Genomic DNA, 531895 nt, shown 5'->3' with positions numbered 1-531895 from the left:
AGGGTGTGCCCTGCCACCCTGTGAAGGAAACTCATTTCGGCCGCTTGTATCCAAGATCTTGTCCTTTCAGTCATGACCTAAAGCTCATGACCATAGATGAGAGTAGGAAAGTAGATTGACCAGTAAATCGAGAGCTTTGCCTTTATTATCCAAGATTATATTTATGTTGCATTCTAGTATATATTTATTTCTGCTATTTTGTCACCCTCTAGCGTTTTGTTGCTGTTTGTGTTTTTGATTGAGTAGACTTCTTTGCACCTTCAAATCATTGACCGCCGGTGTTTTTAAGAGCTGATGCTGCAGCACTTCAGTGACGGGGACTGTCCAGACATGGAGTTGTGCTCCATTTTGTTGTATTCAGCCTTAGTTTGTGTTTTCTCCCCACACTTCATTTACTTTAAGTTGATTTGTTGATTTATATACAAAAATGATTCTTTGTATAACTCATGTTCAGTATTTTTGTATTTATATGAAAATATGCACAGTACATTTGTAATTATAAACTTTTTTGTATGTATTCACATTGTTATTACATTATAGGTACTATGTAATAACATTGTAATTGCATAGTTATGCAAAATACCATGGGACCATCGCAACTGGCCCACCTTTACAGGTACTCCGCCCTGCACCAACTGTGGGCCAGTGGCATAATTCCCCTCCTACTTTCTTCCATTACCACCAGTTAGTGAGTTAGGGATATACTCTTTATAAGGGTTGGTGGTTACAGCTGATCATCAGATGGGCACCCCCCTTCCTTGGTGTTTCACCGATTTAAGCCCATGGCCCCTAGGGAGGGCTCGACAGCAGATCCAGCATCCTGGATCTACTCCTGCTGACCACCCACTCAACTCTAGGATATGTTATGTCTTTCAACAGGTTGGCTTTTCCACCGAACCTCCTTTTGTAGCCAAATCCAGTGAGATGTTACTTCCGCCTGTTCAGTGACCTTTCCTACAAGCCGTTTCCTGGCCATTTCTTCAATTCCCAGCAGTGCGAGGGCTTTCCAGAGTGACTGCCCCGCAAACTCCCTACAAGCCACATCTACTGGTAAATTCCACGCCCTCTATCTGTGTTCCTGGCTCTCAAGTATAAGACTTTGATAATTTTTGAGCTTGCGTTTATGGGCCTACTCCTTTTTGTCCTCCCAGGGTATTGTAAGTTCTATAAGCACCACCTGTTTGGTTCCTCTAGACCAGAGGACAATATCTGGTCTGAGGCTAGTGTGTGCTATTTCCTCTGGGTATTTAAGCTTCTTTTTAAGGTCTGCCCGCATTTTGCAATCCTATGCTGAGGCCAGAACGCCTCCTCTCTTTTGTCCTGCTGCAGCGCTCTCTGCTGACCTAATAAACTGAATAAAGCAATGCCCATTAGAATTTTGTTTCATCTTTTCCTTGCTTGCTCCAATCCATCCGCCAACTGAAAGAGGATTTTATTATGTCGCCACCGGAATTTCCCGTCTGCCAAACTTGACTGGCTTGCTGATAGGACATGCTCAAGATTTGCCTGCTTTCCATGTAGTGACCAGCTTGGCCTTTCTACCATCCCCCAGATATGAAGGTTTGACAGAGTCGGCAGAACATCATAGACCAAACACAGCAGGCGCATTTTTCCATCCTTACTGTCTTGCAACATTATGGCCTGCCAAGTTTTCGTTACTTTGTACTCGTCCAGAACTGATGTCACTGGTAGCTGTAGCTTGCTGCCTGTGCTATACCAATGGACCAATGGAGCAGAAGATTCTTGGCACACCCAACCACCGTCGAAGATAGGAGTTCATTTTCCTCTCTAGTCTTTCCACTGTAGAGACAGGCACCTCATAAACAAGTAGAGGCCAGAGCAGTCTAGGAAGTACTCCATGCTGGTAACCCCAGGCCTTATTTGCCAGGTAGGCCACTCTTCTCTAAAGATTACATCCAGGTATCTACTTGGACAATAATTTGCCTCACACTTGCCTTATCATTAAGGTCTGCCCTATACCACTTCCCCAAACTCTTAACTGGTTTCTCTCTGACTGTTGGGATGGTGGTACCTTTTATTCTGAACCGAAATCGGTCCTGAATGCACCCCCTCCTCAAAACAAGGCTCCTGGACTTCTCAGGTTTAAACTATATCCATGCCCAATCAGTGAGTTCCACAAGATCCTCTAGAATACATCACCCTTCAGGTACTGATTTTGCCATTATGGTGAGGTCTTCCATAAATGCTCTTTTAGGTACCTGCCTGTTGCCATTGGACAAGATTGCTCCATGCCGCAACTTCTCTGCTGACTTGACAAGATTAATTGCTGCTGAATACAAGATCACTGAAATTGTTCATCTAGTGACAATGCCCACCTCTAGTCTCTGCCACACTTTGGTAAAATTCTGACAAAGTGAATCGAATGTGGAATTTGCCATGATAGCATTGTAAGAGCTTCCGGAATCGTTCTAGGACATGGTAGGTCTCCAGCGTCAAATCCTCCAGCTTATGGGATATCTTTCCATATGCATATGTTATAACATTGTAGTTACATCTATAGCTGTATTGAAAATGTGTTTTTGTAGATGTTTTGTACAGTGTTTGTTACAGTTATAGCCAAATACACAGTACACATGTAATGTACACATGTAGTTACATAATAATTACATTGTTACTACATCCAAAAATAATATTTATAAATGTAAATGTTTTTTTGTATATTGCATGTATAGTATTTGTGTATTTAAAGTGTGATACGTAAATATACACATTACACGTTATTACAATGTCATTACAGTATTTGTTTATACATATACGTAAATATAAACAGTACATATGTAATTATAAACTTTTATTTTAGATGTAATTACATTATAATTACATTACAATTACTATGTAATAATTATTTAATAACATTGTAAATGCATGTTATTACTATTTAATATTGTTACATAGTTACTATGAAGCGTAAACACAATGCTATAATAATGTAATTACAATGTTATAACATTGTATTTACTATGTCAGTACTTTATAATAACATTGTGCTTATGCTGTTATTACGTAAATATAACGTAATGACATAGTAATTACAATGGTATAACATGTATATGACATAATATTGTAATTATATTGTTATGACATTGTAGCATTTAACATTGTAAATGCTATGTTGTTACATTGTATTTACTATGTAATAACATTGCAATTACTGTCTTTAAAACATTGTTATAACATTGTTATTACTATGTCAGTACATTATAATTACTATTTAGAAACATTGTAATTACTATGGAGTACATTATAATTACTATGTAATAACATTGTAATTACATTGTTATATAATGTCAATGTTTTAACATTGTATTTGCATGTTATAAAAATGTAATTACAGTGTCATAACAGTGTCATTACAATAGCAGCATAATATAGTTTAGTTATGATATAGACCTTTTTCTTAAAACACAAAATCACCCATTTTGCTTTGCATGTATGCGCAAGGAGAATGCTTAGAACTTCCAGTCGGCAGCTGATGCGCATAAACAGTAACATTTGGACAGCTTTGAAACGATTGTTTAATCTATTTTATTCACTTTTAATATCTTTAAACTAAAACTGTTGTCGATCAGCACCACCTCCTAGACTGATCATTTAAAAAAAATGTGATCTAATAGGACGGAAAACAACTACTGTGAGGCATTTTTTCTCATTGTTTTCTCTTTCTTTCAAATAAATAACCAACCCAAACAAATGCAATTTACCAAAATGTTTGACACACACACATATAGCCTACTGAGCATAGTGATAGTAAATCACATAGTGATTTATACCAAAATGAGGAAACAAATGTTTATACTAATGTTCAGGAGTAGAGGTGAAGGAGTTGGCAGAGTAGCTGACTTAAACCTGCTCAGAGAAAAGCAGATGTTATTAATCATTGTATACTTCACTTAGTCAGTATAACAGTGAGAGGATTTATTAAATAGGCCTATTGGTGAAAGGTCTGCAATGAAATGTCCAGCTCTCTTTTAAAAGTATTTTGTAGTATTTTCAAAATACAAAATACAGTATTTTGTTTTGATACTTTTTGGCTGCTGTATTTTGTAGTTTATTTTTGATACAAGTAAAATTGATGTAGTTGGCATTTTATTTAAAAATACATTTCAATGTATTTTTGCCCATCCTTGCTAGTACCTAATAAATAGATACCAGTACTTATTCATTAGGTACTAGTACTTACGTATTAGATACTAGTACTTATTCATTAGATTCCACTACTTATTAAATAAATACTGGTACCAACTCATTAGATACTAGTAACTATTCAATAAGCACTACCAATTATTCATTAGTACTACTATTTATTTATTAGACACTGGTATCTTTTATAACTTTTACTAGAAAAAAAATATAATAATGTTATGACTAGTCCAAATAGAACAGTTAAGTTCAATTAAACATTAAGTACTAGTATTTATTTAATAAGTACCCGTGTCTATTATGGGATGATAAATGTTTTTAAGTTTTACCCCGGTTTGGAAAAGTCAAAATTTTAAAACTGCAAAAATGTTCCTTATTACAGCGTTATTGCAAAGTTATTATAATGGTATAACATTGTATTTACATGTTATAACAATGTAATTACTATGTTATTACACAGTAAATAAAATGTAATGACATTGCTATAACATTGTAATGAGACTGTTATAACTTTGTAAATACATAGTTACAACATAATTACGTCTATGATCATATTGTAAATGTGTTTTTTTTATATTTCATGTACAGTATTTGTTAGTTACAGTACGCATGTAAAATGTAATTACGAACTTTTATTTTGGATGTAATTGTCATTACATTGTAGTTACATTCAAGATTTACAAACGTGTTTGTATATTTCCTGTACAGTGTGTATTTATAGTTATATACTTAATTATGCACAGGACGCATGTATGTAATATGTAATTACAAACTTTATTCTTGCTTTATAAACATGTTTGTACGTGTGTGCAATTAATGTGTTATTACATTGTCATATTTCATATGTACATATGTCATACATAGTATATAATAACATATAGTAAATATAATGGCATAGTAATTATAATGTTTTAAAATTGCAATTACATATTATAACAATGTAATTAATTAATTGTAGTGAACATGTAATGGCATAGTAATTACAATGTTATAACAATGTAAATACAATGTTATTGCAAAGTTATTATAATAGTAGCATAGTATTGTTTACTTATAGTAGTAATATAGTAGTATAATTATAGTACCATTGCATAGTAATTACATTGTTATTGTAATGTAATGACAATGTAATTAAAATGCTAGTACATAGTAATTATAATGTTGTTACACAGTAGTTATAATTTTATAAAATTGTATTACATGTTATAGCAATGTAATTATAGTGTTACTACATAGTAATGTAATTACAGTGTTACTACATAAGTATCTATAATTTAATTACATAGTAAGTACAATGTTATAATTTTATAATTACTATGCATTAACATTGTAAATACATGTTATAGCAATGTAATTACAGTGTTACTACATAGTAACTATAATGTAATTACATAGTAAGTACAATGTTATATTTTATAATTACTATAGTAATTGCATTGTAAATGTTATTGCATAGTAATTATAAAATTAGCATAGTATAGTTTAAGTATAATACAGAAGAAATATAGAAGTAGCATAATTAGTAGCATTGCATAGTAGTTATTGCATTGTAATTACATTGTCATAACATTGTAATTACTATGTCACTACATTACAATTAGTATATGATAACAATGTAATTTCAATTTTATGGCAGTACTTGCATCGTTTTAACAATTACATTGTTATAACATGGAATTACAATTTGTTACATTATAATATGTAATAACATTTTAATTACATTGCTATAACGTGTAAATAATTTTATAACATTATAATTACTATGTAATAACAATGTAATTACTGTAGAAATATTTACGTATTTATTAAATACCAGTATTTATTAGGCATGGGACAATAACTGTTTCTATGTTTACTGCAGTTAGAAAAGTTAAGGTTTTAAAACTGCAAAAAAAAAATCTGTTATACTGTTTCTAATTTATAGGTAAAGATTTATTATTATTTTTTTTTACAAACATTTTAATTTGTTTTTTAGGGTAACAGTATCTCCAGCAGAAAAGGACCCTTCATCAAAAGCTACTGGTCAGAACATGATTAAGCAAACATTTGAGAAACAACTTGCTTATAAACCAACATCCTATGCTGCTATGTGCATGTGCTATGAGCTTGAACAGTGACTTACTTTGTATCCAAAGAAAAGAAAGATATCCAAAGATGCCTTTTCAAGTTGTAAAGAAATCTGTTTCGTAAACTATTTAAGATAGCTGGTCAATACTTTTTAAAATATTAAGCCTCACATGTTTACTGTTCCAAAATATTTTTGATGTTTCTTAAAATATAATATCTTGTGTTCAATAGGAAAAAAAGTTGTTGTTGTTTTACCTAGAAGAGCATATCTGAGAACGGCAATCACAATACCGTCATACTGTGAAACTAATATTTTTTATCTAAGGTTTTCATACAGTCAGAATCTTATACCGACCCACATCTATTTAATAGGTACTATCATCTATTAAATAGATAGACTAGTATCTAATGAATAGGTAGTATCGGATATAAGTATTAGTATTTATTAGGTACTAGTATCTAATTAATTAGTACTAGCACCTCATTATCAACTACTAGTAAATACACATATGTACCATTCCCAGCTGGAATATATATTATCAAAACTAAATAGTTGATATCTTACTGGCAGATGCCATAGAAATCAATGGATTTTTTTTTATTTGTTTCTAACAGCATAATAGTTACTAGTCACTATTAAAATAAATACTAGAATCTATTAAAAAGACACTAGTATCTATTTAATAGGTTCTAGTATCTAATGAACGAGTACTAATATCTAATAAAAAGAACCAGGGCCCTATCATACACCCGGCGCAATGCGAAGCAAGGCACGACGCAATTGTTTTCTAGTTTCAGCTGATCAGAGTGAAAGCGAAAGTAAACAATGAGGAGGCTCATCTCTCATTCTGGCACTGTAAATACAGTTTTTCCACTTACAAAGTCCGCCATGTAAATAGCAAATGCGCTATGGCGCGGCGCAACTGGCTATTAAAGGGAATGGGAGATGAGACTCTGATTGGTTTATTCTAAAAACACACCTATAACTCATTAGGAGAATAAGCTTCACCCTGTAAGACCATGCGCCATGGCGCAGTCTGCGCCCTGCACTTTACGCATGGATCGTCAAAATAGAGCCCCTAGTGTCTAATGTATATTAGTGTCTAATGCACTAGTATATTTTTTATAAAGCACTAGTATCTAATGAATAAGAACTAGTATGAATAAGTACTAGTATCTATTTAATAGGTATTAGTATCTAACGAATAAGTACTAGTATCTAATATAAAAAACAGTCTAATAAGTAAGCACTAACATATATTTTTTTTATAAAACACTAATATCTAAAGAATATGCACTAGAATATATTGAATAAGCACTAGCATTTAATGAACAAGCACTAATATATATGAATAAGAACTAGTATCTAATACATAAGTACTAGTATCTAATGAGGTGGCGCAGTGGCGCATTAGGTGGTGCTGTCGCCTAACAGCAAGAAGGTCGTTGGTTCTTTCCTCGGCTCAGTTGGCGTTTCTGTGTGGAGTTTGCATATTCTCCCAGTGTTCACGTGGGTTTCCTCTGGGTGCTCCAGTTTCCCTCACATTCCAAAGACATGTGGTACAGGTTAATTGAGTAAGCTAAAGTGTCCGTAGTGTATAAGTGTGTGTGTGGATGTTTCCCTCTTAAAGGGCTGAATAAAAATGTGCTTGATAAGTTGGTGGTTCATTCCGCTGTGGCGACCCCGGATTAATAAAGGGACTAAGCCGACAAGAAAATGAATTAATAGTATTTAATGAATGAGTATCTAATAAAAAGCACTAGTATCTAAAGAATATGGACTAACCAGTGTTGGGAAAAAAAGTACCTAATATGTTACAATCTGTAGTCATTTCAAAAATAAATAAAACGTAACTAAATTTGTTAGTTACTTTTTAAGGACCCAATGTGAGTTTAAATGTACTATGTTATTTTATTGTAATTTGCATTTATTTATTTTTTTTTTTTTACTTTTTTTAAAGAGATAAGGTAACAGTTAGAGGTAAATTTGCAATATATAACTTTTTCCAACCCTGCTAGTAACTGCTAGTAATCTAATAAATAAGTACTAGTTCGTAATGGAAAAGATACAAGTATCTAAAAAATAAGAACTAGTAACATGAAAATATATACTAGTACGGGTTATAGATTAAATGTGAAAACGGCTTGCCATAAACCGATGAATTATGCTAGTTCATTTATCTTTAACAATAATAATGTACATTTATACTCGCATATTATTATCATTGTAATCGCGTTTCTTTCCAAACTGTCGAAAACATTTAGTGTTTTCTCGTAATGACGATAACCAAACATAGCGGTAAAAGAAAAGAGGTACGCGTCCGTCAGTGGAGGTCAATGTGAAGTACGGCGAGTCTGAAGGCTCAGTGATCGCGTTCGGTTGGTCGGAGCAGTCATGTCGGAGCAGGAGTCTCTGAAGAGCTCCAGCGCGAGGAACCGCGGAGGAGTACAGCGAGTGGAAGGCAAACTGAGAGCCAGTGTGGAAAGAGGAGATTATTATGAGGCACATCAGATGTACCGCACACTATTCTTCAGGTCAGTTTTATTGTTTATCACAGAAATTACAGTGACTGGCTGGGGCCCTGTCGCTTCCAGATCTTTCTGGTTGTCAACGAAGCACGTTCATTCGATACGCTGATTGGTCGATTGCTCTTCCTGACCCGCCTCTGGGATTTCATCTGATCTCTTATTGGCCATTTCCTATGTCATTCACGTCAGAATAGCGTGAGCCTGTTTAGCTACATGCTAATCAGAAGAATAAGGTTGATTAATGAATTTTCCGGCTGAGTATTATGTTTTATGAGCGAAATATAATAATATGATGCTAGAACGCAATTACATATTATACGAGAGTCAGATTTATTTGAGCATTTCTCTGAAGTTCAATAATATAGCAATAAAGCTGGCAAAACAGCAGTGTTGTGAAATTTGCATCATGTTTAAAGTCCTGCTCTAATGGAAGGTAGTTCTCTCGATAACAAAAAGACAAGACAAAATGTATTTAATAAAACGTATATCTGCCATTAATTTTTCCTTTTGATGACCTGCTGTGTGTAGTAAGCTGCCCATAAAGACAGCATTTTGAGCATCATAGTCTCTAAACCTAACGAGCTGCTTTACATTTATATATATATATATATATATATATATATATATATATATATATATATATATATATATATATATATAAGCGTTTATACTGTAAACCTTGCGAGCTGTCTAACATTTAAGCTGCATTTTTGGACATCATGGTCTCAAAACCTGGCGAGCAGCTGTAAAGTGTCTAGCAAAAATGGCAATTTTGGCCATAATGGTCTCAGCCTAGTAAGCTACCTATTTAGAAAACGTTTATGACAGATTCTAGTAAGCTCACTACCAAAATGGCACTTTTATCTTAATTTTGACTGTTGAGAAATTAACTACATTATCAAATAAACATAGACCAGATATTTGATGATAAAGAAAAAACAAGAAATGTTAATTTGAGAAACAGTTATACTGATCATAAATTATTTGGGAGAAGAATGTAATAGAAAAAAATAGGTAGTTTGTCATACTTTTGTTATAATATATATTTACAGTTGAAGTCAAAATTATTAGCCCCCTGTTTATTTTTTCCACAATCTCTGTTTAATGGAGAGAAGACTCTTTCAATACATTTCTAAACTTAATATTTTAATAACTCATTTCTAATAACTGATTTATTTTATCTTTGCCATGAGGACAGTAAATAATATTTTACTAGATATTTTTCAAGGCGCTTCTATACAGCTTAAAGAGATATTTTAAGGCTTAACTAGATTAATTAGGTTAACTAGGCAGGTTAGGGTAATTAGGCAAGTTATTGTATATCGATGGTTTGTTTGATTGGTTTTAAGCTATAAAAATTTTGTCGATATTCTACAGCTCTTTAGAGGTGAATAATTTTGACCTTAAAATGGTTTTTAAAAAAATTAAAAACTGCTTTTATTCTAGCTGAAATAAAACAAATAAGACTTTCTCCAAAATAAAAAAAAAATATTATCAGACATACTGTGAAAATGTCATTGTTCTGTTAAACATCATTTGGGAAGTATTTAAAAAAGAAAAAAAATTCAAAAGGGGCTTATAATTCTGACTTCAACTGTAGATAGATAGATTATAGATGTATACTATTATATAAAATTGTTCTATTTTGTTTAATTATATATAAACAGTGCTTTAACAGATCTTTATTCAATTTCTTTATGTGCTATTAAAATGCTTTAAAATCTTTTTACAGTCACAGGCCTCAAAAACACATGCAGACGATAAACTTTCACTATATTATGGTTAAGTTCTGTGTCTCCACAAATCTTATGTGTTCTGGTCAACTACAATCATAACTCAACATTGGAAATCTTGTGACATAATATCGATGCTGAAATGATATATTGTGCAGCCTGACTTCCTTATGAAATGTTTATTCTTTTTCCAATAATTCCCAAGTGCTGTTTAATGGAGCAAGGATGTTTTCATAATTTTTCTATAATTTTGTCTTGAAGACATTTGAGTTTGGCTAGAATTAAAAAAAAATCTATTTTAAGGTCAATACTGTAGTATTATCCTTAAGAATATATTTTTGTTATTAGATTAGCTGCAAAACAAATACTGTTGTCCAACAGCTTGCCTAATTCACTTAACCAACACTTGCAAAATAAAGGATCATAGCAAAGATGATAGAAAATAAGAATATTGTAGTTTAAGCCGTCTAACTGATGTCAACACTGGACATCAAAACGTGGAAACAAATGCTCAGATTTTTTTAACTAGATTAACCTGCACTTATTTATTCTATAACACGTAAAGAAACACAATGTGCGCTAGCAAAACAAACATTGTACAATTTGATCTTGCACAGGCTTTAAAGAGCGTGGTGGAATATAATGTGGTGGAAGACTGGTTGGTTGATAAAGAATGTTAGTGTATTATCTTTAGTGTTACACACAACCACTGAGTAACTCTTTCCTTTGTGTTTGGATGCAGGTACTTGTCACAAGCAAAGCATGCGGAGGCCAGAGAGTTGATGTATAATGGAGCGTTGCTCTTCTTTAGCTATAATCAGGTATGTGTTCTTCTATTAGAAGCTAAATGTCTACAAGAGCCTGTCAAGAATACTCTAAAATAGGGCTGCAACAATATTGTAAAAAAAAAAAACGCCATTGAAATATTTTGTTTGTCTGAGAGATTGCAATATGAGTATAGTTTTACAAGATGACTTGTAACTCTAAACTCTAATAATTAATCGTTTTAGATGGATTGGAATTATTTTTGTAGGGGAGTATCTGTGTAAAATATAGGAAAGAAAGGATATATGAGTTCAACTAAATAAAGATATAAATAAAATGTTTAGTGATTTTTCTGTGGCTTCTAACAGTATTAAGATACAGAAATTCATTAATCATATGTGGATTAACACTCTGTAGCAGGCAAACTCCAAACTCGGTCCTGGAGGGCGGGTGTCCTGCAAAGTTTAGTTCCAACCCCAATCAGCCACACCTGGGCTAGCTAATTAAGCTCTTACTAGGCTTTAGAAACATCCTTGCAGGTGTGTTGAGGCAAGTTGGAGCTAAAATCTGTAGGACACCGGCCCTCTAGGACCGAGTTTGGACACCCCTACTCTGTAGTCTTCATTTTATAAATAATAAAATTAAATTAAACTTTTTATGACTTGGCTTAAATTAGATTAAAATCTTCAGTCACAGGGCCTAAAAATGCATCCAAATTAAAATAATTCACTCTATTAGGGTTAAACGTTGCACATGTTATGAACTGCGTTGGCTGGTTATTATAATCCCAACTTGATATTGTAGATTCTGCAATGTGAATATTGCAGATTTGAACATTACGTTATCGATGTTGAAATTATATAGTGTGCAGCCCTACACTGTAGCCCTACACTACACTGTTAGAATTGCTTTCCCTCTTTGAGTTGGATCTTTGTGCTAATGATTGTTTCCTAAAACAGCAAAACAGTGCTTCAGATCTGTCCATGCTGGTACTAGAGTCCCTGGAGAAATCTGAGGCCAAAGTAGATGATGAAACACTAGGTGGGTTTGATGAAAAGTACACTATTGAGGCTACTGTGTTGGTGATTGTTAGTATTATTTTGACAGAAATGTACAGTTGGTGGATTATTGCATTCAATTTAGGGGTCAAAAACAAAAAGGGATTTTCAAGCATCCAATACTGCTTTAAATTCTGTAGATTCTTTAGAATTATCCATTGGATTGTGTCTTGTTTTGTAAACTAAACATAATGACCTACATTTGTACCATGGATTACAGAAGTCATCCACTAAATAGTTTTTTATTTAGTGTAACAATAGTTAATCTTGTTGAACAGTTTTCACAAAAGAGTTATACACAATTCTTTTTAAGGATCACAGTGCAGCCCCCAAAATACAGATCAATTATAATTATATCAATATAATTATAATAATTATATACTTACTCTTTCTCAAACAATAAGTTTTGAATATTTAAAGTAGAATAAAACAGTATATTCTTTTCATAATTTTTTAGAAGCACAGCTCAGAATAAGTATATTACATATTTACATGACAGTGACATTCTCGCTCATATTTAGAAATATAATTTTCAAACAATATTGTGAAATCAAGTTTTTGGAAACATTATTTGAAAATGCTCTTTTGAGGTGCTTGCATTTGTTTTTTGTTTTATACATAAAATCCCTATACGTTTTCTTTTTGAATTGCCACCTAAATATAAAACAAAAATATTTGAAGCATTATTTCAATGATTTAAACAATCATTGTAGCAAATTTCATTTGAACATTTTATATAAGGCAAAACTATTAAATAAGTAAATAAACGCTACCTGACACAAGTCATGTCCTCGATCCCAGTTGTAAAGAGCAACAAATAATAACTTGACTTCTAGTTGATCATTTGATCATTCTGTTAAACTGCATCCCAATCATTACAAATACTGCAGAAGACCTATTGGAACCCGCATGGACCCAAGATTCTCTCAGAAATCAGTCAAGTTTGGTGAAGGAAAATCATGGTTTGGGCTTACATTCAGTATGGGGGTGTGTGAGAGATCTGCAGAGTGGAAGTCAACGTCAACAGCCAAGTATCAAGACAAATGTGCTGCCTGACACAAGTCATGTCCTCGATCCCAGTTGTAAAGAGCAACAAATAATAACTTGACTTCTAGTTGATCATTTGATCATTCTGTTAAACTGCATCCCAATCATTACAAATACTGCAGAAGACCTATTGGAACCCGCATGGACCCAATATTGTCTTAGAAATTAGTCAAGTTTGGTGAAGGAAAATCATGGTTTGGGCTTACATTCAGTATGGGGGTGTGCGAGAGATCTGCAGAGTAGATGGCAACGTCAACAGCCAAGTATAAAGACAAATGTGCTGCCTGCCTGTTACATTACAAACCACAGGAAAGGGCAAATTCTTCAGCAGGATAGCGCTCCTCATACTTCAGCCTCCACATCAAAGTTCCTGATAACAAAGAAGGTCAAGGTGCTCCTGGATTGGGCTGCCCAGTAAGATGGAGGAGGCGGCATTGAAGATGAATCCAAAAAATCTTGATGCACTCTGGGAGTCCTGCAAGAATGCTTCTTTGGCATTCCAGATGACTTTATTAATATGTTATTTGAGTTATTGCAGAGATGTAGAAATGCAGTCGTCTAAACTCATTGAAGTCATACACAAAGTTAATTATTTTTTCACTGCAGCATGACTTTATATTCTATACTGTACATTATTTCTGTTAAGTGACAAGACTTTTGTCTAAGCAAAGTCAGACATTACTGTCCTAATGAAATAATTAAAAATCATGGCATGGTCATATTTTTATTTTGGTAAAATAAGCGTAATCTAGAGGGCTTTGCCTTTTGTGTTAGCCACTACTGATACCAAATGATCAACTTGAAGTCAAGTGTATAATTTATTATTCCTAAAACTTGGATAGGGGACAAGACTTTTATCAGGTAGCGCATAGTAAATAAATAGTAAACAAAAAATAAATAGTAAATGAAAAAAGTTTTTTCAATTATTTGTTTTTAATATATATATATATATATATTTTTTAAAATAAAAAAATGCTAAACTTTAACAAAAATCTGTAGAAATTTGATGCTGAAAACAACAGTATATTTAACCATAGGATAAAATTTTTTTGAGGAACACTCCACTTTAAAAAAAAAAGGTGATTTTCAGGTGCTGTGTAATATCTTTGCACCCGCTGCAGCCATGGTACAGCAGCGAAGTTCCTTGATTATTATGCCATATCATCCTAGAAAATAGCAAGTTTTAATTTTCTGTCAGTCTTGGTATACGATGAAGAGAAATTTCAACCCTAAATTGGATAAATTCTCAAAACTCTGTTCATTTTTGAGTGGGATGCTAGTGGTCTAATCCGATTTAACTATCTATGCTAAGCTTAAGCTAAGTTAAAAGTGCTTCTGCCAGACCCAGACCCATTCTTCTGAATAAATCCAAAAATGGTAAATTTAAGTTAATTGGTAAATAAAAGTTGTTTTAAAAAATGTAAATAATATACATTTTTGCACATTCTTTCACAGAACACTTATGTGATGGCCTTTTAATTTGAATTACTTCATATTTCATTCTTGATGTTTGTTCTAGAGCATCTGGCTAAACTTTTCAGCTTGATGGACCCAAATTCACCCGAGCGGGTGGCATTTGTCTCCAGAGCGATCAAGTGGTCATCAGGAGGGTCAGGAAAGTTGGGCCACCCCAAACTACACCAGCTGCTGGCGCTCACATTGTGGAAAGGTAAAACAGACACACAAAAACAATCTGGAAAAAGATTCTTAGCTGGGGTCTGTTCTTCGTACTTTAAATGATCTAAGATGATTTGGCAGATCCTGGATCTTTTGATCTTGATAACTGATCTCTCGCTAATTTGGTTCTTCAAACAAGTTCGCAAATCAGATTAGAATGTCTGGATGAACTGATCTGAGATCGCTGCTTGTGTTGTGAAGGACAGGTCTATCGATCCTCTAAATCATGATCAGCAATGCAACGATTGGCTGACGGCACAGCAGCGTAATGACATCATCTGATTAATATTCAACTATCCATGTGAGCAAAATTACATAAAATTAGCAGTAAACGGTTTGTTAAATATGACACGCAATAACTTTACACATTTGTTGTGAGCTGCAGGCTTTACACTTTCATGTGTCAAGAGTATTCATCATGTATTTCAATGCAAATCAGTGTATTTAGTTTTACATTTAGAAAAGATTTTCTTTATTATAGTAGCCGTTTTTAATCGGTGTAAAGAATAACTGGTTGTTTACAAAAGCATTTTGATATTGGTAAAGGCGTCTGCAATTTTAATAAAGCATCAAATCACCGTCATATTAACTGTCAAAACATGCTTATGACTGCATACATGTTTTATTGCTTTTAAAAAAGTTACACATTGTGCATTTCTATTATACACAAATTGTACTAAAGCGATCTAAAAAGTACATATCAATAAGTTTTCTCTTTGCACCACCAGGTGGCAGTCTTTGTACTTTCATTTCGAGGGTGCAGATTGCATAAGTTTTATTAATATATATAACATTATTTTTTAATAACTATAACTTTATATGTATAGTTAAAAAATATTTACTATTTTCACAAGTGTATATAACTACTACTGTAAGAAAATATCAGAATTCGGTACATACTTTCTGTATTATCTTTGCTTGAACTGAGCCGATTTAATCCTGTTTATATGAATTGAACCTGCTTCCGGTCAGGTTTGAGCTAGCAGAACTGTTGCCATGACAACAACTCTCGGATCAGCTTTGAAGAACGAAACGATCCTGGATTGTGTCAAATCGTCAATATCCAAATTCAGCTAACCGAGTAATCCAGGTACGAAGAACGGGCCCCTGCTCTGAGAATGTGCAATGTGTATATTTACAGTATTCGTTTGCATTTAGAACAAAACTACAGTGAATCCCGTTATCATTTTCTGCGCTCATCTGATGGGGAAGGCTGTGCACAGATGCTGGTGGAGTATTCATCAGCGCGAGGCTTTCATGGAGAGGTGGACATGTTTGTAGCACAGGCCGTCTTACAGTGAGTTCCGGAGTTTCATCTAAAAGTTTGAAGATAACAAAACAAAAATGATTTTCATTTATACACTCCCTAATGCTTGTTAATGCTACTTTGATGACTGCAAAATACAAAAGGAGATATGACTATTGTATAGAAGTGAATAAGGGACTGGGGCTGTCAGCTCCTAAATGACAAAAATTTGTATTATTATTTTACTACATTATTATAGATTATTTACTAACTATGTTTGCTTTTATCAAAGGGCACCTATTTTATCCCTTTTACAAGATGTAAGATAAGCCTTTGGTGCCTCCAAAATCTGTAAAGTTTCAGCTTAAAATACTCATCAGATTATTTATTATAGCCTCCAGAATCTGCCCATTTTGGTGTCTGAGTTCAGTGTAGCTGTTTTTGTAGCCTGTGGCTTTAAATCCAAATGAGCTGCTTCTTCCTGCCCACCGCTCCTAGATGCATGTCTGCCTGTCGAAATGCGTTATGTCAGATAAACAGCAGTCAGTGACAAAAACTCAGATGAAGCTGAAAAACAGCTCATTAGTCAAAAAAAAAAGTTAATTTGATGTATATGTGGTGGAGTTTATTCAAGCCTTTCTGAAACGATGAGTCTCACAAATGCCGTTTGCAGTACACACACACACATATACGCACGCTTACTGACACCATGTGGCTCTAGCGATTATAGGGGTTAAGAATTAAATGGTGGTTTTTACTTTATTTTAAACATGCTCCGTTTTAAAAACGTTTTAAACTTCTAAAAATTTCAGGAAGTTGGAACAGATATATAATGCATATAGGATTTCACTAGGTGGCAGTACAGTATTTTTTAATGTTGTTTTAAACAAAATAAAAAAGTCATATTGTTATTATTGTCATTATTGTTATTAGGTGATAATTAAATGTTAAAGGTTCACGAAACCCTGGAGTACTTTTTTTGAGACTAACAGATTTGTGTGTGTTAAGCATCAGTTAAGACTATGTTAGCACCTGTTAGCTTTAATTGTGGGAAAAACTGGATAATTTTGAGCTTTTGTCAGCTAATTTCGTCTTCCGGGTTTAAAATGTTTTTTGGGCAGATCAAAATCAGTGACATAGCGAAAAAACTGCAAGTACAAAGATGACGTGTCGTTTTCTCATTATTATTTATAGCGATGTTTTCTTATCCTATGAGAAGAGACCTGCTGCACTGAGTCTGCATTCAGACCCAGGGATTGGGGAAAAAGTCCTCATTTACAGTGTTTATATAAACACGATAATCTTTATGATGATTTAAATCTATAATGATTGTAAACTATATACTCATGCGTCTCGTCACGGTTTGTTTCTCATTTTGTGAGTTAACTGACAACAGTTGTTCACTCCCCTCCTTCTCCCCTGCTGGCCACGCCCACTCCTGCCCTTTGCTCGCGGAGCTCCAGGTCCATTATGATGCCTCTTTTAAAAAAAATTATATATTGTACTCTTTAACTCTCAGCATAGAAACATGAGATCAGAAAATGACAAGAACTACTTTTTTGAATGAACTGTTCACATATTCCTCATAACCTAAATCAGACCAGCAATCGTGGCTGCACAATAAAAACTTTTAGCCTGTCGATAACTCAATGTGATGGTCCCATCTCAGGATGTTCAATGTGGGGTCTGGAATATAGTTAAGCAGGAGATTTGTGGACTTGCTGGAGAGTTTAGCCATAATGGATTGAAAGCTGATCATCCGCATGTCCCTAACATGCAGACACATTTATGTAAAGTTTAAGTCATATTGTTATTAACCCCAAATATTTCCCAAGTGCTGTTTCAAAGATTTTTTCTAATATATTTTTCCAATTGGCTAGGGAAAGTCTTATTTTTTTAAAGGTGCAGTTGGTGATCTTCCACAAAACTAACAGTTTAGCATAAATCTCTGAATCACAGTCCCTCCCCTGCCGTCTAGAGCCATGCCTCCTTAAACACGCATGGTAAACAATATAGGGAGAGACTAGGCGGAATAGCGGTATTTACTTGTGTTTTGTTGTTAAACTTATTAAAATCTACATTATCGATGCTGTAAAAGCTCCCTTATGAAATTGAAAATAGTCTTATTAATCTTTTATCTGAGTTTTTCTGTCATTTCAAAATGACACTAGCCTATATTTCCACTTTGTGACACTTATTAAATCAGTGTGTTAGTGGGACAGTACAGTAAGCTACGTGTGCGTGTCAAACATTTTGGTGAATTACATTTGTTTGGGTTGGGTATATATTTAAAAGAGAGAAAAACTGTTGACTTTAGCTATGACGAGGCTTCGTTTAAACAGCACAATGGCATCTGACAATGAGGGGAAAATGCCTCACAGCAGCTGTTTTCCATCGTATTAGATCGCATTTGTTAAATGATCAGTCCAGGAGGTGGCGCTGATCGACAACAGTATTAAAAGTTAGTTCAAAAATTAGTTCAAAGATGATAAAAGCAGGTAAAATAGATTAAAACTATTGTTTCAAAGCTGTCCAAATGTGACTGTTTACACGCATCAGCTGCCGACCTGAAGTTCTTAGATTTTTCCTTGCACATACACGCAAAGCATAATGGGTAATTTTGGATTCTAAGAAAAAGGTCTACACAAGTACCGTTTAGAATACTTGGAAAATCGTGCAATGGAATGATGAGTGAGTTACTTTTTTATCGTCTTATCCATCAAGTTCTGCTTTTTATAAGTCAATGCATATGCAGTTATTCAACTTTATGTAGCTGCCTTTTTTGTAATATAGGTTTATAGTATTCACTAATTTTGTTGTTTGTTGATTAAGTTAGCATTTTTGTTATGATAATACTCATCTTAGCATCTTGTCTTGACCACAGGTTCCTTTGTCTAAAAAACAAGACAAGTGCACTGGTGGTGTTCACCACATACACACAGAAACATCCGTCTATAGAGAAGGGTCCTCCTTTTGTTCAGCCTTTGCTCAATTTCCTCTGGTTCCTCCTGCTGGCGGTGGATGGGTGAGTTGCTCCCTGTATTCACACTTTAAAACTCAACATCAGGCTTTTATAAATGTTCAATGTCCTGTAGGTCAGTGTTTGCTGTAGCTCAGTGTTTCCCAATTCTAGAAAACTCACCATTGCTGCTGTTACAAAGTTTGTTTTAGAAAAGTTTGAGAAGTAGTCTAGCAATAAGTCTAACTAAAGTTGTTTTGTAAAATTTTGTATACATTTTAGGTGGGCAGTGCTTATAGCTGGAGAAAAAGAAACTACCCCGACAACATTTAACAAAGGATGTAAATTAAGTGAATGGTTTAAAGTCTTGTTCAGACACTGAAGTTTCACTTACCCTGATATAATCAACAAAACAGTCAAATTCATAGGTGATAATCAAAACAGCCTGGCAGAATTACCCTGAACTTTGATGAAGACAAACAGCACAGCAGTGCCTTGAACTTGAGCATTAGCTTTTCTTCGGAATAGGCCAATGGACAGTAAGACAAAAGGTTAATGATTCTCATTAATTGATTCTCATTGGGCTGTCAGACTCAATCTTTAGAATGTCATCATGTAAAACACAATGTACATAACTTTTCTAGTTAAAAACTACTGCATTGAAACGCACAGTTTCCATGATTTTCTACATTTGTAAGTCCACATTACTTATTATAAAGCAGTCATGGAATCAAATAGGATAATGGAATATTACGGGCAACAAATTATACACTACACTGCCTTCTGAAATCAATCAGATGAAGGGATTTCAGTAAATATGGTCATCTATTTCATCAGACTTGCCTTGTTACCTCTGTATGCTGTCTGCAAAAGCAGCTTGTGGATGCAACTTAAGAAAGTTACTGAAGTATTCCGATTTACTTGGAAATGAGAAGCTGGTGGGTTACCTCAGGATTGTTTCTAAAATGTTGAAAAGCCTATAAAAAGACCAGACAGCTTTATCTTTAATTGATTCATCAGTATATTTGTAACAATACAATCAACCTAATTTCCAGATGATTGTGGCTTTCTTTTCAGAGGGAAGTTGACAGTCTTCACAGTGTTATGCGAGCAGTATCAACCATCACTGAAGAAAGACCCTATGTATAATGAGGTGAGTTAGTAAATGATTTCTCTCAATCAGGTCTTGCTCAGAGATAGAAGCACAGACGAAAATAAAAGTAATTAAAGCTGCAAGCAGCGATGATAGGGACCTCGCACCCGGGCTCACCGCCGCCCGGTGACCTTACGATGACAGAGAACAGCGAACAATAATAATTTAAGCCAATATATTAAAAAAATCTAAGAAAATAACAGATTTATGCTAAACTTCCTCCTGTCAGCAGGTGGCGATATAACTGTGACTTAAGATTGGCATGTAGATGTCTTCCGGAGAGGAATCTTATCAACCATGTGAAGTTTCAGGCACATGGTACATTGTGTGGCTGAGTTATAAGCCAAACTACCTTCTGCCAGCAGGTGGCGCTATGAAAGACTAAATATTATTATGTAGATGTGTTTAGGAGAGGACTTTCATCAACCATGTGACATTTTAGGCAGATCGGACATTGTGTGGCCGAGTTACAAGCCAATCTACCTTCTGCCAGCAGGTGGCGCTATGACTGACTCAATATTGTTATGTAGATATGTTCAGGAGAGGACTTTTATCAATCATGTGAAGTTTCAGGCAGATCGGACATTGTGTGGTAGAGTTATAAGGACTTCCTGTTCCATGGCGAAGCGTTGAGGTTTGTCATGCCACCACAGACACGCCCCTCTGCAAAAACTCTACATCTTCACAATATATCATCGCTAGAGCTTTCAGATGACACGACTCTATTTTGGTGCTGATACGGGAAAGTTTGTGGAAGGAGTTTGTTATAGTGTCAAACATGTCATTTCCTGTGGCCAGCAGGTGGCGCTATAACTGTAACTGGATATCGGCACGTAAACCTGATCAGGTCAGGACTGTTATTAAATGTGTGAATTTTGAGGCAGATCGAATATTGCATGCCAGAGTTATAAAGACTTCCTGTTTTGTGGCGAATCATCAAAGTTTGCGAGGCCGCCACGGACACGCCCATCGATGAAAACTCTAAAGCTTCGCAATTTAACATCACCAAGGCTTTAAGATAACAAAACCCAATTTTGGTGTTTATCAGATAAAATCCCTAGGAGGAGTTCGTTAAAATACAACGCCTGAAAATGGCAAAAGCGCCACTTTTTCGCCACAGGACGTTAAAAATATCCGACTTCCTGTTGGGTTTGAGATATGGCTCCAAGAGACTTTTTCGTATGTTTTGCCATGTTTGAGGTGTGTGCCAATTTTTGTGCATGTGCGTGATTCGTGGATCGGGGGCTTGTCCGTTTAATTTTTCTAGGTGGCGCTGTCGAGTCATTTTGCCACGCCCACTTCAATATTGTTATGTGAATGTGTTCAAGAGATGACGTTTATCAACCATGTGAAGTTTCAGGCAGATCGGACATTGTGTGGTTGAGTTATAAGGACTTCCTGTTCCATGGCGAAGCATTGAGGTTTGTCATGTCGCCACGGACACGCCCCTCTGCGAAAACTCTAGATCTTCACAATATATCATCGCTAGAGCTTTCAGATAACACAACCCAATTTTGGTGTTGATACGATAAAATTTGTGGGAGGAGATTATAACTCCGTAAATCATGTCATTTCCTGTGGCCAGCAGGTGGCGCTATAACTGTATCTGGATATTGGCATGTAAACGTGTTCAGGTCAGGACTCTTATCAAACGTGTGAATTTTGAGGCAGATCGGATTATGCATGCCTGAGTTATAACGACTTCCTGTTTTGTGGCGAATCGTCAAAGTTTGCGAGGCCGCCACGGACACGCCCATCGATGAAAACTCTAAAGCTTCGCAATTTAACATCGCCAAGGCCTTTAGATGACAAAACCCAATTTTGGTGTCGATCGGATAAAATCCCTAGGAGGAGTTCGTTAAAATACAATGCCTGGAAATGGCAAAAAAGCCACTTTTTCGCCGCAGGAAGTCAAAAATATCCGACTTCCTGTTGGGTTTGACATATGGCTCCAAGAAACTTTTTCGTATGTTTTGGCGTGTTTGAGGTGTGTGGCAATTTTCGTGCATGTGCGTGATTCGTGGATCGGGGGCTCGTCCGTTTAATTTTTCTAGGTGGCGCTGTTGAGTCATTTTGCCACGCCCACTTCCGAAGCCCATAACAAACGTAAATTTTCGCCACTTCTGAGGCGTGTGCAAAGTTTCGTGAGTTTTCGGGCATGTTTAGCCCCTCAAAACCGCGATTCATTCCGCGGAAGAAGAAGAAGAAGAAGAAGAAGAAGAATAATAATTAAAGCTGCAAGCAGCGATGATAGGGACCTCGCACCCAGGCTCACCGCCGCCCGGTTGCCTCAGGATGACAGAAAACAGTAAACAATAATATCTTAAGCCGATATATATAAAAAACCTGAGAAAATCACAGATTTATGCCAAACTTCCTTCTGTCAGTAGGTGGCGCTGTAACTGTGACTTAATATTGCAATGTAGCTTTCTTCAGGAGAGGAATTTAATCAACCATGTGAAGTTTCAGGCAGATCGGACATTGTGTGGTTAAGTTATAAGGACTTCCTGTTCCATGGCGAAGCGTTGAGGTTTGTCATGCATCCACAAACACGACCCTCTGCAAAAACTCTAGATCTTCACAATATATCAACGATAGAGCTTTCAGATAACAACCAACCAAATTTGGTGCTGATACGAAAAAATTTGTGGGAGGAGTTTATTACTCTGTAAATCATGACATTTCCTGTGGCCAGCAGGTGGCGCTATAACTGTATCTGAATATTGGCATGTAAACGTACTCAGGTCAGGACTGTTATTAAATGTGTGAATTTTGAGGCAGATCGGAAAATGCATGCCTGAGTTATGACGACTTCCTGTTTTGTGGCGAATCGTCAAAGTTTGCGAGGCCGCCACGGACACGCCCGTCGACAAAACCTCTAAAGCTTCGCAATTTAACATCGCCAAGGCCTTTAGATGACAAAACCCAATTTTGGTGTCGATAGGATAAAATCCCTAGGAGGAGTTCGTTAAGATACAAAGCCTGGAAATTGCAAAAATGCCACTTATTTGACGCAGGAAGTCAAAAATATCCAACTTCCTGTTGGGTTTGAGTTATGGCTCTAAGAGACTTTTTCGTATGTTTTGGCGTGTTTGAGGTGTGTGCCAATTTTCGTGCATGTGCGTGATTCGTAGATCAGGGGCTCGTCCGTTTAATTTTTATATGTGGCGCTGTCGAGCCATTTTGCCACGCCCACTTCAATATTGTTATGAGGATATGTTTAAGAGAGGACTTTTATCAACCATATGAAGTTTCAGGCTGATCGGACTTTGTATGGTTGAGTTATAAGGACTTCCTGTTCCATGGCGAAGCGTTGAGGTTTGTCATGCCGCCACGGACACGCCCCTCTGCAAAAACTCTAGATCTTCACAATATATCACCGATAGAGCTTTCAGATGACACCACTCAAATTTGGTGCTGATACGAAAAAATTTGTAGGAGGAGTTTGTCACGATGTAAAACGTGTCATTTCCTGTGGCCAGCAGGTGGCGCTATAGCTATATCTGGATATGGGCATGTAAACGTGTTCAGGTCAGGACGCTTATCAAACGTGTGAAATTTGAAGCAGATCGGATAATGCATGCCTGAGTTATAACGGCTTCCTGTTTTGTGACGAATCGTCAAAGTTTGCGAGGCTGCCACGGACACGCCCATCGACGAAAACTCTAAAGCTTCGCAATTTAACATCGCCAAGGCCTTTAGATGACAAAACCCAATTTTGGTGTCGATCGGATAAAATCCCTAGGAGGAGTTCGTTAAAATACGACGCCTGGAAATGGCAAAAATGGCCCTATTTCGCTGCAGGAAGTGAAAAATATCCGACTTCCTGTTGGGTTTGAGATATGGCTCCAAGAGACTTTTTCGTATGTTTTGGTGTGTTTGAGGTGTGTGCCAATTTTCGTGCGTGTGTGTGATTCGTGGATCGGGGGCTCGTCCGTTTAATTTTTCTAGGTGGCGCTGTCGAGTCATTTTGCCACACCCACTTCCGAGACCCATAATAAACGTAAATTTTCGCCACTTCTGAGGCGTGTGCAAAGTTGCGTGAGTTTTCGGGCATGTTTAGCCCCTCTAAATCGCGATTCATTGGAGAGAAGAATAATAATAATAATAATTAAAGCTGCAAGCAGCGATGATAGGGACCTCGCACCCGGGCTCACCGCCGCCCGGTGGCCTCAGGATGACAGAGAACAGCAAACAATAATAATTTAAGCCAATATATATTTAAAAAACCTGAAAAAAATCACAGATTTATGCCAAACTTCCTCCTGTCAGCAAGTTGCGCTTAGACTGTGTGTCAATATTGGCATGTAGATGTCTTTAGGAGATAAATTTTTTTTCACCATGTAATTTTTCAGGCAGATCGAACATTGTTTGGCTGAGTTATAAGTAACTTCCTATTGCCAGCAGGTGGCGCTATGACTGTGACTCATTATTGGCTTGTAGATGTCTTCAGGAGCGGATTTTAATAAACCATGTGAATTTTCAGGCAGGTCAAACATTGTGTGGCTGAGTTATAAGCCAAACTTCCGGTTGCCAGCAGGTGGCGCTATGACTGACTCAATATTGTTATGTGGATGTGTTTAGGAGAGGACTTTTATCAACCATGTGTAGTTTCAGGCAGATCGGACATTGTGTGATTGAGTTATAAGGAATTCCTGGTCAATGGCAAAGCGTTGAGGTTTGTCATGCCGCCACGGACACGCCCCTCTCCGAAAACTCTAGATCTTCGCAATTTAACATCGCCAAGGCCTTTAGATGACAAAACCAAATTTTGGTGTTGATCGGATAAAATCCCTAGGAGGAGTTCGTTAAAATACAACGCCTGGAAATGGCAAAATCGCCACTTTTTTACAGCAGGAAGTTAAAAATATCTGACTTCCTGTTGAGTTTGAGATATGGCTCCAAGAGACTTTTTCGTAAGTTTTGGCATGTTTGAGGTGTGTGACAATTTTCGTTCATGTGTGTGATACGTATATCAGAGGCTCGTCCGATTAATTTTGGTAGGTGGCGCTGTCGAGTCTATTTGCCACGCCCACTTCAATATTGTTATGTGGATGTGTTCAGGAGAAGACTTTTAACAACCATGTGAAGTTTCAGGCAGATCGGACATTGTGTGGTTGAGTTATAAAGCCTTCCTGGTCAATGGCGAAGCGTTGAGGTTTTTTCATGCCGCCACGGACACGCCCCTCTCCGAAAACTCTAGATCTTCACAATATATCATCGCTAGAGCTTTTAGATAACACTACCCAATTTTGGTGCTGATGCGATAAAATTTGTGGGAGGAGTTTGTTACTCTGTAAAACATGTCATTTCCTGTGGCCAGCAGGTGGCGCTGTAACTGTATCTGGATATTGGCATGTAAACGTGTTCAGGTCAGGACTGTTATCAAACGTGTGAATTTTGAGGCAGATCGGATAATGCATGCCTGAGTTATAACGACTTCCTGTTTTGTGGCGAATTGTCAAATTTTGCGAAGCCGCCACGGACACACCCATTGACGAAAACTCTAAAGCTTCGCAATTTAACATCGCCAAGGCCTTTAGATGACAAAAGCCAATTTTGGTGTCGATCGGATAAAATCCCTAGGAGGAGTTCGTTAAAGTACAACGCCTGGAAATGGCAAAAACGCCACTTTTTCGCCGCAGGAAGTTAAAAATATCCGACTTCCTGTTGGGTTTGAGATATGGCTCCAAGAGACTTTTTCGTATGTTTTGGCATGTTTGAGGTGTGTGCCAATTTTCGTGCATGTGCGTGATTCGTAGATCGGGGGCTCGTCCGTTTAATTTTTCTAGGTGGCGCTGTCGAGTCATTTTGCCACACCCACTTCCGAGACCCATAATAAACGTAAATTTTCGCCACTTCTGAGGCGTGTGCAAAGTTGCGTGAGTTTTCGGGCATGTTTAGCCCCTCTAAATCGCGATTCATTGGAGAGAAGAATAATAATAATAATAATAATAATAATAATAAACGGAGCAATTCCAATAGGGCCTACGCACCGTTTCGGTGCTCGGTCCCTAATAATAATAAACGGAGCAATTCCAATAGGGCCTACGCACCGTTTCGGTGCTCGGTCCCTAATAATAATAAACGGAGCAATTCCAATAGGGCCTACGCACCGTTTCGGTGCTCGGTCCCTAATAAGAAACGGAGCAATTCCAATAGGGCCTTGCACCGTTCGGTGCTCGGTCCCTAAAAACGGAGCAATTCCAATAGGGCCTACGCACCGTTTCGGTGCTCGGTCCCTAATAATAATTAAAGCTGCAAGCAGCGATGATAGGGACCTCGCACCCGGGCTCACCGCCGCCCGGTGACCTTACGATGACAGAGAACAGCGAACAATATTAATTTAAGCCAATATATTAAAAAAAAATCTAAGAAACTCACAGATTTATGCCAAACTTCCTCCTGTCAGCAGATGGCGCTATAACTGTGACTTAAGATTGGCATGTAGATGTCTTCCGGAGAGGAATCTTATCAACCATGTGAAGTTTCAGGCACATGGGACATTGTGTGGCTGAGTTATAAGCCAAACTACCTTCTGCCAGCAGGTGGCGTTATGACTGACTCAATATTGTTATGTGGATGTGTTCAGGAGAGGACTTTTATCAACCATTTGAAGTTTCAGGCAGATCAGAGATTGTGTGGAGATTGTGTTTTAAGACAAACTACATTCTGCCAGCAGGTGGCGTTATGACTGACTCAATATTATTATGAAGATGTGTTTAGGAGAGGACTTTCATCAACCATGTGACATTTTAGGCAGATCTGACATTGTGTGGCCGAGTTACAAACCAAACTACCTTCTGCCAGCAGGTGGCGCTATGACTCTGACTCAATATTGTTATGTGGATGTGTTCAGGAGAGGACTTTTATCAATCATGTGAAATTTTAGGCAGATCAGACATTGTGTGGTTGAGTTATAACAACTTCCTGTTCCATGGCGAAGCGTTGAGGTTTGTCATGCCACCAAAGACACGCCCCTCTGCAAAAACTCTAGATCTTCACAATATATCAGCGCTAGAGCTTTCAGATGACACCACTTTATTTTGGTGCTGATACGGGAAAGTTTGTGGGAGGAGTTTGTTAAAGTTTCAAACATGTCATTTCCTGTAGCCAGCAGGTGGCGCTATAACTGTAACTGGATATCGGCACGTAAACCTGTTCAGGTCAGGACTGTTATTAAATGTGTGAATTTTGAGGCAGATCTGATAATGCATGCCTGAGTTATAATGACTTCCTGTTTTGTGGCGAATGGTCGAAGTTTGCGAGGCCGCCACGGACACGCCCATCGATGAAAACTCTAAAGCTTCGCAATTTAACATCACCAAGGCTTTAAGATGACAAAACCCAATTTTGGTGTTTATCAGATAAAATCCCTAGGAGGAGTTCGTTAAAATACAACGCCTGAAAATGGCAAAAGCGCCACTTTTTTGCCACAGGAAGTTAAAAAAATCCGATTTCCTGTTGGGTTTGAGATATGGCTCCAAGAGACTTTTTCGTATGTTTTGGCATGTTTGAGGTGTGTGCCAATTTTCGTGCATGTGCGTGATTCGTGGATCGGGGGCTCGTCCGTTTAAGTTTTCTAGGTGGCGCTGTCGAGTCATTTTGCCACGCCCACTTCCGAAACCCCTAAAACCCAGCCATTTACACCGCGTTTGGTGTGTGTGCAAATTTTCGTGAGTTTTCGGGCATGCTTAGACCCTCAAAAGTGCCCCGATTGGGGGCGGAATAATAATAATAATTAAAGCTGCAAGCAGCGATGAAAGGGACCTCGCACCCGGGCTCACCGCCGCCCGGTGACGTTACGATGACAGAGAACAGCGAACAATAATAATTTAAGCCGATATATAAAAAAAAAATCTAAGAAAATCACCGATTTATGCCAAACTTCCTCCTGTCAGCAGGTGGCGCTATAACTGTGACTTAAGATTGGCATGTAGATGTCTTAAGGAGAGGAATCTTATCAACCATGTGAAGTTTCAGGCACATGGGACATTGTTTGGCTGAGTTATAAGCCAAACTACCTTCTGCCAGCAGGTGGCGTAATGACTGACTTAATATTGTTATGTGGATGTGTTCAGGAGCGGACTTTTATCAACCATGTGAAGTTTCAGGCAGATCAGAGATTGTGTGGAGATTGTGTTTTAAGACAAACTACATTCTGCCAGCAGGTGGCGCTATGACTGACTCAGTATTGTTATGTAGATGTGTTCAGGAGAGGACTTTTATCAATCATGTGAAGTTTCAGGCAGATCAAACATTGTGTGGTTGAGTTATAAGAAATTCCTGTTCCATGGCGAAGCGTTGAGGTTTGTCATGCCACCACAGACACGCCCCTCTGCAAAAACTCTAGATCTTCACAATATATCATCGCTAGAGCTTGCAGATGACACCACTTTATTTTGGTGCTGATACAGGAAAGTTTGTGGGAGGAGTTTGTTACAGTGTCAAACATGTAATTTCCTGTGGCCAGCAGGTGGCGCTATAACTGTAACTGGATATCGGCACGTAAACCTGATCAGGTCAGGACTGTTATTAAATGTGTGAATTTTGAGGCAGATCGAGTATTGCATGCCAGAGTTATAAAGACTTCCTGTTTTGTGGCGAATCATCAAAGTTTGCGAGGCCGCCACGGACACGCCCATCGATGAAAACTCTAAAGCTTCGCAATTTAACATCACCAAGGCTTTAAGATGACAAAACCCAATTTTGGTGTTTATCAGATAAAATCCCTAGGAAGAGTTCGTTAAAATACAACGTCTGAAAATGGCAAAAGCGCCACTTTTTCGCCACAGGAAGTTAAAAATATCCGACTTCCTGTTGGGTTTGAGATATGGCTCCAAGAGACTTTTTCGTATGTTTTGGAATGTTTGAGGTGTGTGCCAATTTTCGTGCATGTGCGTGATTCGTGGATCGGGGGCTCGTCCGTTTAATTTTTCTAGGGGGCGCTGTCGAGTCATTTTGCCACGCCCACTTCCAAAGCCCATAACAAACGTAAATTTTCGCCACTTCTGAGGCGTGTGCAAAGTTGTGTGAGTTTTCGGGCATGTTTAGCCCCTCAAAACCGCGATTCATTTCGCAGGAGAATAATAATAATAATAATTAAAGCTGCAAGCAGCGATGATAGGGACCTCGCACCCGGGCTCACCGCCGCCCGGTGGCATCAGGATGACAGAGAACAGCGAACAGTAATAATTTAAGCCGATATATTAAAAATATCTGAGAAAATCACAGATTTATGCCAAACTTCCTCCTGTCAGCAGGTGGCGCTATAACTGTGACTCATGATTGGCATGTAGATGTCTTCAGGAGAGGAAACTTATCAACCATGTGAAGTTTTAGGCAGTTCGGACATTGTTTGGCTGAGTTATAAGCCAAACTGCCTTTTGTCAGCAGGTGGCGCTATGACAGACTCAATGTTGTTATGTAGATGTGTTCAGGAGGGGACTTTTATCAACCTTGTGAAGTTTCAGGCAGATCGGACTTTGTGTGGTTGAGTTATACTACAAACTACCATCTGCCAGCAGGTGGCGCTATAACTGTGACTTAAGATTGGCATGTAGATGCCTTCAGTAATGGAATTTAATCAACCATGTGAAGTTTCAGGCAGATCAGACATTGTGTGGTTGAGTTATAATAACTTCCTGTTCCATTGCGAAGCGTTGAGGTTTGTCATGCCACCACAGACACGCCCCTCAGCAAAAACTCTAGATCTTCACAATATATCATCGCTAGAGCTTTCAGATAACACCACTCTATTTTGGTGCTGATACGGGAAAGTTTGTGGAAGGAGTTTGTTACAGTGTCAAACATGTCATTTCCTGTGGCCAGCAGGTGGCGCTATAACTGTAACTGGATATCGGCACGTAAACCTGTTCAGGTCAGGACTGTTATTAAATGTGTGAATTTTGAGGCAGATCGAATATTGCATGCCTGATTTATAATGACTTCCTGTTTTGTGGCGAATCATCAACGTTTGCGAGGCCGCCACGGACACGGCCATCAATGAAAACTCTAAAGCTTCGCAATTTAACATCACAAAGGCTTTAAGACGACAAAACCCAATTTTGGTGTCAATCAGATAAAATCCCTAGGAGGAGTTCGTTAAAATACAACGCCTAGAAATGGCAAAAGAGCCACTTTTTCGCCGCAGGAAGTTAAAAATATCCGACTTCCTGTTGGGTTTGAGATATGGCTCCAAGAGACTTTTTCATATGTTTTGGCATGTTTGAGGTGTGTGCCAATTTTCGTGCATGTGCGTGATTTGTAGATCGGGGGCTCGTCCGTTTAATTTTTATAGGTGGCGCTGTCGAGTCGTTTTGCCACGCCCACTTCAATATTGTTATGTGGATGTGTTCAGGAGAGGACGTTTATCAACCATGTGAAGTTTCAGGCTGATTGGACATTTTGTGGTTGAGTTATAAGGACTTCCTGTTCCATGGCGAAGCGTTGAGGTTTGTCATGCCGCCACGGACACGCCCCTCTGTGAAAACTCTAGATCTTCACAATATATCATCACAAGAGCTTTCAGATGCATCCACCCAATTTTGGTGCTGATACGATAAATTTTGTGGGAGGAGTTTGTTACTCCGTAAATCATGTCATTTCCTGTGGCCAGCAGGTGGCGCTATAACTGTATCTGGATATCGGCATGTAAATGTGTTCAGGTCAGGACTGTTATCAAGCGTGTGAATTTTGAGGCAGATCGAGTAATGCATGCCTGAGTTATAACGGCTTCCTGTTTCGTGGCGAATCGTCAAAGTTTGCGAGGCCGCCACGGACACGCCCATCGACGAAAACTCTAATCCTTCGCAATTTAACATTGCCAAGGCCTTTAGATGACAAAAGCCAATTTTGGTGTCGATCGGATAAAATCCCTAGGAGGAGTTCGTTAAAATACAACGCCTGGAAATGGCAAAAACGCCACTTTTTCGCCGCAGGAAGTTAAAAATATCCGACTTCCTGTTGGGTTTGAGATATGGCTCCAAGAGACTTTTTCGTATGTTTTGGTGTGTTTGAGGTGTGTGCCAATTTTCGTGCATGTGCGTGATTCGTGTATCGGGGGCTCGTCCGTTTAATTTTTCTAGGTGGCGCTGTCGAGTCATTTTGCCACGCCCACTTCCGAAGCCCATAATAAACGTAAATTTTCGCCACTTCTGAGGCGTGTGCAAAGTTGCGTGAGTTTTCGGGCATGTTTAGCCCCTCAAAACCGCGATTCATTCCGGAGGAGAATAATAATAATAATAATAATAATAATAATAAACGGAGCAATTCCAATAGGGCCTACGCACCGTTTCGGTGCTCGGTCCCTAATAATAAACGGAGCAATTCCAATAGGGCCTACGCACCGTTTCGGTGCTCGGTCCCTAATTAAAGCTGCAAGCAGCGATGATAGGGACCTCGCACCCGGGCTCACCGCCGCCCGGTGACCTTACGATGACAGAGAACAGCGAACAATAATAATATAAGCCAATATATTTAAAAAAAACTAAGAAAATCACAGATTTATGCCAAACTTCCTCCTGTCAGCAGGTGGCGCTATAACTGTGACTCAAGATTGGCATGTAGATGTCTTCAGGAGAGGAATTTAATCAACCATGTGAAGTTTCAGGCACATGGGACATTGTGTGGCTGAGTTATAAGCCAAACTACCTTCTGCCAGCAGGTGGCGTTATGACTGACTCAATATTGTTATGTGGATGTCTTCAGGAGTGGACTTTTATCAACCATGTGAAGTTTCAGGCAGATAAGAGATTGTGTGGAGATTGTGTTATAAGACAAACTACATTCTGCCAGCAGGTGGCGCTATTAAAGACTCAATATTATTATGTAGATGTGCTCAGGAAAGGACTTTCATCAACCATGTGAAGTTTCAGGCAGATCGGACATTGTGTGGCCGAGTTACAAGCCAAACTACCCTCTGCCAGCAGGTGGCGCTATGACTGACTCAATATTGTTATGTAGATGTGTTCAGGAGAGGACTTTTATCAATCATGTGAAGTTTCAGGTAGATCGGACATTGTGTGGTTGAGTTATAAGGACTTCCTGTTCCATGGCGAAGTGTTGAGGTTTGTCATGCCACCACAGACACGCCCCTCTGCAAAAACTCTAGATCTTCATAATATATCATCGCTAGAGCTTTCAGATGACACCACTCTATTTTGGTGCTGATACGGGAAAGTTTGTGGTAGGAGTTTGTTACAGTGTCAAACATGTCATTTCCTGTGGCCAGCAGGTGGCGCTATAACTGTAATTGGATATCGGCACGTAAACCTGGTTAGGTCAGGACTGTTATTAAATGTGTGAATTTTGAGGCAGATCGAATATTGCATTCCTGAGTTATAACGATTTCCTGTTTGGTGGCGAATCATCAAAGTTTACGAGGCCGCCATGGACACACCCATCGATGAAAACTCTAAAGCTTCGCAATTTATTATCACCAAGGCTTTAAGATGACAAAACCCAATTTTGGTGTTGATTGGATAAAATCCCTAGGAGGAGTTCGTTAAAATACAACGCCTGGAAATGGCAAAAATGCCACTTTTTCGCCGCAGGAAGTTAATAATATCTGACTTCCTGTTGGGTTTGAGATATGGCTCCAAGAGACTTTTTCGTATGTTTTGGCATGTTTAAGGTGTGTGCCAATTTTCATGCATGTGCGTGATTCGTAGCTCGGGGGCTCGTCCGTTTAATTTTTCTAGGTGGCGCTGTCGAGTCATTTTGCCACGCCCACTTTAATATTGTTATGTGGATGTGTTCAAGAGATGACGTTTATCAACCATGTAAAGTTTCAGGCAGATCGGACATTGTGTGGTTGAGTTATCAGGACTTCCTGTTCCATGGCGAAGCGTTGAGGTTTGTCATACCGCCACGGACACGCCCCTCTGCGAAAACTCTAGATCTTCACAATATATCATCGCTAGAGCTTTCAGATAACACCACCCAATTTTGGTGCTGATACGATGAAATTTGTGGGAGGAGTTTGTTACCCTGTAAAACATGTCATTTCCTGTGGCCAGCAGGTGGCGCTGTAACTGTATCTGGATATTGGCATGTAAACGTGTTCAGGTCAGGACGCTTATCGAGCGTGTGAATTTTGAGGCAGATCGGATAATGCATGCCTGAGTTATAATGACTTCCTGTTTTGTGGCGAATTGCAAAGTTTGCGAGGCCGCCACGGACACGCCCATCGACGAAAACTCTAAAGCTTCGCAATTTAACATCGCCAAGGCCTTTAGATGACAAAACCCAATTTTGGTGTCGATCGGATAAAATCCCTAGGAGGAGTTCGTTAAAATACAACGCCTGGAAATGGCAAAAACGCCACTTTTTCGCCGCAGGAAGTTAAAAATATCTGACTTCCTGTTGGGTTTGAGATATGGCTCCAAGAGACTTTTTCGTATGTTTTGGTGTGTTTGAGATGTGTGCCAATTTTCGTGCATGTGCGTGATTCGTATATCGGGGGCTCGTCCGATTAATTTTTCTAGGTGGCGCTGTCGAGTCATTTTGCCACGCCCACTTCCGAAGCCCTTAACAAACGTAAATTTTCGCCACTTCTGAGGCGTGTGCAAAGTTTCGTGAGTTTTCGGGCATGTTTAGCCCCTCAAAACCGCGATTCATTCCGCGGAAGAAGAAGAAGAAGAAGAAGAATAATAATTAAAGCTGCAAGCAGCGATGATAGGGACCTCGCACCCGGGCTCACCGCCGCCCGGTGACCTTACGATGACAGAGAACAGCGAACAATAATAATTTAAGCCGATATATAAAAAAAAATCTAAGGAAATCACAGATTTATGGCAAACTTCCTCCTGTCAGCAGGTGGCGCTATAACTGTGACTCAAGATTGGCATGTAGATGTCTTCAGGAGAGGAATTTAATCAACCATGTGAAGTTTCAGGCAGATTAGACATTGTGTGGCTGTGTTATAAGCCAAACTACCTTCTGCCAGCAGGTGGCGTAATGACAGATTCAAAATTGTTATGTGGATGTGTTCAGTAGAGGACTTTTATCAACCATGTGAAGTTTTAGGCAGATCGGACATTGTATGGTTGAGTTATAAGGACTTCCTGTTCCATGGCGAAGCGTTGAGGTTTGTCATGCCGCCACGGATACGCCCCTCCGCGAAAACTCTAGATCTTTACAAAATATCACCACTAGAGCTTTCAGATAACACCACCCAATTTTAGTGCTGATACGATAAAATTTGTGGGAAGAGTTTGTTACAGTGTAAAACATGTCATTTCCTGTGGCCAGCAGGTGGCGCTATAACTGTATCTGGATATCGGCATGTAAACTTGTTCAGGTCAGGACTCTAATCAAGCCTGTGAATTTTGAGACAGATCGCATAATGCATGCTTGAGTTATAACGACTGCCTGTTTTGTGGCGAATAGTCAAAGTTTGCGAGGCCGCCACGGACACGCCCATCTATAAAAACTCAAAAGCTTCGCAATTTAACATCGCCAAGGCCTTTAGATGACAAAACCCAATTTTGGTGTCGATTGGATAAAATCCCTAGGAGGAGTTCGTTAAAATACAACGCCTGGAAATGGCAAAAACACCACTTTTTTACAGCAGGAAGTTAAAAATATCTGACTTCCTGTTGGGTTTGAGATATGGCTCCAAGAGACTTTTTCGTATGTTTTGGCGTGTTTGAGGTGTGTGCCAATTTTCGTGCATGTGTGTGATTCATATATCAGGGGCTCGTCCGATTAATTTTGGTAGGTGGCGCTGTCGAGTCTATTAGCCACGCCCACTTCAATATTGTTATGTGGATGTGTTCAGGAGAGGACTTTTATCAACCATGTGAAGTTTCAGGCAGATCGGACATTGTGTGGTTGAGTTATAAAGCCTTCCTGGTCAATGGCGAAGCGTTGAGGTTTGTCATGCCGCCACGGACACACCCCTCTCCGAAAACTCTAGATCTTCACAATATATCATCGCTAGAGCTTTTAGATAACACTACCCAATTTTGGTGCTGATACGATAAAATTTGTGGGAGGAGTTTGTTACTCTGTAAAACATGTCAATTCCTGTGGCCAGCAGGTGGCGCTATAACTATATCTGGATATCAGCATGTAAACGTGTTCAGGTTAGGACTGTTATCAAATGTGTGAATTTTTAGGCAGATCGGATAATGCATGCCTGAGTTATAACGACTTCCTGTTTTGTGGCAAATCGTCAAAGTTTGCGAGGCCGCCATGGACACGCCCATCGACGAAAACTCTAAAGCTTCGCAATTTAACATTGCCAAGGCCTTTAGATGACAAAACCCAATTTTGGTGTCGATCGGATAAAATCCCTAGGAGGAGTTCGTTAAAATACAACGCCTGGAAATGGCAAAAACGCCACTTTTTCGCCGCAGGAAGTTAAAAGTATCCGACTTCCTGTTGGGTTTGAGATATGGCTCCAAGAGACTTTTTCGTATGTTTTGGCATGTTTAAGGTGTGTGCCAATTTTCGTGCATGTGCGTGATTCGTAGATCGGGGGCTTGTCCGTTTAATTTTTCTAGGTGGCGCTGTCGAGTCATTTTGCCACACCCACTTCCGAGACCCATAATAAACGTAAATTTTCGCCACTTCTGAGGTGTGTGCAAAGTTCCGTGAGTTTTCGGTTATGTTTAGCCCCTCAAAATCGCGATTCATTCCGGAAAAGAATAATAATAATAATTAAAGCTGCAAGCAGCGATGATAGGGACCTCGCACCCAGGCTCACCGCCGCCCGGTGACCTTACGATGACAGAGAACAGCGAACAATAATAATTTAAGCCAATATATAAAAAAAGATCTAAGAAAATCACAGATTTATGCCAAACTTCCTCCTGTCAGCAGGTGGCGCTATAACTGTGACTTAAGATTGGCATGTAGATGTCTTCCGGAGAAGAATGTTATCAACCATGTGAAGTTTCAGGCACATGGGACATTGTGTGGCTGAGTTATAAGCCAAACTACCTTCTGCCAGCAGGTGGCATTATGACTGACTCAATATTGTTATGTGGATGTGTTCAGGAGCGGACTTTTATCAACCATGTGAAGTTTCAGGCAGATCAGAGATTGTGTGGAGATTTTGTTTTAAGACAAACTACATTCTGCCAGCAGGTGGCGCTATGAAAGACTCAATATTATTATGTAGATGTGTTTAGGAGAGGACTTTCATCAACCATGTGACATTTTAGGCAGATCTGACATTGTGTGGCCGAGTTACAAGCCAAAATTTCTTCTGCCAGCAGGTGGCGCTATGACTGACTCAATATTGTTATGTGGATGTGTTCAGAAGAGGACTTTCATCAACCATGTGAAGTTTCAGGCAGATCGGACATTGTGTGGTTGAGTTATAAGAAATTCCTGTTCCATGGCGAAGCGTTGAGGTTTGTCATGCCGCCACGGACACGCCCTTCTGCAAAAACTCTAGATCTTCACAATATATCATCGCTAGAGCTTTCAGATGACACCACTCTATTTTGGTGCTGATACGGGAAAGTTTGTGGAAGGAGTTTGTTACAGTGTCAAACATGTCATTTCCTGTGGCCAGCAGGTGGCGCTATAACTGTAACTAGATATCGGCACAAAAACCTGATCAGGTCAGGACTGTTATTAAATGTGTGAATTTTGAGGCAGATCTGATAATGCATGCCAGAGTTATAAAGACTTCCTGTTTTGTGGCGAATCATCAAAGTTTGCGAGGCCGCCACGGATACGCCCATCTATGAAAACTCTAAAGCTTCGCAATTTAACATCACCAAGGCTTTAAGATGACAAAACCCAATTTTGGTAATTATCAGATAAAATCCCTAGGAGGAGTTTGTTAAAATACAACGCCTGAATATGGCAAAAGAGCCACTTTTTGGCCACAGGAAGTTAAAAATATCCGACTTCTTGTTGGGTTTGAGATATGGCTCCAAGAGACTTTTTCGTATGTTTTGCCATGTTTGAGGTGTGTGCCAATTTTTGTGCATGTGCGTGATTCGTAGATCGGGGGCTCGTCCGTTTAATTTTTCTAGGTGGCGCTGTCGAGTCATTTTGCCACGCCCACTTCAATATTGTTATGTGGATGTGTTCAAGAGATGACGTTTATCAACCATGTGAAGTTTCAGGCAGATCGGACATTGTGTGGTTGTGTTATAAGGACTTCCTGTTCCATGGCGAAGCGTTGAGGTTTGTCATACCGCCACGGACACACCCCTCTGCGAAAACTCTAGATCTTCACAATATAACATCGCTAGAGCTTTCAGATAACACCACTCAATTTTGGTGCTGATACGAAAAAAATTTGTGGGAGGAGTTTATTACTCTGTAAATCATGTAATTTCCTGTGGCCAGCAGGTGGCGCTATAACTGTATCTGGATATTGGCATGTAAATGTGTTCTGGTATGGACTCTTATTAAACGTGTGGATTTTAAGGCAGATCGGATAATACATGCCTGAGTTATAATGACTTCCGGTTTTGTGGCGAATCATCAAAGTTTGCGAGGCCGCCACGGACACGCCCATCGACAAAAACTCTAAAGCTTCGCAATTTAACATCGCCAAGGCCTTTAGATGACAAAACCCAATTTTGGTGTCGATAGCATAAAATCCCTAGGAGGAGTTCGTTAAGATGCAACGCCTGGAAATGGCAAAAATGCCACTTATTTGCCGCAGGAAGTTAAAAATATCCGACTTCCTGTTGGGTTTGAGATATGGCTCCAAGAGACTTTTTCGTATGTTTTGCCGTGTTTGAGGTGTGTGACAATTTTCGTGCATGTGCGTGATTCGTAGATCAGGGGCTTGTCCGTTTAATTTTTCTAGGTGGCGCTGTCGAGTCATTTTGCCACGCCCACTTCATTATTGTTATGGGGATGTGTTCAGGAGAGGACTTTTATCAACCATGTGAAGTTTCAGGCAGATCGGACTTTGTGTGGTTGAGTTATAAGGTCTTCTTATTCCATGGCGAAGCGTTGAGGTTTGTCATGCCGCCACGGACACGCCCCTCTGCCAAAACTCTAGATCTTCACAATATATCATCGCTAGAGCTTTCAGATAACACAACCCAAATTTGGTGCTGATACGATAAAATTTGTGGGAGGAGTTTATTACTCTGTAAATCATTTCATTTCCTGTGGCCAGCAGGTGGCGCTATATCTGTATATAGATATCGGCATGTAAACCTGTTTAGGTCAGGACTCTTATCAAGCGTGTGAATTTTGAGGCAGATCTGATAATGCATGCCTGAGTTATAACGACTTCCTGTTTTGTGGCGAATCGTCAAACTTTGCGAGGCCGCCATGGACACGCCCATCGATGAAAACTCTAAAGCTTCGCAATTTAACATCGCCAAGGCCTTTAGATGACAAAACCCAATTTTGGTGTCGATCGGATAAAATCCCTAGGAGGAGTTCGTTAAAATACAACGCCTGGAAATGGCAAAAACGCCACTTTTTCGCCGCAGGAAGTCAAAAATATCCGACTTCCTGTTGGGTTAGAGATATGGCTCCAAGAGACTTTTTCGTATGTTTTGGCATGTTTGAGGTGTGTGCCATTTTTCGTGCATGTGCGTGATTCGTAGATCGGGGGCTCGTCCGTTTAATTTTTCTAGGTGGCGCTGTCGAGTCATTTTGCCACACCCACTACCGAGACCCATAATAAACGTAAATTTTCGCCACTTCTGAGGCGTGTGCAAAGTTCCGTGAGTTTTCGGGCATGTTTAGCCCATCAAAATCGCGATTCATTCCGGAGGAGAATAATAATAATAATAATAATAATAATAATAATAATAAACGGAGCAATTCCAATAGGGCCTACGCACCGTTTCGGTGCTCGGTCCCTAATTAAAGCTGCAAGCAGCGATGATAGGGACCTCGCACCCGGGCTCACCGCCGCCGGTAAACTCCGGATGACAAAGAACAGCGAACAATAATAACTTAAGCCGATATATGAAAAGAAACAGAGAAAATCACAGATTTATGCCTAACTTTCTCCTGTCAGCAGGTGGCGCTATGACTGTGTCTCAATATTGGCATGTAGATGTGTTCAGGAGAGGATTTTACTAAACCATGTGAAGTTTCAGGCTGATCAGAAATTGTGGGGCTGAGTTGTAAGCCAAACTACCTTCTGCCAGCAGGCGGCGCTATGACAGACTCAATATTATTATGTAGATGTGTTCAGGAGAGGACTTTCATCAACCATGTGAAGTTTCAGGCAGGTCGGACATTGTGTGGTCGAGTTATAAGGACTTCCTGTTCCATGGCGAAGCGTTGAGGTTTGTCATGCCGCCACGGACACGCCCCTCTGTAAAAACTCTAGATCTTTACAATATATCATCGCTAGAACTTTCAGATAACACCACCCAGTTTTGGTGCTGATACGATAAAATTTGTGGGAGGAGTTTGTAACTCTGTAAATAATGTAATTTCCTGTGGCCAGCAGGTGGCGCTATAACTGTATCTGGATATTGGCATGTAAACGTGTTCTGGTCAGGACTCTTATTAAACATGTGAATTTTGAGGCAGATTGGATAATGCATGCCTGAGATATAATGACTTCCGGTTTTGTGGCGAATCATCAAAGTTTGCGAGGCCGCCACGGACACGCCCACTGACAAAAACTTTAAAGCTTCGCAATTTAACATCGCCAAGGCCTTTAGATGACTAAACCCAATTTTGGTGTCGATCGGATAAAATCCCTAGGAGGAGTTCGTTAAGATACAACGCCTGGAAATGGCAAAAATGCCACTTATTTGCCGCAGGAAGTTAAAAATATCCGACTTCCTGTTGGGTTTGAGATATGGCTCCAAGAGACTTTTTTGTATGTTTTGGCATGTTTGAGGTAAGTGTCAATTTTCGTGCATGTGTGTGATTCGTAGATCAGGGGCTCGTCCGTTTAATTTTTATAGGTGGCGCTGTCGAGTCATTTTGCCACGCCCACTTCAATATTGTTATGGGGATGTGTTCAGGAGAGGACTTTTATCAACTCTGTGAAGTTTCAGGCAGATCAGACTTTGTGTGGTTGAGTTATAAGGACTTCCTGTTCCATGGCGAAGCGTTGAGGTTTGTCATGCCGCCACGGACACGCCCCTCTCCGAAAACTCTAGATCTTCACAATATATCATCGCTAGAGCTTTCAGATGACACCACCCAAATTTGGTGCTGATACGAAAAAAATTGTAAGAGGAGTTTGTTACAGTGTAAAACATGTCATTTCCTGTGGCCAGTAGGTGGCGCTATAACTGTATCTGGATATCGGCATGTAAACGTGTTCAGGTCAGGACTCTTATCAAACGTGCGAATTTTGAGGCAGATCGGATAATGCATGCCTGAGTTATAACGACTTCCTGTTTTGTGGCGAATTGTCAAAGTTTGCGAGGCCGCCACGGACACGCCCATCGACGAAAACTCTAAAGCTTCGCAATTTAACATCGCCAAGGCCTTTATATGACAAAACCCAATTTTGGTGTCGATCGGATAAAATCCCTAGGAGGAGTTCGTTAAAATACAACGCCTGGAAATGGCAAAAACGCCACTTTTTCGCCGCAGGAAGTTAAAAATATCCGACTTCCTGTTGGGTTTGAGATATGGCTCCAAGAGACTTTTTCGTATGTTTTGGCATGTTTGAGGTGTGTGCCGATTTTCTTGCATGTGCGTGATTCGTGGATCGGGGGCTCGTCCGTTTAATTTTTCTAGGTGGCGCTGTCGAGTCATTTTGCCACGCCCATTTCCAAAACCCATAACAAACGTAAATTTTCGCCACTTCTGAGGTGTGTGCAAAGTTTCGTGAGTTTTCGGGCATGGTAAGGCCCTCAAAATCGCGATTCATTCCGGAAAAGAATAATAATTAAAGCTGCAAGCAGCGATGATAGGGACCTCGCACCCGGGCTCACCGCCGCCCGGTGGCCTCAGGACGACAGAGAACAGTGAACAATAACAATTTAAGCCGATAAATATAAAAAAACCTGAGAAATCCACAGATTTATGCCAAACTTCCTCCTGTCAGCAGGTGGCGCTATGACTGTGACAGTATTGTCATGTAGATGTCTTCAGGAGAAGACTTTTATCAACCATGTGAAGTTTCAGGCAGATCGGACATTGTGTGGCTGAGTTAAAAGCCAAACTACCTGTTGCCAGCAGGTGGCGCTATGACTGTGACTCAATATTGGCATGTAGATGTCTTCAGGAGAGGACTTTTATCAACCCTGTGAAGTTTCAGGCTGATTGGACATTGTGTGGCTGAGTTATAAGCAAAACTACCTTCTGTCACTAGGTGGCGCTATGACTGACTCAATATTGGCATTTAGATGTCTTCAGGAGAGGAATTTAATCAACCGTGTGAAGTTTCAGGCAGATCAGACATTGTGTGGTTGAGTTATAAGGACTTCCTTTTTCATGGCGAAGCGTTGAGGTTTGTCATGCCGCCACGGACACGCCCCTCTGCAAAAACTCTAGATCTTCACAATATATCATCGCTTGAGCTTTCAGATACACAACCAACCAAATTTGGTGCTGATATGAAAACATTTGTGGGATGAGTTTATTACTTTGTAAATCATGACATTTCCTGTGGTCAGCAGGTGGCGCTATAACTGTATCTGGATATCGGCATGTAAACTTGTTCTGGTCTGGACTCTTATTAAACATGTAAATTTTGAGGCAGATCGGATAATGCATGCCTGAGTTATAATGACTTCCGGTTTTGTGGCGAATCGTTAAAGTTTGTGAGGCCGCCACGGACACGCCCATCGACAAAACCTCTAAAGCTTCGCAATTTAACATCGCCAAGGCCTTTAGATGACAAAACCCAATTTTGGTGTCGATAGCATAAAATCCCTTGGAGGAGTTCGTTAAGATACAAAGCCTGGAAATGGCAAAAATGCCACTTATTTGCCGCAGGAAGTTAAAAATATCCGACTTCCTGTTGGGTTTGAGATATGGCTCCAAGAGACTTTTTCGTATGTTTTGGCATGTTTGAGGTGTGTGCCAATTTTCGTGCATGTGCGTGATTCGTAGATTAGGGGCTCGTCCATTTAATTTTTATAGGTGGCGCTGTCGAGTCATTTTGCCACGCCCGCTTCATTATTGTTATGAGGATGTGTTCAGGAGAGGACTTTTATCCACCATGTGAAGTTTCAGGCAGATCGGACATTGTGTGCTTGAGTTATAAGGACTTCCTGTTCCTTGGCGAAGCGTTGAGGTTTGTCATGCCGCCACGGACACGCCCCTCTGCAAAAACTCTAGATCTTCACAATATATCATCGCTAGGGCTTTTAGATAACACAACCCAAATTTGGTGCTGATACAAAAAAAATTTGTGGGAGGAGTTTGTTACGATGTAAAACATGTCATTTCCTGTGGCCAGCAGGTGGCGCTATAACTGTATTTGGATATTGGCATGTAAACTTGTTCAGGTCAGGACTCTTATCAAACGTGTGAATTTTGAGGCAGATCTGATAATGCATGCCTTAGTTATAACGACTTCCTGTTTTGTGGCGAATCGTCAAAGTTTGCGAGGCCGCCACAGACACGCCCATCGACGAAAACTCTAAAGCTTCGCAATTTAACATCGACAAGGCCTTTAGATGACAAAACCCAATTTTGGTGTCGATAGCATAAAATCCCTAGGAGGAGTTCGTTAAAATACAACGCCTGGAAATGGCAAAAACGCCACTTTTTCGTCGCAGGAAGTCAAAAATATCCAACTTCCTGTTGGGTTTGAGATATGGCTCCAAGAGACTTTTTTGTATGTTTTGGCATGTTTGAGGTGTGTGCCAATTTTCGTGCATGTGCGTGATTCGTGGATCGGGGGCTTGTCTGTTTAATTTTTCTAGGTGGCGCTGTCGAGTCATTTTGCCACGCCCACTTCCGAAGACCATAAAAAACGTAAATTTTCGCCACTTCTAAGGCGTGTGCAAAGTTGCGTGAGTTTTCGGGCTTGTTTAGCCCCTCAAAATCGCGATTCATTGGAGAGAAGAATAATAATAATAATAAACGGAGCAATTCCAATAGGGCCTTGCACCGTTCGGTGCTCGGTCCCTAATTAAAGCTGCAAGCAGCGATGATAGGGACCTCGCACCCGGGCTCACCGCCGCCCGGTGACCTTACGATGACAGAGAACAGCGAACAATAATAATAAAAGCCGATATATATATATAAAACCTAAGAAAAATACAGATTTATGCCAAACTTCCTCCTGTCAGCAGGTGGCGCTATACCTGTGACTCAAGATTGGCATGTAGATAACTTCAGGAGAGGAATTTAATCAACCATGTGAAGTTTCAGGCACATGGGACATTTTGTGGCTGAGTTATAAGCCAAACTACCTTTTGCCAGCAGGTGGCGTTATGACTGACTCAATATTGTTATGGGGATGTGTTCAGGAGTGGACTTTTATCAAACATGTGAAGTTTCAGGCAGATCAGAGATTGTGTGGAGATTGTGTTATAAGACAAACTACATTCTGCCAGCAGGTGGCGCTATTAAAAACTCAATATTATTATGTAGATGTGCTCAGGAGAGGACTATCATTAACCATGTGACATTTTAGACAGATCGGACATTGTGTGGCCGAGTTACAAGAAAAACTACCTTCTGCCAGCAGGTGGCGCTATGACTATGACTCAATATTATTTTGAAGATTTTTTATGTAGATGTGCTCAGGGGAGGACTTTCATCAACCATGTGAAGTTTCAGGCAGATCGGACATTGTGTGGCCGAGTTACAAGCCAAACTACCTTCTGCCAGCAGATGGCGCTATTACTGACTCAATATTGTTATGTAGATGTGTTCAGGAGAGGACTTTTATCAATCATGTGAAGTTTCAGGCAGATCGGACATTGTGCGGTAGAGTTATAAGGACTTCCTGTTCCATGGCGAAGCGTTGAGGTTTGTCATGCCACCACAGACACGCCCCTCTGCAAAAACTCTAGTTCTTCACAATATATCATCGCTAGAGCTTTCAGATGACACCACTCTATTTTGGTGCTGATACGGGAAAGTTTGTGGTAGGAGTTTCTTATAGTGTCAAACATGTCATTTCCTGTGGCCAGCAGGTGGCGCTATAACTGTAACTGGATATCGGCACGTAAACCTGTTCAGGTCAGGACTGTTATTAAATGTGTGAATTTTGAGGCAGATCTGATAATGCATGCCTGAGTTATAACGACTTCCTGTTGTGGCGAATCATCAAAGTTTGCGAGGCCGCCACAGACACGCCCATCGACAAAAACTCTAAAGCTTCGCAATTTAACATCGCCAAGGCCTTTAGATGACAAAACCCAATTTTGGTGTCGATCGGATAAAATCCCTAGGAGGAGTTCGTTAAAATACAACGCCTGGAAATGGCAAAAATGCCACTTTTTCGCCGCAGGAAGTTAATAATATCTGACTTCCTGTTAGGTTTGAGATATGGCTCCAAGAGACTTTTTCGTATGTTTTGCCATGTTTGAGGTGTGTGCCAATTTTCGTGCATGTGCGTGATTCGTAGCTCGGGGGCTCGTCCGTTTAATTTTTCTAGGTGGCGCTGTCGAGTCATTTTGCCACGCCCACTTCAATATTGTTATGTGGATGTGTTCAAGAGATGACGTTTATCAACCATGTGAAGTTTCAGGCAGATCGGACATTGTGTGGCTGAGTTATAAGGACTTCCTGTTCCATGGCGAAGCGTTGAGGTTTGTCATACCGCCACGGACACGCCCCTCTGCCAAAACTCTAGATCTTCACAATATATCATCGCTAGAGCTTTCAGATAACACCACCCAATTTTGGTGCTGATACGAAAAAATTTGTGGGAGGAGTTTATTACTCCGTAAATCATGTCATTTCCTGTGGCCAGCAGGTGGCGCCGTAACTATATCTGGATATCGGCATGTAAACGTGTTCAGGTCAGGACGCTTATCAAACGTGTAAATTTTGAGGCAGATCTGATAATGCATGCCTGAGTTATAATGACTTCCTGTTTTGTGGCGAATCATCAAAGTTTGCGAGGGCGCCACGGACACGCCCATCGACGAAAACTCAAAAGCTTCGCAATTTAACATCGCCAAGCCCTTTAGATGACAAAACCCAATTTTGGTGTCGATCGGATAAAATCCCTAGGAGGAGTTCGTTAAAATACAACGCCTGGAAATGGCAAAAACGCCACTTTTTCGCCGCAGGAAGTTAAAAATATCCGACTTCCTTTTGGGTTTGAGATATGGCTCCAAGAGACTTTTTCGTGTGGTTTGGCATGTTTGAGGTGTGTGCCAATTTTCGTGCATGTGCGTGATTCGTGTATCGGGGGCTCGTCCGTTTAATTTTTCTAGGTGGCGCTGTCGAGTCATTTTGCCACGCCCACTTCCGAGACCCATATCAACCTGCTATTTACACCGCGTTTGGTGTGTGTGCAAATCTTCATGAGTTTTCGGGCATGTTTAGACCCTCAAAAGTGCCCCGATAGGGGGCGGAATAATAATAATAATAATAATAATAAAAAACGGAGCAATTCCAATAGGGCCTTGCACCGTTCGGTGCTCGGTCCCTAATAATAAACGGAGCAATTCCAATAGGGCCTTGCACCGTTCGGTGCTCGGTCCCTAATAAACAGAGCAATTCCAATAGGGCCTACGCACCGTTTCGGTGCTCGGTCCCTAATAAACAGAGCAATTCCAATAGGGCCTACGCACCGTTTCGGTGCTCGGTCCCTAACTAATGCTCTAACTAAGCCACTTTGGGTTTTTACCCAGATAAGTTCACATTTAGTTTCAGGGTGTGTGCGGGGTCTTAACAAAGGCCTTAAAAAGACTTAAATTCACTGAAATATTGTGTTATGTGTCTTAAATCATTTTAAACTGGTGTAGGGTCCAGCCAGTTGGTCCAATGACGGTATCCAATGGTGGATGAAGGTTCACTGCATGTTCGGTCTTTCCAGTGCACAATGTTGATATATATTAAACTTAACTCATATCTGACTCCAATTTTAGTATGAGATGGTTTAGAATATTAATATGTTTATCCTCGTTTTATCTGACTCCAATTATAAAACATTGATAAGATTATTTTGTTTCCTTTCACATTATTTTAGATTATGATTGAATATTCTTTTGATTTGTTATTATACCTTATTTTCATTTACTCAGATTCCGATAGCATCTCGAGTCTTGCACCGGCCGGGTATACAATCTCTTACTACAAGCTTGTCAGTCTTGGTCATTAAACAGAGGCGATTAACCACTCTCCTAAGAAGGCAGAACACTACTTACTCAATTTAGGAGATTTTTATGTGGTCCCCATAGATCTGTTATCTACTAATTCAAGACAGAGTATTTTAATAATAATCGCGCAGGATTATACTATTGTAGATGAAGGCCTAAATATCCACATTTAAAGTAGTTTCAACAATATTTTGTTGTTCTAAATAGTTGGCCTTTTACAGTCCAAGTATACATGAAATAATGCCAATTTGTTAGTCGGATCTCTAACAACATTGAATAGCGTGCCACGCTGCTCCGTCTAACATGTTTTAGTCCGTTACTAACCTGTACAGTGGCTTGTAGTGCTATGGACAACAACATTTATCAGTGATAATAACACGAGGTTTGAATAGTTCAAAACATAACAATTTATTAGTCAGGTATTATGCCAATTCAATCAGTCAATTCATAAACGATCAATACAAAACATCAAATTATCAAAGATAAATCCAAGATTAAAAGATGCATTCCTGACTTTTTACATAACGTGTAAATTTTACATAACATGGAGCCTAAGCTCCATGTTATGGGCTGATCTGGGTAGGCAGAATCGCCCTGAGCTTTTCTTAGTCCTTACCTTAAATAATCCAAGAATTCCCTCAAGGAAGGGGGTGTGAATGTATAACAAAAGGCATTCACACTTAGTGTCACACCCCTCACAGTGGATCAAAAGATGCCTGAAGTTATATATTTATTGTTCTGATTATGTCTATTTCTGAGAGAATGAGACCATTGTACCAATCGCACTGAGACATTTCAAATGATATCAAACATGATAGTTAAAGTCAGTTTGGTTAATTCTAGAACATTCAAACATTGAAATGACCATATGTGTGAGTTGGGGGGATGAAGCAGACTCAGATGCAAATGCAGCAGGAACTGGTTTTTCCCGCATTCCTCCCTGGTGGGTTGTGAAGTCACCAGTCTCTGTTTTCAGCTCATGTTTTGAATTGTCAAAGATATCAGAATATTTGCAATATTTCAATTCTTACACTGGTCTTAGTTTTCTATTCTGTCCAAGTAAAGCTACCCAAGCGACCCGACATCCATCCAATCTCCAACAATCCATCTTAATAAAACTTTTTTAATATATATTTAAGTTTATATTTAGGTTTTTTATTGCGAAGAGATTCAATTTACAAGCGCTGTTAGACATTTTTTACAGCAATTTCTCCAAATTAAATTCCCTAATTCCCAGGGAAAAGAAAACAATTACATGGTTCCTCTTGATAATAACAGAGCAATATATCCCTTTACACTATCTTCCATTGATACAAAAGTAAGGGTGTTTAGACATAACATTTCTGAAAAGGCGTGAAACTTAAAGTTTTATAACAAAAACCTGTTGGTTAAATAGAAGTTATAATTAATTAATTTGAACCAAAAGCCAGTATATACTGGAGTTTTCTTGTTTTGACACATTAAAGTATGTTGTTAAGAAATTAATACATTAGATTTTTAGATTAAATCCCTTAGGCAAGGCAAGTTTATTTATATAGAAAAAACTATTTATTTATTAGAAAAAATTCTAAAATTTAATTCACAAAGGTTTTAAATGGGTCTTAAATAATTTGACTTGATAAAACCTGCAGAGTTTGAGCAAAAACTCATCTGTAATCAGGTTTTCATGGTAACTTAAACTGCACCGCTGACCTGCTCCAGATCAGGTTTCATTCGGGTTTAGAGATCATGAACCCAGTCAGGACCAATCAGCTGTGAGTAAAGGGACGCATATCTTATACACCTGATAGTCCCTGTGCATCTTTTTTCACTCCAAAGTCTTTTACACTCCAAATTAAAGTCTTTTACACTTTTATATTATCTATTCAAATAATTGTTAATATTTTAATTATTATTACTAAGGTTTTTGAATCATCACTTGCATTTTAACATTAACAAATAAATTAGCTTTAATATGTCTGTTTTGGGGTGGCACGGTGGCTCAGTGGTTAGCACTGTCATTTATATGTGGATTTTGCATGTTCTCCCCGTGGGTTTCCTCTGGGTGATCCAGTTTCCCGCACAGTCCGAAGACATGCACTATAGGTGAATAGAATAAACAAAATTGTCCGTAGTGTATGAGTGTGTTTATGTTTCCCAGTACTGGGTTGCGGTGGGAAGGTCATCCGCTGCATAAAACATATTCTGGAATAGTTGGCTGTTTATTCTGCGACCCCTGATAAATAAGGGACTAAGTCGAAGGAAAATGAATGAATGAATGAATATCTGTATTTTGAGCAGTTTGTGAACTTAAATTATTCATTCATTCATTCTCTTGTCGGCTTAGTCCCTTTATTAATCCGGGGTCGCCACAATGGAATGAACCGCCAACTTAACCAGCAAGTTTTTAAGCAGCGGATGCCCTTCCAGCCGCAACCCATCTCTGGGAAACATCCACACACACACTCATACTCTACAGACAATTTAGCCTACCCAATTCACCTGTACCACATGTCTTTGGACTGTGGGGGAAACCGGAGCACCCGGAGGAAACCCACACGAAGGCAGGGAGTACATGCAAACTCCACACAGAAACGCCAACTGAACGGAGCCAACCAGTGACCTTCTTGCTGTGAGGCGACAGCACTACCTACTGCGCCACTGCCTCGCCAACTTAAATTATTCAATTAAAAAATTTATTTGCACTATTATATTTTCTTTAAGTTGCCGTCATAATTATCGATGCATCACCAGTGTTTATTTCACCCTCGTATATGTTTTGATTTATTAGATTTTTAATAATGAAACATGTTATTTTTCAACAGAGACGTGAACTGTGACAACTAAATTAGACTGCCAATCTCATGTGAATAGCTGTTAGCTGCACGTGTCACTACATGTGTATGCACTCTAAAGTTAACTCTGGGTTTACATTTCTTTGGATTTGTCAACCAGAAACTTACTCTGCAAGCCAGATTTTGTTCAACTCGTTTTTTTCAAAAGGCCTCAGGGTATATCAGGCTTTGTTTACATCAAGATGCACTTTCGTCAGTTTAAACACAAGTGGACGATAAATAAGATCTAAAACATTTTGTGCTCCTCCACTTTTGATTCTCATTTTCAGAAGTAAAAACATTTTTGATGTGCTTTCATAATGAAACATTTATGTGATCGAATGCATTCAGACAGTCACTAAAGTGCACTAAAACAAGATATTCATACTTGGCTGTGTGTTTCCAGAACTCACAAAACAATCCAAAGCATAGAAATACACAAATAATGCTAGCGTGACTCTCAACAGATTACAGAAGAGTTTGAAGTTAGCATGTTGCTAATCTAATGCACACAAAGAGATTTCGCTTCAACGTTATAAATGTAGCTTGGAGTCTATATGATGTAGAACTATCAGACATGTGAATAACACACATTTTGTTCTTCTTTCTTTTGTCCTCAGTATCTGGATAGAATAGGACAGCTGTTTTTTGGAGTGCCACCCAAACAGTCGTCATCATATGGTGGTTTGCTAGGTAAGAAACTTGCTTTTGTGTGACAAGTAAAACAACGCTGTACTTTCAGTCTAAAGGATCGCAAAGACATTAATTTCAAGTAGTAAAATCAATCTATTTTGATGATGATGATGATGAAAAGCAAGTAAAATTAAAATATTAAGGATATATATATATATATATATATATATATATATATATATATATATATATATATATATATAATGTATGTAGGATATAAAAATATATAAAGGATTAAAATATTACAAAACAATTTTTTCTAGCCTACATAAATATAAAAACCATGCTTTCATGCCTTCTTCATCTCTGGGGGCTTTTTCAGTTCATTCATAACAAATAACAATTTGCTTCTGCATAATGTTGTTATTATTATTTGCAGTATGATTTATTATATGTATATGTATATTTGTTTTATTATAAACAAGCTCAGATTTGTCCACCTGTCAGGTTTTAGACCATATGGGGCATAGCATGTGTATTAGGATATTTTTTGAACACACTTCGTTATTATTGTTCATTAATTCATTTGCTGGAAATTAGAACTGAATTTAGAAATAGTTTTAAAACAAATCTTTGCGCTTAACTAAAGAAATTAATTATTTATAGGCTAATAGATGTCTGTGCGTACAAGTTTTCCTATCCACGAGAGCGAAAGTGAAAGTAAAGAATGAGGAAGCTCATCTCTCATTCTCATGCTGTAGATGCTCTATTTAACTGTTTTCTTGCTAGTGAAGTGTTCAGTTTTTCCACTTACAAAATCCGTCATGTAAATAGCAAATGCGCTATGGCGCGACGCAGCTGACTCTTAAAGGGAATGGGAGATGAGACTCTGATTGGTTTATTCTCAAAACACCTAGAACTCATTTAGAAAATAAGCTCAACCCTTTTAGACCATGCGCCACAGTGCAAAGTGGATTTTTCCGTCCTTTAAATAGCAAAAGTGGACACGCCTTTATTGCTTTTTTGCCCTGCGCTTTGGACTTTGCGCATGGATCGTCAAAATAGAGCCCTTAATATAATTTAATATCAATGAAACGTTGAGTTCACTCCCTCACAGTTGTCTTGAAGGGTAAAATTAGCTATATGCACCAAAACCATCTTTTGTACCAGAATGTAAACCTGTTTTTATCAGCAGTAAAATTGGCCAATTTAGCATTGCAGTCAGTTAATATCTGGAGTTCTTGCAGCCAGCCCCCAATGGCTGGCCGAGGAATTGCAGTTTCAGTTACTTCCGTATTGGCTTCCTGAGGGAGAGTGGGAGTTTACCGCTTGGTTATAATGGAACTGAATAGGGTAAAAACAGCCAAGAAGATAACAAAAGGGTAGACAATTTGATAGTTCAACCCTTTTGTTATCTTCTTGTTACACAAGGGTCAATTTATGTTTCGAAAGATATAAATTTGTAAATTAGTATAAGTGATTAAATATTGAAAAGCACTGTTTTTTGGGGGGTTAACTAACAATCTTTTAACCTGGTTTGTTTGGCTTTCTTTGTGACAGGAAACCTATTGAATAGCCTAATGGGCTCAGGTGAGGAAGAAGATGGTGAAGAGGCTCACGAAGACAGCAGCCCCATTGAGCTGGACTGAAGCATCTGACTTCACGTCATAAACCAAACCATTCACTGAAGTGAACAATGACCAATCACGCATCCGTTTGGGCGCTCTTTTTCAAAACAAAACTAACTCTTTCCTGTTATTGTTGGACTTTGTTCTGTGTATAGTTTTTAAAGAATGAAGGTGCAACAATATCAAACGTCCCGGACTGTTGAACAAAATTCATAAAAGAGCAGAAAGCGACGCACTTCAGATGTAATCGTGAACACCCTCCATTTGTAGTTCTACTGAGCTTTTGGCGTCAGGGACCCTCATTTGTGAGAGGGACCCTGATGGTACTTTGGCTGTCCTGCCACAGAGGGTGGCGGCTGCTTTTCAATGTATTAATAAAAGTAATTCAATTACTCTTAACTTATAATCCATGCTAATATACTTTGATAAGTCCTACAGTATGATCGCTCAAATCAAAACAAGGCTTGGTTTTTTGTGTCCACACAGCTAGATCTTACCAGGGATACTGCGGTGTCTTTGATAGGACTATTCACCACTTCTGTTACATCGCGTGTGCGTGTATGTGTGTGTGTGAGAGGATGAGGAAAGCACAGCTCTCACTAATGTGTGCGAGACGTATAGACGAATGCATGTTAGTGTTGATCAGAGTGTGGATGTGTTGTTGTAAGTGTATCGGTCACCAGTGGGCCGCTTCATTCTCTTCTGAGGTGTGATTGAGCATAATTAAAGGATAGAGATGGATGTAACATATATCGATGTGTCTTGTTTTATTCATCGCAGTAACATTTAAGGTCAATATAAAAGTTGCAACTGATGTTATTATGTCTTTCCACTTAAAGTTGAAGTCAGAATTATTAGCCTCCTGTGATTTTTCTTCTGTGTATATTTCCCAAATGATGTTTAACCTCACAAACCCTGCGGAGGTCCATGACGTTATCGACTTTCCCTTTAAGATTTAAAGGGCTAGCATTACACCAGATCCCTTTAAGTGGGGTTGTTTGAAAGTGTAGAGTCTATATTTTATGCACATATGATTCACCTTGGTTTTTATTCTACTGTACAAAAGTTATTTACACTTAAATACACAGTATTTTGGATACCCGAGCTGGTATCCACATATGACAAATGTACAAATTATAGCTCAAATGAAAGCTCTTGACGGTGCTCTTACGATTCTAGCATTCTTTTTACTGAATTATATTCGCATATCAAACAGTTGTCAAATGAATCGCAGTGTATCCATTCCACCAGTTGGAATACATTAACTTGTGCATAGATTATGATAGAGACATTTTTCTTTTTTCCATGATTACAAACATGTGCAGGAACCACCAAAATGTATTACAGCAACCTAGACCACACAGAACCTAAAAGGTACACTTTCAAATTTGAGTTTATAAAAAATTACAAAAAGCACATCTTTTTCAGGTGTTTATTATAATACAGACAACATATACAGTTATTTTAAACACTTTCAATAGTGTTTTATTAAATTTCAAAGGGTTTTCTTTAAAATGATACCAAATTTTGCATTTACACCTCTGCATGTGAATTTGGGAAGCTTTTAAATGTGGGTAGCCAAAATCCAGGCAGAAATCCCAAAATAGCACTTGGGTTTAAGAAGTTAACAGAGCAAGAAGTTTTTCACAGTATTACCCATAATATGTTTCCTTCTGGAGAAAGTCTTGTAACAATAAATTGTTTTATTTCGGCTAGAATAAAAGCAGTTTTTATTTATTTTCTTTTTAAAAACCATATTATTAGTCCCCTTTAGCAATATTGTTTCTAATTTTTACAGTCTAATTATCCTAACTTGCCTAGTTAAGCCCTTAAATGTCACTATAAGCTGAATACTAGTATCTTAAAAACTAGTAAAATATTATGTCCTGTCAACATGGCAAAGATAAAATAAATCGGTTATTAAAACAATTATCTTTAGGAATGTGTCGAAAAAAAAAATCTTTCCGTTAAACAGAAATTGGGGAAATATATACAGGTGGGCTAATAATAATAATAACTTCAACTGTATGTCATTTAAAGTCTGTTATTTATCTCAAAAAACAAAATAAGGGTCCATTAGTTTGTATTTACTAAAAGTAACTAAGTATGAATAATCTTGTCATTTATTAATCGTAGTTCAACATTTACTAATGCATTATTAAAATACAAAGAATGTGCTTGTCAACATTAGTTAATGCACTGAGTTTACATGATCTAATATTTAATTTAAAGGGCACCTATTTTACCTCTTCTAAGTTAAGGCTTAAGTTAAGCCTTTGGTGTCTCTAGAATGTTGCTATAATGTTTCAACTCAAAATACCCTTCAGATTATTTATTATAGCCTCCAGAATCTGCTCGTGTTAATGTCTGAGTACAGTGGAGCTGTTTTTGTAGCCTGTGGCTTTAAATGCGAATGAACTACTTCTCCCAGCCCACTGCTCCCATGTGCTTGTCTGCATCTCATGCATTACGTTAGATAAACAGCAGTCAGTGATAGAGACAGACACAGATGAAGCTGAAATTGTTGATGTTTGAGGTACACACACAAAATATTATAAAAATATATTTATAAAATTTGTTATTGAAATGCAGCTGAACACAGAGAACTGTTTATTCATTCATTTTCTTTTCAGCTTCGTCTCTTTATTCATCAGAGGTCGCCACAGTGGAATGAAACCAAACTGTAAAACATATTCTTGTGGAATGCCCTATTTTAAGTTTTATTAGACTTTTTTTTTTTTAATCTGGAGAGACTTTAAATAAAATATTTTTAAATGTGAATCCTTTTAAAATTGTAGAATTTTTAATCAAAAGGAAACCTTAAAAACTGTTTTAGATTTGTATCATATATTATCATTATTTTTATTTATGTATTTTACCTTGTATATTATTTTATTCCTGTTGGTCCTCACAGCAAGAAGGTCGCTGGTTCAAGCCTCAGCTGGGTCAGTTGGCATTTCTGTGTGGAGTTTGCATGTTCTCCCCATGTTGGTGTGGGTTTCCTTCTGGGTGCTCTGGTTTCCCCCACAGTCCAAAGACATGTGGTACAGGTGAATTGGGTAAACTATAATTGTTCGTAGTGTATGAGTGTGAATGATCCGCTGCATAAAACATATGCTGGATAAGTTGGGGGTTCATTCCACTGTGGCGACCCCAGATTAATAAAGGGACTAAGCCAAAAAGAAAATAAATGAATGAATGTTCTTTAAATAAACTATATTTGCTAATGAATGTAAATCTTTAAATTGTACAACACTAATTCTATTTTTTTTATTCAGAATGAGGTAAATAATTAGATTACAGATGTTAACATAAATGTACAAATACTTAGGGCTGTATTTCTATTTCAAACAGTCAATGAGCTCCATTATATGGACTTTAAAAGGTTATCCTTTATATAGACTGAGAAAGAAATAGCCAAAATGTTTGTATTGTCCATTTATGTATTGCATTTACTGGTGTAGTATGCATGTCTGTAAGTGTTGTAAGATAAAAACATTAACTAATTAACAATAATGCTAAATAAATAAAGTGTCAGTAACGATGTATATGTCCACTCTGTCAAAGAAGGATTTGTGATAGGGTGGGCAATGACAGGGAGGACATTTTTTGGCTAAAAATAGCAGTTATTCAACACATTGTACCTGCAGCTGCAGAGTGTTTCTCTATTTAAGCTCTTTGTACACAGTTTAAAGCTATATATTTTTTTTAATTATTTTATCATTTTTATATTGTATACTAATTTAAGTTGGCTGAATATTGTCTGGGACATGGCAAAATCACATCCATTCAAATGAAAGATAATTATTATTTATTTATTTAATTTTAAAACATACGTTTGCGATGCAAGGAAGGCATCAGCTGCGTAAAAATGTGCTGGATAAAGGGACTAAGCCGAAAAGAAAATGAATGAATGAATGAATGAATAAACATAAGTTCAAGTACAAACCATTATGGCATATTTAACAATCCAATAGTGTTAGTGTTGATATAAAAGTACATGACTACCCTTACAAAAATGTCCTGTGGTAATCCTGTTGTATTTCAGCATTACACCATAAATTTACCACACAACAACTGAGCAAAGCTAAATATGACAGAATTACTACAGCAATTTCTGCTGTACAATAACAAGAATTTACCATTAGATGAAATATGTGGTTTTTCACACTACTACAAGAATATCACAGGGGTATTACATAATGTACAACAGAATTCTGTGGTAAATACTACAGGGATATGAAAGTGATACCGCATACTACCACAAGAACACTACAGGTGTAACACACAGAATCCTGTCTCAAAAACAACGAAGTACTACAAATTAACCACATACTTTTTGTGTTGTATATTTGATGGTTTACCACATGAAATACCGCAGGTAATTTTTGTAAGGGTAACATAACAAAAACAAAACAAGACAAAAAAATACATAAACAAATAAATAAAATAAAAAAGGGGGCTCGTGAGGGTCTTAATCCAGTAATTGAAACGAGTCCAAGGCATGTGAAAGCTCTCAGGCATTTCTGTTCCTCATGAAGAGAAGAGACCTTACGAACATCTTTAGATCATTCCTCCATCCCTTAAAGCAGGATTTATGACCCTGCTATATTGATGTGCATATCGTACTTTCGGCCAGCCGCGTATACGATAGACTCTCACAAGAACATGTCCTTGACAAAATCAACAATTCCTCATATTTTGTCATACTTTATTAGACAATACCTGGACGTTATGCACACAAACTGTACAAAAACATACTAAAGTTCGAGGCATTCGTTTTCTCGTGATCTCGATCGACATAACAACTTAATTTTCTCGTGATCTCGACATAACAACTCAATTTTCTCGTGATCTCGACATAACAATTTTTGTTATGTCGAGATCACGAGAAAATTGAGTCGTGATCTCGACATAACAAAAATTGTTATGCCGAGATCACGAGAAAATAAAGTTGTTATGTCGAGATCACGAGAAAATTAAGTCGTGATCTCGACATAACAAAAATTGTTATGTCGAGATCACGAGAAAATAAAGTTGTTATGTCGAGATCACGAGAAAATTAAGTCGGGATCTCGACATAACAAAAATTGTTATGTCGAGATCACGAGAAAATAGAGTTGTTATGTCGAGATCACGAGAAAAATTAAGTCGTGATCTCGACATAACAAAAGTTGTTATATCGTGATCACGAGAAAATAAAGTCATGATCACGACATAACAAAAATTGTTATGTCGTGATCACGAGAAAAAATTAAGTTGTTATGTCGAGATCACGAGTTAATTTAGTCGTGATCTCGACATAACAACTTTATTTTCTCGTGATCACGACATAACAAAAAGTTTTGATCAAGACTTTTATTTTCTCACAAAAGTACTTCCGTACGTACAAACGGTATCTTCGACGTAAAGTTAGCCTAAATGTATCCCGATAAAAGCTCGCGTGCTGTTTTTGTGTTTTAATTCATCAAGTTTTAAATCATACGTCAAGATGGACTTTATTTTTGCTCTAAGAGAGAGGGGTGTACCTGAGGAGAACCTGACCAAAATGGAGGAGGATAAGGTAACGTTACGTCCAAGTTATCTTGCCAACATGCTTTTGCAAATCTGGTTTTATTGTTATTTAAATTGTCACGCAGGGATGCATGTTTAACAGTCTCTGATATGAAAACTGATACAGGCCTAAGTACATGGATAAACAGTACGCAAAATTATTCGTCTCTATTCTTTTAGCTTCGTCGTCAAATACAATATAATTTCAAAATAACAGTGCAGACTCATAAATAAGTGATTATGTGTTAATTCGATCTAAAAGAAGCTTTAGAAAAAGACACGATATAAGCTACGTAAGTTATGTGTCATAGATCAGATCTGTCTGTCATCCATCTCAATTTAAAAAGTGTGCTTTTGGCCTAGCTAGCCCTAGTCATTTAATAGCTACTAATGCTCTTTCTTTCAGCAGCTTTAATGTTTATTTTGAGTACTATAAACATTAATATTATATACAGCCGACTAAGGTGAATTCATGTAATCTAGAACACTTTTTGGCAATTTTGACTTCTATTTTAAAGCCTATTTAACTGATTACAACATCATATTAGACTTTTCTAAAATCCTAAGATGTTTTCTTAGTAGATGTAGGTATTGTACTGAGAGTCACTTATTATCAATTACACGAATTTACCATTGGGCGGCCACATACAACTTTCAAAAATATGACACTGAATATTCTTCAAAAATGATACATATCTAGCAATGAAACATGACATGAGAGTATATTTTTGCTCCTTAATTGAAAATGAGAAAAGATTAATATTATATGTTGTAGAAGATTATAGATTTATACATCATCAGCAACAATAGCAAAAATCATTTTTTACAGTTGAATATTTACCTTATTTTCATTCAGCTGATTGTTTCTTGATTTTTATTTTCATTAAAATTGCAGGTTCTACATTCATTCATTCATTTTCTTTTCGGTTTAGTCCCTTTAATAATCCAGTGTCGCCACAGCTCAATGAACCGCCAACTTATCCAGCATGTTTTACGCAGCGGATGCCCTTCCAGCTGAAACTCAGTGCTGGGAAAGGTTCTAAATTGTGTTTTTTAAAACCAAAAGTTTTTTGCAGTTAAATTTTTCAGACATGTGATCAGCAGAGGACAAAAAAAACAGTTGAAGTCAGGGGTCTGTTCTTCATACCTTGCTTAAATGATCTAAGATAATTTGGCAGATCCTGCATCTGTTCATCTTAAAAACTGATCTCTGGCTAATTTGGTTCCTCAAACAAGTTCGCGTATCAGATTAAAATGTCAGGATGAACTGATCTGAGATAGCTGCATGAGTTGTAAAGGACAGATCTATTGATCATCAAAAAAATCTGTAAAAACTGTAAAACTTAATAAATTGCTCTTGACACATGAAAGTGTAAAGCATGCAGCCCACAACAAGGTGTAAAGTTATTGCGTATCATGTTTAACAAACCATTTACTACTTATTTTATGTAATTTAGCTCACATGGATAATTGAATATTAATCAGATGATGTCATTACGCTGCTGTGCCGTCAGCCAATTGTTGCATTGCTGATCATGATTTTGAGGATCAATAGATCTGTCCTTCACAACACACGCAGCGATCTCAGATAGGACAGATATTTCGATCCTTGAAATCATGATCAGCAATGTAACGATTCGCTGATGTGAGCAAAATTACAAAAATTTTGTTGTGAACGGTTTGTTAAATAGGTCACACTTTACATAAAGGTTCATTAGTTAATGTTAATTAATGCATTTACTAACATGAATAAACGATGAACAATACATTTACTACTGTATTTGTTCATGTTAGTTAACATTAGTTAATGAAAATACAGTAGTTCATTGTTAGTTCATGTTAACTCACGGTGCATTAGCTAATGTTAACAAGCATGGACTTTGATGTTATTAATGCATTAGTAAATGTTCAATTATGATTAATAAATGCTGTACATGTGTTGTTCATGATTAGTTCATGTTAGTAAATGCATTAACTAATGAAGCTTATTGTAAAGTGTTACCGTTAAATATGATACGCAATAACTTTTCATGCTTGTGGGCTGCAGGCTTTACACTTTCATGTGTCGAGAGTATTTAGTAATTTATTTAGTTTTACGTTTTAGATCGGATTTTCTTTACTATAGTAGCCCAGGCCTATTTTATTTTCCTTATCGGCGTAAGGAATTGAAATTAATTTTGCATTAAAAAGCATTTTGATATTTGTAAAGAAATCTGAAACTTTGGCAAAGCATCAAATCATCATCATATTAGCTGTCAAAACGTGCATGACTGCATAAATTATTATTCCGTTATAAAAACAAATATTCAATATTGTGCATGTCTATTATCTTACAGAAATTGTACTAAAGCTGGATCGGTACCTTTAAATAGTATGCATTCATTTGTATCTAAAAAAAATCCATATTAATAAATGTTCTCTTTGATCCCATTGGGGAAAGCCACCACGTTTTGAACTTTTATCTAGGAAGTATTATTTATAAATCTTTTTAAACGTATCTATATAAAAAGTTTCCCAGAGATGGGTTGCGGCTGGAAGGGCATCCGCTGTGAATCACGTGCTGGATAAGTTGGCGGTTCATTCCCCTGTGGCAACCACTGATTAATGAAGTGACTAAGCCGAAAAGATGTCAGGATGGCCGAGCGGTCTAAGGCGCTGCGTTCAGGTCACAGTCTCCCCTGGAGGTGTGGGTTAAATCCCACTTCTGACTAGGGTTGTGACGATGAGGAAATTTCCCCACTGGTTAATCGACACGTGACAACACCGGTAATACCGCTATCATCGTGTGAGTGGGCGTTTCTTCTTTTCCTCTTTTTTCTGCTTTTAAATAGCTTATAAATGCGTGCGTATAATACTGTACTTTCACTTTCAGTTTTGCGGGAGTTGCCAATTCGTCGTCAATTGTTTGAATGGACGAAAAGGAAACTTCACTGTTATTAAACAAAACATATATGTTAAAATATAACTTAAAAAAAAGTAAAAAAAAAAAGTTAAAGTATAACTTTTATTAACATAACGAATAAAACACAACAATGCTACATGGTGAAAAAACTGTGGTAGTTGGAACCATACAAATAACAACCATAAACGCCTGTATTATATATTAACAGCTTAGTCCTTATGAACAATCTGTTTATAAAATACCCTATTAACGAATCTTTAGGCTATTGAAGAATAAACCGAATATGAAATATGATCCTTGCATAATGATCACAACTAAACAAGCTAGTACTCATTTTATATATAAACTATGAATAAAAAAATGTTAAGAAATGGAACATTATGTTAAAAAAAAATGTAAAGACTACAGGCTAAATAAGAGCGCCTCCTCAGAGCTAAACATCACCGCACACGTGTCAGTTTACAGCTTCTGTAAAGTTCAGACAACCTCAGATATCACAATCTCAATAAACAACATGTAAATGTATAAATAGTTCGATAAGTATTGTTATGGAATATTTATAATGATATGATCTTGCTTTTTGGTTATATCGATACAGCTTTGATCTCTCTTACAAGAGGCAGTTACAGGCGGAGCATAAGGGCGTCTCACACTGTCAGTGGCGGAATACACACAGCACTGCCAAGACGTTTTATTTTTAGTTTTATTTGTTGCAGATTTGCGTGTTGTTCCTTTTTAAAAATACCTTTTATTTTTAAAATCTCTCACGTTAATGTTGTCTATCGAGTAATAATCTCCACTCGGATAATAACATAATCTCCCTCGGATTGGAGTTCGGTTCGCAGTAAGACTATTCGACAGTAGACCAACACCGCCCTGTAAGTTTACACACTGCATAGACTGTACAGGTCCACAGCTCTGGTGTGGTATGAATTACATGTTTTAAATGACAGCAAGACATGCTACGTTTAGTTTTTATTGTAAAATATACATTATAACCCAGTACACAGTAAAATAATATGTTTTGAATGGCTTGTCTATTGACAGCGTATAGCCGTTATTTAAATAGGCTAAGCATATTTTCATTAATATTAAAACACATTAATTCAAACTAGTCAGCCTTTGATTTTTTTTCGTTTACGTATATTTTTATCCAACGAAAAATGCAATGAATTCTTTATTTTGGTCTTCATTTTATTAGAATTAATGGTCCCACTTTATATTAAGTATCCTTAACTACTATGTACTTACATCAGAAAAATAAATACAATGTACTTACTGTGTTTATGATGTATTTGAGAACACTTGTGGTGCTTTTGAGTTGGGATAGAGGTTAGGTTATGGACAGGTTTGGTGGTATGGGTAGGTTTAAGGGTGGGTTAAGGTGTAAGGGAGGGTCAACATTGTATTTACAAATGTAATTACAAAAGTTAATTACAGATGTAACTACAAACATGTATTAAATCAAGCATAAGTACACAGTAAATACATGTATTTACATAATAAGTACATTGTAACAAACTATTAAATCCTGTGTAAGTACATGTTAGTTAAGGCCACTTAATATAAAGTGGGACCGAATTAATAGGCCTATAATTAATAGGCTACACAACTCCTACATATCTTTGGCTCCAATTGCGTTTTACAGATATCCTACCAATAGACTTTTTTGGCTCAAAGACATTTATGCCTGTTAATTTCAGTGGTGTATTTTGACAGATTTCGCAAAGACTTCAGCTATTCTACCTGTCAGCTGCACCTGCCTAAGTTTTGCGACTTGACTTGTATTGCAGCTCGATGTCTGAATGAGAGAGAGAGAGAGAGAGAGAGATCAGCCCTCAGACTCGATGTGTGGCCGCACGTCTCAGTTACTTTATTGTAATTTTTAATATTGGCTCATCTAAATAAACTTTTCATTCGATTAAAAGCCAAAATATTGCCAGACAGACGAAGCAACTTTCGGTTTTTGAAGAGAGCGGCATCAGTTATAAAAGATGCGCCAAACACAGGATGCGCTCTTGTCGGCCTATTCATTATAGATTTTTTTAACATTAAACACATAATCAAGTTGAATAAAGAATAGCTGAACTTCGGAAAAAGTGCTCACGTTGCCAGGATGTTGTTTCTCTGCAGTTAGATTGTTAATGGCGCGGCATTGCTAAATCACTCGTTTTAATAAAATAATAAGATATTTATTATTAAACATTGTGAGATGATGGTCGCGTGATTTTTAAAATGAGAGCATGCGTTGCCTATTTATGGCCATTGATCTATCCGCGACCCACCCATAGTTAAACATAAAGGTGGGTGTATAAATTAGTTATGTTTCCTCTAGATACTGCCACCTTTGTCAGGCAAAGTTTGCAGATTGCCTCATTAACGTCTTCAGGTTCTCTTTTGCATTTGGTTTGAACCCAATATATAGCCAAACAGGTGCTTTTGCAATGCGTTTTGACACTAAATCGTCCGCCATCATCTTTCTGTAAATTCGACTCCTCTTTTCTCCTCACGTGATAAATGAAATATGAAGCAATGTAGCTATGTTTAGATTTTAATTATAGAGCATGCTCTCGTCTTAAGTCAATTATTTATAATTATATTTTCCATTTAATTCAAACAAATGTTTAATAAAAATAAAAAAACTGAATACTTAAAAAAAAAACGTGGGGACGGTGTCACGGTGGAAAAGTGATGTCACCGGTGTTGCATCTTAACACCGGTATCACCGTCAACACCGTCTATCGTGGCAAGCCTACATCTGACTAACCCAATCTTGGGCGAGGCAGTAGTGCAGTAGGTAATGCTGTCGCCTCACAGCAAGAAGGTCGCTGGGTCGCTGGGTCGCTGGTTTGAACCTCGGCTCAGTTGGTGTTTCTGTGTGGAGTTTGCATGTTCTCCCTGCCTTCGCGTGAGTTTCCTCCGGGTGCTCTGGTTTTCCCCACAGTCCAAAGACATGCAGTACAGGTGAATTGGGTAGGCTAAATTGTCCGTAGTGCATGAGTGTCTGTGTAAATGTGTGTGTGTGGATGTTTCCCAGAGATGGGTTGCGGCTGGAAGGGCATCCATTGCGTAAAACTTGCTGGATAAGTTGGCGGTTCATTCCGCTGTGGCGACCCCGGATTAATAAAGGGACTAAGCCAACAAGAAAATGAATGAATGAATGACTAAGCTGAAAAAAAAAAAGAATTAATTATTATAAATTTTACATGTAATATATAAACTTTTTAAAACTATTTAACTTTTTTCCCAAGAGTATATAATCTATAGGTTACTACTGTCAGAAAATATCAGAATTCTGTACATACTTTCAGTATTACCTTTGCTTGAAATGACTCGATCTAATCCTGTTTACATGAAATAAACCTGCTCATGAGCAGGGGTCCGTTCTTCGTACCCTGCTTAAATGATCTAAGATTATTTGGCAGATCCTGGATCTTTTAATCTTGATAACTGATAACTCTCGCTAATTTGGTTCTTCAAACAAGTTCGCGAATCAGATTAGAATGTCTGGATAAACTGATCTGACATCGCTGCTTGTGTTGTGAAGGACAGATCTATCGATCCTCAAATCATGATCAGCAATGCAACGATTGGCTGACGGCACAGCAGCGTAATGACATCATCTGATTAATATTCAATTATCCATGTGTGCAAAATTACATCAAATTAGCAGTAAACGGCTTGTTAAATATGACACGTCCACATATGACCTTCCACATTTGTTGTGAGCTGCAGGCTTTACACTTTCATGTGTCAAGAGTATTCATCATGTATTTCAATGCAAATCAATGTATTTAGTTCTACATTTAGAAAAGATTTTCTTTATTATAGTAGCCGTTTTTTAATCGGTGTAATAAATGTATTAATTCTTTCTCAAAAAATTTCTATTATCATACACAAATTGTACTAAAGCTATCTAAAAAGTTAATATCAATAACTTTTCTCTTTGCACCACCAGGTGGCAGTCTTTCTACTTTCATTTCGGGGGTGCAGATTGCTTAAGTTTTATTAATACATATATTTTTTACTATATATATATATATATATATATATATATATATATAGTTAAAAATAGTTACTATTTTCTCAAGTGTATATAACTACTACTGTAAGAAATTATCAGCATTCGGTACATGCTTTCTGTATTACCTTTGCTTGAACTGACCCGATCTAATCCTGTTTATATGAATTGAACCTGCTACCGACCAGGTTTGAGCTATCAGATCTGTTGCTATGACAACAACTCTTGGATCAGCTTTGAAGAACCAAACGATCCTGGATCATCTCAAATTGTCAATAACCAAATCCAGCTAACTAAGTAATCCACATACGAAGAACAGACCCCAGATTTATTAGCCCCCCCCCCCCAGAATTATTTGCCCCCCTGTTTTTCCACAATTTCTGTTTAAGAGAGGGAAGATTTTTTTAAACATAATAGTTTTAATAACCTATTTCTAATAACTGATTTATTTTATTTTTGCCATGATGACAGTAAATTTTATTTGACTATATTTCTTTCAAGACACTTCTATACAGCCTAAAGTGACATTTAAAGGCTTAACTAGGTTAATTGGGTTAACTAGGCAGGTAAGGGTAATTAGGCATATTATTGTAAACAATGGTTTGTTCTGTAGACTATCGAAAAAATATATAGCTTAAAGGGGCCAATAATTTTGAACTTAAAATGTTATTTTAAAAGTTAAAAAATATATAATGTCAGACATACTGTGAAAATTTCCTTGCTCTGTTAAACATCATTTGGAAAATATTTAAAAAAGAAAAAAAAAACAAAAAGGGGCTAATAATTCTGACTTCATATATATCTGTGTGTGTTTAAATAATAAATGATAATTCCAAAAAATAATATTCTTTATATAAATATTTGTTATTGACCACACAATTTAACTTTTTTTTGTTGTTGTTTTGTCAGTTCAAATGTTTAGCAGTTTATTAGTCACCTAAATCATGTTTAATAGGTTTATAATTAAAGGTTTATAAAACAATGAAGGCGCAAACTAGAGGATGACACGGAAGATGATTTCCACTCCTGTCTCGTCCCTCTTCCAGACCAAAGTTAAAAAAAATCTGTCTCATCCCACTCCTGGTAAAATTGACTCCCACTCCCATCCCACTCATGTTTAAAATGACTCCCGCTTCTGTACCACTCCCTTATATATAATATACTTTTAGTTTTTAGGTAATACATTAGAATTTTATTGTATCTGTGTGTGTTATATTTATACAACAGTTCTGTCTAGTTCTTAAATCTGATTGGCTGGCAGCCGTGAGATATTTAAGTAATATCAGCATCCGTACAGCCTCTTTACCGTTTGTGTATTACTCCGCCCACATACAGCCAGCAACGAGCAGACACTACAGATTGACAAATATTGCTGTTTTTAGACAACAAAATGTTCTTATGAGGCTTTTTTAGTCAAGAATGTAGTTGTTTAGATTGCAACTATGCAGTTTATTTGCAAGAATAGTGCCTATTTTAAAATATTTACAAAATCTGACAGACCTGGTAGCCATTAACCCGCCATACTGAGCAGACCAAAGACGGTTGACGTTTTCTATCCACAAGATGGCACCAGAACCTCATAATAAAGCTCCAATGCTTAGAAGCTCATAACAGTCTGATTTCTAACTATAGCAGATCAAATCGTTATTAAACTGGTAAGCATACCTGCCAACATTCCTGTTTTTCCTGGGAATATCCTGTATTTTATACCAATCTCCCGCAACCATCCAGTTTGATTAGATGATCTCTCACTTTTGTATGTTGTAGTGCTGTATTTATATCAATTTGCTCGCATATCAGGAATGTGTGTTGTGTTAGCAGATTAAAATATGCAAAGTCTGCACGTGTTTAGCGTTTTTCCTAATCGCAAACAACACGCAGTCTGATGTTGATTGCGTTGCTTTTTTCGGGGTTAATTGTTGTGATATCCCGATTGCAACATAGAAATACTGTAGACTCTAACACTGTAATAAGATATCTCTGTAGATGGATGGCATTTCATGTCATGTTCAGCCTTATAATCTTAAAGTGAACAAAATCAGCTCTTTTGTAATCACTTTAGACATTAGGCTATAGAGGCTATAGAGATTAGGCTATAGAGAATCATTCAAACACTAGCTCTAAAGTGACATTGGTGAATTAGTAACGGCTTCTGCTGTTTTGACGTCAACTGCAGATGTGAATGAATAGGGGAAGAAAGTAGTTCCTAATAAAAAGGGGTTTTTAGACTCTGTGTCTGATTTTCAAATTTATATACATGATTGTGTCGTCGAATTTTGGTCGCATATGCGCCCAAAATTGTATCTATGCGACCTCAAAATATATTTGGAGCATTTGTGCGAGTGCATAAAATTGTTTTGTGCGACCAGTTTTTACTGCAAAATGTTCACCACATACGCGGATTTGGGAGACATTCACACAGAATGCATCTCTGCACTTGAAACGCACTTTAAAAACAGTTGTTATGTCAACTTGCTGCAGTAAACAAAGCTTAGTCCGTAATGCTTGCCCCGCCTTCGCGCTCTTCTTATTGGCCCCCTGCTTTAGCACTGAAATATCAGCTGTCAATCACTCAGTCAAGCCTTCTGGCTTGGGATGACAGAGAGAGCAACTACCGCGAAAGAATGGTTAAGCGCTGAAGATGAGAATAATGATAACACTGACAGATTTTTTTTTAGAAACCATGGCATCTAAAGTTACAAATAATGACTAATCTTACTAGTGATCCTGTGCTGAACGTTAATCCACCATCTACACTTTTCAAAGAGTGGATAAAAGACTTCCATTGGCTTCAAGTCCGCTATGAAAAGTCTGTTTGATGGAATTTTCAGGTTACTGTTTGCCACATCTAGCACAAGAGGTTCTGTTTAATCCTTCATTTAATCGCCGGATGCTGTCCGCCGTGCAAGTGGCAGCTATATGTAAAATTTAACACCATGTATACCATCACAAACAGGCTTGCACTGAGTAAACTAATATCGCTACTTATGAAAAGACCGGTATTGCTATTAACATGAAGTATGCATATAAGAAGGTACAATATATGTCAAAAGCATCAGTGCATTATCAGACACCACCCGTGAGAACAGCACAGTTATTTTCGTTAACAGATTCATTCATGTCAAGCAGTGTGTGCAGGGCCGTTGAGCGGTCCGTGTATCCTTTAGTCACTCAGTTATGTTATAAAAATGTACTTTCTTGTGATAACGGGGTTTCGTTGAGACATATTTTCCTCACACTTGCATTTATTTTTTTGCTTGTTAGTTTGATTACTGTTGATTTCAAGTGCAACAAATATGTTTGTATAAAACTTGTAGTAACGGTGCTAATAATTGGTGGGTGCGACTAAATTTTGGCTGATGCAACTAAATTTTTTAAGTTAGGACCACCGGTGCTACCAAGCAAAAAGGTTCATTTCAAGCCCTGTATATATATATATATATATATATATATATATATATATATATATATATATATATATATATATATATATATATATATATATATATCACTCCCGTCTGCTCCCGTTAACTAATCTTATGCTGTACCATCCCAATTCCTTGATTAACAGCAAAGATGACTCCCATTCTGTGGAAATCCCACGGGAATCATCATCCTTCAACGCAAATCTGATTTACGCAAATTACAAGGTTGCCCTATAGATATCAAAAAATACGAAAATCCGTATTTATACAAAAGGATCACATCCCTGCTTTTTGTGATAAAAAGAAAGCAAATAACATGTGCATCTCCCTTTTTGCTTATGTGAAAAATTGATTCATCTATTACGAAATAACTAGTGTGATCCAAACCATGGAATTAGTGATCCGTTACACCACTAATTAATATTTATTTTTTTCCAGCTTCATTTAATTGTTTTTCTTTGACAACAAGACCTAAGCATGATAAGACAATATTATGATTTTCCCCCCAGATTGATTGTGATGTTGCACGACTACTAAATGAAGAAGAACTGTCTAAGTATATTCCCCGATATGGAGATAGGGTTTTTGCAAAGAACTGGATGCCAGCAAAACGAAGAAAAATGAAACTACCAGCAGCTCAAAATCAGAAAAAGAAGTATGGATTTGGCAATAGGAATGCTGAAACTAAGACAAGAAAAATTGAACTTGGCTGGATGAACTACCAAGATAGCAGCTACAAACAAGTACGAAGACCTAAAGGAGGTGGAACACGGGAAATTGTTGTTCAAAAAGAAGACACGATGTCATCTGTTCTGAATGTGGGGAAAAGTCTTTTTTTCCCGAATGGTGAATCAGCAAAAGGAAATGCTGATCATTTTACGTTTATGCTCTGTGGTAGTGGCTCTGAAGATCCACTTAAAGAAGATCAGACAATTGGCAGCTTGTATGAGGCAACACATTTTAGAATTCTCAGGCTGTATGTGTGTACAAGACTGAAAGATCAAGAATCAGATGAAATTGACACAATTCTGACTCTAAAGAAACCCCGGCATGCTTCCACACCAGATGATGGTCCATGTACTTCTGGGTGTAATGATCAGAACAGAAGTCAAACTTTGCAATCCCCACCTCTTATGCATGTCAGCTCAATTGATGTACTTCAGTCTTCTGAAGAAGTGGTTTGTCTGGGTAATGATGTAGACACATCTTTTGACATGGTCTCTGACACACTTGTGGACTCACCTGTACATGTTGATTTTGTTGTTGACGAAACAACCACAGATGTCGTTCCATTCAATTCAGATCCAGACGTTTTTCCAGGTAACTCTATTCATGAATCCACAAATGCTGAAGAAACAGTGCCAGAAGACACAATGTCAGTGCCATCTCAGGCAGTTGACTCCCAGGAACCAGAGTCATTCTTTGAAAACCCAAGGAATGTTACTGAAAGTGAAACCGTTGTAATTCGCAGAGTTCACTGTGTCAATGACATGATTCAAGCTTTCTCTGACAAAAACATTCTACATGCCAATGTAACTTTCAAACGTGTTCTTGAAAATGGTGAGGAGGAAGCTGGCATTGGTGATGGAGTGCTCCAGGACTGTGTTACTGAATTTTGGCATATATTTTATGCTACAAGAACCTGTGGAACGACATTCAAGATACCTACACTGCATCACACTTACCAAGAAAGAGAATGGCAAGCTGTTGCAAGGATTTTTGTGCTTGGATGGCTGCGCTTTGGTTACCTGCCGATTCAGCTGGCGCCTCCTTTTTTAAAAGAAGCTTTGTCACTTCCATCAGAAACAAGTCTCATGGAGGCGTACTTCAGTTATATTAGTCAAGCAGAGAAGGATGTTTTGAGTGAAGCGCTCCAGGACTTCCAAAATGCTGATATGGATGAAGTTCTAAGTGTCCTCAGCAGTCACAGCTGCACAGTACTTCCAAAGGAAAAGAATCTGCAGAAAATACTTGAAGAAATTGCACATAAAGAGATGGTGCAGCAACCAGCGTACATTATAAAGTGCTGGCGACCCATTCTCCAATCTGTTGGGGAAAACATGACTGCAGAAAGGCTGGAGCAGATAACTAATGATCTCCAACCAAAGGCGAGAAATGTTGCCAAAAACCTGAAGTTCCCACTTTCGATGCCCCCATCTGAAACAACTGTGTCAAACCATCTCTTGCGATTCATTAGGGAGCGAGACCAGAAGGAGCTTGGTCTTTTTCTCAGATACTGCACAGGCTCGGATTTATTTCTCTCCAAGACGATTCACGTAACATTTAAAGAGATGAGCGAGTTTACAAGAAGGCCGATTGCTCACACTTGTACACAACAACTGGAATTGGCAAGCGACTGCAGCACCTATGCAGAATTTAGGGCAGAGTTTTGCTCTGTGCTAAACAGTGGAGTATGGGTAATGGATATTTTATAGCCATACAAAGTTTAAAGTTGAAGTATGCTAAACCTCAAGCTGTGCTAAACAGCGGAGTGTGTGTAATGGATTTTTTAAATATCCATACAAGGGTTGAAAGATGGTTTGATGTATGTTTAAATACACATAGCAGTTGATGTAGTTGAAACAATTGTCATTTTAAAATCTATTAACAGATAAGATTTAGTTGTCAATGGTAGGCTAATTCATATTGTATACCCTTTCTATCAGACATGTAGCTAATTTAAACAGGACTGGTTTATTTACTCCTGTAAATAGTTTTTCTTTTCACTTTTATTCCTTGTGTACTGTTTACATTAAACTGTTAATCTAAGTATTCTGTGGTTTAAGCAGTACAGTTTCACTTGAATCGTTTCATTTGCACTAATTTAATTGTTTTTATAAACAACTGTGTACAAAAATTATGGATGTTACAAATTAAAAGTACACTGAAAAAATGATTCATTAGATGTATTATTTTGTTTATGTTAAGTTGTTGTAAATAATTTAAATGGGCTAAATTTAAACACAAATTAAGTTAAACATTACTAAATATTTGTTCAAATTCAGCCCCTATAAATTGTTTACAACCACTCAACTGCCAAAATTGAGTAGATCCAATACATATTTTTTTCAGTGTATTATTTTTATTTTATTGATTACATTCAGTTCTGAAAATAAAATGTAATAAGTTGTATATGAGTTTTTTCAAGAGTTATAATAGAGGTTTAGTGATTGAAAACACTGTAAAAAGTAACTAGTTACTGAGTACTTAAGTGAGTAAACAAATTGCCTTAAAAGCAACAAGTTGTCTTTACAAAAATAAAGTAAACTCTTGATAAAATAATTGTAATTAGTCATTGTAATAGAGTGAATCTTTTTTACAATGACAAACCATTTTAGCATGTCTCTTCAAATAATTACTGCAGTTTTTACAACATTACATATTTGGTGCTTCATTAAGTCGATAAAATTTACAATTATAGCCTTTATTGAATTTAGAAGTCATACTGGAGTCTGGAAGAGCAGATTTATTTTAGTTACTGTCATTTTGCTAGACACAGAAAAGCTAAAAAAAAATATATATATATATATATATAATAAATGTGTATTGGAAGAGATCAGTTTACTTTTATTTTAAAAAAGTGAATACAACTTGCGTAATAATAAAAATTAAGTCAACTTAACAGTTCCAAGTAACAATGGGTTTACTTAATTATTTTTGTAAAGTCAACTTGTTTCTTTTAAGGCAATTTGTTTACTCGCTTTAAGTAACTAATCACATTTTACAGTGACAGTTTAATAGTTTCCCATTAGGTGGTTTTTACCATGTTTATGATAGACATTTTCAATGTATGCTGTACATGCAATAGTAATTCTTACTTATCTTGTTGAAGCAGCTTCTATAAACTCAAACTAATGTTTTTGCATCGATTTTGTTTACAGTTGTATGATGCGTATTGTTGCCTTCATATTAAACCACAGTTTTTTGACTCATGCTTTGATGTACTTTCCTAAACGGTGAGAAAACATTTTGACAATTGTATAGTCATCTTTTACGATTATGGCATGTTATAAATTGTATGATATCTATAGTCGTCTAACCAGAGGTCGAATGTCTTTGTACAATCTCAGTGCCTCTGTGGCTGCTGCACTTGGCTGTAGATTGCTCTACTTCATAACAAGAATGCAGAGGTCCTAAAAGTCACACGCATAGGGCATGTCTAATTTCCACAGGCAGACATTTTTTACACAATCGCACCCAGTCTTTCAACATCTAGTAGTCCATTGACTGATTTCAAGAGTTCAAACTTAGATATTGTTTTACAAATGTTAGCAGGTTGCATGCTGTCCCGTGAGAGAACCCTGGGCTCGGAGATAGTTGAGCCCAGGGCTCCTGCCTGGTCAATAGAGCATGTAAGGGGAGTACGAAATCAGGTGGTTCACAAACTAATTTCGAGAGAAGCACTTGATATGATTGACTGCAGCTGTCACTTTGTGTACACTGGAAGCTTTTGTAGCCAAAACAAATTCCTTGTGTGTGTGAAGCACACTTGGCAATAAAACTGATTCTGATTCATTACAAGCATTGATAAATAAAATATAGTAAAGATAAAAGTAATTTATAGTTTTCAGGTATTCACTATTTAGGTACAGATATTGAATAATCAACACTGCATAGTCTTCATCCTATATTATTTAATCTTTTTTAAAGTTACAAAACATTTCTTGCTTCCGGATATTTTAAAATTTGAAATATTGAAATGTTCACACAGTATCAGGCCATAAAGGGACAGTTTACTCAAAGATTAAAATGTACTGTCTCTAAACTATAATCCCAACATTGCATATCCTGTGATGTGACTATTGCGGATGCACATATTGCGATATCGACGCTGAAACTATATGTGCAGCCCCAACTTGAATATGAATTATTTGTCTTTTCTTGACTTGCTCACACATTGTTAGTGCTTTGTAAGCATGATCAAACTCTATTTTACATATATATAAAACAAATTTAACAAAATAGATTGTTGCGTGTTCTATGATATGCTGTAATAAATTTGAACGTCATTGTTTTTCTTATTTACCATCTTTATGTAGACATTACATAAAACATTACGTTATAAAAATGTACTTAAAAGGAAAAGTTCTGGAAAAGTATAATATAATATATATATCGCCTTTACTTTTGCGACATAATTAAAACATAATTTCTCATTAAAACAACATCTTGTCTCGTAATAAAGACATGGTATTTCGTTAAAACGACATATTTTCTTGGTAAAATAACATCATTTTTTGTAAAAAACAAGATGTAATTTCATTAGAACGACATCCGTACTCCTTAGCATTGCAAGAAAAAGTGCCAAAGTCAGATGTCAGATTTGGATGTATGTATTTACGCTGTATTATAAGAAATGCAGGCCTAAAAAATTTCCAGTAAAAATATGTATGTATGTCGAAGCAAGTCAGCAAGTTGTATTAGGCTTTATCATTGGTTGTAGGCCTAATAATTCCACCATTTTTTTTTTACAAGTCATTTATTTATATTTAACTATTCAGTTATATTTTAAAACTATAAAGTAGCCTAACCGCTTACAAGTGCTGCAATATAACCTAATGGAATGCCAACCTTATGGGTGTGAATGAGTGTTCATTGTGGAAATAGGTTAACATTTGTCATGGAAAACACGAAAGTTAATAACTTACTTTTATTATCGTTATATAAGCAAAAACATATTGACATTATCTTTGTAAGATATAAATTTTTACGTGAAATATAGACATGCTATGCACAGTTGCGTTAGTCTCTTTGTCCTTTATCACATTATCCACCACTATAAACTATTATTATACATCACAGTATTTATTTAATTTGTTTAGTAAAATATATTATTATTATAACATAAAATGCTTTTTGAATTCAGGTTGCAATAAAATTTTTAATGCATGATTAAAAATTTTATTAAAATCAACATGGATATTTTAAATAGAAAAAAGGAAAGAGTGTCCTAATTTGAAACAGCTGAACAGAACGTTATGCAGAAGCAGTCTTGAATGGTTTGCTTTCATGTTCAAATCGCTAAAGCACATCTTTGAAAGGAGGCATCCTATGACATTCTGATGCAGCTGCAGCAGTCTCAAGTCAGCAGACTACACATTTTAAATGTTTTTAATAAATGTTTTCTTTTGTTTCGTTCGATGTTGCTATTTACACAGTTAAAACCCAGAAAATTCATTTGCATACAAATGAAAATGTAAGCTGAAAACAAAAGTTATTGAATACATATTATAATTTTAACATTTTTAAATAACATTTTTAACTAAATAGGTTAAATAAATAGAAAATTAAAAAAACACTTATGATTAAGATAATGTTAATATTTTTGCCTTTAAAAATAACAATCAAGTATTGCATGTCATTACGCAAATTTTTGCTTATTATTTGTTATTTATTTATATATTAATACATCATATGGAAACAAAATCTAATAATTAGGCCTGTTAATTACCTATTTTAATAACATATATATATATATATATATATATATATATATATATATATATATATATTTTTTTTTTTTTTTTTTTTTTCAAATTTTGATAATTTTACATGCAAAATCTTTTTTTTTATTATTATTTTATTTTATTCATCCAACATACAGGCCTATTTCTTATCATACATAGCCAAATAAATTCATACATGCATCCAAATCTGCAATGGGCGTACTTTTTCTGGCAATGCATCACCTTATGGACAGTATAGAACTAAATTAAATCATAGCCTATCTTCTTAATTATTTTTCATACATGTATGATTATTGATTATGATTAAGGTAATTTAATAGGATAAATAACATACAGTTTACCTGAATTAATGACAAAAACTATACTGTATGAGTTTTTGTCAGCTGCATCGTCAGTAAAATCCTCAGATGACTGCAGTTCTTTGAACACCATCCAGTTATCTGCATTATGTCTTTTGTAGATACCAATCAGCTTTCTATTCTTTAATTAGCTGAACTTGTTTCTTGAAAAACACACGGCCCATGCACAGTTCCAGTTGAATCATCTTGTAATCTGTTGACGTGGACATTTTGGGTACGAAAATTGGATTAGATTATTTCGGGGCAACCCACTCTTTCAGCAACAGCACGAAAGTAATCCTGCAGTTGTTGGTGAAGTAGACTTATCCTGATGATGTGCCGTATAAACCCATCAATTCACAACCGTTTACCGCTGGCACAGCGTAATGTCGCCTCTACAGTCTTCTCTCTTCTTTTCTCCTCCACACCTGCTGGATCCCAAACTAACTGCACTTCTCTTGCCATTTATATGGTCAGCCGTGCAGACGTCCTGGTCCTTCAAGTTGACTTGCAAGCCGAAATCCTCCTTCTCAAGTGTTGGACGCTGATATGGAACTTGTCAAAGGCATAGTACAATCTCAATTTGAGTCAGTCCTTGGTCAAAATAAAATAAAAGCCAATGCGTTCGTCCATAATAAACTACGTTTTCGTAGGCGTTTGCTTGGTTCTTAACGCACGAAAGAAACAACAAAATTAAGTCGTGATCTCGACATAACAACTTTCGTTATGTCGAGATCACGAGAAAATTAAGTCGTGATCTCGACATAACGAAAGTTGTTATATCGAGATCACGACTTAACTTTCTCGTGATCTCGACATAACGAAAGTTGTTATGTCGAGATCACGAGATAATTAAGTCGTGATCTCTACATAACGAAAGTTGTTATGTCGAGATCACGACTTAACTTTTCTCGTGATCTCGACATAACGGAAGTTGTTATGTCGAGATCACGACTTAATTATCTCGTGATCTCGACATAACAACTTTCCTTATGTCGAGATCACGACTTAATTATCTCGTGATCTCGACATAACTTTTTCATAACAACTTAGTCTGTCAGTGGAATGTGAGCATATCTGGGAGCATCAGGCATGACATTGAACAATGACATTGTTTTGGTCTTGGTTAAGCTTTGTGTGTAAAAGAAGTTCAAGCATTTGAAATTGGTGTTGTTACCTATACATTCTGTATCAAAGCAACAAGAAATGTGTTAATTGCCTACATAGACAGATGTTGTTCTGACCATGTTAAAAGATTAGGAAACTTGTTAAATGCGTTGAAAAAAAAACAAACGAAAAAAGATGTATCACCGTATGGGCAGTATAGAACTAAATTACATCATGTTTTTAATTATTTTTCAAACATGTTTGATTATTGATTGTAATTAATGTAATTTTATAGGATAATAACATACAGTTTACCTGAGTTAATGACTAAACCAGACCTTTTGTTAGTTGCATGCATCGCCCGTGAAATCACCAGATGGCCACAGTTCTTTAAACACATCCATCCAGTCATCTGCATTTTGTCTTCTATAACAGGGGTTTTCAATTGGTTTGGCCATGGGACCCACATTTTCACATGGTCATCAAGCCGCAACCCAAATTTCTAGGAATTAAAATATAATTTTAGGAATTATAATTAATTTGTATTTAATTGGTAACATACACAACTAGTGACAGATAAATTATAGGAAAATCACCAAAACTTACAAATAAACAATATTTTATTGCTGTCATTTAACAAAATGTATCAAATTAAAGAAATATTACAAAGTAAAAATGTCAAATACTGTAAACAGTGGTTAGGGTAAGGAAAGGTTTAGTTACCATTAACTAAACTGAACTGTTAATAAAACATTAACACTGATCTGGTTGAACTGAACAGAAACCAGCAAACTGAAGTAAAATTGTTAAAATAATCATAACCATTTTATAATTATCACCAGTTATTTGCTCTTCAGCTTTTGTGTGGGCTTTCTTGGCCTTTGCTACACGGTGAGCACAGTAAGATGTACTTGTTTTGAACATGATGTTAGGCACTTGCCCTCAGCTCTTGGAGTCGTCTTAGAAAATAGTCCACAGGTTTTTCCTTGTATCTGGGAAGTTTGGTTTCTAAATGTCGTTTTAATTTAGAAGGTTTCATGCTCTCTCTTGAGAGCACCTCACTACATATGACACACTGAGGTTTTAAGCCTTTTTTGTCATCAATATATGTAAATCCACACTTTACATATTCGGGGTCGCACTTGCGCTGGAATTTCACGTCAAAAAAGCTAGTGTTTATCCCATACTGATAAACTTCCAACATTTTATACGGTTCTTTTTACAGCATCGATGTTGTAATGTCATTAAAATACATTCAGTTAAATAAACTTTGGCATTCATTTAGTTGCTCAAGCGTAAAATGAGACAAAAAGCCGTTTACTCGCACGAGCCCGTCAGAATCAGCAGGCTAGCGAAAAAGCTCCATTAAATATACTGGGGTAAAATAAATGCTCCTATTTTAAAGACTTGGCTAGGGGGAAATGTAATTTAATGTAGTGCTTCTTGTACCATCTGAGACTCACTTTATATCGGATATTACTCAGCTAGTGGAGATCACTGATTTTTAAAGAAAACAGACCTTAAATGCGCCGGTTTTTTTATTATTTTTTTAATGCGCCAGTTTTTGCATTGCATACAGTTCGCCGGAAGCGCTTAACCCAGGTTACTGGCAAATTAAAAGTCCCATCAGCATGCTGCAGCATATACCCTAAAGCAGGTCGCACACCAAAAGCACCGCTCGGCGCCGCGACACGGCGCGTACATGACAGTTTAAGGTATCACACACCAGACGCGCACATTCGAATGATATTTAACATGAAACTAATCAGATGGCGCTCTGTGCGCGGCTGAAAAATGAACTGCGTCCTGAGCCGTCGCCGGGCGCCGCCCACAGCCGCCGACTTGCGGCGCCGGTGTGTGTATCCTGATAGAAACCTATGTTTAGAATTCTAAAATACATGGCGCTGCTTTAAACTAGTTGGGATTATGACTTATAAAATAATATGCCCACATTAATTCAACTGCATAGTGCAAAGCCTACTAAGTAGTAGTAGCATAAAAATATGACAATACAGCCTAATCACCTAAGACACCAACTAGGTGAAATCTTGCCTAGTGCGCCAAATTGGTTAGGGCCTGGTTTCAGCAACTCCCCTAAATTAAGAAAGGGAAAGGAGTAAGGGTGGGTGGGGGGATTCTTCAAGATGAAGATGGTTAAGATAAGGAGATCAGGTGATATTTGTTTGAATTCATCTGATTGGTAGATGATGTGATTGTTAATACGAGACCAGCCATGGTCAATCATAAGCATGTGATCCTCTCAAAATTAGCTTATAAATACTTCACTAATGTGTCATTTTGTTTTAATGCTGTAAAGTACATTGGGCAGCCATCGGTTGTAATAAGGTGCAATAAATAAAAGTTGATTGATTGATTAATGCAAGATCTCTGGATGCACACTATAACAGACTGAGCAATGGGCCCGTAACTGGTCAGTTCCCCCCAGAGTGTTTCACCAGAGCTAGGAACCAATTAGACATAAAGGCCAACCAGCCACATGTTTTAATTTATTTGATAGTAAAGCAAAAAGTTTTTTGCTTTGTTTTTTGGCAAATTAGGATGTGCCCTGTGTCCGACCCACCACTACCTTACAGGACACACCCTGATCCTAACTCTAGGTTTTTATCTGGGGTGAACAAACAGCCAATCCCATATAGTCCAGAAGGCCAAAGTGCACAACAAAGATCTGCACAACGAGCCATCAGACAGGTATGTGACTAAGAGGGAAGAGTTTCAAGAAAGAATCTGAAGAAAAATTAAGTTTATATATATTTTTTGTCTGCAGTTTATGTATCTGCAGTTTTGTGTTATCACACAAAATAACTCAAGATACACATGTGATGGTCAGTACACTGTATAAAACTGTAAATTATGTAAACTTACAGATTGCAAATATGTCACAGTCAAATAATTTTCAGAGAGGATCCAAGTGGAAGTAAAATGATTTATTTGACACATTCAAAATAAATACAGGGAATGAGTGTGTTGCTAGGATCAGGAGAAAACAGGGCAGGGATCAGACAGGAGAACAGGGTCCATTGGTCTCTCCTCATGGTCCTGAGCACATACAAACACACACATAAGCACACGTAACAAACTGACAAGGAACATAGGAAATGTCGCTCATATATAGGCACGATAATGAGTCTCCGCTGGCGAGCGAATCAAACCAGCTGAGTGCCGTCATGGCACGTGACCAAAACAAATACATGTGGACAACAAAAACAAAACAAACTCACGTGATCAATAGGGTTGGGTACCGAAACCCGGTGCCATTATAGCACTGGCACCTTGGTAACCGGTATGTACCGGTATTAAATCAGCGTATGAATTTCGGTGCTGCGGCAAAAACGTAAGAAGCATCAAAGGGGTGCATGAAAAAAGGCGTTGTGTCACACCATCACTAAACATTTAATTCTGAACAACTTTGAGGAATACGGACAGGCAATATCAGGCGATTGTTATTGTTGCTAGGGAACAGACGCACGCAACGTAGTACAGCGCATTTAGCCTGGTTTTCAGTAAACGAAAGCGACACTCTTCAGATCTACACGCGTGATCACGTTCGTCCAATTTGCTTAAACTAAGCATTCTAAAGCGTATTTTACAAGCAAGGATTCTTACACAGCAACTGTCTTTATAAAAAATGAGCTTAACGCCTGTTTCAGATCGCAAGCGAAAGCAGTGCGTGAGCAGTGTGTATGGAGAGCAGAAGCAGCACGCAGGCATTTGCCTTTCACACCAGCTGCGTCTGCAGCGCGCAGCTCTTCGGCAGCTGCTGCAGAGATCAATCTCTATTTTTCTATCTCTATGTCTATTCTATCTAGTTATGTATCTCTCGCTATATACAAATAAACTTTCAAAAAAAAAAACTTTTTATCTGCACCAAGGCCCGCGGCAACCTCCTCCTATGCTGTTTCCTTAACCTGCAAGTCTGTATTTTACAAAGTATGTAGATCATACAGTACTGTCTGCTTCTCAAGCTTTATGAGGAGCGTCATTCATGTCTGGTGCACTCAGATGACAATTGCTTGTGATCTGTCATTTGTTTTTTGATTGTCAGGATGTTTTAGGCATAGTTATAATAATATTTATACAATAGAGTTATAATAATAATTATATATGATCAAACGTGTTCTCTCTCCGCTTCAGTAATGTCCAGCGGCAGAGTAACAGCTCGTACAAAGGATGAGAGGGACAAAAGTAATTAATGCATGCCCTTCTTTTACTTATTTTGTGTTGTCAGGTTCACGGTGCAAAGAGCTCTCAGGTGGAATAACTTGAGTGAACATGAAACAAAGCCGAATAAAACTTTCTTCCTCTGCTTCAGCTGCACAGCACACAGCGAGCTCACATCATCCAGCATGTGTGTCGAACTACACTACCCACAATACACTTCGCTATGGACTACAACTCCCGTAAATAGCAAGTCTTAAAGCAACCACTCCCCTCTCCTGAAACACTAGCGTGCAACTTAAGCAAAACTGATACTAAAATTGTTTTACATTTGGTTTTGTAGTTTGGGCCTGTCACATTACCAGCAATCGCTCTCCAGAGATCGCTGGTTCTCACACGAACACCATAGACTACATATTCATACATGCTCTCCGGTTACACTCACACATGCTCACTCATCAAGATTGATTACATTCTCACCAGCTGAACCTTGTCAGAGACTGATTACACACCCTACATTAACCACTCATTGGCTGTTTCTCAATATGCGTTTTTCATCAGTCTTGCGTCCTCGTGTTCTCGTGCAACGTCATCATCAGCTGCCTAAGTTCAGTTCTAATACTCAAGACCGCAAGTACAGAGGACGCGTGAAACTTCCCGGATGTGATCTTGATATCTAGGACGCACCGATGCAGACTTGAGCACTGAACTCGCACTGGAAGTCCCAGAAGTCATTGAGGCTGGAGGTGGAAAGCGCTACATTTTATTTAGATTTATTATTAAAGTTCAGAGATTTTCCTCAGGAGTTTCCCTAAATGAAACGGTGAAAGTAAACACTACCATGGACATCTTAATAAAGGAATAAACACATTAAAGGCTGATTTATACTTCTGCGTCAAACACCGGCGTATGCTTCAGCGCTGACGCATAGCCCTTCGCCGTGGCCATCGCCGTCACTGACGTGCACCTCTCAAAAAATGTAACTACACGTCGCAACGACGCGTGGCATAAGCTCTGTGATTGGTCGGCTCGGTATCGCTGACGAGTCTGGGCGGGACCGAGAGCCGCGCGAATAGCGCGACGCCGCGCGAGCGATTGTTTACAAGTGTGGAGTCCTGTGAAGGAGCTCCGGATGGAAAGTTTTGTTTTGTGTTTACCTCATAGTTAAAGTTGTTGCTCGTCCACCGGTTCCTGCCTCAAAATGAGCGAGTTTGAGCCACTTTTACATCCCGAAAGTGTTCAGGAAACGCAAAAAAGTAGCGAAGAAATTCGACACAGAGGAACATTTACACCTCACTGCCAACTAGCGCTTAGGAAGTGTTAATGCAGACCGACAGAGACAGCGCGCAGAAGTATAAATGCACAGCCACGCGCGTTGCCTGTGCCGTGGGTTACGCCGGTCACCTGACGCACAAGTATAAATCAGGCCTAAGGGTGTTTGTTTGCTGAAATTCGAATTAAAATCTGTTTTATTTATATTGTGCAACATATATTTATAATGTTTTTATGCTAAGTATATATTTTGAAGGGGAAAAACAATAAATCGTTGTATGAAGGCTGTAATGTTTAAATAATTTACCATTTAAAACACGTGAAGGTCATGTGACCATCAGAAAGAACGCAGCATCTCAATTCTCAAAGAAAGCGTTCTCTGCCCTCGCGGTCTCCTGAGTTCGTTCTTCCGAGGACACCTGGTAAGACTGGTCTCCACAAGAACACAAGTCCGGTCTCTGCGTTCTTGGAATTGAGAAACAGCCATTTACTCATCCAGGTGGCCAAGTCTTGTTAGCTGTATCAGTAGCATTACAAAGTGTTTTCCCTGTCTTGTCTCCCGTGCTTAGACCTTAGCCTTGTTTACCCGTGTTCTCCTGTTTAGCCGCCTTCCTTACGACCTATTGCTTGTTTTTCGACGATTCTGGACTGCCTAAATATACCCGTTTGCACCTGTTTGATCTTTGCTTGCATGACGCTGAAATAACCTGCATTGTGGATCTTAACTTCAGTTGTCTCTGTCACTCCCTCCGTCGTTACAGGGCCTAAATAAATTTTTGCTGCAGTTTTTAATCGTTTAAGTTCATTTGATTGACTATATATAAATCAGTTGATATTATTAACGCATTTCCTCGGTAAAATTGCTACTTTTTACTGTCATTCAATGCACGAAATAAACAATAAGAAATGCGACTTATTATGACTCCAGAATAATTGTTTTTTTAGGAAACTATTTCTATAAAAACTGGCAAAATAAATTGACTTCAACTGTAGGCCTGTTAACGTTTTCAGGTGCAGCAATGTGCCTTGATGTACTTGAATGTTAGAAATGTGTTCTCCAACACCAGTATAACGTTACTTGTCAAATAAAATGAACAAGGAAGATTATTTTAATTTTAAAGATTAGTTTAAGTTATTTATTTATCTTGTGTATGAAGACTGCAGAGTGATGCACGAAAAAAATGACTTCGAATAATGTTTTAAGTATTTTATGATATATATGTTAAAATGTGCTCTTAAGAGTACGTGGCCCCTGCCTGCCCCCCACAGGATAATAGTAAGCTAATGTAATTTCACAATGCAATTCTTAAATTCATGCTAGCTAACAATAGATCAAAGGAAATGTATTAATGTAATACAATATGAATTGATGTTTACTTTAAACTCTAATTTTATTGTTCTATTAAAATGATTTTGTAAAAATATTTAGTCAAATAAAATATTTTTGTGGAGTCATCCACCATCATTTTGTGGCTAAAAAGTATTTCAATTCAGGCACCGTTTTGGCACCGGGATCGTTTTAAAAGCATCGATTTAGCACTGGTTTCGAAAAAAAACCCAAACGATACCCAACCCTACACAGAGCGCCATCTAAATAGTTTCATTTTAAATAACATGCGAATATGCACGTCTGGTGTGTGATACTGTTAACTGTCATGTGCGCGCAGTGCCGCGGCTCTGAGCGGTGCATCCGCTGTGTGACGTGCTTAAGAAGCGTAAAGGGGATCATTAAAGACACACGCGAGTAAGTGTTGTGTCACACCATCTCTAAATGTTTAATTCTAAATAGCTTTGACTGGTGTAGGCGGGTTAATGGCCGTATGAAAAATGAGCTTTAATTTGGAAACATGAAACACGGGATGTATTCTCCTGTACGCTGGAGGTAGTTTGAGGCAGACTGCCAACAGACTAATGAGCTTGATGACAGTGAACGGGCCAATAAATTTAGGTGCAAGTTTATTACATACGGAACGCAAAGAAATGTTCTTAGTTGAAAGCCACACTTTCTGACAGACGACGTAAATGGGAGGCTTCGACCGGTGGCGATCAGCTTTAGCCTTGGTGCGCGCACCCACTTAGAGGAGGGTCTGTCTGGCTCTGCTCCAAGTGCGTCGACACCTCTGGACAAAGTCATGGGCGGAGACAACCGCGACTTCGGATTTCAGACTGGGAAAAGCTGGTGGCTGGAAACCTAGACTACACTGAAATGGGGAGAGGCCCGTGGCCGACACTGGTAATGAGTTGTGTGCGTACTCCACCCATGGGAGCTGCTGACTTCAAGAGGAGGGATTCTGGGAAACCAAACAACGTAACATGCGCTCGAGATCTTGGTTGGCCCTCTCTGTTTGTCCGTTACTCTGAGGATGAAACCCAGAAGAAAGACTTACAGTCGCCCCCAATAAATTATAGAATTCTCTCCAAAATTTTGAGACAAACTGAGGCCCCCTGTCAGAAACCACGTCTGTCGGGAGGCCATGAATGCGAAAGACGTGATTAATGACAGCATCTGCTGTCTCTCTGGCTGAGGGTAATTTGGGCAGAGGAATAAAATGAGTAGCCTTCGAGAACCGGTCCACAACGGTCAAAACAGCCGTATTGCCACCAGATGGTGGGAGACCAGTGACAAAATCTAGTGAAATGTGCGACCAGGGTCTCGAAGGCACTGACAGCGGCTGAAAGAGTCCAGCAGGAGGGTGATTAGAAGTCTTAGAAACAGCATAAACAGAACAGGCCAATACAAACTTGCGTATGTCCCGTGCCATAGCTGGCCAACAGAATCGCTACTTAACCAAAAACAAGGTAGGACTCACCCCAGCATGACAAGCCACTTTGGAGGAATGTCCCCACCGAATGACGTCAGACCGAATCTCCTCTAGCACAAACAAACGACTGGGTGGGCATCCGACCGGGGGCGTTACCCCATCCAGAGCTGTGCGGACCCTGCTCTCGATCTCCCATGTCACAGCAGAAATACAAATACTCTGGGGAACGATGGGTTCAGGAGACGTATTGCACTCGGAAGAATCAAAAAGACGGGATAACTCGTCGGGGTTGACGTTTTTTGAACCCGGCCGATAAGAGATGGTAAAGTCGAAACGTCCGAAAAATAATGCCTGCCGAGCCTGCCTGGAGCTAAGTCGTTTGGTGGACCTGATGTATTTGAGGTTCTTATGATCGGTCCAAACGATAAAGGGAACCCCCGAACCCTCCAGCCAATGACGCCACTCCTCCAAAGCGAGTTTGACAGCCAACAACTCCCTATTACCAATGTTGTAATTACGTTATGCGGGAGATAATCGGTGAGAGAAAAACGCGCACGGATGAATTCTGTAATCCGAGGCTACACGCTGGGACAGGAGAGCGCTCACCCCCACCTCTGACGCGTCAACCTCCACCACAAACTGCCAAGAGGGAACAGGAGTCACCAGAATGGGGGCTGAAACAAAGCGGCCGTTTAATTTAGAGAATGCAGCCTGTGCTGCACTCAACCACCTGAAGGGAGTTTTGGAGGAGGTTAAGGATGTCAGAGGGGCAGCGAGCTGGCTGAAATTGCGAATAAAACGGTGTTAAAAATTGGCGAAGCCCAGAAATCTCTGCAGGGCCTTATGAGACTCCGGGATTGGCCAATTTACCACAGCCTGAACTTTCTCTGGATCCATGCGCACCCCCTCGACTGACACAATGTGTCCTAGGAAGGGAACAGACTGTGTATAGAACACGCATTTCTCCGCCTTGACAAAAAGCCCATTCTCTAGCAGCCTCTGAAGCACTCTCCTGACGTGCTGCACATTTTCCTGGAGAGAACGGGAAAAAAATCTGAAAGTCATCCATGTCTCGCAACACGCTATTTACAAGTGCTTGAAAAAACGCAGAAGCATTAAAAGGCCCGAAAGGAAGAACACAATAATCAAAATGCCCCCTGGGGGTAATAAAAGCGGTTTTCCACTCATGGCCCTGCTTCATGCAAACCAAATGATATGCGTTGCGGAGATCTAATTTTGTGAAAAACGCTCGAACACTGAAGATATTAGCGGCAAAGGATACGTGTTCTTCACCGTGATGTTGGTCTATGCAAGGACTAAGAGACCCATCCTTCTTTTTCACGAAATAGAACCCCGCTCCCGCCGGTGAAGAAGAAGGCCGTATGATCTTGGCCGCTAGAGAATCAGAAATATATTTCTCCATGGCCTCCCTCTCAGGGATAGAAAGAGAGTGTAACTTGTGTAATGGCACGGCAGAAGGGTCTTTGCGCGTCACTATCTTTTCATAAACAGCAGACATTACAATAAAGTAAAATATACCTCTTATGTATTATCTCATAATTTTATCTGACTCCATGTTATATATATTATTTCTAATAGTTAATAATAATAATGATGATTTATAATTTGTTAATTTAGACGGAATTTGGAAGAATGTTTGAACTTTCTGTTTTCACTATTAACCATTACATCCGTTCATTCGGGTGCTCATGTCGCTCAGAGAAATCGCCTCGGCCGAAGGCGTCCCTCACGATCACATTCCGGTCAGTCTTGAATATTAAACAGAGGTAATTGACTAATACTTTAGATGGCCGCTACCAGCGTGCTCGTTCTAAAATACTTTAGTTAGTCCCGCTTAGGTGTACACCCTTGAGTTAAGACAATCATCATTTCTAATTAGAGGTTAGGGCATTATTATAAATGAACCCGACTACTGGACTCTATAGTAACTTTGGTTTTCACCAAGCCCATAGTTTCCCATATGAACTTAATTTAGAATAATATCATCTTCAAACAAAGGTCGGGTACCCAATCTAGGTTAGTCGTGCAACAACTTGTTGACCTAGACGAAAGTTATCGCCCTTTCCACCTAAGTACACATGAATCAATATCAAGAGTCAGTCGGATCGCTAAAACACAATTAGTGTGCCCAATGCTCCATCTCAATTGGATTTTAGTCCGTCTACTGACCTGACGCAAGACATGCAGAAACAAGGATTCAGCGTAATCTACTAAGACTAATAATTACAGAGTGAGCAAAATATGTTCAAACATAACAATTTATTAAACAGGTAAACAAAGCTAATCATTCAAATCCAATTCAAACAACAGACAAAATATAATCTAATCTAAAACAATAAAAATATCATCAAATTAATCAAATCAAATCTGTAAACATAATGAAAAGAGGTTTTAGAAGTGTTTACCTGGAGATGAAAACTACACACAGAAGTTGTGCGGGATATCTGCATACAGATTCCCTGACTTCTCTGCCACCTTCTCTTAAATACCCATTTTTGCACCTCAGGGTGTTCCTTTGATATTTACCATTTCAACATCACTCTATTGATATAGAAGTTTCGTGTTCTTTTGTTTTAGTGGGAAGAGGTCTTGGCCGGGGTTCTCGTGATATTAGCATTTGGTTGTTCCTTTGTTTTGGGTAGAAGGAGGTTTGGGCTGTGATGCTTGATTTACAGTTTTATTACTGGTCCAAAGGCTAGTATTTTAACGTTTAAAGGAGTGAGACCTTCTTTGCCAGACCCACCGGAACCTTCAATGTGTTGACATTTGAATATCTTAAGACAGAGATGAAAAGAAGAAATGCATGTCAGTAGATAAGTGTCCGTGAGAGGTTTCGTTCCCACACTGAGGGTGGTGGGTGAGAGTTCTTTGATGTTTATCAGGTGTCTGTTCCTGTTAGAGCCTGAATATTTGATCATTTACAAAAGCAGTCTTACAGTAATCATTTCTGATATCAACCTTACAGTAATCATTTCTGATACCAGCCTTACACTTGCCTTTAGGCGGCGATGTACCTGGCAATAAGTCTATGGCACACTCATAAGGACGATGAGGAGGCAGAGAAGCAGCTTGAGACTTAATGAACACTCTCTTCAGGTCAAGGTACTCACTAGGCACGTCTGACAGGTCCATGCGCTCCTCCTGAAACACAGACCAAGAAACAGCAGAACGAGCAGACGAAAGACAAGACTCATGACAGTTCTCACTCCACAAAAATGTAGTATTAAGACCCCAGTTAATATGAGGTTTATGGAAAATTAACCAAGGATGGCCTAAAACCACCGGTGTGTGTTTGAACAGTCTGTTAACAAAAATGAGATGTGTTCAACATGATTTCCAGACATAATAAGTTTTATGGGTTTGGTGGAGTGAGTGATGGTGGGGAGGGAAAGTCCGCTGAGGGTGCGTACTGCAATGGGTTGTGAGAAAGCAATAACTGGAATTTTAAAACTGAAAGCAAGACTAGAGTCGATGAAATTCCCCTTCGCCCCAGAATCAACGAGGGCATCGGTGTTTTGGCTTCCGGAACCCCATGATACAGAGACAGGCAGTAAAGTGGCCGCCGCGGAGGATTTGTCCAAACTGATTTCACCCAACAGTAACCTCTTACCTACTGATGGGTGGTACAGGAAGCCACCCGATGACCCGCCCCACCACAGTAAAGGCAGAGTCCCTCAGTTTTCAGTCGGCGCTTTTCCTGCACGGACAAGCGGGACCTGCCCACCTGCATCGGTTTTGGGTCAAGCGCTTCCAACTTCCGGCGCCACAGCCGAGGCCGGAAGGTCAGGGACTGGATCCAGAAACCTGCCTTGCCGCATGCGACTCTCACGGCGGAGCAGTCTGGTGTCCACCCGGATGGCCAGATCCACTAACTCTTCAAGAGTTTTAGGAAGATCTAAGGAATAGATCTCGTCTTGAAGACAGTCAGATAAACCATGCAGGAACATATGCCATTGAGCTTCCGCATTCCAGCCGCATTGAGCAGCTAAGGTCAGGAACTCAATAGAATAATCCACTGCGCTCTGATTCCTCTGGCGGATTTCAGCGAGGATTCGAGCGGCCTCTCTCCCAGAAGCGGCCAGATCAAGGACTTTTTTGAGTTCCTTGGAGAACAGGTCGAACGAGGAACAGCATGGTAGTTTTTGTTTCCATGCTGTAGTTCCCCATTGTGCCGCCCTCCCCGAAAGGAGGGTGATTACAAAAGAAACCTTTGACTGCTCTGGGAAAAACAAAGACGGCTGCAGGGTCATGTACAGGGAATGTTTGGATAGGAAAGACCGACATAAGTGAGGCTCTCTAGCATAGCAGGTCGGAGGAGGAATGCGAGGCTCAACAGAGCGACTTGCAGCCACCGGGGCTGATGCAGGCTCCGCTTGTGCTGCTCCAGAAACCAGCTGTTGGACCTGAGAGGTGAGCAGCGAAACCTGGCCAACCAGAGCCTGAAGAGCCTGTGCAGTGGTGGCCAATGCCTCATCCTGGCGATTGATCCTGGCATTGCTGAGCGTGACGATAGGTAAATATGAAGTGTAAGATAATAAAGGGTGTAAGGTATGTAACATCCCAGTGTGAGCATCTCATGGTCTTAGCTGTGGTCCAGGTTCATGTACAGGAAGGAATCTCAGAGCCTGTGGAGCCATGCAGCATCAGTCTCTGTTTCCATGGCTGAGTTGGCAACTTATTTGTTTTAGCTTTCTTAGCTACTGGTCCTTTACCGCTGTTGTCTTCACATCTGGAAAAAAAATAAGCAAGTTGATTACATAAACTACATTGTCAATATCCTTGTGATGTTCACTGATACTAGTACCAATTTACCTAATAAACTCAGTTGCAACATAGAAATTATCTACTGAACAGCACCTGTTTTGTAAAAAACTGTCAGTATTTCTTTTTCACAACAGCTTAGCATATTTCATATAACATAACATGTTATTATATAGGCCTCTGTTTATCATTGTACGCTATATACATTATAGGATACACTTTGTACAGCAATAAAACTATAAGTAGCCTGTAAGGACATATTTCATGTAAATCATGAAGGTAAGAATAAATAAAAGACTTACTCCACAGGGATTCTATCCTCCGCTGCGTCTAAATATTCTTCAAAATGTATGTGTTCATCATCAGAGTCGCGCTCTTCTTCTGTGGAGAAAGCAAATTATCCGTCGCTGTCCTGTACCATCCGAAGTGCTTCTTCACTCGTGTAGCGTGCCATCATTCAAAAGCGCAGAAAAAGTAAGTAACTATGATTAAGCTTGTCGTTAGATGCCATGTCTCGGGGGGCGTGTACAATATTACCTGGCTCACCGCTGTTCATTTATAATTACATTTACATTTAGTCATTTAGCAAACGCTTTTATCCAAAGCAACTTACAAATGAGGACAAGGAAGCAATTTACACAACTAAGAGCAACAATGAATAAATGCTATAGGCAAGTTTCAGGTCTGTAAAGTCTAAGAAGGGAAGTATTAGTAGTATTAGTATTATTATTATTTTTTTTTTTGGGTACAGTTAGTGTGATATTCAGAGAGGCAATTGCAGATTAGGAAGTGAAGTGAAGACTAAATAGTTGAGTTTTTAGTCGTTTCTTGAAAGTAGCTAGTGACTCTGCTGTTCTGATGCAGTTAGGGAGTTCATTCCACCAACTGGGCAGATTGAGCGTGAGCGTTCGCGAAAGTGATTTCTTCACTCTTTGGGATGGAACCACGAGGCGACGTTCATTCACAGAACGCAAGTTTCTGGAGGGCACATAGATCTGCAGAAGTGAGAGCAGATAAGAAGGAGCAAGGCCAGAAGTCACTTTGTAGGCAAACATCAGAGCTTTGAATTTGATGCAAGCAGCAACTGGCAGCCAGTGCAAATGGACTAGCAGTAGAGTGACATGTGCTCGTTTAGGTTCATTGAAGACCACTCGTGCTGCTGCATTCTAGAGCAGTTGAAGAGGCTTGATAGAGTTAGCTGGAAGCCCAGCTAGTAGAGAGTTGCAGTAATCCAGTTTGGAGAGAACAAGAGCTTAAACAAGGAGTTGAGCTGCATGTTCAGATAAGAAGGGTCAGATCTTTCTGATGTTATAGAGTGCGAATCTGCATGATCGAGCAGTTCTAGAATTGTGGTCAGAGAAGTTTAGTTGGTCATCAATCGTTACTCCAAGGCTTTTCACCATTTTGGATGCAGTAATGGTTGCCCCATCCATCTGGATTGCGCTCACTGAACAGCGCGCTCACTGAAAGGCGGGATCACGTTAATAATGAGGCTATACAGGAGAATACAATCAAAAAAAGTTGATTGTATGATTACTTCAAGATCTCTGGATGCACATGTAACCCATTAATAGACACAAGAAGATATGAAAAAAATACATAAATGAAAGCAAGAGAGTGAAAGTTGATCGCTGACAAAAATTAGTGATGGCCCCTTTAAGAGAAATGGGTGGAGTAAAATCAAGCACGCTCATGAAAAACGGCAGTGCGCGTCTGGATTGGAACAGAGAGAGATTGAACTGAGAGAGTGAGAGTTAAGTTAGAAACCTTAAAGTAGATTTAGTCAATAAAATCCAACTAATACAGCTGAAAGACTGCAATTGAGTGACACTGAGCAGCCATCACCAGATTGGAGCTGGGACGAGGCAGAGGCTCAAGGAGGAGAGCTGTTGTGATCTCACGGACCACCACAAATTTGTTTTTCGTTTGGATTTTTGTTGAATTATCGCCTTGGCTGCGTTTTTTTCCCTTTCTTCTATCCTTTTCCTGAGTGAATGTGAAAGTCCTGATCTATGCAGATACCTATCTGGATCAAGTTTTGCACTTAGTTCAGTTTAACGTGCAAATGGTGAGCCGCCCATGGATCTGTGAGTGTTAGATTGGATGTGAGAGCAACGAACTGGTAGGAAAGTTCCTATATTCTTTCCCTTTGAACAAATACACACTTTTCTCTGTTTCTTCCCTTTTTTGGATTTTTTCTCGTAAAGGACTCTTCTTTTTTTCCGAGCTTGAACTGACTCTCAGTTCACTGAATTGAACTTGCGTGGACTGAGTGAACGGAGTCGATTCACCCGTTCGAACTGAATCTGAACAAGGTTCATTTCAACCGAGTCATTAACAAACCTGAGTGAACTGAATCAACTGAAGTTGAACTAAGATCTATTTGAATTAAGTCATTGACAGAGTTAAGTGAGATTTGAAGTGTTTTAAACTGAACAGAACTTCATATTGTATTCTTTTTTTACTGAATTCAGTTTGTTGTTTTGCATTTATTGAATTGTTTTATTTATTTTATCATTTATTTTGAGAGTTTTGTAATTTATTTGTTTTGGTTTATTTATTTTCACACATAATTGACGAAACTGAGTTTTCCTGTTTATTATTTTATTTGGGGAAAAAAGAGTGTATTATCCGAGTTGAGTTTGATGTTTAAAATGTTTTACCTGAAAAAAAAAACAAGTGTTAGTAGAAGTCTTATTAATATATAATACACAATTTATACATTAATTAATATATGCATTTCATCTGCTTAATGTGAACATTTTATTATTATTTTTGCCCTTTTTAAAATTAAATTTTTGGTTAAACACACAAAAGAGTGCTTGTGTTGATTATTCACTTACCTGCTACGTTGTTATCCTCTCTCCAGTAGTCGTTTGTTGGTTCTGGTCATCGGCCCATATCGAACTTTATAATAGTGTGACACGCTAAAACACGTTACGTGCTACAACTTGGCGAGCCAGCCAGGAGAGGGGGCGTAGCAGTTGCTGAAGAGAATAATCATTCAAATAGACAGTAAAATTAAAGAAACATGGATTTCATTGAGCGTGAAAACTTTAACGTAGAAAATGCGAATTAGTGGTATTAATTACCACTACCAATTACCAATTAATTAGTGGTATAACACTAACTGAGTCAGATCAAATTCTTGAAATGTATCTACTGAGATTTGGCCCTATAAAACGTAATGTTCTAATCGACGACCCCCAGTCTGAATTCCACCATAATGCCATAATAGAGTTTTCGCACAGTTCTGCTATGAGCAACCTTGAGCCTCAACTGCCTTTTTTCATGTGCGCTCCCTGAACAGCATCTACTCCCCTGCCACCAGCAGCTCTGCTGAAAACGTGGAGAAAATGCTAGATACAGCTAGTGTCAATGTAGAACACCTACAAGATGAGCTTCAACAGTAGTTAAAGGTGGGTGGAAAAAATCCTTGCATGATATGTCACCTGGAACTGAGCTAAGAAACAAGCCTCTTGACCCATTCAATCAGCACTCCCCCACGATCCAAAGTCCAAAAGTTGCCTTTTGTGCTGAATATTGAAACAGAAAACCCAGCCAAGGTGAGCATGCGTGTCATACCGCCCCAATGTTTGGAAGATGCTGACGATAGTTCTGATACTGTATCTGTGAAGCTACCTTTGTCTGCAATGCACCCTCCAGGCATCCAGAAACTTGTAATGGAACACATTGTGAGGTCTAGTGATCCTGTGCCTCTGCACAACACTGCATTTCGCTTAAAAGCTTTCTCAGTGAGGAGCCCTCGTCTAAACAACGAACCTGATTTTGACACCTGGAGAGCAAGCGTCGATTACATATTAGGTGATCAGTCCCTTCCAGAGTCAAACAAGACACTTAAGATACTTGACATCCTGTTACCACCAGCCTCAGACATTATCAAACATGTGAACTTGAATGCTTCACCAGAGTGCCTTCAGCTGCTAGAATCTCTCTATGGTTTTGTGGAGGATGGGGATGAATTATTGGCCAAATTCATTAGCACCTTACAGAACCCAGGTGAGAAGTCATCAGCATATCTCCACAGACTGCATGTCATTCTGAGTGCCACCACCAGACGTAAAGGTGTAGCAGAAAGTGAACTAAGTCGCTGCTTGTTGAGGCAATTTTGCCGTGGTTGCTGGGATAACGCCCTAATTGGAGACTTGCAGCTTGAGAAAAATAAATCAAATCCACCTTCTTTTGCGGAGCTGGCTATACTTATCCTCACAGCTGAGGATAGACTGATGTCAAAGGAAGAGAGAATGAGGAAACACTTGGGCTTGAATAAACACCCATCAGCTTCGCTAAAACAGAGAGCAGCAACGTACCAACAGTATGTTTACAGCTGCAGCCCATCAGAAGAGGATGATATCAATGCCTAAGCCCATGACACCGTAAAGCAGAAGACTTGTAAACAGAAAAGTACTGTGCACTGTTCTGGACTATCTGAAGTAGGAGAACTGAAAAAAGAAATTGCAGCCCTTCAAAGCCAGATTGCAGCCATGAAAACTGCAGCTAATCAAGAGATGAGAGAACAGAGAGCAGGGGCAGGTGAACTCAACGAGTTGAAGGGACAGATAGCCGAACTCAAAGCTCAAGTTAATACTTCTGGAGTTTGGAGAAGCCAGTATGAGAACTCTTTAAGAAAGACAGATCAAGAGAGCATTACGTCAAGAATGTTGACCGAAAGGGAATTGAGAGGCAAAAACAAGATGATGCAAAGACCAGCCGTCCCTGACCCTGGTACTGTTTTCGTTGTGGGGAAGACAAACATCTCGCTGTTCAGTGTGAAAATCCCCCAAATCCATCTTTAGTTGAAAACAAGAGACATAAGCTGAGAGAAAAGCAGGCGGAGTGGGATTCACAGAACAGACCCACTTCTCAGCTTTTAAACTGAAGTCAGTCTCTGTCATAGGGCGAACAGAGACTGAAAGGAACAGACAAAGCCCTAAGCCTCGTCATGCACTTAATAAAGGTGTAAATGCCAGACATCCTCTCAGTTTGCCAGTTGGACTAGTGGGAACGAAATGTACTGCATAAGTTAGAATTGCTCCCAGGTTACAACAATCCCTCTGTCTTTCTAGGATAAGCATCTCTCACAATACCCCATGTAACCGCTAAACAATCTGCTAGAGGTCGAGGGGGCAAATGGACAAACAGTTCCCTACCTGGGATATGTTAAATTGACTTTAAGATTTCCCCAAGAGTTTCTAGGAAACGAGGCAGAAGTCCAAACATTGGCTCTTGTAGTTCCAGATCTGACACATACACCTTAAATTCTGATTGGGACCAACACTCTGGATGTCTTGTATGCAGATTGTGTACGAGGAGCTGTATATAAGCTTAAATCTAATTATCACGGTTATCAAGCTGTAATAAGACTCCTGGAGGTACGACGCCGCAGAGCCACTGCAAGTGTTCTGGGTCAAGTAAAGCTGAAAGGAGACATACCTGAAGTTCTGCCAGCTGGGAGCAAAGTAGTCCTCAATGGTCATGTCAACATCATTGGATCTTTTACTCTCACAGAGAGTAAAAGCTCTCTGTGAGAGAAATCAAGTGTACATGAACCAAGATTATTCTGACCCTTTAAGCTTTCAGCCTGCTGTAGTTGATCACTGTCTCATCACATCAATGCTGCACCTCAGTGTTTCTGACAGGGAGACGCTCATGGCCTTCAGACCCTTCTCCGTCTATCTGAAGAAAAAATGAGGGAACATCAGAGAGCAGATCCAGACCTTAGGGTGGTCATTGAACATCTGGAGTCCAGGACAAGACCGTTAGGTAGAATGGATTCTGTAGAAAGAGCTTTATGGATGAAAGAGTGGAGCAGATTGGAACTTAAAAATGGATTGCTGTACAGAAGTAGACAGGATCAAGAGAAAGTTTCATAACAGTTGGCCCTACCAATAAAGATGGTAACATCTGTGGAGAAAAAAATAAAGACTTGCGAACGCTGTGTGAGACGTAAGACCCACCTGCGAGAGCGGCCCCCTTGGTGAATATTATGACGAGCAGACCTCTCCAGTTAGTCTGCATGGATTTTCTGTCACTAGAGGCTGACTGAAGAAATACAAAAGACATCTTGGTGATCACCGATCATTTCACCCGATATGCCGTTGCAATACCCACAAAAAAACATAAACTAGCACATAAGTGGGAGAAAATAGTTTGTTGTAATCAAGAAAGTGGAGGACTTGCCAGTCTATACAGTTTGAGCTGAGGGTATGGACGGGCCACAACACACATTACACCGTGACTTGCTGCTGCCCTGTAGATTTCTACGAGGCAGAATTGAGGACCCAGTTGTGCAAGGAAAAACTCGTAGACCTAAAACTCGTTCTAGTGCTGATAAAAGAGTATCAGATAATGAAACTGAGAATTCTGAGTGTGAAGATGAGCCCTCTGATTACTACCTACCTGGGCACTTGCAGAGTGTTGAAAGCAGAATCCTCTCCAGACCCAAACCTGTGGAGCAGTCAAGAGATGAAGTGAGGCTAGATGTTTCTCCTGAAACACTGAATGCAGTTAGTACTGATGCTGGGCTTCCTATTCCAGTGGTGTCTCGAAGGGACAGTGGATTACCTGACTTACCTGATGTTAGGGAGGAAAGTCTGCTGGAAGAACCTGGAGAAGACAATCACTTACCTGACCCTGTGGATGCTAAAGGAGAAAGTCTGTTGGTCAATGTTGATAGAGAAGATATGACTGAAAATGACTCTGATGATACTGAGAGTAACCCACCTGTGAGACATGAGTTGCAGAGACAAGATTCAGACAAGCTTTTGTATGTGAATCATGACATAGAGAGCAAGAGAGATGATGTCTTACCCTTTAATGAAACTGCTGGCTTGAGTTTTCAAAACAACACGACAGAGCCTGAACAAGACTCCCAGAATGTCTTAAGACGTTCACAGAGCCACACAGAACAGCCGAGGAGGCTGCAGTACCCCAAGCTGGGAAATCCCCTTTCCCTAGTCATTCAATCACTGTTACAAGGACTTAGCAGTGCCTTCACATTGTCTTTTGAAGAGCTCAATTCTCTCGAAGATGCATCTTTGGACATGTATTCAGGCTACTCTCCTGCTGTGATTTCGCAACCTAAAAGATGCAGCGGGACCTGCATAAATTCAAGGCGGGGAGAATGTAACCCAGGCTATTAATAGACACAAGAAGATATGAAAAAAATACATAAATGAAAGCAAGAGAGTGAAAGTTGATCGCTGACAAAAATTAGTGATGGCCCCTTTAAGAGAAACGGGTGGAGTTAAATCAAGCGCGCTCATGAAAAACGGCAGTGCGCTTCTGGATTGGAACAGAGAGAGATTGAACTGAGAGAGTGAGAGTTAAGTTAGAAACCTTAAAGTAGATTTAGTCAATAAAATCCAACTAATACAGCTGAAAGACTGCAATTGAGTGACACTGAGCAGCCATCGCCAAATTGGAGCTGGGACGAGGCAGAGGCTCAAGGAGGAGAGGTTCAGTTTAACTTGCAAATGGCGAACCGCCCATGGATCTGTGAGTGTTAGATTGGATGTGAGATCAAGTTTTTTCCTTTTTGGATTTTTTGTCGTAAAGGACTCTTCTTTTTTCCAAGCTTGAACTGACTCTCAGTGAACAACGGTTCACTGAATTGAACTTGCGTGGACTGAGTCGATTCACCCATACTGAATTAAACTGAATCCAAACAAGGTTCATTTGAACAGAGTCATTAACAAACCTGAGTAAACTGAATCAACTGAAGTTGAACTAAGATCATTTGAACCGAGTCATTAACAAACATGAGTGAACTGAATCAACTGAAGTTGAACTAAGATCTTTTTTAATTGATCCATTGACAGAGTTAAGTGAGATTTGAAGTGTTTTAAACTGAACAGAACTCAAATTGTTTTCTTTTTTTACTGAATTCAGTTTGTTGTTTTGCATTTATTGAATTGTTTTATTTATTTTATCATTTATTTTGAGAGTTTTGTAATTTATTTGTTTTGGTTTATTTATTTTCACACAAAATTGATGAAACTGAGTGAAAAAAGAGTGTATTATCCGAGTTGAGTTTGATGTTTCCACTGTTTAACCTGAAAGAAACCAAGTGTTAGTAGGAGTCTTATTAATATATAATAAACAAATTATACATTAATTAATATATGCAATTTATCTACTTAATGTGAACATTTTATTATTATTTCTGCCCTTTTTAAAATACAATTTTTGGTTAAACACACAAAAGATTGCTTGTGTTGATTATTCACTTACCTGCTACTTTGTTATCCTCTCTCCAGTAGTCGTTCCTTGCTTCAGGTCAGCGGCCCATATCGAACTGTATTATAGTGTGACACGCTAAAACACATTACGCGCTACACACACTATAACAGACTGTCCTATGAGCCCGTAGCTGATCAGTGCCACCCAGTTTTTCACCCGAGCTAGGAACCAATTAGACATAAAAGTCAATCAGCCACATGTTTTAATATGTTTCATAGTAAAACAAAACACTTTAAAAGTATTTTCCTTTTTTTTTTTACAATTAAGGATCTGCCCTGTGTCCCACCCACCACTACCTTACAGGACACACCCTAATCCTAACTCTAGGTTTTTACCTGGGGTGAACAGACAGCCAGTCCCATATATTCCAGAAGCGGACAATTCAATTAAATTCAAAGAAGTTATTGCAAAATAAATTACAAAATACAAAAATACAACTCAATTGCGCAACAACATTGTCCTCATCAAACATTGATAGTTGTCCAGTCAGGATTTTGACAATTCAATAATGCAAAATGCTGTTTTATTGTTCTGTTGATTTAATAACACTCGTTTAGATTGTGTCTTTATTTGTGTTTGAATTCATCTAAGTAATAAATCATGTGATTAATAATACGAGACCAGCCATGGTCAATCATAAGCATGTGATCCTCTGAAAATGATCTAATAAATACTTCGCTAATGTGTAATTTTGTTTTAATGCTGATTTTGTTTTTTAGATCTTGTTCTTATCATCTTCAATGTTTTCAAGAGTTGGGAGGCAGCCCTGAGGGTCCTCGAGCCCGGGGCTCCCTCTTGTTTAGTCTAGAGAAAGGGCATCCTGAGCTCAGATAAGTCTCAAGAACTCCCCTAATCCCCTAGTAATTTTGTCTTAATGCAGTAAAGTACATTGGGCAGCCATCGGTTGTAATAAGGTGTTATAAAATAGTTGATTGACTGATGCAAGATCTCTGAATCCACACTATAACAGACTGAGCAATGGGCCCGTAACTGGTCAGTTCCACCCAGAGTGTTTCACCTGAGCTAGGAACCAATTAGACATAAAGGCCAACCGGCCACGTTTTACTTTATTTCATAGTAAAGCAAAAAGACTTTTAAAGTATTTTGCATATTTTTTGGAACTTAGGATGTGCCCTGTGTCCCACCCACCACTACCTTACAGGACACACCCTAATCCTAACTCTAGGTTTTTACCTGGGGTGAACTGACAGCGGGTCCCATATAGTGCAGAATCGGATCATTTGTTAAAATTTAAAGAAGTTATTGCAAAATAAATTTGCACTTTTTAAGAAATTAATTTTGCAATCTTTATTTGTGTGTTTGAATTTATCTGAGTAATAAATCAAGTGATTGTTAATATGAGACCAGCCATGGTCAATCATAAGCATGTGATCCTCTGAAAATGATCTAATAAAGACTTCGCTAATGTGTAATTTTGTTTTAATGTTGTAAAGTACATTGGGCAGCCATCGGTTGTAATAAGGTGTTATAAAATAGTTGATTGACTGATGCAAGATCTTTGAATCCACACTATAATAGACTGAGCAATGGGCCCGTAACTGGTCAGTTCCACCCAGAGTGTTTCACCCGAGCTAGGAACCAATTAGACATAAAGGCCAACCGGCCACGTTTTACTTTATTTCATAGTAAAACAAAAAGACTTTTTAAGTATTTTGCATATTTTTTGGAACTTAGGATGTGCCCTGTGTCCCACCCACCACTACCTTACAGGACACACCCTAATCCTAACTCTAGGTTTTTACCTGGGGTGAACTGACAGCGGGTCCCATATAGTGCAGAATCGGATCATTTGTTAAAATTTAAAGAAGTTATTGCAAAATAAATTTGCACTTTTTAAGAAATTAATTTTGCAATCTTTATTTGTGTGTTTGAATTTATCTGAGTAATAAATCAAGTGATTGTTAATATGAGACCAGCCATGGTCAATCATAAGCATGTGATCCTCTGAAAATGATCTAATAAAGACTTCGCTAATGTGTAATTTTGTTTTAATGTTGTAAAGTACATTGGGCAGCCATCGGTTGTAATAAGGTGTTATAAAATAGTTGATTGACTGATGCAAGATCTTTGAATCCACACTATAATAGACTGAGCAATGGGCCCGTAACTGGTCAGTTCCACCCAGAGTGTTTCACCCGAGCTAGGAACCAATTAGACATAAAGGCCAACCGGCCACGTTTTACTTTATTTCATAGTAAAGCAAAAAGACTTTTAAAGTATTTTGCATATTTTTTGGAACTTAGGATGTGCCCTGTGTCCCACCCACCACTACCTTACAGGACACACCCTAATCCTAACTCTAGGTTTTTACCTGGGGTGAACTGACAGCGGGTCCCATATAGTGCAGAATCGGATCATTTGGTAAAATTTAAAGAAGTTATTGCAAAATAAATTTGCACTTTTTAAGAAATTAATTTTGCAATCTTTATTTGTGTGTTTGAATTTATCTGAGTAATAAATCAAGTGATTGTTAATATGAGACCAGCCATGGTCAATCATAAGCATGTGATCCTCTGAAAATGATCTAATAAAGACTTCGCTAATGTGTAATTTTGTTTTAATGTTGTAAAGTATATTGGGCAGCCATCGGTTGTAATAAGGTGTTATAAAATAGTTGATTGACTGATGCAAGATCTCTGAATCCACACTATAACAGACTGAGCAATGGGCCCGTAACTGGTCAGTTCCACCCAGAGTGTTTCACCCGAGCTAGGAACCAATTAGACATAAAGGCCAACCGGCCACGTTTTACTTTATTTCATAGTAAAGCAAAAAGACTTTTAAAGTATTTTGCATATTTTTTGGAACTTAGGATGTGCCCTGTGTCCCACCCACCACTACCTTACAGGACACACCCTAATCCTAACTCTAGGTTTTTACCTGGGGTGAACTGACAGCGGGTCCCATATAGTGCAAAATCGGATCATTTGGTAAAATTTAAAGAAGTTATTGCTAAATAAATTTGCAATTTTTAAGAAATTAATTTTGCAATCTTTATTTGTGTGTTTGAATTTATCTGAGTAATAAATCGAGTGATTGTTAATATGAGACCAGCCATGGTCAATCATAAGCATGTGATCCTCTGAAAATGATCTAATAAAGACTTCGCTAATGTGTAATTTTGTTTTAATGTTGTAAAGTATATTGGGCAGCCATCGGTTGTAATAAGGTGTTATAAAATAGTTGATTGACTGATGCAAGATCTTTGAATCCACACTATAATAGACTGAGCAATGGGCCCGTAACTGGTCAGTTCCACCCAGAGTGTTTCACCCGAGCTAGGAACCAATTAGACATAAAGGCCAACCGGCCACGTTTTACTTTATTTCATAGTAAAGCAAAAAGACTTTTTAAGTATTTTGCATATTTTTTGGAACTTAGGATGTGCCCTGTGTCCCACCCACCACTACCTTACAGGACACACCCTAATCCTAACTCTAGGTTTTTACCTGGGGTGAACTGACAGCGGGTCCCATATAGTGCAGAATCGGATCATTTGTTAAAATTTAAAGAAGTTATTGCAAAATAAATTTGCACTTTTTAAGAAATTAATTTTGCAATCTTTATTTGTGTGTTTGAATTTATCTGAGTAATAAATCAAGTGATTGTTAATATGAGACCAGCCATGGTCAATCATGAGCATGTGATCCTCTGAAAATGATCTAATAAAGACTTCGCTAATGTGTAATTTTGTTTTAATGTTGTAAAGTATATTGGGCAGCCATCGGTTGTAATAAGGTGTTATAAAATAGTTGATTGACTGATGCAAGATCTCTGAATCCACACTATAACAGACTGAGCAATGGGCCCGTAACTGGTCAGTTCCACCCAGAGTGTTTCACCCGAGCTAGGAACCAATTAGACATAAAGGCCAACCGGCCACGTTTTACTTTATTTCATAGTAAAGCAAAAAGACTTTTTAAGTATTTTGCATATTTTTTGGAACTTAGGATGTGCCCTGTGTCCCACCCACCACTACCTTACAGGACACACCCTAATCCTAACTCTAGGTTTTTACCTGGGGTGAACTGACAGCGGGTCCCATATAGTGCAGAATCGGATCATTTGGTAAAATTTAAAGAAGTTATTGCTAAATAAATTTGCAATTTTTAAGAAATTAATTTTGCAATCTTTATTTGTGTGTTTGAATTTATCTGAGTAATAAATCAAGTGATTGTTAATATGAGACCAGCCATGGTCAATCATAAGCATGTGATCCTCTGAAAATGATCTAATAAAGACTTCGCTAATGTGTAATTTTGTTTTAATGTTGTAAAGTACATTGGGCAGCCATCGGTTGTAATAAGGTGTTATAAAATAGTTGATTGACTGATGCAAGATCTTTGAATCCACACTATAATAGACTGAGCAATGGGCCCGTAACTGGTCAGTTCCACCCAGAGTGTTTCACCCGAGCTAGGAACCAATTAGACATAAAGGCCAACCGGCCACGTTTTACTTTATTTCATAGTAAAGCAAAAAGACTTTTAAAGTATTTTGCATATTTTTTGGAACTTAGGATGTGCCCTGTGTCCCACCCACCACTACCTTACAGGACACACCCTAATCCTAACTCTAGGTTTTTACCTGGGGTGAACTGACAGCGGGTCCCATATAGTGCAGAATCGGATCATTTGTTAAAATTTAAAGAAGTTATTGCAAAATAAATTTGCACTTTTTAAAAAAATTAATTTTGCAATCTTTATTTGTGTGTTTGAATTTATCTGAGTAATAAATCGAGTGATTGTTAATATGAGACCAGCCATGGTCAATCATAAGCATGTGATCCTCTGAAAATGATCTAATAAAGACTTCGCTAATGTGTAATTTTGTTTTAATGTTGTAAAGTACATTGGGCAGCCATCGGTTGTAATAAGGTGTTATAAAATAGTTGATTGACTGATGCAAGATCTCTGAATCCACACTATAACAGACTGAGCAATGGGCCCGTAACTGGTCAGTTCCACCCAGAGTGTTTCACCCGAGCTAGGAACCAATTAGACATAAAGGCCAACCGGCCACGTTTTACTTTATTTCATAGTAAAGCAAAAAGACTTTTAAAGTATTTTGCATATTTTTTGGAACTTAGGATGTGCCCTGTGTCCCACCCACCACTACCTTACAGGACACACCCTAATCCTAACTCTAGGTTTTTACCTGGGGTGAACTGACAGCGGGTCCCATATAGTGCAAAATCGGATCATTTGGTAAAATTTAAAGAAGTTATTGCTAAATAAATTTGCAATTTTTAAGAAATTAATTTTGCAATCTTTATTTGTGTGTTTGAATTTATCTGAGTAATAAATCAAGTGATTGTTAATATGAGACCAGCCATGGTCAATCATAAGCATGTGATCCTCTGAAAATGATCTAATAAAGACTTCGCTAATGTGTAATTTTGTTTTAATGTTGTAAAGTATATTGGGCAGCCATCGGTTGTAATAAGGTGTTATAAAATAATTGATTGACTGATGCAAGATCTCTGAATCCACACTATAACAGACTGAGCAATGGGCCCGTAACTGGTCAGTTCCACCCAGAGTGTTTCACCCGAGCTAGGAACCAATTAGACATAAAGGCCAACCGGCCACGTTTTACTTTATTTCATAGTAAAGCAAAAAGACTTTTAAAGTATTGTGCATATTTTTTGGAACTTAGGATGTGCCCTGTGTCCCACCCACCACTACCTTACAGGACACACCCTAATCCTAACTCTAGGTTTTTACCTGGGGTGAACTGACAGCGGGTCCCATATAGTGCAAAATCGGATCATTTGGTAAAATTTAAAGAAGTTATTGCTAAATAAATTTGCAATTTTTAAGAAATTAATTTTGCAATCTTTATTTGTGTGTTTGAATTTATCTGAGTAATAAATCGAGTGATTGTTAATATGAGACCAGCCATGGTCAATCATAAGCATGTGATCCTCTGAAAATGATCTAATAAAGACTTCGCTAATGTGTAATTTTGTTTTAATGTTGTAAAGTATATTGGGCAGCCATCGGTTGTAATAAGGTGTTATAAAATAGTTGATTGACTGATGCAAGATCTTTGAATCCACACTATAATAGACTGAGCAATGGGCCCGTAACTGGTCAGTTCCACCCAGAGTGTTTCACCCGAGCTAGGAACCAATTAGACATAAAGGCCAACCGGCCACGTTTTACTTTATTTCATAGTAAAGCAAAAAGACTTTTTAAGTATTTTGCATATTTTTTGGAACTTAGGATGTGCCCTGTGTCCCACCCACCACTACCTTACAGGACACACCCTAATCCTAACTCTAGGTTTTTACCTGGGGTGAACTGACAGCGGGTCCCATATAGTGCAGAATCGGATCATTTGTTAAAATTTAAAGAAGTTATTGCAAAATAAATTTGCACTTTTTAAAAAAATTAATTTTGCAATCTTTATTTGTGTGTTTGAATTTATCTGAGTAATAAATCGAGTGATTGTTAATATGAGACCAGCCATGGTCAATCATAAGCATGTGATCCTCTGAAAATGATCTAATAAAGACTTCGCTAATGTGTAATTTTGTTTTAATGTTGTAAAGTACATTGGGCAGCCATCGGTTGTAATAAGGTGTTATAAAATAGTTGATTGACTGATGCAAGATCTCTGAATCCACACTATAACAGACTGAGCAATGGGCCCGTAACTGGTCAGTTCCACCCAGAGTGTTTCACCCGAGCTAGGAACCAATTAGACATAAAGGCCAACCGGCCACGTTTTACTTTATTTCATAGTAAAGCAAAAAGACTTTTAAAGTATTTTGCATATTTTTTGGAACTTAGGATGTGCCCTGTGTCCCACCCACCACTACCTTACAGGACACACCCTAATCCTAACTCTAGGTTTTTACCTGGGGTGAACTGACAGCGGGTCCCATATAGTGCAAAATCGGATCATTTGGTAAAATTTAAAGAAGTTATTGCTAAATAAATTTGCAATTTTTAAGAAATTAATTTTGCAATCTTTATTTGTGTGTTTGAATTTATCTGAGTAATAAATCAAGTGATTGTTAATATGAGACCAGCCATGGTCAATCATAAGCATGTGATCCTCTGAAAATGATCTAATAAAGACTTCGCTAATGTGTAATTTTGTTTTAATGTTGTAAAGTATATTGGGCAGCCATCGGTTGTAATAAGGTGTTATAAAATAGTTGATTGACTGATGCAAGATCTTTGAATCCACACTATAATAGACTGAGCAATGGGCCCGTAACTGGTCAGTTCCACCCAGAGTGTTTCACCCGAGCTAGGAACCAATTAGACATAAAGGCCAACCGGCCACGTTTTACTTTATTTCATAGTAAAGCAAAAAGACTTTTTAAGTATTTTGCATATTTTTTGGAACTTAGGATGTGCCCTGTGTCCCACCCACCACTACCTTACAGGACACACCCTAATCCTAACTCTAGGTTTTTACCTGGGGTGAACTGACAGCGGGTCCCATATAGTGCAGAATCGGATCATTTGTTAAAATTTAAAGAAGTTATTGCAAAATAAATTTGCACTTTTTAAGAAATTAATTTTGCAATCTTTATTTGTGTGTTTGAATTTATCTGAGTAATAAATCAAGTGATTGTTAATATGAGACCAGCCATGGTCAATCATGAGCATGTGATCCTCTGAAAATGATCTAATAAAGACTTCGCTAATGTGTAATTTTGTTTTAATGTTGTAAAGTATATTGGGCAGCCATCGGTTGTAATAAGGTGTTATAAAATAGTTGATTGACTGATGCAAGATCTCTGAATCCACACTATAACAGACTGAGCAATGGGCCCGTAACTGGTCAGTTCCACCCAGAGTGTTTCACCCGAGCTAGGAACCAATTAGACATAAAGGCCAACCGGCCACGTTTTACTTTATTTCATAGTAAAGCAAAAAGACTTTTTAAGTATTTTGCATATTTTTTGGAACTTAGGATGTGCCCTGTGTCCCACCCACCACTACCTTACAGGACACACCCTAATCCTAACTCTAGGTTTTTACCTGGGGTGAACTGACAGCGGGTCCCATATAGTGCAGAATCGGATCATTTGGTAAAATTTAAAGAAGTTATTGCTAAATAAATTAGCAATTTTTAAGAAATTAATTTTGCAATCTTTATTTGTGTGTTTGAATTTATCTGAGTAATAAATCAAGTGATTGTTAATATGAGACCAGCCATGGTCAATCATAAGCATGTGATCCTCTGAAAATGATCTAATAAAGACTTCGCTAATGTGTAATTTTGTTTTAATGTTGTAAAGTACATTGGGCAGCCATCGGTTGTAATAAGGTGTTATAAAATAGTTGATTGACTGATGCAAGATCTTTGAATCCACACTATAATAGACTGAGCAATGGGCCCGTAACTGGTCAGTTCCACCCAGAGTGTTTCACCCGAGCTAGGAACCAATTAGACATAAAGGCCAACCGGCCACGTTTTACTTTATTTCATAGTAAAGCAAAAAGACTTTTAAAGTATTTTGCATATTTTTTGGAACTTAGGATGTGCCCTGTGTCCCACCCACCACTACCTTACAGGACACACCCTAATCCTAACTCTAGGTTTTTACCTGGGGTGAACTGACAGCGGGTCCCATATAGTGCAGAATCGGATCATTTGTTAAAATTTAAAGAAGTTATTGCAAAATAAATTTGCAATTTTTAAGAAATTAATTTTGCAATCTTTATTTGTGTGTTTGAATTTATCTGAGTAATAAATCAAGTGATTGTTAATATGAGACCAGCCAAGGTCAATCATAAGCATGTGATCCTCTGAAAATGATCTAATAAAGACTTCGCTAATGTGTAATTTTGTTTTAATGTTGTAAAGTATATTGGGCAGCCATCGGTTGTAATAAGGTGTTATAAAATAGTTGATTGACTGATGCAAGATCTCTGAATCCACACTATAACAGACTGAGCAATGGGCCCGTAACTGGTCAGTTCCACCCAGAGTGTTTCACCCGAGCTAGGAACCAATTAGACATAAAGGCCAACCGGCCACGTTTTACTTTATTTTATAGTAAAGCAAAAAGACTTTTAAAGTATTTTGCATATTTTTTGGAACTTAGGATGTGCCCTGTGTCCCACCCACCACTACCTTACAGGACACACCCTAATCCTAACTCTAGGTTTTTACCTGGGGTGAACTGACAGCGGGTCCCATATAGTGCAGAATCGGATCATTTGGTAAAATTTAAAGAAGTTATTGCTAAATAAATTTGCAATTTTTAAGAAATTAATTTTGCAATCTTTATTTGTGTGTTTGAATTTATCTGAGTAATAAATCAAGTGATTGTTAATATGAGACCAGCCATGGTCAATCATAAGCATGTGATCCTCTGAAAATGATCTAATAAAGACTTCGCTAATGTGTAATTTTGTTTTAATGTTGTAAAGTATATTGGGCAGCCATCGGTTGTAATAAGGTGTTATAAAATAGTTGATTGACTGATGCAAGATCTCTGAATCCACACTATAACAGACTGAGCAATGGGCCCGTAACTGGTCAGTTCCACCCAGAGTGTTTCACCCGAGCTAGGAACCAATTAGACATAAAGGCCAACCGGCCACGTTTTACTTTATTTCATAGTAAAGCAAAAAGACTTTTAAAGTATTTTGCATATTTTTTGGAACTTAGGATGTGCCCTGTGTCCCACCCACCACTACCTTACAGGACACACCCTAATCCTAACTCTAGGTTTTTACCTGGGGTGAACTGACAGCGGGTCCCATATAGTGCAAAATCGGATCATTTGGTAAAATTTAAAGAAGTTATTGCTAAATAAATTTGCAATTTTTAAGAAATTAATTTTGCAATCTTTATTTGTGTGTTTGAATTTATCTGAGTAATAAATCGAGTGATTGTTAATATGAGACCAGCCATGGTCAATCATAAGCATGTGATCCTCTGAAAATGATCTAATAAAGACTTCGCTAATGTGTAATTTTGTTTTAATGTTGTAAAGTATATTGGGCAGCCATCGGTTGTAATAAGGTGTTATAAAATAGTTGATTGACTGATGCAAGATCTTTGAATCCACACTATAATAGACTGAGCAATGGGCCCGTAACTGGTCAGTTCCACCCAGAGTGTTTCACCCGAGCTAGGAACCAATTAGACATAAAGGCCAACCGGCCACGTTTTACTTTATTTCATAGTAAAGCAAAAAGACTTTTAAAGTATTTTGCATATTTTTTGGAACTTAGGATGTGCCCTGTGTCCCACCCACCACTACCTTACAGGACACACCCTAATCCTAACTCTAGGTTTTTACCTGGGGTGAACTGACAGCGGGTCCCATATAGTGCAGAATCGGATCATTTGGTAAAATTTAAAGAAGTTATTGCTAAATAAATTAGCAATTTTTAAGAAATTAATTTTGCAATCTTTATTTGTGTGTTTGAATTTATCTGAGTAATAAATCAAGTGATTGTTAATATGAGACCAGCCATGGTCAATCATAAGCATGTGATTCTCTGAAAATGATCTAATAAAGACTTCGCTAATGTGTAATTTTGTTTTAATGTTGTAAAGTATATTGGGCAGCCATCGGTTGTAATAAGGTGTTATAAAATAGTAGATTGACTGATGCAAGATCTCTGAATCCACACTATAATAGACTGAGCAATGGGCCCGTAACTGGTCAGTTCCACCCAGAGTGTTTCACCCGAGCTAGGAACCAATTAGACATAAAGGCCAACCAGCCACGTTTTACTTTATTTCATAGTAAAGCAAAAAGACTTTTAAAGTATTTTGCATATTTTTTGGAACTTAGGATGTGCCCTGTGTCCCACCCACCACTACCTTACAGGACACACCCTAATCCTAACTCTAGGTTTTTACCTGGGGTGAACTGACAGCGGGTCCCATATAGTGCAAAATCGGATCATTTGGTAAAATTTAAAGAAGTTATTGCTAAATAAATTTGCACTTTTTAAGAAATTAATTTTGCAATCTTTATTTGTGTGTTTGAATTTATCTGAGTAATAAATCAAGTGATTGTTAATATGAGACCAGCCATGGTCAATCATAAGCATGTGATCCTCTGAAAATGATCTAATAAAGACTTCGCTAATGTGTAATTTTGTTTTAATGTTGTAAAGTACATTGGGCAGCCATCGGTTGTAATAAGGTGTTATAAAATAGTTGATTGACTGATGCAAGATCTTTGAATCCACACTATAATAGACTGAGCAATGGGCCCGTAACTGGTCAGTTCCACCCAGAGTGTTTCACCCGAGCTAGGAACCAATTAGACATAAAGGCCAACCGGCCACGTTTTACTTTATTTCATAGTAAAGCAAAAAGACTTTTAAAGTATTTTGCATATTTTTTGGAACTTAGGATGTGCCCTGTGTCCCACCCACCACTACCTTACAGGACACACCCTAATCCTAACTCTAGGTTTTTACCTGGGGTGAACTGACAGCGGGTCCCATATAGTGCAGAATCGGATCATTTGTTAAAATTTAAAGAAGTTATTGCAAAATAAATTTGCAATTTTTAAGAAATTAATTTTGCAATCTTTATTTGTGTGTTTGAATTTATCTGAGTAATAAATCAAGTGATTGTTAATATGAGACCAGCCAAGGTCAATCATAAGCATGTGATCCTCTGAAAATGATCTAATAAAGACTTCGCTAATGTGTAATTTTGTTTTAATGTTGTAAAGTATATTGGGCAGCCATCGGTTGTAATAAGGTGTTATAAAATAGTTGATTGACTGATGCAAGATCTCTGAATCCACACTATAACAGACTGAGCAATGGGCCCGTAACTGGTCAGTTCCACCCAGAGTGTTTCACCCGAGCTAGGAACCAATTAGACATAAAGGCCAACCGGCCACGTTTTACTTTATTTTATAGTAAAGCAAAAAGACTTTTAAAGTATTTTGCATATTTTTTGGAACTTAGGATGTGCCCTGTGTCCCACCCACCACTACCTTACAGGACACACCCTAATCCTAACTCTAGGTTTTTACCTGGGGTGAACTGACAGCGGGTCCCATATAGTGCAGAATCGGATCATTTGGTAAAATTTAAAGAAGTTATTGCTAAATAAATTTGCAATTTTTAAGAAATTAATTTTGCAATCTTTATTTGTGTGTTTGAATTTATCTGAGTAATAAATCAAGTGATTGTTAATATGAGACCAGCCATGGTCAATCATAAGCATGTGATCCTCTGAAAATGATCTAATAAAGACTTCGCTAATGTGTAATTTTGTTTTAATGTTGTAAAGTATATTGGGCAGCCATCGGTTGTAATAAGGTGTTATAAAATAGTTGATTGACTGATGCAAGATCTCTGAATCCACACTATAACAGACTGAGCAATGGGCCCGTAACTGGTCAGTTCCACCCAGAGTGTTTCACCCGAGCTAGGAACCAATTAGACATAAAGGCCAACAGGCCACGTTTTACTTTATTTCATAGTAAAGCAAAAAGACTTTTAAAGTATTTTGCATATTTTTTGGAACTTAGGATGTGCCCTGTGTCCCACCCACCACTACCTTACAGGACACACCCTAATCCTAACTCTAGGTTTTTACCTGGGGTGAACTGACAGCGGGTCCCATATAGTGCAAAATCGGATCATTTGGTAAAATTTAAAGAAGTTATTGCTAAATAAATTTGCAATTTTTAAGAAATTAATTTTGCAATCTTTATTTGTGTGTTTGAATTTATCTGAGTAATAAATCGAGTGATTGTTAATATGAGACCAGCCATGGTCAATCATAAGCATGTGATCCTCTGAAAATGATCTAATAAAGACTTCGCTAATGTGTAATTTTGTTTTAATGTTGTAAAGTATATTGGGCAGCCATCGGTTGTAATAAGGTGTTATAAAATAGTTGATTGACTGATGCAAGATCTTTGAATCCACACTATAATAGACTGAGCAATGGGCCCGTAACTGGTCAGTTCCACCCAGAGTGTTTCACCCGAGCTAGGAACCAATTAGACATAAAGGCCAACCGGCCACGTTTTACTTTATTTCATAGTAAAGCAAAAAGACTTTTAAAGTATTTTGCATATTTTTTGGAACTTAGGATGTGCCCTGTGTCCCACCCACCACTACCTTACAGGACACACCCTAATCCTAACTCTAGGTTTTTACCTGGGGTGAACTGACAGCGGGTCCCATATAGTGCAGAATCGGATCATTTGGTAAAATTTAAAGAAGTTATTGCTAAATAAATTAGCAATTTTTAAGAAATTAATTTTGCAATCTTTATTTGTGTGTTTGAATTTATCTGAGTAATAAATCAAGTGATTGTTAATATGAGACCAGCCATGGTCAATCATAAGCATGTGATTCTCTGAAAATGATCTAATAAAGACTTCGCTAATGTGTAATTTTGTTTTAATGTTGTAAAGTATATTGGGCAGCCATCGGTTGTAATAAGGTGTTATAAAATAGTAGATTGACTGATGCAAGATCTCTGAATCCACACTATAATAGACTGAGCAATGGGCCCGTAACTGGTCAGTTCCACCCAGAGTGTTTCACCCGAGCTAGGAACCAATTAGACATAAAGGCCAACCAGCCACGTTTTACTTTATTTCATAGTAAAGCAAAAAGACTTTTAAAGTATTTTGCATATTTTTTGGAACTTAGGATGTGCCCTGTGTCCCACCCACCACTACCTTACAGGACACACCCTAATCCTAACTCTAGGTTTTTACCTGGGGTGAACTGACAGCGGGTCCCATATAGTGCAAAATCGGATCATTTGGTAAAATTTAAAGAAGTTATTGCTAAATAAATTTGCAATTTTTAAGAAATTAATTTTGCAATCTTTATTTGTGTGTTTGAATTTATCTGAGTAATAAATCAAGTGATTGTTAATATGAGACCAGCCATGGTCAATCATAAGCATGTGATCCTCTGAAAATGATCTAATAAAGACTTCGCTAATGTGTAATTTTGTTTTAATGTTGTAAAGTATATTGGGCAGCCATCGGTTGTAATAAGGTGTTATAAAATAGTAGATTGACTGATGCAAGATCTCTGAATCCACACTATAATAGACTGAGCAATGGGCCCGTAACTGGTCAGTTCCACCCAGAGTGTTTCACCCGAGCTAGGAACCAATTAGACATAAAGGCCAACCGGCCACGTTTTACTTTATTTCATAGTAAAGCAAAAAGACTTTTTAAGTATTTTGCATATTTTTTGGAACTTAGGATGTGCCCTGTGTCCCACCCACCACTACCTTACAGGACACACCCTAATCCTAACTCTAGGTTTTTACCTGGGGTGAACTGACAGCGGGTCCCATATAGTGCAGAATCGGATCATTTGGTAAAATTTAAAGAAGTTATTGCTAAATAAATTTGCAATTTTTAAGAAATTAATTTTGCAATCTTTATTTGTGTGTTTGAATTTATCTGAGTAATAAATCGAGTGATTGTTAATATGAGACCAGCCATGGTCAATCATAAGCATGTGATCCTCTGAAAATGATCTAATAAAGACTTCGCTAATGTGTAATTTTGTTTTAATGTTGTAAAGTATATTGGGCAGCCATCGGTTGTAATAAGGTGTTATAAAATAGTTGATTGACTGATGCAAGATCTTTGAATCCACACTATAATAGACTGAGCAATGGGCCCGTAACTGGTCAGTTCCACCCAGAGTGTTTCACCCGAGCTAGGAACCAATTAGACATAAAGGCCAACCGGCCACGTTTTACTTTATTTCATAGTAAAGCAAAAAGACTTTTAAAGTATTTTGCATATTTTTTGGAACTTAGGATGTGCCCTGTGTCCCACCCACCACTACCTTACAGGACACACCCTAATCCTAACTCTAGGTTTTTACCTGGGGTGAACTGACAGCGGGTCCCATATAGTGCAGAATCGGATCATTTGGTAAAATTTAAAGAAGTTATTGCAAAATAAATTAGCAATTTTTAAGAAATTAATTTTGCAATCTTTATTTGTGTGTTTGAATTTATCTGAGTAATAAATCAAGTGATTGTTAATATGAGACCAGCCAAGGTCAATCATAAGCATGTGATCCTCTGAAAATGATCTAATAAAGACTTCGCTAATGTGTAATTTTTGTTCAAATGGTTAATTTTTTACAAAACTAAGAAGTTAACTGAAAATGAGAGTCTCAGCTTTAAGCTTTTGGTATAAGGCACATATTTTAGAACATAATTCGTATTTTACTCCACCTTTTGGCTTAACATGTATTCCCATAAAAGAACAAACATCAAATTGCTTCAAACAGTTATATCAACCATTAGCATAATCAGCTTTCATATCTGAACCATCAACAGTTATCTTAGCACTTATTTTTGATTGTTTTTGTGTCAGAGATTATAATACTGCTTGAAAAGAAATGTGCGAGATCACGACTATAATTAAGATCTTGTGGGTGTTTTGTTTAAACCTTTAAAATGAACATTTGTTAAAATAAATGTGAATAGTTTAATATGTGGTCTTAGATCAGCTGAATTTAACATTACACACTAAAAATGGTCTTGAACCGCCCCTGATTTAAGCCTTTAACTCATATAACTATTTTGTGTTTTGTGGCTTGAGCAATTACTTGTTGTTGATTCCTTCTGCGAATGTGATGGTCTCTTCTTCCTGAAAACCAAAAGATGCTGCAGAAATCTTCTCCTGAAGCTGTAAACTCGACATTTTCCACTCTTTCCAGCAGCTCTGGTTTTTCATCTCAAAACGCACCGAGTTGTAAGAATTCTAAATGGAACTCTGAGCGTCGATGATGTCATCAAGGCTGAAGCTGATCTGTGCTGAGTGTGTGATTTGTTTATTTTTAATTCCATGGTCTGATTCTGATTGGCTGGAGGGTGTGCATTATTTTCGTTGAAATCCATTGGTGAAAATGCACAGCTAGTTCCAGTCAGTTTTGAACACAGTTCAAAATAAATGCGTCTCTAGTTCCTCGCATGTTCAGCTCAGGAAACCTGGGGACTGTAGCGGAGGGGAAGTCCGCAAATTTAGAAAAATACTTCTTAATTTGCCGGAATGCTGCGCTGTGTGAATGCAGATGGAAGATTGCCGTAATAAGCGCGTGCACGTCTAGAACGTGCTGACGTGAAACGTCTGCTTAAGCCAATCACAACAGTCAGACGCATTTACGTCCGCGCGGTTTGTGAGAATAAAAGCCTTTGAATATTTTTCCAGACACATTTAGCTGCTAGAAGATAGTCAGGTCACGTTTATATGTTCTTCTTAATGCCAACTGTGTAAATAATCATCGATGAGATGCTTATGATAAGCCGTTGTTTGTTTACCTTCAAGCTTTGCGTGTGCCTGTGAAACACTCTACCCTTCATATTTAACAGCAAATAAACTGAAACTGGCTTTGACTGCTTCCTCTTGAGAATCCATTATGTGCATTTGACCTGTTTGTTTTTTTTTATAAGATACAGATTTGTGATTGTTTTATTTCATGTATAACGTTAGGTTAATTAGCTCGGTAAATTTAGGTTTAGGTTTGATATTTACCGGACATTCGCGCACGCAGTTTTAGGGATCATCTGCGAGTTACATCGACAGAACCAAAACGCACAGTAGCGCAAAGAAGAGAAAAACTTTTCTAGAACATTCCAGTAAATGGTTAGAGGCCAGACTGATTCAATACAGGTAACAAGTCCACTATACCTTTAACTATACGGTACAAACAAAGCAGTAATAGGTGATATCTCATGTCATAAGCATACACATCAGCTAAAGCACTTAAATGTTATTTTCTCACATTTTCCACTTCATTTATGTATCACACATATATATAGGAAAAATATTTACAGTATTTCACCTAGATGCAAGCTTCTCATTCGGTAGTGTGCTCACATTCCTAGGGACTAAACTGACTTACTAAAGGAGAGATTTTCCCAATATTTCCATTAAAAGAACTTTAGAAAATATATATGCTAATTTAACCATCTGTAATTTTCTCACCCTAAAGATTCCCAGAGGCCAGACTGCCTTACTACAGGTCAGAGTTTACCCATATTTCCATTCATATTTATACAGTACATAAATATTGAAGAAAAATACCTAGCCTACAGTAATTCACCCAACTGTATTTAAAAAAAATATTATAAAGTTCTAAAGTGTGCTCACATTCATCTCACTTCAGTACAAAGTCACCACAAAAACTGGCATGGCATCTTTTTGATGGGGGTGTGTCACGCAACCTTCATGAAACGTGGCCCCCCTTTGTGTCATGAATGATCTGTAATAAAAAGGGAGGAAATAAAGGAGGATTATGAGCCCACTTCATGTACATTATGTCACTTATAAAGCTTGATTACCTTTTTCTCTTCTCTCCCCCAAAGGGTCAAGATGGAGAGCCCTCATCTCCGCTATGATTTAACATTCTCACGTTGTTGGTTAAGAGGCGAGGGTAATTCAGAGACTTTTTGGAGAGTATTTAGGTGCAATTCTGTGATTGTTCAAGATCCCAGAGGATTTCTGACAGGAGACTTTTATTGCAGAAGGAGATCGGATATTATCTTTGAACAGTTTCTCTTTTGTCAAAAAAAGTTCAATTATTTCTCAGGAAAGTTCTTTTATTGTGCTTTTGTATTTTTTGGTTTAATTTGTGCTCTTTTTATTTTCCATTTTATTATTATTTTTATTTATTTATTCTTTATTTTCCTTTATGTTGGAGTTTGAGGTAGTTCATGGTGAAGATGGGTGAAAGACGAGGTGAGTATTTAAAATCGTTCATTTTCTTTATTATTGGCATGTTATGAGGATCTACAATGTTTAGCTAAATATGAAAAAGTAAAGTAAAGCGGAAGTGAAGAGGCTGATAGGAGGAGGCTCATTCTTTATCTTTGCGCCGTTTAACTGTTTTCTCGCTAGTGAAGCATTCAGTTTTTTCTCTTACAAAATGTTAAGGTGAATTGATCAGGGTTCGTATGGATGCTTTAAATCCTTACAAATGCTTACATTTTAGTGTAGTGGTTTTCAAAGTTTGCACAAGTGCATAGATTTTGGTTAAAGTGCTTGAAACTGAAAACTTTCTAAGTAGGTAAAGAATTATTAATTGTTTAAAGATTGATTGATTGACTGATTGATTGATTGATTGATGACACATTTAAGATCTGAGTAAATTTTATGTAAAATAGTTAGTGACAATGTTGGGCTTGGTTCAAACGTACCATCAAAATGTTTTCTTGGAATATAGTACTACTGGAATATAGTATAAAATACTGTAACAAACAGCATCAGATATAATGTGATGACATATATATGTACATGTTTAATATTGTAAAATACTGGAAAAGTTCAAAAACGCACCTGGAAGTTTCTTTAAAAAAAAGCTTTAAGTTTTTTAGCAGTGGAAAAGATGCAAGAACCCTGATTTATACTTCCTTTCTTTACAGAAACGCTGTGTGTGGAAAACTTCAGTGCCTGTTCAACAGCAATAACACTCTTTTAGGAGCAACAGTCAGTGTACAAAAAGTAGAAGGAGGCACAATCACCTGCATAAATGCTGATTTCAACATAGGCCCAGATGTGCCAGATCCAGCCTATGTCAAAACAGGCACTCCTGTAAAGGTTAGAATAAATGGTACCTTAAATCTAAGCTATTAGCTGTGTAAGTCTGATGTGCAGGCTAAAACTGTTGATTTATTCCATTGGAACATTTCATTCAAATTTTAAGTATATTTATTAGCAGTTAGGTTTAAAAAAAGACTCTGGCATAGATTTGTAATTTTTTAATGTTTTTAAATAGACACTTGAACCTACATTTTATAAATGAACTGTAAAATGTGTTCTCTATAATATGTACCATTTGGAGTTGCTTTTGAATTCACGAGTCTCATTTAACTCATTTTTGCTTGCTTTGTATCCTTTTGTCTTTAACTTAAATGTTAAAGCCCATTTGTTTAGTGTAGGCCTGCAAAGGTAATGACACAATTTAATTGAAATATTACAAGCAGAGATGTTAGCATTTCTTTCACTGTTGTTGAAAAAGTATCCAAGTATCCTAGAGTTAGACTATTGATTTGAGCCATTTTTGGATCCATTCAGACGATTTCTTAGTCTGGCGGGGTCACTTTTAGCTTAGCTTAGCATAATGAATTAAATCAGATTTGATCATGACTGTCTCTTATGTCACAGCACCTTCTGAAAACACCACGTTCTCATGCGCTGCGTAATATCATGGTACAGTAGAAGAGTTTATTGAATACTAAGCCAGAATAAGTATAGTTCCTAAAAATATTGGCCTAGAAAATAGCAATTCTTCATATTACGTCAGTTTTATTACACCGTATGTATCTACAGAAAACTAAGGGCCCGGCGCAATAAGGTGCAACGTGTTTGATTCGATTTGTCACAATTTTCAGACCAGTGCAACTCTAATTTTCATGTTTTGCGCCACATTGTTTAAATAGCAAATCTCTCTGTCAATAAACTGACCATAGGGTCGCTATATCTTCGACGATAAAGGTGGAGAGCCGAAAGCCTCATTCTCAAGTGTCGGATGCTGATATGGAACTTGTAAATCACTGAAAGGCATAGTTGAGTCAGTCCCTGGTCTATGCGTTTGCTTGGTACTTAACGTACGAAAGTCAGAATAAACAGATCTTTTTGTAATGTTGTGATCACAACATAACTTTTCTTATAACATCTTTTGTTATGTCGAGATCATGACTTAATTTTCTCGTAATCACGACGTTACAACTTTTTTATGTTGAGATCACGAGAAAACGATTGTTATATCAAGATCATGAGATAAATAAAACGTTGTAATCTCAAGAAAAGAGAGAAGAAAAAAATTTAACGCATGGCCACTTAGGACTTCCGTAAAACAAGTGCAAAGATCATAAGGAAATAATGAGAGTTTTTAATAGATAAAGTCTTTTATTTTGTCACAGAAGTTAGTAGTTTAGATGAACGCTAAACTATGGGTTAGTTTTAGTAACCATTTAATAATACTTGATGTGAATGTCATGTAGCTGAGTTAGTTGACATCTGAGTTTTTCTGCCAGCCTGTCAGTGGAATGTGAGCATCTCTGGTAGCATCAGGCTCGGGACTGCAGTGACAGACGCGCTGTCATGTCAGAGAAATGGCTCATGTCAGTCTGCTGCGCCTGATGTTTGATGTGTTCCAGAGTCCGGACCTGCATTAGAACACAGAAAGAGAGTTTAACATAGATCTGACACTAAATGCCAAAGCTAAATACTATCCCCAGGTATGTACTGTACTAATTTTGTGAAGCAAAATACCTAATATTGAGTACCTTTTTCCTGCACATTTTTAATTTTGAACCATATTGGAGATGAAGTATTATATTAATGTTCTTATAAGTATTATAATTAGCATAAATAACAAAAGACTTTCAATACTTTCAAAAAAAAGAAGAAAAAAAACTATTGTGTGAGACTGATAATGACAGCCAGAAGAGAGAACCTGCTTTAAAAACACCTTGCATAAGCGCAGTTTATTTATTTTTTTGTACTGTCATGCAAAGCTGATGTAATTCAAAGTAAGTACAGCTTAATAATTTAATACAATTCAATTTGTTTATTGTCATGTGCACAGTAAGGAAACAAGTTTCCCTGTACAATAAAATTCTTATTTTGCTGTCCACAGTTAAGTCATACACATAATATACACAACACATCATACACGTCAAACACATATACACATACAATATATACACAGAAGTGACAGAAGTATAATTATGATATGTATGTATGTATGTGTTTGTGTGTGTGTGTGTGTGTGTGTGTGTGTGTGTGTGTGTATATTAGTGCTGTCAAAAATTAGTGCGTTAACGCATGCGATTAATTAGAAATATTTACACGTTAAAAAAATTACCGCAATTAACGCAGTTGCAGGTTTTTTTTAACTTCCTGTTGTGGACGTGTTCAACATGCAAAGAAATATAGATAAGACCAAGGAAGCACTTTTGGAAGGCAAGTTTCAGTATAAAACAATTAATGTTGCATCACCAGGCTATTTAGAGCGATCATGCAAGTTGAATCTGAAGGGAGTCGCTCCGGCGTGTTGTGTGTGTGTCTGTCCGTGTGTGCGTGTGTGTGTGTGTGTGTGTCTGTGTCAGGGGTTAAGTGAGCGATGTATCTGAGTAGGGGCGTGTGCGCGCGAGACGTACCTGAAGAGTGGTGGGGGTGAGTTGCACGTGATGTACCTGATGAGCTAGGAGGGATGCGGTAGAAAGGGGTGTGAACGTATTTAAGGACTGGGCGGGAGACGCGCAACTTCCAGGAGATTATCATATATTTGCAGACATCCGGGAGTCTCTGTGCATTTGCGGGATACTCCCGCAACTTCTGGGAGACTTGGGATGTCTGGACTGGACTGTCTTAGCAACTGGATGAATGTAAAGGGGGACTGAGCACAATTGTTTCTACTTTATAATTATTGTTCTCAACTCAGCAATACAACTTTACAATAAGTGCAATTGTTTGCATTTAATAGCTTGTTATTATTATAATTTTCCATTTCCATATCTGCAATGCCTGTATTTTGGCATTTTTTTGTAGTCCACTTAGAATCCAACTTGGAAATAATTTTTTTCTTTATTGGCATTGATTGTTTTTGACATTCAAATGGCATTAACATGCCTGTGTTTTAATTTCTGTAATAATTATGGCTGTCAAGCCAGGATCTTGATGGTTTATTGTGGGTATGTTGTTTACATGAAGAAATCTGTGTTACAAGTTAAACAAAAATTCTAACAAACAATTATATTTGTAATTGTGTAATATGTGCAGTGTAATACTACCCATTAATGCTCAACCCTGTTCCTCATGGTCATGTGATAATGACAAATGGGTAAATAGTACGTGCGAATTCCATTCATACTACAGTATATAGAACATACTTTACTAATAGCTATGAATTAAAGTCAAAATCAAATATAGGACCTACTTGATACTTAAAAGTTTTACGAGAAACGTTAAACAATTAGGACACGCTAATTATTTCCAGTAATATTTAGGATGGCCAGGATGAGAATTGGTTTGCATTATGTGTGTGCTGGACTTACGGATGTACGCGTGTCACAGATGCCGTGTTTGTGGCTGAGGTTCCACAGGTTGACAGCCAGCTGGTTGAGTTTGTTGTTCCGCAGATCCCCATGAGCCAATAGACAGCCAAACAAAGAGAAAGCCAGACTGCCCTGCCTGCGCACTTCCTAAAGCACACAAAGCAATGAGCCATTACACATACAGCTACACAAAATGATGAACAATCATCATAATATGACCGTTATGTTTGATTATTCTGACATAAAATGGCCCCAAACAGTATTTGGGCACTTTAAATGTGGCACCTGCATCTTACAAAAAGAAAAATCCAGTAATATGATGACTGAGCAGTTGTGGTCAATCACTGGATTACTGCAACTCTCTACTAGCCGGGCTTCCAGCTAACTCTAGAACGCAGCAGCACGAGTGGTTTTCAATGAACCTAAACGAGCACATGTCACTCCGCTGCTAGTCCGTTTGCACAGGCTGCCAGTTGCTGCTCGAATCAAATTCAAAGCTCCGATGTTTGCCTACAAAGCGACTTCTGGCCTTGCTCCTTATCTGCTCTCACTTCTGCAGATCTATGTGCCCTACAGAAACTTGCGTTCTGTGAATGAACGTCACCTCGTGGTTCCATCCCAAAGAGGGAAGAAATCACTTTCGCTCACGCTCAATCTGCCCAGTTGGTGGAATGAACTCCCTAACTGCATCAGAACGGCAGAGTCACTCGCTGTCTTCAAGAAACGACTAAAAACTCAACTATTTAGTCTTCACTTCCTAATCTGCAATTGCCTCTCTGGATATCACACTAACTGTACCCCAAAAAAAAAAAACTAATACTATCCTTCTTAGACTTTACAGACCTGAAACTTGCCTATAGCACTTATTCATTGTTGCTCTTATAGTTGTGTTAATTGCTTCCTTGTCCTCATTTGTAAGTCGCTTTGGATAAAAGCGTCTGCTAAATGACTAAATGTAAATGTAAATGTAAAATCACAGTGCACAATGAAATGGATTTAACTGGTGAAAGATACATACAAATGCACCAAAAAGTCAAATTAAGAGTAATTAACAACATTGTGGCTTGTTAAATATATACATTTTGCTCTGAATTACTAAATAAAGCTTAGATAAATATTATAATGGATAACTACTTAAATTATTTACACCATTAGATTTCACCTTTTTTTCTTCCAAATAAATCTTTAAAATTTAAATTTAACACATTGGGAATTTTAGTGTCTATTAAAACATACCAGTACAAGCAGACTAAGCACTGGTGATACTGGCGATGATGGTGCTACTGTATTTTGTAGAAAATCATGATGGATTTCTGCTGAAAACTAATATGCTGATAATAAAATGAACAACAACAAATAAAACTCAGTATGTATAAAAATATATTTTAATCATTTAAAAAAAAAAAAAAACAATAATGAAAAATGAACAGAAATGAAACCTTAATATTTTATGAATAATATACCAATAAATTATATTAAATTATAAATTATTATTTGTGTGTCTTATATCAATGTTACACTTTGATCGCTTTTAGTACATAATGTATAAAAACACTTACTGGCCATTTTATTAGGCTTACCCTACAGGGTTGAACTCCCTTTTGCCTTCAGTCTTAATTCTTTGTGGCATAAAGGTACTGGAAATGTTACTCAAGAGATTTTGGTCCAGAGTTACGTGATAACATCATGCTGATTTGTCAGCTACCCTTCCATGATGCAAATTTTCTGTTCCACCACATCCCAAAGGTGCTCTATTGGATTTTTATTTGAGTACAGTGAACTCGTTGTCATGTTCAAGAAACCATTATTCGTGCTTTATGACATGTTATCTTGCTTGAAATAGCCATCAGAAGATGGGTACACTGTGGTCATTAAGGGATGGACATGGTCAGCAACAATACTCAGGTAGGCTTTGGCGTTGACAACATGCTCAATTGGTACTGTGCCAAGTGTCTAAGTGTGCCAAGAAAATATCCCCCACACTAGTACACCACCACCAGCAGCCTGGACCGTTGATACAAGGCAGGATGGATACATGCTTTCATGTTGTTGATGCCCAATTCTGACCCTACCATCCGAATGAAGCAGCAGAAATCAAGACTCATCAGACCAGGTGATGTTTTTCCAATCTTCTACTGTCCAGTTTTTTTGAGCCAGTGTGAATTGTAGCCTGTTTCTTGTTCTTAGCTGACAGGAGTGGCACCCCGAGATCTGCTGCTGTAGCCCATCCGCCTCAAGGTTTGACATGTTGTGCGTTCAGAGATGCTCTTCTGCATTCCTCAGTTGCAACAAGTGGTTATTTGAGTTACTGTCTTTCTATCAGCTCGAACCAGTCTGGCCATTCTCCTCTGAGGTTTGGCATCAACAAGGCATTTGCACCCACAGAACTGCCGCTCACTGGGCATTTTCTTTTTTTCAGACTATTCTCTGTAAACCCTAGAGATGGTTGTGCATAATAATTCCAGCAGATCAGCAGTTTCTGAAATACTCAGAGCAGCCCGTCTGGCACTAACAACCTTGCCACCTTCAAAGTCACTTAAATCACCTTTCTTCCCCATTCTGATGCTCAGTTTGAACTCCAGCAGATTGGCTTGAACATGTCTACATGCCTAAATGCATTAAGTTGCTGTCATGTGATTGGCTGATTAGAAATTTGCGTTAACGAGTAATAACTATATTTAATAATATTAAACTAATATGCTACAATTTGTCAAATATAAAAATCAAACATTTAAAAAATACATACTTTAAGTTTATGTTACACCTGTGAATTTACAAAACCAATATTTATGTTCTTAAGTTTATTTCAAATCATAATTTTCAAAAAATCTTTTTTGTTTGTTCCTTTTTATTACATTTGTTGTAAGATGTTCAGTGCTTGTTATATTTCCAAATCTTTGAAACTAATTGGATGTAAAACCTAACAAGTTTTACTATTTTGCTGTCTAACGTTGAGTAATGAAAAATAAATGATGTATCTGACCTCGTCTCGACCCAGACTCTTTAAATGATCCAGAACCTGCCCGATCAGAGTCTCACACAGCTTGTTGATCTCTGCGATGAACTTGGGATCTCCTCCATACAGAGTTTCATTTGAATCCACTGCAACAGCAACACAAATGTCAACAAAAGACATTGAGCTGCGATAATTATTAGAAAACCTCTCTGCATTCGTTCACCTTTAGGAATGGTGTAGAGGTAGCTCTCTTGGCTCATTGCTGCTAGTAATGGTAAAGCGCTGATGTAGACACGGACTTTGGCATCACTGTTGTCTTCCCAGGTGTAATCCTGAACCATATTTAAAAGTCCTCGCACCAGATACAGCACACCCTGCTCCGGATGATCCTACAGGAAAATAACACACATAGAAAAGTTTAGATATGGCAAAAAAATACACTTTAGGAAGTGTTAATGGATATTACCGGCACTACGAGCAGTGTGGAGAGGAAGTTGTTGATGAAGTCTAGCAGAAAGGATTCTGAGGATCGCTGTTTACCCTCAATGCTGATGCTGCGCGGGACTTCTGGCAAAATACTGACTGCTGCCTTTAGAAATGCGTCCGCTGAGAAACGGTTACAGAAATCAAATGTTTTTCAGTCCATATCAAATACATGATTAATCCTACTGTTGGCCATTGGATATTATAATGATAACAGTTGACTATCTACTTGACACTGATCTGAGGTCAGTTTTGTACAGTACTGGTCCAAGCGTTGCAATCTTTCAGCTATTTTGTTACTATTATTGAAGATGACTTTTATGTACTATAAAATTTGTCAAATTAATCAAAAATATAGTAATATCATGACATTATTTGTTTATACTTTTTAGCATCTTTTAAAAATAATCTTTTTAATATATTTTTGCAATGTCAAAGCAAAGATTCAACAATCAACACTTTAGTTTTCAGTGTCCTCCAAAAATCATTGTCATATGCTGATGTTTAGTTTATGTCATATTATTATTAGGTTCAAATGCTGCCTACTAATTTTGGAAATGTGAAATATATGCGATTCTGACTTTATAACTTGCAATTGCAACTTATTATTTCAGAATTCTGACTTTTTTCTTAAAATTGTGATTCTATATTGTGCAATTGTGACAATATACCAAATTTTGACTTTATAACTTGGAATTGTGACTTGAAAATTCAGAATTGTGATTTTTTTTTTCTCGCAATTGCAAATTAAATTGTGCAATTGCAACTTCATTTTTCAGAATTCTGACTTTCTAACTCACATCTGTGATTTCTCAGAATTTTGACTCTTGCAACAGCGAGTTTATATAGTGTAATTGTGACTCATCTCAGAATGATGACTCATTCATCAGAGTATTAGTAGATATGCAACAAATCCTCAACATTTAGGTTGTATATATTCAACAATGTTTCCGTAGATATGCAACAAATTTTCAACAGATGTTCATCAAAGTATTAGTAGATATGCAACAAATCTTCAACAGATGTTCAACAATGTATTAGTAGATATGCAACAAATCCTAAACATTTATTAAACTTTTGGTAAGTTACGTGTTACCAAAATAAAGTGTTACCCAAGTTTTTATCGTGCAATTGTGATTTCATATTTCAGAATTCAGAATTTCTAACTTTAAATTGCGATTTTATATCTCAGAATTCTGACTTTCTCAAAATTGCAACCTTTTATCTCAGACTTTGTATCACACAACTGTATTTCTCAAAATTCTAACTTTATTTCTCAAATTAATATAAATTTAAAATTTTTATTTTCTAGCTTAGAATTGATATTTCTCAGAATTCTTACTCAATATCTTGCAATTTGAAAAATAAAGTATTAATTGTGGGATGTTAAAATCGCAACTATTTCTCAACTTGCGAATTCTGACTTTCTAGCTCAGAATTGACACTTATCTCGGATTTCTGTCTTTATATCACACAATTGTATCTTTGTTTTTCAGAATTCTGACTTTCTAACTCATAATTGTGATTTTATATCTTAGAATTCTGACTTTCTTTCTTGCAATTGTAATTTTATATTACAGAATTCGGACTTTCTAATTTGCAATTGTGATTTTATATCTATTTTATATTCTGACTTTCTCAAAATTACAACCTTTTATCTCAGAATTCTGACTTTGTCACACAATTGCGTCTTTATTTCTCAAAATTCTGAATTTATTTCTCAAACTGCAAGATATAAAGTTGGAATTCTGACTTTCTAGCTAAGAATTGAAACTTTTTATATCAGAATTCTGATTTTATTTCATGCAATTGAATCTTTATTTCTTAGAATTCTTACTCAATATCTCACAATTTAAGAAAGTCACAATTGTGTGACCTTACCTCACAATTGCGACTATTTCTCAAAATGTGAATTCTGACTTTCTAGCTCAGAACTGAGACTTTTGTCTTAGAATTCTCTTTATCACACAATTGCATCTTTATTTCTCAGAATTCTGACTTTCTAACTTGCAACTGTGATTTTATATCTATTTTATAATCTGACTTTCACAAAATTGCAACCTTTTATCTCAGAATTCTGACTTTGTATCACACAACTGGGTCTTTTTTTCTCAAAATTTTTACTTTATTTCTCAAATTGCAAGATATAAAGTTAGAATTGTGACTTTCTAGAACAAAATTGAGACTTCTTATCTTAGAATTCTGATTTCTATTCTGAATTCTTACTCAATATCTCACAATTTGAGAAATAATGTCACAATTGCATGACGTTACCTCACAATTGCTACTATTTCTCAAATTGCGAATTCTGACTTTACTTTCTAGCTCAGAATTGAGACTTTTATCTCTGAAGTCTGTCTTTATATCACACAGTAGCACCTTTATTTCTCAGAATTTTGGCTTTATTTCTCAAAATTTTTAGTGTACTTCTTGCAATTTTGAGTTTGCATCTCATGATTTTTTAGAAAGTCTCAATTGCGAGTTTGTATTATGCAATGAGATTAAAAAAAAAGTCTCAATAACATTTTTATAATTTTTTATTTAGTGGCAGGAATGGGCTACCAAGAGTAATTTTTTTAATGCACACATTAATTAAAGATATTGAAAATGTATCAAATGATGGCAAACACTTTTATAGTTTACAATTTTTTTTTAAATGTTTGTGTTTTCTGAAAAAAATGAATGCTGAAAAGTTTGCTTTGATATCTCAGGATTATTATTATTTTTAATCTTAACAATATTACTGTTTGTACTGTATATTCGGTTGAATAAATGCACCCTTGGTCTGGAAAAATATCTTTGAAAAGCAAAATCTCCAGCACCCACTTACCCTGGGACAGACACTGGTTGGCCAGCGCTACTTGTCCAGACAGCAGATAGAGGTTGAGGCGGCTGAAGATGTTCGTGAGGGATGGAATGGTGATGAAGCTGTAGGCGGCACATGCCTGGAAATAAACAAAACACAACAGCAGAACCTCAGACTATTATGGCATAAAACAATAATTCAACATTATTGTTGAGAAGGTCTAGATTATGTCTGTCAAAAACATCTCCCAAACAGACCACATTTCACTCCATTCGAAAATAAAACAAGTTTTGTAAAAGATTGCAAATTAAAGATATATAAATGTATATATATATATATATATTTTTTTTGCAACATTATCAAGACAACAAATTTGCATGAGATTTAAAGGGATAGTTCACCCTAAAATTTAATTTCTGTTATTGTTAACTCACCCTTCACTTGTTTCAAACCTTTAGAAATTATTTTCTTAAGATGAACACAAAATTGTTTTTGGAAACCAGTAACTATAGACTTGTATGTAGTATTTGTTTTTCCTACTATGGAAGTCAATAGTTACAGGATTTCAGCTTTTTCTTCTTTTGTGTTTGACAGACTCAAAGGTTTATAACACTTGAAGCAGAGTATGAATGCAGAAAAACATGTCATATTCATTAAAATTAATCGTACAAATGAGAAAACAGCATTTACTATACTGTTAACACGTTACAGAGAACACTCACCCTGACAAAAGCAGCTGTTTTACGTGAGTGATTGCCTTTCATCACACGACCCGTCTCCATGGCTAACTGATTCACCGTCTGTAATAAAGACATTCATATTATCATGACAGACAGTCCCTCAGCACTCCATTAGGCAGGCAGCAGACTTTATAGCACGTCTCACATATTTTAAACCCGACTATTTACCAATATATAACACAGTTGAGACATACAATTCTAAATAATGTGGTTTATCCACTGTATCATAAGCAAACAGGCATTCATCAAGTCACGAGTCAAAAGGAGACTCTACAGATCTCTCAACAATGACACCATCAACAAGAGATTCAGATTTTTAATAGAGATATTATTATATACAGATAGATGAAAACATCGAAGATTAATACCACATAAACTGGCATGATAATAAAGTTGTTTGCTGATAAAACCAATTTGTGCTAGCATTGCGAGACTTCTTACAATAGATGTTTCCACAGACTGGGGTTTATTAAGGAATAAAAAGTAAATCCTTAAGAGTTAATGACTCTGTGATGTCATTCCTAAAATAAACCTTGAGGCAGAGGAGCTCACATGTATGAGGTGGATGATGACAGGCTCTAGATTACAGAAAGTCGCTCGCGCTTCCACACAGAAACTCAACTGCTGCTCAAAGTCCCTCCCAAAAGACACCTGATGGACACATGAAACAACATATAAAGAGTTAATTACTAGGGTACATTGGAGCTTATATAGAAGCCAGTCTTTGCAAATTATGTTAGAGATTCCACTTGATTCTGACCTGAAGTTTTCTATAGTACTGCTCAAATCATTTGATATTTTACTATTACTAATATTGAAAGACATCTCTCATACACAAAATGCTTTTGGCTGATTAAAAATGCAACAAGAACTCCAGTTTTTAGAGTTACATGATTATTCAGAAATCACTGTAATATACTAGCATGCAACAAGAAAACATTTTTATTATTATCAGTTTTGAATGCTGATACACTACCAGTTTTCAGTAAAAATGACAACAACTTTAGAGTATAATTTTTTTTTTAAATAAATTATTCACTTCTATTAAGTAAAGATTATTAACATTTATTATACAACATTAAACATTTTATAAACGTTACAAAAGATCATAATTCCAAATAAAAGCTGTTCTTTTTATTTTTTAAAGAGTTCTCCAGTTTTTGCAACAGAATAAAACATTTAAACAGTTCAATAATAAAATAGACTACAACTTTACACTGATTATTTTTCACAATTCAGATTTTCTACAAAATTTTCTACAAAAATTTCTCAGAGGAAAAAAATACTTTCACAATAAAAATGTGGTAACATTTTATTTTGATGGTCTATTTGAGTATTAGTAGACTGTCTGCTTAATATCTGTTGATACTGCTTCTTTAACAGACATTTAACTGATTATAAGAAACTTTGCAAGTACATGTCAACTTACATCAACCCTAACCCCAACCTCACAGTCTACTTATAATTTTATGAGAATTAGTTGCAATGTAACTTAAATTCAACAAAGGGACCATCAAAAAAAAGTGTGACCAAAAATGTGGATGACGACTAAAAACAAAGTTTTAGAATTTGTTTTGCAACTGGTTATAACAAATACAATATTACACATAACTACTTTGTTATTGTTGTTTTATATGTTGCTAAGAAGACACTCTAGAAGATGGGTCAAGCATAGCTCCATTATTGTTGAAAGTAAAAAATATATATTGCTTTATGATCTTTGTTTTAAAGGGCATCTATGATGAAAATCATCTTTTGAACAGAACTGTGTGTACTGTATGTATAGTATGTCTACTTTCATATTGGAGTGATAGAAACACAATAAGTCTCTTTTTTCAAATTTCCTGAAGTTAAAACAGGACCTAAATGCCAGTGATTTGAAGGCCCACCGCAACATGACATAGGAGTGGGTTTTTTTCCTGTCCACCATATTGATTGACAGGTGCCATGTTTCCATAATAACATGTATACACATGTCCACAGAACTTTTTTTGGCAAATAAACTGGGATTAAAATATCTGTTCCAACTCTGTGGTTTTTATAAGTTTTATAAGTTTAAAATGTTTTCAAAACAGAGCATGTTTGTAATAAAGAAAGTAAAATGCTAATTCTTGATCACTATAATCACCACAGCCGCATGGTGTCAGTAAATGCGCATATATATATATATATATATATATATATATATATATATATATATATATATATATATATATATATATATATATATATATATGTCAGAGTGTGTACCGCAAATGGCATTTGTGTGAGACTCATCATTTCAGAAAGGCTTGAACAAACTTCACCAGATTGACTAATGAGCTGTATTTCAGCTTCATCCGTGTCTGTCTCTATCACTGACGGCTGTTTAGCTGACGTAACGCATGAGAAGCAGACACAAATGTCGAAACAGTGAGAAGCAGTTCATTTGGATTTAAAGCCACAGACTAAAAAAACAACTGTAGTCAAGACACCAAAATGGGAAGCTTTTAGAGGCTATAATAAATAATCTGATGGGTATTTTGAGCTGAAACTTTACAGACACATTCTAGAGACACCAAAGGCTTATCCTACATCTTGTAAAAGGGTTAAAATAGGTGTTAATAATAATAATAATAAGTAAAGACCTAAGAAATGTCTTTGTTTTTGTTGTATTGAAAACATACCGCACTACTGTGCGACTACTATAGAACAACACATTTTAAAGTTTGCACATGATTGCAGTTCTTAAAACCGTAAACTAGCTTTAAATTCATGCAGAGAGGATGTTTTTTTTAGAATTGATGCAGAAAAGTCACTTACCATACGAATAAAACCATTGATCAGCAGAGCCAGAGATCTTTTTTCATCATCTAAAGTCAAAGCACTAAAAACACAGAGCGCATGCAAACATGTCAATCTCTCCGATTCAGCAATATTAGTAAGTCAATGACATTAATATATATATATATATATATATATATACACAGTGGTGTGAAAAAATGTTTGCCCCTTTACTGATTTCGTATTTTGTTTGCATGTGTCACACATTAATGTTTCAGATCATCAAACAAATGTTATTAACTAAAGATAACGAAAGTAATCACGTCATTTGATACACATCAAGACAAAACTACATAGCTCTGTGTGAACACTTTCAAACACGGCTATGAAGTTTTGTTTTTGTTTTCTGTTAACATTAATTTCAAAACTGCATGATGTGTTTATTTATGTTATCTTAAAATATTAAAGTATATCTTAAAATATATATGTGTTTGACTATCTGAAATATGAAAAGTGTGACAAACAAGCAAAACCAGTAAGGGACCAAACACTTTTTCACACCACTGTACAGTACAGCTCACTCACTTGACAGAGTCGTGCATGGTCTTACAGATGTGCAGCAGTGCGTTGAGAATAACCGGGTCTCTCGTTGGTTCCTGCTGGTGTCTAAACGAAGAAAGAAACCTGCTTAGTATAACCACATTTTAAGGGATAGTTCACCCAAACATGAAAATTTACCGACTATTTACTCAGCCGCAAGTGGTTCCAAACCTTTAAGGATTTCTTTTTTTCTGTTGAACACAAAAAAGAATAATAGTTTGAAGAATGTTGGCAACCAGTAACCACTGACTTCCATAGTAGGTAAAACCAATTCTATGGAAGTCGATGGTAGCCAGTTTTCAACATTTTTCAAAATTTCTTTTTTTGTGTTTAAGAGAAGAAACTCCAGGTTTGTGAAAGGTGTTCAGTCAGAATGTTCAGTTTTTGGTGAACTACTTTAATTAACAACATGGTAAAGCAGATACAGTATAGTGAGTGACAAACATACTTGATGAAGACCTCCATGATGGATTTACACACCTCCACCCTCACACTGTCTTTCTGGAACATGTCCAAAAAGGGCAGAAACTTCTCCTGCAATGATTAAAAATAATTGTTATAATTATATTACATTATTTTATGTTTCTGTAAAACAATTAAGAGTTCAATCTTAAGGATTTTGAATTGGCCATATGGAATGAATCTGACTTAAAAAAAAGAGTCACACAAAGAAATTCAACACAAAACACAGGAATTCCATTAGTAAAACTCAAATGTTCTGAGTTCTGACATTATAAATGCTAATGTCATTTATGTAGTTTATTTATATTATTAATTAATATTATGTCTAATCATTCTCTGATATGTAGTCTGCATTTGCTTGACATGTTTCTCTAAAATGTTCAATACAATAAAAATACAATCCCCAATGATTTATTTTCAGAAGTGAGCCGTTATAAATAAAAATATTTTCAGGTAAATTTATATGATTTAATCTAGCTAACAAGGTGAGTAGAAAAGATGTGTGTTTGTGGATATGAATGTATAAACATCTTATTTGTTAAATATCTAAATGATTTATCTAGCTTTGTATAAAACAAGGCTATCAAAGCTGTCATAAAACTGGTTTGGTGGCCACTTTCTTGGTGTTTTATTTGCCCGGTTGATATTAAACCATTTGATTTGTTATAACTCTATGCAGTATATCAAAATGTGTCTTTACAAAATAAATAAATACATTCATTCATTTCCCTTCAGCTTAGACCCTTTGTTCATCAGGGCTCGCCACAGCTGATTGAACCACCAACTTATCCAGCACATGTTTTACGCAGGGGATTCCCCTTCCAGCTGCAACCCAGTACAGGAAAACATCCAGACACTCATATTAAAAAACATACACAACGGCCAATTTAGTTTATTAAATTCATCTATAGCACATGTCCTTGAACTGTGGGGGAAACCAGAGGAAATCCATGCAAACACAGGGAGAACATGCCAGTTCCACACAGAAATGGCAACTGACCCAGCCGGGAGTCAACAGTGCGAACCACTGAGCCACCAAATTGCCATAAATAAATGCATTTTTACGTTTTTTTTTTTTCTTAAATTCACCAATTAATTAAATGCAGCTCATTTTGATTTCTTTTCCCCCCCTATTTCACAATTCATTTGTAGTATATTAGAAATGTTGTATATAAAAAGTGTTGCATTTATTTAATTGACTGAATTACCAAAACAAATATAAACTAATTAGAAATGTTAAAAGGTGGCATTTCAACTAAAAGTTTGACCATATAAGTGTAAGTAATTAAATTTTTAAATTTACATTCAATTTAAATTCTACTTTCTTAAAAGAAACAATATGTTGTTTTTTTATTAAAAGAGTACTATCTTCCTTCAAGTTCAACAAAGGAAAGTAACTCAAACAGGTGTAGGCAAGTGGAGGAGGAGTAAATGGTTGGTTGCAGAATTTTCCTTTATTTAAATACGCTATCTCTTTAGATATAGCCATATAGATATTGTTTAACAACACTAAATATATATGGAGACTGTTATCTAAATTCAATACTGAATGATGCACAGTTCTGTATTCATACCATCGAAAAAAGCATTGAGAAATCATGGAAGTAGGTGAGGATCTTCTTAATCACTGACTGCAACTGGAAAGAAACAAAAGAAGAGCAATGAAGTGCTCTGACAACATCAATGTCATATTATCTTTTTAATATCTACTGTATGTTTCTGGCTAACCTGTGGATATGCATCTTCAAAAGCTCTGTCTGGAGTCATGTGTTTGATGATATCAGCAAGAACAGTGTTCACCTCCCGTTTCTACAAGGAAGAAATATGTAATGGCATACTAAAAAAACTAAGTCAGATTATTGTGTTAAATGTAAACCACAGAGCTCTACAAGATACAGTAGACCTAATTTCTTCAAATGATAAGGACATGGTGATGTAAATTATTTATTAAATAAAATCACAAGAGAAACAAAAGAAAATGAATTTTCGCATATGTGCCTTTGTCAGTGTATATATATATATATATATATATATATATATATATATATATATATATATATATATATATATATATATATATAAGCAATATCACACGAGTAGCAGTGCGATATGGCTGTATATCGGCACTGGTGGGAGGCTTGCATTGACACGAGGCCGCAGGCCGAGTGCCTTAGTGCCCTATATATACATGTGTTTTTTTTTCTCTTCCTTATGTATGAATATTTGATTTTAATTAAGAATTGAAATAAAAGAGATTAGGGAGACCTGTTACGCCGAGTTCATACTGCATTGATTTTAACCCCGATTTTGAGTCAGCAACATCTTTTGAGAAATTGCAGACAAATGCCTGAAATCATAGGCAAATCGGTGCTCATTCACTTGATTAACAATCACACAATGTGAACTATCAAAGTCGCAATTAGAGAGAATTGCTGTTGAGTCAATGATGCCCATGAAATATTTGGCATACTAAATATCTAGATACTGTGTAAAACGAGATCTGACTGAAAATAACATTAGCGATCGCCTACAGCCAATGAGAGAGCAGCATCCACTAGTATGTGTACCTGCAGGCCAGCAGGTACACATAGGAGATTGGGGGAGAAGTTAATAGCGTTCATTTTCAGTTTATTTGGACCCAAGAATTTGAGGAAATCTAGTGGAAATTTGGCACAAGCACCGTGTCTGTTTGACGTGTCATCTGAGCAATATCACAACCGAGATATAGAAAAATTTTCTAGTTAGTTTCCTTTAAACCCAGGTGAACAAAATAAGTACATTTTCTGCCCCATGACATAGTTGAAATATATACTATGTGACCTTGCGTTGTTTCCATGTTACTTCCCGCGTTTTTGGTTGCGAGATGTAGTTTGGCCAAAACTGTCGGCGATTCTTCTTATTTGTAAGCCATGCAGGGTAAAACCCCCCGTCACCGATCCATTTTGCAGCGTAAACAAAGTAGCGACGAAACGCTGCCCCAGTCATGCAGTATGAAAAAATCTGTGGCACGACTATGTTAAAAATCATGCAGTCTGAACTCTGCATAACTTAATTGATTGTAAACACCTGAAAATGATATGTGTGTTTAAGTGGTAGTGCAGACCTTTGGTACTTGTCATTAAAAAAAAAAAGTCAAAGTAAAAAAGAAATGTCTCTCATTATTAATATCTCACCGTGAAGTGACGGCAAGTGAACTCGACCCAGATCTCAGCACAGTTGATATAATCCTGAGTTACAGGAAAAATGCAAACAAAAAACAACATCATACAGTGAATAGATTCATTCAAATATATACTTACATGTAGTACACATACATGTTATATAGGATTGGGCAATATTTAGCCAAGATACAACTGAAAATGTGTAATCTGAGTGTTCAAAACAAATCTAAATGTTGAGAAAATTGTCTTTAAAATGGTCCAAAATACTAAATCCTGAATCCTGAACGAGAATCCTGAAAGTTTTAATATATTTACAGTAGGAAAAATATCTTCATGAAATATTATTTTTGTCATGGATTGTCACATGACTACGTTTAAATGGACATCAGTAATCCAATTATTTACCTTAACCTAAATAAGGCAATAATATGATTGAGTTACTTTTAGAATGTTTCATTCATGTTCCCATTTTACATGTTTTATATAGATTAATGTCATTACGTCATCAAGATATCCAATTTTTCCTCCTTTCATGTAATTTCAGGTGTTCCATTTTTTATTTTATTTTTTTACTTTTAACTTCAATTCTGCATTTTCACTTTCATTCAGAAACATTTCATTCATGCCCCAGTGGCAAACTTTGAGCTACTGGATGTCAGTATGAAGGACTGTTGGGAAAGTGTTGTTTTAAAGGGCACCTATGGTGAAAAATCTACTTTCAAGCTGTTTGGACAGACAAGTGTGTATATATAGTGTATAGACCATCATATTGGGGTGATATAAACACACCAAGTGCTTTTTTCTTTTAATTTAACAACATAAAAACGGTGGACCAATTGGAGCGGTTTTCAGACCGACTTGACATAGGAGTGCGGTCCCCCCACCCACCGAATTGTTTGACAGCTGTTGCATTAACATGTCCCGGTAGTCACGTGTATAACCAAGTCAACAAGACCAGACATGCGCAAAGCAACCAGGAAAAAAAGCACTGTTCAGTTCGCTAGGATCATCAATCATCATCAAATGGGATCAAGAGTGAGTTTCACATGTTTAAAATGTTTTAAAACAGTGCACGTGTGTAATGAAGTACAGCAATTTATTTCAGATTCACTTCATCAGCACAGCAGCGTGTCAGAACAATTATTAAGGAAGACGCTTCAATCCCGGTTTGTGGACATTAAATCAGGTTCAATTTGTACATAAACATAACAGATATCCACACAGCAGCGGAGATTAAGCTGCATCCTGTAACATATGTGTGCCAAAAAAGTGGAAAAAGAGTGGGATGCTAAAGGCGCTCTGTCTGTCAGTGTGTGCGTGTGTATCTGTGTTTGTGTGCGCGCGTGAACTTTGTAACGATATTGTGTGTGACTAATCAATGCAACCGCACAACAAATACTCATTGGTAAAGTTCTTACTGTAGTATTTCTCACAAACGCTATGTGAGATCTTCTTCCTTTAAGTCTGTCTGTTGTCTAACGCAGCCGAGGGAGGAGATTAAGGCATGCAGAAAGACGCGTAGAAAAGGTAGGTGGGGAGGACTCGCCTTAAAGGCGCAGTACGACAAAACAACCCCCTGGTGGAAAAATGTATAAAACAGGATCTAGTAAAAGGTATAATGAAAAATCTGATGGGTCATTTGAGCTAAAACTTTACATACACATTCTGGTGCTGCAAAACACTTATATTAAATCTGAAAAACGGGTAACCTAGGTACCCTTTAACGCAATTTTATACCGCACGCTGAATTTAAATTAAATTTCTGCATTTCCCAGGCAGCGTAAAAGTGTGTTTAGTGATGATTATGGCAGGTGTGACGAGTCTCCAGGAGCTCACTGTGTGTGTGCACTAGGAGATATGGGTGTCTGTGGCCCTTTACTATCTCGGTAGCTGCAGAAAATACAGCTGACAGAAGTGTGTTGATGGAATATCCTGTCACAAAATCGTATACGATGGTAAAAGTTTAACTAAGATGTTTACGTGTCTGTACTGCATTTCAATAATGTCACTAAAATGGGAATACCATGCATGTTTTAATTTGATTAGTGTTTAGATTATGACTTTAGTTGGATTAAGATAATCAAAAATCTCTGTTTACATGTTTGAATGAAAGACTCTTAATCAGAGTATTGTCTTAATCGTATTAGCACTGGTGTCCATGCAAACATACTAGTGAACAAAGTTCATCACTGTCCTGTAACTGTGCCCAAATTTGAGTACAGAACCTACTGATTCACAACCTCTAATACAAGGGAGCTGATTGAGATATACAGCAAAGAAACAACTTGTGATGCAAGCCATGCGTTGTATCTGGGCTAAACAATTGCATTTAAACACATTAAACAGATTCATGCTCAGCAACCAACTGATATGTCATGGGGGTGACAAGCTATCCCTGAATATGGTCATTGTTTCTGTGTTTTTCAAACATTTAGAGAAAAACTGATGTGTTTACCCGTGGGCTGCGAACTTTAGTGATGACCTTCCAGGCTTCATTGAGTATGGAGAGTCTCTCGCTCTCTGGAGGGTCAGCACAGGACAGACTGCGGCCCAGAGATGCAAACAACAAGTGCTGAAAAGCACAGAGGATCATGAGAAGAAATTATGACACTGAAATTCAACAAAGTAATTATGCCCTGTCTGTAGCTTTGTTATTGGGTGTGTGTGTGTGTGTGTGTGTGTGTGTGTGTGTGTGTGTGTGTGTGTGTGTGTGTGTGTGTGTGTCAGTCACCTTGGGAAATCCAGCTTCATCACAGTCTTTGATCATGCCAATGAAGTCTGTTGCTCTCGTTGCAACAAATTCAGCCCGAAACGCCCACATGACAGAGTTTAGCAGAAGAGCACTATGGGGAAGAAAAGACAATCAGTGTATACTGAAGTGTATATACTCACATTACTCTATACTGTATATGCAGCAAACACTTTCTTATGAACTCCATGTTACAAGAACTCAAATAGATAAAACAAATATTTACTCGTGAATGTACCACAAATGATTGTGAACGTCCTGCTATTTAACTGTAAATGCCTCTTTGCACAGTTTTGTACTGCATTACGTAAAGTACTTCTATAGTCTGTCTTGGGTCAGATTACAGCTCAAGTATGTTAGCCATGTATTGTTTAGGTTTTAAAAATTGCTCTGTTGATAGTTATGTTTATTTATTTGTATCACCATGAACACAAGATTCCGAGCCACTTTACGTAGACACATGAAAAGGAATGACAATAAAGCTCAACTTGACATGACTAAATGCACTGTAGATTAAGATGCTTGCCCATGTAAGCACAATGCTAAATGGGGGTAGGTAGCTGTTTACTAGTCCACAAAGCCCACCCATACATATTAATAAAAAAGTGCATGATTTTCATTGATCAGTAAATATTACATATACAGTGTGCCTCAGTGGTGAGATTTTACTTGTTATTGTTCTATAGCATAAAATACCATATGTTTGTAGATATTTAAGAAATATGCTGTTATCATGCGTTTATCTAAAAACAATGCAAAATTTTCCATTGAAAAGTGCCTCAGTGGTGAGATCTTACTTGTTGCCTAACTTCTTGCATCTGTCCATCATCTCAGTTAGCAGAACCTTTAAAGGACAAAGCAGATCAAACATATCTGATCATAAACACTTTGAAAGGCCCTTACAAAGCTTACAAGATTAAATTAAATAAAAAGTCTTTTCACATTATTTACTAGACCTGAAAAAATAGGAACTATCAATAAACTTTCAATAAAAAGGTAAATTTTTATTTCATATATAATGAATACATTAACAAAAGATTAAAAAAACAATGCAACAAATGTATTTCTTATCACATAAGGGTAACTAATGTAAATTTTACCAAAGTAATGTGGAAAAGCCATGCCACCTTTGCTCCACATTTTCAGTGTAAAGTTGTTTGTTGTTGAACATAATTGTTAATATTTATTTATTTATATTTAAATATGTTATATAAAAACAACATGGATATAATAAAATACTGACTGAAAAGGAATACCTTAACAGGTCGAAGTATGAGTTCATCAGGTAGAAATATTTCACATCAAACTTTGAACTGATCTTAGCCTTAATAAAAATTAAACAACAAAAGCAACTGAACAATTGCTAAAACATTATGTGTGTGTGTGTGTTTACCTCAGGTGCTCTATAGGCCACACACTGCAGGATCCAGTTTATGGCAGGAGAATAGAGAGTCAGATAAACGGGAATCTCCACTCGCTGCAACACCAGCTGATTCTGCACACTGTCACCATGAATCTGACGAAACGAGGCCAGCAGATCGAAGAAATTTTTATTGAGACTGTCCTTCAGATGCGGCGCCACCTCCATCCCCACCTGAGAGAAAGGTAAGATTTGAAATCTGTTGTATCATCCACCATGTAATGCCCTATTTACTCCTGGTAATAAGTTGTTGTATACAAGTTTTTGATTATTCTAAAGCAGAAAAATGCCATATGTTTGTAGTAGTTTAAAAACATGCTTAGTTATTATACATGTTTATCCGAAAAAAACTAAGCTAAAGTCAGTTATTTTCCTTTCAAAATTTGCATTCCATTTCAGAATGTCTGTTTTGCTCTGTGTAACTCTGCCCACAGCCAGTTTTTTAATTATATTTTCAGCACTCTGGGTTGAACAAAAGCATATTTCATTTCAGTCTTGAAAGCAAACTCAATGTACGAGGGAATGGCCGAAAATGTAAAGATGCGAGGCTCCAAAATTAGACACAGATATGGAGTTTAAAAAAAATCACATGAGATGGTTTTTATTTTGCAAAAACAATGCAAATATTACAAATTTAAATATTAGCTGATCAGTTTACAATGATCATGAGGCATGCTCATTCCTGTTGTTTTCGTCAATCTGGCAACCTGTGTGTGTCGGATGAAAAATAACCCACTCCAATATTGTAAATTTGGACCGCAATACCTAGTTCAACCACTAGGTCAATCAAAACAAACCAGAGGTTTCTGCAGACCTTTATATGATTATGATGATGCATTTCCAAACGGAAAAGGAAAAGTGAGTAAAAAGGGAGTACTTCATCAAAGAAGGATTGTCATTCTACAGTTGAAGAAGATTGTAAGATTTTGTTTATTGATTAAAAAACTTTATTTTTCCTCAGTAGATTGTGCACAGATTAATTGTTCACTTTAAGATTATGGGCACTACTAAATAAACATAATAAATGTAATTTTTTTTGGAATTTTGATTTTTAAATACAGGACATGTTGATGAAGTGCACTGGCACGATTTCATTTAAATTTAAATATAACACCTTCAGTTACGTAAAATAGGGTTGCACTGCTGACTTTAATGCCAATATGTTGTATTTTTCATTTTTTGAGTTAACTAAGCCTTAAAAATGACAAAGTTGTACTTTTTTTAGGTTGTAGAAGGAACCTGCTAATATACACTATTTATTTAGAAAGCATTATTCTTCTCACCCTGCATAAATAGGCCCTTGCATATACAGCTACCAGCGGGTCTCCTATTCCTCTGATCATAGCTGTTAGTCTCTGCAGAGTCTCCTGAATCCCACTGAAGGACAGAGAGAGATGACATCATCAGTGAGCTGTCAAACTAGCTGCATGAAGCCAAGCATGGTGCTACTTACCATTTTGTCAAGAAGCGGTTGCATTTCAGAAGAGCAGCTTCAACATATCTGTGCCAAAGTCAAGGCTTCACTGTAAAACTGCTATACATATTGATTTTTTTCACTCTTTCAATTGTTCTCATAAACCAGTATAAACATGCATCACATTTGTAACTTAAATTTATTTTATCAAATTAATATGATGAAAATTTAAGATTTTTATTGGTAGTATTATAGTAAGTAATTTTTAATAATTATTTGTAACATCCTTATATTTTATTGATTGTTTTGCCCTAAACAATAAAAACTGTTCTCTATTATTCACCTGGCGCAATAAGGAGCAAGACATATAAGGTGCAATTTGGTGCTATTTTCAGATCAGCACAACTCAAATTTTCACGTTGTTTAAATAGCTAATCCATTTGGCCACTTTGTTGATTCATGGGTGTGCCGGTCTAGAAAGGAGGTGTGTTAAGGTGCAGTGTTGGCACGTTGCTATTTTGAGAAACTGAAAAAGACTGCGCCATTGACCAACTAAAAGCAGGTCTATAGTCCAGCACAGAGTGGGTTAGTTCTGCACCTATGCAGGTTCAAACGCTAAACATATTGCTTAATTCACACAAGGTGCACAGCAATACACAAATATCTTAACATACGAAAAAAAATTAAAGACATAAGAACAAGAAATATTATTTTCGTATATCTCTATGCCTTCTCAATTGGGCTTTTTTCAGTTTGTTCATGACAATTTGCATTTGTTAAAATTATTAGCAGTCTTCTTTATTATATGCATATTTATATTTGTTTTAATAAAAACAAGTTTAGATGTGTCCACCTGTCGAGTCGTATACATCATCAAATAGGGCATAAGAATAGGACGTGTGTTTAGATATAACTCCATTTTTGACTACACTTCGTTATTATTCTTAATTTATTAATTTGCTGAAAATTAGAACTGAATTTTGAAAAAGTTATGAAACGAATCATTGCACTCAAAAATGAAATTAAATATGTAGGCTAATAAATGTCTTCAGTGGAGTGCATACAACACCATTTACTTATTCAGGAAAGTAAAGAAGTAAAGTAAACAGTAAAAGTAAAATCATGAGGAAGTAAAGAGGCCAAATGGAGAAGGCTCGTTCAGATGATGGTCTGTTTAACTGTTTTCTCACTAGGGAAGCGTTTAGTTTTTCCTCTGACAAAGTCTGTCAAGTAAATAGCAAATGCGCCATGGCATGACACAACTGACTCTTAAAGGGAGCAGCAGAGGAGACTCTGATTGATTTAATGCACGTTATTCTTAAAACACATCCATAATCATTAAAAAAATTAGCACAATCCTTTTAGATCATGCGCCCTGGTGCAAACTGTATTTTTCTGTGCTTAAATTAAAGTGGATTCGGACAAGCCTTTAATGCTTTTTCATGTGCTTTAGACTTTGCACCTAGATGATTAAAATAGAGCCCTATGTTGCTTTTAATCACATAAGCATTTAAATAGCATCTTATGAACATTATTAGAAAATATATAGCAAGAACTACAAATTATACCTCATTGATTTTTATTTAAAGAAATTACTACTACATCTTGTGTTTTGGTAATATGTACATCAACAACTGCACTGAACTATATTTTGTGCTCTTTTTGGGCTTTATAAAAAGTTTGACTTTCATATTCTTATATGACGTAACAAATATCATACTTGAAAAGTTAAGTGGACTTAACTAATATGTACTTGCACTGAAATTAATAATTTGTTACAATGTACACTTTGTGTAAATACATGTCTATAAATTGTACTTATGAATAATTAAATACCTGCATGTAACTACATCTGTAATTACATTTTTTTTTACCAAACTTTACACATTAACCCACCCTTAAAAATACACATACCACCAAACCTGTCCCTAGCCCACCCGTATCCCACCCCAAGAGCACCAGAAGTGTTGATGCTACTTAATATGAAGTGGGTCTCTTTGTCTTTATAAAATAAAATTCAAAACAAAATTCTGATTCTAATTTTATATTTCAAGTTTCATGGGTAAATAAAACTTCCTAAGCATCATATGCACAAGTGGTTTAAAAATACTGCTGTAACTGCTGTTTCTTTTCATTATTTGTTTTGGCTAAAACTAAAGTAATAAAATTTAACACAATCTACAGATGCACCGATATGAAATTTCTAACCAATAATCAATAACTCAATAACTAGATTTAGAGGTCAATAGCCGATTTATAGGTCGATAAATGTAAAAAAAAAAAAAATAATAAACATTTCTGCCTGATTGCAAAACAAAATTTTGTTTAAAACTTTGTTTTGTCTATTTATTTTTTATTTTAAAACCTTAACTTAAGGAAAAATTCTACTGATCTTTGAACTTTATTAACTATTCATTTATATGGGCAAGTTTCATTTATACCAATAAAATCTAATGCCATCTATTATATAATCTATTATAAACAAAAAGTATGCAGAAATAAAAAAACACACACAAAGTCACAAAACATTCAAAAATAAAATACCAATAAATTAATAAAAATGTGCAATTATTTTGTTCTGATACGGTATGACTTTGTATACTTTTTTTTAACAGAAAGGCCAACAAGAATTGTCACTGGATTGCTCATCTACTTCATCTCTGAAAGCAAGAGTGGGATATCTTATTTTTATTTATTGAAGAGAAGCATTTAAACTTTCTCATACATAAATCTGTTTCTCTTGCAAGCCTGGTGTCTTCTTTTTTTTTTTATGAAGAAAAAGTCCCGCACCACTGACATTTAAACTTCTCTCTAATCAAGCAGCATTAGCTCTTGTAAGGTGCACATCTGATTTGATTTCTGAAAGTCTCAGAGGGGATGATCAAAAATTTTTGTTTTTAGAAATGAAATGAGATCCAACCTGTATAAATAAAACATAATTAATTGGCTTAAAGATTTCGACCAAATTTTGCATTTGTACTGATAATGATAATATAAAAAAAAAAAGAACTTATCAGCCAATATTGACATTGTTGCCAAAATTTCAAGCATCCCTATAACGTAAACCTAGAAATAACCACCTAATAATTTGGGATGATGAACAAGTGGAATTGAAATGGAAACAACAAATGGAAAAGTGTGCAGAAAGGATACAGTCGAGGGACGAGCTCTCTGATGGAGGCGATTTTAAAGAACCAGTTGAGGCAGGTCTCTTTGGCCGTGTCATTCACATCATCAGCAGAGAATGACTCTGGGAAACGACATTAATGAGGAGATAATTTTTTTATAATGTCAAGTAGACAGTAAAAGAATAGGCCGAATTGTAATGGGTATTATTTTACCTGGTAGAGGATGAGGATCAGCACACATGGACCAGATCCTGTCATACACAAGACCACCTGCACACATGGGACATTATTAGGACATCGCCAATGGACATTTTCTTTTCCTGCTGTAAAGTCTTTGCTGGTGTTTATAAAAAAAAAAAAGATAATACTGATAAAGGTGCTGACAAATGGTGGATATGTGGGCTTTTTCATGGAAAGTATGCCAAAAATAGACTGGTGGTAAAAATGTTTTGTTTTGTGTGTTTTTAAGTTTCACGTGCAAAAACATTTTTTACAATCTACTTTTGCTAAAAAAATCTACAACTTTTAAAGGAATCATAATAAAAAAATGTGTTTTAAATTTAGACGTTAATTCAATACTGACATTAAAAATTCTTTAAAATAAAATTCTGTGATGGCAAAACTGAATTTTCCGCATCATTACTAGTCGTTAGTCTTAAATAATTGTTCAGAAATCATAATTGGCTCAGAATAAAAAAAAAATTTATACATATACAGTTGAAGTCAGAATTATTAGCCCCCCTGAATTTTTAGACCGCTTGTTTGTTTTTTCACCAATTTCTGTTTAACGGAGAGCAAATTTTTTCAACACATTTCTAAACATAATAGTTTTAATAACTCATCTCTAATAACTGATTTATTTTATCTTTGCCACGATGACTGTAAATAATATTTCACTAGATATTTTTCAAGGCACTTCTATACAGCTTAAAGTGACATTTAAAGGCTTAACTTGGGTAATTAGGTTAACTAGTCAGGTAAGGGTAATTAGGCAAGTTATTGTATAATGATGGTTTGTTCTGTAGATTATCGAGAAAAAACATAGCTTAAAGGGGCTAATAATTTTGTCCCTAAAATTGTGTTTAAAAAATTCAAAACTGCTTTTATTATTGCCAAAATAAAACAAATAGTACTTCCTCTAGAAGAAAAAATATTATCAGACATACTGTGAAAATTTCCTTGCTCTGTTCAACATCATTTGGAAAATATATAAAAAAGAAGAAAAAAATTTGAAGGGGGCTAATAATTCTAACTTCAACTGTACATACATACATACATACATACATACATACATACATACATGCATACATGCATACATGCATACATGCATACATACATGCATACATCCATACATGCATACATATACAACTCAGAGCATAAATGAGTACACCACCTTTTGAAAATAAATATTTCTATCCATTTCTTTGTGAATTTAGCCAATATTTGTTCTGGTGCATTTAAACAAAACCATTTAATCAAAAGTTATCGCCATTAAAATTTGAGTTTGGTCGCCTAACATCTTTAGAAATAGAACACATTAAAATTCTAATAATTTAGTGCAAAAAGAAATTACTTTTTTTATGAATTTAATATTTCCTCACAACTGACTAATTTAATTACGGTAAAGCATCGTATAGAAAGTATTCATTTAAAAGAGAGATATGGGAGAGGTAAACTCATTTATGTGAGCACTGAGCTTACAATTATTTTCAGAAAAACAAGTAACAGTAAAGTCATTTAATATTAATGGTAGGCAATGTTTTTTATTTATTTAGTAGTATTACTTATTTGACTCTACTCTTCGTTCAAGTAAACAGTTTTTCAGTTTTTTTATGGTGAAAAATGTGAACAAACAAACATTCATTATTTTAATGAGCAACTCTTACCGAATGTGTCAAGTATGTCCGTGATAAGCACAAACTTGCTGGGGTAAAACTGAATTACTGATGTATCAGAGAGCAGCTTGGAGCACTGAGTGAAAAAAGTAGAGTGAAAAAAAGATTAAGATATACAGCAAGTTATTACATTTTAATGAAGATTATAATTGTTTTTTTTCTTGAAATGACATACACTGAACAACATGTTGCTTAACAATTAATTAATTGAACTACATTACTAGTTAAATGTTAGGTATCATTAAATTTATATATATACATAGACAATTTGGATCTTATATATATATATATATATATATATATATATATATATATATATATATATATATATATATATATATATATATATATATATATATATATATAAAATCAATGTCTAAACACAAATAATAATTTTTTCCTGATGAATAAACATAAATACATGGTATTATAGTGTCCAGACCAACAGTTTTCAACACTGATAACATTAAATAAATTTAAATAAGCACAAAAGCTAAGAAAAATAATAATAATTAAAAAAAGTTTCTGAAGCAGCAGATTATCATATGATTTCCTAAGGATCATGTGACACTGAAGACCGGAGTTATGATGCTGAAAACTCAGCTTTAAATCGCAAGAAGTAAATATTATTTGAAATTACCTTACATAAGAAAAAATCATAATATTTTTTTTTGTAATTTTACCATTTTGACAGCTTTTGATTAAATAAATATATTAAATAAATACAAGAGTCAACATTTTAATTTATTTATTTTTACTCTTTACTGATCATTAACTTTTCACTGGTAGTGTATATGTATATACTGTTTGTGTCTGTGTGTTCACCATCCTCAGACCTGGATGACGATTTTCAGGGCTTTGACTTTCTGGTCTGAACCCCACGCCTCCTTCAGAGACTGGTTGAGCTCTTCAATGCGGTTCACATAATCCTGCTGAGACAGATTCAACAGCTCCCTCTGTGAGCCCTGTGAACACACAATATGCAACACAGTCATAAACATAGAAACAAATATTAAAGAACGAGACATCTTGTTTCGTCTTGACCAGATGAAACCCACCTCCTCCAGGTCATCCAGTTCCTCCAGACGAGTGCGCACCTTCTCTGAGACAGCAGAGCTGGGACTGGACGCTTTACCTTCACACAATACAATCTATTACATGCATCCACAGTATTTTGTCCACTCTTTTGTCAATATCAGCACTATTTTGCAAACTCATAGAGACATTAACTTCTTTCACAGCACTGAAAGAAGTTTGTTAACCAAACAAATAAAGCATTAAAAAAACTTACTTGTGTCTGAGCCCATGAAAAGATTCTGTAAGAGAAATAAATCATTATTATTGTCTGTCAAGTGTAAATACTGAGAGGATAAGTGAACGCTGTAAACAGTTGCACCTACTATAGACAGTTTCTCCGTGGTGGTGAATCTAGACAGGATCTCTCCACGTTTAGACGACCATGGCTCAAAGTCTAAGCCCACCTCCTCCTCTTTTTCTTTACGTTTCCGCCCTAACTCCTAAACCGATAAAGATATAATGCAACGTTTTTTTTTTTTTTTAATGGAAGCTTGTAACTTCTCTGATTTAATAAAATAAAAGGTAAAATATCTCTCATTCACAATTCTGACTTTTTTTTTTTTCAATTATATACATCTTTTTTCTCAAAGTTCTATGTTTATTACTTGAACTTATTTGGGAAATTTTACCCCAGCAGAGACGCTGTGTGGGAGAGTTGGAGTCTCGGATGCTGCAGCAAAGAGAGACAAAGGGTCTGTTCCATCCAACATGGAGCTGAGCGGATCAGGAGCCACTGAACTAGAGGAGGAAGATGAGGAGGAAGTGCTGCCTTTTCGTCCTCCACGCCGAGATTTAGAGTCTGTCACCTGAGAAGAAAAAATGATTTTACCAAAAGTTCAATATCTATTAATCTAGAATTAGGAAGTGGGTATCTCCATGATCTTTATCAAATTGTGTATTTTTATTTTGACAACTAAAAAAAGCTTCACTTGAAAAGATTAGAAGAATAATGCAAAATGTGTTTGTTTCAGTAGCAAAAAAAATGCATGCCTCATTTTGAGCCCGGAAAAAAACGACAAAATGCATGATGTTCTTTATTTAGTACTGTCAGGAGTATGATATTTGACATAAAATATATTTAGATTTAGTCCACAATACTGAAAAAAGCAATTGTTTGCAAGCCATTGGTTCTTAAAAGATGAAAAATCCCCATGTCCTACAGATTCTTTGATTTTTAAAGCATCTTTGAACCATTTCCAGGAGTGACGGTTTTAAGACCCATCTTTGTTTATTGACATATAACTTTGCCTATTAAAGAATTAAATGTACAGATAGTTTGTTTTGTTTCATTTAACCCTTATCCTGTATTTATATTTGCAGCCTTTTATTGTGTAACAAGAAAACAAGCGTAATTATAATATATATATATATATATATATATATATATATATATATATATATGAAATAATATAATAATAATATGTATATATATATATATATATATATATATATATATATATATATATATATATATATATATATATATATATATATGAAATAATATAAACTATATATTAGTCTTTTTCTTTTCTATACATTTGTGTTATAATTTGGGAGATTTTTTTAACCTGTTTACCCAAAAAATTAACATCACCACCCTTAGCATGCATAAAATATTGCATTTTACTAAAATATTACTTTAATATTGCTCTAAATGAAATACAAACTGTTTCTTGAAATGAATTCAGGTGTTACAGACTGAATGCTGCCATATGTTAGATAGAGAAAAACCTGTAGGTGTTAGTTTCATAAAACAATGTGCAATGACATTATGTCCAGCAAGAGTTTTTTTTTTTACACAGTTAAAAAAAAAAAAAAAAAAAAAAAAAAAAAAAAAAAACGAATCAGTCCAAAAATGACTTTTACCTCATTTTTACTGATAAAATGAAAAGATGAATATCCATGACCTATCCACCTTAATTTTCACACAAGAGTGGCACAGCTATTGTAACCTAAACATGTCAAGACCTCTGGTCTCATCGACTTCCGTTAAGTTTTAACAAAACAAAACAACTTATGCTGTTTGAAGCTGTTATAAAATGAGATAATTAAAAAAAAAAAATTGCTGGTTGGCAAGCAGTAAAGGAATAAAATGGCATGAAAAACTACAATAATGCTAAAACTGTATAGATCAAAGAAATGATACAAACCATGATATTGCATGACTTGGAGAAATATATAGAGAAAACATATGACTTTTAGTGTCTGCAATAGACCAGATAATTCCTAATATTTCATGATATTCCAGGAATGACATTAGCCTACTTGTGGAACCTTGATTACTAGACAACAACATAATTACATATTAGATCATTTTTATATTATTAAATCATTTTCTGAATATGACTTGATAAATGTAGAGATCAGCAGGTGGTTGAACAAACTGCCAGCCAGTTAACCATTATAGAAATGTAATTTACCAGGGGTAGCCCACTCCAGCATGTAGAACTTCAGTTAACAGAAAAAGAGTAATATATTTTAGATGACACAGTTCAATGAGTATGCATGGAGGTTGTAGATGTACCGTGATGGCTTTGAGTGGATGATAGTCACTGAACTCCACTGCTGAAACCTCCAAACGACTCGCCTGCCACTCACTGTCATATTTACGGCTCCTGGAGTGCCTGTGCAGAACACACACATTTACATAAAAGCTGACATTTTAACATTTTAGACACTAATGCTAGACATGACTGGAAGCAAATTTAAAACTACCAAAATATACACATTCTTATATGTTTGTAGTTTAATTGTTGGTCATGACCAAAAACATGATATTTTCATAGTAAGTTACAGATACTAGATATTATATACATACTTACGCTACGTCAATACAGTAAGTGTACGTAAATGTCATAGTATCGGACTATGTACCAAGTCAGTATGACGTTTGATAACGTTACCAAAGTAATAATTTAAAAGGCTCTAAATAAAGCACTAAAACATAACGTTACTGTCAAAGCTCTGCACCACAGTTTACTCTACAGCTATATTTAACCGCTAGAGGTTTTAGTAGAATATACATAATTGTCAATACCATGTTTATTAAAAACATCACGTTCGAGTTTGATGGCGTTAAATATGTAAAAGTGTCAACATTTCCTACCATTGAACTGAAGCCATGTTCAATCTGTGTCATATGATGGAACTATTGAACATAGGAGTCCTGCTGTCAAAATAAAAGTCACCAACGATTCAATCGAAGATCATCTTTTTTCTTTCTTCATGTTTAATGGTTGACCCTTTTTTATTAACAATGCTTAAACAGTAACAGAAAGGCATTAATACTTTTTAGAATTACACAAAAGACTGAGATAACAATCAATTTGCATACATTCACAATCTTTCCATCCTCATTAATAATACAACATATATAAATGAATAAAATAACAGAACTAAACAAAAAAAAAAAAAAAAACACTAAAGAAAAATAAGTAGCAGGGGAGTAAAGTTCTTAAAATATGAAACCAAAATCCTCTAATGATGAATATAAATATCTTGCTTTTTGGCTTTTCATCTCTCTTAATGTCTTCAAATATATCACAAATTCTTCTTTAAACACCGCTAGTCTTCAGGGAATTAAAAAAAAAAAAACATTTATGAATATAGAATTATAATAATAACATAAAATTATTCCTTATATAAGATATATATTTTTTTATCCTTAAGTATTAGGTCCATTTCCCACGAGAAGGCAAGTCTTATAGATATTTTCTGTTGTATCCAAATAATACTTCGTCCCAAAATCTCTGTATCTCATTACATTAAAAAAAACAAGTGTTCAATTGTTTTAATATTTAAACTACAAATCTGGCATACATTTGAGTCACCAATATTAAATTTTCATTCATTAATTCATTTTCTTTTCGTTTTAGTCCCTTTATTAATCTGGGGTCGCCACAGCGGAATAAAACGCTAACTTCCAGCATATGTTTTATGCAGTGGATACAGCCAAAACCCATCACCAAACTTTCATACACACTCATTCACACATACTCAGGTCAGTTTTAGCATACCCAAATATTAAATTTTAACCTTAGAAATTCTTTTGCAGAATAAATGTGATTCATAATGTTAAAGTGCACTTCTTTACATTTAGGAATTACAGGATATGAAATAAATATTTTTCTAATATCATACATATTTTTCTTATGAGACAATACATAAGCTTTCTTAACAGGTCCTGGAAAACAACACTGTGTTAGACAATCTCTCAAAAATTAGTTTGAGCATCTGTAAAATTAAAACGAAGTTAATCTTTTAACATGCTGCAGCACTAGAGTTTCAAATTGTCAATTATTTTATTATTATTAATACTAAACTACTGCATTGTTATTTTTAGGGTTAATCATATACATGTTTTACATCAATCATATTTGTATATTGCAATTTTTTCTCTTTATTCCATTTTTTCTTCTTTCATTTTTCTTCTTTTTTCTTCATTTATTTGCATTAGTTAAAACATTTTTTTTAATATTTATATTATATTATATTATATCACAACATTGACGCGTTACATATAAATTATTCCTCGTTTATAACATCGCTCTCCCTCTACCTCTAGATTGTTGTTTATGGCAACATCATCCAAGTGTCTAACTAATAAAAATTAAATAGCAAAACATATGTCTTTACGTAACGGAGTTAACCTAATGTTTAAATTCATAGTTCAATTGGGAACGCTCACCATTGGATTTTGCATTACCTGCAATCGCATCCATCACAGTAGGGGGCGGTGCTACGTAGTTCACCAGCAGTTCCGAGAAACCTCTCTGATGGTAAGCTGCTTTGGTGATTGCGTGTTTTATTAATTATGTATTAATTAACATCGGCATTTGTGAACTTTGAAAATCTGTTTATTTCACTTTAATACACTAATAGCTAATAGAGCTGCAAACAAGCTAAATCTATGGTGCTGTGTTTGTCTCAGGTATGTTTAATTACTTTTTGTGATGTTCTGTGTTTGCAGTAGCACACATGCTCGTTATGTGTTTTGTTATTTATGAGTTGTATTTTTCCTGTTATGTCGTTCCTTTTCAAAAAAAAAAAAAAAAAGCTAATTATTGGTTATTTGAGTTTACTGTGGTGTTAAAATGATGTGATTATCTTGATGTTGATATGATGTGATGATGTGATGAGAAATGAAAGTAGGCAGCTGTGTTTTATTTTCATGTTTGTTTTATTTACATTTTAAAACCAATTCATCACAATGTATAAGTTAAGAGGAAATGTAATTTACCAGCAGTTCTGAGAAGCCTCTCTGCTGATACTAATATCATCAGAGCTGAAAACAATCTAAATTTATGGTGCTGTGTCTGTCTCAGGACAATAAAAGGAGCTTGAGTGACGATACCTACATGTCTCTAGGGATGCTGCGATTAGAGATTTTGGTTGTACGATTATGGTCTGAGAAATAATCACGGTTATCACGATTATTATGCATTCATTAATTTCTAAACACCACTAGTTTGGAAAATCACATGAAAACTCCTTACACTTTAAAGTGTTATTTATTGCTGCTCAGTGACCAAAAACAGGACAAAATAATATTTAAAACAAACAATTGTCCATTTCTCTGTTTGTGCTAAAAAGAATTAACATTTTTGATATTTAAACAATTTTATACTGTAAATAAATGACAGAACGATTAAAAAATTTAAAAATAGTATTTGTCTAATGCAGGGCTTGAAATGAACTTTTTTACATGGTAGCACCGTTGCTCCCAACTTCAGAAATTTTAGGAGCACCATAAAAAATATAAAAGCACCCACAAAAAATGAATGAGCCCCATTGCAAATTGTATTTTAACAGATTCATTGTATTTGAAAACATCATTAATCAGGACTAACAAAAACCAGAAACAACTAACTAATCCTCTTATACCTTATTGATATTTGTGCAATAATAGCAAAATTAAATGTCTAATAATTATAAAATATTATGATGAGGATGATGACAATCTCGCGATGACCACCTTTGCAAAACTGTTGTTTGTCATGAGACGAAGTTTCAATTTAAACTGAGTCAATTAGCGTAAATTTGGGCTGAACGCAGTGAATGCAATGCATCAAGATTTGAGCCATTAAACAGCTGATCCACTTCGAGTCTTTCTGCACTCTCTCCGAAAACACTGGATTGATCGCTTTCATCAGCGTCAATATTTGTAACTTTAAATGGGGTTGCAAACCTGTGTACTTTTCATTGCTTCTACCTGTACCTCAAACTTCAGCTGTTTGTAGCTCCCGCGGGCACAAAAGTGTTTACAGTTTTGAAATTAAAGTTTCCATCTGCAGAAACCTCTTTGTTGAACTGTCCTCTGTTTCTACACAGTTTATTAAAAAGTATATTACCTTCTGTGTCAATTAATTAAAGGTTTACCCGAGAAGAGATTGATAAAGAACTGTTAAAGGCCAGCCTTACCTCTGGAAGAAACAAAAGTATTTTACAATTTGTCAGTTTAGTGGCTAACTCGTACAAATTCGTACAAGTTCAGTCATACAAAAACGTAAGATTTTAAAAAGGAGGCGTGGCACCTAACCCCACCCCTAACCCCAACCGTCATTGAGTGATGAGCAAATCATACAAAATTGTACAAATAAGATTGTACAAATGAATTCAAATTAGCCTCTAAATTAAAAAGTTACGAATTGCCGTGAGATTACATTGTAAAGGCTTAAAGCACAAAGGGCCCTATCATACACCCGGCGCAGTGTGGCGCAAGGCGTAGTGCAAGGCGTGGCGCAGTAGTCTTTTGGTTGTTTCAGCTTGGCGCAAGAGTCGTTTTGAGGCGTTGCGCTACGCTTTTTAAATAGCAAATGCATTAGCGCTCATTTGTGCGCCCATAGGCGTTCTGGTCTAAAAAGGAAGGCGTTCTAAGGCGGACCGCTGGCGCGTTGCTACTTTGTAAATCTATAATAGATTTTTCATTAGACCAAAACTAACCTGGTCTAAACTCCAGCGCAACTCTTGGCGAGACGCAGCTGACTCTTAAAGGGAATGGGAGATGAGATTCTAATTGGTTTATTCTCAAAACACACCTATAACTCATAAAGAAAATAAACTCAACCCTTTTAGAACATGCGGCGCGGCGCAAGGCAGATTTCCCGTCCTTAAATTAGCAAAAACGCGTCCTGACACGCCCTGAAAGCGTTTGCGCCCTGCGTTTTGCGCTCTGCGCATGGACCGTCAAAATAGAGCCCAAAGTTTCCTAGACAATTATGTTCTGTCACTGTATGGAAGTATAGTACATGCTACTCTCTACTAAAGAGAATGTTTTGGATTTTAAAATAGAAAAATCAAAGATTAACTGTAAGATATGCCCCAATGCAACTCAAATTTGGAAAAATTTTTCAAAATAAAAAGTTCTTTAAAGTTTTAAATAGTGTACAGTCCATCTGGGTATTTACAACTTTTGCTTTTGGATTGTGATGTTACAAGCCTGGCACCCCATTACGTGAGCAGTTTCTCTCATTTTTCTTTTTTAGTATTTCTCAAGCCCCATCTGGTTCGATGAGGAGCATTAGTGCACAGATATGCTCAAATCTCTCCAGAGATGTTCAATAGGGTTTAAGGGTGCTTTCACACCTGTAAATCGATTTAGTTGTTCCGAAACAGTGATTAAAATTGTTACATTGTTGCTCTTTGTTCTTACTGCTGTTTGCTTTCACACGGCAAAGTTTCTAAATGGACTAAAAGAGCTAAAACAAGTCACGTGTGAGTAAACTCTCCTCACATTGGTTAGTTTCATGGTTTATTTTGGAGAGTCCCGTTCAGCTGTCAGGGGAATGGTAGTGGTTTGATGGTGTTTGACAGGGTGCGCACGACGTGTCTGAAGATCGAGGACGGATGCGGTGGGGAGGGGTGAGAACGATGTATTTGAGGACCGGGAGGGAGGCGCACGATTTCCGTGAGATTATCAGAGTGTGTGCATTTGTGGGAGACTAATGAAACTTCTGGGATACTTGGGATGTCTGGAGTGACCTCCCGCCATGCTCATAATTCTCTCTTCATATAGCCATATGCCTATTACATATCCATCCTTTCAATCGAGCCGAGACCACCTCATTCAAGGGATCTAAGAGCGATTGTTTTGGCGCGGATCCGAGCGAGATTGGTGGTTTCACATATGCCAAACAAACCGCGCTAACTGTGGAAACGAGACAGGTTCTGAAACAAAATTCTAGGTGTGAAAGCACCCTAAGTCTGAGCTCTGGCTGGGCCACTCAAAGATGCACATAATGATTTTACCAAGTACAATGCGATCCTGGAACGACATTCTTGTTTGAAAATGTAATCCATATAACCCAACCATAACTGTAAATTATTTGCAAAATCAGAGGGGAATATAAGTTGGATAACAACTTGGAAGAGCATAAACATAACCATAAGCCTGAACTTAACATAAACAGTAAACATGTCCCTTAATTCTGATTGGCTGATTGGAATGTTGTTCCTGGATCAATATAGATGTTAATACAGGAACATGTCCTGCTTGGTGAAATCAGGTTAACGCTCAAGCACATTCACAGAGTCGTCCCGTAGCTGCTCTTTTGTTATCTAGGCAAGAGGAACCGTCTCCCCAGTTTGAGGTTGAGAGCACTCTGGAGCAGGATTTCATCATGGAGGTTTCTGCTGCATTTATTCTTTATCAATCCAAGTCTGGCAATTTCTTTCACTGAAAAACACCTTCACATCATTATGCTGCCACCTCCATGTTTTAACGTTGGGATGGTATTGGCCAGGCAATGAATGGTGTATAGGGGAGATCTGGGATGATTGTAACACAATTAAAGAAAAAGCTAGAACTACAATCAAACAATTAAAGAGAGCACCTAAAACTACTTTTTTTTAGCTTCATGGCTGAAACTTTTATGCAAAGTACCCACATTTGTCTACTAAAATGTAAACAATTAAAATTCCTCATACCGTCACAGACATTGTAAGATGATGACAAATACAAAGTGGTCAGTTGTTACAAGCTACCCTACTACTGGGTAACACATACTGGAATAAATTGTAACAGGTTGACAAAATGCACAAAAACTAAGCATGCTACTAGTGATATGCCACAACAACAGTTTTATTGTAAATAAATGACTGCAACAATGCAATATATGTGAATATTGGAAGTGTATGTGCATATTGTGTGTTTGTGTGTGCATGTCTGTACATGCACATTCATATGTGTGTATACTTTCAAAACATTTGTTTCAACCCACCCCACCACTGTCACCCATTGTTTAGCTAGCTGTATTGGCATGGTGCTTTGAAATTAGCAGGAGTTTGATACACCATTCTTTACTAGAGAAACTACAGTTTGATCTGATATAACTCATACAACATCATCTACAACGTAAGTACTAAACAAAATATTATTTTGTTTTTTAATCTTTCTTACTTCAGAATTTGATTGCAAGACTGGGAAATCTCCATATGTGGTTGTTAAGGAAACCTGAGGAAACTGAAAATGTCACATGACCCCTATCTTATCCCATATTCGTGAAATTGGTGGTGTTACAACTCTTGCTGTGTTTCAACTATACCCAGTCTCCCCTACACTCTAAAAAATGCAGTTTTTAACACAATGTCGGGTCAAATATGGACAGACCCACCACTGGGTTATGACAACCCAAAAATGTGGAGTTTCCTCAAGGTATAATGATTGCCATTCAGGTGAAAAAAGTTTGTCATTAGACCAGATCATTTATTTTGGAAAACTTCAGGATGTCAGGGCTGTCATGGAGTTTGGTGAAGTGCTGCAGAGAAGATCTTCAGGAAGGTTCTCCTTTCTACACAGCAAAATGCTGAAGCTCTTTCAGAGAGACCATCAAGTTCTTGTTCACCTTCATGACTAAGGTTCTTCTGCTTCAATTGCTTCATTTGTTCAGGCACTCTAGTATCCTAGTGGTTCCAAACTCCGATCGTTTATGGACGATGGAGGCCACTGTGCTCATTGGGACCTTTAGAGCCTACTCACAGTATGCTATCCGAATCGTGCCCAGGCCCGTTTGAGAAGTGTAAGTGCACTGAATCAAGCTCAGGCACGGTTCACTTGATCAGCCCTGGCCCGGTTGGAAGAGGTGGGCCAGAGCGCGGTTCACTTGGGCTTTGGCGCGGTACACTGGTGTGTGAGTGCAAAATGCGCCACAGCCTGAAACTGTAAGCAAGACGTGACTTTTAAGGGACTGTTTGATATGTATTTATTAATTATTCTTAAGGCTTGTACAACCGGGATGCTTTTTGTTTGCGATGATCATTATCGATTTTCAAGACGTTTTTCCGGATTCAAACACAATCGATTTTCATTGGTGTCGAGCAGAAGAGTATGCAAAATCACTCTTTGTTAGATGGCACTACACAACTTTAAGCTTCTGAAACTCGCTTGTAACAGAAGAAGACAAAGTTGACATGCTTGTTGTTATGGATGGTTCAAGTAGCAGCTCTAGCGATGAGGAAATGATTATTGTTCACCTGTGCAAAAAGCAGCTTCATGTTCATATCCCCTCTGGGCATCTTCTTCAGTGATCTTGCATTGACAGTTTTCTGCTTGAGTGCCTCCAAGTGCTGTTTTCTGTAACTTCAGCAGCTCCTTGCACGTGAACAAAAGTGCCAACCTAATTGGTGGAGAAGGTTTTGACGCAGCGCCTGGCGTTTTGTGCGTTTGTGTGCACTCACTCATTGACGTCCTTTTTTTAGTCACGAGGCTTTAAATGTCTATGGATAACGCGAGCAAAAAGCGTTCAGGTGTGCACAGGCCTTTACTGTTCAAAGAACGCAAACTGTCATAGATTATTTAACACACAAACCCCTCTCTGCATGACAGCTGCACCTTCAGCAAACCTCATAATTCCTGCAGCACAAGGATTTTACGATCGTTTATGAGTGTCAAAAGTGGCGGATCTGTTCGGCGAAATATTTGACAGAGTTTCACTGCGTATCAAACGACTCAAACGATATAACTGATAAAGAAATCTCCGCTGTGCTGAGCGAAAGCATTTACTGAACAACACATCATATATGACTTTAGCGTGCCCAGGCCCGAATGTAATGCGAGTGTGGGCCGGGACAAGCATGCTTTGGCCCGGTTCAAGGCAACTGTACATAGTGTGAGTACACCCTTAATGTTGCATTTTTTCTGTACCCTTTCCTAGATCTGTGCTTTGATACAAACCTGTCTCAAAGATCTGCTGTTTAGACAATTCATTGGACTTAATGGCCTGGTTCATGGTCTGAGACATGAAAGACATCTAAACAAACTCCAACATAACATCCACAATCGTCCCTCTTGTTGACCTTCAGAAGCTCCTCCATACAACTCAAGAAGACCATTGTTGCGCACAGGTGATTTAACCCTTAAAGTCCCTGTGTAACAAAAGCTGCAATGATTTTTTTTTCCTGAAGTTTATTTATAAACTCATTTTGAGAGTAGCACGTGCTTATGATGGCTTGCAGCCGGCCCCACATTAATCACTTTTTTACTCACCAATCATACAATTCCTAAGCCATTATAGTTCCATATAACAGCCATCTTTGTTTCGAAGAATCCGCCCTTCCACTCCTACTCCTCTTCCTTTCCTAGATGGGTGGCACGGTGGCCCAGTGGTTAGCACTGTTGCCTCACAGCAAGAACGTCACTGGTTCTAGTCCTTACCAAGCCAGCTGACGTTTCTGTGCGGAGTTTACACTTTCTCCCCGTGCTCACGTGGGTTTACCTTGGGTTCTTCCCACCATCCAAAAACATGCAACTTAAGTTAATTGACTAATCCAAATTAGGACCACATACATGCTACTAGTAAGTAGTTATCTCTTCCCAGCCCCAGCCCCCGGGCTTGAGGATCTTATGAGCTAAGGGTTCTCTCCCGGGACAGCATGCCAAACAAGCTTAATTATCAATCATCAACTAAGTGTGACCTCTTAAATGAATTTTAAATGAGCAAACAGTGTGGCTTGCTTGTGTTTTCTACCATAGGCTTAATGGATGTAGGAAAGTAGGCATTTAATTCAGAAAGATCTACAAAAGGGTTTGAGGAAAGTTATTACAACCCAAAAGAGTCCTCCTGCTCACTATTTCTGTTTGATGTCAAATCGGGACAGTTTAACCAGCATGGTTAAGTGTGTTAGCCACGGTCATTACCTCAAAATCACATAATCTGGTTATTAAACTGAAAACAAACAAGAAGTGCATTTTCAGATTAAAGACTAGTAGGGCAAACTTTTTTTTCTTAATGGCATGCACAGATGAATCGTTCCCCACAAAACTGGCAATGTGAGCTAACAAAATCATATGGTTAAGATTTGATTTGGGGACTCTACTTCAATGCACTGCAACTGTTAATTACCCTTTACCTATCAAATGTTTAATATAATCAAGGCCCCAGTATACTATAAAACACCTGCAAACGGAAACCTCTATGATAAGTATTCAATAAGTTTTATTAGTTGGATATATAAATCTTCTTAGGCTCATTGGTTTCCTCTGACATGAGAAAAAAAAACATGAAAACAAACACATCCCTCTGATCAGATACTTCTTTAAATATTCTAATCTAAACACTCTCATTCTTGTTGTGCGTGGTGTACTAAATTTTGGTGAACATTCGGGGACCCATACCAAAACAAAACCAAACATAAATCCGCACTTATCGTAATATGCAGCTTTTTTTTCATCAAGTAAAATGAAAAAACAAATACAGCAAAATTAAAAGTGCCAGGAGGAAACAAAAAGGGATTTTTAATGTGATGCCATAGAATAACTTGGTAACACTTTAATTTGATGGTCCATTTGAGTGTTAGTAGACTGTCTGCTTAATATCTGTTGATACTGCTCCTTCAACAGACATTTAACTGACTATAAAAAACCCTAACCCCAACCTAACAGTCTACTTTTTAATCTAATGAGAATTAGTTGGCATGTAGATGCAATGCAACCTAAATTCAACAAACAGACCATCAAAATAAAGTGTGACCAAGAACTTTTCCCCAAGCTTCTTCAAAGAACTGTTCATTTCAAATTGTAACAAACATTTTATCAATATAAATAATATTTATCACTATAAAAAAGCTTTAGTGGAATGAAAAATGTTTAAAGAAGTACCTATCAAGATCCTTGTGTTCTTGAAGTTCGATGAATTGGCTCTTCAGTGTTTGAACTCTCAGTAATGATTAAATCACACTGAATTGAGCTAAACTGAACTGAACTTAAACACTAAAAACTGAACTACACTGTTCCAGTTACTGAACCACACTGTTCCAGTTACTATGACCATTTATGTGAAGCTGCTTTGACACAATCTACATTGTAAAAGCGCTATACAAATAAAGCTGAATTGAATTGAATTGAAGTTTGTTTCAGTGGTTTAAATCTCCTTGTCCTTGTCTGCAGAACGCTGTGTTGGGTATTTGGATTTATCATGTATGATGTTATATTACATTCATTTTTTTTAAAGTGCAGATTTTCTCAGGCTAATTTTTTCACTCAATTCAGCAATGTCAGACACAAGAAAAACAGAACACCACCGCTCCGATGTTCAGAATTTGTTTACTTCTCAGCAACAAAGATCCACATTTGCAGAAAGTATATCAGGGCCTTGAGAATTCTTATTGACATTTTTAGAACTTCATCTATCAAATATTAAGCAAAACACACTATATTAAAATATAGTAGAAATTCTGGAGAAATTTGCTAGTAGCTTGAAGACAAATCAAGGAAAGAAAACATCACACAAACTTTGTTTTTTTGCAACCATTTTTATATCTTCTGTGCACAATTTTGTGAGTGAAAATTAATAATCTTTTCAATGTTTTTTTTTCTCCATGAAAAACATCATAATCAGTCTGAAAGAAAACAATTCACTCTTTGTCCTTTCACAGGCATTAAGAGAAAAAGTGAGGAAATGCATTTTTACATCAAGTCCATGTTTCATTCTATTCGCAATCACAATCATTCCAGGTTTTCTCTATATATATTTATGTGTTTTTAGTTTGTAGGAAATCAGTCTCTGGTCATTGCAGGCCAGAAGAATCGAAGCAGAAGAAAAGTCCTTCTACAAATTTGTCCATTCATTCATTCTTAAGTTTTTTTTTTCTTTTTTCTTTTCTTTCTTCACCCTTGTCCCCCCTTGGGAATTAAGGAGGAATACAATCACAGTCTGATCTGAGGAAAAAAAATAAAAATTCCGGTAACACAGCTTTGATTCTCCCACAGGCAGAGTATCGGCACTGAGAGTGTGTTTTTCGAGTGTGTCGGGAGAGCACACAGTAGTCCGTAAGTGGCTAATGATGGTTTAGATGATGGTTGTCACGGTGACTGTGTGGGCGGGCTGCTCTGGGCGGAGTTGGGAGAGAGGGAGGGGCTACAACTGCCCGGAGTAGTGGCGGAGGCCCGTGAGCCCTGTGCGCCTGAGGAGCTCTCCAAACCCTCAGAGTTCTCCAACATCTCCTGGATTAGAGGAGGCATGGAGCCCGGAATCTCCATCTTCAGGGTGATCACACGCTCCGCTCCTGAGAGAGATAAAAAAAAAAAAAAGAATTAAAACTGGAATAGTAGTCTTTCACAGTACATTATTTTCCCTAGATTGGGGGCTCGTCCGGGATACAGCGCCTTCCACTAATCAGACCCTTGAAGGATTTGACAATTCAACGATCACTGAATTTAATGCAAATTCAAGCAAATGTTAAATGCTCCATTTTGTGGAACTCACACATTTTTTGTGGAGCCTATATTGTCACAGCAAAACAATAAAATAGTGTAAACTACACTGCAAAATTTGCTAAAACTCACCACAAAAATCATTTTTGTTGCAAAAATCTCTGATTATTATTACTTTGGACTAATATTGACTACATATCCTGACAAATATTGGCATCCTTGGTAACTATGTCTATATTGTTTAACATTTTGAAATAAAAAAAGCTGAAGAAGCTTTATTGGATGAGAGTAGGGGCTTTTTCTTTGAAACCCTTTCAAACTATTTGAGTTTAGTGATATAGCTGATGTTTTCCTAACTACATGCAACATATTGCGATAAAAGGTATCTTTTCCATGCTAAAATTTAACAAATAAAATTTTACATAAATAAACAGTTTTTGTCCTAATCATCTTGATGCTATAGCGCAAAATTTCTATTTTAGAAACCATTTCCATTTCTGTTATAATGCGGCAGAATAAAAGGATATACTAATAAGACACTGATCACCTCAGGAACAGATTATTATGGAGTCAATCTACAGCCACATATACTTGCAAAACAAAATAAAGTTTTGCAAACAAAAAGTATTGAGCAAAAAATAAATGAAAATAGCAAATCTCCAAAAATCGCAAAGTGAAAATTAATTTTTTGAGAAATAATAATACATTTTGCTAATAAAAATAAAGAACTGCAAAGGGAACGCCCATGTTCCCTTGACCCGCCACCTTTTCAAATCAGGACCACAAAGTGAAATGCGCATAAAAAAAAGCTAATCAAAATAAGCATTGCAATTGACTGGACGGGTTTTGTAAAGGCAATGGTAAAAATGTTTTGTAAATATATATAGTTTTTTTATTGCAAATATTTGAGTTTTTTTTTTTTTTTTTGCACTGCTTGATTTTTATTTGCAGTTCAGTTTGCAAATGTCATTTTTATTTCTCAAAACTTAATCACCCCTTTAGATTGACTCCATAGATTATGTTCTTTATTTGGTGTAAATTCTACCAACATGATATTAAATATCATTTGATGTGAGGTTTATTGCCATAACGCTGAAAGAAGGAGCAGATAACTCCAAAAACCCCAGTCACCCATTAGCCCTATGTTAATTCAATTAAAAGCTATTACCTTTTGATTACCAAATGTTTCTGGATGTCACGCTGTGTTTGGTGTAGACAGCCAAATTGCTTGTCGTTGGAATCTTGTAACGTCGGTATTAAACTAACCTTTGTATTTCCTCATATTTATAGCCATAAACAAAGTAAAACATCAATTGGAATATACCAATCATGGCGCTAATCTGTTTGGCAGACAAAATATAGTAGTATTATAGTTTAGACTATCTAGATAGTTTCACCCAAAAATGAAGATTCTGTCATGATGAACTCATTCATCGCTTGTTCAAAATGTATTTCAAGATACAAAAGCTACGCTTGTATTTTTCTACCTACAAGACATGGCCTAATAGGGGAAGAAAAGCTGAATTCTCAATTCACCCTTTGCACTGATGCTCCTCAGATCAGTAATCTTCATCAGCATCTTAGGGAACATGTGTGGTTTGTGTGGCCTTCTGTTCCTCACGTAGATCTTCAGTGCTTCCAGAAGGGGTTCCTGCAGTACATCCACCTTATCAGCCTGTTCCAGGTCCTGCCGATCTGCACAAACCAACAAACACCACTTCATATTCAGCTCACAACACCTTGTGAAATCCAGCTCTCAGGCTGTTGGTAGGAGAGCGTACAGATACACACTAAGACTGGAAGAATATCAGAGAAAATACCGGTGAACCTCACGAAAAAAACTAGCAGAAATGTTAAAATCATCTTTAACCTCAACATTAAAATAATGTAATAGATTCTTTTTGCAGTGTAACACTATCAAACTGAACATTTCCCCTCATAATTGTTCTTCATGAATAAAACAAATCTTGAAGTTGAAAACTGAATGAACAATTACATAAATAAAATTAAAGTATATACTTTATACAACAATTTATATACTAAAATATTATTTCAATTACAAATTATTTATAAATTCATGTCAGCATTTAAGGTTACACTTTACCAGAGGGATCATTCGTTATTAATTACTAATTCTTTAAGTAAGAACAATCATTCATTACACATTTTTTGCATTTGTAACAGTACAGGGATATATAAGTACACCCCTGATAAATCTCTCTTTTAAATTAATATTTTTAGTTGGATGCTATTCAATATTATTTTCGTGCATATACATTAGATTGGTCAGTACTGAAGCCAAATCTAGAGCTTGTCTAACAAAATAACTAACGATAACGGTCCAAAAACGAGTAAAACCAAATTTATGTTATAGAAAAATAATTCATATAAATTTTAAAAAGACAAATGAAAAGAAGCAAGAAAATAGAAAAATTTAGTAGAAATTTTGTAGGTTGTAATTTATTTTTTCAATATTTTACCTATATTTTGTTGCATTATCGTTTAATTTCTAAATATATTTGGTGGCTAAAATATTATTTTAATAAATATATCTGTTTAATAAATCTGTTTTGTTTAAATGTACCAAAATACATTGCCTATGTTCACTAAGAAAAGGAGAAAAATATTAATTTTCAAAATAGGGTTTTATCAATTACGCTGAGCACTGTAAATATGGTTTTCACATCAACATATGTTATCGTTTACATTTTAATTTTTTTTTTTTTTTTGCGTAAAATGACAATTAGTCAAAAATGACAAACATGTTTCATCTATTTTTACAGAATAAAGTTTAACTTATATTTAAGATATTTGCAAAAGTTGATGAGGCAATCCTGAGCTAAAAATTATTTTGCTGTTTGTTCAAACTACTTATTTAAAATCAGTTAAATTTATTTATTATTACAATTTTTGAAGTTTTAAGTTTAACTTAATATGTGTAAATCTACTTAAATTATGAAGTTAATTGATTTGTGTTGGGAAAACATGATGTCAATCACATCCAATGAAAATATGTGTTAATCTGACCAACTGTCAAAGAAACTGCAATGTTTTTAAATTGAAAATGTGAAGAAATGCTATCCGACCTACAGTCGAAGTCAGAATTATTAGCCTCCGATTAGAGCTTTTTCTTTTTTAAATATTTCCCAAATGATGTTTAACAGAGCAAGGAAATTTTCACAGTATGTCAGATAATATTTTTTCTTTTGAAAAAAAATCTAATTTGTTTTATTTCGGCTAGAATAATAAACACTTTAAGGTCAATATTATTAGCCCCATTAAGCAATATATTTTTCGATAGCCTACAGAGCAAACCATCATTATACAATAACTTGCCTAATTAACCTAACCGGCCTAGTTAATCTAATTAACCTAGTTAAGCCTTTAAATGTCACTTTAAGCTGTATAGAAGTGTCTTGAAAAATATCTAGTCAAATATGATTTATTGTTATGATGGCAAAGATAAAATAAATCAGTTATTAGAGATACAATATATATATATTGCAAATATCCTAAATATAAGTTAAACTTTATTCTGTAAAAATAGAAACATGTTTGTCATTTTTGACTAATTTTCATACATTCATTCATTTTCTTTTCGGCTTTATCCCTTTATTAATATGGAGTTGCCACAGCGGAATGAACCCTCAACTTATCCAGCATATGTTGTACGCAGCGGATGCTCTTCCATCTGCAACCCATCACTAGGAAACTTGACTAATTGTCATTTTATGCAAAAATAAAATAGTTGTAAATGATAACATGTAGATGTGGAAACCATATGCAATAAATGTGTAATGAATTATCGTTCTTTCTTATGAGAATAATTTGTTTCTAGAGATATGCTAGATTCATTAATTTGGCTTTGAGTAAATGTTAATATTCGTTCTATTATATACAGTTAAAGTCAGAATTATTTGCCCCCCAGTTGATTTTTTCCGCCACTTTTGTTTAACAGAGAGAAGATTTTTGTCAACACATTTCGAACATAATAGTTTTAATAACTCATCTCTTATAACTGATTGATCTTATCTTCGCCATGAACACAGCAAGTAATATTTGACTAGATATTTTTCAAGATTTTTCAAGCAACAACTGACTCGGACAGAATAATAATTAATAATATTAATTAGTAGTATTTTCATTGTAATTTAAACTACCCCTTCAACATATACAGTACAATAAGAAACAAAAAGAAGGAGCTTTGATACTCTGGGGAAGAATATCTGAGTGCATCAATTACATCAGGTTTCCACTTTTTTGTTGTGCTTGAATATTAAAGCGGTCACTGATATGGCCCCCTGCCAATTTGTGTTTTAGACCCCTGATCTAGAGAAACTGTATTTTTTTTATATATAACCAAAATGCATCACTGTAAAGAGTTTGAATGCAATACCGCCACCAAACACTGTGAGGCACTAGACCGCCACGTATCAATAGATATTGATATGCATATAAAACTCCATTATATAACACTGGCACAGTATGTTAGACTGTTTACATGACATTCATGTATTCAGAAAATGCCCCACCACCCACTAAACTGCACCACGAGGTCTACAGTTTCAAAAAGGCATACAAAATACAATGTACACAAGTATAAAAGCATAGCATGCTATTTAGTCTTATAAAAACACAACTATATGTAAGTATATTTTATAACAACCCATATCTGTGTTAAAGTGTGTGTCTGTGTACCTCCACACAGCAGACATATAGCACTGAGCAGTCCCGTCTCAGCGTCATCCATCTCTAGCGGTAGTAGCTGATTAGCGAAAGCGAACACCAGGTCTGTTAGCGGACCGAAGCCTGCGTTGTGCATCTGTGTTCGGTTGAGTGTTAAACCATCAGAGAACGTCATGGTGTCCTGCTCGGGCGTGTAGCGGGTGCAGATCCTCAGAATCTAAAACACAGAAACACAAGGGAGACTTACAGCACCATTTTTAACTGGCAGAGACACAGTGATGATCGAACATAGATCAACAACATTTCTAAAAAAGAATTAAGATTTTTTATTTTTTTTTTAAAGTCGTGTAGACAAGAAATAGCATGCTTAAAATTAATATATAATCTATAATTTAATCCAGGGGTGCTCCAAATGACTTTGGTCCTCTAAAGTTCTGCTCCAACCCTGATCAAACACACCTGAACCAATTACTTAGGACCTGAAAAACCCTTCATAAGTACAGGTAAGTGTGTTTGATATGGGTTGCAACTGAAATCTGCAGGAAGGTAGAGCTCTAGGATCAGGGTTGGTCACTCCTGATTTAATCTGTAGTCTTTAAACTTAAGCGAAATCTAATCGATTTGTTTTTTTCTAAGAATTTTTTTATTGGTATTTTGGTATATTTATTGCAGTTCTGAGACATTTTGGTTTTCATCATTTATGAACCACAAAATAATATATTTGAACAGCTTTAAACTGACACAAAGGAAAGTAAATTAAGACATTTCTTTTTACTAATATAAAAATAGCATTTTATTTTAATTAAATTAATTCAATTAATGAGCTGAAATTGATAGCTCTAAATATAATATAATATAATATAATATAATATAATATAATACAATATAATATAATATAAGATAAGATAAGATAAGATAAGATAAGATAAGATAAGATAAAATAATATAATATAGTCAAATATATTAAAGTATAACATAATATAGTCTAATATAATATAATATTATATAAGATAGTCTTATATAATATAATATAATATAATATAATATAATACAATATAATATAAGATAAGATAAGATAAGATAAGATAAGATAAGATAAGATAAGATAAAATAATATAATATAGTCAAATATATTAAAATATAACATAATATAGTCTAATATAATATAATATTATATAAGATAGTCTTATATAATATAATATAATATAATATAATATAATATAATATAATATAATATATTATAATAAAATATAATATAATATAATATAATATAATATAATATAATATAATATAATATAATATAATATAATATAATATAATATAATATAATATAATATAATATAATATAATACAGGGTAAATTTGGATGTTTATCATTTATGTACCAAAATAAAAAAAAAAATAAAAAAATGGTAACACTAAAATATGGGACATGTAGTTAATGTAATTACTAACATGAATAAACAACAAACAGCACATTTATCAAAGTATTAATTCATTTTTGTAAATATTGGTAATTGAAAATACAGTAGTTCATTGTTAGTTCATGATAATGCATTACTAAACATTGAACTATGGTTAGTAAATTCTGTACAAGCATTGTTCACGTTAGTAAATACAAAATCTAACTTTAACTAGGTGGCCCATATTGTAAAGTGTTATATGCGGTAAATAAATGTTGACAAATTAAAATTATAATAATACAGAAATATCCAGTTATTTTGTTTAATGACATTTTCCCCCATAACTAAATGAATGAGTTAAAACAGCCCCAAATATAATATAATATAATATAATATAATATAATATAATATAATATAATATAATATAATATAATATAATATAATATAATATAATATAATATACAAAAATTATGTTATTTCTACTGAAATAATACATAAGCATTTATAATGCATATAAATTATATATATTTATATACAAAGTCAAGTAATACACTAGATATAAAATCAATACATTCAATTTGCTTTTGTCAAACACAACAAAATACTATTAATATACATCAGTCGAAGAATTTAAAGTAAATTAGGTGTACTTATCTTTCTATTATTTGTTTTCCTAATCTGCAATAAACAGAAAGCTTAAAAGATTTAGATTTCACTATGAATGCACATTCCATACAATAAGTGATCTTTTTTCACAAAGGAGAGCCTGTAAGGTTTGAACTTACAACCTTGAAAAGTCCTAAGGTGTTTAACCAATGCACCCTTTAGCTTTGACCTTTGAGTGTGCAGATCTGGGCTTGTTCTCACCAGTATGTCGAGGCAGGCGGCCTTCAGCAGGGTGATCTGGTCTGCGATGGTAAGGGTGGTGAACCCTGGCAGCTGCTTAGCAAACTCCACTGTCTTTATGATACACTTTGTGGAGAGTTCGCTAAACTTATCCCATAAATCCACATCCAGGGCCACACGCCGCTCCGAGCTATTACTCTACACACAAAGAGAGAGAGAGAGAAAGAGAGAGAGATGCAAATCAGGTAGTGCAGTACACAAATATGAAAAATAAGCCTATTCTGCTCATTAAAGCATTTATTCATTCATCATTTGATTAGTCCCTTTAATTCTAAAATTCCCCTTGGCAAATTTATTGTAATACGGATGGGTATATATTCAGCCCACAGTCCTCAATCTAGTTTGGTTTTTGGCCCTTTAAAGGAAAAAGTTTGGGCACCCATGATCTAATCTGATTTAATGATTTATCCTAAGCTAAGCTAAAAGTGTTCAACTCTCTCTTTCTCAGCCTCTTGTTTATGATTAGTTATTTCACATTACAGGCAATAAAGAATAAAAAATAATTTTTGCCATAAATGTGAAATTACTGAACCTACATACAAAAGCCTACTGTTAGAAAAATTTCATTTTAGAAGAAAATCTCAGATGGCACTTGGAGGTTTTTGCATCTGAACTGTATTTTCAGTGTAACAGTTATATCAAATAAAAGCCATCATTTTAAATTTTCTTTTCACCAAAGAATCCTATGAATCTATTCCACAAATATACGAAGCAGCATTAATAATGTCTGAAACAGTGACACATGAGCACCGCACAGAAACACAAGGGAGGAACAGCACAGAGTTCTGGGAGTTATTGAGCATATCTATAATTACAGCATTGATTTATCGGTCTGTGTCAGCTCATTACATAAAAAAATGACAAAGTCAAAACAATCAGGTTGCATAATCACTGATGCAGATTTAATTCAGGCTGCAAAAAAAAAAAAAAAAAAAAAAACAATATTAAATTGTAGTTTTCTCTGTTGTGAATGTAACGTGATGCATTGTAGTGATGTTGTATAATGTAGCAGTCATGCATTCATGGAGCATGGGATAGCAGTTTTCAGAGTGGGATGTAGACTTTGAATTTTATCAGGCTAATATTAGCATTTTCCAAGATCCCCTATTGCACTTTAATGAGAGCTTATTTTGAAATTTAAACACAAGTGCCTACTTTGAAGGGACAGAAAAGTCCTCGGTCGCTGGAGCTTTTAAAAGTCGAATCTGTCAATGTTTGAAATCTGTACTTATCAGAGGATCCATCTATAAGCAGATATATGAGCTATCCGTAAACAAATACACTGATAGACGCAGATTTAAACACTCCAGTGTCTGTGTAAGCACACTTGTAAACCAGCGATTATTATTAGAGCCAAACACAGCCATATCTGTTGAGAGCGTTAACACAATGGGAACTATTTTAACAATCTAAGTGCATACCTGTCAACCCTCCTATCATCCTGTAAAGTTTTTTCTCCCATATATATATATATATATATATATATATATATATATATATATATATATATATATATATATATATATATATATATATATATATATATATATACATATCTATATATATATATATATTTTTTTTTTTTTAATATGAAGGATGGCAATAAATATTAAAGAGGTGATCCTCCCAATACGCAACCCAACCACTAGTTATCGCCCCTTGCTCTTTAATGTGAATCTGTTATGCGCTTTAATTTTATTTAACATGAAAACACATTGAAATAAATATAAAAACATTGTCTATAATAGTGTTGTCCCTGTCCTAAACTTTTAAAAGTGTCCATTTCCCGTCAACTTTTAAGCGCCGCTGAACGTGTTCATAAACAGCGCTGACTTGCCATAGCCATAGAAATGGTTGTGATTGGCTGTGAAAGTCATCAGTTTACCGCTCTTTACAGATCACAAACACAAATAGATGGACTTTGGAGCACTTTAGAGCTGTGAAGATTAGTCAATTTATCAGCGGATCGCTCATCTGTGTTTGTACACGGTAAACATTAGTGAAGTGCGGTGAAGTGATGATCTTCAGGGCCAATCACAGTCATTTCTGTTAAGCATGTGAACACCATGGCAAATCAGCGCTGTTTAAGAACGCCATCAACAGAACTAAAAGGTTAACGAAAAATAGACTTTTTTTACATTTCAGTACCAAAATTTTGTATCATGACAAGTAGGGTTGGGCAGATAGATGATGCCATTGTCCATCGCCGATGGCCGACAGACAACACGATGGTGAGCCGGCATCATGATCCTCCACCCCCGTTGCAAATCTGCTTGCGAAAAATACACACTCAGGCCCTGTTTACACTAATAGGTCTTAGTTTTTAAAAGGCCTTTTAGAGCGAAAATGATCCACATCCGCACTGGCGTTTAGTATTTCCGAGCAGCCCTCCTTCCACACTGCTGAAAATGCACATCACATGACCACACACACACATTAACACACAGGCACACACAGACGCACACACACTGTCATGCGCTCGATACAGCGGGTCCAGGCAGTCAGCGAGTCAATAGACTGCCCTCAGATACTGTTGGCTGGTTCCTGCTGTTTGTCCACCTTTTTCAAAGACACCATTATAAGACACAGATCAAACTGCCTATTCACGCCTATTCACAAGTCCCGCGGAAAAAGTGATTGACAGGTGGTAATTATGTGTGTAATTTATCTTTATTCGTTTACTGTATGATTTGTTTATGGGTAAAACAAAGACCATGCTTGTCAGGTAGTTAAAATAGAAAATGTAGTAGAAAATGAGCGTTTTTAACTCCTCCCTCAACCTCCTGCTGGCCTGCAGGTACCCACGCTAGTGGATGCTGCTCTCTCATTGGCTGTAGGTGATCGCGGATGTTATTTTCAATCAGAACTCATTTCACACGGCATGATTTGAATCGCCGACAGCTCCAGATATTTAGCATGCCAATTATCTCACCAGCATTGGCAACTCATCAGCGATTCTCTCAGATCGTTTCTTTGATAGTTCATACTGTGTGATTGTCACTCCTGTGAATTGCAGACAAATGCCTGAAGTCACAGGTACATCTGTGACTTCAGGCATTTGTCTGCGATTTCTCAAAACCTGTCGCTGAGTCAAAATCAGGGCTAAAATCATGCAGTCTGAACCTGGCATTAGTGGCAGAAGTTTGTTTCCATGCAACAGAAACATGACGTTGAGAAGCCTTTAAGATTGACGGTGACAAAATGAAGCGCGGTTAATAGTAAAATCGGCAAATGGTGGCATCTCTAATAGCGATATTAGTGCAGGGGGAGTTCGGCCCGCAGGCCGCCAATAGAATAGCCCTGGCCTATGAGGAGGTGGTGGTTTTTATATTTATGCACACAATAATAATAATCTTTTAATATTGAGGCCTGGTTGTGGCACTGCTGTGGAAGTGTGGGCTTCTGCAGTGCTGTCAGGAACAATCATCATCAGGCATGAACTCCATGCATTGTCTAATTGTCTAAGTCCATTTTACGAAATATAAGGAATATACTATCATATGTTTTTATAAACACACACACACACACACACACACACACACATATATATATATATTATTTATTTATAATATATATATTTATAATATATATATATTATTTATATGGACCAATAAAGCAAAATGCTATTTAGAGTTTAAATAAACCACGTGACTGTGAGTATTTTTGAAGAATGCACTGGAAAATACACACATAAAAGAAATATGTTGGTGCGTAATAGAAAATAGAGTGAACGTTCAGCCTTACCGTGGTGTATTTGCCGAGCTGACAGAGCGAGGGGAAGGTCTCTTGGTGGGCTTTTCTAACTCTGTCGATCATCTGCTCTGTGTCTGGGCTCAGCGTGTAGTTCTCTGTGCATTCGGGCTTTTTCTCTTCTTTCTTCTTCTTATTTCTGTCATTCCTCACCGCTACACAGACAGAAAGACACACGACAGAGATCAGTGCCGGTTCGGCAGATTAAACATGGCTGAAAAATGAAAAGCTGGCAATTCGGCTAATCCACAACGCAAGTGAAGGAAAGCCTGATTATCTGCATGTTAAAATATGAATGGCTTGAACTAAAATGTTTTCGGAGCTGCTGTGAATGGAGACATTATGCACAGATTAGGCCAGACAATAGTTGGATTTCTTTCTTGCATAATGCAACACCACTTATATTGTTATAAGTAAAACAGATTGAAGCTATACAATATTATATTTTTGCATATACATTAGATTGGTTAGTACTGAAACCAAATATGGGTCTTGTCTAACAAAATAACTTACGATAACGGTCCAAAAACAAGTACACCCAAATTCATGTTATAAAAAAATATTAAATACAAAATTTAAAAAGAGGAAAAATCAAGAGAACCAAAAAAAAATTTGAAAAATGTAGTTTAAATTTTGTAGGTTGTAATTTTTTTGCACAATTTTGCTTGATTTCATTCACATTATCTTTCAACTTCTAAATGTGTTTGGTACTAAAATATTTTTTAAATAAATATATCTGTTTAATAAATCTGTTTAGTTTAAATTCACCAAAATAACTCAACTATATTCACTGAGAAATGGAGAAAAATATTTTTTTTTCAAAATGGGTTGTACGCACAAATACAGTGTATAGACAGACAGATAGTTAAAACGATATGCATTAAAAACAATTATCAAAAAAAGAAAAAAAACATGAAAAACTATATATATATATATATATATATATATATATATATATATATATATATATATATATATATATATATATATATATATATATATATATATAACATATAAAACTAATACATAACTAATAATAATAATTTTATGTATCATGAATATTCATCTGTTTTAATATTATAACGTAATCCAGGGATTCATAACCGGTGGGAAAACCTGCTTCAGAGTGCTCTTGACCTCAAGACTGGGGCGATAGTTCATCTTCCGACAGGACAATGAGCCAAAAGTACACGGCCAAAATATCAATGGAGTGGGTTCACAACAACTCTGTGAATGTCCTTGAGAGGCCTAGCCAGAGACCAGACCTAAATCCTATCTCTGGAGACATCTGAAAATGGCTGTACATCGTCCCTTCCCATCGAACATTATAGAGCTTGAGAGGTACTGCAAATAGGAATGGGTATAAATTCCCAAAAGACAGGTGTGCCAAGGGTTTGGCATCATATTCAAAAAGACTTGAATTACTGACAAAGGTGCATTAACAAAGCATTGAGCAAAGGGTGTGAATGCTGATGTACATGTGATTTTTCAGGTTTTTTTGTTTTTAATAAATTTGCAACAATTTCAAAACTTTTTTTCTAATTGCCATTATGAGGAATTGTGTGTAGAATTTTGAGGTAATAAATGAATTGAATCCATTTTGGAATTAGGCTGTAACATAAAAAAAAGTGTTAAAAAAGTAGAGAGCTATGAATACCTTCCGGATGCACAGCAGCTTAAAATGTACTTAAATATTCTATTATAACTATTTGATTTATTATTAAATATGTCGTATTAAAATGATCGAAGTAATGGCATTTCACATTTTCTGTGATTGATTACTTTGAACTTAAAACTTAAAGCTAAAACTTCCAACTGCTGCACGGCAACTAGGACTACATTCCCAGTTGTATAAAGCAACTCGTCACGCAAATGTAAAGGTAACAATGATTCAAGTTATAATATAAACAGCCTCTGTGTGCTTCACGCCTGCGACTCTTACTGCATCAAAGTCCCACACGTCAGTTGATTCACAAACTATCAAGACAAAACATTCAATAAGACATTTGTTCATTTATTGAAGAAAAGGCTATGCAATTGTAAGAATATCTGAAGCAATTCAGGAGCTTTGAATCTGTGAATGTTTTAAGAAAATTAAATGGATATTATTATGGTGTAGAAAAATGAGAGAATAATAGTAGAAGGTGGGCGACACGGTGGCACAGTGGGTAGCACAATCGCCTTACAGCAACAAGGTTGCTGGTTGGAGCCTCGGCTGGGTTAGTTGGCATTTCTGTGTGGAGTTTGCATGTTCTCCCTGTGTTCGCGTGGGTTTTCTCCGGGTGCTCCGGTTTCCCCCTACAAGTCCAAAGACATGGTATAGGTGAATTGGGTAAGCTAAATTGTCCATAGTGCATGTGTGTGAAGGATGTTTCCCAGTGATCGGTTGCAGCTGGAAGGGTATTCGCTACATGAAACATATGCTGGATAAGTTGACAGTTCAATCCGCTGTGGCGACCCCAGAGTAAAAAAGGGACTAAGTCGAAAATAAAATGAATGAATGAATAGTAGAAGGTAAAAAAAATATTTTGCTAATAATTTTTCTAGACAATCTGTTTAGGAGAAAAGGTCAGGCAAAATGAAAAAAATTTTGGAGAAGGAGGTGGGCCTCGAAATGAAAAAGGTTGACAACCCCTGATGTACTCCATAGATCGCTGGTGTCTTTTATACATTAACCACACTAAATCATACATTTAAATTGTAAATTTATGTTATTATTTTAATATTTAAGATAGCATGAGAGTCATTTTAATATATTAACATATACAAATTTTCTCTAAATAATAATAATAAAAATAATAAATATAAATAGACTTTATCATAAATAAAAAATTGTAAAAAATTGAAACTAGTGGTGGGCCTTTATCGGCGTTAATGTGCTACGTTAACGTGAGACTCGTGTGATTAAAAAATTTTCAAAATTCAAAAGAAATTTCCTTAATTTAAAATTTCCGGTAAATTTCTGTAATTTACCATCTATTATTTTATGGTAAATTTCTGTAACTTAACAGCTATTATTTTACTTGTTTTTTTCCAGCACCCCAGCTGCCAAATAAAAAACATAAAATAACAGATTTTTTTTTCTTTCTCAGTGCAGTCTAAAACAAATAACATTTATTATCATTTATTGAAAATTGGTATATTTTACAAATTTCAAAATACTTTGCATGTTATCCTAACTTCTAAAAACTAAAATAAAAATAACATAAGCTGACTATTAATGTGAGCATGTGATTTAAGAAAGAAATCAAGTGGACAAAAAAAACAACAGATTTCAAAAAGGGCGACAGGAAACAGTGAGGGATGAGAGAGGCAAGAAAAGAAGAGAAAAGTTGTGCGAGTGGCAGTGAAAGACTGTTTGAGATGCAGCGAGCTGCAGTAATGGAGTGAGATGAGAGAGACAGATAGAGCAAACGTGTTAGAGGCAACACATCACATCTGTGAAGACAAACCATGAGGGGAGGAAAGAGCGAGAAAAAAAAGGTGTTAAAGGGAAAAAAAAGAAAGACAGGAAGCAGAAATGCCATCACACCCCTTCCATCAGCAGAGCATCTCTGCGGGGTGAGTGTTTGTAGTTTGATGAATAGAGCGGGTGGATGAAGTCGTACATAATGCTGATAGATCACCACAGGTTTCATTAGACCCAGAGCTAATCTGATCTCATTATATGACACACACACACACACACACACACACACACACACACACACACACACACATACACACACACACACACACACACACACACACACATAACGCCATGGCATTATTTTCACTCCAATCTCTGCCAGCTCGGACCCTCATTGTATTCCTCTCTTAGGCCTCTGGAGATGTGGAATTAATTCCTAAATAAAAGTGGGCGATCTTAACGTTCCTACATTAGCCCCGATGACAGATTGGCACAGCGATCATAAGCCGCAAAACACAATTTAATGAAGTCATTAAAGAACTATTAGCCTGGCTGAACCATCACTCACGCACAAGCGCTACTGAGAGACCTGCAGCGAGCCAGAGAAAGAGAGATCCAGATTAGATTCACATACTTCCAATTTCCAGATAATTACACCAGATTTTACATCTCTAGCAAAAACAGAAAAATCCCAGCATATTTTTGGCAGAGAACTCCCGTCTGATATCAACAGCAGCAAAGTATGTCATATTTTAGCCTGTCATAAACACAGAGAGTCAGCCAGTGGATTAAACGAGTCAAGGGGCCTTATCATACACCCGGCGCAATGTGGCGCAAGGCGCGCAGCACTAGTCTTTTGCTAGTTACAGCTTGGCGCAAGAGTCGTTTTAAAGCGTTGCGCTACGCTGTTTAAATAGCAAATGCATTTGCGCTCATATGTGCGCCCATAGGTGTTCTGGTCTAAAAATGAAGGCGTTCTGAGGTGTACTGCTGGCAAGTTGCTATTTTGAGAAACTATAATAGATTTTTTAATAGACCAAAACAAACCTGGACTAAAGTCGAGGGCAGAGTTGCGCCTCGCTTACACACTGCTTAATACACACAGGAAGATGTAGAGCAATACGCAAATATCTTTGCATATGAAAAATAATTAAATATTAAGTATATATATATATATATATATATATATATATATATATATATATATATATATAAGAATATATAGGATATAAATATAAAGGATTAAAATATTACAAAACATATTATTTTATAGCCTACATAAATATGAAAAACCACTGCTTTTATGCCTTTTTCAACTCGGGAGGCTTTTTCAGTTCATTCATAACAATTTGCTTTTGTATAATGTTATTATTAGTAGCAGTATTATTTATTATATCCATATTTATATTTGTTTTATTAAAAACAAGCTTAGATTTGCCCACCTGCAGGTTTTAGACCATATGGGGCAAAGCATATGTTTTAGGATATAACTTTTTGACCACACTTTATTATTATTGTTCATTTATTAGTTTGCTTGAAATTAGAACTGAATTTAGAAATAGTTTTGAAACAAATATTTGCGCTTAACAAACAAAATTAATTATTTATAGGCTAATTGATGTCTGCGTAAAGGTTTCCCTATCCAAGAGCGAAAGTGAAAGTAGATCATTTATCTCTCATTTTAGCGCGGTAGATGCTCTGTTTAACTGTTTTCTGTTAAAAAAAACTGTTAACTGTTTGCTTGTGAAATGCTCAGTTTTTCCACTTCCACTTACTTTATGTCAAGTAAATAGCAAATGCGCCTATGGCACGACACAAGCCTCTTAAAGGGAATGGGAGATGAGACTCTGATTCGTTTCTCAAAACACACCTATAACTCATTAAGAAAATAAACTCAACCAATCTTTAGACCATCCTTAAATTAGCAAAAATGCATTCTAACATGTCCTGAAAGCGTTTGCGCCCTGCGTTTTGCACTTTGGACCGTCAAAATAGAGCCCAAGAACATTATTTTTATAAACCATCTAAATGAATGCACAGTTGCGTATTATAATATATTTTACTTTACTATAATTTAATAATATTTTTTTCTCTTTCAATATTTTTTAACACTCACATTAGTCTTTTTTCTTTCTTATTTGTGTATGTATCAGAATTCTAGCTGGGTGTTTTGTTTTGTGAGTGTAAATGTAATAATTTTTATTCATTTTCTTTTCAGCTTAGTCCCTTTATTAATCCGGGGTCGCCACAGTGGAATGTACCACCAACTTATCCAGCAAGATTTTATGCAGCGGATGGCCTTCCAGCCGCAACCTATCTCTGGTAAAACATCCATAGACACTTATTCACACTGATACACTACAGACAATTTAGCCTACCAAATTCAGCTGTGCCGCATGTCTTTATGTCTTTGGACTGTGGGGGTAACAGGAGCACTCGGAGGAAACCCACGCAAACGCAGGGAGAACATGCAAACTCCACACAGAAATGCCAACTGACCCAGCCGAGGCTCGAACCAGCGATATTCTTGCTGTGAGGTGACTGCACTATCTACTGCGCCACCGCCTGGCCATATATTATATAATCATTGTACAATTTTATTTATTGTTTATGTTATCTGCAATTTCTCCAGTACACTGTAAAACTATTATTGCTGTCAAGTTTTAGTTGAATGAAATTAACTATTCATCTAACTTCATCAAACTAACTAAAAATATCAAGCTAAACTTTGTATAGCTAAAAAAACTGTTGAAACCTGATTTATTCATTTAAATTATTTAAAGTAACCAAGACATTTGTTTTGCTTTACAAGGTTAAAGCTGCACGATATTGGCAAAAAACGACATTGTGATAGTGACACACTCAAAAATATGTTTGCTGTTTGTTCAAACTACTTATTTTAACTGAGGTGAATTAACACAATTCTTTACGCTTTTGTGGGCACAACTGAACTGTTTTATGTTCAATCCACTTACATTTGTAAAAACTAATAAGTTAACTTAATTCTTTCATGTTGTTCCAACACAAATCTATTGTGTGAAACCCAACATTTTTACAGTGTACAGTTGAAGTCAGAATTATTATCCCCCTGAATTATTATCCACCCTGTTTATGTTTTCCCCCAATTTCTGTTTGACAGAGAGATTTTTTCAACACATTTCTTAACATAATAGTTTAAATAACTCATCTCTAATTACTGATTTATTTTTTTTCTTTGCCATGATGACAGCAAATAATATTTGACTAGATCTTTTTAAGATACTTCTATACAGCTTAAAGTGACATTTAAAGGCTTAACTAGGTTAATTAGGTTAACTAAGCAGGTTAGGGTAATTAGGCAAGTTATTGTAAAATGATGGTTTGTTCTGTAGACTATCAAAAAATATATATATCTTAAAGGGGCTAATAATTTTGTCCTTAAAATTGTGTTTAAAAAAAAATTAAAAACTGCTTTTATACTTGACGAAATGAAACAAATAAGACTTTTTCCAGAAAAAAAAATATTATTAAACATACTGTGAAAATGTCCTTGCTCTGTTAAACATCATTTGGGAAATATTAAAAAAAAGAAAAAAGAATTCAAAGGGGGGCTAATAATTCTGACTTCAACTGTATATTGTGATCTCCAAAGCATATATTGTCCTCTTTAACAATCTACGAAAGTTTGCGTTTATTGTTAAGTACGAAAGATGAATAAATCCATATTAATCAGTTCCTTAAAGTGACGTCACTTCTTCAGTTTCGGGCGGTTTTGCACTTACACTACAAGCGTACCGAATCAAAGCCCAACCAAACTGCGCTCTGGCACACCACTTCCAACCAGGCCAGGGTGGGCAAACTGAACCAGACTGAGCCTGATTCGGAGTACTAACGTGTTAAACGAACCAGGAAACGTGGGCACGGTTCGGATAGTATAGTGTGACTACACACTGAGTTCATCATTTTAGATACAATGTCAAAAATGTTGGGTTCCACACAATCGATTTGTGTTGAGACAACATGAAGGAATTAAAGTAACTTATTAGTTCTTACAAATTTAGGTGGACTAAACATAAAACAGTTAGGTTGTGTTGTTACAGCTCATTTAAAATAAGTAGTTTAAACAAAGAGCAAACTATGAATTTGTAGCGGTATGTATTTGCACAAAATATATTAAACACAATACAATAGAGTATATCATTTACTATATAGTAGTTATTATATGCAGAGTCAACATTTGAAGTGGTTCAGAACCAACTAAAAGTTGTCCTAAAATGATTAAACAACACCCATTCTTCACTGAAAAAAATTATTCAAAGATGATTCCTTGGATTTACTAAATTTTTTTACGTCAAGTGGTTGTAAACAATTTAATTGTGTTAAATTTAAACAAACAAATTAGGTTGAACATTATTCAATTTAATTTGATTGTTTAAATTCAACACAAATAAATTGTTTGCAACAGTTCTGCATGCAACACTTTTTTCAGTGTTGTCTTAGGACAATTTTGAAAAACATTTTTGATCCAAATCAAATGTTGACAACTGTATATTCTCCGGGACATAATTCAGAGGCAGAAATCGAACAAATCAAATGTTAAATATCACTCTATAGTCTTCATCATATAAATAACCAAATACAATGAATGTTTGTTATAGCTACAGATGTTTACTTAATGCTTTAAATGCTTACATACAGTAGATCACATAAAAAAAAACGCATGCAGTAGATTAATATGATTAAACTTTGCCATGACTCCACAAATCGCATGTTCTTCAAAACTGTCCATCCTGTTATATATTAGGTGTGCATATTGCAATGTCGATGCTAAAAATTGACACTGTGTAACCTTATTCACCAGTATTACCAGCTTGATCTCACAAGGAAATGTATGTGGAGTTTTCTGTCTGTCTGGAAAGCTCTGTCCCTGAAAATGCTGGCAAGGTGATCAGAAATGTGATTATGCAAGTGTGCAACAGTTGTGTAGAATTTACTTAACATTTTCTTTCTGGTTGACCCGATCTTGTATAAATGTCTTTGTTCCAGCCTACACAACAAAAGATATTTGGAAGAATTTCAGTACCCAAACAGATCTTGTCATCTATTTACTGCCATATTAGAACAAATAAATACTATAAGAGTACAAAACGGGTGCTGAGATCTGTTGAATTACTGACATTCTGAACAGATTCATATGTTTGTTACAGCCAACCCTGTCAATTGCTGACTGTTGAGTCTTTGCGTTGGTTTTGACAGGATAAATTACATTACTGCACACCTCATCACATATCCTGTCCTGCAGTGTTGTCTTCCAGTCTTCTACCAGTGTTTATGACCACATCCTCACATTACCATAGAAACAGCTGTAAAGGAGATCAGCAATAGAGAAAACTTTCAGTTTTCAGATAGAGAAAACTGAAAAGTATGTGCTTTTTATAATAATAGAACTACAGTAATCAGATTTAATTGCTGATTTGAAATATGTAATTGAATCGAGAGTTCAGCCAGTCGTTTTTAGTATTGCCCCATTCATTTAGATAGGGCTTTAGTGCTGGATGAAATACCCACAGGGGTTGCGAATATGGCTGAACAGACTTTCCTTGGAAGGGACTTTGTTTTGTGCTGCAGGCGCTGCTAAGTTTTTTAGCACACACACAGAAAAAAAAAACTGGTAAGGAAGTCTCAACTAGACAACCAGCGGAGACACATTAACAGTTAAATGTGTCAAGATATTTTTAAATCCACCACGGTGTCCTGTTTATGTCTGAAGAAGATGAAGAAGGACTTCACGCTCACTGCATTCTTCTGAGATGTTAGTGTATCCTGCAGCTCTGTCTGTGTTTGTTTACAGAGCCACATATAGGTGTGGCATACATATTACTCCGATTTAACCCAGTTTTCAATCTAGACGCAGACATTTCTTGAAACTATGGGCCCTATCATACACAGAATATAGAGCAATAAACAAATATCTTTACGTATGAAAAACATTAAAGTATTAAAATGTAATAAAAGTTATTATTTTCTACATAAATATAAAAACCACCATGCTTTCTTCGTGTCGGGGGACTTTTTTCAGTTTATTCATGACCATTTGTATTTGTATAATGTAATTATTAGTAGCTGATTATTTATTAAATGCTTATTTATATTTGTTTTAATAAAAAACAAGTTTAGATTTGTCCACCTTTCGGATTTTGGAGACGTATGCATCACCAAATGGGGGATAAGAATAGGACGTGTTATAAGAACAGGACTAATCATTGAGCATTTATTTGTTTGCTGGAAATTAGAACTGAATTTAGAAATAGAAACAAACTAAATTAAATATGTAGGCTAATGGATGTCTTCAGTGGAGTGAGTTTCCATTATCCCTGAAAGTAAAGCAAAGAGTAAAGTAAAATATAGAGAAAGTAAAGAGGCCGAATGGAGGAGGCTCGTTCTTTATCCTCGCACTGCAGATGGTATGTTTAACTGTTTTTCTCGCTAGTAAAGCGTTCAGTTTTTTCACATACAAAGTCTGCCATGTAAACGGCAAATTTGCCATGGCGTGACTCAACTGACTCTTAAGGGGGTCGCACACCAGAAGCGCCACTCAGTGACGCACTGCGTCGCGGCACACAGCGCCATGCATTTCAGATTTCTAAAGGTTTCTATCAGGGTACACACAAGTCGGTGGATGTCCGTGGCGCCCAGCCTCAACTCACGACACTGTTCATATTTCTGTCTCGCCACAGAGCTCCATCTGAATAGTTTCATAAAAAATGAACATGCGAATGTGCGCTTCTGGTATGCGATATTTCCAACTGTCATGTGCGTGCCGTGTCGGTGTCCGACGCACTTTAAGGGTGCTTTCATAATTATAATTCGGTTCATTTGGTCCGGACCAAGGGCAATAAATGATACATTGTTGGGTCGTTTTCACACCACACTGCTGGCTTTGGTCTGAACTAGTTGAAAAGAACTAAAATACAGTCATTTGACAAAATCCACATCTCTCATTGGCCAGATGTTTTTGAACATATTTCCTAAACTGCTTATCGATTGGTCAGAATTCACATGCGCAAAATGCCAATGAACTCCTGCAAGTAAACAAACAGGCAGAAACCAAATTTCCCTTTTTAAAATGTATTCCTGCTTTAGACAAACTATACATTTCGAGAATGAAGCGCAGCCACAGCTGGAAAACAATGTTTTAATGCATCACACGTCACTTCAGGAGGAGGCGTGGATTGATTTAGCTAAACTGCGACATGGACATCTTACGGAAATATTACCTATGATCCATCAGGTAATGTTTTTCTCTCACTCATTCTCTCTGTTGGTAAAGCTCTGTCAACAAATATTTTTCCTCCATATCCCATAATGCACAGTGAATCGGCCTACGACAGCTGGATTAGTCCAAAAGGCGAAGTACATTTTGCGGTTGGGTCTGTTTTAGTTTGGATCATATTCTCACCACAAACGAACTGCTCCAGGATTAATTTGAAAGCGTAACGAGACCACCTCTTCAAGCAGGTCTCGGTGCGCTATTTTTGGTCTGCTTTCGGTGCGCACTCGAGTACGATTGCTGCATTCACACCTATATGTTTATGAATGCAAATTTTAGCATTCGTAAACGAAACAAACACAATCATTTTCATGTATAGACATAGCCTTATTTAGTAGCTTTTTTGCGTGATTTTTTACTCTCTGGATTTGGTAACGATGAAAACAAAAATTATATTTACACACAAGAAAACAGATGCCAAATACACAGTTGTGTTTCATATACTTAAAGGGAAAGTTCATTTACTCACCCTTTATCTGTTACAAACCAGTTTGAGTTTTGTTGTCCTGTTAAACAAAAAAAGAAGATATTTTGAAGAATGTTGGAAACCTGTAACCCCTGACATCCACAGTATTTGTTTTTCCCACTATGGAAGACAATGGTTACCATTAGTAACATTCTTCAAAATATCTTCTTTTGTGTTCAACAGAACGAAAAAGTCAAACTGGTTTGGAACAAGTCATGGGTAACTGAATAACATCAGAATTTAAAAGATTTTTGGGTGAACTATCAACTAGAAAGTTGTATTCAAATGACTGCAAATTTTAAACAGATGCAAATAGCTTTATTTATTGATGTCTGATAAAGGTATTGGATATGTGACTAATATTTTTATGCAAAACACTGTATGTGAGTAACAGTATGATTCACAGCGCAATGGGAAAGCAATTAAAACACCTTTGTTCTATTTTAAGCCAAATGTTTAGTCTTAAAAAAATCCATTAACAAATGTCAATACAAATTAAAATGTTTATAATAGAAATTTTGCTACAGTGTGAACCTTTTGGTTATTGCCCACATATGTCTGTTTAAGTGTGTGTGTTTGTTTGTGTGTGTGTGTGTGTGATGCTCTTGACAGGGATAATTTGAGAGGAGAAAATTAAAGCACTGGCAGATCGTCCATCACAAAGATGAAATTCAATGAAAAGATAAAAATGTCAATGTTTCCTCCCTGCGCTCCCACTCTCTCCACTCCTCTTTTTTTCCACGATCTCTTCACCTCCTCCTCAGCAGCGGCAGATGAGTTGTGAGTCTAATGCATTTGGAGCAGAGTGAACCCAGCGTGATGTGTTGGAAATCAATGTGTGTGTGTGTTTTATTACAGATGTTTTGTGCGTTCAAATGTATGCAGGAAGCCAAGTGTGAAAGTGCCGCTGTGCATCATTTTGTAAATGTACTACGAGTCAAGAGGTGTGAATTCATATGAACTCACATTAATGAAACGAGTGTGTGGTGTCACTGAGACTGATTTGATGGGTCATTTGCGCCGGCGACAACAAGCTTGCCATGATGCCTGCTGGAGGAGTGTGTATTGCTGTGAAACCCTGTGAGGCCTGTGCGCATGAATCTGTCAGACCCGGCAGTATCGTCAAACTTGACACACACATGATTACTGACGCAATTACAAAGTCCTGTCAAGAACAAACACAGACCGACCGCAAATCAATGAAGTGCATTCAGTTTATTTTGGGGAACTTTCAAATTCAAACACTGATCATTTTAAAATCTATTTAGTGCAATAGTATTTATGTAACACTTTAATAAGGTTGTAGTATAATAAAATAGTATTAGTTAATGCATATATACTCGTAGTGCATTAACTAATGTAAACCACTATGAATTTTGTAGTTCATATTAACTCATAGTGCATTAACTAATGTAAACCAGTATAAATTTATAGTTTGTTAACTCATAGTGCATTACTAATGTAAACCAGTATGAATTTTATAGTTCATGTTAACTAATGCCTAGTTCAGACTGCGTGATTTTAACCCCGATTTTGGCTCGCCGACAGGTTTTGAGAAATCGCCGACAAATGCCTGAAATCACAGGCAAATCGCTGCTTGTGCACGTGAGTGACAATCACACAGTATGAACGATCAAAGACGCGATCTGAGAGAATCGCCGATGAGTCGCCGATGCCTGTGAGATATTTGGCATGCTAAAAATCTGGAGCTGTCGGCGATTCAAATCATGCCGTGTGAATTGAGTTTTGACTGAAAATAACATCAGCGATCGTCTACAGCCAATGAGCAGCTTTCACTTGTGTGTGCGTGTGTGTATAACTGCTGCAGGTTAGCGGGAGGCTGGGGAAGAAGTTAAAAGCGTTTTTTTTCGGTTTATTTGGACCCACGAAATGGAGGAAAAACTAGTGGAGGTTTGACAGGACTCAGGAGCAACCGTGTCTGTTTGAGGTTTCATACAGAAAGAAATTAGTTTATTATCAACGTTGAGGAGAAATGGCTAATTCCCTTTAAACCCAGATGAGCAAACATGTACATGTTCTACCCCATTAAAGGCTTTTTTCTCATTATGTAGTAAATAACAAAAGATATACTACATGTTTTTGGCTGTGAGACGTAGTTTGGACGAAGTTGTCGGCGATTCTCCCTATAGTAAAGTCATGCAATGTGAATGTCCATGTCGCCGAACCATCTTGCAGTGTAAACAAAGCAGCGACGAAACGCTAGCCCAGATAGTCATGCAGTGACTCTGCATGTCAGAAAACATCTGTGACACGACTAGTTTGAAAATCATGCAGTCTGAACTCGGCATTAGTGCAGTAACTAATGTAAACCAGTATAAATTTATAGTTTGTTAACTCATAGTGCATTACTAATGTAAACCAGTATGAATTTTATAGTTCATATTAACTCATATACTACATTAACTAATGTAAACTAGTATGAATTTAAATTTTAACTAGGATTAATATTAAAATAACAACAATTAATTATTGTTCATACTTAGTTTATGTTAGTAAATGCATGAACTAATGGAACCTTACTGTAAAGTGTGACCAATATTTATATATGTTTATATATCAATAACGAATTGGAGAAAAAAAAAAACTAAATTACATCATGCAAAAGTTTATATAAAACTGCTTTAAGAGCCATTTTAATGGTAAATAGTACATTTAGAGATTAGTACAGTGGCCAATAGCTAAACGTGCTGCAATTCAAGAAAGCACACGCAATTACAAAAAACACCAGCTAAGAGAAGATCTTCATCCGTTTGACAGTACACATGCTGCAAATCCTCACAATGCAAACACATTTTTAAAAAAATACACTGCATTTTCCCACAACACAAACAAATTAATGAAACGTGCTGCATTTTCTCACAACACAAACCATTTATGAAAACGCGCTGCATTTTCTCACAGCACTTGCAAAAAGAATGGTACACAACAGACATGTTTCAAGGAGACCCAAAAACATGATGGATTCCGATCTGCTGTGAGTGTTGCTCAGTGAAGTTGTAGGTAATCTTTGAAAGGTGAGTGTTCTGTTTGTTTATTTTAATATCCCGATTCCCTTGTCTTTTATATTAGCCTTAAATTTTAATTCATTTGTTTGCATTGTGAAAAATTGTGCTTGTGATGTGAGGATTTGCAGCATGTGCACTGTCAAGCGAATGAAGACCTTTTCTCAAATTGCTGGCGTCTTTGTAAATGCACAGGTTTTCTTAAACTGCAGCACGTTAAACTCGCTCGGTCACCGTTGATTAGAGATTAATAGATTAATTATACAACTCTATGTTAATAAAACCTACAATGGGTTTTAGTTTACAGCAGAAACAAAATAGTTTTGAGGGAGTTACAGATTATACACAATACTGACTGTTTTTGTTTTCTAATTCACAAATAAAAAAATTATTCAACATAAAAGTCTTAAATAAACTAATAATTTTGAACTAATTAATTAACTATACAGTCTTAAACATTCCCTTCTTTTATTTATGTATTATTAAGTAACTCAGAATTATTAGTTTCAATTAATTCTTATTTTTAGATTATCTTTTGTAAATTTGTGTGCTTTTGGTAAAAATTTTTTATAAGATTTTTTGTCGTTTATTTTGTAATTTAGTTGTTTGTAATGCAAGTTGTTGTTTTTTTTGTAACTGTTTTTTCGGCCTTGTCCTTTATTTATCAGGGGTGACCACAGCGGAATGAACCACCAAATTATCTAGCTTATGTTTTACTTAGAGGATGCCTTTCCAGCTGCAACCCAGAATACACACAAACACTCTCAAATTCACACACACACTCATACACTAAGGCCAATTTAGTTCATCCAATTCACCTATAGAGGATGTCTTTGGACTGTGGCGGAAACTGGATCACCCAGAGGAAACCCACATGAACACGGGAAGAACATGCAAACTCTTCACACAAAATGCCAACTGGTCCAGCCAGAACTTGAACCAGGCATTATACATACATTATATGTATATATATATATATATATATATATATATATATATATATATATATATATATATATACACACACAAAATAATAATGTAAAAATTAATGTAAAACACACACACACACAGCTAAGATCTGTCACCAAAGTGAATCTTACTGGTTCTTTCCTCTACCTCCATAAAACACACCATTTGTGTGCCTCTCTGCAGTGCAGATTCATATCCACTTGCTAGTGAGAATGTGTCAGGAAGATTTCTAAACACACACAAATTCACTTTTCCTGTCGACCTGTGGGTGTGTGTTTGAGCGTGTATGTGTGTGTGCCTGTGTTTGTATTTTCTCACCTCTCCCAATTAACTTCTCAAGTCTGACAGCGCCTAGCAGTGTGGAGACGTGTGCTCGTATAGCCAGAGGGAGCCCCTGATTCTCTGTATAAGTATGTTTACTCATAACTCTTACTATTTCATATCCATTTCATATTTTGGCAATGGTGCTACAGCTGTGAAGGGAGTAATTTTGATGCATCACTCACATTCTTTGGACATCCCCACTTCCAGGCACTTCTGCAGCCGGCAGTATTGACAGCGGTTGCGGGTGACTTTGTTGATGATGCAGTTCTTCTCTCGGTGGCACGTGTACACCATATTCTTCTGAATGCTTCGCCTGAAGAAACCCTGAACACAAACAACACCATGAAGACTGTGAGACTGGCTTCGAGACATGCCGCTGGTTGATAAAACAGTGTTATACACAGGCAGTGTTCATTTTGACAGCAGATTTACATTTCATTTTGACTAAAATGCCATTTAGTTTTAGTCATATTTTAGAATTCATTGGACTTAGTGGTTTAGCATTGGTTGATTAAATTCCTCCGAAGGCCAGAGGGCACTCTAGTGCAGAAAAAAACTGCAAGTATGCCACAATGAAGAGACACAGGAAATCAAGAGCAGATTTAACAAGAGATTTTCTAAACTATATGGAAATGGAAATCTGTGTTTTACTCACTATTAAAAATGCAGCTAACATGGATTCCACAAGGCACCTCAGCCAATCATGTAACAACATTAACGTCCCTGGTCAGCATTCACAGTTGACAGACCTACCTGATGCAGCATTCCCTACCCTATCCTCTCTTAAAAATATATATTTTTTTTATTAGGGTCAATTATACATTTGATTAAACATAAGCGTGTTGTTTAGTGCAAGCCATGTTGAAGATTCGCCTCTTGTCTGCTTCCTGGTGTTAGCATTAGCCATTACTCCTTTTCAGCTAATGATTTCCATCATCTATTTACTTTGATTCAACTTCTTTTAAGGATTTAACATGACAAATAAACATATGACTATGCTTTATTTTAAAAAATGATTCAGATATTTCAAAATCTCAGCTGACATTATGTGTTTAAAGTAAACACACGTTATCACATGTGGTATTTTCATGTGCTTTTTGGTGTAAAAACATCTGGGCTGTAGGTCACAAAGAAGTGATGCAAACACCTTTTAAACCATAGAATGATTATCTTGGATTTCAGGATCGCGTCCATGATTTTTTTTGTGTACTATATGGCTGTGTGTATCAAAGGTTCAAGAAAAAGTACTTTTAAAAAATGTTTTAAGAGATTTGTGTGTGTTGAGCATCCGTTAAGACAATGTTAAGCCACACATGAAGCATTTTTTTAAAAAAGTCTGAGGTAGACTTGAACCAAAAGAGGGGGGTTTCATGGCCCTTTAAATACTGCTCCATCTGAAAGCAGGTGCTGGAGATTTACTGCTGATTACAGAGCCAACTTTACTCTACAAAATGTGAATGAAAATCACTTTCGGTTAATCAAGTGGAAAAAACTGTATTGCAATCACATAAAAATGCTATATGACGTGTAGCATTGTGCTCTTTCACATGAGCAGCTCAGTATAACAGTGTTTTAATGTCTTGGAGTGGCTCGGTTCCCTAAAAATTAAGTAAACAAAGAAGATAATATTACCCTGTGGTTTGGTGTCCCACCAAAAAAAATAAAAAATAAATAAAAAAATAATGTTGGTTTGACATGTATAAGCAAATAAAACAAAACGATAACACCATTGTTTATGTTCCACTTCTCATTATTAACAAGTGGCTTATTAACTGCCTATTATTAAGGCAAGTGACATTTAAAGGCTTAACTAGGTTAATTAGGTTAACTAGGCAGGTTAGGGTAAATAGGCAAGTTATTGTATAACGATGGTTTGTTCTGTAGACTATCGGGGAAAAATTAGCTTGAAGGGGCTAATGATTTTGACCTTAAAATGGCTTTTAAAAACTTTAAACTGGTTTTATTCTAGCCGAAATAAAAAAAATAAGACTTTCTTCAGAAGAAAAAACAGTATCAGACATACTGTAAAAATTTAATTGCTCTGTTAAACCTCATTTGGGAAATATTTAAGAAAGAAAAAAAAATCTAAATGAGGCTAATAATTCTGACTTCAACTGTATAATGTACATAGACTGCATGATCTTATTCTACATCTCTAATCATATTCAATATCTAAATCCTACTCCTACCATAACAAACTGTAAATTAGAAGGCAAAAGTCATAGCTAATGGCTTATTAATACAGTGAATTGTACCTTAAAATAAAACGACCAACAAAACTTACATTAAAAGGTCCATAAAGAGACTTGTAAAGTAATGCAATTCTTCTGAAGAGACACAACTACTTTAAAAATGTACCATTATTTAGACACCTGTTCACACATAAGCACTGATCAATGCACATAGCTCATAAAATGTGGCATTTTCTTCAGTTAAAATTAGAGTATTATGAGCTATCGTTTCAGTTATGGCTTAGAGTGTATGCTTTGTGTGTATCTTTATGAAGTATATTACATTTGATTGTGTGCACAAAGTTATTTACCTCTTATGTAGAAAACTTCTTATATAAGTGCTGAGGCACAGTTGCATATTGATTTTGCTGTCTTCAGTAGTTTGTTTTTGTTTTTGAAATATCATCCCACTCCAGTATTGCCACCATGTGGACCAATTATTAGCACAAAAATGATTTACATTACATGTGTAGACCACTAAAGACGAAACTTAGCAAAAAAAAAATAAATAAATAAATAAATAAAAGAAGAAAAAAAAAAACGAGGACACATGCAGGCAGGTTAATTCAGCCAGCTTGCTGAAGGTAATCCCTTAATGGTTTTAACATTCATACGTCTCATCCAGACCTATTGATTCCTGTGTGCTCTACACATGAGAAAGGTTAGCAATCTGTCTCACACTGTGAGAAAAAGAGGGCATTTAAAAGAGCAATCCCTTTATAACAGTATCTAAAGTAAAGAAGGGTCAGGACAGCAAACTGGTTGAATAGGATGATTCTATTTCATTTCACCACACGGTCCAGGTGTTTTTAAACCTGTAGCTTCATAATATAAAAAAGTAAAAATTTATAGTTAATTGGAAGCATTAAAGTTATAGTTATTACTTTAACTATAAAAAGTTAAAGTTATATTATAGTTAATTAAAGTATTTTAATGCTTTCAAAAGTTGATTTTAATAATTTCTGTACTAACAGTAAAAGCCAGGCTCACAGGCTCACAGGCTCATGTGAAATATGCAAAAATGCACTTCAACATACGTTTGAGTGCAGTTTCTAAAAAAAAAAAATATAAAAAAATTTTTTATAGTGTATTTTTACACTAATGATACTATTGACAAATAAAATATATTGTTGTGCAGTTCTTTGCACAACACCAAAAATACCTTGTAATTGAATACATTTGCCTCACCAATTTAACTCAATACAGACAATTTTTGGTGTGGTCAGTTTGCTCGATAGCTCTCTTTGTATGGTGTTGTCCTTGGGAACTTCCGATGAAGTGTGGTTCCACAAAGGATAACTAAAAACTAGTAAAACTACGTTGCCTCTGATGTTCACTTTTAAAAACACTATTGGTGGGGATTAGCAAAGGGTTCAGGTCAATGGTTTGCTGGGTGATCTGCAGTGTTGGGCAAATTACTTCAAAAATGTAGTGAGCTAAGCTATTAGCTACTCTACATAAAATGTAGCTTAACTACACTAAACTTTACCCTCTGGAAAATGTAGCAAGTTAAGCCAAAAACTACTTGGCAAAAGTAGCCTAGCTACATCTAAGCCATTTTTTGCAATTTAGATTTTTAAATAAAAGCAACTTGAATCCAACTCAATCTTAACTAAGTGCTTAATAAAAATGCCAATGAAACATATGAGGCATAATTTTTTAGTTACTGCAATTTTTACTGCAAATAAATACGCTATACTAAACAGAAACAAAATGTAGTATATAACAGCAAAAGCATAAACTATAATAAAACCAAGTGTCACCCATTTAAAATACTATAGTAATTTATCGTAAAGGGAAATATTTAGGAATAAGCATTGTATTGTATATATATTTACAACACTTTATTAATGAATTACACTACATAATGTAGTATCAACTATATTTATATTAATTCATTCATTTTCTTGTCGGCATAGTCCCTTTATTAATCTGGGGTTGCCAAATAAATTAAACATAAATTTAAAAATACCACAGCAAATTAATTTGAGTAAAAATATTGTTGTCGACCACCGTAAAACAGGAAGAAGAAAAAAATCATCATTCTGGCCACCGTATGGTTTTACTTTCATAGGCTAGACACCGGCCTCACAGCTCCATGAATGTCAGTGCTGTTAATTATTGATCCGCTACTTATAAAAGCTATTGAATTTACAAAGTAGCGACGCTACCGCCACGCTACTGGGAAATGTAGTTAAGCTAGTAGCATCTCTGCTTGTAACTCTGCTGATCTGTATGACATGTCCTGTTTTCTCGTGAACAGGTACGAAAAAGATGTGTATCTGAAACGTACAAGATAATGTACCCCAAAAAAAAACATCTGTAATTTTCAAAAGTGTAGAGAGTGCCCTCTAGAGGATCTGCAATCTGCAACATGCATTGAAACGTACCTGGAGCTTTTTGCTAATGCAGTGTTTATATCCAATTATAAACTGTTGTCCCAGTTATCCTGTGACAATCTGATTGTGCATAACAAAAACAATAACACTGGCTGACATAATACTGAAGCTCTTTTTTATAACTATAAGTGTTGACTTCTCTCTCTTAAGATCAAATGTAGATTTGACTGTACCGCTTTGATTTAATAAACATTCAGGACTTGTAGTCAATTACAATTAAGATTGAAGGTGATTTTTTTTTAACAAATAATCATGTATCTTTATACAATGCATTAAAAAGCAGTAGCAGCATTGGCATTCAACATCTCTAAATGTTTTTAAGCAGAGTACTTAGCAAAGGTAGTATTGATACTTCTAGTTCACTTTTGGGCTACTTTGGTGCTGTTTGAAGTTAAATCTAGTGTCTTACCTTGCAGCCCTCACAGGCACTGACGCCATAGTGGTACCCTGAAGATTTGTCCTGACACACAAAGCAGGGCTTGTAGATGCGAGGAGGAGGGGGTGGAGAGGGTGGGCTCGGGACGATCTCTTCTGAACTCGTACTCTGGGTCTCAATAGCTGTTAAAGAAACAGGGTAATGGGTGTCAATGAGGTGACAATATTCTTTATGTGTCCACATTACTGGAATTCCTAACTTCAATATGAAACCTTAAACAAAATATCAATTTTATACAAGATAGAATTTTTGATACTACAGATATAAATATTGATAAATATTGACACAGCCTTAATGAAAATTACTAATTCATTTCTTCATTTGCTGTGTTAAAACCTCAAGCATGGCACGGATTTTTACCAGTGGACTGTGTTCTAATAAATTTAGCTACTCTGTGTTAGAATTGAGAAGTAACTACTAGGCTAACTACTTGTGTAAGTTCAAATGTGTCGATAAATCACAAACAAATGAGCATTTTACAACCGATAGGTGCTTAAAATTACAAAAATTAATAGAACGTAACAACTATACAGATAAAAACAGAGTTTAACTTTTCTCAGATAATACCAAGCTGGATTTTGTATTTTGTTGTTGATTAATGTTTTAAAAAAAAAAGAAAATATATAAAACAACAGCAGTTTAAAGGGATAGTTCACCCCAAAATGTAAATGTATGCACTAGAGTATGCACTACAAACATCTTGTCACATAACTGTGTATTCAAATGCATGAAATCACATAAGACCACAGCACATCGTCAGGAGCTGCATGTGTAATAATAATAACTAGTTGTGAATGTGTCTTTCTACTCTCAAAGTGATCCACCGACCTCCATGATATGGGCACCAGAGGGCAATGGTTTCAGCTAAAATCTCCTTTACGTTTTTATGGTCTGTTTGACATTGTTTTCTAGTACATTTCTGGACTTTTGCTGTCTATGGAGGACGAGAGAGCTCTCAGATTTCATTCAAAAATATCTTTATTTGTGTTCTGAAGTTGAACAAAGGTCTCTGGTGATTGGATCAACATGAGGGTGAGTAATTAATAACAGAATTTTTAATAAAAAACTTTTATAAAATGTTTTGCTCAATAATCACTTAGACATAACTGACTTTGTTTTTAAAAAGAGCTATTTTGATGTTACTTGACATGAGCCTATCCACTGAAGCACAAGCACATGCACAGAAGTCTGTTTGTGCACTGAGAAAAAGAGAAGCACAAACAGCATGCGAGTACTGCACAAGTTACTGTCAGATTTAAAGGCCGCATTTACACTGCACTGTTCAAGCGACTCAATTACGATTTTTTTCTCCCATGTGGCACAGATCAGATAAGCAGAGCCTTCAGAGACTTCAGCAGAGCCCCAAACCATAAATCTCATACACAAGGACTAAATACGCTTTTATATTATTACATAGCACACATATTTAAGCATGTTAACGAGAGAGAGAGAGAGAGAGCATGAGAGCGCAACATCCGCCGCGTAACCATAAACTGATATAAAACTGTTGCATACATCACATACATAAATCACACTCGTAACATTTAGGTGCCTACTGCTTTGAAATGTCTAAGATTAAAAGAAGATGGTCAAATGAGAGCTTTTCTGTCATAAACTATTGTCAATAAATTAAAGCCAGTCAACAGATTAAAAACAGAAATGGAGAAAAGAGTGCTCTTTAATCATCAGCCCGCCCGCTACTTTTTCCTGCGTCTTTGCTGTGTGCAGTGTAAAAGCAGGCAATCAGATGCGAGTCACTTTTAAAAGATGATGTAAGCAGGTCAGCAAAAAAATCAGATACAGTCACAAGATCAGAATTGACCATCAAGATCTGCAATGTAAATGCAGCCAAAATGAACACTCCTTTAAGTTTCTAAGGTTAAGATGTTGAGTTTTACAATTTTTGATTGCATTCAGCCGATCTCTAGGACTGGCAGAAGCACTTTTAGCTTAGCTTAGCATAAATCACTTAATCAAATTTGACTATTAGCATTTCACTAAAAAAATACAGGACAGTCTAAGGCCCTGTCCACAAGAACACAGGCTTCCTCTACATGGATCGGCTGTTTGTCCAGACGAAAACAAAGTATGGTGTTACAGTACTTAAACTACAGTACTACAACCAGAATTTACATGAAATGTAATCATAAGCTTAGCAAACAGGTTTGGAGAATTTGTTGTTTCCCTATTCAAACAGAATCTCCAAGCATACTGTGCGAGGTGTTTCTAAGATGGCCGCTGAGTGAAATGACTTGCCTTAAAGGACTTTGAGTGTACGGTTTTAAATATTTTAGAATCAAACAATTCTTAACCAACATTTTTCAAGACTTTTGTCAAACTGCACATGGCTCTTTGAAAGTCTCAGCAGGGCCTGGTGTGCAGGTATAGTGTGTCCACGGTCATATTTGGGTGATATAAACCCAATAAGTCTCTTTTTTCCCTAATTTCCTGATTTTAAAACAGGATCCAAATCCCTCCCATATTGAGGCCCACGCGAGAAGTGCAATTTCCAAGCTAATCGAATTGATTGACAGACGCGTATTAACATGTTTCCGTAGTAACATGTATAATCTTAACAACAAGACAGGACGTGCACAAAGCAACTGCGCTTTCAGCGCTTTGTGATCATCAATCATCATCAAATGTGATCAAGAATGAGTTTAAAACGTTTTTATGAGTTTAAAAAGTTGAAAACGTTTTTAAAACCAAGCATGTTTGTAATAAATACAGTAAAATCGCTAGGTATTTCAACCACAGCCGCATAGTATCAGTACAATTATAAAAGAAGTCGCTTCAATCCTGGTTTGTGGACTTAAACCAGGTTTACTTTGTACATTAACATAACAGATGTCCATACAGCAGTGGATATTAACGTGCATCCTGTCACATTTGCCTCGCAAAAACAATGCAAAGCTAAACGTGTGTAAGTGTGTGTGCACAAGTGTGTGCGCTAAAGACATTGTGTGTGACTCATTGTTGCAGAAAGGCTTAAATTAACTCCACAACAAATATATCAAATAAAAGTTGGGAAAGTTCTTATTGTAGTAAAGGAGGTCTGCTTAATTCCTGTCTGTTACTGTGCTGTTTATCTACGTGAAGACTACAGCTCTGATACGCATGTTGAAACGATGGGCGGGGAGAACCAGCTCATTTGCATTAAAGGCATAGGCAACAAAAACAGCTACATTGTCATAACAGCTCAAACTTCCCAGATTTAAAAAGGTATAATAAATACTCTGATGGGTATTTTGAGTTTGAGCTGAAACTTTACTGACACCTTCTGGAGACACAAAAGACTTGTATTAAATCTTGAAAAAGAAGTAAAATGAGTACGCTTTAATACACCCTTTTTTCCTCCAATGTCAGGTACATGTTCATTTCTGAATACAATTTTATAGATACTTCAAATGTTGACTAAAGTACAGATTGCTATTTATGTAGGATGCGTCTGTGAGCCTGATCAACATGCCATCACAGAGAAGCGCTGTGAGATTGGGAACAGCACAACAGAGATCAAAGACAGAGCTGTCCTGAAGGAGATCCTCTGGGAACTGCGCTTCTGTCAAAGACACACAGATGATCTGAGCTCTCTCTGAAGAAACACGTGTTACGCACTTGTGCTGATGATAATTAGCCAGCCATCACACATCACAACAACAGATAAACATTGTTAAACACTGTTCAAACCACTGACAGGAAGGTGAACAGACACAACTGGCTTGGATTCTTGACGCTTTTGATATTGCTCCTGCAACAACCACCATAGTTTCTTCTATAATCAACTAGTTTAAATTTAAGTTGTATAATAATAATAATAATAATGATAATAATTGTAATGATCAAAATATTTATTCCGTTCATTAATCAAACGGGCAACACGGTGGTTTAGTGGTTAGCGGTGTTTCTGTGTGGAGTTTGCATGTTTTCTCCATGTTTGCGTGGATTTCCTCAAGGTGCACCAATTTCCCCCAAAGTCTTGCGCTATAGGTGAACTGAATAAGCTAAATTGTCCGTAGTGTATGTGTGAAAATGTGAGAGTGTATGGGTGTTTCCCATTACTAGGTTGTGGCTGGAAGGGTATAAAACATATGTCCTGCATAAAACATATGCTGGATAAGTTGGCAGTTCATTCCGCTATGGCGACCCCTGATAAATAAAGGGACAAATCCGAAAGAAAATAAATGAATGATTTCGATAAAAAAAAAAAAAAAAAATCACATTCAGTTGATAATCATTATGATTAAAATATTTAATATTAATAACTAAACTTAATTAATTACTATAACTAATAACTATTAATACCTGCCATTTTTCTTTTATCAAACTATACTAATAATAATAATAATAATATCAATAATAAAATAATACTTTAATAAAGTATATATCATTAATTATTCATATTATTATGATGATGATGATTATTATTGCACAAAATTATTTAACAGTAATACCAGTAGTAGTAATATGTTTGTCTTTGATAAAGTATATAAAGTTGATTGTATTATAATTATTATAATTATAATAATAATAATAATAATTATTATTATTATTATATATTAAATTATTTAGCTGTAACAACAATAATAATATATAATTATTTTTTATTAATTATCGGAAATATTTAAATTGTTTATTTATTAATAGATTTGAAAACAATTTAACAATGGCATTGGCTGTTAATATAATTTATGATCTATGAATATATGTTTAAAAATACTAATAAAATAATAATACTAATAATAGCGGCCATTTTTATTTTATTTTATATTATTATTATTATTTATTATTATGTTTTTCTTTATTATCTACTTACTATTCTTCTTCTTCTTCTTCTTCTTCTTCTTATTATTATTATTATTATTATTATTAGTAGTAGTAGTAGTAGTAGGTTTTTCTGTAATAACATTAACATGGTGTTTATCATTTTATTTGTACTAGTTGTATCTTAATACATGGTTTAATCTATTATTATTATTATTAAAAATACTATTTTTATTATTGTGTTTTTAATTACATATACATGGTGTTATTTATTATTATTATTTAATCTTATTATATTATTTATTATTATTATTATTATTATTAAAATAATTATTTATACTATTATGTATTATCTCTAATGACATATACATGGTATTAATAATTTTTATTATTATTAGTTGTATCTTAATACATGAGTTTATATATTTGTTATTATTATTATTATTATTATTATTATTATTATTATTATTATTATTATTATTGTTATTGTTGTTGTTGTTGTTGTTAATTACTATTACCACAACCACTAAAACACAAATAACAAATTTCAGCAAACCAGAAAAAAAAAAGATCTGAATTTTTAGGGCTGCGCTCATCAAATGTGCTCATTTTAAAGTGTAAATTAATACAGTATACGAGTATTGCAACATAATATAACATAATATATACATATCCTACTACCTACTACTACATATTCCTATACTGGCAATGTCAGTCCACAAATGTCACATAACAGGACACAATGCGTACATTTCTGTGTTTACAGAAAATGTGGAGAGGCTATCTGAGGTGAAAGTATGAGCTTGCTTCTCAGGCTGGTTTGACCGTGTGTGTGTGTGTGTGTGTGTCTGTGTGTGTCCCAGCTGTAGCAGAGGGCAACTCAACTTGTGAGCTGAAGTTAAATTTAGAACTCTTATTTACACACCACTGCTGTCGGGCCCGGCGGGCACATCACACATCACACATACAGAAAGACTGCAGACACATATCTGAAACAGCATCCATACACACAGAAACACACTCTCTGTCAATGTGCATGTTCCCGCCTGTCTATCTGCGGGCAGGAAGCACTCAGACAGACGTCCTGGAACAGACTGACGGTATGAAAGGCTGACTCAGCCGCGGACATGGAGAGAATTCAGGAAGGAATTGGAGAGAATGGAGGAGAAAAATCAAACAAACCAAAGCTAAAACATGTGGCTATGACTGCCAAGATAAGCACACACGGCATGGCCACAACGCTGGACAAAACAACTAGGATGTAAGAAGAGGTAAAGGCATATGGTTAGTTTCGAGCGGATAAATGTGTGTCTAAAACACTCATGCGGAAGAAAAGAAAGGCTTTAAGTCCATGCTAAATTGTTTATGACATGAGCTAGCTAGATCAAAGTCTAAGAATGCATGTGTTTGATGAACGTCTCCTTTCAAAACAGCAATCATTAATTCATAATGTGTGTACGTTTTGGACTCTTCTAAAGCATAAACATACCATAATATGTACCATATATTTAAGAAACATGCTAAGAGAACATTCTTGTTTATCTAAAAAAACAATGCTGACGTCTGCATTTCGAAGCTGCTTTGAAAATATGTTTTCCATGCCGGAACGCTGTCTTATATTTGTTTTTTTTTTAACCCGCCCAATGCCAGCTAACCCAATTATAATTCAGCACTCTGGGAAACCTTGTTGGAAAACCACATATTCCATTCATTGAGTCAGGAAGGCTCTCAAAGCATGCCTCCGTGACCCGAAATGTGACCTCTTTTGGACTGTAGCAGACTCGAAATGAGACGCAGATTCAGAGTTCCACATGAGGTTATTAATTAGCAAATAATATTAATATTACAAACATCAACAGTAGATAAACAGATTACATTGTAACCCCACACTACATGATGAGATTTGCAGTGATATGCAATTGGGCTGTTTGCACCAGATGAAACACGACAGAAAGTCATATTCAGCCAATCAGAAGCACATAAAATGCACCCACTCACGAAATGATAAGGTTTATAATCTAATTAATACATACCAAAGCTCTTTAATATTATTAAATACATGCCGAATGACTGATGTGTGTTGGTTTGCACTGAGACCTAAAGTCCAATTTCAAATGTTTTTTTTTTTTTTTTTGGTTTATTGAGGTGAACTGCTGCTGCTTTCAATAGTTTGGCAATAAATGTCATGTAAAGTGGCATTCAAACTCACATTATTAGCATTTAACACTGAATAAAGCACATGAGTTTTACCCGAGGAGATCAGTTTATATTGTTGTTCACCTGTGAGAAATAAAAGCCATTTCTAGTCTATCAATTCAAGGTGTTGGGTAGAACAAATACTCCTTTTAATGTGGAAAATATTCCTTCTAATGGGTGCCGTTGTGTTTATAGAGAACACGATTTCAATCAGCCTTTAGGCTTGATAGTCTCGCTGTTGGTTGTCAATCTGGCAACTGTGCTTACATTTGTTTTGATCCATGAATGCAATACCTAGTTAGACAACTGGGTGTCAAACTTACATAAGGCACCTTTAAGCTTTGGTCACAACAGAGAGGTTTCGGGTAAATTATGCAAAGCCATAAGTGTTCTAGACCTTTTCAGGTGGGTATACTGTATACTGTAGCTAAGTAATCTGCAGATGATCTCCGCAGAGTTTTTAGCCCATCATTAAGCGAGTCTATTTATTTAATAATGTAAATGTGTGTAAATATTTATTCAGCTGTTATATTAATGTCAAGAATGCTTTTGAATAATATGCAAATTTGTATTTGATTTATTTAAAATACGGTTTGTAAATTTATATTTTCGGACTTTTAGCAGATATATAAGGAACTTGCTTATAGAAATGGATCTGATTAAAGTTGCGTTGTAAACCTAAAATAAAAGCTAAAAAGTTATTATTTTGATTTGATTTTGATTTGAATTTTGTGCAGAAATAGCAAAAAAATGCCTGCAAAATATGTAGACTTCTGTCTGTCATTTTAGTCACCTTAAAACAGGGGTTTCAAACTGCCTTTGAAATTGACCCATATCCTCCCTGAGATTGACCCACCGCCTACTGGAGATTTTAGATACTACACTACATATGTGTGTATATATATATATATATATATATATATATATATATATATATATATATATATATATATATATATATATATATATATATATATATATATATACCAACAAGAAAATGGGTTTATGAATATATATATATATATATATATATATATATATATATATATATACACACACACACACACACACACACACACACACACACACACACACACACACACACACACACACACGGGTTAGTTATACTTTCGGTTTCTCTCAGGATATGTATGCAAGAGTTATGTATGCAGTTGCTTTCTGTGGCTGATTAAAATTTCAGAAACAATGATGTAAATGTATGTACACAAACCTATTAATATTCTATACAGGTTGTATAACAAATTTGCAAATTGGTCTTATATCATAGATTTTGCTTTTTTGTGTTTTTACGATTTGTATAAGAAAAAACTACAGTATGTACATTACTCCTGTGCTTAAGGCACTTCACTGCCTTCCTATTAGTTTTAGAGTAAATTAAGATTTTGGTCATCACATATAGAGCTCTGCAAGGTCAAGCACCCCTGTATATTCAGGATCTTTTACGCAGTTACTCATGCAGCCTGTCTCTGAGGTCTTCTGGTAAAGACTTGCCATTCCCAGAACTTGTCTTAAGACTAAAGGTGACTGTGCTTTCTTTGTGGTCCCCCCTGGCTCTGGAACTCTCTCCTTATAGCACTGGGAACTCTGGGATCAGTTGAACTTTTTAAAAAGCATTTTAAGACGCACCTTTTTTGGTCAAACTTTTAATTAAAGGTATTAGTGTTTCTGTATTTGGATTTTTAATTGTTTTTAATATGTTTTAACATGTTTTCTTTCATTGTCATGTGTTCTTTTAGTTGTTTTCTCTTATTGTTAAGCACTTTGTGACTCAATGTCTGGGAAAGGTGCAATATAAATAAAACTTTACTTACGTACTTTCTTATTTACTTACTTACTTACTAGTAAAATTGTGTTGTCAAGCTGGTTGAAGTGAACTTCATGTTAAGTGAATAAAAGATTTTTATTAAAATATTTTGAATAAAAGATCCACTTTGTTAAAGTTTTACAAAAAGAAAGACAAGGTTTGCACTTTCTTCTTGTGCTTGAATATTAAAATGCCTTTTTTTGTATGACACTTTAACTTTATTACACAGAACAGCTCTTTCATCGGTCTCCAGAACACTTGTGTTTGTTTCAAATGTCAAAATAAAAGCAAGGCATTTTGTTAAAACACAAGCCAGCTATTAGCTAGTCTTGAGTTTGATCAAGTGGTTTTCAGTTAATCACTAGTTGATGATAACTAATATAATAAATCAGATCATTTTTCCCATTCTTCTCTAGGCTTTCCAGCAGTTTACAGATAGTCTTGCCTGATCTCATGCACCGGCACAACTTGACATGTCAGTCATTCAAGCAAACAGAACAATGTTTTGACAGCACCACAGAGCCAGTGTTTTCACTTTGCAGAAAGTCAACCTGTGCACAGCCAGAAACATACTTCAGAAGACATGAATGCCGAGCATTATACTGTAGAAATGTTACAAATGCCATGAATCAAAACTCTGGAGTACATACATTAGATTATAATTAAATATTAGGCATTATGCACTGAAAAAAACATTCCAGCAGATATAATAGAAGCAAGGTAAAAGTTTTTAGGTGGTATCTGAAACAATATGACCAAGCCAACATTTGTTTGTTTTTTGTTTTTAAAAGATGTCTATTAGATGTCTAAACTTAGTCGTCTTGGCTAAAACAAGGCTAAATTTGGGCTGTCAGTAAAAATCTAATAGACCTCTAAGAATAGGCCAAAGCTAGTTATCGAATAAAGAGAAATGAATGACTACACACTAGTCCAGATTTGGGCTATTCTATTTCTATTACATTTTCACTGACAGTCCAAGTTTAGCCTTGTTTTAGCCAGACTGTCTATGTTTAGATGCCTACTAGACGTCTATTAAACACAAAATAGTTTGCTGGCTATGCTATCCATTTACTTTGATTGTGAATCAGGCATGACAGTTATGATGCATAAAATAAAATAATATAAATTATAAATAAAATAATATTAAATAATAAATTAAATTAAATAAAAAATAATAGCGGTTCATTCCGCTGTGGTGAACCCTGACAAAAAAGGGACTAAGCCGACAAATAATGAGAGAATTAAAACAAAATAAAATCATGAATAATAAAATGTAAAAATAATATAAAAAAAAAACTTTAAACTAAATTTAATTTAGTTTAAAAATGTAACTAATAAAACATATTGAATGAAGAAAATATATTAAATATTAGTATTTTATTTATCTTCTTTGTTATTATTGTTATTATTATTATTATTATTATTATTATTATTATTATTATTATTATTATTATTATTATTATTATTATACAAGGTAAACTTAAAAAAAAAATAAAAAGCCATTTCCAAATTAAAATTAAAACTAAACAAAAACACAATAAATTAAAAACATAAAATGTGTAGCCTGAGTAAATACAGAATATGAACAATTAGCAATAGTTTGAGTGCAATAGTTCTCCTAAAATAACACTGGCCAGAATAGATTGAAGGATTTGGTGCCCCCTTTGTACTGTGCAGCCGCATAATAGTGTGTGTGCAAACAAACAGATGCTCTCACTACATCAGAGAGGGAGAGAGGGAGAGATGAATGAGGTGAGACAGGGATAAACAGAACGGGAGAGCTGTGTGTGTGTGTGCGTGTGTGTGTGTGTGTGTGTGTGTGCGCGCGCGCGCGCGTGTGTGTGTGTGTGTGTGTGTGTGTGTGTGTGTGTGTGTGTGTGTGTGTGGCATTCATGTCAGTCTGTTCTCTCATGTCAAGCGAATTACACACGGAACACTTTTATATAACATAACACATTACTGCCCATTAACAACAAGCCCTCTACTGTCTCCCTGTCTCTATCTTCCTCTCTCTCTTGTTTTTTCCATTTGCAGACTTCTGATTTTCTTTTTAGCAAAGCCCTAAATGTTTTTAATCATCTTGTTTTGCTCACTAACCTTTCATGCCATGTAATTTCTGGTACTAAGAAAATGATTCTCCTGTCATTCTGACTGCTGCTGTTAATGGCCTTTCCATCCAGATTCACCAATGACACCAAATTTTTAAATATAAATAAGTATAATTTACAGATACATCTTGCATCTGCTGTGCTTAAGAACTTCTTTTGATAAACAAACCAATAAATAAAAAACACAACAAATTTAAATAAAAAACAAAACTATATTAAATAAAAACACAACAAAATTAAATAAGCAAACAAAACAAAACAAGCCCCAAATTAAATAAACCAAATTAATCAAATAAATGAATAAATAAATAAATAAAATAAAAAGACAACAAAATAAAAAACACAAAGTTAAATAAATGAAAACAAAACCAAAAACTAAATGAAAACAAAAACATTAAAATTACATAAACAAAATAAATACAGGTAAGACATAACTAAATACAAATAAATATTAGGAATTCTAAATATGTACACAAAAACAAAATGAAATAAACAAAACAAACAAACAAACAAACAAACAAACAATAAAATAAATTAATAAAATACACAATAAAATTAAATAAATGAACAAAATAAAATACTAAATTAAACAAAAAAAAAATAAAATAAAGATAAAACATAAGTAAATAATAAATAAATAATAAAATTAATATTCAAACACTAAATGAAATAAACAAAACAAACAAACAAACAAACAAACAAACAAATAAAATAAAAAATTAAATAAATAGAGATAAAACATCACTAAATACAAATAAATAGTAAAATACGTAAACAAAAACAAATAAACAAACACCACTGTGGCATACTATTTTATAGCATTAATAAAAATCTTCAAAATCTTAAAAAATAATTTGAAAGAAAATCCTCCTGTTTTGAAATGACGTGAATGTCAATTTTAAAAGGCTAACATGCAAATATGAAATATTTTTTTAAAGAACATAATTTTTTGCTTAGCCAAAAATGTGATAAACTGGAACAAAAGTAATTGATTCATGAAACCAAAGACTGTTAAATGCACCCAAAATGATTTCAACGTCAGTAAATGTCAGAATGACAAGCCGAGGAAAGCCTGCTGCACATTAAAATATAGTTAATTCTACAAGAAAATACTGTGAAATCACAGTAATGGATTTCACTTTCTACTATGAAGTTACACTATATGGCTGTAATTCAATGTAACAAAATCACAACTACCTTACAGTAATTTGCTGTGATTTTACATACATTATTTTACTTTAAAAGTAATGCAATTATTAGCCAGTAATTTACTGGGAATTTAAGGTCAATTTCTACAGTGCAAAATCATGATATTATGATATAGCTAGTATATCATATGAGATGCCATGAGATTGTACTAGGTATATTGTACTATCGTGATTATGGCCTTCCAAAACTCATACAATTTTGTACCATCACTACTTTTTATTTCTCAAACAAAACCAAGCCTCTCTTACTAGCTAAAGCAGAATACACAGTATTCAGTAAAGAGGGGAGGGCTAATACACCTTGAGAAAGCCATTCCCACTCACTTTGCTCAAAGATGCAATATTTCAACATTTAAGAGTGTCATATTCCAAGATTTAATTAAAAAATATCCTGTCAGCATCCCCAGAGGTCTGGGCTAAGCCCTCAATATACAGTGACCCCCTCTCTCTCACTCTCTGTCTGTCTATCTGTCTATCTCCAGGTTCAAGCTGAGGTTACATTCCTAATGTTCTGACAACCAACAAACACTGTAACTCAACCTCTGTCCTGCTCTCCTCTCTCTCTCTCTTCATCTTTAGGAGCCTTTAACTCCTCCTTCCTGACAGACAATATGTCTCCCTTTCTCTCTGTGCCTGCTGTAATCACCCGTTTATTCATCTGTGGGTTCAGGTCTGGGTCTGGGCTTGTTTAGCTCTCATTACGAGCAGCCCAAAGGGCGCTGAGAGAGGACGGGAGGGGGTATTAATCAGATTTGGGTTGGTTAAGCCCAGCTTAAGTGTGTTAGCGGGGTAGAGACAGGCCCTATGGGAGAGCAGTCACACACACACACTTATCTCGCTATTAGATTATGCACTGACAGAGCGTTTGGAGTGCGAGGACCCAAGGCATTTCTTTTCTGACATGACAAACTGTAAATGTCCACAAGATTCCAACTACACTGCGTCAACAAGTGGTACGTGTAGTCAGTTTATGACAAACCAAAACTGATGTACAACCGCCCTGAAAATCAATAGTCAAATATCACACGCAGAGAGACGCTATACTCAAAATAGAAACCGTGTTACCGGGTAGAAAGCAGAACTAGCAAGGTTCAACAATATATACAGTGCATTCTGAAAGTATTCATAGCGCTTCACTTTTTCCACATTTTTTTATGTTACAGCCTTATTCCAAAATGGATTAAATTTCCTCAAAATTCTACACACAATACCCCATAATTACAATGTGAAAGATTTTTTGAAATTGTTACAAATTTGTTAAAAACAAAAAAAAAAAAAACCCTGAAAAATCACATGTACATCAGTAATCGCAGTCTTTGCTCAATACTTTGTTAATGCAGCTTTTGCAGCAATTACAGCCTTAAGTCTTTTTAAATATGATGCCACAAGCATAACACACCTGACTTTGGGAATTTGTGCCCATTCCTATTTGCAGTAACTCTCAAGCTCTATCAGGTTGGATAGGAGGCAACGGTGTAAAGCCATTTTCAGATCTCTTCTTCAGAGATGTTCAATGGGATTTATGTCTGGGCTCTGGCTGAGCCACTCAAGGACTTTCACCGAGTTGTTGAGAGGTCACTTCATTGATATTTTGGCGGTGTGCTTTGGTCATTGTCCTGCTAGAAGATGAACCGTCGCCCCAGTCTGAGGTCAAGAGCAACTCTGAAGCAGGTTTCCATTCAGGATGTCTCTGTATTGCTGTATTCATCTTTCCCTCTATCCTGAATAGTCTTCCAGTTCCTGCTGTTGAAAAACATCCCCACAGCATGATGCTGCCACCCCCGTTCTTCACTGAAAGGAGGATATTAGTTTGGTGATAAGTGGTGCTTGGTTTTCTCCAAACGTAACACCTGGAAATCACTCAAAAGAGTTCAATTTTAGTCTTATCAGACCAGAGAATTTACCTTTTGGCTAATTCCAGGCAGGGAGTGGCTTTCGTCTGGCAACTCTACCATACAGGCCTGATTGGTGGATTGCTGCACAGATGGTTGTCCTTCTATAAGGCTTTTCTTTCTCCACAAAAGAACGCTGGAGCTTAGGCCAAGTGACAGTCGGGTTATTGATTACCTCCCTGACTAAGGCCCTTCTTCCCTGATCACTCAGCTTAGATGGCCGGCCAGCTCTAGTAAAAAGTCCTGGTGGTTCCAAACACCTTCCACTTATGGATGATGGAGGCTGCTGTGCTTATTGGAACTTTCAGAGCAGCAGAATTTTTTCTGTAACCTTCCCTAGCCTTGTGCCTCGAGACAATCCTGTCTTTGAGGTCTACAGACAATTCCTCTGTCTTCATGCTTGGTTTGTGCATGCATTGACATGCACTGTCAACCCTGGGATCTTATATAGACAGGTGTATGCCTTTTCAAATCATGTGCAATCATGAAAACTTTCCGGATGCACTATTGCAAAGTGTTAATCTGCAGTACACTGTGAAAAAAAAATCTAACTAACTTTTCTTGTCATCTCAACTTTGCATAATTTGTATGAATGTAGAAGCCTGATTAACTAAAAACTAAGAACTATTTATGTTTATTGAATTGATTGATTATTGAATTACTGTACCTCAATATAGATAGATGCAACCAAAAACCATAAAGTGCTGTAGCACATGTCTTTACATGTTTGGTATGTAGTACTGTCCTGTAGTACTTTGATTATATGAATGAATGAGTGTAGAATGGTTACAACCGTTATAGCGGGCTTGGTGATAAAATTGGTATCGGTATTAATTTAGGTATGAAGCATTATAGTTTTATTAAAATGTGGCTGCTGAGTGCACGGTTTGGAAGCAACGCCAATAAGCTTAGGTTGTAAGTTGTCATTTCCAATGGAGGTGCGCGACATAGAAGTAACAAGCACATGTTGTGCAGGAATGTTTTCGGAATGTCGCAAGCGCACCGTGATTCCTGTTAGTAGAACTAACCAGTCTGCTTCACATTTTGTATGGAATTTCATTTCAGTAACAGCAGACTAATTTCCGCAGACAAACACAGCGCACCCAAACACTGCAGTGCTTTTTACTTTTCTCTCCATGAACTTGAGCTGCAGCAGTGGTTTGTCCGTTTATCATCCTTTGAGAAAATGGTTGATGGTCAGCTAGTTACTAGAGTTGCCAGGGGAGCACGAGCGCAAAATGGAATCCATGCGCACTGCTTTAGGTCAGAATAACAACACGCTAAAATGAGTGCCGCATAGCAGCAGTGAGAAGATAAAGTGAGAAGTAAATAAAAAAGGCTTTTTGGTTTCTTTTCTTTTGCATCCCAGCCACTAGCTCCCCATCTGAAAGACTTTTTTTAGCACCGAGGGTAATATAGTCATTCAACTTCACAATCTGTAATGTTGCATTATGTATTTGAATAGTGATGGTTAGTTCCCATACTTGAAAGCTCAGATTTGATTTAAATAATTAGTTTTATTTACAGAGTTAAAGGTTTAGTGTATCATTATTATTCACACCTTAAACGTTTGTTTTGATTGTTCAGCGCTTACGCTTTACCATTGTACAAACTTTGTAAGATTTTATCAAGTTTAAGAGTTTCTTTAACACTTGTTTATTTTATTATAAAGAGAGGAGATATTTTGTTTACATATTCTTGTTTTTGACTGTTAAAACTTTTTGCCTTAGTAATGTTTGTTAAAATAAAGTGGTTCTATAAAAAAATCCTAATATTACTAAATGTATTGTTTAAAAATATTCAACAACTATCAATACCCAATAATATGAAACATGATATTGTGATAATTTTTTTGCAATATCGCTCAGCTCTACGTCGACATGCATGCTCGAGCAGTGGTCACTTGAAACAAGAATTATTTGTACTATTTATTAAATTACGAATTACAGTGTGTGTTGTTAACATCTACACCTATCTTAACCCAACCATCCCAGTAAGCAGGTGGGTTACACCTATAGACATTATAATAGATATCTATGGCTACATACATATGGCTACAGATTCTTAAAAATGCTGCTGGTTAAACATCATTAACATTATACACTCACCGGCCACGTACTAGTACCAGGTTGGACCCCATTTTTGCCTTTAGAACTGCCTTAATGTTCTGTCTTAATATCCTAACTGTCATGTTCGAGAAACCAGTCTGAGATGATTCCCACTTTATGACATGCTGTGTTATCCTGCTGGAAGTAGCTATCAGAAGATGAGTACACTGTAGTCATAAGGGGATGGACATGGTCAGCAACAACTCTCAGGTAGGCTGTGGTGTTGACACAATGCTCAATTGGTACTGATGGGCCCAAAGTGTGCCAAGGAATTATCCCTCACACCATAACACCACCACCACCACCACCATCACCAACCTGAACCGTTGATACAAGACAGGACGGAACCATGCTTTCATGTTGTTGACGCCAAATTCTGTCCCTACCATCCGAATGTCACAGCAGAAATCGAGACCCATTAGACCAGGCAACGTTTTTCTAATCTTCTATTGTCAAATGTTGGTGAGCCTGTGGGAATTGTAGCCTCAGTTTCCTGTTCTTAGTTGACAGGAGTGGCACCCGGTGTGGTCTTCTGCTGTTGTAGCCCATCCGTTTCAAGGTTGGATGTGCTGTGCATTCAGAGATGCTCTTCTGCATACCTCGGCTGTAACAAGGGGTTATTTGAGTTACTGTTGCCTTTCTATCAGCTCGAACCAGTCTGGCCATTCTCCTCTGACCTATGGCATCAACAAGGCATTTGCGCCACAGAACTACCGCTCACTCTTTTTCAGACCTTTCTCTGTAAACCCTAGAGATGGTTGTGCGTGAAAATCCCAGTAGATCAGCAGTTTCTGAAATACTCAGACCAGCCCATCTGGCACCAACAACCATGCCACAATCGAAGTAATTTAAATCACCTTTCTTCCCCATTCTGTTGCTCGATTTAAACTGCAGCAGATCGTCTTGACCACGTCTACATGCCTAAATGCATTGCGTTGCTGCCATATGTTTGACTGATTAGAAATTTGCTTTAACGACCAGTTGGACAGGTGTACCTAATAAAATGGCAAGTGAGTGTAGTTTTACCATACTATTTAGAGAACTTAATGAGTAAATTAAAAGATATGGTTATCAAATTGGCATATCTTCATTGTAATAGTGACATTTAAACATTTCTGAAACAATCAGATCTAAAAATGGAAAACATATTACGCTTTTGTCCGATCATTAACATGGCACCTTACCTAACATGGGTTTCAATACAAACTTTTAAAAGCAGGTGTTAAAATGTACAATCTTTTCAGATTTGTCTGTCATACGATAACAATTTTACATGTTATTAATAGCTGCCATTCGATTATTGCAATTAGCTTTTTAAACAATGTTTTGGCATTCAAATTTATGCAATTTTATCATTAGATTCAATAAACGCAATAAGCAATGCTAAATTTGAAGGTTTTTTTTTGTGATTTGTTTGTATATAAATCAGGTAAAGTTGCCAGTCTCATTAAAACACTTCCAAATGAACTCCGATTCATTCTGCATGGCATAGCTGTTACATGGTAATATGTTACATTAAAGTTAAAATAAATGAAAAAAATATATATATGCAGGTACATATTATTGTTTACTATATATATTTTATTCTCATTATAGTCATGATCCATAAAATACAGACAACGAAACAGGATTTCTTATTAATCTCAGTTGTAAAGCTTTTCTTCTATTGTAAAATCTATTCTGCTTAAGATATTTTCAAGTTATGTCATTTTAAGCAAATCTATAAAAATTTGAGTTCATCATCAATCTCTGGCTTTAATATCATAGTTATTTCTCTGTATGGTTAGGGCATGTGTTCATGCTGAGCAGAGGAGATTAGGAGACTCCCTGCCTACACACACCTCCTGTTTATATAGCACAAACTCTCTCTCATACACACATACACCTGAATTCAGCAGCCTCTATCCATTTCAATTATTAGACAATGATTTCAAATCAAATGATTAGTATTTAATTAATGGCTGTCATACATTTCATGAACATTACCAATTATTATGTCAAGTATCAGATCACTCCTATTCTCAAATATTCTCTTAAAATGTTACTTAATGTACGTATAATTCACTCATTCATTTTTCTTCGCCTTAGTCTCCTTATCGATCAGGGTGTGCAACAGCGGAATGAACCACCAACTTACCCAGCAAATGTTTTACACAGTGGATGCCCAGCTGCAACCCAGTTCTGAGAAACATCCATACACTCTTATTCAAACACATGCACTACAGCCAATTTCATTAATTCATTTATTAATTCATTAATTTTCTTTTCGGCTTAGTCCCTTTATTAATCTGGGGTCACTACAGTGGAATGAACCGTCAACTTATCCTGCATATGTTTTGCGCAGCAGATGCCCTTCAGCAGAACCATCCATACACTTTTATTCACACACATTCACCTATACTGCATGTCTTTGGATGCCAACTGGCCCAGCTGGGACTCAAACCAGCGACCTTCTTGCTGTGAGGCGACAGTGCTAACCACTGAGCCACTGTTCTACCCATTTATAATATAACATATTAATAGTTATTTCAATGACGAAGCAGCTGAATGTACTAAATATGAATTAAAGATGCAGTAGGAGATCTGGGAAAATGCTAACTTTAGCCTGATAGCATTGAAAACATGCATCCCTGGCTGGTGTTGGCAATAAAACGGCTTAACCCCTTTGGTTTACATCTGCCTATGCTAGTGCTAGTAAGTTTTACAATATCACAAAAGGAGTAGAAAAAGTCAAAGCGCTATGATTAGAATTTGTACTGGCAGATCTGAGAGTTTGTGTGTGTGACTTGTGGTTGTACAGCGAAACTAAAACAAAACGCTAAGATAAATGTGCCATGCACACCATTGTGTCCAGGGCTGTAGCCAGAGGGGGTTCAGGTGGTTCGAAAGACTCACCCCCCTTCTGACAAAGGCCAGACTTTGCCTCCTATATGAGCTCGTGTCCCATTTTTGACAGTATGCCATCATAATTTGTGAAAATAACCAAAAGAAGAAGGCTTTATGAAAAAACAAAACAAATGAAATAACCAATAAAAGAAGGCTTTTATTTTTTTAAATGGACAAATTCTGACTGAGGAATTGAGCTGGCCAGTTGGTTATTTGCCTATAGCTTACAGTTTTTTTAATTTAAAACAAGTTTTAACAGATTCCCAATTTTATAGTTGTTGTTTGTTTGATTTTTATGATGGTTGATAATGAATTAGCCTTTTAAAAATAAGTATTTTTTTACCCCTCCACAAAATGTTTTAAGGAAAAGTGGGAGAAGGAATTGGAAGTGGAAATTTCAGAGGAAATGTGGCAATCAGGTTGGGAGGATATTAATAAACACTCTAGACATTATATATAATTCTAGACGTTGTCAAATTCAATGAAAAATAATTCATAGGTTACATTATTCAAAGAAAAAATTACATAGAATCTTACAAAATATTTCACCTCTTTGCGACAAATGTAATACATCAGATGCGGATCTATCTCACAGTTCTATTTTTTTTTTCTAGGAAACAAAATTATTGGTATGGAATTTTTGAAGTGCTTTCCAAGGTGTTGAAGTTGTAATTACAATCGGATCCAATGCTTTTAATTCTAGGATTTTTGGAACAAACGCATTTGTTGTCAAATAAAAAACATAAAATGCTCTCATAATGCTTAACTACTGCCAAAAAGCTACTGCTAATGTTTTGGGGAGAAAAAAAAATGAATCCCCTGCTTGTAAACTGTGGCCTCTATGTTAAAAGAAATTGCCTCTATGTTACATTTGGAGTGAATTAGATACGTTTTGAAAAGAAAACTTGAACAATTTGACTTTTTTTTTCTCTCTCATTTGCTTTACCTATGTTATATAATGACAAAATATGTAAACATAATTATTTACTTTTTGAAACTGTCTTCAATAAAACTTTTTTTTACAACAACAAAAAAAGTATTTTTTCGTGTTTCTAAAATTCTAATCACAATACATTATACATAAAACTGTAATAACTTTTAATAATGATAACCATCCGACGAGCTAACCCAGCACAAATTAGTGCTTAAAATGTTACTTAAATTCTGAATTTGAACCTCGAATAACTGCAAAGAGGTCTACTTTTTGAGAAAAGAATAAGAACAGCCATTTTAATAGGCTGGCTACGGGCCTAGTGTCTGTCATTTCTTTTATGTGAAAGACATTTGACAAATTCACAACAATTAATCAGCAACTTCGAATTCAAAACACAGGTATTTTGAGTATTTGAGTCTTTGTGTGGCAATTCGAGATAATCAACTTTTCGCATCAGAGCTGTAAGATTAAATTTCAACTTAAAAATACATTTATTCTGAAAATGATTTATTCTAATTCAGATTTGCAAGCAGTTGAGTTGACTGTGACTGATTTACCTTTATATTTTCCTGCCGTCAATGCCTGTCATTATCAGCCTAAATGCATGTACACGCCCTGATGGCAAATCTATCTGCAAAAACAGGGTGAACGTATATGAATCTATTAATGTTGACACGACAGACAGTTTGGACTGCCTATCGCAATGTTCAACCCCAATATTTTGATTGGACAAACATGTTTTTAGCCCTAAGCCTCATGCCGCAGTCACAATAGTTAGCATTTGAAATTCTGTTGTACGGTGTTGCAAAAACAGGCGGTATTAAATGAGATGATTAGAAAAATTGGTCCAATATTTAAAATTTGTGTACACTGAGGTCAAGTTTGGTCTTCGATTAGTCTTGCACGAAGCAATTTCACAGGTCATAGTTCACCAAGCTTGATCTTTGTAACGCTGCAAACTGCAAAACATATTGCTCAAGCTTATTTCTTTGGTCTGTCACATTCGCATGCACATGAATGGAAGTCTATGGGGTGAAGAGTGAGGTGTGACCGTGGCTTTACCATTAACCATCATATTCTCCTGTTGCACCTTTAAGTATGTATTTCTGCATGTACATTATCAAGAATTCACTTTGCAAATTTGTAGCTTGGTAGAATTCTCCCAAATGCAATAAACCACAAAGTAATATTATTGTTAATATGATTTATGCATTATTGCAAATGTGATATTTTTAGACTGTATGCTGTCATCATTTTTACAAAGTAGGACAGTAAATGTAGTACATCTAATTTTAATTAATTCTACACATATTCATAATATTCACAAACAAATCAGCCATTTGAACTGATTGATTGAATCAAATTAGGGTCACACTTTACAATAAGGTTCATTAGTTAATTAAATGCATGTACTAACATGAACAAACAATGAACAATACATTTACTACTGTATTTGTTCATGTTAGTTAACATTAGTTGATGAAAATACAGCAGTTAATTGTTAGTTCATGTTAACTCATGGTGCATTAACTAATGTTAACAACCATGGACTTGGATGTTAATAATGCATTGGAAAATGTTCAATTATGATTAATAAATGCTGTATATGTGTTGTTCATGATTAGTTCATGTTAGTAAATGCATTAACTAATGAACCTTATTGTAAAGTGTTACCCAAATCAGTGACTCGCTTAAGAAACTAAATCCAGTTTTCAGAGTTTCATATTCAAGGTTCATTTCATGTTATTGGTAAGAACGTATGTGTCTCATTGTTAACTATATATTGACATTTAGTCATTCAGCAGATGCTTTGTCCAAAGTGGACATCTAATAACATTAGTAACAAATTGATCTCATAAAGCTAAACATTCCCCTGGAAAACAAGTTTCAAGTTCATTTCAAGTTTAAAAAAATTAAATCAATATGACCAAAACAGTTATAATTAGGCTTCTGGTGAAATTGTTATTCTTTTACAAATATTTCCCAAGTGATGTTTAATGGAGAGAAAAATTTAAACACATTTTTTTTATGATATGAAAAAAAAAATCATACTATTTTTTATAACTAATTACAAGTAACTAAATTATTTTGTCTTGGACATGATAACAGTGAATGATATTTTACTAGTTATTTTGCAAGATACTAGTATGCAGTTTAAAGTGCAATTTAAAGGCTTAACTAGGTTGAACTAGGTGATTTAGGTTAAAGAGCCCCTATTTTGCATTAAAAAATGTCATATTTTGATTTTTTGGGTTTCCAACAGCATGATATGCGTGCAAGATCAAAAAACACTTTCATTGTCTTATAATATGCATTTATTTTTTTTACCTAATTATCTCAACGACTCACTTATGAATCGTTCAGCAATTCATTTGTTCCCAAAACACTCCTTAGCACGAAGCTGATCTGCGCTGATTGGGCCGATAACCCAGTCTGTTGCGATTGGTCGACTTTGTTCAGCACGAGACAAAAAGCACGAGACAAGAGAAAAGCCCAACACGGCTATAAGAGCCCAATGCAGGAATGGAATAAATACAGACCAGTATATTGCTCTACTCTTAACCCTAACCCCAAGTAATAACCACAACAACACACATTCCACACTATTTTGAAAATTAAACTGTAAAAGTTACTGACAAAGCCCCTGTCAAAGTCTGACAAAGTCCCATAGTCTCTGATGCTTCTTCAATAGCAAATGGCCGGCAAATCCCGAGTTGCAGTGTAGGTTATTGTATCAAAAATCTGAAAAATGACAGGAACAAACACTGCACTAGGTTGGCTGTACTGTGGTATTGTTGTGAAAACAAACTTTAACCCTTCATTCCCCGCAGCCGAATCTCCATCTGTCAGTGATAGTCACCTTCGTCATGTTATGATCAGTACCGTGATCCCCTGCGCCTCCGCTGAATGAATGATGATGAATGAATGAATCACCATGTTTTAAACATGGTGCACTTTTAGAGCTGTGTCACACACTACATGAAAGCTCATTTTCAAAAACCAATAAAAGGGGCTCTTTAAATATAGGCACTTCCTTGGATAGTGGTTTGTTCTGTAGACAATTCAAAAGCAAAAACTTTGATAAGGGGGTTAATAATATCAGCTTTAACAGTTTTAAATTGTTTTAAAATCATACATAAAACAAAAATAAATTAAAAATAGGATAAAAAAGGGATACAAATAGATAAAAATGCAAAAAAGACTTTCTCCAGAGGGAAGTGCTGTAAAATATATATATATATATTTAAAAATCTTTACAGGAGGTCTAATTATTTTGCTGAAACAGTAAATTTCAGAAGCTTTAGATACCAGCTGTCAAATAAAAGCCTGTAACAGTCCAAAAAACAGCAAAACAACACAAAAATACATGGCAAAAGACAGCCTACTGTTCTTAAAAAAAAAAAAAGTTTTTAAAAATCCACAGTTTTTTTTTCCATTATCCACTTTACTAAACTACATATTGTAAACTACATACACTTTATTAAACTACATATTTACACTACATATAAATGAGAAAAAAAAGTATTACTTTTTAATAGAAAGAAGCAACACAGAGACCCACAGCTCTGACATGAACTAGATTATTCCAGTTGTATGATTTGCTGCCGTTTTTTGATTTTGACGTCACTGCAGAAGAAAGTAGGCCAATTATGTTTCCAAAGCAAAAAGCACTCAAACCAGCCCTTGCAAAGCCATTACTGCCTTCAATTACTTCCTATTAATTCTCAAAAACAGAGATGGTTCTGTGTGCTGTTCGAGCATCTCAACAAATACTGTTGAGGTCTGAGGTACAGCGTATGGATCTGAAAGCATATGGACGGGGAGCATCAATTATTACTAGAGTGGACAGCTTTAACATTAATAGTGCAGTAGAAATGGCCAGCATCATTATTTAAACATCTTCAAGTGTTTTTTTTTTTTTAAGAAATATACAGTACTAGACAAAATCTACTAGCACACGAGGCCCGGATGTGCACTGAAAAACAATGCTATTATCTATTATTAGCTGAAAGAACACGAATGAAGGCAAACAAAAAAATTTAAAATAAAAGCTTCCTGTCCTTAAATGTTGATCACAATGTTGTGTTCATATGAAAGTCTATGCTGTTTCTATCGCAGATCTGGTTTCTTGTTCAATCATTTCCACTGGAATAGAAATCAATTAATTTTATAGGTTCCTAAAATATAAATATTTCTTTTTCTGAAATGAATAATCAGATAAAAAATAAATAAAACCTACACTGATTACTGTGTGTTTTTGTTGTTTTTTTCTTACTAACTACTAACACAACTCTTAAAAAAAAAGGAACAAATTAAATCTGTTAAGCCTGGTTTGTACTCGACGTGTCCTCTAGTTCAGTGGTTCTCACAGTGGAGGAGGGGTTGTGGGACAATGAATGGGGGGGAGGGGGGTCGCCTGGTGATTTCCAAAAATCTATTTATTTTTATTAAACCATAAGAATTACCATATTTTATCCATAACCTACTGAAAAGAAAAACTCATTTATAGTTACTATTTACTACTGTATATAGTTCCTATGGTAGCTTATAGTTACTAGTTCTATTGGATTGTGACCCCTGGGGTAATTACATTATATAAAAGACACAGCAATAGCGTCAGATGCAGCAGATTGATTTTTATAACACCAGGTTAAACTTTCTGGCACATTTACAGCACTGATATACATAAAAAAAATTAAATGAAGAACAGACTTGGGTCTATTAGTGTGTGTGCGCCATTGCACGCAAGGTTTCTGTATTTATAATCACCTCAGAAGATTTTGGGGGTCACAAGTCACTGGCATTGTTATTTTGGGGTTGGGGACTGAAAAGTTTAGGAACCCCTGCTCTAGTTTGTTTGAGTGTGCATGGTGAAAGTGACATCATCGCTGTGTTTGTGGAGGTTTGCTTTGGGTGCATGCAACATGAATTTAGCTGGTGAAGTGCACACAAGTTTTAGAGACTCGAGTGAACAGTTTGCGCGGTGCCACCCATTATCGTTGCATCCCTATAATGAACTTAGCAGGACATTAGAGTAAGTTTAAAACCTCAAATATATGTTTAAATGTTATTTCTGTGTCATTCATACTTGACCCTAGAGAGCGCCCTTGTGCACATCATCTCCTCATATACATTACTGAAGAAGACATCAGTTACAATAAGCTATCGCCACATGATCTAACATGAAGGAAATAAACAATAGTAGCAATATCTGGATAAGTCCCAAATGTTTTTCAAGGTATTTTATAGTGCTTGGTGACACTGATTAATAATTTAGCATTGGAAAATCAAAATTTAAGTTGTCTTAACACATCAAGGTCTAATAATCATCAATAAATTTGAATAATTATCATTAAAAGAGTGCTGTTCTGAGATATATGATCTTGTAGGCCATGTGGCAAGAAAAAAAGGTTGAATAAAAACAAAAAGTCTTTCTTGTCCTCAATTATTAAAGCAAAATAAGAGTGAGCTTTTTCGCTCTGCTTTGCAGGTCACATCTGAACTTTATTTCCCATCATGCACCTGTCCCAGGGGGAGAATGAATGCACATATGCAGACTATTTCAGAGGTCATGGGTTTGTAGGGCTAATATTTTTCATGTATATGTGTGTGCGCTCGCGAAGATTTGCAGAGGATCAGACGATCTCGTTCCCTCTTCAGACATCAATTTCCTGAGAGATTCTGAGGGACTTTGAAGACCTAAACACAGAGATCCACTCATAAAAACCGAGGGTCAGCATATCCTCAACAGCAGCAGCACATGGAGTTTACGACTATATGATCAACACACTCAAGAGCACTTGTGTCACTCACAATAGGCATGGGCCGCTAAAAGATTGTGACAGTATGATTAACCTTGGACAAATATATCACGGTTTAACGGTATCATGGTATTGTGATTACTGCTCTAAAATATGTTCTTTTTAAATGTCTGGATGAAAAACAACTTTTTACACTTTGAAAAAAATTACTTTTCCACCCTAAAAATGGTTCAATGTGGAAAAATACCTAAATAATTAAATAAATCATTTAGACTTTTGCTGTCTTTATTAGATTCAAAAACACAATTTTCTTCTGGAGATCATTTCCCCCTAATAACCTTAATTAAATAGTCTTAACACACAAACAAACAAACACAACAAAAAAATACATATATCGTAGGAACGGTATAACAGAAAATCTTTGTGGTTTTAAAACCTTGACTTTTCCAAACCGCTGTAAACCTTAAAACCAATTATCATCCCATGCCTAGTCACAACACACTCATGTCAGTCAATGAGCATTTGTGAGAAAAAAAAAAACTATGATACAATCACTTATAAAATGTATGAATATAGATAAGCAGATCAGCCATTCAACACAAACTAATCTTATCTATTATGCAGAAACAGATGCGCAACTGCATGGCTTTCTCAGCATCGCTCTGTTAGGAATTGCTAATAATTAGATAGTTCTTTGATTAACACTAGGCAGTTAGGTATAGGGTATAGTCACTAATTCAGAATGGAGACATGATAATATTTTTAATTCCTTGTTAATTTTTTTTCCTTCCATGTTCACTTTAATTTGATAGTTTAGGGAGGTTTTAGTGTTGTTTTTTCTTTCTTTTGTTTTTATTTGCTTTTCAAGTCCAAAATATGTCATTCTAATATATTTTATTCTTAAATGAACATTTTTGGAACAAAAGTAGCATTTTAATTATTATTATTATTATTATTTTTATATATTCATCTTTTGAATTGCATTATGGGACCTTGATTTTCTCCAACAACTTTGATGCTAAGAAAGTTACTTTTATTCACATTTTTAAATATTTGAAGTAGGGCTGCTTGGTATTAATTTGTTTTTCTGCAATTAATTTTGCGATATATAAACAATTTCACCAGACGACTTGAAAACTGCTATTTAGAAAGAAGTTTTTATTTAAATTGAGTGCAATGATTCTGTAAAGAAGTGAATCTTTCATCAAAATGTCCAAAAAAAAAACTAATTGAAGGCAAAGAATAAAGTGAAATAAACTGTGCCTTAGGGATTTCAGGGCAATCAAATAGTATTCAGGTTCAGATTTTGAATAATACAATGTAAAATAGCACTGCAACTGTCTTAAGTATATAAATAATTCAATAAAAAATATTCTTTATTAAGTTACAAATGGTAAAATTTCTTGTGCCTGAATACTTTAAGCGCTATCAAGCCTTAAAACTGTTATGGTTAAACTCTCCAATGACTACACAATTCTCATTTCTCAATTCTCAATTTCTTCAGGTCAACTATAATCATAACTCAACGCTGCAGATCCTGCAATGTGACTTTTGCGGATATGCAAATTGCGATATTGATACTGAAATGATATATTGTGCAGCAATTTGAAGTGATATAGTCTGGACTGGTGTGGTCAATTACTATACAAAATATGTGCGTTATTTTAAAGACTACATTATTTATTTTAAAATAAACAGATTCAGATTACTAAAATGTCAATAAAAGCCACTTTGTTAAACTGTACAGTTGAATTTTCAATGTGAAATGTTAACAAAGCAGAAATGACTCCTCCATAACGCAATCCATAACCATAAATAAACGAGAAAATCCATAAAAAATGAAAACTGGAACCTGTTAATAAACAGATATTTTACAGTGTACTGCATTAAAGCACAAAAAAAGTTTTTTTGTTTATTTGATATATAAATCATCTTTTAAAATGACAGAATCACAATTTAAAACCGAAAATAAGGGGGAAAAACTGCTAGAAGCCAGGCTCTTCTCATCTTAGCAACAGCACTGACAACCCACAGCACTGGGTAAACTGACCCTGTAACCAAACCCACCTACCTATTACATTTCATAAAGTCAATGGGTGACCCCTGATGTACTGTTCCGTAGTGAGACGCAAGATGATTGCTTCTCCTGCTCTTATACTTTAAACAGAACACCGCAATTTCAAATTGTCAATATTAATCAAACAGCCTACATAAAAACTAATTCAGCAACTAGAACCACTGTTATGAACAGCTTGAAATCCTGCTGGTATATGGAGGGTCAACACATTCTCACTCACATATTTATGCTTGGTCAGAACCCCATTTCATGATGCACAGGGTTCTCCTATGCGAATTGAACATCAACATTCTGACCTGAAAGGCATAGTCAATTTTACTGGAATGCTTAAACAACATATTGGGTAATATTTTTGCTGTTATTTGGTTGCGAGGTTTTCTTAATTAAAAACATTCAAATCTGTTTCAATAAAATCATTTAAAAATGAATAATAATTATCATTAACTGATTGCAACTTTTTGATTTTGTTTAATTTTTCAGTTTAAAAAAAGTTGTCAGATTCCCTAAAGTTAAATACTATTAGATTTAATCCGTTTAAACATATGAATGGAATATTTATATATATTTATTTATAAAAATGTTTATTTTTTAAAGCCATATCCAATTTCTTAAATTCTATGAGATTGGTTTACCTAATATTTAGGGGCAAAATTGATGCAGCTCAATACAATAAATAATACATTAATTAATAATTGCCATTTTTATATTAATCTCATTCTTATTCATTTCATAAATAATACCTGACAAAAGTCTTGTCGGCTATCCAAGTTTTAGGACAACATTTAGGAATAATTTTATTATTTAATTAGGACAATAAGGTCTGACTTTGCTTAGATAAAAGTCTGGTCACTTAACAAAAATAATGTACAGTATAGAATATAAAGGTCATGGTGCAGTGAAAACAGAATTAATATTGTGTATGACTCCCATGAGCTTGGACGACTGCATCTAAACATCTCTGCAATTACTCAAATAACTTCAAAGTCATCTGGAATGGCACAGAAAGCGTTCTTGCAGGACCCTCAGAGTTCATCAAGATCCTTTGTATTCATCTTCAACACCTCCTCCATCTTACCCCAAGACATGCTCAATAATGTTCATATCTGGTGACTGGGCTGGCCAATCCTGAAGCCCCTTGACCTACTTAGATGTGGAGGCTGAAATATGAGAAGAAGTGTTATCCTGCTGAAGAATTTGCCCTCTCCTGTGGTTTGTAATGTAATGGGCAGCACAAATGTCTTGATTACTTAGGCTGTTGATGTTGCCATCCACTCTACAGATCTCTTGCACGCCCCCCATACTGAATGTATTCCCAAACCATGATTTTTCCTTCACTAAACTTGACTGATTTCCCTGATTATCTTGGGTCCATGCAGGTTCCTTCTGCAATATTTATGATGATTGGAAAGCAATTCAACAGATGAATCTACGTCCTGCCTCTTGTCCAAATGATCAATTAGAAGTCAATTAATTAAAAATAAAAAAATTTAATTAAAAATAAAAACATTAAAAATCTAGAAAAAACAGGCCATTTTAGTAGCACAACCAAGGTACATCTCCTTAAATCTATACCTCAAAATATTTTTTAAACATTTACTTTAAAAATTCCAAAGTTTCCACAGATTCTGTTTTATCCACAGGACCAACAATACAAACACAACATGTGAAAATCATGTGGCATAAAGCTTGCCCATATGTCAACACAGATCTCAAGAATGTAACACAGAGAAATAAGATTCTTCAACCTCCAAAATAAAAACAAACACAAGCAAATTGGGAACATTCCAGAGATGATTAAAGGTGACAGTCAGTCTTATTTCTGAAACACACATTCATTTACAAGTTCACAAATACATATCATCTTAAGTGGGAAGAAATTTAATGATAATTCCTTGTATAATTTCATTTCAACGATGTATCAAGTTTACACTAGATATTTGGAATTCACTTGGTAAGTTTATGTATACTGTGTAAAACAGTCCAACCTACTTATAGTTTGTAGTTCATGTCAGTTTATGACAACACTGGCGGTAAAACTGGAGAGACCAGCTTTCATTTTGAACCTACATCATCTCATACTGAACAAAAAAAGCTGAATCATTCGTATAAACATCAAGCTGTCAATTACATGACAAGTTTTCATCATGACTTGAACAAAAAAGTACAAGCAGCAGAACTAAAATAAGAGAAGTCTAAAGTGGCCAAAAGCTTCGGAATTAGAAGAGTGGAATGTTGAGGAAAAAGTCATGACATAAAATTACACAATTTGCTGTTTTTTTTTTTTTTGTGGTGCATTTAAATGTCATAAGAAATACAAATTGTAGATGTTAGTATCAGTATTGTTTGTTTTTAAGATATCTATAAGCTAGTGTGCTCCAAAAAAAGTGAAATTTTTAGTTAAGAAGATATAAAACTGATACAAACATATAAAGCTTGTAGTTTGTCACTTCCGCCTAAATGGATCAACGGTTTTATTCACGTTACCTGTTACTTCAGTTTCTCATCAAATCATAACCAATTAAACTGCTTTCCAGTATCTGACCAGAGATGGCAAAAGTACACACATCCTTTACTCAAGTAGAAGTACAGATCTTCATGTTTAAAATGACTGGTAAAAGTTGAAGTACTGATTACACTTTTGCACTCAAGTAAAAGTAAAGAAGTTCGACCTGATATATGTACTTACTGTAAGTAAAAAGTACCCATTACTACTACATGTTTTATTTTCACTAAGTAGGTGAATATCCGGGTTCTCCCCATGTGTCATCATCCTGACGCAAACTTGCAACGTTTATCATGTAGTTTTGCAGCTGTTGGACCAAAAACATCAGCTGCCATTCATGTTCATACACTCTAAAAAAATTACTAAAGGCCTGTCTATCGTGATAAATAATGTCTTACATTTTACACTGAACTCTGTCCAAAATATATAGAATTTTTTTATTTTATGTTTGAATATTTTTTATTGAATATGTTAAAAAATCTATTTTATTTTGCTGAAATAAATACTAATTGTATTCGAGTGCAGATCATCTTTGCCTTTCTCATAGTAATCGTTAGAGATGATAAAACAAACAGCGTTGATAAAACAAATTGCTATTGGCAGTTTACAAAAAGGGGCAGAGGCTACACTATGTCCCACATTCTCTATGTGTTTTGGTTGAGATTACGTCAAACATAGAATAAAAATGCACTTTTCAAAGCACTTCAAGGGACCTTTAAAGGACAGCTGACTCACAAAACATTTTGTTTTTACATTTTTGTAATGTTGATTTAATTATATTAATGTTGTTAATAAAATATTACAAATGCAAAATTGTTAATTTTTTGTTTTAAACCAAGTCTTAATATGAAAAAATATTAAATATAAAGTGGATTCATTCTGCAACGCGAGTGCTCTTTCTTATGTTAACGGAAAATTCTGGATGTAATGTTAATATCTTGACTTTTAATAAAAACATGAATAAATAATGGATGACCAGTGTGGGAGCTAAAGGGTTTGCTTGCTTCAAAGGACGGGACAGAAGATAAATCGACCATTTTAAAGTAATTTAAGTCTTTCAAGACATAATTTAAAGTAAAGGTAGGACCAATTTGCAAATCCTTTGTGTACAGATGAAGTCAGAATTCATCTGTACACAAAGGATGTACAGGATGTAATTTTTTTTCTGGAGAAAGTCTTATTTGGTTTATTTCGGCTAGAATAAAAGCCGTTTTTAAATTTTTAAACAACATTTTAAAGACAAAATGATTTGCCCCTTTAAGCTAATTTTTTTCGATAGTCTTCAGAACAAACAATCGTTATGCAATAAATTATCTAATTACCCTAACCTGCCTAGTTAACCTAATTAACCTAGTTAAACCTTTAAATACTATCCCAGAGATGGGTTGCGACTGGAAGGGCTTCCGCTGTGTAAAAAGGGACTAAGCCGACAAGAAAATGAATGAATGAACGAACCTTTAAATACCACTTTAAGCTGTATAGAAGTCTTGAAAAATATGTAGTTAAATATTATTTACTGTCATCATGGCAAAGATAAAATAAATCAGTTATTATAAATTAGTTATTTAAACTATTATGTTTAGATATGTGTTGAAAAAATCTGCTCTCTGTTAAACAGAAATTGCGGGAAAAAAATAAACAGGGGCTCTAATAATTCTGACTTCAACTGTATGTGTGTGTGTGCATGCACGTGTGTTTGTGAGAGAGAGAGAAAGAAAGAGAGAGAGAGAGAGAGAGAGAAAGAGCACATCTGCCGTGACGCTGTGTCACTTGTTATAGGCTGTCTGTAGTGTCCACCTTGGTATTTTTTGGGAGGTATATTGAATAGCTATACATTTTACATTCTTCCTAGGCCCACTACCAGCCATGTGTATAAAAACAATGCTGATATGAGATATGAAACGCAATCGATAGTTGGCAAATATACTGGGAGCATATTTGTAAATATGACCCTGAAAGAGTTGTGCCTCACCAGCCACAAACCTCACCGCATGTCACAGGTTCTAACGCCCAAATATATTGATAGGGACTGCTCAGTGAGCACTGCCTTTCGGATGAGACATCTTTGCGGTCCCAGGAATTTAAATTTGCCCACTCGCTTCTGTCCATCATAGTCTCCTAACCATATCACCATATCAGAATTGTCTCCTCTCCAGCAGTCAGCTGGTGTGTGGTGTGCGGTCTGGAGCATAATGGCTGCCGTCGCATCATCTAGGTTGATGCTGCACACAGGTGGTGGATGAGGAGAAAATGTGTGAAGCGCTTTGAGTGTCCAGAAAAGTGCTATTTAAATGTAAACGTATAAATCCGCATCTTGGAATTAAAGTATTACTGCAGACAATCCACATCGCACACATCTATTCTGTAATGCATAGGCTACAGAACAACAAACCAAACCTAAACCTAATCCAGACCCTCCTACAACCCTGTTTTACTGTATACGTGTCACCACAGAAAACAATTAGGCAACCTTCAAATGCTTTACAAGCTGGTTATGAACATGTTTCTCAATATTTGAGGATCTTTTCAAAGTAAAAAGTAAAGCCAAACATAGACACACACGATGTCTCCTTGTTTCTACGAACACTTGTGTAACTCGGCAAACACGTGGCTCATTTATACATCCAGCACTCAGCCAATCGTGTGTCAGCGTCTGTTAATAGATGTCATTAAAGTTCAGACGAAAGTATTCGGATTCAAGTGTTGTCTTTCCACAAGCTCACTCACATAAATGGGTTTCATACAACAGACACTCATCCATACAACACAGCTCAGGTCCTCAGACAAGCTAAGGCACAACTCAATTATCTGAAGCAGACTTGTGTGTGTTTGTACTCAAGCATTTTCTTCTTGTGTAGTCAGGGATGTTTTACTTTAATTCTGTGTTTTAATGCGCATTCCTCCATAAAAAGATTCAAGTCTTACGCAAGTCTTTTTGGCCTTCAACACACATTTGAGCATGCACAGGGAACACAAACAATGTTCAGTAGAGTACTACAGAATATGATTTAGTTTGATTCAATTGATTTCCTTGAATTACATTTCTGGGAAAAAAACACTCATATTTTTTAATTGGAGTTTGTAGAAAAGATGCAATACTTTGATTATTTTTCATAAAACCTGTTTGTTTGTTTTTCTCTGTGTATCAGCTTATTTTTGTATTTAGTAAGGATGCAATAAATAAATAAATAAATATATTTATAATTATAAAAAGGGTTTATAATTCAAATGACTTCTGAGAAGAGGATGAAGATTATGGTGATGGTGATGGAGAAGAAAATGAAGTAGAAGAAGTAGAAGATGAAGAACAAGAATATGATACAGAAAGGGGAAGAATGTGAAGATGAAGTTGATGAAGAAGATTATAAAAAAAAGAAGTTGTTGAAGACGTATATGATGTATAAGTTGATGCAAAAAAGGAATAAGATGAAGATGACAAGGTTGAAAGAAGATGATGATGATGCAGAAAAGGAGTAAGATGAAGATGATGATGCAGAAAAGGAATAAGATGAAGATGAAGAGGTTGAAGAAGAAGAAGATGATGATGATGATGCAGAAAAGGAATAAGATGAAGTTGAAGAGGTTGAAGAAGAAGAAGATGATGATGATGCAGAAAAGGAGTAAGATGAAGATGATGATGCAGAAAAGGAATAAGATGAAGATGAAGAGGTTGAAGAAGAAGAAGAAGAAGATGATGATGATGATGATGATGATGATGATGATGCAGAAAAGGAATAAGATGAAGATGAAGAGGTTGAAGAAGAAGAAGATGATGATGATGATGCAGAAAAGGAATAAGATGAGGATGAGGAGGTTGAATAATAATAATAAGAAGATGATGATGATGAGGAAAAGTAATAAGATGAAGATGAAGAGGTAAAAGAAAAAGAAGAAGAAGAAGAAGAAGAAGATGATGATGATGATGCAGAAAAGGAATAAAATGAGGATGAAGAGGTTGAAGAGGAAGATGATGATGATGCAGAAAAGGAAAAAGATGAAGACTATGAAGATGATGTGGAAAAGGAGTAAGATGAAGAGATTGAAGAAGAAGAAGATCATGATGATGCAAAAAAGGAATAAGATGAAGATGAAGAGGTTAAAGAAGAAGAAGAACGAGATGATGATGATGATGGTGATGCAGAAAAGGAATAAGATTAAGATGAAGAGGTTGAAGAAGAAGAAGAAGATGATGATGATGGTGGTGATGAAGAAAAGAAATAAGATGAAGAGGTTGAAGAAGAAGAAGGAGATGATGATGCAGAAAAGGAATAAGATGAAGATGAAGAGGTTGAAGAAAAATATGATGATGATGATGCAGAAAAGGAATAAAATGAAGATGAAGAGGTTGAAGAAGAAGAAGATGATGATGATGATGCAAAAAAGGAAAAAGATGAAAAAGTTGATGAAGATGATGAAGAAGATGCATAAATAGAAGATGATGCAGAAAAAAAGCAGATGAAGATGATGCAGTAGAAAATGAAGAACACGATTGAAGATGGAGAAGTTGATGAAGATGATGATGAAAAAAGAAGATAAAGAAGTCAATGAAGAGGATGAAGAATAAGTTGATGCAGAAAAAGAAGATAAAGTTGATGAAGAAGATGATGCAGAAAAGGAATAAGATGAAGATGAAAAAGTTGATGAAGATGAAGATGCTGAAGAAGAAGAAAAAAACATGAAAATCATGTAGTGGATGCAGAAATAGAAGATGATGCAGAAAAGGGAGCAGATGAAGATGATGAGGATGATGATGAAAAAGAACAATATGATGAAGAAGAATATGATGCAGAAAAGGAATAAGAGGAAGATAAGGTTGATGAAGAAAATCAAGTTAAAGAAGATGCAGAAAGAGTAAAAAATGAAGACGTTGATGAAGACGATAAAGAACAAGATGCAGAAATAAAAGATAATGCAGAAAAGTAGCAGATGAAGGTGATGATAATGATGAAGAAATTGATGAAGAAGCAGATGATGAGGATGAAGAAGTTAACAAAGGTAATGTAGATGATGCAAAAAAGTAGCAAACGAAGAAGAAGATGATGAAAAAGAACAAGATGAAGAACAGGATGATGAAAAAGAATATGATGCTGAAAGAAGAAGAATATGAAGGTGAAGAAGATGATGCAGAACAGTAATAAGAGGAAGATGAAGAAGTTGATAAAGAAGAAATTAGATCATGCAGGAAGAAAGGAAAAAGATGAAGAAGTTGAAGATGATGAAGAAGATGATGCAGCAAAAGAAAAGGATGAAGAAGTTGATGAAGAGGAAGAATTTGAAGATGAAGAAATGATGAAGAAGATGTAGATAATGAAGATTAAGTTGATCCAGAAAAAGAATAAGAGGAAGATGGAGTTGATGAAGAAGATGAAGTTAAAGAAGATGCAGAAAGAGTAAAAAATGAAGACGTTGATGAAGACGATAAAGAAGAAGATGCAGAAATAGAAGATAATGCAGAAAAAGTAGCAGATGAAGGTGATGATAATGATGAAGAAATTGATGAAGAAGCAGATGATGAGGATGTAAAGGTTAATGAAGGTGATGTAGATGATGAAGAATAAGTTGATCAAGAAAACAAAGATGAAGTTGAAGATGAAGAAGATGATGCAGAAAAGGATTAAGACAATGAAGAAGATGCAGAAATAGAAGATGATGCAGAAAGAGGAGCAGATGAAGAAGAATATGATGAAGGTTGTGAATAAGAAGATGATGCAGAAAAGGAAAAAGATGAAGATGAAGAAGTTGAAGAAGATAAAGAAGAGATGATGCAGAAAAAGAACAGGATGTTGTTGATGAAGACGATGAAAAAATAAGGAGAAATAGAAGATGATGCAAAATAGTAGCAGAGGAAGAAGAAGAAGATGATGATGATGATGATGGAAAAGAACAAGATGATGAAGAAGAATATGATGCTGAAAGAGGAAGAATATGAAGATGAAGAAGTTGATGAAGAAGATGTAGATGAAAAACAATAAGTTGATTTAGAAAAAGAAGAAGAGGAAGAATATGATGGAGAAAAGGAATAAGATGAAGATGATGTGGAAAAAAATAAAAGGAAGATGAAGTGGATGATAAAGAAGATGACGTTAAAAAAGATGCAGAAAGAGTAAAAGATGAAGACGTTGATAAAGACGATGAAGAACAAGATGCAGAAAAATAAAAAGATGAAGAAGATTAAGATGAAATAGGTGGGGATGAAGAACCTGATGAAGATTATGACAAAGAAGATCATAAAGAAAAAAGAGAAAATAAAAAAGATGATGATGAATAAATGATGCTGAAGAAAGAGAAGAAGACAAAGAAGAATATGATGATGATAATGAAGAAAAAAGGAAGAAGTACAAGGATGGAATGGGAGCAGGAGAAGAACATAAGTAGACAAGTTTCATAAGCACCGGATTGAAACATTAGGATGTGATGGATCATAACACAGTCTTTTCATTGCAGTGATTTATGAAGTAAAGCATCTGTTTAGACTTAGAACAGTTGCTATGGGATATTTTGGAGAAAGTCAGGGGACACACACACACACACACATAATCAACTGTTAATGTGATTCTCTACATGGATCATCGATACTACTCAACATTACCCAATAAAATACTGGAAAAATAAAAATAGTAGGACTGGCCAAGATAAAATATTCATAGGTTGCATAAAATATGGAGGAATCTGAGCCTGCATTTATTCTAATGGGTTCTTGCTTTAAAATAGCATTTTAGAATAAAAACACTCCACATCCATACTAGCATTGTCATTGCGTTTCAGAGAAATGATCTCTGTCGACATTACCAAATTTTAGATGTGCGTTGTGACCATTCACACACACTGCCCATGTGCAAATCTATCTGCCATTCTTATAGCCTACTGGTGGCATAATTGTAATATGAGAAACGCTTGCCGAATCAGTCAATGATATGCAATAGTACGGTAGATCCAAAGAAAGGAGTAAAATTTCTAACCCACTCTAAACTGAAATGTTTAATTTTGAATCTAAAATGGACTTTTCAAAAGCTCAGTTTTCATTGGTTGAAGATGCCAAGAGTACTGTGGTGCAACCATACAAAACGTATGTATTGTAAAACAAAAATGCACTAGTTTAAATACAACCTCGGCCCTATCTACAAGTTAAAGTTTGCTATTGGGACCTGGATAGGCAAGTAAACACCTCAAACACTAGAAATCTCAGAACACCATAAATTCCCTCAACAACAACAAAAAAAAAACTTGCTTCAGACTGACTTTTTTTTGTGATGCGACTATTTTAAACGCCTGCTTTCAAAACCCATATACTTTCAAAAGATGATGTTTGCAGTTTGTTCAAACTACTTATTTAAAGAATTAGCTTAAATAACTTAATTCTTAAGTTTTGTTTTTGTTTGGGGGGAGTTATGTTCAATCCACTTAAATTGGTAAGAATTAATAAGTGAACTTAACTTCTTTATGCTGTCTCAACAATAATTGATTGTGTGGAAGCCAGAATTCTCATTACAAACAACTTTCCCTAAATCAGGGACTTGCCATCCACTAAAGGGTTTAGAGTCATATTTATATTTTTATGACAGGCCTAAACCAGCTAAAGCAGGGGTCTCAAACTCAATTTACCTGGGGGCCGCAGGAGGCAAAGTCTGGGTGAGGCTGGGCCGCATAAGGGATTTCACAAAAAAAAGTCCTCAAATGTCATTATTAACAGTTTTAATTATTTCTTCTGAACATGAAGTGTCCTGAACATTAATAGAACATTGAGTGAAGATTATGAACAGTTCTTCTGAACATGGCATCTTTTGCCTATTTCTTGCTGCCAGAGACTTGACAGCGCTTCTTCTCACAAATCTGAACCACATTTGGCTTAAGAGCGGAAGCAGTTGAGACCCTCAGTATGGCTTGAAGATGATCATCATTAAGTCTAGACCTGTACTTTGACTTATTGAAGTCCTGGGAAAAAAGTGGGGGAACTCACTCAAAACTTCCATTCCCTCACCTAAAAAAAGGTGTATATATGTATAAATAAAACACCCCCACCCCACTCCAGTCACATCAGTCTGTACCAGTCTGTATCTACCTATGATATATATAAGATGCAGGGCAGGCACGTGCACACATAGGGCTCAACCTGTGCAGAGCACATGCCCTTTTTAGTCTTGCATAGAAAGTGCCCTTCCAAAATGATCAAAAGTGCCCCCGCGACGCGACACACCCTCGGTCCCGCCCTTCAGTAGGCGCGCGATAACATCGCTCTTGAGTACGCGCGCGACAACACAGCTGATGAGAACGCGGGCGAGGAATGCCAGTGACCGCTGTGTACGGATAGAATCTCTCCCCGCTCCGCTGATTCTGTCAGTGTACAGCGGTTGGCGCGGGCCACAAAATATTGCACTGAGGGCCGCAAATGGCCCGCGAATTTGAGACCACTGAGCTAAAGGAACCACCAGGAATGCATACTTAGCAAACGTAATCAGAGTTTCTGTAGGTTATCAGACTTTAAGACATTTTTAGAACTATTATGAATAAAATTTTAGACTTATACAGGGTTAAATGCTAAATTTTTTTTAGAATATGCTAGTTAAAAAAGATTTTCACTTGCCATATCAAAAAATAAATAAAATTGTATAAATGTTATAATACAATAATAATAACTTTGTTTTTTCTATTTCAATAATAATTTTTGAATTGTTTTTTTTTATTAATTTTCAAATATATCCATTCACAAACCCTATAATCCTTACCAGGAATAGAACAAAACAAAGATGTCAATTCCTTCAGTCTAGAATAATAATAAAATTGTTAAAAAAAGGAAAATTAAGACCTTTAAAAAAAGATTTAGGACCTACAGCACAACATTTCAGCTGATTTGAAACTTTTTAAGGCCTAAAATTTAGCTTTTGAGATTTAAGACATTTTAAGAATTTTTAAGACCCTGCGGATACCCTGGTAATGGTTATTAATTACAATCAATCAAAATATCAGTTTATGAAGACAGCTGAAAAACTGTAACCATTGAAAAACAAATCCCTGCAGGCACAGGACTTTAACATGATGTCATACTGAACTTGTACTCCATGGGGTTTTGTTTAGAAATGAAAATCGAGTTGACGTCAGATAATCAACGTCAGGCCGATGTCAATGTCCCATGTTCAACCTAAAATCAACCAAATATCAACGTCTAATCATGTTACACCTTGACGTTGTGTGGACGTTACCACTATGGAATTTATCAGATGTTGGATTTTGGTCACTTTCCAACACAATTTAAAATCAACGTAATTTGACGTCGTTATTAGATGTCAAAATAACATTGTCTTTAGACCTTAGCTAGACATTGAATTTTGGTCACCTGACGTCATTACCTAAATCTAACCTTGTATTAATGTCTAATGATGTTGTGTGCCTGCTGGGATATATATGAGTCAATAGTTACAGGCTTCCAAAATCTAAAAAATATCTTCCTCTGTCTTTAGTTTTAAAACAAGTAAAGACAATGTAAATTATGACGGAATTTTTATTTTTGGGTGAACTTTCCCTTTGATATTACTCACACCATAGGTGGAAATATACATTTATTAAAATTCAAACCACTGCATTATTGTATTTGAGTCTGTGCACACGATGTGTTCTTTTGATTTAAAAAAAACAGCTACAAACACTCCATTTATAGCTGCTTTTAGAAGACAACAAGCTTGCGTAACAAAGCAGTTCACATCATTCCTTCCCTGTGGATAAAGTAATAAAGTGTCAACACATATCCTGTGCAATTTATTTTGCTGCAACAGTGCTAAAAGCTTCCTGTGTATAACAGGACGCCCATTAAAAGACAGACCTATGAAACTTGTCCATTTTCTCTGACCTAACATGACCAGAACACACATCACATCAATACATGATTTCATCACCTTCCAAACCCATCAGACAAAACTTCCCAAAAATGTTGTCAATTCACAACTGATAACACACACACACACACACACACACACTAATAAGAATATGCAGCGCAATTAACACAAAGCACTGACTTGAGTGAAAAGATACATGAATAGTATTTAAAAATAGAAGATATTATTAAGAACACTGCATATATAAACAGGAGTGTGTACAAAAGTCTGTGGGCGCAGTGTGAAGGGGAGTTTGAGTGTGTGTGTGTGACTGTCATGTGAATAAGAGGCAGCGCATTCCTTCACGCTGAGGCGTGTAATCTCTCTGGAAACCCCACCTCAGCGCTGAGAGAAGCCGACTATCAAAGATCAAGTGCGTTTGATCCTGATCGACCCCCGTAAAGACCCTGCGCCGTCAGTCTGATGACTGAAAGCATACGGACACATCAACACACTCATCTCTCCGTCTCATTTGAAAAGGCAGTTACTGTATCCAAGTAGAATATAACGTAAAACGTCCCGCTCCTAAAGTCATGTTACGAACCACAGCTGCAAATATTCCTCCGTAATCAACATGTAAATATTATTATGGATATTATTTAGGGCTAGTTTAAAAGAAAGCAAACACTTCTCAGGGAATAAGAATGACACGAGGGTGAGTCATTAATAACATTCATTCATTCATTTTCGTGTCGGCTTAGTCCCTTTATTAATCCAGGGTCACCACAGCGGAATGAACCACCAACTTATCCAGCAAGTGTTTTTTTTACTGTTACGCAGCCGATGCCCTTCCACCCGCAATCCATCTCTTGGAAACATTTACACACACATTCACACACACAATCATACACTACGGACAATTTAGCCGACCCAATTCACCTGTACCACATGTCTTTGGACTGTGGGGGAAACCGGAGCACGCGGAGGAAACCCACTTGAGGGAGAACATGCAAACTCCACACAGAAACGCCAACTGAGCTGAGTTTCGAACCAGCGACCTTCTTGCTGTGAGGCGACAGCACTACCTACTGCGCCACTGCCTCGCCCCTCATTAATAACATCATTTTCATTTTGGGGGAATTAACCCTTTTTACTCGGAATGGAATATTCCAATAAATCATGTTTACAAACAAAATCTAGGAAATATATTTTCTCAGATATTGTTAATGGCTATGTGCAAAATCACATTCTACCTTACCATACAAGCTAAAAAATTAGTACCTACATTGTAAAAAATTATATGACAAAAAAAGTTATGACAGCAAATATTTACATGTTGCTTTAACTTATTGTAATAAGTTAATCAGGCTTCAAAAACTTTTTTAAGTTATGAAAAGTTTCGCTCAATATTTTATGAATCAGTTTGATTGGTATAAGTTGAGATGACTAGCTTTAAAACAGCAAGATATTTCATTAGTTTACTAATTCAGAATCTGATGGGCATTTACTGTCCCGTAAAGCCACAGGAGGGGAATTATAAATGGAGGTGATGCAAATAACACTGGTTGGTAACAGGACAGTTACAACCTGGCAAATGTAGCATCTAGTTTTTTGCTCATATCCACACTAGGCATGGGCCGGTATAAGTTTCTAATGGTATGATAACCTTGGATAAACGTATCACAGTATTGTGTTTACTGGTGTAAACTAATTTCTTTTTAAATGTCTTAGTAAAAAAACAACAACTTTTCCCTCCATTTAACACAATATATTACATTTTAGGAAACAATTTTAATATTTTGGAACAGTAAACATGTCAGGCTACATAATTAAAATAAACCATTGATTTCTACTATCTTAAATGAAACCCTTTACATATACCTTAGAAACAGTATAACAAAACGTTTTTTTTTTTGCGGTTTTAATACCCTGACTTCTCCAAACCGCAGTAAACCGCAGTAAACCGGTCACTGTCCCATGCCTAATTCACACTCTATAAATGATACAATTTCATCAGTTGTTAAATAATTAGCAGTGAGAACATAGTTGAGAGTGCTTGTGATTCAAGATCATATTAATCAGCCATGCAGAAACAGCTACTTTAAAAGTACATTTTGCCCACAAGTAGTAAATAAATATTTGTGGAGTATTTTTAAGATAAAACACTGTAAACACTATTTCTTTCTACTTCAAAATTCTTCACGATTTATTAAATGTGTTGCTTCATGTTTCTTTGAATTTGATAGCAAAACTAATTATTATTATTTTCAAAGCTCTACATATTAAAATTCTACATAATTCATATAATTCTACATAATTTATTTCTGTTTTTAATCCCACTGTTCTTGGAATAAAATTATGTATTGTTTTGAATTAACTGTTGGTTTGATCATTAAGAGATTTTTTTTTTTTTTTAAACACCTGATTATCTGAATAAAACAGTTCTAATACAGAGGTTGTAAAAAATGTCACTGTTGATGACAAATCGAAACTATACAAATATTCTTCAATAGTATGGTCACGGTATACATTATAACATAATGTTTAAATTTCCAGAAAATTGAGAGTGGAATGCACTAAGCTAATTGATGCACATTTGCAATTGCACAAACTAGCCATTCCTTTCTATATCTCAGAAAGCCTATAATGCACTTTAGCCAAGAGTGAGGGTCTCCTGATTGTTCAAAGTGTGCTGACATAAAGCATATCTTATCCATAGACTTCCAACAAAGCTTGCACTTTTGACCGAAATGTACTGATCTTTGCTGATATGATGCTATAAAGTGTTTGTGTGTGCACATATATATCCATATGTTGTATTGCAATTGTTTTTGTAATTAAATATTATTTAAACGAAATAATAATAACAATCTATATTTCAATATTCATTTTTAGAGGCAATTATTTGCTTTTATAGCATCATATTTAGGTTGTTCAGTAATCGTAAAATAATTATTGGGAAATACAATAGCTAAAAGAATCAAGGACAAGCCTGAAAAAAGTTGTTAACAGAGAAACTAGGTCAAACCTACTATGCATATTTTAGCATTGCATGTTAATGTGATTAATTCACATTTTTTTATAATAGCGTTGCCTGTTTTAGATGACAATCTGATGCGGCTGATTAAAATAACACAAGACATTAAGCAGTCTGCTCTTTCCTGAGACTCCTTCAGTGTTTACGTCCCCGTTTCTATGCCAAAGGTTGCGGATTCTGTGACCCTGCGCACTCTGGGTCAACCATCCACAATGGATCTATTAAGCAACAGGAGATCAAGATCTGTTCAAATGTGCAAAAAATACTTTCCTCTTCATCGCATTTATCTCTCACACATGACCCATAAAAACAGGTTTTCATTAAGTACAACACAATTGTAACACTCACAGCCCCCCTAATAACCTTGCTCTGAATTTCATTCATATTCTCTGTTCCAGCACGCTAATAAGCTGTCATAAGTGCTCATTAACAGCTCTCAAGAGACCAGATCTGAGGAATTAAATGCCTTTAGATCCACGAACTTTATATGAATGGGTAGATATTAGTAAAACTAATAAGCCAGCATTGATGGTGGAAAGAAATAAACGAGAGCCATGCTAAATCCAGACAGAAGATCTGCATGCTGCTATATGGAGCAGTGTGTGCGCGCGTGTGTAAGTGGGTCAACCAGCTGGATTTACATGTCAGCATATGAATGACTGTCAAACACTGAATTACATAAGACAAACTAGAATGCATTTGCAGCTGATCAGACTGATTGAAACGAGGTGTTTACTGAATGGAAGTGCACGTACAGTGGTTGGATCCGCTCCAGTGCTGATGTCTGATGGATGAGCTGAAGGGATGGGGCATCTTGTCCGGGATCAGACATCCTCTGCTCTGATTATAGTAATCCATCATGAGGAAAGGGTTCACATCCACACTCTCATACATGATCAGATCGGACACAATTCCTCAAGACAACGGCTGATCCACGACTGTAGAATTCACATAGAGATTTAACAGAGCGATGGATCCATCCCAGACATCCCTGTTATTCCCAGCGGAGATCAGGAACTACAGAAGCGAGTAAAACTACAGCTGAAGCGCGAGTGCATGATCGGGGATAGGTGCGATCAATGTCCTCTGAAATACTTTTTGCAAAAAAATTCAATAATAATAAAAAAATTATATTGTCATAAAAGATCAACAATGTCCTTGTTTCAAAAGTGTAATGTCTAGAAAGTAGATATTTTAGACAATAGCTTATTGTGTTTTGTATTCTCGAAATCTCACATTAGCAAAACAGTTATAAAAATAAACAATACAGAATAAACAATAAATCCATCAAATGTCCAGTGTTGAACGAGGAGTTTGGTCCAGTATTATATTAGCGGAGCTCCGGTTATTTAGTCTCGTTTATACCTCCGTGATATGGTGCAGCGATATTTAAACAGGTTCCTTTTAAATGTCTCGTGTCCTCCCGGTTGGAAACAGCGCACAGACGCGGGTTTAATCAGCTTGTGTGTGCTTGTGTTGTTAATCCGCGCGGAACTCGTGTGTTCAGGCTCACGGAGCTGCTGAGAGTGTGAGAGGATCTTGACGAGACCGAGCAGCTGTCTGCAAACTCCGCCCGTTGACGATGACGGAATGGGTGACTGCGCTTAGAACACGCCCACATCTACAATTTAGCGTTTAATCGGGCCCGCCTTAATGTCTCTGTCATTAAAGCCCCGCCCACATCACGCCTCTATCAAATAAAATAATTATGGTTGATTTAACAGTATTTATTTATTTATTTTTTTTTTGGCAAAAAGCAGATACAAAAATAGATAAATAAATGAAACAAAACAGGTTACCAGCATAACTATGGCTCAGTGGAAATGTTTTTTTTTCAAGCAAAACACTTTTGTTACAGAGTTAATTTGCTTTTAAATAGTATTATAAAAATTAGAAAAATTGCAACATTTACAAAGACTCACATTACGTCTCTTTCTTAAAGAACAGGTCTAATAAAATAAGGTTGATTAACTTTTTAAATAGCAGGCATTAAAAAAGCATTTAAATAAATAAATAAGAATGCTTTACTAACTATGGCTTATTGAAAATCGATTGTGTTTTTTCAAGCAAAAAACGTTTGTTAAAGAATTAATTTACTTTTAAATAGTATATAGTTTATAAAAATAGCAAGAATAATTACAAAGGCTCACATTAAGTCTCTCTTACAAGGAACCGGTCAAATAAAATAGCCAAGGTTGATTTAACAACTTTTTTTTTTTTTTTTTTTTGCAATAGCAGGCATAGAATAAATAAATAAATAAATAAAATAAAATTTTATTTATATATAATTTTATAATATAAAATTTAATTTCTTTTTAAATAGTTTTTTAATGTGAAAATAACAACAATAATTGCAAAGACTTTGCAATATACACTATGAAATGATAATACAGCACATTTGCTATTTTTATTTATCAAATTGGCATAGTATTTAATTAATTATTTCTATCAATATCTAAACAGTTTATGTTTATGTAGTTTTTAAGTTCATGTAGAAAGCAACTGTTTAAAATAATCATGTATAAGAATACACTAAGCATACAAAAGTATATTTCATTTTTTAAACAACGTTCAACACAAAAAAGTTCTACTGAGCAAGAAACACCTCTTTAAAAAGAAGTTATTGTGTAACAGGAGTTTAAAAATTCAATAATTCAATTTCAGACTTTGACAAAATCATTGTTGAATGCTATTTAAGTATACACCGTAGATCCCAAAAAATAAAATAAACTTTAGAAAAAAACGGGCAAGCAAAACAACTTTTACCCAAGTTCTAGTTCAAATTCTGACAGATTTTAGATAAGGGAATGCATGGGCAATGCATAGGATGTCCAAATTCTGCATTTTATGAATTAAACACTAACTATCTTCTAAGTTTTCCTTTCTTAAACCAACTTCAGGGTTCCACCTCCTCCTGAACTAGTTTGGCCCTTCTCTAGTTCTCTCATGGCTCATTTATCTCTCTCTCTCTCTCCATTGCAGTCTTACTAATTTGCCTAATGTTATGCGGCTGAACTTTTCCTGAACCCATGGAAGCAGTCAGCCTCACCTCTCAATGACCCACTCCATGACACCGATTCGCTTCCATGCCTTTCTCATCTGACATCACACAAAGGCGTTCCACCTTGTTCACCAGTCTTACACAACCACACTCAGCAAGAATAGCGCTTTCCTTTGACTGATGCGCTGAAAGTTTCCAGAGAAACGGCTTCAAATGAGTCACAAAACAACACCACCTTCTTGGAGGTGGCTTAGTATTGATTCTAGCAAATCTCCAAAGTATTATCTTAAAAGTTGATACAAGAATGAGGAAAGCACCCAAAACTGACAGTGTGTGTGTGTGTGAGATGAAAATGAAAATGCACCCCGATGGACTGCATAATGAGATGGCTGAGAGCCCTCCAAAAAGCTTCTTCAGTCACAGAATAGTTTTAGAAGTCTTAAGACATGTTCTCCAAAAGTTTAAGAAACCTTTACAAAACCGTTCACACTTTAGTTTATTAGGTAGTTATAGTTCAACTAAAAAAAAATAAATAATAATTTTTCTCACATTTTACTCATCCTCAAGGGGCTGCATATCTTTGAGCTTCTTATTTTGTTGAACACCAAAGGAAATGTTTAGAAAAAAGCTAAAAAAAAAAAAACTTGTAACCATTAATAACCACAGTAGAAAAAACTAATATGATGGAAGTCAATAGGTACTTCTTTTGTGTTCAACAGAATAAAAGAAACAGATGATGAGTAAATAGTGAGTAAATTTGAAGTTCCTTTAAGCTCTCTTAGTTCATTTGGTCCAGATTAAAAACGAAAATGCTTTTAGCACTTTGCATTTACACGTTCAACATTTTTAAGAATAAACCCAAAGATACAAATCAAAGGTAGCATCTTTTATAAAGGACATTTTGCAATAACTGAAAACAATGCTGTGCTCTGAGATGAATGTCCCGCTGTGTGTGTACATCTGAATCAGCTGAGAACCTGTGAACTGCTTATGAATGTCTAAAGAAGTCATAAAAGTGGCAGGAATTCCTTGATCACACACCAATAAAAATCTGTTGCAAGATGATGTGTTTCTGATGGCTGCATTATACCGTAATGGCCAACATTGAGGTGTCGTTCACACTAGTATATTTTCGTTTTTAAAATGGCATTTTAGAATGATAAAACTCATCGTCCAGACTGGTCTTTTATTGCTTTTCAGAAAAACATTCTGCGTCCACACTATAAAGTTCAAAACGCAAGATGCGTGACCATTCACGTCCACTGTGCACATTTTGACAGAATTCATACTTGCGGTCTACCAGTTGTGTATGAGCAGTGGTGGAAAGAGTACAGAACATATCATCATATCATACTCAAGTAAAAGTACTTGCCTGAACATGTAGTGCAAGCATTGAAAAAGTATATGTTGTAATATTACTCAAAGTACGAGTAAGAAATTAGCCCTTTTAAAAGTACTCAAGAGTAGTAAGCAGTGGGTATTATGATGTAAAAAGCTGATGCATTTACATGTAATCTGTGGATGTGTGTAAACATAACAGAACGCACACAACGTCATAAGACATTAATGTTAGGTTAGATTTAGGTTGTTTTAGAAAGTGACCAAAATCTAATGTCGAGCCAACATTCTAAACCAACGTCATATTGACAACAAATACTGACATTTATTCATCCGTTATGGCAACCAAAATCCAGTGTCGAGCCAACATTCTAAACCAACATCATATTGACGTCAAATACTGCCATTTAGGGTGCTTTCACACCTGTGAATCGATTCAGTTGTTCCGAAACAGAGATAACAATTGTTACATTGTTGCTCTTTGCTCTTGGAGCGGTTCGCTTTCACACTGCAAAGTTTCTAATCGGACCAAAAGAGCTAAAACAAGTCACGTGCGAGTAAACTCTCCTCACATTAGTCAGAGTGTCAGGGTTTATTTTGCAGCGTCCCGCTAAGCTGTCAGGAGAGGTGGTGGTTTGGTGGTGATTGACAGGGTGAGCGCGCGCGACGTGTCTGAGGAGAGACGGATGAGAAGGGGTGGAGGGAGATGGGAGGGAGGGGTGAGAAGGGTGCGCGACGATGCCTATTTGAGGACCGGAGGGAGATGCGAGATTACCGGGAGATCATCACTCCTTTGCGGGCATCCGGAGACTCGCGAAACTTCCCGCCCACCTCATAATTCTCTCTTCATATAGCCGTAAGCCTATTACATATCTATAAAACACTGTGATATAACCGCGCTTGGCTCCAGGGTTCGTTTCAATCGAGCCGAGACCACCTCACTCAAGCGATCTCGGAGCGATTACTTTGGCGCGGAACAGAGCGCGATTGCCCTGTTCACATATGCCAATCGAACTGCGCTAACTAGGCAAACGAGATACGTTCCGAAACAAAAGTGTAGGTGTGAAAGCACCCTTATTCATCAGTTATGGCAACCAAAATCCAACGTCTGATGGATGTCATGGTGGTGACTTCAAGCAACGTCAAGCTGTAACATCATTAGATGTTGGTATTTGGATAGTTTTAGGCTGGACATTGACGTTGGCCTGACGTTGACGTCAACCCGATTTTCATTTCCAAATAAAATGTAACGTCTCCATGACGTTGGGGTACAATGTCAATCTGGTGTCATATTGACCTCTTGTGCCTGCTAAGTGTTTAAGGCCATTTCTGTCATCATACAGTAAACATCCGTCATCTCATTGGTGACATGCTCTAAACATTCTCTGGGTCATTGCATGTAAAGATTTTGGACGTCTACTTGGACACATTTAGTGCTGCCAAACAGTTTGCTGCGATAATAAAGCGCCTATGTCTTGATATAGTTCAATACAATTTACATTCTATGTGTGATATCATTGGACAGGACTCACAGGACTGATTTTTCTAATCCCCAAAGACAGGAAAAAATAAAGTAGTGACTGTAGATTGAAGCAAAGTAGTGGAGTAAAAGTACTGATACAGCACTAAAAATGTACTCAAGGGAAAGTAAAAGTACACATTTTTAAAACTACTTAGTAAATTACAATTTCTTGATTCATTTGTGGATTATTACTGAATGTGTGTCATTGTTATTACTTGGGGTTAAAGTTAAGAGTAGAGTAATATGCTGGTGTTGCTGTGACTGCATTGCTTTATTGCATTCCTGCATTGGGCTCTCACATACTCTGCTACTTCAAAGCGTGGTGGGCATTTCTCTCCATTCCACACTGAATGCAGTCGATCCATCACAACAGACTGTGTCATCGGTCCAATCAGAGCAGATTAACCTCATGCAAAGGACCTTTGGGAACAAATGAATCACTGAACGAATCATATGTGAGCCGTTGGGATAATTAGGTAAAAATAAATGCATATTATAAAACAATGAAAGTGTGTTTTTGACCTTGCATGCATATCAGCTTGTTGTTGGAGACCCCTAAAACCAAAATATGACCTTTTATAATGCAAAATAGGGGCTTCTTTAAGTCAATTGGAGAATAAGCAGTCTCTTCAATAGATAATAATTGGCCTATGAAATGTTTTGGACATTCATGTAAACCTAAAGGGATGACTTAAGTGGCTCCAACTCCTTATAAGTTTTTTTTTATTTTATTGAACATTAGAGAATATATTCTGTAGAAAGCTAAAAAGTGAGAAAATGATGACAGAAATATCATGTTTGGGCAAACTATATTATTATATATCTTTACTGAAGCTGATTGCATACGTCCATTAAAAATCCATTGGAAAAAAAGGTAACAGATTAGACATTTAAGCATTGGCAGACACTTTTATCCGAAGTGACTCACACTGCATTCACATTTATATTTGATCAGATCTTGAGTTTCCTAGTAATCAAACCCATGACCTTGACATCACTAATGTCTTAATCTACTGATTGTGCAACAGGATGAAATATCTAGATTGATATTATCAAACACATTGATACATAACACACTCTCAGCATTGCATGTCCGCTGTAAGTTGTGGATTTGAGTCAATGAATAACATTAAAGTGCTGTGCACTCCTGAGTCAGATGTCACCGTGATCTTAAGCACAGGCTGAATATAAAACTGTGTGTGTGTGTGTTTTAATGCAGTACCTGCTGATAAGATAGCAAACTCAGCATTCCTCTACGGGACTGTTCCTTCTCCAGTTTTTCAGTTTATCTAGACTGCTCTAGAATCGTGGAATCTGAATGTTAGACCATTTGTAAAAATAAATTGCATGTATACCTGACTTGACATGCAAGTCTGAGATATATTAGGAGTAATTGATTGGATTGCATATAGGAAACGAATGAAAAGTTTAGGGCTGATGATCATGTTGATAGGAACTTTAAAGAGACAGTTCACCCAAAAGATGAAAATACTGTCATCATTTACTCACCCATGACTTGTTCCAAACCAGTTTGAATTTCTTTGTTCAGTTAAACACTAAAGAAGATATTTTGAAAAATGCTGTAAACTTTTAACCACTGACGTACATAGAAGGGGGAAAAAACAAATAGTGCCCACATAGCAAAATTGCGGAAAAGTCGTGGAACAATGTAATTTCATGCAGTGCTTCTTGTACATTCTGAGACCCACTTTATATAGTATATCAATCAGGCAGTGAAGATTGCAGATTTTTATAGAAAACAAACGTTTTTGTAATGGCATACAGTTCACCGGAAGTGTTTGACCCAAGTTACTGAAAAATTAAATGTGCTTCTGCATACTTCCGCATATACCCTATTAAAAAAATTTACATAATCAGTTTGCAAAACATTTACCATCAATAGAAAACCATTTGAAAATATATGCATAAACAGTTTGTAAAATGTTCACCACTAACAAAAACCCACTTAAAACAGTGCATCAACACATAGTCACATAGCAAAATTTCTCTGGCCCAGCTCTGGCCCACACAATCAGCTCTTGCTTGGTCCACATGCTGCAGTGAATTACGGTACATGACTGGAACAAGTCTGGATCCCAGTCAATGGCCAAACATGAACCATATCTAGGCCAAGTCTCAGCCAAGTTAATAACCCATAACTGGGCCTGAACTGGGCCAGATATGTTGGTGCATCACAACGAATGAAATTGATAAACTCATGAAGCATTGCGCTTTTTGCTTGAAGCGATCTGATTGGTAGAATTTTTTTCTTTAGTTGAAAATAATAAAAATGTATTTTAAATGTGTCAACATTGGCCAAATTTACATGGCCCACATATCGTTATTAACAACATGCTCAAATACTACATTTTAGATTTTAGACATTCAAGTATTGCGTGCCGCAAAACATTTACCATCAATAGAAAACCATTTGAAAACATATGCATAAACAGTTTGTAAAATGTTCACCACTAACAAACCCACTTAAAACAGTGCATAAACACAAAGTCAAAATAGCCTTAAAGACGCTTCCACTTCTGCCAAACCAGGGCCATGTTTGGTCCACATGCTGTACGCCAGTGATAGATAAATGCCTGCTGCACCAGATTTATGTCAAATCTGGTCCTAGAATTTTTTGCTACCTGCGTGAAAAAATAGAAGAAAAATAGAGGAAAAAATTCTAAAAAATTCTAGCCCAAAATTTAGGTCGCTTCGAGAAAAAGCGTGGCTTATCAAATTTACTCCTGTTGTGACACACCAACATATCTGGCCCAGTTCAGGCTAAGGCCGTACTCACACTAGGTACAGTTGCCTCAAACCGGGCCAAAGCACGCTTGTCCCCCCTCCCGTCTCCCCCGACGGCCCGCGCTCACACCATATTGGGCCTCGGCACGCTTACGTCATTGCTGCTGCCCTGTTCAGAAGAGCTCTCTATGGCAAGCCTTTTTAGCATTTAAATCTTTGTTCTGACTCCATTAATATATTTAGAGATATCTCTAATTATATTTTGACTAGTCATAATTATAATTCGACTAGTCAGAATAACAATTACAGGTATAGGCAATAAATGTACTAGTACGAAATCAGATTGGAGATATCTGCAAATATATTATGACTAGTCATATTCCTCTATTGACTTCCATTGAAAAATATTTTCAGATATCTCTAAATGAGTTTTTACTAGTCATAATACATTTGGAGATGTCTTTAATTCGTCATGTTTAGAGATATTTACAAGTATATTTGAAGATATCTCTAATTAATTTACTAATAGTCGAATTACAGTTGTAGACATCTTGAATTGGATTTTTGACGAGTCAGAACTCAGAGATATCTGCAAATATTTTTCAATGGAAGTCAATGGAAGAATATGACTGGTCATAATATATTTGCAGATATCTCCAATCTGATTTCGTACTAGTACAATTGTAATTGCAGATATCTCTAATTGTCATTCTGACTAGTCGAATTTTAATTATGACTAGTCAAAATATAATTATATCTCTAAATATATTTATGGAGTCAGAACAAGGTTTAAATGCTAAAACGGCTTGCCATACGCTCTCACCCAGTAGCATAGTGGAGATTTCTCTAGTTATATCCTTTCAGTCGTTTGTCATGCATTGACATGCAGTCAAATATTTCACCAAACAGTTCTTAGGGATGCGGTGACACGCAGTCAGATATTTCACCGAACAGATCCGCCAATTTTGGCGCTCATAAACAATCATAAAGCTCTCGTGCTGCAGGAATGAGGAGGTCTGCTGAAGCCGCGCAGCTGTCATGCTGTGAGGAGTTTGCGTCTTTAATAAACTACGGCAGTTTGCGATCACTGAACAGTAAGAATGATTAATAAATCCATATGAAACAGCCCCTTAAAAGGCACGTCACGCTTTCGGTTTCGGCCTTTGGCGCGTTTTGCACTCACACACAAGCGTACCGAGCCACAGCCCAAGTGATCCGCGCTCAGGCACACCTCTTCCAACCGGGCCAGGGCCGGCCAAGTGAACCTTGCTTGAGCCCGATTCAGCGCACTCACACTTCTCAAACGATCCGGGAAACGGCCTGGGCATGGTACAGATGGCATAGTGTGAGTAGGCCCTAAGTTATGTATTATTAACTTGGCTGAGACTTGGCCTAGATATGGTCCATGTTTGGCTCTTTTATGGAAGCCAGACTCTGTCCAATTATGTACCGTAATTCACTGCGGCATGTGGGCCAAGCAAAAGCTGAATGTGTGGGCCAGATCTGGGCCAGATAAATTTTGCTATGTGGGTATAATCAATGGTTACCAGAAAAAAAAAAAAACAATTCAATTGAAACAAAAATCTTATATATTATAGACCATCAATGTTTTACAATGTGCTCAGTAAGTAAGTCAATATTTCGAATTTGAATTTTTTTTATTAATAATTTTGTGGAAACCATACACTACCATGCAAACGTTTAGCTTAATTGCAATAAAAAAATAAAATTAAAATTAAAAAATAAAATAAAATAACCCTATGTAGTAGTTATTAGTACAAACAGTTTGAAAAATATAGGACAAATGATTTGGAGAATGGATTGGTGATTGAGCAGATAAACCTTTATTTAATCTAGGTTCTAAGATTAAAGCTTAATGCTGCAACATGCCCAATGCGTCCTCCTGTATGTGTGGGTTTGATAAGTTTCATTAAGGATGTACTTCATCCGAAAGAGGAAATGGTTTGTGAGTTTTGCAACTCATTTTTGGTCAAATATTTTAACATATGCATTCATACCAAAACTATTTCTCATTTTAAACTCGCTCTATGTAACATTATACATTTAAATAATAATCTCTGAATGCCACCCCACCCCCATGCCAGGCCAGCCAGTGTTTGTGTGTGGTGATAAAGGGGAATAAAGGGGTAAAGGTGGGTTTATGGGCCAGGCTAATAGCAGTAATTGAGGATAGTACCTTTGAGGGTGTTAAGCTATTTTTATAACCCACACTAAAATATATTATTTCCTGGAAGTTAAGAAAGGTGCCCTAAACCAAGACAATAGTGTTTGGCCTTTAACAGGACACATAGGTTGTCGCCAACCACATGCAGCTTTTTCAAATGCAAAAGGTAAGTCTTTTCAAGGTTGCTGTTATACAGCCCAAACTAATTCTCTGTAGGTTTCTTGCTGGAAAAGCATAAAATGATAGAAATGCATGCCTGTATTGATGCTGGACCATGGGATTTCCTGGGACATCACAAATTAGATTTTATGCCAAGTCCTAGTTGAAAGAAATCTGGAATTGAATTGAGAAACACAAAATAGGGCATGTGCTGGTTCTCTAAAGAAACTCAAACTCCTTATAAAATGGACATTTATAAATGTGGAATTTATCGATCAAATTTTCTAAGATTTTCTGAGCGAGAGGTTTGAAGCATAATTGTGTTCTTTAGGTTTACAATCTAAAAACTAATTTAAATACCTGGGTGTTATTTTATATTGTGATCTAAATTTTAAATCTCATATTAATCAAGTTACAAAAACATGTTTTTATTATTTGAGGAACATTGCCAGAATTCACTCTTTGCTGTCTTTTAATGATGCTTAGAAATTAATTCATGCTTTTATTTTTTCTTGGCTTGATTACTGCAATGCTGTTTACATTGGTTTACCAAAGGGTTCTATAAGGAAGTTGCAACTGATACAAAATGCAGCAGCAGAGTTTTAATGAAATTGAAGAAACGAGAACATACTACACTAGCATTAATAGAAGTACAATTGTTACCAGTTTACCAATGGATATATTTTAAGATTCTTTTATTAGTTTATAAGGCACTATTGACCTTATTCTTCAATGTGGAAGTGCGTTGTGATTGTTTTAGAACTACCTGTTCAGTTTCCTATTGGAGAAATGACTAGGAATAATAAACGTCAGAAAACGGTCAAACTACTTACACTACAAACAAGTGTTTGCATGACTATACTGATAAAGTAGAATGATATGATAAGAAAATATCACTTTACAACACCAAGCAGCAAAACGAGCTGTTTTTAACGTCTAAAAATGAATGGAAGTGAATAAGACCGGAAGTCTCGAGCCAAATTGATTCAAATGGCTGTGCCCATTCATACGCGGAGAATAAGGTGAATAACCTGACACCTTTTTACATCTCTGACTGCTTATCGAGCATATATAATCCATTTATAATCCAAACCGTTTGCTACGCTCTTCTAGCCCTGGACTTTTAGAATTTCACTCTGTAAATCTGATGCAATCTGGCAGCACATCTTTTATTCACTATGAAGATACGAAGACACAAAGATATTTTTTTCTATTTTCCACAGTAAAAATATCAAACTTAATGTACGATTAGCACTTCATTTAGAAAAAAATAAAGACGATTCCAGGTTTCAAATAGTTTTATCTCAACCAAATATTGCCCCATCCTAGAACATCCTTAGAAAGATTATTGATGTAGCTATAGGTCTAATACTAAAAGTATTGAAATATATATAAATTTGTGGGTCCAGGGTTATATATATGCATATATTTAAGAGAACGATTATTCTAATATATCATTCAATATCTAATACATATGGGTGATTTTAAGGGATATAAACAAAAACAATGGTCCTAGCGTATTTCCTGTTTTACATTTTTAATTTCTATAGCTTCCGAGTTTCCAAAAAGAGCCTCATATTGATAAATAATGTTATTTTAGCTGTTTTAACATCAGGTTATGATTGAATCACCTCTTGTTACAGTTATGAAATAGTTTGAGAACAAGCAGGAAATGTTCAATGTTCATATAGGCCTATATATATATACAGTTGAAGTCGACTATTAGCCCCCCTAAGATTTTTTTCTTTTCAAATATTTCCCAAATGATGTTTAACAGAGCAGGGAATTTTTCACAGCATGTCTGATAATACTTTTTCTTCTGGAGAAAGTCTTATTTGTTTTATTTCAGCTTGAATGAAAGCAGTTTTGAATTTTTTAAACACCATTTAAGGGTCAATATTATTAGCCCCTTTAAGCTTTTTTCCCCGATAGTCTACAGAACAAAACATTGTTATACAATAACTTGCCTAATTACCCCAACCTGCCTAGTTAACCTAATTAACCTAGTTAAGCCTTTAAATGTCACTTTAAGCTGTATAGAAGTATCTGGTAAAATATTATTTACTGTCATTATAGCAAAAAAAAATTATTATTAGAGATGATTTATTAAAACTACTATGTTTAAAAATGTGTTGAAAAAAATCTTCTCCATTAAATAGAAATTGGGGAAAAAAATAAACAGGGGGCGAATAATTCTGACTTCGACTGTATATATATATATATAATTTATATTTTTATTTTTATATGCATAGTATTTATAAAGGTACAGTATGTAAATACAAATTTTTAGTTTTAATGATTAGTTGTGATTAATAGTTTGACAGCACTAATAATATATAATGTGATTTCTAGGCTTCAAATTAGCTGAAGTAATTTTTCAAGAGCAGAACCAAGGAAAAATTTGAAGCAATTTGTTCAGTTTGAATGACAAATTGGAGTATTGCAACATCATTTTGGCCTGACTTCCTCCAACGCCCAAGCTCCTAAGCGCCACACAGTTTGTGTTGTTCTAATACCAATAAATCCCTCCTCAAACCAAACACAGCTTTTCATCTTTTAGTGCAATGCCAAAAGGAGGGAAGACTGAGGAAACTCTAGCTGTGAACTATGCCCACAGGGACCAGCTCTGAGCTAGTCTGCTCTTGGATCATTGAGCTTGTGCATTAGGTTTTAAGACACGGTTTAACTAGCCAGGATGAAATCAGAAATCTTGGATTGGTGATGTGGGAACACTTATCAGCACATGAAAAGCTGTGAGGGGAAAAAAGGGGAAATAACTCAGTTTTATTTAAACTATTAACTAATAACTACTAATATTTGAAGCAGAATTAATATAACATTAATCAAGTATATACAGTATATTTTTCCTTCAGTCTGCATCATATAAATGATACAAATAATACATATTTAAAATAAATATTTTAGTTTTAGTAATTTTATAACATATAATTTCACAATAAATATGAGAAATGCTACCTTAGTAAATAGCTGAAAAATGTAATTGATGTCAAGTAACAAATCGGTTAAGTTTCATTTATATTTATAAGCTTAAAAAGTTTTTTTGTTTGTTTTATTAATTAATTATTAAAAAAAATGACATACAAAAAAAATCCCTTTCACACTGACAACTGGGAAAGCTATCCTAGTAGCTTGTCAGAAAATCACCAAGTGCATCAAATGTTTAACAGGCAGTTTAACGGTGCAGAGTGTTTCATAAATCTAGACAAACAACAGACTTCCACACTGCCTCGCATTGTAGTTTTATTCTCTCTGACCCATCATTCCTCAAACACATACAAGAGCGGGCCCCTTTAATGTGCCCTATAGAGCTCACTCAGGCATTTATGGCACATGCTGCAGCTCTGGCAAGAGGCCTTTATGGCATACAGCTGATGTACGGCAACCATTACAAGCTGTAATGACCAATACACACCTTTAACCAAACAGACTTCTCTGGAAAAAAAACATGTCACAAATGTAGGTCTTGTTTATACCTGGCAATATAAGGATACCAATGACAAAAAAACCCCCAAAAAGATATGTATATAAATGATATATAATGAATAATAAATAATATATACAAAGTCAGAATTATTAAACACCCCTTGATTTTTTTTTTCTTTTTTAAATATTTCCCAAATTATCTTTAATAGAGCAAGAAAATTTTCACAGTATGTCTGATAATATTTTTCCTTCTGGAGAAAGTCTCATTTGTTTTATTTCGACTGGAATAAAAGTAGTTTTTAATTTTTTTAACAAGTATTTAAGGTCAAAATTTTAAGTCCCTTTAAGTTAATTTTTTTTTTTCGATAGTCTACAGAACAAACCATCGTTATACAATAACTTTCCTTATTACCCTATCCTGCTTAATTAACCTAGTTAATTACTATACAATAATAAAATTTAAAAAGCTGTAAAGAAGTGTCTGAAAAATATCTAGTAAAATATTATTTACTGTCATCATGGCAAAGATAAAATAAATTATTAGAAATGAGTTATTAAAACTGTTATGTTTAGAAATGTGTTGAAAAAAATCTCTTTGTTAAACAGAAATTGGGGAAAAAATAAATAAGGGGGAGGGGTAATAATTAAGGAGGGCTAATAATTCTGACTTCAACTATTATATATATATATATATATATATATATATATATATATATATATATATATATATATATATATATATATATCCTTTTTTATTATTTTTCTAAATGGTACTGTGTGAGCAGTGTATGCGCGCGCGTGTGTGTGTGTGTGTGTGTGTGTGTGTGTGTGTGTGTGTGTGTGTGTGTGTTGTACAGGTTTGGGATAACATGAGAGCTAGCATATAATGAAAGAGATTTTACTTTTGAGTGGATTATCTATTGGCCAGTTCATACTGAATCAAATGACCACAACAAACATGGAAGATCGTCATCAGATTACAGTTCTTAGACATTTTACAACAAAACAAAACCAAATAAAGGAAGCGCTGACCTGGGTCATCCATTGTCCTGCATAGTTTTATTCCAAACTTCTTCAGCAAGACTTCTGTTGCATAAACTGCCTAGAACATTCTTATAAGACATTGATTTATTCATTCATTTTGACTGCTCAAAACTGTATGGTCAAGTTACAAATAAATGCAAAATGGTTTAAAAATTTTATTTGAAAATCAAATCTCAGGCAACATGGTGGCTCAGTGGTTAGCACTGTCTTCTTATAGCAGGAAGGTCACTGGTTCGAGTCTCGGCTGGGCCAGTTGGCATTTCTGTGTGGAGTTTGCATGTTCTTCTCGTGTTGGTGTGGGTTTTCTTAAGATGCTTCGGTATCATACACAGTCCAAAAACATGAGCTATGGGTGAATTGAATAAACTAAATTGGTCGTAGTGTATGAGTGTGAATGAGTGTGTATGGATGTTTCCCAGTACTGGATTGCAGCTGGAAGAGCATTTGCTGTGTAAAAACATCTGCTGGATAAGTTGGCGGTTCATTCCGCTGTGGCGACCTCTGATGAATAAATGGACTAAGTTAAAGGAAAATTAATGAATGAATGGACGAAGGGATGAACGAAAAAATGAATGATGTAAATCTCATTACTCATTGGTTAATCTCAAGATACGAAATGGAATCAAGTCACTCTCGTATGACCATAACACTAAAGGTATACAACATTATTGAACGTAAGCAATACCGTATACACACATGTGTATATGCTTATGTAAAATGTGTTTTAGGCTGCATTGTATGAATATTATTTCTTTGAAATGCAGTAAAAAATCTAAATAAATAAGGAGGTATTTAAAACACCATTTCAACATTCGCTTCCTTGATATTTACGATTCCATCAACAACCTTTACATCATGGAATACATTCAGTTCAGGTTCTTCGACGGCATCACAATATAAGCCCCAAATGGAACATTGATTTTATTAGTGTAAGCAACAAAAAATTGCTTTAGCTTTAAAATAAATAAATAAATGTATAGTTCACCTTAACATTTCAATTCTTTCATCATTTTCTAAACCTCAACAAGAAAAAACATTTAGAAGAAAGCTGAAAACCTGTAACAATTGACTTCCATATTATTTGATTTTTCCTACTGTGGAATGCAATGGTTACAGTTTCCTTTAGCACATTTAAGCCTACAAGTTCATAGTTGCTATTTTCCTTTATTGAGTAATTTTCTACATGTTATCCATGTTTAATTTCTCAATGACATGCAAGCAAACAACCAAATAAAAGATTTAAAGAAAGAAAAATAAGAACTGATTTACTTCCAGTCACATGAGACCTCCAACATCCTACCTCTAATTCCAGGATGCAAAATGGAGCAAACCCTCCCAAATAAAGACAATTTTCATGTTAATAAAATATCTTTTGTTTGCAAATATATATCAACACAATCATGAAGGTCTCTAGATTTATCAAAACAAAACAAATCTTTGAAAAGATAAATAGTTTTGAGTATACTTTGTCAAATGGTAAAGCAGCAACTATAGTTGTCGGTAGGCAAATACCTTGTAAGTACATAAAAATGGTGAATTAGTAAATAATGTGTTAATAAGTTAATAACTCAAGGTTATTGGCCTTGTTTAATAGGGGTGTCAAAATTAATTGTTTCTTCGGTGCACCGCGATGCAGACGCGGACAATTCGGTATCGGTTCAGTAATAATCATAACCGGTTATTACTGACGTCATTTACCTCATATGCACTCTGTCGCGAGGGAGGCGATCGCGAGTATTTACAACGCTTTAACTACTTAAAACTCATAAACTGTGCACAATTTCACTGTGTGTGTTTGCTGGATCAGTCTTTCACTGACATATACATCAATAGCCCCTATTTCACTGAGATCGAGAGAATGAAAGTAGCCTACTCCATTTCTCTCTTTCTCTCTCTCTCTTTCTCTTTCTCACACACACACACACACACACACACACACACACACACACACACACACACACACACACACACACACACACACACACACACACACACACACACACACACACACACACACACACACACACACACAGTGGCCCATTTGACCTGCAGGGGTGGCTTTTCTTCTCCTCTCGGCTGTTTTACAGCATTACGTTTGGATACAGAAACGAGCGCGTGTTTGCAGAGTTTTCTCCACCTTGTCTATCATACATCAGCTGTGAGATCGCCGCTGCCGCCTGCCGCTTATCAGTGTCACTTATCTGAAGAGCGCAGCGTGCAAGAGCCAATCGCAACCGTTTTTGTTGAGGGTGTGACCAATCAAAGAGGTGTAAGAGAACTAGACAAGGATCAGAAATTGAGCTGGATGTGTCACGGTTGCAGGTTTGTGCGCTCTTCCGGAATGTCTGTGTGGTCATGTGGGTTTGTTTTGCTTTTGTGGCCCACGTGTGTTGTTTTGGTCACGTGGCCTTACGTCACTCCGCTGGATTGATTTTTCGCCAGCTGAATTACATCATCGTGACTATTTAAGTGCTACGTGTTTAATGTTCATTGTCAGTTCGTTACGTGTGCTCATGTGTGTCTCTCTGTCTGTGCTCAGGACCGTGAGGAGCTTCTGCTAGAGCCTGATTTCCTGTTCGATTCCTGTCCTGTTCCCCTAGCCTTAGCACCTCACTCTTTTGTTACACCTGCCTTTTTGAGTTTGACTGTGTTTAATAAATTACTTTGTTCACTCGCTATTGGATCCACCTGAACATTTATTTTGAACGTGACAAAACGAACTGAACTTTACCATGGATCCAGCGAGTACTTCTCAGATTTCGGAGTTCCTTACTGCTAGCAACGCCAGGATCGATCGCCAGGACGAGGCTTTAGCCACGACTGCACAGGCTATCCAGGCCTTGGTTGGTCAGGTGTCGTTACTCACTACTCAGGTCCAACAGCTGATTTCCGGAACAACACAAGGGGAGCCTGCACCAGCTCCGGAGGTGATACCTGCGCCGGTGACTGCCAGTGCTAACTTGGGCGTTGGTCGCTCAGTTGAGCCTCGCCTTCCTCCGCCGACCTGCTATGCTGGGGAGCCTCACTTATGCCGGTCCTTCTTAGCCAAATGCTCCCTGTACTTCTCCCTGCAGCCATCTTTGTTTTCCTCAGAGCAGGCCAAGGTGGCGTTCGTCATCACTCTCCTTTCAGGAAGGGCGGCTCAATGGGGAACCACAGCATGGGAGAAGAAATTACCCTGTTGTTCTTCGTTCGACCTGTTCTCAAAGGAACTAAAAAAGGTCTTTGATCGGGCCGCCTCTGGGAGAGAGGCCGCTCGAGTCCTCGCTGAGCTCCGCCAGGGGAATCGGAGCGTGGCGGACTATTCCATTGAGTTCCGCACTTTGGCTGCTGAATCCGGCTGGAACGCGGAGGCTCAATGGGACATGTTCCTTCATGGCCTTTCGGATCGTCTTCAGGACGAGATCTACTCCCTAGATCTTCCCAAGACCCTCGACGAGCTAGTGGATTTGGCCATCCGGGTGGACTCCAGACTGCTTCGCCGTGAGAGTCGCATGCGGCAAAACAGGTTTCCGGATCCTGTCCCTGACTCGCCGGTCTCGCCGATGGCACCGGAAGTTGGGAGCGTTGACCCGGAACCCATGCAGTTGGGCAGATCCCGCTTGTCCGTAGAGGAGAAGCGCCGGCGAAGAACGGAGGGACTCTGTCTCTACTGCGGTGGGGCGGGGCATCGGGTGGCTTCCTGTCCCGTAAAAGTCAACACCCATCAGTAGGTAAGAGGTTACTGATGGGTGAAATTAATTTGGACAAATCCTCTACGTCTGCCACTATACTGCCCGTCTCCTTATCATGGGGTTCCGGAACTCAAGACACACAGGCGCTCGTCGATTCCGGGGCGGAGGGAAACTTCATTGACTCTGGTTTCGCTTTCAGTTTTAAACTTCCGGTTATTGCACTGTCACAACCCATTGCAGTACGCGCACTCAGCGGACTTTCCCTTCCCACTATCACTCACTCCACTAAACCCATAAAGCTGATCACGTCTGGAAATCATGTTGAACACATTTCATTTTTTTTAACAGACTGTTCTAACACACCAGTGGTTTTAGGTCATCCTTGGTTAATTCTTCATAAGCCTCACATTAACTGGGGTCTTAATGCCATACTTTCGTGGAGTGAGAACTGTCATCAGTCTTGTCTTTCGTCTGCTCGTTCTGCTGTTTCTTGTTCTGTGTTTCAGGAGGAGCGCATGGACCTGTCAAACGTGCCCAGTGAGTACCTCGACCTGAAGAGAGTGTTCAGTAAGTCTCGAGCTGCTTCACTGCCTCCTCACCGTCCCTATGACTGTGCAATAGATTTATTGCCAGGTACGTCTCCGCCTAAAGGCAAGTTATACTCTCTTTCTATTCCTGAGAGGGAGGCCATGGAGAAATATATTTCTGATTCTCTAGCGGCCAAGATCATACGGCCCTCTTCTTCACCGGCGGGGGCGGGGTTCTTTTTCGTGAAAAAGAAGGATGGGTCCCTTAGACCCTGCATTGACTATCGAGGGTTGAACAGCATCACGGTGAAGAATACTTATCCTTTGCCGCTGATGTCTTCAGCGTTCGAGCGTCTGCAGGGGGCTTCGTTTTTCACGAAATTAGATCTCCGCAACGCATATCATTTGGTTCGCATGAAGCAGGGTCATGAGTGGAAAACCGCGTTTTTGACCCCCAGGGGGCATTTTGAATATTGTGTTCTTCCTTTTGGGCTTTCTAATGCTCCTGCGGTTTTCCAAGCACTCGTAAATGACGTGTTGCGAGATATGATAGATCAGTTTATTTATGTCTACCTGGATGACATTCTGATTTTTTCTCGTTCTCTCCAGGAACATGTGCAGCACGTCAGGCGAGTGCTTCAGCGGCTGCTAGAGAATGGGCTTTTTGTCAAGGCGGAGAAATGCGTGTTCCATGCACAGTCTGTTCCCTTTCTAGGACACATTGTGTCAGTCGAGGGGGTGCGCATGGATCCAGAGAAAGTTCAGGCTGTGGTGAATTGGCCAATCCCCGAGTCTCGTAAGGCCCTGCAGAGATTTCTGGGCTTCGCTAATTTTTACCGGCGTTTTATTCGCAATTTCAGCCAGCTCGCCGCCCCTCTGACGTCCTTAACCTCCTCCAAAACTCCCTTCAGGTGGTCGATCGCAGCACAGGCTGCATTCTCCAATCTGAAGAGCCGCTTTGTTTCAGCTCCTATTTTAGTGACACCTGATCCCTCCCGGCAGTTTGTGGTGGAGGTTGACGCGTCAGAGGTGGGGGTGGGAGCTATCCTGTCCCAGCGCGCCGCCTCGGATGACAGAATTCATCCATGCGCGTTTTTCTCTCATCGATTATCTCCCGCAGAACGTAATTACGACATTGGTAATAGGGAGTTGTTGGCTGTCAAACTCGCTTTGGAGGAGTGGCGTCATTGGTTGGAGGGTTCGGGGGTTCCCTTTATCGTTTGGACCGATCATAAGAACCTTGAATACATCAGGTCCGCCAAACGACTCAGCTCCAGGCAGGCTCGGTGGGCATTATTTTTCGGTCGTTTCGATTTTACCATCTCTTATCGGCCGGGTTCCAAAAACATCAAACCCGACGCGTTATCCCGTCTTTTTGATTCTTCCGAGCGCAATACGTCTCTTGAGCCCATCGTTCCCCAGAGGATTTGTATTTCTGCTGTGACATGGGAGATCGAGAGCAGGGTCCGCACAGCCCTGGATGGGGTAACGCCCCCGGCCGGATGCCCACCCAGTTGTTTGTTTGTGCCGGAGGAGATTCGGTCTGACGTCATTCGGTGGGGACATTCCTCCAAAGTGGCTTGTCATCCGGGGGTGAGTCGTACATTATTTTTAGTTAAACAGCGATTCTGGTGGCCAGCTATGGCACGGGACATACGCGAGTTTGTTTTGGCCTGTTCTGTTTGTGCTGTTTCTAAGACTTCTAATCGCCCTCCCGCTGGACTCCTTCAGCCGCTGTCAGTGCCTTCGAGACCCTGGTCGCACATTTCGCTAGATTTCGTCACCGGGCTCCCGCCGTCTGGTGGCAATACGGTTGTTTTGACCGTTGTGGACCGGTTCTCGAAGGCAGCTCATTTTATTCCTCTGCCCAAATTACCCTCAGCCAGAGAGACAGCGGATGCTGTCATTAATCACGTCTTTCGCATTCATGGCCTCCCGACGGACGTGGTTTCTGACAGGGGGCCCCAGTTTGTCTCTAAATTTTGGAGAGAATTTTGTCATTTATTGGGAGCGACTGTAAGTCTTTCTTCTGGGTTTCATCCTCAGAGTAACGGACAAACTGAGAGGGCAAACCAAGATCTCGAGCGAATGTTACGTTGTTTGGTTTCCCAGAATCCCTCCTCTTGGAGTCAGCAGCTCCCATGGGTGGAGTACGCACACAATTCATTACCAGTGTCGGCTACGGGCCTTTCTCCGTTTCAGTGTAGTTTAGGTTACCAGCCACCAGCTTTTCCCAGTCTGGAATCCGAAGTCGCGGTCCCCTCCGCCCACGCCTTTGTCCAGAGGTGCCGACGCACTTGGAACAGGGCCAGGCAGACCCTCCTCCAAGTGGGTGCGCGCACTAAGGCTAAAGCCGATCGCCACCGGTCGAAGCCTCCCGTTTACGTCGTCGGTCAAAAAGTGTGGCTTTCAACTAAGAATATTCCCTTGCGTTCCGTATGTAATAAACTTGCACCCAAATTTATTGGCCCATTCACTGTCATCAAGATCATTAGTCCGGTGGCAGTCCGCCTCAAACTTCCTCCAGCGTACAGGAGAATTCATCCCGTGTTCCATGTTTCCAAATTAAAGCCCGTTTTTCATACGGCGATTAATCCGCCCACTCCGGTTCCCCCCCCGCCGCGTCTCGTAGATGGGGAGACCGTTTATTCGGTTAAGCGCATTCTGGACTCAAGACGGAGGGGGCGAGGATTTCAGTACTTGGTGGACTGGGAAGGTTATGGTGCGGAGGAGAGGAGTTGGGTCCCTGCAAAGGACATATTGGATCACTCTCTTATCGATGATTACAATCGCCAGGTAAGCGCTTCTGGGAGCACCAGGAGGTGCTCTTGAGAGAGGGGTAATGTCACGGTTGCAGGTTTGTGCGCTCTTCCGGAATGTCTGTGTGGTCATGTGGGTTTGTTTTGCTTTTGTGGCCCACGTGTGTTGTTTTGGTCACGTGGCCTTACGTCACTCCGCTGGATTGATTTTTCGCCAGCTGAATTACATCATCGTGACTATTTAAGTGCTACGTGTTTAATGTTCATTGTCAGTTCGTTACGTGTGCTCATGTGTGTCTCTCTGTCTGTGCTCAGGACCGTGAGGAGCTTCTGCTAGAGCCTGATTTCCTGTTCGATTCCTGTCCTGTTCCCCTAGCCTTAGCACCTCACTCTTTTGTTACACCTGCCTTTTTGAGTTTGACTGTGTTTAATAAATTACTTTGTTCACTCGCTATTGGATCCACCTGAACATTTATTTTGAACGTGACAGGATGTTTATATTTGTTTATATTATTTGCTTAATGCTCATTTTGTTTAAAGTTAGTTTATATATCTGACTGTTTGTATTAAACGACAAAATTGTATTACAAATAATATATAAATATAAATATATTCATACATTTCAATACAAGAACTCCTGCTGTGAAGAAAATATAAAACTGTGTAAGAAAAGCATCGTCAATGCACCGTGATGCACCGAAATATCGAATTGAACCGAATCGATGGCATGATAATCGTAACCGAACCGAACCGTGAGACTAGTGTAGGTTCACAGCTCTATTGTTTAATGTCTTTTATTTTGCTTTCATAAAACCCCATTTAAAAAAAAACACATAAACTAATATCTTAACATTAAAGCAGACTTTTTTATACACAATTTGATGTACAGCAAAACTGTCAGAGTAAAATTTATTTCTCCTACTGGTCCCTCTCCCACAAAAATTGAAAATAACACAGAGAATAATAAACTCCTGCTGTTTAAAAGCAAAATCACTAAGAAAAACACAAAACTACAACCGAATTCAGTCACAACCTAGAGCCCTGCTGTCCACACAGACAAGGGTATTGTCTAAGGCCCCTGTTACACTAGTGCGTTTTAGTTTTAAAACAGCATTTTAGAATGAAAATCCATGTTCACACTAGCGTTTCACCCAGCATTTTTTGAACAGGTCTCCGTCTACACCAAAACACTGAAAATGCACATCAAGTTACCACACACACACACACACACACACACACACACACACACACACACACACACAAACTTTTCATTTTATTGTTGAGAAAGTTAAACAATGTAGCCAGGATGATGTGAATGAGGCTATATAGTACACTGTTCCCTTTGAAGATTTATCGACATGTTCGGGAGTCTATTTTCCATATCAAACTTGCGATGTCTGAACTTACAAGGAGAGGATGCAAGACTGAACTGTGTGTAGGCTACTTATTATTGAGGAAAAGCCCTAATCAGAGAGGCATATGTCTGGAGCCCCGCCTCCGTTTTCAGATATCTACATTTTCCCCCATCCACACTGAGACGGAGCAGCAGCATTTTAGAACGAAAACGGCCTCTCCAGCGTTTCCAAAATGCTCCGTTTTCGGCGCTCGAAAACTCGGGCATAGTGTGGACAGATGGCGTAACCGTAGCAAAACTTACGCTTTTTGAAACAAAAACGCATTAGTGTAAACGGGGCCTAAAGTGCTGCCAAATCGGTTTGGCCTGTTCGTCCACACACAAACAAAGCTTCAGATTACTGAAACCCAAACTTTTGAAAACTCTTGTCAGGCTGAATATTTTCAGAAGCATCTGGGTCTGTGTTTGATAGAAAATGGAGAAAAAACATTTTTGTTAACAAAAATACATTTAAATAATAAATAATAATTGTCTTTAACTGTGTGTGTGTATATATATATATATATATATATATATATATATATATATATATATATATATATATATATATATATATATATATATATATATATATATATATATATAGTTCAAGACAATTATTGAAATAATGATAATTATTAACCTTAATTTATCTTTTCGACGCACAGTGGTCTGTTGTGGAAACTAGTGTTTCATCACTGTAAGACAAATGGATTAGTTGTTTGTGTGTTCATTTTCATGATTGTTCTAATGAACTATTAGAAACATAATTCAAATCTATTGGTTTTTAAATTTTAAACATAATAAATGTGTTTATTAATATGAATTAATCTGTTGGAAGCAGTTGTTTCAGTCAATTTTTACACTAAACGGTGCTTACAACATATTTGCCCACCAGCAAATATAGTTGCCGCGTATTTTAACGTGATTATCTTGAAAAAATAAAAAAACCTGGGGATAATAAATGCAAAAAAAACTTCATATAGGGCAAGGGCACTATAACCAAGCATATTTGCATTCAACTATTTTTAAAAATTTGGCCACAAATGAGTAAAAATATCTTATTAAAAAACTTAGATTTGAAACAAACTGAGTATCAGTGAATGATGACTAAATGAAAAATTCAGGGGGTGAACTATCCCTTTAAGTCAAAATAAATCATGAGAAGTGTGGAAAAACCATGTACCGCAATCACAGACATTCCTATCCAGAACAGGATTAGATTTCTTACAGGATGCCCGACCTTGCTGAAAAACAGGTCTTTTTTTCAAGAAGATTGTGTGAGAGAAGCAGACTTATTCAATTCAGTTGGGATTAAGATCACGAAAGTACGTCTGTGAAACATGAATCTGACCTGACCTCTGTGAAAACCAGCTCTGTCCAAATAGGGCTATAGTCATTAAGCGAGAGGAAGATTCTAGTTTTACTTAGTTTCACGCTGATCTGGTTAATGTAGCGGACTCACAAGGCACGGTGGTTTGTGATGCACTAGCACACTCACTATGTCCATTCATCCATCTATCTATCGCAAAGTGGCTGTAAAAGCCCATTCTCGTGATGTTGAGCTGGGGAAAAGCCAACACACTGTCAAGAGCAGCGAAAAAGAAACTCTCTCGGCTTGAGTGCTGCTGGAGAGGATTAGACCATTGTGAGCTTTCGATGGGGGAGGGGGTCACTTTAAATGGATTTCCTCTGTGTGATTGTGTCCTCTGCGTTATGACACCCCCCCTACATGACATGCACTTGAGACCTGCCCCGGGTCATCAAAACACATCTGATACAATACACACAAACAGCCAGTGTAATTGTGTTTGTGTAGGACACGCAGTTAGAGACACAAGCTTCTTTTCCAAAAGGGGCAAGAGCTGGTGTCCAATTTGGAATTATTTCACATTTGTCACATATTTTCACTCTATTAAAATAGAATCAGTTAAAAAACTATTAAGTATATATGAACATAATATTAGTATCTTGAAAAATATCTAGTAAAATATTTTGTACTGTCATCATGGAAAAGATAAAAAAAGTTATTAAACTGTTTAGAAATGTTTTGAAAAAAATCTTGGTTCCGTTAAACAAAAATTTTGGGAAAAAATAGTCACAGTCACCAGGGGTCTAGCCCATGCAGATCGCAGGAGAACTACAAATCTGCCAGCAAAAGAACTATATATCCAGTCATGCACCACTCACACACCTGGCCTAGATCCCCATGATTGCAAACTAATTACACAGACTATATATACATCTCTCAAACACACACACATCTTGTCTCGTTATACTGTTTGTGAACATTGCGATGTGCTTGCCTTGTTCTGTTTATGTTGCTTGCTGCCTGCCTTTTGACAATCTGCCTGTTTTATGACCACGACTCTGGATTGCCTGTATACATCTGTTTGCACCTGTGTTGACCATTGCTTGCCTGGCTATTTTCTATTGCATAAAATCTGCATTTGGATTCACACTTCCTTGTAAGCATTCCATTCACATTACAAATATATAGAGGGGCTTATAATTCAGGAGGACTAATAATTCTGACTTTAGCTTTAAATGTATAACATTGTATAACATTTATATGTTATAACATATTTAAACATGTACATTCTTGTAATTCTAATGGTTGGGAAATATATACATGCAACGCAACAACCATTTTTTGAAGTATATGTTACACATATACTATGTGACATATTTTTATATATGTCAAATTCGAACGAGAACTTTTATGTCATATGTGTGATTTGCATTTATTGCCATATATCAGATTTACGTATGGAAAAACTCAAACATAATTTACCTATAACCCCCTGAATAAGATTTATATCATAGATACATACACTAGATATTGCATACGGACATTAAGCATCCACAATAGCGCCGCCACATTTGTACAGTGCTCCCAGCACAAATGTCGTTCAACTGCACTAGTCAAAACCCAAAGCCAATGCGAAGATGCTGGACTTAAGTGCTGTTTATGGGTGTAGTAATGAGCAAACAAAGAAAACAAAGCTTAAAAGTAGAACATTTCATATGTAAGATTTCGTTTTTTACGTTTTTGTATGTTACAAACTTTTGTGCTTAACAAGTATAGATGATAATACAGTCACTTAATGCACTGATCATAAGGAAAGTAGTGCCAACTCTCCCTAAATACTAGGCTTATGCTAGTTTGGTTGAATAAAATCAGCAAACAGTGTAAATGAAATATGACAACAAGGTGCTAGAAACTTGTATTATTGTCACAAACGAATCGCTCCCTTTGTTAGAATGTGAAGTGAAAGCAGGTGAGTGCGTGTGTTTCAGGACACAGATTAGATCAAATTTAACAGGGAGGGAGGATGACACATTTCCATGCACACAAACACATCACTCTTTTGATATTTTATGTTTCATTTAATGCAAATGTGACAGGACTGACAGAGACACGGGGTCAATGGTAAATTTATTAGTATTACATATTTGTATAATTTATTCATAATTTAATGTTTTTATTGAATTGATGTGAATACAAACAGCTTAAATTTGCTATTTTTCTAAATAACCGTTTTTAGCATAAAAACTATTAAAGCTGTAGGTTCAATTGGGCTAAGCACAAGGACAATGATAGTGTTTGTACATTTGTAAAGTGCTTTTAATTAAAAAAAATCTGAGAACAACATGAATGACAAATTCCTTTACAGAACAACTCACAGAAATCAACTATCAGTCTATTTTAGAAATTAGTTGGGAATAAATACTTTTTACTTACTGTATTTATGTTTTTATTTCAGGGACGGATAGTGTGCATTTCTGGTAAAATGTCCCATGAGTCTTAAATTCAAAAGCTGTCATACTAATACAGTAAATGCAAGTTAAAGGGCCATGAAACCCCCTCGTTTCAGCAGGGTGTTTTCACACCTCTACTTTGGAAAAAGTCAGAAAAGTGGGCGTGTCCAGCTCTGTTTAGGAGGGAGTGTCGGAGGAAGAAAAGTGGGATTGTGTGGGAGTGTCTATTTGGGCACGCGCAAGTTTCAGAGTCAAAATTCACACACACAGTAGAAAGTGATGGTGTTTAACCTACATGGACATCTGTAGTCGAATTATTTGCCAAATTATTAAATGTTGGACTTTAACAGCAGTTTGGCTCTTTCATTCAGGGAATTCATTCATGCCCCTCGCGACAAACGAGATATTTGATTCGAGAAACTGCTCCAAGCGTGTATTTTTCAAGCAATGTTTGATACCGCACGGGGAATGAGAGAAAAAACCCTCTGCATTTCCCTGACACTTAGATGCACACGGTAGGTAGCGTCAGAAGGCCGCGTGTGTTATTCCGGTCACTAAATGCGGTAAAAACCCTACACGAGGTTAAAGTTTGGTTGTGGTGCTAACGTGTTTACACTCGGTGCAATAGTTTGTTAGATACGAACAAACTGAATAAACAAAGAGCACTGGTCGCTCACTTACCAAATCCGTAGAGACAGGACAATCACCAGCAACTAGAGCCGCGTCTTTATGAAGAGAAGACTACAAGCAAATCCGGATCTCAGCGTTTGCAGATGAGAACAGCTCTCAGGTAAACAATAATCCTCCTTACACACGTAAGTTATTGTTGTCGAGCGTCGCGTACACTGTAATCCACACGTGACTCTGAGCTCTCACAGAGAGAAAATGAAAACGAAACTTAACTGCAGCAAACAATAAAAGCAACATTTCACGCTTGTTTTGCCAACACAACGTGGCGTCTCTGTCGTGTAAGCACTGTGACGGTAATGAATATTAATGAAGTTGCACAATAGAGCGCGCTGATTGGTTTAAACCAAGCCTTGCTCATGCATTAATGCATCACACTGTAAGACGTAATAAGACACACTCTGGCACAGACACCCAGTCTGCACGCTGGAATACAACGCTATTATGTCATGACTGTGACGCAGCTTCAAAAATTAGTTTCAAACCGGAAGTACGAATTTGCTTGAAATAACGCAAAAACAACCAATTTACACTTTTTAGTGAAATATAGGTGTCCTAATAGTGTTTTTAGCAGTGTTGGACACATATACGACTGTCAACAGCTCAAAAAATGTGTTTTGGTGTTTCGTGACCCTTTAAGGAACAATACCACTTGACCAAAACGGACCTGGGCACTTAGCAGAGTGCTAAAATCCCTGATACGCATACAACACCAAGCTGAAATTAGCGTTGATGTCTCTATTTAATGTGTATGTGTGTGTGTGTGTTCTGCATGGATGAGCGTGAGATGTCGAAATGAGCCTGTCCTGTCAAAATCAGTTGAGATGCTAATAGCACATCAGAAATCCAGCAAACAAAGCCCCATCAATGCCCCATGACAAATACCCCGGAGCCCAGGGGGTGTTTGTGGGGGACAGGCTGGGGGTAATGAAATGGATAACTTCCAAACCTCTTCATTAAAGAGAAAAGAAGAAGATCAGCATATCAAAGAGGGAAAAAAGAAGAGGAGGAGGAGTGAGTGTTTGGGTTGGATAGTGAGAGTGTGTGCGCAGATCTGCGCTCTCAGTTTGGAGCAAACACATGCTGGACTATGGAAGTACTATACATATATGCCCAGTACGTCTTGTTCTGTTTTAGTATCAAGCAAATTAATTTACTAGACTAATTTTACATGGTTTGCACTTGTGATGCGCACTTAACTGCAGGACACTTCAGATAACGGCCCCCTTGAAGCCCATCAGGCATCATGTTGGGGGTCAGCGTGGCCCTTGATTAGCATTTAAATGTCTTTGATAAGAGCCGAGAGGACACAGGCCGCTATATCAGCAGATTTGAGCCGCTCTAAACACACTCTAGTATTCATTAGCTCATCCCACTGATGGTGAAGCTGATCATTAGAGCAAATAAACCCATCACACACAGAGTGAACCCTGGCTGATCACAGCCACTGATAGAACACAGAGAATGCCAGATAAAGACGGGAGAGGGAGCTTGTTTAGATTGAATAGGGTAGGACGTCTCAATGAAACCAGGTCGTTACATGCGTGCAGATGCTGGCTGAAGGACAGATGCATGTAATACAAAATACGCAAGAAAGCACAGTGGAATTTTGGGAGGATCCATTATTGATCAAATTCTGTGCATGTTGAGGCTATAATTTTTCATTTGATGTTCCTTGTTAAATGTGCATTTAAAAAAAATTAAATAAATGTTTAAATACATGATGCATGAGGAGATTTAAACCTAGGCTCATTGTGAAAACGAACCGCTTTATAGATTTCTGGAGAGCGCCAAATACGTACTAGAAACTACTTTTTTTTTTTTAAGTTTTTGTTTTCGCGAATCCACCAGAGGCTGCTGTGTGCGCTTTTTCAGATTTAAGATTTCTCTCAAGATTTTTGTGCCATTTGTGTCTGCTGTTCTTGCATAAATGCACCAGAGGCCACTGTCGACTGACTGAATGATTGACTGACTGATTAACTGACCCATCCTGCTCCTTCCCTAAACCCAACCAATAGTGTTTTCAAAAGCACCGATTGACCTGCTCAGCCACTTCCAAAACCCAACCAGCAGTTTTAAAAAGCAATCCAGCAAAAGAAAAGGCCTCACCTGATTTTTTCCACGTTTTCAGATGTTACCACACTCTTACCCTGTTATTTATTTTAGGCTTCTGTTTTTGTCTTACCAGGGGGGTATTCCAGAAAGTAGGTTATATGACACACCCAGGTAAGTTTAAGAGTAAGTAGGTGGATAACCTCAGCTTTTGTTTCAATAAACAGAGGTACCTTTTCGGATATGTTAAATAGCCATAGCAACTGTAGAGCAGGTCATGTTCCAGAGTTTGTCTGTTTCACAGATTTTAATGAGCATTGCATGCTCTTCATGTGAATTTTGATGGACGTAGAAACACAGATATACAAGTTTTTTTTCATCTTGAAAGGGTTACAAGTACATACGTTGTTTTTCATATCCAAATGGATATTTGAAAGAGCATTGTTGTTTATCAAAAGAATAGTTAATGTATCTAAAAACCTTTAAAAAAAGTGACAAACTGCAGATCTGTGCTAACCATAGAAAACATTCATTGCATTTCTTTGTTTTTGCGTCAGGGCAATTTACTGTACAATGTGGTAATAGTGTGTAGAACTATTCGTACAGTATGCCCGACACTGAACTGTTTTATACACTTTTGTACAGTTCCTTGGCCATAAACCACTGCATATCATCACACAAATGTTTCAGAGGAAGGCAATAGTGTTAATTACCTTTAAAGAGAATGTTTCTGTGTTTAATTCTGACTTTGGACAGAGTTCTTCTAGCTCCAGAAGGATTACAATTTCTATAAGCATTATATACTAGTCAATACACATTATTAATGTGGCCTTAAAAAATTAATGGCAGGAAAATTAAATGCATGAATGGTAAGACAACATACTCAAAAAGAATGTTAAAGTTACATTTAATTTTTTTTCATTGCGATAAAAGCAAGGGTGGCATGTGTAATTTAATAAACCAATGAATTGTCTTATTATTTATTTTTCTTTTCTTATCTATTTTTTTTTGTCTCATATTTCTTTCCTTTGTTGATCCAGAGGAGTATTGCTTTTTCTTTATAATCGGCCTTAATTCCTCATACATAAAACCTCCATCTCTTTTCTCACCGTGATGTTCTATGGTGACTCATGAATTTGGCGATCTACTGAGAATGCCTTCATGTATGTGACGTGTACGCATTAACCCGCGGTTATCTTCAGAAGGTTGATTTAAATAACTCTTATCAGCTGTTTTGGAACCAACATACTCATGGTAAGCAGGTTTTGGGTTAATCAACCAAGAGTTCAGAGTTTAGCAGATGGTAAGTTAACCCAGCTTTCTGGAATAGCCCCCTGCTTTCTAAAACCGCACCTTCGCTGGACACGAACCTAGTTGTCATGGTCAACTCCTCTCTGCATCTCAAGTCCACTGGCGTACATGGCAAGCTAACTGGATGAACTGGTAATAGTGGGAAAGCTGTTCATACGGAGGTAATCAGTCTGCTGGTAAGCTTGAAAAGGAACGGCGTCATACCGCCCTGTAGCGTTTGTTTTAATGATGAAATGCAGCCATATGTACTTCTGGCTACATAATTCGTGATCTCCTGAAATGTATATAGGGCTACGTTTTCAGAATGAGCCTACGTTGGAAGATTTGGGCGAGCTGTTTCATAAAGAAAAGCTATCATGAAGTCTTTATATTATCAACTATATTGTTCTGCTTCCGACTGATAGTTACATTCATTCTCAGTGATTTGAACAATGGTGATAAGTTAACACGATTTCAACATAGTGTCATTAGAAAAGCTTCAGCCTTCATTTTTGTGAAACTGTAAAACTGTGTCAAACTGCTCTTGACATACATTTGATTGCAGTTTCTTTGTAAAATGAATGCTTATGAAGAACTTTTGTTAACAATTAAGGTAAAACTTTATGCCTGCAGTGCATTTTTATGCTTTTGAAAACACTATTATTTTGATTTAGATTAGTTGTTTGCTATGGCCCGTTTCCACTGAGTGGTACAGTATGGTAAGTACGGGTAGGTACAGGTCACCTTTATCAGGTTTACATTTCCACTGCCAAAAGGGAACCAATGGTACCTTTTCGCTTTTTGGTGGGCGTGGTGTATGTCCACTTTTGACCAGATGAACAAAAACACATCTTAATACAAGACGCTACATGACCAGCTCTCGTGTTGCCTTTTGTCCTGTCAGTAATTTTGGAGGCAGTTTAATGACACCTTATTAAACAGATTTCAGGCAGACTTCTGAGACAGAGTAATGATTTGATCATGTACAACTCAATAAATAGCTTCGGAAATAACTAGAATATATGAGAGTATAGTTCCTATTCATAACCGCATACAAAATAGCATTTTTTTTCATTTTCATGTCATTGTCATTTCATTGTCTTAGTACACAAAGTTTTGAGCGAGATGCTAATTGTCTAATCTCATTTAGTGATCTATGCTAAGCTAGACTAAAAGTACTCCCATTAGACCTGCAGATCTGCTGAATGGGCGATATCAGCCTGATCTCACAAGAAATGGTAAGTATTTGGCATTTTGTCAGTTTAGTGTCTAATATGTACAAATTCATATAAATTCAGTCGTACGAAAATATACGATTTTTAAAAGGAGACGTGACACCCAACCCAACCGCTAAACTCCACCGTCATTGGAGGATGAGCAAATCGTTCTAAATTATTTGAATGAGATTGTACGAATTCATACGAATTTGCCACTAAATAAAAAAGTCGGAATTGCAGTGGGATAGCATTGACTATATGCATAGCTAGTGTTTTTCAGACAATGATAAACTTCGGTTGAAAGGTTATTGTGACTATTTTCAGCTTCATAACGTTCCTTTTTCAGCATCGATATTGTAATGTAATTAAGTTACAAACAGTTAAATAGACTTAAGCATTTATTTAGTTGTTCAAGCATAAAACGAAATGTTTAACTGTGTAAAGTCAAGCGCGGACAGTAGGAGCAGGCTAGCGCAGAAATTTCATTGAAAAACTGGGGTAAATTAAATGTTAAATGTTCATATTTTAAAGTGAAAATAGAGTTTAATGCAGTGCTTCTTGTCCAGTCTGAGACCCACTTTATATCGTATATCAATTAGTCAGTGAAAATCACTGATTTTTAAAGAAATCAGATCTTAAATGTGGTGGTTTTGTTTATCGGAAGCTTTTGGGCTGGCTGACTGAATATTACATGTCAAAAATTACAAAAACTCTAGAGGAGCTGTAAGATGAGTCTTTTTTAAAAACTTTAGGGTGTTCCTTTAATAATAATAATTATTTGCACTAAATAATAACTACAGTAATATGATAAAAATTAAAACACAAGATAAAAATGTTTTTTTTATTCAAATATCAAACATGCTTGATCTAATTAGGCCTGGTGTGTTTGAAAGCAAATCCGGATGTTTGAGAACTGAACATCAGGACAGGTTGTAGTGCTGGATCAGATTTTATCTCAGATTACCTGAAGGGGTAAATTGGCCTAAATCTGGAACAAATTCTTTCCTTTTTTCCGTAATTCTGCTCTAATGTGTTTAACGTGTTGTTAATCATTTTAACTATTTGTCATTTTTATTTCTAATACTTATTTTGTGATTCTTATATGATTTTTAAAAATCTCGTCTTATTTATGTTAAGCACTCTAAATGGCCATTGTGTATGAAATGTGCTATGCAAATAAACTTGCCTTACCCCAAACTCCTGTAGTGTGAGTCTGATCTTTGACCATTATATAATTTCCATGTTCAAAATTAGAACCATTTTGTAAAAATGATAACACTATGCATATTTGAATGTGCAACTAGATATTTATTAAGTCTAATGTGCACATGTGAGTAGGGGTGCTGCTAGGATCGAAAGGGATAAGAAGGGATAGTGATAAGAAGCGACCCCCCCCCCCCCCCCTCATAAAAAATTTTGTAATTTACGCTAAAATACCCCCACATTCGAGATGATCTACACTAATCTTAATAATATTATTATAGATGGTTTAATGATAAATATGTTTTTTTTAGTTGAGTAAAGCTTTGTGACTTGTAACACGAAAAAGGTAAAAACATTGATAAACTTACCCACTTCTCACTTACTAGTCTGTTATGAGCCATATCATACCTCTTGAGCCTCCAATCTCCTCCTGATTTGAAGTTTCTGTTTGTTGTTTAATGATTTTCTGCATGTCTTCAAATCTGAAGTTATCCAAATTATCTGTTATGCAATGTGATACAAAGCTACAAACATGTTCATTTAGACAGAGTGATTACCTAAGGTGGAGTGTTGTCCAGACACTGGAATTTTTAAATTCAATACCTTGCAAAATATTGATATTCAATAGGCTATTATTTTTGATATAATAACAATTGTATCAAAAATAGTACGAAAAATAAAAATCTAAATGCTAGAAATATGTGTACTTCTTTACTTTTCTTTAGAGGGAGTTTTTTTTCAGTTTTCCTCAAAATAGTGTGATGTGGGCATTGTAGGACTTTAAATGCATGTAATGCCTGTTTCATTCATACTTGAGCAGAAATTCCGTAAATGCCCTCCAAAACTAGTAGAACATTGCAGGAAATCCCTAATACGGAGGAAGGCATCCAGCTACTGCTGTAGTTGAATGAAAATACGATCTGAATAATGATAAGGCTTTAACTGATCATTTCCTCGACTGCGACAATAAATGGTGTATATGTGTTCTTCAGCCATCTTAGGTATTTTCATAAAGTCGATTTTTAATTCAATGCTAACTGACATAGCATGTTACAGTAATTGCATGAACTCACAGTGCTTTAACTATTACAGAATCAGATGTGACTGGCTCATATCTAGATAAATATGTCTAGATATCTATATCCTATCCAGAAAGCTAGTATAATTTACATTTTTCTGACTAGTTCCCATATATTTCCATTAATATGGCGTACATTTTATTGATTACAGTTATTTGATTTCACCAAAACTACACATTTTATACTGTGAAAACAAATATTAAGCCTTATCAGTAGTTACTATTCAGTTTGGTGAAACAGTTGTATTATTACCTCATCAGCTTCAGCTCCTCAGAATAATGAATGAATGAAGACAGTGCAGTGGCTGGATTTTTTTTAACACCATGTGACAACAGTGCCACTCCCACCTGCCGGTTGAAACAGCTACTGCTGAACAGCTAACTATTTAATTACCCGACATAAACGCTGCGTTTAGTGCAGGGGTTTTCAAAGTCTAAGACAGTGGGCCTCCCTTTTGACACAACCTATCCATTGGCGCCCCCCTCCTCCCAAACATGCGCACACACACACACACACATACATACACACACACACATACATACACATATATATATATATATATATATATATATATATATATATATATATATATATATATATATATATATATATATATATACACACACACACACACACACACACACACACACACCCACACACACACACACACATATACAGTATATATAAAGACACTGACAGATGTCAGACTGTTAACTCACTTTTATCATCATTTGCATGAAAGTGCAATTATTTACAGAGTAATAACAAGTATTTTAATATAACATTTTTAAAACTAGGATGATGGTTCAATATGAATAGAACAGATCCAAGAACTGTTCATCCCAGTCAAAACAGTCGAAGTTTAGCGGGTCTCATGCTGTCATTAGCCAAAATATCTTGACAAACCACACTTAAAGGTCGTGGTTCATCAGCTGGTCCTGTCCACGTAAATCCTAAACTCAAATACTGATCGTCATATCGTCGTCTTTTGGGTTTAAGCCCTGAACTTGAAGGCTTTGAATCGGGGGGTCTCAGAAACCGATCCATTGCAGGCACGTGCACACATAGGGCTCAACCTGTGCAGTGCACATGCCCTTTTTAGTCCTGGATAGAAAGTGCCCTTCCAAAATGATCAGAAGTGCCCCCGCGACGCGGCACACCCTCGGTCCCGCCCTTCAGTAGGCGCGCAACAACACCGCTCTTGAGCGTGCGCGCGACAACACAGCTGATCAGAACGCGCGCGACAGACTTGCCAAACAGAAGCGAATTCACAGCTATGGCCTTCTGGGTAAAAAAGGTTTTCTTATTTTTGACATATTATTTTTTTTAGCTTTGTTTAATTAAAACGTTTAAATATAATACAAAATACATAATTAAACTTAATAATTATATTTTTATTATATATTTTTCCCGCGCCTCCCCTGACATGCTCTGGCGCCCCCCAGGGGAGGCGCGCCTCAAACTTTGAAAACCCCTGGTTTAGTGGAATGCGCGTGATGTACGTGGTAATTTTCAGTACTTAGATAACAAAATAAATTTTATACAACCTATTTGTATACCTATTTTTATTTAAGTGCAACATTTTATTTTATTTAAGTGTAACATATTCTAAAAGATCAGAGGCTTTTGACATTACATCAGGGGCTTAAGCCCCCAAAGCCCCCCCTCGCAACGCCACTGCATGTGAAAATGGAAACAGGACCATACAACAGATTCAACTGATAACTGAAGTGAACTGTACTTTGAGTTTTGCAAAAATGCTTTAAGAGGCATATTCTTCCCAGTGCATCTACATTTTAGCCAATATTTAATGCCCATTCATTTATTTATTTCATAAATAACCGTGCAGTAAGCAGGATAATACGCATTCTTCCAGGTGGGAGTTATTTTGCATTAATAAACGAATGATTGAACATTCCGCCTGGCATAATCTATCAGTAAAATGTAGCACTCGCAGCTTTCTTTAACACTTTAATCACATTTACATCCAGTCTGCAGAATTCTGCGGAATTTCCCTACAATCAGCATAGAATAGCAGATATATACAGATATATTCAGCACACAAACACACACACCCTTTCTATGTACATTCCTGTGGGTGTGACTGTTGTCTCTCTTTCAAAGCATCTCTCTGATATTTCAGACTTTCAGGAGTTACATTAGTGCAGCACGACGTGCAAGAGTTGCAGCATAAGCACATAGTGCTCACAAAGGTTTAGACAAAAAACTTTCACAATGCACACACACACACACATTGCTGACCTCTCACCATTAGATGTGCGACACAAAAGCAGATCATTTATCTACTCATCCTCATGAAACCAGCACTCTGAGTTCCCACACACACTTTCGCTCTGACAACATGATAAATGCAGTCTTTTATAGTTTTCACCATGTTGTGTAATGTTTGGTGTGCGAGAGTGCAAATTAATATCCAATGCAGGGAAGATTATGAAACATAAGCTTCTGTACAACTACCACAAAGCAACACTTCTCTTTCTTTAAAAATAAAACCAAAATTTGACCAGCATTAGGCTTGAATTTTAAAGATGCTGCCTTCAGTAATGCAGGAGATGTGTATGCAGCAGCAAATTCAGCTAAAAACAGGAAACTTTTTATGCACTTTGATTTTGGCTGAATTATTGTTTTATTCTTTTCATATTCTGATTTTCCAGAAGAAGACAAAATCTAACTCATGGTACAGATGAAAACAAGTAAATCGAAGTCTACTACGCATGTTGCTTGAAGGGTTTTTAAGCTGAAATGTGAAGTTGATTACTAAGGTAAAATGGTAGGGTAGTTACACTGTGGCTCAGTGATAGTGTATGCGTGTGAGAGTGTATGGGTGTTTCCCAGTACTGGGTTGCAGCTGAAAGGCCATCCGCTGTGTAAAACATATGCTGGATAAGTTAACAGTACATTCCGCTGTGGTGACTCCAAATTAATAAAGGGACTAAGCAGAAGGAAAATGAATGATTGAATGCGACATTAAATAAATTTTTGCATAGATTGGGATAAGTGGTTTTGTTTTAACACACTAATCTCATGTCAACACACATTTGTAGAAAAAAGAAAAGACTACAGATCCAGATCTGTTTTTACATTACTGTGACGGTTGGGTTTAGGGTTGGGGTAGGGGTAGAAGTTAATAAAATACAATTATTGGAAAATAAATTTAATAAATGACATAAATTACTCTCCTTAACTTCCGGCCACAGTCATATGTGATCTAAAGCTGATTAACCATGTAGGCATCGAAGACCCCTACTGGCCCATATCTATCAGCTGATAACCACTGATAATGCCCATTCAACTGAGTGATAACATTCGAATCGGCTGGTTATGATATGTCAATATTTACCCAAGACACAAATACTTGAATATCTGGAATCACCTATAAAGTTGTCTAAATGAAGGACTTAAAGCAATGCACATTACTTATCAAAATTTTGAGAGTTTTACATATTTATGGACATTTACTAAATGTCCTCATGGAACATGAATTTTATTTTATATTCGAATCATTTTTAGCATAAAGAAAAATCCATAATTTTGACCCATAGTATGTAGTTTTGGCCACTTGCAAAAATCAGGGTCAAGTATCAAATATGCAATGTTTACAACCCAGTTTAAAAAAAATGCCTGTGGTAAACATGTCTTCAGAATAGCATATATTTTATTACACTTTTTACTGAACAACAATACTAAACAAAAAATGTCAGATAAGTGATGTTAAAAGCTGTTCTGTTTTTATCTGAAACAGATTTAGAAATAAAATAATAATAATAATACATTATAGAAATGAAATGTTCAGTGATTGATTAAAAATGTTTTATAAGGCTTTATATCACTTTGTAATAGATTTTTAATGTTTCTATAGTTTTTTTCCTGTTCATATTCTGATTCCCTCAGTTAAAAACAAGTCAATCGAAGTCTATTATCCATGTTGCTTAAAGGGTGTATAAGCTGAAATGTGAAGTTGATTACTAAAGGGAAAAAGGAGGTAAAAGACTGAATACATGTTTGCATATAGGGATAAGTGATTTTGTTTTAACATGCTAGTCTCATGTCAACACACATATGTGTTCTTGGACAACAGAAACTAGTTAAAAGTCTAAAATTGTTTTATTAATAAATAAGATTTATGGGATGGGCGCTGGTGCAGTGGTTTGTACTGTCACCTCACAGCAAGAAGGTTGCTGATTCGAGCCCCGGCTGGGCCATTTGGCGTTTCTGTGTGGAGTTTGCATGTTCTCCCCGTGTTTCATCAGGGTGCTCCGGTTTCCCCCACAGTCCAAAGACACGCGGAATAGGGCATTGGCTGTGTAAAACATATGCTGAATAAGTTGGCGGTTCATTCCACTGTGGTGATGTCTGATAAACCAGGAACTAAGCCGAAGGAAAATGAATAAATGAATGAATTTCCATAATACTGTGGGGTGCTTAGTATTCCATGTATACTGGTATGATATTTGGCTGAGATACAATTCAGTTAATTTCAGCTAAATTAAATTAAATTAAATTAAATTAAATTAAATTAAATTAAATTAAATTAAATTGCAGTTCAATTCAGTTCAATTCAATTCAATTCAATTCAATTCAATCTTACTTGTATAGAGCTTTTCACAATAATTATTGTTAAAAAGCTCCAAAGCAATACGCATCGATCACATATATTGTATACACATATTATAACATAATTTTGTGTTATGACAATAATTATCTAAAAAGTAAATAATGGTCATAACAAACATACACAAACACACACACACAGCACTGAAATGACCAAGAGCATCAGTGATGAGATCATTCCAGCACTGAGAGAACAATACAGCAGCTGACTGCAGACATTAAATCAGAACGAGTGCTGTCTATATATGTGTGTGTGTGTGTGTGTGTGAGTGTGTGTAGGGTACTCCCGAGATCTTCTGGAAAACCCGCCACACTAAATCAAAGCAGCATGATAATTACATGTTAATCACTTTTTTTTAAAACCCGCCTCCTGCTTTCTATTCCCTTGTTCCCTGCTCCTCCTCTGACATCCCTAATTCATACATTTTGGCTGAAAGGAGAAAGATGGTGTAAGAGACGGAGAGGGAGCAAGAGAATGATTGCTTGGACAGCTCCACTTGGATAAATTATTTCCGAAAGTGTGATCTGAGGATAGCTGGAAAAGTCTAGCCGCAACTATATGTGTGCAAGTCTATTGTTATGAGCTACTTTCTTATTCCTTTTTTTAATGCAGTCATTTCGGATTTTTAGGGGTTTATTTTACTTTACTTGGTGGCACAGTGGCTCAGGGGTTAGCACTGTCGCCTCACAGCAAGAAGGTTGCTGGTTCGAGTCCCGACTGGGCCAGTTGGCTTTTCTGTGTGTAGATTGCATGTTTTCCCTATGTTCACACAGGTTTCCTCCGGGTGTTCTGGTTTCCCCTACAGTCCAAAGACATGTGGCAGAGGTGAGTTAAATAAACTAAATTGGCCGTAGTGTATGAGTGTGTAAATAAGTGTGTATAGATATTTCCCAGTGCTGGGGTGCAGGTAGAAGGGCATCCGCTGTGTAAAACATGGATAATTTGGTGGTTCATTCAGCTGTGGTGACCACTGATGAATAAAGGGACTAAACTTTATTTTTTTAACTCCACTGTAGATCATATTCAGGCACAGTGTGTAAATTTTGCCGTTAGAGTGGGTGGATATTCACAACCACCAAAAGCGTTTGATGATGGTGTGAGTGTGGAATTATGGGAGTTGTGGTCTTCATTTCTATCTTTATGGATAAGTGAAAGTTTTCAAAGCTTATTATTATCATGGTGGTGTGAAGCAGAGTAAGACTGAAAACTGTCAAAGGGAAAACGTGAGCGCATAATATGCCTTTAAGCTTTTTTTCTATGAAGTCTTACAGTACAAACATTTATTTCAACCTTAATACATAATGAAAATCACAAAATCTGATGCTAATATACATATTATACACCGTATTAGACTAAATAAATAAATAAATAAAATTTCCCAGTGATGGGTTACAGGGTAAGTGGCAGTTCATTCCGCTGTGGCGACCCCTGATTAATAAAGTAACTAAGCCGAAAAGAAAATGAATGAATGAACGAATGAACGTACGAACGAACGAACGAACGAACGAACGAACGAACGAATAAATAAATAAATAAATAAACCTTGCATCAAAGTTGCCAGAAAACCACTGAACAACACCCATTCTTGTCTTAGGACAATTTCTATACACTTTTTGATCCATTTTAAATGTTGACTACTTAACTGTGAATGTAACAGTAGATGTGTGTACTTACTGTATGTGTGTGGAGAAAACCGTACCTCAAAAAGCTCATAAATTGACCTGACATTATATGACTTCACTACAAAAACAACAAACAACAAACAAACACAAACACGTGGTCAATGGAAAGTTCTGGCTACTACTAATATATCTAATCACAGAAGATAAAGATGACTGTGTATTATAAACACTATAATGTCAGTGTGACTTTTTGACATAATTAATTTTTTGGTCACAGTAACATTGTCATGTTGTAATATCATCTTTTGACTGGTGGCTCTAAACTGCATGTTCTTCAGGAGGTTTTATATTAGACATGAAGCAAAAAGCCCCCCAAAACATTATGCACAATAAAAGAGTACAAATGTAAATCAAAGTATCTTTAAAATTAAATACTGTTATACATCTTTATTACAATTTACTGAAATAAATACTTTTTAAAACCTTTTTTAAATAAATGTTATTTTACTGTGCACAGTTTTTGGAATTTGATCAACTGCTTTGTTTTATTTTTTTAGCCATTGACATTAATTTAGATACTTGCAACAAAAGTGAGCAGACACAATAGTTGAGTAAAAAAGATTCCAACCTCTAAACCTAGACCGAAGAAAATAAATGTCACTTTTAATTAAAGACATTATTTATAACCCGCAGGTATGAGAAACAGCTTTAATTTTGTTAAAAATGCGATATTACAGTCCAAAAGAGCCTTGAAAAACTTTTGAAAAAGTATGTTGGCTTAGAAGACTGCAAAATGGGACTATTAATTCAGTGTATCTCAAAGAATTCTTGTATATATATATATATATATATATATATATATATATATATATATATATATATATATATATATATATATATATTGCTCGTTCAATTACTTATTTAAAATGAGCTGGAACAACACAATTCTTGAGATTTCATTGGGACAACTTAATTTTTTATGTTCAATCCACATAAGTTTGTTAAAGGTGTTAAGTTAACTTAATCAATTTGTGTTGGGACAACATGAATGATTTGTGTGGAACCCTGCATTTTTTACAGTGCAGCTGAAACTTTTTTTGAATTTTAACCAAGCGGCAACCTCCCGCTCTCCCTCGGGAAGCTATTCCGGAAGTAACTAAAACTTCAATTCATCAACTCGCCCTGGGGGGCTGGCTCCATGAAGTCCAGGTGATATCTGACTGCAATGGTAAATTGGCCATTTTGACAGCATGTTTACAGCCTGGTACAAAAGATGGCTTTGGTGCATATAGCTATGATTACCCTTCATGACAACTGTGAATTTTTTTTATAACTTATCCGTTTAGTTTTTATTAAGTTATATTAAGTCTACCTAATTAAGGGCATGGGCACTTGATTGACAGGTAGGTCTCGATGCTCGCCGTCTCGTCACCTCAGCTGATTCCAGCTAATTAGCATCTGAGCTCGGCATATACATTGTATTTTTGTTTTGGTAAATGTTTGTTTGCACAGTCAGTTGCCATTTGGGATTATTACCTACAATTATCAGATGATATGGCATGCTGTGTGCACTTAATTGTGCTCACAAACTGTTCAAGTTGCCTGCATTTGCCAGATGAGTGAATTTATATATTTATACCATCTCTACTAAATGTATTAGTTTTATTTAAGATAATTTATCATTTTTATTTTTCTTTAAACCTGTAAAGCACTCCAGAATCTGACAGATTGATTAGCTGTAGGCTATAGAACAGTCATCTGAAGTTATGCCTGGATTTCATCAATAGTCTTGCATTCACTCACACAGACTATATTAGAAGTGATTGGAAGTAATTCGCGTTTTCAAAGTACAATGCTTCGTGGCTCAGTGTGTTACAACAGTGTTTTTAAAAGACTAAACACTTTATTGACATAGTGTACAACCAAGCACATGTGGTCAGAACACAAACGAGTCACAAGTAATAAAGTAATAAGCATTCTCCCAAAGTAAAGTCTGTCTAAGCCAGGTCCAAGCAAAATGCTAGCAGGTGTCTGTAGCTCTGCTCACTTTCCGCCTTTTTGCCCTTGTTTGGTATCCCGCCATGGGTGCGATGTGAACAAAATGGTAATATTTGGCTGCACCTACTTGTAGCTTTTTTTTTGCAGTGTTCAAAAACCTATGGGTGACGTTACGAATAGTACGTCCATATCTTTTTAGAGTTGGTTGCTCTAACAAAGACGCTGAAGACCATGGCCTTTAACATCTGTCACTAGAGCAATTTTAGGGTCAGAGGAGTGAGGTTTACCTACTTAGACCAAGTTGGGTGCAGTAGGATTGGTGGTTTACACGTGGGGGCTCGTCCGGGATGGGAGTGAGGTTTAGGGGGGTGAGTGTTGAGTAAATTAAGTAAGGAAGGTTGAGTAAATCATGATAGAATTTCCACTCTCATTTTAAAAAAAAATTGGTAATTACAATTTAATAAAGTTAAGTTAGTCTAACTTAAAATTTTTTAAAAAATGTAACGGCAACATTCTATTTGGTTTAAATAGCTTTATTTGTGTAGCTGAGAACTAGAGGCTGACATAACTAATTTTTATAATTATGCAGAAATTTCATTTACTCAATATTCAAGCCAATAATTTTCCTCCTTTTTAGTCAACAAACCATTTTTTTTTGCAGGATATGAACTGTAAAAAAAGTTGACTCAATTTAAAATTATAATGCAACTCGAGTCGAAAGTAGAGTCTACTCAAAAAAAAAAAAAAAAAAAATCTGCAGCAAGTTGCCTTACAGTTTTAAGGTGAGTCAACTTTTTACAGTGTGCTTATTAAGGAGGTCCCCAAAAGTAGAAAAATAAGAAAAGAAATGCACAGACATAAAATGAAGGGAATAACACTTCAAGGACATTCTCTCTCTCTCACACACACACACACACACACACACACACACACACACGCGCACGCACGCACGCACGCACACAGATACAGACGTCTCTGTGAGACCCTTCACAAGCTGCTTCCTTTGTTTAATTTATCTCCTGACAGAATTCCCTCTCTCCTCTCCTTCTGTCTCCCCCAAAATCCCCAATTCCCTCACACACACACACTCCTCTACTGTCTCACTCTCTTTTTTGTCTACAGCTGAAGTTTCTTTCAGTAACTTAAGTCCTCTTCAGTTACAGGGGTCATCATAGTTTATTCTCTTATGATTAAATTTTTTCCCACTGAGACCCACTTATAACGCTAATCAAGGTTTCTTGCACTAACAGTTTCCATTTCCTGTACCTTAGAAATAAACAGCCTCTTTTGCTACCATATTTTTAATGTCTGCATGTAAAATAACATTGTTATGATGGACTAACAAATGCACACCGGCTCGGACGCTTAGAAGTAAACACGCTAATTTTAATTGCAAACAATTTTCAACAACAGATTTTTATGGTCAATTTTTGAAAAGTATGATTACGGCCACAATCATGGATTGTGTTTTCTCATGCAGGCTCATTGGAAAAGCATGCTCTGCCAATATTTTTACAAACAAAATAAATAAATAAATAAAAACTAAAATTACTGCAAGCAGTTTCAGCCAAAATAAATACTAGAGACCATTACCCACTATAAAAAGCCAACACATTTTACTCCTTGTCATTCAAAATAATAATCATGAGGCAGATTATTATGCACTCATATGGAAATGTTGGCCTGTGTAACTAATAATACTGTACTATTTAGAATCTGATAAGCTTCATAAATATGCCAACAAATACAAATCTTGATATGATTTTTTTTCTAAACCTGATCTCAAAAAGAGAGGCAAATAAATTCTGCAGACAATTGATTTTAAAACCTTACCTGCAGAATATAAGAAAACTGCAAGCAAACGGATCATTCTTTCTGCAAAGTAATTTACAAATCACCATGATGATATTCTTTTTATTTCACTGTGAAAAGCTGCCGACATCTTGTCTTCCCTAGCAACAATCAAAACCTTCATTGGCTAGTAGTGATGATCTGAAGTGGACCAGCCAGCAGACATAATACATAATTGATTAGCTATAACATACTGGGCCGATCATTTTCTTAAACAAGCTTTTTAGCACCAGTCACTGGACATTTCAATTTGAAATGGTCATGAAATGTAGATGTAGAAAGGCAATAAAAATGTCATCGAGGGCATGTATTTTTGCATTGCCTTCCTTATAAACTGCACGCTGCCCTAGGGGGTCTTTACACAAGATTATATTTTGCTGCTCATTTACCCGACAATGTTGTTGGAGGTCCTGAAAATGCAAACTTCTGTAATCGTTGTTTAAAAACATTACGGTCAACATTATTTGTGTAAGGTAATAATCTGTTACATTAAGTGTATCACATTTTCAGTGAATCATGAAAGTGCATAATAGGCCCTATCATACACCTGGCGCAAAAAGGCGCAAGACGTATATGGTGTGATTTGTTACTATTTTCAGACCAGCGCAACATCAATTTTTAGGTTTTGCGCCACATTTTTAAATAGCAATTTACAGCGCATTCTTGGCACGTTGCTATTTTAAGGAACTGAAGTAGACCGCGCCATTGACCAACTAAAAGCTGGTCTAAAGTCCAGCACAGAATTTATTAATTATACGCCTATGTGACTGCAAAGGTGTACACATTGCTTAATACACACACTGCTTAATGTACAGCAATACATGGTTAAGTTTTACGTTTAAGCTAACATTTATGTTTTCTTCACATATGAAAAAAAATTAAAGGATTAAAATCTTACAAAAATTACTAATCTCTACAAAACTATAAAAACCATAACCTCCATGCCTCCTCTTGGGGGGCTTGTACAGTTTATTGATGACAATTTGCATTTGTATAATGTTATTATTATTGGCATTGTTATTTAATATATGCATATTTATATTTGTTTTAATAAAAACAAGCTTAGATTTGTCCAGTTGTCAGGTTTTGGAGATGTGTGGATCATCATATGGGGCATAAGAATAGGATGTGTGTTTGGATATTATTGTTTTTGTAATTATTGTTTTTTATTATTATTATTTTATTCATTTGCTGGAAATTAGAACTGAATTTAGAAATAGTTTTGAAACAAAACTTTGCCCTTTACAAACAAAATTAAATATGTAGGCTATTGGATGTCTTCAGTGGAGTGCATTTCCACCGTTTCTTTACTTCATAAAAGTAAAGGAGTAAAGAGTAAAAATCAAGTAAAGAGAAAGTAAAGAGGCCATATGGAGGAGGCTCGTTCTTTATCCTTGCACTGACGATGGTCTGTTTAACTGTTTTCTCGCTAGTGAAGTGTTCAGTTTTTCCTCTTACAAAGCCTTAAAAAGCAAATGTGCCATGGCGTGACACAACTGACTTTTAAAAGAAATGGGATGTGACTCTGATTGGTTTAATGCACGTTATGCTCAAAACACACCCAGAACTCATTAAGAGAATAAGCACAAGCCTGTTAGACCATGGGCTGAACTGAACTAAAATGAACTTCACCTGTGACAACTGAACTGAAGCACTTTCAATTTACTAGAACTTCATCTGTGTTAAGCTGCTTTAACACAATCTACATTGTAAAATAAAGATGAATGCATTGAATATGGAGTAGAAAAGAGTGTACACCTACAGCTAGTTTGCAAGGCTCACTTACCTGCATGAGGCACAGCAAGAACTGCAAGATGTTTTTCCATTAACATGGAGTGTCAATAAGGAAGTATTTGGTGCTTTCAAACACAGTCCTCCAGTTACTAAAGGGCCATTAAACCCCCCAGGCACAGCAGGGTGTTTTCACACCTCTAGTTTGAAAAAAGTCAGGAAAGTGGGCGTGTCCAGCTCTGTTTAGTTGGGAATGCCAGGGGAGGGAAAAAGGGAAGAATTTGCATAAAAATGGTTTAGGGTTTAAGCATGCGCTGATTTTCACAGAGGCAAAACAACACAGACGCAGGGGAGAAAGACAGTGACTATGTCAACATGGACATTAGTAACCAATTATTTGGCAAATTATTAATTTGCCGACTTTCACTGCAGTTTGGCACTTTCACTTTCATTCAGGAACATTTTATTTATGCCCCCCCCACCCCCCGTGACAAGTAAGACATTGGATGCAAGAAACTGCTGGAAAAGTGTAGTTTAAAAGAACTTAAAATTGATATTTGAAGCCGCACGGCAAAGGAAAGAAAAAAAAAGCCTCCACATTTCGCAGTAACTTAGATTCACTCGGTAGGTAGTGTTAGAAAGTCGTTGTGTATGGATTATCCTGTCACAAAATGCGTCAAAAACTAAACACAACAGTAATTGATTGATTAAGGTTTTTTACAAATAAGGACGTATAAAGGTAGCCCTGTTGTAAAAGATATTGATGAAGAATTTTAGAGCCTTACAGGTGCTTCCAACACAAATAACCTATATTAAAACCAGAATGCATGGGTATGTTTACAGGATATCTATAGGAGCCATATTTTGTTTCATTGAATGAGAATGTTTCTTTGTTTATCGATTGGATTGGGTTTCACAGGGATGCATTGTTTTGATTATGTGGGCATACCTGGCACCTGCTAGAGAAAATAAAGCACGTACACACTCACACAGATATTAGAAAGAGTAGAGAGTGGGGTAGCTTGGGGTAGTTTTTGTTGACTGCCACAGCACACACAACAACTTTATATCACTAGAGGCCACGCTACAACGCAATAATCAGCCTTAACGTAATACGCAACAGGTATTAAACTCACAGAGTGCTGCTTTTTAATGTCATGTTTCAATTTTATATAGAGTTTTGCTACTAACATCTTGGATTTAGCATAACAATATCAACATTTTTAAGATGGAAAACATTTTCTTTAGACACAAGACCCAAAGTTCATTCATTCATGTTCATTCATTTTCTTGTCGGCTTAGTCCCTTTATTAACCTGGGGTCGCCACAGCAGAATGAACCGCCAACTTATCCAGCAAGTTTTTACGCAGCGGATGCGCTTCATGCCACAACCTTTCTCTGGGAAAAGACCCAAAGTTTATCTTTTAAACACTGATATCCTGTAAATATACCCCTGAATTCTGGTTAAATTAAAAATATTTTGCGATGGGAGCATGTGTAAAGTCTTAAAGTTCCTCTGCAAAATCTTTTACAACATGGCCACTGTACTTTTATACTGTCAGTCCTCATACTGGTCCTCTAAGAACTAGACCTGTGAGCAATATAACGTTTTCCTGCTAGAGCTGGAAGAAATAAAAACTGTTTGATTTGTGGTTTTATTTCTCAATCTAATAAATCAGAGGCTTACAGAAAATAAATTCTCCTTCCTAACAGTGCCCACAGCGTTTGAAGTCCCATAAGACACGGGTAAAGTTGAAGCAGAGCTCTGCGAGTGAGAGGGAAAAATATGCTCACATTATACAGTTCATATGTGTAATACTGTAGAAAGAGAGTCAGATATTACACACACACACACACACACACACACACACACACACACACACACACACACACACACACACACACACACACACACACACACACACACACACACACACACACACAAATAGAAAATAGAGAAAAATATTTCTTATCTCCAACAATACAACGTCTAAAAAGAAAAATACAAGAGGATGAGAGGAGGAGGGAGAAAAGAGGAGGAACTCAAGGACAGAGTGATGGCCGGTGAGGAGCACAGGGTCAATCAGATCCAGCCGTGAGCAAACTCATGCGGATGGAGGAAAATTAGCCATGTCTACACCGTCTGTGCGCCATCCTCACACACACACACACACATACACATCTATCAGCACTCACATACTAAAAGCTGCTTTCAATTAGCTAGACATATAGCATGTGCAGAACAGAGCGAGAGAGCAGAAATACAAACGCACAACACCGTCTGACAGCGAATAGAGAAATACTGCTGTTCCTGCAGCAGGAAGTGAAAACCTTAAAAAGCTTTTCAAACATTATCAAGATACTTCTCTGTCCACAAGCAAGTTTATTTTGGAGAGAACAAATCCTACCCAGTGAAAACATGACTTAAGTGCTCAGAAAACTCAGGTCGTCTAAATCCACCGTATCAAGGCTAAACAAACCTGACAATCACAACTATACAACATTTGTGCTTTCTGTTTACACAAACACACACACTTACACTTTTACAGCTATCTTTATGGGGATTCTCTATACAGACATAATGATCTTTAGACTATACAGAGTCTATATTTTATCCTCCCACACCAACCCTACACTGTAAACAAATATCTGTTAATTGACAGTTTCCATGTTTTTTGTTTTTCATTTATTTACAATTGTAAAGTGAATTATTGGATTTGATCTCTGCTCTGTCAACTTTTGATATTGAAAAGTCAACTCTACAGTCAGTTCTGTAGGCAGCCTGGTGAAAGGGGTGGACTTTTTTTTAGCAGTTATTTACCTCATTTTTTATTTAATTATGAGATTTATATACTCCATTTTAAGCACTATTTTTAGTTGGATTAACTTGTCGGATGGTTAATTTTTGATGCACCGAAAATTTTTCTAAAGATTTATATTAAAGAAATATAATATTCGTATATTATATTTAATTAATAATTAATAATAATTATTAATATAATTATATAAATATAATATAAGACATAATATTCAAAGATATTAAATAAAATATCATTAGAAAAAAAAATTGTGTCTGTTGTCTTTTATTTGACAGTTAACAAACTGGCCAACACATTCAGGTTTCCTCAGTCAGAATTTGGCCATTTGAATAAAAATAATTAAAACATAGCAACAATAATGTAGAGCTTCAGGATTCTTTCTAGCCTCTCTTAATAATTTATGGATAACAACAACAACCTAATTACTATTAAAATTAACTTTTATATGGGCCACTTTTGGTGCTTCAGACCTTTCCATTGGTCACTTTTTTTTTCTTTCATGAATTGGGTCCAAGATTTAGAATAAAATTAGGCTACTTGTAAAATGTTTTTCTATTTAACAACAGGTCAATAGTGAAAGTTGACATCACTTACGTCATGGTCTTAAAACCATAGTATTAAAACTATTAAAAAATGTATGATGGCATAGCAACCAAAATAGGACAAATGAGAAGTCACTTCAACAAATTGACTTTTATTGACATTTGAGGGGTTTGAAATAATATAATGTACAAGAAATAATATGTAGAGAAATAAATCTGTAAAACAACATGCTTGTAAATGCTCTGGTTACATCAAGAATTGATTATTGCAATTTCCTCCTATCTGGTATTCCTCTTAACCAACTTCACAGATTACAGTTAATCCAGAACTCAGCAGCTAGGGTAGTCACCCGCTCGCGTGCTTCTGAACACATAACTCCAATTCTCTTTCACTTGCATTGGTATCCTGTTTTTTATCGGGTACAATAAAAAATTCTTTTATTAACTTACAAAGCTCTTCACAACCTGGCACCCGATTATCTCTCTGATCTTCTTCACTGGCACACTCCTCGCGCTCACTGAGATCTTCTGCAGCTGAACTTTTATCAGTTCCACATTTTAAGATGTCATTTGGTGGCAGGGCTTTTAGCTGCATAGCACCACAGTTATGGAATTCCCTGCCTTTAGATATTTGTCAGGTGGACTCTATCTCCAATTTTAAATCCCAGGTTAAAACCTTTCTGTTTAGGATTGATTTTAATGACTTTCTGGATTAATATTATTTTTATTACTTTTCTGTTTTATTTTTATAATGTGCTTGTGACATATTGTAATGTGTCCTTGAGTGCTCTGGATGGCGGCTATAAAAAAAGGTATTATTATTATTATTATTATTATTATTATTATTATTATTATTAACAGACAAATGACTGTCAGCTTATTTCAAAGCTTTTTGCAGCATAATCTACAACACCAACCCAGACAATATATCACTTTAAACTATGAAAAATGTTCATAAAAGACCTTTTTGCCAACATTTTAGTTAAAAGTTGTCAGAAAAAAAGATCAAGAACTTTAATGCAATTCAAAAGTATACAAAAATAAAAATAAAAACATGAATCAAAAAATACAGAAAACTGTTAATTTACTGATATTTTTTTACAGCGTACTCCTAAATCCAACCCACATGAAGCATTCTGCATTTTTATATTTTAAAACTGCTTAATTCTGTGTGATTTAAGAGTTGTTTTCGTGATGGGGGCCAAAAAAAAAAAAAAAACATCTCCACAAGGTCAAAATTGCCTTGCACTGCTACAGCATATTTGTACTTTCTCGCAATGTACGGAATACACACACACATACACAAAATGCAGTTGAATTCTCTTCAACTAAAACACACATAGAAAAATAGACAGTCATTCACACTCACTTACCAATTAAAACAGGATTGGCGTAAATCAAACCAGATGGCTCGTTTCGCGCCCACACTGTGTAAACGCTTCAATTATCTAAACAGTTTGGAATAACACACTTTACACACACTCACATAGCCCTGCCTTTACTTATTCCTGCTTTAAGGGCAAATTAAACCATATAAGCCATGACCAAACATTCACAAACTGACATTTATTGAGAACTATGACTAACGTCTGTGATTTCATTCCATATAAAATTCCTCATTCTTATTATTGTAAAACAAATCTCAGTTTTAAAGTTTTGACTTTTTGAGTTTTCAATTAACAATTCCTAAACTGTTAGAAATGGCAGTAATTTATATAGCATGAAAAGCTGTATAAAACTACAGTAAAAATCTGTAACCTGGTTGACCAATGCAATCTCACGGCAATTCGTAACTTTTGATTTAGTGGTTAACTCATATAAATTTGTCTGATCTAATTCGTACAATTTAGTATGATTTGCTCATCACCCAATGACGGTTGGGTTTAGGGGTAGGGTTGGTTGCCATGCCTCCTCTTTTAAAATCGCACATTTTCATACGACTGAATTAGCCACTAAACTGACAAAGCGTAAAATACTTACGTTTTCTCGTGGTATCAAGCTGTGACTATAAGTTTTACTTAATATATACGGTAAATAATCATAAATTGAGTTTCCCAGAACTGCATGCATGACATTTAACTTTTTCCACTTTTTGCATAATTTACTAGATTTTTTTCTCATCTGTAATGCCCATTAGAGATGTACTCACCAGTCCCTTTATTAGGTACACCTGACGAGAACTGGGTTGGACCCACTTTTGCCTTTAGAACTGCCTTAATCCATTGTGGCATAGCTTCAACAAGGCACTGGAAATATTCCTCAGCGTTTCTGCGGTTTCATCGAGTCAAATTTAAGACCCTTTAAGACTATAAAGAATGACATTTTAGACTTATACAGGACTAAGATTTTTTTCTAATGGCGCAGTATCATCATAAGGAATCATGTAATTCAGGGTTACCAATCTCAGTCCTGAGGGCCAGTATCCCTGCAGGGTTTAGCTCCAACTTCCCTCAACACACCTGCCTGGATTTTTTAAGTATACCTAGCAAGACCTTGAACAGCTTGTTCAGGCGTGTTTGATTATGGTTGGAGCGCTAAAATCTGCAGCACACCGGTCTTCCAGGAACAAGTTTGGGGACCCCTGGTGTAATTGTTTTCAGTTTTTTTTTTTTTTTTTTTTCGATTAGGGCATTTAATTTGGGGAATTTGCTGTAAAAATGTCTAACAGCTCTTATGAAGTATCTCTTTACAATAAAAAAACTAAATATTAAAAAATAAGGTTTTATTGAGATGTGTTGTTGGTCATTAGATGGATATCAGCCCAAATCGAGTATATCTTTACTTGGACAAAGCAAAATTAAGACCTGTTTAAAACAATTTAAGACCTACAACACAACATGACAGTGAATTTAAGACTTTTTAAGTCTTTTAGATAAGATTTTTTTTACCTAAAATTTAAAATTTAAGACATTTTAAGACTTTTTAGACCCTGATTCATGTCATAATATTTATGACTTGGCCGGTTATCCTGTTGGAAGTAGACATTAGAAGATGGGTACACTGTGGTCATAAAGGGGTGGACATGCTCAGCATACACAATCTGTAGAGGAAATTTTACACATAAAACACCTTTTACACATAAAACATGAACAGTTTTGACATGTCCCAGAGGTCATTTGAAGATTTCGAGCTAAATGTATCTTCAGGTTCAACGCTCCTATTGGTTATTGGTTTGATGCTCGTCATAAGAGTAGTCACGCTGCATGAAAGTGTCTCCAACTTTCTAACACTGCCAGAAATTGATCAGACATAAAATCGACCACAATGCCCATTAACGTCAGTGTACATGTTAGCAATCAAAAGATTTCAGCCTAGAATTACAGTAATCTTTTAGGATTAGCAAAACTTTCTCGGATGATCAAATTGTGGGCAAAAATCAAAGAGTGGGCTGAGCTTTAGTCATAATATAGACTATTAAGGTTCTGCTTTAAAAATATAAGTTATATAAGTAAAATATAATATTTTTTCCCAGTGAAAAGCTGTTGAATCCATAAAGGAAGAATTATTGTACTTTTTTGAGTGCAAGTGTAGTGGTCTGAGAGCTATCTAGTACATTTTGGAAGATCTCCTTAATACAAAACCATGGGATGTCTAATTAATTTCCTTAAACTATCATAATGTGTGATTCCGTCAACACACAAGATATTAAACTTACAAATTTGAATGCCCTCTATTTATAAAAAATTCCTCTAGCATCTCATTAGGATTCAATGCATCAACAAAAATATCTAACCAATGAACTTATCAAACACTAAATATGTCTTGTGAACTTAACAAATAGGCACCAACAGAATTGCTGAGTTGTTGAAAGGGGTTTAAGTTAAGAGATTACTTTTGCAAAGCCCCGCTGTACACTAACAAAAGTCTTGTCGTCGCCATCCCAATCATCAAAAATACTGCAGAAGACCTATTGGAACCCATGAGGACCCAATATTTTCACAGAAATCAGTCAAGTTTGATGAAGGAAAAATCATGGATTGGGGTTACATTTAGTATGGGGGTGTGTGAGAGACCAGCAGAGTAGATGGCAACATCAACAGCCTGAGGTAATAAGACATTTGTGCTGCCCTTTACATTACATACCACAGGAGAGGGCAAAATCTTCAACAGGATAGCGCTCCTTCTCATACTTCAGCCTCCACATCAAAGTTCCTAAAAGTGAAGAAGGTCAAGGTGCTTCAAGATTGGCCTGCCCAGTTACCAGAAATGAACATTTTGAGCATGTGGGGTAAGATGAAGGAGGCATTGAAGATGAATCCAAACAATATTTCTGTAAAGTGACAAGACTTTTGTCTAAGCAAAGTCAGATCTTACTATACTAATTGAATAAGTAAAAATCAAGTCATGGTCATATTTTATTTTGGTAAAATAAGCGTAATCTAGAGGCCTTTGCCTTTCAAATAAGTCACTTCTGATACCAAATAATCAATTAGAATTCAAGTTATTATTTGTTGTTCCTAAAACTTGGATAAGCAACAAGACTTTTGTCAATCAGTGAATATGAAATGTGGCAAATGTGCTGTGGCTGTAGATCATTTTCAAAAAGCTTGTGATAAACAGGTTTGAAGCTTAACATCTCTTCATTACTTCTTCACTGGCAGTTTCTCATCCGACAGAAGAACATTATGCTATGCTAATGTCCATTAAAAGTGCCCCGTGACAGAGCTCAAAACGCAGCACACTAAAATGAAAAATTTTAAATTCATTCTGAAACATAATGACACATAAAATCCAGCTCGACTGAACTACACAGTGAATATTACAACCAAATGCTTTGTTTTGGATGACTGCTGTTAGTAATTCAGTCTGGAGCGTTTGAGTCAGATATGTGCAAACATCGATGTTCCAAGCATTCTTCACTTGGACTGTTCGCTTTGGCCCTTTTCTTAAAGTTTTAACCCCGTTTCCCTCATTTTTCAAGACATCCTCAATACAGTGGAAGATGTAAAGGAAAAAAGGTGGATGGAGTGAAAGAACAGGCTAACAGAGAGGATTCGCTCCTCTGGCGGTTGATTCTTCAGTGAAGGGTGCTGGAGATTTAGAGTGCCTCGGAGCTCTTGTCTCTTACTCCTACTGTCTCTCTCTGAAGGGAAGGACCGAATGATGGATGAGAAAAGAAAAAGAGACAGAAAGACAGCACTACAGGTTTATGGGAGCCTCCGAGTGATCTTTTACCTTCAGGTCAATAAAGTCAAACTCACCTGATCTTTACCAGTGAGTGGTGAACTCGGATGAAAAATTTAATAATGTTCATAAAAACTTGCAGATGGTTCTGACAAATATCAGATAAAGTGAGTCATACTGTTTATGTATCCACTTTTAACTTTAATAATTGGTTTGTCCACCCATTGCTGCAATTACAGCAGCACTTTAAAATAGTTCAACATATCAACATATTTCCAAAGAATTTTAACACCAAACTCCAAAAAAAATCTATACTACTATTGTGCTGGTCTACTATTACACTGTCTACACTCAAAAAAGCCACTTGCTTGATTTACAAATACAAATATGTCTTATGGAAAAGAATGAAATGAGTTTAGTTCGAAAACCAAATGAAGAAACAAATTTGAAACCAAATGAAGAAATAATCAAATTAATTAGATGAGAACTCCTTGATTCAATGAGATTTAGGCCCAATCCCAATTCTATTTTTTCTATGTTACCCCTTCCCCTTGGCCCTTAAAACTGAGAGTGAAGGCCTTCAAAATTTACCCCTAAGAAATGAGACACTACTACAACACTTGCAAACATCATCAAATGTCATCGGGAGCTCTTGCTTCACATAAGATTAGACGATTACGTCTGCTGTAGTTATTCCGGTTGCTTCATTTTTTGGTATTTATCTTTGAGAAATCCCTGATAGGCATGTATAAGGCATATATTATGTTAGCATAACAACATAATGTGTCAATAAGATTGTGACTATACTGCGCATTTACACAGTGGCCATGTTCATCTTTGTAAACACACCAAAAACAACTTTAACATTATACAGACACTGTAAAAAAGCCCATTCATAGCCACTAGACTTTTCTGACGGGATTCAAGGGGTTATAATATAGATTATAGATAGCTAAATTTAGCAGTTTTTATTTTAGAGTTTTTTTTTTTTTAAAGCATGATGGTAAAACATGAACCCAATTTTGTTTGATTTGTTTAGATGCACAATGGGTGCTACGATTAAATCATGTTGATTCAACAAATGAGTTTTTTATGTACATTTTGGAGATTACTGCACTTTAGTGCTGTCAACTAATACAAATTTAATTGAAATAACACAACAGATTTTAATAATCATACATGGAAAAGACAGAAAGTCTTGTTGTTGTGCTTTACTGACATTGAGTATATAAGAATAAATTTAATCAGGCTAACACAATACAAACATTTTAATTCAACTAGCTGCAAAGAAGTTACATAAAAAAAAGTAAAATAATGGTCGTTAAACTACAGAAATTTATAGTGAAATCCATTCATTCATTTTCTTTTCGGCTTAGTCCCTTTATTAATCTGGGGTCGCCACAGCGGAATGAACCGCCAACTTATCCAGCAAGTTGCCCTTCCAGCCGCAACCCATCTCTGGGAAACATCCACACACACATACACACACACACACACACACACTCATACACTATGAACAATTTAGCCTACCCAATTCACCTGTACCGCATGTCTTTGAACTGTGGGGGAAACCGGAGTACTCAAAGAAAACCCACCTGAACGCAGGAAGAACATGCAGAATCCACTTAGAAACGCCAACTGAGCCGAGGATCAAACCAGCGACCTTCTTGCTGTGAAGTGAATGTGCTACCCACTGCGCCACCTTACAGTGAAATAACACATATTAAATTTAAAAAAAATTACCATAAATTTTAATTTAAGAAAATTTCTGTAATTTAATATGTTATTTTACAGTATATATCTGTAATTTAAAAGCCTTTTTTTAACGTTTTTTCCAGCACCCAAGCTGCCGGAAATAAACCATCAAATTACAGATTTTTTTTTTTTACAGTGCTGTTAAAGCCTTTATGAAATTACATGTTTATATTGTGTTAATATAACACATTGAAAGCAGTTCAAGTTTATTTGATTTGTTTAGATGCACAATGGGTGCTACGATTAAATCATGTTGATTCAACAAATTATTATTTTTATGAGTGTAGCTACTAATATACAATTAAGATTTTCTGAATTCAGAATTTCTGCTTCAGCTTTGCATTGTTTTAGTTCCTATTTCAAATACCATACTCAAATTGTCCAACTTCATCAACAGTTTGAACCAAAGCCGACTCTCGTGTTCCACAGGGTTCAGGCTTAGGACCAATTCTGTTTCTTACAGTATTTGTTTATTTACTTATTGGCACCATTTTTAGAAAATTTGGTATTTATTTTGTTGTTGTACTGATAAGTACCAACTTTATCTGTCTTCTAAAACTCCTTCAAAAAATTTTTTTTTTGTTTTTTGCTTGTTCTAACTACTCATTTAAAATGAGCTGAAACAACACAAATTTTGAGATTTCATTGGAACAACTTATTTTTTATGTTAAATCTACATATATTTGTTTAAAATGTTAACTTAATTGATTTGTGTTGGGACAACATGAATTAATTGTGTAGAGCCCTGCATTTTTTGTCCCAATACAAAGTCAAACATTTCCTCTGTGACATAAGATAATTGCTTCATTCCTTTGTCGGATGCAGATTTAAAGTTTGGGTGTCATCTTTGATCAAGCCCTTCTCCTTTGAAGCTCATATCAATAGCATTACTCATTCCACATTCTTCCATGTCAGGAATAATAACTGCCTTCGACCTGTCCTTTGGTTGAAGAGTAATGCTACTTTTGTGCATGCTTTCGTAACATCAATGAATCGCCTAATGAAATGATTTATTTCCATGGGCTTCCTTCCAAATCATAACATAAATTATAGTTGGAACAAAATGCTGCTGCCGAGTAATCACCAAAACCACCATTTCGGATCACATCTCTCCTATTTCAATTTAATTCCATGCAAATTTAAACATTTAAGGCTTACTTATAAAGCACTCTAATGTTTTAGGCTCGTAGCCAGCCCAACCCAGTTTTGTTTTCTTAAAAAGTGCAGCTATTCCCCTCATTATTTAATTACGGGGTTTAAATACTGTACTTAGTAACATTTTAAGCCCTATTTTTTGCTGGACTAGCTTGTCAGATGGTCGACATAATCACACTTTTTAAAGTATAAAAAACATTTTAAGATTTAGAATAAAGAAATATGAAAACAGCCAACTTGTTTTTAAAATACAAATTTATTACATCGAATGTCATTATAAAAACTGTAGCCTGTTTTTATTTATTAGACAAATAACAAACTGGCCAGCCCATTCAACTGTGTCACAATTTGGATTGTCAAATTTGACACGGAGTGACTTCACAATGTGAAGTCACACAGTACCAAATTAGCTGTCCCAAATTCTGTATCGACAGCCAACAAAGAATTCCGCGTAGTCTTAAAGCCTTTTTCAGTGGGTTATTTGTAAAAAATTATGGCATAGTAATAATAATATTTCCTTACATTTATGTAGCACTTTTCTAGACACTCAAAGCGCTTTACACAATAAAGGAAATACCCTCATCCACCACTATTGTGCAGCATCCACCTGGATGGGATTTTTAATGACCACTGAGAGTCAGGACCTCGGTTTAACATCTCATCCGAAAGACAGCACACACTGAGCAGTATATAGTCCCCATCAATATACTGGGCGTTAGGACCCACACAAACTACAGGTTGAGCACCCCCTGCTGGCCTCACTAACACCACTTCCGGCAGCAACCTAGCTTTCCCATGTGGTCTCCTATCCAGGTACTGACCAAGTGCAGTCTTGCTTAGCTTCAGTGGGCAACCATGTGAGAGTTGCATGAGCATGTATTTTAGACCATCTTCAAATACATACTCCTTGCCATAATTAAGATAAGCTTCTGCACTAATTGCTGTAAATTTTAAACCTAACAAGGCTTGGCATGATAGAACAACATGTTTTTGCTCTATCCAACAGGTACCATGACAAATAAGGCAAGGAAAGGTTTTTTTTTTTTTTTTTTTTGATTGAAGCACATTTTAATCACAGTGGCAATTAAAAATTCCTTTCATAAACAGGATTAAAAGAGACAAGTATAAATAACATAGAAAAAATAATATAATATAATATAAAGTTCAGTTTTTTTCATATTCCAAAACACCGGTGTATCATATTATGTAATTTTACTCTGGGACTTCCCCATTCTGCTGATCACCCCTCTCCTCTGTGGGTAAATCGCACAGCCCCTGATTTCTACCCGCTTCTGAGAGTAGTTTGCTTTAGCCAATCGTAATAAAAGGTCTTAATCTCAGTCAGATGCCAGCAACTTTTACCCCCTCCCGCAACAGATTATCTGTGGCGAGTCGTGTCTCGGATCTCACTTATTGTAATTGTGCTGATATCCCACAGAGACAGATCTACCAGTATGGTGATAGCCCAAGTTAAATCTTTTAGATACAGTTTTTCCATATTCCAAAACACGTATGTATTATATTTTCTTATTTTACTCTAGGACTTTCCATTCTGGTGATCATCCACCATCTGTGGACTTTTTCGGTAACTTTTAATCTATTGGACGTCTTTAACAGATTCGATTTTTCTCCAAAAATCAAAAAAGTTTAGCTTTACAGCTCTAATAACCTGCCCCCTAATTTCAACTTACTTCTGGAAGCAAATACCACTATATTTCATTGATCACATTCATCAATTTCTGTTTTAGGCATCACACAGTACAGCCTTTCTAACATGATCAAGTTAGACGACTGTAGAGCTGCTCATGCATATTAAACGTCAAACATGGATGAGATGAGACTGACGATAGAACCGCAGTATTGCATATTTAATGACACATTTCTTAAAAGATAACCATACAAAGCATGGCTCTTCATTCATAATCATTCTTTGCAGACTATGGTTGCAAGTTCCATTCAGGTAACTCATTTTCTGAGAAAAAAAATACCACTTATTTGCAATTCATCTCAGGGTCAAGAGCTCAACTGCAGAATATAGAGCAAAATATGATGTGTGGACACTGTACTAAATCCCACATAAACTAGATCAGCATTCATATTTTCTGCTGCAGCATCAGGCCTGTTTCTGATTGTGACAATTCTGACAGCACCAATGCTATATTTATAACCAGCCTTCTATAAAGCTTGCATCAGTGTTTGTGTGTGTATGTGTGTGTGTGAGAGAGAAAGTACTCTGTTCTGAATGGAGTCATCCAGGATTACAGAAAGACAGCTCATTCTTTCATAGACAGGACAGGAGGGAAGGCATAGGAACATTTGCATAATCATTGGTGGAAAAGCCTGTAGAGATGGATCAGTGTGTGTGTGTGTGTGTGTGTGTGTGTGTGTGTGTGTGTGTGTGTGCGTCTGTGCATGTGTGTGCATTCCTTACATTGTGGGGACCAAATGTATGGTTTAGCAATAAAATATACAGTTTGTATTGTATGAAAACCATCATGTCTTTGGGAAGCCCTTATAAAGATAGCTGTGCAAGTGTGTATGTGTGTATAATAGTAATGAATAATGATTAATAAAAAATCACTAATATAAATATAATAATTTTACTAATAATGAAATAAAATCAATCATCTTTATTGGCTTTTTTTCATTGATACAGGAGTTCCCAAACTTTTCAACCCGCTACCCCCAAAATAACAACGTCAGTGACTCGCGACCCCTTCATTTCTTGGAGGTGGTTATAAATATACAAACGTTGCGCACACAACAATCTAAGCCTATAAAAACACGAACATATTGACAACACAAAAAAAGTGCAACAGTCTAACAATTTTTACAGTCATTTATTTATTTGCTTAATTTAATATTAACCTTAGCTAAAGAAACTGATGGAAACAACGTTTTCTGCACAAGTCTATTCTTGTCGAAATCATCCTCATCCTTAATATTTATTTGTGGCCTGTATTTATTTTTAACGTATTTGATTACCGTAAAGTTGTCAGAAAGTTTTAATCTGGTGCTATAAAATCAATCTGCTGCAGCTGACACTATTGCTGTGTTGTTAATCTAACGTACAACGTTGTTAGTCTAACACACCTATCCTATGAAAAAATAATAATCAAGACTGTTACCTTTTCATTTGCATGTTGTTGTTCATTCATTCATTCATTTTCTTGTTAGCTTAATCCCTTTATTAATCTGGGGTCGCCACAACGGAATAAACCACCAACTTATCCAGCAAGGATATTTCCTGTGGGGGAAACCGGAGCACCCAGAGGAAATCCACGCGAAGGCAGGGAGAACATGCAAACTCCACACAGAAACGCCAACTGAGCCGAGGTTCAAACCAGCGACCCAGCGACCTTCTTGCTGTGAGGCGACAGCACTACCTACTGCGCCACTGCCTCGCCCTGCATGTTGTTGCTTTTTATGAAAATAAAATATGGTAATTCTAATATTTTAGTCAAATTTATTTGACTTTTAAAAATCACAGAAGGACCCCGTCATTGTCCTGCGAGCCCCACTTTGGGAACCACTGCTGTAGGACATCAATAATTATTTTCAATAATAATTTTAATTATGCATGGGAACAAATCTTGTACAAAAACTCTAAAAATTCAGTGCATCCAGAAAGTTTTCACAGCACTTCACCTTTTCCACATTTGTTTATGTTACAGCCTTATTCCTAAATGGGGTATTGTGTGTAGAATTTTGAGGAAATAAATTAATTTAATCCATTTTGGAATAAGGGCTGTAGCATAAAAAGTGGAAAAAGTGAAGCACTATGAATACTTTCCGTATGCACTGTACCTTTTCACCAGTCTAAAAGTAAATAGTTTTTATATAAGGTGTATACTCAAGTATGGTAAGTGTGCCAAAAATGTCTAATTCATAATACTTAGTTGAAAACAAAACTCCCCATGGATTCAAAGTAAAAATTACATTTCCTTTTCTGAGTATTTTTGTGAACAGACTGATTATACATTGTGTTAAGACTTCACGTATATACACTAGATGTCAAATCCTGGTCAAAAGCTTTGTGTTGTGGTGATAAATGACCACTGTCTGGACCAGCTCAGGATGTTTGATATCCTTTGACATTGACTTTGAGTCCTCTGGCAGACACAGCAGATGTTTGAGGAGAAAAACCTATTTTGAGGCAAAAGAAAATGATTAAAAAATGTAGGTTTTAAATTATGTAAAATGATGGTAATTTTGTATCTGCGCACACAGTAAAAATTCTGGGTTCTACAAAATTCCTTCTTGTTTTCCTAACACGAATAGATAAAATTAAAACCTAATTGTTTTTACAATTTTAAGTGGATTGAACGTGTGAATATGAGAGTATATGGATGTTTTCCAGTACTGGGTTGTGACTAGATGGACATCGGCTTCGCTAAACATATGCTTAAACAGTTAGTGGTTCATTCTGCTGTGGCAACCCCTGATAAACAAATATTTTAAATGTAGTTTGAACAAACAGGAGTGATCTTTGTGTGTGTGTGTGTGTGTGTGTGTGTGTGTGTGTGTGTGTGTGTGTGTGTGTGTGTGTACAGTATTTGTGTGATTTTAATACAAGTAGTTGGTGCTATTGTTTTAGCACTTAGCTTTAAGCTGAGCAAATTCATGTTTACAAGTCTCTAGGTCAGTTGTAAGAACACCACTCTGGGTTAGTTGCAACATTAATGACACTAAATACAAATGTAGATGTATTTATAGATTTTAATTTCAGTATGCCTCAGTATTTAAAAATAAAAACCTCAAAGCAAAATTAAAATAGGTTAAGAGTTTAACCTGTTCTCTATGGGCCCACGAAACCTGCACTAACAAACAGTGTTCTATTGTTTTGTATTTTATTCAGCTTTTAATGCACAGAAACTCACACCAAACACCAGCGTTGAATAGAAAGCTTTTAAATCCATTCTTATCTTTCCACCCGTTATTCTTATTCGACAATGTCACCATCTCATCCCAGCAGAAATAATCATGTTACAACTCACCCGGGGTTGTTACAACTAACTCAGACAATATGGAGTGAATTGTAACATTTGACTCGGAAACCAAAGTTTTGTGCTACAACTAAAATATCTGTCATTTAATAGCAAACTATTATGAGTAACCATTGGAAAGCACTGGCTTAAAAGATCTTAATGACAGAAGAAAAAAAAAAAAGTTACTACTGTTTCCGCGGTATCCCCTAATATGCACCTATTGGCGAATACACTGAAACACAAACATTAAAATGTATACAAATAATATATTATTAAAGTGTTAAATATATTTTACACTTTAATAATGTATCAGTAAATCCAGAAATGAACAGAAACACTTGGTTTTTTCATAATTAATCTTAACTTCTGCACAAACATTTTGTTGGACATTCTTGTCCTGTAGATTGTTTACTTGTGCACTCTAACCACAATCCATTACTTCTCTGGAGTTGTGTTTTGTCTACGTGATATAAATTTCCACCATGTAAATAGAAAATCCACCATCATGGAAGCACAACTAGCTTCTTATATGGAATGGGAGATGAGACTCTTATGGGTTTATTGGGTGTTCCACCTCAAACACAGATGACCCATTAGGAGAATAGAGACAACTTTTTTTAATCATGCACTTATTGTACATAAATTAATTCTCATTATTCCAGACACGAGGTCCAACTGTACAAAAGACAAAATAACAAACACAATACGAACCACACAATATACAGTTAGAGTCAAAATTATTAGTCCCCTTGTTTATTTTTAATTTTTTGCCCAATTTCTGTATAACAGACAGAATATTTTTTCAACACATTTCTAAACATAATAGTTTTAATAACTCATTTCTAATAACTGATTTATTTATCTTTGCCATGATGACAGTAAATAATATTGACTAGATATTTTTCAAGACACTTCTATACAGCTTAAAGTCACATTTAAAGGCTTAACTAGGTGCTTGGCAGGTAAGGGTATTTAGGCAAGTTTCTGTACATCGATGGTTTGTTCTGTAGACTATCGAAAAAAATAAATAGCTTAAAGGGGCTAACAATTAAAAACTGCTTTTATAGCCGAAATAAAACAAATAAGACTTTCTCCAGAAGAAAAAATATTATTAAGTATACTGTGAAAATTTGCTTGCTCTGTTAAACATCATTTGGGAAATAAAAAAAAAGAGAAAAAAATGTAAAGGGGGGCTAATATTTCTGACTTCAACTGTACCTTAAAAAAGACAGTCATGCCAATATTTCATTAAAGGTGACTGAAAACGCACCTCAGTAAGCCTAGGATTTATCAATAACTTTAAAATAACATTGTTAAAATGGGTCAGTGTTTAATATGTATTTTAGGATAGCATTATTTATGTTGCACAAAACATTTTGTTGGAAAGCAATACATTAAACTCACCCATATTATAGCTTTACATTAAAATGATAAAGCTAGCACTTGATAATTTTTGGACAAGAACCAAAATCATACCTGACACTCTCATACCTGACACCTTTTCAATCAGCCTCATTCTGAAAATGTACCACTATATACATTTCTGCAGAGTGCCAAATACTTCCCAGGAAGTATGTTATCTTGCAGTTTTTGCTTTTGCGAATCCACCAAAGGGCTCTGTGTATGCTTTTTGAGATCTTAAATTTTTTTCACGAGTGCTATTTGCGCCTGCTGTTCTCACATAAATCCACCAAAGGCTGCTGTCAACTGACTGACTGACCGATTGACTGACCCACTCTCCTCCTACCCTAAATCCAACCAATAGGGTTTTCAAAAGCAACAATTGACTCGCTCACCCACTTCCCTAAACAGTTTTAAAAAGAAATGCAAAAAAAAAGAAAAGCACTGGAACGATTTTTACCACATTTTCAGATTTTACCACATTCTCACCCTATTATTTACTTGTTCATTCTAGTTTTGGCTTCTGTTTTTGTCTTACCTGCTTTGCTGGATTCGAAGCCCATCGTCGTGGTCAACTCCTCTCTGCATATCAAGTCAACTGACGTACATGGCGAGCGACTGGACAAACTGGTAACAGTGGGCAAGCCATCTATACAGAGGTAAGTGGTCAGCTGGTAAGTGCGAAAAGGAACGGCGTCATACCGTCATACGCGTTCACTTTAAAGACGTAATGCAGCCATATTTACTTCTGGCTACATAATTCACGATCCCCAGAAATGTATATAAGGCTAAATTTTTTAGAATGAGCCTATGCTACACTTTTTGTTTATGAACTGTTTTAGTTTGTTGTCAAACTATCTTAATAACTTTAACAAGAGGCAATTCAACCATATCTCAACGTTAAAACAGCTGTCATAGCGTTATTTATCAATTTGTGGACCTTTAGGATTCTCGGGAACTGTGGAGATTACAAATGTAAAACAGAAAATACATTAGGGCCATTGTTATTGTTTACATCCCACTAAAAGGTCAATAGGCTCAACGTTGTGTTCGTCTGCCTGAACTTAAATGTGTGTAAATTATTAGTAATGTGAATAAACAGTAAAGATTATCAAGTCATATAATATACCTTGCACAAAAACAGCTGCCATCCATTCCTTGATGTTCCTGCACTTGTTAATAAAAGAAACATCAAGACGGTCTTTCCATTCACAGACTGTTGCAAAAATATATTAAAAATAATAATAATAAAATAAACAAAAAAAGCTAAATAGTTTTTTTTACAGGTATGCAAAAGCATGACACAACCCAATAACAGGCACTTAAATAAATAAAAAGAACAACAAAACACATGAGAGCAACTTTGACAGGCTCGAGCTTCTCAATATTAATAAACTGTCATGGCTGTGTGTGTTAAAGTTCCTATTCACGTTTAGTCTAGTTTCAACCACCCACATGGACCCCCTCTCAACAGGACCACCAAGACCGAGAAAAAACACCTGCTCCACTAAAACAAACACAGAAATACCTTCAGGTGACCACATTCCCCACATCCACCCCACCATTTGCACATCATTGTTGACACATAGAAAACTCCAACCAAAAACAGCACATTTCTAGCAGTAATTTACATTACAGCCAAGAAGTATTAGGCTTCGACAAACTTCAATGCTCTCTTAAATATGTTTTTCACAGTGAGATGTACTGTATATATACTACAGCAGTAATATAAAGTTTTCACATTTATATATAATTCTTAATATAAAAATCTTATAGGGCTCACATGATTTGTGGCTATTTTCTGACAGGCGCAGCGATCATTTTCACACTTTGAACTACATTGTTTAAAGATCAAATGCATTTGCACCGCATTGTGCACTCATGTGTTGAGGTGCATTGTTGGTGCATTGCTATTTTGGAGCAACTGACATAGACCGCACCATTGACCAACTAAAAGCTGGTCTAAAGTCAAAAGCTAAGTTACCATCCAACTATTTTTATGCGCATTTTGGAAATATTTTTATTCAATAAGACAAGATGCCAAGTCTCAATAAGACACAGAAAGTCTATACTTTGGTCCTCAATGAGTTCATGGATGTACAATGTTTTATTGCTGAGAGATCAAGCATTAAAAAGCATAAAACAAATAGTAGACATGTAATCTGGCCTGGGCAGCGTAGAAAGCAGGTCATAGTCAAGGCAGTCTGTATAAGACCAAAAAGACCGAATTAAGTGAAGTTTAATAAACTTATTTCGAGAGGAGCACTTGGTATGATTGAGCATGACTGGCCGCTCATCTGTAATCAGTAACAATCCAATCAGAGTGATCCTAGTTTACAATAAATGGATTATTTTCTCCTTATTGCTCTATCTTCGTTTTGAAAGAATCCCCCTATACACCCCATCTCCTAGTTTTCCTCCCTTTTCCAAGGGGGAGCTTTCGAGATCCCCGATGTATGTATTTCAGTCTCGGCCAGCGGGTAAGGTCCGGTTGATTGATAAGTGATAACGGAGGTTGCAAAGTTGCGGGTCTAAGTTTGTAAAGGTCCCCCGCTGAGTACATCAGACGAGGAACGACACTTATCATAGCAGAGCAAAGGATAATCCACAGGAGCAACCTAAACAGCCACATGTTGGAATCCTGTAAGCCAGACAAGATGTCAGTATGTCCGTCAGGAAACGTCCACGTCAATCATCCACTGCGCAATGTGCCAAACAGCAGGCACAGAGTTCATAGATTTTTCAGATGAGAATTCAGGTTTCAGATGGGATTTCAGATGGATTTTAGATGATTTCAGATGAAATGATTTCAAATGAATTCCAAATAAAATATTCAGATAAAACTTTCAGATAAAATAATTTAAAATGAGTGATCACGGTGAGTAGCGACAGCCAAAACATGCCTGCGTTTACTCAGCCGGAAGCGTAACATTTTTGTTTTTTGCACTGTGGCAACTCCTAATAAATCAGGTAATAAGCCAAATGAAAGTGAGTGAGCATTATTTAATTTGTTTAAACAAATACATAAACATAATATAGATTCAAGTTTTTTATTAGATCACCTTAGCTATTTAACTTTCTAAATTAAAATTCAAGAGTTCACACTTAGATATTGCTTGACAACTGTAAGCAGGTTTGGCATGCTGTCCCGGGAGAGAACCCTGAGCTCGGAGATAGTTGAGCCCAGGGCTCTCGCCAGGTCCATAGAGCATGTGAGGGGAGTACGAGATCAGGTGGTTCTCGAGAGCTCCCCTTTTTTTGTAAAGGAGAAAAGGAGGAGAAAGGGGTGGATAGGGGGTTTCTTCGGAAAACGAAGATAAGGGAGTAATATCTAGCTAGGCTACTTATAGTGAGTTAGGATAGATCTGATTGGCTAACTAATGAGTGTAGATAGGTGGCCAGCTGCAGTCAATTATATCACGTGCTCCTCTCGAAATTAATTTAAAAACTTCACTTAAAATTACTGATATTGAGGTGGGATATGGGATAGAGGCACGAATAGTGGTTTGGATAGAGGTGGATAATTGCAGAAATAAATTACTGAAACTTTATTTATTTTAGTGGGTAGCACTATCACCTCACAGCAAGAAGGTTGCTGGTTCGAGCCTTAGGTGGGTCAGCTGACATTTCTGTGTGGAGTTTGCATGTTCTCTCCGTGTTTGCATGGGTTTTCTCTGGCTGTTCAGTTTCTCCCACAGTCCAAACTCATGTGGTATATAGGTGAATTGAGTTAGATAAATTGTCCGTAGTGTATGTGTGTAAATGAGAGTGTATGGGTGTTTTCCAGTGATGGGTTGCAGCCAGAAGGACATCCACTGCGTAAAATTTATGCTGGATAAGTTGGCGGTTCATTCCACTGTGGCGAGCCCTGACTAATAAAGGGACTAAGCCCCCCAAAAAAATTAATGAATGAATGATTTTACTAACTAAAGTAACTACTAAGAAATGAATGATCATTTTATGCAGTTATTATATGTAAACAGAAACATGCATGCACAGCGTACATTAGAATACATTATATCAAGTGATACATTTAAATGGTTGATAAAGACACTTTTATAAAGCTTACAAAGACATATAAACTGAGTCCAAAAAAGAGATCACAGAGTGGTAAGAGATGAGTGAACAGCTCTTTAAATATACTGTTTAATCTTCGAAATAAGCATGGTAAAAGGATCTATTAGCAGATATAAAGTAACACATAGTAGTTAATAAGAGGGATGTGTATGTGTGAAAGAGGAGTGTAGTGTGCGCACAGGAAAAGCATGTGTCCTGCACTCCGACTCTCTGCTGTTTACAGGCAGGAAATGTTTGTTCTGTAAAAGGGAAGGAAGCTCCTCTCTTAGTAAACACGGCACATAACATAATTTGCCATGACAGCCTCATATACACACTCTTTCGACTGAAAGAGGAAGTGATTTGTATCGCACTTCTGTTTCTTTTGAAGAGCCGTCAGTGCGAGAATCATGGCCCAGATATTCAATAATTCACATCATTCAAATTATTCCAGCTCCAGTTCTGACCCTGCAGTTTTCAATTAAGCGTCATAGATCTAGTTCAATTAAGCGTCATAGATCTTAAGTCTAGATCACAGCAGCAGCTCACAGCTCTGCATGTTTGTAAGCACACAATCTGCTAAAAGGGACAGTTCACTTGAAAATTTTTAAATTGACGTTAATTTGCACTCTCTGAACTTTTTTTCAAGGGGTGGTCCACTACGATATCATATTTTATACTTTAGTTGATGTGTGAACATTAACAACATCTCTGAATATAATGAATATAATACAAGACATTGGCTTTTACAGAGTTAGCTTAGCAAAGCCTACAGCGAATGAACTTAAATAAAAAAATACATCTGGATTAGTAAAATCACAAATGCTTCAGGTTATGCGCATTCACCACGCACATACACCATTCACCACTCAGCAAAGGAGCACGGCTAGAGGCGCTGTTATTTTATAGCAGAGAAAGCTAAAAGAAAGGGTAAATTTCTACAGAGCTAGTCCGGTTTCTGTATTAGGGCTTCCAAAGGACATTACACAAAGAGAGAAGTGCTTACAATTTACTTTTAATTATGTTCCAGAGAACTATATATATATATACATATATATATATATATATATATATATATATATATATATATATATATATATATATATATATATATATATATATATATATATATATAGCTCTAGCATTTGACAAAGGATAGCTTCCAAAATCTCCTCCAGTTCAGAACAGATTTCGGCTAAAAACTCCTCCAACCATAATAGAAGGTAATTTTAATTGTCAAAATCGATCAATTACATGCACAGTTTCTGGTGTTATTGTTGTGTTGTAGCGAGGACGTAAACAAGGATGTAAACAATGGGAAATGCTGTTTGGCAAACCCCTGTAAGCATGCAGTCATTTTCTCTATGTTATACATCTTGAATAACAAACTCTCAAAAGATACTGTATTTGAATGTTTCATATTACTTACACATGTTTATTCCAAATATATGTGAACGACACTTGTCAGATTTGATTTTAGAGAGCAGGCATGAGGTTTAGCTGTGTCCTTTTCACTTTTTTATCTCAGCTTAAACTGATATGGCTAACAGCTAATCTGACTGACAGTGTTTACACAGCCAAAAAGTGCATGCTAGTAGAGGCTTGGCACTTTTCCTGGTGACGTGGAGCCAATCCGCAAATTACAAAACATTATGTTAGCTAACCAATCAGAGCCTCTTGCGGGCTGGACTTTCAGAGAAACTAGGAAATATGACGTTGTCGTTTTCATTGTAAGCTAAGTAGCTTTATATAATCAAAGTAAGGTATATGAAAAAATGACATGATTTTCTACCAATGAAGCACACATTGCTTTGCATCTTATAAACACAACCAAGCATTAAAAATCTCCATGTCACACTGTAAGATCTCAGTTGTCATAATGTCAGAGTGAACTACAATAAATACATGGCAAACACAGACATGCAAGAAAACTCACCTGGGGTTTGACGCCATCCTTCTGTGACACTCAAACTGTTAAAGACTATTATAATCTAACCAGCTTGACAAATATGAACAAATCCTAAGACCCCAACTAAAGCCAACTAATGAGGTATTAAACTACAATAATAATGAAATCACTTGTGTATGTAATCAAAGTAGAATCTGATAATCCACTTACATAATCCAGTTGTGTTTGTTTCTTAGCTCATAATGTGGTGCCCAATCCGTCCTCAAGTTTAAATTTTTTTGAACTATAAACAGATAAAACTGTGAAAATGGCACTTTTGACACATAAGGTGTTCAAATTTACTATGTAGGTACTTTTATTTTACTGATCTTGAAACTATTTTTCCTTTTATGAACTTGCATGGCGACATAGTGACTCAATGGTTAGCACTGTCACCTCACAGCAAGAAGGTTGCTGGTTCAAGTCCCAGTTGTGTAAGTTGGCATTTCTGTGTGGAGTTTGTTCTCCCCAGGTTGGCGTGGGTTTCCTCCGGGTGCTCCGGTTTCCCCCACAGTCCAAAGGCATGTGGTAACAGTGAATTGATTAAACTAAATTGGCCATAGTGTATGTGTGAATCAGTGTGTATGGATGTTTCCCAGAACTGGGTTGCACCTGAAAGAATGAATGAAGTAATGAACTTTCATGAAATGAATTCTCGTCTTTCTAACTATTCTATACTCTATATTAAGTCTGGCCTTACTAGAAGAATATTCTACCTGTTTCCTCCATCTCTCATTAAATTCCTCAGACTGTAATCTAAAATTCATTGTCCTCTCCATCTTGTAGATTTCAAAAACGATTTCAAACCAGTCATTAATTTGAGGTATGTCGAACTGTAAGCATTTTCTGGTTACTGCCTTCTTACAGGGTATGAGCAAAATTCTCATTAACGTTTTATCAGATTTTTCTTTTAACATTGGATTCGTGAGGGCTAAATATAAAGTTGAGAAATTAAATTGAATGGGCATATGGAATAAATTCTTTAAGCACTTAGGATTTTTTTTTTTGGCAATATAATTGAATTATTAAACATTTCTAGAATATATGTGCATGGTTTGCTTCATTAGAGCCACACTATCTCCAGCGTACTGCACTTTGCACTTTTATTTTTCACATCTGTAAAGTCTATTTTTCACTGTTAATGAAACTGGATTAGCCTAATGCAGCACTTCACAATCCCATCCCTTCCACCCCGCTGATCTGAAAAATTTGCATGTCTCTCTTATTTAACACAGCTGATTTAGATGACCAACTGACACACTGATCCCCACGCAGTCCAACAGTCCCTTCTCCTTCATTGCTTTTGCCTGCAATTTCTTACTAGCGATGCTTGAAGTGGGATATAATATTAACTCACATATCACAAGCCAAAATGCACTCTGAATCAAACACATAATCATTCCCCCTTCAAAATAAAATCTTTCAGAATATCCCGTAGAGTTAATTTAATGATGAATTAGAACAAACGTCTGATGTAAAAAGAGAAATATACAAAATGTGCTGAACGGTGGGACACAAGGACTGGAATTGAGAAATGCTGGCCTAATGAAAGTGATGAAAGTCTGTCGGGTTTTGGAGACAGATGCGTTACTATATTGAGCATAAGAGTATCTTGGGTGTTTGGATATAGCAACGGTTTTTGACCGCACTTCGTTATTATTGTTCATTTATTCGTTTGCTGGGAATTAGAACTAAATTTAGAAATAGTTTTGAAACAAAATGAATATTTGCGCTAACAAACAAAAATACAAAATGAAATATGTAGGCTAATGGAGTTTTCACTATTTCCTTACTCCATGAAAGTAAAGGAGTAAAGAGTAAAAGTAAGGTAAAGAGAAAGTAAAGAGGCCAAATGAAGGAAGCTTATTCTTTATCCTCGTGCAGATGGTCTGTTGAGCTGTTTTCTTGCTAGTGAAGCATTTCGTTTTTTCACTTATGTATTTAGATAACTTGCATGGGCGCAAAGCAAATTTTTCTGTCTTTAAAATTGCAAAAGTAGATTTGCACATGTCCCTAATGCTTTCGCTTTATGCGCTTTAGACTTTGTGCTTAGATCGTTAAAATATAGGCCTCTGAATCTGCGTCTCATTTTCAAGGGCTCTGCTGTGATCCTGCAAAGTTTGCATTTTCCACCAAGGCAACCAGGAGAATTCAAAGGAGAATACCTGACTTTAGCACTGTTTTTCAGAAAAACAAATATGTTCACTTACCATGTTTCTTAAATATCTGCAAACATATTATGCTATTTTATGCTTTAGAAGAGTAAAACACTTACATACAGCATAGGGCTGAACATCTTTGCCCGAACCCGATGGGTTCAGGCTTAATTTCTATCGCTTTAGATGGGGTCGGGCCGGGCTTGCGTATTACGGTAAAGCGTTAAACAGCGATGTACAGTAAGCTGACAGGGATGATGATGATGATGACAAGGTCACTCGCTACATTGAAATCGGTGTCATGGAAAATGAAATAGATGTTCCTGGCTGGTGGAAGATGAACAAACAATCTAACACAAAACTTGCAAAATTAGCCAGAACAGTATGCATCCAGGCCAGTAGCAGCAACAGTGAAAGGGTGTTCAGTGTTGCTCAGTGAGCGCAGAACTGCGCTAAATCCATTTACAGTGAATTCAATAATTCCTCAACAAAAACCTTGGTGAGTAAAGGATTTTCAAATTATAACTAAATAGTAATTGAACCATAAAATCATAATGTAGACAGAGTATGCCTATATAGGCTAATGTTGACATTATTCTTTAAATATTTAACTTTACCATCACCTTAATGCCAGATTGTGAAGAGAAGTGGAGAAACAAATCCCACAGAGCCTTTATCTTAATTAAAAATATTGCCTAATACCTGTCATAATTTATCATTTATTTTATTTAATTTGTTAAGAAAGACTTATTTTTATTGGTATATTGGCCAATTTAAAGATGTACCTAGGCCTATTTAGAGTGCTGAGATGTTACGATATTACAGAGGACTTATTTGATTTCACTGTTCCAACTTCTAAGTGGCCTAAAGCGTGTGTTGGTCATTAATAAATAACACACATATAAACACATAAAAAAAACACATACTGTAAATGACTCGTTCATGAAAAAGGGCAAAAGAGTTGTGTGCATGTGCACATTTGAGTAATGTTGGGCTATAAACGGGTTCAGTCTTTTTAAGAAGCTGTCAATCAAAATGTACTTGTCTAGCTCAGGCCAAATTCTGTCTGTCTCAGACCCTATCAGGCCTAACTTTTATGGCAAAATTTTTTTTTACAGCTCTAATACAGCATGTTGAAACTAAAGACAAACATCTAAAACATAATCTTAATTAACTTGCTTAAAGTTAATTAAAGACATCAAAACGGGTAAAATAAATCTGAATGCTAACTGAAAAAACTAGCCTACATGTGCTGTGACAAAAGCTGTGATATTTGATTATAGCTTTTACTCACAACCATATTTATAAAGCCCAAGTTCTGCGCTGAAATGACCATATGCCCACTTTTCTGTTGTACAACAATCCTATGGTAATTATGGCCCAGTGCACTGCAGATCAGGACACGCGATTCACCATAGAGCATAAAAAAATCGCAATGTTCCAGCACTCAAGAACAGACCCAACCATGAGCACAAATTGCTCTAAGGTCCACAGGTTCCAAGACCAACACTGCCAAGCAAACAAATGTACTGTGAACACAAGGGAAACAGCAATTTGTGAAAAAGAAGAGGAAAGTGTACAAACATGAATGGAAATCTGCCCAGAATGTCATTTAAAAGCTTTTTGTGATGCACTCTAAACTAAAGGATGACCAAAAAAAGAAGGATGACACAGTTTATCTCAATGCTCGACACAAAATGCAATCCCAACACATCAAAATCAATTTCACTTCATTGTGCAGAAGATCTTAAAGGGCTGGATGTCATACTCACTGGCTGGCGAAGGTGTGCTGTATCCACTGAGGGGCAGAGTGGGAAGTGAAGGTGGAGAAAGCCCCCCCAGCATGTGCGGGAAGAAATAGGAAAAGTGGGCCATTGGGAAGCCATTGAGGTGTGGGCTGGGGTTGCCCTTACCAGACATGGCCACCTCTACAGTTCGCCCACCGTCAAACAGAAGAATCCAAAACGACACTCGACGTGGGTGATATGCAAGGGTTATTCATCCATAAGGCCGCCCAGAGAAAAGACTAGGTGATGCTTATTTAATGTGATGCCGGTAGATAGAGAAACAATGGGGGAGTCTAGACCGATGAATGGAGGAGTTGCTCTTCTTTGCTGTTCATGGGTTTTCTGTTGGGTTTTATTTCCATTTCACACAGGTTAACTTCCGAAAAGATTTGATTGTGTTTAGTGAATCCAACGGCGGGGATTTGCGTTCTGACATGATGTCCTCCATTTGGTTTTTCCTTTAATATTCCTGCAGGTTAAATAGAGAAAATGAGATAAAGTCATTATTTATTCAGTCTTGTGGGGTGTTCCAAAATGTTTTCTTCACAGTTAAAAAAAAATTAAAAATAAATAACAACCATAAATGTAGCAAATACACAATTTAAATCAGTATTTGCTACAAACAACTTATTTTCTGCTGCTCTATGACAATTGTTTTGTTTGTTACTTAGATAAATTTAGTTTGTTATAGTTAGTCACTATGCAAAAAAAAAAAACTTTTTTTATGAGAGGTTTAAACACAGTTGTGTGTCAAAAGTCTGTGAATATAACAAGCTTCTAAATGTCAAAAAAATGTTAACACTTTGTTTTTTTATTATCAAACTTTATAAAAAGTCTGCAGAAACACTTTGATTGACATTCTCCCTTTGAACTATGAACAAGTCTTTAGAGGGGGAAAGTTCCACCCATTAGTGATGTCCTCTTTCTCATTTGTTTTGAATCTGCCACAATACTGACACATATGCTGCGTCCACACTTCCATACTATATAGTACGCTAAAATCAGTATGCGATTGTATGCCATTCATACTTTTCACGTTTATATTGTATAGAACGTACTTTTCTAATGGCCGAATAATACATTTAAAATTAAATGCAGTACCTACTGAGGAGTAGGCGGTTTCAGACACAGCCATAGACATTAAGGAGCACAATCTCATTTGAATTTAAAGCGACAGTCACTAAAATGGCACAATTAGTATAAAATCCTAAAAGTGGCAGTTATAAAGCATTATTCGTGGGGTATGATGAGCTAAAACCACATACACACCCATAGGGACATCAGAGACTTAAAGCCCTAGCATACACATGGTGCAATGTGGCGCAAGGCAATGCAGCCCAAGGTGCGACGCAATTGTTGTTTGCTAGTTTCAGCTCGGAGCATAAGATGTTTTGCAGCACGCTGTTTAAATAGCAAATGCATTTGCGCTAATATGTGCGCCCATAGGCATTCAGGTCTAAAAAAGGAGGCGTGTTAAGGTGCATTGCTGGCACGTTGCTATTTTGAGGAACTATAATAGACTGCACAATAGACCAATGATCTAAATTCCTGCGCAGATCGCATTAGTTGTGCGCCTCTGTTAGATATTGCCTAATACAAACAGGGTGTACAGCAATACCCAACTACCTTTACAAATGAAAAAGAATTAAAGGATTAACATATTACAAAAATGATTATAGTTTAGCCTGCATAAAGTATAAAAAACACCACCTCCCTGCCTTCTACATCTCAGGGGGCTTTTTCAGTTTATTCATTTGCTTTTGTATAATGTTATTAGTAGTAGTAGTATTATATGTTATATGAATATTTATATTTGTTTTATTAAAAACAAGCTTAGATTTGCCCACCTGTCAGGTTTTAGATCATATGGGGCATAGCATGTGTGTTAGGAAATAACTGTTTTTTGAACACACTCCGTTATTATTGTACATTTATTAATTTGCTGGAAATTAGAACTGAATTTAGAAATAGCTTTGAAACAAATCTTTGTGCTTATTAAATGAAATTAATTATGTAGGCTAATGGATGTCTGTGCATCTCTGTTTAACTGTTTTCTCTCTAGTGAAGCGTTCAGTTTTTCCACTTACAAAGTCCGCCATTTAAATAGCAAATGCACTATGGGGCGACTCAACTCTTAGAGGGAATGGGAGTTGAGACTCTGATTGTTTTATTCTCAAAAACACCAATAACTCATTAAGAGAATAAGCTCAACCCTGTTAGACCATGCGCCATGGCACAAAGCGGATTTTTCCTTCCTTAAAATGGCAAAAGTGGACTCTGACACGCCCTTATTGCTTTTGCACACTGCACTTTGGACATGGATCGTCAAAATAGAGCCCTTAGTTTAGATCTTGTAAAATGGGACATAATAGCTCCCTCTTAAAAGAAAAATATGTATTCACACTTTTACATATCTTAATCCTAACCCTGAATCTAAACACCTATTTTACAGTAACACAAAAACTAAAACAGTCCAAAATTTAAAATGTTACAAAACATGTTCACACATGTTTTTAGATGTATGCATACATACTGTATACACTACCTGACAAACGTTTTGTCGCGTCCCCATGTTTTAGGAACCACAAATAATAACTTGACTTCTAGTTGATCAATTGGTATCAAAAGTGGCTTATATGAAAGGCAAAGGCCTCTAGATTAGGCTTATTTTACCAAAATAAAATATGACCATGCCTTGATTTTTAATTATTTATTTAAGACAGTAAGTTTGCTTAGACAAAAGTATAAAATATAAAGTCATGGTGCAGTGGAAAAAAAAATAATATTGTGTATGACTCCCTTAAGCTTGGACAACTGCATCCATACATCTCTGCCATACATCTGGAATGGCAAAGAAAGCGTTTTTGCAGGACTCCCAGAGTTCATCAAGATTCTTTGAATTAATCTTCAATGCCTCCTCCTTCATCTTACCCCAGACATGCTCAAAACATACTCATGTCTGGTTACTGGGCAGGGCAATCCTGGAGCACTTTGACCTTCTTTGCTTTCAGGAACTTGTCAGGATAGTTTCTTGCTGAAAAATTTGCCCTCTCCTGTGGTCTGTAATGTTATGGGAAGCACAAATGTCTTGATACCTCAGGCTGTTGATGTTGCCATACACTCTGCAGATATCTTACATACCCCCATACTAAATGTATCCCTAAACCATGATTTTTCCTTCATCAAACTTGACTGATTTCTGTTAGAATCTTTGGTCCAAGCTGAGTTCAATAGGTCTTCTGCAGTATGTGTGATGATTGGGATGCAGTTCAACAGGTGATCCACTGAAAAATCTACCTTCTTCCACTTTTCCAAATGATCAAGAAGTCAAGTTATTATTTGTTGATCATACAGAATCGATGACAAGACTTTTGTCAGGTAGTGTACAGTGCATGTACAAACACCCTACCAGATATTAAATAAATGTATTTGACAGAAATTGAACATCATCCCAATTGGTTATGTTATTCAATGTGTGATGTCGTCAATGTGCTGAATGATGCGTCAAGTGTTGCAGTGGCGATAAGCAAGAACATTTCTCTACAGCACACCACATCATTTCATAAGCGTTTACGCCAGTCTCACACAACTTGGCCAAATGACAGTAAGTCATCTGTTCCTTTTTTTGTTTTTGGCCAGGCGTGGTCGTTGATATTTCATCAATCTGAAAGAACATTTAACCTCAAGCCACCGCAATTTTTTTTTTAACTCAATGTCCACTTATGTGCAATTACACACAAAATGTGACCATATACCTGTTGTGCAATACTAAGAATGAGATTTTACCTCTAGCCAAATTTAGAAAACTTATAATTACCAATACAGCATTATATATACAATTCCTCCCAACTTTAAGTATTTTAAGTACAATTTAACCAATTGTCATAAAACACACACACACATACACACACACACACACACACACACACACACACACACACACACACACACACACACACACACACACACACACACACACACACACGTGTGTGAATGTTTACCAGTGATGGGTTGCGGCTGGAAGGACATCCACTATGTAAAACATATGCTGGATAAGTTGGCGATTCATTACACTGTGGCGACTACAGATTAATAAAGGGATTAATTCTCTACTGCATGGCGTAACCAAATGGTAACATGATACTCGTGTTCATTTTCCTGCCACTGTTTAAGACCAACATATTATTTTTTTGTTGGAAAGAGAAGACCTTAGAGTAGCCAATGATGTGCTTTGGTTAAGTCACATGACGTGCAGTGTTTTTCTGTAGTGCGATTTCTGACAGACTGGCGTTTATTGTGATTAGTTGGTAAATGCAAATGTAAACATCAATAAAACAAAGCATCAAATTATGTCAGATCCATGAAAAAATCTGAAACATCACCTCAAGTAAGACATATTCACAACACAATTTTTTAAAATCAAATTAGTTTTTTGTAAACCGATCAAATGTATATGTTACCAAATGGCAACACGGTGCAATAGTGGAACATGCAATATTGCAATAGTTTAGCTAGCTAGCAAGGTCAGCTGTCAACTTTTAAGTTGTAACAATAACAACATGAATGCTAGAAATATAATGTTGATTAGTCATGTGTTAATGGCATTCGCATTATGGATAAAATTTAGTTTTAATGGCAATACTACTCTTGAATAGATATCAATAGAGGGATCAGTGTATTAGCGAGCACCACCATGTTCTATGGTGATTTAAAGAAGAAAAGGACAGAACTGGCTCTTCCTGCAGATGAAAGTGAGGGTGAGATGGGTTTTAGTGACCATAAGAAGAATGCAGACTGGACATTTGATAGAGACAGTTCAGGTCAGTTTGCTCAGAGGCAGATAAGACAGGCGTAGTACAGTATATAGTATAATATCTATAAATATTGCTAGCTAGTAGCTACATTATTCGGATGCATCTGGGTATACTAGACTTGTTATTTATTTGTTACAATGTTTACTGGAGAAAATATTTACTCACTGTATGTTGTATACATGATAATACAATATTATGATTGTTTTCAATAGTATTCAGCAAAAAACAATAGAATAAATGAAAGCTGTTTTAAAATGAGTTGTGTTAAAGTATGTATAAGGTGTCATTTAAAAGTTCTGAGTTAAACCTCATAATACTGCAACACCAAATAAATTATTTCAAACAACAAAAAAAAAAAAGATTAATTATAAGGAAAGTTTTAAATTTGAATTTTCTAAGTTAGATCCACTGTTGGACATTGTTGCCATATGGTAACATATCATAAAGCACCTTAAAAAAAAATTGTTTTTTTCCAATTTTTTTTTTACAGCACTTCAAGTTAAGCCATTTTAAGAAAAGAAAAACAGTCAAATATATATATTTTTTACAGGTTAATCATATTGCGTGCGGTAGAGGGTTAAGCCAAAAAGAAAATGAATAAATGATTCAAACATACAATTCTTTAATTTTTATCAGTTAATTAGTTCATTAAAAATTCACATTTATAATAATATTTACATTTACACAGCAGTTAGTTCTGGTGCTCTAGTTTTTTTTTTTTTTCTGAATGAGAAAAAAGCAAGCTTTATTTGTGTAAATAAAGGAGCATGTCGAACTGATGTAAGTTGATTCAAGTGATGCAAGCCAGTATAAAACATAATTAAAATAACACTGACAGGCCTTGAGATTGTAAAAGCTTCCAAATTGTGTCTATGGGGAACTGCGCACTCACACAACACATGTAAACACAGTTATATGTGAACTTGTACTTCATTCATTTGGGCACTGCTGAAGCTTTTCAGACCAGAGCCAAGGACGCAGTCTTTACACACACAAACGATCAATCTGTGAGCTATGTTTAGCACCAAGCCAGAATTCTGGAGAAATATCATATCAGGAATTTAGGATCAAATACACAGGCTTTATATAGATTTCACATGTTTCTGCACTCCAGCAGTGCTGTGTTTGTGCTTGTTATTATAATCACTAGATGCGCCAATGAGACAGGAAGCGCAAATATAGAGAAGTGTAAAATCACATTACTCTCCCAAGATCTTCCACACACACCCGCACGCCTGCACACACACACACACACACACACACACACACACACACACACACACACACACACACACACACACACACACACACACACACACACACACGCACGCACACACACACACGCACGCACACACACCGCCCTCTAGGCACTCCTGCTTGTCAGATGAGAAGGACCCCCTGACATTTGTGCATCTATTAGAAAGGTCAAGCTTTAATTATGTGAAATGCCAGTGAGCAAGCACCTGCAGAAATACACTCCACATGCTCTGTGATGTGTGCGCGTCGATCACTAGCAGTCTAGAGAGAGCCTTGGTATTGATACTCTAAAGACAGCCTTATTCAACAACCCTCTCTCTCTCTCTCTCTCTCTCTCTGAATAAATCATTTACAACTGTATTATCCAGGTAAACAATACCGAATTCAGAACCCCTTCTCACTCCCAAGGTCTCAAAAATTGAAGCACAACCAAGCCCACATCATGCTCAAAAGTTTGATGTTCTTCAAGGAAAATAAAAAAAGGTCAAGTCCTTTAAAATAAAGTTTATTTCAGGAGATTGAAACCACCTGCTGAAGCAACAATTCGGGAAAAGTTTTCTACAACTAATATTCATTGTTGATATGCCTGGAGTACTGAACATATAAGGGTAATTCTTCAACTACGGCACTTTTATGTCCTTTGATCATATATCCAAAAATATATATAATTTTGATTAAATTTCTCTTTCTTTGTCAAACTAACAATAAAACTACTTTAAAAAATTACTTCCTTTCTATAAATTTTTTTCATATTGTTCAACCTCCTTTTGGGTGTCAAAATCTCTGTTTTCACTGTTGTCGCACACCCAGAGTTTTAAAATATTATTTATCTGGTATCTATTTATGTATCTTAATTAAGCACTAGTGAAATAGCTGAAATATTTTATAGTTATTAATGTGAGACTATTATAAATTTTATTTTTTTAGTACAAAACATAGCTGTCGCATAGTATCAGTGTTATTTCCACCACAACACTGTAATGTCGCTTTAAAAAGTTTGTGTGAAAGATTATTTAGGTGGTTTCTATGAAAATGAATAGTGAAATCTGAGAACATGTTCAAGATGGAGGGAATTAAAATTTTTATCAACAACACTCAACCAAGATAAATATTGCTTCATAAGTAAATACATTTATTCTGCGTAATTTCCAAACATGTTGTAGCTTCTAAGATGTTTTTAAAAACGAAACAAAATAAGGGTAAATAAGAGTGTTTTGTATACATGTAAGGCTAGTATCAAATCAAAGCTAATCGGTGAAGCTTTTTTTTTTTTTTTCATTCATTCACAATAAACTGTTGAAATGTCATTTCCACCACCACACACATTTTTGAAAATACTTTAAAAGTTCTCATCACACATTAAAAGTGTATTCACAATGTATAAGTTCATGCTCTATGTAATATACACATTCAGTTTATTTATTTTCTAATAAGCTCTTAACCAAATTAATATTAATATAGAGTGTGACAGGTTTACAATTCAGCATACAACTAATTTATTTCATTGACAAATGTATAATTATTATTAAAAATTTGTGGAAAGACAGTCTTTCTTTCTTTTTTTTCTTTCTTTCTTTCTTTCTTTCTTTCTTTCTTTCTTTCTTTCTTTCTTTCTTTCTTTCTTTCTTTCTTTCTTTCTTTCTTTCTTTCAACTGAACTAGTCTGCAGTAACGAAAACAGGAGACTCATTAGAAACAAACAAATGGCCAACCAAAAAATAACTGAGGGTTATGCAAAGAGCGGACAACACAAAATAGACACAACCCACACAGTCCCATCTCACACTCATTACACTAAAATTACTATGGTATAAATACAGCACTACAACCTACAAAAGAGAGAGATCGACTTAGAATGTCACTTTCCAGGTTAATAATGATTTGCAGCTGTAGTTAGAAATAATGTTGTTTTTCTTTTCTAAGGGCTTATATTCTTATATGTTCCATTGTCATCTTGTGCTCAGTATGACAGGCTGATGGATGGCGATGCGCTGTATCTGCGAAATTATAATTTTTTCAAATAAGCACTATCCTTATAAATACCTGCATAGTTGCAGTCTAAACAATTACATTCTCAACTAAAAAGCCTCAAAAGTACATTATGTTGTCCAACAGCTGCAATATTTGTCAAACTAGTGAGTTATCTGCTGTCATTCACTGTGGGCAGAGTATTAAAGAAGGGAGAGGAGGCTGTACGAGTGCTGTTATTACGACAATATTGCACGGCTATCAGCCAATCAGATTCAAGAACCAGACAAAACTGTTGTATAAATAAATATAGTTTTAGACAAAATATATAAGATTAAATTATCAATTTGATGTCTTTTATCTATAAAAAAAAAATGATTGCTGGGAGACAACTTGAAATACAGAACCTTGAGATGATTTTTTAAAAACACTTTAACACTGCTTAGAATAAATTTCTGTGACTGTTCACTTTTATATGTTAGAGCTTAATAATTGGAACAGAAGCTGCAGTTTTAATGCCTTGGGAGTGAGAATGGGCTGAAATTCAACAACTCTAGAATAAATTCATCAGTATCAGATGTAATTCAACAGCATGGAGGCAAATTCAGCAACACTAGACAACATTTAGCATGTATGAATCAGATTCAAAAGGTCTGACCGAAAATTCAACACCAGGATCAATTTAGCAGCTCTGGACAAAATTCAGCATCATGAAATTAATTAGGAGCTGTCAGCACCTCCATCTCCAGATTATACATTACCATTCACAATTTTGCAATCAGTTTGAAATGTTTTCTTCAAAAAATAAATAACACCAACAAATTTCATGAATAAAAATAATATTTTTATTCATCAATCCTTCAATAACTTGAAATTAGGGCCACCACTTCAGGCTCACCATTGACTACCATTGTACAGTATATTGAACTTGCCATCGCACAGAGGATCATTAACACAATACTATAAATATTATGACAATATAAAGTAATTTAAATGAAGCGATTGATCTGCGTCAGTCTCAGATTGGGATCATTTTAGTTTTTTCAGTTTGAAGATGATCAGGCTGCGATGTCAAATCAGTAATTATTGAAATGAAAAATGTGTGCACCTGAAGCTCCAGCAAAGTCAAAGAGTTTCTCTTTAAACTGATTTTCTCTTTTCTCACATATAGATAAGAGTATAATGCCAGCCACTACTGTAAGCTTTTATTTTTTAAAAATGTAAGTAAAATCTAGAAAATTCGGTGCTATTTGCCTCATCAATCATCTTCATCTTATTGATGTTATTATATACTTTTTATTTCTTTTGATTTAATTATTGTGGAATATCATTGAAGCATATTAATTTGCACCTTTTAATTGCGTTCACATCAAATACAGTACATAAAAAAAAGGTTGTTATTTTACTGAAAATAACAGCCGCTATTAAAGAAATTCATTTACATTTACATTTAGTCATTTAGCAGACGCTTTTATCCAAAGCGACTTACAAATGAGGACAAGGAAGCAATTTACACAACTAAGAGCAACAATGAATAAGTGCTATAGACAAGTTTCAGGTCTGTAAAGTCTAAGAAGGGAAGTATTAGTAGTATTAGTTTTTTTTTTTTTTTTGGGTACAGTTAGTGTGATATTCAGAGAGGCAATTGCAGATTAGGAAGTGTAGTGGAGACTAAATAGTTGAGTTTTTAGTCGTTTCTTGAAAGTAGCGAGTGACTCTGCTGTTCTGATGCAGTTAGGGAGTTCATTCCACCAACTGGGCAGATTGAGCGTGAGCGTTCGCGAAAGTGATTTCTTCCCTCTTTGGGATGGAACCACGAGGCGACGTTCATTCACAGAACACAAGTTTCTGGAGGGCACATAGATCTGCAGAATTCACTGTAAAATAACAGACCTTAAATAAAAATAAAATTACCGTAATTCAAAAAAACAGAGGACATTTCTGTAATTTTATGTCCATTATTTTGCGATAAAATTTCTGTAATTTAATGGCCATTGTTTAATTTTTTTTTTTTCTGCAAAAGAAATTTCATTTTCTGGCACCCCAGCTGCCGAAATACCCAATCCCTCCTTCCACTGTGAAATAACGTATGTAAAGTTACAGACTGCAAAAAAAACTGCACAGAAAATGATAGTGTTCTGTTTTTAGGCTATTCTGCTATTTGTAAATGTAAATATCTGCTATTTTAATAGGTCAAACAACAGTTAGGCTATCTGTTAAAAAATTTATATTTATTATTTAATATTAATATGATTATATTATTTAATATTATTATATTGTTTAAAATAGATACTTTAATTAAAATAGATAAACACGCAATTCATCTGTTGTTGACATAACAACAGATCTTTATTCTGGGCCGGATTAACCAATGGGCATTATGGGGACAGGCCCAGGGGAAATGGCGATTTTAGGCTAAGTGCAAATAGGGTTAGAATAAGCTTGTTGGAATAAGCTAGTTCAGTGATTCCCGCCCATCACTGTTTGATTGTCAGAGACAACATAACTAAAGAGCGCTACCATCAGTGGTGTGAGTGGTGTGGCTCATAAAGCGCATGGCAACATGATTTGACGCGATCAAACATGAACTCGATTTGAATCCAGCGACTGAAGAACCCGTTGTTTTTTTTAAGTGTGTGTTCAATTAATAGAACTGGATTGGAGAGATGTTATATCCAAATCATATGCATTATAAGTTTTAAAAGTTATACATAAAAAATACCTTTAAATATATATTTTTAGTACTGCTTCAGTGAACTTGAACAAGTATATTAAAATCCATTTATTTTCACTAGTTATATTAGCATTTTTTTTTTTCAAAGTGTACTTTAAATGCTTTAAAAATTTGTTCAATCTTTGTAGACTAGAAATGTATGTATTGTATACCATTTATTTTAAAATGCGGGCAATACAATATAGATTAATTTTATTTAAAAATATTATATTAATCTTATTTTTTGATTTAACTATAGGGGTGTGGCCAGGTGCCCAGGGGCCTCTGAATTCTTAATTCGGACCTGTCTCTACTTTTATATTATAGTCTCGTATTGGCTAGTATTATTTGTATTATTTGACTGTTTAAGCACATACAACGTTTAAGTGTTTTTCACCAACAAAAAACTAAATGTCAAACATTGATCTGCTTTATAATCTATCCCGTAAGCTCATAATTAAAAGTAAAAACGTGTATAGTAAAAACAAATTAAGTTAGCATTTGAAAATAATATTGAACATAAAATAATGAAACAAATACAAACCCATGAAACATAAGTAAATAATATAATGTGCAATAACTAATTATTAAGGATGTTTTACAACCCTATCCTTCAACATGACAGACAGGCAATGAGAAAGTCTAATGAAACCTCGGGCTAACAGCAAACATAATCTTAAATTATTGCCAATAAAAGATGCCTGAAATAAACATTTCAAAACTTAACATTGGCATATTCTAGAATTACAATGAATGTGATGTTCAATGTCAGAAATGTTTGTTATAGCAAACAGTGCAGGGGTTGATTGGTGGCTTTTTTTTTACCGTTGTCTTGTCTCCACGGTCCCCCGTGCTAACAGGCCAACTAAGCAATGTGGCTGCTATTAGTACTGATATTAATAATTAGGCTTTTATTTATGTTGTCTAGCAGCTATGAATTTTAATAAATTTACTAATATATAAGTAAACATATAGGTGAACATATAGGTAAATATATATATGCATATATGTACCTATATAGATGTACATATATCTACACATACAGTTAAAGTCAGAATTTTTAGCCCCCTTGTTTATTTGTTACCCCAATTTCCATTTAACGGAGATAAGATTTTTTTTTCAACACATTTCTAAACATAATAGTAATAATTTTGAACTCAGACTTTCTAAGACTTTCTCCAGAAGAAAAAATATTATCAGACATACTGTGAAAATTTCTATGCTCTGTTAAACATCATTTGAAAAATAATAAAAAAAAAAAAAAAAAAAAGAAAATTCAAAGGGGGGCTAATAATTCTCACTTCAAACTAAAAAACACAGGGTTAAAAACTACCCAAATTTGGTTGTTTTTAACCCCACTGTAGGTATATGTATATGGTACAGAACACATCAGGGGTTAAATTAACCCAAGTAATTGGGTTATTATTTTTAACCCCACAATTAGGTTGTTTTTTTCTACCCAATAATTGGTTATTTTTACTTAATACATTAATTTGATTTAATAAATAGGTTATTTTTTAATGTTATTATTTGGTTTTCTTTTAAAATCATTAACATAAAAACAAACAGGTCAATTTTTTATTAGCTTTATATTTTGTTCCATTAAAATTGTTCAGCACATTACATTTTGTAAATACACTTTACATCGACTAAAAATTCAAGAGATCATACAAAAGTAAATACAAATTATAAACCGCATTCAAAACAATTTGTTTTATATACATGGGTTGCCTGAGGTTTTAAGTTATGTCTCCAAATTACCTCAAGGTAAAACATTTTAAACAATTCACATAAATTCACATGCACATGATATATACATATAATATATGAAAACGGCCAATTATATGTAACATATTAAAAACCTATAGCAAAACCTATATTAAAATTATATGTTTATATAGGTTCTTTTGGTGTGGGTTTACATTTATTGCGAATTTCAAATGAATAAATGTCTAAAAATACACAACTATGTAGGTCACTTTGAATAATTACACCTTCATTTTTCTCTGCTTGTCCTTTATCATTCTTTCAAGCGCTTTCTTTATTGATACAATAAAATGTTAAACATTCTTTTAAAAATGTCTTTCTGCTGCTTGTCTCTGTCTTCACACAATGTCACAGAGAGCTTTCGACCTGACGTCTTGTGTTGTCACACAGATCACATATTGTACTCATTTGAAAAGGTCAATGTTTGCGATAGAGGCGGGAAATGTTATCACACACACACGCACACACACACGCACACACGCACACACACAAGGAGGGTAAGGTACAGGGTGTCAAATGCTCTCTGATATTTACCCCTCCACCTTATTGAGTGTGTGCAATGCATGTGTGTGTGTTAAAACATGCTGGGCTGGCGTGGCTATTGACACAGCTGGCTGAACGGAAAATATTGCTTAACATGAAATCTTAGGAAATCAGTGAGGTGAAAATGAGGAGAGAGAAAGAAAGCAAACAGAGATAAAATAAAAAGAGCAAACCGTCTCGGTTTCGTTCGGACTCAAACACACATACACACACTCCATATGGTGTATATTCACTGTTAATGCACATCAAGCATGTCGTCTCACTTTAACAAGAGCCTTATTTTTGAAAGCGCTGTTATATTTATTATATTACTGATTTATTATTACATTTCCTGAAGAATGCGGCTAGCATACTTCTAGCATTTTTACCTATTCAGTCACCCACCATATGTAGAAGCAAGCTTGTGTACCAAAAACGCAGATTAGATATTTATTTGAACAAGTAGTTGAGCTCTTTTATCGAGTGCTATGACTAGTTTCACTAGTCTTGAATATATGGGGTTTATAATATCAGTCATAAGCCCCCTTTACACAGTGATACAGGTAAATAGCCAAAAAATTACTGGAAAAACTTTACCGGTAAATTTAAAATAGCACTGTGCACACAGGCGAGGACGTTACGGAATTTTTCTAGAAAAGACTATTCACACATCCATTCCAAAATGCCGGTAAATTCTGACATCATTAACCAGAAATGACCATGTAACGGCTGCGCTTGTATTTGTAAACATTTGACTACATTATAAACTCTGTGGATTGATAAGTATTGTGAACAACTTCGATTATAACATATAGAGGAACACTTTCGCATGGGGAGATTTACATAATATGGGTGTGTGCTGATGCTCACCAGCTGCTTCAAATGCACACAAGTCAAGCAACTGAAGGAAGCAGAGCTTAAAGGTAAACAAACAATGGCTTATCATAAGCATTTTATCGAAACTGTTTTTACACAGTTGGCAAAAAAAAAAAAAAAAAAAACACAACAAAATAATACAACAAAATATAGCCCAAAAAACGTCTATTTTGTTGCATTTTCTGTTATGTTTTTTTTAATATTTATTTCAAGAGTTCACACTTAGATATTGCTTGACAACTGTAAGCAGGTTTGGCATGCTGTCCCGGGAGAGAACCCTGAGCTCGGATATAGTTGAGCCCAGGGCTCCCGCCAGGTCCATAGAGCATGGGAGGGGAGTACGAGATCAGGTGGTTCTCGAGAGCTCCAATTTTGGAAAGGAGGAAAGGAGGAGAAAGGGGTGGATAGGGGGTTTCTTCGGAAAACGAAGATAAGGTAGTAAATCTAGCTAGGCTACTTATAGTGAGTTAGGATAGATCTGATTGGCTAAGTCAGGGGTTCCCAAACTTTTCAGCCCGCGATCCCCAAAATGAGAATGCCAGTGACTCGTGACCCCCAATATTCTCTGAGGTGGTGGTTATAAATACAGAAACCTTGTATGCAATGACGCACACACACCAATAGACCCAAGTCTATTCTTTGTTTTTTTTTGTTTTTTTTTATGTATGTCAGTGCTGTAAATGGGCTAGAAAGTTTAACCTGGTGTTACAAAATCTGCTGCATCTGACATTATTGCTGTGTCTTTAGTATAATGTAATTACCCGAGAAGTCGCAATCCAATAGAACTAGTAACTATAAGCTACTATAGTAACTATATAGTTAATAGTAACTATAAACGACTATTTTTTCTCATCAGTAGGTTATTGATAAAATACAGTAAGTCTTAAGGTTTAATAAAAATTAATTGATTTTAGAAAATCACCAGGTGACCCCCCTTCACTGTCCTGCGACCCCTCGGGGGGTCCCGACCCCCACTTTGAGAACCAATGGACTAATGAATGTAGATGGGTGGCCAGCTGCAGTCAATCATATCACGTGCTTCTCTCGAAATTAGTTTGAAAAACTTCACCTGTGATGTAATATTGTGGTTTGTTTCTATACTTTTGTTTTGAATATCTAAGTTGTATAATTTCTAAATGTGTATTTTTAATAGGAATAGTAATAGGAGATCATGTGATCCAGAAGTGTACAAAAAAGAGCAACTTACTGTGAAGAACACTGTCTGACGAAGAGCCGTGTGCCTGAAACTTTACACTCCTTGTGTCAGCCTTTTTAAATTTAATAAATTAGCATTTTTCTGAAGTTGGTGTTGCAGCCTTTTTGTGTATATGTTTTGCACTATTTGCGTTTTGGCTGAGCACCCAGTTAAAGTGATGTGCATGCTTTTGTACATTTTTTCACACATTTACACAAGACAATAAATAGACTGATAAAATTAAATCTAACAGATAGTATACACTTAATAAATAAATAATTAATGTTAATTAATAGCTTCTGCATTGTTACCCATGAATGTTTTCCATTTATGGGACCTTGATCTCTGCTCTGATTTTGATGCTCAAAATTCAACTTTGCACTTTAACAAAGTAACTTTTAAATGGCAATACAAGTCACTTTTTCAAACATTTCAACATCAAAAGTTGTTGGAGGAAAGATCAATTCGTAATGCAATTCCAAAGCATAAATATATACCTTAATTAAAACATAAATCACAAAATACAGAAAACTGTTAATTCACAAATATGTTCAATATTGAGTATTGTGCAATCATACAAAGCTAACTCTTTATAAATCAATATTCTGCCTCTGTAATCAAAATGAATGTGAAAAACTACCCTTTCCCCCCACTGCTGCTATATTGCTCATTTAACGAAGCATAAATTGTATGAATCCAGAGAGTATGCTTTCAGACTTTTGCAAAAATATTGGTAGAAGCAATTTTTACAAAGAGCCTGCATTCAGAGAACACACACAAAAATCGTTTAGAGACAGCAGATGTGTTGTGTTTCTGTCTGGAAGTGATAAAGACGATGTTTTTCAGCTGAGGAACAGGGCACTGACCTGCCGCACACACACACACACACACACACTTACACACACACTGTTCCAGGAAGAGAAGTGGGAAGGCGTATCCACAGTCCGTCATATTCTTAAGTCCCCCTTTTTTAATGAAAAACATATTTTAGCAAGACCCCATATAACATACAGCTCACATAAGCACAAAACAGCCCATGCACACAGTGTTGTTTGTCAGTATATGTGATATTACTGTATGTTTCCAATAATCCCTAGGGCTCTAAGATAGATATATTGATTAACTGATTGATTGAATCTTGTCTGTAAGATGTTGAGTCAACAACCTAATTCCTCTTAACACACACACAAACAAACACACACACACACACACACATATAGAGCGCACATATACTGCTGAAGTCAGAATTATTAGCCCCCTGATTTACTAGGCCCCTTGTTTATTTTTTTCCCCTAATTTCTTTTTATTGTTGAGAAGATTTTTTAACACATTTTTAAACATAATAGTTTTTTTAAACTAATTTCTAATAACTGATTTAATTTATCTTTGCCATGATGACAGTGAATAATAATTTAATAGATATTTTTAAGGCACTTCTATACAGCTTAAAGTGACATTTGAGGGTTTAACTAGATTTAAATAGGTTAACCAGGCAGGTTAGGGTAATTAGGCAAGTTATTGTATAACGATAGTTTCTGCAGACCATTGCAAAAACAACTAGCTTAAAGGGGCCAATAATTTAAGACCTTAAAATTGTCCTTAATTAATTAAAAACTGATTTTATTCTAGCCAAAATAAAACAAATAAGACTTTCTCCAGAAGAAAAAAAATTAGCAGACATAATGTGAAAATTTCTTTGCTCTTTTAAACATAATTTGGGAAATATTAAGGAAAGAAAAAAATAAAGGGGGTTAATAATTCCGACTTCAACTGTATATGGTTCATAAAGAGTTTCCATAGATGTATTGTGTTTTATAATGTAAAAACGGTTTATTATATGACCTTACCCTACACTTTCCCTAAACCCAACTCTTTCAGAAACCAATTGAAAATGTTGAATGTCATCTCGCTATGATTTTTAAGTGATTTGAATTACAAGGACAAAAGGCATGTGCTCGTAAATCACCCCAATAAAGTCCAACTATATGTCACTACTATTTCATTTTACAATCCCCTGTCTTCTTAAGCCACATAAACAAATACACAAACACTTTACTCGAAGTCTACAAGACTCTGTTTACACCTGCTAGTAGAATGTCTCAAATGCATCTCCATTGAGCATTTGTGAAAACACACATTTGCATACTTGTCAACCCTCCTGTTTTTCCCGGGATTCTCCGGTATTCTACAGTTCTTTCCCACTATCATCCCGTAAAGGTATTGTCCCGTATTTCTCCCGTATTTTCAATGTTTCTCTGAAGAGTGGCAGAAACATTAAGGAGCTGAGGCTCCCTATACGCAACCCATACCACCGAACCACCAGGGGCTGCCCCTTGCTCTTAAATGTGAGCCTGTTCTGTGCTTTCGCTTTGTTTAGGCATGAAAACACTTTGAAATAAATATAAAAACGGCGCGATTCCCCTTCCTTTTCAGTACAGGTGCCGTCACCCCTCTTCTGCAATCCTCAAAACAGTCATATAATGGTGCAAGACTGTCAGCTGTTGTGCTCCATAGTGATAATTAGACGCTGTTTCCCAAACAGACTCGTACACGCGATTTGAAGCGGAGCGAAAATCTGGCTTTTGGGCACATGTTTAAACAGACATATACACATTATTAATAATATCTAAAGATGTCGATCTTGTTTTTTTTTTTTTAACACAACTAATTTTGTCTTAAATAAGCACAAAAAGTTAGGAAAGCAGTCGAATGCCTTCATTATATTGTTAGATGTATGCATTTTTAAAGTGACACCTCTGTTATTTAATGTAATCAAACAAAATCTAAATGAATAAGAGATTCATTTGTTGCTCTTTAATCAGAATGTGTAAGTTTTACAGTGAATAAACGGCTATAAGATTTGATAGCTTGATTCTATTTCATTTTATTAGCGAATAATTTTAAGAAGCTTAATTGTTTGCTAATGTATTTGCTGCTAATGTATGTATTTATTTTTCTTTTGTAAATAACAATAATAAAACATATTACTGACCTTTTTACTGTTTATTTAGAATGAAACAGCTCCAAATGAACATATTTAGTAATTTGGAAGTTTTTTAAAGCGGTGGGTGGGGGGTGGGTGTCCCTTATTATGGTGGGCATATTCCTTATTTTCACATCCCAATGTTGACAGGTATGCATTAGTATAAAACTTGACACATTCAGTTTGCTCTCAAAAATGAAATGCGTTCAAATGTGCAGCTGTTCCGAGAAAGATGAAGAACTCTATGTGCAATCATTAATGATTCAACACATGTCCTAAATGCTTGTCATTTTCTATAGATTGCCAAATCCCAAAATGCAACACACTGTGAGAACCACTGTGAGAACTACCTGTTTTGCACATTTTGATATCTGTGTACTGTCAAAGTGCTTACTGCGCACAGTATTCAGCTGCAGAGTGTGTCTATCTTAAATACTGCATGAGTCCTATGATATTGTTCATTCAAGCAACAGACCTGTGTGTGTATTTTGGTTTGTTTACACTAGTATCTAAAGACACACAGTGGAGCACTGCCAGACAGGAAGAGGTCCAGCGCTGGGGAGTCCTGAGAACATTATGTGTGTGTGTGTGTGTGTGTGTGTGTGTGTGTGTGTGTGTGTGTGTGTGTGTGTGTGTGTGTGTGTGTGTGTGTGTGTGTGTGTGTGTGTGCAAGCGTGTATGTGCATGAGCGAGAGACAGTAGTAAACAGAGGACAAGGGAATCCTCAGAGAATTAGATCACTAATTTATCCCAAAGCGTTCGCCCTATTACCTTCTGTCTCTTTTCACACTTCAATTGCAAAATGTTGGCTTTTGCTTTGGAAATAATGTTCCTTTACATACATATGTGCAGAACATATGTGCAGAAAAACATATGTATAAAAGAAATATGCACAGAATTTTCTTTTTACACACGATTCACTACATTTTCCAGCTGAATTGAACATTAGTGACAGCAAAACACCAACAACTTTAATTCATTTTCATGCTAGATTACTAGGGCAGATTATCATTTATGTCAACAAAACAGCTTGAAAACCAACCCAAGCTCATTCTGAAATTGCATTTACGTGTCCGGAGGTACGGATTGGCTGCATTTTGTTTTTTCAAGCAAACTCCACGGGCGGTGTGACGGCGCTCCTCTTTGCGCTCGCCGGCTGGGCTGATGGCTCAACTCCTCCATTGGGAGGGCTTTTTTGCCGCAAGAAGTTTGTCTTACCAGAAATCGGGTTAGACAAAAAACAGAATCCAAAAAAAAAAGGGAATGAGTATGTAACTGGGCAAGAATGCGGTGAAATCCGAAAGCGCGATCAAAATCGGACGAGGGCTTTTCTTTTTCTGGATGGCTTTTGTAAATTGTAGCTTGGGTTTAGGGAAGAAGGAGGAGGGCACCCAGTCAATCGTTCAGTCATTCATTCGTTCAGTCATTCATTCGTTCAGTCATTCATTCGTTCAGTCAGTCATTCAGTCAGTCAGTCAGTCGGACAGACGGTCGCTCGACAGCGGCCTCCAGCAGCTTTTTACGCAAAAACAGAAAGAGGCGTTTGAGACGCAAAAAAGAGCGCACAGCAGCCTCTCGCCGATTCGCGAAAACAAAAACTGCACAAATAGGTACCACCCGACACGTATTTCGTGGCCTCCAAAAATGTCCGCGGGGCTACGTTTCCAGAATGAGCCTGGGTTGTTAAAAACAAAATGTCATCTAACATAAAATTTAACTTAGTAATTTGTTCAGCATCCACTCAACTCATTCAGAAAGAAAAAAAAATGTATTGCTGAATATATATTACATTATTCATAATACAGGGTGGGCTATTTATATTGATACCCCTTAGTAAACTTATTGGGAATTTCATGAGAAAAAAACAGTGGTGTGCTTGGTTTTAATGTAACTTTATTCTTTCATGAGTTATTTACAAGCCCCTTCACATATACTAATGTGCCACAAACAGAACGTTAATATCACCAACCATTCCCATTTTATTGAGTTGTATTCATATAAATAGCCCACCCTGTATTAAGTTCATATTCGTATTGTGTAACTTGTCACTGATGTCTCATTCAAAATCAGTGTTTTAACAAATCAGTGTTGAAAATAAGCTTTAATGACAGACCTTTAAAATTCTGGGTATAAAGTTTTCTTTCTCATTCTGTAATATGAAACCAAATCTGGTCACAAAAAGGAATTATTTCAAACTTCTCAACACAACTTCTCAATGTTTATCTATATTGATTCATTTTCCTTTTGCTTAGTCCCTTATTTATCAGGGGTCACCACTGCGCCAATTGTTCATTTTTGAGTTAAAAAGTCTTGTTAAATAGTCGTTAAATAGTCTTGTTAAATCTCGTTATCTCATTAAATAGTCAGCAGCTACACTAATTATCTTCTTTATGCTCTATTTCCATCTGGGGATACTCATCCTGAGGCTTCTAGAGATTATGCAGCCATTGATGCAATCCAAGACTTGTGAAGAAATAATGCCAAGATATCCATAATCCTGGACCAGGCCATATTCTGAGCTGATACCGTGGTGGTCATGGAGGAGCGGAGAGCATGGGACTGATTCCTAAAAAACCCTAGTGACTGCATTGTCTCCGCATTAATCCTGTGCGCCAGCCTGATCACCAGCCGGTGACCTACTCACACCTGCAGTGTTCCACAATGGACGTCCAGCGTTCTCCAGCCTCCGGCGCCTAGACTGCAGCTCCACACAAGAAGTTTGGCTACAGGAGAAATGGTCGTGCCCCACTGAGCCTGTTTTCTCTCTAGTTTTTTTTCCTTCATTTTCGTCAATTCCTGAAGTATGTTCCTGGCCACTGTCGCCACTGGCTTGCTTGGCTTGGGACTTGTTGAGCTGCGCATCAATGTATTTGCTCTTCAGTGTTTGGACTTTCAGCAGCAAAATTTAACCTTCCTGTCGTGTTCGAGTCAAATCTGATCAATTTACAACTTAAAGCACTCATAAAAATTGTCTTTTACATCTGATTGCCTCAAGGCCTTATGATATCATTCACATTATGCACTTGAACATATAAAAGTGATGATCACCTCTTTCATAGAATTTTGAGTGTTTTAATCAACCTTGTTAAACCTGTTGTGTTCACGGTCAAAAGTGACCGCCATTGGAAATGAAATGAATGGGTATCCAGGCTATATTCATCAAAAAACATCCCTATACACACCACTCCAACTCACTCACACACTCACTTGTAAGACCTCAAGCATGGTCTTACAAGGAAACGTAACTATTTTACGTTTTGGCAGTTAAGTGGCTAATTTGTACGAGTTTACTCGTATGAAAATGTGCGATTTTTAAAAGGCAACCAATCCCAACCCTAAACCCAACTGTCATTGGGGATAAGCAAATTTGACTAAATTGTATGAATGAGATCGTACAAATTTATACAGATTAGCCACTAAATCAAAAAGCTATGAACTGCCATAAGATAGCTTTGGATCATCCAACGTGATTCAACTTCCTGATAAAACAATGTATCATTTTATGATACAGACAAGACAGGTGTCTGTTATATGAACCCATCTGTGTCTTTCTTTCTTTCTTTCTTTCTTTCTTTCTTTCTTTCTTTCTTTCTTTCTTTCTTTCTTTCTTTCTTTCTTTCTTTCTTTCTTTCTTTCTTTCTTTTTTTCTTTAGCCAATTTCTGGGTCTAGCAGGTGTACATTTAGCCTAGCTTAGCATCAATTATTTTATTGGATTAGACAGTTATCATCTCGCACAAAAATGACCAAAGTATAACTAGTGCTAGTTGTTTGTCCGTGCCCACCGTCTATACCCCCAATCACTATTCCCTACATTGTTACACTAAAATAGTCCAATTGAAGGACTGAATACAAATTCGAGCACTCAACACACAGGAAAGTAAACCGTTTTGTTTGTGCTCTGCTGGTTGATAAATAATTCAGATGGATTAAAATGTCAATTTCTTTGGTCAGATTGTGATAGTTATTTTAGCGAGCTGTCAATTAGTAATGAAACAAAGTATTTTGATTTCTGTCATATATTGTTCGTTTTGTAATACATTTCCACTGCCTATTTGTATTTTCACTGCAGTTATTTTATGTCTAATTCTGTAAATTCATGTTAAACTCTACTTTGAGAAATTGTTCACAGCTGAAGAATGTTGAATGAACCGGTCAATTTTGACAAGGAACACTAAAGTAAAGGGCAGGATGTAAACACGACACATGGGATAAATCGCACTGAACTGAACTAAACTGAACTTAAACTTTGAAAACTGGACTGACATAATTGCAATTTAATAGAACGTCTAATATTAAGCTGCTTCAACACAATCTACATTGTAAAAGCTACAGAAATAAACATTAACTGAATGGAATTCCGGCATATGTTTTATGCAGCATATTCCCTTCTAGCCGCAACCCAGTACTGGGAAACCTCCTCAACGTTACTGTATGTACTGAATTTATAGTAAAAGCTTGTCAGTAAATCTTTTGGTAAAGATTTTATAAAGAGATATTATAAGATTATAAGATATTATAAATGCAAAATTGTGTAGTATTGCTAGTGTAATGATTCATTTCACAGCCAGATTGTAAGTTTTATAATTATTATTATTATGATTAATCAAGTTTTTTTCTTTTTTTGTGGGCAGAATATTTACTGGTACATGGCCAACTATAATCACCCAATTCTACCCAATATTTGTATTTATTTGTCAAATTTACTAGCAATCTAAACCAGTTACAAGCTCGTTGGTCCTGTGACTGTACTTTCCATAGCATATATATTTTGAATTATTTATTTCAGTGCACCATTGATCTAGTAATTACTGCTAACATGTGTTTGCATTTACAATTCTGTCATCATTTTCTCACCCTTCACTTGTTACAAACCTATTTGAGTTTCTTTCTTCTGTTAAACACAAAAATATATGTTGATTAATGAAGGTTGGTGGTAATCATTGACTTCCGTAGTATTTTTGTCCTATATGGAAGTCGATGGGTGTCAGCGACCAGCATTTTTTCAAAACATAAAGGTTTGAAACCACATCAGAGAGAGTAAATCATTCAAATGGGAACGACTCCTTTATATCTCTTTACTTTAAAGCATCTTTTTAAATGGTTGTGAAATAAATGGACCATGTAAAAACTTATATTTCTTCTACACTATTTCTTCAGTGCACCTGCTCCCTCGACATGACACATAAAAACAACATAGCATATAGGCCAACCGCAAAAATAGAACTATGAGATTATCATAATCTCAGAGATTTTACTCAAACACAAACACACAGAGAATGTATTGTCAAGCCTCACGGTGACCTCTGGTTTCACCCCTCTTTTAATCTGATTGGTCTGCTATGACCTCGTTGATGTGGCCCCTCCCCTGGCATGAGAAGGACTGTTGCGTTTCTGATTAAATCAATCAATCAAGGCGCGTCTCTGCTCAGTTCGTCACCCGTCAGCCCTGCTCATCCGTACAGTGTGCTGATAGCAGCCATTACGGCAGATTGCAGGTCAAACTCCTCTGGCGACGGCTGCGTCTCATTAGTCGCTCACACTCTGGGAGGAACGTGATTAAATGTGATGGTCGCCGCTCACGGGCCGTGACTTACACAAGAGTTCACGAGTGTGCATGTTTGTTTGCGTTTCATATTTTGACACAGATTCGCACCAGAGGGGCGGGAGAACCTTGACCCTGACCTTTCACCTCCCGCTTTAAGATCCAATAATTAGTTCATCTGGCAAAAGCTATTAGAGTGCCTGGGGGGGAAACGATTTTTAGCGTGCTCATATTTGTTAATTGGTAACGTTAATTTATAAAACAAAGAGCTTCAAATCAGAAATGTGATCGGATGAGACATGCCATTGTTAAATAGCTGATGTAACATTCAACATTAACATGGCAAGGCTATATATCAGCTACAGTTATGATAATGAAATTACTTTATTGACAGATATGTGCTATATCATTTGGTTTATTAGTAAGAGGTGTTCTTTAAATAAGACACTAATTATAGCCCAGTTAACCAAACAGAACATTCCAGAATTGACAACAACAACATAATATTAAAAACAATGATACAATGCTTTCATTACAAAGGTAACAGAATGCCTATATATATTATTTATTCATTCATGTTTCTTTGGCTTAGTCACTTTATTCATCAGGGGTCACCACAGAGGAATGAACCGGCAACTTATTCAGCATATGTTTTACACAGCTGATGCTATTCCAGCTGCAACCCAGTACTGAGAAACATCCATACACACTCATTCACACACATACAGTACATTAATTTATTCAATTTACCTGTTTCGCATGTCTTTGGACTGTGGAGGAAACCGGAGCACCCGGAGAGAACCCATGCGAATATGCAGAACATGCAAACTCCACATAGAAATGCTAACTGACCCAACAAGGACTTGAAGCAGCAACCTTCTTGCTGTGAGGCGACAGTGCTAAACACTGAGCCTCCGTGATGCCCCTAAACATATTATAATTAAATACAGTATAATTTTGAATAACACAATGTAATCCAAAAAGTTGCTTTGTGTCAGAAACCTTTAAGCCTTCACTATATATATATATATATAGTCCGATTGTTGGCAGGATTCAAATATATATATATATATATATATATATATATATATATATATATATATATATATATATATATATATATATATATATATATATTTTTTTTTTTTTTAATTCTGCCAACAATCGGATCATAAAATCAGGGAAATTTGATCCAGGGGTGCATGCAAAGTGAAGAGAGGGGAAAGGTGTGCGCGAACTGAAGAGAGGAGAGCTGACATGAAGATGGTTGCATGTTGGGTTCGGTGCACATGGGGACTGTACCAAGAAGCTAAGGTGAAATTGAAATTCCGGGAGTTTTCCGGGAGACAGACAGGCGGGAGATGGGTCTAAAATATGGGAGACTCCCGGGAAAAACGGGAGTGTTGGCAGGTATGCCGATCTTGTGGTTGATGTAGCATTTGTACCTTAGTTTAACATAGTACATTGATTCGGATTAGATTGTAAGCATCTTGCTAAAGATGACCTACTGGCACACGCTCACTACAAGCGGCTGGTTACTGGTCATGTAGGTTATATTGACAGAAGTTAGTAGGTTTTCAATTTTGTTGTCATTAGTGAGTGAGTTGTAAATAGACATATCACATTCAATGATCTATGCTAAGCTAAAGTGTTCCCACTTGACCTGGAGATGTATATACCTGGAGATGTATATATATATATATATATATATATATATATATATATATATACACACAAACACACAGTTGAGGTTGAAGCACACACATACAGTTGAAAACCCTTTGAATTTTTTTTTTTTTTTAAACATTTCCCAAATGATGCTTAACAGAGCAAGAACTTTTTCACAGTATGTGTGATAATATTTTTTTCTTTTAGGGAAAGTCTTATTTGTTATATTTTGGCTAGAATAAAAGCAGTTTTTAATTTTTAAAAAGCCATTTTAAGGTCAAAATTATTAGCCCCTTTTAGCTTTGTCATACAATAACTTACCTAATTATCCTAACCTGCCTACTTAATTAAGTAACCTACTTCAGCCTTTAAATGTCACTTTAAGCTGAATAGAAGTGTCTTGAAAAATATGTGTGTGTGTGTGTGTGTTTAAATATACATGTTTAAAATATCCTGCTTCAAATCCAATTTTTCTGGCATTTACCCTTTCAATTGCTGTTGTGCAAAAACGTTCTCCCACTTGCCGGACAAAGAGAGGTGTGCACCTTTACAGACAGTCTATCAACTTGCATGCAATTATAGGCTAAAATGTAAAAAAAGATGTATTTGAAGAATAATGAATTTATAAAATATTATGACAGAAAAGCCTAATTCTAAAATCTCAACTCCCCTCAAAGCTGCTGACATTTGAAAACCTTCGAACTTTTGTCAATATAACCAACATGGTCAGCTGGTTTTAGGAAGTGTGTGCTGGTAATGTTGGAAATTACCTAGCTGAAGACTATTTTCAGGTACCATGTAACACCATTGTGCCTACTGCAGCCATGGTACAGCAGCAAAGTACTAAATGAGAATACTTTTCCTAGTAATATTGGCCTAGAAAATAACAAATAATTTTTATTTAGAATTAGTACACAGTGTAATTACAGAAGAGTCAAGCTTTACATAGGAAAATTATCAAAACTATGTCATCATTTTTTTAGCAAGATACTAATGATCTACTCAGATTAAATGTACTATGCTAAGCTAAACCACAAAGTGCTTCCACCAGACCTAGAAATTCACTGCATGAATTTAAAATATGATGAAAAGAGAACTCTAGGATACTTGTAAAATAAGCCTGTATTAAAGAAAGGTTACTAAAAAGTTCCAGTTTTAAAAGTCTAATAAACTATTTTTGCTTACTAATGTTTTAACAATGCATCGATAATAATGTAAACATAAGCAGCCTTAAGTAAAGCATCCCCAAAAATGACTTTAAAGGAATATGTGATCATGTGGACTATTTAGAAGTGTTAACAATATGCATCAAGCTCAATATAGTTGGTTTAGAGTTTCAACATGAAACTTCAGGCAGCACAGAACTCCTTATTGGTTGTGTGTGTGGCTGTTTAACAGCTTGTCTCAAGATAATTCATTGAAAATGAGTAAAACACAGAGGATGAGAGAGAAGAATGACCTAATTTCAGCTGTATATAAAATATAGTGTATGTGCGTGTAAGACATGAGGAATGGTGCAGTTGGGAGGGGGAGATCGCATGACCTGAATAACTGATGTATTGCGTGTGATTTTGCTTCTATATGTCCACGTTTGTGATGAGATCATACAGTTGAGAGGTTTGCCTTCATGTCAGCTAATGAAATGAGAGTGCGTGATGACATCATCCAGGACTACCTAATAAGGCCTGTCAGGACAAACAACGTGTCCTCAAGTAAAACGCTTTTTACCCTGGTAATCTTACTGCATGAGTGAATAGAACACTGTGTGCTGCTAAAATCTCTCTTGCTCTTTTTTTTTTTTTATTACAAATCTGTGCACTTCTCATAGCTTCCTTCTAATTCTCTATGCTCCTCTTTATTTTTTAATCAGTATTATTTTTGGAGGGCCTGTAGCAAGGTTGTGCACCATTTGGAATTGCTTGGTGAATGGATTATAAGCAATGCTAGTTAGCTTTTTGCAGAAGATACAATATGAGTGTAATTTTGAATAATACATTTAATAGGCTTGAGGGTACACATACGCCTGAACCAGGGTACATGAGCAGATTGGGCAATTTTGATATATCAAATAGTTATTTACTTAAAGGGCACCTATTTTACCATCTTTTCAAGATTGAAGTCTTTTGAATCTCCAGATTGTGTCTGTAAAGTTTCAGCTCAAAACACCTATCAGATTATTTATTATACCTTTAAGAATGTTAGAATTTTCAGTTTTGAACACATTGTAGCTGTTTTGTTGCCTGTGGCTTTAACGCTGGTTTTAACCACCGTTTCCACGTGCCGGTCAGAGTGTGCCTCAATCTCTGCCTCAGCTGCGTCAGATAAACAGCACAGTTACAGACATAAAGGAAGCAGATCTCATGCAACGTTTGTGAGAAACTACAGTAAGAACTATTCCAATGAACACACACAAACACAGCGCACACACACAGACAGCACGCATTTAGCTTTGCATTGTTTTTGCACGCAAAAGTGACAGGATACACCTTAATATCCACTGCTGTATGGATATACGTTGTGTAAATGTACAAAGCAATCTTGATTTAACGCCCACAAACTAAGATTGAAGCATCTTTTTTTATAACTGTACCGACATGCGGCTGTAGTGATTTCAAAAGTTCCCACTTAGATATGCTTAGCAGGTTTGGCATGCTGTCCCGGGAGAGAACCCTGAGCTCGGAGATATTTGAGGCCAGGGCTACCGCCCCGTCAATAAGCATATCAGAGGATCCGAGATCAGGTAGGTCTCGATGGTTCCCCTTTTAGAAAGGGCAGAGAAAAATAAGGAGAAGGGGTGGAAGGGGGGATTCTTCCGAAATGAAGATAGGGAAAAAAGGTAGAAAGTGATCCATTTATAGTAAGCTATGATCACTCGGATTGGATTATTACTGATTACAAATGAATGGCCAGCTGTGCTCAATCCTATCACATGCTTCTCTGGAAATAGTTTTCGAAACTTCACAAAGTAAAGACGGTAAAATCCCTGTAATTCATTACAATCATGTACCATTTTAAAAACATTTTAACTTGTAAAACTCATTCTTGATCACATTTGATGATGATTAAGGATCACAGGGAGCTGAACGGATCCTTTTCTATCCCGGTTGCTTTGCGCTTGTCCTGTCGTGTTGACCTATATAATGTGTTTATATACATTACGAGACATGTTAACACATGGCTGTCAACAGGCCCAGAGTGGGACAGAGTTCAGCCCTTTCAGTTTCAAGCCTTAGACCGGCCCACCTCAATTCACGACTATATTAAAATAACGTAATTTCCAATTCAGTTTCTAATGACACTATCACGTCTTTTTCAAGGAAACAGCTGCTTTAGGACTTCAAATGTTTTTTATAAATATGAGAAGATTAAAGGGTAGCTAAATCTTCAACACTATTCTTTAAAACATCACAATGTCCTTTCCTGCAATATCTGAATATATATTCTATGCAAAATTCTTTATAGATATCTAGTCCTTTGTAACGGTAGTCACAAAAAAAAATTAAAAGTAAAATAAGTACACCTACATAACATAAGTAACCCAAACAATATTATGTCTTAACACTAAAAAAAAAAAGAAAAAAGAAAAAAATTACTTTCATGAGGTTTAAACTCGGGTCGGTGGCATTGTAACGCAAAATGCTGACCACTGGACCATGATGACGCTGTTATGCTGATGTGTTTGGAATAAAAAATAAGTATTGCACTGTTACCTGCAAGTCTCTTTTAAGTTATGTCAGGTTTATTAATGTAGTAAATCATCTGATTTTCATTGAGCAGGTGTAATATTCATTAGTATTAATTATTTGATTTCTTATAGTTACTAAGGTGCCGCTGTTTGGGGTCGAATGATAGTTACATCATCATTAACCTGCAGGCTGCATTTTGCTCACGGGGCTGCGATAAAATAAATACAAAGAGCAGAGCTGCGGCAAAATAATGAATAAAAAAAGTGTGGCTATGGTCAAATAAATGAGAGTGCAAGCAGCTAGGGACACCGGCCCTCACTTCTAAAAAAAACGGACCAGCCCACCGGGAATTCTCCCGGTCCTCCCGATAAGCCAATCCGGGCCTGGCTGACAATCAATTTGGTGGGGAGGGAAACTACACTCCTACGTCACATTGCGGTGGGTCCAAAAATGGAAGGGGTTTGGATCCTATTTTAACATCATGATTATTGTCTTTATATCACCCCAATATGACTGTGGACACAGTATACCTGCACACACACACACACAGTCCAAACAGCTTACAAAAGATAATTTTGTATGAACTTTAATTAATATATTTGAACTGACAGATTTAATCATTGAAACAGTATTTTATTCGATACCACTACTACTACTATTATCATCATCATCATCATTATTATTATTATTATTATTATTATTATTATTAGTAGTAGTAGTAGTAGTAGTAGCAGTAGTAGTAGTAGTTATTAATATGGTAGTAGTTATTGTTATTTTGCTAATGCTTGCAGATATGTTTTGATATTTATGAATGATTAAACAAGCCTTTCTGGAAATTGAAAGTCCAATTTAGAATTCAATATAAGTTATTGTTACTTGTTTTTAAAAGTTTGAATGGTCTGGCACCGATTTACATCTCTGAGCTTCTTCACTGGCACACTTCATTGAGGCCAATCAGGTCCGAAAACACGTTTCAGCTAGTTGTCCCCAAAACGCGGTTGAACTCAAGAGGTGACAGGGCTTTTTCTTCTGCAGCCCCCCGACTGTGGAATGGTCTGTCAGATCCGGTCATGTTCTTCACTTGGTGCTTTTAAGTCTCATCTAAAAAATCACCTTCTGTCTCTTGCCTTTGATTGTAATTAATTAATTTTAATCTGTTTTATATATTTTGCTCAATTTTTATATATAGGTATAGATTTTGTATGCTGGTCGCTTTGTAAAGCACTTTGGTCAACATCTGTTGTTTTTAAATGTGCTCTATAAATAAAGCAAACAAGCAAACAAACAAACAAACAAACAATTATGTATTTATTTGTTTAATTATTTACTTATACATATTTCTTGCTTATTTTTCTGAAGAGTGTTTAATTCTAGAGCTGAATGTAAACCTAGTATTACTATTACACATTATTAAATTAGAATGAATGGTTAAATAAGTTTGCAAATACTATATTTTTATAAAGCACTCAGTTTGGTGTGTTCTTGTGTCCAATGTTACTTAACTTTAATTGAAACAGGTTTTATTTCTGTTATTTATTTACTTTTTAAAGTGAATTTTTCTTTTAATACATTTTTTAATCATTCATTCATTCATCTTCTTTTTGGCTTAGTCCCTTGATTAATCGGGGATCACTACAGAGGAATGAACCGCCAACTTACCCAGCCCGTTTTAAGCAGTGGATGCCCTCCTAGCCACAACCCAACACTGGAAAACAGCCCCACACTCTTGCACACACTCACATACAGCCAATTTAGCTCATTCAGTTCACCTGTACCACATATTTTTGGACAGTGGGGGAAACTGGAGCACCTGGAGGAAACCCACGCAAACACTGCAAGAACATGCAAACTCCTCACATAATGCCAACTGACCCAGACAGGGCTTGAACCAGCAGGCGATTGTGTGACCCACTGCGCCACCGTGATGCCCATAATTTTAAAAATATTTTTAATTTATTTCAAATTTAAGTACATTGCATCTGTAATTTTAAATATGTTGTCTATATTTTGTATCTGCTTTATTTCAGTTCTTTAGTTTTTGATATTTACGCTAAGTTAAGCAGGTAAAAGGTGATAAAAAATAAGTTTAAATGGATTAAGCAATGAAATGTGTGAAAATAAAATCATATAAAATAACCTACAAGGCTGTTTTGGCGGCTCAGTAGGATTTGGAACAAAGGATCTGGATAGACAGAGAAAATGAGAGAACAAAAGAATAAAAAAAGCGAGCAGAAGACCGCAAGCGAATGGGTGAGAAGTAAATTAAAAATAATGGAGGAAGTATGTGAGAGATAAAGCAGAGAGATGGGCCAACGGTTTATTGCCTCTAACTGCATTTCTGCGTGTCTCTATCTGTATTGTATTGTGCAGAGAGGGTGACGGCTAAGATGCAAATCGCTTTTCGCCGCAAACAATATTGCATTTCTGCGAGCTTCATCCATCCTAGAGAGAGCGGCGGAAAGGGAGATGGATGGAGCGCTGAACTTTAATCAGGAGGAAGCCTGGAGCGATGGAGACTTGCTTTGGTCTGTGTATTTTTTTTTCTGTGTAGGATACAGATTAATCAATCACGAGCGCACATACACATACTCATCATGTGACCACGACTGACACTACGATGACAATCCATCTCTTTCCCATCAGCCTTGTTGACGTCCGACTCCCCCACACATCCCCAAATCACATCACACACACGCACAGTGCAAAAGACAGATGAGGAAAAACAGAATGAGAAAATAATCCCGTCTACGAGGACTTAAGACCCAAAGGACTCTCAAATTGACTAAACACGGCTGTTCTTGTCCACCCTTTTCCATAACAAACACACACTCGTACACACCAGCCAACCAAATGCTCCTGAAGTTCCAGCAGACTTTTCGTTTAACACGTCTTGTCCAGCTGGAAACGATCGCTTTCTCTAAATGTGTGACACCCTTTTTCATCAACATTTAGCATTGCAACCGACTTTATCTATAACCTTAAAACAACCTGATGCATCTAGTGTAAAAACAAAACAACAACATTTAAACTACAAATAGCCATGCACTACTTTTAGCGTTTATAATAGCCAATATCATTGTCTAAAGAGGTCAGCTGACCTAATTTACAGGTGTGTTGTTCATGCCATGCTTTGATTACTAGCAAAAAGAGTTCACATTCTCATATTTACTTTTGCCCCATTGTTGAGATGTCTTGTCAATTAAGAGACAACATTGACAGGTTTTTACTGTATTTTAGCTGTATTACCGTAATGGAAGTTCAAGCGCATGTCCTGAAATTTCGCTACGAGTTACGTGTTTTGATCCCATCACACGTAAAAAAGAAAGTGATCAGATTGCATGCAAAAATGAAGTGGTAGCTGAACAGACAAGCGTCGATAGACAATCATCAGTCAATATTTTGACCATTTTGAATGTCTTGGGGATGTGAAGATAGCATCTACAGGTATGTAGATGTCAAAAGAATAAACTTTGGTACTGCTCATATGTTAGCTCACAGGCAGATCAGCTGATTGACGCAGCTTTGAAACACTGGAGTGTCTGTGTATTTGTGATTTGGATATCAAACAGACTGGGTATCTGTGCATCTGGCTAAATCAATGACCTTCTTGGCCCATCACAGTCATATCTGTTTAGCACATAAAATCAATGACCAATCAGTACTGTTTAAAAACGTGCTCAAATGTTAGCGGGAAATATTAAAATTTGATCCTTTAAACAACCAGAGTTTCCATCCACCAATTTTATGTGCATTTTAGAATAATTACATAAAAAAGGGGGTTGCACAAACCTTTTTTAAAGGTTTGGTTGTATTTATGGGGTGCAAGACATTGTGTGCTTAACATTAAACCTTCATTTTATTTTGCTACTCAGCTGCCATATTTCCTGATTCCTCTAAAGGCCCTCTATCAATGGGCTCTGATCAGCTAACATTATGGGCCCTATCACACACCTGGCAATATAATGCACAAGGCGTGTTTGGTGGGATTTGTTGCTATTTTCAGACTAGCACAACAGTAGTATTCACGTGTTGCACCACATTGTTTAAATAGCTTATCCATTTGTGGCACTTTGTGCACTCATGGGTGTGCTGGTCTGAAAAGGAGGTGTGTTAAGCTGCATTGTTGGCATGTTGCTATTTTGACAAACTAAAATTGACTGCGCCATTGACCAACTAAAAGTTGTCTAAAGTCCAGCACAGAGCGCATTAGTTATGCGCTTATGCTGGTCCAAACAATTACACATTGCTTAATGCACACAACATGTACAGCAAAACACAAATATCTTTACATATGAAAAGAAAATAATTAAAGGATTAAAATGTATAATTAAAACATAAATAGAAAAACCACTAACTCCATGCCATCTTCGTGTGTGGTGGCTTTTTTCGGTTTATTCATGACAATTTGCTTTTGTATAATGTCATTATTATTAGCAGTATTATTGAATATATACATATTTATATTTGTTTTTAATAAAAACAAGTTTAGATTTGTCCACCTGTTGGTTTTTGGAGATATTTGGATCAATATACGGGGTACAAGAATAGGACGCATGTTTGGATATAACTCTGTTTTACCACACTTAATTATTATTGATCATTTATTTGTTTGCTGGAAATTAGAACTGATTAAAGGAACATTTCTAAAACAAATCTTTGCACTTAACAAACTAAATTAAATATGTAGGATAATAAATGTCTTCACCATTTTCTTATCCACGGAAAGTAAAGAAAAGTAAAGAAAAAAGTGATGTAACGTAAAGAGAGAGTAAAGAGGCTGAATGGAGGAGGCGCGTTCTTTAAACTCGCTGCAGATGGTCTGTTTAGCTGTTTTCTCGATAGTAAAGTGCTCAGTTTTCCACTTACAAAAACCTCGATGTAAATAGCAAATGGACTATGGCGCGATGCAACTGACTCGCAAATGGAATGGGAGTCGCTGATTGGTTTAATGGACATTATGCTCAAAACACATCCAACAACCTGCACAACCCTGATAGACCATGCAACAAAGTGCAGAGTGTTTTTTTGTTTGTTTTTTTTAAATAGCAAAAGTGGATTCGGACATGCCCTTAATGCTTTTGTGCAATGCGCTTTAGACTTTGTGCCTTGATCATTAAATAAGAGCCATAATGGTTGTGATTCGCAGATCAGCTCCAAATCACTGGGAAACGTCATGCCTCTTACTATGTGCTCAGTTGTGTAAATAATGTCAGTGCAACCTTATCAGTTTGAGCCTAAATCAGACACAGATAATTAAGAACTGAAGAAGAAGCTGAACCCAGGCAAACACAACAAGTTTACAGGGGCCCAAACACAGAAACAGACCAAGCTCCATGAAAATAGCAATGTTTGAATGGCATTTTACAAACATTCTAAACTTTGTTCGCTGTAAGCTTTGCTAGCTAACTCCGTGAAAGCATTAACCTTACAATTAAAGATGTTAACACAGCTACTGTACATCATACAAAAAACAAAAGTTTAAAATATTATAACCTATAGTGAACAACACCTTTAATGGAAACACCAAGATGCGCATACATGTTGAAAATGTGCATAAAAGACTTCAGTAAAACTGAGTAGGATTAACTTTTAATCCTGTTATAAAAATAAACTAGAATGCAAATACATTTCAGCATGCTCACCGAAAAAATGTGAGTTTGTTTTAACAGATCATGAGATAACAAAAATTAATTTGACATCAATGGAAAAACCAGCAGGCTATTGTAAAAAAGAATAAATAAATGAATTAAAAAATCTAAGGCACAAGTAATTTATTACTGTGTGTAAGGGAAAAGGCCCACAGTTGCTCTTCCGGCCACAGCAAATTATTATTTATTTATTTATTTTTATTTATTTATTTTTTTGCTATCTGTTGCCAGTTTATCAGAAAATGAGGATTATTTTCACTTTGATTCAATGTTAAATATCTCAAATTTACAAAAAAAAAAAAAAGATCTAGCTTACCATTGTGAGAACATTTTAGCATTCTCAACACAGTTCTTAGCAGTTCATAATTAATTACATTTTGGTCACTTGTTGGCGAGTTTTAATGAAATTGCACAATAAGATTTGTATATTTTCAATATACAACAATCTGGTTAGTCCTCACTGAATTTTATTTTTTGGGAGTGAGGTTAAAAGAGACTTTAATGCCTACAACTGTAAAAAAAAAAAAAAAAAAAAAAAAAAAAGTTTCAAGTTTTTATATAACTCACATCCAATGAATTTACATGAAATTGCCTGTCACATTGTTTTTGAAGAAGATTAGCTCTTGGGATTCTGACCCATATTACAGACATTCTGATATTTGATATATTTGAAATAAGAGTGCAGTGTAATGTTAGAAAAAAAATAATGAAAGCACAGGATCACAGGAATGTATTACAGTTTCTACACTATTAGGATTAAAACACCAACAATTATGTTCCTTCTCATATAAACAATAAAAACAGAAGCCATTTTTTGTGCATTTCTTGCATAATGTTAAGACCTGTTTGTCAAGCAGTTTGGTAGTTAATCAGTTTGTTAAACAAATATGTTCTGACATTACAGCCATGGTAAACTTGCTCGATACCTGGTAAGGCAAGGCAAGTTTATTTATTCAGCACATTTCATACACAGTGGCAATTCAAAGTGCTTTACATAAAAATAAAAATAAAAAAGACGAGTTTAAGAACATAAAAAACAAACAATAAAAATGTTTAAAAAACAGATAAAAACGGATTAAAATGAGTTAAAACATGTTATAAAAGAATGAGAAAAAAAACACAATAGTATGAGCTGTCGGACACAGCACAGTGCTCATTCAGTAAAGGCACAGCTAAACAGATGTGTTTTCAGTCTTGATATGAATGTGCCTAATGTGTAGCTAATCTGATCATTTCTGAAAGCTGATTCCAGCAGTGAGGGGCATAGTGGCTGAAGGCAGAATCACCCTGCTTTGACTGGACTCTTGAAATTTCTAGTTTATATGATCCTAAAGATCTGAGTGTTGGGTTTGTATTCAGTCAGCATATCTGTATTGAGGTCCTAGGCCATTTAGTGATTCATAAACAAGTAATAATACTTTAAAATCTATTCCGAAAGGAACTGGGAGCCAGTGAAAAGACCGGAAGACAGGTGTGATGTGCTCTGGTACAGTCCTTTACTTGCGATGTTGAACACTTTGCTACAAATCCCATGAGCCACAATAAAAAGCTAGGATAAAATGGCATTGTTGGGTCAGCAAATATGGTTTTGACCAAGGTTCACTTTTGTTAACACTATTGTTCAAGTTTGAGTTATAGTTTAGTCTGACTATGATACATTCACAGTGACACATGGTAAAATTTTCTTGATTACCATTCATCTGTTTTAGATAAAACTGATTTTACCATATATTGTACTATGTAGCAAAACACTTCAATAACCCAGAGATGTGAAGCTTTATAACGGTTGAGTTTTTTTTTTCTATACCCATTAACTCCAAAAAAATCCTTATTAAAAGGTGACGTAAGACAGAAAACAAAAAGAAATGGACACACTTAAAGGTCATTGCATTAATGACAGACTGATATATTCAACCAGAAATCGCTCACAGAAAGACTTGAATTAGACTAAAACAAAGAGGGGATGTTGTGCTGTTGAGAGCCTCAGCTCTGCAGAGCTCTCTTTCACATTTGCACAAAACTTTCATTAGCGTGGATGGCAGGGTGCGAGAGCAGCCATATCTGTTCCATTAGCGTCGCTCACCATAAATCAGACTAATCTCTCCTCGAGGGCGCGCGCTAATGACACTGCAACTGCCATCGCCACCGCTACCCTTTACTCACACGCACCAGCGTCTGTCATTACACCACCCTCCCTGTCTCCGTACCAACCCACATCAGCTAGATGATTGGTCGAGAGATAAATAGATTGCTGAATACAGGCCACGCCCATACGAGGGGGAAAATTGCAATTGTATGCCCTTTTTCAGAAGCAGAAATCTGATTGGGGTGGAAAAAACATCATGACACGTTCACTTGAAAAAATCCTCATTTAGCCATCACTCATTATTTCTATTAAATCAAAGATGCATAATTTCAATAAAAACAAAAAAGACATGTTTAACAGTGCGTTCATAGTGTTTTTCTTCCCAAATAGAAATGGCTAAATATACAAAATAGGCAAGAAATATGTGATTACAAGACATACAAGTACCAATGGCGCTTGGTTTTCGACCTTTCGAACCAAAAATTGGGTCGAATATTGACAAATTCAACATTAATTTAATCGATTAAGATTAAATGACACCTTTTAACAGTTTGTCCATATTTAACCAAATCTTGTTTTTAAACAACCCAGCATTTTTTTGTTTATACAATTAATTTACGAGGAAATGAGAATTAATTTTATAGATATTTTCAGGAGTAAATATTGTTTTGAGCAACCCTGAATGTTTTCACTTTGATCTCAAAATAAGAGGATAAATAAACTAGAGAGGATTTCCACAACTACCTGCGACATGGACCAATGGACCAATCATTAAATCAGTTTTAATTAACCTTATTCTATTTAAATGATGTTACAACCCTTCAGTCTTTGATTGCACTTTGATTGTCCAAGCACACTGGAGCCTTAAGGGAACATCCCACATAATGTTATTGTGTTGGACATTTCACACTGAACATAAGCAAAGCGTGAGCAGTATATTAAGTCGAAATTATTAGTCCTGCTTTGAATTATTTAAAAATATTTCCCAAATGATGTTTAACAGAGAAAGGACATTTTCAAAGTCTTGTTTGTTTTATTTTGGTATATAAAAAATATATAAAAGCAGTTTAAATAAAAAAAAATATTAAGGTCAAAACTATTAGCCCTTTTAAGTTATATTTTGTTTTCCGATCAAACCATTGTTATACGATAACTAGTCTAATTATCCTAACCAGCCTAGTTAACCTATAAAAAAAAAAAATCTGTAATTTTATGGTTTATTTCCGGCAGCTGGGGAAATTTACAGAAATTAAAATAATGAATAATAAATTACAGAAATTTACCAGAAATTTAAATTTAAGGAAACTTCTGTAATTTTATGTCTGTTATTTTACAGTATATTTCTGTAATTTAACGGCTGTTATTTTACATTTTTTTCAGCCGGAAATAAACCGTAAAATTAAGGATATGTTTTTACAGTGTAATTATAGTTAAGTCTTTAAATGTAACTTTAAGATGTGTCTTGAAAAAATCTAGTAAACTATTATTTACTGTCATTATGGCCAAGATAAAATAAATCAGTTATTAGAAATGAGTTATTAAAACTATTGTGTTTAGAAATGTGTTGAATAAATCCTCTCTCTCTCTCTCTCTCTCTCTCTCTCTCTCTCTCTCTCTCTCTCTATATATATATATATATATATATATATATATATATATATATATATATATATATATATATATATATATATATATATTCAGAATACATTTTTACAGATGATATCATTCACACTGCATGCTTAGAAGCAGAAGTGGCAGTGTCACCACCACCAGAGACTATTTTTCCTAAATGCTCATCAAAATACATCTGAATGAACACAAAAAGATTAACTTAATCATTAAAGTGAGGTTTGTTCAAATGATTGAGACCTGTGTAAATGATTAAAACTTGAGATAAATCTTCAAAAGATAACTTTAATCTTGCAAGCTATACCCAAGAAAGGTGATTGAATAATTAGAAAATGATAACACCATGACTCAGGCATTTATGTGTGGAGTTTGCATCTTCCTCCTGTGTTCGCGTGGGTTTCCTCTGGGTGCTCCGGTTTTTCCTACAGTCTAAAAACATGTGGTGTAGTTGAATTGGATGAACTAAATTGATCATAGTGTATGAATTGGTGTGTGAATGAGAGAGTGTATGGAAGTATCCCAGTACTGGGGGTTAGGAGTTAGACATGTTAGGGTTGCATCAATCACATGTCAGATGATCGACAGTTTATTCCACTGTGGCAACCCCTGATAGATCAGTGACTATAAGCTGAATTTAAGTGAGTAATGAGTAATGCCAACCAGAGGGGTAATGAGTCCAAGACGCAAAGCAACTCTTGAATTATTTATTGGACTTGAGTGAATTATTCCACTTATACAAAAATAATAATAATAATATTCAAACATGTAAAACTGTCATCTGTGTCATTGCTATTGCATTTGCACTGTTATAACTTACTGACATACAGCCTATAACATACTCACCCACTCACTATCCTTTGAATTAGTGCCTGATTTATCAAGGGTTACCACAGTAGAATAAACCGCCAACTACTCAGGCATATCTTTTATACAGCGGTTGGCCTTCCAGCCACAACCCAGCACTGGGAAACACCCATACACTCTCTCAATCTCACACACACACATATTCATTTACCATAGCCAATTAATCAAATTCACCTACTGTATACAGCATGCCTTTGGACTGTGGGGACAACCGAAGCACTCAGAGAAAACTCACACAAGAAAGAAAATGCAGCAACTGGGGGAAAACTTGCAAACTCCACACAGAAAAAAACAACAACATAACATTTGCTGCAAAAAAATACATGCCTCAAATAAAACACTTCCTTATCCACATTTCATCCATCCATTCATTCATTCATTCATTTTCTTTTCGGCTTAGTCCCTTTATTAATCGAGGGTTGCCACAGAGGAATGAACTGCCAACTTATCCAGCACATTTTTATGCACCGGATGCCCTTCCAGCCGCAACCCATCTGTGGGAAACATCCACACACTCTCATTTACACACACATTCATACACTTTGGACAATTTAGCCAACCCAATTCCCCTGTACCACATGTCTTTGGACTGTGGGGAAAACCAGAGCACCCGGAGGAAGCCTAAGCGGATGCAGGGAGAACATGCAAACTCCACACAGAAACGCCAACTGAGCCGAGGCTCGAACCAGCGACCCAGTGTCATTCTTGCAGTGAGGCGACAGCACTACCTACTGCGCCACTGCATCACCCACATTTCAGTTATTTACACACTTTTTCACTAGTTTGATGGTGAACATAATGTTTCCCATCAAACCCAGATCATTTAAACTTGCTTTCATCAATAATGTGAGTTTTGGATCAGTTCTCTGTCTATAAAACAGGCTTCTCGTCAAAGGTTAGTGTAGGGTTTTCATTCTTTCTGTTGATGAGAGACTTAGTTCTAGCAATTCCAGTGTTGAACCAGAGATAATGAGGTAGCATTTTTTTAGTCGGACGAAATAAAAGCACTGACACATCCTGGATGAGAACAACTTTAAAGATGGTGCAACATGGATTGTATTTGTGTGTATTTGAAGTACATACTGTAAGCAGCAGTTCAACTTTGTGCAACAATCACTACATGAATGAAAGCAGAACTAGAAGATGCAGCTTCTGCTCCATATACAGTTGAAGTCAGAATTATTAGCCATCCCTTTGAGTTTTTGTTTCTTTTTTAAATATTTTGTCACCTTGGAGTTATAAGGTTCTATCTGCGTTCTGAATGATTTTGAGATATTGAGCTTCAAAGTTTTTGCATTCCATATAGCAAACAGTATGTGTGTAACATTAGTTTTTTAAATAAAAAAAAGTCTTAATGTAAACAACTTATAAAAACCATCCTATAATGTAAATAAGTTGTCATTTAAAAAGAGTATGCCAATAACTCAATTTTGACAAAAATGTCAAATAGAACCTTATAATTCCTAAGAAAGGTGATGATTTCCAAAACAATGTTTAACGGAGTAAGTACATTTTCACAGTATATCTGATAATATTTTTTTTTTCTTTTGGAGAAAGTCCTATTTTTTTTATTTTGGCTAGAACAAAAGCAGTTTTACATTTTTTAAGCTATATATATATATATATATATATATATATATATATATATATATATATATATATATATATATATATATATTGATTGTCTACAGAACTAACCATTGTTATGTCAACTTTCCTAATCACCCTAACTTGCCTGCTTTAAGGTATATATATATATATATATATATATATATATATATATATATATATATATATATATATATATATATATATATATATATATATATATATATATATATATATAAAGCTTAATATTACATTTTTAAGTAGTAATTTAATAGTAATACACTTAAAAATGTTTTTTTTAATATAGGTTGTATACTAGTATTCCACCGTATTATATAGATAGGCATAGCCTTGAGTTCTAAAAAAGACAAATAGGCTTAACCCCCCCCATTTACTGTAGTAAAAACCACCTTCTATATTCAAGTGCATTTTTTTGTTTCCATATATTAAATAAATAAACTGCTACTTTTCTAATTAAATGACATAGATATAAATATATATGTTTAAACTTACAGGCTAATTCACATATTTCACGATCTGAATGATAATAATTAATAAGAAGTATTTTTTAATAGTAGACAACACTTGATGTTTCTACCTGTCAGTGACTCAGTGACAGTTATAACGAGTACATTCTCCAAATGGTTCTGTCACTGTTTAATCCTTTCTGTGCAAGACTGTATGGTATACTTAATGCCACATGAACTGTAAAGTGTAAAATAAAAATAGCAAAATGTTCTTTAAGAGTTACATTTTTCGTTGGGGGAAACAGCTGTGCCGATGAGGAGAAAACCCGACTGGTCCTCCATGACATTGGGATCCAGGTGATACAAGATTACTTATATCAAAGAACTGCAAATAAGCAGATATTATACCAATTTATCAATAAACACACATCTCGTTCTCTCGCTGTCCATGGCTGTGATTTGCTGATCAAGTGAAAAACAAAAGACGAAGGAGGAGCCGAATTCTGCCGCCGTTTTCTTATCAAATTTAAAAGGGACTGGGGCATAATTTAGTGTACAGTTTAGCAAGTTTTATGGGGGCTGAGTAGAAATATAGGGGGGCTACAGCCTTCCTAAAATAGGCCTATCAACGCCCATGCTGCCTAGTTAATCTAATTAATCTAGTTAAGCCTTTAAATGTCACTTTAAGCTATATAGAAGTGTCTTGAAAAATATCTAGTAAAATATTATTTACTATCATTATGGCAAATATAAAATAAATCAGTTATTAGAAATGAGCTATTAAAACTATTATGACTACAAATGTTTTAAACAAAAATGTTCTCTTTATTAAACAGAAATTGGGGAAAAAAATAAACAGGGGTGCTAATTATTGAGGGGGGCTAATAATTCTGACTTCAACTGTACGTACACTCTCTCAGTATCTACACTGCTACCACTTGGTTTGTGTATCCAATATGAAACAGGCCTTTTTGTCCAGATGAGCTTTTTTTATTTAAAGTAAGTAGTCGTTGGGGGACTATGAACAAAGATATTGGGTTTTCCCAATTGGATTAACTCAAATTAGCAAAAATTATGCACAATCGTATATACTTAGTATGGAAGAGCAACCTGAGCCCTATTTAAACGAGAATTGTTTTTTAGGTGGACGTAGGGGATTTTTACCTTTTACATGGGGTGGTTGATTCACGTAAAAGAACCTGAAACCAGAATATCAGAATTTTTCTCTCAAACCACTGTGAAGTTCCTTTAAAAGTTATTTTTTTTGACAAACACCAAAGCTGTCTGGTGAATAAAAGTCTGTTTATACTGGGTGGTGCGATTCAGTATGGTACAGCATGGCATGCATTTATGTCTATTTCCACTGTCAAATGACCGTACCGAACCATACAGTACCATGGTTCCAAAAAGTACAACAGAATGGTAACAAAATATTGGAGCTAGATTCGCAGCTGAATGCTGATTAGTTTTTTAGAGAATAGTCACCAGTGTGTGTAACAAGCCAATGAAAAGACAACACAGGAAGTTCCATTTTTAAATACACAGCCGAGACATGGCACCATAATAATAGAGTGACAGCACACAGCAATAAGCCATGGTCAACCCGAGTCAAACAAAGCTTGTTGCCTTCTTGTCACCAAATGCCAAAAAGCAAGAACAGAATCTCATGTACAGTATGTTCTCTATTTTTGTTTATGAGGGTGTCTAAAACTACCACTGTGCTTTTTTTGGCCACTGTAACGCACCTTATGGTTGTACCTCATCATCATTTGCATTAGAAGTCTCATGTATAAAAAATGGACACTTACATTACCAAAGTTGTAGACATGTAGTGTACATCATCTCAGTAAAAAGCTGCCTTTTTGAACTCATTTGTGATGATTGTCCTGCTCAAAATTTAACTCTATAAAATATCAGAATGCATTTTTATTCATTCATTTTCCTTTGAGTTGGTCACTGATTAATCAGAGGTCGCCACAGCAAAATTAACCATCAACTATACTCTGCCGTAATTTTTTTTTTGCAGCTGCAACTTAGTACTAGAAAACATCCATACACACACACACAAACACACATACACTACAGCCAATTTTCATTCATTCATTCATTCATTCATTCATTCATTCATTCATTCATTCATTCATTCATTCATTTTCTTTTCGGCTTAGTCCCTTTATCAATCTGGGGTTGACACAGCGGATTGAACTGCCAACTTATCCAGCATATGTTTATGCAGTGGATGCCCTTCCAGCTGCAATCCATCTCTGGGAAAATGGCCAATTTAGTTAATCTAATTCACCTAATTGCATGTGAGAACATAAGCATTTTCAACATTTTGAAATTTATTCATTCATTCATTTTCTTGTCGGCTTAGTCCCTTTATTAATCTGGGGTCGCCATAGCGGAATGAACCGCCAACTTATCCAGCAGGTTTTTACGCAGCGGATGCCCTTCCAGCCGCAACACATTCACACACACACACACACACACACACACACACACACACACACACACACACACACACACACACACACACACACACACACACACACACTCACTAAGGACAATTAGGCCTACCCAATTCAACTGTACCGCATGTCTTTGGACTGTGGGGGAAACCCGAGTACCCGGAGGAAACTCCCTGCGAACGCAGGGAGAATATGCAAACTCAATACAGAAACGCCAACTGAGCCGAGGATCGAACCAGCGACCCAGCGACCTTCTTGCTGTGAGGAGAACTACCCACTGCGCCACTGCCTCGCCCATTTTGAAATTTATTTTTGAGATAATACTTTTTTGCTTTAAGTCAACATTGTACCACAATGGACACATTTTGATTCAGGAAAAAAGGAATGTATTTACAGAAATAATCAGTCTTTTACAAATCTTTCAAAGAAATAGATTTATCCGGTTTAAAATATAATATACATTTTATTTTTAATAAAAAAAACAATATGTCTAATCTACATTTCTAACTGTTCTATGGCAACATTGTACCTGCGCTGACTTGCATGCTGACCAGACAAGGGAAAAAAGATATAGGTGAATAGAGTTGTATCTATCTAGAATTGTTTTCATTCATTCATTCATTCATTCATTCATTCATTTTCCTTCAGCTTAGTCCCTTTATTCATCAGGGGTCACCACAAAGGAATGAACCACCAACTTATCCAGCCTATGTTTTACACAGCAGATGCCCTTCCAGCTGCAAGCCAGCACTGGGAAACTCCCATACACTCTTGCATTCACACACATACACTACTGACAATTTAGCTCATTCAATTCACCTATACTGCATGTCTTTGGACTGTGGGGGAAATCAGAGCACCCAGAGGAAACCCACACGAACATTGAGAGAAGAATTAGCTTCTTATGATTGATAATGTTTTTGGTTCTTTTTCTGTACTCCGCACATCTCAGAACCCTTGCTGTATATGAAGGATAAAGGTGCTCTCTAATTTAATAAAAAAAATAACAATCACGTTTCATGCTGCAAAAGTCAATTTACATGATTTTACTGCAGTTGGGCTTTAAGAAGGTATACATTTAGAGACAGAGAGGTGTGTGATGCAATTCAACTGTTTTATCTTGATTATAGGCTAGTTTCTCATAATCATGGAGGCCAAAATTGAAAGCGAATTTTGATTAATTGCATAGCCTTGGTTAATATTACAGTGAACTCATAGCGAACTTTGTGCATGTGTAGGTTACTATGGGTCAATTAAATTATTGGTAGGGACATTTCAGTGATTGGGGATATTAGTGGGGATACGTCCCCTCGGTCCATGCCAATTCTATGCCCTTGTCAGGATTGGAACAACATATGGGTGAGCAATTAATAAAAAAAAAAAAAAAAACTTGTGTGATTGTCTTCAGAAACATTTTTTTTTTGTTGTGCTAGTTGAAAGTCTCTTCACAGTCCAATATTAATGATTAGAGTAAATGATTTAAATGTATTTATATGTATTTTTATATTCTGGATAAGGCATAAAACTTAAAAATAGTTATCCAGTTAAAAATTGTCTGGCCAACAATTACCATAATTCTGATAAGTAGTCCAAACGGTTTGTCAGCAAATGTAGATTTGTACAACTGCGCACAAGATCCGCTGGTTGCGCATGCGCTCATGCACGCATGCCGCGTCCACATGGACATGAGAGGCAGAGGTAAAAATAAATGCTGAATCAAAACTTTTAAAATCCTGAATCAATATCGGAATTACTTTTGCATGCTGGAGGAAGGATGACATCAAGGCTGAAGTATTTCTTTTAGACAGGTAATGTTCTGTTTTAAAACTATTGCCACTATAGCCACTGAAATCTTCCAGCAAAATATTGATGTGACTATTTTCAGTTTCATAAAGTAAATTTTTTATTAAGTTTAACAACAAAACATCAGTAAGTAGCACTGTTCCGCCTAGCCTGCTTTACTGAGGTGATGCTGGTTTTATATTCACAAAGGTTCATTTTTGAACAATGACAGCCTGTGACAAACTCCCTGTATTGGTTATCATGCTACTTTGAATAATCGGTCTGAAATAGCATATAAGTATGGCTAAGTAATAAGTGTAATTCCTGCAGACTGCCAGCCAAGCACTAAGCATACAGTAGTGACTTTAGGACAAAGCGTGTGAGACCAGCGATCCTTGCATGCATGAATTCATGCACATCATAACAAGTGTTGCTGAAAATGTGCTAGATATAATACAGTTTTTTTATTCTGAATTATAGTATTATAAAATACTACAAAAATGTTCTAATTGGTGAATGACATGATTTAGTGCAGTGGTTCTCAAACTTTTTTCACCAAGTACCACCTCAGAAAAAAATGTACCAAGTACCACCATAATGACCAGTATTGAAATGAAGTAGCGTAGTTGGGCATATTAAGCAGCTACAGCACTGCACAGTTTGAAAATTAGTCATATTCATATTTATAAAATTTTTTAAATATATATTGCATGTACTGTACATATGACATATTTGACATCTATTTGATTTTGATTTGTATGTAGATTGGTAGGGAACCCGTTTTTCTTAGAGGATGTCAAGCTGACAAAACATTGCTGCACTCTAATACAAGTTTTATTAATGGAAAAAAAAATGTTTTAGCGCTGCAGTGTTTGGATGTTTTGTGTTTGTCTGAGATAATAACGAAAATTATATTCCATACAAAATATCAAGCTGATCAGTCGGATATTTTCACGTGACTCACGGTGAGACATTCTGAAAAGTTAAGATGTTTTCAACTGTGTACGCCTGGAAGAAGTAAGAGCGTCATCCTGCAGTTCTTACTCATTTTACTAGCCCTTGGTTTAAATTTAGACGCTCAAGTCACTGAGATGTAACAAGAGAATACGGTCATTTTTCAAAAAAAAAAACTTTTTAAAATGAATGATTGTTCAGACTCAGAAAATAAATAAAACTGAAATAATTAATGCTATTTTTTGCGGCCCAGAACCAATTGATCTATGGCCTGAGGGTTGGGTTCCTCTGCTCTACCGCGTATCTGCTCTGCAAGCACCACGCACCTCTTTCTCTAGTTCTACGTCAATTTGATTGATTTTTAGCAGCTGATGACGCGATGCACTAAAGTAAACATTGTAAGCACATCGCCTTGATTGAAGGCTTTAGAGAACAGCCATTGCTGATCACATCGGTGTTATCGTATGCATAAAATGATAGTGATTCCTCCATGTACTTCTAGAAGTAAGCCTATGTACCACAGTTTGAGAAACACTAGCTGCGTCCCAAATCGCATACTTATGCACTATTCTACGCCATTTTGTAGTATAAATGGTGTAACTAGTGTGTTCACACTGAAAACTCTAAAAATAATAAGAGCACTTTAATTACCTGGATGATGCACTCATTCAGCCGCTAAAATGAAGTGTGTAATGATGGACACTACACGCACTCAACGACCGCAGGTTTGCTTATGTAGCGGAAGGGGCGGAGCTATCAGACGCACATGTTGAATAACTTTATTTATTTTGGATGGTGAAAGCAAAATTCTCCTACGAGAGTGATTTTAGCGCCTTCCGATGGTGAATGCGGCAATACTCACGGCAGGTATTATCTGATAATTCGGTCGTTTATTTCACTGATTTGGCAACCGTCAAACGTCATCAGGGAAACGGTTTGAATTTCCGCTTAGTAAAAAAACATTAGTGTGCCATTTGGGACGACACTACATACATATACTATCCTGTTGAGTGTGTAAGTGCATAAGTACATAGTGCATGAGTGCACAGTGTAAAGTGTGCCATTTGGGACGCAGCTACTGATCTAGTGGGTCTCTGCCATCTTTAAGGTGCAGGTGTTTGTAATTTCAGGAGGCGTGGCTTTGGACGGCAGGGATTGTGTTCAAACATATTATGCTAACCGGTTAGCATTTAGGCAAATTACCTACTGCACCTTTAAGGCAAAATGCAGTATTATGTAATTTCCTAAAATATATTTTATGATATATAAAGCATAACAATAAAGGTGACAATTATACAGAGGGAAAAAAAACTCTTTTCTTTCTTTTCTTTTTCAATTTTCTTTAGAGAAAATATGGATCCTGCTAAAAGAGGAAGCAAGATGGTCCCTTCTGGGTCATGTAGCTACTACTTAGAGTCTTTGTTGGTTAGTATCTGAGTTGTCCTACTTAAAATAGTATTAACCAATTAGATGTGCATCTCACTTTTTTAAAATCACTTAAATAGGTTATGCTGCCTGCAGGCAACACAGAGGTTTAAGAAGATCAGCTTTTTAATATGAATGAGAAAAAAACAAAAGCATTCGGAAAAACAGAAGCAGATAATTATGACTGAATTTGCATTTTGGGTGAGCGCATGCACATAAACAACCTCACATTACAAACCAAACTAACCCCCACACGCTGACACACTCCCATAGAAAACCCGACGGGAAGCAACATCTTTCTCTCTCACACACACAGGGTGCTGATATTGCTCATGATGGATAGCTCAATAGCGCCCAACCCTGGGTAATGTGGCTGTGTTTTGATTGGGTGCAGAGTGGGCGAGTGATTAGCTTTTAGGATTTATGATTATGGCTTATCAAACAATACACACAGCGTGACTCTACTACACACAAGTAGTATCATGGGTAATCAAACAGCACGGCTTATCCACTGGGAAATACACACAGCACTGCGTACAAAAGCTCCCAGCATGTGTTGACTGTATTTGAGTAAGGCACACAAATCACAATACTGGATCATACAACAATATTAAGCCGTTCTTAAAATGCTTCAATAAGCATATGATTCACAACAACATTAGCATTAATTATAAAGGAGTAATAATACACTGATATATTTTATATTTTGTTTGACTGGCCAACAGATATTTCTCTTAACATTCATTATTGTACACTTTCAAAACACACATTATGTATTATACACTACCATAATTAATTTTTAAATGTTAGTACACAGTAGTTAAAGTCATGTCATGCACAGTGGGACTATAAATGGTAACTAAATACATGACTCCCAACTTTTCTTCTGCTTTTCAATTCACTCAACATGCTAAAAATGGAGGAAAAAGCAGATAACGCTTTCTTTTGATGATCCATTTGAGTATTAGTAGACTGTCTGCTTAATATCTGTTGATGCTGCTCCTTCAAAAGACATTTAACTTACTATAGGAACCTAACATTCTACTTATAATCTAATTAGCGACCATCATTAACGGACCATCAAAATGAAGTGTGACCTAAAAGCATGGATACAGTATCTCACAGAGAGTGCTCTCACGCATTGTGAGACTATATGCATGCAGAAAATAAAGAAAACTGAAAGCAAAATTCATACTGAAATACTGTAAGTTTACTGTACTGTTAGAGACTTTGTTATAGCACCAAATATACAGTATGAGCTTTCAGTTTTATTTTATTAGATTATATTTATATTACATTTAGTATATTAGACTTATCATAGCATCTATATAATACACTGTTAGACATTTCAAAGGGTTTTTACAGTAACTTACTGGCAACACTGTTGCCAGTAAGTTACTGTATTTTAGATTTACAGTATACAACTGTAAATCCGTTTACAGCATGTTACTGTAGTGTCTGAAAATGGTTAACTACTGTAAAAACCTAAGTTAACAGTTAGCTACTGTAAACCTTTTAATTTTGTCCTAAATATTTTATAATATAATTTTATTAATATTATTTTAATACTATAGACCTAAAAAAGACACAATTACAAAATATTAACAAAATAAACACTCTTTATTTAAAACATTGGAGATGCTTAAAACAAGCTTAAAAATGTGTAAAAACATTACATTTCAATCATTCAAAATATTTTATTTTAAGAAAAAAAAACATTGAAAATGACAAAGCACATTAACATACATGTACAAAACTAATTTAAGTGTATGACCTGCATATTGTTGAGAAAAAAAACCCAATTGTAATAAGTACTACTGACATTAAACCAGACACAATTACAAAATATTCCATTCTTTAAAACATTAATAATGCTTAAAGCATTTAAGGAAAATGTGTGAAAATTACATTAAGCAATAAAATCAACACATTAAAAATAAATAAATCACACAAAGCACTAGAACATACATGTACAATTAAATTTAAACTTCTGAATTGTATATTGTTGGAAAAATAAACATTTGTAACTATTAGCCGACTCAGAAACAACCCAACTTTAAAATATTACTAGTTCTGGTGTCAAATGCTCAACAAGGTCTGAATTCACATGTTCAAATGCAATTCATCTTTATTTCTATTGCACTTTTACAATGTAGATCAATGATGTCAAAGCAGCTTAACATAAAAGTTCTTGTAAATTGAAGCTGCTTCAGTCCAGTTTTCAGAATTGAAGCAGTAAATGTCACTGCTGAAAGTCCAAACACTGAAGAGCAAATCCACCGATCCACCAATCGTAGCCAAGCGATCCAGTGGCGACAGTGGCATGGAACAAACTTCACCAACTGACGAAAGTGTAGAATAAAATCCCTTGAGTGAAACTAGGCTCAGTTGGGCACGACCAGTTCTCCTCTAGCCAAACTTGTGCAAGGCCGCAGTCTAGGCACCGGAGGCTTGAAAGTTCACCAGCGGGTGGTCAGGCTGGCCCATTGGATCAATGCGGAAACTCATTGATCACGTGTGTCTTTTAGGATTCACTCCTCCATGACCACCACAGCATCTGGTCAGGATTTGGACCAGTCCAGGATTATGAAGAACTCTGGATAAGGACAAACAGACTAACATAAGCATAGAAGAAGCTTGTTTAAAAAAAATAAATCATATACTGGTTAATTATTTTGAAGCATGGCAGCTAGGTTGGGGTAGTTTTCAGCTGGTACTGAGCAACTGGCTCCTGCTCATAACCTGCTCACTACCATGTTTAAAAGAGAACTAACCAGAATGTCCTGTTTATTTTTTTCCCTAACAAGGTTTTACAAAAACATTGTAGCATTTGTGATGGGTTGATTCACGGCAGGACAGATTAGAGTATTTGTTTTATGTATTCCTAATAAACTAAAACAGACTGAATACTGATACAATTATTGAGAGTGTCTCACCTAATCCAAGTTCTCAGTTAGCTGGTGAAAGAAGGATAACACACTGTTGTTCATGGTTGTCATTCTCTTCACTACTTCTCCTGCCTTCTTCTGGCTCACTCTGGTTGTTGCTGTGCATTTTGTTTCATCCTCTGGAATTATTTATACAAAAAATTGTATTATTTTATTTATTACAAAATATTTAGGCAACATGAAATGGGGAAAAAGACATTTAATACATAGACAAATGCATGTATCCCAATACTAATTATTGTATTTTGAAATGTCTGACCCATGACAGACCTCAATCTGCTAAAAAATATTATAAACAAAGATGAAAAAAAAAACTACTAAATGGTTTAATAAAAAAGGGAAAACGATTTTTTTATTTAGCTAGCAACTAAACATGTGACACATTTTGTATTAAATGTAACGTTAATATATTGAGAAACAAATAGATGTACAGTACTTACTGTTGTATGAGGTCCAGTTTGCACAGGCAGGCTCCCAGTATTTTATATTGAGACCATAAAAAAGCCAAAAATACAGATAAGAATACCATGCTACAATCCACAACCTCCACACAACTTTTTTTTATTTGTTTACCTTGGTTGCTTACTGGTCTTGCTTATTTTTTAAGCATAAGGCTGTGCTGATCAAGATGTTCCTCTGAAATGCTGTTTGTTTCTTCAGACAAAACCTGCTGCTGTGCCAGTGCCATATCTAAACAGAAAAAAATATAATGGTAACAATTATGTTAAACCAAATGTCAAGAGTTGTGATAAAAAAATAATTAGCAAACAATAAATAGCAAAAAGGTGGTTATTAGCATAATGCATAGAGGTAAAATTGGTTTTATATTAGCAGATTCAGACTTCCCCCTTAATAATTTAATTTCATAAAAGTATTATTTGCAAACTCTAAATAGCGAAATCATATTAGCAGCTAATGACTATCAAAGTACAACATGCTCACGGTCAAATAAACAGTGTTAATGTTGATTTCAAGTCATACTGGCATGCTAATTCTGATCGAATATTCAAAGTAACATGGTAAACAGTATAGTCTTCTAAATGAACGAATGTGCGAATATAAAACCAACTTTACCACTATGCATATTGTAACGTTATAGATTTACGTTAACGTTCTTATAGGTTACGTCGCGATGTTATTTTCTCAAGCTAACGTTATAAGTTACTCTAAACCAGAGAAAAATAAGTTCACAACATCTAATATATATAGTATAAATCAATATAAGTTAAACGTTGCACGTTAAAATGAGTTTGAGTCCAATTCAGTATAAACTTAGCTCAGTTTAGCTAACAGTTAACATTACCATTTTAAGATCGCTTCAGCCAATGTTGCCGAGCAAACAAATGCTAATAGAGGTGCTCAAATCAATGTCGAGTGTTGTCAGCACAGACAGACGCGCTTTTACCTGGATTATTTGTTGGTCTTTCATTCATATTCTTCTGGGGGAAAACACTCTCTGCCGGACCGTTGTCTTGTGCTAAGTGTCCTCCAAAACTGTCTGCATACCTCTGGTTCCCTCCTAAACCAAAACCCGCTGCAACACCGGTTCCTATGTAAATAAATAAAAAGATATGACGAGAACAATGGCTAATAGTCATAAACAGTCTTATTTAAAGTAATAGTAGTGTTAATGTAATAAATTAAATAAAGGTAACATCTTAATAGATGATATATTTCTCAAATGGGCGAAATAACGCCAAGCCAGAGAAAATAATAATAGCCAACTTTATACTTTACTTTGTTCTATTCTCGTCCACAAAAAATTCTGTAAAATGAAACACTGCCTCAGCTTACCAGAGTAAAGTTTGTTAAATCCAGTATGTTCTTCAGGCACACTAATAAATTGTCCTCCAGAATTGCTCCAGGGTCCTCAGGCAAAATGTGGTGCAGAGTAGTCGAATCGCCGCAAGGTGGCGTTGAAGCAGTTGTGGAAAATACAGTATAATACACGAATTTTTACAAATACAGTACATCGCTGTATATGTTGTTCGACGTCACACTAAATTCCCATAATGCAACGGTAAATACAGTTATTTACCGTAAAAGGAATTTGGAGTATTACACTGGGTGAAATACAGTAAATAACTGTGTAATTTACAGAAATGTCTAACAGTGTATGCTACTCTCTGATTTGCAGTGCTTCTTTATCCAACTTGTTTAAAAGTGTCTGCTAAGTGGGTAAATGTAAATGTCACTAAGAACTTGTCTGAACGGCCTACTTTGTATATATAAGTATGATCAGGGCTATTCTAATAATATTTGTTCTTCGGCTTGTTCCCTTATTTATCAGGGGTCGCCACAGCAGAATGAACTGCCAACTCTTTCAGCTTATGTTTTACACAGGATATGGCCTTCTAGCTGCAACCCAGGACTGGGAAACACTCTCGCATTCACACACACTTATACACTAAGGCCAATTTTGTTTTACCCAATACAGTGTTTAGCATAAATAAGTACAGCTTTTACAAATCAACCTTTTAAATTCATATCTTTAATAGTAAGCCATACAGTAATATATTTGTGCATATACATTAGATTAGTCAGTACTGAAGCCAAATCTGAAGCTTATCTAACAAAATAACTTACGATAACGGTCTAGAAACTAATACACCCAAATGTATGTTATAGAAAAATATTAAATACAAATTTTAAAAAGAGGAAAAATCAAGAGAAAAAAGTGAAAAATTTAGTTGAATTTTGTAGGTTGTAATTTTTTTGCATTATTTTTCTTGAATTTAATAGTTCTTTCTTTAAATTTCAAAATTTTTTTGGTGACAAATATTATTTGAATAAATATATCTGTTTAATAAATTTGTTTTGTTTAAATGCACCGAAATACATTGCCTATACTCACTGAGAAATGGAGAAAAATATTCATTTTCAAAATGGGGTGTACTTAATTATGCAGAGCACTGTATATTTCATGTCCTTGGATCGTCCACACAGAAATAAATCTCAAAACTCAGGACTCGAACCAGCGATCTTCATGCATGCAACATTCTAATAATAAGGCATGTCAAATTATGCTGTCATTGTTAGAGGTTGCCACCACCACTTCTATCCTACATTCAGCAACAAGGGCAACGCATTAGGAAGTAACAAAGTAGCAAAGACTCAATTCCTCATCAATGAAATACATAAATTAGCGTAAGTAGAAATAATAGGTCATTTTAAACCAATATGTTTCAGACAATTGCAGGTATTTAACGAGGAATGTTAAAAGAAAACTTAAAAGACAACCAGATCTGCTAAAATTAAAATTTTTCACACTCAAAAGAGACTTCATGTTTTTTTTTTACATAATTTACAAGAATGTTTAAAAATAGTAATAATATGGCATGAAAATAATCTAATATCAGTACCATTTTGTGTATAACCAACGCAATCTCACGGCAATTTGTATCTTTTTGATTTAGTGGCTAATTTGTATGAATTCGTACGATCTAACTTGTACTATTTAATATGATTTGCTCATCACACAATGACTGTTGGGGTTAGGGGTCGGGTTGGGTGCCACATCTCCTTTTTAAAATTGTAAATTTTCGTATGACTCAACTCGTACGAATTTGTACGAACTAGCCACTAAACCTAACCTCGTGAGATCAGGCTGGTATAACCAGTTAACCAGTTAAAGCCATTCCAGTCCAAAAAAACATCATAACATCATAAACCTATTGAGATAATTGAGAGTCAAATCACAAGCTACTGTATAGAACATCAGTGAAGAGTGTTTTTTCAATATCAGCTCTTACACATACTATTCACTATATAACAGAGGTGCAAATTATTGCTCATCCCCAGCAATCATATTATTTTCTCACTTATTTATTGCATGCTTATCAGGCAGGATTTTTCTTAGGCTGTCCACAAAATCCCATTCATTTCATTCGTCAATCTGAAGTGCCTTGTCACTAGCTTAATTCTGAGATGTTTTATTTCATAACAAAAATGTTAAAACCTAATGAGCTAATTTTAGTCACATATTTTAGGATATAACCAAATTTTCACTGATTTTATGATGAAGCTACAAAAATACTGACTTGTTTTTAGTTTTAGGGTACACTAGCAAACTTTGTACAATTATAAATAATAAAAAAATCATACCTTATTGTGGTTGTCTTGCGATGAAAAAGTCTTTTGAAGTTGCATTTCTTTCTATAGGAGAGAAAAAGACAAAACTTGTTATAACAAAGTTATATTGCAAATAACATGTTATACACATAAGCTATTACTGTTATATCTTCCATTTAGTCTGTTCCGAAAGAATATTTGAGATGTTCGGTTGACCCTCCTCTTTAGTTCTTTGTTTCCCTTAAGAAAAAAAAATGTTGCATACAGAATTAAAACTTTTAAAATGATAAAGATTGCTGGCCAGCTGATTATATCACTTTGTATGAAAACATACAAAACTGAATGAATTAAGAAAAACAATAAAAAAACATACTAAATGTAAATGTAAATGCTAAAAAATGAATGAACGAATAAACAAATGAACAAACATCCTAAAATACGTGTTAATGGCTAGCATTTTTTAAACAGAAAAAAAAATGAGAGAGCCAGTAAAAGTACTGTATTGACTAAACTTGTGCGGTGAAGAAAAATGCTGAAAATGCATGAACATAGCTATTTTTGCAACTAAACTTACTTAATATGCTTTTGTAGGAGTGTGTCTGACACACATTTTATGGGAATTAAATTACCCACACAACACAAATAACTATTGTGCACACTCCACAAATTACTGGTGTCTCTCGTCATTATTTAACACTTTAAAAAGCATGTCTTAAATGTTTATTTTTTCTACATGTCAACTGAACACATCGATTACCAAATAGGTTGTTTTTAATTTGCTTCAGGTATTAAAAGATGACTTGGATCAAACAATTATGTTGAGTCATGTACCACCACAGCAGTCATAGTTCTATCAGACAGCATGTGAGCCATTCTCCTCGCACCTTAATATCAAAAACAGGAATAGTTTTATTTCTTCTTTTTTTTCGGCTTAGTCCCTTTATTAATCTGGGGTTGCCACAGTGGAATGAACCACCAACTTATCCAGCATATGTTTTTTACGCAGCATATTCCCTTCCATCTCCAACCCATCTCTGGGAAACATCCATACACACTCATACACTATGGACAATTTAGCCTACCCAATTCACCTGCACTGCATATGTCTTTGCACTGTGGAGGAAACCTACGCGAACACTGGGAGAACATGCAAACTCCACACAGAAACGCCAACTGAACCAGCCAAGGCTCAAACCATCGACCTTCTTGCTGTGAAGCGACAGTACTACCTATTGCGCCACTGCGTAGCCAACAGAAATAGTTTGATATCTATATGAAGATCTCACATAAATACAGTTGGTATTCACTTGATCTCCTCTAAGTAATTGTAAGAAGGTGAATGAGCTGAGCACATGGGTGCTGTCCAGTTCTGAATTCTTTCATCTTTGCATGTAAAAGGTTTTTATTGCTGTCTCATGGTTACTTATACAGTATTTAAAATGCTTGTCCATTTTGTGAACATGTCTATTTTTGGCCAAAAAATAAACAGGCATACATATATTTTTGGGCAACAGAGTGGCTCAGTGGTTAGCACTGTCGCCTCACAGCAAGAAAGTCGCTGGTTTGAATCCCGGCTGGGTCAGTTCGTATTTCTGTGTGGACTTTGAATGTTCTCCCCATGTTCGCTTGGGTTTGCTTTGGTTGCTATGATTTAGGTGAATACGCTATTGGTAAATCAACTCAAACCATACACTACCATGCAAAAGTTTAGCTAAACTGCAAATTAAAAAAATAAATAAAATAAAATAAAATAAAATAAAATAAAACAAAATAAAATAAAATAATGCAATATAGGACAAATGGTTTGAAAAAAATATAGGACAAATGATTTGGAGAATGGATTGGTGATTGAGCAGATAAATCTTTATTTAATCTAAGTTTTAAGATTAAAGCTTAATGCTGCAACCCACCCAGTTCGTCCTCCTGTATGCGTTGGTTCGATAAGTTTCATTAAGTATGAACTTCATCCGAAAGGGGAAATGGTTTGTGAGTTTTTTTTGTAAGGTGAATTAAACAAACTAAATTGTCAGTCGTGGATGTATGTGAAAGAGAGTGTATGGATGTTTCCCAGACCTGGGTTGCAGCTGAAAGGGCATCCGCTGTGTAAAATATATGCTAAATAAGTTATCCGATGAATGAAGGGACTAAACCAAAGGAAAATGAATGAATGAACATATATATATATATATATATATATATATATATATATATATATATATATATATATATATATATATATTTTTTTTTTTTTTTTTTTTTTTTTTTTTTTTTTTGTCGATATGTGACCCTGAAAATGACAGATTCAGTTCCACATGAGGTTATTAATTAGCAAATGATATAAATAATAGGAATGTAAACATTAAGTGAGCAGGTTACATTGTAACCATGTGTCCTAACAACACACTTCATGATGAGCTACGCAGTGATGAGCAATTTGGCTGTTTGCACCAGACGAAACACGACAGAAATTTATTTACAACCCTTCAGAAGTACAGAATATGCACTCACTCATGAAATGGTAAAGTTTATAATCTGTTTAATACATATTAACCTTATTTAACCTAATCAAATGTAAATGCTGAATCACTAAGTGTTGGTTTGCATTATTTCACAATTTCAAAGTTTCAAATGTTCACTTTTATTTTCAATATCTGCTGCTGCTTTCAGTATATAGCAATAAATGTCCTGTAAAATGGCATTCAAACTCACATTGTTAGTATTTAGCACTAAATAAAGCACATGAGGTTTACCTGAGGTGATCATTGTCATAGTTTTCTGTTGTTCACCTGTGAGAAAGAAGCCGTTTCTAATACATCAATTCAAGGTGCGGGTTAGAACAAAACCTCCTTTTAATATGGAAAATATTCCTTCTATCGGGTGTCGTTGCTTTAATTTAGAACATGGTTTAAATTACTCACTCCTGTCCTCAATCTGGCAACCTGCGCTTGCGTTTGTTTCAATCCAGGAGTGCAATACTTACTTCAACCCCTGGATGTCAAACAAAGTCTTTTTAAGGCAAGTCATTTCATTCGGTGGCCATCTTTGAAGCGCCTCTCGGGCAGTATGGCATGCTGTTTGAATGTGGAAACATCAAATTCTCCAAAACTGCTTGCCAAGCTTACGATTAAATTCCATATTACAATCAAATTAAACAACGACTATCTATTCAGTTTCATTTCTAAATGTTCGTATCACACAAAATCTGCAGTAACTCACGTCTTGTCTGAGCCCCTGCCCCGGAGAACTGTCATTCTATAGCGATCGCTGATTGGCTCCTGTACTAAAAGGCGGGCCTTCATTCGCTATAGTGACTGTTACACTTATCCCCATTCAAAAGTATACAAGTAACATGTCTTGTGCATTCTGTAGTCTTCGTCGTCAAACTTACATACTGCAACTCTAAATCTATGTTTTTAAATCTGCACAATGTTGGTAAATCATCTACAGAAATTTTCATGCCCATTGGTGGTGTTTTGGAATTAGCCGTGTTTGGTAAATCTAGCTATTAAATTGAAAGATAAAGACCAATATTTTATTTTTGGGAAAACTAGCCCTTAACAACTAGTTTGAAAAAAAAAATGGAAAATATGCCATACAGAATTCAGCATTTCACATATGGGCATGAGAGGTTTTCATTTGAGTTATGCAAGCTATGTACAATGCACAGTGCAAGACAATTTGCAAGGTGTATAATGAGTAATTATTTTATTGGATAAAATGTGCTTGTGTATGTATAAAAAAAAGGAAAAAACTAAAGGAGAATAAAACAATGCAAAGCGGTTAGGAAAGGAAGAGGCAGGGGGAAAAGAGAGAGGAAGGGGGCTGGGGAAAAGAAAAACAGGACGAGGTCCATTTTTCATCCCTCCTCCCTTGTAGCATTCATTCATCCATCCCCTCTAGTCTGACACAAGCTGAGAGACTAATGTCCATTGTGTCTGAGTGTGTGTGTGCGTGAGTCTCGCATGTTGCTTTGTCTGAGTTTTTCTCATCTGCAGAGACAAAACCAAGAAAGCTGCCTGTCTTCTGTGACAGCATCTAAACCAAAATGGACTCTAATATTACTGATTTTGCAGACACACCAAACACATCAGAATTATAGTTATGTTTAACAGACAGACAGACAGACAGACAGACAGACAGACAGACAGACAGACAGACAGAAAGACAGAAAGACAGACAGTAGCTTGCTAACTGAAATAAAAATGTTATATTCTCAAATCTGAAATGTTGTATACAGTTTACTACGATATGATCCAACTACATGTGAAAAAACTAACAAAAGCAATCCAAACTGATTGTCTCAAAGGGATACTCTGTCCAAAAATTCAACTTTGGTACTTTGCTTCTAATTTATGGGCCAGATTTACTAAACAGCAAATTCCCAAACACCACCAATGAGCATGGAAATGATTTACCAACAATTTGCAGATTAAAAAAACACAGATATAACATTGCGGACAGACAGAGAGAGAGATACAGACAGGCAGGGATGACAAGAAACAGGTGATTGGGAATAAATCTGCTGTGCTGGGACCAGACAGGTCCTTTAAAATACACTTTGACTTTTTGTTAGGTTCATACCCAGAGGAGTCAAACTATAGTAGAAGCGAACAAGTATTTATAGACCTCAGCTTGCTTTATACCAAAAGACAAAGACGCAAAGACCAAACTCTACTCAATGGATAAGACAAATGTTTTCAATTCTGCAATTAGAAAAAATAACTTGTATACTAAAAGCTAAACAACATGTATTTGAAAACATATGGAGTCCTTTCATAAGTTACATCAAAGAAGTGGAATTAACAGAGGAAGAAGTTAATGAATAATTTTTGATGGATAATGCAGTTCCAGCTTTATAGTTCTGTATTGATACATTCTTTAATATATATTTGCTGTACCTAGTACTCAGTATGATTTTAATTGTCGTGTTTGAATAGATTACCATTAATGATTTTTACTTTTATTTATTTATTTATTTATTTATTTATTATTTATTGTTTTTTATTTTTAGTTTTTTGTTTGTTCGTTTGTTTGTTTGCTTTTAGTTTTTATTATATATATATATATATATATATCTATAATAGAGGTCTATAATATTTTGTAAAATTTGTAAATACAACAAGGTTGTTATTGTTGTAAAATGTTTGTAAAATGTTTTATTTTAATGTGTACAAACTGAAAACGAAAAATAAAAATATTATGGAAAATACACTTTGATACATTTTGAACAGTTACTTATACATTATACATTTCAATTTATAACACTCACTCAACCTTTCCTTCTGCTTATTGCCTGGTTTATCAGGGTCACCACAGCAAAATGAACCACCAATTACTCAGGCATATGTTTTAGAATGTCAGTCACGAAATTAAAGCAGTTGGCATTTTAAACACTGCAGAAAATTCCTTCAATTCCTTCACACAAATCAATTATTCATTCATTTTCTTTTCACGTTAGTCCCTTTATCAATCAGGGGTCGCCACAGCGGAATGAACCGCTATCTTATCCAGCATGTGTTTTACGCAGTTTTACACTCTCATTCACACATATAGCCTACGGACAGTTTAGCCAACCCAATTCACCAAATAGTGCATGTCTTTGAACTTGTGGGGGAAACCAGAGCACCCAGAGGAAACCCTCGCAGACACGAGGAGAACAAACTCCACACAGAAATACTGACCCAGACGAGGCTCGAACCAGCAACCTACTTGCTGTGAGCCGCCACAAACTGATTAAGTCAACTTAATTGTTTTTACAAATTTAAGTGGATTTAACCTAAAACAATGAAGTTGTCCCACACAAATCTCAAAAATTATGATGGTTCAGCTCATTTTAACCCCCTAGGGCTTGAGTGGCCACATACGTGGACAGCACATTTCAGCTCTTAAGTGGCTATTTAAAATACTTTGAATGTTTTATGCTGATACAGACATTCAGTGTCCTCCTGCATCTACTTTGCAGCATATGAAATGTCTCAAACACTATTTTTAACTGTCTAAAATGGGAAAAAAATGTTGTTTCTACTCTCTGATAGTCAAAACACGTTCAAAAAAAGTTTTCTCTGTTAAATATGGATTAAAAAACAGTAAGGAAAAAGTGTTTTATGTAAATTCGGACCACGAGTCCACATATATATGACATAATTGCACCTTGACATGTCTTGCACCTCATTGCTCCAGATATTTAATTGATAGGGCCCCTCGTGTCCTTTTGATCTTTTTGAATTTTCCACTGACCTAGTCACAATAAGTTTTGCATATGTATTTTTTTTTTCCATGTTTATTCACTGTGACTGCTTTACTTCATATTTTGGACTATCATTACTACGATCATTAACATCATCATTAGTACTTGGATTATGTTTTAGAGTTCTATTCAGTATCATCAGGTTTCTTTTAGTAACTAATTGCATACTTTAAACTATGGTATCGTTCAAATAGCAAACAGTGCTAGAAATTGATGTAAAGTTGAAATCAGAATTATTAGCCCCCTTTGATTTTTTTTTCTATTTTAATTATTTTCCAAATGATGTTTAACAGAGCATAAAAAAATAAAAAAATAAAAATTTCCTTCTGGAGAAAGTCTTATTTGTTTTATATTGGCTAGAATAAAAGCACTTTTTCATTTAAAAAGAAAGACATTTTAAGATCAAAATTATTAGCCCCTTTAAGCTTTTTTTTTTTCAATTCTTATACAATAACTTGCCTAATTACCCTAACCTGAATAGTTAATCAAATTAACCCAGTTAAGCCTTTAAATGTCACTTTAAGCTGTATAGAAGTGTCTTAAAAAATATCTAGTAAAATATTATTTACTGTCATCATGGCAAAGATAAAACAAATCAGTTATTAGAAATGAGTTACTAAAACTATTATGTTTAGAAATATGTTGAAAAAAAATCTCTCCATCAAGCAGAAATTGGGAAAAAGAATAAACAGGGGGGCTAATAACTCTGATTTCAGCTGTATCTGTTAGGTGTAAAATCTCAAAATGATATAATCAGTAATCGACTTTAGACTGAATGTTGAAGTAAATTGATTATGGTAAATTAGTAGTTTAAAGGACAACTGGTAACCATGGGAAAATCCCTGAAACACAACCTCTTGTAGCGTGTGCACACTATATAATTCTGTTTAATTCTTAGCTTACTTACAAAAACCCATTATATTTGGCAAATTAATATACGAAAAGTGTAAACGTAAAAAAAAATGTGCAATTAAACCTACAGGTGTGTGTGAGAGAGACAGACATAAGCTCGTTTGTGAGACAAACAATGACAGAATTGACTGTGCTGAAGCATTATACAGCCTTCAGCACCTACCAAGTCCATCACATCCACACACACAGTAATGTAGGTCAGAATAATACATCAGCTCACAGTCAATTATATACTCTGTGTGCGTGTGTATGTGCGGTGTGTGTGTGTGTGTGTGTGTATGTGTGTGTGTGTGTGTGTGTGTGTGTGTGTGTGTGTGTGTACTTGCTGCTGGTTGTATGTGTGGGTGGACAACAGAAGTTGAACATGTGCTCCAACACGTGTGTGAATGTGTGTGTGTGTGTTGATGCCAGTCAGTGAGACCATGTGGTTTAAATTCAGAAAGTTGGCTGCACTGCTGGCGTCTCTCCAGAGGGAAAGGCCTTTACAAACACACACATTTCTTTAGTTTACTGCCTGTTATTTCTCTTCTCTGTCCTGACGCTCCTCTGTCAGCACCATCAATCCATCCATCACTGCTGTGGACTCGTAGGAAGGAAGAACAACAAATAAGATCTCGTCAATATCTCAGTTGTTTCTCACATGGAAAGCCTTTAAGATTGTTCACATGTAAAGGCCTGTAACTATTTCAGCTTTTACACATGTTGTAACATTGTGTTTGTTATAAGTGTGCTAATTTAATGCATTAAAGGTCTTTAAATTCGATTGATTCTGAAATAAATGGCAATGTTTTTATCACTCACGCTGGAAATAACTCATCTTTCCACAAAGGCTGTGACATTCACTGATGTCTTCTTACAAGAACAGAATGTATGAACACTCCAGACTATTTGTGCGCATATTTATAGTTTGTTTGAAAAACAAAATAATCAGTTACAGCAGTTTTATTCATTATAAACTGATACAATTATAGTATTTGAATGTAATGCATTGGTGTTGATTTAAAAGCAATGGCAAAAGTATGAACGAATGATAAGTATATTTAAAGAAAATGAAAATGTTTGATAAAATACAGCATTATTCAGTAATTGATTGCTCTATTTAAAACCTCCTGTTGTCTTAAAATTCTGTGTACACCATTCACTCTTCAGGTCAAAATGACATGCCTTGACTAAACCTCTAATATAAACCAGCAAAATCTGCTAATATCTAGGTTTTCCCCTCATCAGCATGGAGTATCCGCTTGTTAAGTGGTGACGTGTTTGTGACGTATGTAATACTGTTTACGGGTCCAAGCCGCCACTCATTTGAGTGGAGAAATAATTCGTTTATGATCACGTTTTATTCCTATCACACATTAAAGGTAATTTTATATAAAATCAGTGTACACAACAATCTCTGGGCTTGCTGCATAACAAATACCAAAAATTTAATAATTTATAAAAAAAATAATCACTTTCTGGCCATCAGATATTAGGCATGGACATATATACTGCGATCGTGATTTTCGAAAGCAATAAATCGCTTTGAAAAAGTTTATTACCATTTCATGAATCTCCCCATTCAGTTGAATAGAGCGCTTGGACCCGGAAGCCGCTTCGCGTGACGTCACTCTTAACAAGCGGATATCACCAATGTTTAATCAGAGGACACCACTAGTTTTTGACTAAAGTAAAGGGTATATTTCCTCATGCTAAAAGTACCTGCATTTATAATGTTTTTAGCAAGACAGTATTCATAAAAGTGTAAGAAGCAGAATATCATTGTGCGTGTCTGTGTGTGTGTTTGGGGTTGGTATAGGGGAGCGCAAGGCACAAAGTAACGCAGGGTTAAATGTAACACGGAATGTTAAGGTATTTGCTCAGGGTTTGCTTCTGAGGTTTTCACCACACTGTCAGCAGACATCTTCCTGCAAATTATTTTTAAAAATTCGGCGAAATTTGGATGAGAAACAGAGGAGAAACTATTTTTGCAGCATAAAAGTATTTTTATTATAGTTGATATATTTTTATTTAAAAAAATAAATTTGTGAAAGTATGTTAGTAAAATCTTATATTGTTGTGATCACCGTCTTCTAGGCTAAAAGATGGAACCATTTTGAAAGATATAAAAAACACACAATGACCGCTAGACAGTTTTGAGTAAAACATGAAACAGCGGGGTTAGTTGTAACAGGGTGTTACAATTAAGCCACACACTGTTGGACATCAATTAAACTAGCAAAATATATATTTTTTTAGTTTGAGTGTAACGTTGAGAACTTTTTAAATAAAATGTTTTTTAATAGAAAATATTGTTTTAATAGATAAAAAATATTTTATTGCTAATAATGCAAATAAATGCATTGTATAATAATGGATAATAATGCAAACGTGTTTATCCAATAAACAAATAAACACATAAACATTCTGTCCTATGTAGAATAAAAAAGAAATGAGCCAACTCCTGAGTGTATATAGCTATATATATATATATATATATATATATATATATATATATATATATATATATATATATATAGCTACTATTTAAAGTAAACTGAATTTAAATTATTTCCCAGAGATGGGTTGTGGCTGGAAGGGCACCCGCTGCGTAAAAACCTGCTGGATAAGTTGGCGGTTCATTCCGCTGTGGCGACCCCGGATTAATAAAGGGACGAAGCTGACAAGAAAATGAATGAATGAATGAATTTAATTTAATTGTGTGAAATCTGCCTTTAAATGCATCTGTTACAAATAACCCCCTGTCTGTTACAACTTGCACTGTGGGTGGAGTAAATTGTAACATTTGTACTCATGGCATTTTTGGCAATGCTGCACAGAAACCATAGGGCTGGCGATCATTATTCTAGTGCTCATTTGTAGGAGAGGCTTGTGTGTGGTTGGTAAAAAAAAATATGGTTTGTCTAACCCCATTACTTTGTTCATTATTTGATGAATAATGAACGACGATTGATGAATCAAGGCAACTTAAACTATAATCCATTAAAAGCAAAACCTTTACCAATGAACACAGCACAGCAGTATCATTTCCATTATAATAAATTAAATCTGAAAACAGTGGAAAATACAGTATGTTTACTAGGGATGCCACTGTTATAATATTGAACCGTATGGTGCGACCTCCACGGTTCAATACGCGCTTGTGAATTGCGGTTTTCTCGGTTTTGCGTTTAAATATTTTATGTGCGTTTCATATCTCCCCGAATTGACTGCGTGTGCCTGTAAGTCCATGAGCTGAGATGAAAGTTAGGGAGCACTTGACCATCATTCCACACTTTAACATTGCCAGTGGCGGTGAAGTGATGTTGAGGCAACAGTACGAGAAAGCGCCGGCGTCTTTCAAATCTGCGGTGAGGACATTTTGGTTTTGCATGTAAGTATAATGCCAATAAAAGAAAAAAAGTAAACAAAAATAACTCTGTGCAAGCATTGTTTTACACGTATAACCATGACTGCAGCAATGACTCAAGCAATATCACTGTCTGAAGATAGGATAGCAGAGAAGGTAATAAAGTCCTCCAAATAGCAACAATCACTCGCTGAATCTTTCAAGCAAACATACCCAACTGGTTCCGAGAGACATAAACATAACAAAGGCAGTGCGGGTGTTTATTGCTAAAGATTTGCAGTCGTTTTAGGTGATTGGAGATGCGGGCTTTTGTCATTTTATAAAAGCACTTGATCCGCGTTACAGACTACAGTCTAGCATTTTTTTAGCACCGAGATAATTAAGATGGTTTATTTATGTTTACTTAAGTACAAATGTGTTTATTTGAAATTACCAATTTACCTTTATTAACTTCACATGTATGTTTATTTTCAGAGTGTAGGATTTTATGTGTTCCACAGTTTGTACATGGGCTACCAGCAGCTGCGAGATTTCAGTGTTCATTTTTTTATACAATACACTAGGAACTACTGTACTTTTTTGGGGGGGATTTTAAGTAAAACAAGAGGAGTATTGCAATAAATCCTTAACCTAAAAAAAAAAAAAAACATGCGTAAAGCCATGAGAACCGAACCGAAAACCATGTTAAAAACCGAGGTATGTATTGAACCGTAGGCTAACTGTATTGTTGCATCCATAATGTTTACACAACACTGAAACGTTGCTTAAAACAAAAAAGATTGTCTTCGTCTTTCTCAGACCCATTTTGGTTCTTACTGATTCATGGCAATGATCAAATGCTAAATTATGCACATTAGACCTGTAGCTAGTGATGCCATTATATCAAAAAAAAAAAAAAAAAAAAACACTAAATCTCTGCACATATATGGTAATTTAGTGCATTTTAGTTGATTTAGCTGTTTGTTATTGTAAGTACTCGGACATGACTACTGTATATACATAATATTGATGTACATTTTCACATAATCATGTCTTTTTGTAGTGTCAAATTGCAAAAATCTGTTTTAAAGACTTTTTAGATCTTCATAACACTATTGTTGTGTCATGAATGAAAGGTTTACATATTCAATTGAAAACTATTTTGTGTAACTACACCAAATGATATTTAAGTGTAATCTCTGGGTACCCCTGCAAACCTAAAGCCCCATTCACACAGAGCGTCAGCGTCAACACTTCCCATTCACTTTAAATGAGTGACATCAGGCTTTGCCGATTTGCATTGTGAATCCGTCGGCGCTGCTTCAGAGGCGTTGCTTGCAGCAGAAGTTGGGACTAGCTCAACTTTTCAAGCGCCGACGGAAGCGTCAGCCAATCAGATCGCTGTGTGCAAAAACACCAGCTAGACAGTGGCCTATGACTGAATTTCATTGGCTGACGCTGCTATGACGATCGCTTTAGCCCCAACTTCAGACACGCCTTCTGTCAAGCGTTGACGCTGAAGCCCCGTGTGAATGGGGCCTAAGAAAATGATGCTTGACTATTCAATTGAATACTCTCCATACTGTAAATTTTGATTCTAAAGGAAACTCTTACAGTGTTTCACTTTATTTTATTTATTTATTTAAGAAAATCTAGTCCTTGAACATTACAAATATAAGTGTAAATTGTGGTTATTTAAAGTTTTATTGCAAAAAACATTTAGGACATTTTCTGTAACTAGGTGCAAATGAAGTAAAGATGCGGGATGCAGGTCATATCATTCTGTGCTTCATGCACAAGCTGAGCAGCTGCCATTGAGAGAAATAAGACCTCCATGGATTAAGGGCTCATCTGTTCACTTAAAGTATTGCTTGGAGTGGCAATCGTAGAAAATTGCAGCAGTTGATAGTGGGGGAAAAATTTTCCAAATTACCTTCATTCACCATAGATAACCGATTACACAATGTTATTGCATCATCACACCATTCATTTCCCATTTAACAACTCTGACAAACTAAGATCTGTTTTACTTTTTATAAAAGGGGTTACTAATAAAAGTATTAGAGACTTTTTTGTATTTGTATTATTTTAGGTTTACTCTTTATTGATCAACCAGCATTCATATACTATAATCCTCATGTAATGTAATGTAACTTTTTATATAGCGCATTTATTGTGTATTGCGATAGACAGAAACCACCACAAGTGTGCAGGACAATGGCATGGCATGGTGTGTGTGTGTGTGTGTGTGTGTGTGTGTGTGTGTGTGTGTGTGTGTGTGTGTGTGTGTGTGTGTGTGTGTGTGTGTGTGTGTGTTTGTGTGTGTGTGTGTGTGTGTGTGTGTGCATGTGTTAATGTAGGGCACTACAGATTCGGCTGTATATGAGCTTTGTAAAAAGCTATTGCTTTCCATTAGTCTGATACATAGCCATCAATCCACTCCAAATCACACACACATGAACGCATACACACAAAAACAGTTACATAACTACAACACAAATAGACATTAATACATCAAACCCCAGATCGAAATAAATCCTGTATGAATGTATAAGTAGATTCTGTACTAAAGAAGCTCTACGGTCTCTTCATATGGTTTCCTCTGCTGTTTAAAGGCTGCGTAATTACTGTGTGTGAAATTTGTTGTTTGGTTAGTTAAAGGGATAGTTCATCCAAAAATTCTGTCATCATTTATTCACCATTCAGTTGTTCGAAACCTGTTTGACTTTCTTTCTTCATTTAAACACAAAAGAAAATAGTGTGAAGAATGTTGGTTGCTGGGCCCCATTGACTTCCATAGCATTTTCTTTTTTCCAACTATGGAAGTCAATGCGTCCCAGCAACCAGCTTTCGTCAAAAATCTTCTTTTGTGGTCAACAGAATAAAGGAACTCATAAAGGTTTAAAACCACATGAGGAAAAGTAAAAGATGAGGTAGTTTTCATTTTTGGGTGAACAATCCCTTTAAATAAAATTCTAACAATTAATCCTTAAAGCCACTTTTACACATTTTCAGCTTAATACTTTGTATAAAGATGCTCAAAGTAAGTTTAATAGAAAACAAGCCGATTTTGGCAAATCTACATAGAAATCCCTGCAGTTTCTAGCTGAAATGAGCAATAGTGACAGTTAAACAGCAACTTACATTTCATTTCAAATAAGTTGTGACTATGAGGCCAGTATTTTGAAAATTTCTTTTACATAGCTTCTTGCACAATTGTGTTTTATGATCTCAAAATACTTTCACTACAGTGCAATCTAATACACTGTGACGTTGCATCACATAACCGAATCCATATGTATTGCTTTTCAAATTGAGTAAAGTTTTTGGCAGCCCGACTGGTATACTGCATTTGTGGAGAGAAAAAAAAATAAAAAAGAGTCCAAGACTTATAAATCTCCATTTTCATCTCTATTTGATTTGGGTCAGGTTTATGGTAGATTTCGTATGGAAGGAAAATTGTTTGTAAAAGTAATAGAGCATGAAAGCTGTCGTATCTAAACATTTGACTCTTCTAAAGCATAAAAATACCATAATATGGTTGCAGATATTTAAGAAACACAGAACATTCTTGTTTATCTGAAAAACAATGCTGAAGTCAAATATTCTGCATTGAAAATGTTTTTGTTTTTTTTTCCGTGCCGGAACGCTGTCTTTGTTTTGGTAATTTTAACCTGCCCAATGGCAGTTTAGCCAGTTGTATTTTTGCACCCCGGGCTGCCTTTGTGGAAAATCGTGTATTTCATTCATTCATTGAGAAAGGCTCTGAAAGCATGCGTTCGTGACCGAAATGCGACCTCTGGTGGACTGTAGCAGACTCCGAAATTACAGATTCAGTTCCACATGAGGTTATTAATTAGCATATGATATAAATATTGCGAACGTAAACATTAGGTGAGCAGGTTACCGCGTGTCCTAACAACACGCTTCGTTAGCATTTAGCATTGAATAAAGCACATGAGGTTTACCCGAGGTGATCATTGTCGTAGTTTTCTGTTGTTCACCTGTGAGAAATAAAAGCCATTTTTAATATATTGATTAAAGGTGTTGGTTAGGACAAAAACTCCTTTTAATATGGAAAATATTCCTTCTATCAGGTGCCGTTGCTTTTTTTAGAACACTGTTTAAATCACTCGCTCCTGTCCTCAATCTGGCAACCTGTAATTGACCCTTTGCTAAGCCACACCCAAAAACAACCACCCACCAATCGTGGCTTAGCAACCGTAGCTACGCAGAGGGGCTCTGTCAAGCTTTCGAGCGAGGGAAACAGGCCATACCATTGTGCTTATGGAAAAGTTTGGATGGGATGGTTTTTTCTTGTCAAAACCAAAAACCCAAGAGGAGAAATACCAGCGTGGATCAAGCTCTGTGAGTGGGGCTAAAAGAGCGGAGCTAAGTTGGTTTTGTTTTGATATCCTTGACACATTCATTGACCGACGGCAATAACTCACACACCTCTTACCCTAAACAGATCTAAACTGTGCTTCCTATAGAATACAAAGCAGGTTATGTTTCACAGCTATTTTTTTCTCTTTTTTTTCGCTCAATATTATAAGCAATGCTTCGTTTAAGCCTTCGACAAGACTAACGTTAGTCATACTAATAGCGAATAGGTCATTTTGACATGAATTATAGATCCAGAAAATACAAATCTGCGAATCTGTTGCTAACTTTACTGAACTTCATATTTCCATCTATTTCAAGTTACGAATATTTGAAAATAAATATCAACAGAACAAAACAGAGATATGATCACAAACTGAGCAGCTGCGATCAATTTACTTTACCAACAGCTGTTTTTCAGTAATTTATAAAGAACACACAAACACACTGACAGTAATAGGTAACTTACTGTACATTGTTATGAGTCAATGATGCTAATATTTTGCACAAATCCATCAGTTTCCCCTTTCTGGCTGTTCTTTTTATGAATGAACTATATAAAAGCTGTCCATGTGTGTTTCCTCGTCGGTTAGTAACGCTATATTTTAATTCACAGAATTCACAGTTTAATTAGTTATTATTTTTAAATTTCACCTCTCCTGCTGAGCATGAGCTGAGCTGTTGAATGGTTAGCGTATGAGGCAGCTAGGCTAAGCTAGCTTCAATTATGATTGAATTATTCTCTTATCGGTTGCCTATTATGTTGTGATTATACTCCTGTAAAACATACTGCAGTCCTTTTTTGTCTGGCTTTCTAGGATTTCTCACCTGTTCGCCAAAAATGAGATTATATCCCTGGCAATGTCTGACACCGGCGCTTACACACTGTAAAAGCGGTGCCAAGCATGAAAGCTTGACTGGCGTAGTAACAGTAACTAAGAAGGGCGGGGCTCAGCGAAGGGTCAATTGTGTTTGTTTTGATCCAGCAGTACAATACCTACAACCACTGGAACTTACATTCTGCACTAACATTTTAGCACCACTCACTTAGCATTTAATTTCTGACAACAACTGAATTAAAATGTTCATAGATTCAGACTCATCTGGAGTCTAATTTATAAACATGGCATACGCACAAAACGGGTGGAAATGTGCATAAATGCCACTTCTCCAAGCAAAAGTCGTGATCTACAAACTGTAAATATTTAAATTATTTAAGTATTTAACTTAAATTATTATTTAAATAATTATTTATAATATGATAATTATTTCAAAATATTTTATTATTTAAAAATTATATTACATTATTAATTCTTTTTTTTCCAGTTAGTCTCTTTATTAATCTGAAATCGCCACAGCGGAATGAACCACCAACTTATCCAGCACATTTTTACGCAGCGGATGCCCTTCCAGCCACAACCCATCACTGGAAAATATATTATATTATTATTTATTATTATTATCATAAAATTATTATTAAATTATTTATTATTTATCATATGAGCCATGATCATTAATGAATAAATTAAACTAAATATTCTGGTGTATGTTCACTTTTTAGGAACGTTTCTACGTGCATTTTATGATTCAGACACCAGGGCTGGTTAAATGTATTACTAAAAATGTTCCTAATGTGTTGAAAAATGTGTAATAAGTAACTTTACGTAATATCATTTGACAGAAATGCCACAACAGGCGTATTTCCAACGAGTCAGGGTTGACATTAAAGATTTGCCTGTTTATGGCTCAAACCCAACTTGGGATTTTGTGGATCATTAGATATGACATAATGGTGCCTTCAAAACTGGTCTGAAAGCTGTTTCCTCAGGATGTGCTTCAAAAAGCCTATCTGTAAAGTCATTGATGAACTGGACAGGAAGGCAACACAAGCGTCTCTCAAGCCCTCCAGCCTGGAGCTGAACAATTACCTCTCCATCACGCACACACACAACACACACTGACAGACCCTATCAGACAAATGATCCTGAGGTCACCGCGTGCATGTGTGTGTGTGTTGGTGTGTGTGTGTGTGTGTGTGTGTCATTTTCCAAAATAATTTTAATAGACAATCTGATTGTCTATTTATGGTGTTTTCACATGTGCAAATGTGAATAGCCTGTTTCTCCAAATGCATTTAGACTTGCCACTTGTCTATTTCTGCCTTGGTTGATTCTAAATCATGGGCTCACAATAATGGTGTCAGGGTTCGAGGAGAGGTCCTGACTCTGATGACCAGGGGTTGCCCTACAGACTGCCTGAACATTAGTCCTGCATACAACATCGCATTAGACAGACCTCCTTCTAAAACACACATACACATGAGCGCACACACATTTTTAAGTCAATGGGTTTACTCACTTTTTTAAGTCAAGTCAACTGATCAACTCAGCTAACCTCTTTCATTCAATAGACATTTAATGATCCTCATGACCATAACAAGAACTTTCTTTCATTTAATTAAAAATGTGCGTTTAATTAAACTGTATTTGTCTTTCTAAGAATTAAGACTGTCTTTGGCTACACTTGGTTATAATATAGCTGCAGTACATAAAGAAACAGCAAATAAAATTAAATAAAACATAACATTTTGAATTCAAAAAATGTCGATAGTATTTTCTTCCAAATGTTTTTTGCTTCGCTTTTATTGAGTTCTTGTATTTTTACAGCATATGTGTATAGACTGAACAACAACCATTGATGTAAAAATATATTTAAAATGCTCAGAAACCCTAGTGTTTCATTCTTCTGCTCATAATCAGAGTAATTCAAAGTGAAGTTTATTCATAAACTAATTTCGAGAGGATCACATGCTTTATGCATGATTTATCACGACTGGTCTCGTATTAGCTAATAACTATCTTCCAATCATATGACCCCTAAGCTACTATAAATAACCACTGATTTCAGTCCATTTTATCTTCGTTTGGAAGAAACTCCCCTTCCGCCCCTATTCTCCTCCTTTACCACTGATCGGGCGGCACGGCGGCCCAGTGGTTAGCACTGTGAGCCCCACAGCAAGAACACTGCCAGCCCTGGTCCCGCCAGGCCGGTAGGCATTTCTGTGAGAAGTTTGTATATTCTGCCTGTTACTACATGGGTTTTCCCCGGGTTCTTGAGTTTCCTCCCAACATCCAAAGATATACAACATGCATAACAATCTTGTCTAACCCCTTGTCTAACCCCATTTCTCATGTATTCTTCCAAAGGGAGGAAGCCCCCGGCTCAAGGATCCCTTGAGCTTGGGGTTCTCTCCCGGGACAGTATGCCAAACAAGCTTTTGATAGATCATCAGCTAAGTGTGAACTCTTGAACACAATTTCATATGATTTTATTTATAAATTTATTATTTATTTTATTTTTAGTCATAACATGCTAGATGGGTTAATACGTTCCAAGATGAAACCATTATTTCCAAATTGCTAATTTAAGAAGAAGACCAAAAATGTTTAGTCTGTTCTGTAAGTTTTTGATGATGGAAATGGAAACTGAAATGGTTGAATAATCTCTAATCACAAAGTCAAACATACGGTACATTACTTTAAGGGAAAGGAAAATAAAAAAATGATATTTTCAGCTCTATCTATCGATCCAAAATTTAAATTCGGTCATCAATTAAAGAGCTCATATTATGAGTTTTTGAAAATGACTTCCCATGCAGTGTGTAACACAGCTAAAGTGAAATGTCCAGCTAAAGCTTAAATCTGCAAGTGCACCGTGTTTAAAACTATTTATTCATCTATAAAAGAGGCAATTTTTTGGTGGTTCAAATGAATCGCTGCTGTAAAGAGTATTTAGCCGTGTTGGCATGACGTCAATACCAAACTCAAGCCACGCCCATTTGTTGCGCATGCAGACCCGGGTATTTGAAACCCCTGGCTCAGTCCACAAACACTGGTGAAAGAAAAATACGACAAACACTGAAGCAGATCATCGTTGAATCATGTTGCATAGACACTGTGCTCTGAAGTGTGAGGGAAAGTATTACTTTCCTTACTCAATAATGTGGCTATGATGACTCAGTGGTTTTAGTTTATTTCTGCAAAAATACCTCAGTATTATAACCCCAGCATTGTGTTGCGTTCCCATCATTTTTCTGACGAGTGCTTCAGCAGTGGACATGCTTTCAACAAGGATTCGTCGGCCGCTTGTTAAAGGAAGGATCAGAAAAGACTATTGATGTAAGGGACTTAGTCAGAGCTTGACAGTACACAGTTCATAGATCAGTTTCTTCCTCCATTTCACAAGTGTAAATGCATTGTGTAAAATGTTTTTTTTTTCTCTAGCTTGCAAATAATGTATTTAATAGTGTATATGAAGATCTAGGGCTCTATTTTGACGATCCATGCGCAAAGCGCAAAACGCAGGGCGCAAATGCTTTCAGGGTGTGTCAGGACGCGTTTTTGCTAATTTAAGGACGGGAAATTTGCCTTGTGCTTCGGCGCATGGTCTAAAAGGGGTTGAGTTTATTTTCTTAATGAGTTATAGGTGTGTTTTAAGAATAAACCAATTAGAGTCTCATCTCCCATTCCCTTTAAGAGTCAGCTGCGTCGCGCCAAGAGCTCATTTACTATTTACAGGACGCAAAGTAAGTCTAAGTGGAAAAAATGAGCATTTCACAAGCAAACAGTTAACAGTTGATAGTTTTTTAACAGAAAACTGTTAAACAGAGCATCTACTGCTTGAGAATGAGAGATAATGGAACTACTTTCGCTCTTGGATAGGGAAACCTTTACGCACAGACATCAATTAGTCTATAAATAAATACTTTTGTTTGTTAAACGCAAATATTCATTTCAAAACTATTTCTCAATTCAGTTCTAATTTCCAGCAAACCAATAAATGAAGAATAATAGCAAAATGTGCTCAAAAACGTGAGTTATATCCTAAAACACATGCTGTGCCCCATATGGTCTAAAACCTCACAGGTGGGCAAATCTAAGCTTGTTTTTAATAAAACAAATATACATATGGGTATAATAAATAATACTGCTAATAATAATAACATTGTACAAAAGCAAATTGTTATGAATGAACTGAAAAAGCCTCCTGAGATGAAGAAGACATAAAAGCAGTGGTTTTTCATATTTATGTAGGCTAGAAAATAATATGTTTTGTAATATTTTAATCCTTTATATTTATATCCTATATCTATTCTTATTATATCCTATATATATCCTTAATATTTACATTATAGTGTGTAACTCTGTGCCGGAGTTTAGACCGGGTTAGTTTTGGTCTAGTGAAAAATCTATTATAGTTTCTCAAAATAGCAACGCTCCAGCGGTCCGCCTCAGAACGCCTTCCTTTTTAGACCAGAATGCCTATGGGTGCAAAAATGAGGGCTAATGCATTTGCTATTTAAACAGCGTAGCGCAACGCCTCAAAACAACTCTTGCGCCAAGCTCAAACTACCAAAAGACTACTGCGTCACGCCTTGCATCACACTGCGCCGGGTGTATGATAGGGCCCCTAGTGTTTCTTCCTATACTGATAAGCTTATTTTAAACGGTTAGTCTACAATTTTTCCATTTTGTACGGTTCCTTTTACAGCATTGATGTTGTAATGTAATTAAAATATAATCATAGACTTTGGCAATAGACTTTGGCATTCATTTAGTTGCTCAAGCGTAAAACAAGATAAAAATCTGCTTACATGTACGTGCCCGTCAGGATCAGCAGATGAGTGCAGAAGCTCCATTAAATATACTGGGGTAAAATAAATGTTCATATTTGAAAGACATGGTGATGAATAATGTAATTTAATACAGTACGTCCTTGTACAATCTATGACCCACATTATATCGGACATCACTCAGCCACTGGAGCTAATTTAAAAGAAAACAGATCTTAAACGCGCTAAGTTTGTAATGGCACACTGTTCACCAGATGTGCTTGACCCAGGTTACTGACAAATTAAAAGTTCTTTCATATACCCTATTGTGTTTTTTCACTTGTAACTGTTTGTACAGTATGTGGTTAACTCTTTATATTCTCATATCACGTCTAAAACTACGTTGAAAATGTTTATACTGTTTACAGATTTAAATGTGTTTGTGAGCTCGCGATACACTGCCATTTGCCATTGCTATGGCTACCATAAGGTGTTCCTACACACATTCCTGCTGAAAAATCCATCTTAAACCAGCCTAGGCTGGCTGGCTGGTTTTAGCTGGCCGACCAGGCTTGTTTTTAGAGGGGTTTTGGCTATTTCAAGGCTGATTTCCAGCCATTTCCAGCCTGGTCTTAGCAGGTCAGGCGGGAAAATGACCAGCTAAAACCAGCTTGACCAGCCTGGTTTAAGCTGGACATAGCTGGTTTTGGCTGGACTCCCAGCCTGGCTAGGCTGGTCAAGCTGATTTTAGCTGGTCATTGCTTTAGTGCACACCTGCATTGGGCTCACACATACACTCTGTGGTTTCTCTCTGTCTCATGCTGAATGCAGTCGACCAATCACACGACTGGGTCATCGCACCAATAAAAGATTAGCAGCGTTCTAAGAAGGGACAAATGAATCGCTGAACGATTCATATGGGAGTCGTTGGGATAATTAGGTAAAAAATAAATGCAAATTATAAGACAATGAAAGTGTTTTTTAACCTTGTATGCATTGTTGGAGACCCCCAAAACCAAAATATGACCTTTTAAAATGCAAAATATGGGTTCTTTTATAATCCCCATATCATGTTTTGTACAATATGATTTTCTTTGCCTTTTTTTTTTTTTTTTTTTTTTTTGGATATTAAACATATTTACAAAGATGTTTGGATATCACTGATGTTCACTGTCTAGACAAAAATAGACTGAGGCATTTCTTAAAATGTGTTGTTTTACAGTATGCAACACAAACAAATCAGTCCACATGAATAATATAGATGAATGACTAATAAACAAATAACTAATAAACTGCAATAATAGTGCAGCATACTACTACTTTGTATACACTATAGTTGTAGGAAATGTACAGATGGCCTAATGGGTTTTTTGATTATATTTGCATAGTTTTCATATTACCTTAGCAACTACAAAATTACCACAGCAGATTGATTGAAATGATGCATTCAATATAGTTTATGTTGCTAATCTGATTAAACAAATTAGATTAAATGCAAATGAAAGGTTACAAGTTTACAAATTAAAATACAATCAGCACTGTTTCCACAAGTCTAAGTCCACATTTCAATGGACAATGGCTATAATCCATTTTAAAGATCACGTTTTTCCCAGAGGCCTTTCAACTGAAGTAAGCCATAAATCTAAGAAGGTCATTGTCGTGTGATGAGTTCACTTAATTTAAAAAAAAAAGCCCTTTAAACCACAGTTAAATAAACTTTCAAATGTTTACTGGCTTGTTTTTGAGTGCATAACATGTTTTGAAGAAGCAATCTGTCTAAACAATGTAAAAGTCTGTGTACAGAAAGTCCCTTTCACATGACTTGCATCAGCTTTGGCTGATGCACTGAACTCAACGGTATCAGCTAAAGCATCACCCAAGCTATAATGCATTATATTTTATTCATAGACATGCATTGTGTTTTGGTTAAAATCAGTGTAAACTGTATTTTTTGCTACTTCTGTGTAGATTTTCGAGGTTGCTTAACGATAAATAAATAATACAACAGAAATAAATAAAACAGATTTAACTAAATAACTAAGTAAATAAATAAATAAAACAGATATAACTAACTAACTAGCTAACTAACTAACTAACTAACTAACTAACTAACTAACTAACTAACTAACTAACTAACTGAATAATAAATAAATAAATAAATAAATAAATAAATAAATAAATAAATAAAACCAATTTAACTAACAAACTAAATGAATAAATAATAAATAAATAAAACCAATATAACTACTAAATAAATAAATAAATAAATAAATAAATAAATAAATAAATAAATAAATAAATAAATAAATAAACAAAACAGAAATGAATAAAAAATCTCATTCATGCTGCTGCTTGCTTCTCTCTGTCTGAGGGGGGGAGTTTTTGGCTTTGTACACTTGTTACGTTGGGCAGGAATTTGAAACTAATTTTCATGTGAAGCAACACACCCCTAAAAAAGTGAGCACACTCAGGAGAAACATAATATTAATATTAAATCATAAAAAAGGGTAAACTATGTGCCCTTTAAATAATTACATAGACCAATTAATTTTGAGCTTTATGCAATAAGACCAGGACGCACAATAAGATCATTTATAGCAGTTCTGAGAATCACACAGTTGCCAGATGACAGTTTAGATTAAACTGCATTAAAGAACATATTACAAAATCCAAAGAACTGCTTCAGCAAGTAGATAACATACATATTTCTTTTTACTTTCAGTTCAATGAAGTTCAAGACAAAATGGCAAAAAGATTATCCCAGATGTTTTCTTGCAAACACAAATAAAAGCAAATACTTTTAAGTTTTAAATTGAGTCTTGTATAATAAAAATGAATGAATATTATAAGTTGTTTACATAACAATCTGTGATTACATTGGAGTACCAAACACAAAACAACTCAAGAATGCTTTTAGAAGATTAGAAATGCTTCAGTGGACATTCACATGTGTCCACTATTTCCGTTGACTAACTTTATTCATTTGAGTTCAGTCAAATTAAACCATTAACCACTATCAGATTCCTCATTTTTGAGTAGCTATATATTTGTTTAATATTTTTGTTTGAACTCATGCGTTTTCACATATAGAAATACTTCAGTGCTGGTGAAGATTGTTGGTGTTTACAGGCGTTTGATGGATGAATAGCGGTGCCAAACAGCATTTCCTGTTGTTTACATCCTTGTTTATATCCTTGCTACAACGTACCGTTAACGCTAGACACTATGCATGTAATAGGTCAATTTTAACAATTAAAATGACTTACAGGTTGTGGCTCACAATCCACAGTTCGTCTATTATGGTTGGAGCTGCGTCTTTGTTGAGGAATTTTTAGCCGAATCCAGCACTGAACTAGGAGAGATTCTGGAAGCTTTCCTTTGTCAAATGCTAGCTATATATTTTTTATAATTCTCTGGAGTATAATTCAAATTAAACTGTAAGAACTTCTCTCTTTGTGTCGTGTTCTTTGGTAGCCCAAATACAGAAACAAAAGAAATTCTGTGAAATAGCTGCGTTTGGATGCAATTGTAGCTTTCTCTGCTGTAACATTACAACGTCTTTGGCCATGCCCCTTTACTGCGCGAGGTGTATGCACATGGTAAATGAGCATAACCTGAAGTGTTTGTAATCTCACTAACCTGGATGCATTTAGTCCTCAAAGTTAGTACGCTGTAAGCTTAGTTAAGTTAAAACTGTGAAAGCAAAGGTCTCCCTTTGCATTGAACTTTGAGCGTGTTACATTCAGAGATGTTGTTTATGTTCACACAGCTATATTACACATCAACTAAAGTTTAAAATATGACATCGAAGTGGTCCACCCCTTTAAGAAAGGGTTTGTAAACACATGACTCAACTGGTCATTTTATAGAAAAGTGTGTACGTGTAAAAGGGGCTATTGACAGAAACTTTTTGTTAATAAATATAACACAGGGATTGAAGGCGGTGTTTTTCTATATAAGGAGGTTATTGGTAAACCTCTATTCTCTAAGCCAAGGAAGGTCAAACTCAATTTCTGTAGGGCTGCAGCCCCCTTAGTTCCAACCATTATTAAACACACCTGATTGAACTAATTGAGTCCTTCAGGCTTGTTTGAAACCTACCAGTAAGTGTGTTGAAGCAGGGTTGGAACAAAACTGTGCAGGGCTGCGGCCCTCCAGGAATTGAGTTTGACATCCCTGCTCCAAGCTCTCTGATAATAAAAAAAAGTTCCTAACAAGCAACACTTTTTTGTTGCGCACTTAAAAACACACACATATGACCTATTTGTCTGAATGTTCACAAAGAAAGCAGAGCCATATGCAATATCCTCTAGTAATAATCTCATGCAATAATAAAGTAATGATATCTCATTTATAATATTGTGTGGTGATCGGACTCAACCAGCTGTTTCTCATGAATAAATGCAAAGAAATGCTCAGAATCGGATGGCAGCCACCAGAGCAAATGCTTTCAACTCATTTCTTGAGACATTGCTTCAGTTAGGATTTTCAATAGGGTTTCTTCCCATACCAATAAACTTCCAGGGTTATTATAGGTGAAAGGTTATTGTTACTTTTTTTTTATTTTATAAGGTTCTTTTTACAGCATCGATGTTGTAATGTATGAAAGTATAATCAGTTAAATAGACTTCAGCATTCATAAGCGTAAACCAAGATGAAAAGCCATTTACATGCACGTGCCCATCGGGATCAGCAGGCGAGCGCAGAAGCACCATTGGAAACACAATTTAAAAGAAAATTAAATATTTTAAAGACATGGCGTGGAAAAATGTAGTTTAATCCAGTGCTTCTAGTACATTCTGAGAACCACTTTATGACATATTCATTTAGGGAGTGAAGATCATTGATTTTTAAAGAAAACAGACCTTAAACGTGCTGATTTTGTAACGACATACAGTTCACCAGAAGCGTTTGATCCAGGTTACTGACAAATTAAAATTCCTTCAGCGTGCTTCTGCATATACCCATTAGTCCAGCAAAAAAATTCAAATTAAATAACAATAATAAGAATAATTTCCACTTCCTAATAAAATGTATTCTAATACTTTTTCCAGCATATATCTCTTGTGTTTTGTTTCCCTTTTAAAGTCAGCATGAAACATAAATAAATATATATATATAGATAAAATATTTATCAAAGATGTGATATTACATTAAAAAAAATTATGTTTAAGAAAGAAAAATGACTCAATGTGATTCCATGCTGACTTTAACACTTTGCTGCTGCAATGTTGTACAGTGTTAAACATTTTATAATGAAGTTATGCAAATTCACAAGATTATTTTTTATTAAAAAGTATCAAAGCAATCAGATTTTTTTTTTCTTAGCTAAAAATACACTTTTAAGGTAGTTTTTCCCTTTTCAGGACAAATCTTGGGGAGATATGGCTCTTACATACAGCCGTACACTGATATTCTTAGTCATATGAAAGGATCTTTAGATAAACAGAGTCAAAGCTCTGCAATACTGTCAATGGATACCCACAATGCCTACAGCAACTTCATTCAAAAACCAAATAACAATAAATGTACACAATCATATTCATTTGTGAACAAACATCGGAACAATCTGAACAGTTATGTAACACACAACTGTAGGAAATTACATGAACAAGCAAGACATGCCAGAACCCCCAAAATTATCCACAAGAACTGGAAGTCCAAAAACAAGTTTGATTACATAACTGTCCATGTATTTATCTTTCAATAATTTCAAGGGTACTACAAAAACACCACATGAGCATTTGCGGAAACCATTAACACTTCCAAAAAAGCAAATTATTTCAACAACCAAATCAATGTTTTGGAGTATTATGTGAGTATCGACAGGGCGCATTAAGCAGACGAATGGACAGTCAAGCCTCTATAGTCATGCTTCAGGGAAGGAGTGTGTGTTGGATTGATGGGTCAATAACCACTACACTCCAAGGCAATGTTAGTCCCAATTCTCCATGTTAAAGCATCCTCTTGGGCCATTCATTAAGATAAACCAATCAGCTTCCAGCTCTGCAGATGACTTTAATTCATTACGTCTCAAAATACAACAGTTTTTTCCTTAGTGTTCATTTGTTGCACCTGAATTTACTGTGTTTTTCCATGTGTTGTTTGGCTGTGAAATATAAACAGTTGAAGTCAAAATTATTAACCCCCCCCCCCCCCCCCCCCCCTTTTTTTTTTTTTTATATATTTCCCAAATTATGTTAAACAGAGCATGGAAATTTTCACCGTATGTCTGATAATATTTTTTCTTCTGGAGAAAGTCTTATTTGTTTATTTCAGCTAGAATAAAAGCAGTTTTATTTTTTTTTAAGACATTTTAAGGTCAAAATTATCAGCCCCTTTAAGCCATTTTTTTCAATAGTCTACAGAACAAACCATCATTATACAAAAACTTGCATAATTACCCTAACCTGCCTAGTTAACCTAATTAACCTAGTTAAGCCTTTACAGTAAATGTCACTTTAAGCTGTATAGAAGTGACATAAAAAATAACTAAATGTTTAGTTTACAATACCTTTAGTTTTGTTTTATCAGTTGTTTTGTTTTGTATAACTTAATAATTTGTGTTCATGAGTTTCTTTAAACACATGCTTTTAAATGATGATTCATGTTTTAATATGAAAAATATTTATAAAATGACTTTGCCTTTCCAGTAATATTTATTTTCATAGATATTGTAATAAAAACAATTATGTACCTTTTATATGAGAACAATTGTGTACCTTGATTTCAGTTGTACCATAAAAAGGTACAGAATAGTATCATTAGAGGTATTTTCTGTACCATATAGGGTACAACTTTTTACAAAGGTACAAAACAGTTCCTTAAGAAAGATTATTTGTACCACCGTGTACCTTTTCTTTCTGAGAGTGATACATTAAGGACTGCAAATGATCAAAATAAACAAAACTCTTCAAATGTTCCAGGCTCTTCAACTATAGCATTAGAAACATCATGCTAAAATATATTGATCAGATATGATATATCTGTTTGTTCAGTCAATCAGTCCATTGCACTATACAATTAGAGAACTTTCATCATAGAGCTAAGCATTTATAATGTAAGTGTATAATATCAAAAATATTTCATTTAAAATATATTTATCAAATGTATTTGTTCAGTGTTGTGGGTCTACTGCACCACAATGTTTTGCAGTTTTTATTATAGTGCTTAGCATTTAAATTGTATATTTTTTTAAATAAACCACACTGTTATGAACCGCACAGTTTTGGTGAGTGTAAGTTCTTTCTGTGCCTATCTCTCTCTCTCCCTGTCCTGTCATTTTTACAGGTACCGCCTACTTCGGAGCACTATTGGCTGACAGGACTGCCAATCCTAATCAACTTTGTGATGACTTCTTCTCTCTCTGCCAATCACGCTCCATGCAGATCTAATCCTTGCAGAGCCCTTTAAATCCAAAGCGCCAACAGTAAAGCTGCGGTCACACTAGAGTTGTGTGCGAATTTCTGTCGTACGGCGCTGCGAAAAGGGGCGGGATTAAACAAGATTATTAGACATTAAAAAAGCGAGCGATTGCTCCATGTTTTAAATTTCTGTCCAGAGAGGTGATGTTTTGATCCTCGGTTGGTCTCACGCAGTCAAGTGATGTGATTTCGCAGGTCAGAGTTCACCAAGCTTGAACGTTGCACCGCAGCAACCTGCGAAATTTAACGCATGACCCTGCGTTTCCGGTCTGACGCATTCGCTTGCGTATGAATGGAAGTCTATGGAAGGAATAGCCCAGTGTGACCGCAGCTTAAGAGATCATTAGTTAGGAATTTATTGTGTGTAGTGTCTATGGTCCATCTGAAAGATAGGAAGCGGTAATGCACTTACTAGTCTGCGATCCACCATTAAACCACAAGAAGAAGTAAAAGAAGAAGTAAGAGATCAGCTGCTTTTGTTTTGCCGTTTTGTCTGTTTGGTGGTGTCCGTGTGTGTTTGTAGCTGTTACTGATGTTGACTTTGAGTGAGATTTACTAATGTTGACTTTAAAGGAGATCTGATCGAGTTATCCGTTGTTAAAGTTTTGACGTGTGTTTTTGCATCTTTAGCCCGCTAATGCTCGATCTAAAAACCTTCTGTGACTTGCAGACAAGAGAAATCTGGAACAACATAGAAAGTCACTTGACAAACATACTTTGCACGCATTTTTAATGTATAGACACATCATAGATATATTCAAATGATATCGCATACAAACTCTGAGCATGCGTCAATAGCGCCGGCACATTTGTACAGTGCTCCCAGGACAAATGTCATTCAACCGCACTAGTTCGCACCTACTATTAATACAGACTCTTACTGCACTGACCATAAGGCAAAGTAGCACCAACTCGCACTCCCAGGCTTATGCTAGTTTTGTTGGATAAAATAAGCAAACAATGCAAAAGAAATATTTCAACGAGATGCTGCGGTGCCAGAAACTTGTATTATTGTCAGCTAAGTCATTCACAAACGAATCGCTCCCTCCACCAGTATGAGAAGTGAAAGCAGGAGAAGGGGTGTGTTTCGGGACACAGACTAGAACAAATCTAACTGGAGGGAGGATAATACATTTACATGCAGGCAAACACACTCTCTTTGTCAGCAATTGCGACCGTGCGGTCACTGATCCAAAGTGATGTAAAATGAAAATTTTCGAAATTTAAAAAAAATATTTGCGTACTGACCACCTGGAAAACTCCCGATCATAGATATATGTGTATGTCTCTGGCTCTGGATGGCTAGTCCTCCATTGCAGCTTGGTCCCACATTTCAAAGCAGCGCTACACTGTACTAAAATGGCGGCTCTATTGATGCATTCCATCCAAAAGACAACAACAGGGCAGGCAACATCTATTGTAAATATCTATGTAGACACACTAGTTAGCGAAGTGCACTAATTTGTATTTTTATTTTTTAGTCAGTGTAAGTTCAGGCGCTTTTGCGCTGAAGACCTTTCGTTTTCATATTGTTATTTTCTTGTTTAGAGGATTGGGAAGGAGATTAAGGGAATATTTTTTTGGTTGAATTTATTTCTTTGATTTGCTAGCACAAACTTCAGTTGCCTTTCCCAGTTGTCTTGGTTCTTTTCAACTTTATCTTATTGTTTGTAAATATATAAATACTGTGGGAGCATTAAATCTTTTGCGGTGTTAATTCGTTGTTTTGTGTTTTTCTCTTGCCATCTTTTTCATCAGTTTATACTTTGGTCATCTCTGTTACACCTTTTAATTCCCTAGACATATTTCCATCAAGGATCATAACACACATACACACACACACAAACACACACACAAACAAACACACGCACACACACACACACACTCACACACACACATCGGTTTATTGGTTTGATGTCACAAACAAAATTTTGTTTCTTTTATATGCTATTGCTGATAGCTAACCTCTATATGTGCAGTATGGCTTTTCTGTTATTAACGGTTTTGCTGGTTTTGCACACATGGTGACAGATTTGGGATAAGGAGTGGCCCAGGGTTCAAGTACAGCAAAGGATAATTCAAGAAACAAAAACACAAAAAATCAGTGTGAAACCATGTTAAAAGCACAAGACCACAATGTGCTTTTCTCTGCTAGTTTGCTTTTGAAAACACTATCTGTTGGGTCAGTTGATAACAAGCTGATATACACACAAGCTGACTGGCTTCTCTTACAGATGAGCATGAGAGGGACATTGAGATTTGCAGAAATGTACACATTGGCTTCTAGTGGATTTATGAAAAGTATGTGCTAATTGCAAGTGGGCCAGTAAAGTATTAGAGATTGTCAAAAAATGTACACAGCAACCTTTAGTGGATTTTTGCAAACAAAAACTGCAAGCAGACATCGCTGTGGGCACATACTTCGTTGTTCCCAAAAATGTAGCCCTGGGCACATGTCTCCAATGAGCCTGTGTTGCATAAATGGCCCATTTCCACTGAGTGGTATGGTATGGTTCAGGATGCTTATATATTATGCTTTTATATATCTTGTATACCATCAGGGCTTGACATTAACTTTTTTGATCTCCAGCAACTGTGGCTAGTAGATTTCAAACATTATTAGCCCCTCTCCTTTTTCACTACCCACAATTTTATTTTTGGGAAAATATATTTCGTATGCATAAATTTGACTTTGACATGCTAAAATTACTTGATTTAGATATTGTGGTATTATGCCTCCTCATTCATTTCACTTTTTTGTGTATGAGCTTACACAATGTGCATGGGCAAATGGACTGTGTCATATTGCAATTAGATTTTATTTCACATTTTTTCAGGGCTCAAAATGAAGGATTTACCAAATTTATCTGTCTTGGCTAAAGATCCTAGTTCACCAGTTAAAGCAATCTTATTGAAAAAAAAATAATAAAATATAATTTTTATTTATAATAATTTTTTAAATAGTTTATAAATAATAATAATAATGATAATAATAATAATAATAATAATAATAATAATAATAATAATTAAACAATATTAATAAAAATAACTGTAAGCAAAAGAAAGCAGGTAAAAAAAAAACACCCCATGTGTGATCATGAAAATATGATCACGCACACACGGTTAATGTTAGAACTGTTAATAATCTGTTCTAAAAACAATTAAAGAGAAAGCAGAGACTGCTGCTGTTTACGAATGAATAAATTTTTTTTTTAATTTTCAACTCTTGAAAGCAGCAGGACTGTGAATGCACAGATCAGATTTTTTTTCCACTCTATTTTAAAGAGAACAGAATGCACCAGTTGCGGTTTATCTAGGCACGATTGCTTAGTGCAAGTAATCACCTGTTCGCACGAGTAATAAAATTCTCATTCGGTATTCACCTGTTTGCCAAATACAATTAGTTTTGTCAGTCCTGCTGCTTTTCGATTCTAAGATCACATTTGGACAAATATTGGGCCATCCTTTTTGTTGAAACCGGCTTTTATAAAAACTACAAAAATATTTTCAACCAGCCAAAGTGCCTTGTGGGAGCAGCTGTCTAACCCACCACAGCTGAAATCTGCCTGCATTTGGCGGGTGTCAATGTCAAACCCTGTATACTTTAGCACCTTTTGGGTACTCTTTGAAAAAGGTACCTAGCATGACAAAAGTTGGAGCTGGACGCGCAGCTAATTGCTTTTGGTTTACACAGAAACGTCACTAGCGCATACACTAGCCAGGAGAATGAAAACAAAAGAAGTGGCATTTTTAAATACACAGCCGAGAGATTACATAGTAATAATATATACATATAATAACGAGCCATTGTCGACCTGAGCTCAAACAAACCTTGTCATTGTCTTGATTAACACCCACATAGTCAAGAAGAACCTAATCTGCTGTGTCCTGTTTTTGTTTTACGAGGCCATTTTAACGTGCGAGCGGTTTCACTTTCTCCAGAGAGCTCACAATCGCTTGCTTGTGCGTTTATATTTAAAATAACAAACTTCTTAAGCAGGTATGTGATTATTGAAGTGCTTATGACATCTGATTCTTTCAGAAAAGGATAAATGCGAGATCAAAGCACGAAAAAACAAAGCAGAATGACGTTGACTGAAACTTTCTGTCGCACCATTTTTGGCAGTGGAAACACAAGCCTGATAAAGATGACCCATACCAACCCGCACCATACAGTACCTCCCAGTGGAAACTGGCCATAAATGGTAGAGGAAACACGGTACAATCTAAAGCTGAATTTGTTAGTATAATGTTTGAAATGAAATGCATTTGTTCTTGGAATAAATCTGTATAAGTGGTGGTTTACCTGTTTGACAATTGTTTAGTCTGCAGGTGAACCATTAACACCAATCTGCAGCTCTTTTTTTTCCTTTTAAGAATGCATCTGCTGTAGTTCAAAGGCATCGGAAGGCATTCAGTGGCTCAGATTCATTTATCTGGGAATGTATGTGAAGGAGAACTGGTGAAGGCAGGTGGGCTGTGACCAATGACCCACCAGAAGACAAATGCTTTTAGCAGGAGGGCTGCTGACATTTATGTTTCATGTGGTAATGGACGATGACCCACAGGGGTCAAGGGTTAACCGTGCTGAGAGTCATTCCAGCACAGTGGACAGCAGTTGAAACTTGAGCAAATCAAAACAAAGAACCACGCTGAGCCAACAACATGATAGCCAGTGTTGTTTTAGAATGATTTATACTGTATATTTTTACTATATATTTTAATTGAAATTTTTTTTTCAAGACTTCACACTTAGCTGATGCTTGGTCTAGTAAAGTTTGGCATGCTGTCCTAAGAGAGAGCCCTGAGCTCAGAGGATCCACGAGCCCGGGGCTCCCTCTGGTTTAGTCAGGAGGGAGAGAGAGGGGAGTCTTGAGCTCAGGTAGGTCTCGAGACCTCCCCTGATATTGGAGAAGGAAACAAATCGGAGGAGTTTGGTGGATGGAGGGTTGTGTCAAAAAACAGGGATGACTAAAATAAGGAAGGCAGACTATTTAAATGTGTTTGGGTGTATCTGATTGGATGGTTAGTGAGTGATGACGATGGGACCAGCCATGGTGAATCATAAGCACAGGATCCTCTCGAAATTTGTTTATAAAACTTCATTTAATTCATTTGAAATATAATTTTTTATTAAAAAATAAATAAGGACTTATTAGGTTAATACAAAAGTTGTAAAGACCGCTTGATTTTGTTAATGTACACTGTAAAAATAGCTACAGTAAATTTTATGATTGTTTTTCTTTTCATTTGTCTATGCTTTTAAATGTGACCTTGATCTTTCTACCATCAAAGTTTGACTTTTATTGACTTTTTAAAGTAACTTTTATTTATTTTAATAGTTGCAAAAAATAATATAAAAATTAAAAATATATACAAATTATTAAAATATATCTCAAATAAAACAAGTAATACTTTCTCCAGACAAAAATAGCATAGGAAACACTGTGAAAATGTCCCTAATCTGTTAAATATCACTTGAGAGATATTTTAAAAAGATTTAATATTACACAGGGCTAATAATTTGCCCTCAGCTGCATATTGTTTTTCAACTACTAAAACAAGAATAATACGTACTTTGATAAATTGAACAACGCAATTTTTAACATCAAAAGTCGATAGAGAAGAGAGAAACGACGCATAATACAATTCATAATCTTAAATACAGAGAACAAAACCTGTGAATTACAAAATACAGAACCTGGTAATATCAGGCACTGTGGCTTAGTTGTCCAAAGCACCTGTATCGTAAACAGGAGATCCTGGGTTCAAGTCCCAGCAGTGCCTTTGGGCAGCTGGTGGTTGTGCTTCTATTAGAGAAGTATGATTTATTTCGTTATAAACTAAAAAATCATGAAATGATATAACTTTGAAGCATAATGGATAAAGCAATAAATAGAGTTAAACAAACTCTTTTCCCAGAGATGGGTTGTGGCTGGAAGGGCATCAAAAACTTGCTGGATAAGTTGCCGGTTCATTCCGCTTTGGCGACCCAGGATTTATAAAGGGATAAGCCGACAAGAAAATGAATGAATGAGAACCTGTTAATCAATGGATATTGTTTTACAGTCCATCCTTCACCTTTAGTCGTCCACAGAAGATAATACTGGTTTAAAACATCCAGAGTGAGTACTTTTTTTTTTTTACTAAACTTACTAAAGTTGCATTTGTAAAAATAAAAACATGACTATGATAGATTAAACAAAGGATTTGGCATTGACAGGAACAAAAGACAGAGGGGTGAAGAGAAAGAGAGACACCAGCCTGGAAAAGAGTAGATGGCCTGAAAGTCTGCCAACACAGAGAGACAGAGAGAGACAGCCAGTGGAGATGGTTATGTAATAGCCACAAAACACTGAAGCAGTGTGATCAAAGACTTGTGGTGCGGAAAGAGGCCTGAAGCTCACACAATTAAACAGATGGACTTCCTAACATTAAATATAGAGTAAAATACCTCAGACACATATACAATTTGGACAACCCATTGGAAATGTAACAGTTTCTCCAAGACAGCAATGTAATTATGGTAGTCGCTCACTTCCAGAATGAAAATTCTGTTATCATTCACTCACCCTCCATCCAAACCTGTATGAGTTTCTTTCTACTTTACTGATGAATACAAAAGAAGATTGTCACCATTGCCTTCTATATTAGGGAAAAAATACTATGAAAGTTAATAGCTATGTTTCCGTACACCTATTTTTAGACAAACCAGCAAGCTGAGCACACTGTAAAACATCTGAAATGTTGTTTTGGTCATTCTAAAACACCTTAACCATTTCAGTATTATTTTATTAATTACCTCAAGAATAGTCAAGAGCATCTGTGCTCCACGTCCCACACCTTCAAATGCCACCATGCATTCACTGGGTGTCAGGATTGCTTTCTAAGTCGCAAGTCATTTATTAAATAAAGAAAAGATTGATGCAGATTCTCCTGCTGCAGCAAATTCCATTTTTACTGTTGATATTTGGCAGCAGTTAATCAGGAAGTGAAAATTGTGTTCGCCTTGATTCAGTGGATTGAAACGTGCTTCATTCGCACGTCTTTTATGCGGTAATGAAGTTTTGCGCATAAAGTTGATTCACATTTATGGATGGAAACAGCTAATGGTGATCATCAACTGGAAGTAAACTACTAATTTAAACATAACTAACCACTTGAGAAGTGGTTATCAACCCATGGGCTGTAATCAGTGGCGGACATGTAATTAAGTACACTTTTTAGTTAAGTATTGTAATTAAGATTTACACTTCACTATTGTAATTTAGTACATACATGAAGTATCTGTACTATATCAGAGTATTTCTTTGGGAAACTTGAACTTTTACTTCATTACATTCCAAAAATATATATATACTGTACTACTTACTTTACTAAATATCATAAATTCATTAATTTCCTTTTCAGCTTAGTCCCTTTATTAATCAGAGATCACCACAGCGGAATGAACTGCCAACTTATCCAGCATACATGTATGTTTTACACAGCAGATGCCATCACCGGGAAACACCCCATGCACTGATTCACAGACATACACTATGGACAATTAGCTTACCCAATTCGCCTATACTGCATGTTTTTGGACTGTGGGGGAAACTGGAGCACAAAATACTGGTTTAATTGTATTCAAGGTTAATTTTATCAATTAACCTGTTGAATTGACAAACAATTTATTTGTGAATTGGAGTGACATCTGCTCACAAGTCACCAAACCGATTCAAACAATCCATCCAGAGTGAGTCTCCAGTGATTGACTGAAGTATTCACTGATTTTACAAACTGATCTTTATGGGGTTCACCCTCTACATGTGATTTTTTTTTTTCTTTGAATTATCATGAATTATTAGTAGTTGGTTTTGATAACTTTTGGTTATCTGACTTTCTTGCCAAATGAACATTCATCAGTAGTTGCTTATTTTTTAAGGAAAAGTTCACCAACAAATAAAAATTTTGTCATGTTTGCTTATTTCGTGGTTCCAAACTGTTTCTTTATTCTGTTGCACACACACACGCACGCACGGACGCACGCACGCACGCACGCACGCACGCACGCACGCACGCACGCACACACACACACACACACACACACACACACACACACACACACACAATATTTTCAAGTAAAATGAAAAGATTGATGTAGCAATTGACTTCCATTGTCCTCTATTGAGTTCCATAGTAAAAAGTAAGTAGTAAGTAGTAAGTCCAAAAGCAAATACTATGGCTGTCAATGGTTTAGGATTTTTAATTTTCATTAACATAACTTATTCTGTGTTCAACCAAAAAAAAAGAAACTCATAAAGGTTTTAAACAAGTAAAGGGGGAGTAAATAATCACACAGTTTACATTCTTTGGGAGAACTATTACTAATTTTACAACTTAAGTAAACTAAAAATCAAGAACTTTTTTTTTTTTTTTTTACTTTTACCCAAATGCCTAAATTGTGTCCACCTCAGGCTGCAACCCAAAACTCAGTCCAAGGTCCAACTGGGTTGAGACTAGTTAGTTAAAATGACAAATATATTGACTTATTAAAAACTTCGGTAAAATTAGAAGATAATATGCTTTCATTGACAAAAGTTGCGTGTGCAAATCCATCTGTCTCTTCTTAAAAATCTAAACCAAACCAGCAGATGACAAAATGATAAGACCGTGTGACATGTCATCATTCCCAAAAACCATAAACACATTAACTTAATTTGCAGTAAACAACACACACCCACTTCAATTTGTAATTAAATGATATTTTTGACAAGTTGATGTCTAATTCAAGTCAATTTGTGCTAGGTTTGTTAAAAGTATTGACTTCAGTACCTATCAATACTGGAATTTTAAACACATTTGAGCAGTATTAAGCATTCTTAAACACTGCTGATTATGCAGATATGACTGTGATTGGCCTTGAAGATTTTTTATGATCTCACACGTTTTCATTTAATTTTCTAATGTTACATAGACGGTTATGTTTAGGGGGAATAACATACCAAAAAGTGTCACTTTCCTATGAGGTTTGGGTCCTGAATGCTCTTGTATTTTATAAAAAAAAAATTGTAATTTGTGTTTAAGGGGGAGTAATTAACAACAGAATGTTAATTTTTAAATGAACTATCCCTTTAATTATTAGTCAACATAGCAACTAAGCTATATTGTTTTCGGATGACAAATATCCTATGATGCTTTCTTCCCATCCATTGTCATTTCTAAAATTAATTATGTTAATAGATTTCACAGCTAAAACTTTGATGAATATTTCATGATTTCAGAATGGATTATGTATAGCCTAACAGGTGTGCAAATAATCCCTAAAATGCTTTCTCTCACTTCGATTCATCATAATCTCACAGCACTGAATCTCTTTATACACTGGATACACTTTGTTTGTTACACTGACAGGATTAGCAAGCACAAAGAACTGAACACTGAAATAAACAAGCAGTGAGTGGATAACTTGAACACCTCTGATTGGTGGCTGTGATCGTACATGCCTGTGATTGGCTGCACTGCTCAACGCTGCATGAAAAACATTATTGATAGAATCTTTTGCTGCTCTCTGAAGCACAAACGCAAATAAACAATGGAGTATTTGCCAAGTATTTTTCACCAGCATCAGATGGGGCCCCCTGATTCATTCCCCAAGCCCCTGTTGTGTTTAAAATAAATAAATCATACGGGAAAAATATATGTATATTCATTATTTAAACAAATACCAAAATTATAAAGCAGAGAAAACTTGTGTGTGTCTCAGTGTTTGATGAAGATTGTTATTTATTTATTTATTTTTTGCATTTAGGTATGGGACAATAACCGCTTTCAAGGTTTACCGTGGTTTGGAAAAGTCAAGATTTTAAAACAGCTAAACATTTCTGTTATACCGTTCCTAAGGTATATGTAAGGGTTTATTTGTATGTGTTTTTTAAATGTGCTGTAAATCTGTGTTTTTTAAAGTAATGAAGAGAGCAGAAGTCAATAATTTATTTTAATAATTTATCCTGACATGTTTATTGGTGCGAAATATTATATATGTTTCCTAAAATAACATTTTGTTTCACAGACAATTTATAAATAACTAATTTTAGAGCAGTAATCACAATACCGTAATACCGTGAAATTATATTTTTGTCCAAGTTTATCATATTTTAAAATAATGTATATTTTCTTGTGGGCTTAGTCCCTTTATTAATCCGGGGTCGCCACAGCAGAATGAACCGCCAACTTATCCAGCAAGTTTTTACGCAGCGGATGCCCTTCCAGCCGCAACCCATCTCTGGGAAACATCCACACACACATTCACACACTACGGACAATTTAGCCTACCCAATTCACCTGTACCGCATGTCTTTGGACTGTGGGGGAAACCGGAGCACCCGGAGGAAACCCACGCGAAGGCAGGGAGAACATGCAAACTCCAAACATAAACGCCAACTGAGCCGAGGTTAGATGTGAATTAATTTAGCTAAACTGCTACATGTTCATCTTCCGTAAATATTACCAATGATCCATCAGGTAATGTTTTCCCCCTCTCTCTTTCTCTCTGTTGTTTAAGAGCTGTGAACAAATATTTTTCCTTCACATTCAATAATGCACAACGCATCAGCCTCCGGCAGCTGGATTAGTCCAAAAAGGCGCAGTTCTTTTTGCGGTTGAGTCTGTTTTAGTTTGGATCATAATCTCACCACAAATTAACTGCTCCAGGGTTCGTTTGAAAGCGTACCGAGACCACCTCTTCAAGGAGGTCTGGGTGTGCTTTTTTGGTTTGCTTATGGTGTGCACTCGGGTACGAATGCTACATTCATAACTGCCTAAAAAAAAAAAAAACACCAAGAGGGAAAACAAACACTAGTGCGACCGAACTAAACAAGGCAGGTGTAAAAGCACCCTTAATGACGAGATATGCAGTGATAAGCAATTGTGCTGTTTGCACCAAACGAAACACAACAGAAATTTAAATAAAGCCATTCATAAGCACAATAAAACGGTAACCAACAAAATGGTAAGGTTTATAATTAAACTAATACATATTAAACATCTTTAACATTATTAAATGTACATGCTGAATCACTGATACGTGTTGGTTTGCACAGAGTCAGTTCTAAAGTTTAATTTCAAATGGTTTATTTGTGAACTATCTGCCTCTGCTTTCAGTAGTTTGGCAATAAATGTCATGTAAAATGGCATTCAATCTCACATTATAGGCATTTAGCACTAAATAAAGGTGTAACTAAAGTGATCACTGTCAGTTTTCTGTTGTTCAGCTGCAAGAAATAAAAGTCGTTTCTAAAATAAAAATTTCAGGTGTTGGTTAGGACAAAAATCTCTTTTTAATATGGAAGATATTTATTTTATCGTGTGCTGTTGCTTTTATTTAGAACACGATTTAAATCAACCTTTGCTGGTGTCATCAATCTGGCAACCTGCTTGCGTGTGTGTTTTTAACCAGTGGTGCAATGCCTAGTTCAACCACTGGTTGTCAAACTTACATACTGCACCTTTAAGAGATGTAATGAAAAAAAAGTGTAATTGGCTGTGATTGGCTTCATCGAGTAAAAGGCATTATAGGCCAATGGGAATTTCAGAGAAGTGTGCAAAGTTTTCAGGTTTAAATAATTCAAATCTTTCCACACCTAAAAAAAAATCTTACAATTTTACCTCTTAGGCAAAATTACCATCAGAGCTTTTTTTTAGTGTACAGCCACTCAAAAGTACATCAAATAGAAACCTTTGCAGAAGTCTGCACTCTTTCTCAGACTTTTAGAAGGCTTCCCAACAATGTATCAAACTGAACAGCTTTGCCAAGACACCAAAGGCAGAGATCCTAATATGAATCTTAATGAGAACATGAAGTTTCATGAAATATGCAAGCGCAACCACTAAGCAATAAAATCATACACTGGAAAGCCGCATAACAGAGGAGTGGATACACACAGGCTAACGCTCTCATGTGTGTGGGATTTATGACGATTAGATGCCTTTTCATAATGTTGAAGAAAGTGACTTTAATAAAATGACCAGCTTCCAGACCATTAGTTCTTTGCCTTCCAGAGATGACTCAGATGTTGGAAATGAAAAGCTAAGCTTCTATTGAAAGATCTGCTGTTTTAAAGTCTGGTGCAAAATGCATTGGCTGTTCTAGTATAACGACCAAAAAAGACAATACACGGGTTTATTTACATTGACCAAAGTAGGGTTCCAGAAGGTTCTGAGTCTGGTTCCCTCAAGGTTTTTTTTCTTCACTCCCATCAGGTGAAGTTTTTTTTTCCCTCTCCGCTGTCGCCACTGCCTCGCATGGTTCAGGATTGGTAGAGCTACGCATCGTTGAATTTGCTCTTCAGTGTTTGAACTCTCAGTAATGATTAAATCACACTGAACTGAGCTAAACTGAACTGAACTGAACTTAAACACTAAAACCTGAACCACACTGTTCCAGTTACTATGACCATTTATGTGAAGCTGCTTTGACACAATCTACATTGTAAAAGCGCTATACAAATAAAGCTGAATTGAATTGAATTATGTAAGCATTGCAGAGTTTTCAAAAGGGGATGTAAACTTCTGTCATAACCAATTTCATGATCTTGCTTACTTGCGCACCAAAGTACACTACATCTGAATTTCATCTCTGAAAACTTCCTCAGAGATTTTACACTTTGATTGACTTTAATGATGGAATCAATTCAAGTCTAATGAGGCAACTTTGGAAGAAGCAGCTCAACCTGAAGCATGTCTTGCGCAGGATGTTTCTCAGTGGAGAGTTTAGCTAATGAATACAATCAGATGCTTTTAGATGCTTTTTCCTCAAACAATAAATGCTTCTTGACATAATGATGAAAACACAAACCAACCAAAATGTTTAACAGTGGCTCGCAGTACTATATTGTTCACAGACAGATACTCGTCCTCAGGACAATCAGGGTATCTTTTGTCCAATCCATTTCCGTTTTCAAAAAAAAAAAAAGGAAAATGAAGAAAACGGCCATTTTTCAGTTTTTTGTGTGCTCACAAAAATCGGAAAAAAAAATAAATTTTGGTTCAATTTTTTTTTTATGGTATGAAAATGGATAAATGACTTCAAAATGCATTATAAACATGTAGGCGGTGCTGAAACACCCATTTTACTCTGATTGGTCAACCAAATCCGAGCTCGTGATGTAGCCCTCAAAATAAGAGCCCTCTGTGGACCAGCACCCTGGCTTTTAATTATTATTATTTGATCATATATAAACTAAGTTTTATTCTGTCATTTGATCAGTTAGCAGGCTTACATCCACGACTACATCTTTGACGCACGTGCTGTAAAGATATAAAGTATAAAAATATTTTAGTTATTGCACATTCGTCTCATTCTGTAAATGATGCATTTTAAAAACTCATTAATAAGGACTAAGCTATTAATAACTGTAATTCTCCAAAATAAAATATATTCTCAACATATTTGTGTGTGTGTGTGTGTGTGTGTGTGTGTGTGTGTGTGTGTGTGTGCGCGTGTGTGTTCATATACAGCCATATGGACACCTATACAAATTATAGGTAATATATTTGTAAAGGTAAAATATATAACATAATAAATAATATATTTATATAACATAATATAACATATATTTAAACTTGCAATATTTTGACATGTACAGTATGGCATTTTATATATGTAAAATGTATATGAACTATTATGTCACATGTGTAATTTGCATATATTTCTATATATCTGATTTCTATTTTGGTGTTACCATCAGTCGGGTCCATCAGGTTCAAATATAAATCACAGTGGTGTTTTCATTATTTAAATCTTAGAAAGAAAGTGATTGGGCTTTCATACATACAGTACAGTAATGTCAAATATGAAAACTTTGTCTGTAAAAGTGGTACATGGAACAAAGAAACAATAAAATTGGACTAAGGGTGAAATCTATATATAATGTACTGCAGTTGGGTCATCTTCTGTGGTAAATGATGTCATTTGATCTATTCTGAAACTTTCATCATCTAAACATGTAATATTGTACATCGTTTTCTATGCATCAATAGTATTGCAGCAGTTATTTGTCATTTTGAGTGCTTGTATAAGTTTATAATAACATCATGTTAAGTAAATGAATACGCATTTATTTCAAATGTAATGTTTGAGTTGCATTTTGAAATGGGATTAATTAGATGTTTATTTGTATTCTATTGAAAAGGTGATCTCAGTTCAATGAACAAAATATCTTTGACTTGAGTGTATTGTATTCAAGCATTTTAAAAAAAAGAGTTAAGCGTTTTGCAAAAACTTGCCATTTTTGGCAATGGGTGTGAATTTTGTGTCTATAGAGTTTTAAAAATTGACACCAGAGTTCTGAAATTTGTGGATTGTAAAAAAAAAAAAAATTCAGAGAACTTAAAATATTAATTAAAGGTTTTTTGCAGCATAATGAGTAAATTAAACACACCTGTTTAAGTTTGATAACAAAACTTGGTATTCCAAGTAATGTCACGTTAAATTAACTTAATATCTTTAGTAATGACAACAGCAGGGTTTCCAGTGTAAAAAATGTATCTTTCTTGAAGAATTGTTGGATGTTTTGACAAGAAGCAAGACAAAAAGAAAAGCATTTTTGCAGTGTATGTTAATTTATGTAGCGCTATGGTCTTGCGAGACAACATTCAGTTAGAATTTATGTCCACACATGTAGTTGACTTGCCTGCAATGATTTACATTGAACAAATTACTTGATGGCAAAATACATTTCTTTGTTTTATTCCCACTAGTGTTCATTAACTGTAGTTGGAAGCCATGTTGGGAAAAGTTCTCTTTGTGTTTTATAAAACCCATCACAAAAAAAGGATTGAACAAACATGATTGTATGTAAATGTGCAGGGGTAAACACACTTCTAGAAGAATGAACAGTGTGCTGTGTACTCTTCCCGCCACCGGCCTGTGCTTTGCCTGAAGTGAAGAACAGTGTTAACTCTTGCATTAAAGACTAAAGTAACAAAAGCAGATCACATGTGACGCGACAGCAGGAAAAATGAAGATAGCGCTCTCTGTCCCTATGTGAGACCTGTCTCAGGCACATGTGTTTTTATTTACTGACGATCTTCAGACAGACCTCTGGGTCTCGGGGTCATCAATCAAATGTCTTTCAATCCAAACAGAAAAGCAGATGAGAGACAAAGGGAGGAGACGGAGGGGGGTGAGGAAGGAGGGATTGGAGTTGACCTGGGTCCAAAACCCTCGATAAATCAGGACCAAACAATAACAAGCGCAGCTTAATGTGGCCGGGATAATTCATCAACTCAGCACGAGCTGAGACCGGCCCGCACAAGCCACTGTGGGAAGATGAGATGTTGCTTATCTAAAAGATGAACTAAGTGTGTGTGTGTGTGTGTGTGCGCGTTTGTGTGTGTGTGTATTCATAAATTAAACAATCTTCAAAAAGCACCTTTTCACATCAGTCATTTTTGAAAGAATCAAATGAGTAGACCAAATAATGAGACTGGCCAAAAACCTGGCTTATGTTTGGGTCCATTTTAGGTCTCATAAGTCATTTTATTCCATTCACAGTGTTTTTGAAAACCTGGATCCAGATCAAATGATATGATATATATTATAATACATAAACAAGTAAATAACCTCTACTTTTGAGTTCATTCTCTCTTCTGTGTCTTCATTTCATTCATATAGCAAAATGAAACTGAACAACACACAATGAAAACTCAGCTGTACACATTTTGAGGTAAAAATACTGTATGCTACACAAACAATTATTTAAACTTCTTATTTGTTATTTTTGCAACAATGATAATAACAACTAGGGTTGTTGCCAGTGTTTTTGATGATGATATAATTATTCTTTAGTGACTGCCAGATTCTTTAAATAAGGTTTTTAAAAATGTCCAGTCATCTGCAAGGGAGGGCTAAGGGGACTGTGGAAAAATTTACATTAAAAAGTACATAATAATTATATTCATTTAAATTAATATTAGAATAGAATAAATAATCAAACATTTTAAATAAGCAACATTTTTAAATAGAAATAAACACACATTAGTATAAAACAATAAAAAAATGGATAAATATAATCTACATATTTTTTTAAACAATTCAAACAAAATGATAAAATAATAGATGGTTACAGTTTTGAGGGCTCGTTTGTTGACTTTAAGTTACATTGCATCTACATGGCAACTAATTCTCAGTAGATTATAAGTAGACTGTTAGGTTGGGTTTAGTGTAAGTTGACATGTACTTGCAAAGTTTCTTATAATCATTTAAATGTCAGTTAAAGAAGCACTATCAACAGATATTAAGCAGACAGTCTCTCAAACAGACCATCAAAATAAGTGTTACCAAAAAAAATTGTTCAAAAATTGTTCAATATTATTATTATTACTACAATAGCAACAATGTTAACAACAACCAGTGCATTTATGTATTTTCAAAGTGTAGGATTTTATGTGTTATCTCCAGTTTGTACATGGGCTACCAGCAGCTGTGAGATTTTTTTATACAATACACTAGGAACTAGTGTACTATTCTTGGCTCTTACGTAAAACAAAATGAGTATCGCAATAAATCGTTTTTATTCTTTTCTCCTAAACCTTTTACTGTTCCTATTGCCTATAGAATCAAACGTGTAAAGCCATGAGAACCAAACCGAACCAAAAACCGTGTAAAAAAAAAAAACAAAAAAAAAAAACGAGGTATGTGTTGAACCGTGGGCTAACTGTATTGTTGCATCCCTAATAGAAACTAAACATTTACAATTTGTGTCTCTACACAAGAAACCCTAGAGTATAGATGACTTTTTTTGGAGTTGAACATGGGATCCCTCGCACAAGGATGGCCATATTTTAAAGTTTTCTATGCCTGAAATATTGATAATCACCTGTTTTAGATAATCATGTATTAGTTTCAGGAAAGTAATGAATAAACTACTCATACAGTCAATTTATGGACTATATTATTCGTATTGACTAAATTAATCAATACCCCTGGGGTGTGAATAATTTTGGGCTTGACTGTAGAATTACTCAAAAAAGAAAAACACCAGTTGCAGATTTCTGCAAATTCTGACAGCTTTTATGCAAATCAATGAGATCTTTATAACACTCCAGAAGATTACTTACATAAGCTTTAAAAGGTTAAAGCAAAGCCCAGTTTTCTGATGCTTAAATATAATCATGCCAAACATACAAACACAGGCCATATCTCAGGTTTCAGGTAAAGTGGTCTCCTGAGAGTCCTGACAGGGTGCGATTGAAGGTCTATGAGTGTGGACAGGGAGTGAATAATCAATAGAGACCCATTAAGCAGACGTGTGTGTGTTTTGGTGTATCTGTGTGTGTGTGTGTGTGTGTGTGTGTGTGTGTGTGTGTGTGTGTGTGTGTGTGTGTGTGTGTATGAGAGAGAAAGAGAGAGACTTGACGCGGGGTAGAGAGACTGCTTATTTAAGTCTGCATCAATATTTTTCATCCTTTCTCAATATCCTGTCCTCTCTCTCTCCTTCTTTTTCTCCATCTTCCTCTGTTTAGTTTTCCTCACATGACAGGCCTTATTTTCCTTCCTCTTTAATTCTCCTCTATTCTTCTGCCATTCTGTTCCATGTTTCTTGCATTGTCATGCCTCTTGACACTTTGCTTTTCCAATGGATTGAATTTTTGTAAATTTCACATGGTTCAAAGTTTATTTACATAACTGTAACTATATTTTTAAAAGTTTGTCTTAGGTTTAATGCTAATACATTACTATAATTAGTAATAGTATTAGTAGTTTTGTTCCCTCAGGCAATCCATCTCATGAACACTTGATAATAATAATAGTAGATCCAACATCAGTTGTCATAAACTTTTATACACATATACACTTATTTAACAACACACTTACACAATACATGCCAGTTTGCACATAACAGCTGCACATATAACATTGTACATAGTAATATAGCTATACATACACTTATCTATTTGTATAATTGCATTCACTACTTACTGCTTTTTTATATATTTGTTATCTGTTTTTTCTGGCCCTGTCTCTGTAATTCTGTTGCACTGTAGAAGCTCTGTCATGTAAACAAATTCCTCGTATGTGCGAACATACCTGGCAATAAAGCTCTTTCTGATTCTGATAGTAGTAGTAATGATAGAAGCAAAATATTTTCTCAAACATAACAGCTATAAAATTCCACAAAGTCGTTCCATGAACGAACCTTACACAAACGTTTATAGCAAGCTCTTTTGTAAGCTTAAATATATTTGTGTAATAAATAAACATAAAAATAATCATTTTATATACATTTATGAAAAAATCTATTTATATACATATATACATTTAAATGTTAATATAAATAAATAAAAAATATAATATAATATAATATAATATAATATAATATAATATAATATAATATAATATAATATAATATAATATAATAGAGGGCAGCACGGTGGCGCAGTGGGTAACACAACTGCCTCACAGCAAGAAGTTTGCTGGTTCGAGGCCCAGCTGAGTCAGTTGGCATTTCTGTGTGGAGTTTGGATGTTCTCCCTGTTTTTGTATGGGTTTCCTTCCAAAAACATGGTATAAGTGAATAGGATAAACTAAATTGTTTGTACTGTATGAGTGCGTATGGATGTTTCCCAGTGATGGGTTGCAGCTGGAAGGGCATCCACTGCATAAAACATATGCAGGATAAGTTGGTGGTTCATTCCGCTTTGGTGACCTCAGATAAATAAAGGAAATGCGCAGAAAATAAATAAAATAAAATAAAATAAAATAAAATAAAATAAAATAAAATAAAATAAAATAAAATAAAATAAAAAATAAAATAAAAAAAATATATATACAAGTGTTTCTAAAGTAAACATTGTTTTTTAAATAAAATTAGTTTTTGAATAGCCACTGATAGAAATTACAATAAAAATACAAAATAAAAAATTGTCACGCCGCAATAAATATAGTTTTGCTTGGGCCTTTTATATGTGTTAATGTTTTTCTTTCTTCTTTTTCTTTGAAAGGATCTATCAAATAGAACTCTAGGCAGAAATCAACAAAAACAGTTTAAATTTTATTATTATATACTGTACCTCCTTTAGTGATATTGACTCCAAAAGGGTTTTCAAACTGTAAATCTCTAAATTGTTTAAGTGATGTTTTACGGATTAAATGGTAACTGTTCTCTGTCGGAATGCTGTCATGTTCTCTGTGAGCTCAATCCGTTAAAGATAACTCTTCATCACAGTGAAGCGGCGATAACCCTTGACCTTTGATCTGTGTCGCTCCAGTATCTGAGATCATATCAGGAGCTCCCGGAGTCAGTTGCCTGCAGTTCTTTAGCTGTTTTCAGCTTGCAGGGTGTTGATCCGTTCACCTCTGAGGCTCATTTAAACACTTTTACAAGCTCTTGGTTAGATTTTTATAAGCCCACCACCAGGTATGATATTCAAGTCTCTAGATATGGCTAATTCTTTATCCGTTTTATTGTCCACCAGTCGAATCTCCTTCTAAAGAAGTAGATAATATACTCAATAAGTCATCGGCACAGTGGGAGACAAGAAACGGAGACAAGACGGCAGCCAGCATGAGGGAGTCTCGATGGATATTTACCGTCATTTCAGTGAGGGATGTGTATCATGCTCACGCTGACATTTCCAGCACAATGTGAGATTGTGCAGTGTCCATGGAAGGCCTGGTCAAAATATTCAAAAACGCTGCCTTTTGCAAGACGCTCTTGGAAATTTCCTCTATTACAATTTTTATACAACCTCTGAAATGTGGCAGCGCAACAATCAGCCTCAGTCTCAGTCTATATGCAGAACAAGAGCAACAAACAAGAAGTTGAAATAAAAAAGGGACCTTTTTCTCTAAAAGCAAAACCAGCCGGTTCTGGCCTGAGATTTGTTTGATGTGATTCAAACCTCAGTGGTTTATGATGGCTTCACTCAATTGCAAAACATTTTATGATTGTATGGAGTGAAATTGAAAGAACTGTACGCTGTCTTGAGTCAGTAAATAAACTGAACAAAGCTCTTTCTATGGCAGCTTAACACAGAAAGACTGAATCCACATATCAGATCACTTGACCATATCCAAATTCCATCCCATCTGTTTGCAATCACTAAAGACTGTCCAAGTGTGTTTACAGCCTAACACTACACTACCCAATTGGATCCGCGCTCTGCTTTTAGTTGGGAAACTAAACCAAATATATGAGCTTTATCAGAAAGTAGTTCCTCTAACAAACGGCTTTTGAGACTCTCCGTGTTTGATTTTCTTTTTTATACACACGATTACACGGTCGAACTGTTGTGTAAACGCAAAAATCACACTCATAGCAGTACGATATGGCTGTATATCGGCACTGGTGGGAGGCGTGTGTTGCCTTTGTGGCCCCCACAAGTGCCGATATACAGCCATGTATATATAGCCACACTATGAGTGTGATATTGCGTTTACACAATAGTTTGACAGTATAATCGTGTGTATATAAAAAAAAATCAAACACGGAGAGTCTCGAAATCCGTTTGTTAAAGGAACTACTTTTTTCCACCATTCATTCACATCTGCAGCTCATAGCAGAATCTATACCAGATGCTAACTCACCAACGTCATTTCAGAGCTAATATTTGAATGATTCTCTAGCATAATGTCTTAAGCGATGACAAAACAGGTGATTTGATGACATTTTAAGAATATAAAGTTGAACGGCATGAAATGCCATCAGTCTAGAGACATTTTCCAGTATTTCTCTGTTGCAATCAGGAGATCACAATAATTAACACCAAAAAAACTAAAGCAGCGCAAAAGCTACCAGATTACTGTTGTGTTTGTGATGATGCTAAACAATTGCGGGCATTTCTTCTTCATTCCTGTTTACTGAACCAGTCTGCAGTAACGAAAACAGGAGACTCATTAGAAACAGATGACCAACCAGAAAGTAACTCAGGGTTATACAAAGAGTGGCCAACACAAAATAAACACATTCCTAATATGTGAGTCCCATTTCACACTCAACACGCTACAATTACTGTCGTATAAATACAGCACTACAACATACAAAAGAGAGAGATCGATTTAGAAAGTCATTTACCAGTTTTAAAATGATTTGATCAGCTGTAGTTTAAAATTACGCTTGGTTTTTCCTCCTCTAAGGGCTTATTATGCGGTCTCTGTCGGCATCTTGTGGATGGTACTGTATCTCGGAAATTATAAATATTTAACAAAGGCAACTATTCTCATAAATAAACTGCAGAGTTGCAATCTAAACGACATTCTCGCCTAAAATAACTTAAAAGTGCATTATGTTGTCCAACAGCTGCAATATTTGTCCAACTGTAGTGAGTTTATTGATCTGCTGTCACTCTATGTGGGCAGTGTAATACAGAATGGTGAGGATACTGTAGAAGTTCTGATCTCACACTGCTATCAGCCAATAAGATTCGAGAACCAGACAGAGCTGTTGTATATATATATATATATATATATATATATATATATATATATATATATATATATATATATATATATATATATATATATATATATATATATATATATATATACATACACTTGAAGTCCGAATTATTAGCCCCTCTTGGAATTTTTTTCTTTTTTAAATATTTCCCAAATCATGTTTAACAGAGCAAGGAATTTTTTACAGTATGTCTGATAATATTTTTTCTTCTAGAGAAAGTCTTATTTGTATTATTTTGGCTAGAATAAAAGCAGTTTTTCATTTTTTAAACACCATTTTAAGGACAATATTATTAGCCCCTTTAAGCATTTTTTTTTTTTGATAACCTACAGAACAAACCATCGGTATACAGTAACTTGCCTAATGACCCTATCCAGTCTAGTTAACCTAATTAACCTAGTTAAGCCTTTAAATGTCACTTTAAGCTGTATAGAAGTGTCTTGAAAAACATCTACTCAAATATTCTTTACTGTCATCATGGCAAAGATAAAATAAATCAGTTATTAGAGATGAGTTATGAAAACTATTATGTTTCGAAATGTGCTGAAAAAGTCTTCTCTCCGTTTAAAAGAAATTGAAGAAAAAAATAAATAAGGGGGGCGAATATTTCAGGGGGGTTAATAAATCTGACTTCAACTGTATATAAACAAATTTGGTTCCATTAAGAGCCAAATTATGTTTGGGCCCACTAATTTGAACGGCATCAAAGCAACCAGTTACCATAATTCTTGGCCTGGTTGTGAATTTAATGAGTTACAACAAAATAGTCTATTTTATTGTACGTCCTTGTTGTAAGAAATAACAAGCATACAATGCAGCCAGTTTAGTCTGAAAAGCAATTGAATGATTCTTCACAGTCTGCATGTATTTGACCAGAGTCTAATACAGCCAAAAATGTGGGGACTGAAATATGCTAATATTGTATATAGGGCAATTATATATATATATATATTTATATATATATATATATATATATATATATATATATATATATATATATATATATATATATATATATATATATATATATATATATATATATATATATATATATATATATATATATATATACATATATATATATATATAGGGCTGGGCAATTAATCATATACTAAAATCATGCTTTTTTAACAATGGCTCATTGGCATACTGTACATGCCCAGAGCTACATATTTGGGAAATCGTAAATATGTGTCCTGACATACATCCGGCTCCATTTTGTGTGTGAAGCACCCGACAACTTTTATTCCTATTCCACTTACATTCACATGGACGGCATTTCTGCCGAGATCAGTTTTTCTTTTAAATAAAAAGCAGTGAGAAATCGTGGTAAAAACATGCAATCGCAATGCACTTTTCTCTTCTAGTGTGTAGTAAAATCAATGTTTTTTTTTGTTTTTTTTTTGCGTAACTTATTAGTTTACTACGACTCTCATGTAGTAAACTATCTTCCACCTGCACACATGTGTTGGAGGTTTACTAGTCAACTTTAATGGAATAATATAAGAACAATTATGAACTATAAAAGAAATAGATACAATATATTTAAAAACAAAAACTTTAGTTATAGATTTACACTATATGTACATTGAAAAAATAACTAATACTTTACAATATGTTTAGCACATTCCTTTTATAGAATCCCTTAACTCATATGTCTTTTGCTGTTCATACAGCAGACATACAAGAAAGACCTAATATGAGCCAGACTCTGTGGACATTGTGAAACAAATTAATCACATTTACCCTGATATAACTGAATAAATTCTTGTTTTCTTTTCAAAGAACGAAGGCCATCTTTTTGCCATTATATGAGAGATGAAAAGTGGATGATGTCGTGGAGACTAAGAACTGTTATAGTGTGCGGGAAATGCCTTTAGCAGTCGTTACGAAACAGCACGGAGGTGCCAAGACTGCTCTATACCAGCGTCTAAAATAAAATTTGAATCTGGAAAAAAGCAATGAAATCCAAAACGCCTCTCTGGCCAATCAAACAAGGCTTTGCGGCGCACAGTCTCCACAGCGTTCGGATAATCACTTAACTGCCTCCCTACCCACAGTCCTTCAGTAGTGGGCTCTCTGCTAGAGCGATTAGGTTTCTATGGGTTTGGCACGATACCAGGGGAATATTCACAATAAGAGCAGTGTGCTACAGACAGCGAGCTCTTCCCAGTGTTCTAAGCTTACAGAGACACCAAGGAACAACATGAGCACATACAAAGAGGCAAAAGATGAGGCGAAGAATAGAGAAGGACAAAGACACACTGAGGACAGATAACCGAGATACAAATGCAGCGGACGAGCAGCAGAGAACTCAGGAACAGCAACAAAGCTTGATAAAGCAGGCAAAAAACGTATTTAAAAGATAGTTTGTTCAAAAATAAATCAAAGAATTCTTTAATTGTATGAAATTCAAACTTTACACAATGGAGAAATCCCACTGAATAGGCGCTGAAGCTTTCAAGAATGAAAAGCAGGAGTCCTATAAGCACCAGATCTCTTGTATGCTGCAATTCAAGGTCTCTGTATCCATAGAGCTTTATGTGGCAAGGTTTTTTTTTCTTCTTCTTCTTCGAAAGTCTTCAGATTCAGTTCTGAATAAGTTCAGTTGAGTTCAGATCAACTGTTAAAAAGATTCAACTCAAAAAACATTTTGTTTAACTTTACCAACATTTTTTTTACATATAAAAGTTCTATTTGGTTATTAATTTATTGTAATGTTTGCTCTAACTCTTGAAACAAATTCCAAACAAACTTTGGGCAACACTTTAGCTTGATCACAATTCACTGTATTAACAAACTATTAACTAACACTTAATAAACACTAAATTAGTTGTTTATTAATAGTAAGGTAGAAGTTGGGTTTAGGTTTTATGTAGGATTAGGCCTAATCCCAATTCTACCCCTTAGCCCTTCCCTATACCCCTCGTTTTGTGCATTCATGTGAAGGGGTACAGGTGTCCCAGTTCTCTAGCTTGAAGGCATAGGCTAAGGGGAAGGGCAAGGTACCCCTTGAAACAGAGATTTTTCAGGACCACACTCGAAACCAAGAGGTAAGACAATTTCCCAGAATACACCATCTACAGCGGCAGCATGGCTGCACATGAAAGTAAGAAGATGCACAAATTATTGCTGCATGATTAATCATTAAAAGATCACAATCTCGATTCGACTTCCTAGATCATCTTAATCCAGCATTTCTACGATTCTGTCAATCATATTGTCAAGTTCCCGCGAGATCCGTCCCGGGAGGGACGTATTCGAGCGTTTTTTGTTTTTGCGGATCCGCGAGAGGCCACTGTGCGTGCTTTTTCGCGTCTCAGGGGCCTCTTGGGATCACGCGCCGTTCGCGCCTGCGCTGATCTCGTGCGAAAAGCCGCCGGATCGGCCGACCCGGCCACCCTCCTCTTCCTCCTCCTCCTTCCCTAACCCGAGCGACGGTTTGCAAAAGCCGTCCGAAAAAAAAAAAAAAAGCAAAAGCCTTCGTCTTTGATTTCGACCGCGTTTTCGGATCCCGCCGCGTTCTCGCCCTTATTTTTCAGATTCTGTTTTTCGTCTTACCTGATATCTGGAACCGCTGTTCCCCAGACTCGATCCCGGTCGTCGTCCCCGCGGCCGGCTCCTCCTCCTCCTCCGGGGCCTCCGCTCCGCCGACACAACGCTGTGAGCTAAGCGGACAAACTGGTTGCATCGGAAAAGCCCTCCACTCAAAGGCGAACCGTCGGCCGGCGAGCACGAAGAGAAGGAGCGGAGCCACACCGCCCCAAAGCATTCGCTCGAAAAAAACTAAACGCATCCGAACGTACCTCCAGCCACGTTAATCGCGGTCTCCAGAAACGTCCGCGGGGCTACGTTTCCAAAATGAGCTTGGGTTGGAACCTGCATAGGCTGTGAATAACAGGTAATACAGTTGCAAATATCATTCAGTTTGTTGAGTAATCGTTTAGCAACCAAGTGGAAGTATGAACCGCACTTAGCAGTGAAAATAAAACTAAAAGTGTGCACATCATTTAAATAATCATATCGCATTTTAGAGTTATAATTGCGACAAGCATTTAATATGTTTTCCTTTCATAGCAAACAAATTGTCGTGCATGAAAATAAATGTTTAACAGTGTAACTACTCTAGTCTACTGTATGTAATGTTAATGGGGGGGAGGGGGGAATCTGCAAGGGGGAATCTGGTAATGACAATTGTTTGATTTTACCAGTAGAAAAAATAATTTAACATTGTTGTCAATGACAGATTGCAAGCATATGTCTCAAACATAATAATTGAACATGAGAATTACTAATGGTTCTATTATGTTGATGTTATCACTGATGTTTACATCTATAGAATAGTGAGAAAAATCGTTATCTTATTTTAAGCAAAAAATAAAAATAATCGCAATTCTTATTTTAACTAGAATTGTGCAGCTCTAGCACAAATTAGTATAATTTTATTCATTTTTACATTATTCAGAATTTTTTCAACAAACAAGCAGTGGTGGAAAGACTACTGAAAGGTTATAGTTATGTAAAAGTGCCTTACTTGCCTAAAAATGTAGAGCAAGTAGAATAAAAGCATCTGTTGTAAATATTACTAAAAGTATGAGTAAAAAGTAGACCTTTCAAAAGTACTCAAGAGTAGTGAGTATTAAGGGGGTCGCACACCAGATGTGTCACTCAGCTTCGCAAAACACTGCGCACGTGACAGTTGGAAGTATCGCACACCGGATGCGTACATTTGCATGATATTTTAAATGAAATTATTTAGATGGCACTCTGTGGCTCTGCGCTGCGGACAGCTGCCAACTTGCTGCGCCAGTGTGTGTACCCTGATAGAAACTTATGTTTAGAATTCTAAAATGCATGGTGCTGGGTGGTTGATTTTAGGTTGTGTTAGAAAGAGATCAAAATCCAACATTGAGCCAACATCTTAAACTAATGTTATATTGACGTCAAATACGGACATTTATTCATCAGGCAAGGCAACTAAAGTGGTAACGACACAAAGTCAAGCCGTAACATCATTAGACATTGATATTTGGTTGATTTCAGGTTGGATGTTGGACATTGACGTTGGTTTGACTTTATGTTCTGATATAAACTCGATTTTCATTCACAAACAAAATGCAACGTACAATGTCAATCTGGTGTCATGTTGACGTCTTTTGCCTGCTGGGTGTTTAAGGCTATTTCAGTCATCATACAGTAAACAGACGTCATTTTCTCATCAGAGACGTGAACCTAAACAGTCTCCGGGTCAATGCGTTTAAAGATTTTGGACATCTTCTTGGACACTATTAATGCTTCCAAACAGTTTGCTGCATTTATAAATCACCCATGTCTTGAGGTAGTTCATTATGCTGCGATTCACCTTCTATGTGCCATTTGATTGGAGAGGAATCACAGGACGGATTTTTCTAATCACCATAGACAACAAACAAATAAAGTAGGGACTGCAGGTTGAAAGAAAGTAGTGGAGTGAAAGTACTAATACTGCACTAAAAATGTACTTAAAGGAAGCTAAAAGTACACATTTATAAAACGACTTAGTAAATTACAATACCTGAGAAAAACTACTCAATTACAGTCATTTAAGTATTTGTTATTTGTTACTTTTTACACCACTACAAATAAGCAGATGTTTTAATACATTCATAAAGCATTGACATAACATATTGGTACCTAAGAAGTACAAAAGTTTTCTTCTTAAAATTTTTAGGTACTAATGTATACTTTTAGGGTATCAATATGGACCCTTTAAGTACAAATTAGGGATGCAACTATACAGTTAGCCCACGGTTTAATACATACCTTGTTTTTTAACATAGTTTTCGGTTCGGTTCAGTTCTAATGGCTTGACACGTGTTTTTTATCTATTTATTTATTTATTTATTTATTTTATCTATAGGAAATAGGAACAGTAAGAGGTTAAGGAAAAAAAATTATTTATTGCAATACTCATTTTGTTTTACTTAAAAGCCAAGAAAAGTACACTAGTTCCTAACTAAAACATAAAAAAATTTAACACTGAAATCTCACAGCTGCTGGTAGCTCATGTACAAACTGGGGAACACATAAAATCCTACACTTTGAAAAAAACATACATGTGAAGTTATTAAAGATAAATTGGCCATTTCAAATAAACACATTTGTACTTAAGTAAACATAAATAAACCATCTGAATTATTTCGGTGCTGAAAAAATGTGAGACTGTAGTCTGTAACGCGGATCGAGTGCTTTTATAAAATGACAAAAGCCCACATCTCCAATCACCGAAAATGACTGCAAATTTTTAGGAATAAACACCCGCACTGCCTTTGTTATTTTTATGTGTCTCTCGGAACCAGTTGGGTATGTTTGTTTAAAAGATTCAGCGAGGGATTGTTGCTATTTGGAGGACTTTATTACCTTCTCTGTTATCCTGCCTATAGTGATATTGCTGGGTGATGGTGCTACAGATGTGCAGTCATGGTTGTATGTGTAAAACAATGCTCGCACACAGTTATTTTTTGTTCACCGTTTTTTCTTTTACTGGCATTATACTTACCGGCAAAACCGAAATGTCCTAACACTGCAGATTTGAAAGACGCCAGCGCTTTCTAGTACTGTTGCCTCACTTCGCCAGCGCTTCCTTGTACTGCTGCCTCACTTCACCGTCACTAAAATAAAAATTGCTAAAGTTCGCTTTCTATAATTCCTAATAATAACTTATGTATATCAGTCCCAAAACAATCTGTTACTCGATGACACTTGAATCCCTGTCAGAAAAGTCTAGTGGCTGGGAATGACCTTTATACAGTGTCTGCTGTAATTTTAATGTTGTTTTTGTGTGTTTACACAGACTAATATGGCCATGGTGTAAATGCACAGTACAGTTACAATCTTATCATTATTATAACATGATACCATTGCCTTTGGTGATTTCCAAAAAAATAACGCAACTGGAATAACTACAAAAGTCACAATTGTAGATTTCATATGAAGCAAGAGATCACGATGACTTATGTTTCAGTAATAGAACGGTATAAATGTTTCAGTTCCTCAATAATAAAGTTACTTTCACCACATACAGTTCTGGCATTTGGATATAAGTAAATGTGAAAAAATTGCCCTATGAAATTCATTTTTACACCATATTTGCTTTTGTAAAGGTTATCGGTTAGGTTTAGGGAAGACTTTTGTGTATCAGAACAGACTAATTACAACTTTCAAAATTTTCTGCTATACCGCTCCTAAGGTACAGTATGTGTACGATTTTTTTATTTACTTTTTTTGTGCTGTTTTTTTTAGGACCACATTATCTCCAGCAGAAAGTATATCCTAAGATGCCGTTTTAAATTGTAGAGAAATCCGTGTTTTTGGAAGTAATGTAGACAGCAGATGTCAATTATTAATTTATATTATTTAGACTGACATATTTACTCTTTCAAAATATTTATAACATTTCTCAAAATAAAATATATTGTGTTCAAATGGGAAATGTTGTTGTTTTTTTACCCAGACATTTAAAAAATATATATTTTAGAGGAGTAACCACAATACTGTGAAACCGTGATTGTTCTTCTTGTTTATGCTTGAAGCATATCAGGGACTTTAAATGTTCATTACATAACATGGAATCCAATAATGTGAAACTATGAAAAAGTTTCAGAACTTAAATGTTTATCTTCTCTGAAAAGAGGTAAATAAATAAATTATGACTGAAAACAAACTACAGAAATGACTCAATTTATACTGTAAGTCTGCAAAAGCTTTAATTTATGATTCTCCACATTCAGTGAGGTCATAAAAAGAAAGCATGAGAGGTAGTGAAAAGAAGTAATGATGACCTTGGTTTTATTATTAATGAGGTTCCAACTTGCGAAAGGAGTTTAGGGAAATGTTGTAAAGATGAGCATTTTAGGACTTCTAAATGAATGTTTCAGTTGCTCACTAATAATGTTACTTTCACCACCTACAGTGCTGGCATTTGCATACAAGTCATTGCAAACGCACCCAAAATTGCTCTATGAAATTCCTTTTTACACCATATTCACTTTTATAAAGGTTATTGGTTAGGTTTAGGGTAGAGTTTTGTCTATAAGAACAGACTAATTACAAGTGGACACAGCAAAATCCTCAGAGTAAAATGTACTCAGCTCAGAGAATATTTGGTCCCTCTCTAAATTGGGTAAAAGTTACACCGCAGCAGAATTAAAGTTTATGAGACAATAAAGGCATTAATAAAGGGATGATTGAGCCCTGATGACAAACATCTGCTGTTAATAAGCAGAAACAAGAGAAACACGACACTAAAACTGACTTCAGACAGCAGCAGCTTTGCTTATTACTTACCTGTTTGACTTTATTTCTGTTAGATGTTCACAAACGTCCATATGAGATTACATTTTACAAAAAAACAACTTTTTTTTTTTCTGATGTCACAATCATGGAGAAAAGTGGTTGATTTACTTGGGCTCTTTGACTTGATTTCTTTTGTAGATTTTTACTCACCATAGTTGAGAGGCATACGCTAATTATTTATATCTGTGTGTTTTTGAGTGTTTCAGATGTTCAATGTGTTTTATGATTTTATGTGTTTTATGGTTTATGAATGTGAGTTCTGAGTTGCTGAGTATTTTCTTAATACAGTGCTACTTTTGTAATAAAACATTATTTAAACTTAATAGGTCAAAATCAATTTTACTAAATCGCCACAACCAATTATCCAGAGCACAATTGGTCTCTTTATGCAATATTTGCCACAATACACTGTTTGGCAAACAAAGAGAAACTAACATTAGAAATCGAGTCCGAGTAAAGCAACTACTGTTCTCCTCAATGTTGGCAGCTTAAAACACAAAGTGGTGTTGTTGTTTTTGCATTGTTGTTGTAAAAAATTACTTAGTTGATTTTTAATAATATTACTTTATAAAATTTTGTAGAGTGTGGCAAAAATAAGGCCACACAGGTTGTTAATAGGTAAAGCTGTTGCTTGTGGAGTTGCTTAATGATCCTCTGCTGAGATTTTGAGAGATTTGATGTGTTTTATTTCAGTTTATTTCGTCTACGGCTGTGACTGAAGTCAGTTGTAGTTTTGTGTTTCTCTGTTTCTGTATTTGAACAGGTGTTCATCATCAGGGCTCAGTCATCACTTTATTAATCCCTTCATTGTCTCATTAACTTTAACTCTGCTGTGTAACTTTTACTCAATTTAGAGAGGGACCAAACATTCTCTGAACTGAAAAAAAGTTACTCCGAGGATTTTGCTGTGCATGCAGACATCCTCTGCTTCATACACCACTACAGTTGAGTAGAAATGTTTCCATATAACTGACAGCACAACAACTTAAAAAAAGAACTTATTTCAACTTAATCGCAGTCAGCCCTTAAGAAATGCTCAGAGTCAAAAACGTAATATCTGGCCCGAAAACTTTAGCATTATAAGTGGACCTCGAGGAAAGTTGAAAACAGAAAAGAAAATGACACCTAATGCAAGCGCAGAGAGTTTTGTCATGTTGCTCAGTAACAGATGGACCTCTGACCTATGTGTGCTCAGCTGGACTGCAAATCTCCAGCCACGTTCTGCCTTGGGTTTCCAGTTATACAAAAGTGTGTGTATGCGTGTGTGTACTTCAGAGACTCTATTCTACTTCATGCCTGCTAATACAGAATCTATAAATCCTTGAGATAACATCTTTCATTCACAACTTAATGAACCAGACAACTTGATGAGTTAGTTAGGACTAATGGCCTCATTATTTGACATATGTACACAAGCGTTTAAAACACACTGTGGCCAATTCTAGGAAGTGAACACTTGAAAGCAGTATGATAAGTGTGGTATGGAATAGCGGGAGTGCACAGATGTAAGGAATTTCTGAAGCAATAAATACTGTGGCTTTAAGAGAATAGAGCGGAGCTGTGCTGCACAGAATGTGTGTGTGTGCGTGCGTGCGTGCGTGTGTGCGTGCGTGTGTGTGTGTGTGTGTGTGTGTGTGTGTGTGTGTGTGCGTGTGTGTGTTGTTACAGGGAGAGTCTTGCTGCTCAGGAATGGCACAGAAATGTGTTTACGTTTGCTGCTGCCAAGATCCTGTCAGGAGCTGATCCAGAACTCCAGAGAGCAGCAGCAAAATATACTGCACACTATATTACCCTACACACTACAATGCAATACATAACCACACTATGGACCCTAAACAACATTACATTATTCTAAACTCCTTCCTGGACACGACACAATACCAGAATTTCAAATGAGCCTGTTTTCTACAAACTATAGCTGTACAATACAATGCTATATGAAGCTACACTATAATTGTGCATAGTATTTTACACTACTACACTACTACACTGTTTCCATATTGTGTGATTCACAAGGGTCTTCCGTTTATTTACGGTTATGAATTGCACGATGGGACCTTGATCTCTACTTTGTTGACTTTTAATATATAAAATTTAACTAACAACATGATTTTTATTAACATTTTAGTCGTTTGAAATAATAAAATTTATAAGAAATAATATATCCAATTCAATTCAATTCAATTCAGCTTTATTTGTATATCGCTTTTACAATGTAGATTGTGTCAAAGCAGCTTCACATAAATGGTCATAGTAACTGGAACAGTGTAGTTCAGTTTTTAGTGTTTAAGTTCAGTTCAGTTCAGTTTAGCTCAGTTCAGTGTGATTTGAAATCATTACTGAGAGTCCAAACACTGAAGAGCAAATTCATCGATGCGTAGCTCTACCAATCCTGAACCATGCGAGCGAGTGGCGACAGCGGAGAGGAAAAAAAAACTTCACCAATAGAAGAGTTAAGAAAAAAAAACCCTGAGAGAACCAGACTCAGTTCGGCACGACCATTTTAATTTCTCCGCTGGCCAAAGATCTTGTACAAAGCTTCATATATAGAGAAATAAGTCTGCAAAATAACAGAAACTGTAGTGGCAGCTTATTACAAGGTTTTTGTATTGTATTATTGTAATATTAACAACAAGCCAGACAATATACTTACTATTAGAATGTTAATAAAAGTCACTTTTTTCAAACTTTTTAAGGTCTCATAATGCAATTTAAAAGTTTACATAAAGGGGGGAAACTACAAATACAAAAGCATATAAAAATAAAATACAGAAAACTTTTTTCGACTGAAAAATCAGAAAAGAAAGACTTATATTTGCAGTGTAGCTTTTCAGTAAGCTAATCAAAAGTGGTTAAGCAAGATGCATGACAGGATGCATCTCTTGTGACTTTCTTGCATTTAGATTTTCAAGACCTTTCACTTTGTCTCACACTATAGTACATCACTTTCAAATGAACAGTCCTATGTTACGTCATCAACAACTCCAAAGGAAGTGAAGTACAGTAAAAATATTTTGCTTTGCTTTCTTATGATTATCATTTTTTGTTCAGCAGGCAGAGATTTTGTGGATTTTCATTGCTCTTCGAACACATAGTTGCAATCAAAATTATTAACCCCCCCACATAGTTGCAATCAAAATTATTAACCCTCCCACATAGTTGCAATTAATTATTGATTTTGATCCCCCCCCCCCCTAATTATTAGCCCCCTGTTTACTTTTTTCCCCAATTTCTGGGAACTTTAACAGAGAGAAGATTTTGTCAACACATTTCTAAACATAATAGTTTTAATAACTTATTTCTAATAACTGATTTATTTTATCTTTGCCATGATGACAGTAGGCTACATAATATTTGACTAGATATTTTTCAAGACTCTTCCATACAGCTTAAAGTGAAGGCTTAACTAGGTTAATTAGGCTAACCAGGCACAATATGGTAATTAGGCAAGTTATCGTATAATGGTTTGTTCTGTAGACTATTGAAAAAAAAGATAGCTTAAAGGGGCTAATAATTTTGACCTTAAAATGGTTTTTAAAAAATTAAAAAATGCTTTTATTCTTTCAGAAATAAAACAAATAGGACTTTCTCCAGAAGAAAAAATATTATCAGACAACTGTGAAAATTTCCTTGCTCTGTTAAACATCATTAGGGAAATATCTTTAAAAATGAAAAGAAATTTAAAGGGGGTTCAATAATTCTGATTGCAACTGTACATCAAATGTGTTTACACTACAAAAGTCCTTTATTCATTTATTTTCAGTTCAGCTTAGTCCCTTTATTATTCAGCGGTTGCCACAGCAGAATGAACTGGCAACTTATCCAGCATATGTTTTACAGAGCGGATGCTCTTCCCGCTCCAGCCCAGTACTGGGCAACATTCATACACACTCATTCACGCTCATACACTTCAGGCTATTTAGTTTATTCAATTCACCTAGAGCGCATGTCTTTGGATTGTGGGGGGAAACCGGAGCACCAAGAGGAAACCCACTCCAACACGGGGAGAACATGCAAACTCCACACAGAAACACCAACTGACCCAGATGGGACTCAAACCAGCGACCTTCATGCTGTGAGGCAACAGTTGTAACCACTGAGCCACTGTGCCGCACTACAGTATGTCTAAGCATCAACTATATTATTACAACTACAATTATTTTTGCAAGTTAAAATTTTAACAGGTTTAAGCAAGTTAAAAAATGGACAAATGTATGAGATGTGCAACAGAACAAGCAAAAACCCCAAGCATTCACAATATGCAGTCTTATACATCTGTAGGCCAAGCTAAATACAACATTTCCACCATGAATCAGCAAACAAGACCGAACAAAAATGCTTAAGAAATGTAATAACACCAATAACACGCGCACACACGCACACACACACACACACACACACACACACACACACACACACAAACACTAATTGACACAAATGTGTCTGGCTTGACAGAATTGTGTTTGTTCATGGTGATCTCAGCACTGAACTGGGTGGTAGACTCACACTGTGGACTGAATCAAAGCCAAACCCACACATCTGACTGACTTTAACAGACCGCAGATCACATCTGACAGCTCACATGATCAGAGAAGAAGACCATTCTGAAAGGATGAAGACATGGGAAAACACTGTTAAACGAATGTTTGTGCTTCCCTTTCACTTATTCTATAAACCATGATTTTTTTTATTTTTGTAGATATTCATGAGTTTAAAGGTGCCATAGAATGCATTGATACAATATGCTATTGATAAAACATTGTTCTCTGATATCTAAATAGAACGTTTGTGGCGAAAGCATGTTCAATTTTTTAAAATCTTTTTAGGCATGTTCCTAATTAGATATGCCTGGTTTACCAGATTTGATACAAGGCCAGTCCCATTTCTATTAATTTCAAATTCATTTTCGACCTTGTGCATTCCGGCACTAAGACCATTGATACAGTGGTTGCCTGGTAACATAAAAAGTGCCATGCACTGCTCCTTACTTATGTCAACCAAAAAGCTATGTCTCATGTTTTCAAAACTACAATCACATTCAGTGTGAATTGATGCGCTCGCAAAGTTCTTTAGTGCTGAATTTGGAGGAATGCTGTTTGGACGAATGCTGAATTAGTGCTAAATTTGGACGAATGCTGAACCTCTGGGATTCCTCAGGGGTCCCTGTTACATCTGGTATCATGTTGCAAAAGACATAAAACTTTATTGTGCATTTACACAGTGTTCACCACAAAACAACATTAAAGTTATACCAGACATGCTGTGAAATGCTAATTCCTCTTCCATTAGACTTTTCTGACAGACTGGCCTATTCTGTCAGGCACTAAGTAAGGTTATCAGAATTTAAAATATATTGTGAAATATTTTGCAGCAGTTTTTTTTTAAATGACTATCATTAGACTTTTGATTTAGCTGTATTTTGAAAAGTCTAATGCGTTAAAAAAACAAAGAAAAATAGCTTTTTGGTTAATTTATTTAAAGATCATGACTGTAACATGCTTGTTTGTAGTTCAAATTCATATTAATGCAGTTTTTTTTTTTTTTTACAATCGTGAGTCTCCTTGCTCGGTTTTTCAGCCATGTTGCTGCTGTATCTGGTGTAATCAGGAAAATGATCATTTCATTTGTAATGTGTTCTTGAAAAATCTTCATTTGAAGAGAATGTGAAAACAGACTTGTTTCATCTATGAGTGCAGAAAGACAAATTCTCTTGTGCATACATAATGCAAGCTCTCTTTTCAGTCAGCTGCCGTCCGTTTGGTGTGTTCATGTGCAGCTTTTTGGTCCAGAAACGAGTGGACAACAAGATTTGCAGTCCTTTCTGTGATGAAATTAAGCTAACCACTTAGCATGCTACCCTTAATGGGTCACGAAACACCAAAACACATTTTTTACATTTTTTGAGATGTTAACAGTCATATATGTGTCCCACGTTGCTAAAAACACTATTAGGACACATCTATTTCACAAAAAAAGTGAAAATTTGATGTTTTTGCGTTATTTCGAGCAAATTCGTTCTTCCAGTTTGAAGAGAAAATTTGAAGCTCTGACACAGCAATTAGATCCTAGTGTAAATTCCAGGGTGTAGACTGCATGTCTGGCCCATACAACATGATGTATTTAAGTTTTTAGCATTAAGTCATGAGAAAGACTTGGTTTAAACCAATCAGCACGCTCTATTGCGAATGAAGTGCAACTTCATTAATATGCATGATACAGTTTTGAAGACACGGCAGACAGACGCCATGTTGTGTTGCCAACTGTAATTAAAACAAATAAAAGAAGAAGAATTGTTTGGAGACATGGGTCGTCAGTGTTGTGTTTATAAATGTGCCACAGTGAAGGTTTTGTTTCCATTTTCCCGCTATAAGAGCAAAGCTGTCGTGAGGACCCACATTTGTGGATTACAGTGGTCTGCTAACACGCGACGAAATATGTTCGTAAGGAACATTTTTTTTTACCCAAGAGCTTTACACATCTTGAAATGGTGAAATCCGGATTGTCACTCGTCTTCTTTTAAAAAAAAGATGTGGTTCCAGTTGTTGTTGATTGTCCTGTCTACAGATTTGGTAAGTGTGTGATTGTTAGTGTTGTCAGCAGTACGCTTTCAGTTTTTAAAGACATAACTTAATAAAAATGAATTAGTTACTAAGTTTACAGTACGTTATTATCACTACAATATTGTGGATTGAAAGGTCCGCTGTAAATGCTGCTCTCCGGATGTAAACATGTAAACAACGCAATCAAACTATTACCGTTGTGTAGGATTTTCACTGTGTATGATTTTTGCAGCATTTTGTGACAGGATAGTCTATACACACACGGCTGTTTGACTCTATTCTCTGCAACTACAGAGTCTCTCCATCAACTGAGAAATACTGAGTATTTTTTTCTCCCATATGGTGTGCAGCATCAAATTCCAGCAGTTCATACTCGCATCCGATGTCTTGTTTGTCACAAGGGGCATGAATGAAATGTTCCTGAATGAAAGTGAAAGTGCCAAACTGCAGTTAAAGTCGATAAATTAAGAATGAAACACCCAAAATTACACAAATCCCGGGAGGAAGTGTGGATAGTGTGGTGACGCAATGACGTTAATCGATCTATGTGATTTAACATCTAAAACAGGATCAGGAAAGCAACATTCAAAGAGCAACTCATGTAAACACCTTATCATCTTATTGTCTTATTCAGATTAAGGCAAACAATTTGATCCCAAATGTCCATGTAAACATAGACACTGTCTATCTCCCAGAGTCTGTGTTTGTGTTGCCATTGTGAAAATCAGCAGGTGAACGTAATGAAACTCCCCTTTTCATGCAAACCCTTGCCTCTTGCACAAATCCCACCTAGACAAAGCTGGACACACCCACTTTCCTGACTTTATTCAAACTAGAGGTGTGTAAACACCCTGCGGAGACGGTAGGGAGGGGGGTTCATGGCCCTTTAATACAAGCTTAGATAAACTTTAAAATAAGGGAAACACTATTAATTGTTGTCAAATTGGCAAAGACTGCAGAATGAGTTTGAATATAAAACAGTCACATACAGCAAGGAGGTTTTAATGAGCTGTCTAATTTTGATGTGTATTTCTGTGGCAGTAGTCTGTTTAAAAAGTCCTGGCGAATGTAGATTGTTTACACAAACCTGTCAACTCAGTAACCAGTATTCAAAGTCTGCAATAAATGGGGAGAACCATTAGCATTCCTATTTATCTCAATGGCAGATAGTCGGCTGGTGCATTAAGCAATGCTTTACACACCACCAAATTAGTATCAGGGCTCAAAGAACATACATTCTTTCGTCTGTTATTAACAGCAAGGTTTTGCCTTACACCACAAAGAAGCACAATATTTGACAGCAATTACAGCTGAGGGTCTCTGTAAGCAAGTCTTTATCAGCGTTCCATGTCCTGACACTGGAATTTTCATCAATTCTGCTGAGCCAAATTGCTCAAGCTAGAAAAACTTGGACAAAGACCAATGATTGTGAAGAGGAACCAATTGTTGCTCACATGGACCGGCTGCCAGTCTGGGCATTGTGTTTTACACTCACAGAAAAGCATCTCTTAATCATGTTTCTGTCATCAGCATGCTGAACTCTAGAAATGATATTTTCTGGCATGTGATGCAATATTATCGTTCATCATTTCCCAAACATTTATTATTGCTTTCATACCCCTTCTTTTTCGATGTCTTCTAAATAATTGGATGTTTCTTCATCTATTCAATTTGGGCCCTGTGTTAATCTTTAATAGTAGAATATGAATCCATTGAAATATTTTCCCTTATCTAAAAATATTGTGTTATAAATATTGTGTTATTAGTACGTTATCATAAAAATGCCTTGAATATAAAATGACCCTGTGTTTTGTCTTGCTAAGGCTATTGTTAAAGTTTTAGATATCCTTAAAATAAACAATTAATAATAGATAATGTCACATATATCAGATACAAATCTTTAAATAGTCTTCAAACCCCATCTTTTTCGATGTCTTCTAAATAATTGGATGTCTGTTCATCTATTTAATTTGGGCCCTGTGTTTATTTTTATAGTAGAATATGAATCCATTGAAATATTTTCCCTGATCTAAAGATTTTGTGTCATAAATATTGTGTTATTAGTACGTTATCATAAAAATGCTTTAAATATAAAATGACTGTGTGTTTTGTCTTGCTAAGGCAATTGTTAAAGTTTTAGATATCCTTAAAATAAACAATTAATAATAGATAATGTCACTTATATCAGATACAAATCTTTAAATAGTCTTCATACACCTTCTTTTTCGATGTCTTCTAAATAATTGGATGTTTCTTCATCTACTTAATTTGGGCCCTGTGTTTATTTTTTTAGTAGAATATGAATTCATTGAAATATTTTCCCCGATCTAAAAATATTGTGTTATAAATATTGTGTTATTAGTATGTTATCATAAAAATGCTTTGAATATAAAATGACTGTGTGTTCTGTCTTGCTAAGGCTATTTTTATAGTTTTAAATATCCTTAAAATAAACAATCTTTAAATAGATCCAAATCTTTAAATAGATTATAATTATTTTACTCTCTGTTTATCAGTTAGAAACTTAGAATGTAATTTTTGGTAACATTTTTTTAGTAGACTGTCTGCTTAATATAAGTTGATACAGACATTCAACAGACATTTAACTCACTAGAAGAGACTAAGCAAGCACGTGTAAACTAACACTAAACCTAATTCTAATCCCAACCTAAATTGGTTGACATGTAGATGCAATGTAACTTTAATTCAACAAACGGACCATCAAAATAAAGTGTGACCTAATATTTAAACATTATTGCATACATATTAGTTTTATTTACCTAGTTTAACATTTACCTCTATAAAAACATGGTAACTTTAGTTTAAGTAGCATTTCTCACTATTAACTTTTGGGGTATTACCTGCCTATTATTAAGATATTGGCTGTTTAATTGTACTTATAAAGTACATATTCTGCATGCATTCAATTCTACATCCCTAATGCTATCTAATACCCTAACCTAACCATAGTTTATTCAGCTAACAAGTCATAGTTAATAGTTTATTAGTAGCAAGAGTTGTACCTTTAAGGGAACTATTATGCGAAAATCCCTTTTCACAGAAAATATCTATTAATTAAAAAAAAATCAACAGTGTGTGAATATAGCCCAGCCTCTAATAGTAAAAATGTAATTATTTTTTTTAATCATACTTTATAAAAACAGTCTGCAGAAACACTTTGATGACATTCTCCCTTTGGACATGTCATCAGGAGGAAGTTCCACTCATTAGTGGATATCTCTCCCTCATTAGTGTAGACAGCCGTGAGTATTCATGACGTACCTTCCAAAGATAATGTCAGCAACTTGACCTGATCTGATCACACACAACCACACAGACATGAAGCGTTGAGTCCGAAAGGACTTATGTTCAGATGAGGTGAATTTACTCCGGTGTTAACAGAAGAACAAGGCAACAAAGAGTTTCCCTCTCAGCAACTGAATTCATCTGTTCATTCTGACTTTATTTTATTTTTGCCCAGGCTGGGCTGGAGTCCTGAGTTCTTCTGTTTTTTGAGACGTCGCTCACAACAAGAGGGAGGAGCCTACTGCCAACCCCACCCCTAACTGGAAATCACGATTGCAGGCCTCTAATTTGCCATCAGTCTGGAAGTTGAACAACATGCACCTCAAGCCATACCCTAAACCACAAGATAAAGAAATCGGCAATCTTTGCACGATAAAACACGAGGCCTCCATGCCGACCAGCAGGGAGTACCCTCAGGAAAGAGTGGAGAATTCGCCAGGCCTGTGGCCTCATGAGCTCACCTGGCAACGGCACAGCCAACCAGTGTTTCCTCAGTGTCATCTCCACCAAAACCCTTCGATGTAATACCAACAGTGGGAGCAATGTACCAACTCAAGTTAGTGGGGCCAGCAAGAACAAATCATTATCCAGCACAATATTTATTAGTTCTTTAGTCCTGCTCTCACCTTCGACTGGTTTGGAGAATGAAGGCTCACTAAGGATCTATGAAGAAGAGGATGCAGAGGAATCTTTGGATATACAGTAATAAGTAATATATTATGTACTGTCATCATGACAAAGATAAAATAACTCAGTTATTAGAAATTAGTTATTAAAACTATTATGTTTAAAAATGTTCTGAAAAAATCTTCTCTCTGTTAAACAGATATTGGGTAAAAAATAAACAGGGGGGCTAATAATTATGATTGCAACTGTATGCCATTAAACCTGGGAACACAAAAAAATATGCAGCAGTACTTGTGATACTGTTATTGATGAAGGCTCAGAAACAGAAGCCAGTGCCCCCAAAACCGCAGACTGTTTCAGTAAAAAAAAACAAAGGTTCCTGGGATGTTGACTTAGACTTAGTTCCTTGCCTAAGCATAGGAGAAGATCTGGAAACCCGGACAAGTTAAAACATTTGGCACATCCTTCCTCAAAAACAGGAATGCAAAAAGTACTTCAACAAGAGGCCCTCAGTGAGAACATTAAGTGGCATTTTAAATTTTTCTAATGCATAAATGAACACTACAGTCATCATAGACCACCTTCTGAACCACTACTTTAGACCTTTCCAGCTTTTCATGATCTCATTAGAAAAAAGCGACAGTTACAAAAACAGCATACTTTGGATCAAAAAAGAGATATGAAAAAATATTTGTGGATTTTATTTATTTATTTTTTTAGCTGAAACTTCACATAAACACTCCAGGAACATACAAAACTTATTTTACATCTTGTAAAAGAGGCATAATAGGCCCACTTTAAAAACAAAAGTGACCAAAAAAATTATAAAACAGCCTAATGGTATTGTGTGATCATGGACAAAATGTTAAATTTCATCAAGAGATTTGAAAGATAATTTACCCCTTTAACTGCTAGTCAATTCTGTTGCACTATTACACTTTATTTTAGTTTTATTTTAAAAGAAAAAAAAAGATAAACTTGATAAAATTAAATGATAAAAGTTAAATGAGAAGCTGAAATATTTTATTGCATACTTCAAAAAATAAAGCTGATATAGGGCTCTATTTTAATGATCTAAGTGCAAAGTCTAAAGTGCAGGGCGCAAAAGCATTAAGGGCATGTCTGAATCCACTTTTGCTATTTTAAGGACGGAGAGATACGCTTTGCGCTGCGACGCATGGTCTAACAAGGATGTGCTCATTCTCCTAATGAGTTATGGGTGTGTTTTGAGAATAAACCAATCAGAGTCTCATCTTCCATTTCCTTTAAGAGATAGTGGCGTCACGCTACAGCGCATTTGCTATTTACAGCAAGAAAACAGTTAAACAGACCATATGCAGCAAGGATAAAGAATGAGCCTCCTCCAATCTGCCTTTACTTTCACTTTCTCTATTACATGGATAAGGAAATGGTGTTGTACGCACAGACATCCGTTAGCTTACATAATTAATTTTGTTTGCTAAGCACAAAGATTTGTTTCAAAATTAATTCTACATCTACTAAGTGAGGTCAAAAAGGTTATATCCAAAAACACAACCTATGTCTTTTAATAATAATAATAATAATAACATTATACTGTACAAAAGCAAATTATCATGGATAAACTGAAAAAAGCCTTCCCGACATGAAGAAGGCATGGACGCAGTGGTTTTATATTAATGTAAAAAGTAAAAATTTTTGTAATAATTCTTTTTCATTTGTAAAGATATTTGTGTATTGCTGTACATCCTGTATATATTAAGCAATGTGTAAGCGAGGCGCACAACTAACGCGCTCTAGATCTGCTTTCAGCTGGTCTATTGCACAGTCTATTTTAGATCCTCAAAACAGCAACATGCCAACAATGTGTCTCGACACAGTTCTTTTCTACACAGGAACACCCATGAGTCCACAAAGTATCACAAATGGATTTGCTATTTAAACAACGTGGTGGAAAACGAGAAAATTAAAGCTGCGTTGGTCTGAAAATAGCAACACATCTGGGCAAACACGTTTTGTGCCTTATTGCGCCAGGGGGTATGATAGGGCCCTTAGTGTTTTTTAAAACAAATTGGTCGTACATTTCATAATTTCTGATTTTTCATAGTATACAGTATGTATTAATTCCAGTACTTTTATCATAAGAAGGCAACACAGTGGCACAGTAGGTAGTGCTGTCGCTTCACAGCAAGAAGGTCGCTGGTTCAAACCTTGGCTGGGTCAGTTGGCGTTTTGGTGTGGAGTTTACATGTTGTCCCTGTGTTCATGTGGGTTTCCTCTGAGTGCTCTGGTTTCCCCCACAGTCCAATCACATGCGGTACAGGTGAATTGTGTAGGCTAAATTGTCCGTAGAGTATGAATGAGTGTCTATCGATTTTTCTCAGAGATGGGTTGCAGCTGGAAGGGCATCCGTTGCGTAAAACACATGCTGGATAAGTTGGCGGTTCATTCCGCTGTTGCGACCCCAAATTAATAAAGGGACTAAGCCGAAAAGAAAATGAATAAATGAATGACTTTTACCATAAGTCGACATATCTACCATTTGGTAGAGATTGCTATTTTAGAAATTATGGGATGTTTTGAAATGCATTGAGTGTGTAAACTAGTTACATTAAGCTAAATTATTTTCTTATTGAGGCAGTTAAAGGGTTAAGAACTAGTAAATGTAAAACTTTTGTCAATTCCAAACACTTACTATGTGAGGAAATATACAGTATACACTGTGTAAAATGTTAAGCACTATATAAACGTATTCATTAAAGCTTGACAATATATCTTGTCACATGTTAGTGTCTGTATTTTTGGTCTATCGTAAACACCTAAAAAATACTGGGCACTGAGCAGCCACAGAGGATTCCAAATCAATCACATGGGACGAGGGATTTCTGGGGAGTTTCCAGCCAGCTGCATTCCTCCCACTGATCAAACAGATTGGGATATTACTGTTAGTGTGTGTCTTGTTCGAGTTTGCTGGATAACAAGTGACTTCAGTTTGTTCCAGCTGTCGCAGCTGGATATGCACTGGGCTGACGCCATGATACTGAAAATTAGCCATCGATGGGGATCGTTTTAATTTTCCTGCAGAAGAGCGGATGAACACGGTGCAGATTCCAGACTTTATTACATCCGTAAGCCTGACATTATGATTGAAAATCCCACAAGTGTCGTTTCCTCATCTGCTTTCTAGAATGCATCTTCCTTGTCTGTTCTGTTTCTCTTTCCATCTTCAGTGACAGGGTTACTCACTCTTTTCGTGGGCTCATGTCACCTTTGACCTCACTTCCCTACACACAGGCGATTTTGTTTCCTGTTTATCGAGCTAGACTCACTCCGGGTTAATACCTTTCCTCTTTGCCTCACTTGTTCGCAACCTTCAAAAGAGCCTCCATCGAGACAAAATGGATTAACAAAGTAGAGGAATTGTGCGAAACTGCTCCAGCTCTGAGCATTAAGCATTACTTATTAATAGCTCCCCTTCTTCCAGCTGCTCTCACAAAATACACGCACATCTTTGATCATAGCCATTCTTTACCCAGAAATGAACCCTTGTTTTTTTGAAAACATCCAAATCCCTATCTCATTCTGCACTGGAGGGTGGGAAATTGCATAAATCTTGTCTGTCTGGACAGTCCTGATAACTGGCACTGGAAGATAACACTATATTGTGAAGGTTAAATGGCTAAATATGTCTAATACTTGAGAAATGGAACTTAAAAGAAGCCATTCAAAGAAATATCAGTCCTCAGTCGGCTTGGAAATCATACTGAGTAGATTTTGATACCTCTGCAACTCAAACAACCTTATAATATTTTATATAGATATGAAACATCTGCAGAATATATAATTAAAGGAATCCAAACAAACTTATTTTATGCCTTTTAGTAAGCACTGCGCATTTAAAATGAGAATTTTTTGCAACTCAGACTCATTCTGAAAACGTAGTCCCGTGGACGTTTCAGAAGACCGCGAAATACGTCCCGGGAGGTACGTATGGCTGCATTTCATTTTTTTAAGCGAACGATACGAGGCGGTGTGACGCCGTTCCCTTTCGCGCGTACCAGCTGACCGCTTACCTCCGTGTGGAGGGCTTTCCCACCGCAACCAGTTTGTCCAGTCAGCTCATCGTGTATTTTGGCAGACTTCAGATGCAGAGAGGAGGAGTTGACCACGGCGACCGGGTTCGAGTCTGGGAAAGAGCAGTTCCAGAAATCAGGTAAGACAAAAACAAAATCCAAAAAATAAAGTGAATGAGTTCATAACAGGGTGAGAACGTGGTGAAATCCGAAAATGTGGTGAAAAATTCAGACGAGGGCTTTTCTTTTTCTAGACGGATTTTCTAAATTGTTCCTCAGGTTTAGGGAAGGTTGGGTGGGTCAATCGGTAAAATTGGTTGGGTTTAGGGAAGGATGAGGGTGGGTCAGCCGATTGGCCGGTCGCACAGTCAATCATTTAGTCAGTCAGACAGCGGCCTCTGGTGGGTTCAAGCGAGAACAGCGAGGGCGCGAATGGCACTTGCGAGAGATGTTCGAGATATGAAAAAGCGCACACAGCGGCCTCTCGAAGGTTCGCAAAAACAAAAACTGCAAAAGTACGTACCTTCCGGGATGTATTTCAGGGTCTCCAGAAACGTCCATGGGACTACGGTTTCAGAATGAGCCTGGGTTGCTTTTTGAACAGATTTTCATTATCAATCATTTTTTGTTTGTTTGTTTGTTTTACATGATCTTATTTAAGATTCAGCAATTAATAGTAACAATAGAAAAGTTAGCAAATGCATACTGTGCACGTGATTAGACAGAAAAATCTACATGGAGTTATGTGGTGTAAAGTGCTTCCATATTGGTTAGGGATGTAATGATTCACCGTTAGCCGGGTGAAAATCGATTCAAATATGTAACGATTGTTAACAGCCGCTAACTCGCTTTACTGGCACAATAGCGGCAAGCAAGAGGTGGGGCAAAAGAGTAAAATGACAGCGGTAAAGTGCACTAGACAAAACACAAACTGTGCAAATAGAGCTAGAATACGTTTACTTACACTAACAGAACAACAAATACAATGCACATAAACCGTCAGCACAGAGAAAAACTACTGTCACAGATGTCTATTGTCATGATCACCAGCGATCTGACCTCCATAGATACGTGCACAATAGCTTACGACTACAAATCCGCCATTTTTGGACTACATCTCCATTCATGCAGGCCGCTCACACAAGTTCCATATTCTGACTGATTACACACGCACCACCGGAGGATTGTCAAGGACTGATTAAACACACTATTTAAGCAGCACACCTATCGCCAAGTCTATCGCCAAGTCTTGTTTACTGTAAGTGGCATTACATTGCCTTTCCTTTGTCTTGTTTTTCCGTGTTTTTACCTTCGCCTTGTTTATCTAGTTATCCCTGCCTGCCGCCTGCCTTCCGACCTCTTGCCTGTTATTTTTACTACAATTCTGAATTAGGGCCTACTCACACTATGCCATCCGTACTGTGCCCAGGCCCGTTTCCCGGATCGTTTGAGAAGTGTAAGTGCGCTGAATCGGGCTCAAGCACGGTTCACTTGGCCGGCCCTGGCCCGGTTGGAAGAGGTGTGCCTGAGCGCTGGGCTTTGGCGCGGTACGCTTGTGTGTGAGTGCAAAACGTGCCAAAGCCCGAAACAGAAAGCGAGACGTGAATTTTAAGGAACTGTTTTATATGGATTTATTAATCATTCTTACTGTTCAGTGAACGCAAACTGCCGTAGTTTATTAAAGACGCAAAACTCTCACTGCAAGACAGCTGCGCGGCTTAAGCAGACCTCCTCATTCCTGCAGCACGAGAGCTTTATGATTGTTTATGAGCGCCAAAAGTGGCGGATCTGTTCGGCGAAATATCTGACTGCGTGTCACCGCATCCCTAAGGACTGTTTGGCGAAATATTTGACTGCATGTGAATGCATGACAAACGACTGAAAGATATAACTAGAGAAATCTCCACCGTGCTGCTGAGTAAGAGAGAGCTTCTCACTGAACAGCGCAGCAGCGATGACGTAAGCGTGCTGAGGCCCATTTGTGGTGTGAGTGCGGGCCGTCGGGGGAGACGGGAAGGGTGGACAAGCGTGCTTTGGCCCGGTTTGAGGCAACTCTACCTAGTGTGAGTACGGCCTTAGTTGTTGGTTGTTTTTGTTGCATGCGTACTGTAAAGCGGGGGGGTGGGGGTTATTACGGGGGCACTTTTGATCATTTGGGAAGGGCACTTTCTATCCAAGACTAAAAAGGGCATGTGCACTGTAAGAGCGGTGTTGTCGTGCACCTACTGAAGGGCGGTGGGGGGTGGGGTGTTACGGGGGCACTTTTGATCATTTGGGAAGGGCACTTTCTATCCAAGACTAAAAAGGGCATGTGCACTGCACAGGTTGAGCCCTATGTGTGCACGTGCCTGATCAACGCTGTGTACGCACAAAAACTTTGCATAAGCCAGGTTTTACGCTCACGTTTGGATTTACTATTGATGAAATTAACGTGAGAATGTACGTTGCTCCACGCCAACTTCATGTCTGGCGTACGTGTATTTCTTGTGTGTGTTTGTTTTTTTTTTTCATTGGCAACTCCTAGAGGCAATTATATTAACTTGCGCACTACAAAGTATCACACCAACACATGTGAAAAACATTGCTAATAATTTTTTAGCAATTTGGGATATAAAGCATTTGCAAATGTATACAACCCTTGGTCTATGGCAATGGCAATGTCGGCCTTAATAGAAGAGTTCGTCAATGGTCGAATCTGAAGGGAAAGCGTTTTTAGGGATCACAGTGATTTTCTGGCCCACGATGATGACTGGGTAATTAGCCATTTCAGATTATCCATTAAAGACGTGGCTGTTAACCCCCCTCAACAACCCACAAACTGACCAAGAGCGCAGATACAATGATGCCCATTCTCACACTCGGTCAGTTGTTGAGCGGGCGATTTGCCAGCTGAAATTACGGTGGCGCTGCCTTGATAAAAGCGAAGGGGTGCAGCTATACTGCCCTTATAAAGTGTTCCTCTAATATATCTGTCTCCCACACACTGATACTACTCCAGACAGTAAAGTGTCACCCACAATTGAGGCAACTTGTGAATCGTGAGGTTAGTATTGTGAATTGTACTAAATCATGACTCAGGGGAATCGTTACACCCCTATTATTGGTCTAATCAAAATCATTGTTCAGTTGGGGTATGGTATTGAATAACACTCTTCTAAATAAGTAAATAAATAAATAAATAAAAGTTAGCACATAATATGCACATTTTTAAAAGGTAAACAAAACATTGACACATGATTGACTGTTTTTATCTTTTGTAAAAATTTGACTTTTCTAGAATCCATTGACTTTTGTTTACAATGATATTGTGTGTAAAAAACACTATGCTTGAATATATTTTCAGAGAAATATTTTGACTGAGTTAGATCTTTATAGTAGATATAATCTTTTTACTGCATCTTATGTTTTTGTTTTGGAAATGAAAGGCTGCATCAGAAAGTCATCAGAGGCCAGTGGCTTGAACAACAAAACAACAAACTCAATATGTTTACACGGATCAAGGCACCTGAGCAGACAAGCCTTGTCCTGTTAGATTCATCTACAACTTTCCCCTTACAGTACTTTTCAAAGAGGTCAGAATGAGCGGAAGTGAGGCGCTGCCTTTAGAAACACGTCCAATTATGCTGACAGGACTGTAAGCATCCATCAGAGTGATAACACTGATGAACAGCAGGAGTCGGACGTGTCTAGAGACCCCCGAGGAAGTGTTACTATATACTCCTGGGTGCAAGATATAGAATTTCATACCCGAAGGAAACTATAAATATTTCATGATGTGATGTGTTATGATGTAAAACAGACCGTGCGCTGCCTCTGAGGAATTCTTCTGAATTTGCTTCATATGTGGCAGATCTGACTCTCAGACTGAAGTTTTCAAACTAAATTACAGTATGGCAAGATATGTTTGTGTTTCTATAACAGAAGTGCACTGTACAAAATGTTTTTACACTTCCTATGATAGTTAATTCAGTCCATATTATATTCACTTAACATTGTTATACAACCTGTCAAACTATAGCAATTTAAAAATAAAAAAAGGCTACATTATTCTAAAATATATATTCACGCAAAAATAAAAATTCTGTAATTTACTCATCATTTCATCCCTTTATGTGTATATATTTTCTATAAAACACAAAAGAAGACATTTAGAAAATTGCTGGAAACCGATAATCACCCTGCAGGTACTGTCTGGGTTCTGCCACTCTGGTCTTGTAAATTCTTGTTTTGGTGGCAGAGCTCGGACACTACCCATGTCTGGTCCTGTTTCTGTCTCTGTGTGCGCGCGCGCCGTCGTGGGTGTACGCAGAGTGTGCGCGCTCCTGCTTGATGCGGCCGTGCGCGCGCTCTGCATCGCGTGCGCTCTTGTACTCGTGTTTGTGTTTTCGTCTGTCTGCAGCGTGGTGTTTCATTCCCAGCGTCTCAGTCTTGTTGGTTTCGGTTTTGGTCGGCGCTGGGATGAAGCATGCACGCTGCGTGTGTGAGCGCACGGTGAGTGTTTTCATTCATCGTGTGCTCGTGTCTTGCGTCTTTTGTCAAAGGACGTGGATTGGTGTTTACATTGTGGTCACGTGCTTTTGTCATGTGCTTCAGTGTTGTGTTTGTGTTGTCATGAACATGCGGTTAATGAGTTCTCTCATTGGCTGCATGTTCTTGTCCTGTGTATGTGAGCGCATGGCTTGTCTCGTCTCTGTCATGGGCTCTCCCGTCTATTGTCATGTCCCATCCACCTTGTTATCCTGTTTGTAATTATTATTTTCACCTGTCCGCCTGTCTGTTAATTGGTTTGTCTTTCCTATTTATTCTCCTAGTGTGCTCTGTTCTGTGCTGGTCCGTTGTTGATTTTCCCTTCCCTGTTCTATGAGGTCTGCTGATTTCTGGTCTAACCTAGTGTGTCTTGCCAAGTTCCAGATCTTGTCTAGTTAAGTGTATGATAATGTTGTGTTTTTCCCCACATGGGGAGATTTGAGTTTTGTTTTTGTTTTATTTCTTAATAAAACCTTAATTTCCTGCATTTGGGTCCTCGCCTCCTCTTCATCACCCCCATACCGTGAGAGGTACAGGAAGTCAACATGACGTCAGATTGACGTTTACCCCAACATGCCACAAATTCAATGTCTACTAATGTCTACTAATGTTATACTGACGTTTTATGGACGTCACATTATGACGTTAATATGATGTTGGATTTTAGTTAGTTGATGCCACAAATTTAAACCAACCAAATTTCAACGTCTACTGATGTTACATTTTGATGTTGTATGGACGTCATATTATGATGTTTAGATGACGTTGGACTTTGGTTAGTCAATACCACAACCGTAAAACTGATCTAAGATCAATGTCTGCTGATGTTAGACTTTGAGGTTGTATGAATGTTACATTATGACGTTAATATGATGTTGGATTTTATTTAGCTATGTCACAAATTTAAACCAACCAAAGATTGATGTCTACTGATGTTAGACTTTGACATTGTATGGACGTCATATTATGTCGTTCAGATGATGTTGGACTTTGGTTAGTTAACGCCACAACCAAAAACCAACCAAAGATCAACGTCTACTGATGTTATACTGACGTCTTATTTTGACATCATTTGAAGTTAAACTGACATTGGATTTTGCCAATATAGCCAAATACCTACATCATATTATGTTGTGTGATTGCTGGGCATTGAAAACAAATGCTATGGAAGTCAATAGTAACAGGTTTCCAACATTTTCTAAATATATTTTTTGTATTTAATTGAAGAAATAAAGAATCATATCAGTGGTTACAGCTTTTCAGCTGTCCTCAAAATCCCTTATTTTGTGACAAACAGAAAAAAGAAACTAAGTGAAGTTTCATAAACTAATTTCGAGAGAAGGATGTGATATGATTGAGCACTACTGGCTGCTCATCTGTAATCAGCAATAATCCAACCAGAGTGATCCTAGTTTACTATAAATAGATCATGTTCTCCTTACTGCACTATATTGGTTTTAGAAGAATCCCCCCCTTCCACCCCATCTCCTCCTTTTTCTCCCTTTTCTAAAGGGGGAGCTCTCGAGACCTACTTGATCTCGGATCTCCTGATATGCTTATTGACTGGGCGGGAGCCCTGGGCTCAAATATCTCTGAGCTCAGGGTTCTCTCGCGGGACAGCATGCCAAACCTGCTATACATGCTAAGCATATCTAAGTGGGAACTCTTAAATAAAGGTTTGGAACCACTTGAGGGTGAGTACATAGTAAGTAAACTTTCATTTTGGGTGAACTATCCCTTTAATCTAAAGGTGCTTTTCCAATTTTATGAATCCTAAAGAGAGTTATCAGACAACTGTTTTGGTGTCACAACTGCAGTGTTGGTGCATTATATATTTTAGGTATAAAAAAAAAGTCCCTCATTAAAATGTACAACACACAAGTGAAAGAACAATGGAAACATGCACACTGTCAAGTCCTTGAACAATGAACAAAGGCTGATAAGATCAGTAGCATGCAATATGAACTGGAACTAAATGTCACTTGCTTTAAGCTGTTTTCCATAATCCTCACAAACTTGTACCATGGTAACCATGGTGTCTGCCAAAAATAAAAAATACAGTTACTATAGCTTTTGTCAGAAAACAAATCTGTAGTTTGATATTAGTAAGAAAAATCAGTGTTTTAGATGAGACTATTCATTTAATGTAGGACTACCAACAACTCATGTTTTTAAAAAAAATTGTAGGAAAAAAAGTATACAGTAACTATAATGTTCAATGAGCGATAGAGACAGAAAAATAAGTAAAAACACAAATGAAAAAAGCAGACTATATCTGCTCAGTTAGAGCAGAAAGTGAAAATGACAAGCTGACTGACAGTAGGGTGCATCACCTCAGCACCTGACAACCCTTCAGAGAAATATTATTGTTTCTTTGCCTCACAAAAAAGATACAGTGGAGTGATCTCATCAAGCAAAAGACACACAATTAGTTCTGTGAGACAGTCACATACTACAATAGTCCAAACTGCAAGAATATACTGCTCATTGCACTTATTGCAATTCCGGGGTTCTGAGGATTCATCTTTTCAGGAAACAGAAACTGTGTTAAATTATTGTCTGTCAGAAAGCTGTTAACAGACATTACATAAACTGAGGTCTTTTTACACCTGGTGTTAATGCTGTGTTCAGGTCCACCTGGGATGTTCGTACAGTACTTACGAGGTGACAAGTTGTAATTACCATGTCAGCGGCGTTCCATTTAGTTTTGTCAGCAAAAACAGGCAGTTTACATTCATTTGATAAACTACAAGAAAATACAAAGTTTTTTTTAAAACTCTGCTTATCTAAAATGTTTTGTAAAATGTATTTCTTTTTTTTCCTTTAAATAAAAAGCCTGATGAGTTTGAAAAATGTTGCATCCGTTGATTCCAACACGTTTCTCATTGGCATTACTGCTGTAAACCATAAAATAACTATATTACTATATTAAATTACTAAAATTTACAAGAAAGTTTCAATTTAAGGATCTGTTATTTTATTTTTTTATGGCCTGTTATTTTACCTTTTTATCTGGAAATAAATCGTAAAATTATGTTTTTTTTTTTTTTTTTACAGTCCAGAAAAAACAAAATATCTCACAGAGAAAACACACTCCAAATCGTGCTTCCCTTTTGACCTTCACACTGATAGCTGTGGAAATCTGCTGTTGTATGAATTGTGTAGCAAATCTCCAGAGGATAACACCACTCTACTTGTGATGTTATATTCCATCATACCCCCCAGGTAAACAACAAAAAAACTATATATAAGAACGGAAATGCATGCTGCTCCAGCAGGAATGAGATGAATCGATACACAGGCAAGGGGATAGACACTCGGACAATTGACCACGAAGGCCAGATATCAGGTGGGCCCATTGTCTTCTGTTTAAGACAGTCGTGATGAGCTGTTGACAAGGAGAGAGACTCAGCTGGAGAAAATCATTCCCGCTGGAGCAACGGGAGCAAGACTCCTGCCATGCATCTGTAATAGTCTTCATGACTCCAGGCCTCCACAGGAGAGAGCTGCCTGTGTTGTATTTTGCTAACTTTGCTGCTGACTTGCAAGTCTGGAAAGTAGAGCAAAATACAACAGATTGTGCTGTGCGTTCCAGCAGCATGGTAGATCAGAGGGAATTCTGCGCTGTGTTTCAGAGCGGCACTAAAGAGAGCACAGGCTCTGGCAGAGACCGAGAAAGTCGGTTTTAAATATTCCATGTTCTGCTGCATTCAAGAGAGAGAAAAACCCACGCAGCTCGCTCTGTAATCTCAGACAGAATGGGGCGCTCGGGAGGGACTCTTTTACACAAGCAAAAGCTAAAGTCCATTTCGGGACATTCGCATGCAGCTTATTCCTAACAAGACACTTAGCCACACCCTTTGTTACTCAGGGCATCATGATTTCACACTTGAAGTTATTAAAAACAGACTCTTGTGCTTGCAAGACAACAGCGTAACACTACAAGAAGAGGCAAATCTCCAACCCCCCTGCTGAACAAACAAATGGAGACTGGTCAAGCTCTGATTCCTCCATTACAGGGTGGGTCGGTTGAGGCTGAGTTGTGTGCGATGGCTCAATTGATCTCATGTGACACTGGCTGACTGTTGAGGTACTGGGGGATTTAAAAGGATAGTTCACTCTAAAATGTATATTCTGTCATGATTTACTTACACTAAACTGTTTTCTACTACTGAACACAAAAGAAGATTTTCTGAAAAATGTTGGAAATTGGTACACTGTAAAAAAAAAATCCATAATTTTACGGTATTCCAGCAGCTGGGTTAAAAAAAGTAAAATAACGGCTGTTAAATTACAGAAATTTACTGGTAAATAACAGAGGTTAAATTACAGAATTTACCAGAAATTTAAATTTAAGGAATTTTTTTGTAATTTAATATCCGTTATTTTACGGTAAAATTCTGTAATTTAACAGCCGTTATTTTACTTTTTTTTGCACTCGAGCTGCCGGAAATAAACCAGAAAATTACAGATTTTTTTTTTACAGTGTAGCTGTTGACTTCCACGGTATGTTTTTCCTCTACTAGAGATCTCAATGGCTACAAGCTTCCAAATTGCTCAAAAATTGTTCTTTTGTTTTCGTTAAAGAAAGGGGAAAAAAAGAAATGCTTGACAACAATGTTTGTTACCACCTGAGGGTAAGTAAATAAACATTTTTGAACCACCCCTTCAATACTCAATGAAAACATTGCAGCTAAATACTGACTGACTGACTGACTGACTGACTGACTGACTGACTGACTGACTGACTGACTGACTGATTGATCCAAAAACATTTTCCAACAAACATTTGCAAAATCATGAATCATATCCACTTAAATCATTCATTTCTGTCATTGAGACAACATCTCACTTTTGATTAGAAGCATCATATTTCATCAATATGACATGACGTGGACAAGAATATGGAGTAATATTTGAAGGGTTCAGAATTAAAAGCCTCTAAGTGTCATCAAAGTTATTTTAAGGCAAGTCGTTTCCCTCAGAGACCATCTTTGAAGCGCCTCTCGGGGAGTATGCTCAGGCATTCTGTTTGAATGGGGAAACATCAAGTTCTCTGAAATTAGTCAACTAGTCATACCAATAAATGTCATACCAATAAAATTAACCAAAAACTGTCTCAGTTTCATTTCTAAAGGTCCAAATCACACAAAATCTGCAAAAACTCACTCTTGGTCCGAGCCCCTCCCCCTGAGTATTGTCATTCTATGATGATAATTGGCTCCTGTACTAGAAGGCAGGCTTTATTTGCCATATAGCGATCAATGATTGGCTCCTGTACTAACAAGCGGGGCTTTATTAGCCATATTCACCGTTACACTTTTCCCTATTCAAAAAGATAGGTGTGACACATCTTGGTGTCGTCTAGACTTACCATTTTTCTCAGCCTCCTATGATCTTGTTCCATCATAAGGCAATTATAAGATCCTATACCTGAACCTATACAGGGACCTGAAAAAAGCTTCATTTAGTAGGGAAAAATCAGATTTCTTCTTTTAAAGATTTTTTATATCTTGTAACTTGTTTAAATAAAAATCAACGCAGACTTATTGGAAAAACAAGCTTCAGTCATTACTGTGAAACTGCAAAATGTATATCAACATTTGATTGCTGTTTCTAGGTAAAATGAACATTACAGGGCAGTATGACGTAAACATCTTGTGTTCCTTTTCACACCAATGACATTTTCAGGGAAATTATAGCAACGAATACAGGATTGTTTCTGTGGAGTTTTTATTCTTTTCAAAACACCAAATAAATACCACAAAATAACTTCAAAAGTGTACATAATCTCCATAAGCCCTGCCTTCTCATGGACGTTTACAAGAAGAATGTGTATCTAACAATCATACATTAAAATGTACCCTAAGCAACATGCTTCAAATTTGCAATAATACAGACAGCGTCCTCTAGTGGATTTGTCTTTTGAAACGAGCAACAAAATGTATCCGGAGCAACATATTTTACGTTTTGCAAAAATGTGCCTTAGACATGTTTTCAGTGAGCATGGGTTGACGAATATATGTTTAAATCTATATATTTCAGTTTGTTAACTATCAGAACTGTTTTTAAAGATTAAATGTACATCAAAGTGCCTCAAAACCCAGAGTCATAATTAAAATGAAGCTGTAATGACTTAAAAGTAAAACAGGTTCAAGTTAAAAAACAAAAAGTCCTGTTTCTTTGGTATTGGCATGCAGTTTCAAAAGGTCAGACTCAAAACTTTTTGCCTGATGTTTATACCTGTATTTTGAATCTTTTCTTGAGACTGTATAGATTAAGGGTGTCCAAAGTCGGTCCTGGAGGGCCGGTCTCCTGCAGATTTTAGCTCCAACTTGCCTCAACACACCTGCAAGAAGGTTTCTAAAAATCCTAGTAAGAGCCTGATTAGCTAGCCCAGGTGTGTCTGATTGGGGTTGGAACTAAACTTTGCAAGACACCGGCCCTCCAGGACCGAGTTTGGACATGCCTGGTATATATGAAAATGCATTTAATGCAAGGAAAACAAATATAAACACAGCCTGTAACATTGTTGAGAAACCTACTTTCAAAAGTCTTTTTTGTCTGTAAATGACCTACAATGACCAGATACTAATTTGATTTACTAATATAAATGTGTCTGACTGTGTTACTGTGGCTTTGTGAAACAACTTTAGCTAGTTAATTTCTCAAAAGAGGCATTGTATGAAGTCTGACATATGTCTCGTTATGGAAAAAAATTACTGTATTTAGACTTTAAAATATATTTAGAAATGCTTCTTATAAAATTAAATATGTAGATGTACTTTGGTCCAACTTAAATCAGCCCAAAAGTTCTCTAAAGCTCAAATAATGTAATATAAATGAAGTTCAAATTACATTTAAAACACATTACATTAAATTTATACATAAGCATATTCATTTAAAATATTTTATTTCTGTAATATATCTTTAGAGCATGCTTAAGTGTGTTTAAGTTTATGTGTTTAAGAAAATTATTAAGTGTTAAAAAAAATGCCAATCAATTGCTGACATAACTGCAGTTGGGCTCTAAAATTCTGTGTTACCATCTACAGCAGGACTTATGCTGCAATGCAATGCAACACTCTTGCAATTTCTGGGGACTAATTTTAGAGACCACTGGCACTGTTACATGCTGCAAAGGGGCATAATTGGCCTCTTGGACATCTCTAAAAATTTCTTGTTCTGACTGGTCAAGTCTCAAATGCCAAGGAAGGTCATTTCATTTTCTTTTCAACATGCTTGTACGATAATGTGATTAAAAATTCAGTGAACATATTCAGCGTTTCTTTTAATAGGATGATCAAAGCTTCTGCTTATTAGTTTGTAAGACTTCATTTTGTATAAGAGAACGGAGGATGGTAAAATATCTCAAGGATATACAGTGGATGGAGGCAAATGCATTGGTTTTATAAAGCTACATTTTTCTTTCTGAGAACCAAGCCACCAGGACAGCATGCGCAAAGGTCAAGCCAAAGATTTTATGCGAGAAAAAGGCTTCCTGTGTATACTGTACACAAGACCCCAAAAAAGGTCCAAAAACTAATCTAAACAAATTAAAGAAAGATGGAGCCGTACAGTAAACACCTAATTAAAGCTCACATGAAAAACATCACAAAGATGTTTCTAAAGAAATACCAATTCGAAAAGGCAAAAAATCCCTTTCGCATTGGAAGTGACAGCTCCCTGTTGTCTATCTAAACACACCCACCGAAGAGCAAGGGTCACAGGACAGGGTCAAGGGTCAGGGAGTTAACCTTTTGAAGACATTTATCAATCCTCCACAAACAAATAAGCACAAAAACCTGTTGACAACAATTCAGAAACATTATAAATGAAATGCTGAGAAATGAAGCACATCTACTGCTATAACAATTAGTAGGTTTCTTTTTATGGCATGAAGGAAAATATAATGAGAACCTGCTTCTACACTCTCAAAAATAAGGGTACGCAAGCTGTCACTGGGGTGGTATCTTTTTAAAAGGTACAAATTTGTACTTAAATGGTCCATATACAGTTGAAGTCAGAATTAATAGCCACCTTGTCCCCCCCTTTAAATTTCTGTTTAACAAAGAGATTTTTTTCAAACACTTCCAAGCGTATTAGTTTTAATAACGCATTAATAACTGATTTATTTTATCTTTTCCATGATGACAGAAAATAATATTTGACTAGATATTTTCAAGACACTTCTACAGCTTAAGGTGACATTTAATGAGGTTAACTAGGCAGGTTAGGGTAAATAGGCAAGTTTTTGTTTAACGATGGTTTGTTCTGTAGACTATCAGAAAATATATAGCCTAAAGGGGCTAATAATATTGACCTTAAAATGGCTCTTAAAAATTAAAAACTGCTTTTATTCTAGCCAAGATAAAACAAAAAAGACTTTCTCCAGAAGAAAAAATATTATCAGACATACCGTGGAAATGTCCTTGTTCTGTTGAACATCATTTGAAAAATATTTAAAATTGAAAAAAGAAAATTCAAAGGGGGGTTAATTGTTCTGACTTCAACTCTATTTTACTACCTAAAACATTTATGCGAAATACTTTTGTACTTGTTAGATACCAATATGTACCCTATATTAATATTGACCTTTTAGAAACAAATTTCTATCTTTTGAAAAGGTATCACCCCAGTGTCAACTTGCGTACCTTTATTTCTGAGAGTGTAGCGTATCAGTCTACCCACTTACATTAAACACGGTTAAGAGCCGTGTCATCATGTGTACTTTTCTAAAACTGAAGTCTCAATCGAATCAGCAGTTCAAAACCCAATTACACTGCTAAAGCTGGCAATTTACACGTACAGAACAGTTAAAATTACACATGCCACATGTATTTTTCCAAAAACAAAGCTAAAGCTTAAAATTATAAATGGCACTTTAACCTTAAAGTATATATAAATGTCATGCAAAACTTTTAGAAAGTTGACATGCTCTGTGGTGAGACATGCTATACTCCACATTTAAAATGTGGTTTTTAAAACTATTTTTGAGACTATACATACAAATTGTACAATCAAAAATGTATTTTTGACAGGAGTATTTAAAATAGATAATATGAAAGGATTAAAGGGTCTGTATTATGCGTTTACGAATGATAATCTTTTTATGCAGTGTGCAATTGTAGATTTCTTTCATGGCTCGTATGGCCATAGCAGTCATTCTGATTGTTTTTATAAATCTGTGCCAAAAATATTTTGACACGTCATATTTACATTCCAAGCTTCTTTTGAGATTCATATTTAAGCTTTGAATGTCTCTCATCATATTTATTAAGTCATCACTTGGCCCACACGAAATCTGTGCGTGCGCGATTTTTAGCCCATCATTAATTCTGTTTATTACTTACTTGTGCAACTGTGTGTAAATTTATAGTTATTCAGTTTTTAAATTATTTTCAGTAATATTATTGACTAATATGAAAATATTAATATGATTTATTAACAATACATTTGTAAAGTAACATTTTCTGTCTTTTAGTAGATGTATTATATAGGAGACTTGCTTTGTTTAACAAATAAAGTGGGTTTAATTGGATTTGCATTGTAAAGATTAAATAAAGTTAAAAGGTATTATTTTTAGGTTTTTAGTCATGATACTTCCAAAATCATTCCACATAAATCCGCAGATTTTTAAGAAAATTCTGCGCTAAAATATCAGCAGATTCTGTCTGGCCCTAGTCATCACTCTAAAAATACTATCTTTTTTGTAGTATAGCCTATAACTGTGTGAAAGTTAATAATCACCCCTAAAGGTGCGCACTTCTCTTTTTCCAATTTTATCACAGTAAAAATGTTGTTTTGAAAGACATGTCTGAAGAAAAGTTATCTTTTTGTTATCAGAAAGGTATGTGTTTGTTAGCAGAATATTGCTAAGCAACAAAGTCATTCAATACACAGAGAGAAGTAGCAAACACTGAAATACAAGAGGTCAATTTGACCGTTATAGCCATTCAAGGTAGAAATACTTAGAACTCTTTTGTGTTTTGTCTTTTTAACAAAATAGCAATGTAAGAATGAAATTTACACGTTTAGGAAAAGCAGGGTATTATTATATGGGCTTTATTTTTAAATAAAGTTATTAAATTACATATTTTTAAAATGGTCAAAATGACTGCCTCGGTAATCAATGTAAAAAGTCTGCAACGTTTTTAAAAAAGGACAATCTAATCAAATTTTGAACTGCTGGAAAAGTTGTCAAGATTTCAGTTTCATTTTCATAACAGATTTACACTACCGATCAAAATGTTGGGGACAGTAAGATTTTTAAATGTTTTAAAATATGCTTCTCCTGCAAATTGTTAAATGTTATTGCGCTATAAAATAACTTCAAAATTAGCTTATCGTTTAATTTAATTATTAATTTCAGAATTTTCAGCTTCATTACTCCAGTCTTCAGAGTCACATGATCCTTCAGAAGTCACTCTAATATTAATTATTATTGTTATTATTATTCATATTATTATTATAAATGGTAATAGTAATAAAAGCAATAATGCTGGAGTAATAATTTCATTTGAAACTACATACACTAAGTAATAAATAATAAATATTTAATAATGAAGTATTTAACAATTTAACTTTTTTTTTAGATTCAATAAATGCCACCTTGACGAATAGAATATATATATATATATATATATATATATATATATATATATATATATATATATATATATATATATATATATATATATATATATTTTTTTTTTTTTTTTTTTTTAATTAAATAAATTTAATAATAAAAAATAAAAAAATCTGACCCCACACTTTTGACCGGTAGTGTATATAGATCTGTTACACACCTGCAAAGTGCCACTCTATCATAAAATGCCCTCAAATAACTGTTTTGTGTTGTCGACATTGTGAGGAGACAAAACATTTGTTCAAATACAACTTATGCACTTTCAACAAAAACTCACTGAAGCAGTGAAATCAGTCTTATTCGCATCATATCTGCACTTTGCTTGTCATGATGAGAGATTTGTGAGCTTGAGGCATGACATTTTATGTTTATACTACTTAAAGCAACAAACATATGTAGAGCTGACACACAATATTGTGAAATACAGACTGATGCCTCTAATTTGACCACTTTACACAACCACTTTACTCAAGCTTTAGGTTGCACAAGTATATTTGAAGCAATAGCCGATAATACATTGTAGGAGTTGAAATTAAAAATGTATGTTTTATGCCAGCGATGCGGTGGCGCAGCAGGAAGTGCTGTCGCCTCACAGCAAGAAGGTCACTGGTTCGAGCCTCGACAGGGTCAGTTAGCATTTCTTTTTGGAGTTTCCTCCGGGTGCTCCGGTTTCCCCCACAAGTCCAAAGACATGCGCTACAGGTGAATTGGGTAAGCTAAAATTGTTCGTAGTGTATGTGGTAGGATGAGAGCGTATTGGTGTTTCCTAGTGATGGGTTGCAGCTGGAAGAGCATCCCCTGCGTAAAAACATATGCTGGATAAGTTAGCAGTTCATTCCGCTGTGGCGACCGCAGATTAATGAAGGGAATAAGCCGAAAAGAAAATGAATGTTTTATGCCATGTTATATATTATATTATAATTCATTCATTTATTCATTCATTATTAATAAGGGTCACCACAGCCGAATGAACTGCCAACTTATCCAGCATATGTTTTACGCAGTGGATACCCTTCCAGCCACAACCCAACACTCACTGGGACTACTATTATTAATGTGCAATGCTAAGAATTATTTTGGACAACTTTAAAGGTGATTTTCTCAATATTTAGATTTTTTTATAGTTGTATCTTAGTCAAGTAATGTCTTATCCTAACAAACCTTTACTGTAAAAGCCAAAAAGTTAAGGGAACGCAAACCATTTGAGAAAACCGATTGCACAAACCATTTAAATTTAAAAACTAATCCTAATGAGTACTGTGAACTTAATCCATTTGAGTAAATTAAGCAATTTGAGTACTGTAAAACCCAATAGCTTTAAGGCAACTCAAACTGTTTGAGGAAACCGATTGCCACAAACCATTTGAGTTAAAAAAAAAAAAAAAAAAAACTAATCTTTATGACTACTGTGAACTTACTCCATTTAAATTGAAGTAATGAGGTATTTAATTAACTCAAGAGTTCAAAACTCTTTTTAAATAAGTAGAATTAACTTTCATCAAATTTTGGGTTAACTACACTCATTTCATTTGATAAAGTTGACTGCTGGTTTTTATACAGTACATACGTGGAATGAACATTTAAAAAAATTATGATAAATTACCAGAATGACCTTCCCTTTTCTTCCATCTATCAAAACACTCATGCATACAGTACATACACATAATACAGCCATAAGATAAATGTGCCAGCCATAAACTGAAAACTAGTAGAAACGTCTTGCTAATGTTGTGCTTGTATAGTTAAAGTCAGAATTATTAGCCCCCCTGTTTATGTTTTCCCCAATTTCTGTTTAACGAAGAAAATATTTTTTTTTCAACATTTCTAAACATAATAGTTTTAATAACTAGTTTCTAAAAACTGATTTATTTTATCTTTGCCATAATGGCAGTAAATAATATTTTACTAAATATTTTAGGCTGACTTCTATACAGCCTAAAGTGACATTTAAAGGCTTAACTAGGTTAACTAGGCAGGTTAGGGCAATTAGGCAAGTTATTGCATAATGATGGTTTGTTCTGTAGACTATCAAAAAAGAAATTACATTAAAGGGGCTAATAATTTTGACCTTAAAATGTTTTTTTTTTTATTGAATTTTTTTTTCTTTTTTCAAAAGAAAAAAATATTAACAGACATACTGTAAAAAAAATCCTAGCTGTCAAACATCATTTGGGAAATATTTAAAAAAAGAAAAAAAAATCTAAGAGAGGGTTAATAAATCTGATTTTAACTGTAAATGTGTAAAAGTAGATTGACACATTAACAAAGTAGATTTACATAGCATTGATAAAGAATCTAAAGAAAAGATCTAAAGAACTAAAGCAAACAAACTCAACAAACTCTTACAAAAGAGTTGTTTTGTAATACTGAGAACCGCATAACTGCAGCGGAGTAGCGTTGGTGCAAGAAAATGGTGACAAAAAGAGGCAGGCTTCAACCTCTTCACTGCGCATCTCCAACAACATTTTCAATAAAAGATCCGTTTGTCTCAAGCGAGCGTTTACAATATTCTCCTGGAGCATCAGCATTCATGAAGTCGTTACAGTGTCAATTACAAACGACTTAAGATATTTGCGGCTGCCAAGAGCTCATGGGAGATTGTAATAGAACAATGAGCGTGAGAGGAGAAAATTGGTTGCGGTTTTATCTAGTGTCAAGTCAGTAATGATATATGGCTTGACTTTGGATGATCGGGATGCTGGCCAGTAGCTCATAAATGATGTTGTTGTGCCCATGGATCAGAAAAGTGGGCTGAGGAGAGGATCGCATGTGAACCGCAGTTAAAAATGCAGAGGAAAATGTTCGCAGTGCAGTTTCAAAGAGGCGGACCAGACTCGCAAAACGCCACCCATAGTACAAACACAGAGAGGGATCACAGGAAAACATGGCCTTAGACAATGACTGACAGAAAAAGCAACACTTCTTCTATTGTGCAAAAGTTGAGCTGCAATTTGTCAGCACTGATTCGCAAAACTTCACGTGGGTTGCTATGGTTGCTTTTGGAAATGGGTGTCAGGCGCTAGAGTTAATGGGAGTTTAAAAATGAATTATGGCAGGGAATTTGATGAAGGCGCTATTGAAAACTGTGTTGTGGGAGTACCAAACATCAGGGAGTGATAAATTTCGTGACACATTTTCACATGAGCAGGCTCACTTTACCGTGCGCTGATTGCGTTCCATTTAGAAGGAAATGGTTTTTAAAAAGCTCCCAGTGAAGGACGAAAAGACTTGCTCTGTAATTGAAAAATCCACGTCTCTTTCGCCAGGAATTTTGAAAGGTTGATCCAGTTGGACTGTAACAAATGTCACCAGCAAGTATCATTATGTCCTTTACAGCTGGAGAAAACAGCCGCAGTCTTTCTTTGGACTTCCCTTTTGGACATATTTTATTCCCGCTTCTTATGCTCCAATTAATTGGGTTAAAAATGGAAGGGCGTAATATCCATTGGCACACACGCGTATGCATTGTTAAAATCGGTTTGTGCATCTGAGACAGCGTAACCATGGAGATGAAGTTGTACTTGCCTCTTGAAATTATTTCTTTGACACTTCATTGGTTAACATTTATAACACAAGGAGAATGGATTAGTTTTTAAATTAAAATAAAACTTCCAGCCAACTTTCCAGACCTAAAGGCTGGAATACAATACAAGAAATTTGCACAGATTTCTTTTTTCCTGATCCAGTCTGCAGATTTTTTGCAGTCAGAGAAAATCGAGTTGTTGTTTTTTTTTTTCAACGGATTTCAATGTTGGGTTTGGCGTGTTCTGAAAATCTGCTGATCCTCAGTTTATGATGAACACATTTTCTTTTCATTGGCACAGTATAAATCATGTGAAATGTCTCTAGGCACAGTTGCTTCATGCAAGGAGATGGGAGCAAGTATGCGCATCACATCAGCTGTTAGCGCGAGTGGTTATCCTTTCATTCGGCATTCACCTTCTTACTTTAACTTGGTGAACACAATTATTTTTGTCAGTCGTGTTGCTTCTCATTTCTAAGATTGCCTTTGCATGCATATTGAGCCATCCTTTCTGTCGAACCATGCTTTTAACAAATATTATCCGGGAAAATTATTTTCAACCAGCCAAAGTGGCTAGTGGGAGTGTCTGTCTTACCCGCCATTGCTGAAATCTACCAGCTTTTGGCGGGTGTTAATGTCAAGCCCTGGTTACAGTCTTATTCCAAAATAGATTAAATTAATTTATTTCCTCAAAATTCTACACAGAATAACCCAATAATGTGAATTGTTTTTTTTTAATTGTTGCAAATTTATTGAAAAAATTAATAAATAAATAAATTAATTAAAAAAATAAATCACATGTACATAACACAATCTACATTGTAAAAGCGCTATACAAATAAAGCTGAATTGAATAAGTATTCACAGCCATTGCTCAATACTTTGTTGATGCACCTTTGGCATCAAGTCTCAAGTCTTGACAGCCTCAAGTCTTTTTAAATATGATGCCACAAGCTTGGCACACCTGTCTGGCACACCTGAGAATTTTTGCCCATTTCTCTTTGCAGTACCTCTCAAGCTCTATCAGGTTGGATGGGAAGCGACGGTGTACAGTCATTTTAGGGTCTCTCAAGATATGTTCAATAGGATTTAGGTCTGGGCTCTGGCTGGGCCACTGAAGGACATTCGCAGAGTTATTGTGAAGCCACTCCAATGGATGTTTTTGCGATGTGCTTTGAGTCAATGTCCTGCTGAAAGATGAACCCCAGTCTGAGGTCAAGAGCACTGTAAAGCAGGTTTTCATTCAGGATGTCTCTGTACATTGCTGCATTCATCTTTTCTCTCTATCCTGACTAGTCTTCCAGTTCCTGTTGCTGAAAAACATCCCCACAGCATGATGCTGCTACCACCTGTAGGGATAGTATTAACCTGATGATGAGTGGTGCCTGGTTTTCTCCAAACATAACGCTGGCATTCACTCCTAAGAGTTCAATTTTAATCTCATCAGATCAAAGATTTTAGTTTCTTATGTTCTGAGAGTCCTTCCGATTTTTTGCCTCCTTTTGGCAAATTCCAGATGGGGAGTGGCTTCAGTCTGGCCACTATACCATACAGGCCTGATTGGTGGATTGCTGCACAGATGGTTGTCCTTCTGAAAGTTATCCTCTCTCCACTGAAGAACGCTGGAGCTCAGGCAGACTGACCATCGAGTTATTGATCACCTCCCTGACTAAGGCCCTACTCAGCTTCCTGATCACTCAGCTTAGATGGCCGGCCAGCTCTAGGAAGAGTCCTGGTGGTTCCAAACATCTTCCACTTACGGATGATGGAGGCCACTGTGCTCATTGCAACTTTCAGAGCAGCTGAAATTTTTTTCTGTAACCTTCCCCAGCCTTGTGCCTCGTGACAATCCTGTCTCGAAAGGCTACAGACAATTCCTTTGTCTTCATGCTTGGTTTGTGCTTTGACTTGCATTGTGATTTTTCAGGGTTTTTATATATATATATATATATATATATATATATATATATATATATATATATATATATATATAACATTGCAACAATTTCAAAAAATCACTTTTCACAGTGTCATTATGGGCTATTGTGTGTAGAATTGCAAGAAAGTAAATGAATTTAATCCATTTTGAAATAAGGCTGTAACATTAAATTATTTGGAAAAAGTGAAGCGCTATGAATACTTTTTGGATGCTATTTATAATAGTTTGCTCTAACCAAGTTGTCTTCCATTTTTGAGGTTTATATTACAAAACCTGGTCGACTTTGAAGAGTTGTAGATCCCAGTATCAGCAGGGATGTGCAGTATTTATGATATCTGTATTTCAATTAAGTTTTTTTAAATACAAAATAGTATTTTGTAATTAGCAATTGATAGGTTTGATGAAAATGGCTTAATATTTTGTATCAAAATATTTAGTGTCTTGTATTGTTGTACATTCAAAATATTGTAAAATACTTTGCAGGAAGTCTACAGTACATAATGACCTTAAAATTGAGGCCTCTAATTGGTGCTTTCTTTTTTGTTATTTGCCTAGGCTTGAGATATTTTTAAGAATGATTGGACTATGGATGGAAATTATGCTTAAAGAAAGTAACAGACAAATGTTGAGGGTATATTCAGAAGCAAGTCAACAATCATTGAAAATAGCGACTGAGCGATGCTAAAACCAAAAATATATAAAGACTGTAGTGTACAATTTAGCCTCTTTGCTTAAGAAATGAGATGGAATAAAATCTCAGTCCTTAAGAACAGGATGTGGAGCCTCAGAACATCAGCAGTCTCAGTCTCAGTGCTGCAGGTGGAAACGCAAATGCGAAATGAACTTTAGAAACGTAAGACACTTAAATATGTTGTACTGTTGTATTCAGAGGGTAATCCGAGACCCTTACAGTTAAAGAACTGAAAGAATCTTAGAAAAAAATGTATACTGTAATAATAATGAATAGATTGGAATTTGTAACCCAAAGAGAAACACAAGTTACCTTTGGGTTACAAGTCCAACTCACTAACCATTAGGCCACAGCTTCACCCTAGGTGAACAAAGTGGCAGAGAAAAGTTGTTGCTATCAAAGTTGTTGTTTAATTCCCTAAGACAGTTTAATGGTGAAGGGATTCATCCAATATTCCTATTAATATAAGGTTTGTGAAGAAATTTGAACCTCCATTTTAGAAGTATTTTGTAGTATTTTTAAAATACAGAAATACAGTATTTTATTTTGATACATTTGTGGCTGCTGTCTCTTGTAGCTTATTGTGATACACTTAAAATGAATGTATTTAGTATTTTATTTTAAAATACATTTAAATGTATTTTGCTTATTCCTGAGTATCAGAAAAAGATAGCTTCAAGTTTCAAAAAAGGTTCCAAGAAATGGAGGAAAGTTTGGTCAAATTTTGATAGGAGCACTCATGTCTTTTGTCTGAGCTGCACCACAAAGGTACCTTTTCCAGTCTTGTGGAAGAAATCTTGTGGAAGTGATCTTGTGTTGTTTCGTTATCATTTCTCACATGCGTTAGTTGTGAAACAGTTCATGGACCAGACCGAGTTGTCAGGCAACAACTCCTTTAGTTCTGTGGTATGTAACCTCCTGGTGCTGATCCATCATCATAGCCATATCTGAAGCCCAAGACCGGTTACTCACTGAAGCTAAGCAGGGATGAACCTGGTCAGTACCTGGATGGGAGACCACTTGGGAAAACTAGGTTGCTGTTGGAAGTGGTGTTAGTGAGGCCAGCAGGGGGTGCTCAACCTGTGGTCTGCGTGAGTCCTAATGCCCCAGTATAGTGAAGGGGACACTACACTGTCAGTGGGCACCGTCTTTCGCATACGACGATAAACCGAGGTCCTGACTCTCTGTGGTCATTAAAAATCCCATGGCAATTCTCGAGTACACCCCGGTGTCCTGGCCAAAGTCCTTCTATCAGCCCTGATGATCATGGCCTCCCAATCATCCCCATCCATTGAATTGGCTCCTTCACTCTCTTTCCACTCCACCACTAGCTGGTGTGTGGTGAGCGCACTGGCGCCATTGTCTTGTGGCTGCCGTCGCATCATACAAGTGGATGCTGCACACTGGTGGTGGTGTGGAGAGACCCCTCTCATGATTGTGAAGCGCTTTGGGTGTACGGCCATACACAACAAATGCAGTATATAAATACACACTACATTACATCGTGAACATAGCAAACGAATGCTAACCCAAATATTTATGCAGTGTGAAAACAATGGTGAACCAACAACTTTAAAAAGCATGCAGTGTGCTCTCAGCATAAGGTTTTAAAGAGTTTTGGTATAAGCACAATACCAAAAGCACCCTGCAGATGACAAATTCATAGATTTAAAAGAATTTAAAAAATGTACAGTATACAGCAATCTGTTTGCTGAATAAAATGCAATGTTTGACCAATGAAATAGGAGAACAATCCCACCACTGCCATTTATAGTTTATCAGTGTTCTTAAACTAATCATGATTTACAGTATTTATACTTCAACAAAACTCAACATAGACCCTTGAAGTGTAAAGAATACCATGCAATAATTTATGTGTTCTGCAAAAAAAGGTCCAAATCGACTGATGCACTGTAACACTTTTATTTATCTAATATTATTATTATTGCATATATTTGTAATCTATAAATAATGAAGCATCCACATTCTCAAAATCACATATTTGAGAATATATTTCAACAAGTATATTTATATATTTCCATTTCTATATTCGTGCATCCATAAAAACAACGGCTCTGGAAGAAATAAAAAGGCTGGAATCACAAAGCGCCATATTTAACTCTCTTTGTCATTCTGTGTGTTGAGCCCCGTCCTTTTCATAATGTTCTGGATGTTGATGGGCCCTGCGGGAACTCTATTCAGCTGCAGGCACACTCAATGGAGAGGAGGGGCAGCACACGGACGTGTCCTAATCACCACTGCGATGACACCACACAGCGAGCGGTGTTTCAGTCATTTGCAGCTCCACATCTGTCTTGTTCTGCCCAATTTACTCACGCAATTTCAATGAGACACTGATGCCGGTATTCATCAATATGTTTTGAGGTATCTGCGGACCCAGTTTGTTTTCATTGGCTCCCTCGTCTTCCCAGTGCAATGAATCAATCACCACACAAAGTCCTAGTCGTGCAGTCGCACGCAACATAAAAGACACCGCGGGTTTGACAAGAACAACCGGTGGCTTGAAAAATGGCAACAGACGAATAAATAACTCATGTGTATTGTAATTATGGGGAAATATGATTGGCCTGTGGCCAGACAGTTTTATGTTATACTTGTTTACCAAAATTTGCATATTACACGCATCTTCCCCGAACGCGCCTGATTAATGTTGACTGATAATTGGCTTGATATTATGGGTTCATTTGCATAGACAATAAAAAACAGGCCATATGCTGAAATGCAAACAGAAATTAGGACTTCAAAACCTTCAAACAACAGTGAAAAATATGGAAAGTAAACGATTTAGTCATCACCACAAAATAAACACTGACAGGCCATGGATAAATAATGCAATAAAGAATTATCATATTTTATATTTGATGCTTTGATGCTGAAATATATCATTTTGACTAGTGAATGGAAGCATTATGCAGTCAAGTATATGAAACTGTATGACTGACCATTGTCCCACTTCAAGAAGAGCGAGGCACAAAGTAACACTTTTTGGTTTTGGCCAAATAATGAACAAAGTAATGGGGTTGGACAAACCATATTTATTTTTTTAACAACAACACATAGGCCTCTACCACAATATGATCACCGGACATATGGTTTCTGTTTAGTATTGCCAAAAGTGCCAGCAGTAAAAATTTTACTATTTACTAGGGATGTAACGGTATCAGAATTTCACGGTACGGTAATACCTCGGTATGAATGTCATGGTACGGTATTTATTGAATCATTTACAGGAAAAAACAAAACTTATGAAAATACTCCAAAAAAGTGCCAAAAGTGTCAATGACATACAAATTAGCCATCTATCTGTAAGCTTTGAAACAGGAACTTCAATTTTAATAACAAAAAAATATTAAACCATGTAAAAAAATTAAGTTTCAATTTAGTAGTGTTGAAAACTCATCACATTCAACATTTAATCACTCACTCACTTAGACAGAGATGGGTTTAAAGGAAAATTATCATATAAATATAATCTGGTAAAAGCTGGTATCTCTGGGTATTTACAATGTCCCCTACAACAGAAAAAAAAAAACCTCTCATTTGGGACTGAGGTTTCTGGGACAAGAGAGATATGACTTGGCCCAGGTTGACAGCAGTGGGTAACGTTGTGCATTGTCTTTCCCCCACTTGAGAAGACAAACCATGAGTGAGATAGAGATCTCATGTCTGCATCAATCTGAACAGTGTGCTGTGTTTCTGCAGTCCCCACGACTGATTATTAGTCCTATTCCCCAACTTGCAGGCACGTGCACACACAGTGCTCAACCTGTGCAGTGCACATGGCCTTTTTAATCTTGGATAGAAAGTTCCCTTCCAAAATGATCAAAAGTGCCCCCGCGACGCGACATACCCTCCGTCCCCGCTTTACAGTAAGTTACGCGCGCGACAACACAGCTGATAAGAACTCGCGCGACAACACCACTATTCACTACGCGCGCGACAACACAGCTGATAAGAACTCGCGCGACAACACCACTATTCAGTACGCGCGCGGCGACAACACCTGCTTTAGGGTTTTTCAGCTCTTTTTGATCCCCGCTTCTAGCAGCACACTCCATTTCCGCATTACTGGATCTGTAGTGACAACAGACCGCAAGGGATTATGGCCAAGCCTGGGCTGATGGGAATTGTAGTTTCCGGTACCTCCCGTTCGCTTCATTTGCCTGAGCAAATTTTCTCAGAAGACCTATAGTTTTACCGAGTCATGCGACTATGGTAATATCGAAAAAAAATAATATTGCGGTATGACGGTATTTACAATACCGTTACATCCCTACTATTTACCCCACCTGCGGGGCAAGCTGTAGCAAACAGAGGGTTAGTTTTGTAACATGTTTAAAAAGGCAGATTTTACACAATTAGTTTAAATTAATTATTCATTCATTTTCTTTTCGGCTTAGTCACAGCAGAATGAACCACCAACTTTTATACAGCGGATGCTCTTCCAGCTCCAACCCATCACTGGAAAATTCACACACATAAAGTACACTACGAACCATTTAGCTTACCCATACCTATAGTGCATGTCTTTGGAATTGAGGGAGAAAACGAAGCAACCGGGGGGAACCCACGCGAACATAGAGAGAACATGCAAACTCCACACAGATATGCCAACTGACCCAGACGAGGCTAGAACCAGCGACCTTCAAAGTCAAAGTCAAAGTCAGCTTTATTGTCAATTTAACCTCACATACAGGACATATAGAGAATCCAAATTACAGTACTCTCAGACCCTAGGTGCCTAACATATAATGTTAATACAAAAAGTGGAGTTTTAAGAAAGAATTTACAACAAATACAACTATACATAAAATGTAATCTAAAAATATACATAAAATGTAGTTTAAAAATATACATAAAGAATAAAAATTTGTAGACAATACAATACATTAAGGGTATACGGCAATGAGTGCAAACCAGAGTTGTGCAGATAGAGAACAGACCTTCTTGCTGTGAGGCGATCATGCTACCCACTGTGCCACCGTGGTGCCCTAATATAAATTCAGTTTACTTTAAATAGTATATTTCCTCAGTACTTAACTCAATCTTATGTTTTTTTATGTCAGTTGTATGTTTTACTTGTATTTATTTATGTGTTGGATAAACAAATGTATTTGCTTTATTATTATTCATTATTATACAATGCATTTATGTGCATTATTAGCAATAAAATGTATTTTCTAAAATAAAAAATATTTTCTATTAAAAGAAAATTATATAAAAAATTCTCAACATTAGACAAAGAAAATGTCGTATCTGTGTCTGTTCAAATCCCAGATTTTGGAATTGTACCCTCGTAAAATTACAAGTATGCTGTGTTTTCCTTTACGTTTTTATAATGACAGATGCGCAAATTTTATTTATGCACGAAATATTTATGACAGCGATGTTATTCCATAGTCAACAGTGTGTGGCTTATTTGTAACATCCTGTTACATCTAACCCCGCTGTGTAGTGTTTCCCTCAAAACTGGCAAGCAGTCACTGTGTTTTGTACATCATTAACAATCACAACAATATAAGATTTTACTTGCATACTTTCACAGACTGTAATAAAAATTGACTGTAATAAAAATAACATTTATGCTGAAAAAATGGTTTCTCCTGTGTTTCTCATCCAAATGTCGCCAAACTTTTTCAATAATTAGCAGGAAGTGGTGAAAATCTCGAAAGCATGCCATGGTTAACCCTAAGCAAATACCTTAAAACTCTGTGTTACATATTACCCCGAGCTCCCCAGCGTAGATTTTTTTTTTTTACACATCACCAAATTTTTAATTCAGACCAATATTTTATGTACATTTATTTGTCAAAAGCTGTTTAATTTGCATATTGCAATTCAATAATGTATCATAGGCCATGAAAGCAGCTGGTCGTTTACTTGATTAACTCTATGAAAAAAAGAGCTTTAAGACTTGCTGTTCTTTATTTTGTTCTTTCTGAAAGCTAAAACATTTCTCAGCTGAAATTCACCAACTTTTGTTTAGATTTTATTAATTAAGACTTGCTTTCTGATGGTTACAACCTCGTGAGTTCCATGAAATGTGTTTTTATTAATTTGTTTTTGACTATTTGGTGGTACATTAATATTTTACCCAATTGCTTCAGTAAATGTGTTTGTATAAGTTTGATTTTGTTAAGACAATTGCTTGCGGTGGTAGGCTACATTAATCTTTTACCACCACTCGCTGGATTATGTTTATAGCCACGAAACATTATAGAACTCCATAAAATGTTGACAGATTCATATTCATCTTTTGTAGAATTGCTTTTAGTGTCACTTGCTGTACACTAATACAACATTTAAAAATGTATTAAAAGGATAGATTTACAGTTGAAGTCCAAAATTTCCCAAATGATGTTTAACAGAACAAGGAAATTTTCACAGTATGTCTGATAATATTTTTTCATCTGGAAAAAAGTCTTACTTTTATTTTGATTAAAATAAAATCAGTTTTTAATATTTTAAAAACCATTTTAATGTTAAAATTATGAGCCCTTTAAGCTATATATTTTTCAATAGTCTACAAAACAAACCATCATTACACAATAACTTGCCTAATTACCCTAACCTGCTTAACCTAGTTAAGCCTTTAAATGTCACTTTAAGCTGTAAAGAAATGTCTTGAAAAATATCTAGTAAAATATTATTTACTATCATCATGGCAAAGATAAAATAAATCAGTTATTAGAAATGAGTTATTAAAACTATTATGTTGAGAAATATGTTGAAAAAAATCTTCTCTCCGTTAAACAGAAATTGGGGAAAAATATAAACAAGGGGGCTAATAATTCGGGGGGAGGGGGAGGGGGGGGGGTAATATTTTAAACATTGTTGGAATCCGGTAACAAAAACTATTGGTGTCAATGTTTACTAATTTCTGACATTTTGCTAAATATCTTTTTTTGTTTTTTTTAACAGAAGAATCTCAAACAAAACTTGTGTGACAAGTGAATCCCTTTAACAAAGTATTTATGTGTGTGTGTTTTATTTTTTAAATTCATTTTACAGAAATATATACCACAGTTGTACTGTAGTACATTTTCCCAATGAAAAAGCCTTATCTTTTTCTCTTTGTCATCACAGAATTTGTAGATTTTAAAATCAAGAATAGGCAAACATACTGCTGAAGAAATATTTGTGAGTGAAACACTTTAAAATCACATTTATTATTCAGCTAAGATTGAATTATTAAAGCTGTAAATCTGTCTAAATCCTCTGTTTTTTGAAGCAAGAATACTTTTCTAGATGAATGAACTTCTGGATCTGCATGAATGATGTAATTCCTGTGGGTGATGTTTGCTCCGACCCCGTTCTGGTACTTGTCAAAAAAACTTACAGGGTTACTGATGTTAAAATCTCACTGTACTGTAAATAAAAAGGTTTACCCAGACAAGGTAAGTGGGTTACTTGGCTATTTTAATGTATCTCAGATTGCCATGTTCGTATTTCACTAAATGAACTAACTTTATATTAAAACTACGGAAAACAAGCGCACAAAAAAAAAAATTATGTGAATTGCTTTGTGTGAAGGGTTAATTTGTAAGGCTGTTCACAAATGTTAGGTTTGGTTCAATTAATACAAATTCCTCTGTGATTGTACTCTGTAAGTACAGTTCATTTGAACTAGCATAAACAATGAACCTGACTCATCAAACACATGCTCTCAGGCATTTGAAACCAGGTCTTTGCGTGTGATGGAGGAATAATTGGCACTCTTAAATATTTTACATATTATAAGCTAAATAAATATATAAATGCATTACATGTGCACATAAACAATTAGCTGAGCAGAATTATTTTGAATGTTCAATCACAAAGTGATGTATTATAATCAAATTTCGAGAGGAACGCGTGCAGATTTTTTGACGAGGCTAACTCATCGTTGACAATCATTTTATGATCCATTTAGCATTATACTGAGCCCTTATAATAACCAAACATGTCCTACCTCTATTTTCTCTTGACTTGACAGCATCCCTGACTTGACAGCATCCCTTAACTTCACACCTTTAAACCCAATTCCTACTTAAAGGGCCATGAAACCCCCCTCTTTCAGTTCAAGTCTATTTTTATTTTTTTCAGAAATGCTACCTGATGGGCGTGGAGTGATGTGAGCAGAGGGAGGAGTGGGTGTGGCCGGCAGAGCAGGGGAAAAAGAAGGGAGCGCACAACTGTCAGTTGGCTCACAAAAGAAGACACAAAACCGTGAGCAGCCCCATTAGTTTATAGTTTACAAAGTTAAAATGCAAAGAAATAGGTAATAATGCAAGGAAATGCCCTGCTACATTTTTTATTCATAATTTCATATACACATAACCACAATTTGTTATATCATTGTAAAGATAATTGTGTTTATATAAACATTACAAATGAGGAGGACTTCTCTCCTCCTGAATCTCCGGGTCTGAATGCACACAGTGCATATTTCAGCCATTAGCCCTGCCGCTATATTTATAGCAGCACAAATATATGCGATGTGTCTGAATGGTAACAAACTCAACTGATAAAAGTCCGCCATTGTCCAATTTTCGTACAACTCTCCCAAAAAAAATGCTTGCTGCAAACCACCAGCTTTCCGAATTTCACCCTCAAAAAGTATTATAAACTCGGAAGATGAAATTAGATGACAAAATCTCTAAATTATCCAGTTTTCCCCACAAAATGACATGTGCTATTGTTGTCTTAAATGAGGCTCTACACACACAAACTTGTAAAAAAAAATTTGAGAAGTACTCCAGGATGTCTTAAACCTTAAAATCAGAGCGGGGGGAACATTACAAGACTGGACTAGACACTGTGTACAGCCTAGGGCTGTAACGATACACGATATAAAATCGAAATCGCGACACTCAGATCTACGATCCTGTGTCGCGGTGTGATAAGGGAGAATCGCGACACACCCCGTGACTACCTTTCCAATAACGTCACGCGTGCCTGCAAAAGTTGAGCTAATTAACACTTTTTTTCGTTCGACATTACAAGCACTGCTCCGTTTAAGCCCTCGCAATATTTAGCCGGGAGAGCTCGCACGAAGCTGTGTGTGCTGAATGTGTCAAGAATATCAAAAATAAAAACGCCAGAAACATTGCCAATGCTGTCAAAGCGGACGGATTTTCAGCGCATATTCGATGATTTGCTCACACTGTTAATGTGGCTGCGCAGAGAGGGATGGGCATTCACCTGATGTCAGGTAACAGCGCAAACTTTTCTGTAACATGCTGTGCGCTTTCTGTTTGAACCTTGCTGACTGATGCGTAAGGTCAGAAATCACGACGAAGCTTTCAGTTAAGATGAACACAGTTTCTATAGTTATACTTTATTTAGAGATAAAGGTATATGGCTCTGCATATAATCACTCTATCTTGCTGGAGTTTATAGCCGTTTCGCTTTACTTCAGGACGCATTAACACCGCTCTGAAGGTCTAATCGCTGTTTTAAGTTATCCAGAGCTGTATGAATATACAAATCTTGAATATCACAATAGTATTAAATATTACAATTGTAACAACACAGACAGCAACACTTTTGCACAATCGATACCCAGCTGATTCAGTCGTTTCATAAGAGGACCGCGCCTCTTCTTTTTTCCTTGTCAACATAAAGGCAGTGAGGTGCGCCTCGTTTTCGGCCACTTGTTTAACTGCAAGGCATACTTAACTTGCGGGACGATAACGTATAACCCGTGCCTACAGACACATTTGCCAAAGAAGCAAAATGGAAGAAGAATATTGCTGTTTGATACAGACCTGTTGATGCTAAACCAGCGCTTATGTTGACCTGGATCTGCGTAATAAACGCAACAAATAGGCTTTACTTTTTATTTTACAGCTTAAAGCATGTACGCAGATTAATGCAATATCATATTTAAACAACAAAACTGCTTACAAAAAGTTTACATATGCGCGCGATGTTGCTGTCTTTTCATCACGCAGCGCGCGCACTTGAGCCGCGATGGAGAGAGAGGAAACCATAGGCTATATCAGGACATATTCTTTAAGATAATGATTTCTATTAAAAGTGTAAAAGGTTTTGTGATTATAATAATACAAGCGAGGCATTAAATAAATGCATATTTTCCGTGGAGCGGGCAATTTGAGGAAGTCAGCTATTTTTATTTGACAGAAGAAAAAAACATATGATTGGAAAAAAGCCTATGTTGGTTATTAAAAAGAATCAGTCAGTATTTTCGTTTTGTAATATAAATTAATTATTTAAGTGAAAATAATTTAGGGCAGTCCTATTTATTTTATTCATTTTATTTAGATTATTCTGCTCTTCTGTGCTAAACACTGCAGGTGCGTGAAGATGCTCTGTTGTTCTGTTCCGCTATTAATATATAAAAATAAATCAGTATTTTAAAATGCAATATTTAATGTGTCAGACACAAAATAGACACGTCAATTTGTTTAATATAAAATTAATAGTAATCTGACCAGTTAACCGTTAATAACCGATTAATGAGCGGCGGTTGTCAGTTAGCAAAATTAACTAAATGAGCATCCCTAGTAGCCATTTAATTTACTTTTTCCATGTAAGAGAACTTGATTGAAAAATAATTTTCAACATGCTTGAACCATCTACACAATGGAGTTTAGTTCTGTTTGTTTTTTTAACAGTATTTTGTTACAAAGAAAACAAAAGTAATATAGCTTTGGCTATTTATTTATTTTATATATGGCTATTTATATTGTTAATAATTTGCATAGTTAATATTGTTCTTTGATGTTTAGTTTATAAAGATTTTTCAAATGTTATTTAATAAAAAATATTTTTAAAAATCTTTTTTTTTCCCCACCCCACACGAGAAAAAAAAATCGTGATACGAACCGAATCGTGGGTCAGAAATCGTGATACGAACCGAATCGTGGGTTTGGTGTATCGTTACAGCCCTAGTACAGACCCCTATCACTATCTCCTCCGGACAAGGGGAATAACACAAAATAGGGTGTCTTTCCGAGCTCAGAGCCATCTCTCTGGAGAGCATGCCAAATATGCATTGTTTATTCAAATATCTGTAAGTGTGAACTTGTAAAATGTTGTTATAAAAGCCAGTTGTTGTATTCTTGATGTTTATTCTTAAAATGATGTGAAGTGTGTGAATGCTTACAGCTTTCAACATGAGGAACAAAGACTCAAGTTGTATTTCTTGATGCAGCAGCAGACTGTTCATTAACAGTAATTTACTGAATTTTCTGAAGTAATTTTCTGAGCCCATGTGGCTTTATTTAACTCCACAGCATGGCAGTTTTTTTATGCAATGTAATCTGAGGGTTCTATTTTTGATTTTTCTTATAACTCTCTCATAACATTTGCCACAAAATAATAAGCAATGATCCAACTATGCTTGCGAAGGCTAAAATGTTCCGTTTACAATCAAAAACCTCAAGCATCAACAGTTCACCAGCTTATTGTGGACTGTTTCAAAGCTAATTCATTTAGATGCTCTATAATTCTCTCCCTTTAATTATGCTTCTGTCCGTTTTTTAGCATGTTGCAGCTATTGAAATAATATGAAAAAAATGGTTTATATATGTATATACAATTTATTGGTCAATAAAAACATTGAATATCTCTTCTTTGTAATTTTTGTACTCTTCTTTAGAAAAGTTTTTTTTTTTTGTAATTGGGGTTGTATAACCATTTCAAAGCATGAAGTAACACAAAGCAGGAGAGAAAGATGAGATCAGGAAAGATATGAAAATGTGTTGAATGCCAAGTATACGTATGAAATTCTGTGTAAAAATACAAAGTGCACTTTGTGGCTTTAACCGCTTAGCTTTAAAGCCACGCCTCCTAAAGTCGCGAACGCGCGCACAGCGTCACAACAGCAGACAACCCACTTGTTCATCTTATTTTCCAGTTAGTTAGAGTTTGGCTGGCGGCGTTTATGAATTTCACTTATTACTAAGCCATACTTACATGCTATTTCAGAGCGACTATTCAGAGTAGCATGGTAAACAAGGAAGGCTGTCATTGTTCAAAAATGAACCAATGTTACCATAAAAGCAACTTCAGCTCAATAAAGCAGGTTAGGTGGAATAGCACTATTTACTGATGTTTTATTGTTAAACTAAATAAAATCTACATTATCGATGCTGTAAAAAGGTCCCTTATAAAACTGAAAATAGTCACATTAATCTTTCGCCAGGAGATTTCAGTGGCTGAACAACACGTCTCTGCATATAATCTATTCATAACACAACACAATCTAACATAAGCTTAGCCTGACTAAAATAGTTTTAAAACAGAACATTATCTGTCTAACAGTAATGGTTCTTCATCCATGGTGTCGTCCTTCCTCCAGCGAGCAAAAGTAACTCCAATACTGATTCAGGATTTTTAAAAGTTTCAATTCAGCATTCGATTTCGCCGAGTCTGTGATTGTCTCATGAACGCACGGCGCTCATGCGGGCAGGCAGGCCCAAATACAGATTTGCATGAACAAATGTGCAGAAGTCGAAATCTGCATTTGTTGACAGACAGTTTGGGCTACTTGTCAGAATTATGTGAGATATCGGCTGGACAATTTTTAATTAGATGAACATTTTTTAGTTTTATGGCCTACCCAGAATATTAAAATACATATAAAAACATTTAGATCATAATTCTTTAAACTATTGGACTGTGAAGAGACTTTCAACCAGCACAACAACACGTTTCTGAAGACAATCACCTACTGCACCTTTAATTAAAGCAGAATTTTCATTTATGAGTTCAAGAAACCTTTGACTTGAAGAAGTGCTGAAGAACAACAACGAACCAAACTTCCAGCTTAAGTGCAACAACACATCCACATGACCTCTTAAGTGGGCAGCAGTTTGCTGGACAAACCTAAGAGCACCCATGTGTTTTTGACCAAGTGTGACTCCATACAGCTGCCCATCCCTTTGCAGAACAACACACAACTGACCGCAAGAATGAAACCATGCTCCCTCCGTGACCAAAACTCAGCATGTGGAGCAGGCTGGAATTCAGTGGTGCAAGCAACAAAAAAGAAGGGAAACAGTCACAAACTTCACCATCCTGGAGGCTGTTTTATAGAGTGTGTGGCAAATTAGCACCAAATTGACAGCAAAGAAAACTCCTAATTGGTGTGGAATAGTAAAAGCTGTGAGAGTTGCTGTGGTTTTGTCTGTCTTGTTAGACAGAGAGAGGCCAGAGAGGGCAGGAATGAGTTAACGTTACAGTGGTGCGGTACCGCATGGCTCCACACCAAATGAAATATCAACAGCATGTCCCAGAGTGCTGAGCGAAGAGCGCGAGACAGGAAAAGAGCAAGAGAAGAGAGAAAGACGTAGGAAAACAGAAAATGGAGCAGTGGGATGGAAAATGAAAACAAAGGGAAACAGAGACAGCACACAGGATGATTGGAGTGTGGGGTGATCTTAAGACCTGAAACTGATCCTTCAGACATCGAACAAACCATGAGTGGGACAACAAACTTGACCTGGTATTGCAAATAGCAATATTTTTATGAGATGATCCCTATAATGCTCTTAACACTAATATCCCATTTTTCTGTATTTATTAATTATTTTAGAAAAATACACACACACACACACACACACACACACACACACACACACATATATATATATATATATATATATATATATATATATATATATATATATATATATATATATATGCATGCATGTATTGAAAATGTATCATATTCGTATTGAACCATTCGGTACGAGACTTTCGGTTCGGTACACATTACAAACTGAATGATTCGATTCAGACTAATATCTAAAAAGATAAAAGGGAATAAGTACAAAATATAATGTTTTCAATGCAACAACACTCAACATGGAATCCCAAATTATGTGGCAGACAACATGCTGCCTTCCCCGCTGTCATGTTAAACAGTAGACCATCTCTTTTGAACTCAGAATATCACTTTATTAAAACATGCACTAATTAGCAATCTTACTGGCTTCTGTGTCAGCCTGCTCGTGCTGGCTCCGCCCCTGGACCCCGACACAATACAGCTAATTTCAATAACCTGTTCACATATCAACACACAACCACCTACAAACACTACTATAGGCACGCGCTACACTAGCTCGTAAAATGGTTAGTAACGTTAATGTAATCTCAAACATCCCAAGTCTCCCGGAAGTTTCAGGAGACTCCTGGATGCTCAAAAACAAATGGTAATCTTCCGGAAATCGTGCGACTCCCCTCCGGTCCTTAAATACCTTACCGGTCCTTAATCAGTAGTGGAAATTTCGGGTTTTAAGAAAATGTTAAATGTAATAGAGCCCCGTTACATTATTCCTTCATAAGCCCATTTCAGTCAGATAATTCCTGCTTTCAGATCCACTGAAATGGCAGGTGACAGTCAAATCAAGCAGATCTGTGCTGTCTGAAGAAAAGGTGGAAACTCATCTTACTGAAAATAAAAAAAAAAAATACTTAAAAATTGATTGAAATTAAGTTCCATATGAAATCTAAATTATTCTTTTCTTTTTATTTGTTTAACTGCTACAATATTATATTTATTTTTTTATAGGAAGCTTTTTGGTTTTGAGTATACAGAAGAATTTGTTTAATTTGCTGCTAAGCAGAAACCCCGGAGGTAAAGCTTTATCACTGTTTAAAGTAAAAGAAAAAAAACAAGATCAGACTTTTAAGATGTTATTTTTAATACAATAAAAAAAAATTTAAATCAGAGAAATCCTCTGGATTTTTTCTGTTTTTGCTGTATCGAAAACATACCGAACCATGACACCACTGTCGTATCGATATATATATATATGAGCAATATCACATGAGTGGCAGTGCGATATGGCTGTATATCAGCACTGGTGGGAGGTTATATATATATGTGCAGAGTAATACACAAAGGTTAAGGGTGAAGAGGCTTTTGTGTGATGTTACTGGAAAAATATAGCACGGCTATCAGCCAATCAGATTCAAGAACCAGAAAGGATATATACAGTATATAGAGGGATAGATAGATAGATAGATAGATAGATAGATAGATAGATAGATAGATAGATAGATAGATAGATAGATAGATAGATAGATAGATAGATAGATAGATAGATAGATAGATAGATAGATAGATAGATAGACACATAGATAGATACACACACACACACACACACACAGTACATTCATATATTCTCTATCTGAAATTAACACTAGTGACAGGAAGCCGCAACAAATTGTATTATTTTTAACAAAAAATCTATGACTATCAATTCATAAAGGCAATATCACTTTATAAACATTTTTTTACAGTCATCTGTTTCAGTTTACAATTTAATGTGGGTTAATGCTACTAACTGAACATGTTATACTATAAAAATGACATAACATTTTATGACTACATCTGTCCAATAGAAATAGTGAAATGGTAAAAATCACCTAGAATATAATGAAGTTAAGTATTGTAGCAACAAACATTTAAGTCAAAAACTTTACCTGAAACACTTTTTCTCTAATAAACTAATCAACAAGCAGAACTATATTTTTGATTAACCCACCCCTAAATAAGAAAAAAATAATGACCAGCCATCAGACAAAAGCTTCCTGTTTAACAGGGTGGTGTTTGACTGGAATAAGCTGTAAAATGGACCAAACTTAATGCTGATAGTCAAAAGTCTGGATATGTGAGACTATTTGCTCCTACCCACCATCAACCACTAACAACTGCCTGGGGAACATAAATACACCACCAATCATTACTTATAGCCAGATTATAGAGCTGACAGGCCTGCTGAGATTATGTCAGGGCAAGCTCTCACAGGCTGATGGGATAATATTAGACCGAGAGAGAGTGAAAGAGAGAAAGAGAGAAAGAGAAAGAGAGAGAGAGAGAGAGAGAGAGAGAGAGAGAGAGAGAAAGAGAGAGAGAGAGAGAGAGAGTTTAAGGCTCAGCAGGGTAGATGGGTTTTAGGGCCTGGGTTTTCCTTGGCACACTCTGCTCTGTGTGTATCTGGTGAGGGTCTTAGCTCTGGAGATAGCGCTGGAGAAACTGATACTGGCAGCAAAGGGAGGGAGAGGGGAATTCTGCTGATCACAATAAGGCCTCTTTTCTCTGAAAATGTTATCAGGTTCAATTAGGGAAAGGACAGGCTTGGCTTTCTTTTTATAGTAGAGCGCCCAGGGCTGTGTGACATGTAATTACATCGTAATGTAACCTGAGAGCTTGTCTGCAGTTTATGGTCTGCTAGTTAATTACAGTGTGTATGATGTTACCATACTGTTTGAGCATTTTACTGTTTCGCTCTGCATTGATATTAGTGATAATTTGTGGTGCTTTACGATGATGGACCTGACTAAACAAGATTACAGTGGCTCTCCAATGCTCAGATTCTAGACCACAAATCAAAATCACACCCTCGTAAACCAAAGTGTGAACCTCAAAGGCAAGAAAGTGTGCACTTGGGACAGACACTGTGGTGTCAACATGAAACAAATCAAATCAACATGAAATCAAAGTAGACTCAATTTCCTTCCTTAATTCACATTCCAGGTCTTTTACACCATTCAAAGCATCTAAGCATGTCTTTACTACTAACCGTCAACCACTTCAGTGTGTGCCTGTTTGATATGTGGGACGAAACTTCTGAAATATCAATGTAAGCTCAAATTAAATGTGATAAACAGATTAAATGATGTCAAAAACCACTTGTCCAGGGTTTGTAGGGTTGATAATGTAATAAACAAAATAAAGGAACAACTGTTAAATAACTGCATCTATTGTAAAATGTTTAAAGAAGATGCTAATTTTAAATTATGCAAACTTCACTACTACAACAAAAGGCAAGGGGAAAATGAGGAAAAATAAGAATCTAATAAATTAATAAAATTAGCACAGCAGATAAAAACAACACCAAACAATGGCTGACAATTAACAACTGAAGCACTGAGGTATATATAGACAAGTGAATAAACAGGGGAGGAGCTAATTGTTAATTTAAATACAAACTAGGATTACCACAGAAACAAACAAGGCAGAAAAAGGCAGCTAAGGGTGAACTTACACTAGAACAGTTGCCTTGAACCATGCTGAAGTACGATTTCGAAGAGCGAAGGAGGTTTGCTGAAGGTGCAGCTGACTGGCAGCAAGGGTTTGTGTAATTAATAAACTATAACAGTCTGCATTCAGTGAACAGTAAAAATGAGTAAAAATAATGAATCTATTTTAAATAGTCACTTAAATGTGACATTGCATCTTCAGTTTCAGGCTCAGGTGCACTTTACACTTACAAGCGTACCACACCAAAGCTCAACCAAACTGTGCTCTGGCACACCTCTTCCAACCAGGCCAGGGCCGGCCTTGTCAAACGAAACAGGAAACACACCTGGGCATGGACTGCATAGCACATCCATAGAGAGTGCACCCTAAAGAGTCCACCCTTTGGGTTTTAGAAAAGCGCATTATAAATAAAATATATTATTAAAATATAAATTAAAAAATTAAAATATATTATTATTATTATTATTATTAAAAATATAAATTTTGTGTCATATAGTTCCAAACTTCAAGACTTTCATCAATCTTCGGAAGCAAAATTGATATATTTTAGCTCAAACATGAGAGCTCCCTCGTCCTCCAAAAGACAGCAGGGTTCCAAGCTCTTTTAAAGACCCGAAAAACAATCCATAAGTCTTCAGTGTAGGACTGGGTGATATGGGCAAAAAATCATATCTCTGTATTTTTAAGAGGAATGACGGTATACGACATATATACGGTATTTTCCTATAAATGGTTACTTGAGAGTCAAAGCCTTTATTTAAAATTTATTAAACGGTTTTTGAGCGAAATACATTTCAAACACAGGGGTTTCCCTCCCTGTTATTATCATCATTATAATTATAATTCTTATATTGTTAATTGTTGAAAGAGTAGCTAACAGTAAGATATTAAAATAGAAAAAATGTTTGGTAGACAAATGCATGTTTTTTATTTTACTTTTTTTTAAGTTTTAAAAATCGTTTAAAACACTAACTGTTTGTACACTAGGCACACACACACAAATCAAATCACCTCTTCCAGTTAAAAGGAGCTAAAATAAATAAATCAATGATTACAATATAAATGGAATTAAAGTCAATATGCAACAACATAGCAGAAGGCAGAGCTAAATGTGTTTTATCATAAATGTAAAGAAGAGACGGTTGTGTAATAAATACTGAACTTATAATCACTGAATATGGGGTGGTTTCACTTTCAAAATGCGGTAAAAATTCGTCCCATTTTGGCATTTTTAATTCTTTTGAACACATTCAGGTGCTGCTTGTCAATTTGACAAGACTACCATGTTCATTCTTGCTGTCAGTTGCGGAAGAAATGATCGATAAAAGGTTTCTGATAAACCGCTTTGACAGCTGCAGGCAATGTGTGACACGTGTGTACGCGAGGGGAGTCAGATTTGTCCAGGGAGTCACATTTCGATAAAACATCAGCACTGCATATTCCTCTATGTAGTGTAGTGATGGGTCGTTCTTGAACGATTCGTTCATTTTTAACAAATTTTTTGTATGACCTAGGGAGTGAATCATTCATTTGCGCATGCGCTCATTTGTGCAAGTGGAGTTCGTGTGCTGCCTTGGAGTGGTCTGTTTTGCGCAGAATGCGCACGTGTGGCCTCAAATAATATCGATATGAAAGATATTGGATAATCCCACATCGTGTTGGGGAATCATATCAATATATCCCCAGAACTTGAAATACCGCCCAACCCTACTTCAGTGGCTCAGTCAGAATAATTGTAAGCAACTACAACACCATTGTGATTAAACAAAACACATTAGACAAAAATAATGAAAGTAATTTCCTCTCCACAGTGTCACAAATGGCCCTTGAACCACACATCAGATACGTACGTGTTTCAATCATAAAAAGGTGCACATCTGCCTCTGAGGAGGCAAACGTCACTGCATAGTGCTTATGGGCACAATATACTGACACTGAGGAAAAGAATCTGTTGAATAAGGTTGTTTGTTTTTGTTTTATGTGCACTCAAAAATATTACTAATATTTTAATTCGCGACCTTTGTGGATTTTGAAAAACTCAGAGGTTGAGAAAGCTCTCAGATTTCTCTATAAAATATCTTAATTTGTATTTCAAAGATGAACAAAAGTCTCAGAGGGTGAGTCATTAATAACTGAATTTTTGATTTTTGGGTGAACTAACCTTTTAACAAGTAAACCATTCATTTATTCATTCATTTTCCTTTGGCTCAGTCCTTTATTAATCAGGAGTCTCCACCGCGGAATGAATCGACAACTATTCCAGCATATGTTTTCCAGCCGCAACCCAGTACTGGGAAACACTTATACACTCTCACGTCCACACATACTCATACACTACGACCAATTTTTGTGTACCCAACTCACCTATAGCGCATGTCTTTGGACTGTGGAGGAAACCGGAGCACCTAAACCAACGGAGAAACCTAACACCAACATGTGGAGAACATGCAAACTCTGCACAGAAATCCCAATGGGTCCAGTCGGTACTCGAACCAGTGACCTTCTTGCTGTAAGGCGACAGTGCTAACCACTGAGCCACCATGCCGCCCCAAATTAAAAACAATTCAAAATATCAGACACAAAAAACAAAACAAAAACAAAAAAAAACAGGGGAAGCATGAGACAGAGGTCATGACAACTGCATTACACACTCACATTTACTTATAATTTAATGCCTAATACAGTACTAACTTATTTATGATTTCTCCAGACAACTATAAATCGCAGCATTATGCGACCTTGCAAATGCGCTGGTCATGCTGGAGCCATTACAGATTTGCCAAACTGAAAAGCAATGACTTTCTGTTGCGTATGGAATAGATTGATGAATACACCAAAAGTGAAATGAAACAGAACAACTTGAATGAACCGAGCACAACACGGACCATTTATTTAAAGAAAATATAGCTCTGTGTGAGCTTAAACAAACAAGATTTTGCTGGACCAGTCATTTACATGAGCACTAAACAGAGCTGGGAAATCCAGAAATTGTTTCAATTCAAACTAAACATCTCTGATGTGAAATTGATGTCCACATATAATCAAAAAAGTGGGCTTTATATAAAATGTCATTATCTTATGAATGAATTAAACATATTAAAGGTGTAAAGTTTTATTCAAAGTTTTTTTGTAATTAATTTGTTAGTGCATGTCTTTAGTATTTCGTCACGTTGGAATTATAGGGTTATATCTGCATTCTAAAAGATTTTGAGATATTGAGCTTTAATGTTTTTGCATTGAATATAACTAACATTGTGCACGTACTGTAACAGTTCTCTTTCATACATGAACATGACAGAGGCACTAAATGTACTCTAAATGTATTTTATCAAAGTTCTCTCATTACATATTCACCTTAAGTTCAAGGGTTTATCACAGTGATTTCTGTCGTACAATGTTTACTATAAATAATTCTTACAACCATTCAACATTACAATTGGGGGGAAAAACACATATTATCTTTCTATGAACCATAATGTGTTTAATTGTATAAGCTATTTTGTATTTAGCTATGTACAGCTAAATACAAAAAAAGTCCCTAAATAAAACCACCTGGTGCAAAATGTCAGAATGACATTTTCTAAAGCTGTTTAATTTTATACCTTTACTATGTAACCACACAATAAAACAGGTATATGATCCCTTTATGCATAGATACAGTATGAAAACATTGCATGGGTTTATGAAAAAGCACCCAAAAGCATATAAAGTGTGCTATTCAGGGCAGTCTAATCAATATGTTCCACAGTACTTTTCTTGCTGTATGACAAAGTAAAGACCCAATGACATAGTCCAAATCACCAGAACTGCATCTGAAAGTCAAAAACCATTACTAAAGCTGTAACTTTCCCTTAACTTCTGCCCTATTTCCATGCATTTTTCTACTCCACCCTATTATATAAGTTTTGACAATTTTCCAGAGTCACTTTTCCAGTAAGTCCAATAAAATATCTGTGGGAAACACCTATGAATGAAAAATCCATATGAGGAATTGTCTTTTGCACATACATCAACTAAAACCTCATAAGCTGCAAGCATAAATGTATGCTCTCAATACAGAGGCTGTTTCAAAACATGGAAGGCAACATTGTGCATGAAAAGACAGCACAGTGTACCAACATCGCTCAATCCCAGAATGCTTAATAAAATGCTTTAAAAAAGTTGTTGCAAACAACCAAGTCTGTTTAAACTCCTATGGATTATTTAAAACTTAGAGTAACTTAAGTATATGGTGGGAAAACATATACACAGTGATAAACAATCATAAATATGAACTGAACACTGGGCATTAGATTTAAACCAAAAGTTATTGACAACATTCTGGAGTGGTAATCTAAGTACAACGTAACGACATGCTAACTAAACATATACTAAAAAGACTATAAAAGTACTTTACTAATTCAGTAAAATATTGTTCAAAATCAATTATTTAATTTAAATATTCATTATTCATTTGAATTTTGGTTAAATTATTAATAATTTTGTTGTGTACTTTTTCAGTTAATCAAGTTATATTAAAATACCCCTAAAAAGTGTTCACCTACAATACCTCACTGACCTAATTGTTCTCTCTCTCTCTCAACATCTACCTATGCTTTATCTCTTGCTAACTCTCTCCCGTTCTTTCTTGCTCTCATGAGCACAGGGATTCGCCTCATCTGACACATAGAGATTATCTAATGCCTTCAAAGGAAGTAGCAAGATAAAACGATGGTGTATTAAAATAAGACTTAACCATTTCACTGTGTGCGTGTTGAAGGTAAAGAACTTCAGTGTTTTGCAGAGTAACCTGCACAGAGCTCTCTGTGCCTTCATTCGCTCCAGGCATCATAAGGGTTTAACTTCCCAGTCCCTGCTCCTATTCCCACCTTCCCTCCATCTCTCCATCTATTCCCACACTCTCACGCTCTCTAGGGGCACTGGATGCTGTATTGTGGGTTCAGGCAGTAAAATAAACATAGTATTACCAGCTTATGTTATTCAATTTGAGCAACAATCTTGGAAAAATAATTCTGTGCATTCTGCAGACCAATCACTACTGTCTAAAATGATCTATACAGTCAAGCCACAAATTATTCATACCATATATCGTCACCTTGGAATTATAAGGTTCTATCTGCGTTCTGAATGATTTTGAGATATTGAGCTTTAAAGTTTTTGCATGTCATAGCAAACATTATGCATGTAACAGTTCTCTTTTATACATGAACATGGCAGAGACACTAAATGTACTCTAAATGTATATTATCAAAGTTCTCTTATTTGGAAATTGGAGTAAAAAAACTCTGGCAAATGCAGACAGAATTTTCTAATTCTGAAAAACCATTTTACACTTGGAATTATAAGCTTCTTTCTGGCAGATCATTCATTAAACCATTACTTTTTAAGAAATACAATCAAAAATATATAATTTGGTGTTGTAACAATATGTTGATGATAGAGAAAGTAAAATTTTTGATTGTAAATTCATACAAGGCTGTGCTAAGTATTTTGTCCAGTGCAGCTGTTAATTTTATCAAATTAATATGATTATATTTATAAAAAATGTATGCTTTATAGGAACTATTTAATTGTATTTATTGGATTATTTGCCCCATTAATTAAATTAGGAATTTGTTCTTCAAGGCTTAATATCCAATTTTCAACACAATCTCATGGCAATTTGTATCTTTTTGAGTTAGTGGCTAATTCGTATGATCTAATTTGTACAATTTAGTACAATTTGCTCATTCCTCAATGACGGTTGGGTTTAGGGCTGGGGTAAGGTGCCACGCCTACTTTTTAAAATCGTACAATTTCGTACGACTGAACTCGTACGAATCCGTACGAATTAGCCACTAAACTGGCAAAACGTAAAATACTTACGTTTTCTCGTGAGATGAGGCTGCTAATTTTACCACTTTAAAAGAAAATAAACAATGAGCAAATTAGTTTAATAAACACTGAAAAATGTTTCACTGTCTATATATAAAAAATACAAATATTTAACATTTAATATATGACTTTTTTAATAACTGTTTCTTTTTTAACAATGTCAAATTTAACATTTCATCTTAATGTCAAAAATTGCTTCTAAATCAACACACTTACACACATCGTTTTAGTTTAAGGTTTCTTCTTAATTTTGTGTGCGGAATTATTTAGTCGACTCTGATTTTTTGTGATTTAGCCTTTCTGGTCTTTTCTGCTGTCAATGTAGCAGTCCGGAGAAATTACATAGAAAGCTGATCCTGATTGGTCCTTGTTTGTGCATTAAAAATGCTGATTGGCTCACAGAAAGATCCCTATAGAGCCAAGCTTTGTGGATAAACCGTTTTTGTTTTTTAAATAAAAAGTCTTAAAATGTAAACTACTTATTAAAAAAAAAAACATCCCACAGTAATAAATAATTATGTAAATAAGTTGTCTTTTAATAAGAATATGTGAATAACTCAATTTTGACATAGATGTCAGATAGAAACTAAAATTCTAAGGTGACGATATGGCTGAAAGCGGCTCTGGTCCTCAAAGAGCTTTTTCACTAGGTAGAAAATTTGATTTCATATGTGCAGTTTATTTACGAGGTAGCACCTATTGAAAATGTGTTTGGATGATTTTGATGAGTGGGCTAGAATGGGAATAGGCATATTCAATAAAATATATACAAAAATGAGCAAAAGAAAATGACGAAACCTTTAAATTGCAAAGATGAAAGACTTCAGAACTGGACAGTGCTAATGCGCTCAGTTATTCAGCTTCATTTAAGCCGCAGCTGTGTTTATGTGCAATAGTCCACATGATGTTTTTCTCTGACAGTTCAGGTACAAGGAGAACTGCTCTCACCCTATCTGAGGAAACTAGGATTTTGTGGGTGAGAGAATGATACACTGTAGATGGGAGATGGGAGTCAGTGTGAATCTGCCTATCCCGGCTGCAAGGTAATCAATTGCAAATTTTCGTCATGCTTATTACCTATGTTTATGTTGTTCTCATGGGATGTTGAAAATTCACAGGACATTGAAAAGAACTGGAGGACAAAAAAAAAATGGCAAGAGGTTTAGTAGACGTGTTATTGTGTTCCTTCATTCATTTTCTGTTTGGATTAGTCCCTTTATTAATCAGGGGTCGCCACAGCGGAATGAACCACCAATTTATCTAGCATATGTTTTACGCAGTGTATGCCTTTATAGCCACAACCCAAATCTGGCAAAACAACCATACAGTCTTGCATTCACACCCACTACGGCTAATTTAGTTTATTCAATTCACCTATAGCGCATGTCTTTGGACTGTGGGGGAAACAGGAGCATCTAGAGCAGGGCTGTTCAAACTCATTCCTGGAGGGCCAGCGTCCTGCAGATTTTAGCTCCAACTTGCTTCAACACACCTGCAAGGATATTACTAGAATGCCTAGTAAGAGCTTGATAAGCTAGCCTAGGTGTGTCGGATTGGGGTTGGAACTAAACTTTGTTTTGGAGGGCTGGTGTCCTGCAGAGTCTGGACATCCCTAATCTAGAAGAAACCCACACGAACACGGTGAGAACATGCAAACGCCACACAGAAATGCCAACTGACCCAGCTGGGGCTCAAGCAGCGACCTTCTTGCTGTGAGGCTACCCACTGCACCACTGTGACACCCCTGGTATTGTTAGACTCTTCCTAAATGGGATTTCCAAGTCATCCTTTAATTCACAGCGGAATGAACCGCCAACTTATCCAGCATATGTTTAACGCAGCGGATGCCCTTCCAGCCGCAACCCATCATTGGGAAACACACACACTCATACCTCATGGTCAATTTTGGCATACCCAATTTACCTGTACCACATGTCTTTGGACTTGCGGTGAAAACCGGAGCACCTGGAGGAAACCTACGCGAAAAGGGGAGAACATGCAAACTCCACACAGAAATGCAAACAGACCCAGCCGAGGCTCGAACCAGCGACTTTCTTGCTGTGAGGCAAATGTACTACCCACTGCGTCGCCATTTAAAATATTGTAGTTTTTTATGCCAAATTTTAGACTAAAATATACATCAGATAAACAAGTATGTTCACTCAGCATGTTTCTTAATTATCTGCAAACTTGCTTTAGTATTTTTATGCTTTATAAGAGTCTAAAACGTACATATAGAACCTTTAAGAAGCTGCACGACAGTGCTCAAATGTTAGCAGGAAATTAATGTTTTAAAAATTTAGTACTGATTGGTTCATGCATACATATATTCAAACACATATACACACACATGCATGTTTTTGAAGATTTGCAAAAACTCAATTTGCACATTATGTTCACTGACCACCAAAACAACAGCAAAAATGACAAGTGAAGATTATTTATAAACTAATTTCTAGAGGAGCACGTGCTTATGATTGATAGCACCTGGTCCACGTTAGCTAACACTGATTTACCAATCAGACGACTCCTTAACCACTATAAATAACCAGAGTATCTTACTTCAGCCATTTTTGTCTTGAAGAATTATATTATATTTTTTTTTACATTACAAAGACCTGTGCATAAAAGACGAATACATAATTAGATGAAGAGAGAAACAAACAAAAAAGTTCAAATTAAAACATCAGTCATGTTTATCCCCTCAAAATACATTTAAATTAAAAAATATATATTAGGATTTAACAAAAGTATCAATATTGGATGTGGTGACAGCGCTAATGTATGTTGTTTTTTCTTCAAGTGCATAAAGCTACAATGTAAGCTACATAGTACATCTAAATCAGCATATGATATTTCGATGTTATGACACTAAATTACCTTATGAACTGTACAATATTACAGCTTTATACAAACTTTAGAATTTACTGAATTTATATCTTTTTTTGACACTATTCATATGTAGGTGTACACCATCTGGTTGTCATTTCAGCCAAACAGTGAAATATAGACCAACGTTCACAGCTACATAAACAATCAAAACTGACTGTCAAAACCTCACAGTTGCTTTCTAGGCATGATTTATGAGAAGCATATATCCAAATATATTTAGTCGCAGTAAACTGGTCCGTTGGTGCAAAACAAAACTTGCAAAGTTAACCTGTCAGTGTCCGGCAGCCCATTTAGCCTCTAAACAAAAACACCTCCGGCATGTAAAGGTGAGAGAGCAAATGAAGATCTGGAATAAATACCTGAACCTGTTGACTCCGCCCCCGCTGCCACTCACCGCCTCAGTCCTGCTGCCGCGCAGTTTGATCAGGGCAATGCTGCAGTAAAGTTCCCGTCCGCTCCGGAAAAGAACAATAAACGCCCCATTAAGAGCCTTCAGATGTGTTTTAGTCAAAGTTGAGACACAACCGCGTATGAAGCAGCGGCCATTGGAGAGTCATGTGTGCTGTGTATAGTGTATGTGTGTGTGTGTGAAACCTAACACGAGTAAATGAACCCGCCCCATTTCCTAAAAGTCCCCTTAACTCTCTCATCTCCATCCTTCAGTCTCTCACTGCTGCCTCTGCTTTTTATTTAACATCATAACATCCTGTAACACATCTGTGTGCGCGCGCGTGTCTACAGCCTTAAGCTATATGGTTTAATGTGTATCATATCACTTATATAATATTTAATCAAGGTCGGTTATAAAGCAATAGTTCAATAAAAACATACATATCATAAACTAAATATTAAATATATTACTAACTAAATATTAACATAAACTGATTGTAAATAAAATATTGATAATATGTTGCAAATACATTTAAAAAGTGCAATTTATGGCGGAGTCTAAAGCAAAAAAAATATATATGTGACAACTTTTTTTTTCCGTGCACGCATATGCGCGCCCCGTCCCACTTATCTTTGCGGCTACTAGCAGCCTATAATTTTAATTGATGCTAGCAACCCAAAGACAACAGGGAAAAGACAAAAGCCGTAAAAAAGTAAGTAAAAAGAACAAAATGAATCCCGTGAATTACTTTTTAGGTAACTTATGTCTATGAATCTGGGAACATATTTTTGGCTGTTCGAGTACATTTTTGAGGCTAACGCATTGTGCTTGAAACTATGATAGGATACCTTTTATGACTTTTTGTTATAAACCAAGTTTGCCCCTCTTCCCCATGTAGCTTCTAAATACATAAGCTCAGTTTATTACTATTATTAACTTGTGCAATACTTTACAAATCTGTTTGCACACCAGCTACTGTACATACACATGCACTGCACAATTATTTCACTGTATGTATTGTTTGTTATAATTTAGTTCAGTTATCTTTGCTTATTGCTGCTGTTCTCTCTGAGAGCTGATAAGTTCATTTCGTTGTATCGCTGCAATGACAATATAGTCTCTTTAGTCTTTCCATAGGTAGATTAGTGTGTTTTTAGGCCAGTTGTTTCCATTTTTGCACATTATTGCAATATGAAATAACAAAACTGACTAATATTCTTTGATTTCTGAATATAAAATGTAAAGTCACAAGCCATAAACCATTTTTAATTACATGCATCCCTTAATGTTTAATTATTGTTCTGAATGTTAAATAAACGTTTTTGTTTAAAATTACACTCATTTCTTCAAACTGCAAATGCCTTTAATTTATACTGACAGCAAGGGTCAATGTTTGTCACTATAGATTATAGTGCAAGGTAAATCCACATTTTGCTTGTAGTTTAGACACATTATGAAGAGTACTTGACTAACCCATGGTTTTAATGGTGTGTCATGAGTTGCTCTTTAAATGACTAAATTCTTCTGTATTGTACATGCAGGGTCAAAGCTGAAATTTGTCACAAAAGAAGATGAGGTGGCAGGATCTAGTGCTGCTCCAGAGGCACCAGCAGCTGCACGTACAGACACAGGGTGCTGCACTGAGGACTGTCCATCTAACAGCTATGCAGACACAAAGAGGTTTTTATGCCTTAACTTTTGTAAATGTTTGAATTTAGTAATGCTTCTGCAGAATACATGTCAGTGTTTTTATGTAAACTGTTTATTTCTAAGATAAATATCTGAATGTTTAAGTATAATTTTGAGTGTGCATATATATATATATATATATATATATATATATATATATATATATATATATATATATTTAGGGATGTAACGGTATCAGAATTTCACGGTACGGTAATACCTCGGTATGAATGTCACGGTACGGTATTTATTGAATCATTTACAGGAAAAAACAAAACTTATGAAAATACTCCAAAAAAGTGCCAAAAGTATAAATGACATACAAATTAGCCATCTATCTGTAAGCTTTGAAACAGGAACTTCAATTTTAATAACAAAAAACTATTAAACCATGTAAAAAAATAAAGTTTCAATTTAGTATTGTTGAAAACTCATCACATTCAACATTTAATCACACTCAGCCCATCTACCCAGATGAGAGCTCTGCTAGTCAGACTTCTCATCAAGCATCTCCCGCTGGATCTAATCTCACTATATTTATTAAACGGGATATTTCATTTATCTTGTTGTCTTTATCTAACGACATATTCCCTGACTTTGGGCATTGGAATCTATTACTTGTTCTCAGGTAACGTGTTTTGGCTGAGCGCAAAGATAAGTTAATGATTAATGTAACCACGTACATTCTGTATATTGACTGATCGCTTGCCTTTATTTCCTATAATGTATAAACTTATTGTATGTTATACTTTTAAAATGGCCATTATCGATTCTTAAAACTGATACTCAGCAAAAGAGAGGGTGTGTTTCGTATTTTCACTGAAATTGAAAGGAGGCAGTTGTTATCGGCTCCGTTTTGTTATAAATATGCACACAGTGAAGATGACGCTCATATATGCAGCACGACGCCTCAACATTTCTGCTGTCTAAGTTGCTAATATTAAAATGAAAATAGGCAGTTCCTTAAATCATGTTTACATTTTATTGTTGAGAAAGTGAAACAACGAAGCCAGGGTGATGTGAATGAAGTTATAAAGTACATGGTTCCCTTTGAAGATTTACCCGTGTCCTCGGTATAATCTGCTTTTCCATATCAAACTGAGAAGAAGAGACTGCAGCCTTGATCAAACTTGCGAAGTCTGAACTTACACGGAGATAATGCAGGACTGAACTGTGCGTGTAAAGCAGGTCGCACACCAGAAGCGACGCTCGGCGGCGCGCCGCGCAGCGCCATGCATTTTAGAATTCTAATCATAGGTTTCTATCAGGATACACACACCGGCGCCGCAAGTCGGCGGCTGTCGGCGGCACCCGGCGACGGCTCAGGACGCAGTTCATTTTTCAGCCGCGCCACAGAGCGCCATCTGATTAGTTTCATGTTAAATATCATTCGAATGTGCGCGTCTGGTGTGCGATACTTTAATCTGTCATGTACGCGCCGTGTCGCGGCGCCGAGCGGCGCTTCTGGTGTGCGACCTGCTATACTTTAATCTGTCATGTACGCGCCGTGTCGCGGCGCTGAGTGGCGCTTCTGGTGTGCGACCTGCTTTAGAGTTTTCCAGCTCTTTTCATCCCCGCTCTAGCAGCACACTCCATTTCCGCATTACTGGATATGTAGCAACAACAGACCGCAACGGATGATGGTCAAGCATGGGCTGATGGCAATTGTAGTTTTCGTTACCTCCCGTTCGCTTCATTCGCCTGAGCAAATTTTCTCAGAAGACCTATAGTTTTACCGAGTCATGCGACTTCGGTAATATCGAAAAAAATTAATATTGCGGTATGACGGTATTTACAATACCGTTACATCCCTAATATATATATATATTAGGGGTGTAACTATTTATCGTTGTACAATTTATTGCGATGCAAAAATGTCACAATATGCATCGTGGCGTTATGACGATTTCATTACGATATGACGTCCGTTTTCTCTTATTAGTTGAGCTGTTTGCACGTGAGCTACGTTCCACCTGCTGTCGCACGTGAGTTCAGATTGCAGCAGCAGTAACGTTAGCAGACCAAGATGAGTGGAGTTGAAATAGAGGATGGCCCATCCTCTCAAAATCAGACGTCTGGCAACATTTCGGTTGTACAGTCATTGCTTTAGACTCGTCCGCTTTTTGACACGCATACTGGGTCAAACATAGCCGAAGTTTTAAAGTCTTCACAGTGATTTACATACTTTGCACAGCGACATGGATACCTCCTAATGGTGTTGAAAGAGTCACATACTGTATTTATAAGGAACAAATCACCCTAAAATATCATTCTATCTTTATATAATGATGTACTGGCAGCCGCAAAATCACACATGGCGTGAGCTGACTGTGAGCTGTTACTACAGAGGGAGGACTATGATAGACGTGCGCGCGTCTGCTTTAGTGAACAGAACCTGCAGGTTGTGACTAACATTCAGCATTCAACACTGTGACAAACGTTCAAAATTCAGTTTGTGGAACAGAGTGATCGTTCAGGAGCCGCGTGGGAAGTATGAACAGCAGTGGAAATGAAAGAGAAAGCGTGCACATTATATAAATAATCATATCGCATTTTAAAGTTATGATTACGACGATCATTAACTCTTTTGAGTACAGAGGTACACAAAAATGCACGTCAACATGATACACTTGATAGCGCTGACATCAGCGACGCTGAAGAAATAGTAAACCTGCCTAAACTGCTAAAAAGAGTCACGACTGTCCTGTGTAATGAAAAGACGGCCACCCTGTCACTCATCATGCCCAACATGAAGACAGTCATCCATAAAATCCCCTCAGACAGATACACATAAGTTCAGGATTATTTTATAGAACTGCTGATTACCTGGAAATGTGGATTTTTTTTTTTGCACACACAAAAACGCAAGTGACCAAGCAACGCCTTAAGCTCTTACTGTTAAATTCAATTGAATTCAATCATTTCAATAATATTTTATAAGAAGTTTTTAAATTGTTTTATTTAAATTGTACTTCTTTAAAACCGTTCTTATGTTGCCACATGACAGGATGAATATTAGAATTTATTGCTGCAGGGAATATAAAAGTGAAATGTCCCAATTATCATTATCAGTCATTGGTCAAAAACTTTATGCCAAATTAGAAGTTAAATGCACATTTTCTTGACTGTAAACATTGGTTTAACCAGCAGCAGGAATTCTGAATGTAATGTAAATTTCTTTGGATAAAATTGTCCATCTAGTGTAAAGTATCAAAACCCTTTGCCAAAGTCAAAAAGTCGAACATTTGTATAATAATTGTTGAGTTAAATATTTCTTGAACACTACAGCAGTGTTATTTTAAGGACTTAAATGTTATCCCAATTATTGAAGAATGTTCAAATCTAGAGAAATACAGTTTTAACTAGTGACATGGGCCGTTTCATTTATGTTCTTGTGTCACCATGCTAATGATTTCATACATCTTGGATTATTATTCCTTTAAAAAAAACATGGAAACACTAAAGATGCTTTAATTTGTTGTGTGTTTTTTTTTAGATTGCACAGTGCACTATTAACGATCCAAACGAAAAAAAAGTATAATAAAAGTGCAGCTTCTTCCCACATGATTGACTGTGGCATAATAAAATGTCCACTGCTTTTATGATGCATCACGTTCCCTTCAACAGATTTCAGCCCAGATTTCAGCCAGTCTGCTTCATTCTACCATGGTAAGTTTTGAATACTTTACATTGCTCCTCCATATTTATACAGGATGTAAGGAAAATAACAACTTTCATGTTTCTGCACTCACACTTCCTCCTTATTTCACTGGAAATTGAGGTTGGATGATGTTATTATTATGGCAACAAAGGACACGGTCTGTGTCACTTAATATTGCTTATTCATCTGGATTTGAACCTTCTTTGAAACATTTGCGATACATGTAAATATACATTTGAGTCAGCAAAATATATTGAATACATTGTTACAGTGGTTTTGGATAAGTTAGTAAAAATTCTTATTTTTCAGACAAAGTAATTAGAAAAGTAATCTTCAATACAATTTTATTTATTTAATTAATTAGCAATTAATTACTTTTTTAAAGCATAGCTTAAACTGTACAAAAATGTGTTGGGTCAACATGAATGTATTAAGATAACGTATTAGTTTTTACAAATGTACAGTCACAAAATGATGTTTGCTGCTTTTTCAAATGACTTATTTATTATGAGCTAAATTGACACAATCCTTCAGTTTTTTTGGGAGGGGGACCTACAGTTGAGGTCAGAAATATTAGCCCCCCTTTGCTTTTTTTTTTTTTTTTCCTTTTTAAATATTTTCCAAATGATGTTTAAGAGAGCAAGAAAATTTTCATAGTATGTCTAATAATATTTTTTCTTCTGGAGAAAGTCTCATTTATAATATTGTGGCTAGAATAAAAGCAGTTATTAATTTTTTAAACACCATATTAAGGACAAAATTATTAGCCCCTTATAGAATTTTTTTTAATAAATCCTTTATTAGAATGAGTTATTAAAACTATTATGTTTAGAAATGTTTAAAAAAAATCTCTCCGATAAACATACATTGGGGAAAAATAAACAGGGTGGCAAATAATTCAGGGGGGCTAATAATTCTGTTTTATCTTCAATCTACTTAAATTTGTATAAACAGTTAAGTTAACTTAACCGATTTGTGTTGAAACAACATGAAGGAATTGTGTGGAACCCAACATTTTTTAGTCTAAGTAGATTGAACATAAAAAATTGTACTAAAATAAAACTCAATACTTGTGTTGTTTCAGTTAATTTTATATAAGTAGATTGAACAAAAAGCAAACAGATTTGTTTGAGTGTACACTGGATGACACTAAACATTATTTCAAGAATGTCTTGTTCTGACAGTATTTTGGCCTGAAAGATAAAATGAGTTAAACAACACTCCTAAATCACTAAAAAGGCTTTTGTGGTGAAACACTGGTTAACATTTATTATGTTTCCAGAAACCAAAGCCCTAAAGTGACTAGCCTTACATAGACCAACTGTCCTGTTGAATATTTTGCCTTAATGCGTAGTTTAGTCTGATCACTTGACTCATGCACTGACTGTAATGGAAACCACAGGCGTGAAGGAAGTCTGGGATATTACGTTCTAGATTTAAGACATTGTAAATGAGCCATTTTTCACACGTTGTAAAGCGTCTTCCGCACAATGTTCAAAATAAGCTCTATAAAGAGCACCATGCCTGCCTTATGAGACATTCATAGTGTTGGTATTTAAACAATGTGACAGACAAGCTAACATTGCTGCTACAGTGGATGTACTGTGTTCAGGCTGACACAGAAATACAGGACAGATAAACAACTCTGATTTTAGTGAATTTAATTAAATATCAAATAGTACAATTGGTTTGTGTTTGTCATTATTATCATTTTTAATAGTCCAGTTCAAATACGATGTTGCTTTATGTCATCCTAAAGGATTTGAACTTAAAAAAAATGCAATCTTGACATGTACAGAAGTAGAAGGGTTTTAAGGTATTATGTTCATATGATAGATGCACCCTGAATCAACAATAGATTTAACAAACTGCACTATCCTCCAGTTTTGTGCAAGCTGTTCAGCAGCTGTTTAAAGAATAAAGAGGTGGACCTAAAGGAGTGCTTGACTGAAATACATTACATTTATAAATAATTTTGCCATTAATATTTCAACATGTTTCTATCCAGCAAGAAATACACATTGTAACCATAAATTATTCATTTAGGTCAAGCTCTCTGAAAAAGATGTAGACTTACGCACACATATACCTTTAAATGAATACACAAAATATACACAACATATACCTTTAAATGAATTACCTTTAACAGAAATGACATAGATATACTTTTAAACAACATTCTCAAGGTGGACACAGATTTTTTTCCAGACAATTAACTATAATGAATTGAAATTAATGTTGCAGCTGGAAGGACATCGGCTGCCTGAGACATGTGCTGGATAAGTTGGTGGTTCATTCCGCTGTGACGATCCCTTATTAATAAAGGGACTAAGCCTAAAAGAAGAAAAAAATGAATCAATTGCAATTAAATAAAAATCTATTACAGTCTTTGAAATATTAGAAGCAATAATGCAAGTTTTAGCTATAAGCATTTATGGTAAATTAAAATATTTTTGTAATTTTCAATTGAAACATGCATCTATAATATGCATGTACAATATATTATATTATATTATATTATATCATATTATATTATATTATATTATATTATATTATATTATATTATATTATATTATATTATATTATATTATATTATATTATATTATATTATATTATATTTTTTGTAGTAACATTTATTCTGACAAATATGCAATTTTAGATTTATGGGTTTTCAAAATACATTGTCCTTACATGTATTACCGTATTATTAACATAAATTTATTCATGCAAAGGTATACTCAAGTACTTTATATGAGCTACTATAATTTACACAGTCCCATCAGTATAAGTGTACTGCGTTAAAGCATGGGAAAAGTTGTATTTTAAATGTATTTCTCTCCAAAAGTTTAAAATTAAGTGTAAAAATCTAATTAAATTAAATATTAAAGTGTACTTTTAAAAAGTGTTAAGAAACAAAATATACTCTTTTAAGCACACCTAAGTGGCCTTTTATTTCAGTAATATCATATTATCTGCACAAAGTTATTTAAATATAGTTGAAATACAAGAACCTGTTCAGTATAATAAAAACATATAGGGCTCTACTTTGACGATCTAGGCGCAAAGTCTAAAGTGCATGCTGCAAAAGCATTAAGGGCATGTCCAAATCTACTTTTTCTATTTTAAGGACGAAAAAATACACTTTGCGTCCTGGTTTATGGTCTAACAGGGTTGTGCTTAATCTCTTATTGAGTTATGGGTGTGTTTTGAGCATAATGTGCATTAAAGTAATCAGAGTCTTATCTCTCATTTCCTTTAAGAGTCAGTTGTGTCACGCTATGATGCATTTGGTATTTATATGGCGGAATTTGTAAGAAGAAAAACTGATCGCTTCACTAGCAAGAAAACAGTTAAACAGACCATCTGCAGCACAGGGATAAAAAATGAGCCTCCTCCAATTGGCCTCTTTCTCTTTACTTTTACTCTTTACTGCTTTTGTGGATAAGGAAGGTGTTCTATGCACTCCACTGAAGATATCCATTAGCCTATATATTTAATTTCGTTTGTTAAGCGCAAAGATTTGTTTCAAAACTATTTCTAAATTAATTTCTAATTTATATCCAAACACACGTCCTATTCTTATGCCTCATATGGTGATGCATACATCTTCAAACCCCAACAGGTGGACAAATCTAAGCTGGTTTTTATTAAAACAAATATAAATATGCATATAATAAATACTATTACTAATAATAATAACATTATACAAAAGCAAATTGTTATTAATAAACTGATAAAGCCCCCAAGATGAAGGCATGAAGGTAGAGGTTTTTATATTTATAGATAATAATTTTTGTAATAGTTTAATCCTTTTATTCTTTTTCTTTTGTAAAGATATTTGTTGATTGCTGTACATCATGTGTGTATTAAGCAATGTGTAGGCATTGTGTAGGCACACAACTAACACGCTCTGCGCTGGACTTCAGCTGGTCAATGGCGCAGTCTAGTTCCTCAAAATAGCAATGCGCCTTAACACACCTCCAGTCTAGATCAGAACACCCATGAGTCCACAAAGCGGGGCTAATAGATTTGCTATTTAACATAATTAACGTGGCACAAAGCAGGGAAATTGGGGTTGCGTTGGTTTGAAAATAGCAACAAATCACACCAAGCATGTCTTGCGCCTTATTACGCCGGGTGTATCATAGGGCCCATAATCTTTTTCATGAAAGATTAACCAATACTAGCTTATACTAATTTTATGGATCCTTGTTACAGTGTAACTAGGCATTTTAGTATTTAGTAATATTGATTAGCTTTGTGCACTACTGTGTTTGAGGGTTTGTTTAGGTTTACTTTTGTGTGCTTTGTTGTTATTAATAAGTACATTGAACACATATAAGGATATCATAAGTAAAATAAAGTGTTACTCAATATTTAAAAAGCTCTGGGTAAATTGTTCTGACAAAGCAAGTAACAGTAAAATTACAGTGTATAGGCTAAGTATGATATAAAACATAGATTTTTTTCTATACCTCATTATGCGATGTCTGAATTGTGCCCTTAACATGTAAACAATCAGTTACATGTTTTATAAAACCAGGTAAAATGAGATGTCATTATTGCCCTCAAGGTTGATTTACTGTATTTAATATTAAATGCACTTTATTAGAATAAACAGGTTACTTTCTGCAGACCCTGAATGATCCCATAAACTCTAATCCAATCTTTCTGGAGCAAATTAACAGACATAAATGACATAATACTGTACTGTGAGGAATAATAAGACAAAATAATCTGAAGGAACAAAACACAGTGAACTTAAAAGAGCTTTGGCCACAGATACGCTAGTGATCAGAGGTGGGTCGTAACGAATTGTTGGGTAACTTTTTGCGAACATCTAAAGATTTACTTTTACTCTTACTAAAGAACAATTTTTGAGAAAAATTTTTTTCTCTTACTCTGCTAGTTCCATTTGTTTCTAGTTTCTATTGGTAATAAAATATGATTCATCGTGATGCTATGTTGGAAAGGTTGTGTTGCGGGAGGTTGCTCTCTCACTTTTGTTTAGCGCATACAAGACTGTTGGTATGATGACTAAAGACATGCTAGTTTATCAGATCAGATCACACGTAGAAGTTTAGTTTTCACTCCAAGTTGTCAAAAGTAATAGTTTCAAAATCAAAATTATCTAGTTACTGTTTACTTGAATATTTATTTTTTTCGTTTGATACTTTTTACTCTTACTTGAGTAACTTTTAAAATTGTAACTTTTACTTAAAGCGCACCTATGGTGAAAAATCAATTTTTCAAGCAGTTTGGACAGACATGTGTGTAGGTTTAGTGTATATAGACCGTGATATTGGGATAATATAAACACACCCAGTGTTTTCTTTTTTTTTTTTTTTTTTTTACAAGTTATCAACAGAAAAACGGTGGATCAATTGGATCGGTTTTGAGACCGACCGCAACTTGACTTAGGAGTGCGGTTCTCCCGCCCAGCATCATTGATTGACAGGCACGCATTACCATATACTCAGTTTGTTGTTTCATGTCCGCTATTTTCAGAGTGCGAGTCGAAGCGATGTCACCAAAGGAACACCCTTGCTCTATTTTTAGATGTAAGGTTTATTGGGCTCAACACAAGAGCCTTCATCGTCTCCCTGCTAATGCGCAACAGAGATTTTACATTTAGCGGCCATTTGTGCTGAACATGCAGTGAATGCAAAGGTATCGAGATTCGGGCAATTAAACAGCCGATCCACAGAGTCTTTCAGCACTTTCTCTGAAAAGACTCAATCAATCTCAGCTGACGGATCAACATTCATCACATGAACACTCTCATCGGCGCCATTGTTTGTAACTTTTGGTGGGTTGCAAACCTGTGTACTTTTCATTGTGTCTTCCTTAAACTTTAGCCGTTTGCATTTCCTGTGGTTACAGAAGCTCCCTGTCATCTCAACTAGGTGCGGCTGTAAAGCGTTAACGTGTTGCTACTAGCTGGCCTCCGTTACATTAATATTGAATCTTTTAAAAAAGTAAACTAGGTCCCCTTTAAGTAAAAGTTTCCTCTGGTGCTTTTTACTTGAGAATATATTTTGGATACTCTAACCTCCTGTGATAAGTGATACATGTCAGGTTAAAACTCATGATGGAGGCCAACGCACATCTCACTCTGTTTTTAATATGTAAGTTAATTATTTGTAGCACATCTTTATTATTTGATTGTTTTAGTGATTTTAAATGAAAGTTCCCGAGAAGCACAACCCATCATTCGATATGCAGCATAATAAAAAAGAGGTATGGGGTAAATAATGTGGTACAGGAAGTGAATCCTGGTTTCTTCAGCTGGCTACCCGGTATGATCCCAGCAGGTGTTTCATCAACACCCTGGTTAATATCATGTTAGATGGTTTCTACACCAGGCTTTAGCCCAGACCTATTTTAGGAGTAACATTAGCCCACCCAATCAACATCCATTGAGAGCCATGCTGCTTCTCGCAGCCAGAGATGTGACCCTCCCAAGAAAAACATTTTCGGTATCTTAGCTAACATGCTGGTGCCAAGCGGACAAATAAAGTATCAGTATCATCGCACAGTCTGAAATCAGAATTGGATCCAAGTGAAGCCCTGCCCACCTCGAGGTCCTCTTCCTAGAATGGACAAACTCTTCAGACCCTGGAAGAGAAGACAGTATTGCACTCAGTTTAATCAGTCCATTCTGACAGATGCCAACTTACATTGCTTTGCTTGTCAGTCAATTTGATAGGCTGACTGTGATGGCATTAAAGAGACTAACAGAGAGCACTGCACTTTATGATGTTTATTACAGAAGCCGCATACTTAAATTTGACTAGCTTGCAATGAAGGTTCGCTGTGTACATTTTAAGCTCACCCATAAATAAATAAATAAATTTAAATAATAAATACATAAAAGATACTTGGTCAGCTTGTATGCTATCGGGAAAAAAATGGTACAATGTTGTTAAAAGAAGGTAAAGGACGGTAAAGAAGGTACAAACCCTTGTCACTAGGGCAGTACTTTTTTATGGAACAGAATTGTACTTGATGAATTGTACCATTGCAGTTTGTACCTTTAAGGACATGATTTTACTGTGAAAACCAAAATGTACCTTTGGTTTTTAAAACCTGCAGATACAATAGTGTACCTTCATCAAAGGTACAAATCTGATCCATGAAGGTACCACTACAGTGACAAATGTGTTCCTTCAAGAACTATTTAAAGACATTTTGCTACTGGATATCCAAAATGTGTAAATTTATTTTAACTAAATATAAAACATCAAATACATTTTTAAACCATGTTTTTTTAAAGTTTCTTTTTGTGTAAATGCACCTTTCCCATTTACAATAAAGAATAAAAAAATGCTTTAGCATAATTCAAAAGATCTATTTTTTCCTAAACATTTCACAACACTTTTCACAAAAACGTTACTGAAATGTAACGTTTGTACATTCCCTATGTACAATATGTAAAAAAAAATTGCACAATACATTTGTAATCATATAAAAGTTCATTTAATATACTTAATTTCAAAATAGAAACAGAATTATGCAAAAGTATTGTAATGAGATATGCACAATGTTTTATTAGTTTTACAATACTGAATTGTCTGCATGAACACTGCATATGCGGCACTTTTGCCAGCTCACGTGTGTAGTGGAAAACAAATGCCAAAAGGTGTGGATATCAATAATGAAACTGTATTTATCAGAAAATGCTTACCAAATGATTATTAAAAATGCCTTAAATGTTTAGTTTACAATGCCTATAGTTTTGTTTTACCAGTGGTTTTGTATTATAGAACTTAATAATTAATGTTCACAAGTTTTTTTTAAACACATGCTTTTAAATGATGATTTTTGTTTTAATATGGAAATTACTCATAAATCACTTTGCCTGTCCAGTAATATTTATTTTCATAGATAATGTAATAAAGAAGTTGTCAAAAACTTATGTATCTTTTTTTATAAGAACACTTGTGTACCTTCATTTCATTTGTACTAAGGTACATAAGAGTACATAAAAGGTACATAAGGTATCATAAGAGGTCTTGTTTGTACCATATAACTTTTACCAAGGTACAAAACTGTTCCTTAAAGAACATTACCCCTGTGTACCTTATTTACTGAGAGTTTAGAGTGTCGGCTTAAACTAATTCACAGCATTTGTTACAGTTTGTCCAGCCTGATCTCACAAGGACGTTTTGTCAGTTAAATGGCTAATTCGTACGAATTTGTATGAGTTCAGTCGTATGAAACTACAATTTTTAAAAATAGGCGTGGCACCCAACTCCACCCCTAAACTCAACTATTATTAGGGGATGAGCAAATCGTACTAAATTGTACGAATTAAATCGTATGAATTCATACAAATTAGCTATTAAAAAGTTATTAATAGCCATGAGATTGCGTTCAGGTTAATCAGTTTTCAGCCTAGTCAGTTTGACTAAAGTTTGGTAAACATTAAAGCAAAACAGAGCAAAGACATTTAAAGAAACCAAAAACAGGACATGGCGTTTCAAGGTGTGATCATAATAAGGACAGAACCCTCAAATATAGATGTATCAAATATAGATAGTTTTGTTCTTGTAATATTTGCGATGCTGCTCATTATTGCTCAAAACTGGCACTGGCAACTCTTTTTGCATTCATTAATTTCCTTGTCGGCTTAGTCCCTTTATTAATCCTGGTTCGCCAACTTATCCAGCAAGTTTTTTTACGCAGCGGATGCCCTTCCAGCCGCAATCCATCTCTAGGAAACGTCCACACACACATTCACACAAACACTCCGGACAATTTAGCCTACTCAATTCACCTGTACCGCATGTCTTTGGACTGTGGGGGACTGGGCTGGGAGAACATGCTAACTCCACACACAACTGAGCCGAGGTTCGAACCAGCAACTTTCTTGCTGTGAGGCGACAGCACTACCTACTGCACCACTGCCTCGCCCCACTCTTTTTGCATCAGATCTTTATTTGTATGTGTGTGATGGAGGAATTTCGGGTGCTTTTTTGACCCTTTACATTAGTGCTCAACCAATAAATGCCAATGAGCATTTAATAAGCTGCCCTTTTTGTTTCACATAGGAGGAAGTAATGTCTTGAGTTTTGATTGATAAAACAAAGATATTATGACAGAATTTTTATTGGGTTCAAATGAATTCAGACAAATGCCCACAACATATTATTATGCCAACAAAAAAGTACACCCTGCATAAACCCACTAGCTATAGTCTACAGTAGCCAAATAGCCTACTGATACTAACCACAAGCTCACAGTGAGAATATTCTCACACACATTTTTGAGTCTAATGGAACTATTTTTGGGAACACATTACAGAGACTACACTCAAAAAAATCAACTAGGCATGTATTGGATTTACAAAATAAAAATTTGTCAGATCAAGTTAAATCAAGTTTACGTATGTTAAATGATTAATTCATGTTATTTGAAACTGAAGAAATAATCAAATGAATTTGATCAGAACATGTTGATTCAATGAGACTGAGACGCTTCAAATCGACAACTCTCACTCTGGAGAGTCACTTCGCGCATATCAGTAGGTGGCGGTAGTGCGTTTGGATGTCACCATACGAAAACAACAAGAAGAAGTATAACCGCGTGTTTTCAGCACAGTTTGGGAATTGGTTTTCCCAAGAGCTTGCATGTTATGCATGTTATGTTGTTGGCTATATGTTTCCTATACATTTTATACGTTTACATTTTGAATAGGAGTACCAAAGTGAAGAAAGCTGTTTAAACTCAAATGGTAATAAAAATGATGTTAACGTCCTACAGGTATTGCTTGGGGATCAGTTTTCTTAAGAGCCAAGGTTATTTTGTTGGCTAAATGTTTCTTATACATTTTATATTACATATTACAATTTTGGATATTATATAACATTTTGTATCAGAATATTAAAGAAGAAATTTATTTAAATGTGATTGGTGCCTGCTAAAGGCTATAATAAAAGAAATATATATATATATATATATATATATATATATATATATATATATATATATATATATATATATATATATATATATATATATATATTTATTTATTTATTTATATTTATATAACATGTTTTCTGTCCTTTTTGTGTTGAATTACTTAATTTTACATCTTGCTTCATAGTATTCATTTAAAAAAATGTAATTTAAACAACAGAGGCAGTGGTGCAGTGGGTAGCACTTTCGCCTCACAGCAAGAAGGTCGCTGGTTCGAACCTCGGCTCAGTTGGCGTTTCTGTGTGGAGTTTGCATGTTCTCCCTGCCTTCGCGTGGGTTTCCTCCGGGTGCTCCGGTTTCCCCCACATTCCAAAGACATGTGGTACAGGTGAATTGGGTAAGCTAAATTGTCCGTAGTGTATGAGTGTGTGTGTGGATGTTTTCCAGAGATGGGTTGCGGCTGGAAGGGCATCCGCTGCGTAAAAAAAAACTTGCTGGATAAGTTGGCGGTTCATTCCGCTGTGGCGACCCCGGATAAATATAGGGACTAAGCCGACAAGAAAATGAATGAATTTAAACAACAATATTGAACAAGAAATTTACTAGCTGATTTAACGAGACATAATTTTGTTAAAGTAAGGCTTTAGTGTTACATTGAGTAAATTAGAATCATTTTAATTAGAATAACACAATACAAACATTTTTAATCAATTAGTTGCAAAGAAGTTAGACTGACATATTGAAACCATGTTTTATCTACAAATGTGCTTTGTGTTCATACAACATGTTCAAAGCAGTTCAGGTTTACTTGATTGGATTAGATGCATAAAATGTGCCACGATTAAATCATGTTCATTCAACATTTTTTTTTTTTTTTGTCATCTCTTTTTGCCATGGACAATTTTGTCCCCAGCACTTACAACAGATGCATCTGATACAGAGGAAGCATTCTCTGTTAATCACACACATATATTTTATTAATAGATACTATAACAAGTGGTAATTGGCAGTGGTGTGCAGATAAATTGAAGTTGAAGAGCGGGGGAATGGGGTCTTGGATCTGTCCGTGAAGTTGAAGAGGGGGGTGATCTTGACACTTTCATTTTTAGGGGGCACTTACTCTCTAAGAGAAAAAAGGGCAGGTGCTCAAGCACCCAAAGCCCCCCTTTGCACTTTTCTGATAACAATTTACTGAACACTACACAGGTCATGAATTTGAATGAGATTTTATGCATGCTTATGGCAACTGTGATAAGTGTCATTCACTGAGGTATGTTATTTTAGTTGTTTGAGATGTCTTTGTTGCGACAACTTGACTTAACCGAAGACATCACAACTTTGTCATGGCTACTTGACATTACCAAGACAATGAATCTTGACAGTGTCTTTTTGCATTGATCACTGATTGATTATAGATCAGTGGTATTGACACTTTTTATGTCGTGTTGGTAGTGTCATATTGTTCTATTTAATTCAGCTATTATTTCTATAGCGCTTTTACAATGTAGATTGTGTCAAAGCAGCTTAACATAGAAGAATATAGTAAATTGAAACAGTGTCAGTTCAGTTTAAGTTCAGTTCACTTTAGTTCAGTTCAGTGTGGTTTAATTTTCACTGCTGAAAGTCCAAACACTAAAAAGCAAATCCATCGATGCACACCTCCACAAGTCCCGAACCATGCAAGTCAGTAGCTACAGCGATGAGGAACAAACTTCACATGAAAAAGACAGACAAGATGTGATGTATTTGTTTATGTCAGGCATGAGACATCTCAAACTATGTAACATTTGCATTAACAATGACATAACTGAGCAAATGACACTTGATAACTGTTGTCAAAAATATGCATAAGATCTCATTCAGTTGTGGTTCATGACATAATTATAAAGGTGCCGTGACAGTCTGGACACCTTAAAATAAAGTGTTTCATGGTTATCTGTTGTTACTGTTTTCCATTTTTTATATTTTGATGGATGCTTGTTGAAGGCAGAAAGAGAGTTGTTTTAACCAGATAAAATCCGTAGACCCGGTACCGGGTAAAATTTAAAGGGCTACCATTGTACCAGACCCCCGTAAGTGGTTTCGTTTGAAAGTGTAGAACATATGCATCACTTTGGTTTTTATCCTACTGTACAAAAGGTTTTTACAGTATTTTGGATACCCGAGCTGGGTATTTTACATTGGTTAATTTTATTTTTTTTCATATGACTCATTTACAAAGTTATAGCTCAAATGAAAGCTCTTGCCGGTGCTCATATAGTTCTAGCATTTTTTTTTATTTTACTGAATTATATTCACATATCAAACAGTTGTCGAATGAATCACGGTGTTTCCATGGCGCAGAAATGAAAACAATACATTTATTATCACTAAGCAGCCCCAGATAGCACAGACAGCTTTCATCTCTTGTCTTATGCTGTGTGCTTCAGGGCCATTTCTCCTCTGTTTTTGAGGTGATGTGCATAAGTAATCCTTTTATATGTCTGACGTGGTCCAAACATAGTGAATTATGTTTGATCAAACAAAAGAATAGTGAAATATGAAAACAATGATCGATCCCTGTGACTTGTACAGGACCTCTCATCAGTTGGATGATGAGAAGAAGATGTCTGTTGGTACTTTCAGCTTTTGAAAAAAAAGGTGTGTTAACAGCTCAAGCTGTGAGATTCATTTGCTAAAAAGGCAGATATATGCTATGCTTTTATGTTTACTGTGTAAAACAGTTTTCAGGGATGGGTCTTTAGATGATGTTTTAAGAATTTTGCTGCATACTCTGCAACAGTAGTGTCATCTTTAAGGAACATAATCATAGTGTATATTTGTTGGAAGTGTCAGAAGGCTGTGAAATGATTTTTACAAACTTTTTCACATGCACTCCCCTAACCACTTTGAACACAATCTAGTAAAACAACAAAACAAAATGCAAACAAATTTGTTCCAAGCCTAATTACTATGTATGTTTGCCAAGCTGCCATGTTGACATCGGAGCCAGCACAGTCCCAGTGCCCTAGTTCCAAACTTTTAATGCATTAGTTTTTAGTGAAAAATATACAGACATTTCTCAAAATTCATTTTAATTAATTTAATTGTCAGTTAGGCCTTTCAACATGAGATTAGGAGACTTTGATGCTGTCATTCACCCATTATTCATTTTCTTTTCGGCTTAGTCCCTTTATTAATCTGTGGTCGCCACATTTGAATGAACCACTAACTTATCCAGCATATGTTTTATGCAGCGGATGTCCTTCCAGCCCAGCCTGATCTCACAAGAATACGTAAGTATTTTACGTTTTGTCAGTTTAGTGGCTAATTTGACAAATATGTACAAGTCAAGTTGTACAAAATTGTACGATTTTAAAAAGAAGGCGTGGCACCTAAACCCAACCGTCATTGGGTGATGAGCAAGTCGTACTAAATTATACGAATTAGATCATACGAATTCATACGAATTAGCCACTAAATTAAAAAATTACGAATTGCTGTGAGATTAAGTTGACTATTTCTGTCCATTCGCATCCTGTCCCTTTGTGCCCCCTGGCGGCATAACCACCAAACTGTGTATATACCTAAAAACACATTCTTACTCATTTAGAGTGGCGGCAGTACAGGGTGCGGCGGTAATGTCCATATTAAAGTGTCACCTACTGTTGTAAATTCTTCCCCTTTAAATTTAGGACCTGTGATTTGCGTGATGTTTACGATAAGTATGTAAGGACTTACATAAAAGACGTAGTGCAATGCCTACATTATAGACGCTTTAAGCGTAACTGCGTATTCACTAAGAAAGCCGGCAGCACGTCAGTCAGACAGCGTGCGCTTGCTCAGAGACCGCATTATCTACAAGAGAAAGTAGTTGACAAAGTAAGTTTCTCTTACATATGTGATTGATGACTTTGATTATTATAGTGTATATAAGGGTAGTAACTGATATTGAGGTGATGTTCCTAATGTTTAGCGATCGCTGGGTGTAATTTGATCCTCCTTAATGAGCGGCTTAGACGCACTAGAATGCATCCGCTCATTTTACGGTCTCAGTATATTAATATGTGTAATGGCTCATGTTGATAAAAGCCATTTGTGATCATTATTACTAATGTCTGTGTTAAGGATAATTTTAGTTAATTAATTAACTTTTATATCATTATTTAGTATTTTTCACTACACACTGTGTACTGTTGTTTTTGCAGAAATATTTTTTCAGTCTTGTCACGTGTCAGTACACTATAATAGTTGTTTAATTTGTAGATTGTGGTATGTTGAATCATTGGATACACTTTTGTAATTATTTGTTGTTATTTATTTTCAGAAACTACCTCAAATACACTGACAAGTGTATATGGTCAAATCTTGTTCAATAAATAGTCAAACTGAATATGATGACTCCGACTCTCTGACCAGAGTACTGCAGCGGTTAATAACGATTCACTAGCATTCAGTGGGAAAATCCCCAATATTGGTCCTTCGAGCTGGAGCCTTTGACTACTGCAGTAATGTCATCTAAACAAGTTGTGTAAACTGTCATTCTAACTGTTTAAATAAATGTCTGTTGATTGTAATGCCTTGCATACTGTACCTTTCTTCTTAAGCTATCTGACGTTAAAAGTAAACTACAGAAAATTAACTGCGAAATATTGAAGAAAATATGTTGAAGGTGTCTGAATAATTTTTGGTTTGACTTCTTATATTTTCAAGGAACTTTAAGTGGGGAAAATATTATATAACATTAGATGTTCCTAGCAGGTCTATATTGCGTCCATCTGTATAATAGACATCATTCGCACATCTTTTTGCTCAGTGGGTTAGAAAAGCATGAATCAGGCATGAGCATTCCTTCACCCTTTTGTGTTGCTGATTTGATTGAAAGCTGAAAGGGGCTAAATGTAAAGCACAGATCTTTATCAGAGTAAAGTCTGGAGGTAGTTAAAGGCTAGATATAGGAAAACCAAACAAACTCTATAATACCACTGAGATAACATACGGATCGCATACAGTGCACACACGCACAGAAACACAAATTTTCCATATCAGACTCTTATATCTCCCACCACCCACCTGTGCGGAGGAGAAAGCATTATGTAGTTTCGGTTTTAGCTTTCCGTTGTCCTCCTCCACCCATCAGCCCCTGTGACAGCCGAGTCTTTCGCGAGATCTTGTCCATCTGAAAACATGTGGTAAGCCTTGTGGAATGTTTTAAATGGCTCCCAGATGTGAACGTTAGACAGCTTTAACCCTTTCCCAACAACCTCCCAGGAGGAAGACAAATTTATCTGAAAGAATCACCACAACCGCTCTAGATGCTAATTAGCTTTTATGTGGGCTCTAAAAGCGTCATATCACATGTCTGGATATGATGCTCCTACACATCAGCGCCTGGCTTGTTTTATGTGGCCTGCGATGAAAGTGTTTTGCTTTTATGCGTGTTTGTGCTACTAAGTAGTTTGCAAATTGAGGCAGTAAAGAGCTACTCTGCATCTCCATGTGCAGACACTGGGCTGTTAAGAGTTGACTAATGATAGAGGCTTACCCACAGCCCCTTTCCACATCAGCAATCACTATTGTGTATCCCTTTTTTGTGTTTCTGCTTATGAGTATCTTCCTGGCACTGTACATGTCTTAAAACTTATGGACCTACAGACATTCTGCACTTATGGATTTCAGCAGTACTTGAGAATATCTAATTTTAATAGTTTTTTTAATTGTCCAAATTGTCATCTAGGGTTTTTATTATTATTATTAATATTATTATTATTATTATTATTATTATTAGTCCCTTTATTAATTTGGGGTCGCCACAGCGGAATGAACCGCCAACCTATCCAGCAAGTTTTTAAGCAGCGGATGCCCTTCCAGCCGCAATCCATCTCTGGGAAACATCCACACACACATTCACACACACTATGGACAATTTAGCCTACCCAATTCACCTGTATCGCATGTCTTTGGACTGTGGGGGAAACCGGAGCACCCGGAGGAAACCCACGCGAAGACAGGGAGAACATGCAAACTCCACACAGAAACGCCAACTGAGCCGAGGTTCGAACCAGCGACCCAGCGACCTTCTTGCTGTGAGGCAACAGCACTACCTACTGCGCCACTGCCTCGCCCATTATTATTATTATTATTATTATTATTATTATTATTATTATTATTATTATTATTATTATTATTATTATTATTATTATTATTATTTCTTGCTGTAGTGTTTATTTGAGTTATCCCAGCAGGCATAGGGCGTCAACATGACGTCATATTGACGTTGTACCCCAACGTACACCAACGTTGTGGGGACAAAACATTTTGTTTGGAAATGAAAATCGCATTGACGTCAGAACCCAACATCAGGCCGACGTCAATGTCTAATATCCAACGTAAAATCAACCAAAAATCAATTTCTAATTATGTTACACCTTGACGTTGCGTGGACGTTACCACAATGACATCTATCAAACGTTGGATCCAACACAACCTAAAATCAACAACATATCAACATAATTTGAAGTCATCATTGAGGTTGTCAAAATAACGTTGTCTTTAGACGCTGGCTAGACATTGAATTTTGGTCACCTGACGTCATGACCAAAATGTAAAATAATATTAATGTCTTATGATGTTGTGTGCCTGCTGGGACTGTTTCAAGTCTTTCAGCTTGAACCAGTCTGATCATTCTTTTCTGACCTCTGGCATTAAGACATTTTTGCCCAAAGAATTGCCACTCACTTGTATTCACTTTTATGGATCCAGAAAAATAAACTCCAGACAATTCTGCATTTTTTTAAAGTGCCCCTATTATGGATTTTTGAAAATTACTCTTTATTCAGAGTGAAACATCCCAGCAAACAGTTTTGTGTTCAACAGACGTTTAATAGACATCTAAATGTTGACAGTTTGGCTAAAACAAGGTTGAACTAAAGGGTTATCAGTGAAAATCTAATAGACATATAAGAATAGCCCATTTATATGTGTAGTCATTCATTTTTGTTTAACGACTAGTCTAGTTTTGGCCTATTCCTGCACGTCTATTAGATTTTCAATGACAGCCCAAATTAAGTCTTGTTTTAGCCGAGACGACATCTATTAGACCTTTTTAAAAAAAAAAAATTGCTTGCTGGCACAACTCTAAATGAATGAAAATATCCTGCTGAGATTTAAATCTGAAAGGGCTTCATGTATAAAGTTATTGACTCTCAAAGAAAAGAAGAGTTGATTCTTTAATACCAGTTGTCCTCCAAACAAATAGTTACACGTTTTGTCATGATCTTGTGAAATATTTTCAGTTTACATGTTGAACTCCTAGACCTGGGAAAACTTAAACAATGCAGGATTTGTAGACTGGTTGTCATTAAAGCAAAGATCAGTACCAAATATTATATACTGTATGTATATGGGACCTTTTCAGACCTTAACTGGGACTTTGTTAGTTATTAGGACCAGCTTCTTCTTTCTCTAAATCGCAGCCTGTAAGTGTAGTTAAAATAGGTCCCTTCTTGTCGTCTGCAGCATGCAAAATATGTATTGAGTTGTGTGTGTGTTGAGTTTACTCTCTGGTAAAGCAGCTTTTACAATAGATGAGGAAACCACTAAACTATGAAACCCCTTCATTTCAGTTGGCATTTCTGTGTGGAGTTTGTATGTTCTCCCTGTCTTCGCGTGGGTGCTCCGGTTTCCCCCACAGTCCAAAGACATGCGGTACAGGTGAATTGGGTAATCTAAATTGTCCATAGTGTATAAATGTGTGTTTGAATGTGTGTGTGGATGATTCCCAGAGATGGGTTGTGGCTGGAAGGGCATCCGCTGCGTAAAAACTTGCTGGATAAGTTGGCGATTCATTCCGCTGTGGCGACCCCGGATTAATAAAGGGACTAAGCTGACAATAAAATGAATGAATGAATGAACAAAATGTATGGGTGTCATTGGGATAGTTAAATTTAAAAAAAGCATATTATAACAAAATGACTTTTTTGTAAGCATATCATCTCTTTGTAGGGAACTCCCAAAACCATAAAATTAATCTTCTATAATCCATAATTGTGACACTTACATAGTAAAAAAAGAAAATGTACTATCTATTGTAGAATTGTTTTTAGTAAGACCTTTAACATGCATTCTGAAAACACATTTAATCCACACTTTAAGTTAATAATGCATTAATTTTGATAGCTGGTAAAGTTGAAGTCAGAATTATTAGTCCTCTGTTTATTTTTTTCGACAATTTCTGTTTAACAGAGAGAAGATTTTTTTTAGAACACAATTCTAACCATAATAGTCTCGATAACTCATTTCTAAAAACTGATTAATTTTATCTTTGCCATGATGACAGAAAATAATATTTCGTTCAGTGAATGAACGTCGCCTAGTGGTTCCATCCCTAAGAGGGAGTAAATCACTTTGCTGACTCTCGCATTCAATCTGCCCAGTTGGTGGAATGAACTCCCTAACTGCATCAGAACGGCAGAGTCACTTGCTGTCTTCAAGAAACGACTAAAAACTCAACTATTTAGTCTCCACTTTCCTTTCTAATCTGCAATTGCCTCCCTGGCTTTACCACTACCTGTACTCAAAAAAATATATAAAAAAAAACTTTACTAATGCTTTGCTTCTTAGACTTTACACACCTGTAACTCACCTACTGCACTTATTCATTGTTGCTCTTATAGTTGTGCAAAGTCTTGCTTGTCCTCATTTGTAAGTCGCTTTGGATAAAAGCGTCTGCTAAATGACTAAATGTAAATATTTGACTAGATGTTTTTCAAGACACTTCTATACAGCTTAAAATGACAATTAAAGGCTTAACTAGGTTAATTAGGTTAACTGGGCAGGTTATGGTAATTAGGCAAGTAATTGTATAACGATGGTGTCTTCTGTAGACTATCAAAAGAATATTTTTAAAAATTAAAGCAAATGCTGGAATAGTTGGCGGTTCATTCCACTGTGGTGACCCCTGACAAATCAGAGACTAAGGAAAATGAATGAATGAAGGAATGAATGTGCAAAGCTTTGGAATGGACACCCAGACCTCCTAAACTTTTCCTTCACTGCTATATATCATGAGATGCCTATTGATAAAAACAAAAAAGCATCTTATGAGGCAGCATCTTTTACTCTGCCTGCATTTGCCTTGATTCTGGGAGATTGCCAAAGATGTCTGAAAATGCTCTTTAGATTCACTAGATTTTATAAAAGAGTTAATGCAGAGCCTTGCTGCAGTGCTAAAGCACTGAACCCACTGAACCGTTCCTGCAGACAGTGAATCATGCTGAGAAATTCATACATATCACACAACATGAATGTTTCATTATATATAAACTCTTTAATATCTGATTTCTTTGATTATTTATCAATCTCAAAATGTATCTTTAAAATGTTCATCGTCAATACAAGAGCACATGGGATGACCACAAAAGGTTTTTAGTGAATTGCAGTAATTGCATTATACCTAAACATTTTGACCAGCTATGGCTATTTAATTGAGAATATACCTTGACATGTTTCTCTATTCAATTCAATATCAGCAAACAAAATTTAACAAAACCCACTGTAATCAGGTAACTTTAAAAAAGAGTTATAAATAAAAGCAATACAAAATCTGCACTTAGTGGCTAAATATTGTTCAAGCTGTATGGTTAACATTGTAAAGCCAATCTGCTTAATAAAGAACACATTAAACACATTATCGTGAACATCAAAACTTATAAACTTGTAGCATGTGTAAACTGCTGACAAATATTAGCCAATTAGCCAAAATAAAATGTTTTTGTACTAACTATTGTGAACATTACTGTAGAAAAAGTCACTTGGTTAGTTCATCACAAATTCATTGTGACAGGGTTGGCTTTAAAAAAAAATCATTTTTGTTTGCATTTCCTTCTAATCTGTCTTGTTACTTACAAGTATATGTAGAAGGTCGCTGGTTCCAGTCCCCGCTGGGCTAGTTGGCATTTCTGTGTGGAGTTTGCATGTTGTTCGCGTGGGTTTCCTCAATGTGCTCCGTTTTCCCCCACAGTTCAAAGACATGCGCTATAGGTGAATTGAATAAAACTAAATTGACTGTAGTGTATGTGTGTGAATGAGTGTGTATAGATGTTTCCCAGTACTGGGTTGCAGCTAGAAGGGCATCCACTGCGTAAAACATGTGCTTCATTCCGCTGTGGTGACCCCTGATGAAAAAGGGACCAAGCCAAAGAAAAATGAATGAATGAATGATAAACAGACCTGCTGTGATCTCTGAGGCTAATCAATGTGCATTTGCTGAATCTGTTCACATGTATAATAGTGGAATTTTTGCAGAAAAAAACTGCCTGTGATGCTGTAAAATCTGATTAACCATTTGACTAAGCAACATGCTCCAGTGGGGAGACACCAGTGCACTCATTGACTAGTTTGGTTAGTTATATAAAATTATGCACAATTAAAGTACTAAATATTCCCAGGTAGCAAAGGCCCATTTTTTAAGACATCTTTAAGACGGCACACAGTACTTGGGCCAGATGTTAATAATTGATATGAGGGCCATGTAAGTTTGGCCAATCTTGACCCACATTTAAAATACATTTTTATTATTATTTCAAATAAAGAAAACAATTCTACCAATCAGGTCACTTCGAGAAAAAGCACGCTCATAGCACGCCTAAAGCGCAATGATTCATGGGTTTATCAATTTCCTTGTAGTCATGACACATCAAGACATCTGGCCCAGTTCAGGCTCAGTTATGGGTTAATAACTTAGCTGAGACTTGGCCCAGATATGGTCCATGTTTGGGCTTTGTTTGGAAGCCAGACTTGGTCCAGTCATGTATTGTAAATCACTGTGGCATGTGGGCACAGCTAGCAGGTTTCTGGTTCGAACCTCACCTGGGTCAGTTGGCATTTCTGTGTGGAGTTTGCATGTTCTTCTCGCGTCCGTGTGGTCCAAAGACATGCGGTACATGGATTGGGTAAGCTAAATTGTCCATAGTGTATGCATGTGAATTAGTGTGTATGGTTGTTTCCCAGTAATGGGTTGCAGCTGGAAGGGCATCCACTGCGTAAAACATATGCTGGATAAGTTGGCGGTTCATTCCGTTGTGGCGACCCCAGATTATTAAAGAGACTAAGCCGAAAAGAAAATTAATGAATGAATAAGTTCAAACTTATATATCTCATTGTGTTCCATTTTGTTTGTCCATGTCATGCTTCAGTCTTTCTTAGAACAGAGAATTAAATTCTTAGAAGTTAGGCTTTAAAAAATGAATCCACTCAGATGAGCAGCGAGCACTGAGGTTTTGTAGTGCTTTTCAGGCATGTTGTAGAAGATTTGAGGGGGACTGAAGAGGTTGAGGGAGGTGAAGTGATGGCGTCACTGCTGGAGGTGGAGTCGTGTAGCTGATAGATTTCCTGCAAGCAACAAACTCAAGTGACCCCATTCACTCCTCTCGCTCTCCTTCGCTCGTCTTGGCTCAGTACTCTGTGAAGCAGTTGTCCAACACACTAGCAGTCATGCCAGGCAGGCTGCTTTCTGGACTCAGGCTTTTTATTATGAGACGTAATCATTTAGTGCTGCAGACTCCAGGAAAATCACATGTAAGCAGAGGCAAAACTCACAGAATCCCTGAGTAGTGCAGTCTGTAGAAGGAATATCTCTATGAATGACTACTGGTCGACTAAGAAAGTCTTTAGTCAGGAACAGCCCTAGTTCGCAGCACAGAATGCATGATATGTGAATTTTAAATTTATTAAGCATCTGCCCAAAGTGGTATAAGGTCTGTTTAATCTTGTTAGTTTAACATGTGTATTGTGAAACTGTCCATGTATTTTTGTAATGAGGCAAAATAGACATTTTGGATTGTGCTGCCTGTTAAAACAAACAAAAGTATATTTTGAATAGAAGCGTTTAATTCTTTCATTCATTCATTTTCTTGTCAGCTTAGTCCCTTTATTAATCGGTCGGCATCGATGGCATAATTGTGTGCATAATTGTGTGTATAAAAAAGAATTCAGACACGAAGTGTCTCAAAAACCATTTTGTACGAGGAACTACTTTCTTCTACCACTCTTTCACATCTGCAGCTGATGGGCAGAACAGCAGAAACCATTGCTACTTCACCAACGTCACTTTAGAGCTAGAACTTGAATGATTCTCTAGGGTAATGTCTAAAGTGATGACAAAACAGGTTATTTTTGCTCACATTTTAAGCATTAAACGACATTAAATGCCATCAATCTACAGATTTCCCAGTATTTCTCTGTTGCAATTGGGATTTCACAATAATTAACCCTAAAAAAAAGCCAGAGCAAAGCAAACACTACCAGTTTCTGTGGTATAAATACAGCATTACAAAATAACTTAGAATGTCACATGCCTGATTTATGATTTGTTTAGCTGTAGTTTGAAACTTACGCTGAGACAATGCAGTTTTTCTTACTTCTTACCTAAGGACTTATTATGCGGTCTCTGTCGCTATCGTGTGGCGAAACATCAACCGTCACTTTTTTTGGTCTGCTTAGACAGGCTGATGGCGGCCAATGCACTGAATCTGATGCTCCGAAATTATAAATACTTCAAAATAGGCATTGTCCTTAAAAATAAACTGCATAGTTGCAATCTAAACAACTACATTCTCTATAAAAAAAAAAGTCTCAAAGGTGTATTATGTTGTCCAACAGCAGCATTATTTGTCAAAGTGTAGAGTGTCCTCTGCTTGACTCTGGATGTGAGCAGAGTAATACACAAGGGTGAAGGGTCAAGAGGCAGGTCGACTGCTGTTATGTGCAGAATATTACATGGCTATCAGCCAATCAGATTCTAGAACCAGACAAAACTGTTGTATAAACATTTATGCATCATGTCATATCACTCAGCTTCACTGTAAAAAATAATATAATAATGTAATAATCTGTAAATTATACATGAAAAAGCTGGTAGCAGGGTTGCCAGCCAGTAACTGTATTTTTATAGTTGCAGTGCTGCAGTTACATTTACTGTAATATTAATATATAATATTACTGTATAATATTAGTATTAGTATAATATTACTGTATTAATGTTACTAGTATAATAATTAGTATAATAGTACTGTAATCTTTGATTATGTAAAAAAACTGTAATAAATTGCTGTATTTTACAGCAAACATATCCAATATTTATAGAAATTATAAAATGTAGTATGTAAAATATATATTTTATGTAAACTATTAACTGTATACGCATTATTGTGATTCTTCTGGAATGAAAGGACAACAGTAAAATATAATTTTATTATGCAAAATTTGACATTAAATGTTAAAATATGAAGTTTTCGAATACATTTAAACCACAAAATACAACTCTTAATAAATCTTTGTGCCTTTCTAGAGTATAATTATAATTAAGTCTATTGACCTTGTTCTTCAATGTGGAAGTGCGCTCGTTTTTGCGATTGTTTTAGAAATTCCGATTCAGCTGCCTATTGGAGAAATGACTAAGAATAATAAACGGCAGAAAACGGTCAAACTACTTGCTCTACAAACAAGTGTTTGAATGATTATACAGACAAAGCAGAATCATATAATAAGAAAATGTCAGTTGTTTTTAACATCTAAAAATGAATGGAAGTGAATGAAACTCTGCACCTGCTTGTACGCGAAGAGTAAGGTGAATATTTCATCCTCAACACAACTTGGTGGCAAAAAGATAGCTTACTCTCTCATTCTTGCTAATATAAACCTCTCTACCACTTCAGTTGAAAATACTGTGTCTTAACAAGGAATCGATTTAGTGTCTACTAATCTAATTAATTTCTTATTTTTTGAAAACTGAAGTGTGTTGTGTGCAACACTGGTTCATTCTAAAAATGTAGCACTATATACATTTCTGGAGATCGCAAATTATGTAGCCAGAGCTACGCATGGCTGCATTTTGTCTTTCAAATGAACGCCACGTGGCAGTATGATATCGTTCCTTTTCGCGCTAACCAGCTGATATGCATTTTGACATCTTTCAAACTGTTACCAGTTTGTCGGTAGCTCGACACGTATGTCGGCGGACTTGAGATGCAGAGCGGAGTTGACTGCGATGACGAGGATTTAAAGGAAGCAGCTAAGACAAAAACAGAAACCGGAAAAAAAAAATTTTTAAATCATGTAAATAATAGGTGTGGTAGACTCTGAAAATGTGGTAAAATCAGGCGAGGGCTTTTCTTTTTCTGGATTGCTTCTCTAAACACTGTGGTTGGGTTTAGGGAAGGGGGTGGGCGGATGAATAGGTGCTTTTTAAAATACCGTTGGTTGGGTTTAGGGAAGGGGGTGGGTAGGGTTATTGTTTGGTTGGTCAGTCAGTGATTGAGTTAGTCAACAGCGGCATCTGGTGGATTAACGTGAGCAAAGCATGTGCAAATGGCACTCACGAGAGAATTTTGAGATCTAAAAAATCCTACACAGTGGCCTCTGGTGGATTTGCAAAAATAAAAACTGCAAAAAAGGTAGCTCCTGGGATGTATTTTACTCTCTCCAGAAATGTACATAGGGGTACGTAATCAAAATGAGCCTGGGTTGGTTGTGTGTGTGCTGTTAAAGCATCAAAGCAGAACTCATTCATATTCATGCATCTTCCAAATATGGTAAAAACCAACCATATCATGTCAGGGCCAATTTCTAGGGTTGGAAATGGTCATGTAAAACTATTTCTAGAGGATTTTTGCAGTACATTTTGTATTCTATGGCAGCTTTACTTGTTTTTGTTTAAGGAAAGTGATTCCATATGCAGACAAATCAATATTTTTTGATGAAAGATTGCAAAGTCAAATGCTTAAAAATAACCTAAAAACAATCCACTCCATTTATGAATGTTCCCACAATGCCTTAGATCACAGGTGTCAAAGTCAGTTCCAAAAGGGCCGCAGCTCTGCACAGTTTAGTTCCAACCCTAATTAAACACACCTGATCAAACTAATTGAGTCCTTCAGGTCTTGTTTGAAACCTACAGGTAAGTGTGTTGGAGCAGGGTTGGAACTAAACTGTGCAGGGCTTCGGCCCTCCAGGAATTTAGTTTGACACCCCTGCCTAAGATACTCTTTCTGAGGTAAGAAGAGCGCTGTGTGCTAATGAAGTAGGAGCAAGTGTGTTACTACAGTATGTGCGTGTGGATATTGATGAGTGTAACATAATATGCCAAGAAAGATAAGAGCTTGTTCTTCTTTCTGTCTCTAACACACACATATACCTTCCCCTGATCCCTCCCTGCATCCTTCACTAGCCCTTAAAGAAGTGCAGTCATCCTTTATAAGCAGCGTTAAACAGCTGGTGGTCTTACAGAGCAGAGAGCAGTGAAAGCAGTGAAACAGAGCCTCTCGCTGGGAGAGACTGTCTATTCACATGATGCAGAAACTGTCGACAGAAAACAGCACAATAGTGAGTGTGGACAGATGTACTGCAGCGTTCAGCCAAGAGGAAGAAACACAGACTTGTTCAACCTGTTTCTACTGTAACAGGTCAGAGCCTTGTGTTACACTGAAAAAAAAATCTGTTAAAGGTGTCAAATCATTAAATTCCAGTAACTTTTGTAAAGCTTTTTTCAGGAATCATAAATAAATACACATCATTCTGATTTGGAACTCCTAGTGATGTAGGTAAGGGATCTTATTATGTATTACCACCCCCTATTCTGCTCATTTACACCCGCTCCTGACTGCCGAACATCTGAGGGTCAGCTCAGTGCTGTTTCTGAAGGATGGGTCAATACACTTTGTACACTAACTTCATTCTTAGAACAACTGAATCGCTTCATATTTTAAGAGTGTTTCCAAATGTCCTTTCTAAATGTACTTGTAGTATTTTGTGTGGTTAATATGGCTAAAGTTACCATTGTCTCTGACTGTATTCAAAGATCTTTATAATAATGCTCATTTATTATACTATGTTTAGCCTGTTTTTTCTTTGTAAAATGTAGAATTGTTCTAAAAGTGTAATAAAGAACACAGCAGTAGCATGTTAGTCAAGAGTGGAATCAGCTTTACTCCACTGTCTCCACAACAACTACATAAACATATCAACAAGCCATTTAGAAAATGTTTTGATTCAATCTAGAAGCTGTAACCTCTTCCCCTCTGTCATTGCACAACTCTAGTTGGAACATGTAAAGCTTATCTAGATAATGGTCATTTTTGAACTTTGGTCTGCATGAGATTAGCTGCATCTGAAATTGCATACTATTCTAGTAGGTATTTACATATGATTTTAAATGATTTTCATGAGCAATACCAGCCTGATCTCACGAGAAAACGTAAGTATTTTACGTTTTGCCTGTTTAGTGGCTAATTCGTACGATTTCAGTCGTACGAAATGATACGATTTTAAAAAGGAGGCGTGGCACCTAACCCCACCCCTAACCCCAACCGTCATTGGGGGATAAGCAAATCGTACTAAATTGTACGAATTAGATTGTGCGAATTCATAAGAATTAGCCACTAAATGAAAAAGTTACGGATTTCGGGAGATTGTGTTGGCAATACATCCTGTATCGTATGAATGCAGTATGAGTAGTATCAATGGATATTCTATATCTGGCATTTTCCATTATCATGTGAAATGTGTTGCAAGAACCAAAGTTGAAATACATTAAAAAACAATAAAAACTATAAAAAAAAATTATGATGATGAACACATTAATGTTTGTTGTCTTGTCTGAAATAAATACAAGTCAAAGTAAATTTAGAAATCACTTCGTTCTTTTTTATTTGTGTTTTCCAGACAGTCCCAACTTTTTTTTGAATTGTGGTTGTACATCGGGCTTAACATTCACTTTCAGATCACCAGCCACTGTGGCTTGTAGATTTCCAACATTACTAGCCACTTGCCATTTTCACTAGCCACACTTTTTTTGTTGGGAATATATATTTTGCTTAAATTTGACTTTGACATGCTAAATTACTTGATTTAGATATTGTGTTTTGTCCACATGCCTTATTATTCATTTAACTTCTTGTGTGTATTGCGTATTAGCTTTCTCAGTGTGTATGAGCAAAGGGGTTGTGTCACAATGCAATCAGTTTTTACTTCACAACTTTTCAGGGCTCAAAATGAAGGATTTACCAAATTTATCTCTGACCACACCAAATAAGTATTTCTTAGCCACAATTTTTTAATGTGTAAAAACAAGGAAAATATAGCTTTATAGGTGCACTTTTTAATTCAACAAAACTTTTCTTTAAAAAAACATTACATTTAAAAAATAATTATTGTCATGTATCTAAAATATGCACAGTAATCTGTCCTGGCTAAAGGTCCCAGATCAACAGTTAACAGTTACACATAAACGGGGAGTAATCTCCCATTAAAGCAATGCTATTGTAAAAATTGATAATTAAACCATATTAACAAAAATAACTGTAAGCAAAAGAAAACAGGTGAAACATATTGTGCACATGGTTAATGTTAGGCCTGTTAACAATCTCTTTTAAGAATAATTAAAATGAAAGCAGTGACCGCTGCTGCATACAAAAGAATATGTGTATTTTTTTAGATCTTGAGCTCTTGAAAGCAGCAGGACTGTGGGTGCTCGATCATCACTGATGTTCAGTTTATTTCAAAAGGAACCAATCACACCCGTTGCGCTTGCCCTAGGCACGGTTGCTTTGCGCAAGTAAACGGGAGCGCGTGCACACTTTTTAACAGTCGCGTTCATCGTATCAGCTGTTAGCGGGAGTTTTCATGCTCTCATTCTGTATTCAACATTCTTTGTTCTCGCACGAATACAGTTATTTTTGTTAGGGCCATGCTTAATGTCGAACCCTGCTTTTAAGAAAACTACTATTTAAAAATGATTTCCAACCTGCCACAGTGGCTAGTGGAGGTATCTGTTTAACCCACCAGAGCTGAAATCTACCCACATTTGGCGGGTTGGCAGGTGTTAAAGTAAAGCCCTGGTTGTACATCACCTTCAACAAAGTCTTTTGTACTAGCATTTGTAGTATTTTGAAATTATATATTATAATCGCCATAAGACGTTAATATTTGGCTAGGTTTTGTTGATTTAAAAAAGTGAGTGATTGGTCCATGTTTTAAATTTCTGACCAGAAAAGTCATGTTTTGATCCTCGATTCGTCTCACGCAGTCAAGTGATGCAATTTTGCAGGTCAGAGTTCACCAAACACCTGCGAAACTTAACGCATGACCTTGCGTTTCCAGTTTGACACATTTGCGTGCGTATGAATATAAGTTAATCAGGAGAAAAATCCAGTGTGATCGCAACTTTACGCTGAGTTAAATGGACCACCATTGTTTTCATTTTTCACAACTCTCCAGGATAGCGTTCAGTTGCTGTTGTGTTCACACTGCATGATCGATCAGGGACAGGAGGATACACACTGCATGACTACTACAGAAACAATTGAAAAACAACTCAGTCTCGCTCTCAAACACATGCAAGAAGTGTTAAAAAATGAACACAAGACCATGCGCAAGACTGGAAATGGTACAAAACTTTTTTTTTTTTAATTTGCCATTCAAATGATTTGTGCACTGATTCGCAATGAAAGGGCAAAAAAAAAATTCACACAGAATGATTTTGAATCGCTGATAGGTCCAGATGTTTAGTTTGACAAATATTTCAGGATAGTCTGCTCTCTGATTCTCTCAGATGATTGGTTAACTTACAGAGATATGTCACAAGCTCGTGGAGCTAGACAGAATGAAAACAAAGGAACACCCATGTTTTTTAAATACAAAGCCGAGACATTACATGGAAATACTATATGCATGTAATAACGAGACTTGGATGACCACGGCTCAAATAAACCTTGTCGTCATCTTTATGAAAAGACACAAAGCCAATAAGAAAAATCTGCCATGTCCTGTTGCTGTTTTACGAGCCCGTCTAAAAGTGCGAGCAGTTTTCGCTTTCTTCCTGGAGCTCTTGATCGCATCTAATGTTATATTTGATATAACGAATTTCTTGAGCTGATGATAATAATGTGTGTGTGATTATTGAAGCGTCTCCATCATCTGATCCATTCTGAAAGAAAAGGACAAGCAACAAGAGTGAAGCACGGAAAAAAGAAGAGAAGCCTGACAAAACACAGGAGCAAAATTGTTTTAGCAACCTGAATCATAAACAAACTGCCATGTTTATCTTTGCCTTTTGGACTATTATGAACTGGGAATGACAAAATTACTGTCAAACAGAGCTTACATGTGCTGGTGAAGGTTACAGACACATATGAGAGGTTTGCGCTGACCGTGGGCTATATTGCACTTGTTTTTAAACTCAAATAAGTACTAAATAGATGATGTGTGTTGTTTTTCTGTAATTTATAATATATCGGAGACTGTAAGAGGCTGTGTGTGTTCATATATGTTTATTTATATATTTTATATAATTACAGACGTTACAGTAGCCTATTTTGCAGTCACTGATCTGCAGTTATAATCAAATCATGTTCATAGAAAAGTTAGTAATAAACATTTATAAATAAGTATTTATGTGCATAAAGCATCTGTTTTGTGAGAAGTGCGTCTCATATGATATGTAAACAACCCATACAGCTTTACTGTAGACATTTATTCGAGCGAGCATGATGTCAACTTAAACTTTGTCTTACAAACGAGCCATTAGTCATTATTTGGGTTCAAAAACAACACGCAACATATAGCACACAGTCAGCGCAAACCTCTCATCTGTGTCTTTAATCTTCACCAGCACATGTAAGCTCTGTTAGAAAGTAATTCTGTTATTCCGAGTTTAAAATAGTCCAAACAGCCGATGATGGTAAACATGGCAGTTTGTTCATGGTTTTGGTTGCTGAAAGAATCATCTTCTCCTTTGTTTTTCGGGCTTCTTTTTTGTTTTTTCGTGCATCACTTCCACATTTGTCATCTTTTAAAAGGATCGCATGTCAGAAGCACTTCAATAATCATGCGTATGTTATTATCATCAGCTCAAAAATATCGTTATTTCATATATAGTTGTGCAATTGCGAGCACTCTGGAGAAAGTGAAACCGCTTGAGCTTTTAGACGGCCGTGTAAAACAACAGGACACGGCAGATTTTGCCACGGCTGTGGCTGTTCATCAAGACAACGACAAGGTTTGTTTGAGCTTGGGTCGACCATGGCTTGTTATTATATGTATATATTATTACAGTGCTGACTACAAGCTGGTGACGTATCTCTGTAAACTAATAGTGTTCAACTACACATCTTGCTCCTTCTTTTGGTACCCTTTTGTTGTGCTAGGTACCCTTTGCAAAGCGTACCTAAAAAGTGGTATGGTACGGTTAACTTTTTGTTACCTTTTGACAGTTGAAACGGCCATAAAAGCATACCGAACTGTACCGTACCGTACTACTCAACGGTCAAAAGAGTCTCTTGGTCACAGATGTGCTAACAAGACATGCATTAACAATTTGTCCTCCTCTGTACTCTGATGTTACACAATGTTGTGTGCACTGCAATATTTCAAGCAAAACTGTGCTATTAATAAATTAATTAGTGTGCTATTTAAACCTTCACACTGCACTGCAAACAATAAGGATTGGCCACCAGGTTTTGGCCTAAATCCTGAACATGTACAAATTCTACAACTGAACTGCAAACTTACAGAGCATAATGAGGCTTTTAATGTGTTTTGAAAAGTGTCATGGCCTATCAGCAGACGTTACCGTGAGCTGTGAAGGAAATGGAAGCCCTATGGTACCATCACATCTCCAAAAGTGTGAGGGCGGCATGGGTGACTTCTCATGTACTGTGAAACTGTGAAAGGTTTTATTGAAGTCTGCAATTTCACCAACTGACATGTCGCGAAAGCTCTCTGAAACAGCGGATAAATTATTAGCTGGCTCTTGGTGTTGACATTGTGCTGTCCTTTCTGAAAAGTGTTAAAACGAGTGACGGAAAGGCTGGTGAGTGCCACTTCACAGAGATAAGCTACCCTGCCGAATGTACATCTAAATAGCGGCATCCTAAAGAGCCATTCAGAGCCTGAACAAAAGTGTAATGATAACTATAATGTTCACATAATGACTATAACAATAATGGTAATGACACATGAGATGATATCATTCCAGGCAATTCATTTTTAGGGGTGATGAATGATATTCGATTGGAAGGGGTGGTGTAGACCTGAAATAAAACAATCGGCAGGAAAAAAATATGCATGCAAATGATTGAATGGAGTAATTTTCTTAATTGGATTAAAAGATACCTTGCACACTCAAATGTTGCACACACTGGCACCATACATACTTTTAATTTTGTTTTATATTTAACACACATGATGTAAAGTCACATGTGAATCAATCATTTATAGATCAATTTGAGTAAAAGCATCTACGAAATAAATGAATGTAATCATTAGTCATTAAAAGTTACATTGTTTAAAAAAAAATCTGTGAAAATTACAGTAAAAAAAACTCTGTGGTTGCCAGTGTTCTACAATTTAAAATATGGTTAAAAAAAAATCTAAATAAATGACTATTTTTTTAATGATAAACAACCTTATTTCATTCATTCATTTATTCACTCATTTTCTTTTTGGCTTAGTCCCTTTATTAATCAAGGGTCACCACAACAAAATGAACTGCCAACTTATCCAGCATATGTTTTACGCAGCGGATGCCCTTCCTGCCGCAACCCAACACTGGGAAACACCAATACACTCTAATTCGCACACATACACTATGGACAATTTAGCTTATTCAATTCACCTATAGCGCATGTCTTTGGGCTGTGGTGGAAACCGGAGCACCGAGAGGATAAACCCACATGAACAAGGGTAGAACATGCAAACTTTACACATAAATGCCAACTGGCCCTGTCAGGACTCAAACCAGTGACCTTCTTGTTGTGAGGCGATAGCGTGACCTCTACGCCACCGTGACACCCAACTGTATTTCAAGAATTTATGGTGTGTCACGGTTTAGTATTTATTCTTCTTCTACTTCTTCTTATTATTATTCATTCATTAATTTTATTGTCGGCTTATTCTCTGTATTAATCCGGGGAACTTATCCAGCACGTTTTTACGCAGCAGATGCCCATCCACCCACAACCCATCTCTAGGAAACACCCACACACACTTATTCACACTCATACACTACAGACAATTTAGCCTACCAAATTCATCTGTACCGCATGTCTTTCGACTGTGGGAGAAACCGGAGCAAACTCCACACAGAAACGCCAACTGACCCAGCTGAGGCACGAACCAGCGACCTTCTTGCTGTGATGCGACAGCACTAACTACTGCGCCACTGCGTCACCAATTATTGTTATTAATATTGTTATTATTATTATTATCTTCATCATTATTGTTTTGCTTTGGAGTTTTTGATATTAATTGATGATTTCTTTTCTTTGAAGCTAACTCCGCCTTGCACCTGCCGCTAATTCGGATTGTCGGCTTTATAAGCGAAAGCTGAGTGTGCAACTTGGTGGCTCTTTGTTTTCTAGCACGTGTCTCACTGATCCTCCCGCACTTTGCGCTATTGAGAGTATGAACCATACTTGGACCATAAAGAACCATAAAGGTCTGAGAATTCTGTGCGCGTCTTTTGCAGCCGATGCTGAGGATGTTGTTGCTGTTTATTCAATTCTTTGTTGATCTATGTTTTATTTATGTTTTATTAATGTTTTTTGTACATTTGTTTGTTCAAGTAAATATTTTGATTGAGTAATATTGTTAAATTAATTATATGTTTGTTGCACTTTATTTTGATAGGATGCGGTTTTTGTCTCTAAATAAATAGAGAATTGTACTTTTCTGAGTTGCGTGTCCTTTTATGTGCTAACCCCTCCCTAGACGAGTTTTTAAAAATTGGGGTTCATAACAAATGTTAACACACCAATGTTTTAAAGTACTAACATCTACACAGAAAAAACTCAATAATATGGCGACGAGAATGTCATATAAAGAACCAATGCTCATATCAAACAACTTTTTCCTCAAGCAAAGAAGCATACTAATACATAGAAGGCACTCAGTGTCATTCACACAGCTGCTAAACACCATCATGGTAACAGACATAAAATGAAATGTAATGTGTATTTATAACAGTTTGTAACAGTATAAACATAATTTATCAACATTAGATGTAATATAAGGCTCTAATGTAGATAAATGTAGGGAAAACACAAAAATACCCACAGTAACTTAAACAAAAAACACAAATGAAGTGTCACACAGGGAATTTTGGGAACATTTATATATATTTAACTTTCAGGATGGCACTCTATATCCCCTGTCTGAGAGCATCAGCATATCCTCCAAAAGTATTTTAGTTAGCCAATTATTTTAAGGTTCTGCTTCTTCTCAGAATTTTCAAACATCTCCTGAAGAGGAGTTGTGGAAAGAGTACTGAAAAATCATACTCAATTAAAAGTACCATTACTTGCCTAAAAATGTAGTGCAAGTAGAGAAAAGGTCTCTGTTGTAAATATTACTCAAAGTATGAGTAAAAAGTAGATCTTTCAAAAGTACTCAAGAGTAGTGGGTGGTGAGTATTACGCTGTTAAAAGGTCATAACACCCCCCAGTTTGTTTCAGGTCTACCTCAGGATTTTTTCAAAAGACACATCATAATGAGCACGGAGCTCCGCAACATACCAATTATTTTCCCTGCTTGTATATCCACATTTTAAAAATTTGCCTTAAAGTTTGTAACTGTGGCAAATAACATTCAAAATGAATATATGGAATGCCATTGTAATACTTTTAACCACCACAAAAGCAGTAAAGCTTAAAAATAGACACATAGTCTAAAACACTTCACTTGACAAAAACTGTATTAGAAAAACAAATGCTGCTTTTGATCCATAACCATGTCTCTACTTTACCCACAGAAGTAATAGATGCTATGATGAATAATTAAGTAAAACATCTCACAGGGTGTTGTCCTGTGACATCAACATCTATAATGTAAGAGTCTAAATTATCATATGCGATTGTTTCTGTCTTTTTAACCAAAGAAGGCTCACACAAATTCCAAAGGCAGATATTGATTATCAGGGCCTGGTGTGTGGATCTTGGGGGTTTTACAATGTGGTCACATGTTGATTGGTCATTTTGAATATCTCAGTATTTGGGCTTTAGTCACATGGTCAAAAACGATACAAAATAGGCTTTCCTGCTCTGCTTTTCTTCTCCTCTGGAGTCCATCTTCTCTGACTCCACTGCAATCCCACTCTCTTTGTCTCTCTTTGCCTCCCCCTGTGTCTCTCCTTCTACCTCTTGTAACTTTATTTTAATTTAAGCTGGGTACAATTATTATCAGTTGTTTTTATAATTTCATGTTTTATCATTTTATACAGTTATTTTTAATAAATTAAGGTGTAACCATAGCAAGTTATTGTCATTAAATCATCTAATTTTCAAGGTTTTGTGAATTACTTTTGATTTAACATCAACACTTAATTGCTCCTTATTGCAATACAATACAATCATATAATATCTACGCTCTCCCACATTTTAAGCTATTAATATTGCCCTTATTTTCGTTTTTTGATATAAGATTGCAGAAGAATGGTTTGACTAGAATGTACAGTTTTTTTTACCATCAATACTGATAGCTTTTTAGTCATTCGGCAGAACCATAGTTCGAACCACTTTTGTTAAAACCCATTCTTACAATATATATAGCTTACCACATAACTGCACTGGACTTGAACATTATTTTAATATTCATTTTGGGGGCGGTGCGGTGGCTCAATTGTTTTAGCGCTGTCACCTCACAGTAAGAAGATCACTGATTCAAGCCCTGGCTGGGTCAGTTGGCATTTCTGTGTGGAGTTTGCATGTTCTCACAGTATTGGCGTGGATTTCCTCCAGGTGCTCCGGTTTCCACCCAAAAGTCCAAAGACATGTGCTATATTTCAATTGAATAAACTAAATTAGTCGTAGTGTATGAGTGTGAATGAGTTGAGTTGCAGCTGTAAGGGCAACCGCTGCATAAAAAAATGGTGCATGGATAAGTTGGTGTTTGGTGGTGGAAGGTGGTTCGTTCCGCAGTGGTGACTCCAGATTGATAAAGACTAAGCAGAAAAGAAAAAGAATCAAGGATTGTTCATTTTAGTGTCATTGGGATTTAACTAAAATAAAACTCAACAATGATTCGAGATATAACAATAGGCTACTGTAGTTCACACAAAGAAAATGGCATTAGAACGTGGCTAATTGTGGCTTGGTAACTCCACAATATTCTAATCAAAACTACATTGGGTTAAAAAATAAGTGCATCTATATTTAAATGAATTAACTTGAGTTAATTAACTATGAGGGTTTTTTTTTGCAAAGGCATTTCACTAAAGTGACTGTTTAGCCACACTTTCTCCTTGCTCTTGTTTTTTTTTTCTCTCTCTTTCATAATATCTGTCTTTATTTTTCTCTCCCTTTGGGATATTTTGGAAAGCTTGTTCTTCAGAGTGCTGTTGCCCTCTAAGGGCAATAGTTGGTGTGTGTGCGTGTGTGTGATCAGACAGCCTGAGGAGTTAAGACACATTAATGATGTCTCTGCAGGAGGTAATGATGTGCAGCAACAGCAGCAAGACAAAATCACTAATCAATCTCAACAAATCTAATTAACTATTAATTAACCTCCAGGGTCCCAAAGGCCTCTAGGAGGGCAGGAAGAAAGAGAAGAGAGGGGTGCAGAGTGGAAGATGGCTGCATGACAGAGTACTTTTGAGACCTTGAAAGGGGAAATTTTGACTAGTAATAATAATATGTATATGCCACTCAATGGGAACAAATTGAAAAATGCAAGGCACAGGTATAATAAATATGTAATTATCCTGTCTTTAACAAAAATATACAGACCTACAATAAGATGTAAACAATTTGTGCCTATTTCATGTTTGCAAAAATCTGTCTTTCTAAATCTAAGTATCTTGACTTTCATTTGAACATGACGTTACAAACTGCTAGGCTCGAGGCAGGGTAACATTAACGATGGGGCCATGCACATATTAAATTAATTTAAAATGAGCGTTTATTAAAGTTGTTAAAAATGTTAAAAATTGTAATAAACTATTAAAGAAAGCACAAAAGATCTGGTGCTGGAGAAAGGTCAAGCTTTAAAACAGTGCAGACAAGACTGGAGACAAGATCCTTTTTATCAATCAACTTAGCACAGGTAACCCAAAGCACCTGCCGCTTGTCTTTTTTCTGCAACACACACATATGAAAACATATAAAACCAACAAGAATCATCTAGCAACAAGACCCAACCCCAGAACAAAGACTTAAGAAAGCAAAAAAATAAATAAAACCTTAAGACAGAGACTAATATAGCTAACCAAAATCAATAGGTTTAGCCTAACAAATGCATTAAAAAAAACAACTACTGTATGAAATGCCAAAATTCACCCAAATCCTACATCACTTTTCTTGACTGTGAAAGGCACCTTGAATATGGCAGAAAAGAGAAGAAAACATCAGGTTACTCACTTACAAACAATCTTAAAATGAATAAGACAGCACATTTGCCATAACATCACTGACTTCCTGAATATGTTAGATGTCCAGCGAATAAGGCTGCAAAAACACCCAGTGAAGAGGTTTACTTGCAGAACACAAGCAACAATAATAGGTGGATAGTGATCAGAAGAAGATCCTAGAAGATTGTTTGGTGGAGCCACTACAGTTTGTAAACCAGAATAAAAGCTGTGGTAATGACCCATCATTCCCAAAAAGTGCACCGATTGTCTTTTTGTAGTCAGAGATAGAAACTTATAAATGGATTTGACCTTAGCATGCGCTGGATACACTTGACCTGTCACTTTCCCCAAATAATGACATTGGCTCTGGCAAATTTAGCTTGGTTTATTTTGAGACTGGCCTCCACCAAATGTGAAAAAAGAGCAAGTATACAACACACATATCTCACTATAAAGGATGATCTCATCAAGATACACAGTGCATTCCTCCAATCCTGCTTCTACCCAATTCATCAGATGCTAGAAAGTTGCAGGAGCGTTCTGCAATCTGAAACTCATAAACTTTAGGGTTGGGTACCTTTGGAACCGATATGCACCGGACCAAATCAGCATATGAATTTTGGTGCCTAATTCCGGTGCCACTGGTGCTGCGACAAGAACGTTAAGCAGGTCACACACCAGAAGGATTTTAGAATTCGCAAGTCGGCGGCTGTCTGCAGCACCCAGCCACGACTCAGAACACTGTTCATATTTCTGCCGCACCACACAGCGCCATCTCAATAGTTTCATTTTAAATAACATGCGAATGTGCACGTTTGGTGTGTGTGATACTTTTAACTATCATGTCCACACTGTGCCGCAGCTCTGAGTGGCGCTTCTGATGTGTGATGCCCTTAAGAAGCACCAATGGGTGCATTAAAGGCACACAAAAGTACATGTTGTGTCACACCATCTCTAAATATTTAATTCTAAACAGCTTTGAGGGATACGGAACGGATGTTAGTGATGTCAGGCGCACGCGTTCTGATCAGCCGTGTTGTCGCGCGCGTACTCGAGAGCGATGTTGTTGGGCACCTAACGAAGGGCGGGAGGGAGTGTGTCGCGGGGGCACTTTTGATCATCTTGGAAGGGCACTTTCTATCCAAGACTAAAAAGGGCATGTGCACTGCACAGGTTGAGCCCTATGTGTGCACGTTCCTGGGACAGATGCAAATAAAGTGTTGTTGTCGGCAGGGTAAACTGCCTTTTCAGACCTGATCTCATCAGCATGTAAGTCTGCAGAGTGGATGATATCATATTAGAAACCTGCCCAGCTACAGAAACTGACATTTTGCATTACTTTGGAGACAGGCAGGGCTCAGGAAACTAAGACATTTTAAGGTCCGTCACACCCTAAAAACAACTTTTCAGTTATATATAAATAATATAAATTTATATTAACACAGCAGGCTTTATTTGCCACATAGCGATTGCTGATTGGCTCCTACTAAAAGGTGGGGCTTCATTCGGCATTTTAACTGTTACACTTTTCCCCTTATTTAAAAGTATACGAGTGACATGTCTTGTGTATTCTATAGTCTTTGCTTATTGTAGCAAATTATTAATGTAGATTAAATTGCACTCATATCTACATTAATAATCTGTAACAAATTATAATGTAGATTAAAGTGCTTGCATATCTACACCATTATTACTGTAACAAATTAGCTCAAGGTTAAAGGGGCCAGTTGTGCTGACCACTGGTTTGCGACACACTAAACTTAACTAGACTCTCGATGGAAAATAAAGGAAAGAAAGTATCTGAGATGGAAATGTTCAAGCTGTGCAACTGACCCTTTCCGTCTGGGACTCCGCCTGCTTTCTTGGAGGTTTCTCTGCTTAGGTCTTGTTCTTAGGTTGTTGCAGTTGAAGAGGTTTCATGGTTCAAGAGAGCGAGGGCGTTGCTTTAAACAAGCTTTATAGGGCAGGTTCGAATCCACCCTCTATGGAAAGTTGACCAATTAGAAACTAACTTCCTTAAATCTTGGTTTTATGGCTCTTTGTTCAAAGAAGAGGAATTTGCATAGGCAAATTTGATGCAAACTGAGGCAGATATGTTTAAGTCCCTTAAAATGTTAGTATGTTGCACTCGTATTAACATAAAATGTCAACGATCAAATATTACAGTAAGTTAGCTTCAAAACAACTCTAAACATGACGGTTCATGAGCTTGTTTATATTCCGTAGAGTTAAACATTGTATGCAGAAGTATTAAAACCATAATATTAATACAGGAAACATTGCAAAACACATGATTACACATAAAGAGAGAGTAAAGTTTACATTAAAACATCAGTCTTAAGTAAGAAGCTTAAAGAAGTCCTGGAAAGGTCTCTTCTGTGCTGTGGGCACATTTCTTTGGGTCATAAATACCTTGGAATCAGATTACGACTGGACATCCAGTCTTCCCTGGGCAAAGTTGGTGCATTTGTTGAATAAAAGCGAAATGATTATGTTTGGTAGGCCATCTTCATTACATTATAGTCAGTTAAATGCCTGTGGAAGGAGCAGTATCAACAGATATTAAGCAGACAATCTATCAATACTCAGATGAACCATCAAAATTAAGTGTTGCCAATACATTTTGTGTAAAACCTTCTTTTCAAGCTCTGGTGGAACTGTTCCAAAGCTCCCTGATTCTGATGGCATGCACTGCTTTTCTGAGGTTAAACATGTGGCTGTTGCCAAACCTCTGCAAACATGCAAGATAAAAAGTATTGAAACTGATTTTTTTACTAATGGATCTTTAAAAAAGGCAGCAGGATATCACATAGCATGAAACATCACTGTCAGAATGTACTTTAAACCAAATTTATAGACCCACACATTCCATAATAATGCGTTCAAAGGGTTTACTTAATGAAGCAATGAGACACAAAGGAGTAGTCTGGATGCCCTGATTAGGTTTACCCATTATTTGAAAGACATGACAGGTCTTAATTAACTTGGCTATATCTATCTTATCCATGGCCAAAAAAAGTGATGTAACACTCTATTATTAGTTTCCCTGGCTCCAAAATGTCCTGTAATATAAACGTGTTGTCTTTAGTGTCACATCATGCAAACTTAACACTAGATGACATCTCCACCCTGCAACAAACAAAAAGGGGAAACACAGCAAACTAAAGTGCCATCTAGCAACAAGACTCAACAGTAGTACAAAAAAATGAGGTGGCAAAAAACCATATATAATAACTGTGACGTTGGGGAGTAACACCAACAACAGAAGGTAAGATCCAATATGCAGGTTTATTCACAGTCAGGAAAGCAATGGTCAAATCAGGTATGAACAGGTATATTCAGGCAGTCCAGAATCGTAGTCAGTAAAAAGGCAATAGGTCGTAAGGCAGGCGGCTAAACAGAATGACAGGAAACACAAGGCTAGGGTCTAAGCACGGATAAACAAGACAAGGATAAATGCGTTGTAATGTTACTGGTACAGCTAACAAGACTCTGCAAACTGGATGGGTTCATGAGTGGCTTATAAGTGGTGAGATATCAGTCTATGACAAGGTTCAGGTGGTGAATGCAATCAAGTTAGATGAATGAGCATGGGTGTCAGGGAGAAGTGCATGTATAAAAATGTAGTACAGGAAAAGGCGGAAGTGTAGTTCATTATACTAGTGGAAACCAGCGATCTCCGGAGAACGATCGCTGGTTATTGTATGTAACCCTGTGGTATTAACACCATTTATGTGTATGCAGATATCATTACAAAATGATGTGTATGTTCCTTTAAGAAATACGTGAGAGAGTATTCAGCAAGCTTGGTTGAGATGACACAGGTCTAGCATAACAAATGCTATGTGGGGAGATGCTGTTATCTGATTGGGTGAATTAGAGAGTGTGTTTTTGCTCCTCCAATCAGGAGTAAAGAGGGGCGGGAGAAAAAAAGATCGGGAGAGAGAGGAAAAAAAGACACACGCAGTGCGTGAGAGATCGGGAAGTTTGTAGATTTTAGACCATAAAGTCTGTTATATTCCCTTTAATTTTAGATTTAGTGTGTTTAGCGGCGCACACACGTTGCTAAAAAGAAACGGAAAGAAGATCTGATTTGTGCAGTGAGTGAGAAATAGTTTAAGTTGTCCTTTGTATATGGAAAGTTCTTTACAGGACTTTAATCACCAAAATTAGTTCGAAACCCTTACGAACTAAAAACTGTGACGTGAAGAACGAACTTGCTGGAAGCATCACGGTGAAAGGAAGCACACCTAACAGCTGTGAGTGTCGTGGGCTACACCAGTCTGGGAGCATCGTTGGACAGCGAGTTTGGCGTTGGATGGTGTCAGGTTACACATACGTGAGCCTCGTTTTGTCATCTGATAAGTAAGGTACCTTTATTTTGTTTGCTCGGTTGAGCGAAGGGGCCATTTGTTTGTTTCTGGGCCACACCGAACTCAAGCTGCACATCAGGCCTGCAACGGGGTGGGATTGGTGTGTGTGTGTGTGTGTATATGAAAGTGTGTGTGTGGATCCACATAGCCCTAACGTGACTGGTCAAAAGGTTTTTCTTTCAAATTCTCTGTCATAACAGTAGTTCATTTATATTGTTAAAGTCAGCTTTACGGGAGAGTTATAATCTATTGTTTATTTGGGTTTTTGTTTTAGAGTAGCAAATTTACTATTGAATACATAAAGAGATAGCTTTAGGAAGAGATTTTAAATTATAAAAGCATAAGGGAACAAGCCTATACAAATTACTGTGTTTAGTTTAATAATAGGAGAAACGCATTGGTTTATTGTCATATTCTGAGTATTTTTGTATTCCTTAAGTGATTTTTGTCTTTCTGTCCTGCATCTGAGCATAGAATTGAAACCTATTGGATGTAAATAATACATTTTTATTTTATTTTTCTACATTATTGATTGATATTGTTTTTATTTATTTTTATTTATGTAAAATACCTTGAATACACTTTTATAGTTAATCCTTGTGGTTTTGGGTCCTTATTTTGTCTCTTGTTGGTATTTGTGTGATTAGTGAGTGCAGTACATAACTAATATTAATCTAAGTTAAACGTGTTCAGGTTAGTCCGACGATTAGTGGATATATTAAAAGAAATCTTGTGAACTCAGGCCCTTTTATCAGGTTCTTTTTATCTGGAGTCCAGAGGTAAAAGGAAAAAGGGTTACATGTAACAATAACATATAATCATAACATAATTAAAGCATAAACCATAATATAAAATGAATGGGTGAATATTGCATATTCAGAATGATTTGATTCTGTTGCAGAGAATTAGTATGATGATATTTGTAACTCAGAAACTAGACTGAAGCATTTCAGTTTCAGAAAGACTTAGGGGTGTTGATCAGTTTATATGGCACAACAAGAATTTCAGAGGCCAATGTGCATGACGAAAATGATCATTCACTCACCCCTTTTATATATTCAGACCAATTTGTAGGCACTTCACAGATCCAACTAGCTGAATGTGGTATTACCTCTAAGATGTTCCAGTGCTGCTTTGGCAAGACAACAGGTATAGTGGAATTTAAAGGGTATCTATGGTGAAAAATCTTCTTTTTAAGCTGTTTGGACAGACGTGTGTAGGTATAGTGTATAGACAGTCATATTGGGGTTGATTTAAACACACCCAGTCCTTTTTTTCAATTTAACATAAAAACGATGGACCAATTGGATCGGTTTTGAGACCGACCGCAACTTGACGTAGGAGTGCGATCCCCCCACCCACCAATATTGATTGACAGGCACGCATTACCACACCCTCAGTTTGTTGTTTCACGTCCACCATTTTCAGCGTGTGAGTCAAATTGATGTCACCAAAGAAATACTCTTTGATCTATTTTTGGATGTAAGGCTCATTGGGCTCAACACAAGAGCCTTCATCGTCTTCCTGCAAATGAGCAACAGAGATTTTACATTAAGCGGCCATTTGTGCTGAACATGCAGTGAATGCAACGCATCCAGATTCGGGCCATTAAAAAAAGCTGATCCACCGAGTCTTTAGCACTCTCTCCAAAAACACTTGATTGATCTCAGCTAGCGGATCAACATTCACCACATGATAGCTCTCATCGGCGCCATTGTTTGTAACTTTAGGTGGGTTTGCAAACCTGTGTACTTTTCATTGTGTCTTCCTTAAACTTCAGCCGTTTGCATTTCCTGCGGTCACAGAAGCTCTCTGTCATCTCAACTAGCAGCTGTCATCCATGTTATCTCAACTAGGTGCGACTGTAAAGCATGAGCAGGTTGCCACGTGTGTGCATCCCTCCATTGGAAATAATGAACTTGCCTTAGTTATAGCCTCAGTCAAAGTTAATCCAGTGTGCATGGTTATTAGTCTCGGTGTACGAGCTCGGAACTACAAACACAGTTGGCATCAATTTGTTTAGTTGTCGCTGAAGAATTAACACAGTTAATAGTGAAAACGGTTAATTATTGCATTCCTATATGGATGAAGCATGCATCGTTACATAGTGGCTGTAAAACTATACAAAGACACAAATAATTTTGTAACTACCACTCTGATATATTCTGGCACATTAGGAATATTGATTCCTCAACAGTAGTCTCTGCTTGGTCTGTGTCCGGGTCGTACATGTACGGCTGAATGCTGGTCCTCTCACTCATGTTGCTTCTCTCTGTCTACTTGTTTGTTGCTATACAAAAAGCGGGAAAGCTCTTGGCTCTGCTCCCTTGTTAAGTTGGGCGAGAAGTCGAAACTAATTTTCATGTGAAGCAACACACCCCTAAAACAATGACCTGTGTAGACGCCCCCAAAATGACAATTATAATAAAAAATGTGAATTGTGTCTTGAAAATAACCTAAACTGGCACACTCAGAAGAACCATAATATTAATATTAAATTGTAAAAAAAGAAGTAAACTAGGTGCCCTTTCTTGATATACCGTTCTTGATTCGAAGAAGAAGCCAGAGGAGAGCGCTGAGTTGGCCATGGAACTGGCTAGCACGGTAGGATAGGAAGTTATGAAATTGACAGTGCTGATGGATGAGAAAATGAAAGTGAGGGCAGCCAAAGGGTATTTCAATCTCATGGAATTGATCTGTTTAGTTCATAACATCAGTTTTGCTGATCCAGCATTTTGTCATGAAATGCAGATAAGGATTAAAAATGTTAAACATTTTCTTATTGAGGCTGCTGCAGAATAGACTGAACAAACTTAAGTATACTTAGGAGATGATATTAAATGAATACTTGTATGAGAGGACTGTGAAGTGCTGGATGGAGATTCTTAAAAATGTCTGGCAAGTGCACACACTTCACTGAAGTAAGTATAACACTTGTGTTGTCTTGTCAGGGAATACAGGAGGATGAATGAGACATACTGGAGAGGAGTGCAGAGGAAGTCACAATGGAGTAGTAGTAGATACCTGGAGAATAAACACTGGAGTAAATCCACAGGTGCAAGGTAAGTAAAAGTTTAACAGGTGTGTGTTAGTGAGAGGATGAGGTGCAGGTG

The 531895-nt window shown here is 36.1% G+C and overlaps 5 protein-coding genes, 2 long non-coding RNA genes and 1 other non-coding gene across 20 annotated transcripts; 5 read left to right on the top strand and 3 right to left on the bottom strand.

The window, feature by feature from the left end:
• Positions 1-8557: 8557 nt before the first annotated feature.
• get4 (guided entry of tail-anchored proteins factor 4) lies at positions 8558-52372 on the top strand. Its single transcript, NM_001199907.1, has 9 exons — positions 8558-8763; positions 11233-11311; positions 12215-12296; positions 14880-15029; positions 16196-16334; positions 19168-19308; positions 20320-20395; positions 49982-50054; positions 51555-52372. Exons 1-9 carry the CDS (start codon positions 8624-8626, stop codon positions 51641-51643), a joined length of 969 nt encoding a protein of 322 aa, NP_001186836.1. The 5' UTR covers positions 8558-8623; the 3' UTR covers positions 51644-52372.
• Positions 52373-56986: 4614 nt separating this feature from the next.
• si:ch73-30l9.1 lies at positions 56987-71448 on the top strand. Its single transcript, XM_001338856.8, has 2 exons — positions 56987-57185; positions 68033-71448. The coding sequence occupies exons 1-2, from the start codon at positions 57114-57116 to the stop codon at positions 69956-69958; spliced, it is 1998 nt and encodes a 665-aa protein (XP_001338892.3). The 5' UTR covers positions 56987-57113; the 3' UTR covers positions 69959-71448.
• A 41580-nt stretch (positions 71449-113028) lies between these two features.
• LOC141376768 (disintegrin and metalloproteinase domain-containing protein 9-like) lies at positions 113029-121716 on the top strand. 5 transcript variants are annotated; one of them, XR_012387862.1, is made up of 5 exons: positions 114188-114408; positions 115092-115266; positions 120574-120635; positions 120717-120843; positions 120918-121716. XR_012387862.1 is itself a non-coding variant. In XM_073918268.1 (5 exons), the coding sequence occupies exons 1-4, from the start codon at positions 114596-114598 to the stop codon at positions 120781-120783; spliced, it is 312 nt and encodes a 103-aa protein (XP_073774369.1). In that variant the 5' UTR covers positions 114524-114595; the 3' UTR covers positions 120784-120843; positions 120925-121709. The 5 variants fall into 5 exon arrangements, 1 of the variants encoding a protein (XP_073774369.1); XM_073918268.1 differs by lacking the exon at positions 114188-114408 and adding an exon at positions 114524-114603 and having other exon boundaries at positions 120925-121709; XR_012387864.1 differs by lacking the exon at positions 114188-114408 and adding an exon at positions 114529-114617 and having other exon boundaries at positions 120918-121709.
• On the bottom strand, positions 116554-147518 carry vps35l (VPS35 endosomal protein sorting factor like). 4 transcript variants are annotated; one of them, NM_001098181.1, is made up of 30 exons: positions 147491-147511; positions 146909-147008; positions 145014-145190; positions 144708-144824; positions 144599-144623; positions 144366-144442; positions 144144-144272; positions 143299-143383; positions 141626-141682; positions 141438-141534; positions 138324-138371; positions 138154-138247; positions 136844-137044; positions 136248-136294; positions 135433-135544; positions 135157-135273; positions 132714-132767; positions 131269-131349; positions 131115-131177; positions 129527-129612; positions 129064-129144; positions 128518-128581; positions 126268-126366; positions 125698-125775; positions 125000-125114; positions 122153-122292; positions 121910-122075; positions 121714-121832; positions 118731-118877; positions 116554-116837 (listed from the first exon to the last, which is right to left on the bottom strand). In NM_001098181.1, exons 1-30 carry the CDS (start codon positions 147505-147507, stop codon positions 116739-116741), a joined length of 2892 nt encoding a protein of 963 aa, NP_001091651.1. In that variant the 5' UTR covers positions 147508-147511; the 3' UTR covers positions 116554-116738. The 4 variants fall into 4 exon arrangements, 3 of the variants coding, with proteins under 3 accessions (NP_001091651.1, XP_073773824.1, XP_073773825.1); XM_073917723.1 differs by having other exon boundaries at positions 116558-116837; positions 147207-147518; XM_073917724.1 differs by having other exon boundaries at positions 116558-116837; positions 147422-147518.
• A 10592-nt stretch (positions 147519-158110) lies between these two features.
• On the bottom strand, positions 158111-482941 carry raraa (retinoic acid receptor, alpha a). Of its 5 annotated transcripts, none has more exons than XM_073917403.1 (11): positions 482733-482941; positions 377488-377523; positions 363066-363116; positions 308077-308560; positions 190315-190463; positions 185458-185599; positions 169770-169930; positions 165987-166163; positions 163730-163934; positions 160568-160726; positions 158111-158883 (listed from the first exon to the last, which is right to left on the bottom strand). In XM_073917403.1, the coding sequence occupies exons 4-11, from the start codon at positions 308222-308224 to the stop codon at positions 158681-158683; spliced, it is 1344 nt and encodes a 447-aa protein (XP_073773504.1). In that variant the 5' UTR covers positions 308225-308560; positions 363066-363116; positions 377488-377523; positions 482733-482941; the 3' UTR covers positions 158111-158680.
• trnat-cgu (transfer RNA threonine (anticodon CGU)) lies at positions 396651-396724 on the top strand. The gene has a single exon. It is a non-coding gene; the product is annotated as a tRNA-Thr (tRNA).
• Positions 482942-483388: 447 nt separating the features above from the next.
• LOC141376767 (uncharacterized) lies at positions 483389-490450 on the top strand. 2 transcript variants are annotated; one of them, XR_012387859.1, is made up of 3 exons: positions 483389-483476; positions 484306-484444; positions 488081-490450. It is a non-coding gene; the product is annotated as an uncharacterized lncRNA (long non-coding RNA). The 2 variants fall into 2 exon arrangements; XR_012387860.1 differs by having other exon boundaries at positions 483393-483476; positions 487950-490450.
• On the bottom strand, positions 488735-503305 carry LOC141376766 (uncharacterized). Its single transcript, XR_012387858.1, has 3 exons — positions 503088-503305; positions 494693-494732; positions 488735-490448 (listed from the first exon to the last, which is right to left on the bottom strand). It is a non-coding gene; the product is annotated as an uncharacterized lncRNA (long non-coding RNA).
• Positions 503306-531895: the final 28590 nt, after the last annotated feature.

This window comes from Danio rerio, chromosome 12 (genome assembly GCF_049306965.1).
Source record: "Danio rerio strain Tuebingen ecotype United States chromosome 12, GRCz12tu, whole genome shotgun sequence".
Taxonomy (NCBI): Eukaryota; Metazoa; Chordata; class Actinopteri; order Cypriniformes; family Danionidae; genus Danio; species Danio rerio.
This window is presented reverse-complemented; position numbering and strand designations above follow the sequence as displayed.

Coding starts and splice junctions, on each gene's coding strand:
- get4 (NM_001199907.1), top strand. CDS start 8,624: ATGTCGGAGCAGGAGTCTCTGAAGAGCTCCAGCGCGAGGAACCGCGGA. Junction 20,396..49,981: donor AAGACCCTATGTATAATGAG/GTGAGTTAGTAA, acceptor TTTTGTCCTCAG/TATCTGGATAGAATAGGACA. Junction 50,055..51,554: donor ATCATATGGTGGTTTGCTAG/GTAAGAAACTTG, acceptor TCTTTGTGACAG/GAAACCTATTGAATAGCCTA.
- si:ch73-30l9.1 (XM_001338856.8), top strand. CDS start 57,114: ATGGACTTTATTTTTGCTCTAAGAGAGAGGGGTGTACCTGAGGAGAAC. Junction 57,186..68,032: donor CCAAAATGGAGGAGGATAAG/GTAACGTTACGT, acceptor TTTTCCCCCCAG/ATTGATTGTGATGTTGCACG.
- vps35l (XM_073917723.1), bottom strand. CDS start 147,241: ATGACATTTACGTACACTTACTGTATTGACGTAGC. Junction 121,833..121,909: donor CCTCTACACCATTCCTAAAG/GTGAACGAATGC, acceptor TTGCTGTTGCAG/TGGATTCAAATGAAACTCTG. Junction 118,878..121,713: donor AGAGTCTGGGTCGAGACGAG/GTCAGATACATC, acceptor TGTGTGCTTTAG/GAAGTGCGCAGGCAGGGCAG.
- raraa (XM_073917403.1), bottom strand. CDS start 308,224: ATGTCTGGTAAGGGCAACCCCAGCCCACACCTCAATGGCTTCCCAATG. Junction 163,935..165,986: donor CCGCCTGCCTCGACATACTG/GTGAGAACAAGC, acceptor TCTGTGTTTTAG/ATTCTGAGGATCTGCACCCG. Junction 158,884..160,567: donor GAGGAGCATCAGTGCAAAGG/GTGAATTGAGAA, acceptor TATCTCTCTCAG/GAGCGGAGCGTGTGATCACC.
- LOC141376768 (XM_073918268.1), top strand. Junction 115,267..120,573: donor AAACAGGCACTCCTGTAAAG/GTTAGAATAAAT, acceptor TGCTTGAAATAG/CCATCAGAAGATGGGTACAC. Junction 120,636..120,716: donor TGGTCAGCAACAATACTCAG/GTAGGCTTTGGC, acceptor CCCCCACACTAG/TACACCACCACCAGCAGCCT.